The sequence below is a fragment of the Parasteatoda tepidariorum genome, chromosome 10, assembly GCF_982258835.1.
Source record: "Parasteatoda tepidariorum strain Cologne lab strain chromosome 10, Ptep-v5.0, whole genome shotgun sequence".
Taxonomy (NCBI): Eukaryota; Metazoa; Arthropoda; class Arachnida; order Araneae; family Theridiidae; genus Parasteatoda; species Parasteatoda tepidariorum.
In genome coordinates, this window is record NC_141764.1 from 42,821,820 (window position 1) to 43,333,759 (window position 511,940).

Here is a 511,940-nt window from a genome sequence, read left to right on the forward strand (position 1 = left end):
CAGTGGTTACAGCGAATTTGTACAATATTATGGTTCAATACATTCTAATTGTCACTGTAAAATGCATTGCTGAAATGTAAAAATCTTACCAGATACCAAATGCTTCTCGAATATTTCAGGTATCGATATTACTTATCTCAGTTTAATTTAATGAGTGGCAATTTTTACATTATTTATACTAATTACAAATGTTTTTTTATTACGCTAAAGATCAAAAAAGCAATCACATTATTTTAATTTCCGGTTGCAATTAAGTATTTCCTTCCGTTCTCACACATCGATAATTGTTTTCATGGCACATTAAAAAGGTTTCCAATAAATGCCACTTTATTTACTCTCTCGAACCGAAACTCTCCCAAACATTTACACGCATTTTGCTCCGATATTATATGCTGCCACCGCGATATTGCGAAAAGAGGCAGTTCATTCATTTGAGAAACTGGAAAACATTCCATCCTGTGGGGCTTCGCTCTAGCGCAAAATGACTTTCGTGGTCGATTTTAATTATAAGTTGAACGCTTTCGTGGCTTCACACGCTAGACTTTTCTGCAGCAAAACAGTTTAGTTGCTTTCTGATAGCCTCGATGGGAAGTAAAACGAATGTTTATTACGAGTTATGGCAAACATATAAATCCAGGTGGAATTTAATCATTAAACAGGGCCGTGTGAGAAAAGGAATAACTTCAAAAAGGTTTTCTTTTATCTCGCCAACTTTAATTTTAAAGTAGAGCAGAAGACTAAATTTCGCTTCCTAATTTTTACCAACTAAACTTTTAAATAAAAATAAATATTTTAAATATTCATATGTTTGATAATATTATTGATAAAGTGTGCGTGCTTTTATTGTTTTGTAAATATTTTAGGCAGGATATTTTAGATGTATACCCGCTCTTCATACCGGCAGTCATAGCTCAAAGGATAGAGTCTCTCTATGAGGTGCATCAGGCTCCAATCTCAGCTCTCTCGATACAAATTTTGCTTCCGGCTAGCACCGGCCGCAAAGCTTCAATAAAATATCATCAGTGGTAGAAGGATCATGGGATTACCCCTAGCAGTTGGGCTAACCGTGGGAGATTTTCCTCTCCATGTAACGCAAATGCGAGTTAGTAGTTCCAATAAAAAATACTCCACAAGGGCTGGTTTGCCTGAATGCTTGATACAGGAGTTCCCTTGTCTTCTGAATTGTATTCATTGAAATTGCAAGACTACGGCATTCAGCATTAATAGTCGTGTCGTGTTGAACATTGATAGTCGGGATAATTGTGTCGGCTATTCTGCGTCGGTTATGAAATAAAATAAAATGCTCAATAAATCACTACTAAGTAACACACAGTACAATTAAGTCCTCTACAAAGCTTAAAGGTATGTAACAGTGAAATTAATAAAGCTAAAATAATTCTAATTATTTATTTAGTTACTATTTTTTTGTCTTTACGGGTAGCTTTGCGTAATTAAATTAATCAATACAGATTTTCTGTAGTTCTTCCTATCAGAATAAAGAGTAATTGCCATCGGTAACACTAATCATGCTGCCATTTCTCGAGACCAACGTATTACAAACCAAAATTTTTCTCCGATTATTATCCCTTCCAAGGAGTCGTAAGACACCTGTTTTCACAGTTAGTAGTTAATCCTGAGCAGTTTACAGTATTAAAACTGCTCAGTATTGGTGCAGTTTTACTAATTACCAAATATGTTTCGACAATAATTCGCACACATATTAGCATATTTGGTTCTATTAGATGCCCTCTAACATTTCAGATATGTGCGAAGTACCTTAATGAAAATTAAGTCGCTGAAAATTTAAAACCATTTTAAATTTTGATAAGAACTTGATAGGGTCTATAAAACATAACCATTTTTCTATCTAACTTTCAACGTAATGTTTAAAATACTAATAATAAAAAAAAATTTTCAGTATAATTTTGATACGCAATATCTGCTTTAAATGGGAAATATATTTTCTGAAACTATGGAAATTCATAGCAGAACTCTTTTTGTTGTTGTTGACATATACCTGTTTAGGCAGAGGGGGTGCGATTGTTCTTGTTTCTTTTTTCAGTGGCGCCATCTATGGCCAAGAATTCGACTTCTACCACACCTTACGTCACACCCGTTTATAGGGCGGACCCATTCATACATCCATTCATTCATCCACAGATCGTAATTTTGACCTGAATCAAAGAACGATAGATCTCCAATCCAGTACCCCCAGAGGTATTGAACTCTTTTTGTTAAACTGTACCTATAACCAGTAGTATGAAAAAAGCGCCATATGTGTCCATATTAGTATGGTGATTTTATACGATTCGTTAGAACGAATAAATTACTTTTCTCCTTTAACTCTGCTATTTAGTGCATAGCTTTTTTTCCTTTCAATTAAAGTATATTACCAAAAATAAATTTAACATTTTTTCCCAATACCCACCTGGAGAATGACCTTTCATCGTACAGGCATCTGAGGGGCAGATTTGTTGGTCACTCTTTCAGGAGCACTATATTAGGTGAGCCAACGCTGCTCCCACAGTAAGGACAGATAGTACAGAGAATGAAAGAACATCCACCACATGCCTTGACCGGGATTTGAACCTAGAACCTTTCTGATGCAAGGGGAGTTTCCCTACACAAGCTGGTCGTCAATAATAAGATTGAGATTTTTTAAGATTTCCCACAGCAAACAATTGTCTTTCTTGCATGGACTTTGTTTTTTAGTTGATAGTTTATATGTTCTATTGCAGCATTAGTAAATCTTATCGAAATTAATTATGCACTGTCGGCGTCTAAAATAGTATGACAATATTTTACGTTTCTCCTAAGCGAATTAGTAACACTTTTTCATAAATTTTGTCTTTCAATACATAACTATTTTTATAATTTCTATAACTGCAGATTTTAAATTATTAAATTATACAGAAACACGTAATAAAAATTACTGCAAATAAAATTACTGCAAATAAAATAAACACGTATTCTCAGATAACTTTAGAAGTACTGTTTTGTGACGTGTTACGCCCAACTTTGTGGTCAACTATTCAATGGTCAAAGTTACAGCACAGATCAATGAATTTTTCTGACATAGAGAATGAAACATAATTAAATATTAAAGTGCGTACAACGAAATTTCTTTTATTATCAAATATTTCTGCAAGCTAGCAAACATCTTTGACGTTATCTTTAAAATATTTGAAAAATAAAATTATCAATAGTTTAATTTAAAGCAATAACTAATACTTAACTAATCAGAAAACTCTACTTTTCAAGCAACTCTTTTTAACCATAACTGAAAATTTCAAACAAATTTTCGGATCAAAAGCTAAAATTGTCCCATGCAAACACAGCCCAAATTTCCGGAAGATCAAACAAATGCTTCTGGATTTTTAAAAGAGACTCACAAACTATTAATTCTATTATTATTGATTTATGTAGACATACGATAAAAGTTCGGCATTTATTCGAACATTTCATGTAGTTACGTCTTATTTTAATTAGAATGATTTTTTTTAAAAATAGCTTAGTCAAAACATTTCAGAAACAATTCCCTACTTTAATTATATTTCTCCAAATCAAAGAGAGGCTTTTGTTAGCAGATTATGAAATTTTAATAATGTTTCTATTAAAGCAATTCACTATATAATAAACATCCGAAATAAGTAATCATGATTATTGATTATGACTGATCTATTGATTAAAAGCATTTTATAATAATTATAAAATGCGTTTAATTAATATAATGTATATTATTAAAACTTTATGAACATAGATTTGTTTTAGTGATTTATAAATGTTCTAAACGTAACCTTAACCAATTTATAGTGCTTATTAATCGTAGTTTTCTTCAAAAGAATCTTTCTAAATCCTTCACAATTTTCAATAAAGAATTATAGAATAGTGTAACTTTTCTAAAAGTCTCACAACGTGCTAAATTTACAGTTTTGTTTAAGTTAAAATATAGAATCAAATTATAAAGTGAATAAAAAATGATTAGTTCGCAAAGAAAAATGTCTGGATATGAAAACTTGCTGCGAATACTTCAGTGCATTCAAAATCTTCTAACAATACCAAAGTTATCCTAATATGATTTTAAAGAAAAATTTAAACATAAAAAATTGGAAGGTTTAAAAAAATCTATAGCTACACCTATAGGATATCTGTATAATAGATAAACCCATAGAGCTAGAAACACAGATGGGACCTATCGTTTTTTTCTTGCTCTATAATTCAAAAAAAGAAAAAAAAATTATGAAGGTCTTGGGTATTTTTGACTTTTCATTATTTGATCCAATTTAAGTACTTATTCAATGATTTAAGCGCTAGTTTTATAAAAACGTATAATTAGAACCTTATACCTAGAATGACCAGAGGAGGCAGAATGGCCCCCAAGTAATTTTGGCAAGTACCTCATAACCTCAAGTAGGTTTGGCTACCTTTTAGTAGGTATAAAGTACCCGAATTTCATTGATAAAAAACAAGAGTATTTCGACTCAACTTCAGTTACTATTTATGGAGAAAAAGAAACTCAGTTATCTAAGAAACTAATGTCTAAATGCAGTTGAAAAGTCAGTGGTTAGTTTAATCAAGTATTTCCGTTAATCAAATCTGACAAAGTATACGAGAATTTCAAATGATCAAGTCTATATTTTGTTTTTATTAAATTAATTATGATCATATTGTAAGATTTTAAACGTCTAATTGAATTATGCTCAAAAATATGGGCAGGGTGACGTTGCCCTCTTCTGACTTCTTAGCGATTTTTAGTCGTTTATGTGATAACTTAATCTCCCTTAAAAGTTCAAGAAATGATAAGTTATTTTTTTTTTTAAATCAGATGGATAATTCAATTTAATCCTTCTTTGTAAACCTACTGAAAAACCTCCCAACGGTATAATTCCAGTCAATTTTCGTGCAAATAAAGACCTATTAATTTACAAGAAAATATGGTTAAATTAGAAAAGTAAGTTCTTATTTTTTTCATTATCGATTAATATGAAGAAAAAAAATATATTTCAACTACCTTAAAAGAATTCCAACAGTATATACCTTACCAAACTCGGTATGCTACAATAAGGAAAAAAAGTTTTTTTTTTAAAAAAAGCTTATAACTATGGACACTTTAAAATAATCAACCCTTTCAACTAATTGTTCTCAAAAATTGAATGAATGATTAGTTTTTTTCCTTCAAATTAAAGGAATAGTCCAATCAAATGCTTTTATCAAACGCATTCGAAGGCAATATTTCTGTACTTTTTCTTGCAAATAAACACTATTAATTTGTAGGAAAATTGGGCTCAAATTGGAAAAGCATTAGAATTACACTTAATATGAAGAAAATACATTTCAGCTGCATTAAGAAAAATTCGAACAGTATACACCTTGCAAAATTTGTCACGCTAATATTTGGGAAAATTTCCATCATTAAGAACTAGAAGATTAAAAAATATATGTATAAGCACAGAGCATCCTTTTAGAGCATCTTTATAATAGACAACCTTTTAAACTAATCATCCTCAAAATTTCAACGAATGATTAGTTAATTTTTTTCCATTAGATCAAAAGGATAATCCAATTTCCTCCTTGTAGATCTAGTGAAAAACCTCCCAAATGCAATATTTCTGTAAAAACTCTTCAGCTCCATTTCACGTTTAATTTGTACCGTACCAAAAGCTTAATTTAGTAATTGTAGACTGAACAATACGTATTTACTTCCGCAAAAAAATTTCAGTCAGCTAAAAGGCGCTGTTGTTTTAAGTGAAGGCACAAATTACATTTACAGGAAGTAAGCTGGAATTCGCAAGCGTTTGAGTGCATTTTTTCTTCTTTTAATGACATTTTTTACTACAAAACAATTCCGCCAATAGATCGTGGAAGGCATTAGTACTCAGTTCCCTACTTACTTCTGAGCCTTAAGTTAATGGCTGAACGAAAGATAAAGGCTTTTCGAATTTCTGTTATCTCATTTAGAACATTACTCCCCAGTTGCCAATAATTTTGGGCAATGAAATCGCTGCTATACTTACAATGATCCTCGGGGGTGTTGTTTTATAGTTTAAAACTCCCAGCCACCAAGTGAGTGAGAAGGCTGATTTAGGATCAGAACATTATAAATTTGAAAAATATTAACTTTTGGTGATTCATGATGAACGACTATTCGTAAGCCTTTCCTTTGAAATATATGATGCGTAAATTAAGAAAGTCTCAAAGGGGTAAATGTAATTTCGAGATTGTGATAGAGTTCATTAAAACCTGTTAATTTTAGTGTGCTGTGGAGATTTGGTTGCGTGTTTAACAACTTTAATGTTGTGATTTTTTTTCTATAAGAAATTGATTTTTTTTCCCTCGTTAAGTCTTTATAGGTTTTTTATCTTGACAAGTATTTTACTTTTACAAACGGAATTTTTTTTAAAACTGTAATCTGAATCAATTGAAAAGAATTAATTTTTATGTTAAATAATTAAAAAATGATTTCAAAGATAAGTATTTGTATTTTTTTTAACAACCTTCATGTAAAAAAAAATCAAACGTAAGTATCAATTATAAATTAATTTTATGAGATTTTCTTATAAATAAATTAATAATTATTTCATAAAGTCTGTTTTTTACAAATGACTTTCATATATATATATATATAAATATATATATATATATATATATATATATATATATATATATATATATATATATATATATATATATATATATATATATATATATATATATATATATATATATATATATATATATATATATATAGATAGATAGATAGATAGATAGATAGATATAAACTTTGTATCTCTATTCGTTTCTATTTATATTTCAAACAATGAGAACTATAAACACATTGAGTGTATCTAGTAGTAATAAAACGGATATGTGAAACTGGATAAGTTTCATCTGATTTTTTTTGAATGCTAAGATTAGTTGAATATAAAATATAGCTTAGATTTTTATATCTTTCGCAGTTGTAGATATCTTGGCTCTAGTGTTTCATTACGCCAATGTTCTATTATGCTACTTGGTGTAAAGTTTCCACCATCATTTTCATTATTATGTCACACAAAAATTTATAATGAAAGTAAGATAAGATACTCATAAGAAACAGAAAAAATATTTTTGGTATACGATGTAAGTCAAGAATAACTTATTTAGAATTCTCAGATGCATGAATACTTAAAATAAAATTAGTTTGTGAATAAAGTATCCACGTAGCACAAAGAGAATCTTAAGTCAAATTTGAACTTGGCTTACCAGAATGGAATCTGATAGAAATTATACATTATGAAATCAGTTAAAACAGTTCTCAGAGAATTAAAAATCAAAATATAGTTATTCTTATTACACAACTAAAGTATTCTTGCATATTTAGCGGCAATTTCTTTCCGTCAATCAATGTCAGCGCTGAAAAGGACAAATACCTCTCGTCTTCTCATTCTGGATTATAATGATTTGTTTTTTTTTTATTTGTTCATTTACGTCGCACCAGAGCTGCACAATGGGCTATTGGCGATGGTCTGGGAAACATCCCTGAGGATATTTCCCAGACCGTCGCCAACATCCCATTCTGGATTATAAACAAACTACTCGCGATATTCTACTTGCTATATCCAGAAATTCAAAGTACGCCAACATTGACGTTTTTGCAAGTGAAAATAATCCTCGTTTGGTGCAAAAGCGTGAAAAATTAGATTACGATTATTCAATTTTAGATGTTTAGATTTTAGTTATACACTTTAATTCGTATATGAAAGCTCCATTTATAGTTAATCCTTCATTCGCAAATTTTTTGGGGGGTTGTTCAACATCATATTCGGGAACATATTACCGCACAGATTTTACAATGTAATAGGTACAAGAAAAAATCGGTTACAATAAAGAAATCAGGAAAGTTCATAAAGTTAATATTATAGGTTCGAAATCAGTGTATCGCTATAATAAAGTGGATATGGATTTTTTGATTACATCGTCTTCAGCATCATATAATGTCTAAATTTATAGTTCTTATCTATTAGATTCTATTTTAGATTAGATTCTACTAGATTAGATTTTTTTAAAAATTAATATGATATAGTAGCAAAACCTGTGTGCATCAGTGCCTAGAGCTTAAAGTTTTATTAAATTTTCTCCATAACGCACAAAATGTAAACAATAAAAAAAGTAAAATAAATAAGGAAAAAACTCTAATGCGAAATTGATTTAGTGAAGAATAGATCGCTAAAATTACTGTTTGGTATAGAAGCTGCCATTGTTGGTGCTGATCACTATACTTTCCAGCAGAGGTTGTATCCTAATTCAACATCTGCTGGAGAATAATAAATGCAAATAATAAGTGAGATACCATTAAGTAGAAGCAAGGAATATAGAAAGGGAAGAAGTCCAGATCTTCGAATACATAATTAATACAGAGAACTGCTCAGTGTGGTATGTGATACTTAAGAAAATAATTCACCGGCTGAGAAATGCAGCAGAATCATATGCAATAAAATCCTTCGCGTAGTAAGCAAATTGACAGTCAGGAGGTGCGTCACCTGTGAAACGCAGCTGTAAAAACAGCCGTCACCTGTAAACGTCACCTACGCTGTTATCACACATCTCTACATGCGTGCTTGCGTACGCGGTCTCCCACCAACAGCAATTTTATTCTTTCTTTTTATTTCAAAATATGTAAGTCGTTGTCAACATTGATGATAAAAATGTATTTTAAAAGAAATATTTAAATAATAGTACAGTACTCTTCAAAATAGAGCAAAAAAGCAAAGCAAACCAACAATAAATAAAAAGAGAGAACTTTTTATATTTTCCCCGATTCGAATAGTGTGGGGAGGAGAAGAAGGTGAAAACCCGTTTTTCAAAGCCTTTACTGCTGTGTCCTTAAATTTTGCTTTTTCCTTTATATACAGGCACCGTACCAAGTCTAGGAGAAATGGTTTGCGTTGTGTCTATGGAAGCTAGCCTTCTTCCTCTATGTATATTCTTTGGTAGAAGGGTGAGGACTTAAGAGAGCATAATTCCTTTACTTCCATATCTAGTTCATATTATCATTGTATATACACCTATTTTTAGTTTAGTAGAAAAAAGTTTGTTTAATTAAATAAAAATTGCTATATAGGTTTATACAATTCAAACATCCCAATATTGTACGATTATAAAGAGTATACCACAGAAGCAGATGGTATATTAATGCTTAGGATACTACTTTTATTTAAAAATTCAAATTCAAGTTTTCCGAAAGTTTAAAACCAGGAAATGAGAAAGCGTTGCATCATTTAGAACTTGGTGGGAAAATTTTGATTCCAATTAAACCTACAAAGGTAAAAAACAACTCTAAATTTAAAATTTGCTTATTGAATTTTAATAATAAAAACAAAAATGAACACTCGTTATACACATTTTTCCCAGTGTCACTATGCATGTGTCTTTTTGTACTAAATCAAATATAAACGTACAATTCGTACTTTCTTTCTTTAGAGCTATTAACCCTTGAATACTATTTAAGTTTTATTATCAACTACTAACTTATTGACTCTCGCTGAAATCTTTTTATGACTGTATAACTGTATACTCACGGGCACAGATAATAAAAAGGTCAACTTGTATTAGTGATATCATATCTAGGATACAATTTTTTGACGTAAGCAATTGACAATAAAAATATAAGACTCTGACAGTGAAATTAGTTTTCAATGGGGAAGAAAACACTAGAATGCTGACTTAGGAATATATATGTAGCTAAAATTTTATTGAATTTAAAAGTCATTGGGAGCATATTTAATTGTTTATACGCTTGATAATTTTGTTTTCTATTGTACACTGCATTGCAATTTTATTATTAACAATTTATTATTTTCAATACCAGTGTTAACATAAATAGCAAACATCATGTATCAATTGATTAAATATTTTACGCATCTGTAGAAAATGATTGCTATTAAAATAAACGGAAAGTGTAGTTATATCCAGACAAGTACAGAAAAATGTAGAATATGCCAAAATAAAGAGATGGTCGCAACTCACCTGATGATTTAAAAAAAAATAACATTGCAGTTCTTGCATGATCCTTAAAAATTTCTGAAAAATATTAAAGTGACATTATATTTTATGCTATAGTTTATTTTTCAAAAGTGCCGGAAAAAATAAGCAAGATTTATCAAGTGATTGCATGTGGTTATAAATCTTTTTTTAAATGATGATGAATCTATATTCTCAAGACAACACGCTAAATAAAGGATGCTCTGTGAGAAGTTATTGAGGTAAAAAAAATATTGTAAATTGTTTCATTTCAAAAGCCTGTTGAATTCACCATATTAATGTATATAGGTATGAAAACTTAAGTTTATTATGACTTAAAAACTATAGCATTAAAAGAAAATCAGATGTAGTTATAAAACTTATAGTTCCTAACAATAAATTGTGTTTTGAAGAAAAAAAATAAACTAGAAAGAAAATAATTTGCATGGAAAATTTAAGTTGTTTGTCTCATTATTATGCAAAATACAACTTTTATTATTTGTATTGCAATTTTGCTTAACTTTACTTATTTCATTTTATAATTATTATAAATGAAAACTATTAAACAAGAAAATATTATCAATACATTTGTTTAATTCTTTTATAACTGTATAGCTTGATATCATGCAAAATAATTCGCTATAATGTAAGATTTCAATTCACTTTATTTCTCTACATAATAATATTTATTTTAAAAACTGCCTTGTAAAATTGAAATAATTAAATTACGTTATTTCCATGTTATATTACAGCAGATTAAACCTTAATTGTTTACAAACATTTTGAAAAATAAATAGCATCTACAATTGGACTGTAAAACAAAATTATATTATTATTTAAACATGTCTTAACATGTCTAAACATGTCAAGTAAAATTATTTTGCGTTAACTACTGATGATTTCTATTTTATTTCTATCTTTATTAAAGAAGAACAAAATAAACCTTAATCTCTTACCAGAACTATTTGTACTGTTTTAATTTTATTTCATTCATTTTATTGAAGTAGGCAATAGAAGGAAAAATGTCTTTACGAGGCTTTTTATCAACTTCTAAATCTGATATCTATTGAAAATGGAATGGCAAAATTGATTTTTTAAAACAAAACAATGTTATACGGTAGAGATATCAGTGATACATCTTTCGTAACGTTATCGATATATAGAGTTATTTTACTTCTTTGCTTCATTAATTGAGGTACCAAAAGTATAATTCATTTTCATTGATAATATCAGAAACATTTTCCAATATGCTTTTTGTTACATTTTATTTCTTTCGTATGAAATCATCGTTTGAAAAATCAATTTGGAGTTCATTCAAAAAATGAAAGAATGACATGAAAATATATGAAATGAATTAAAACCAAACCAATATTGATTTTTAAAAAAAGTAATAAATAATATAATACTATTAAGATTAAATCAATTAAATAGGATATAAACTCAGTTAAAAACAAATTTTTAACTGACAGTAATTGTTTCTGTTGTCTTGTCTACATGAGTGCTAAATATTGTAAAAAGATTAGAGGATGAGCTATGCGAGTTATGGAACCGAATAGCATGTCTTCTGGTGACTGAAAGCAATAATGTAATGCTTATAAGGACATTACACAAAGTATATGCAAACTTCAGATTATTTTTACTACTCTTTATAATTGCTTTACAAATGTAATTGATAAGAAATACAAATTTTAGTATTGAAAAAACTAAATTACTGCTTAATTGCGAATCATCTACAGTAATAAAATTACGAGATTGTATGCAGGCATGTGTCTCGAATAACTACAGTACCAATTGGGCTATGGTCTTGACATTTGAACATTAGCAACAAGGAACAATTTTCCCCTTCAATCATTCCAAAAATTTCAACGATAGCGACAGTTGAAAATGTGTGTTATTCTGTTGGTTATCAGCCAGTTAGCCATTGTTTAAAAGTAAACTATAGATGATTAGGCTTTTTCAAATATTTTGGATATATATAATTGATATCTGCAATGACCCGTGGAGATGAAAATATGATAGCTAGATTTGAGAGAAAAATACTGCGAAGCATTTTTGATGGAATAAGTAAAAGTGGTACCTGGTTTAGAAGATCAAACACGGAACTTTACAAAGCATATAAAGAACCTGATGTCATTAAATTTATCAACATTCAAAGGATTAAATAGGCAGGTCACATTATAAGAATGGAGGATAGCAGGACAACAAAAAAATTTTCAGTACCAGGCCAACAGGTACAAGAAAAAGAGGACTGCCAAACCTAAGATTTTTAGACTGCCTTGAAAAAGACCTACAAGTCTTAGGAAAATAAACGGGAGAACCTTGGCAAAGGGAAGAATGTCTTGGCATAGGCTTGTTGAGAAGGCCAAGGCCCATCCTGGGACTGTCGTGTTAATGAGAAGAAAAAGATAAGCTATGTATTAAAAAGCTAAACTGATAGAGAAATTATGCAAATTCGTTTGGAAGAAATGTAGAAAAATAGCCATAAAAGTTTTGATACCAATGGTGCTAAATTCATTTTGGTGATAAGCACTACTGGTATTATGGAAATTGGTCCAGTTTTAATAGGTACCGAATATACTAATACGGGTACAAATTATTATATTTGTTTATTTGGTACCTATTTAATCTGCACCAGTACTAAGTAGTTTTAATAGAGTTAATGTAGACATCAGCTTTTTATGGCCTTTCGTAATAAGTAAGAACAGGATAAAATCGCTGGAATGTGGTAAATTTTGTGTGCCAGAATTTGGTCTCAAGCAAAAGCGACAAATGGTTCTGAAAACAGTTAATGTTTATCTTGTTTAGATGAACTACCAAAGACATGTTTAGTTTAATATAATAACGTAAGGCCACCGAGAAGGACAAAATATAATAATAAATTTAAAAAAAAATTAATTATCTTAGCTCTATTAGTTATAGTGGTATATGTTAATTGTACTGGTTTCGGGCATTATTTTGGGTTCTGCAGCGACTTATTGTTTTTTTTTCACCCATATGAAGAATGTATAATGAATCCAGCTGGAATATTATAATGTAACTAATAATGTAACTTATATTACAACTAGTGTATTATAGTGTAACTTCTACACATGCTTACTGATAAATATAATTTATTATTTAAAATCCATCTAAAATTCTGAGAGATGATACTTTCTTCGCATTCTCATAAACAATGAGTCTACGAATTTGTCTTCAGCCCAATATAGAGGAAAAAAGTTAAATTCTTCACCAGGTATTAAACCAGGCATAGTGTCTGCAAAGCAATAAGAAATGTACCCAAATAACAATTCACACTGCAGTTCTTCTGGGTCTAACAACTTTAAAAAAGCAAAATGGAAAGTAAAAAATGAATAAATAAATAAATCAAAAATACTTTTCCTAATTTTTACCAGTTACTAATAGTTAAGAAGGGGCAAAGAATGGATTAAAGCCAGCAACCACTAATACGTCTATTGGGAATGAGCTGAATGATTGCTAAAATTTTCATTAATTGAGATACCAAAAGTATTATTCATTTTCATTGATAATATCCGAAACATTTTCCAATATGCTTTTTGTTGCATTTTATTTCTTTCGTATGAAATAGTCGTTTGAAAAATCAATTTGGAGTTCATTCAAAAAATGTTTTGTTTTTTTTAGCTTAAATATTATTTTTGATTTCATTATTTAAAATTTTTCTAAGACTATATCTTAAATAAGGCCATAAAAAAAATTCTATGCATATTTTTAAAAAAATTTTTTAATAAAAAAAGATAATATTTTTACAAAAAATTTAATCTGATAAAAATACCTTAAAAAATTTAAATACGTTATTAAAAAAGGAATTTTTTATAATAATTTAGTTAATTAAAAAAGAGAATATTTTACAATTATTTAATCTGATAAAACATACCTTAAAATATATAAATACGTAGTTAAAAAAAGAATTTTTTTGCAACAATTTAATCATATTTTTATCCTAATCAATAGAAACAACTTTTCGACGAGCTTTAATTATTTAACATTTAAAACAAATCCACTCAGAGTAAGCAAAAATATCGATTCGTAAATTTTCCTCAAAGCAATATTTTGAGAAACAAAGTACGCTTTCCAGACAAATATCTGTTCACCTGGAAATATCCTTTGTAATGTTTTCGCTGAAAGTATTTTTTCACTTTAACCGGAATGGTAGTTTTTTGTGATTTCCCTACCATATAATATTGCCTAAAATAAATATCAACCGAATGTTTCTGTTGAAAGAAATATCGATTGAATTCCAACTGCTTTAAAAATAGTTTCCGCTTTTTTCTTTTTATTTCTATTCTTTAAAACCCATTTAATAAAAGCTTCTTTTGATTATTTTATTTTGAGCATTATAATTTTGATGTATTCATAAGGAGTTTTTTTAACATCTTAAATTAAAAATATAATTTTAAAGGCCTCATAAATGAATTATCGATAAAAAATAATAAAAAATATATAGTTACTCATTCCTGAGGACTAATGTTAAAAAACATGAACTTAGCATGTGCGAAGCTACTTATTAAAAGTAGCAGAAATACACATCAGTTTACAAAATTTTTTGCATTGCATATCGGAGAGTTTATTTAGTGTATGCAATGTATTATTTATAATTTAACGAAAAATTACCATATTTTAATTAGTGGGATATGTCATCATATAAAACAGATTTTGCATTGAAATACGGTTGCTTGCTAAAGCTATTTGAGCTTCACACTACTCAAGCGAATTCCTCACCACGTATTGCAGTTTCACCAAAGGATTGAAAATTAACGCTATGGCTAATACTAAATAAATGCTTTGCAAAATCTCTCTAATAAAATGCTTTTCGTTGGCGTATTGGAAAAGCTGGCTCTTTGCAAATTACAAGGGTCATAGTACAAGCACCTTGATAGCTCTATACAATAAGCTTAACAAATGATGTAGGTAGTGCTCAAAGAACCGAATATTCCATTGAGTCTTCGACATATCTGTCTTAATTTAAAGTTAGCATAAATAAATGAAAGTTGAAAAAAAGTGATAAGTTTTGAACTGTAAATATATAGTCGAAAAAAATCAAGCGTTTCAAAAGCGGCAGCAAAAATCAAGTGTTAGTGAGAAAATGTGGGTCTTTTTTAACTCCAAATATTAAAAAAAGAACAGCAGAAATGAATATGATCCCTATTCATAGCAGAACGAAGCTGTATAACTGCTGATTTCAGAGTTAAAAACATTATATTCTTATCCCATTTAAAAAAAAATCTTTAAGCTGTTGTAGTATGAAATAATGCCAGTTTTTCTCTGTAATTTACATAAATTTGTAAAAGAAATTCATATATTTTGGAAATATGAAAGTCTTACATAAGAAGTCATAGAACAAATCATATAGTCTAAGTTTTACAGAAAAGTTGAGAATGTGTACAAGAATTAAATGATTATTAATATTTATGTATAGTGTAATCTGATAGAAAAAAAATTAACTTTTACAAGAATAATATTTGTTTAGTTTATGAGAGAAATTTATTATTTTTTTTAATTAAATTCTTTAAACAATTACATTAAAAAGAAATTTTATAATTGAAATAATTATTATTTTAGTTTAAGAAACAAATGTAGCTCCTCAATCTATCAATAATATTTATTCTTTTCCAATACAAATAAAATGCAAAAGAGAAATATCCGGAAAATATTCAGAAATTCTTCTAATTAAAAATACTTCATTAAAATCTCCGTAGGTAATACTAGTTTGAGCAAAAATTGTGTAAAATTCCTAATTTAATTTGGAGAATATTTCATTAGTACAAACAATTTTCATTCGTCTTAGTCTTTAAATTTATAATATATAAAATGTTTGTTCACTGATAGCTGAATACTTAATTTCGATTTATATTCGCAATTTTATACAAACACAATTTATAATTCATATTTTATATATACGAATTTTGATATTATATTACAATAAGAAATACATTTTAAATTAAATTCTTTTGCCGTGTTTATTCAAAAATTTAAGTTCCAATCTTTTAAATTGAGGACAACCAGAAAATTGTAGTTAACGCGAAACGTGAAAAGAAAAAAAAAAATTTAGAATAAAATATCAAATGACAAAGAAAGATTTCAGACAAATATTTATCTTATTTTATTTACAACTAACGTTTAATAATTTATTTGCATTAGACTTGTGGCAATATTAAAGGCTAATTCTACAGTCTTGTATTTTTGAACCCAATCTAGAAGACTTGGGAAATACTAGATCAAGTATTTTATTGTATTTTATTGCCGTCGTTGAACAGCTGACCCAAATTTGGGTTCACGACTTCTATTGTTCCACTCCGTAACCTTGTAATTCTGAATCAATCCAGAAGACAAGGAAACTCCTGGATCAATACCCCAGAGGCATGATTTATTATGGGAACGTGGAGGACTTTGTGACTCGACAGATTTAACGTGAATCAGGCACCATTTACAACACGAGGAGTCTTCAGCAGGAGGGGATCAAACCTACGACCTCATGGACATAGGCCAAGTACCCTACCAACAAGAATATCCAAGTGACCAGACTATCCTATAAATCAAGTATTGAAATATAAATACCATAAGGAAAAGCATTTTGAGAGAAACTAACTCAACATCTGCATTAGGTGGAGAGAAAACCCATAAAATCTGCACTGTAAAAAACTCCGGATCAATTTGCAGAATAAAGCACCGGCATTTTGGGTGCATCATCCGTAAAATCCATTTTTACCGCAAAATATTACACCATAGTTTTTAAAGTAATATTTATTTGATTAGAGTTATTCAGTGATTTTGCGGTAAATAAAGCAGGAAGAACGACACTATATCAGATTTTTTGATCCCTAGCATGTTCCGTTAAAAATGGATTTTGCGGCAAAAAATACCAGTACTCTAAGTACTGAAAATGTATTTGAATACATTTTACCGTATTTTGAAACCCAATTTTTTACAGTGCACCATAATCTGCACCATAGTCATTCGTCTACACTGCATATATTTTAGGTCAGCACTACAGTCTATACAATACGCAAAAATCCACAAATCTAACAATTACCACGGGGTTTTGAATCAGATTTATTTCATTAAAGTCTTCCTGTTAACATTGTTATAACATTTATTAATTGCTATTTGGGTCAAAGATGCTCATTAGAGTTAAATTTTGATTCTCATTTGCTTGTTCTGTTTTTCTTTTATTCTCTTTTTTAAACATCTCTACAGAATATTATCGCTATAAAATAAGAAATGATAAAAATAAATACATTCTTACAAATTTTAATTACTAAAGAAAACAATGGACGATTTCGTCGATTATTATTTTTTTTGCAAATAGAATGCGTCTTATGCTACATTTCAAAACTTTTCTCACAACTACCCGAGATTTAATGTGGTTATTAAGCATCAAAAACACCATAGATCATTTCAGAATCCAAGCGTCCGCAAAAGAAATGATGGTAATAAAATGTAAGAATATAGCCCTCTTTGAAAAATAGTTTATATTTTAGTGGAGTTTTTTTCACTCATGATAGAGAATGGAATTTTTATAGTTTTCAGATTTTTTTTCATCCTCCTTGAGTTGTATGTTCTGCTTTTTTTATGTTCTTCGTTAAATATAAGAAAAACGCTGGGATAGAGTTTCAAAAATTTACTCCCAATTTTAAAGCTTTTTTTGACATTTCCTCGCCTCATAAAATAAAAGAATTGTTGGACTACTACTGAACAGCAACTGTTGATGGTTACGGAAAACAGGTAATGAAAAGAAGAATTTAAATTTCATTTTTTGGCGCATAAAAGTTTGGGGAAAAGGCATTTTCCACAGCATTCTCTTTTTGTTAGTCTTAAAAGTCTTAGTACAACCAAGCGTGATATTGAAGAAAGTAGTTTTGAGCCTCTAAATAAGTGATTTCAGAGAAAATTAGCATTTTAAGTTTTTATGTTTAAGTGTATTATAAAAAATACTAGGTTAAAGGAAGTTCGTATTTATTTGCTAACATTTAACTGTTTTATCTTTCTTTTCCTTTTCTTTTCAAGATATTGTTATGCAATGTAAAAAACCGATTTTAGTCTTTTCAAAATGGCGAAAAGTTTTGTTATTTTTTATTTTTGAACAGGGATCTTAATAATCATATTAGTTATATGCATAACCTTAATGCAATTTACATATAAAATCATTACATCGAAATATTTAGCACAAATACCATTTAAACAAAGATAAAAATATTGTTATTGTTTTTGTTCTCTCTCGCTCTCTTTTAATTGTTAAATTTAATTGCTTAACTGTCTAAGAAAAAATTTTTCAAGAGTAAATAAAAAAATAAAAGATAGCTTTCTTGAATAAAGTAAATACGCAGTGCTATTTTCAATCTGTAATTTATTTGATTTTTATGTAAATTAGTAGATTCCAATTAGCTATAAGTTTATTTTTTTAACAAGTCTTATGCTCGAGAACTGATATCTTAATATGAAGATAACTTGGTCTTAACACTGAATTACAGCTTTTACAGACTTATATTTTTTATATAGTTTTAAAAAACACCTTATTTAAAGGTTTTCTTAATTTTAGTAATTTTCTTAGGATTCTTATCAATACAAATCGTACCCAATCGTAATTAGTCAAATAGTAGCCCTCTTAAGGCTTAACATGTAGATGAAAATGCAATCCCTTGGTATACATAAGTACAGAGAATTTCTGATAAACAACTGGAAATTTATCAGACTGATAAAATGCTTTAAAAGTAAGCATATTTCTTTTTTTTACCGTTGTTAAACAGCTGACTCAATTTTAAATTTACAACTCCGTATCTTTGTAATTTTAAACACAACCTAAAACAGAAGGAACTTCTGTTTTGGGAATTCTTTTTTTCACCGTTGTTAAACAGCTGAATCAATTTTAAGTTTACAGCTCCGTATCTTTGTAATTTTACACACATCCCAAAACAGAAGGAGCTCCTGAACCAACCATCAATCAAATTGGCCTTCGCGTAGAACTTTTTGATGGATCAAACCTGCATTTGCAAAACACGAAGAGGGAAACCACGATCACCTCCCCTCTAAAAGTTTGCAAAAGTCAAAGCAAGGTGATTTTTTATCCATATCTCGCCAACCACAGAGGATAATTTACGCCAGCACTGCGGTTAGTGCGACCGTCAACCGAGCATCCATTCACATCAACAAACCACCGCTGGGATTCAAATTCGGATATTGTCATTGGGAGGCGAACGCTCTATCCCCTGAGCCACCACACCGTGAAATGTATTTTTTTTGGACGTAAGAAAACTCATTCATAGCAGTCATTTGCTTCTTTTTAAATTTTAATATCATTAATGACATTAAACTAAAAAAAAGTAGAACATTAGATCAATCCACCTAGCCCAAGGGCTTCCTAAATTCAATTATAAATATATTTTTTTTTTAGGAAAATTCAATATTTAAATTATGTTCATTAAATAATTGTAAACATGGTGTAATGAGATTAAATAAAATATCAGGAAAGTCATATTTTTTAACAATTTATGATGCAAATACATGCCATATTTAAAATAAAGTAGGTGTCAGGTAATACAAACATTATATGGAATGCAGACATTTTGCGGTATGGTTATTATTTGTGCTATGAGATAATTATTTCTCTTCCTTCCAGATGCAATTGCAATTACATTACAATTGCAACATAAATATTTGATTATAAATGCGTCTTCACGAAAATGTTACTTTTATATTTTTTTATGGGTAATTTTTCGATTACGTGATAAAATATCATTTTCTAAGATTCATATTTCTATTTTTGTAAATATTAAACTATACTAGTAATGCATTTAATAAAAAAAAGATTTCACATACATCATTTCGCTAAACTCAAAAACAATATTTCAGTGTAAAAACTCGACTTAATCTCTTTTTAAATGCTAGGATCCTAGGATTTTATCCTTTCTTAACATAATATGACACAATTTTTCGGAGTTTAAAAGTTTTTTCCTTCGTTTCCGTTTCCCATTTCATGATCTTCAACGATGACTGTGAAGCCCATTACCCTTTTGTAATGCGCTTCATTACCGTTGAAACGATTATCGTTTATTTTCGAGGCGAAAAAAAGAATTTTGTGAGTTACTCGTATAAAATTCCACTTCTTTTAATGTTATTTTCGTGAATTTAGTTTCATACGTGATATTTCATTTATAATGTTTCTAAGTCTTTTTTGGTTCATTTCATTACATGAAGCAGATGGAACATTAAAAAAAAGTGTAGAAATTGTGCTCACAAACGTAACAGCAGAAACTTGGTTTAGAGAAAAATAAATAAATGTTTGTGTACTTCAATAAGAATTTATTTTAATGACAAAATTGGGTAAACGTTACTTAGTTACCCATGCTTCGCATTTTTAAAGTTTTCTATTTTCTATTTCATTGTATAACCAGCGTTGAACAGCCGACCCAATTCTTAGTTAATAACTATCAATAGCCTTGCTGTTTTGAACCTAATTCAGAAGACCAGGATTGCGTATTGGGGCAAACAAGCCTTTGTGAAAGACCTTTTGATTGAACTCATCCGCATTTGCGCTGCATGAGGAGGAAATCCATAAAAAACCTTTCACAGTTAACCTGACATCAAAAGGATTCTAACTCGTGATCCTTCTACCTTTGAGGATATTTTACACCAGCACTGTGGTTGTTGGGAGATGGAAGCAGTATTCATACCAATGAGCCATCGCTGAGATTCGAATCTGGCTTGCCTCAAAGGGAGGCGAGCGCTCTATTGCCTGTGATACTGCGACTCAAAAGTTTGCCACAAATGAACCATTTGCAATTTTAAGTTTTCAACGACTATCTGACTGTCAATAGATTGGATCTCAGTGAGGTTGAAAATCTCACTCATTTGGTGGAAATTTTTATGCATCGGATATTAATCCCAAGTTACAACTAGCTTCCAGCTCAACAGAAACGCCAAACTAATGCACTAGCTTCATCTAAAAATAGATCAATCTGTTACCATAGTGACTTCCAACGACTTGTCTATAGTTGGGATTTATCTTTTGGTAAGCAGAGGGTATTTGAACGTTTTAATGAGTTAAAATTTTGCAGTCAAGTCTCAAGAAGTATCCATATTTATACGTATTAATAATAGACAATGGGATTTATTAATTGGTATTTAATAATTGGTATTTATTAATTATAGCTAGTTAATAAATACCAATATAAAGTAGATACTACCAGAAAATTGTGAAATTTTTCGTTATTCGTGCTCTTCGGAAATATCAAAGATCTCGGTAATTTTTACTGAAATTGTTTTGTAATTATTTTGCTGAACTTGACAATGAAATATGGTTTCATAATATGTAATAACCTTTGGTAAAATTAAATTTATTATGATACAATAGAGCATGGCTTAAAAAGCATTTATTCAGTTAAAATTACTTTTCAGTTTTGTATTTTTTACTAAATGTTTGGCAATAAGAAATATAATTTTTTGAAAACCAGAATTTCCTTTAAATGGAAAGACTTCCAAATGAATTGTTTAAATACGTATATTTTGGTTTTATAAACCAGAAGCATGATTTTATTTTACCAGATGTGTCATTACCATACAATAAGTTGATTCCACAAGACCTTTGTTTCTCCGTGTCGATACAAAATGATTTCAACGAATAATCATTCTATTTTCATAAACTTCGTAATAAAAATGGATTCTTATGAACTAACATTTGTAACTAACATCGAAACATTCAACTGGGGAGGAAACAACATATAATATAAATTATTTTTACTGAAAGATGATTCACTGCTTCGATAGTTTCAGGCCTTATTGTTTATAGCCACTAATTTAAATTATGATGTAATAATCCTTTTTTTTTTGGAATATACTATTTTGTACGGTGATAAAGACTAGTTTAATCTTCAGAAACTTTTGTAATAAAAAAATGCTTTTCTCTTATTTATTCCCAGAATCAAGAAAAAACATATTACACATAGGTTGCAAAATGTTATATACTAGATTGTAGATGGGTCCCAGATTGATAAACTAAAAATAAACCTTTTAAGCACGTAAATTTAAATTTTTTTAAAATTCGGGAAAAATCAAAAGGATGTGAAAAAATGTAGTCTAAGGTACACACCAAAAAAGGATTCTTCCTAATTATGCTTTTAAAAAGAATATATTAAACTGAGTTTCAAATATTCTAAAATTTTTATGTCGCGTATAATTATAACCAAACAAGAGTTATATTATACGCTATAACTTTGTTTCCAGCAGTACAGGTCGTTGTTTATCTTCATATCAATGCGCAAGAATTTTCAATTTCTAAATTTTTTTGTTTTTTTTTTAATGTAAGATATATTTTTTTAAGTCGTAGATGCCACTAAAAAGTAAAATGCAGTGATGCAAATGAAAAATTGTATAAATAGAAATACATGTCACCTAATTATACAATAAATTAATATATTTTAATATGCATATTCCGGAAAAAATAGCTATAGTTACACAAAACAAAACTTAGTATTTTTCAAAAGAATTTAAAGCGTTTTTTTTCTTTAAAAGTGAGATATACATCTCACGCACATTCCGAAGAAATAAAAATTAAAGTAAAACTGTTTTTTGTAATTACTGAACAAAAAGCATTATTGCAAAATATTTATTTTCTGAAAGATCTCTAAACATTATAATTTAAACTTTTTCTCTTTTACCTTATAATTTCCGATAATTTTACAAAGATAAACCATTTTTCGTTAACTCTTAAAAATTATGCATGGGATATCTGAAGTAAAGATTAAATTATTCAAATAAGTAGGAAAAAACTGTCTAAAACTGTCATCTCAAAACGTGTGATGTGTCATTCATAATCTTTGAAAGATTAGAAATTGAAAGATCTTTAAGTTTTCACGTTTATCAGAAACAATTTTTTTCATTAAATATAAAATACTCTTTTTTTTCAAAAAAAAGTAAGATAAATTTCTCTGATAAAGTAACTCTGTCGGAAAAATATCGATTTTTGGGAAGAAAAAGTATCTTATAATTGTTATCCTTTCATTCACTCCTGTTTCAACTTAATTAACTGTCAGTTAAGATGGTTTTTATGCTTAAAACTCTAAACGACTGAATAGTTTTGCCATATGTTCGCCATTTCTCATTTAAATGGTATTAAAAGCTCTCCATTTAATCATTTTTAATTATATAATTGTTTTATCCGCACAATCAGGCGAGGAAAGTAAAAACTGATAATTGCTTTCCTCTTTTTCATAAGTATAGAGGGTTCATAATAATTAAATTTCTGTGCACATACAGGTTTTTTTTAATGATTATATAATTACTATTTATCAATGATAGTTTTAGCTCTTGTTGATTTATGCTAATTTTACATTTTGCTACTATGTAGTGCAAATATACATATTTGGTGAATAGAAGTACACATTAAATGAATAAATTATGTCCTAATTAATTATCCTAATTAAATTTAAATTATGAGTACCTAGTGTCAGAATATATATATATATATATATATATATATATATATATATATATATATAGTGTAATTAAATTTAAGAAAATGTAATTTATTGCAAAATACTTGAACCAAAAACACAAGAAACAGAGGGAGACAGCACAATCCAATGAAAAAGCACCAATGAACCCCCGATAACATCATAAATCAAAATTATAAATAAAAAGTGGAAAGCACTGACAACATGCCAACTTATTAGGGGGCATTATGATGCAGTCAGTGTTAATACCCCCCCCCCAGTATCTGCAAGCTTGTGGCTAAATACAACGAGTAACCCTATCCCACCGACTAGCCTTTCCAGAAAAAAAAACTAGAGAAAGAATTTGAGGATTGAATATTATATACATAACATTAAAAATCGAAGTAAAAGTGTATATATTCGACAGAAAAAGAAACTTGGTCTTCATGATGAAGATCAAAAGTAGCGATTCGAGCAGTGGATTATTTTATAAATTTACCCATTGGAGAATCTATTCATAAGATCTGAAGGAGAAATATTTATGAAAATGAAATTGAAAGAAGCAAAATTGAAATAAATAAAATTGAAAAAAGTAAAATTGAAATAAATAAAAACATTTAATTAAAAGTCCCAAATTAACTTATTGAAAGTATGAAGAGGCACTCAAATATGTTTCAAAATAAGCCTTCTAAACTTTCAACGCTACGGCGGCTCTACCATAACATAAAGTTAAGCATTACTTCACCTGGAAAATCATCCTCTATTTAATCAAGTATCTGTTCCAAAATCCAATAAAAAACCATTGTCCAAGAGAAATTCACGCATAAATTTGCAATTATTTGAAATCATTTGAAATTATATTGATGATATCAAAGTACACATGGCAGGATTCGTAAGAGAAATGGTCTTCATCTCTATAAGGCACTTAAATGCTGCAGGTTCAATACAAATGCCGAACTGCATCACCCTGAACTACATAAGTCCTAGTTCTGTGGTGAAGACAGTCTTTTTGTGATCATCAGGAGGTATCTTGACCTGCCGGTAGCCACCTGTAAAATCCGATGTCGGGTACCATTTTTTCTCTTATGGGGTGTCTAATGTATCGTCAATCTTGAATAACTATCTTTCTTCGTACTTCAACCCTTTTAACTTTTTATAGGCACCTACATATTTAGAACCACAATAACTCAGCTACTTATTCGGTCTAATTTTTCTAGACAGAAATTGCTTAAGATTTGCTATCATGACATTTTTTGTCTCTTCTCCAACGACTTCCAAACGAACTGCCTTTGTAACAAAACACACAAAAATACACATACAGGTCTTGATTGCTCTTGCATCTTGATCCTTTCTAGACTTGACTTGATAACGACCCAAAAAATCACACTCTTCTTTCAGAAAACACACGACAAGGATTATTACGTGAACTAAAAGGTCAATCATCAATTGCTATGAAAACATTTCGGAAACATTTACGCAGAATTCTTCCAATGACTTCTCGAGCGTTATTGATCCAAAAATTTCGTCTGATTACTGAAAGCGGAAATTGGGTAAAACCATGCAATTATTTGTGATGATAATTTTTCACAATTAGGTCTATTTTAAATTGTATTTTCAGAAGAAAACCTTGGAATTTTTTTTTAGTTTCTGGATGATTCGTATGTCGTGTCCAGCTACACATAAAATTTCTTACTCGTTCAAAAATGGATTACGTGCAATAATATTGCTGCTAAAATCCAATTCCTTTTTATCCATTAGGCATCGGCTTTCTTTGGAGAAAAGGCAGCTTTAAACATATTTTATTATCAATATTTGAGCTTTGCCCAATTCTTAGCTCAAAGAAATTTGGTAAGTTCATCATTAATTTTTTGATTAGAAATGTCTAAATTATATATTTAATTGGAAGCACCATGCAGTTATCCGTAGGAATTTCAAGAAGAAATTTTAAAAAAACAATTATTTCTTCCAAATATTCAATACTAATAAAAGGAGAAGAGTACTTTTTAATTGCTCAGGTTCTGAAATATTATTTGATTTCTTATTAACGCAATGCCAAACCCATAACTCTTTCTTCTTACTCTGTCAATCAGGTTTTAAGAACCTTTTTTTACTCGATGCTTTACAATACATCGAAATTCTTCTCCTAAGTAAATCATCTGAATAATCATCCATTTTACAATAATTTAAATAAATTAGATTTGACTTTTCTTGTATTTCTAACATTCAATTCGCAACAAACTGCTTCTACCGTTTTGCTGATCCTTTGATTCAATACAATGCAACCAATTAATAATTCCAAAATTTAACTTGACGTTAAATCCTCAAATGCAATTTTAAACAACTTCCTACTCAAATAACAATAACAAGAGCCATCAACTCTAAACTAGTTAGTGCAAATTTCTTCAACGGTTTCTGAAGCAACTGTATCTAAAATAAACAACGGTATTTAAAATAAATAACAGTATCTAAAATAAACAACACATCCATAAGCATTAGATGACGCATCACAAAAACATGAGTTTCAATTTCTTTTTATAAGAATCGAACTAACAGTTTCTTGGAATGGAGACGACACTGAAAGGTTTCACTTCATTACACCCCTTTAACCATTTTTTTCAAAAGATTCTTCATCCCACTCTATTGAATTTACCCACAATTCTTGCAATAAACCCTTCATGCACATTACAAACATACGATTGAAATGCCAGCAATAGATTTTAACACATCACATTTATTGCTTTTCACATTTTACAGGGAACCTAAGGAACCTTTCGAATACAATGACAATACATCTCGAACTAGATACCAATTCAAACCCGAAATATGCATTTGGTCAAATTTTTCCACATCATTGTAACTTATTTTGCTTTCATCCCATAGATTTTCTAATTCCCTAACATTGGATCTCAACTTTCAGCTATTTATCTGCCACTTTTTGAAATCGATGCAGCTTTTGTGTATAATTCAAAAGCCTGATTTACATTATCTCTCCCATAATACAGATCATCCACATAAAAAACAATATTAAACATTTCGACTGATCTTGGCTAAATTTTCGTGAAATTCCTAATATGTAATTTTGGTAGTGAAACTTAAAACAAATACATATTTTTTTTGCATCCGTATGATAATCTCTTTATCTTTATGACTTTGTATTCCTTACATAGGTCATCATAATACTACACAAACTTTAAATAAACTTGATCCTCTTAGTAATGCCAATAACTAAACATACATTCTCAATATCAGCACCGAGTACTATTTTATATTTGAGAGAAATTTGCAAGAAAATTGGGTTTAAATAAGGGCCAGTTTCCAAAAATTCATTTAAATAAATATTGTTTCCTTTTAAATTTAAAACTGCATTTGAAAACAACACGGACATCTGAAGTCTGCTTATCTTTCTTTCTTAAAGACTCTGTGAGATATAAAATAACCAAGGAAATTTTCTTACATTTTTCATACATTTTTCAATAGCATCATTTCAAATTGTCATTTATTTAAAAAAAAACTCCTTAATGTTAAGTTTAAGCAACAAATATTTATAAAAATGAAAGCGCAAGCTCCAGAGTTTTTGAATAAAGTTTGATTTAGTAAAGTGCAATTTGGAAATCAATGTTTTTATCGTAAACATTAAAAAAAATCTTACCTTATTGTTTTATGTATTTTCAAACTAAGTATTTTAAGATATATCAGTTATACAGAGTTATAATATTCTGAATGTAATATGATTCTAGTCATATTTAAATTTAAACTATTTTTATTTAAATCAAATTCACAATTTTAGACTGTTAAAAACTAATTATAATGATATAAACTTAATATAATAAAAACAAACAAAATATTAATTCTGCATTTATGATGTAAAATTATGATGATTAATCTTCAAACAAAAAATCTATATGAACAGCAATGCATAAATAATATTTAAAAACTTTTTGTACATCCCCTTTGCTAAATGGAAAACAACCCATCCTCCTCCCACATTACTTCTTGTCTTTCCAATTTTTATTTTTCATACAGCTTTGTTCCTTTAAATTAACGTAGCATTAACTTAACAGGGAGTTTATTTTCGCTCAACATCACCGCATCGTAAAATTTTCTATGTATGTTCGAACTATTGGAACATACATTGTCTTCAACATTTTAATGAAAAATGGATAAACGCTTCCTTCGACTTATTCGAAACTCGAATGTTCAAAAAAAATTGAGATTTTTTTCTATAAACTCGTTATTTTTGCTGATCTGAAAAGGAAGCGGATGTTGAAAAAATGTTTAAAAAAAAAGCATTTTGAATTACGTTATAAATTATTTTTCTTTTTCTTTTTTTTGCACGAGTCCTTTGAAAATAAAATTTTGCAAGTTGAAACGTTTCTTTTTATTTGGAGTTTTTCTCTTGCATTAATTCCCAGCAGATGCATCTGCAGTAAGTTCATGTGAATAAAAACAACACGACCGCAAATATACATCAATGAAAAAATAGTTAAAAGAATTATTATTTTTTGTATTAGGTAAGACTTAGAGATAATAATGAATAAGTTTTGGAAATAAAGATTTTTTTCGTTTTCTTAGAATTAATTCGAGACTTCGAAAATATTTTCTGCAAATAGAAAGTTTAATTTGCTCTCGACATTTTCTTTGCAGAATAAAAAAAATGCATTTCGAATTTGCTTATTTGTTTAGCTTTCCATTATGCGTATTGATCTTAAAGTCAAGGTAAATGCTTCCAATTTAAATTTATTTCAAAGGATAAGAACAAGCATGTTAGAGTTTTCGTTTTTTGTTTAAATAGCTTTTAAATCGACAAATACATTAAATGTTTCATTAGGCAGCATTCTATCCCTTAAAATACATTAAAAACACTAAAAAAGAACTTAAGTTTAGTTGTAACCTTTTTAAATTTTATACATAATATGCAATTGTAAGCTTTATAAATTTTTAGTGCAACTTCATAAGTTTAAAATATTGTTCCATATTTTATTTGCAATATTTATAAAATTCTTCTTAATGGTAGGGGAGAGTGGGGTCAATTGTAACTGGGTACGATTGGAACAGACCAAAAATTTCGAGTGTCGGGTTCTAGAATTGGTTTCTAGGTGTCGCACAAGGTGTATTTTTGGTATTAGAATACTATATTGCAACAAAGTAATTTTGTTTAAACAAATAAATATTATTAACCGAATATGTAAGTGGACACCTTAATTAACATTTCAAAAAAAAGATTAGTTTTGTTAATTAACTAGCATTGTTTTTAACAAATGAAGCTGAAATGGCGTCTTGGGGACGATTGTAACAATAAGTAAAGGGACGAGATTGTAACAGCTGAAAATAAATAATCTTATGTTTACAAACTATTACTTAACTCTTTAAGAGCCACCAATAGTTTCCTATATCACTTATATTATGTTGCGCATGTGCATTATTTTATTTGTCCCTTTTCACAGCATAAATTACAATTTTTAACCCCTTAAAGTTAAATGTTTAACCCTTTAGGTCTCTGCTCATTATTATTTTTACTCCTAAAATATCACTACTATTTTGATCAATAAAAAAACATATCACAACTATGATAATATGTATAATTAACTATGTTTAGTTGAATTTATGAACTGTTATAATTGACCCTGTAAGTGGGGACAATTGTAACAAGTACGCGACTGTCAAAAATTGTTAATAACTAATATAATAACATTTAAAATAAGGTATTTATTTTTTTTTCTAGTAGAGGATAGTCTACTTTACTCGTCTGTCAATTAATACTAATAATATATTGGATTTTTTGTTAGTTAAAAATAGTTAAGTAAAAAATGTTACAATTGACCCCACTCTCCCCTATAAAATGATAAAAAAAAGTCACAAAAAATAGTCGGGAAATTATGGAGCAATTACAAACTGAAATCAATTGTCTAACTATTTTTAATTGTTTATAACGGAAAAAAGCTTATAAAAACTTGCAATGTGTCTTTAATCCATAATAATAAAATTAAGAGCTTGTCTGCGTGTGTCTTTCTTATAACTCCAGAACCAATTGCTCTAGCATTTTGAAATTAAGACAACGACTGCAAGGGTAAATTTAGCTGTTAACCTTAAAATTCATTCGAAATTTTTATATAATTTATTAGGTAGAGCAGTATGAAAAATGGAATTATGTCATGGGTTTAGAACTCGTCATTGATGTGGCAGCGTGATAGTCATAAATTTCAATTTTCTTAGTTGGCGTTGAGCCATGCTAAATGATTCTGCATAAGTTAATCTTTATTTTGATGGGATGAACTACTAAAAACGAGTTTTACCTAATCGAATAACGTAAAGACACCGGAAAAGACAATAAAACTTTAGGAAATGGAATTATTTTATCTTTATTAATTGTATTGGTATATATTTTTCAGTTTTTTCAAAATTTCTTCTGGTGCTTTTCTGTACTGATATATTGACTGTTTACATTTTTTCCGCTCGGACAAAATGTTTATTCAGCTACACTATAATAATAATGGAAAGTGTTTATGGGTGGGCTTGTGTAAGCTTCTCTCTTATAACTTTAATTAAAATTAAAATCAATCAAACATTTTAATTTACTTATTTCTAAATGGTTGTTCAGAAGATTATTTTCCCTTTCATGATTAGCACAAGGCACTGTTAAATAGTACATATTCCATTTGTTTCATTAATTTAAAAGAAAACAACAACGATATTTGCTAGCTGATAACATTATTTAATTGAAAGAAAATGTTTACTGCGCTTTCGCTAATAACTATTTTTTCATTGGAGTTTACAGATATAGAAGATAAATACGATATTTTATTCCCATTTATTATCTATCAATTATCGGAATTTTTTTTCTGTTGCTCAGAAATGGGAAGAAATTGAATAAGACTTTCCTTGAACTGAGGGATTTTCGAAGAAATTTTCCTTAAATAACACGGTGTGTTTCGCTTGTCAGACATTGTTTTATGATCATATATGTAACTAATCATTACTAAAAAAATTTAAATATTTATATGTAAGTTTCTGAAAATTTATTTTTATATGCTAATATCATAATTTTATGAAAATGATATGATTTTAACTATTAAAATATGCCCAATTAAAAAGTAAATTTATACGTAATCTTCGTTACATATTTAAACAGTTTTTACTAAATACACATACTGCCTAGTAGGAAAAAGTCAAAAACTTTATTTCCTTTTTTATTTAATGCATTTTAATTTTTAAAAATATCTTTTAAAAAAGCAGTTTTGAAGAGATTTCAGTTTAAAATATTCTTTCAAAAAAGATATCAATATTTATATCATATCTTTAAAATACAGTCCTCATTAGGGCTCACTTACTGAAACGAATAGTATTTAATGATTGTAACAAAATACTTCCGGCAACTTATTCTCGGTTGTTCTGTTGTTTGAACTATATAAGAAATCCGATCAAGTAATTTTAAACCAAAACATATGAATAGTTTATTTTTCTTTTCAAAATTATCTTATATTAAATTTATAGTTGAAATGATCAGAAATTTGAAATTCCACTTACGTTTTATTTTCAGACATTCAATCCATCTGTAAAAGAATCTTTTTAAAATAAGTCATCCTTGAAATCTTATTGCAAGTTTATAGTTCATGCATTTTGAAATTAGAAAACTGTTGTAATAATTATTTTGCATATATACCTCAATTACTGCACAATAGCTTCTACAAGCATGTTTGAATTATTTTATGATGAGTGATAATAAATTTATTCATCAATTATTATAATTTGTTGTTCAAATTGATGTATAATTCCAAGTTTCTAGTTTATGACTTTTATATCTTATCACAAGTTTATAGTAATAGTTGCAAGTTTATAATTATTGTTATGATTGCAAGTTTATAGTTTAATACAAGCCGACCGGCCTGTGTAGGGGACAGGGAACTGTCCTTGCATCAGAAAGGTTCTGGGTTCGAATTCCGGGGCAAGGCATGGATGTTCTTTCCTTCTCTGTACTGTCTTTCCTCACTGTGGGAGCGACGTTGACCCAGCTAATATGGTGCCCCTAAAAGAGAGGCCAACAAAATTGAAAATGCCTGAATCTGTAAATGCCTGAACTGACGGATGTTAACACAGGTGGGCATTGGAGAAAAAAAAGTTTCATACAATAGCTTCTACAAACATATTTGATTGTTTTATGACGAATGCACAATGCAATAAATTTATTCAGTAAATTTTATAATTTGTTATAATCATTGCAAGTTCATAGTTTTTGAATCTAATGCTGTCTTATTGCAGGATTATAGTCATAGCTAAAAGTTTATAGTTATTGTCATAATTGCAAGTTTATAGCTTGTGAATTTTGAAACAGTAGAAATTTGCTGCAAGAATTATTTTGTAGATATACTTCAAAATTGTTTATTTTATTGCAGCTATCGTACTCAAATATTAAGCAAAATCCCTATCTCGACAATATAATAATTTGTGAGAACTTTTGAAATATTTCCGAGAGTCTGAATAATTATTTACATGACAATTAATTTTTAAATGATGACTATTCTTCCATAGCATATGAAATATATTTCGTAATTTCAAACCTTTTATTTAAAAAAAAATCTCAGCTTAATTATAAAAATAATTTAGATACATTAAATAGCTTTGTAACAATATTCCTTTCATTCCCTTCAGTATAGAAAAGTGTGTTTCACTAATCATACTCACATATTAAGCAAAATCCATTATTTCCGAGAGTCTGAAAAATTATTTAAACTGCAATTAATTTTCAAATAATGGTTGTTCCTCCATGTCATATTTTTTTTATTTTGTAAATTAAATGTCATTTATTTAAAAAAATAATAAAATCTCATCTTATTTTTAAAAGTTATTTCGATACAATAAGCGGCTTTGCAACAATATTCCTTCCAATATAGAATAGTTTGTTGCAGTTATCAAACTTACATACTAAGCAAAATCCTTATCTCCTCAATATAGCAATTTGTGAGAACTATTGCATCATTTCCGAGAGTCTGAGTAATTATCTCAGGTAAATGCGACTACTAATTTTAGAGTCCTGTGACTTTAACTGAGTGTCTGGAATTTCGAGTTAATCAGTGTTCTCCCTTGAGTAATACTCATTACGGTAAATAATTCTGGTGAAATATGTAGGTGAAGTAAGCAAAAACAATTGTAATGAGGAGTAAAAGGCAGCATTATTCAGCTTAAAGATCATTTTAATGGAGCGGAGATTAATTTGAAAGCTTCAGTTGCATTCAAACTGATATTAAGTAACATTGCCCTAAACTTGAAAATATAAATTTGATCTCCTAATGTTAGAAATATTGGTTAAAATAAAATAAGTTGAATAATCAAAATATTTTTCTTTTTATTACAACAGGAAAATAAACACGAATTTAAAATAAAACAAAACGAAAAGTATAGAAGTAAAATATGTGAACAATTTATAAAATCATGAAAGATAATTTTTTTTTCTAATGTAACGAATTTGATATGTTAATAATTGCAGTCAGCTATATAAAAAAGTACTATTAACAGTTTATAAAAATACATTAATGTTCTAAAAATTAAAACTGATGTTTATAAATAATATTTATAAAATGTAGTTGTATTTAAAAGAACATTGCTAAAGGAAAATTTCGTAACTGGTAACAATAAGCTTTAACATTTGTGAAATTAACTAAGATAGAAATTAGTTGTATGTTTAGCAGTTGTAGGTACACACATGTTAAATTTGCAAGACATGCTAAAAATGTTAAATTTATGAGAAAAAAACTGTCATATGGTGGGCTATTTATTTATGTAATGTTATATTAACAAGACTAACTAAAAAACTTTATAAAATAACTATGTCAGCACTGTGGTTGGCGCGAATCAAAAACAGAAATTACATGATCAGTCAACGATGGGATTCGAACTAGGGTCACCTCTTTCAGAGTCGATCGCTTTGTCCACTTAGCCAAGACAGCTTCAATATTTTATTATAGAGAAAATTCTTAAACTTTTCTTATCTATAAGGTCTTACTTATTGAAATCATATTTAAGTGCAAAAATGTCTAAAAATGTATTGACCATGAAAATGTCTATCAATTTAACTTATCGAAAAATCATAACTAAAGTCTAATTATATTTACTAATAATCAGCAGTTACAAGTATAGTTATGAAGCTTGATAGTTAAAGATGGAAGAAAATGTTAAAATTATTGTACTTAAATATAAGTTAGAAAACTTTCCAAAATATATACAAAGAACTATTTAAAGAAGCAATAAACTTATAAATACGAAAACTCCATTCCATTTCACTTTATATATGGCCATATATTTTTCTCTCTCTATGTCTTTCCTATTATTTTCAATACATTTACAATCGTCCTGAGCCAAGTATTTTTAGGTCTTCCTCTTTTTCTATTGCTCAGAGGGTTCCAATCAAAAATTTTCTTCCCTTATTTACGAATTGAAGCCCTATGCTCCATATCGGAGTGAAAAGAAATTTGTATATATGCAATGTGTGTAAATTTATATATTAAACCAGCACATTTTTCCTCATTGCTGTCAAAGCATAGCTCATGAAAACAAAATTTGAATGATTACAAAAGAAATCTCTTAATTTAAATCGAAACGACAACAAAAGTATTTAGTACTTCCAAAGCGAAGAAAGACTAGAATTCCACTACGTCCTTTAATACACGGAGAAAAATATTGTAAAATTATCGTATTGTATGGTAATGATATTTTTGGTAAAACAAACACAATACTAATAATTAAACCAAAATATACGCTATTTATTCCTTCATTTGCTAATATTTTGTTCCTATGGAAATTGATTTATATAGATTTACTTGAAAATCTCTTATTCAAAATTAGTATTTGTATTATTCTCATTCAATCATATTACAGCAGATTTAGTCAACTAAAAAGTAAATTAACTTTAACAGAATAAATGATTTTAATAATATGATCTAGGTATCGTGATAAATTTTCCAAATTATTCCACATTTAGGAACTTCTATCACATGTTATAAGACCATATTTTATTGCTAACTCTACCAAATTCATTACTAAATCACTTTAGTAAAAATTACCGAGCTTTTAGGTGTTCCCATAAAGACAGAAACTTACTAAAATTTACCATATTCGGCAATTTAGAAAATACTCTTTTCTCAGTGAATGCCAGTGAATTACTAAAAACCAACACTGAATCATCAAAAACCAGCTTAAATCACCATTCAAAATCTCTAATACTATGTTAAGTAGAAGAAGATATTTAAAAATATTCAAAATACATTAGTAGAGAAATTAAAATATAAATATATACGTTGTATTCAATGGAATAAAATTTTATTTAACATTTGATTTAAAATCAACTTTCCATTAGCATAGTTTTGCTAATCTTATAGTTTTATTTTTACATTTTAAAACATTAATTTCAAAGTGGCTTCATGTAAATATATAATTCCTTCAGCTTATTTTTTTAAAAAAGGTCTTTTATTTCGCATGATATTTTATCCGACATTATTTTCTAAAAACACTTACGTGGGAATTATTCTTCGAGTTAAGAATTTAGACATAGGTATTTAGTCGTTATTTAAATTTTTCATTTTTATTAATTTTTATGTTAACACTTTTGCGCTTAATTATGTTTATCCCTTCTTTTTTTCTTGTACTTAAATATCAAAATTCTCTGTCAAATACTTTAAAACGAAAAATAAATATTAAAAATAAATATTTAAACCTAGTTCCTAACCAAACGATACCTTGAAAACTGAATTTATTATAATGTTGTTTTCGAAAAATATAAATGCAAAATTATCTGTTCTTTATTTCATTGATTCGTTAAGCGAATGCAATACTGAATTATTTTGAGAAACATTTTCCATAATTGATTTTGAGTTTAGAATCATGGGTTAGCATTAATGTTATTTCCCCTCTCTGAAAGTGTAAATATTTCAATAATTAATGTTAGGATTCTTTTCCTGCATTCAATGATTTTTTGTTATCAAGAATTGGTTGTTAAAAGTATTAAATTTATGATCAGGATTTCTTTTACCTAGTAAAACTCATTATTATTTTCTGTCATAACTCCAAAGAGCTTTTGCCATCGTAACTTACTAGTGAGAGTCTATTTATCTAAATCTACATAATTTGCATACTTAAGCAGCTTATTGAAATATTTGCGTTATGAATATAATTCCATTAGTCTTACTAAAGTCATCTTAACCATGGCAACGTGTTAATATGCATTATCTTGGCTAATAAATTTAAAATGGCATATTTTATGGAAAAAACATATGTGAAAGATTTATATATTTTAGAGACATTTTAAAATTTTATATACAATAAGTGAATTAGAAACTAGAAATATTCCAAAAAGGAATAAATATATAGTTGAATTCATAGTAAATTCCAAGTATAATTGTAATAAATTATCCATTAATATCAGTTACAACTTTTATTGCACCATAATATGTTTTCAATATGTTAGTAGAAATCATTGATCTGACTTAAATATTTTTCTAATCAAATGTGTTTCCTAACTATTTAAACCTAAAATGTCTACTTACACAAAATATATCTATACTCATATGTATACAACATATAATCACCAATGTTATAAATATTATATACATTTTTCTTTCTTTTCTCTTCTTCAAATGTAATTAGTTTAAGATAGTTACTAAGTTGATTTTAATCTTGATTTATTGACATATATTTCTCAAATATCAGAAAATAGTACTCGTTTCTCAGCAAACAACAATAATGGACGAAAAGGTTGGTATTTTCCGAAACCGTACTCCTGGTAAATTTTCAATTAAATATATTTCAATGCAATTAAAATAAAATTATTTCACGCAAAATATAAATTGACTTCAGCATTTAAAAGTAGTGCACTCTATTTTCATTTTTAATTTGAACTCAAATAAACTTTAAAAAAAAACATCTGTTTTATTAAATTAAACATCCACTACAAGCCGAAATGCTCAATAATGCTGTAAACATTATCATTTAAGGTTAGTAAAATGCTGAATGTAAAGTCATAGCTGCTCTACAATTAATATAACTTAATATCAATAAAATAACTGGTTTCCTAAGCAGAATACAGAAAACTTGGTAATTCGTTTTTGTTTATGTAATTGATTTCTTCTTTTTAAATCACAATTTATCTTTTGGTGTATTTGCTTTAATTAGTCGAAAATTTCGTTCTTGGTTTGACAAATTCGGAACTATGTTTATTGATGATCTTATCCCCTCTTCCAAACTATGCAAATTTATGAAGTTATAGAAAAAAACTTACAATTTTGAAATTTCTTCAGAGAAATGTACCGAAATCTAGACATGTGGGTTCGATCCCCGCAGGCTGAAGACTCCTCGTGTAGTAAATGGTGACTGATGCACGTTAAATCTGTCGAGTCGCAAAGTCATCCATGCTCCCATTACGAATCATACCTCTGGGAGTACTGATTCAGGAGTTTCTTTGTCCTTTTGAATTGGTTAAAAATTACAAGGCTATAGATTTGAAAATTAGTAGTCAGAAACTCAAAACTGGGTCGGCTGTTCAACTACGGACATAAAATAAAAAAATAAAATGGTCCAAATAGGTGAACAATATTGGTCAAACGATGCATTCGACTTCACACTCGCAGAAATGAAACTCTCACTTTTGACGATTCAGCAGTTCTTGTGAGCTGTATTTCATTAATTTCACGAATAATTTCTTCCCAAAACACGTGATTTGTGACGAAACGCGAACTTCCAAATATATGACGATTTTTTTTTCTCAACTCGAAATATAATAGTAGTGCATTGCGGGATATTGTTAACTAGAATCACGAAGGTATAATAAAGACTAGACAATTGAAAATGAAGTGACAAATTAAGCCGATAGGTTGTATGGTGGTTATGGAGTTGGCCTCTTACAAGGAAGATCCAAGGTTCGAATCCCGATTCGGGCGTAGATGTAATTTATAACCCAGTTCTATCTGTCCTTGCTGCTTTGTTCCATCGTTAAACTGATTATTAGATGCATTTAGAGATTGGGGGGGGATTAAAATTCGTTTTTTCGAAGATGTGATAGTTATTTCGTTACTTCGATGAAATTTTCGGTCAGAGCATATACCAGGAAATGGTTTCTTCGAAAACGAAGAAATTTTTGTGATATTTGAGTATTCATTTTTTTACAACGTACCAAACAATAATAACATTAAAAGATTTTTTGCACCATGTTTTTTATTAAGAAATACCTTTTATTAATTGGTGATAAGTTGATAACGGTTTTAAATGGCGCAAATATTTTTATAAAAAATTTTTAAGGCATTGCTTAAACCTAAAAATTAAAAAAATTATTCTATTTTTACTATTACTATAGTAAAGAACATTTAATATTGGCAGAACGCTTTATTATATATTAGTGGTAGACAAATTACCAACGTTGTTGTAATCACTATTTTAAATCTTTTACACTCAATAAATAGAAGAGGACATTTGAAAAATATTCCAAATAAATTGTTTCAGAATTGAAATGTAAATTATCATGATGCTATTTAATGCAATAAAGTAGGGTTTACCATTTGTTTAGAAACATTTTTTCCATAAGCACAAGTTTACAAATTTTATGTTTCTGCAATTCACTTATCTAAATCTGATATGGTTCTCTAACAGATATTTTAATATTCATATTTTAAATTATTTGTTCACCTAATTATAAAATGTAACTGTGCTTTATTTCGATTTTATTCCTTCTGTCCTTATTAAGAAAAGAAAGTAAATGAAATTGTTTTGCGCAAACTTTGGTAAAGTTTGGATGTATAATTTTAATAACTGCAATAATATGTGTATTACTGCAATAATGTGTAAAGTTTGTATGTGTAATTTTAATAAAGGCATTAATATGCGTACCGTGTTAAAAGAAAAAAAGACAAGAGATTCTTATGTTTTTTATTATTATTATAAAATTCTTGTATTATCCATACAACAATTAGACATGATTTTTGTTGTAAAAAGTCTTTTACATGAAAATCTGTCAAGATCTGCAACATGATCCGCAAAAAGTCCATTTCAAAGTCTTTACAAATAAATTACTCATGATTCATTTGAAATGATATTTACAATGACAATGATTTTGTTGAACTGTTCAGTTAGTCATCATTTTGACCTTTTTGCTATTAATTCTCTCGCACAAAAGCATAACAATTTAACCATATATTTTTAAGCTCCACTTTCTCAAAAACTTAATCTTCATTTTTTCCTGTTTATTTTAATTTTTACTCTTATTTTAAACTTAAAAATTGATTTTACACTAAATTAGGACCTTTTTGCTGATAAAAAGTGTCACGCAACAATAAATAATAAATAATATTATTCTAAGAAATATGTAAAACTCTTGTGTATTCTTATACTGTTCTTGTTTAAATATATTTACAATATAAACCCGTCTTATGTTTTTAATTCAAATATTTATCTTAATGAAATTTGTTATAGAATTAAAAAACAAATTGTTCCATATCTCAATTCTATTAAAAAAAATTTAAAAGTGAGAACAAAATTAAGATTGGCTTCTTAATGATTGCACCAAAAAAAATAATAAATAAAAACGGATTACCTTGAATAACTTTTGATCTAATGATCGTCGAGTTCTAGGACTCATTCTTAATGGTTCAAACGGATAACCTAAAATATTATAATTAATTAGTTAAGACCATATTTTAAGTTACGAAACCAGAAAGAAAAGCGTACTTTCTCTGATTAAACATAAGTTTTTTCAACGGATTCAAATTTTTAACCCCCAAAATATAAGGGGTAGACGCAATCTGGGAAGTATGGTCCCGAGAGTTCGGAGATAGCCCGATAACAGAAGAGCTCTTCAATAGTTGGTAAACCCCTTAATGCTAATTTCACACTTAGCGTATTTCGCTATATTAGGAGAACTTTTTAAGCGAATTGAAAAAATTTACGCACAACCTTAACATTTGTTTATTCAAAATTTTCGTGCAAAAAAAACCTTTAAGCATTTTTTATTTTTTGTTATTTTATTTAAGTATGGTTAAAAATATTTTGAATTGTAAGACATAAAAATTTTGACATCGCTTTAAAAAATGTAATTATATACAGCAAAATACAAAATATGAGCAAAACCGGCCAAATCGTTCATTAGAAATTGAATTTCAAAACACTCAGGTACTGAAAATTCGATTTCTCTGTAGCTATTAGACTGATTTTGCTCAAAATTTATATTTTGCTATATAAAATTATATTCATTAAAATGATGCAAAATTCTTACATTTCAGCTTTTTTTATCATTCTCAAAGAAATTAATAAAAATAATAAATTTTAACTAAAAGCTATTATTTGCATAAAATTATCTTCGGTTGAACGAAGCATGCGTAAAAATTTTCAATTCGCATTAAAAGTTCTCGAGATATGGCAAAATACACAAAGTGTAAAATTAACATTATGAAGTTCAAACATTTAAGCGCTCTTCTGGCCAATTTATCAGGACTATATTTCCCAGATTACGGCTACTTCCTATATTTTGGAAGTTAAAAATCTGAATCCGTCAAAAAAACTGTAAGTTCATTCAAAGAAAATGCGTTGATGTGTCTGATTTCGTAGCTTAAAATATTATCTGCACTTATTAATTATCATATTTGAGGTCATCCCTGGCTCTGGTGTATCATGATAAATTTAGCATATTTCACCACATTTACCAAATTTTAAAACAGATTATAAATCAATAATTTATTATTAATTTTACCAAAATCATTACCAAAGCGTTACGATAAAAATTTACCGTGCTTTTTGGTGTTTCCATAGAGCTAAAGACACTGTAAATTTTAATATATTCTAGTAACTTTGACCATATTTTTTTCTATGTGTACTGTGTGGCGATGAACTTTATTATATTAGGCCTTATATAAATTATGCCTTCTTAAATTGATTGTATAAACTTGAATTTAAATAAATTGAATTTCTGATGATATCGATATTATGGCACAATGCTAAATAGAGTTTTAAATTGCATGTTTGATGTTTAAAATGCACGCACTTTTCAAAGAAACAAAATTAAAACAAAAAGCAATATAATTTCTCAATTAGTTTATAACAAAAGGTTTTTAGCTTTAAGAGCCAATAATTAGAATTCAATAGAATTTCATATTTCAATAAATGTGTAACAATAAACATGCGCAAACTTTTGTTTCTTTTGAAGATTCGAAATTTCATTATATGATTCAAAATTTTATCGATCATGTTTTTTAATTAATGCGTTACCACAAAAGCTGAAAAATAATTTTAATATAAACATTTCCAATAATTATTAATATCATTTAAATCCTCTATTGTTAATAATTTTATCAAACATTTGGAAATAAGCAATGTTTGATATTGATATAATAATATATTCTTTGTATAGCTATTCATGCATAATAATAGCTATTAACATATAGTTTGATAAAACATGAACATGATAAAATTTATGCAACTAATCATCACATTCAGTGTTTCGATCATTCAGCACATTAGGGTTAAAACAAGTTGGATGAAGTACTATTGTTATAAGTTTATGCTTAACTGATTTTTCAGTGTAAAATTTAAGCTGTTATTTTACTCATAAATAAGACATACCTCTTTCTTTCAATTTAAAGGTATAAATATATTCAACTGATATGTTTTTCTCCTTTCATTCAGAAACATATCAAATTATCTTTTGGAATGTCTTTTCTAAATACCCTGTTGCAAACGAGACAGCGAAGTCCTTTATTTCCGTGAAAAACGCTTCCATAAAAATATTTTTGGCACACAACAGAACACAACTGCTCATCAAATTATATTTGTAACCGCTTATTTGACTTGGCGCGTAGCTGGAAATTCTGTGTCCTTATCAAATATGCAGAAACTCTTTAGAGAAGAAGGAAAAAACGCCAAATTGTAGCCATACATCACTCGTTATCGGCACACAGTCCGCAGTCAGCATTCAAGGGCCCTATCCTGTACTTGACAAATGGCGACTGCGAACCTGAAAGAAGGAAAAATTATTGCTAACATTCATCATCCATATAAAAAAGCTAATTGCGCTTTTGAAAATTATTATGTAAGATTATATGAAAGAAGTAAGTTATTGGCTCGCTGGATTTACTTTCAAAATTTTGAATAATAAATATACTTTAAAATGATGTATGTGTTATTAAAAACCTTTTTATTTTTGAAGTTACTTAAATGGAGAAGTTTAATTATTGAGTTCTAAACTAGTAGTTAAATAAATAACACTCGTGTTAGTAACTGTTAATAATGTAAAGATTCTAACTATTTTTCTTTAAAATAAAAAACATTACAACAAATAATAAGCATAAGTAGATTCATTGGCTAATGCAATTTACATAATTTTTAATATCAATTGCATTGTCTTAGGACTCTAAATAATTAAACAAAAAGTTAAAATTCATACTATTATTAAGATTTCATTTTCAAATTCTTAAGATTTGCTTTAAACAAGGCTCAATTTTAAAGCTGTTTATTTTTCTTAATTTAAGTTGCTTGCTTCAAGTATAAAAAAATATATGATCCGAATGTCAAAAAAATTATGATACTCTTGCTATAATTCATTTTATAAAAGGTATATGCCTACAAATAATAATACGTCATATGAAGTCCTATTGTAATAATTAGACGCAAAAAGGTAAAATTAACATTTGGGGGTCCAAACTTTGGACCGGTTTTCTAATCGAACTAAGGGGATTATATTTTCCTGCTTACGGCTATCCCCTATATTTTGGGGGTCTTAAATCCTATTCCATCGAAAAGAAGGTATGTTTATTAGGAGAAAGTACGTTTTTGTGTCTGATTTCGTAACTTAAAATATCGCTTGCACTACCATATTTGAGGTCACCTACTCGAACCATCCAGAATGAGAACGTGAAGATCCAATCATTAGATCAAAAATTATTCAGAGTGGTCTCTTTTTTGATGCACTTTACACTAGTGTGATTTGATTTCATATTTTTCCATGAAATTGATTTAATTCAGGCAATTGACTCATGAGAACAGTTGTCTTCAGAAATTTATTTTTTATAAATGAAGTAGTTTTTATATAAAGTTTTTTTTAAAAATATCTATTAAGTTATTAAGTTATTTCCGTTAGCTCGGACGTGCATATATTTTTTTTAAAATTGTGACGTTAATAAAATTTAACAGTTCTTACGATATTCTTACAGATAATTTATTTAAATAGCAAGTTAACTAAGAAATACTTCTCGAAAATAGCAACCAACTACTGGCAAAATCGTTGTTTCAAAAGTACTTCCAATATATTGATGAATGCGGGTCATCTGTAAAATTTGAATAATAGGAAGCCATGATGTAGTTTATTCTGAAGTAGCTTTTCGAGAGCAGTCATTACCAATTCTTGACTATCATGTCACATGACTGCGTCTGGTCACGGAAGTCCTATTGAGGGATCGTTTCAATATATTATTTCGCGTATATTTGTCACCTAATATAAGTATTCCAAGCAAATCATATAAAAAATGATGGTGATTTGTTAGAAATAACATTTTTCTTAAAAATATGGGATAGAAGAAAGTAAATAATTTAGTTTATTTTGACTTGAAAAATGTGAGAAATGATTTTTCATGAGCATTTTTTTCTCTTTCAAATTCCTCACTGGAGGCTTTTGGATTGTTTTAAAATGTTAAAAGTATTCAGCATATGAACTTTATATTCATGTAAATTGGCTTAAATCTTAATCATATGCCAAGTTTAATGATATTTTCAGTTACATGCTAGAATTTGATAATATGATTCTCTGATTTAATTTACCACATTGAGGTTAAAATCGATAAAAGAGAGAATATCGTTCAGCGGAACATTATTATGTTTTAATGTTGAAATGCTATTTATGAAAGTTTAGCAAGAATTGGATTTTATTTATTTTTTCCATTTTTTCATGGAATTGGATTTTATATTTTTGACAAGATTAGATATTCTTAACTATTGGATTTATTTTATTTTAATATTTGGATATATTCTTATTTGACAAGAAGTGGATTATTTTTTATTAAAGCTCAGGATTTTTAAATTTAGCCAAACTTGGAGAAGTATGGTATTTTAAGGTTTGCTTATAAAACTCAAGGAAATACCATGTTCTAAATGTTGTATTTTAACTTCACCTAAAAAAAAAAACTTTAGAATGAATTTTATTTATTATGTCTGAGATGATTTTTATTTTTCAGTGTTAATAAAGTGCTTTGAAATAACGGAAAATGTTTGACGAACTACGTTAAAATTGTTGTTTTCTAAACTTAACTGTCGAATAAACATATGGGCCAAATTTGAATCGTTGAGTATTATCTAACATTCCTCATTTAAAGCAGAGTATCGCATGATTCTTTACTATGTCATGATTCTTTGCTTATTATATCTGGTTACTACGTAGCTAATCTCTCTGTTCACTGCCGCTCATCAGCCCCTATGATTGCTCCGCAATAATTATTTTTTGTTGGCATAAAGCTTTTAGCTATGAAAAATTAAATTTTTCACTTAAAATATATGTACTTAAAATAATTGTGCTTGTTTATGCTTCTTCCTCACTACCTCCCATGTCCAAACATTTTTCTTATAACTTTGTTAATCGGATCTATTAGTGAAAATAAATAATTTTGCTTAGTAATCAAATTTTCTAAAAAATTAACATTTAAATTAAACGAATATTGTTATAACAAATTCGGTGAGTTTAAAGGCGGAATTTAATATTTTTCCTTAAAAAAAACAGGCTGATATATTAAATAAAATTTATGTATACATCACATTGTGTTTGAAGCTGATTGTTAAGTTTTTAAAATTTAAACGTATTTCTGCAATTGTAATTTATAATACTAATTAATGTCAATTATTCAAACAAAAAACTGTAACAAGATTAATGCGTTTAGCTACCGATTTATATAGCTTTTTCTTAAATGTAGCGTAAATGCGTTAAATGTAAATTTTTAATCAGGGAAAACTGAATCTGATTGGATAAGATTCTTAGAAACTGGTTATATGACTGGATTAGAATTTTAGTTTTCAAGTTCACCAGGCAATCACACTGGTTATACTAATTTCCATTCCTCCCCCTAATAGCAATAAATTTTGATCATGTTTTGCTTCTTCCTCGGCTTAGATAATAGTTTGCGATCCTACTGTGTATGAACTATATTGTTCATTAACGTTCTAAAATTATGTGTTTAAAATTTTAATTACGGTACACCCTGTTTTAAAATTACTGGCCAATATTAACATAATATAAACTATTAATGATTAGATTGTTTAGTTTAACTACAGGAAATTTCCGATTTGCCTAATTTATATTTAACACGGATGCAAATTTAAAACCGAAAAACAAATCTGAATGTTCGTTGTTGTTGTAGTTTATTTATGTCGCACTAGTGCTGCACAATGGGCTATAAGCGACGGTCTGGGAAACATCCCTGAGGATGATCCGAAGACATGCCATCACAATTTTGATCCTCTGCAAAGGGGATGGCACCCCCGCTTCGGTAGCCCGACGACCTGCACGCGAAATCGAGCACTTTACGGTAGAACAACTTAACGAGGACCAGTACCGCACACCCTCGGTCCCTACGCAGACTGATACACGTGGTCACCCACCCGCACACTGACAGGAGCCAGTGAGGCTTGACTTCGGTGATTTGCTCGGAGCCGTGTCTTAACGATCAGTTCACTGCGGGACCTGAATGTTCGATATTTATATAAATATTTGCATTTAAAGTAAAATGATTTTTTTTTTTTTTTGCATTAAAGAAAATTTCTTAAAATGAGTATGAAAGCTATTTTTCGGTTAAAAATCGCTTTGAAACTTAAATCTTTTAATAGATTAATTCGTGCATAATTTATAAAATGTAATATCTTAATTCTTATTTGTTGCATAAATCTTGAAATACAATTTCCCTTCGTGACTACAAAACAACGCCATATACATAGTCCCTCACTCCATGTCCTATATACTCTGTTTGTACTGTGCTCGACCCCAAGTGGAGAGCAGAAAATGACAGTTAAAACAGATGAGGTCTACAACTCAAGCACCATTCTAGCATACCGAATAATACAGAAAGAGGGGTGACTCAAAATCGAACATATAGATGTCACTGCCACCGGTCGCTTTTCGAAACAGATCTAATGACATTTCATCTCCACCTACTCTCAGCTAATGGCTGAACATAGTGATTGCAATTACAGATAGTTCAGCAAGGAATGGTGACATCCAAATGTCGTGCTGAGCAGTTATTTGACACAAATGATAACCTGCTACGTAAGAAGTAACTCATAACTATTTATGCAATTCAGTGAAATGTCCAATCTTAGAAATGACTCGAATAAAGATTAAGAAACGTTCCTTTTTATGTACTTTTTAAACAATGATTCCTTTTTGAAGTAATGGTTTCATGATTATTCTATGCCTTTAAAGTGAATAGATTATTTTTTTAACCCTAAATTTTCTATGAAACAATCATGCAATAATAATTTTACACTTACACACTACATATATTACAATCAATTTCATAAGATAAACCTAACGGGAGTTTCATAATTTCTAATGAACTGAAGAAAATATATCTTAAAATAATATGAAAAAAAAATAATTGCAATATCAGCATAATTCAATTCAATTGAAATTCCAAGAGTTTTTTTTCAAATCTGTATATTTGTTTTTTTGTAAATATTTAAATATTATTTAAAGATAAATAAATATCATCACGCATTTTTTTTAAAACTTAAAATAATGTGGATTCTGTAAAATTTTATTCAAAAATGTTTAAGTTTAAAATTTTACAACAATAATTTAGCAATCATTTAATGTAACAGCTAAGAGAGTATAAAATTTTAAGGCTTTTCCATAAATTAAGGATAATGCAATCGGCAGGAAATATAGGTTTAGAAACAAAATAAAGATGACTTATTCATGAAGACCATTTATAAAATAAAAGATAAAGAACAAGAAACATTGTTTACGTATGATATCATTCATAAGAACTACAATTTTTGCTAACTGGAGTAATTATAAAAAAAAATCATTGTGATGTCCTATCGATGTCCTCTGGTTGCTTCTTGTAGCTTGAACATTATTTTTTAAGATGTGTGTGATAATTCTACAGGGGAAATTTTTAATTTAGAGTTCAATTTCCGAGTTATTCTGAGTCATTCTTAATGTATGGAGACGCGTGTAGTTTGAATCAAACAATGCTTAAAGTTTAAGCTAAAAAGAAATAAAATATCATGTACTCTGAGCAATTATATAAAGATTTAAATGTAATGTTTGTTCGTAAATTCTAACAATGTTAACAGTGTTTTTAATTCTAACTGTTGTAGTATTGAATTTTTGTATCTGATTTCCATACATTAAAATCCGAATGTACTTAACTGAGCCATATCAATATGTAAGTATTAAGAAAATTATGCTTAAACTAATTAAAATTTTCAATTAACTGAGTTGTTGATTTTTCTAGTTCCTAGGTTTCAGCAAAAATGTTTTTAAAAGCATGAAATTAAAAGAAATAGTTATTACTTTATCTCGATGAACATAACTACCTTTTCTCATGATCTGATGATAATCTCTATCACATTCAGCCTCTGACATTTCGTGGCTATCTGTTGTGTTTCCACCGCCTTGGAAACATGCTTTTTCTCCACTTGAACTTCCTTCATCGTCTTCTGAATTTCTAAAAATACAGAACAAAAACAATGTTTTTTTATTCACATGAAAGTTCACGCTCTTGAACTCATACTTTATCAATTTAGTTCTATAAATAATGAATCAAGAAAAAGATGCCTTGTAAAAATTTTTTTTTTTTGCTCCACATACTTTTAATTTTGAATCGAATTAAAATACGACAGAAACTCTTGATATAATAAGAGAAACAACTTTGCTGTCGCCCTTTTAGTGTCAATTTATTTATTTTTGCGTTAAACGACAAAAAAAAATTAACATTAATTTTCGTAAATCCCAATCTTTCCTGAAATTTAAAGCTTTCAGTCTCAGTCACAGGAAATTATTTATATGAATCTGATCGAAACATTATGTTAATTCATCTTCAGTAACCGAGAATTGTGGTTAAATTTAAACAGAAATATTACGGTTTGAGCTATATCAGTCCTTAAAAATTTTCAGAAAATAGAATTCAATAAAAAGTTATGCCTGAAAAGAGCAAGATTCAAAGGAATCTTATTACATCAAAGATGCATCAGCAAATATAATGCTCACCTCGCAATAGGGAGATCCAGTTTGAAATACAAGCGATGGCTGTGTGTGAGCATTATAGGTATTGCATATTTCCAAGCTTTAAAAGGTGATTTTTTTAGTCATTCTTAATTCAGTTATAATTAAATTAAATCAATTATCTAATTGTTATCACATTTTATGAAAAGCGAATATAAACACTGTAATGCCATTATAGGCTTTACATATTTCCAAGCCTTTAAAATTTTCTTTTATTTCATAAGTTTAATTTTTAAACCATTCTTAATCCTATTTCAATTATATTAAAACAATTATAAAATTTTTTATTACATTTTTTGAAAAGCGAATATAAATATTTTATTTTCTGCTCAACAATCACTGACGGCTAACTTCCTAAAATCAATGCAGATGTATTACTCATACTGTAGTGATTAAATTGAATATCAAAATCTATTTTTTAACTCTTTATTCCGTAAGCTACTTTCTCTAACCACAAAAATCTTTAAATTACAGGATTGCAATAATTACTCACGGTCTTTTTTGTGATTAAAGGTCAGCCAGATTATTGAAAATTTAATATGAAGACGCAAGGTTGACTTTGTATATGACTACATTAGACTAATAACTCACCAACTTTGGATCCCTTCCCATGCTGCTAAGTGTCCGTCAGCAACTATTCTGTCACTAGTAATTTAAAATTCTTGACTGGGAGATTTTTTTAATTTCCGCTCAATCCAACCATCAATAATCCATTTTTATATTATGCTTTTTGTGAAATCATGATAAACTCCTGTTTGTGAAAATTTCAACACCATGAAGGAATCGTCATAATTAAATAAAATTTAATACTCAGTTGAGTGATAGTGGTACAAATAAATGATTAAACTTTCAAAGCAAACAAACAATAACAAGAGATCTAAATCAGTATTTTGTGTAACCACCACGCTTCGCAATAAGTGCTGCTACACGACGTGGCATGGAGTCAAGCAAACTTTGAATGTCTGTCTGAGGAAGAGAATTCCATACTGTTTATATGAGTACCCAAAGTTCGTCTGTAGAAGCAACAGGACGAGGATTACGAGCGAGACGCCGAAAAACGAAATCCCACACATGTTCAATCGGCGACATATCTGGGGAATAGGCCGGCCAAGGAAGAAGTTGTACCTGTAGCGATGCAAGGAAGGATTGAACAGTCCTAGCAATATGAGGGCGGGCACTGTCCTGTTGAAATACAGCACCTGGCAAGGCTTGAGGGAAGGGAACAGCTTGGGAATGTAGAACTTCACTGATGTACCGGTTGCTGCTCAGATTACCCGCAATTCGTAGCAATTGCGATCGTCCATGATATGCTATGGCACCCCAGACCATAACTCCGGGTGTTCGTCCACTGTGGCGTTCGATAACGAACTCCGGAAGATGGCGTTCACCGGCAAAGCATCTGACACGAATGCCAATCAGTAAGCCAATCCCTATGCTGGTTGGCCCATTGCAGCCGCAAGCGGCGAAGGTTTAGCGTGAGGGGAATCCTGTATAAAGGAGTCCCTGCGCGCAGTCCACGCTGCAGAAGGCTTCTACGAATTGATAAAGCACACAATGAAGCACCTGTAGCTATTGACCACCGTGCTGCCTAGAGGAAGCCGTACGGTCCATTAGCGCAACGCCGAGCAGGTGTCTATCATCGAGAGCTGACGTGACATTTCGGGATCCACTCCCGGATTTCCGAGTTGTCTGACACTCGTCCATCCACTGCTTTCAAACACGCATCACTGTGCTGCTATTACGCTGCATACGAGCAGCTACTGCACGATAAGATAATCCAGCTTCACGAAGGCCGATGATTCTCCCCCGTTTAAACTCCGTAAGTTGTTGAAATCTCGCTCTCTTTCGTCGAATAGGCATAAGTAATGACTAAGCTAACGTTTACCACTAGCAGATAGAAGCTAACGTTTACCACTAGCAGATAGCCACCGATAACCATACTCGCTTGGCTACAGCTGTCTATTTATTCGGATCCATCCGCCGTTCAGAGGGTGCTGCTCGGCATACGCATGCGCTACGGGTCTGAAATTCTAATCATTTGCATAGCATGCTCTACTTTGCATTTCCTGAAAATTTCAGCTCACTCGCGTAAGTCCTTCATGGTGTTGCAATTTTCACAAACATGAGTTTATAAAAATATACCTCTTCGTCTCTATAAAGGGAGATGCTGTTTATAATTTTCTTTTGTTGTTATGGCTATATTTGTTTAATTTTTAAAATGCTCATTTATAAGCTCATAAACCAAGTTTTTGCTCCGAAATCCACCTCTTTCCCTAAAAAAGTAGTTGTACCAGACATTTCTCATTACACCAATAATGCCTCCATAGACTTATATTTTTTTTGTTCTTCTCCCGGCTTACATCGACCACAGTGCTGTTGTAAAATATTTATTGTGATAGGATAGGTCTTGCCGTCGAGCTGAGTGAAAAATTACCATGATTTCTTTCTCGGTGAAACGCAAGAAATACAATCAAAGGGTCATCCACAAGGGAAAGATCGTACTAATGCTTTATTTAAAAATAGCCTTGTCATCTAGGTTGAGTAAAAAATAGCAAGGTAGGCTGCGGAGTTAATCACTCACAACCGATAATTCAGGGAAAAATATAAGCTATTAAAAAACAGTAAAATAATAAAAATGAAATTCGAAATTGCATTACTTATGCCAATCTCATATGTGTGTTGAGATTTTCTCTTATCAGTAAAACATTCCAGCATTGCTAGTTTAGGATTCATGTGTAATTTTCATAATTCCAAAATTATGAAGTTTCTTGAAAGATGTGTATAAACTTACAATCTTTAATAATTTGATATATCATTTTTAAAAAAATTGTGTAAGAAATGGAATTTACCAAATTAAGGATTTTATTACTGCAGATGTAGGATGAACTTTCTGATGAAGAAAACAAAAACGATTTCTAAACAGGTATAATCAATAGACAGATTTTTTCATTTTGTTTCATCAATTAATAAAATAATGCAGCATAAATTATATTTTTTTACAATTATTAAATGCCAACAGTAATCCATTTAAAAAAATAATTATAGGTTGAACTATCACTAATTTGCTAAATTAATAGAAGTCACTTCTCAATCGATATTTAAAGCATTTTTGTGTTTTTTTATTGCAGAAAAGTTTGTCTTTGAATGCTACTTGCTTAAATGTTTAATGTAACTTTGAAGTCTGATTTAATAGCTTCAAGGAATATATATAGCTTCAAAGAAATAGCATTTAATGTATTTCGAAAATATTCTCTAATAATTATATTAGGTTTTTAGTTATCCTACATTTCTCCTTGCCGTTTTAATGTGTAGAAAAAATATTGCAGAAATATAATCAAAATTCCATTACGAATTATTATCAGACATTTTTTACAAATTTCTCAAAACAAACTTGAAAAAGCAAGTAAATTCCAAGCATATGGTTTCATTGTTTTTGTAAACCTTTTCCTATTAATAGATTCAATTATTTTGCTAATTCGATTGCTTTTGTAAACCTTTTCCTATTAATGGATTCAATTATTTTGCTAATTCGATCCATTTACTGAAAATAAAAATTGCGTAAAATTTCTTTATTTCCCATTTTTCATTGCCATTAGGAATTATGATTTTTACGGCATTAAATAGTTTATTTCATTTCAGTTGCTAATGACTATAAACAAATGTTGATTCAAAATTCATTTATTTAATTAATTATTTAATAAATATTATATTTTTAGATAGTCAGCTTCCGTGTGAATATTGTAAAGCACTTTAAGTTCATTATATATATATATATATATATAAATATGTATATATATATGCATATATATATATATATATATATATATATATATATATATATATATATATATATATATATATATATATATATATATATATATATATATATATATATATATATATATATATATATATATATATATATATATATATATATATATATATATATATATATATATATATATATATATAAAAGTTGTTCAAAATGAAGATAAAACAAAGAAAAATTAAAGACTTATGAAAAAGGGGGGAAATTAATAAGTAAAAAAATAACAAACAACAGTTTTAAAAAAAAAGAAGAAAAAAAAGAAAGGATGAAATATATATATATATATATGTATACAAAATAAATAAATACAAAAAAGCACGAAGAGAATTAAGAAAAACAATAAGTTTGCGCATAAGCTGCAAATACACACAACTCATTACATAAGTTCAAAATGAAGATAAAACAAAGGAAAATTACAGGCGTATGAAAAAGAGGGGGGGGGAAGAAAAGTAATAAAATTAAAAATAACAAGCAACTGGGAAAAAAAAGGATAAAATTTTTTTGAAAAATCCGGAAAATAAAAGATATAATCTTTTCATCAGCTCACACGATTATATTCGCAAAAAAAGAATATATATATATATATATATATATATATATATATATATATATATATATATATATATATATATATATATATATATATTTTCTATTATTCTATTTCTACTTCTACTCTATGTATACAGGTATTTACTACTATTTGAGGAGTTGCTTAAAAAATATAAGTATGTAAAATCCATAAATTTAAAAATACTATTTCGGTACCGTATTTTTCCTACATTTTCGTGAAGAAACGCAGCCAAATCATCATATTTTCTGAGTTTAGACACCACAATGAGAGGTATATTGAAATATTCTGAAGCAAGGCTAGGAAAAATTGCTCGATTAGAGATATTGCACACATGGAGAATCAGGGGGGAGGGGGCAGCACAGTATGCTCACTGCGACTCTAGGTACTTAACAATAGCAGTGCCGGAGAGTTAGTTTGAATGATTTTTGACTGTTTCGAGTGTTAAGTATCAGACATAGTTTTTTTTAACGATTTCCTTAAAACAAGTTCTCTTAATAGCTCTTCTTCTAATAGCTACTAATAGTTTCTTCTAATAGCTTCTTAATAGCTCTTCGTTTCTATTGAAAGTTGGTAGTAGAATTTATTTTAAAACTAAAAGATATCTCATGATTTACTAACCTTTGCTAACGTTGCATGCACCAATGGTTCTACAGAGTGCCCCATGATTATAGGGACAGACTTTAAGAGGAGGTAGGGGACATCAGAAGAATTCAAAATTTTATAGCAGCTTATGGTCATAAGCGTTGTGGAAAAGTAGTAGGACGGGTACAAGAAACAAGAGGAGCACTGCTGAGATAATCTGAAATATTTATTGGTTAAAGGTATGATATGTATGATAGATTATGCATTTTCCTCTGATAATCTGGCATCATGTACATATCTGCCAGTTCGGTGTTCCTAAAAAGTTGCATACTCCTCTGCAGGCGATGACGGCTCAAATAACTGAATCATTACAGGTCTGTTTCCTCCAACGCTCTTCTGGACTTCATCTAGACGTTTCGATCATAAATTGTTATGCAAATCTGAGTTCTTGAGATGTTAAAATTTGTCCCAATAATTCTGAACTCCCTGTATAACGCAATCAATAATAAGACAGCACAATCACTCCTATCAAAATGAGAAAGAGTTTCCGTGGGTGCAACTCAAGAAAAATGAAGCGTTGTTCTAATGCTAAGGATGATTGCGCAATGTTCAAATGGGTCAAATAATAGGCAGATAAAGTGAAGCAACTATTTAAAGACGACCAACTTATTTCAGCAGGAAATGCTTTTAAGATTCTTGACCTTTATTTACTATAAAAATTCCATAATTCTTCTAAAAGTTTTTTTTTGTTGTAATTTTTCTGATTAACTGCTAAAATGATAATATTTCGTCATGTAAAACTTATAAAAATGTTAAGTGCAATTATTTTTTTAGTCATTTAATTGTAGCTATTATAAATTACAATCGTTTCTATCTATATGGGTAATATCCCTTGCTCAGCAAGGCTAGATAGCCAGAACGAATTTTTTTTAGTTTTATGACAGTATTAAATTATGTATATTAGATTAAGTGTATTAAATTAAGAATATTAAATTGAGTTTATTAAAATAAGTGTGTAAGTGTGTTTAAGATGTCTCAACAAAATTGCAATAAAAATGCATCCAAAGCAAATGTATTCAAACAGCCATGCATGGTATAGAAGAAGGTTATTATTTTGATGTGTTTTATTATTTCGTTGAATTGCGCGCAAACTCTCCTATATTAATCTTAATAATTTTAATACAGCCCCTACGCAACACGTATATGAAATTGAGAGTAAATATTATACAATGGGCTTAATAATAAAGCGAATACATTTTAAGAGTACATTTTAAGCAAAACCATAAAAATGCGTGGATCTAATATCTTAATAATTTTCAAAAATGATTGCACCTTTAACGGTACATATAACGAGAATTAAATTAACATTGCCTGTATAATTTTAAACTTAGTCACTGTTTGCTACTTAATCACGAATATCCTCTCAATCAATCACCAGGAGGCTACACTCAGACAAACACATCTGGACATACATGCTTAAGCACTTTATCGATTAAAATAAGTGTCACTGCCACGCAAGTAATTTTAATCCCACTCCAAAGATGGGTAAACTCCAGAAGCAAATAAGGGTAGCCCTTATCAAATCATGTCATATCATGGTGATATCTTCGAGACTAATGAGATTAACGTAAACGATACCATCTACCTAATCAAAAAGCTGATTTTCGGTGATACTTAAAATCGATCGGGGATTACCATTCACTAAATCCTATCAATAAATAAGGCTTTAATTTAAAAAAACCGATATTTTTGTATTTTGAAAGTATTAAGAAGAAGAATTTTGTTTTCAAATTATAGAAATGGCTGTCATAAAGACATCTTATTGTGTTCTGATCATGAATCAGATTCTTTGAAACACATTCGAAGTTATAGAGATTCTCATTTTTAATCTCATTTGAGTGAAATTTCCTATTGAGACATTTTTATCGACGACATAATTTTAACATTTCAGCAACATGGTATATTTTATTCATACCACTATGCTTCAAAGTGTAAACGTATTGAGCTGCCATTATAAAGGACTAGGTTAAAAACCTCAGTTGAAGTTCGAGTTTAGGTTCAGTTTGAAGGGTACCAGCTTTCCTGCAAAGAAAAGGCAGTATGTGCCTAATTCTGACTACATTTGTTAGAATCATGCCATAGACTGTGAAATCAGTGAGACTTAACCTGCGTGTGGTCATGGCCCACAAACATGCTATTTACAGGGATGCTTTACTTTTTAAGTAATCCGATTAAAACTTTATTCGCACTTGTGCTAGCAATAATTCATTACACCTGCAAATAAGAACACACAGCAGGCTGTGTTAAGTGAAGCTGGGTAGCTTTGCCCGGTAATCAATCAAAAGCATAAGTATTCAATGTTTTTAATCTCTAAAAAGTTAGTAAAAATAAATCCTTTAGGATTTTAAGGAAAATTAATTTGAAATTACAAAATATCCGACAGCAATTGTTGGCACTGTAAACAGCTGCCCTGTAAAAAAACTCTTGACAAATATGCTGCAAGATGCACCGACTCTCAGGGCACAGGGACTTTTTACCATAAAATCCATTTTTACCGGAACATATAACGGAACAAAAATCTGATATACCATAATTTTTACAGTAATAATTATAGTAAAGTCATTGATTCACTTCAAATAATTAACTATAATAGAAATTACGGTTTAATATTTTACAGTAAAATAGCTTTTATGGATTTTGCACCAAAAGTCCCGGTATTTTATACCATAATTTGATCCGGATTTTGTTATAGTGTGCGAAATATTTCAAAAGAAAATTTAACGTATTTATCAATTTTTTCACAAATTCTATGTTTGAAACACCATATACTTCAATTCCTCTTCAGAATATTAATAAAGTATTTCAAAAAAAAAATTACTTATTATCCTGTTTAAAGTGAAAATTTCAAAATACTAATACTAATGAATTTGTATGCAGTAAATGCGTAAATATTGAACAGCATTAGCATTGTATGACAAACATTTATTTAGACTATGAATGTATTGCACAATCTATAAAATAGCTTATACATAATGCTGTGTTAATATATAATGATATAGGGTGGAAAGTTTTTAAGATATTTACAAACTGTAAGTTTAAGAATATTTAAGAATGTGCATGAATTTAATTCCAGTATTTTTGTTATAGTAAAAGATAATTGAGTGCTTATACAGAACAGAACTTTTTAGAAACAGCTTAATTTAATTTTCCTTGAAGTAAAAAATTGAGTTATGGTTTATGACTTCGTCTCAGTAAGAAAAATAAGAACCAGAGGCAAGTAAATTTAAAAATCATTCACATTGAGTATTTTTTTTTTTTACTTATATGTGAAAAAATAGGAGGCAAAGAAAACAGCTCCCCCTCCCCTATTAGTACTACTTTTGAAAATTCAATCTAATATTAAATTTCAGTTTTCTGAGAAATGCGGGGGTATTTTATTTTTTGTTTTCCAATTTTATAATAGCACAAAATTGTTTGCAAAAATGCCGTTTTCATTATTTCAAATACTGCATGTTATAGTTCATTTTTATATTTAAAATTTTTAACTTTCGATTTAAAAGTTAAAAAGTATTGCTACCAATAAAAACATTAATTTTTATATTTCACTTGTTGCCTGCCATAATTTATTTATTTCATCTGTTACATATGATTATTGTTTTGGAAGTTGAGAAATAAAATATTACTAACAATTTCCTAAATTATTTCATTGCATTTATATTGAAATATTAAATTACCTATATTTGTTTTGATAGTGGTACTTTTTAAAAAAAATAACTCTTTATGAAATTATAGCTTTATTTAAACGTAAAATTATATTTAAATATATGGAACTTCTCTAAAAATATTTTTCAATATACTATTACTATTTTAGTTAAATTTTAATTTAAGTTAAATTTAAATTTAAGTTAAATTTTAATTTAAGTTAAATTTTAATTTAAGTTAAATTTTAATTCAAGTTAAATTTTAATTTAAGTATAAATTAGTGTAAAGGGATTAAAAGAATTTCAGCCGTAAAATTTACAGAAAAATTGTTCTTTAAAATCATTAAAAATCGTTTCAAAATGGATATTGGCTCCTACAAAAAAGTAAGCATACATAAACCTCTAGTACCCAATCTGGTTGATTTTCAGTTAGAAAGAATATATCTAGTTTATTCTACGATGTAGCATTTTTGAATGTTATGAATGTTACTCGATGTAGCTTTGCTACTATCGAAATACATAAATAAATGAATAAATTTAACTTTGCTATGATTCATAAAATATTTATTCCTTCATTCAATTATTATAAAGTCCATTTAAATATTTCTTAAAATAACTTAAGAATTCATTTTCTTATTTTTTTTTTAAAAAAAGGATATGAGAAGAAATTGACTGTATTATCTGGTATGTATACTTCGGATATACTGTGTTTAATATTTTATCCCCGCACGATTTTTTAAGCGTGATTCTGTTTTTATACCTAGTTTCTTCTTTGAAAAAATAACACTAAATTAAAATTAATCTGAATGAGTAGCTAAATAAGGCAAGACAATGTATTCCCTTAAACAGGAAATTTCTGGGGAGAGTAGTAATCAAAAATGTCTACCTTCATCTATCAAAATGTACCCCAAGATTGATTCGAGTTAGCATGTCTTATATAGTAGTGCATTGATGTTTAATAATTATAGTGGTAATTACGCTACAATCCTCCCCCACCAGAATCTTATCCGGGATGGAATTCGATGAAACGGATACTACTAATTGGCGTTAATGCAAAAGACCGGGCAAGCTGTGTTAAGTTCAATGGATTTTGAGCACTTGCGGTGAGAGCTGTATTACGTTCTCGGTTGTGTGTGTGGCATCTCCTGTGTTGCTATTAGCAGTCGAGTGTGCCCGGGTCACCAATGTGGGGAGAGGAATAATCGACAAGGTCAAACTTCATCTATCAAAAGGTACCCAAATATTGATTCGAGTTAGCATGTCTTATATACTAGTGAAATGATGTTTAATAATTGAAGTGGTAGTTACGCCACAAGTTCATATTACAATCCTATGTAATTTGTGCTTTATTTCTATACTTATTATAAATTACTTAAATTTCAATCAATGTTTTCTTGGGTCACCATAGTAACGATAATTACTCAGACTATCATTAATCCATCTTTATGAAGCTGCATAAATATTTTATAATCTTTATTTATTCTTTCTCCTAAATATTTGCCAAGCAAATGTAATGCTCTAATTGCTAGACTCCTGGCCATACATTTCCAAATAAAGCATTCAAAAGCAAATCGAAGAAGCGGGAATATGAATATTGCTGATTTCCTTTCCTAAAGGGATGTACTTCCGGGAATATTCCTCTCGTTAACTTCTCTTGCCAAAGATTCTGACTGAGCTAAATAATTGTGGTCATAGCCTATTCCAAATACTGCTTAGAACTAATATCTAGAGTTATTTCCCGGGGTAATTCTCAGCAATTCTTTTCCCTAGAGACCAACGATGTAGGGAGTGGATTACATCGCTTTGTAATGACTCTCGACAGGGACTGTAATTGCTGTAAATTGTGCAATCTTCTCGCCAACGTCGCCAACTTCTTCTCCTACCCTCCGGAAGCGTTCTGGGACATGCCCCTAGGGGGTAGGATTGGGACTGATTCTTCTCACAGGGAGTTAACAACATAGTGAGTAGTATTTTCTGGAGTAGAATATATATTTCTCCCATTTATCCTGGATTTCCGGCGGATATTTTTACGAAAGAGAAGTCTTAGTTACCGCATCATTAACTTTAACCAATAGATTGCTTAACTTCGTCACTGAGCTGTGATGAGTATATTTACTATTTAGATATGTCTGCATTCCGCACCATTGTTTATTTGAATATTTTATGAATTTAGAAGAATCGTCTATTGGATATCCTGAAGAAATGTTGGTGATAATCGAAACCAATTGTGCACACTTAAAATAATTGAGTACTATTAAAACATTTCCCATGTCTTCAAGTTTGTGACATCATTACTGAATCTTAGGAATGTATGAAAGTAAAACTAAGTACTTTAAAATCACTTTACTATAAAATCAGAGAATCACTGAAGTAAAATGAATATTTTTTTGAAAATTAAGGAATAAAATTTTGTGGCAAAATTGGATTTTACGGATGTTGCACCCAGGCTGCCAGGACATTTATCCATTTTTTGGGTATTCCACAACAGCCCATTATGAACCAGAAGAATAAGTTTAAGCAATTTTTTAGCCAAACGGCTTGGTTGTGGCAATGGTGTTAGCATTTCGCATAAGCCACTTTTAATTCCAAGCCAAACTTGAACACATCAATTTGAAATCGGATGAAATGCAAGCTAGTGATGACGAGAAAAACCCAGTCCTTAACAACAACAGCTTAGAGCTATTTACCATTTAGTCTTAACTACACTTATAAGCATTGAAAAGCAAGCTATCATTTAGACATATTTGCATACCACGCATTGTATATTTGAATATTTTATGTATCCAGAATTGTCTATTGAATGTTCTGAATAAATGTAGGTAAAAATTGTCTACATTTTTTACAATTAAAATAATAGAGTACAATTAATACATTTTCAATGCTTTCACCTTGGTAACATAATTCTGGAATCTTAAGAATATATAAAAGTAAAACTAAGTCTCTCAAAGTCTGCTTCTATGTATTTTATATTTATACCAACATGATTTCTAAACATCTCTTAAATTGACTAGCAACTAATAAACTTTTGACAAAATTTCCCCAACACAACTCCCTTTTAATTTTGTCCCATTACAGACAAAATCACCCCATAGGGATTTTTTTAATTACCATATTTGATGGTGGGGTTCACCACTGAAGCTTGATGATACTAAATTAAGATTTATATTTGCATATATCTATATTTTCTTCCATTGTGTATTTGACTATATTAGAACTGTAAGTTAAGTACAATTTAAAAAGAAATTCGATCAAATTACGGTAAAATGTAATGACTGGCACTTTTTATCGTAAAATCCATTTTTGCATGAAATTTTGCAGAACAAAAAATCTGATCTATCATAGTTTTATGAGTATTGATTAATTTAAAATCACAGAATTACTCTAGAAAATAAATATTTTTGAAAAATTAGTTAATAGAATTTTAAGCTTAAATTTTGTATTTTACAGATGATGTCCCCAGTTCTTACCGCAATTTAATCCGGATATTTTTTTTTGCAATGTATTCCTGCAACAGACTATTCAGAGCCAGGTGAAAAAGCTTAAACAATTTCGTGACAAACGCATGGCTGTGGTAATGATGCATTTAGCAAAAACTACCTTTAATTCCAAGCCAAGCCATGGATTTGTGGCTGGATGAAATACAAGCAACTAAAGAAGAAGAAACCACAATCTTTAACAACAACAGCTCATAGCTGTTAACCATTGAGCCATTTCGGCTATTATAAGCACAGAATCCCTTCATAGAAGCTATTTCATACAAAAGAACAGCCACAGTCAGAACTCATAAGAAATTACGCAATTATTGCAAACTTTTTCGATTAAAAACAATATTGATGATGCGGGAAAAAATATGCATCACAATAAATTTATACATTTTATCTCTAAGGAAAACAAATATAACACGGGTTACAATCCCTCCGTTTAGATATGTTTCTATGGATTTTATCTTTAAACATCAACATTACCTTATTAAACTATTCACAGTTGCCTAGCAACCATTAAGAACTAGATCAAATTTCCCCTAATCAGTGGATTATTAGAATATATTTTTCTAAGCTGAACAGTTATTTAAAAGTTAGATTTAATGGTTTGAATATATATATATATATATATATATATATATATATATATATATATATATATATATATATATATATATATATATATATATATATATATATATATATATATATATAGTATATATACTATATATATATATATATATATATATATATATATATATATATATATATATATATATATATATATATATATATATTAAACTTAGGGGCTGTCTGTTAAATTTTCTATAGAAAAAAAGTGACTAATGCTAAATTTGTAAACCGCAAACGTCAATAATACATGTTTAATTTCGCTATTCTCAATGTCACCCTTGTCGGTAAAATTTTGGTCAGCACATGGAGAAATTAATTCTGGTAAAATTACCTTACTATAAGATAATGATGTTTCTAATAAAAAAATAAATAAAAGCATAACTCTGATATTAAGAACAAAAATATACAGTATTTAAACCATTCATTGTATAGGTTTTCTGTTTATATGGTAACAGTTTACCGGAAATTCAGTTTTTCAAAATTACAGTTCTTATTACCAAATATTTAGGAAAAAATACGAAACTAATACTTAACAGAATAAATGTTTCTCCATGCTCTAAAATATCGTGATAAAGTTATCAATTTTCACCTCATTTATTCAGTTTTATCACACATTATGAAAACATGTAACCAAGTTTTATTGTAAGTATTAACAAAATCATTACCAAAGAGCTTCGGCTAAAATTACTGATCGAAAGCTGAGTTGGCCCATAGAGACAAAAATACGGTAAAATTTTCCATACAATTTTTTCTTACTTTTCAGTTTTGACTTTACTTTTTCTTCCTCCGAGCAATAAAAATTATATATTGTATAAAGTAAAACATTTCGTGCGCTATATATGTGTTTTGTTTGTTTCTTTATAATAGCATATCTCTAAATTGTTGATGTCATATAACCTGTTTTCAATTAAAATAATTTATGATATTTTTAAATTATTCAAAACATGATTAAAGTAAATTTTTTAAATTCGCTTTTAAATGGACAGAAATCAATTTTTAAACGTCCCATTTTTTTATGCCACAAACATCAAAGGTTCTATTAATACAAAATTCTTCATATTGTCAGTGGCTTTTCTGATTGTTCGAAAAATCTGATAGATTCTTCAATAATACTAAAACTTTTACCATCTACTACTTTTAAGTATTGGTAGCACAATAACTGATTTAGATAAGTAGTGAGTGCGTATGAAAATAAAGATGGTAATAAACATGATTCTGACATAATATTGTTATTCAAATTTTCTCGCAATGGATATTAATGTAATAACATCGTTATATATTATAATACTTATTCTATATTTATGCAAATTTTTCTATCAAATTTTGCGTCTTTTTTATTAAAATAATTGCAATGAATGTAGACTTTCTACACACTGCAAATGATTATTCTACTGCTAGAATAATTATTTGCTTGAGATCATTATAGAAAAAACACTGTAGTCGAATCTCGTGAGAACTCACTTTGAATATCACATCAGTTAAAAAAATTACCCTTAAGTTGTTGATAATTCAATATTGAAATTGTGACTTGTTTTTTAGTTTGTTTTAGGAATTAGATAAAATTGCTTTGTGAAATTCTGCAGCTATATATATCAAGAAAATTTAATGAATATCTAAAAAGAAACTTCTTAATGAAAGAAAATATTATAAAAGTATATAAAAAGAAAACACTCGTATAAACATACAGTATTATTTTCGCTTTTCTTGAAAATACATTTTTTTAAGCTTGTGTAAAATAATAAGGAACATAGTTTGTCGTAATTCATGTATTTTTCAAGCTGAGCAAAAATTTTGTTTTGACTAAAAATTGAAACTATAAGGATAAGATAAGAGTAAAATGTCGATTTTATCTAGATATCCATAGTATTTTTAGTAGTCATTAAATATAAATAAGGATTAGAATAATATGATATTTTAACGCCAACGTTTATTTTTCTGATTTTTAATCAAAGTCTTATTTTACACAAATCATAACGATTCTGATTTTTTTCTCTCTTGAAATTATTTTGAGACGAATTATCTTATCAGGGCATTATGGCATCTAATATACTACTTATCAAAAGATTTTCAACCATGCTTTATAACATAATATAACATAATAAAAAACCTAATATAAAATTACGTATTATTATTGGTGGATAATTATCGAAATGTAAGGAAAATGATCGCTAAAAGTTTTTGTAAAATTTATTTTATCTAATTAAATACTTGCTGAATAATGGGTAATGGGTGAATATGTTGCAATAGTTAATCTTTTTTTTAATTTGCTACCATAACTATTTGAAGAACAGTGCGTGTTAAAATAATTATTTATTCTTTCATATAAAAGGGTTTCAAATAAATGCCAAAATGGAATCCATCAGTTTTTCCAACAATTATCTTCTAATATACTTTAATATTAGGCAAATAAAGAATGAAATCTGAAACAAATATTACCCTTTAGAACTGAAATAATGAATATTATATAAGAATAAACTGATTTTAGATTACCTTGATTACATAATCATAATTTTTAAATTTGCCTATTTCAATAACTTTTATATTCTGCATCGTTGTACTAATAATTCAGAAAACATATTTTAAAAGACGTTGCTTACACTTAAAAGTAATTATTTTTTTGACATTATTTTGAGTAATTATTTATTTAAACGACAAGAAATTAACGTCAACAAATTAACTTTAAAATTTGCATATCATGCATTTGGGGGAATACATAAACAGAAGCTGTGTTTCAGTTTTACATATTTGTAAAAATTAATTCATTATTACCTTTGCTCTAAATTAATCTCCAAAGAAATTATAAAAAAAACATAAATCTAATTACTTTACCTCTTGAATAACAGGATTCTCAAGTCTAATTATATCTTTTCAAAACCTTATAAAATAAGAAACAAATTTATTTCCCTTTCATTAAACATGAATAGACAAGCCCAACCAAAGCGTATTGTATCTAAATGCTAATTGATTTCTAAGGACGTGAACAGATTAAAAATGTATTTCCTTTATAACAAACACGACAACACACCTCCATTCAATATTCAAAATTTATGAAAAGGGGACAATTTTTTGTTCTTGCTGAATATTTACATAAATGATTGTTATTTTTTTTTCACATTTCTTCGCCAAATTCCCTAAACCTAAGAATTACAAAAGTCTTATTTGAAAGAAGGTTTCTAAAGAATAACAAAGAAATGAAAGAATTCTTCATGCATAAATGTAAATGTATGTTACTTTCATATAACGAATGACAAGAAGAGGTAATTCTTAGGGGGCTACACTTCATTAATATAAATGGGAAAAATAAACTGTCTTGGCGAGTTTCGAATTTCTTCTAAACCGACTCAATAAAGTATTTTAACGTTTTCAGAGAGTTCAAATAGGCCTTTTGAAACGCATGATAAATTTTTTTCGTGTGCCTTTGCCATTTTATTGTGAACTGTTTTCAATTTTTTCATCATTTTTTCCACGTATGGATGAAGATGGGTTGCCTTAAATTATCTTTTGAAAAGCATTGGGAACAGAAACTCAAAAGAATTAAAGTTTTTCATCATTTTTGGCTTTCATCCGAATTAATATCGCATTAATGTCATGTAGAGGTGAAAAATGTTATTCATGTTTAGTGAAGAATACTAAATACGGGCTTTCTGGGATTAAAATAAGGTAGAAAAAATATTTTGCGTAAATTTAGAGAAATATTACTCAAGATATATCTATTGAATGGAAATGTAATTTTGAATTCATTTGCTTGGAATTAACGTTTGGGTGAACAAAATGTTGAAACGTAATTTCGTACTTCCTACACCATATAAAAATTTAAATCAAATTACGATAAAAAATACCGGTAATCAGGATGCCTGTACTTTTTACATTAAAATCCATTTTTACCGGAACATATAGCGGAACAAAAAACCTATTATACTATAATTTTTACTGCACTTTACAGTACTAATTACAGTACTAAATATTGAATCACTCGTATTAAATGAACTTTACTGTAAAAATTACGATATAATATTACACGGTAAACTTACCGTATAATATTATACTGTAAAAATTTATTTTACGGATAATGGACCCAAAGTACCAGCACTTTGGGTCCATCATCCGTGAAATAACGTTTTGCAGTATAATATTATACCGTAAGTTTACCGTGTAATATTATACCGTACTTTTTACATAAAAATTCATTTTTACCGGAACATATAGTGAAACAAAAAACCTATTATACTATAATTTTTACAGTACTAATTACAGTACTAAAAATTTAATCGCTCGTATTAAATGAATTTTACTGTAAAAATTGCGGTGCAATATTACACGATAAACTTACGGTATAATATTATACGGTAAAAATTTATTTTGCGGATGATGGACCCAAAGTGCCGGGTTTTTATTTCACAATTTAATCGGGAATATAAATATTTCAACTCAATAAAGTATTTTAATGTTTACAGAATGTTCAAATAGACCTTTTGAAGTGCATGATAAATATTTCTGTGTGCCTTTGCTAGTTTATTGTGAAATCCCCTTAACTTTTCGTGATTTTTTCTTCGCAAGGATGAAGATGAGTTGCATTAAAAAATTGCATTGCATTGAAAGGCATCGGGGATAGATACTCATAAGAATTTCTAATTCATTATTCTCGACTTTCATCCCAATTAGAATTGCATTAATATCATGGAGAGTTGAAAAATATCATTCAAGTTTAGTGAAGACTACTAATTATAGAGGTTCTGAATTTAATAAATCAGGAAAAGAAATTGCTTTGAATGAACTTTGAGAAATATATTCAAGGTATATCTGTTGCGGGGAAATGTTATTTTGAATTCATTTATTTACATACGGAAATTATGCTTTGGTGAATAAAATGCTGAAACGTAATTCCGTATTTTCCACACTGTTAATAATTCCGGATCAAATTATGCTATAAATTACAACCACTTTTTAGCATGATATTCATTTTTACCGGAGCAAGTTACAGAGGAAAAAAAACTGTTATATTGTAATTTTAACAGTAAAATTAATTTGAAAATCATTCAAATTAATTTTACTGTAACAATTACGGTATAGTACTTTACGGAAAAAATGGATTTTACGGTAGAATGGATTTTACGGATGATAAATTCTAAATGCCGGAACTTTATTTCGGAATTTTTCATAAAAAAGTGCAGGAAAAAAAAGAAAAATATGTGCCTATGGTGACTTGTAGGTATGAATATAAGAATTTGTAGCATGAAAGCACCATCATCCCATTTCTTATGCGCTATGAAACAAGAAAAAGAAGGCAAATGTTTAAAAGTCCCCTCGGCAAGTGAAATCTCAAACAATATATAACCATATACAGATTTAAACCATCTACAATTATGGAGCATGCTGAATCTTAAGCAACAAACTCAGTACAACATTCCTAAGTTGAGCCATATTATTGTTTAAATTAATCTTTCTTAAACTTTGATACACAATGCTGTCTTCACCTTGAACGAAACAAAGTTCAATTTAACAACGCAATAAAACTGTAACTAACTGCGCGATATTATGCTTTAAGCTGCCAATATTAGGATAGCAATATTAGATAGCCAAATTAAGCTGCAATAATCCGACTAATTTTTCTGAAAGTGTTGCGCCGATTGATCCGCATGATGTTTTTTTAAGCCACGTACCGCATGGCATGCGCTCTAGATCACAAACAAATGGACAATCCACCTTACGACATCATAAATGCCATTCGCCGTAGAATTATGGGGAAGCTTATCTCAAGGGATAAAAATATTTGATATTCGTATGGACGTTAGAATGTAGGAAGGAAGGTCATTAATTAATTTTTGGTGAAAAAAAGTACCAAATAGCTTACGGCTTTAATAATACGCAAAAAAAAAATTGGTAGTCCATATCCTTTGGTTACCTGCTATCAATAGAATATTTTTCTACAAGGCGCACACATGGTATGAACGGTACTCAAACACATGACATGACCTTCTTGACCATAAATTCAGAGCGATCTTAAAATCAATCTTACATTCAAATCTATACGAGATGGAAAGACAGGCGACGTGGCTCGAGGAAATTCGCCAACCTTTATTTCGAATCTCCCCGAGAAGGAAAAAATAAACTTTTTTCTAGAATGAAAAGTTCTCGAAAAAGTAAAAAGCACAGTATATAATTGTAATTTGAATTTCCCACTTAAGCTATTACATTGTCCTGTCATATTTTGCTACTTATACGATTATTGTTTAGTTCGTGTTATCTTATCAAGGAGGAAAGGCTTTAATTGCAAAACTATCTTATTGAGTAAAAAGAGTTGAAAACGAGCAAATAATTTAAATATTTAAAAAAATATTAAACCAAAAAATTATTTTTTGTTATTTTTTTCCCTTTTGAAAAATTCTCAATTTTTGCTCATCCTCATGTGCAGAGAGAATACAGCACTTGACTTCTTTTCTCAAACGCTTTTCACTTAAATGAAAGTGGATGTTTTTCATATTGTCACTTTGTACAAATCCAATAGTCAAAATTAACTGAAAAGGTTAAATATAAATTAAACTTAATCCAATACTCGTAAATAATTGTAACTAATTCGCAGTAATTACAAACGAAGCAACTTATTCGTTCTAAAGCATTATTTCAGGTGACGATAGATGTTTTGAACAAGAGTTTTAATATATTTAATAGTTAAACTCTAGAACTTCCAGGGTTTACCCTTAAACGTTCACCGGTGTCGCTTCCACACCGCGATATAAAATATATAAAATAATTGCAATAACTAAATAATTGCAGGACTACTGTTCAGTAGGATTTAGTTTTATGATTTCTATATTACGACTCTTTATAACATAAATAATGTAACAAAACAAATTACTTAATCTTGTAAAATGAAATAAAACAATAATATTCATAAATATTAGTATAATAAGTAAAATCTTAATTTTTGTTAGTATGCAAGTTTTTTAATCATTATTAATCTTTTGTAAACATAATATTTGGTCCATACCACATTTGTAATGGATGCAGTGATATTCAATTTTTTCGGTATATTTTCCATACACAATTTTCATGTAATAGATACAAATTTTTTTTTTCGTTTCATTTCCATCATAATCTTTAATTTCTCACTTTTTGCGTTTTAGTAAATTTGGAATTCCTTTAAATTCAATGTTTATCATAGTTACAGGGTGTCTGCTCTGCGTTTCAGGGTGTCTATCTAATGTAGAGGAGAATGAAAAGTTGTACATATTTGAATTGATATTCAAAATAAACCAAAAAGACTTAATGGAGAAATTCCGCTACCGGATGGGTGGGATGCTGGTCGGGATTTCGATGAAAAATTCATTTTATTGACCATATTAATAAAAAAAGTACATGGATTGATCCTCGTGACAGGTAAGTCAATGATAATCCTATGATTGAAATGTGAGATTCTATGTCTTATTATTAATTAATTAATTAATTAACTAATTGTTAATAATTGCATTATATGTGCTTATAATTAAGTGCTTATTGAAAAATGGCTGTATTATGGCTGGTAAGTGTTTGGTATCGCTTTTGAGAAATCGAAGGAATTTTTTTATGCGAAGATAAGCAAATGCTATGCAATAAAACACTTAAACTCAATAATTTTATAATAATTGATTCATTTCCCCTGTGAACCCAATAACACTTCTTTCAAGGTCAAACAAATGTGCCTTAGTACTTTAGAAAGACTGTTTTTCTAATGATATTTACTTAACGAACTATCTTTTGTTGAACAACAGCTATTTATAATGGTAAATTGCCTTAGTGTCGAAACGGAACCAGCGGATGTTCTAAGTATATTTAGTTATAAAATGCCTCTTAATTGACCTTAAAACCACAAAACTCTATCCATGTAATCACCATTTTAAATTATTAAAATTCACAGAAATTGTTCAAATGTCCAGCAAAAATGCGGAAAAGAAGAAAGAACTAAACAGGCTCCGATGTCTAATCGAAAACCGAGGGACGTTTTAGTGTTAATTTGTAAATAAAAAAAGTAAGAAATTCATACTATTTTAATGAGTTATAACGTGTCAAGTGAATAAAAAATAAGCATTGTTAAACTACTTATAGATACAAAGCCTAATAAGCGCATATAAAAAATATATTGTATAAATTTCATGTCACAAAAACTCTTTTGTCAGGAAAAATCATACATTTTCCTTTAAAATCATACAATATTTTAAAAGAAAGTGTCTATCCAGTCTCCATCCTAGTTGGCTTTAGTATTCTCCAAATATATGCGCATACATAACCAATATCCAAAACATAAAAGATAAGCTTTCGCGAAAATATATTCTATATCTATGTATGAAAATATAAAATTTTGAATGACTTAGTCTTGGAGCAAGAACTCAAAAAGGAATTCATTCTTATTTACTGTATAGAGCAATTAACTTTTAAATGTTATTCTTTTTTTTAAATTTTAAAAATTCTTCCGGTGTAATTTCAATCAATTTTAAGTCTTTCGAAATTTTATTTTGAACAAATTCATAATTTCAAATAAAAATTGTAAGAGAGAACGATAGACTTATTAATCTAGCAAGTAAGTTGAGATTTTTGACGTTGAGTGGCTTTAAAATTTTTGGTGCGCCATTTTGACTCACCATGAAAATAAAGTCACCTTTTTATATGCTCTATCATAGTCAATTCTCTAACACTCTCATTGAGTGGAAACTTTTTATTTCTCTTAAAATGAAACCTACAACAAAAACTTACATCAAACTTAAGTGTATGATTTATACCACAGAAATTTATCTTAGTATTTTAAGGTATGAAAAATTAAACTTCCATACTATGTTACATGCAGCTGAATATGAAATATAAAATCATTGCTGCAGTTAGTGCAGAAAGTCGAGATTTGCTTCTGACAATAAATAAGAAGCACTTAAATAATAACACGTTATTGAATAACATAATTAAAGGTTATCAAATTCATGAAACGGACAATACTTCATAAAACTGCCTTGAAATTTTGGAAACCATTGCATTCTATGTCATTTGGTTTAAATTTTCACATCTAGCTTGCTCTATTTTTTTCTATTTTAGTCTATTTTTTCTATTATCTATTGTTTCTATTTTCTATTTCTATTTTACCAAGATTTTTAAGTTTTTAAAACCAAAAACTTTTTTAACTGGCAAAATTATTCGCATAAAAAAGTTTTTTTTTTTTCATTCAAGAACTGCTCTAAGACATGGTGCTTTGAAAACGCAAAGACTTGGAAGTAAATAAGATTGCTTTTGCAGTAGAATTATTTTATCTTTATTACATTTTGTAAAGATTTTGTTTTACTTCAATGTATAATAAATGCTGTAAATCCTAAATGCAACTGAAAACTGAACTTTTAATTGCTTAAACTAGTTAACTATAGCGTATAGTTATATTTTATCGATTTTAAGAACAACTTTTATGAAAGTCACAAATAACCTTGCAAACAATTCATGTAAGCGGATGTCGTTTTCTATCCCTAAAAGTTAACAAGCATATATATTTTTTGGGAATCATTTTTCCTAAGCTTCCTAAATTCCATTCTTTGCGGTTCGTGATTTCTTTGAAAGATAGTAAGAAGATAGTAACGATTTAGTAAGTGGTTATGTAATTGGAGGAAAAGTTGAAATAGACATTTTTTCCTTTGATCCAATATTTTAATGGCTGAAATATCATTTTATTGTATGGACATTGAGTACAAAGTATTTAATCTTTATAATAGTGTTTTTTTAATAATTTAGTGTAACGAAACAAAAGGCGCAGTATTATATTATTCCTTATCGTAAATATTATGAAAAATGCTTGTTTTCAAATTGTGTAGAATAGGTTTTAGATTATTATTTCATAAATATCTAAACTGAATAATTATCACAGATGTCATTTCACTTAATTTAGAAACAAACTTAATGACTCCGAGTTACTCTAGTGATAGTAACTTCCTTTTTCCCCACTTTGAAAAATACCTGTTATTTTTCGGAATTCCACCGTATATTTAAGGGTTCAAAGCCATTTTATTGGCAAAACGGTTTTCTCTGATTTTTACCCTAATAGCAAACGACTTAAAAGCGTCAGTAGAAATTCTAGTTTTTGCCGTGCTATTTTGTGTTCCATAATAAAGCTATTATTTTTTGTACTTGCTCTTACTTTTTAGCAATTATTTTATGGTTTTGAACATCATATTAGTAAAATTTGGATTTGACTTTTTAACCACATTTAAACAGTATGGAAGCGAAAATCTTATTATCACAATATTATCGTAATGAAAAACTTAAGCCTCAGTGGCTCAGGGAACAGAGCAGTGTATCAGAATCGAATCCCAGCAATGAAAGGTCGATAGAAATTTTGCCGGCATTAAATATTCCCATATGGTGCGAGTGCAGATATACTTCGAATTTTGAAGAAAACTTGTTCCCATATGGAAAACGTCTGCTGAGACACTACCTTTATTTTGCTGTAAACATTTTTATTGTTACGGCAAAAACCAATCGGATCACGGATTTTCTTCGTAAATTTTAATGTTATTCCCAAGCAATTCTGCTGTCGGTTTAAACCTGTAGATTTAACGAGATTTTTTTCTTACAATGCAATACTTTTGCATCAATTATTGTATCTTAATTATTACATTGTAAGATAAGTTTTGTTACTTAGATAACTTTTACTAAAAGAAATTATCAAATTTAAGTGGCATAAAAGCTATGATCTCTTATAACATTCAACAAATTGTCGAACCCATATAAAACTATTTAAGAAATTGAATTCAACTGCTTATTTTTTCATCAAATTCAGGCACATATGAACTTCAACTTCATAACCTTATGTCCTTTTTTAGATAATATATTTATATAAAAAGTAAATATATAATTTAGCTCTTTATTAATTAACATGGCTTGTAGATATTTTTTGAGCCATAAAAAGTGTTATAGTCCAACATGTTTAAAAGCAACTTAAATTGCACATAAAAGATATAATCATTATATGCTTCCCTCAATTCGGAGTGACTACATTTAGGAAACAACAATTATTGTTTCATTCAATTGCAATGAATTATTTATTAAAGTTGCAGAAGTGTGCATGTGGTGCACAGTCTGCATAAAGAGTTACCAGAAAAAAGTAAAATTTAAGATTGTTATTTTTTTCTGCTTACAATGAAAATTAAAACATCAATTGATAAGCGTCCAAACATGCACTTCTTCTTGCCATCTATCTTATTGTATTTTTTCAAGAGTACTGCTTTACCATTTTCCAAATTTTAATGATGTTAGAGTAAAAGAAGAAGTAAACAAATCAATAATAAGATGGATTACTCCAAAAATGACCATTCTATAATCTTTTTTAATAACTTATTGAACTCTAGCTAGAGTAACTTAAACGTGTTATTGAACTGTAAATGCTTTATAAAGAAGTGCATCACACTATACTTCAGTGTGCCTTAAAGTTAGTTAAGAAAGATATTTTTCTGAAAGATTATAATAAGTGCATCAAGGTATGTATGCTTACCCATCTGATAAGTAATCATGAGCGAATCTTGAGTTGGGTTCTGAATGTCTGTTTAATCTGTATAGATGCTGTTGTTGAAGAATTGCTTGTGGATGATGATTAGGATGATGTTGATAAAGTGATGGTGATCGATGATGACCTTGCTTTGAATCGCGGGATTGCAGGCACATGCGTTGGACAATTAAATGGCGCTGATCGACGTCGAGCGATTCTGTACAAAAAATTAATACATGAATAATTAGTATAAATTATCTATCGTATTGCAGCAAAATATTCAATAGTTACTATTTCATTTTCATTATCAGCGAAAATCAACCTATTTCACTTTTTGATAAATAGTTTTGGTTATTACAATTTCAGTTATTTTAAGCAATATTATAATTGGTTTCGTCACCAAATTACAGAATTTGATATAAAAAAAGAATAATATTTTTATTTTTATCTGTATCTCTATGTCTTGATAATCACCGACCGGACAGAGTAAGGTTCAGGGAACTGGCCTTGCATCGGAAAGGTTCGGGGTTCAAATCTCGGGAAAGGCATGGATGTTCTTTCCTCCTCTGCACTATCTGTCTTTACTGTGGGAGAAACGTTGGTCCACCTAATATGGTCCACCTGAAAGAGTGCCCAATAAATCTGCCCTGTAAAATGCCTTAATGGACGAAAAGTTAACACAGGTGGGCATTGCGAATAAAAAAAATGTTTTGATTACCACCTAATAATATTAATAAGCAATTTAAATATTTTGCGTTATGAACATCTTTTTAACTGAATCAAACTATACAAATATGAAATAATGAAACGATTGATATCAGTTTTTAATTTCAAAATACAAATCTGCATGTTGAATACACAAAATTTGATTTTAAAAGTATAAAATTTGCAAAGTGCTGTTCGTCAACGCTGTGGTTGAAATTTATGAAATATGTTTGATTTTATAGTATCGCTAACAAACGAGCTTATTTTTGGAAGCTTAAGTTAGCTAAATTTATGATAAAATGCATATTTTTTTTCCAAATTCAGTTTTATAATTCTAAGTTATTATTTTAAAATCATTCTGTCATTTTAAACGAAATAAACTGAACATTTTTACAATTTACTCTGTGTATATATTTAGCGATTTTCTTTAATTTTCAAAATTGATAAATCAAACCTTCTTGTTTTACAGAGGAAAAAAATATATGTAATAGCAATATGTAAGCTTGCGAACAAAGTTTGAGATTAAATCTTATTGCTGAACTTCATTCCATTCTTCATACGTTATAAAAAATTCAATTGCTGCATTTCAAAATCATTAAATTTTACGATCTAGGATAACAATTATGTCTTCATAAATTAAATCTTGGCATCAGTTCCTTTTTACAAAAGAAAGTAACACATTCCAGTTGAAAAATGCTGTAACGCATAATTAGCTTAATTTGTAATCCATTTAGAAAAAGGAAGCGAATATAAATTGAGGAAGAAGAGAAAAATTTTCTAAATATAATTGGAATTGCGCCAAAAACTTTATGCTAAAAAAATGTTAGAAGTCTTAAAACTGGTAAACATTAGTGAAAAAAAAAACTAGAAACTAAGCGCATGTGAAAAAATCACTCTAAAAATTTAATCTATCTTTCAAAACTTCAAAAGAGAAATCTCATTGGGAAACATTTTTTCTTTTTAAACTATTATCAAGTGCTAGACAGAAGCCCTTTTATGGTAGACAAGTGTTCAAATAGCAGGAAATAAAGATTTTCTTTAAAACAAATAACGTTAAAACATTTTTTTTCAATGAGAGTTTTTTCTATAAAAAGGTCGAAAAAACATAGCTTTTATAATATTATTAAATAAACTTTGAAATTAGATAACTGTAACAGTTTTTTTTTCCATAACTTTGCCTAATAAAACGAGCTTAATGGACGAAAAGTTAACACAGGTGGGCATTGCGAATAAAAAAAATGTTTTGATTACCACCTAATGATATTAATAAGCAATTTAAATATTTTGCGTTATGAACATCTTTTTAACTGAATCAAACTATACAAATATGAAATAATGAAACGATTGATATCAGTTTTTAATTTCAAAATACAAATCTGCATGTTGAATACACAAAATTTGATTTTAAAAGTATAAAATTTGCAAAGTGCTGTTCGTCAACGCTGTGGTTGAAATTTATGAAATATGTTTGATTTTATAGTATCGCTAACAAACGAGCTTATTTTTGGAAGCTTAAGTTAGCTAAATTTATGATAAAATGCATATTTTTTTTCCAAATTCAGTTTTATAATTCTAAGTTATTATTTTAAAATCATTCTGTCATTTTAAACGAAATAAACTGAACATTTTTACAATTTACTCTGTGTATATATTTAGCGATTTTCTTTAATTTTCAAAATTGATAAATCAAACCTTCTTGTTTTACAGAGGAAAAAAATATATGTAATAGCAATATGTAAGCTTGCGAACAAAGTTTGAGATTAAATCTTATTGCTGAACTTCATTCCATTCTTCATACGTTATAAAAAATTCAATTGCTGCATTTCAAAATCATTAAATTTTACGATCTAGGATAACAATTATGTCTTCATAAATTAAATCTTGGCATCAGTTCCTTTTTACAAAAGAAAGTAACACATTCCAGTTGAAAAATGCTGTAACGCATAATTAGCTTAATTTGTAATCCATTTAGAAAAAGGAAGCGAATATAAATTGAGGAAGAAGAGAAAAATTTTCTAAATATAATTGGAATTGCGCCAAAAACTTTATGCTAAAAAAATGTTAGAAGTCTTAAAACTGGTAAACATTAGTGAAAAAAAAAACTAGAAACTAAGCGCATGTGAAAAAATCACTCTAAAAATTTAATCTATCTTTCAAAACTTCAAAAGAGAAATCTCATTGGGAAACATTTTTTCTTTTTAAACTATTATCAAGTGCTAGACAGAAGCCCTTTTATGGTAGACAAGTGTTCAAATAGCAGGAAATAAAGATTTTCTTTAAAACAAATAACGTTAAAACATTTTTTTTCAATGAGAGTTTTTTCTATAAAAAGGTCGAAAAAACATAGCTTTTATAATATTATTAAATAAACTTTGAAATTAGATAACTGTAACAGTTTTTTTTTCCATAACTTTGCCTACAAGTTAAAAATTTTTGGGTGATATTTATGAACTTTTGGCAACTAATATTTGGCATTCCGAATCCTAAGCCTAAGAATGCCTAATTTGCTTAAATTCAAGTATAATTTCTTTTGATGTAATTTTAAAACTTAATGCCCTAAATTGCTTCCAAACTTCCCACAAAAATAAATTTCCCTTTTTATTTACACCAGAAAACACTCATTAAAATTGTTAAACATGATATTTTTGTTTATTTAAAAACTCAGGAACTCATTGCTTATCATAGCAACAAAATACCATTTTGAACGAAGGTGTGACAATAAATTAGCCAGACAATTTCTCTGGAAACCTTTAACGGAACTTCCAGTTCGATTTTGTTCCACTACGCATAGCTAAAAGTACTCAAGAATGGTGCTTTCTAAAAGCTCAAGAAATAGGCCATCATATTTCCCTCCTCAATCTTCAACCCAATGCGTTTTTATTCCCAATTGGTCTTTCATAAGGCGGTTTTTGCCAAATTTCATAAGATCTGAAATCATTAAAAAGTACCTAAGTTAAAGAATGGGTAAAAATAGCAATAGACGAGTTGCAATCAGTAATATAACATTTTATGATACATTTACATATCTACGTTAATTGCAAATGTTATCAATTTAAAAATAATTAAATTAATATTCAAATTGTTATTAGACGTCGGAAACTGTTTTCAAAATATTCAAATTTTGTTAGAGATAGTATCTTAATGTTTATTAGTAATTATTTTTTGTTGTAATATTTTAACAAACGTATATATTATAGTCCTATTTTTCTCCAATTTTATCCTTGTTACCGTGCATAAATCATTGCAACTAACTGTAATCAATAAACGAGGAAAAACATTCTGGTAAAATTATCGTATTCTATGGTAATGACGTTTCTAGTAGAAAAAAAAATAATTATGGTAATAAAATCCAAAATATTCAATAATTAAGTTATGCATTTAGTAATCTTTTGTTCATATGGCAGCGGTTTATCAGAAATTCTGGCTTTCAAAATTATAGTTTTTATTATTACACATTTGATAAACAGTACATAATTGAAAAGTACATACTATTTAATCAAATAAATGGTTTTTATCCCATGCACTAAGATATCATGATAAAATTAACAAACTTTACAACATTTTCCAAATTTTATAGCATATGATAAAACCATATTTCATTGTTAGTTGCACCAAAATCCTTACCAATGGGCTTCGACAAAAATTAAAGATCTTTTTTGTGTTCTCTTAGAGTCAGAAACATGGTACATTTTACCATATTCTGGAAGTTTTGACAATATTTTTATTCTCAGTAACTATAAATAATGCCGAATTGAACTGCTGTAAAAACCACTGGCACTCTGAATGCCTAAACTATTTATAGCAAATTTATATCTTACAGTAAAATCAATTTCTAACGCAAATTCTGTTATTACCTTAATATTACACGGAACAAAAAATCTGATATACAGTAGTTTTTATTGTAATAATTACAGTAAAATCAATTGATTACTTCAATTAAAAAAATATAACTACAAAAATTATTACAGTGTAAAATGTTGCGTTGAAAATTTAGTTTACGGTAAAATGGATTTTGCAGATGCTGCACTCAAGGTGCCGGGACTTTATATATATATATATATATATATATATATATATATATATATATATATATATATATATATATATATATATATATATATATATATATATATATATATATATATATATATATATATATATATATATATATATATATATATATATATATATATATATATATATATATATATATATATATATATATATATATATATATATATATATATATATATATATATGTAATATATATATGTAATAAATTTTACATTTACCTACGTTAACTCTTAGATAAACAGTATTTTATGCATTTATTTTATTTATGATTGGTTCCAGGTTTTATTTAAATCTTTCACATATGTTTTTTTCCATAAAATATGACATTTTAAATTTATTAGCCAAGAGAATGCATATTAACACGTTGCCATGGTTAAGATGGTTTTAGTAAGACTAATGGAATTATATAAATACAAGAAAACACGAAGAAAGTTAAGAAAAACAATGAGTTTCATTTATTGCGCTTAAGCTGCAAGTAAACAGAACTCATTAGATAAGTTCAAAATGAAGAATAAAACAAAGAAAAATTATAGACATATAAAAAGAAAGGGGGGATAAAAAGTAAAAAAATAACAAACAATAGTTTAGATATAAATAAAAAAATAAAAAAAGAAAAGAAAAAGAATTAAATTTTATTAAAAAAATTGGAAAAAAAAGATATAATCTTTTCTTCAGTTCACACGATTATATCCGCAAAACAGAGTGCTTTCTGATATTGTATCAATAAAACCAAAGCAAAATATATTAATACAATAGTGTGAGGAGCACTCCAAAAATTTTTTATAAAAATAACAAGTTTGCTATTTTTATAAAAAAATTTTTGAGTGCTCCTCACACTATTGTATTAATATATTTTGCTTTGGTTTTATTGATACAATATCAGAAAGCACTCTGTTTTGCGGATATAATCGTGTGAACTGAAGAAAAGATTATATCTTTTTTTTCCAATTTTTTTAATAAAATTTAAATTTTTTTTTTTTAATTTTTTTTTTATTTATATATAAATTATTGTTTGTTATTTTTTTACTTATTATCTCCCCCTTTCTTTTTATATGTCTATAATTTTTCTTTGTTTTATTCTTCATTTTGAACTTATATATATATATATATATATATATATATATATATATATATATATATATATATATATATATATATATATATATATATATATATATATATATCATACATTTGGAAACATTTCTAACTTAGATATCCCTGACTTTTGAATCCCGAATAACAGTTAAAATATGTGCTTGGATTTCCAAGCATTGTGTATTTGGACTTTCCAAGCTTCACTATTGATTGATCTTTTGTTTTACGTGAAATAAGAACTATTAGATCAGCAAAAAAGTTTATGTGATAGCATTTGAAGGAAAATAAAATCTGCTCTCACAAGGACTCTTATACCTAAGCAGAGTTTCCTACAGTTCAAGGCTCAGCTTTATATTGGAGATAAAATGAGAATAGAGGTATGGAGTTAAGTAGATTTCAAGCTTCGATCGAAAAACAAAACAAAATAAGGCATATTTTGGTCGTAAAAATATTTCTATCACATAAATTCTTGTAATGGTTTATGATTTATAGAAAATATTTACGGCCCTCAATTTGTTAGAACTTGCACTTGTTTAATATTCTAGAAGTAAGTTTCTTTATAAGTTAGCTTATAAATTGAGCGCAATGATCTTTTCAGGAGACTTCAATTATAAGTGTTGTAAAATTTATTCTGACTCTTACTTGCTTACAGAAGTTTAATATAAAAATGTATTGCATAAATGTCTTAAAAATACAAAACAAAACTGAATGATAATAATAATATCATTATTTTAGTAATAAATCAACAGTCTAAATTAATCAGTAACAAATGAAAGGTAATAAATAAATTTAATTAGCAATAAATTAATTGATTTCATTGAGAATCGATTTTACTGTAAAATGCACCATAAAAAGAAAGGGTACATTGAATAATCATTGACTTAATAACAGAATTTAAGTGCTAAAATGCTTTTAATAATAAAGAGTCTCACTTAAATGTATCAATAAATACATGTTATATATAACTGTTAAGTTACAAAATCAAGAAACCAATACATCCAAAAAAGGATAGGGTATAATTTGTGCTAAGGTATGCTATGTGCTTGTCCTAATATTACGAATTGAATTTTATAGGTACTTACATTCAATTTAAGTTAACAGGAAAATAATAAGTTTCGGTTTTTTTCCCTTACTACGATGTTCTTATTACTCGTAATTGCTATGAATTTCTCACTACTGTTTACCGGAAACCATTTTCAGATTCACTCCTCCCTCGTAACCTTTTATCCCGACCCCCTAACCAAATGATAGCTGTCTTACGCGTACTTGGGAACCATGCTTTTTAAATTTCTTACACTCTTTAGTAGTAATTTAAATAGTTATCTTACAGCAGCTTTACCTCCAATATCATTAATTTCATATAAAAAAAATCATCTCGTAATCTACTAAGCTCTCTAATTTGAACTTCAATTGGTTCGTTTAATTTGGTTGTGTTATCTTATCTGAAAATCATTCCCCATGTTGCTGTTATTTTGAGTAAATTTGAGTATAAAGTTGTGTTCTCCAATGAAGATAAACTGAATTTCATCATCATTAAAGACCCTATTGCTGTTAATGATTGCTGGGGTATTTATCATATTTCATGTCAATGAGATCTTGCGCATATTTGACAAAACAATCTTCATCTTAAACCTCTAATCAAAACCATGAAAGATATGCCCAACATCAGAACATTAAGCAATCTTTCATTGCCTTTACATAGGTGGAATTCTAATCACAGGCAGCACTGATCTTTAGCTTCTAAACTTGCTTCCTGAAACAATTCACTATTTTGAAGAATTCTAACAATTTAGCTAATAATCCTTCTAAAATCCCACCATTTTTCAATATTTGGATATCTATTATAATTGAATCTCTTGCACTCTGGGGTACCCACTAGTCTCTTAATACTTCCTTTTTTTTAATTTCCTTTCTCAAAGTTGTTTCTCTGTCGCTATTGGTTAATCCACTGGTAATTTGGAAAATGAGCAAAATTGGGAGAATATTTCTCCCCATACGCTATTTCACCATCGAATAACATGGAAAAAACTGGTTTTGCTATGAGGAGAAGACAACAGGTTAAAAAACCGACTTTTTATGTTTAGGGCTGTTAGTTCGTTAAACCACTTTGCACGCATTTGTTTATTTTACTCTTCTTCTATCATTTGGTGCTTAGAATCTGGTGAAGGTTCTTGTTTATAAAACAGTAGCTTTAATCTGTCCTCTTCAGTTCTTTCCTTTGTGCTTTATTAATCTTGATTTCTTTTGTTTTAAGCAATAGATATTCAGTAACGTAATCAAGAACTTCCTTTCTAATGGAAAGCACTTAAACTATTAGAAAGGATTTTTCGCATGAAATGGGTGAAGATGTCAAATTTTGTCTGCAAATGAATTCTTAAAGTGTTAACCATAAAAATTAATAAGGACTTTTTACCCTTAAAATTGTGATGAAGTTAAGCAGTTTTAGTGAATAAGTTTTCGGAAAATAACTATTAATTTCTTTAAAGCAACTTAAAAATTTTAATTAATTTCAGAAACAAATTGAGAACATTTTTTTTAGCTTAAAGCAAGACCAGCTTAAAACTTCAATAACAAAACCACCCTAATTTTCATCATTTTGTGAACTGCCACTCAGTACATATAATTAATAGCCAACTTTTCTTAGGGAAAAATATCTTGTTATACAAATTACAAAATTAACATTCCAATTATTTAGTAAAATTTATAAAAGTGTCAGTTGCATTTTTTTAAATGATGACTGCTCTTGTATTAATACACAGATACAGCCTTATTATCTCACATAAACACATAAACACATAAAAATTTCCATGCAAAATTTAAGCAAGAATAGCATCAATAATTTAAAGCGCTTTTTTCAAAAACCACATTTAAAACGATTCTAACTAACGAATGCAGCCTGATAAACACATGCTTACCAACAAAATGGTGTAATCCAGACTCTGTAAATAACTGTTGGTAATCATGCGTCACTGCACAGTATGTGACTGGACCTCGAAACTAAAAGAAAATAGGAGTTAAGAAATGCGATATCTTCATACTTCGTTCGTTTTATCTCAATTAAGATTAGCCAAAAAGCAAACCTTACATTTAATAAACTTTTTTAATTCATAAATGACAAAAAATTTAATCTTTTTTTCTGGTCAATTTAATTAGTTGTTAATTCAATAAAGAGACATTATCTAAAAAATAAATTAAAATAAATCTAACCTGGTTTCTTATCCCATTGAGAATTTTTTTATAAAAAGAAAATACTGAAGTTCTTTACTTTTAATTAGATATAATTATCAGTAATGCATGGATATGTCGAAATTTTTGAATATGTATGTCAGAAAGTATATTAATGCGTAATTTGATTAATTTTTGATTAAGATGTGATTTTAAGCTGAGAGCTTCAATTTCGTTTCAGTATAACTTCTTGCCACTCTAATTAACAAATCAGATTGTGTTTACTTTTGTCAATCAAATGAAAATTTTCTATGCATTTTCATGAAACATCAAGGTAGCATATTTTAATTATTCAAACATATTTTTTATATTTGTTTGAGAAAGAAACTGAATCTTAAAAAAATTTAATATGTTTATTCTTTTTTTACATTATTACTTTACTGTTTAATAGTAAAGCATAATATATATATATATATATATATATATATATATATATATATATATATATATATATATATATATATATATATATATATATATATATATATATATATATATATATATATATATATATATATATATATATATATATATTATATATATATATATATATATATATATATATATATATATATATATATATATATATATATATATATATATATATATATATATATATATATATATATATATAAAATCTTATTTTTCAATTATTTCTAGTGCTTTTTACTATCAGCTGAGATAGACACTTGTCACTACTACAATCAAGCTATTTAATAAAATAAAAAAAGCGTTATTCTAGTTTACTATAAAATTGGAAAGCAATTAACATTTTCCTCAAGAGCGAAATCAAGCAATAGAGTATGAGTATTAAATGAAATTTCAGAATATGTAAATATGTAAAATTCATTGCCGCTTTGAGTAACAAATAAGTTAAACTTTTTAATCGATTTATTGCTTTTAAAATTTCTTGAGAATTGTTTTCCCCCTTCTCTAACTTAAACAGTGGCATCTTAAATATTTAAAAATTAATATTTACCTACAACTCTAAAAAAAGAAATTTATATTCTTTTTTTTCGCTTAATCATCAGCTAAAGTTTTAATAATTTGTGTATATAAGTTATTAAGTAATGATATATTTTAAGCAAATTATTTAACTTTAAAACACTCAACCTTGGTGATTGGTCACGCTTTTTATTTAGCCTTGTTTGGAATTTACTTAAACGGAATGATTCATAACTCTCTTAATGATTTCAGAAAGGTATGCTAAAAAATATATGACAAATACTACAGAAATAAACCTAGTACTAAATACAATAACTGTACGGTCTTTTTTTCAGTGCTTATACCTCATCGGTGAATTAATCTTATTGAACAAAATTTCAATTGTATTATATCTATTTAGTTTGTATGTTTTGTCTGTAGAATGCACGTTCTTTCTCTCGTGTACCCTTGAATAGGACGGGTTGAGATAAGAATAAACAATATCTATTTAGTTCCGTTACATTAAAGTAAAAGCGGGTCATAAACGAATAAAACAGAAAGCAATCACGTCAATATATATATATATATATTTTCTTTGGGTCAAAGGTTAGCATGTAGAAAGCCTGCACTGTAAGAAAAACTGATCTAAAGTTTATTAAAATAATCCTGAGAATTTCGATTTCTCTATTTGCCTAGTTAGCTAAAAATGAACGATCAAACGAATTGAACGTATGTATGTCATGATGTTTCATTGCGATGGCCATTGTGCAAAAGGTCCCAAACTCACCCCGAACTTGAGTGTGCAAGTATGGGGGTTGTAGAATCCTACTAAGAACCCGGATCTTGGCCAACGAACATCTTTTCCACACATTTTTCCCTCCACATCATCTTTGAGATTATGCATTTTTGCTCGTAAACGAGTACATTCTGTTTCAGGTTTTCATAATTCGATTATTATTTATTTCGAAGTATTGGCACTATTTTTAACAGTGTCTAAGGTCTAATGAAACTGAATACTTCGTAAATTCAAGACGAGCTTCATACGTGCTGTAATCATTACAAATGCTTGATAACAGGTCCAATGCAACTAGGCTGTAAAGAAAAACTGCTGAAATATGTCTCCGAATATGAAGTTGAACAACCCCAAAAAATTGTGGAAAGAAATTACCAACAGAATCGAGTTTCTATCTCTAATTTAAAGTGTTAAACACCTAAAGTCAAAAATTATTACAACAATTTCACGCGCAATAACAACATACTTGAATTATTATCGCTTCTAACGACACCAATGCTGTCAAGCTTTGGATATCGACAGAAAATTGCGTATAATCCAGATGAGTTGGCATAAGTTTATTATTGTCTTTTACGCAACTATTCAATGTCTACAGATACAACAGCTCATCGTTAAAATGTGCATATAGTTTTTAAGTTGTAAAAACCGTTATAATGCCTATCCGAATACAGTGCTGAAAAACTCTTTAAGTTATTTGAATAATTCCTTTATTTCTAGTTAATACTACTGAATCAAGCGTTTTTACGCACTTCAAATTGTTTAGTTAAATCTTATCAACAATAATTGATAAAGATTTCGCTCCGTTTGGGAAAATGTCGTATTTTTCACCGCTCTAAACATTTGTAGAATAATTATTGTATATCCAAAATAATTAACTAAGACCTAGCGTTAGATGATGATAGGGATTATCTTAAAAGCAAAACAACCATTTTGGACCATTATTATAGATATAAAGGCATCTTTAAGATATTAACATTACGGCAAACAAGAGGGAGGTTAATTTACATGAAGTGTGCTGGTGTCTTCTATCTGATTTAATAGTCAATACCAAATAAGTTTCAATCCTCTTTATTGATTGAGAATTGATATTGATTGTGGTCACTTATTTTCCAAGTGATTTTAATCTTCTTGTCAGGTTTGACAAACTACTCATGAAAAGTGTTATAAAATTCACATGTTTTAGTTGTATAACAAAAATTTTTATGTTCTTAATAAATGTGTCAACTGTGTTAAAATAATTTTATATAATTTAACTATTATAATTGTATATAATTCATATTAATATTCTGTCTTCTCTGTGTGTATGTTTGATTAACAAACTAATTTCATTTTAAGAAAGATTGTATATATACACCCTTAAATTATGATTTTTGCTTTATTGTTATTGCATCACAAAAGTAATTTTACTGATTTTTCTGTACGTGTATAATGTCTTACTGTAATTATAAATTTTAGCGTTACTGAATAACAAGCATGGTGGTGGCTCCTTTGGGCCAAATAAGGTAAAATAACTTTCTTAGTGTTTAACCATATCAGGAATTATCCTTGGCTTTGATGTAGTGGAACACTTAATGAAACACCACTAAAATGTAATGTAACTTTTTTTTCATTTTTTTGTTCAAATACACGAACATTTTCTTTATAGTGAAGTGTAAAAGAACATTCTTGGTGTAGATATTAATGTTATGCATGGAGCTACGCTACACTACTAGAGTGTAAAATAGTTGCCACCACTTTTGGAAATAATATACACTAAAGCTTTTTGCTGTGTTGGGAGAAAAACATTACACATCCATATTAAAATGTATCAGAAATATATTTTTTTATCAGTAAATATTTTTATCTGATACACTCAGACGTAATTAATAGATAAGTTTATTGTTATAAAATGAGTTTTTCAAAATTTGTTATTGGATTTTTTATACATTAAATCTTTCTTCAGTGAAACATGTTGTGTATAAATTATTTAAATCGTCTCAGTGAACTTATTTTTAAATTAACCCTTTTTCAAGAAGAATTAAGGAAATTTGAACCTCACTACTAATTAATTCAAGCCTAAGTTTTAATAACATACTTTTTTTTAATATTTGCATTTAAATAAAAATTACGACATTAAAGAATATAAAAGTTTTAAGGCTGTGTTTATGTTTAACAGTATTTAAATTAAGGATATGCATTTGAAAATTAAGGAAAAATAATAATTTTTTTTTAGCATAAGTTCTTTTAAAACACAGTTTAGAAGAAAACATACTATTATATTTTAATGTTTTAAGTATTGTAGTTTACATAGAATTTTAGAATTAAAAAGGAAATAAATCTTAGTAGAGATTTACCGTATTACCAGTAATCTACATTGTTCAAAGAAACAACTACAAATCTACATTTCGATTTACTGCATTTTGGAACAATAATATGCCGCTGAAAATTCTCCATATATTTTAAAAATATTCAAAAATTTAAACATTTCTAAGACATACAGTGCAAGAAATTTTCTTTTACGAAAAATAAACAAGGGACATTATTTTAAAAATTCGCAAACATTCGTAAATTTATTAAAACTGACTAGAGAGCAAACGTATTTTTTTCTGTTGTTTTATTAATGTTTTATTAAGAGGAAGATAATATTTTTTACGTAAAATCCACAATTTTGTTTATCATTTATGAACTCGAATGAAACTGAAGAGGAAAGTATGTGGGGGAAAAAAATAAAGCAGTGCATGCAAACAAATAGTTCTTCCTCTTAAACTACTAAGAAGGAATGCATAAAAATATTCAGAAAACAAACAACCAACAGTTTCACATCAAACATTCACTTCCATTGTTTTATAAAAATATCTGGAAAGCAATTTAAAAATACTTCTTGTTTAGTAAATAAGCACTTGGAGAATAAGTTTAAAAAAACAATAACGTATAATTAGGATTTTGTTGTTCGAAACAGGCAAACTAATTAAATAACTAAATCATACAATTTTGCGTTATTTTTTGCCTTTTGTCTAAATTGTTTTTCCCTAAAAATTCAAATCCTTTGATAATAAATTGAAAGTATTGTATTGCAATACATGCTGAATTTATTATTTTATTTTACAAACACCCGAATGTAATCTATTGCAGTCGGAGGATATCAACTAGATATTTTTAGGTAGTATTGTGTATAATTTTCCTTAATAGGATTAAACTTTTGAATGAAGCGTTTATATAGTTTTGTGCTGCTCTTTTTCTATAAACAACAAATAATTTTCATTATTTTTCATAGTTAGAAGATTAAAATAAGAAATGATATTTTTTGTTTAATACTTCAGAAATCAAATTTTTAAATTCCTATTTTAATTTTTTTTTAATAAAGAAAATAAGAAATAATTTTTTTAATAAATAAGAAATGATATTTTTTGTTTAATACTTTAGAAATCAAATTTTTAAATTCATGTATTAATTTTTTTTAAATTTAATTACAAGGTAAAGAATAGGCTCCGTACTTATAGCTGAAAGCTTCATGCTCAAAATTATTATTAAAAATATATAAAAATTAACGAAAGGTAATATATTGCTAATTATGACTTCAAAATAAATATTTTTATAATAGAAGCTACTTATTTTAGAAATAAAAATTCCACTGATACGTTTTATCTTAAATTATATGAAGAATTGAAATTCAGTAAGAATTCCATAGTTAAATATAAATAAAAAATTTATAATTAGGAATTGAATAATTTTTAGATACATCTACTACCACAGGCTTCATAGTGTACTAAAGACAAAATGAGAACAACATTTTTACAGTAAACATATTACAATTTCCCCGACTACATTCAAAGGAGCAAACTACTTATTAGATAAAAATTTGTAATCTACTGAAAAAAGATATTATCTAAGGTGTATCTTCTGAAGTAAAGGCAAATTTTATTTCAAAAGTTTTAAAAATTTCACTGCTTTTAATTTCAGAGTTTGGTTACAATAGAAAGTTTTAACAGTTTCTAGTGTAATTATATTAAAGATGAATTAAACAACTCGGAATATTTTGAGATCAATATATAGAGAAACATTTTTATATAATTTTATAATTGCAATAAGAATTTAGTATAATTGCAGCAAAGAAATAATAACTATTATAAAGCATTTTATTTTGAATTTAATTAATTTTAAGAATTTATTTTGCAAAAAAATCTAATTTTTTTAATTTAACATTCTGCAGTACTTTACCGCTTATTAAAACGTTTTTAAAAAACGGTCGAAAAATGGGCAAAATCTGCACGTTAAAATAACGAATTTTTAGTCCGTATTTTTAACGAAATATTTAAAGGGAAAATTGATAACGTTAAAATAACGACATTTTAACGTATACGTTTTAACGAATGAAGAAATGGTGAAAATCATCACGTGAAATTGACGTAATTTTAACGTAACTCCAAAACCTTATAACGAACGAACGTATTTTTAACGTTTATTTGCCCTTTCATGCTGCATGGGTTCAATTGTAGTTTCTGTTATTTAAAAGAAAATACCTTAATTTTCAGGAAGAATAGTATCATCATAAAAAAGTTACATATATTTGTAGAAGTTATGCAGCACATGCCTTGAAATAAAAGTTCTTAACAAATAATTTTTTTTTTTACATTTTCCCCAAAGTGACCTAATGATCAAATTTATTTTCTTTTGACAGGGAAAAGAATTGATTGCGTGTAATAAGCATTGATTGTGTTTATTACATATAGTCTCAGAAAAGTCTAGAGGATAACATTTTGCAATATTTCGTAAAAACTGTGGACCTATTCGAACTGAAATAATTCCCCCTGCTGAAAATTTGCATTTTTTTTTCAAGTTAATGCCTAATCGAACTTTCATACGCACTTTAATTGGTGTAGTTAAATCTAAACTCCAATAAATGACAAACCCTACACCAAATTCAAATGCTTTTACCCCATTCATGAACTAATTTAGCCGTCTTAGCTTTACTTTTTAAGAAGTCACACAATCGCTATTTTTTTACAGTAGAGAAGGTAAAAGTTTAATTTAATTTCTTATAATTCTGAAAATCCCAACGAAGTAAATTGGCATACTAATGTATGTAAGGTTTTATCTAATGGATAAAGATAATTATGTTTTTATCAGAAGATGCACGTAAATGTGCCAAATGAACTAGATAAATTTTTTATATTTAATTTCCATTCACTTCGGTTTTGCTAAAATTTGTTCAAATTCGTATAAATATTATTTTAGTTTAGTATGTTTGATTAGCAAACTAATTCATTTTCAGAAATATGAAATCCTAAATTATTGATTATTGTGTCGTAAAAATAATTTGTTTGACTCTTATTAGTATCATTTCTTACTGTAATTATAGACTTTTGTGTTACTGAATAATAAAAATATTGGCGGCTGCTTTATACCAAGTATTGTAGTGAAGCAACTGGATCCGTAAGTTATGTGTGGCGTTTCACTATATCCATTTGGTGTAAAATGGTCGCCACCGTATTAAGTTTTAATACGCACTAAATTGTTTCACAGATTATGCCAGAGATTTTCTCACTGAAACTGAGCTTTCAAGAGTATCCAATGGCCTAATCATATCCCAGTTGACTAAACATATCCCAGGGCAGAACTTAAGAAACTTACTAAACCCGATGGCGCTATTAGCGTCCCAAAAAATGATTCCACACCTCGAAAATGAGACAAAGTATGTGTTGAAAAATTGCTTTAAAAAAAGGCAAAACTTAATTTGTATTTAAATTAGTATGCTAATTGCATGCTAGTGTATAATTCGAATACATTTACCTTCCAGTGGAGAAATTTGGGTAGTTTTCACAAAATAAGCAATTAGCTTCTGAAGCACTTGAACACAAATGGCTTGTTGACAGTCTTCAAGTGCTTCATTCTTTTACACTTTTGTCTTATTCCTAAACAATCCTGTTGTCTTATTAAAGAATAAAAAGTTACAAAAAAGACTTACATTTTTGAGCGAAAAAAATCTTTATAAAAATTTTGGGGTGAAAACATCAAAATTCTGCAAATAATACGAAATCTATCACCCCAGCGAAGAGTTAAAATATCGTAAGATCTTTTTCACGAATAAATAATTCAACTATGCAATTATTATTTTGCAGATGATTAGAAAAATCTATAAAAACGTTAAAAAAAAAATTTGAGTGTCAATTTTTTACATATTTGGGGACATTTTAAGGTCCTTGCAGGGGTCCGAATCCGGATTAATTTCTGAAGAAAATATTTTAAGGAACATTTGATGCTAAGACTTTTCTCTTTAAGGGAGATTTAGATTTTAAAAAAAATGAAAAATTGCGACAAAATATTGGATATCAGTAATTTTCCCATTATATTGGATAATTATTTGCATATTAGCTATATTTTTCTGCATTTTAAATTAAGATTTATATATAAAATACACTTCATGAACTTTAACTAAATGTTGGGACAATTACAATGATCAAATGAATTTAAGATAGTAATTCGAGTTAATATTCTTCCTTATATTTCAACAGAGTAGAGATGGCTATGATACTTCATAATTCTGCTTTTAAGATAAATTTGTTAATCAGAAAAAAATACAATTAATAAAAAATTTAATTAGAAAAACGATCAAGTTAACAATTTTTTTGATTATTATTACCCGGCGGTCATAGTGCATACTCAAAGCATTTTTTACCGATATATATACTAAAATTAAATAGGTATAGTGGAAAGTTTAAAATTTATTTTTATATACCTAAACCTTAATTTTTCTTTAAGTTGAAATTCATTGCATTTTATTCACTGCACATAAAATCTGATTATGAAAGCTATTCTTGCTTGTATTGTTTGCTTTTTGGCTTTCTTATGAAAAAAAATTTACCTTATGAGGAAAAGGCACATCATATGTATGGTCGGGTCTGTGTGTTCCACTGGGTCTTTGTAAGCTATTCGTTTGTCCAGATGATGATTCACTATCAGCGGAATACATTGATATTCGAGTTGTGGCATATGGAGATGGATAATACAGTGTTTCTCTTGGAGTTTCATAGACTTTTTTACCCACTGATGCCATCGATATATTATCACCTTTCTGCTCTGGTCTGTGCTCTGTGAGAGAAAAGAAATATATTTCTTATCAAAAACTAAGTAATTACCACGTTTATATTAACTTGACTTCGTGTATGTCTGTTCGGGTGGAATTTTGTAATCGATTTTAAGCTAACTTCCCGACTAGCTACAGACCTCAAATTTGGCACATTAGTTCAGAATTGGATGACAATGCATGAAAATGAGGAGAAAGAAGACACACAAAGAAAAATAAAATTAAAATTTAAGAAAAATTTGTATTTTTGCTATTGTCTTTTGTTGTCAATTCGATTATTTCAAATTTGTGTCACACGTCAGCTGAAATGTTTTGTGTACAATGAATGAAAAATTTGAGATTTTGGAAGTGAGTACAAAAAAAATCAAAATAAAAAAATAATATTTTTAAAAATCACGTTTTTGTAGTGGAGAATAATAATTAAAAAATGAAAATTTGAAGAACGAAAAACGTGGAGCTCATGAAATACATAACAGTACATATACACATAAATGTACACATTTTCTTACTCATACACATGCATAGCCACATACACATATACATCCATATACACATGCATATACACATGCATATATACACAAGCATATTCCAAATACACATTCACATTCAGATACAATTACAATTACAGATATACACACACATATTCTCATGAGCATACAGATTCTCATACACACACTAATATAACATTACTGTTATGTGTTTCATGCTTCCCACATTTTTCGTTTTTCAAATTTTTATTTTTTAATTATTGTTCTCCACTACAAAAACGTAGTTTTTAAAAATATTATTTTTGATTTTGATTTTTATTATAAATTGTATAAATTGTTATTATAAATTATAAATGCTGTAAATTAATTTCATCCGTTTTGATATTTTTATTTCTTTTAAAATTTCGTTAAGTTAAAATCACTAGAAAAAGTTTTTCTTTGAATAAGCTAATAAAAGCATTCCTAGAAAAGTTCGTTGTAGGCCAGGGGGTCAAGGAGGATAAGGCTCCATAATATCGTGACCAACTGTACGATTGTGGTGATGTGGTCAGCAGTGTACAAGAGCTGCGCTTACTTCCTAGACATGCTGGAACTCATCGAATTGAATCTGAGTGGTCTTCCAGCCACCAATTATTATCTCAGTGCCTCCCCTCTGAGTCATCACGGTTCTGTATGGTTTGTTATAAAATTGAAAATTACATGCGTGTCTCCATTCTCATATGGTTTTGCTTCTTAATGATAGTTATTATTTTCCTATATCATTGTTATGCATGTTATTTTAGTAACATTGTACTATGCATGCTTTTATTTTCAAACTGTATTGCATCATAACGAATATTATACTTTTATTATTTTAATGCATATTATTTGATTTTCTTTCTATATTATGTTTTTTTATTATGCATGTTATTATTTCTATAATCTATACTACAAGTTTCGATATAATTTTAATAAGAATGTTTTTTGTTTTTATGTATGTATGGCTTTATTTCAATTTATCATTGTAGCATTATAGTAGTCCTTTTATGCAAGTAGTAATGATATTATGCAAGCAATTATATATTTATCCTTATTAAATTTTAAAATGACCCTTTTTATTTATCGTTATAAATTTTATTGTTATTATTCCTCATATTGCCTATGATAGATTATATTACTATCTTTCAGCAATTAATAAGTTAGTTTAAATTTATTGATTAATTTAATTTTATACAATGTATTCTTAAATATTAATTTCTTAGATACTATTGTATCTTTAAAACAGACATCTGTATACACAAATATTACATTATTGGGATATTATTTGCAAAAACTACTATATGCTTTTAGTAATAATGATGATAAAAATACTAAATCACATCTCTCTCTCTCTTTCTCTCCTTGTATACCAAACAATGTTTAATTCTGGATATTTAATCTTTTTAATTAATGACTTAGCAAATAAATAACTAAACTTTTTATAAGCTATATATTACATTACATCATCCTTCTTACAATGCATTTTTTTTAAGTTCTGTAGTTTTTTTAACTTATTTTTTAGTATTGTTTAGTAATAACTCAATTAATAATATTTGGCTTAAAGGTTTTATCATCTAAAAACCACATTAATAATGCCAATGTTAGGAGGATGACAGGGTTGTGAGTTAGATAATTTTGAAATTTAAAAACACTGAAGGTTCAAAGAAGTATAAAAAACTGAGTAGCGTGCACTAAACGAATATGGATTTTAGATGCATTTATATGCTATAAACTAATTAATATAATATGAAAAATAATGATGAAATAGAGCACCAACGCTAGATAATTATTTATAACAATAATAATATGCAAATACTAATGAAAAATACTAACCAATAAAGGAAAAAAAATCAAAAACACTAAAAGTGTGGGCAACATAGTTTTAAAAAAGTATTTGAAAAATGTCTTTCAATACGGAAATATTATGTAAAGAAACAAGTTTAAATTTACAAATGTTCATTATATAGGCAACTGGTATTTGTTTATTGGTTTTAGAAGATTTTTTAAGAATTTTAGATATTACAAATGGGGCAATTATATTGACCCGTATAGATAAAATAATAAAATAGAGATTTAACAATTGAACTTTAAGGGTATTTAAACTGTGAAGAAATTTAATTTAAATAAATAAATTAAACAAAATTGTTGCAAATTATTATTGTTAGATAATAACCGCGAGTAGTGCATTATTAAAGATTAGGTTCCAAAACCATTTACTCTACATCAATATAAAATAGCTCACAGGATATTCATAGGTTTGCATATTTAATTCTTAAACTAACTTTAAACTCACACTATTATTTCTTAAACTTTAAAATTTATATTTTAAAAAGTAAAATACTGATATGTTTCCATTACACCATATCTCAAATCCTCTCATTAACGGTAGCTAAACTTTAGCTAAACCTAAGGTTTAAACTTTCTACGTTGAATATCAAAACGTCAAAGCTTTCATTTTAAACAAAGAATATTTTTAGAATTTCCATGTCTGTAAACTAACCACTTTTACTTTCTGATCGGCTCATAATATTTTAACATACATATATCTATCTCAACAAATATTCAAATTCAAAAGATACTTGTTAATGTTTGAAATGTGCATTTAAAGAATTTTAAACATTTTTTTGACATTTTATTTATGTTTTAACGTCAAGTAAGTCGTATTTAAATCACATACTTGGAAATATTTTGCTTAACTTTTTTATTAGTAATAGTTAGAATTGGTATAGGTATTTATAGTTAGTTATACTTTATAACTATGAAGTTATAGCTATTTTCTTTTGAATAGCATTTACTGTAAAGAAATTCCGGATCACAATTACGGTAAAAAGTACCGACATTCAGAAGTACCGACATCTACTTATTATTATCTACTTATTTATCATAAAATCCATTTTTACCGGAACATGTTACAGAACTAATATCTAACATACCAGAGTTTTTATAGTAATAATTACTGAAAAATCATTGAATTATTCAAATTAAATAAGCATTGCTAAAAGATTACGGTGTAATATTTTACGATAAAAATGGATTTTATGAATAATGCACCCGAAGTGCCGGTACTTTATACCATAATTTGATACTAAATCTTTTACAGTGTTGTTCAGAAATAGAATTTCTCTCTGTCTTGAATAATTTTAAAAAAATACATAAACATAATAATTTGTATAAATTTTAATGACATAGCCTTTCGTATTGTAAGAAATAAATATGCGTTTTTCCTTAAACGCATTATAAACAAACAAAACTCGCTGTTTTATGTATTGAACGGCCAATGCTGCAACCACAAATATTTCGCATCGTTCAAATATGCAAAAATATTTTCTATACAAACTTCAGCTATAATATATTTCTACAGTTTCCATTTCAAACTTTTCATACAAATTCATGTCTTGTTGTTTAGCAAATTTTATTTTGTAAATGTTTTCGAAACTAATATTTAACTCCTCAACTCTAGTTAAACTTCAACCAACTCGCAACCTTACAAGCAACAATTCTTTTCAATTGCAATATTTGCATAACATTAAGGTCAAGATAAATATTCATCCTCAACACGCAACCACTAGAAACACAAATTTACAAGCATATATATGTTTCACAAACAGCTAAAACAGCATAAAATTTAATATTTATACAAAGCCTCTAAAGCAAATGGATTATATGACCAAAATGCGTTTCGTTTTTCTTTCGTTTTTATGGTTTGTGTTGCATGTTTTCTCTAATGCATATTCCTATGCAAATGAAGATACCGTTTTCACGCGAACGATGAATTTCTTTATGTTTTTTTGGTCTTTTTGCTCTAACATAATCCATATATAAAACAGAAGGAAAAATGTTAAATGCAATCTGCGTAAGAGGTTATTTTTTTTTATATATATTTATATTTCCCACTTGAGACAGCAGTTTCGTGCAAGTGTTTTCATTTTATTTATTTTTTGAACAAAATTCTTGTGAATGTAAAGTTAAGAAAATGAATATCTCATATTTAAAACTGGTTCTCGAGTGCAATATGAAACACATGATGTTTGTTTGTTTCTAACCACAAACATTTCGAATCAATTTAAAATTTTATGTTTGGAGGTTTTCCGGCAAATGGTTTCTTTTGGAAAAGATTTAATGAGAGTGTGAGTTAGAATAAGTTCTTATATAATTAATATTTAGTAAATTTTTAAGGAGAATGCAAGCTTAAAAAACATTTAAGCAGAAAATGCATAAGTTAAAATATTTAAAGTAACAAACTCGAATAGCGCTTGCAAAAGCTGTTTGTTTTAATAAAGATTTTTAAATTTTCTACTTCTGGGAAAAGCATTTTATTCTTTTTTCTCCACTAAGCAAAAACATACTTTGAACTTATGTTTTTCTATTGTCTTTAAAAAGTATTTTTGGAGCATTGAACTGCCTAAATATTTGCTTTCACATGAATTAATCAAATGCTTTTTCCCCAATGGATATTAAATATTATCATTTTCTTGTTACTGACAGAGAATAATAAAGCTTCGAAAATAATGCATACTCTTATTATGTGCACAATTTGTTTTGATGATATTACGAGGTCATGACATGAATTTAACTCTAAAGCAAGTAAAACGAAAATCGTAAATTCATCGTGAAATAAATTTTTTGGCGAAAGTATTGACGAATGATTTTTTTCAACAGAAAAAAAAATATATCCTTTAATCGCGGAAAAATATTTAAAATTTAAGAAGTTCAAAAAAATGTTTTGGACAAATCCTGTCGTTTTTATTCGATTACAGTATAATTTCCGATAGATACGTCAACTAACCAATTAGAATTATAAGAAATCTAGTCAATGTAAACATAAGTAAAAGAGTAAATAGGAGAAATTACGTAAGCATGAGACAAACTACCGTAAAATACAGATTAATAAGCTCATTACTGGATATCACGAGACGAAATTCTTTCTTACAGTTTGTGTCAGTAAAATGGAGTAATTGTTAGCAAGGTGCATATAATCATCTAACTATTTTTGCAGAAAATATATTTTCTCGTGACAGTAGCATATTAACGTGACAACATAATGTTGCTACAGATCTATCCTTACATTACTGCTCCAGTCTAAGATGTAATCAAACATTAACCCAAACCTATTCCTATTTCTTATCCATTAATTACTCATTTACTCCTTCCCAACTGCAAATTGACTCTTGATTTGAATTTGCATTTTATAAAATAAATCTATTTATAGTAAAATAGTATTTTGATTTGAAGATTTTTAAGGAGGGAAATCAATCGCAATTATTTTTAAGATTTGCTTTTGGTTAAGAATTCTGAAAATAGGCCATACTTTTGATATTTTGCTGATTTACTGGCTTATGATTTGAAGTCCTGATTATGATTATGATAGTCTAACTCTGATTACGATTGTCTAACTCTGATTATGATTGTCTAACATAGTTAATTCAGATCTACGTGTCTACGATTGTGCCTTGCTCAAGAGTTTGTTTTAATTAGAGATGAATAAACAGCCCTTAAAACTTGATTTGTTATCAGAATGCAGAAAATACAGCTATCTCTTGCTCTCATTTACATCTCAAATAACAGCGTATTACATCAAAACAAAGACTTTGAAGCTTCAGACGGTTCAAAACTCGCTAGAGACTCGCTAACTCACAAATCAAAACACTAGTGTAGTCACAAGCAGAATAAAACTCTCTCTACGATACTCATTTATATACGTTTGACGAAGAAACCCTGGAATTCTCGACATGATTCAAGACGATTGCCGCATAACCCCGTTGGTCCTATCACTTTAAAACTCGAAGTTTCCAAAACTGTCATTTTATCGCCTAAATGGTTGCCAAGTACGCTAAAATGTCGCCAAACCAAGTCTTCTATAAGACGCTTTTTTTTTCTTTTTTTTTAATGCCTGCCTGTGTTAACATCCGTCAATTCAGGCATCTACAGGGCGATTGTTGACCTCTCTTACAGGGGCACCATATTAGGTAGGCCAATGTCGTTCCCACAGTAAGGGCAGATAGTACAGACGGAAAGAACATTCATGCCTTGCCCGGGATTCGAACTAAGTACCAGTATCTTTCTGATGCAAGGACAGCTCCCTGCCCCCTAGACAGACCGGTCGGTTCTATAAGACGTACATTAGGCGTTCTTTTCTCCCTACATTAAGTTAGAATTACGCGACATTCTTGTAAATTTTCTAATTAAACTACTTATTTAGAGTTCGTCTGAGATATTTAGCCTCAAAAGAAAAGAATATTCACCAAATTATACATGTATTCATAAATTCTTAATATTATGTATAAAACTAATACAACAACAAATCTAAATTCTAGCATGAAAAATGCGCAAGAAAATATTTCATAGCATAACAAAAATCTAAATTTTTTTCTTATGTATCTCTCACATAGAAGCTCTGCTAGAAGTTCAAGTTAAGCTGAATAATAATAAGATTTCGCTTAACGTTTGTCTTCTGTTAATCGAACACCTTAGCGATATTGAGATTAGAGGGGAAATTTTTGCGCAAGTTCTGTGAAGTTCAAATAGTGTGCTAAGGGGACAGATACGTTTTTAAAATCCTGCTTATCATAACTAGCTACTGTTGTATATTGATCGTCGCACAGTATGCTTCAAAATTATGATTATTTTAAAACTTAAACTAAAGTTTAAATCTTTGTTATTCAAAATAGCGTCAAACTGGGGAAAGTTACCATAGAGAAAGCAAGCAATTTTGCATGCAATGCAGCTTTGCACGGATCTCTACAATTTGCCTGTCCACCTGTTAAAATTTTACCAACTTGTAAGTTCAAATTACAGTTATATTTCACACGTTATATAAAGTATGCTCGCTGTATTAATATGAATTAAGTGTGACTTCAAAAGCAATTGTATATAGCAAATATCCCATTAATTGCAAATATTCCTTTTATTGATATTCTGATTTATTTTCTTCAAATTTTGTATGAAGATTATTGAACAAAAAGGCTTAATTATTATTAAAAATATATTATTAAAAAATGCTTAATGTATATTAATTATAAAAATTATAAAATTTACTCTTAATGTATACATGCATTTCTTGAGATTGTTAAAGATTAATTATATAGTTTTATTTAATAAAACATGTTTATTTACCTTAGAAATTTACTGTGGTCCCGGTATTTTGTATTTAAAACAAAACGAAAATTTTCCTTCAAAAATGCAATTGACATTTAACCTGATCTAATTTATTAGATAATTCATGATTTATTCTTCTACTTTCTAGATTTATATCTACTAGATTTATTCTACTTTCACGGGATTGTCACCAAGAATATTTTTAAAATATCTTCGAAATCTGCCACGATAACATAAAAACACTACTCTAGCAAATTTGTTTTTCAGGTAGCTATTTTTTTTATGCTTATAATATTTTTCTAAAAAATATGCAAACTGTGAACATAGATATTTTTATTTTAATTTTATTTCTTATGCAGAGTTTAATTATTTCCATACAAAAACTCTATAAAAAACGTTTTTTATCACATTTTTATCATTATATTTAATTTTTCTTTCAAAATTACATAGAAGAGAATTATGGACCAAATATAGACCTTAGGAAAATATAAACAACTTTCGATTAGCATTTATTTATTTAGTTATTTTATTTTTCGGGTTTTGATTTAAATTAGAATTTATAATTTTTTTGTAGTGTCAATGAAATATCATTTTGAATTAGTATTTTTTTTTATACTTACTGCAGGTTTGAAACAAGATTGACTTGTCCTTTATCACTTGATTCAAATAGCTATTTAAATTACGATTTCTTTAAATCAAAATACTTTTTTCATATAAAATTATAAATTCAAGTCAAAAATATTTTTTATTGGGAAAATTCAGATTTATATTCTTAAAGTTGTAATTTTTGAGAAATCCGATTTTATTCATATTGAAAGTTTCACCCAGAAAATAATAAGTGAGGCAAAGGCATGTAAATTATTATTTTAACTAAAAAGTACAAGATGAAATTTAACTAAAAAGTACAAGAAAAAAAGCTAAATGTGGATTAAATTAAAGGAAAACAAAGTATTATTTTTCATTAGTTGAATTTTTATCCATTTTAAAAATAATTTGCCTATTTGTAAACAAATATTTTTAAATCTTAATAAATATGCATTTGATGTATATAAATGATAAAAGAAAAAACTTCTTCTGGTAAGAATAATTTTAATTTAGAATAATTGCTTTACATATGTTTCCTAATTTAAATTACTTTATTCTTCATTTAATATCTAAATCACAAATTTTCTAATAGCAAGACTTTGAGCTATTTTCGTTCGAAATATTAAGTACCATATATAGTTTCTAAATAGCATTAAACATTATTAATAAATTTCATTATAATTTTAATTGGTATACGTAAAAAATCGAACAAAAATCTGATATAAATTTAAAAGAAATAAGATTTTTTTAAAACATTTACATTTTCTTCGAGTAAATAAGTTTAAAAAAATCTGCTGAACACCTAAAGATATTTGATACATATTTTTTTTTCAGATTTTCTAAATTTTTTTTTCTGCTGAAATTCTCAAGTTATTTGGAACTATTTTTTTTTCAGATTTCTTTAATGAATTTTTTAGATGAGTTGTAATAATAATAATAACATTAAAGAGTGGTTGAAGTAACTTTTCTTTACTTTTTGAAATAATATCATATTAAAGCTACGAATAAATTTGTACCTCATAAAACAAAACGCCATAAAATAAATTTTTCCATTTTCAAGATATAAAAACGTAAAATGTACTTTCTTTTCACTTTTTTTACCAGTAAATAAGTAAGTAATACTGAAATTCTAATATGAACGAGAAGTTTAATATAAACTTTTCCATTTTTATAAGGTATAAAATACATAAAAGGTACTTTCTTTTGCAGGAATTTCATCGTTCGGATTTGGCAATAATCTAAAATAGTAGTTGAAAAAGGGCAGACAATCGTTTCTTGTCACAACGTAAAAAATAGAACTCACGCCTTGTGGATATTAGGAAGTGCGTGACTTTCTTTAACAATGAACATATTAAAATGAGATGGAACATCCACGAAATTATTCATACATTCTTTTCTCCATATATGACAGCCGACTAAAAATGTCAACGACTTGTTTCAACTTGAAATGTATCACTTTTTCCTTTTTAAGATAGTATTAGGGAAGAAAAGCATAATAATGGTGGAGCGTGTTATAGAAAGGTTTGGAGCATTCAATATCACGATTTAAAGAAAAGCTTAATACTTATGCGAAAGCACGGTGCAAGACTTTAAATCTGTTTTTTTCTCCAATAGTAATTTCGAAAAAGTGGGAAATTTTGTTTTCAAAAAATATGAAATGTTTTAGGCATTAAACTAAAATTTTAGCAATAATCTTGAAAAGTACAAATAAATAAAAAGAAACGCATCGACAAAAGCAATGTAATGAATTCTGCAATAAACAAATTGTTTCAAAACAGGGGAGAATGTAGCTTCCAAAGAGCGTATAAAAGCTAAAAAAAACTTTTCATTTTATGCTTCAAAAACGTTTAAAAACAATGAATTTATTTCATTCCCCATTAAAATGTAACGTTAAGAAAATATATGAAATATTAAACTGAGCAAAGGCAAGACAAAAGTAACATCTCCTCAATTAATGCTAATCAAATTCTACATTTCGTTTGCTAACCAAAATTAAGATTGTTGAACTAGCTGGAAAATATAACTAACACTGTTAATCCTAGAATTGAAATGGGTTGATTTGGCTTTAGAACACTAACTAACAACGAAAACTAAAGAATTCATTTTACACTCTAGGATTATCCTATGGTTTATTTATTTATTTTTTGATAAAAATAATCTGGCCGCACCTGTCCTCAACATACGTTTGCAAAAACAAAATTTGCAATAAAAATGTAACATTTTAAATAAATAATTAAATATGCAAGTTTTAATTCATTTAAATTATGTCAGTTTATTATAAATTACGATATGTTTCCTACATTCCGAAGTATAATAAATTGTAATTAATTATAAATAAATATTATCATTATAAATTTTAAAACTTACTTTGAAAAGTGCATATATTATGGTGTTTTAAAGTAGTGTAAGATGCATTTAAAGCAAACTCTGATGATTAAGGTCATAACGCATAGTTGCAAGATTTGTGAAACAGATTTATAGAATATTATATCGACTTAACTTTAAATAAGCTCTTATTTATTAAGCACTTATTAGGTTATAAAGTTGCACTTGTCTTATTGTCCCTGACAATCGTTATAATGTGTCTTTTCAAAACTTTTCTGACAAGAAAATAGCTAGGTTTAAAAAAATATAATAATAATTCTTTCAGCAAGTTCACGTGACAGAGCATGCGTTTAACCTCACAAAGATTCTGGATTTAGTCCAATTATTTTTCGATAGTTGGCGCTGCATGTTTCTTTTAACCTTCCTGTGATTACGAAACGTGATTACAACTGGTGATAAAAAAAATCTAACGTAATTTTTTTTTTCATTAAATGATTTTATTCATTAAATGATTTTATTCATTAAATGATATTTTCGACTATTTTTCATCTATTTATAGGTTTACTATTTGTAGTGCTATCGGTGGAAAACTTTTAATTAAGCAGAAACTTGGGGAAGAAACATTTATGTATTATTACATGAATTTCTTTGCAAGATTTTTTTAAACCATAACCGTTTTCTATTTAAAAAAAATTTGCAAATCGTCAATTTAACTTAAGACATTCTGAAAAATTAAGATATTTAGACTTTATGCATTACAAATTGGTGTTATATCATAGCTTTTAAAGAATTTCTTTTTAAATATTATTAACCATAAAAATAGTTTCTATATGCTCATTTCTTACCTTGATTCTGTGATGGGGTGGCATAATCAGGGTTTCTGTTTTTCTTCAAACAAACGATTAGTATAACAAGTGTAATGACCAACAAAACAACTATGGCACAGACAATTGGTACAAGGACTGACAGATTTCTGTAGAAAGTTGGACCTTCTTCTCTCTCCGCTAATACTGGTGTTATTGTGCCTAAAACAATAAGTTAAATAAATTAAATTAATTAAATTAAATTATTTCCATGCTCTGAAAACATATGCTTCGCCAAATGCTATGATGTAAAAATTTTAATTTCCTATTTACAAAAGTTGGGGATGTTATTTTGCTTATCATCTGAAATTACCATAATTAAGAATCTGAAATTATCGTTATTTGCTTATATCCTGAATTTACCGCTATTACGTTCAGCAATGTATTTTTGTATTTCTGTTCTTTTATAATATATTTTAAACTGGGGCATAAAAACATTTAAAATTTCGAAACAAAAACTTCTCTGAGCCAGAAACTCTAAAACATTCAGAATAAAAAATAAAATACTGGTGGAATTTCTGAAAACATTGAGCACTAAATACAGTGTTTCAGACGCTGTGGGGATTAGAAGAGCAGGGTTTGTCGACTTTTGTTTCAAAATTGGCTTAGATTGAATATAGTAAGTTAGTATATAGCAATATAGTAACATAAGAAAGAGGAGCATCTAAACGGTAAGAGAAAAATAAATTTTTGAAAGACAAAATTGTTTCTTAATTGCATGGCTGAATTACGTTTCTTTTGTAAATTATTTCTATTTATAGTTCTATTTACAAATTATTTTTAATGCAACAATTATACTTTTTAAAATGAAAGAAATAAGCCAAACTTATTTGAAAATTCATAATTTGCTTTTAATTCCATGCTACTATACAAGCATATTTTTTTATGTAAAGGCAATTTGCAAAAAAAAAAAAAAATTAATGGAACATCTGGGATCAGGAGTTGTTGGCTAAATAGTTGTGTAAATATTAATACAGAAATTTTGCTTGAATATAAATATGGTGATATTTTCTGGAGAAAAAATTACCAGCGTATTTCATAGCGTATATAGAAAATTAAAAACCTCTATTTTGCTCATTGCATTTAAACTATCGATTATAATAGCGGAAAAATGATGCGAAATTTACAATTTATAATTTAAATAAAAATTTTAAGGATTATTACCGTATTTCATTGTGCATATAGAGAAATAAAAACTTCTATTTTGCTCATTGCATTTAAACTTTCGATTATAATAGAGGAAAAATGGTGCAAAATTTATAGTTTATAATTTAAATAAAAAGTTGTAAGAAGACTACACGAAAATGTAATCCATGTTCAGGCAGTAACTATTATTTTAAAATCGTAAATAACCGCACGGAGAAAAACTCTTAGTTACAATTACCGTAGTGTATATTAATGGCATTTTTGTAAGCAAAAACTATAATTCGGGTTATTGATGCCAAACTAAACGGTATTTAAACCATTCACTTTGAAATTTTCTGTTTATATGGTTACGGTTGAGCAGAAATTCCAGATTTCAAATTTATAGTCCTTATTGACATACATGCAGTAAAATACAAAACTGAAAAGTAAATTTTACTGAATAAGTAGTTTTTATGTCATGGCCTAATGTATCAAGGAGCAACTACCAAATTTTACCACATTTACCAAATTTTATTATAGATTACAAAACCATGTTTTGTCTTTAATATTACCAAAGTCATTACTAAATTACTTCGAAAAAATTTACCGTGCTTGTTGGTGTTCGCATAGACCAAGAAACGTGCAATATTTTACCATATTCAAATAGTTTTGACTGTAATTTTTTTAGTGCGGAATAAACAAAGAGCTTAAAGTTTTAGACATGAATTATAGAAAATATATGGAATAATTTTTTTTGAAAAATAGTTCTTGCAGTTCGAACACTGATAAAAATTCATTAAATATCTTAAATATTGCGAAGATGATCTTTTAATAAATGAATAAAATAAATTCCTACGGAATCCACTATATATTTTTGCTAAATACTTTATTCATGATCTGTTCCTGTAGTAATCCATTACTGTAACTAGATATTTACTGTTTTCTTTAAATGAAGTAAGAAAATATTGTGACTGTTTCAAAAATTTCAATTCAGTATCAAATTTTGAATAGAAATGAGGCACATTCCATTTCTAATTATATCATTAACTTTACTATCATAATTAGTACAATTTAAATTAGCTATTATTCAAATCGTTCCTTAACTCATGTTTTTTTCTTCAAAAATAATAATTTAAAAATAATATTTACTATTTCTTTTTAAAATTTATTTAGTCAGTATCAGAGCTAATTATTTCCTGTAGTATCTCTATTCTTATAAGCTAAATATCAAAAAAAATTTCACGGGCTCCAGCCTGAGCGTGAATTATTTGTCAATTATCACCTCATTCACCCTTGCTCATTTATTGTTACTCAATGTTACATTAAATTAAAATTGATTATATTTTTAGCTGTAATGAAAAGCAATGTACATGGGTAATGGAGTTAACTATATAAATGAGTAATTTAAAGCTCTGATATATCAGGAAAGTCGCTTATGAGAAATAGCTATCTAGATATAAATGAAAAGGAACAAGATAAGACGTTTACTATGTACATAATAAAAAGGCCGTAATTTTCCAGTTCTTAGTTTAGTTAATTTTAAATAATTAACACGAAGAAAAAGAGTGTAATAAGCGTTTTTAATTTCTTACCATTAGACTAATGGTAAGAGATTATTCTATTTCTAAATACATGTGAATTTAACAAATTTATGTGTATTTAAATTAGTTTATATGTCATCGTGAATGTTAGGAATGGAGTCATGGTCATTTAGTTGATTTGGTAAATACCTGAAAGATTTCTTAAAGATGTGAATTTAACAAATTTATGTATATTTAAATTAGTTTATATGTCATTGTGAGTGTTAGGAATGGAGTCATGATCTTTTAGTTGATTTGGGAAATACCTGAACGGTTTGCTAAAGATGTGAATTTAACAAATTTATGTATATTTAAATCAGTTTATAAGTCATCGTGAGTGTTAGGAATGGAGTCATGGTCACTTAGTTGATTTGGTAAGTACCTGAAAGATTTCTTAAAGATTATAAAATTTTGTACAAAGCAGCACTGAGAGTATATGGTGAATAAAAAGATGCATATTTTTTTCTAATTACAACTTTGACAACAGGGCAAGATAAAATGTCTACAATCACTGCTATAAGTAAATAACAATTGTCTTAGACAGATATCTCAGATTGCTACTAACGTGACAGTATGAATATTTACATTCACGTTTTTTTAACAGTAATATTATTGATAAATAAAAAAGTAGAAATTTGAACGAGTATCTTGAGACCAAACTGTGGGTTAATAATGTGGTTAATAATAATAATGTGGTTAATAATAATAAATGTGGGTTAATAATAATGAGGATAGTAAAACTAAAGCTTACGAAAATATAACCAATATTAAAAGGATTTGAAAACAAAATAAATTTCAATATATTTTTGCATTTTCACTTGTTGCACGATGGGATTTTCTTTGAAACTAAAACTTCAGTTAGATTTTACTAAAAAGAAATATTCACCTAATTAACTTAAAATAAAGAAACAAACTCGATTTGAAGTAAGTAAACCTGTGGAAATAATATAGCTTCTAAAATGATATAAAAGTAATTTTTTGTTGTTCAATCCGAGTGGTGGTTTTAACCTTTATCTATTACGGCTTGGGCCAACGTTTGAATACCGATGATAAGCTGGATATCTGTCCAGGCTGCATTTTCACTCCTCGGGGCTTGATGGTCCGAAATTCATTCTATTGTTATGTCAACGGTGGTTTCACAGTCGGAAAAATTTTCTCTCGACCCTAAAGTATTAAGCCCTAAGAATTAATTGCTATGTTAAGAATTAACTGAGCTTGGTTCTACTGAAAGAAAATTTATCAGGTGTAACTACACGGTAAAAAAGTTTTGATAAAATTGCGATAAAAAGCACAGACATTCAGGGTGCCGGTACTTTTTACCATAAAATCCATTTTTAACGGAACATGTTACGGAAAAAAATCTGGCATGGAACATGCTACGGAACAAATAATAATTACCGTAAAATTATTGAATCACGCTAATTAAAAAAATATTACTGTAAAATTATTGTACAATATTTTACGGTAAAAATGGATTTTACGGTAAGATAGATTTTACGGATAATGGAACCAATATGTCGGTACTTAATACAGTAATTTGATCCTTGATTTTCTTCCAGTGTGCTACAAACCATTTTACGAAAAACGGTTTCATAATCATTAGATGACCCAGTAGGAATTCCTGAAGCTAATACTTAAGTAGCCCGTATTACTTTAGCTATTCGTGCTTGTTCATTGGTATTGTAGAACAGAGTTGGATTATCAACACTGGGAAGTAGTTTAAACGAATTTAATTTATAAGAATAATTTTATTGGTGTATTTTACTGAATGAAAGTTAAATTTGCTAAAACTTTTGTAAATTGAGAAAGAAACATGATTGAAAGTTTCAGACTGCCCACTAAGACATTAATATGAAACAAATATAAATTCCCCTAATAAAATATTAAATTGTGTCATTAATTGTGACGAAAGAGGACATTTTAAGGACTTTCCAGTGTTGAAAAGGATTTTGGAGTCACACTTAAAAATTGACTCCATTAGGGAAAATAGGAATCTACTGGCAGCGCCGATAATGTGATGTAGAATTCGGATATCAGCCACCATCTGTCCAATTATTTAATTAGTGCTGTTGTTTGTGTATGTTTTAGTATTGTATTGTTACCATCATTGATTTTTCCATGATTGAAAAAAATAATAACAATTTTTTAAATTAAATTCTAAATAAAAAATTCACTTTGAAATAGCATGTATATATATAATAAATTGTTGATTTATACCTCCTGTAATTGTTAAAGTGGCAAAGACATATTCCGCTTCTGTAGCACCTGCTTCGTTATGCGCGGACATCAGCAAGTTGTACCATGTAGCAGGTTCAAGTCCTGTCACAACGAACTCCTCGCTCCTCGGGTCAAGGTTACTGGATACTAAAACCCATTCCTTTTGACCCTTAGCCTTGTATTGGACAACGAAAAAAGAAATTGGGCATCCTCCAGGCTTCCACGCATTCAAGTTCAAGATGACAAATGTTGTGTTTATATTAAGGAGTGCAAATTTTTCTGGAGCGATTGGTGCTGCAAAAGGGAAAAATATAGTTTAGAAAGACAAAAATTTAATTGTAACATTTTCGAATGTATAAAATATATTCAAGAAAAAATTATTAAAACCCAATTTTTCAACCAGAGAATTTTTCTTATTAATTTGGGGGGGGCTGCGGGATCGATCCCCGGCCCAGACATAGGATTTTCGGGATGCAGAAAATCCTCAGCTGCCATGTCGTATGATTATGCGGCATGTAAAAGATCCCTGGAGTGCCTTATTGGATCTTGGCATTTCCGGCAAAATTAAATTCCTAGTGCACTTTATTATCCAAATAGAGTCTCGGTGCTGCCATCTAGTGTGGCAGAAACTAGACGACCAAATTAACATGGCCAACGGTATCTCACCCATTGTGGTGGTCCTGAAAGAGTGGATACACTTCTGGAGAACGCACTAGGTCTGCTCATCGGGAAGACTGATTGTGCAGCTCATAGGAAATAAAATAAAAATTTATTAAAGTGGAGATTCATATGATAATTTTCAAGCTTTGAAGCATGACATATGTCGGTTTTTTCAGTATTGATGGCAAAATTTTGAATTTTTAAATACCTTATCCTCAAAAGATACGTTTTAGCTCCCTGAACAAGATATGTTGTTCATTTGTATTTTCAAACAATCCTGATTAACCAGCACTCCTCGTAATTTTAATCTTTTTTTTTAAGTTTTGAAGTAAAATTTGAAATTCTTTTGACTTTTTAAGTCGTATTACCTATAAAAAATTTTGAAATCAAAAGAAAAATAACATCTTTAAATACTCTACTCTTGTTTCAAAATTATTAGTTCTATTAATGTAATTATTGTTATTATCATTATTATTTTTTTTTTACTTATTGCTAAAAGCTAGATTTTGGGCAGCCACCCCCTGCCCACCAACCCCGGAACAAATTTTGCAAAGGGAAGGAAATTTTGCAAAAGATTACTTCGCAATACGGATTTACTTCGTTCGCTCTTTTTGTAATTATGTGCAATATTTCAGTCTAGCCTGGTACACTGGTATTATTTTTAAAATTAAATTATAAAAGTGTGCCTCATAAAAAAAACATTGATTGATTAATTTTGACAGTGAGACATTTCAACACATTACGATTTGATTTGTATGCATAATCAATGCTACCTGTAAATTGCATTCAGAACAAATAGTTCAAGGAATTTCTCTACATAAAAATTATAAATATCAGTGCTTGAAAATACAACAAATTTAAAGCCTTTATTCTAACGTAAACTCGTAAAATTTCTAAACACTAAATAAAATTGTCGGAAAATAAGAAAACATAGGTAAAAGTAGCAGGATAGGTAAAAAGTAAATTAGATTGAATAAATAAGCAACGTATTAGTGGCCGACCTCAGTTCAGTATTTCTTTTGCTGTCAGTAAATATCTTGCGTGAGTGCGTGTTAGTGCGCAAGAAGAAAACCGTCAAAGATTGCATTTTTATAGATACAAGATTATTGCGAAAGTGTTTTTATCAATCATATTCACGTGTACGAAAAAAAATTTATTAGGCAAACCAAGTATTTTTTTATTTCTGAAACAAGAAATAATACAAAAATCATGTTCTAAAATTCAACTTAAGCTAAAACGGAAGACAGAAATTTAAAATTGAGCTGGAAACCAAATTAAAGTGCTGGAATAATAGCAACCAAATGAAATATATAATATTCAAGACGAGTAGCTAGATGCAATAATTAACTCTTCAATTCCAAGCGTTCTCCCTCCAAAAACATATTTTTCTATTTCGTTTGCAAGCATAGAATGCTTACTTTCATTTCTTCCGTAACATATACACCAGCCAGAATATATTTTCGATTTCAGAATTGAGAAGTCGAAAATGCAGATATGGAATAAGGTAGCCGATAAATTATGAAAGAATAACGCATTTAAAAACGTTAACGACACTTAAAGTTATCACATTTTTACATTGTTGTTTCTCAGTAGAAGCTGCAAATCTCAAATTTAGGATAGATTAGGAAACCTTTCAGGATAGGCAATACCGGGCAAAGTGCAAGGAAACTTTATCTTGCGAAAACTACATTACAGGGAGTATCGGAAAATGACACTCAAATCCTCGCAGAATAAGTATTCTGGTTAACCTTAATTATTTATATAGGCTTAACCTTAATTAACTTTAATTATTTATAAAGACTCACCTTAATTATTTATATAGGCTGAATATTAATAAGAACCACGTGGTTTGTAAATGTGATAAAAATGCACGTTAATCACATTGACAAATACTTTACCTGCATTTTGTACTCCGTTTAATCAATTCTAAGTGTGTTCCCCCGTTAATTAAGAGTGATAAGTACGGAATACTTATCACTCTTAAAATTTTGATGCTATTCCTCCAATTCCGTTATGACAAAAACTTTTCATTGATCCATCCTAAATTTATAATCATATTACATTTTTTTGACCTGTCTATATGCTTTAAATATTTCTCTTTCAGTTTCAAATCACTTAGCAATTCCAAAACTTGTTTTGTAAAGAAGGGAGATTTTTCTTTTCAAAAAATGTATCAAAAAGACAAATATAATAAGGAAAACAAATATATATATATATATATATATATATATATATATATATATATATATATAAACTGCTGTTTGTAGAAAATGCAACACCATGAAGGAATCATCAGAATCAAATGAAATTCGCAGCAAATGTCAATTATAGGATATTATGCAAATTAATAAAGTTTCAGAGCCATCGCGCGTGCGTGGCGCGCGCAGCGCCCTTTGAATTGATGCTGAAAGCGTATAAATAAAGTGCTGTAGCGGGACGTTGAAAATAGTCTATGATTATTTGTGAGTGGCAAACGTTTAGTGAGACATGAGTATGCCTCCACGACGGAAGAATAAGAAATTCAAGCAACTTACGGAGTTTGAACGAGGGAGGATAATCGGCCTTCGAGAAGGAGGATTTTCCTATCGCGCAATAGCAGCTCGTATGCAGCGGAACAGTTCCACAGTGATGCGAGTTTGGAAGCAGTGGACCGACGAGCACCGAACAACTCGAAAAACAGGCACTGGACGACAGAAGGTGACGTCAGAGCGCGATGATCGACACCTGCTCCGCATGGCGGTGAATGATCGCACAGCTTCCTCCAGGCAGCTGGCAGCACATTGGTCTACTGCTACAGGTGTACAATTGTCGGCTTCGTCAATTCGTCGTCGTCTGCTGCGCCGTGGATTGCGTGCAAGGGTGCCATTATACAGGATTCCCCTCACGGCGGATCATCGACGGCTGCGTCGGCAGTGGGCTCTTGAGCACAGAGACTGGCGAGCTGATTGGCACCAAGTTGTCTTTTCAGATGAATCACGCTTCAATTTGTGGACCCATGATGGCCGTGTTCGTGTTAGACGTTATGCCGGTCAACGCTGCCTTCCTGAGTGTATTATTGAACGACATAGTGGTCGAACACCCGGAGTTATGGTCTGGGGTGCGATTTCGTATCATGGACGATCCAATTTGATACGAATTGAGGGTAATCTCAATAGCAACAGATACGTCCGTGAAGTGCTACAGCCCGAAGTCGTTCCTTTCCTTCAAGGCATCCCTGGAGCTATCTTTCAGCACGCCCACATGTTGCGCGGACTGTTAGAGACTTCTGTTCAGCACAACGCATGCAACTTCTTCCTTGGCCTGCTTATTCGCCGGATATGTCGCCTATTGAGCACGTGTGGGATATGGTTGGTCGGCGTCTCACTCGTGATCCGCGTCCTGCAGTTTCCAAAGACGAACTTTGGTTGCGCATACAAGCGATATGGAATTCTCTTCCTCAAGCAGATATTCAACATCTGTTTGACTCCATGCCACGTCGTATAGCAGCACTTATTGCAGCGCGTGGTGGCTACACCAAATACTGATTTCGGACGCTTAATTTGTTTCTTTTGTTTTGAAAATTTCATCATTTATTTGTATCAGTACAAGTCGTTTCTGCATTAAATTTCATTTGATTCTGATGATTCTTTCATGGTGTTGCATTTTCTACAAACAGCAGTTTATATATATATATATATATATATATATATATATATATATATATATATATATATATATATATATATATATATATATATTTATATAGATATATATATATATATCTTTATATATATATTTCGTCTGTTCGTGTGTATGTCACTGAACTCCTCCTAAACGGCTGGACTGATTTAAATGAAATTTTCTGTGTACCTTCAGAAGGATTCGAGAATGGTTTAGATTCACAATAGAACATTCTGCCACAAACCGTTCCAGCGGTATCAGCGAAAATCGAAATGGAATTTTCTGATTGGTTAAAAGTTAGCCATTGTTTTAAATTTTGCTGTACACGAATCAGTTTTCAAATATCTTGAAGATAACAACAGTGATATTTTCTATCTTATAGCTCTATTCTTTTAGAAAAGTAAATTACATATACTTTAATATTTAATCATAATTCGGTTCTTTATTTCAGGTGAGCACAAGCACGTAAAATCAACGAGAATAAGTTTCGTAATTATTGGTCGTATCACGGATTTAGTATTGTTAAAACTGTTTAATAAAAATCAAGGCAAAAGCAAATTTTATTCATCTTGCACGCTTTTAATAATTATTTATATTTAGTATGCAATTTTAGCTCAATTTAGTATGCAATTTTTCATTGCTGACAGTTGTCATTTGAAAACTATTAGATTGTTTATTATTACAAAGTTTGCGAATTCACATTCATTTTAATTATTTCATTTAAAAAATAGGAGTAGACTATATTTGAGGGTGCCCCTTGATTCTCACCAAGTTGTGATAGCGGTTGATCTCCAAGCTGGCCGATGTTGAATCCCAATCGTGATTCTGATTCGTTTAAATTTCAGCGTTATTTTTAAATGTTCAACGGTATATGTAATTTCAGAAGTCCGTTAGTTCTATGTTGGATACCGGCTGGTTAGGTTACTTTTGCTTCTGATCAATAGGATCGAAGGTATGTGGGCAGTCATAAAAAAAGGACTTTAGAAAAAAATGTCACCGCCATTCCGATACCACAGACGCCATTTTCAATTCGTATTTCGCCGAATTTATGTGGCGATGGAGGAACACAGATTCTATTCATGATAAATCTAGACAGTATCTAACTGCTATTAGAGAATTCTGTGCACCTAAAACTGAGGAAATTCAAGCTTAATGAATAAGTGAGATGTTTTTTTTTTCCTTTTCTTTCTGTGCTTACTCCATTAATTTTTATTTCGATTCAAAATGCATTTTATTGGGTTTATTAATTTTGCTTACATTGGGTTCATTGCAATTTTATAAAGTTTTGGCCGATGCCGATGTCCGCGCAAACAGGAATGGTGATAAACATAAGTTACCAATTTCGTCAAGGGGCACCCACAAGTATATTTTTACCAAAAATAGATTTTGTTTTAAATTTTATCATTATTATATTTCTTATTTAATTTATTTCATTTTTATTGCTTTTTTATTATTTAAAATAAATACGTGAATTTTCGAATTAGCAAATTTGCGACCACTGTCAACTTCTACATTTCTTTTTGTTTGAAAGAGAATATTTGCAAAGATATGCCGCCTAAACGAATCGCTCTTAGTCGATCAACATCTCAAGCACGCAAGAAGAGAACTAACCGTGTTTCAGAAAAATCGGAGCAACGGGAAGAAAGACTTGAAACTAATCGAGAACACAATGCTTTAGCCTGTTCCTTGGAAACGTCTGGGAAACAGGAAAGAAGACTGTTAACAAATCAACTACACAATTATCAAGCCCGTTCGTCGAAATCATCAGAGCAACGGGATGCAAGAATAAAAATCAATCAAGAACGCACTTCGCTATTCAGACGCTGCCAATACTCTGATTTGAATCTCAGTGCATTTTACTATGATCCGACAACCAACTATAGTCTTTCACCCAAGCGTCATCATCGGAAAAATGGATCAATTATGTATGTTTTGTAGTGCTCTCAAATTTAAGAATGAAACAGCTAAAATTTGCGGTTCTGGAGGCAAAGTGTAACTACCAGATTTAACGTCGTCAGCCGAGCCATTATCAACGTTGTTATCGGGTCAAGCAAATCAATAGAAACTTTTCTTGGCGAATATAGGTCAGTACATTCGTGTTTCCAAATGACTTCATTCGGTGCTGCTACAAGTATCGGTGCGCATATGGACAGCTAGAGTTATTTATTACATTCACATGCAATCCTGCTTGAGCTAAAATTAAAAAGCTTTAGTAACTTAGGCAAACATCATCGGATCTTCATGATGCATTATCACACGTGAGTTAAAACAAATATTAAGGGTTTTATTGCGAAAAGTCATGTTTTTAGAGAGACACGGTGTTTGATGCATTTTATTGAACGGCAGAAAAAGAGAATTGCCACATGATTTGGCTTATTGAAAAACTCACACCAGGACAAATTGGTCAGCTCATATCAGCAGAAATATTCAAGACGCCATTGATCCAGAATTATTTCAGATCATTATCCAAAATATGTTTCATGGTTGGTGTGCATCACCATACATGTCTGTTTGAAAATGCACTAACGATATCCTAGAGAATTAACTGTTGAGACTATCACTGGTTTTTTCACCATTAAATAAAATTCTCTATTCAAATCATAATCACAAATCTCATTTACACACTTAAATACAAAATTTAAATTCAAACTGAAAGCTTTGCAACGCACGCAGGGTACAGCTAGTATATATATATATTAAGAAATATCATGTTTTATCAAGCCTAAATGACAGTTTACATTCAACAAAGCTCGACTGCTATGATTTTTTAACCCTAAGAATAATATTAATCTCCTGGGCCAATTTATTTACTAATTTTGATAAGCTTTTATCAAAAGAACAACTCTTAATTACCCTAACGTAATTACGAAACATTTTTTTCAAAAATTGTTTGCTCTTGTTTAATTGAAAAATGGGTAATTAGGGAAGATAGAAAGGCTCTTTGCGGTAATGCTTTTTTCTCCTTTTAATTTCAAAATTCACTTTTTTTTCAATTATTCGAGAACAATTTTTCTGATCAAATCCAAAACTAAAAAAAAAGAAAAAAGAAAAAAAAATTTACTTAAAGTTAATTAAATAGTTTATTGACGAGGCTTCATATTCTTTTAATTATTGTCCTTAATATAATGATGTTTCCACTTAAAATACTTCACACAGAAAAAATATTTGCAATATTCAAAAAATTTTTTTTAACTGTGTTCATTTTTGCGACTGGTATACAAGATACATTAGGAAATAAATTTACCAGACAAAATTTAAATAAACTTACCATTTAAAAGCCATTATGCATTTTTAGCTATGTTTCATTTATTTATAATTTTTTTTTTTTTGCTTCCATATAAACAATTATTACATTTATTAATTTTACTTTCATATAATAAGTAATAAACTATATTTTAGTTTTGTTACATTTTAACTTGTGAATTAACAGAAACTTTAGCTTAATTCATATTCTCAAACTTTTTCCGAGTTGCGGCAATTTTATTTACTTATTGTATATGTTTCACATGCGTAAAATTTTGTAATAAAACTGTGGAAGCAAGTGGTGGAAATACATATAACACTGTTAATACAACTCATACTTAAAAACCTCCTAAATAATTTAATTTCATTAAAGAGGAGTTATTGAAGAGGAGTAAATATAAATAATATAAGAAAAGATATTGTAGTTGGTAAACAAGATGCATTAGGAAATAAATTTACCAGTTATACGTTAACTTACCATTTCAAGGCCATTAGCTATTTTCAGCTATGTTTCATGCATTTATAATTATTACAATTATTTTGCTTTCATCACTGTAATTATTACATATATTAATTTTACTTTAATATAAGAAGTTTAATATAATAACTATGTTTTACATTTTTCCCCCGTGAATAAGCCTAAACTTTAGTTTAAATCAAACTTTTTCTGAGTTTTCAGCATTTTTATCCACATATTGTATACGTTCATATGATTACGGAGCAAAAGCTATCGAAGTGAATGGTGAGAATGTAACTTTATGGTGAAAATATATTTATAAAGTTAATACAACGAATTGACTTTATAAATATATTTTCAATTAATTAATATTAGACTTTATTAACTGTTTAATATTAGGCGGTGGACCTTGGAGGTTTAATATTAGACTTGAACATCTTGAGGAACATCAAGAGAGGATTCCGTAGTTGATTTGTTTTAAAGCTCCTAATTTCCAACAGGAAATCAAGCCAGTTTTGATGTTTTTCTTTGTAGTAAATTATTAGATTTCGATAGCAAATTTGATTTTTCCTCGTTTAAATAATAATTTTCAACCCTTAGCTATAGAATTTTTTATTTAAATTTTCACAACTATTTTAAATGTGTATATTTAAAACAGTCGTTACGGATTATAAAGAATAACACTTATGAAACTTTTCAAAGTTAAGCAACAGTCATTTTATCATATCTTTCATCATATTTAAGGCTTAAAGTTTGCAAAAGAGTCTATACATTCATATACAACATTGTTATAGATAAAATCATTAGCGAACATTGATAAAGATAAAATCTCCACGTAAATCATTTCCGCAACAGCCGGGCCAAGGAGGTTATGAAGAGCAAATCTTGACTATTTCATGACCTCCTTCATGGTTGTTGTGTCAATGTGGTCAGCACTAGCCGGTACCCATCGAGTGGGGATCAAACCACAGTATTTCATATTAGCAGATCAATTCTCTAACAACTGCACAAAAATCTTCATATAGTTCAAAACATTTTTAGATAAAATAAACACCCACTGAATACATATTTTACTACGAATAACTTTCATAGTTTTTTCTGCCAAATGACAATAGATGAATCAGTTAAAGACAAACTGAAAAGACTGATTACCCTAGAGGTGCTCAAAGCAGCAACAGTAGTTCACTACCAATCTCAATTTGAAATATATGTATTCCAAAAGACAAAAAAGTATTTTCATTTTCACTTCTGACATATTTTTAAGGTGAAATTTGAGTGATTTTGCAAATCAAAATTCGATAGATCATCTTACGAAAATTTGAATGGCAAGAGTAAGATGTTATACATTTATCTACATTATACTTAACATATTATGCTTTATCTATGTATAGTAATTATGCACAATACCAGTGTACAGTAAATCAAAAGGAACGGATCACTCTAGATAATTTTTGATCTAATGATCGGATCTTCACGTTATAGAACTCAATCTTCATGGTGGCCTCAAATATGCTAATTAATTACAGAAGACGATATTTTAAGTTAGGAGGAAATCAGACACGAAAACGTACTTTATCAGAATAAACGTAAATTTTTTTGGCGAATTCCGATTTCTGATCCCCGAAATATAGGGGGTAGCCTCAAACTGGGAAATATGGTATCCATAGTTTGATCAGGAGAGTCGTCCGAACTTTGGACCCCTTAATTTTAATTTTACTTCTTGCGTATTTCGTATTATCTTGAGAACTTTTTAAGTGAATTTAAATTGTGAATTAATTTTTTGCGCAAAATTCTAAAATCTGTTTGTTTTAATATAATTCTTTTCAAAAAAATAAATTTTAGTAAATATGTATTATGTTTAATAATTTAAAATGCTTTGAATTATTTAATAAGCTAATATACATATACTAATATCCAAAAATACTCATATACTAATATACAAATTTAGTAAATGAAATCTTGCTCAAATATAAAAATATTTTCTTTTTCGAAATACTTTCCTTAAATTCCATAAATTTTATCACGCGAAAAAATTTTACGCAGGAATTTTTTAGAGTAACTCATTATTTTTAATTTATGTATTCATTTTTTGTTTACTGTTATTCCCAATCTGCCTACATTCAATAGTTAAAATATTAAACATAACAAAGTACTCTAGCAACATTTAGATTTATATTACATGCAAAGATTTTAAAAATTCAATGCAGCAAAAATATGAAGGAACTAAACAAACATTGACCAAAAAAAAGACTTGAACTGTTTTAAAAATATTCTTTGGCATAAAAAAGTGCCCTTTTCTCATATCCAACTTTAAAATTCTGAGAGGTTTAAAATCTTTTTAATTAGCAGCCAACTAAAATGAGAACACGATTTTTTAAAAAAGTATTCAGTTAATCCAAATGTAATTTTTTTCTCCCTTTGTTAAAAAAAGTAGACTTCAAGGAAAAATAATTATTGTTTACATTTCTATTAGAACTTTAACATTAGACATTCTTTTAAACATAAAAATCAGAGTTAAATTCACTAAGCAAACATCTTTAAAATTTATCAGCAATTCATGAGTTATTAACCGTGTAATTGATGTAGATTGGAAAACTTTTCGAGCTTGACTTATTAAATAAATAAAACACTTTTAAAAAAATATATGCTTGTCAGATTCAAAGATTTCCCCCATCCTTTTATGTATTCATTATTTATACTGCTGAATCAATATTGTAAGTTAATTTTTTTCCTACAAATTTCTTTCCCCAAATAAATTGCAGACTTAAGTATATTTTCGTGAAGAATATTCATTTTAAATTAGAATTTGTTAGATATTTTTCATGCTTGACAAACGTATGGAGTTTATTTTTTCAACTATCTAATTAGAGATGAAAGAAATGCGCTTTATTTTTAACTAGCTGAATACCCGTTCTTCGAGGTGAATAAAAAATAATTAAAGTATCAATAAATCACAGTAGAGAAACACTATGAAATCATGCTCATAACAGAAAAGCACATAGCGACGCAATGAAAGAGCTTAATTGAAGAACCAGGTAAGTGACATTTTTAGGGGAATTAATGAATCACTGGTTTTGCTTTTTTTAAAATCTTAATACAACTAATCACATAAATTTTTAGTATACTAGTATAATTTTTTTATTTAGGAAGTAAGGTTTTATTTCTTAAGTAGTTAGGTTTTATTTAAAATTCGGAACAATAACGCGAAGAATCCCGTCTTCTATTAAATTGGTAATAAAATATTTTGGTACAACTTTTTTTTTCATTCTGAAAATGTCACTTACCTGCTTCTTCCACTAAATTTTTCAATTAATACAGCTAAAATAATTTCATTTTTTTATTTAATATTATTTGTTGCCATTTACGGTTGCTTTACGTTATTGAAGTACGTAAAACTTGTTTTTTAATCGAATAGTGGAGTAAGGCGGGGTAGCTCAATTTTGTAGAAATTTCTTCTGTTCACTAACGAACAAACTCTGAATTACCCTTTACTAGTCAAGAAGAAGGATCTGTCACATTGGTTTGTTCTAGTCGATTAATTCATGGCATCTGTGTAGGTAAGTTCGTTTTGCTATGTCAACACTCTAATGTTCTTAGGTTTTAAAATTAGCCTTATTTATTGATCATTACAATTATAAAAATTATTTTCAGTTCGAATTATTTTACGTTTTTTAAAGATTCATACTTAAACGAACAATAACAATAACGATTTAGGTCAAGTAGTACTGTTCAGTTTCGTTTCGATAACCATTGCACTGGCTGTAAGACGGAGTACTACCAGCTCTTGTCCACTATAGATGTGTGTCTATGATGGGCTCAAGAAAGCTGCAGTGCAGCGGAGGAAGAACATAATTGCAATTGCATGCAAGACTAAATAAAAGTTTCTCGGGCATCAGGGCAAAATATATTGCAGGCTCCTTTCTCAAAGCACAAAAAGCCTTATTTTCCTATTTTGCAGAATCTTTAATGACCCTTTGTAGAAAATTGTAGCTTTACAATTTTAATTTTATATAAAAAAAAATTTTTTAAAAATTATTATCACTGTATTTTTTGTAAAGAATTTTCGCCTTGCCCTCTGCTATCCTAGGCATCGGGACCATCGCCCTTCTTCCCTTGAGTACGATCTTGGCTGCATCACATGTAAATTATATGCATAATTTTCTAAAACCATCATATAAAATAGAAATATCTGCCACTTTTTCACTGAAATTCTAATTTTCTAAATTTCCAATACAGTTAACAGGTATGCCCGGTTCTACCCCACAAGTGATGAAGGATCATATAATTTGACTTTTTCTAAAAATAAAATCATTTATTAAAAAAAAATAGTACATATCTGACTTAGCAGGAATATTGTGCAAAACTAAACAATGAATATCTTGATTAAATCTGACATTTTCTAAGTCGAACAATTTAGCTCCAACAATTCATCCAGTCCAGTCTCCCATCTTACCCAACTTTCAACTATATTATTATGGGACAAAATGTTTAATATATATATATATATATATATATATATATATATATATATATATATATATATATATATATATATATATATATATATATATATATATATATATATATATATATATATATATATATATATATATATATATATATATATATATATATATATATATATATATATATATATATATATATATATATATATATATATATATATATATATATATATATATATATATATATATATATATATATATATATATATATATATATATATATAAGTAATTTTTGAGCATATGCATTCTAGTTGGGGTTAAAAATATTAATTTTTTTTAATTATTTAATGTGCTTTAATTTAAAAATTATACCTAAATTTAATTTATTTAATACTTATATTGTTCATTTAATCTTTAATTTAGTATAATTTAATTTAATGCGTCATTTAATTTGATAATTATATTTGAAATAATGCTAAGAGAAATAAGATTTCTGGCTTGAATGTCTTAAAATGAAATTCAGCTCACTTATCATAAATAGACAATGCCATGCTTAATATGTGTTTTGATATAACTTGTTCTATTAAAATGCATCGGTTAAAAATAAATAATGAAATGAAAATTAAATAAAAACATGGATTTTCTAAAAAGGATAAGATAAATTTTTTCTTGTCAAATCTAAAAACGTCGGGTGCAGCGCTTTTGGGAGAGAAAAGAGGGATTTTTCTTATATCGATACTGAAGGATATTTATTATGAAAGTGATGTTCACTTTTCGTTAAGTGCAAAAATATCAAACTTGTTTTCTCCTTTTTAATTCCTTAATATATATATATATATATATATATATATATATATATATATATATATATATATATATATATATATATATATATATATATATATATATATATATAAAAGTCAAAATGGATTACTGTTCAAGTTACTATCACTATATTTTTTAAAGCAAATTGTACTAGCATAGGGTATATAGCTCCAGTTACGACGCGATCAAACTCAGTAATTGGAATAAGTTTCTAAGAGTCATTTTTGTATTACTTTAACGGTCAGGAAATGATCGTAATTTGCACTGTCAATAGTTGCGGAGCCTCCCTAAATATATGAGCGCTCTAGCAAATCGAAAGTTGACGTAATTTGGATTGTAATATTTGACGCTTACAGATACGGTAGCCAGTTTAACATATACATTGATTTAATGAACAATCATATTACGATACTTTAAATAACTGACCATAATATTTATAAAAACTAAGTAGGTAGTTACTTTATAATTAATAATAAATAATAATAATAAATTTCAGTTGAAGAGGCTATTTTAAAATTCAAATGGAACTAATTTGTTTTTTTGTTTTTTTTAAGTTGATGCAATTTAACGGTCAAGTTTTTATAAGTTCGCAAAATTATTATAACTTTTTATTAATTGAAAATAATATTTCTTTCCCACTCGTAAATGCATCTAAGCAATTGTGAAGTTATTGAAAAATTAAAAGACATGGTGCTGCCATCTATATTTCGTTACAATGTGATCTAAATTAGTATGCAAATGTCCGAAATCTATTTAAAATGATTATTATTATTTCTTCTTATTTATTAATAAAATCCTAGTTTTTCAATGTAATAACAAAAATACATAATTAAATAAATCTAAATGATAGTGCAAATATATTCACTCATGAGATCTAACGTTTTAAATTTGAATTACTGCTAGACAGGGAAACGTCTTCGAATACTGACTACCGTGCCCTAATTTTAAACAATTAACGATAATAAATACTTGAATATCTTTTAACATAGCTTTTTCTTCCTCATTATAATTTAAAATTTTATGTGGTAAATCTATTATAACGAGCTCTTTTAAATCTTGCAGCGGAGGAGCACATAAGTCTATGTATACTATTGCTAAAACAAAAAGTTATTTTAATACATATAAATAAATTTAAAAAAAATTGCTTTTAAAATCAACTGTGAACTTTTCTATCTATTATATTTCGAATTCTCATGCGATCTTTTAATTAATTAATTTTATTTCAGTCAGTGCAAATAAAACAATTAAATCTGAATTTCGGAAAATTTGAAATAGTGCAGTGCTGCCATCTGTTTTCAAGATACGACAACATTGGTGTAGCCAGGACGCAAAATCTGTAAATCGCTGCTTTAATGATTCTTATTAACGAAGATTTTCGTTTGAAGCATTGAAACATACAATAGCGAAAAATTTTAGCTAAGTTCTTTCTTAACGGAAGCGGAGAAAAAAAGTTGGTTAGATCATAAATTAAACTAATTTTTTTTCTAAAAGTGCAAATTGTCAGTTTCTTATTATGGATGACTTACAAGACTTTGATTTCTGAAAATGTTTTTGAAGAAAATTTTAAGACAAGTCAAATATTTTTTCAAAGGAAAGTAATTCTCAAAAATAAGTGAAATGAGTCTTAAAAATATTAATGAGTTTAGTGGATTCCTATAGATTGTAAAATATATGTCGACTTGGAAACAATATTTGTTTTCGTTTCTTTTAGCGTAGGCATGGAGTTAAATAAAAACAAACCAATAAAGTTGTCAATGGCTCTTAAATCACAATCAAAGTTTGTACAGAATTTTAACTTTTTATAATAAAAGAAGCAATCTCTCAATTTCGAAGGCATTAAAATGTAAAAACTAAAACAGTGCTGCCATCTATATTTCGCTGTTAACTCCTTAACTCTAAAAGCATCTATAACTAAACTTCAGAAACATCTTAATTTTCTCTTTTAGTGAAATGACTTTCATTCAAAATTTTATATATATATATATATATATATATATATATATATATATATATATATATATATATACAAAAAAACAAAGAAAAATAATAGACATATGAAAAAGGGGGGAAAATAATAAGTAAAAAATAACAAACAACAGTTTATTAAAAATAATAATAAAAAAAAAAAAAAAAAAAAAAATCATGAAATGTTAATTAAAAAACCGGAAAAAAAAGGATATAATCTTTTCTTCAGCCTACACGATTATATCCGCAAAACAGAGTGCTTTCTGATATTGTATCAATAAAGCCAAAGCTAAATAATTTAATACAATAGTGTGAGGAGCACTCAAAAAATTTTTTTAAAAAATAACAACAAATGAAATAGATCACAAAAAGTACAAATAAGTAAAAATAACATGTAAAAACAGATAATAAAATAAAAATAAAAAACATTAAAAAGGGGAGACTATAAAGCGAGCAGCAAAATCAGTTCAACTTACATGGACGGATATTTTTCAAGAATGATTTAAAAATGTTTTCGCAGAAAGATTGCCAGATTACAAAATATGAAAACAAAAGCGCAAATTGAGTGTAACAAGAGGGTTTTAAAGTGTCGTTCTTACTGCACTGTTGAAGTGATTTGTTATTCTGAGTTTTGATTTGTTAGTTACCAAGGATGGGCCCGAAATGGATGTGCGCAAGGTAATATTATACTGGATAATTGTAAAAATTGATCATAAATAGTTTTAGAAGATAGATGTTTATTTAAGAAAAAGTATAAAATAGAAAAGAGAAACATAAATTGCCTGTTTTGCAGATAATTTTAGCCGGGGATTTGCATGATATGGATTAGTACATAGAAAAATTATTTAAATTATCAAAGAAAAAATTCTTTCAATAGATAATTTTGACACGGATTTGCCCGAAATGGATTTGCACATGGAAAAATTAACAAAGAAAAAATCTAAGTAGATAATTTTAGCCACTGATTTGCCCGAAATGGATTTGCACATGGAAAATTGTATAAATTAATAAAGAAATTTTTAGCAAGCAATTTTATCCACGGATTTGCCCGTAATGGATTTGCACATGGAAAAACTGTATAGATTAACAAAGAAAATTATTTAGTAAAGGAATTTTTAGTAATTAATTCTAACCACGGAATTGCCCGAAATGGATTTGCACGTGGAAAAATTATACAAATTAACAAAGAAATAATTTTGGCAATGGATTTACCTGAAATGGATTTGCACATGGGAAAATCATAAAAATTAACAAAAAAAATGTTTAATAAATATATCCACCAAAATATACGATTAATTCAATGATTTTATATAAAATTTTATTACATTAGTTGGGTATCCATTGTTTTTTATCAGATTTTGAAAGAGTTTATCGATTTGTTTTTTGGATAAATAAATATTACTACATATTCTTTTAATTCTGTTCATTTCATTAAAAGTGGTATTTAAATAGATGCTCCTAGAAACATTAGAATTCCAAGTAACTAGTTTATTAATATTAAAATTAAAATCATTTCTTTTATCGTATAAATCAGAGGTTCCCAAACTTTTTTTTCTCGTGGACCACTTTCAAAGTTTTACTATTTTCGGTAGACCCCCTGCTGCTACATTTCTACTGTATTCCCAAAACTCCTAAGAAATATCGCCCTAAATTGGGGGTGCTAAGAAGGGAGAAAAAGTAGCACATTTTCTTGTATCCTATTTATTAAAATAATACTTGTGGTTATACAAAATTATAAACATTTATTATTACAAAAAAATCAACAATGAACTCAGAAATGTAAATCAACAATAAAAAATAGTCATACTTTTAATGAGACTGATGCACTTGATGAATTGACAGCAAATTATCAATATTTGGCTTCAGTTTTGTAAGAAGTAATCTCAAATTTCCCCATTCTGTGATGTTCAATCTGCTATATTTTTTTTGTTAACAGCAGGTTGGTAACGGCACTGAAACTTCTTTCGACAAGATATGACGAGGGAAACGCTATCAAAAATTTTCTCGCAATTTCCTATAGCTCAGGATATTTTTCGGGGATTTCTGCCTGCAGCCAAAATGTTTGATAGCCTTTTTTAAATTCCACCTTCAGTTAGTTCCTCGTTGGTGCTAATTTCAATTTACCAAGAAAAGCCGAAATTACCCCCTTTGTTTTTATTAAATTAAGGCTGTCCACTTGTAACTGCAAGTTGACGTCATTGAATTTTATGAATAAATCTGTTAAGTACGCAATATCCGCTTTATATTTGATCAGATTTTCTTTTAAATCTGGTGTTTTAGTTTCCAGACTGTGATGTTGCTACATCACACGTGCGTTGTTTTTCTACTCCTCAATAGTTTTTTCAGTTTTCGTTCTTTTTAACCGCAATAGCCTTTTACTTCATTTAACTTGTTTGACTCTTTTTTCGTATCGATTAACCCTACCCTAACTTTAACCGTATATCGTTTTTTTCGCTTTTCCGCGTGCCTTCTTGGCGACAGTCGAAGAAGCCACCGTGAGAGAGAAGCATCGCTCTCATTTTTATGATAGCTTCAAGGCTCTTGCCTTTCTGCTCAACAATTGTCCCTTTTTACAAGAAATAACTATGGAGATTCATTAAGTCAAAAATTTAACAAAATAATTTCAAGACTCAGATAATTTGTTGATTGTATAAGAACTGGAATCCATCTTCATTCAAAATGAAAATTATCTTTTTTGTCTAAGATGTGAGTTTTTCCCCACGAGATCCCGTATGTGTTAACACCACCTGTCCGGAGCCACCAGCATCTAAGAATCAGTCATGAGAAGTAGAAATAAAGTTCCTTAAAATTTCCTAAAAGAACTCTTAAATGTTTCAAATCCAAGTAGCACCATTAGACCACACGATCCTGGAGATCCTTCTGGAACGAAGGGTCAGGTAATTGATTTGAACAACATCTCACTATTACGATCACTCTTTTATGTTTTTATTTATTTCATTCAATATATATATTTAAAATCATAACGATATAACACAGACACTCTATCACTGATTCGAAAAGTGAATAAAATCTCGATAAGCATGCACCTTTCGACAACAAGCGTACTTCAGTATGCAAAAGTAGTCGTTGGAAATCTTCATCATTTTCATCGCACAATAGTGCAAATAAACGGGTATTCAAAACATTGCTTCTTATTTTATTAACTGCGCTAATCATAAATTGAGGCGATTGGGGCAATCTATCACTCAAATTTTTCGCTACAAGGTGTTGTCGGTGGATGACACAGTGAATTGCAATTAGTCCTGGTATTATTCTTTTAAGATAGCTTATAAACCCACGATATCACCCGAACATGGCAGGAGCGTCATCTGCTGCCACCGAAATTATATTTGTAAATGGAATAGATTTTTCTGTAAAAAAAAATCACTCAGGACTATCGATTCGCCTTTAGTGTCCGACTTCAAAGTTTTTAAGGTAAATCCAAGCCAAAAGTTTTGTTCTTTATTATGAAAACCAGAAAATTTTTCGTTGACCCCCATTTGCAACTTGTGAACCCCTGTTTTCTTTTCACGTCTACGTGGACCCCCGTGTGGTCTCCTACGGACCCCTGGGGGTGCACCTGGACCACTTTGGGAACCTATGGTATAAATCAACAAAGCAGATATTTTCAACTTTCATAATACCCAAATCCAAAAAATTGAAATTAATGTTATCATCATGATTACGAAGTAAGATTAATTCCTCAGGGTATATATCACTCAATAAAACAGTAAAATCTAGGAAATTAAAGATAATTAAGTCATCAATATATCTAAAAACAAATTTAATACTAAGAGTAAAATTTTTTTCATAATAATGCAAAAATAAGTTAGCTAAGAGAGATGAATAATTAGATCCCTGTGGTATTCCATTAATTTGAAGAAAAATATCCCTTCCATTGTAAAGATAATTATTAAAAAGACAAAGATTAATCAGAATTTCCCAATAATCAAAATCGCAACAAAGGATATTTTTAAAATCATGGTAATAATTCAAAAGGACATCTTTTAGTTTAGAAAGGGGAATGCTATTGAAAAGATCCTGGAAATCAAAAGTCGCAATAGAATTAATTTTATTATGTTTAATGAAATCTAAAATCGGTTGATTATTAGTGACAATCCAAGAGAAACCTTCTTTAGTAATATAGTTAATAATCTTATTTAAGTAGTTAGAGAAAAGGGTGCCAGGTTTAGTTAAATAAGTATTAGACCCACATGTGATAGTTCTAAATTTTACTGGAATTTTATGAAATTTAGGACTGATAATTAAGTAAGGAAATTGTATATTGCTAATTTTAATTTTTAATCTCTTGTAAAAAGCTAAAATTTTTTTAATGACAATATTATTATTGAAATTACTAAGTTCAAAATTTTTACTATTTTTTAATTCCGTATTTAAAAGTTCAGCATAGAATTTTTTACAGAATATAGCATAATTATTGTTAGCTTTGTCTATGGGAGTAATTACAAAATTTTTTTGAAGTTGCTTAATTGATTGAACAATATTAGAAAATTTGTTGAATTGTTATACTTATTTAAATTATCCTTATTATTGAAAATAAAGTTTTTAAAGTAATAATAAATTCCCCATTTCCATTCTGTTAGCATACCTAAAGGTAAAGAGAATCTATTTGATATCTTTAAACAAAAACTATTGAGATCATTAAGAAAGTATTTTAGAATCTTTTTGATTGATATACGGTAAATGGGTCTAAACTTTGTGCCTTTTATCATTAAATTCCTAAGTTCCAAGTTTTCTATAATATTTAAATTACCAGTAATAATATGTTTATGATGTTTATCAACAAAATCAAAATATTTATCCTCCTCACAGTGACATTCATAATCGGATATATTAATACTCCCTATATTTTTGCTTATATTATTATAGTTAAATATGGTTCTACCAAGAGATTTGTTATATTTAAAACTTTTAATAATGTTAAAATCTTTTAATGGAAATAAAGCTTTAAAATTTTAAAAAATGTTGTGAAATTTGATCTTATCGAAAATAGGATTTTGAAAGTTAATAACGAAATATAAATTATCTAAACTTTTCTTTTTATTAGGCAAAATTTTGCTCATTTTGGCTTTTATAAGATGGAAACAAAGAATTTTGAAATGTAAATTAATGAAAGAAAAGTTAATAATAAGATCGTGGAACTTATATATTTCATAATTCTTAAGGGAGAAGACAAAATCTTTAATTGATTTAATGCTATATTGTTTATTAAAGTCATTTTCCATATTAGAAAGAAATTTTATATTTAATTTGTCACTATTAAGAGAGTTTCTATTACTTCTTGAACCCCGTTTACCTCGATTAGTACGCTTGTCTTTAATATGAAAAAGTGAATAAGTTGATGAGTTATTGTAGTTAATCTGTGTATGTTGGAAGGTATCGTTTAGCCTATAAGGCAAAATTGTTTTATATAAAAGCATGTAGTAATTTTCTTTCTGTAGTCTTAAATCTAAATCCTCTCTCTCTCTCTCTCTCTATATATATATATATATAGGTGATATTCAGGTGATCATTTACTTTCTTATGATTTAGATATGAAGAAAAAGTTCTTATTAAAAACTGAAATTATTGAAATATCATGTAATATTTTTAATAAAATGTTTTTTGATTTAGCACAACTGGTCGAAAAAATCAAAAACGATGAACGAGAGGTGGTCACTGCGGTTGTTGGTGATTGAACGAGCAAGAGAGTCGGAGCCTCCTAGCTCTTAAATTAAAACTGAATCCACATGCATAATAAAAATTTGCTGAAGGAAAAAATCAGTAAAAATACAAAAACCTGGCATTGTTTCTTACATTATACTTACTTTTAAAATTTAGTTCATTTGCTTACGCTTTTGCTTCGAGAATCTGTTATTTTAAAGGGGAAAAAACAGTTATTTACGATAGAAATATTTAAAGAGATGCAAAAGTATTTTATTAATAAAAATAAAAAAAAAAATAAAAAAAAATTCCAGCCAAAGCTGTTTTAGATACTTTTGGAGAAATTTAATTTTCCTTGCACTACTAGACAAGACAACAACAACTAGGCGAATCGTATATCTCATACTCACTAAGAAAGTTGGTGAATATCCCTTGAAATAGTAAAATAGTTGTACAATATTTACGCCGCACTGAGAATGCGAAGAGTTAATGGCGACATTCAGGAAAATATCTGAGGGTGATCCGAAGGTATGCTATCACAATGGACAACTAGTCAAATTTTCATTTTATAATGTAGCTAAGTTTCCGAGGTTATGAGTAAATATTTTCCTCATAATGCTGTTTCATCATTGATCTGAATAAAAACCAAAACTGGTTCTGAAGCAGGCGAAAATGAGCAGAGCTTGTTACGTAATAGAACTGGTTGAACCACTTTTCTTGCTTTGGAGAGTTTCCTAGTTTTTGAGGAAAACATAAACATCCAAACGCAAACAGTTAAGAGGCTCCGCACCATTCACGCTGTAAATTTTGATTCTCTGCAGACGGGAAGACACCTCCGCTTTAGTAGCCCAAAGGCTTGCACGTTACATCGAGCACATTACGTTAGAGCAGTTTAACAAGGGCCGATACTGCACAGCCTCGTTCCTTTCACAGTCTGATCAAAGTGGTTACCCACAAGCTCTACGACTGCTGCAAGTGATGCTTGACCTTAGTGATCTACTACAAACTGTGTCTTACAGTGCACTTTTGGACATATATCCATTAAAGAACTACTCTTTTTTATCTATGATGTCTGATTTTCAGCTCAAGAACATTTCATTTGAAAAGACATCTTTCGAAGAGACAACTGCTTTAAATAAAGTTTGTTACTTTAACGGCAAACAATTTGTTCAAACTTTTTTATTAAATAGTTATTTCTTAAGTAGTTACTTTTTTATATTAATTTTTATGTGAAATGCTTTTTATTTCTTGTAATACATTTTGTTCTGATTGCTGTTTTTCCGATTTAGTTTTATAAGGCTAGGAGCATTTGTGAGGTTTAGTAATTTCTACATCTCCTTAAACCACATAATGCTAAATAATAAAAATGTAAACTTTGAACGTAACCGCAGTTAAAAAGCTTCTGAAAAATGAAAGATAATATAGCTCAGAAACTACCAACCATTTTTTTTTATCTATGTTAAAAAAAATTTAAAACATTTTTAAAAAAAATACTTAAAAAAAAACAAGCAAAAACAAACAAAAAACAAACAAAAATAAAACATTGTAATGCTGTGAAGATTAAATAGGAAGATCACAGAGTAATAGATTGTTGCACTCCCTTTTAGAACATTTGCTGTACCTGAGCAAAACGTGTTTGAGTAATGCTAAAAATAGTACAATTCTGAATAAAACGTGTTTGAGCAAGGCTGAACGCAACCTAATTCCGAACAAATTTTGTTTGAGCACGGCTAAACATAACATGATTCTTAACAAACCTCATTTGAGAAAGGCTAAGTGTAAAATAATAATAAATAAAACAGGTTTTAGCAAGGTTAAATGTAACATAATTCTCAACAAAATTTATTTGAGGATGCAGGCTAAACGTAATATAGTTCTGAACAAAACGTATTACAGCAAGGCCAATCGTAACATAATTCTCAACAAAATGTGTTTGAGCAAGACTAAGTAAATATAATTCTTAACAAACCACGTTTGAGCAAAGCTAAGCGTAATATAATTCTGAATTAAACGTGTTTGATTATGGTTAAACGTAACATAATTCTGAACAAAATACATTTGAGCAAGAATAAAGGTGATATAGTTTTGAACAAAATGCGTTTGGGCAAGGCTAAGCGTAATAGAATTCTGAACAAGGGCAAGGCTAATTGCAACATTACTCTCAACAAACTTCGTTTCAGAGAGGCTAAGAGTAATATAATCCTAAACAAAATAGGTTTGAGTAGGGCTGAACGTAATTTAAATGTATTTTTGGTGATTATTTGTACCAACTTGCTTTAAAAAATAAAGGCAACTTACAACCTCCCTGAGTTGTCAGACTAATCACATCGCTGGGATCACTTCGACCAATGTCATTATAAGCAACGATGTGAAATTGATAACGTGAGCCGCAATTCAGAGATCTCAGGGAATAGGATGTTTGGGTGGGTTCAGGAATATCAACTTCATCCCATTCAGGTAATTCTGCTCTGTAGAACAGTTTGTAACCTAGAATAATAACACTTAATTAATTAAACATTTTAATAGAGAACTTTTGCGTAAGGTTTGTTTTAAGGTTAATCGCAACGCTTACCTGATTTGTTACTCCTTATTGATATCGAATAGTAACGTTTTGTACTAACTGCAGTTAATGCAAAAATTATAGCGTGGAAACGTTAAATTTAGAATTGCTTTTTTTTTTAAAAAAATGGGTACTAAAGAGTGTCTAAGAGGGTGATTAAGAGACACCCGAAAAATCCCTGTGTATGAAATGGTGACTGGTGCACGTTAAAGCCCTCTAAGTTTCCATACCAAATCAATACCTCTGGGGGGTCTGAATTGGTGATTGGTAGTTCTCTGGCGAATGAGTTTTTCAATTGAGTGATGATATATATAAAGGTAGCTTAAAAATAAATGAATGTATTACAATTGATTTACATGAAATTATATCTTTCAACATAAAATTTACTTAGATTAATGTGATATAAATGTGTATTTTCGGCTTCTTTAATACATTTTATGTACTAATTATTCCTTGGTAAAAGTGATTTATATTTGGTAGCGCGAGGCATGTTAAAGCAGTTTTTAACTATTTTTGATCGATTTAACTGCAAAATGGGCATTAAGTGTCTCAATTTGAAGCTTTGAGCGTTTAAATTTAAAAATATATATATTTTCGATAATTAATAAATACATAAAAGCTTTTGAATATTTAAAGGGGAAAAAAAACTAGGTGAACATTCATTGGTTTAGTACTGGAAGTTTTAAGGAAGTTAAAATCAGTTAATACAATCTAACATAAGAGAATAATCATCTTGTTTTGAATGTTTAATTTGAATTTTAAAGAGTGAAATTTTAGCTTCTGTAGTGCCATCTATGTTCTTGAAAATGATAAAATGTTGTTATTCTGGTATAATATGACTTTATAATAGAATTTTATGACTATTTTTTTTACTAGTTGTTTTGAAAGCTACAATAAAGTTTTAACAATTAATTATTATATTTAAAATTGCATTCATATATATTGATTCCTTAATATATTAATTCATTATGATTATAATTAAATCTATAAAAACGAAAAAAGATCGTTTAAGGCTAAATAAACTTTTATAAAATTGAATAATATAAGTTGTTATAGCACTACCATCTGGAAAATATGATGTAAAATTAATGTTTGAAGTTAAAAATTAAAAAGTTTGTTAAATAGCAAACAGATTAATCATGCAGGTTACATTTTTATCATTTAAAATGTAAATATAATTTACCTTTCACAAAAGTATTTTCTAAAGCAGATACTTCCCAAGAAAGAATAACAGCTGATGTAGTAGACGAAACGATTCTTAAAATTGGTGATGGTGGTGGATCTATGAGAGAAAAATACATAAGTAAATACATAAAAATAAATTCGTAAACATAGTAAATATATAGGAAAATATATAAGTAAATAAATAAATAAATAATGTTAGGTTGCTTTTTTTAAATATTAAATTGCTTCCATGTAATTTTTAGAAAACCACATATATATTTTTACCTTATTTTGATTTTATCGAATTCTGATATGAAATCATCATTAAAATCAAATGATTATTTTGTAAGCTTAATTTAAAAATTTATTTAACCTTCTTTTAAGATATTATAAAAAATGAAATTTAAAAAAAAAAATATTGTTGAGTTTTACTAATAATTAATTATTAATAAATAATTATTAATAGCAGTTTTATTTATTATAACAATTTATCACATAAAAAATAATTATTTATTTGAATTAATTTTAAAGTAAAGTAAATTATAAACTAATATGCTAAATGAACTATTATAAATTACAAGATAACGAATAATTACTTTTTAAAAGGCTTAAAATTTTTATTATTTTTATGATAGCAAAAGATAGTGTTATTTCAATTTTTCAGAAAAATAATTTTTTCCCCGCTTTCTTTAAGAGTGAGACATCTGAAGTTAAAGAAATAAATCTTTTCACATATAAGATTTAGGTTAAGTTTATAATTTAAATCAATAATTTGATAATTTCAAACAAAAATGCGCATCTTTGATTGTTACGTGCATTACGACTTTTGTATGCAAACGCTTTTCGCTCTATATGTACTCTAAATTCCTTTAGCTTAATACATCTTTAATTTTAGTAATATGCCACGTGGAGTTAAATTATGTTACTTTGCAATACTTAACACAAGCAATTAAAAAAAAAAATTAAAGAAATTTTGAATTTTAAATTCGAAAACGTAGTTGAGGAAACATTCTCTCTTTATAATGATTTTACAAATATAGGAAATATACGTATAAAAGAATGCTCAGTATGGAATCAATTCATGGAATCAATTTCCTAAGATGTCTAATTTGTTTAAACTACCGCCAATTTGAATAAATACGAAAAGTTAGGCAGCAAAACATAAAAGAAATGCATGTGGCTATATATTTATTTATTTGCTTTAATAGAATTGATAGAAAATTTGTAGATAAGTAAATATTTTATAGAGTATATTTTTCTTTAAGCGTAAAAATATGTTCTTGTGATATTAGCTTTATTAGCGTGGTGCTGCCATCTACAGCTAAAGCTAAAAACTAGATGTTCCGTTTTGCGTCTTGAACATTTTTCTTGTTATTGAAGTTTCATACATATTACTTTAAAAAATAAAATAAAATAAAATAAATTTAAAAAACACAAATAAAGAAATAAATGACAAATAAATAAAAAAGGCAACAAGGGATTATTTGAGCAAGCAATGCATGACTTGTTTCCAAAAAGTATGACAAGTATTTTTGTCAAAATACTCTTTGCACTTGGGAGCAGATGTTTAAGTTACATCCGAGGCATTAAGTATCCAATAAAATTATTTGGTGTTACTAGAAAAATAAGTAATATACGTACATTATTATAATTTATTTATTTATTTGATTCCTGATATATGCTTGAATTCTGAAAAATTTAATTCTCAAACAAAGATTTTATGAATTATATTAAGTACATTACCTTCCTTCCATTAATACCTTCATTAACAAATATTAATCTCATTTAAAAATCAAAAAAAAAAAGTCCTTAACGTTTTGTACATTTAAGATATAGTAACACTAGTTTTGTATAAAGGAAATCACGTTACAACGTTAATGTGGTATTTATAATAATCAATTTAAAAAAATTTAAAACAAATGCTTAAAGCAAAATTTTTGCCGTTAACTTTTTGAACTATTATTTGTTTATTCATAGTCAATTATATTTCAATTCAAAAAAATTAGTCAATTATAGTCAATTCAAAAAGTCAAATATAGTCAATTAAAAAAAATTTCAAATTAAATCATGTATTAAGGAATGCTTAGTTTTCCTAACTAATCACAGAAAATAAGCTTTTGTTCGAAAAATGTTTGACAATTTATTCGTTAATTGAGATAAATCATTGATGTAAAGGGGAAAAAAATATGCAATCTAATTGTTTTTTCAGTTGATATGTAAAAACGGTGAGATTTCTTTTGAAAAGGAAGAAATTTTGGGACATATCACAAATTCCGAACAATACTAAAATAAATAATATTGGTATAAATTAATATTCTGTATTTTTGAAACCATTCTTCTTATAAAATAAGCAACAATGTAAATATTATCATTTTTTTTAAAACTTAAATCTAGATAAATAAGTTTGTTATCTTTTTGAGTTCTATAATATATTAAATAACGATTATATGCTTAGAACTATAAAATAATGTGACGAGAAAAATTTAAATAGTTTCATATTTTACCCTAACCCTATATAAATACAATTCCATAAAATGAACTTATCAAGAAAGAAAGTCATTTTTTTCCTAACTCAACCATAGCCATCTGCACATATTACTAAAATCATTTGGCCGGGATGGCCTGGATGGAAGCGCGCTGGATTCAAGTTTGTGAGAACGGGAGTTCGAATCCTGCTGGCCTAAGACTTCCCGTGTAGTAAATGGTGACTGGTGCATGTTAAATTGGTCGGGTCATAAAGTCCTCCTTCTTCCCATAACAAATAAATGCCTCTAGGGGTACTGATTTGGAGATTCATTGGTTTCTGCCTCAGGGCAAAATGACGATCTGTTGAAGAATGAATGGATGCATGAATGCGTTCGCCCTATAAAAGGGCGTGACGTATTGGTGTGGCTGAAGTCGAGTTTTTGGCCATAGATGGCGCCACTAGAATACGCAAGAACAATCGCACCCACTACCTTCATAGCTGACGACAGCAACTTAAATAATTTTTTTATAATTTTTTTTTAAATATGCTTACAAAAATAATGCTCACAAAGTAATAATTAAAAACAAAAATACTTTGATGAATACCATTTTCATGTGTTTTCACGTATGTGTCTTTGGAAGGTGGTCCAGCACCTCGATTGTTAAATGCTTGAACAGTAATACTGTACTCCGTTGCACGACGTAGATTCGTTATTGTACATTCCAGAGCAGTATCGAATTCACTTTCTTCGATTGTCTTGTAGATGTAGTGATCTTGTGAATTTCGAACTTTATGACCCACGTAGTAGCCCCTTACTTTTCCATGCGTGCTGGCAGGAGATGGTGGCTAAAATAAAAGAAAACAAATATTTGTATCACCCTTGGTAGTAAATCTTAAACGATGTATTCAAGTAAAAATTTACAACCGTAAGTAATTCGTAATATTAATTTAGCATTTTGAGTTTCCATTGAAATAGCTTATCCCTAAGTTATTATCAAATATGCACCAACGTATTTTTACAGCGGCAGACACTTTTATCCTCGTTGGCAATATTTCGTAACTAACTATAGAACCATTATCGTAACTAAATATTTAGCTTTGAAATAGAAAAAAATTTGAAGGAAAGTCGATAATCTTACCTCTGTAACGTTTGTTACTCGTTCGACTAATTCAACTTCTAAGAAATTAAGTATGATGTTTAATTTTTTTTATACCAAACTTCAAAAATTTTTTCAAGATGATTCAAACCTCGTGGGGAAAGTCTTATTTCAAAAATAGCCATGAAAATAGCGATGTCTTTATTTTCAAACGAATTTAACGAACGATGTTTACGATGTTTCGAACGATGAACGATGTTTCGAACGATGTTTAACGAATCATTAGCGAACTTTCAATTATTGTAGTGGTTGGATGCAGTTTCAAAATTAAACTATTCATTGTTTAAAAATAGACCCTGTGAGCTTTGGAATTTGAAATTAAATTAGAAGCTTTCATCACTATTTTTACATGCAAACTACTCTCTCAAAGTTGTAAATTTATTTTAATAATTTTTATTTTGTATTTGTATTTTATTATTTATTTATATGTTTATTTCTTAATAATCAATTAATTAATTTATTTATTTTTGGAAGTTATTTTTTACTTTATTTACGTCGAACTAGAGCTGCACAAGGCGATGGTCTGAGAAACATCGCTGCTCATGATCCGAAGATGCTTTTAAAATTTTTCATCCTCTGCAAAGGGGATGGCTCCTCAACTTTGGTATCCCGACAACCTGCGCGAAATCGAGCACTTTACCGTAGAAGAGTTTAACGAGGACTGATACCGCACACCTTCGGTCCCTACGCAGGCTGATGAAAGTGGCCACCCACCCACTTACTGACCGCAGCCAGTGATTTTGAATTTGGTGTTCCACTGGGAGCAGTGTCGACCGTGTTGAACCGTGTTGCAGGAAAATACATTATTTGGGGTCCATTATATTCTACTTAAAAAATATAATCAAGAAAAAGAAGAAAAAAAGGAAATCATAAGCTCTTTTTGTAACGGTTTAGAAAGGTTTTCAGAGACGGTTTGTTTCAGAAATGGTTTAAAACAATTTAGAAATTTTACATTTTGATATGTTTCATACAAAATGTAATTATTATTTTCGGCTGACGTATTTCTTTATATAATCCATATTTAATTTAGAAAAAAAAAAAAAAAACTTCAGAACACTCTTCAAAGCGCTCTTGAAACAATATATTTTTCTTATGCAAGAATTCAGTTTTCATCATTCAATCTTGTTTTGATTTTTAATTATATAGATATCATAAAACCAAAGCCAAATATGGCTCTTGCGCTGAAACATTAAGTTATGCAAAAATTATTTAACCTCAATTTCAGAAAATCGGGTGAAATTAAAACGTTGAACAAACCAAAATCAATGTTGCATTCTTGAAGTTGTAGAAAAAGCTACTTAAAATATTTTTTTTTTCATTTCAGTAATTCAATAGAATCTTTATATAATTATTTTTACAACCTTATATGTTATCCTCGCTTAAATAAGTAGAGTGTGGATTAACATGCATGTAGAATTAAAGTTAATCAGCAGTTTCATATTAGTGAAATTACGCTTACTTTATATAATTATTTGCATATTAGTGATATACTGGAGAATATAATGTTAAATTAAAAAATGTAGTAATATAATATAACAATTAGAATTTTAGTTTTTCCAGTTAATTGTTTTACATCTTTCAGATACGAAATTTTATAGCATTTATTATGCATTTTTTTGCATATGAGCAAAGTTAAACATGATTCACACGTCATTTTACCGTTACTAAACATACGCATGTTTAATACAATTAAAAAAAAAAGGAAAAGAAAAAGAAAAATCTGCACCATCCTATACCGAGGAATTTCTTTGAAGTTTCATAACAGATATTGGTTGTGGTTTGGCAAGTTTTGATAAGTACTCTTTTATTCATTCATTATAAAAAAAACATTTATGATAATAGCAAATACAAAACTTATAATGAAACAACGTTTGAAAAATAAACAAAATATTTATGATATTAAAACGAAAGAAAAAAAAAATAAACGATAAATGAACTAAACATAGCACAAAACTGATCATCGTTCTTAGAAATTAGAGAATTATCTAATACCAATTACATTTAGACATAATTTCGACCTAATAATTAGATGATAATTAAATAATACTTAGACATAATTTATTAGACATATTATATTAGAAATTTAAGAAACATTGTAGCATAGTAATTAAATATATTTCAATAAAACAATTATAATAATATAACTGATCACAAATAATCTAATAAACAGTATTAGGCATTCTAAAGAGCCTGGTAGAAAAATTTACTGAGTCATACACATTCTTCATGAATTCAAATTTGCCTGCTACACTTACGTATTCGTTCAATGATTATAATTTTTAAAATTAGACTTTATCTAATACAAATAAACAAAAATAACGTACTTAAGATTAAAAAAAGTAGTCACAAAATTTTACGTATTTAAGAATTTATAGAATTTTATCTCGAATTTTGTTCAATAAGACTTTAAAAAATGGAATAAATCCCAATAAAACCTGTAAACAAGTAAAAAGAAAGTCTGAAATTATTATTTTTGCAGTTTATATTTTTTTCTCAGTCATGCTGGAAGATTTTGACTGCTGGTTTGCAGCGAAGAAGTTCTATCATGAATGCCAGAACTCGGTACCGGTTCCAGTACTCGTTAAGGTACTGAAATAATCGTTTGTCTATGTTAATTATAAATATGCTCTTATATTTTGTTGTATTTAATATCGATACAATATAGTTTCAGTACAGATTCCAGTACTCGTTAAGGTACCGAATTAATAGCTTGTCTATACATATGCTCCTATATTCTGTTGCATTTAATATCGATACAATATAGTTTCGGTATCGATTCCGGTACTTGTTAAGGTACCGAAATAATCACTTGTCTATGCTAATTATAAATATGCTTTTATATTCTAACATAATTATATAATTGTATTTAACATCGATGTGCATTTATCGTTTAAATGATAGTGGAGAATGTTAACAAACAAATGTTAACTTTTTTTTTCTTACGCAGAAAGTAGTAGATGAAAGATAAGTTAGAAACTTTGAGAGAAACCCGTTGTATGTTTGTGCTTCAACAATCTGTTTTATTTTCCTTTTTGCGAAGCATTTCACTTTTTCATTTCAGGAGTAAAATTAAGGTTAAAATAATTGTTCTAAGTAAGAGCGTGGTGCTGTGCCTTGAACCATTGGATGTTTACTCCTTACATAACAATCCTTTTAAGTTCTTTTCTTTTTAACTTGTTAGTAAATTGAATTTAAAAAAAATAATGCGGATAAAATATATATTTCAGATACCCTACATAAATTAATGAAAATCAAGTTAATCATTAATGCAATAGTAAAAAAATATTTTGTTTGAGTGATTCAAAGCTGTATTGATTTGCTAAGGGCACAAAAAGTTTTGCACGTAGAGAAAGGAATAGCCTACAGGAAAATGTATTTCTGCGAACTAGATTTGTTGCACACACTTTGATTGTAATGTAAACTCTGGTTTAAAGTACAAAGCATATGGGTTATTTTGATTTTGTTAGGCCTAACAAAAATAAAATTATTTAAAAAAAAATGTTATCTTAAAGATAAGAATATCGTAGTACTCATCTCTGCTTGTGGTCTGTAGGCATTTATGTAAATTAATTTGATAGAATTTTTTTAAAACTAAGAATCTGAAATTTTTTTTTAGTGCATGCTTGAAAAATCTGAAATGATTACCAACACAGAATATAGTACTTTTTGATATACTTGTATCAGCTATAAATATTGAATGCAAAATTCCTCCACTGGGTAGCGCTATTATTTACATTGGTCCAAGGTACATGCGATTCAACATACGACATTCTCCCCATTTTGTGTCACAATCACAGAAAATACATAGTGATTATGAATAATTTTCCTAATTAGCAATTATTTAATATTAATAATCAATAATTATATTTATATGATTTTTAATATCAATAATTATTCATTTGAATTATTTGAATGGTTTTAAATAGTGTATTTATACTCAACGGAAGCGCTTTCTTAACTCTGAAACTATTTTAGTATTATTTTAATTAAAATGTATTATTTTAATCTGTTAATAATGCTAATAATCTCGAATTTCTAGATTTTAATTGTTTAGTGGAATTAATAATATATATAGATATACTTCTTGCATATTTATAGTTTAATAATCTCAAGCAGTAAATTTTACTTTAAAACATAATAGAATAATTTCAGCACATAATGAGTTACAGTAAACATATTTCCATTTGTTCCCCGAGAGGTGAAATTAATCAGTTACATTATTTAGTCGTTAAGTTATTTAGCCATTATACAATACGACATGTCAAGTAATATCTAGTTCAATTTCTACGTATTAAAAGGAAACTTCGGTTTTTAATTTTTGCAGTTGTAGCTGGATATGAAATAATTACAAAATACTAATAATAAAATCTAAGAAGTACATAAGTGCTATATTTCATTGTAATTTTATATTTACTAATGTTAAAAAAAGGGAGAGAAATTTTTTAAATTTGAGGTAAACACTTCAAGAAGTTTTGAAAACGTTTTAATGTCGATTTTTTATTTTGCTAATAAAAATCATATGAGGGTAAATATCCATGCTCCAATATCCATGCATCTATACACTTTGAAACTTAGTTGAATATTTATCAGTGCTAAAATTAAAAGTAAAAAAGAAAAACTGCAGGAGTTTTACTAAATAATACAGAAAGTTCTAAAAATATTAAAAACAAATTTATGTTTTATAATTTCTTCTTATCTAAATTCAAATAAATATCTTTTATTTGCTAATGAAATTATTAATTAAAAATAATCTATGAAATTTATAAAAATTAATATCTAATTTTATAGACACATTTAAATAAAGATTTTCGTTTTCAATAATTGCATTCGCTTCGAAAAACTACAAAGCTTCAGAGCATAGAAGTTCAGAAGTTTGATTTTTGATAGTAATATTCAAAAATTTGTACAGAATTTTAGCACATATATCTCGCGAAGTTAAAGTTAAATGAATATGCTTAATAAGGATTTCTAATCATAATTAAATCAAATTTTTCATACTGAAACTAATTTTAATTAACCGAAATGTCGAAACTTTAAGTATCTCTAAAAAGCTTAGTAATTCGATAAAAGCAATTCAACTGTAAAACTTTCTAGTTGTGAAATGCAGTAAAAATGCATAAAAGCATTTCACAAAAAAATAAAATAAAATATGTAACAAAATATATTCAAAAGTTGTTTTTCTTGCTCTGATAGAAAACATTTGTCATCTCTAAGGAACGAAAAAAATACGTTTATGCTATCTCGATAGTATTGCATATTTTATTGAATTTACAATCTTAGAGTCCCGATGCATAATTTAAATTTCAGCAACATTTTGAATATTAGTAGTTTGAAAATAAGAAAAAAATATATATTTTCTACGTTTCATATTTTTGCATTTTTCATGTCTAAAGAGACATTTATAATTGTAAATAATTGTTTGCAGAACAAAATAAGATATTAAACGTTTAAATCGTTTAATCCTTAGATGTAATAATTATATTTATTTTGTAACTCTCCTTTTATAATCTGTAACAATAAAATTTTTTCTCATATGAAAGGTTCCGTATTTGGGTGTTTGCTAATAAACATTTATTAAGTTTAATACTTTTCTGGGTATTAGTTATTTATTTTTCAACTATTCCTAAAATACCTCATTATTTTAAGGATAAAATTTCATGACAAGTTTGTAAAACTTATTTGCAATTTAAATTAGATCTTCTTTTAATGATTGTTTCAAATTTTATTTAATCAATATTGTGCAAATAGAAGCACATGGATAGTTCATGTTACATTAAATAATCACTAAATAAATAACTTCTTATGAAGCTCGAAAAATTTATTCTGTAATTATCTCTTATTTGCATAATGTATCCGAGAGCTTCAAGCACGTAATTTGTAGCTACGTCAAGTATCGCTTTGTAAGGTGAGATCATTAAAGATGAAATATTTCTGTGCTTTAAAATGTATGCATAATTCAACATTGTTCTTATATGAATATTATACTTTCAAATTTTAATTATTTGTTTAACAAACATTAGATTTAGTTTCAATTCTAGCAGGAACTAATTATTAAGAGAGTGTTTGAATAACTATTGTTAACTATTAGACAAATCAGTGATCTAGTTACCTACCTACCTTCCACATAACACGAATGGAATGTGTGCTCAAAGCTATGGCTTCTACGTGCAAAGGAGGTTCACTAGGCACTTTAAAAGAGAACATTAATTAATGTTTGCAATAAAGTATTATATACAAATTCAATGCGTAATCATGAATTTCAGAATGGTATTCAAATTTATATCATATTTGACCTTTTTAATGAATAAAAATGATAATTTATTAATCAAATTTAATTAAAAAGTGCATAAATAATTAAATATATGCCATTTAATGAGCATTGCATTTTAGGAAACTATAAATGATATTTATTCAGTGGTTGAGAGAAAACTAAATTCTGAATATCAATAGGTACACTTAAATCTCTGCACTATAATTAAATTTATATTGATTCAGAATGCTAAATCAATATTTTACATTATAATATTCAATGTTATAATATTCAACATTATATATTCGAAGCATGGCATCTTTGTTTGATACATTTGGTATAAAACTGGCTGTGGTGTTAAAGGAGAGATTTTATAAGAGATGAACATTGCTGCCAAAACATAGCAAAACATGAAAGCAAATTTGATTTAAAATAAATAATGTTTTATGACTTAACCAATTAGTAATATTTTATGGTAAATACGACTAAAAAATACAGATGAAAAGACTTCAATACAACAGTATATGTTGTATGTCTTGAAAATCTGAAGGGGCCAGTATGACCCTTCTCAGATTGTTTATGTGTAAATAAATTAGGTATGCAAAATCTTAAACTGTGATAATAATTAATTTTATAAAGTATATATTGGAGACTCGATTATCAAATCCCTATGATATTGATTTGATTTCGATAAAAAAATATTTTATTTAACGTATCATTGACTTTTGAACTATATTTACTCTTGAACCTTATTAGTTTTTTTTAGAAAATTGAGTTTCTTTTCGTTTATTAATAATATTTGTAATTAAGTTGAGATATTCTTGTTTTTAATTTTAAATTAAGGTACCTTATACACTGTGAAAAATTACGGATCAAATTACTGTATAAAGTACCAGCATTTCGGGATGAATCAACCGTAAAATCTGTTTTTACTGTTAAATATTAAACAGTACTTTTTACAGTAATATTTATTTAATTAGAATAATTCAGTGATTTTATGGTATTTATTACTGTAAAAATAAGAGTAAGTTAATTTTTTTTCATAACATGTTCCGGTTAAAATGAAATTTATGGTAGAAAGGACCGGTACCTTTCGTGTTGGAACTTTTTACCGTAATTTGATATGGAATTTTTTACAGTGTACCTACCAAAGATCCCCTTACACTCAAACCTACCTCGGTTAAACCTACCAAAATAACCAAGGGGCGATCCTAGCCACTCTCGTCAATCCAGGTGTTGTGATTATAGGTTCTATTAGGCTAACATGTAAATGATTAAATAAGCACTTAAATTGGTCAAATTCTGAAAATTCAGTTTTTTTTAATTAAAAGAAACAAAAACATATGGGGCCTTAAAATCCCAATCCATATTTCTAGCGTTCATGCTATATAATTCGCTTCAAAACATAATAAAAAATAAATAAAGTAAATCGGATCTTTAAATTTTTTTTCAAATTGGGGTACAGCAATCAAACATAATGATTCAAATGGTTTTTCAAAGTTAAAAAAAGCATCAAGAACCAATTTGGTAGAATTAATTTTAAAAAATTACCTTCTTCATCCGTTGAAATAGTAATAACTTCGCTAAAAGGACTACGCCCCAAAGCATTCTCTGCTTGGATTTTAAACTGATATGTTGTTGTGGGATAAAGACCGGATATAGAAATAGATGTATTGGAACCAGGAATTTCAGCTTTCTTTGAATCTGAAACCCAACTACCACCTGAAATGTTATTACAATTATTATTTTTGATTACAAAAGAAGTATCAACTGATATACAAAACTAGTATTGTGCTTGCAAAATTTTTTTAAATAGTGTTTTTAGAAAGAAAAAAAAATATTTTGTGAATGAGAAATACATTTTCTCCGTATAAAATTTATTTTGTATGATAAACTGTGAACAAAAGAAAACATAGTCAGGGGTCTGGTTAGAAGAAATTTGGGTCCGTTAACGGACCCTTCACAAAATATCTTTTCATAAAAACGGACGCTTAACGAAATATTTTAACTTAAAAACGGACTCTTCACAAAATGATTTTTCTTTTAATCGCACCCTTCACAAATTTGTTTATCTTCATTATTATTGTGTTAATCGAATAAACCCTTCCCAGCGCAGAAAACAAGAAAAATGGATGCAAACGAATTAAGTTTTGTCTTCGGCAGACGATTCTTCCATTATTCGTCCGAAATGAATATTCTGCGTTCAGCAGTATAGGCTGAGTACCAACTATGTATATGTCGCATCTCTAATTTAGAAGCAGCAATTGCTGTTTATTTTTGAAAATTTAAATTTTTTTATTATAATTTTATTGTTACAGTGCCGAGCATAATCTAGTATCTATTTACAATTTAAAATCTCCTTGAATAAGTTTTTCGCAATAACCGGACCCTATTTGCACAAATTCATAAAAGCGGACCCTGGTTGAAAGAATGTGAGTAATTTTTTCACAATTTCACGAAAAACGGACCTCTCACAAAATGTCTGGACAGACCCCTGATAGTTTTCTAAGATGAATATTTAACATCTTTTAAAACTTCTGATATTATGCATTTCCTAATTTGCTTCATTTGTTTAAGTTATATGTAGTAACACACGTAAGATCAAAAATCAAGACATTAATACCAAATCAAGACATAATCAAGACATAATATACCAAAAAACCAAACTCAAATTACACAGAAAAATACGATTCTTTTCACTAAAAATAAAGTTTGACTTTTTCAGATTAGGATTTTAAAACTTGAGTTTTTTTTCGAACTTTCTAAAATATAACATACCTCCATTTGCTGCCATCCAATATAGCATGTATTTCGTAACAGGACTGTTTCCCGTATATGGTACACTCCAACTTAAAGTAACACCTCTACTGCTGACATCAGTGGCCATAATATCAGATGGTGGGTCAGGAACTTCTGTAATTTAGATAACTAACTCATTATTTTCCTAACTTATTTAAGCAGGATTTAATAATACATTTTGCATTTAATTTTGATTGATCACATTTTTTCATAGTTTTTTAAATTACAAGAAAAAAAAATGAATTCTATAACCATTTATCTGAATTAATTTTAAAATTAAAAAAAAATGGTTATGTTAGTTAAAATATTATGTTTTGAAAAAAAAATTAGAAAATAGTAGATGATTAATGCCTTTAAACTAATTGATCATGCTATTAAATGTTACAGTAATTTATAAACTAATAAAAATTCATAAATTTGATTACTGAACTCTAAGATAAATATTATTATTAAACACTGAATTGAAGTTAAATTTGAAACAAAAATCAACTTATAAAGATAAAAATAGTCATTTTCTCATTTAATCAATTTTTTCTTGGTTTGATGTATCTCTTACGAAATGTCGAGTTTTACGAAAGTAGTTTGCTTCAGAAACAAGAATTACATATTATACTTTCAGAATATTTTTCATCATGTAATATTTTAAGTATATTTTCTAATAGATACATAAAGAAAATACGTAAAAAAACCAAATATTTACCAATATTTTGAACAGAATTCTGAAGAAAATAATAATAACAAAGCCATATTATTCAGACTCCGATTAAAAATAAAATATACATTTATAATTTCGATTTTTCTAATTATTGTTAATAATATTAATAACTTAAAAATTTGATATTGTGATCACGTTGATGCTATTTCATTAAAATAACTGAATTAATTTTCATTTAAAAAAAATACATTTCTTAAAAGACAGTACTTTAAAAAATTCCAAACACAATTGCTGTGTAAAGCAACGGCACACAACGGAGTGCATTACCTGTGAAATTCATTTTACCGTAAAATCCATTGGTACCTTTAAAATTATACAGCAATTTTTACAGATATACTTATTTAATTAGAGTGATTCAGGGATTTTACGGTTATTATTACACTAAAAAATACGGTATATCAGATTTTTTACTTCGTATTATTTTCCAGTAAAAATGGATTTTACGGAGAAAGTGTCTGCATCCTCAGTGCTGGTACATTTTACCGTAATTTGAGTCTGAGTTTTTCATTAAACACGGAGATAAATAATTGAATAAAGTATTTAAGTGAATAAAGTATTTAATGAATAAAGTAGGTCAATGAATAAAGTATTTAAAATACACTTATCCTAAAATGGACCCCAAAATTGAGCCTTAAGCCGATACATTTTACCGTAATTTGAGTCTGAGTTTTTTAGTGTTAAATAGTTAAAAATATTTCGAAATATTTTTTATGAAACTTTTAATGGGCAACCAATATGTGATTTGAACTTTGAAAAATGGTTCCATTTTATGAAAATAATATTTGCTAAAGGTTTCATTATACACGGAGATAAAGAATTAAAAGGTCAATGAATAAAGTATTTAAAATACACTTCTCCTAAAATGCACGCCAAAATTGCTTTGAAGCAGGCAATTCCAATTAGGGGACAAAAAGTAATTAATTGCTACATAAACGAAGTAAAAACCGGAAGCTTAAATTATAAAGTACTCTTTATTTCAATCTCAAATGTAAATTAGGAAGATTGCAACCGATATACACATCTACATCAACCAATCTAAAATTTATTTGCGAATATTGGAATAGCTTTATTCTACGAAGCATAAACTTGATGCGTCGAGAAAGATTATCCGTTAGTGACAAATAACATCATATGAAGCGGCTTAGCATTAAAATTAATATCGAGAAAAGGGAGCCACTTAATTTAGTGTCTCCATTTCCCATGCTAATTAATATGTATCGGTATTCAGCAATCTACAGCTATGACAACAAAGCATCATGAAAGATTGCTTTCCCTAAAGATTCAAGCTGCACCCCGAATAATGAATGTGATTAACAATATTCTCATCATTTTAATGGCTTTGTAACATTCACTATAAAGCTCAATCTTCTACAGCTAAAGTTAAATTTGAATTCGGTCGAAAAGTTAACAAAGTTGAAATTAAAAAATACTGTTTATGTTGACTATTGTAAGTGTTTTTGTATTTATTTATTCTGAACTGGAATTTAATAATAAGAAATAATTGTATCGAATAGTATTATTACATCATAAAGTTTTAGCCAAATATTATTGTAATAGTAACATTTTATTGTAACAGTTACATTTTTAAATAAAACTGGGTATTTTCATTGTTTGTTTTCTTTATAAATTTTTCCTAAGTAAGTGCAAGAAAATTATTAAAACAGTAAATAACAAAGGGGCTCTTAAAAACTTACGCATGAAAGATTAAAAAAAACCTGAATAAAGGAACCTGCATAAAGGAAGATAATTTCACTTACAATAACGAAAACATTCTGTTTTCCTTTTATCTCAATTATGAAAAAATGAATTATTAATATCATACCCGTACAAGCTGTTTACGATTATATTTGTTACCTGAATGGTTTTTTTATTTTTTTTTTAAAGAATAGTCATGGTTCCTTATGAAAAAAAAACGAGTAGTTTAATTGATAATTTTTATTTTCGACTTGTGTAAAATCTAGTTATAAAAATTCTGAGCGGCATTGTGACTAATTTCACATTTAATCCATTGAAAACTATCCATGTTCAACTGATTCAACTGTCTATGTTATAAAATCTAAATTCTCAAGAATCAGCATTTTTGAGGTGAAAATATTATTCAAAATTTTCAATTAATCATCGCAGTACGTAGCAACTTTTTTTAATATTACTTTTTTAAATACGAGGCTAAGCCAAAAAAGTTTATTTTGTTGAAGAAAACTAAACTAGAAATTAAACAATAAAATATTTAATTATTTTTCAACGTAAAAGTTAAACTCTTCAAAAACGTTCCCTTGTGGATGAGGGGGATGAACGAGATCATGGTTCCATAATTTCTTGTCCAGCAATGATCACATTTTCGTGAATCGGAGATTGAACCTCTGCTCTTCACAATGATAGTTTAATGCATTAACCACTAAATCTTCTCGGCTCACTGCAGAGCGTAATTACCGATATTATTGCAATGTTTGTTGGTTAGGCATGAATTTCTCTTCGTTTTCTGCTAAGTATTGCCGCTTTATTTCCGAGAACTATTTTTGAGTAGACTTTTTTTAATTTGGCATCTGATTTTCATCGTCGGAAAATTTGAAAGTCCATCTTTCATGGGAATCGGAATAAACTTTTCAGAAGAATTAAACATCACTTTACTAACCAAGTTTTTAAATACTAAAATACTAAAATTTATTAAAATACGGGAGTAAGCCTAAAAAAGTTTTGCATTGTTGGTGAAAACAGAACAGCAGCAAAACTTCATAATAGTTTTGTTTAGATTTGTTGACGTTGCAGGATATTTGACAGGTTAACACTGAAAAATAATATTAAATCTAAAAATAAAAAATAATAAATAAACAAAATTACTTTTAGAAACAATTTACTTCTTCGTTGATAGTGCTACAAAAGCGCGCATGAATTTAAATGACATTAGTAAGTGAAACCCATAGTTGTTTGATATTTATTTGAACTGTAAGTTTCTGGGACAAATTAAGATGATTTTAGGTAGGAAATTTTATTTTAACCCTTTTTTTATTAAAATTAAAGTTTCATTGCCTGCTTCAGCTCAATGAGCACTAGCTTGTCAGGGAAGTAAAGGTGGTCTATGCGCAATGTTGACCATATCGCCACAATCATGCCGTTGGTCGCGAAATTATGGAGCCTTAAACTCTATGACCCTCCGGCCAACAACGGGATTTTTGGGACTACTTTACTTTGCTTTATGTTTCATTGTTCTCCATTAAACCCTGCATATTTTGCAGAAACACATAACCTAACACGCAACTGAGAACGGAAGTCATGTACTGCATTTTAATATTGCGAAAATATAACTTTTAAGATTTTCTCTTATGTCCTTGAAAAAATTCGCACTTTTTATTAGTTTTCATACAAATGTACTGGTGAATGTGTGAAAATTTTAGCAATTCTATATTAAATTTTTTACAATTTTAAGGAAAGTTCCGTATTAAATATTAATAATTTCAATGCTACTTTATGCTAATATACACAAAAATAAATTTAAAATGTGTTTTATACGGATTTAATATCCTTAAAAGCCTTGCGAAGTTTTAAATTGCATAAAATGATAGTTTAATATTTGACGCAACTGTAAGATTGAAAATGTACATATTGATGAATTAAAGTTAAGCTTTATAATGCATCATAAACATAAGAGAAAATACACATTTTTGCTCGAGTTAAAGTTGAAACACCAACTTCAAGTAATTACCAAAGGTATATATAAAAATTTAAAGATTAAAACATGCAAGATTTTGCTTATTATTATTTTGCAAAAAGTTTTTAATTAACATAGTGTGTAAGAAACCAGTTTTCAAAAATTCAAGAGATGAAGTGACATAATGATTTGTAAGAAGCTTTCATATAAACTAAAACTAATAATTCCAGAGCAAAACTTTATCACGAGAATGTTTAAATTAAACATAACTGAAGACAGAGAGGAAAATAATTAAATGTCAAACAGTGTAAAAATGAACGACGTGGAAAAATATTCTCATGAATAATAAAATATAAAATGAGATGGGTTTTCTAAGATGAAAAACACTTATCGCACGGAAACTAAAATAATTTATCTTTCATAACACATAAAGATGTAAACTTAATCTTCCAAGAAAGTGGCATTCTTTATTTATTGCTCAGAGAGTTTATGAACTGAATATAATTGAGTGATTGATTTTATCTCTATATCCACAAGGCTTAATGAGGTATTCATCGGCTTTATTCCAAAATCTTTTAGAGTTATTTTACTCTAATTTCCATAAACGCGTTAATAGTTTATTATAATTTCTATTTTACTATTTTTCAGTAATACTGTTTTAAGTTAAAAAATAAAATGAGTCCATGGTATTAAAAGCGATAAAAGTTTTAAAATCACTTAAAAGGAAATGGTTAACTTCATAGTTATGGTGATATAAATGATAGAAAAATTTTGAAACTATAAAGATTTTAGAAAGTTTGAAAGTTTGGTTTAGTAAGTTCATCTATTACTTTATAGGAAAGTACATGTTTAAGAAAATGCGTAGGCTGCTTATCTCAGATTCGCTACCATGTTTATTCGAGGGTTTTCAAATTTATTTTTTTAAGCCTTTATTTTTATTTTTTAAGAATTTAAAGGTTTTGAAAAGAAATCTAAATGGACTAATGGACTTGATCATTTTTTTAATATTTTTCATTCGATAGTTTGCAACGGCTCATAGTAATTCTTAATCTATTTAAAAAAACGATTACCATTATAAAATTCGATAAAATGAACTTTGAGGTAAAATATCTACATAAATGCAAAATGAGTAGTCATTAATAAAGAAATAAAAATTTTTACCGTAGTTTTGTTATACGAAGAAAATTCTGGTAAAATTACCAAACTGACTGGTAATGACATTTCTAATAAAAAAAAACATCATTTTGGGTAATAAAACAAAAATTTATGGTATTTAAATTATTATTTTGTTATTTTTTTCGTTCATAGTGTTGGTTTACCAGAAATTCTGGTTTTCAAAATTATAGTGCTAAATACGACACATAAGTAAAAAGTGGAAAACTAAAAAGTAAATTTATCCGTTTAATTGTTTTTATTTCATGCTCTGTTGTACCTTGATAAAAGTACCAAATTTCACCAACTTCTATCACACGTAATAAAAACACATTTTGTAGTTAATTCACCAAAGTTTTTACCAAAGAACTTCGGTAAAAATTGCCATGCTCTTTGGGTGTTCCCATACAGCTGGAAACGCGGTAAATTTTACCATATTTTGGGAGTTTTGACCATACTTTTGTTCTCAGTGTACTAATATTAATTTTCTAAGCATTATTCAACAAAATAAAGTTTCAAAAGAAATATTATTACAATAAAACAGATTAAACTAAGTATTTTCTAAAATCTACCACAAAAAGTAAGTCTCAAAAACAAAAGAAAAAAAAAACAAAGTAAGAAGAAAATAGTTTTTACTAAATAAAAATTGAACATAAAAGCTATTTTGGTAAGGTTATCGTGGATTGACTAATCATTTAATCTAAATTTTCAAGCTATTTTAAATTATAATAATGTTTACATTTTTTTTTTTATAAATGCTAACAATCATGTTTTTTATATTGATTGCGAAAGAAACCGCATCAATAAATTTTCTTTCTAAATCATACAAAAATCATTTTTTCGTTCATAGCTATTAACAATCTTTTTTGAAAATATTTATTCTTCATGGTGATAAAACAGGCTAACAATCACGTGAAAAGGATAGTAATGTTTTTTATTTTTTCAAAGTTACTCAACAACAAACACTTTAATTAGTTTCCAATAACGGAAAGCAGCACACGAAACAATTAATCACGAGGATGAAGTAAATTTATTGATTAATGTTTTTAACAAAGTTTTTTGAAGGAGCATAAGTGTATTTTAGACTCGAGATTGAAGCAGAAAAAGATAGATTATTGTGGTATCAAAAAGAAAGGATCAATTTGGAGAAAAAAGTGCTTTTCTGAACTATTTGATGGTGGAAAAAATCTCTTAAAATATAAAGAAAATCATAGTTTTCTTATTCGATAGAACTTTGTAGATAAATATGATAATTTTTATGTTTATTCAAAGAAGTGGAAGAAAATTTTACGATATTCTGCAGAATTTTTTAAAATTATATTCCGCATAATCTATAACATTAAAAATTTAGAATAGATTGGTTGAATAATTACATAAATAAACATGCACACAACTTTTATTTTCATGATTTGAGATGAATATGAAAAAAAATATTCAAAGAATTGAATTCCAATTACAATTTGAATTATGATTTGTAAATTGAGATTTTTAAAAGCATACATATTGAAGAGTAAGACCGTAAAACAAAAAAATAAAGTAATATAAAATAAATTATTTGATATCATGTAACACTTAATCAGAATGTAGTAATTTAAGAACGTGCACACCATGTACCGTGCATTAAAAAAATAAATATCTGACCACCCTAAATAAGTTTTGATCTAATGATCAGATATTCACGTTCTAAGAGTCATTCTTAATGATTTGAGGGGATGACCTCAAATGTGTAAATTAAATAATCAAATACGCTGAAGAACATAGAATTATATAATTAATTTTAAACTTTATAGTATTTTATTTTATATAGCTATTTTCAATTATTCAATAGTATGCAATTCAATAGTATATTTTCAAATGAATAAAGGTATGTGACAAGAATCTGTTTTGGTTCAGGGGAATTGTCGACACAAATCAGCGTTTCATATTATATATAATAAACAATTATAATACATTTTTGTATTACATCTTGAATACTAACAATTTCTCACACTCAAAACAAAAACACATATATTAACGAAACAATACAATTTATATTTGAAATACTGACTATATTTGCTTTGATATCCATATATTTGATGGCATGGGTGAGTTTGTTTCCCATATTGTTACATACAAATTTTGTCCGAAAGTGATCCAAGCTACATGTAAATAAAAATTTTCCTCCCTTGTTTATTTTGTTTTCAAAATATTTTTGAGTAAAGGGCTTTCGAAGTATCAATTTTCCTTTTTTTACTAATTGCAAAGTTACAGGACCGAAAAAATTGAACTTCACTTGTTTAAGGCAAAGAATTTATCAAACTAAGAATTAATAATTTAACTTAATGGTTTATTAATTGTTTTAAATGAATTAATCATTTTAACAGTACATAACTAATTTCAGGTTTATAATTATTAATATGTACAGCAACTTTAAAAATGAGGGACTAGGCATAGATGTTCTTTCCCTCTCTGTACTATACGTCATTACTGTAGGAACAAACTTATTATTTCGCAATTCTATATGTCTTGATTTTCTTTCATTTTTCATCTCTATTTATATTTGAAAATCAAAAATAAACTTTTTAATTATAAAAACAAAAGAAAAATGGTGATTACAAATTTAAATTATCTAACTAGATAAAACCAGTGAAGATTTCGCCATCCATTAAGTTTTAAAAACACAAACAGCTCCAAATGACACGCTCGTAATAAAACATGACGCAGACAAGTCCTTTAACAATAGTTCTACAATTTATTATGCATTATTGAGAGCTTAATAGTAATTGGAAAGCGGAGATTAGAATACAATAAAAGGGAGAAAATTCAATACAATGAAATCTGCAAAATCAATTTACCGAAAAGCGATGAGGAATTTAAGCGATTTCTTTTATTGATGAAATAATGAATCTTTCTTCTATTTTTTCGTATTTTGACAATTAAACGCGGTGCTAGAAACAATGTTGAAAATGAACATAATAGAAAGAATAAAATAGTTAGAATCGTTCTTATTAAAGCTTAATGATAATTGCATTTACGAAGATAAGTTTTGTTTGACTAATCGCATTGTTTCTATTTTTAGATAAATTTAATGTCACGTTTAGTGCAATTTCTAATAGAATATCAATGCGATGCAATTTAAAGTAATTTTTTTATTAATTTATTTTAATTATTTTTTGATAAATTATTATTACTGTTTTCAGGTATAATTCATATGCTTACTTTTGAGTGTATAGGGTACTAATAATGCATGTTTTATTCATAGTTATATTTTATCGAAAAAAATAATAATTTTGGTAAAGGGAAATTTTATCTGCAAAAGCCTAAAATTAAAGATTGTGAAGGATGCATAATTTATTTTTCTAAAAACATAAGCGAAAAAGATATTTTAATCAGTTATTACACATTCTTCAAAAATGTATAGTATAGATAGGAATAAATTAGAATGGAAGCATATGCGTTTCTTTTCCTACCATCTGCTTAGTATTTTATGTATATTTTACTGAAAGACATTTTGCAACTAAATTGCATCTGTAGTTTTTAAATCATTTGTTATGATCAGAATTAAAATAATTAAAATGCAGAATTAAAAGAAATTGTGATAGCTAAAATGTTTAAAAACATTGCAATTGTCACACAAATTTAAACTATATTAATAAAATTTTTAATTAGTTTGCTCAGAGATTTATGAGCAAACGTTGAATTTTTTTTTATTTCACATAAAAAGAAACTTCTTCACGTTAAGAATTGCGCACAATTTTTCTATGATCTCTTCCATTACAAAGTGATGTTTTAAAAAACTCTCTCTGTATGAAAAAAAAGTCTGCATGAATGTTCGCAATAATTCAAGAACGGGAGCAGCGATTTGAATCGTATTATTTTCACAGTTAGCAAATCAAAGAGGGGGGGGGGGGTAGTAAACACTTGCCACTTTATGGTGGTGTGAAGTTCAGGCGTAATATCGAAATTACGAAACTTCATTGTTGAAAATAATTTTAACAGATTCAACGTTACTTAATATATTTTAGAAAAGGTTTGCTGATGGACTAGGCGTTTTTTTTCTTCTATAGATTGCGAAGTATTTTTGGAGCATTTAACAATAATTTCAATTTGTCTAATTTTAGTTGTTCTCGCGTGAGGTTAAAAAAATGTGTATTTCCTTTATTTTGACATGCGCTATCAAGGAAAAAATGTCTTTACAAAATGCTTTAACAGAAATAAAGGGAGACATGGACCCCGGAAGAGAAATATTTAATGGAAGCTCTCTTAATTCGTAGTTTAAATACCAAAGCAAAAAACTGTGCTAGAAGCAAATACGCAAGGTAACGTAAGTTAACAAAAAAGTAAGAAATACTGTATTTAGACGTCAGGGATAGTTTAAACATAGATTATTCAGCCGTGGGGGATTAGGGGATAGAGCGCTCGCCTCCTAATAAGATGAAGCGATTTCAAATCTCAGCGATGACTGGTGGAATTGAATGAGGAGCCTGCATGGTAATTTTTTATTATTTAAAATGAAACTTCAAACCTTTTTTATGACGATACACACCAATTTTAGTTCAGTGGGTTAACTAGTTATTTTATAATTAATCTTAGTGGCTGGGTGGCGCAGTTGGTTTGTCGTCGGCCTTCTGAGCCCAAGTCTGCGGGTCCAGACACTGGATTTTCGGGATGCAGAAAATCCTCAGCGGCCATGTCGTGTGATTATGCGGCATGTAAAAGATCCCTGGAGTGCCTTATTGCCTCTTGGCATTTCCGGCAAAATTAAATTCCTAGTGCACTTTAGCATCCAAATAGAGTCTCGGTGCTGCCATCTAGTGTGGCAGAAACTAGACGTCCAAATTAACATGACCAACAGTATCTCACCCATTGTGGTGGTCCTGAAAGAGTGGATACCACCTCTGGAGAAAGCACTAGATCTGCTCATCGGTAAGACCGATTGTGCAGCTCATTGGAAATAAAAAATAATTAATATTTAAAATTGATCACTTAGCCACGATCCCCAAAACTCAGTTTTCCCATCTCTGATGATGAACAATACGACTCCCATCTCCTTCTCATACACTGAAAATGCATTCCATCGCTCGTAGAACAATGATTAAATTTCTCAACAATAACTCCAAGCACTTACAGCAAGTATTGTTTTATATCAGTTAGTAATACTTTAATTTTATTAGAATGTTTTGCTTCTGATTAAGCTTCTCTGAAGGAATCATTCATTATGCTGAAATAAAATGTTTATGAAATGATTTTTTTTTTTAAATGCTTTTCTCTTTTTTTCATTTCTTTGAAATGAAAGGATTTTATTCTTAAGGAGTAATCGTGTACAGGTTATTCCTTTTTATGAATATTTTTTTTCCTTAAACGACCTATTTCGTTTCATTCTGCTTTAACTTAGTTATCTAAAACACACGTTCTTATGTTTTTTATTTTATTGAAATCGAAATTTTAGAGTTAAAAATAATAAATTTTATTTTTGTGTAGTTGGGTGGCGGAAAAATATAAAAAGAATTGAAATAAAAAAATGGAAGTGCTTAAAATCATTTGCATCTCTTCTAATAGCAATTAAATAAAATATTTTGGAGGTAAATAATGAGAAATAAGAGACATTTTGAAAGAGAGATTTTAAGCGTTATTTCCCTGAAAAGTTTCAATTTAAAATCTTATACATTTCCATTTCTTCTGTCTGAGATCAAACCAGCATGGAATTTTTAAAACAATTCATTCTCAAATATATAATTTTATTAAAAATTAACCAACATTAATAAAAAAAAAATAATGCTCTTCAAACGTTATTTAAAAAAAGGTATAAATTAGGACAGCAGTTTGAAACTTTTTTTTTGTCATTCATCAATTTATTTGTTGATTTTTTTTTATTTATTTATTTATTTTTTTGCCAAGGGCACCCACAAAAAGTTTCTCATAAGGGGAAGGAGAATTAAACCGGAGAAAAAAAACATTCCTCAAATTATAATAAAATCATGTTTTGAATTCGTTTCTGTAATTTTTGAAATTTTAAAAAACAATTTTTATAATTTATTCATTGTCACTAAAATAGCGAATTTTGAAGCAAATTTCACAATTTTAACAATATTTAAATTTGAAAAAAAGAAAATTAAAAAATCATACTTCATTTTAATTCTTGAAGAAAAAATAGTACTTTATTTGCATCACACTTAAAATTCGTTAACTTTTCTACACACACGCATAATAACAATTCACTATTATGTTTTTATAGTTTTTTTTCCTTCTTTTTTTGTAAATTTTGTATGAATTTTCCTTTTCGAAGTGCATCTTACAAACATATTTTAGCTAATAATGATGTAAAATTTTGAAATACAACTTCTGCGCCCAGTTTATTACTTTGAATAAATTCAATATTACGCACAAGAAAAATTATTACAAATAAATAATTATTTATTTTTTGAAGTTTTTCAGGAGAAAAACTTTTAAGAATAAAAAAAAAAAACTGAAAATGCATAAATAAGGGTTTAAGAATTATTTGAATCTCTAGTAAAGAACTAAATCTAAATCTTAAGTAATTCCATTTCCTATCAGGGACCATAAGGTGAAAAATTTTGAAGCAGTTCTTATTTCTAAATATAGGCCAGTTTACAAAATAGATATTTTTGAATAAAAAATATCAATTCTCAAAACCAAGTATCCTTCTCTCCCTGCATTATATCAAAAAGTTAACACAATTTTGGCAGGAATAAAAAATATTAAAATAAAACTCTTTTGTAAGCAACATCTATGACAAGTTTTGGCTAGTAGATTTGGACGTCATAAGTAATCCCCGCCTGTTTTTGAGTCACGTGATGTTAGTTTCGTGTTTAGCTAATTTGAAGTTATGATTTTAAAAATTTCAGGTTACTTTTGAACTAACTGATTTGATTTCCTAGAGTTATACGTTATGGACTATTCAAAATAATCAAGATTACACAATTACCCTACTCATGGATGCTCCTCATTCCGTACCCGGCTCGCACCGACCACAGTGCTGATGTAAAACATCCACAGTGGTAGACGCATCATGGGTTAGAGTCACCTTGCCGTTAGGCTAACCATGGGAGATTTTCGTAGCTTTCCTCTCAACGTTACCCAAATGCGAGTTAGTTTCATTAAAAAATCCAAAACTCCTCCACTTACGGCAAATTTCTTGTCTTCAGGCTCCTATTCAAAATTACAAGGCTATGGACCAAGGCTAAATTACATTGGTAGTTGTAAACCCAAAAGTTGGGTCGGCTGTTCAACGACTTTTATGAAATTTTTTTTAAGTGTTTACATTTGTTAATCACTAATACTAAAGCATTTTGTTACCTAATAATAATACTAATTAATTTTGACACCTTTTTATTCTTTATTATTCTTTAAATGAAAGTATCATAACATTTATAACATTCACTTTTCGGATTGAAAAATTATTTATTTATTTATGCAATTTTTTACGTAATATTTTACTTTAAAGTTTACTTTTCACTTTACTTTTATTTACACTTTATTTTAAATTTTATGCTTTATTTTAATTTATTATTTACATTTTGCTTTATTTTATTTTTCACCCTTTACATTACTTAGTACTTAACGCTTTAGTTTACTTTATATTTTCCGTTTTACTTTTGTATGCTTTAAGCAGTGTTTTTATATAGTACACTTTACTTGACTGGCTTTTATTAAACTTTTTAAAAGTAACAATAAAATATCTAAGAACAGGCATTGGTATGCACAATGCATTGAAAATTGACTGATGAATAATAGTTGAATATTACGAGGCCCGTGAAATCTCAATAATGTTAGATTTCTAGTTATTCTGCACTTAAACTCATACCGGTTCTTCGCCAAAATGGGCTTCAAGTATTGAATCAGCAATTCAATCATCTATAGAAATCAGTTGTAAAGACAGATTTTAAATTTTTAGTTGATATATATTCCTCATTTACTTAGTTTTTGCTGTTTACGTTTAGTCTTAGTGAAAAAATTTCCTACAAACACAATTCATTGGCTTTCAATAAGACCTTTCTATTGCTAACACAAAAGTAATTAACAAAAGCAAATGAGCACAGAGGCTTATATTGAATTGCTTTATTGTTATTTTGTTTTATTGTCCATCAAAATCACCATTGGATTAATTAGCACATTTGTTTTCTTTAAAATGTTTGCATTTGACGTACTGAACATTTTAACAACAACAAACTCACCATTTGTCAAATCTAAAAATTTCCGTATAGCAAAATGTAACGAGCATGTTAGTAGCAAAAACTAAATCCACTCTCATTTGAGCAATATGAGTTTATATTAATGTTTATTAACGTTGATATTTTCTGGAATTTCGATTGTATGATTCCATATCTTGAAATACTCGAAATTTTATTTATTTAAAAAAGTGAACCCGCTGATCATGATGGGCAGCTATTGCTTTAATAAAAATGAATTTTATAGTGGAGTTAATTATCGCAGTTTAAGCTTTAAAGAAGTAATATATATTTGGATTTTGAAATTATTTACAAGAATAATTATTTTCCTCACGAATGAATTAAAATAGTATAATGAAGTACAGTAACTATATATTGTTAAAAATGTGATAAATTTGTAACCTTCTACTAGAACTTGTATATTTGTATCATCTTTCCCAAAAGCGTTGGTTGCTGTACAGGAAAAGAGTGACGAATCTCTTCTGTCTGGTGATATCACAGTAAGTGTTGACGTTTTTCCATTTGGTGTAAGTTCGTTCTTGATGCTGTATCTGAAAAATTAAAAAGAGTACACAATTAATAATTAATCCTTAAATTCATTACACATACATCTAAATAATCATAAAAAATTAAAAAATTAATAGCTAATTCTAACAAAAACAAATATTGCAAGTTTTTCACAGATTTAGCACGCTATAAAAGTGGTTACGAAAAAAAGAAAAAACCTTAATAATTTAATAAATTTTAACATAAACTTCACATTATTTCGTAAGGAAATTATACCTGTATGAGTTCTACAAGATCTCTAAGCATTAAAGTAGTACTTTAAAAAAAGAATTTCTACGAGCTTTAATGTAAATTTAGTATGAGAGTTTACGGCCTACCAAAAGGGATAAGTACGGAAGAAACTTGCTTTATTACGGAAAATTTTGACTATAATGAGTTGGTCTTGAACAACACATCATGCAGAATAATCTGAATGTCTATAATTTTTGTTTTGATGTAATTAATTTTAAACTTCTAAAGTCATTTTTGCTTAACAATTTTCTATGACATAAATTCACTTGAGCGGACAGAAATTAAAAAAAAAATGGAACTATTGTAGTTTTATTAATTGAGTCGGTATATGTCATTCAGATTTGTGCATGCTTTTGTTGTTTTGATAAATAACGATTTATTGATTATTTACGTTTTTTAATCGTGTTCAAAGAATGGGTATCAAACCAGTAATGTAGGTAAGAAATAAAATATATTCATCCATTTTCCACAGAACTAACTTTTCACTATTTTAAATTAAGAGCAAACAATTTTTTTGTTTTGAATTGCCTAAAATAGTTGTAACGGAAAACCAATTGTAAGACAATTGTTACAGTTTTCAAGTAAATGGTTTTGTTTTAAGTCATATGAAGCAGAGCATTTTTATGTATCATAAAAGTATGCTTTCAGTATATTATTTAAGGAACGAAATGTGGTTGGTCTTAAAGCTTTTGACCACAGTTCCCCTGTCAATTGCTGTATTTGACCAGCGTTTTTATAGCATATTACACAGGCCTTGATTCTCATATCCATTTCCATAAACTACTGCTTGGAAATTTCAATGCTGAATTTTATTTTCTGAAATATAATTTATTAAATATAAAGGAAAAGAAGTAAAAAGTAGGAACATTAAGCTCATGCAATAAGAATTTATAAGATAGAAGATAATTATTTCAAATTATTTTCTTAACTTATGTATAAATTCAAATTACAATAAGTATTAATTTTCTGCGTGTCACAAAATTCATTCAGCTTTATTGAAATATTGTTTAATAATTAAATAAAATTGCGAAGAAAGAGGACTGAAGACAGAAAAATGACTCAATTACTTTTGAAGTTGTTTTTCCCATAAAAACTCTTTTCTTAAGATAAAAGTTTTCTGCCCGATTTCGAATTTGTTTGGACCTTGATTTAGACTGAACACAGATAAAGAAAAACAAAAGTATGTGGATAATTCATGAATAATTTAAAATTTTATAAATTCATCTTGAAATATTTGAGCACATTAAAGTTGCTTTAAGATTAGAGGGAAATGTTAAAATTTTTCCCAGAAACTACTTTTAAAATTTTTTCGATAGAGTTTCAGCATTGTAACTTTCATTATAGTATTTTTAACAATTTTCCAAAATATATTTTCGACTGTATTTTCAAAATATATTTTGATATTGAAACTTATTAAAATAGGAATATAAGATTTGCATTCCTTTCTCTTGTAAGAGACGAAATTTAAAAAGTTCCAATGCATTTATACCTTTCAAAACTTATCTTTAAACACAAAACATACATAAATTATTAATTATGAGCTTATTATGCATTGTGGAATTTATTTGAATTATCATTAGATCTTATAAGTTCAAATTTTTCTTTTAAAAAATACCTTTTCTTGTATATGTAATCCCACACATCATTTTCACATATTAAAATTATAAGCTAGAATTATTGATGTTATTTCCACTTGTGAGAGGTAAATTTTAAAAATTTGAATGAATTCATAACATTTCAAACTCATCTTGGATGACGAAACAAATATAACGCAATAATTACGAGCTTTTAGTGCATAGTGGTGTTTATTTATATTCTCATTAAATTTCAAATAATTGAAATATTTTTATAATAATTCCAATAGCAATTTCTAATAATTTTTAAAAAATGGCTCTTTTTGTATACATAGCATTTTCACACGCAATGTTATGACATTTTTTTTAAAAAACTCGAAACTAAGTTGAGTTATAGATGATATTTTTAAGTTAAGAATGTACAAAACCAATGAAAAATTAGTTTATTTAGGGGCTTATTTTGGGGACTGTTTAATGATAAAGTTATTAAGAATTCTGTGTAGCTCTTCGTTAACTTTTGATAAATTTATAAATTTTGTGATGGTCATTAATGAAATCAAAAGAAATTGCTTTTACATATTGAATAAGACTGAAAACTTAGATATAAAATATAAGTATTTTTTAAATTTTGGTGTTTTAAACTAGCTTTTTTTGTCATATAAACTAATATGATCTAAATTATTCATGATTCCTCTTTAGTTAAAACGATCAATGCTTGCCGTATGCTTGTAATATCATATGCTTGCTGATAATAATACAATATTGTCTTTTAGATGTGAATTAAGTATTTGAAAATTGGTTTAATAGAGACTGAGTCAAACGATGTATTAATTGATAAAAAATTAAACAAGAAACTAACATAATCATACACAGAAAGCCTTTAATTCGAAAAGAACGTGCAAGGGCTGTAACCATGATGAAAAAAAAATCAAATTATTGATTCATGATTCCTCTGTAGTAAAAACGATAAATGGCTTTAGAAATGATATGATAAAACTAATTAATTGCAAAGTGAGAATTGAAAAACAATGATTTTTGGTTTAATGTTATGTGATAATTCCATTTCAACCTTCTCTCTCTTAGTAATTTTTTACTCACTGCAAAAATATACACGTATAGGGGATAAAGGGAAATTTTTGCAGTAGTGACATAATGGATCCGTTGACTGAGTTTTCCGTTTCAATACTAATTTCGTTTTGATAGCTTATTCATAATTTTCTACATCTACAGCTCATAGTATATTTCTACAGCGCATAGTCAGAGTGCAATAGAGTAACTTGTTGATAAGTAGTTTCTAGTTCAGACAACTTACAGATGGATTAAAACTGAAATACTGAAATTGCAGAAACGCAGTGAAGGTGCTCCTCAGAATTCAACTCTTGTAATTACAACCTATTCTGTATAACATAAGGATGCTTATAAGATAATTGTTTCAGCAGGGCCTCTAACACTAAAACATAGAATCAACACTCCAATGCATTCGAATAATCTCTGATTCAAATACAATTCGAACATTACGCAGAGGTGTGTTGTAATTTTATAACATTTTAATGAATAATATTTATATTATTACTAATAGTATTTGCAATTCAAAATCTAAAAATTTATTAAAATAAAGTATATAGTTGACAATTTTTTAAAACTAGGTATTAAAGCAAATAAATTATTAAAAATTTTAAATTTAAGACTTTATATTTTGGTTTTTTTAATATAAATAATAAATAGAAATATAATCATTTTTATACTATAATTGTGAAATATTTAATCATTTATGATTTATATGTCGATGATATTACAAGTTCAGTAATCAACCCAACTAAGTTCTTGCAGATTATTTTCTATCAAATAAGAATGCTTTAAAGGTACAAGTATCAACAAAACATTTACAACTACATTAGACAATCAGCTCTAATAGATTATTCTCCTTTATATAAGACTACTTTAGAGGAAAATGTATTAAAATAAAGTTTATAGTTTATAATTTTTTTAAATTTTTTAAAATACAAATTAATTATTAAGAATTTTAAATATAAGACTTTATATATTTTTTTTTTTAATATAAGTTATAAATAAAAATTTAACTATTTTTATACTATTATTGGGAAACTTTGTAATCATTTATGATTTATATGTTGATAACATTAAGAGTTATCTACTTAACCCAACTCAGTTCTTGAAGATTATTCTCTATCATATTAGAATGCTTTAAAGGTACTTGTTTCAACAAGGCATCTACAACTACATTAAACAATTAGCTCTAATAGATTATTTTCTATCATATAAGACTGGTTTATATGTTTAGCAAGATATCTACAACTATATTAAATAATCAACTCTTTTAGATTATTATCGATTATATGAGAATGCTTAAGAGGCATAGGCTTCAACAAGACATCGATTAGTATGTCAATTAATCAGCTCTCCAAGACTTCTTCAAAGTTTAGTTCAGTATTATTTTATATTAATGAATAATATTGAGTTCATTACTGATAATAATGAAACGAAAATTATAATTATTTCCTAACAGTTTAAGTTTTTTTAAAATAAATATTGACTTTTGACTTTAATGTCAGATAAAGTAATTTTTAAAAAGTTAATCAAATGTTTGCTCCTAAAACTATATGCAAAGAAACAATTTAATTGACAATACAGCACATATTCTATAATCACTTTTTTAATAAAGAAATGTTTATTTTTGGTTTATAATCTTAGAACAAATGCATAGCAGGGAGTTTGTCGAGAAAATTTATTGACGATTAATGTAGAAAATTATTTTTTAAAATTAATAATGATTTTGGATAGTGCAAAACTAAAGTGGTTGCAAATTTCAATAAAAAAGAGAAACGCCTCTTCAAAAACAAAGCAAAATAGATCAAATATTTACACGAATATTAATTTTTGCTTCAAAAGATATATTCAGATCAACAAACGTAAAAGGGAATCAAAGTTATTATTTTTATCATTATTTTTAAGGAAACAAATTTCATCTCTGTATCCGATGTCAGATAATTCCGCTATATATTGTTTTACATGATTTTCACTAAATGTTTAATTCATTAACATTTAGTTAAAAATCATGTAAAACATGATTTTTAACTAAACGTTAATTAATAAGTAGTAAAGGTTAATGAATGCGAAATTCATAACATCTAATTGGTGTTTTTTAATAAATATACTTAGTTTATTTAAAAATGAATTTATTTAAGAATGAATTCCTTTTTGATATTAGAGCTTCAAATATTATTTCAATAAAAAAATTAAAATCATTAAAAAAAAGATAAAATCTTTAGTGAACTTAAAAAAGAAACATCAATTTGATTTTACAATTTTTCAATTTAACGTAAAATAAGTTATCCTTAAAAATAAAAATTTATTTCGTGAACATTAAAATCTATTGCATTTAATTATCTTCAAATAAACTTTTAAATTCATTTACTTAATCTTCTTCTACATATTATCCTATTGTAAGTATTCTTTAAAACACTTGATTCCTTAAATAAACTTTAAAAACCATTAAAATTAAAATATAGAAAAACACGAAAAGTTAAAAATAGTCACTTTATCATATAATTTAATGATAAATTAAGCTTAATTTATCATCATCAAAACAACTTTTCAGAAATAATTTCTGAAAACATTAAAAAATATTTATTTGCATTCTAAATGTATTCAAATGCATTAGTCTACTTAGTATTCACGTTATCTGTTTGCTCTTTAAGTTTCATTTTAATAATCATATTTTATAAATATTTTAAATTGCAATTATATTTATTCGATAAAATTCTAAATCTTTACTTAAATTAAATTTCTAATTACTTTAGTGCTCATAGAAAGTTAATTTCGAATGAAACAGAGTTTGTGCATTTATTCCTTGCTTGAAAAGATTTGATTATATATTTTGACTATATATATATATATATATTGCATAACTGATTCAATTATAAATTTTCTAATGTTAAATAAAGTATAGAATTTATTAAATTTATACCTTCATAACTTTTATTTGTTTTTTAAATTTTGTACGAAATTAAAATTGGTAATATCTCCTTCAATGTAATTTACCTGAAAAATATTAATTGCCAATATATGAGAAGAATTTTTTATTCTAAACATATTTCATAATAATACACTATTACAATATAAGTTTCAAGACTTCATAATATATTTCAAGACTTAAAAACAAACTGCTATTCGGCACTATTGGCTTACAATATTTCCTATCAGAAAAACCTTTTGTAATATTCTTTGGCATGCATTATTTTTATATTTTGAAAAACATTATCTAATGCAAAAAGCATATTCAGATTTAAGTATTATATTTTTCTGATATTATCTTATGGGAACTCAGCGACTAAGAAGAAAATAAAACTGTTTAAATTTTAACGATAAGTTAGTATTAACTCTGCTTTTAATATATTGTTCATTCTAAATATTTTTTGTACTAATTTTTAAAAAAAAAAATTGCCGCAATATTTAATAAGACAATATCATAACTTCTGACTATAGAAATATAATAGATGTCTTAGAACTGAAGAAAATAAAGTAATATTAAAACAACAGAATCTGTTATGGAAAATAATATAATAAAAAAACCCATCGAATAAGACTTTTTATAATTTTTTAAAAGTAAATAAAGTAAATAAGCTCGAATAATCTCTATTCAAATGTCAAAAAAAAAATCTATTAAAAAAGATTTTTTTAAGAACAATGAAAAAGGAAGAAAGTATACGTTGAATTATTTTTAAGCCTCAGACCTTAATGGTATTGGGGATTGAAGACATTTTTACTGGAATTTTTATGCTCAAGATTTATTAAAAAATATGAAAAATAGTTCAAAGGAAATTAAAAATAGATTGTTAATTGAAAAAATCAAGAAAGGGAAACAGCTGCTTTTACATCTTTTTTAAAATGGCTCAATTTTGGATCGTTTTTCTAAGACACTAATGATAATAATGCAACTAAAACTATTTTTGTTAATTTTTTTTAAACATGCTTAGGTCATTTTCATTTAAATTTCAGAAATTTGAATATTGAAATTGAAATTTGAAATTTAAGATTTTTTCTCAAGAAATTACGTATCGATGAGAAATAAGCAAACATAATAACGTCTCTAAGTTAAAATTTTTTTTTATTAGAATTAAGTGTCTGAAAATCTGTTTAATATAGACTGATTCAAACGATATATTAAAGGACAAAAAATTTTATTAAACAAAAAACTAACATAATTATACACAAAAAAGCCTTTATTTAAGATAAAACATGCAAGGGCAGTTACCGTGATGTCAAACGAATCACAGATAAGTAAACATCGTCTTAAATTGTTCATAAGGCAAGTCGAATTTCATTAAAAAACATTTTGATAGGAACAGGTTGGATAATTTATTTGTGAAGTAGAAGTTTCGCTTACTTGTTTGTGAGTTTACCATTTGTGAAACTTGTGCCGTAAGCATTTTAAATAAAAGAGAATCAAGTGTTTTTGTCGTCTCATGCAGAAAATTTCTTTTAATTGCAATGTGATTCGTTAAAGACGATGACAAATTTTTTGATGGAATGAGACCATAAGTTAATATTGCGATGCTATTTAGTAACAAAGTGCTGAGATATGGATCCATATATAATAGTAAGCGTACATAGTAAATTTTGCTGATATAAAAAGAAAAAAATCTACTAAATTGTTAATTAATGAAGTTTTAGTATACTATTTATGTGCAGATTTGATCGACTGCATCAAAAATCTGCAAAGCTATATTTTTGTTTTCATTTCATTAACACAATGTTAATGGAATGAAATAAAATACCGTTTTAAGAACACTCTGGATTTGTCCGTAAAATTTTTTTTTCTTAAAATCCATTAAAACGATTTTTATTTTTTTATTTATTTTTACCGAACAAAATCTTTTTACCGTAAAATATTATAACGTAACTTTTACAGTAATATTTAGTTAATTAGAGTCCTTCAGTGATTTCACAGAAAAATTATTAATGCAAAAACTGCGGTACATCAGTGTTTTTGTTCCGTAAGATGTCCCAGTAAAAATGGATTTTCCGATAAAATGGGTACCGTATTTTGATACGGAAATTTTTAGAGTGAAGTAAACCAACGTTTGTTTCCACTTGTTTAGAGAATATTGGAAAAATCAGAATTATTATTGTATGTCCTTTTTAGTCTAATTTAGATAAAAAATACTTTTATTCAAGTTTTTACTCGTAAAGTAGCAAATATTTTTTATTCGCAACGGAATTGTGAAATATATTCTCCAATCGGGATGGTTTAGAACTATTGGCAATCATACTTAGAGAAAGAAAAATCCGGCGAATTACCGTAGAAAAATGTTGTTTAATAAACCGAAATCTACATTACTTTAACTATTTATTTGATAATTTTTCCGTTCATATTGAAACGGTTTACCGGAAATTGTGGTTTCAAATCTTACAGTTCGTATTATCACGCATTTTGTGAAAAATACAAAACAGAAAGGCAAATTTGACAAAAGAAATCAGTTTTATGCCATGCTCTAAGGTATCATGAAAAAATTACTAAATTTTTCCTTATTTTAAATCTTATTATTTATTAAAAAATTATATTTTATTGTTTATTTTTGAAAATCATTACCCAAGAGGTTTGGAGAAAATGATAGAGCTTTTTGGTACTCTGAAGGAGTTAGAAACATAGTTATTTTACCATATTCTGGTAGTTTTGACCATACTTTTTTTCTCAGTGTATCTTATCTTAATTTTAAACTGCCTCACTCTTATTGGTATTTGTGCACATTGCTTTACAACTATACAAAAATCTTGCTTCCTAATGAAAGACATTTGAAGCAATGTATGAAAAAACATAAGCCTATAATACTTATAGCTTATATACAAGTAAAATAAAATTTAAAATTATATAAAATTTGAAATTGAACTTAAAAGAGCTACGCAAATAACATTTATGTTATTCAAATATAAAGGAATAGCATGTTTTTAGGTTAAAAAAATCTTATTTGAAATGTAGATAATTTTACCTTGTATCAGAATTAGAATTCAGAACAACTTTATCTTTGTACCATTCAATTGTTATTGGTTTTTCTCCAAACGCTTCACACTGGACGCTTAATGAAGAATCTTTTGAGACACGGTGCACTCGAAATGGCGTTTTGAAGTGCGCAGCAACTGGAAATAATTTCTTAGTTAAAATCTAAAGCATCAAACAAAAATTTAAAGAAATAATTAAAAATAAATAATAATTAAAAAATAATAACAAGAAAATTTTAATAAGAAAAATCTAACAATTAGATATCAAAAACTAAGAAATCATAATATTATTTGCTATAAAAGTAATTGTATAACAATTATAAACGTGATTTAACAATGTTAACAGTTAAGTTACAACTGAGTGCTAACTATATTGTACCCTTTACATTTATAAACATGGCACATTTATAAAGCATTTATTTTCTGAAATATATGGTTTGAGAGGGTAAACTTAGATTATAAATTTAGAATGGTCAATTGTGTAACATCTAAATAATTTTTAAGTGCTCATTGTAATTTTGTAAAAATAAATCATTTCAGACATTAAATCAAAGTGAATGATAAAATTTTATAGGATATTAGTATTAAATACACATATATCTAGCATATACTCGGATTTTCTGTGGTGTTATTGTAAGTTAATTTCTTAATTTCCCATTATATACCCATAATTGTAGTTTTTTATTACCTGAACAAATCGATATTAAATTTTGATTCTTAGAAAAGTCTCTGCTTGAACTGGAATATTTCTTACAATCTTACAATAAAAATTAATATTTGTTTCAAAAATGATATGCTCTTTGTTATGAATGTCAGTTTTCAAAACTTAAGTATATACTTTAATGATGACTAAATTTTGTAATAATTTAACGAATTATATAATTACAATTTTAGACATATTTCAATCATCAAAAATTTGAAATTTGTTCATTGTTTTCAGAAAAAATGTATCTTAAAATCAAAATAAATGGCACGATTTTAAAGAAACGCATAAGGAAGAATTTTTTATTTAATAAAAATATCGATCTGTACAGTGTACGATCTGTACAACATCTGTGATGTTGGTGGAAAATAAAAGCAAGTTGTACTCATTGTTTCATACAATTTCAGTCATTTTTTCTCCAAAAGAAAATCGACATTCGATTCTCCTTTCAGAGAAAAAATATATCTCTCGTGAGAGGTATGAAACCTTATCTTAAAGAAACGCAGTAGTAGAAAATATTCATGTTTATAAAATTATTGGTTTTGATGTGCCAATTTGTGAAATTAATTCCTTAATAGCCCATGCATAGTTACAAAAGTTAGCTTTAACCCCCTTCATTCCAAACAAAATCGGCATAGCCATTTAAAAAAACATTTGTATCGGAAAATATAATTAAAGGAAAAATAATGAAATGCAGCAAATCATCCTAGTTCGTAAAATTGAATAAAAATTTATACATAATTTTATCAATGAAATCAAACATTTAGTACAGATATTTAAAAAAATAACTTCAATCAGTATCCAACTTTATAATCGCAACGTTAGAAAAGTTTTCTTTACCTATTTAATTTCTAATTGCTTTGGACTGCTTTTTTTGTTGAATTTAGTACAGTTACAACAGTACTTAATGTAAGTAAGTACAACTAAGACATTCTTACTCGGAAAAGAATAAGGAAAACAAATAAATAGTCATTTTTAATATTCTTACGAAAAAATTACTTTTTTAATTAATGCATATTGCAATTATGTAACTTATAATAAAAAACGTTTTAAAATATACTTATATGATTCGATTATTTCCAATAAACATTTGTAACAATAAGTATGATTTTTCGTCAAGAAATTATATTGTGATACAATAAAATTTTGAATGTTATTAAAACACACTTGCTTACGTATTTAAAATTCAAGATCATCTAACAATTTAGCGTAAAATACATTACAAGAATAATGGTTTGGAAAAACCGAATTTTAAAGTAAAAGAAGTCTTCTTCATTGACAATTTCCTCGAAATATACTGAAGAAATATGATGATATCAAACTTATTATACATTTTTTCCACATTTTTCATAGCTCCAAATGGTTTTTATGTCAAACAAGTAAATTTAACAAAAGAATTTAATTTTAGAAAATGTCAACAAAATGAAAATAATAAGTGAAAAATAATAATAGCGTATGAAGTTATTCTAAAATAGATTATTTTCTTTTCAATTTACAGCAGAGCACATTCGATTATCTTTAGCTCCAACTTCCGTCATACATAAATGCTCAGCAAGAGGGTCGATAAACGGTTTTAAAAGATGCCAAGTTTTCAAAAAGCGATGAAGCACAACTTTCACCCGGATGAATTTTTCATGCTGAAGACCCTTTTTATTATTATTTTTTTTTACTTACCGCCTTCTATTGGGTTGTTGGAAGATAGGAATTTTGAATAAGAAGCGTCAGATAAAAAGGGTTGCTCTGTGCAGACCCCCGGAAATTCTGTCAAGCTCGTAGCTTGACACAATAGGGGATCGCGGTTCAAGGAAATATACATTTTTTTCACCTAACTGAAAAATATCCCAAAGGGAGCTTTAAAGTCAAATTCTCCCCAAATAATTCATATCAACTTCACTTTGCGAACATTGGAAATTTTTAAAGTGCATTTCTTACATCTAAATTTGTGAAGAGAGGGATATCGAAATTGAATTCCTTGAAAAAGCGCGTTTTTATTGTTTTAAACTTGGTTTTTTGTTTTGTACTTTTTTGCAATTGGTAATCGTAAAACGTATATTTTCGTCGTGTTAGAAATTTATGCATCTTTTATTTTATAGCGAAGATCTTTTGAAAAATTAATTTTCAGGCAAAGTTGAAAATGTGAAATAAGAATTGGGAATTAAGTTAACTTTCTTTGAGAGAAAGATTACATAAAATAATGAAAACCTTTACTTCTCCAAAATATTCTGAATTGTGATATTTGTGCATTTTCATTAGATTACTTTTTTTATTTAGAAGAATAATACAAAATATCAAAGTAGTTTTGGTAATATATATATATTTGGAATTAATAATCAAAATATATGGAGACAAATGGAATACACCACTAATATGTGTTTATGTTTAAACTTTAATTTAAATTACCATCTGATACAACTATTTCAAAGAGAGCTTTTGTGATTATGAGTTGCCATATTTATCAGCATAATCATGGTTGATTTTAAAGAGCATTTATTATCTGATTTTTATACATTTATGCTGTTTATTTTTTAAAATTTATAATGATTAGTAAAACTGAAGTTTATGTATACCACAAGGGTAGCTAAATTTTTAAGAAAGCTAAGAAATAAAGTACACTGTAAAAATGGATATTCAAATTTCATGAAATTCGTTTTTGACGAATCCGTTTTATGCTATATGCTCCAAACAAACATTTTATCAAAGTGACAAAATAGCTATCGTCACTTATCCGAGGAAACGAAATTTGTAAATAGCAAAGAAATATTTCGCCACTCTCTTTGTTCAAAAACAAATGTAGAGTTTAATGTGCCTAACTTCTCTAACAATCATTTCATCGTGGTCACCATATAACTGAGTAAATGTCACCTTAATAACACAAGAAAGATAAATGGAACAAAGAACAATTATACGCACACCCGAAACGCGATTTGAATCCAGGATCTTCCTATGCTGAGGGCAACTCCTTGACCTCCAAACATACTAGCCGTCTTATTGCGTCTATTTCTTTTCGATCGCCTAGTCTTATCCCACTTCAGTCATTCTGTTTAGCAGTCTCCCAAAATGGACTACGATGAGTTGAGTAGCATTTTCGTCATATATTTGAGAGTTCCCATTTCGTCACTAATCACGTGATTTCGTCATTAAAAAAAATTAAAAATTTATCTCACGTAGAGTTCATTGCTTTTCAAAATAGTAAATCGGATCGGATTGTACATAATGTAAGTTATTTCGTATTAACTGGTAAGACTTATTATATTAGATACCTAGTTAAACTTTTTGTTTAAACTACTTACATTTTAATTTAAAAAAAACAGTTAAATTTTTGATTCATTTCACCTCGCTTTTGTGTGTTTTTCTTTGAATGAACCCTGTCTATTAAGTCAGTAACATTGCAAATGCTAATCCATGTTAACCGAATTTCCTCTTACTCTATTATCTCAAATGTTGTTGAAGCATTTATTGTAAGATATTTAATCAATAAATCAGTAATGTATGCGTATAATTATATTACCTAGGATCGGTTGAATATTCCTGAAAACCATAATTATAATCTGATTAATTAAGGTCATAATTATTATATTTTCTATCATATATTTTTCAGTCATTTTCTATTTTTTTAGACTTAATACTGTTTTTTAGTGTAGATATTTTACTGAGTAGTGGATTAAGTGCAGATATTTTACTGATATTATTAAAAAATACACGAAATAAAACATGAAGAAAAAATGAAACATAAGCTGGTTTATTCTAGGATTACGGAATACAACCTGGATTAAGGAATTATTTTTTACGTTTAAATTTTATTTCATTGCTTGTAGCACTTTATCATAATGGAGAATAATGAGTATTTTACTGCATTGAAAACATGTTTTGCTCAATGGATCTGTTGTAAAGAATAGGAATAATAAAGAAAGGTAAAAAACAAAAATTAATTATTTTCCGTGTTTCAAAGAGAAGTTTGCTTTAGGAATACGCAGACAAAATATAGGAATAAAATGGTTACTATGCGAAAATTAAGCTTGTATTTAAATTGGATGGTTGCGCTAAAAAACTGTTCTTACGTTTTTACTTTATTTTTTAATTTGCCAAACATTTTTAAGTGTTTTTTGCTTGTATCTCCAACCAGGCAAATCTGCAACTTAATTCAAGCAAGTTCGTTTCTTAAATAAGAAATTTTTTTAATTATTAATGAATAATTATTCGTTCGACTAATAGAACATTTTTGACAATTGCAAATATTTTTAATAATTTTTAGACAGTCCATATGCTTTAATTTTTAAAGGTAACAAAAAATATTAAAGTTAAATGGGAAAAAAATATTCGGTTTCAAAAAATATAAAAGTTTAATAAAAATTCAATAGACATTAAATTATGCAACTTTAAATAAACGTCTTCTTTTTAGCACAATATTTTAATCATTAAAAATATGTAATAAAATTCTTTATTTATAAAGGGTTTTTTTATAAATTAATTTTGTTTTTAATTATTAAAACAGCTTGAAAATATTTAGGATTCAGGTTTAGTACAAAATACTGTAATTTTATCATTCATGTTTTTGCTGTTAAAGCAAGAAGTTTAACTTATATTAAAACATTTTTAGTATAATAGTTAACATTCTTTAGCCAACATGATCACCTTACTCAAACTATCAATATATCTAATACCAAGTTCATTACTCACTACATTTTCTATTTTCCACTTTCACGTTAACCAGGATTCAGTTAAAATAAAAGAATAAACTTCAGAAATTGTTTAGCGATAAAAGTAAAATAAAATACAGCCTGGAATTGAAATTTCGTTATTGAATATAAACTTTGGTGAACTATTTTTCCATAAATTCAGAATCTGATGCTTCAAGTCTGAGATTAGATGCATAATAAATGTTTTTGATTCTCTTTCAATTTGAATGAGATATAAAACAACAGAAATGTTAGCTAAATTCTAAATCTCAATGGAATTTGAAAATAGCAGTTTCATTTTCATTGAAAATTTAAATAATAGGGATTTATTTTTATTTGTTTTGAGCTGCATATCTAGATATATTGTAATTTATTTGATTAATAGAAAGTTATTTCATATTTTGATACAAATTTAATATAATATGAAAGAAAATGCTGCAAATAAAATGATTCATGCTTTAAAAATGTTTTTTTTTGTCAAAGTTTATAAATCATAGTTTAAATTTAAATATAGTTAATTTAACTATTAATAATTAATCATTAATCATTGTTTTCCATTTTTGAAAAAATTAAATTAATTTGGGAAAAGAAGAAATGTAATTTATTTTTCTATGCTATATATTATTATTTACATTATATTTATGCTGTATTTTTAATTACAAAATAAGATTTTCCCAAAAAAATAGAAATTATAGAAAATAGGAATAATAGAAATTAATTAACAATATTAAAATAGGAAGAATAGAAATTTAACACTAAAATATACATAATGTTAAAATTTTATCTTCGCTCACAATGCACTTCCTTACCGAATGAATCATTGCCTAATTAGGAAAAAAATTTTATTTTATACAGTGAAATTTCTATTCTTTGGATTATAGAGATTATATGTATTTAATTACTTTGCTTCTCTTTTGCTTCGATGGCTCAGTGGTTAAGGAACTGGGCTGTGGTTAGGGCACGTATTGAAGTCCAACCAGCTTCTGATGGATGGGTACCAGCTTGTATGGGAAGTAAAGTCGGCCTATGCGCATTGCTGACATTTTGCCATAATCATGCCGTTTGTCAAGAAATTGTGGAGATTTATCCTCCATGAACCCCCTGGACCATAGATGGTTGTTGCGGGAATGTTTTAATTTTTCCTTAATTTATAATTCCTTATTTTTAGTGAAATGCCCTTCCTCGAAATTTCTGAATATTACACAGTATGGCTGAAATAATAACTATGGTTTTAATAATTTAAAACAGCTTTACCCATACTTTTTTTGACATGGATCCTTAAATGATCAATTGATCAATTGTTTTCCGGTGGAAACCAGACTTTATAACGAAAGTATATAAAATATTTGCTATAAAGAAAGTATATTAAATATATTAAAGTACATAAATATTTGTTTTTCTAAGGTGGATTTTTAACAGATGCATTTCGTTTTAGCAAATATTATGGCACAGAGTGCATAAGCTCAGTAGAAGATGAATTAAAAAATAATAGTAGGAAGTCACTACAATTAATAATAAGTCTTAAATGTTCTAATTGACTTGAACAACAAAACTTTTTTAAGTATTCTAGCATTCTGATTAATGTTTCATTAAAATGTTAACTCGATTGTATAAGCTCTGAGACATTAGAAGCAAAGAACGAAAGGAATATCAAAATTTAAACTAAATTAGACACAGATTGCTTCGTTGTCCACATTTAAAAATTAATAGTTACCTTTTTAAACAAATATAATGATAAACATCAACTAAAAAAGTTGTTGAGCAAAAAAAATAATATGAAGATGTTAAAATATCAAGTCTTAATTGATTCATAAGTGTCAACTTGAGCGTGAAAAGCAAAACTATCCTAGCATTTTAGGTAATATTTTGTTAAAATGTTAACTTGATAGTATAAGCGCTAAGACTTTATAAGTGAAGAATATTTGTAACACAAAAATTTAAATTTAATTACACATGGATCGTTTTTTCTCTCTCCACATTTTAAGGCTTGATGGATACCTTTTTAAAAAATATTATGACGCACATTTTTTAAAAAAGCTGTTGTGTAAAAAATAACAGAATGAAATCATTAAAAATTTAAGTCCTAAATGTTCTGATTGAATTATAGGAGCCAACTTGAGCGTAAAAACGAAATTATCTTAAGTATTTTAGATAATATTTAGTTAAAATATTAGCTTGATTGTATAAGTTCAAAAACATTGGGTGTAAATAATGCACATAACACAAAAATTTAAGCTAAATTGCACATGAATCGTTTCTTTCTTCACATTTAAAACTCAATGGGTATCTTCTTAAAAAAATATGAAGACGCAGCTCAAATAAAAAATACTGTTGTGTAAAAAATTAATAGTAGGAAACCATTAGAAAATCAAGTTCTAAATGTTCTCATTGAGTTGTAAAAGTTAACTTGAGTGAACAACTAATTAATCTTCAGCGATTTCTTTTGGAGAATACATTTGCAGGAAGATATCTGTATTAGAAAGAATCCAAGCGAGGGTAATAAAAAGTCTGAGAACACAAAAAAAAAATTCTGTGCCTAATGTTAACGACCTAATCATTCGGATTACAATTCCATCAAATAGTCATTAAGTGTAAGCTTTGGAATTCAAATGTCACTACAATCAGATAAGGACTAACATGGATAAAAGGGAAACGTAATTAAAATAAGTTAGGAGGTTAGAATAAATGATGTAAAGAAAAAAAAGTTAATGACTCAAATTATGTTATCTGTACTACTCCAATCTCAAGGTAGATTGCGATACCATTTGCGATTAGAAATACTAGTCTTAGAGAAAATTAGTATTCATTAGATTTTCATTGAATGGGAATGCTTGGTTGATTTGATTTATCCGAATTTGATACCTTATAGTAATTGCACTGATAAGAAATACTTGAAGAAAAGGAATTTAATTTTGTATGTACGATTAGGAAAAAGAAGATTTAAACTGTAACTATTGGGTATATGAGGAGTTTACACCTATGTTGAACTATGTTATTAATGAGAAAGTAAACATAGTTTTTTTAAATATAATTATCTAGTTTGATGTTTTAATAATATCAAGATTTTTATCTGATTCATTAGTTACATTTACTGGTGTTTAATATTTTTTTTTTTTGAAACTTGATTTCCGTGCGTGAGAAAAACTATAAAAATAAGTATATAATTGTTCTCATCAATGTTTTAAAAGGGAATTTCATTTATAATTATTCACTTCTTTAAAGTAAATGCTGTGGCAAAAATAAAAACGGGAATTTTTTCCCCGTTTACATTAAATATTTGTTTTCAATATTGAAAAAATAAAATTTGAATTTTAAGTAATGCAGAAAATATTTTGAAGAGAGTCACAATCATTGTGAATCTTGTCTATCTGTAGCACTTACCCTTTTCTCAGAAAACAAAGTTTAATTTGCTATTACTGAATCAGAAAAATAGAGCAAGTCTAGGTTATATGCCTATAGAGAGAGATGGCTAGTTTAAATATTTCTGATATTTGTTGATCTATTGCAGTGGATGGAATTTCACAAGAAGCAATTTAACTTGTTTATAATTTTTAATAAAGCATTGCGTTGCGTGGCAGCAAAACTTATGTACAATTAAAGGTTTTATTTTATTTAGAGGATAAACATTTTTTGAGAATTGGATATTTTGTTGCATTTTAATGAGTAAATCATATTGCTTTTCAAGTAATTGAAACTTTAAGGCGCATATTTAGTTCAATCTTTGTTCCTGAGTAAAATAAGATGACTTATTGGGGGAATGACGTTATGAAGTCGACGGCTATCTCAACTTTAACATTAACTGAGATGGCCCCATAAAATCAAGAAGTGATGGCCAATTTTTATTAATGGGTGTAGACATTGCAGGGTCCTTAAAAAGTTTGAAATTGATTTTAAAAAAAATATAAGAAAATAAGATGTATTTTAGTAAAATCGTTATTTAGTACATTTATACTTATTCATCACGACTTTTAATATTTTTATTTAAATAAACAAATCTAGTTACAAAATCCTACGAGTTGCGAAATCCAGCTAATAGTTTTTGTTTGATTTCGAAACTAAGCTAATAAAAATAAAACCTTAGCTTTTTTATTATAATATTGAAACCACTATTTTAAATTTCTTAAGAACGAAACAGAGACAAGCCCATATTACTTTCCTATTCCACTCATGCTCATTTTCTTTTTCGCTCCGAATTGGAGCACAGGGCTTTTATCATAACTTCCCATCCCACTCTATTTGTGGCCAGATATTTTGTATCTCTCCTTGTCTTCGCTATTGTATTCAATTAGCTTGCAATCATCCTAAGCCAAGTATTATCAGGTCTTCCTCTTTTTCTATTGCCCATAGGGTTCCAATCAAAAAATTTTTTAACTTTAAATTCTTTAGGTTTAAGCAGAACTTGATCAATCCATTTCTATTTACGTTATTTTCAGATCTATCAGTTTCTGTTTCTCTTTTCTAAAGATTTCTACGTTACAAATTTTATTGAACCACTTGATACGTAATATTCTTCATAAACAGTTGTTGAAGTTTGTTCATGTTATTTTTATTTCAGTGCCATTTCTCAGATCCATATAGTAGGACAGATTCAACATATTCCGATTCTACAGACCTAGCATATTATCCAAAAGAACCCCGTAACCTACTTGACAGTACCCTACAATTTATCCGAATTAAAATTTTATGAATATCAGTGTGTTTGTTGTGGAGAATAATACAATATCACAACTAAAAATGACGACTGGATAAGACTTGTGAAGTGCATGCAGTGGTTCAACGAAACATGTGAACACTTCGGATACATTTGACAAAACTGTGATGTAAGTATTTTCAAAAGTAATGGATTGAATATTTACATTAGATATATACATATTACATGCATGATAAAATTCGTTCTCGTTCGTATTCATGATAAAATTCGTTCTTAACAACTTATGTTTGACATGGTAAACAACTTACGTTTTCTTCATAACTTATGCTTTACATGGTTTAAATTTTTCATGGTAAACTGTGTAAAGTGTGTTATTGTCCCAATTTTAACTTCACTTTTCTTTTAATGTATCAAAGGGCTATCTCACCTTAATGGAGATATGACTACATGTAAGTTTAGTTTCAAATTTTTTTGTCATATTTCATTCACAGTATTGCATTATTTTTTCCTCAAAATATGTGAAATGCATGCACGTGAGTTTAAACTACACATAAATATTTCTTGTCTCTCTATTTTTAATATGACTGTTTGGCTATTGGCTCGCTAAAGTTATTTTTCTTAGACGTACTCTATATTGTAATATTCTAATAGTAAATTTAATTTATAAAAACACTCGAATGTAACCTTTAGTCTTTTTTTATGAGAAACTTATATTATAGGTTGGCAGCGAATTAAAATATTCTTTTACATTTGCATGACTGATTATTTTTAAACAAAACAAATCATGATATACAAATATCAAAATGTCAAATTCGTTTTTATTTATTTATTCATTTTATTTACTATTTATTTAATTAAATAATATTTAATTGTTTAGTAATATAATTATTACAATGATGTTTGAATGATAAATCAGGATTTATATTTCAAAAGTTACAATAGTTAGAAAGTGTGAGGAGCTTTTAAGTATTTTCACAGGATTTTATTTAATTGCTTCTTTTTTCTCTAGATCGAGTAGGCTTGTAGAAGTTTCAATGATATCGCTTATTTTAAATAATACAGCATTTATCTGCAACGTATTTTTTATCAGTATGAAACTATTTTTGATTGTTATTTGTTCAAGAATTATTTTTAAGTATTAAGTTACAGAAAATTACTGATAAAAGACATATAATCCCAATAAACTGAAGTAGTAAGATATTATTTAAATTAAAAGCTTCACTCGCTTCGAAAATATACATATTGGAAATAACTGTCAGCATGTTTCAAGTGCCCAAGAAGAGGCACTTGTTTTTTGGTTACATTTTTTACTGTTGATAATATTTTTAATCAAGTGATGTTTTTTATAAGAGTTGATTCCTTCAGCTTACATTTTCATATTTATAACCCACTGATGTATTCGTTAAACACATTTTAATATAATTTAATATAATTTTAGTCAGTTTCTAATATGTTCAGTGGTAGTGCATCATGCTGAAATTATTTTTATGCATTTTTTTAATCTTTTTATTGAACTAGAGATTATGGAAGAAAAGCAAGTAAAAATAAAAATCATAAGGTAGAAAATTCTTAAAATGGTTGATTATATATTTTAATCATTTCGGCAAAGAGTTTTTTTCCTTTCTAATATCTTTAATACATTTGTTTCTCGAAACAGAAGTTTGTCTTTCTCAAGTAAACTAGGTTTTCATGGATTAGAAGAAAACACCCGTAAGATTGCTGATATTTTTTCTTTCATTTTCCAGGTGTGTAAAGATTTCATTTTTAGCACCGTCTGAGTAGTACAGCCTTTTACAAATGTAGGGTTAATAGACACTGCAGTCAATTGAAATAAAACTGTTCTTCTCCTGTCTATTAAAATTTCTCGTACCTGTTATTGAGATTTTAAAAAAAATATTATTTTGCTTGCTTTCATGTGGGCAGAATATTGGCATTTTATTCATTTTATAGATGTCTTAGTGCACTGAAACATTTTTTTAACGTTTAAAATTTTGATAAATATTTTTTTTTCAAAATTGAGCACATTAAACTCGACATTTTGCTGACAGTCCTCAAACGTATTATACTTAAATTAATCTATATAATAAAGAAGATATTTTGCCTTAATTAAAATTGAACAGAAAGATACTGTGCAAAACTATTGTTGATTTTAAAATACAAAATTATTTTCGATTCTAAAATTATTTTAAAGTACAAAATTATTTTTCATTTCAAAATTATTTTAAAATACAAATTATTTTAAAATACTATTTATTATTTTCCTTCAGAATAAACTTTACAAATATTTAAATATTTCTTCGCTAGACATTTCAATTTATTTTACTTTATATGGTGTGATGAAAAAAATAAAAGTTAGGGAACTAGTCAAAAAGAATAAATTTCTCAATTTCTTTTGATCTGATTATTCTTTCGCGCATTTCGAAAAATATTCAGAGAAGTCATGTTTTATTTCTCTGTGTTGATTCAAGAAATTCAAACAAGACCTGACATTAATACAAAAGAATGGTAGACAGCACGCTGCGTCTCTGGGAGTTAAGTGAGCTTAAAGTTGTGAAGAGTCACGCATGTTTTTTCCTATTTCATTGGTTAGCATAGAAAGTACGGAAAAGAAAAATTTAAAAGCTTCCCGCATACGTTACGAAGTCAATCATAATAAGGCTTGAAATAATATAATAAATACGTTTCATTAACTGTTAGAGTTGAAAATTTTATTTTAGACTGGAAGAAATGTTTCCGTTTTAAATTTAAAATCATGGTTTTAAAAGTTGCCTAACCTTTTTGTATTCATTATGGTAAAGGTTCCCAGTTTTTTCAGGTAACGGAATCTTGAAAATTCAACCTTCTTCTAACGGAACTTCGAATTAATGAATGAAGTTCATTAACAATTAATAAAAGGAAAACTTTTAATAATTTTAAAAATATTAATGATAATTTTTTCATTGTTTTATCAAAAGTAGTTTTAAAATTAGATTTCTTGTTATGGAGTTGAAATTAGAGATCTGGAGTGGCATGTAGTATAATTCTAAATTTGTTCCCAATGCATGCATAAGATGAAAAAAGAAAAGATGAATTATGGTTTTTGTTGAAATGAAACGAATAATGAACGTTGAATAAACAGTCAAAAATGTTGCGAAAGAAACAGACATACATTTTCATTGTTTAATTTTGTTACTTTTTTCAATTGAAAGGCTTATTGGGAAATATTAATGCAATTTTTTAAAAATACTAATTTGTTTTATAATCTATTTCATACAACTTGACAAAATATTGTTTTCTTCGATAGTTTGCATATATGATCTCATGAAAATTACCGAGATAATAAATGAATAATGGATTATTTTGAATGAATTTGAATAAAATAACAGATTTCAAAATTTAACTCCCGGAATCCTTGTGACCCATCTAAAAAACCCATTGGTTCTGTAGAACTCTTTTTTGGAACCACTGCGTTACAGCCCCAAATTATAATGAAATACGATAATTCAGGTTTCATCGACACTCATGCTTATTGTTTTAAGCCCAATAGTGAGTATGGATGGATTATTCTAAATCTAAACTTTATTTAATATATATAGAAAATTTTACTCAATATAAATTAGCATTATCTATGAATTTTTTCTTTGTTATTTTAAATATGTTTGTTTTGTTTAAAAATGCTTCATAATAAATTAAAAAAAATTTTGCTTGAAATATTTTACCAGTAATCCTTCTTTTGGTACAAACGTAAGGTACTATTTATTTCACTATGGTACTAATGGTAATACAAGGTACTAATTATAAATTATTTTGATTTCTGTTCGTAAGTGATAAGTCAATTAGAAATGAAATATAGGAATAACTATTGTTATTACATTTCGGATCAAACTATTGAGTATGGTAATGTATTCATACTGCGCAATACTTTGCGGCAACTTTGCAAACAGGTCAAAGCTATTTCGAAATGGGTTTACATTACGATCAAGATTTGCTTACATAAACTCTTTTCACACGATTTCAGCGGCATTGCTATCTCCACTAACGAGTAAAGGAAGTCAGCTAAAATGCACTTACCGTGGACGGACAGTTTCACCGCTGTACTTAGGTCAGCACCTACACTGTTTGCTGCTTCACAAAGATAGTATCCTCTATCGTCCACGGAGAGATCTTTAATGCTTAGAGAACCATTCTCCAGGGTCTGAATGTGGTAGTTGCTGATGATGGACTTAAAATTGCGACTGGCTGAACTGTCCCCTAAGAGAGAATTGAAACTTAAAACATAATGGAGGAGGTGCATTTTATCATTTTTAGCTTTTTGAATTTATAACCCGTAAGGAGTTTCATGCTCTTAGAGATTTTAAAATCATCTCTTTTCTAAGCAGAATTTTCTAAATTTACAATATAAATTCATTTGAATAATGAATAGATGATACAACAAATACAAACTTAATATAATGCAAAATAACTACACTAAGAGAAATTTTTTTTACAATTACCGTACTATATCGTAATGACACATAATGTAACAAAATCATAATCATTGCTAAAAAAACCAAAATTTAAGGTATTTAAACAATTCATTTAGTCGTTTTCCCGTTCATATGGTAATATTTTAACAAAAATTTGCATTTTCAGAAATATAGTTCTTACTATCTTCAACTAATACAAATTATATATAAAACAAAATAAATGTAAGGAGAAATAAATCTGGTAAAATTACCGTACTGCATGGTATTGGACATATTGAGTAAAAAAACATAATTCTGGTTAATAAAACGAAAGTATACATTATTTAAACCAATCACTTGTTGATTTTTGGTATCATGATAAAATTTTATCACATATTTTATAATTAATTATAATTAATTTTAATTAATTTTTAATATTTAATAATTTAATAAATATTTAATATTTTTAATATTTAATAATTCTAATTATTTCATAATTAATTTTAATTTTATAACAAATTTTATCACAGATTATTAAACCATAATTTAATGTAAATTTCTCCAAAATAATTACCAAAGCGATATGGTAAAAACTAATTACCGAGCTCTTTGGTTTTCCATAAAGCCAAAAACTCAGTAAATCGTAACATATACTGATAGTTTTACCATTAATTTTTCTCTCACGATTATAAGACTGTTAGGAAAAAAAATTCCTTATGAAATAAATTCCTATTAATATACGATATGGAGTTTGAACTTGATCTTTTTAATTTTCTTAATAATAAAGCTACAATGTATAAAAGCAAAAATAATTTAATAAAACTTGGGAACTTTTTCCACACACTCAAAATCATTGAATGATGATTTTTTTTTACATTAAAAGTGTCATGTATTTTAATTTAGTGGCACTATATACGCATTTTTTTTTAAATCCAAATCTTTAGAATCATTTTCATTCATCGAACATAATTGTGATTTAAAGTTAGTTGCGTTCGAAGTGAATGCCTTTGATTAACCATGCTTCGTATATCTGAGGTTATTTCCAAACAATTCTGTTTTCTAAAAGGAATTTTCAGGTGTTTTTTTTTTACAGTTTAAAATGTTATTTAAATTTCTGAGTAAAAATGGTAAAAAAAAACAAGTTTATGATATCGTTAAAATGTATACTTAATGCAATGTAATATTAAAGTAAATTTAATTAAGTTTAATATTTGAACACATTTTATTCAAATTAAGTTATATCTAATTTGTGAATGGTAAAAATGAAAAATATAGAGCTAAAAATAAAATTTTTTAGTGTCCTGAGTTTTTTGATGATTAATCTAGTATGTTAAGTGACATGATAAATGTTTTATATTAAAAAAACAAGAAATTATTTCCAGATGCTATAGAGGACACATGGTAAAAATGTAATGCGTATTTTTAATTACTTAACTAAAAAAATTAAAGAGAGAACAAAACAATTTTTTTATTACTTAAACATCAAATATTTTCATTTTATATGGGTGAATAAATTACATAAAAATGTTACCAGTGAGAAAGTTATACCCCCTACCGGTTGTTCCAAATGTTACTGAAGATTTTGCAATGTAATTAAAAATATTAGCAAGAAATAATTCTGGACGGTTCACTGTAATCTGCCTAGGAAACCATTCTTTATTCTAAAAACGTTTCGAAATCAATTGCAGAGTTTTCCAATAGATGACTTTATTCTATATCAAAAGATTACAAAAGCAGTTTTTTCAACTATTTGAAACAGCAGTGTAGTGCAGTTAAAAGACGCATTGAATAGACATTCTTGTAAAGTATTGTTTATATTCAATGTTGTAATATTGTTTAAGTTAAAAAACTTTAACAAGTAGTAGAAAAAATTGCTTGATAAGTTTTTCTAGTATATGTTGACGTATATAAGTATATAATTTTATTTAAATTAATTAGCTGTTTTCTTAAATCGAGTGTACCAAACCTTACTTTATCTACTTACGTATTTTTTTTTTAAATTAAAATAACCGTTACGTGGACAGGAGACTTGTCTCAAAGTAATCACTACGTTAATTAGACTAAAAATACTTTTAACTAAAAATGGTTTATAAATATTTTGTTAAAATACAGCCAGTAACTTTTTTTAAACTTTCAAAATTATTTAAACTTTGAAAATTTCGAAAAAAATCATAGCTGTGAAACTGCATTAGCTCTGGTTTGTGTTTAAAATTTTGAGGAGCAGCAACTTTTAAAAATTTTCTAGGAAATAGTGATCATGGATAAGTATACTTCCATCTCTCGTTTATATTGGAATTTGAAAACATTCATAGCTGTGAGACTGCATTACTTCTGACATGTGTTTAAAATTTTATGCAGGTGTTCAGTGACTTTTCTCACGTTTAATAATTTTTTGGGACAAATATTGATGATGGATAAGCATACTTCCATCTCTCTTTTATATTAAACTTTGAAAACATTCATTGCTGTGACATTTCATTAATTTTGACATGTGTTTAAAGTTTTATTCTAGCAGATACGTTTAAAAAATTTCTAGAAGAAAAAACCTTGATCATGTATAACTGTACATCTATTTCTCCTTTCTTTTTATGTTTCTTTGCTTACTTTAGCTTTATAAGCTTCTTAAGAAAATCTCACTATAATTAAAATATATTTATATATATATACTTAAAGTTTTTAAAAAATTCATAACATTAAAATTTGAAAACATTAAAAAACTAACTATTATTAGAAAAGTTACAAATCCTGAGAGAGATAATAATTTATAATTATTAACTTTCATCGTTATAAATTATTGTTTTAGAAACAATAAAATATTTATAAATGTCACTGTTTATTCACTTTAAATGATGTTTAATTTTTAATGAATATGGTCTTAATCCACTTTCAGACAATTTATTTGAAACATTTGAATATTTTATTACAATATTTTACTAAGCCTCTTACAATTTTCCAGTATAATTGGAAAATTTCTGTATTTATATTTCATTAATATAGATCCTTCTCACTTACATTTGAAAGAAGCATTTTGCTATACATTATTGCAAACACCGAATTTATTTGACATAATTAAACTATAACAATATTTTCCTTAAATTCAGTTAATAATTTAATTCACCGCGTAATTCATTACTTGTTTTACACAGTATCTTAATTAAGTGAACTTTAAGCTATTTATAGTTACGTATTTAAAACATCTAAAGCTACATTCAAATAAAACATATCTGTGAAACTAAGCTTTAATTTTATTGAATATAAATTTTTGTATAAAAATGTTTCCTTCTATCACAAAATTATAAAGAGTTTACATTGTATGTATTGATCTTTGTAACGCATGTGTTTCATTTTTATATATTTCTTGAAATAGTTGAACTTTATTATTATTGTTATTTATTATCTATAACTATAATTCAAAATAATTTTCCTTATTGAATATATGTGTGTTTTTTACATCCATTTTGTTATTTTGAAAATTTCCACCATCTTATAGAACGATAACATTTTGATAGAAAGTAAGTAACCTTCAATTGTCTCATTTGATTTTGATAAAAATTTTGATTAATCAGAGTATCAAACTAGCATTAAACTGTACAATAAGTAATACAAATGTTTCAGTTATAAGAAAATTGCATTTTTTTTGCTTGTAATTCTGGTAGAGTCCTTTAAAATTTTATTTGTTTACTAGAAAAATACTTGCTGAATTTCCACAGAATTTTAAACTACTTTATATTACGCAATTGGCATTTTAAATTATATTTAAGGTAAGCTATTTAAACTGTTTTGAAAAAGTAATTTTTAATTTTGTAAATAAAAAATTTGAATTATCATCTGAAATATGTTTTGAGCAATAGTGTCGGATAAAGCTTAATGATTGTATGTTAAATACAATTCGTACTTTAAACACACTTGCATGGATTTAGACTCTGCACTATAAAAATAATGTCTTTATTGCCATGTCTAATTTTGCATAAATTTTTACTATTATATTGTTTTTTGTACTTTAATATTTCAATTGCGAAATTTTCAGTCAAAATCTTGGCTTTTCGATTTATTTTAATATGAAATCAGTGCAGTAAGTATTTGCTCCTTTCAGATTGAAATTATTTTTCAATGAATAATTACTGAATTAATTCAAAATATTAAGATCAGACTAATTATAAGAAATTGGACGTAACTTATTAATATGACTGCCAGTAATTTCTTATTTTAGGACCCATAAAATGGGGCTTTGACAAATGAAGAGAATGATGTATATGATGAAAAATAAGCCCTTAAATTTACAATAAGCTGGCATTTTCCTTATTTTATTTCCTAAAATAGCTGCCATCCAAATCCAAACTACTGTGGTGTGCACACAAAATAGGCAAAGAAAATTTTTCTCAACAAGTATTTGCAACTCCAGAAAAAAAAGAAACCGCTGAAATCCTCTCTTTTTTTTTGTACGTACAAGTAAGTTTACGAGTTAACACTACAGCTATTAGGTTTGGTTTATTATTACACCGATTTGGTTTTTCAGATCAGTTTCATCTTTATACCTACGTGTGACGTCAAGTGGTGGTGTCAAATCTGATTAGCTGCTGAATCGTGTCAGAAACAAATGCAACAAATTATCAGTCAATCAGGCTCAAAACCGACACATGATCATGCTGAATTAAACACTTTATAATAAATGAAGACAAACAGAAAATGTGTAATGAAGAAAAATTAAACTTAGTATAAACGGGAAAGCTTTACAATGTTGTTAAAAATATTCATAAAAATATCATCTATTAAACTTTGCCTTTTTTACAGACTTATGCTTCAATAAACTTATGAGTTTAGATTAAAAATCTTGACTTCACATGTTTTCCAATATTTTTCGCTGGCAATCAACTTCACACTCATCTACTTTCTCATTACTTTCTGATTTTCATTAAAATTTTATAGATTGATTGATTTTAATTATGTAAGTTTCAAGAAAGTGTGATTAATACATCCTTAATCTGAGCTCGTTTTTTTTTTGTAGTTATTAATAGTATCAGCAATTATTTTTTTAGCACATTTTAATTTAGAATACTTGCTAATCACTTACGAATATTTAATAGAACGATATTAAAAAGGCTGGACAAATATTATGAAATGTGTATTTTCAGGCCTGATGAAGATTAAATTTATTATTTTTTTTTTGAAAAATATATATACTTCGATTACAAAACCAATACATCAAAGTTATCTTTTAAAAATAGGACGCGTAATTTCTTCCTTTAACAAAAATCGCAAGTAGTCTCAGAAAATATATAGTAGTAATTTTATAAAAGAAAGAAATCATTAAAGTTTGTTTTTGTTGAGTGTATATTTTTATAGGACTTCAAAGAGATCAGTATTCATGAACGAACAAAATCTTGAGAATGGAAAGTATATTTTGTATTACAAGTGAAAGAAATGCTATAAAAACAATTTATTCAAAATAGTTTAAAACATTCATTTTGGCAAAAGAAAGTATAAAAAAATTATACTTCTCGTTCAAAGGGTATTCAGTTAGGCGTACTAGAAGAGTTAAGAGCAAACTTGAAATTAAAAAAGTAATGAAGCTAATATTTTATGAAGAAAATTTGTTACGCGTAACTAATGAAAAATACAGTATATACGAAATTAGTAAATTAGAACGACTTAAATTTAAGAAAGTTTTATAAATAAAAAAATATATATTCATTAAACTAGGACTTAAAAGAAAAATAATTATGTTACTAATGCTTTAATGGAGTCTTTTACTTAAATAACATTGTTTAAACATACAGATTAATACTTTAAATACTTAAAATAAAGTATTTTAAACTTGGTGAGAATTTAAAAAGTGCATATGAAATGGAACAGCAATGATTTAAAGAATACTATTGAAATTGCAATTGAAAATTCAATTCTGTTTGTTCGAAACGAATATCTGTTAGCTTCAATAATGAAGCTAAAAGGCATATGTGGTTCGTATCAGAAACAAAAATTGATGTAATAAATTAGAAAAAAATCGAAAATGTTAGTAACATGGAGACAGTACATAGTGCAATCATAAACACACGAAAAAACATATTTTTTCCATTTCTAGCATAATATTTCCTATTTCGTTGAAATGATTATAAAATTTTATTTGCTACAACAAACATATTTTATGGCCTAAATAGAAACACTAACAGCGGTAGATTCTGCAAGGTTAGAACAGAAACCCATACCACGCACTAAACAGCTTAAGTTATCTTATTTTTATGTGCGATTTTTACGATCAACATCCTACACCAAAGAAATCAAAATATTTCTGCCAAGGCATCTAACTGAGTGTGTAATTCGGATCCAAATCGATCAAATCACGCAACTCTTTCCCATTTATTCTTTTCCTAAATCACGTCATAGAAGAATGAAAGTCAACCGACAGCTTTTCTCTTGAAGATAAATGGTCAAGCATAATTTTGGCGCAAACGGCTTCTATCTCAGCCACTTTTCTCTCCCTTTTGGCAGTTCTTTTCCATCATAAATGGTCAAACTTTCTTATCTCGACCTTGTGTACACGTAAAGTGACCCTTAACTCCACTCTTAGATTTCTACTGTGGGTGGCGTAAACACGTCATTGATGATACTTTACTTTCGAAGAAAAACTCTATTAAATGAAGTCAATGAATGTTTAGAAGTTATGTATTGGAATTCTGAGGAAACAAGAATTTAAGAAGCACTACATAAGGTCACTTATTATATACCTCAAATTTAAGTTTTGCTTGTCTATAATGCTCTATAAACATAAGTTTTCTTGACAACTGTTGAAGTTAAAATATTCTGCAAAACGTTTGTGTTTAAATAAGAGATAAATTAACATTCACTCTTAGATCATATGTAATGCATAGCTTCTGTTCTGTTATTTTAACTTTGTTGCATTGTATTTTCTATGTTTTCAAATGTTGTTATACAAAATTTAAAATTTAAAATGAGATTAATGAAATAAAGAAGAAATGAATCCTAAATTGTTTATAGTTTTTTTTAGTTGAACATACGTATTTTTTTAACTTTCAAATAATGTCAACAAAATTGCTTTCCTGTTTGTAATTGTCCTCAAATATATTTTGACACAAATACCATTAATCGTAAGTACCATTAATCATAAATACCATTAATCACAACAAATGCATAGCTCTTAATCGACAAGAAGAAGCCACTGATAGATGACCACCTGACCTATGTCCTCAGCTCCAGCTGATTTTTTTATAAACAAGAAGTCATTTTATTATTTTAGATATTGCTTGCTAAAGTTCAAGCTAAGTTTCGCCACAATGTAATTATTTTTGTTTTGTACACCTGGCAAATTTGTTACACAATTATTTTGTTTTTGTTCTACATGGCTTTGTGCTTATTTTTGTGTGAAATAGTAAATAAATGAATTTTTTCTTTTGTGAAAGAATTATGAATGCGTCAATAAAAAGAATTCATATTTGACGGGCTAGGCTTATTTGAAATAGAATGGAAGAGCAGTTGCCATGTTTCAGCAACTGCTTATGTTGAAGCGGCTTCAACGTAGCAGTTGTTTCAACGTTTGTTGAAGCAAATGCTACGTTTCAACAGCCAATCAGAATTAATACTCATGATGTCGTTTATTGCAGGCATCCAAATGTCTAACTTATGATTGGATTTATGTGATTTTATGTAGGAAGTGGATTATTTTAAGGATATCTGTAATGTTAGTTCACGGATTTTATAGTATTTTTCTTACAGTATATAAAATTCAAAAATACTCTCCGTATGTGTTTGAATCGCTTGGCAGAAAATGAATGAATAAATTTTAACTGATTAGAATGATACACAGCCTGTTCGAAAGCTTGTAAAAGTCTGTCCAACATTTACCGAAAATGCGAGGAATTAAAAGTTCCTTATTGTATTTACAGGGAGGGATCGACATTATTTCCTGCTTTTTGATTATCTTTTATGCACGGAGTACTTCTAAAGGGCAAATGCATAAATTTTGCGAAATAATTAGCTTTCAAATTAAAAACAATTCTTAAATCTTTTTTTTTACAGTTAATTATAATATTATGTAGCAATATGCAGTTAGTTATTTGATAAAACGTTAAATTTCTTGCTAGAAATTTATTTTTGATAGAAAATTTTTATATCGACTAAAAAAAGATTGCATTACTTTTTTTAAGATGTTTAATTATTTTACACAAGTAGTTTTTACAACCTTGATGTGCTTTTTCGCTGGTTGGAAGAAAACAAGAAAAAAATGAAACAGAATACACTGTTAAGGTCATTTTTCGAAACTTCCGACGTAACATTAATTTACACATTAGTGAATAATATGTTATTTTCCAAACTGTCATGGTACTTTTTAACATGGTACAAACATGGTACAAACTGAGTTGGTACTGGTTATTCATGACTAGCAAGTTGAGTTTTATTCTCTCTACCAGTGCACTCTAATTTTGAAAATGACTAAATATAAAACCATATTAATCATATAATTCCACTTAAAGTTCAAATCATTCAAAGTGGGTGTTATTTAATTTTCGTTGGTGCGAGAGTTTCGTAAAGCACGGTTAGCATGATTTTGTCAAGGAGTATGATGGCGAGATTTGAGGGAAACTTGCCAAGTGTAGTAGCCGTCACAGCTGTCGTTCTTTTTTGGACACTATTGGAACTGATTGTATTAACTTTAACTACAGTAGACACATGGAAAGCCGCGATGGCTCAGGGGATAGAGCGTTCGCCTTCTAATGAGACGAACCGGGTTTGAATCCCAGTCGATACAAATTCCACATCCGGTTTGCACCGACCAAAGTGCTGACGTGAAATATCCTCAGTGGTAGACGGATCATGGGCTAGAGTCCCCTTGCCGTCAGGCTAACCATGGGAGGCTCTCGCGGTCTTCCTTTCCTTGCAGCGCAAATGCGGCTTAGCTCCATAAAAAAATTCTCCACGAAGGCAAAATTCCTCCCAATACTCGATCCAGGAATTCCCTTGTCTTCTGAATTAGGTTCAAAATTATAAGACTGCGGAGTTGAACATTAGTAGTCGTAAACACATAAGATTAGTTCGACTGTTCAGCGATGGTTATGAAGTAAAATAAAATAAAATGAAATAGATACATGGACTCTAGTTTTAACTATAGAATAGATTTCCAGAAGACTCAAAATATTTCAACATTTTCAAACAATTTATGAAGATTTTCAAAAGCTAGTTGAGTAACGCTTTGCAAATTGAAAAAAATCTGGCTCCTGTAGAGTTGATTATTATCCTTGCAATCTACACTTTCATTGAATCTACCAGGCACTGCTGCAAGATTGCATATGTTTTCCAATGGAAAAATTATGTAAAGAATCTTCTGTTTTATTTAATATAATAAATAAAAATTTTTTTTCTGTTTCACCATCTCAATACTTTTTGAAAAAGAGTACTTGCTTCATCACTTGCAGATTTCTCAACTTAATTGTAATTCCCTGTTGAAAAAAAGTTAGTTGAATATTAAGGTCAATCGTCAGTATAAACCGTTACTCAGCACTCTCGTATGCCCTAAATAGGGCGGGTCGAGATACAAATAAACTCATACTTACTCAGTACATTCCCTAATTTATAAATAAAGCGATATTGACTGAATAAAATGCATAAATTTTAAATAATCACCTGGAGTTTCTGTACATTCTAAATGGATTGAAAATGCATGAAAATATTTCATAACTAATTTGTCTACAAAGCTTTTCCATTATTCTTGGTATACATAGTTATTTAAAATTATTTTTGAATATTTTGAAATCCAAGGGTTTAAAAATATGCTTCAATTACATTAATTTTTTTATAAAAACTATAGACAATGTTTTAACCTATCTCGAACTTATTTTTTAATGTATAAAGCTACTTTTTCAATACCTTACATTTAAAACTTATCCTTGCAAAAATTTAACTCCCATAGGAATTCGGATTCATTTTAAAGCGAAAATTTTTTAAAACCACAAATGAACATTTTTCACGTGTAATGTACAAAAGATTGGAAGAAAATGATGCATTGCTTCTTACACTGATAATAAATTTTTGAACCTTTTAATTTATTCTACGAGGAATAAATCAAACTGTTTGCGCTAAAAGCGACTCAACATAGAACTATTAACCGTAAACAAGATCGAACTTTTCAAAAGGAATATTAAAGAAAACTTAGAAGATCATATTTCTACATTAATCTCGCGTTCGAAAACTGAGTAAAATGAAAATTTTCTCTTTTCCAATTCCATTATCTAAAATATTTTAAGCTCATTTCTTTAAAAAAATGTAGTTTACTCAGTTTATTTTGGGAAAGAATGCGAATTATTATTTAAGATAGGTTATTCATCACAACCTAGAGGTTAGATTTCTTTCTTTTTTTTTTAAGTTTATTTATTGAAATGGAGTATGCGGTAAAAGATTGCTTCACAAAAGGTTTTGTTCTACACAAAAGGGGGAAAAAGAGAAAATGCGCGTAAGAAATGAGATCTAGTTAGTTTAAGTGCTTTGCAACTTTTCTAGGGAAGCTTTTAAAGTAAGGCTTTCTTTAAATCTAACCTTTGGGATGCGGTTAATCTAGAAGTTGCTGTTTTTTAAGCATATGATAAATGATAGTTTTATTCAGTGCCTGACTAGAAAAGATGGATCTAATGTGTTATGTGAGATCATTTCGTATTTTCAGTTTTAGAGAAATATCTTCATCCTCTTATTTCAAGAATGCTTATCTTGTTCTTAAAATTATCCTTACCTTTAAATTTTTGTAATTTACATTTTTTTATGAAACTTTAATTTGCATTTCTTGTGATTTATAGCTGGAAACTAAATTGAAGCAGGTATATTTGAAGCAAAACTTTACTAAATTCAGCTTGTTTTTCTATATTTACTTAGTCGGGAAACTATTGGAATTTGAAATTTAAATGTATTTATTATCCTTAAAGATAGTTTCAGTCACATCTTAATGTAAAAATAATTAATTATTTTTGAATTACAACTTAATTTAGTCATTTTTATATTGCAATATATTTCCATGGTTTTGTTATTAACTTTTAGGAATTTCTTCTCTGCACTGCATAGAAATAAAAAAGTACTCAAACTAATGAGGAAATAAAGTCAACGAGTATAAGTATGAATCTTTACTATATTCTTAAAAGAGCATCATTTTTAAATTACAATATATTTTCATGCTATTCTTATTCACTCTTAGGGAATTCTTCTCTGTATTGCAAAGAAATAAAAAGTACACAAGCTAATAAAGAAATGAAGTCAACAAGTATATGTATGTATCTATAATATACTTTTATAAGAATGACATTCCTTACATTCCTTACTTACATTCCTTACATGTACTTTTTTCATGAAAAAATCAGACTACCACAAAAATCTAGTTTCAGAAATGGATATTACTTCCGTACATGAAATATTAAAGGCGGTTACAAGTTTGCAATTGACTTGTAAAGCCTTTTAAGTTTTATCTATTGCAAATTGTAATTCGAATGGGAATAGATCTGTGGCGTAACTACCACTACAATTATTAAACATCAATTCACTAGTATATAAGACATGCTAACTTGATTCGATAAAGAGGTACCTTTTGATAGATGAAGGTTGGCATTGACTAACGGTCTTGTCTCGATCATACACAACGTCAGCCTGCATTCACTCGACTGCTAAAGGCAACACAGGCGAGAGTACGACCGTGAAGTTAATACACCTCTCACATTCAGCACTCAAAAACCCGGTGACGTTAATTCAGCTCTCCCGGTCTTTCACAAATACAGCAACTTGTGGTATCCGTTCATCGAATTTTATCCCTGATAAAATTCTGGTGGGGGAGTATTGTGGCGTAACTACCACAACGATTATTAAACATCAATTCAGTATTATATAAGACATGCCAACTTGATTCAATCAAGAGGTACCTTTCGATAGATGAGGGTTGGCATTGTCGATAACTCCTCTCCCCACAGATCTTTCTATCAGCTGGTCACGTTGTATTAGCACGGTAAAAAAATCCTGATCAAATTATGGTAAAATACACCGGCACACAGGATGTCATACATTTTACCGTAAAAACTATTTTCACCGGAGCACGAGACGAAGAAAATCTGATAGACTGCAATTTTTACAGTAATTATTGCTTTAAAGTCACTAAATATCTAATCAAATATATATTGCTGCAGATATTACGGTACAATACTTTACAGTAAAAATGGATATTATTTTAAAATGGATTTGACGTATGATGTACCCAAAGTGCCGCTACTTTATATCGTAACTTGATTCTAAATTTTTTACAGTGTACTTTTTTACCAGTTTTTAATTAAAATCTGATTGTGAGGGTCTTCGATTCTCTTTATCTGTCAATAGAAACTAAAAGTCAATCGAATCAATGGACCCTCTTAAGTTACAGAACGTATAAATTAGTGAGTTTTTCATCTTCAGCAAACATAATTTCAAATTGAATCGAAACTTTTATACAGAAATTAAAGCTCTGGTTAATTCGAGCAAATCTTATAAAGTATGGTTTCAATAACTTTTATGTATTGTTTATGTTATAGTGATAAAGAAAAATATAAAGAATTTTCAAATTATATGCTTTAGATAAGTGCAAGTTCAGTCAAAATAAACTATTTCTAACACATTGGTTATTTCAGTTTAAAATTTTTGTTAAGGGTTAATTACCTATAGCTTTTTTCCAACGAATAAGAGGCTGAGGATATCCTTCTGCTTGACAATCAAAGGTGACTGATTCTCCTACGACTGCTGATGCATCCACTGGTTCAACTCGCCATCTTGGAGGTACTATCAGATAATTATAGATTCTTATTCAATAATATATTTTTACAATCACAAACTATCATTTTATTAAATAGGTTATTTTTAAGCGAGGTGTTTAAAATTAATGAGGAATAATTAGAATGTGATTAAATTGATTAGTTCAAAATAAAATTGTTACAGTTTGAAATATTTTTCTCAGAAAATACAAATATTTTTCTTTTGTCTATATTTTGTGGATATCTCTGTAAAATCTTTTAAAACTGTTAAGTATCAGATGATAGGGAAAGAGATAAATACAGTACGTCTTAAAAGGCGAATTACTTCAGGCTTAAAACTGTGCAAAGGGAATGGTGACTTCAAAAGTAAACTAAGGAAAGTTTAGAAAGTATTAATGTGATGCTTGAAGGGTAAGTAATAGCAATTTAAAAAATTAATTTTAAAGACCATTAGTAGATGACGCTGCTTAGTAGGACACAATATTTAAAATAACATTTTCTGCAGCATATCAGATAGTTCACAACAGTCTGCTAGATTGAAAATGGTGATAATTTTGAAAATACTATTCTTAAAAAAAAACACTGTTTTTATAACAATATAGAAAATATTGTATTTTCTAAGTCAGTAGCACCATATGTTGATGAACTTCATAGCTGATATTTCCTGTTATTGCAAAACTATTTTGTTTACTTAAGAAAAATGCAACAAGCTGTATATTACTATCTTTTTTGATTGAATTTTCAACTTATGGTTCATTTGGAAAAAAAAAATATTTATTTAAAAAAGTAGAAATCAAATTAAATAAATTCATTTAAATTTATAATTTTTTTTTTATTCTTTAAATTTTTGAAACAGAAAAAACTAGATTTTCGGAAATTTAACAATATTTGCAGGTTTAGAGAACGAATGAAATTACTTTATACTAGTGAGGAATTTAATAGAACTTAAAAGGAATTCAGTATTTTATTTGAAGTTAAAAAAAACTTTATATACAATCGACTATAATAAATAGAATATAGCAAATATATAGTTATGGAAGAAATAGTATACTTTAATGGCAGAAAATATTATATATCAGTTTTTACTTTATATTTTACGTTTTAAAAAGCACATCTAACAAGTCAATAACAGTAATATTATCCTTTTTACGATTATTTCAATCTATTCAAATATATTTCTGTAGTTATATAATAACTACCATAATTTTTACATCCTTTATTTAAAATATTAAATTAATTATTGTTAAATGAGCAAGGCAACAAATAACATTTTTTACAATAACGCATTTAGAAATAATATTTATTATTACAAGGTTGCATTTTCGTTAGTTAAACAACTTTTACAAAAAGTAACGATAACATACATTATATTTATGTAGCTCAATAAATGTTTAAGAGCATAAATATAAATAAGAACAAATTTAACATTTCACTAAACATGTTCTTATCAGCCTTACAAACATGTGATACTGCAATCCCCAGATAGTACATAATTTAATTACAACTCGCGTGCATTCATGACAATGCTGTATAATTGAAAAAAAAGGACGTAATTGTGTTGGAAAGGGAAAAATGCAATTATTCTGTCTCTAAAGACATATTAATTTCCCTTTATGTAATCAAATTCATTTACTTATTTAATAGAAATTTTTTTTAATTAAAATTGTATCATAAAATCCTCGGATTAAAGCATTAACGTTTTATTTTACTTTTCATATTTTTTCTTTGTTTGAGAAATTTTCTACTTTTCGAAAATATATATCCATTACATTAGATATTTTTTTTAAAGCAAGGTCTGTATGTTTTTTGAATTCATAATACAGAAATAAACGTTATACAAAAACATTTGATAATTGCTTAAATACACATATCATGCAGAAAAGGAAGTAAAAAAAAATGATATTTTTTAAGTGTAAGTTATTCTACTGAATGAGCATTAAACGCAAAAAACAAGGTAAAAAAGAAATTAACGAAGTAAGGAGACCAGATAGAAATTTAATGGACGGAACTATTGTACGGAAAATAATGCTGTGCAATGCATTAGATAGTGCCTTTTTCATGTTTATGCTTAATCGTATAATCAAGTTTAAGTAGTTCAGTAATATTATAACTAAGTGCCATAGTAAGATTTCAGCAATATTATGGTTCTATACAAATTATGTATAATGCTTATAAAATGTGTATAATGTGTGATCTAATGTTGTATGATACAGAAAAAATTTGCTCAATATTTGAGTTGAATTAATTTCATTGAAAAATATATATTTTGGAAGAAAATTGTCTTTTTTTTTATTATAATTCGAGAGATAAACAATTTCAATTAACTAGCGTTTATTTCTGATTTTACATCTGCTTAAGTTACATCTGTATAAAATTTTTAAAAAACAATTGGAAACAATGAATGAAATTACGTTAAAATAAATGATTTGAAAAGAAAAGTCCTCACAAGAAAAGTAAAGGCTTTTTATCTTTTAAAATCTGCTTCCTCAAGATGTAAGTCTATCACATAATTGCAATGAAGTAGTAACAAAACTGTATTAAATAAAAAATTTAAAAAAATAAATAAATATTACTTTTGTCCTAAATATGGTGTCTTCTCAATTGTTACTTTTTATTTTATAATCTTGATATTGAATAAAATTTAACATCTGTTTCTATATTCCAAAATTCCTTTTAAATTATTTTCAGACAAAAAGCTCTTGCAAACTTCGCAATAATTTTAAAAAGCATAAACGTCTGTTTTATTTATTATGAAACAAATTTTAAAAAAAAATAATAACTTCCTTTTATATGTGTAATATAAATTTTTAAGCTGTCATTATCAAAATACAGAATTATCAATAAATTTTTTTTTTCTTGACTCATAAAATATGAAATCAAAAGGTCAACTTCTCATTCACTAAGATTAAAATTATTTCAGTAAAGTTAAGAAATTTCTTTGAAATGCAGTTTTTGCATTCAATACTTTGTCACTTTATTCCTAGGCCAATTTTAGGTCTTATTATTGATTAATATCAAGAATATCAGAAATGTATTCCTTAAGCTAAAGTTCACTTTACATTATAACTTTTCTTGTATTATAAGATATGAAAAATCGATATTAGATATTTAAACCATTAATTAAGGCTTACAATGATAAAAAAAATGACAGTAATAAAACTAAAATCAATCGCTTAGATGAAAGGAACAATTTCTTCATATTTTTTGGCAATACGCCAGGTCAAGTTTCCTTGTGCTGAGGGGATTATTCGACAAATTAAGTATATCAGCCTGTCAATACCTCTCAAAGTATTTAAAAATCAATTCCCCTCAAACCATAAATTACTAGTTCTCCATTGTGGATGTTATCATTAGTAGGTTTTGGTCTTTAATCTTTCCATTCGTGTTCCATGAAAAAGACCTGTCGATAAAAGGTATTTAGACGATCCTAAATTTTCGTAACGGGAGATGAGAAAAAAGAAAGAAAGAAAATGATAGAAATCCGGAATCGGTAGGAGCGTCAAACACACCTGGTGCTATAAGAAGACGAGCAATTCGTATTGGCAACAGATGGCGTTGAGGAGCTCGTTAGTTGAAGTTACAGTTGCGAGAAAATAAAGATGGACACTTTGTAGGAGATTTGTAGGGTATTTTATCACGTGTGATTTATTTTGTCTATTTTTCTAAAGCTTATGAATTTTTCTCATATTTTGAATGAAATATTTGATAGATAAAAAGGAAGACATAGGATCGCTGAAAATTTTATCTGTCAATTTAACCTCCTAAGGAATGCATGCTATTAAAACTATTTGCAGGCATTTTTTTTCACTGTTAGACTAAGATTAATTATCTTGAAAACCGGATGGTTGCTATAAAATTAAAGAAAAAAAAATATCTTGGAGGCATAGTATAGTATTTAAACTTAGTTTTGTGATTAAATTGTTATTTAGTATTTTATTTCAATAGTTTTTAAAATAAAATTATCTTAGATATTTTTTACGATATTTAACTGTGTTTTTTAATATCTATTGTATACGGACTTAGATATATTAAATACGGACTTACCATCTATCACGTGATACGTTTTTTGAATATTTTGGTTTTGTATCTATCAGGCGAATATTCTCTCCGTAATTTTCTTAAAAACTAGGTTTTTGTTTCAAAAAAAGGAAAAATATTTAAAAATACTCGCGTGGATTTAAAATCATTTCCCCAATTTGACAGTGTTTGTGCTAAATCTCCACCATTATTTCTATCCCGTTATTTTGAATTACTGACAACGTGTATTGAGCTTTAACTTTCTGCAATATATTTTTTTCCTGTATTGGAATAAATATTATAGAATAAGTATAAATTAACCCAATTTTTAGCTATACTAATTCATAATAATAACTGAAAAAAGAAATTCAATAAATTTCAATTTTATTTTTTGCCAAGTTTTCTGACCTTTTATTGTTCTCATAGCTCATTTTTCTTGTAAAAATATTTATAATAAATTATATTGTTACTAGTTTTTCGTAAGTAGCTTCTAAATTATATGTTTTGGCTGAATCAAACTTATGTTCGTAATTCATTAGTTAGGTTTGGTTTTTTTAAAAAGTAAGCAAATAATGTTTCGTTTCTGTTTGTTTTGAAAAGAATGTTTTTAACCAAAAGTATTTTAGATTACTTTAACGAAGAAAAAACCCTACTAGATTATACATTCGTGTTTGAAGTGACACTATTACGGATACAGCAAATATCAGTAAAAATTAATTAGAAACCTAATTATCTCTCAATTTTGAACAAATTTGCTTTTAAACCTTTTGGTAGCATTTCCTTACACTGAATGATTTTCATTAGAATGAAATTTAATTTAGGGCAATCAACTAAGTTTCATTATCTTATGTCTTTAAATTAAAATAAGAGTTTACAGAATTATGAGTTTTTTTGAGAGTTTAATAAAAATCCGCTAGCTCTTATTTTGGTTTAATTAAAAAAATACAAATCAACTAATTAAATTAGCAAACAGTTTTCGTAGATATGAGAAACTGGCCGCAGTAAAGCAATGATGATTAATGAGTAAGCGACGAAAAAAATTACATTTCCTGGATAAGCAAATTAAAAATAGAAAAAAAAAGATTAAAACTAGTCTTATTCATCACAGCATTAGTAATTCCAAAATAAATTAGCGCAGTCCTGACAGGCTACCTCTGAACTTTTATAGATTGCGTTAGATAATATTTATTAATGACCTTATTACTGGAGTTAGTTGGAATTAATTCCACTTTCTTGGCAACTTTTTTCCCTTTCTTAATTTTCTTTGGGAGTAATTGATTTCATACAATAATCTAAAGTGAGGTTGATTTTTTTAGATGTTTTCTGACACATTTGAAAAAAGACCATGCCTTAATACTTTTGCGGAGAAAGGCGCTTATTTTGTTAAAAAGACGATAAAGAATGCATTTATTATTTTAACTATTTCGTTGGCCAATTATTAAACAAAGTTATGCTCTCTATGAAATGGGAGGTTTAGTTGATTGTTGTTACATTATGTGATCCTTGGGGAGCCTTAATATGCAACGGATTTTAAGGAACACACGATAAATGTTTTAATAAGATAATCCGAAGTGAGGTTGATTTCGTTTAGCTGTTTTCTGAACCATCTGCAAAAAGTCTATGCTTTAATACTTTTGAAAAGAAAGGCGCTTAAGAATGCATTTATTATTTCAACCATTTCGTTACTTTTATCAATTATTTTGCCAATTACTAAACAATGAGTTATGTTCTCTATATAATGAGAAGTTTAGTCGATTGTTGTTACATTATGTGAGCCTTGGGGAGCTTTAATATTCAACTGGTTTTAAGGAATACATGATAAATCTTTTGATACAATAATCGAAAGTGAGGTTGATTTCTTTCAGTTGCAAAAGTCCATGCTTTAATAATTTGGTAAAGGAAAGCGTTTATTTTGTTTAAAAAAAAATAAAGAAAACTGATTAAGAAGACATTTATTATTTTAATATTTCCGTTACTCTTAAAATAATTTTACAAATTATAAAACAATAAGTTATGTATTCTATATAATGTAAAATTTAATGGATTGCTGTTACATTATGTGAATAAATTAAGAAACTTTTATATACTACGGATATACAAGATTACGGATATACAAGATTACGGATATACAAAGTATACAAGATTAATTTTAGAAATTGTGGATCAAATAGATTTAGAATTGTGGATCAAAGTTCGTGAACCATGTATAAGCTGCCTCTATAGCACTATCGTTTTTAATAAAGTTCATCAATTTTTAAGTTTTTTTTAAATACATATATTTTTAATATGCTTTCATTCACAAAAACAAATAGCGGAGTAAAACAACCAAAACTCCTTGCTGTCTTCATAGAGATTATAGTTTTCCTCTCAAAACACCACTCTCTGAAATTTTTCTCCTAAACAGTTTCAAATCTGGCTTATCATTATATAAGCATCATTCATTGTTAATCATTCCTTTCATTATTAATCATTCCTTAACATTACTAATTTTTTTAATGGAAGAAAGTAAAACTAGGTAAACATGAATTATGTATAGACAAACGATTGAATTCGTTTCTGTATAAGATTTCTCATACAGTCTGATTTTCATTCAACGTTCAATTTAATTTCATTAATGCAGTTTACATTGAAGAAGATTCCAATAAAATATAACCGATTTTTTAATAGCCATTCTATTTATGTTTTTAATAGAAGTAGAAATATGGCTTCAACATATGGTTTGATTAAAAAAAATACTCTGTCATTTTCTTAAAGATTATTGAATAAAGTTTGTTTGATGATTTGTTAGTTTTAGGTGCAGTGTTTTTGTTTCCTTCGAAATTTTTTTTGCAATAACCATTGTAAATCTAAGAGTAACACTTCTTACTCTTAGCTCTCTTTAACTTAAATTAAGAGAATGAAAAATGAGGTACAAAGTGGAGAATGCAGCTCAGTTGTAATAAAATTTTTGCATTTTGCAATACTAATTATAATTTTTTGTGTTCTATTTTATGTTTAATTTATTTCTATCTTCCATCTAAATATTTTATTTTAAAAAAGCCTGATTAGTCAACAATGTAATATTTACGAAATTCGCAAATGCTTTTTCGGTATAAAAATAGACAAGGAACTTCATTTTGCATTCCTAACACTATTTTTTTTATTTGAAACACCATTTGTGGAACTCAATTAGTTATTAAAATACCTGACTTTTTTGCCTAAACCCATAAAATCATTGGAACATGTTAGTCAGAAGTACATAAATCGTATTCCTCTAAAGGCATTTGTAGAAAATTATCACGTGGTTCATTTAAAGTTCATGTTTTTTTTTTCTCTTTTTTAAATACACGAACCTGAAACTACTAAGTACATAACTCAAACTTACTTCTCTTTTACTCCAAAAATACTTTTGTTTTGTTTTTTATTTATTTTTTTATTTTTGCTCTTATATGTGAGTTCAAGTAATATTTAGTCTCAAATCGTTCCTAGTTTAAATATACGCTACATCTTGACGTATTGAAATCAATGAAGGAAAATAATATTGATTACATAAATAGCGACTATTTCTTTTAATACTCTGAAATAAAGCTCTTTAATTAAATATATAAACATATTTTATAAATCCTTCTATGAATGAATAGATGTATGAATGGGCCTGCCCTATAAACGGGTGTGACGTATGGTGTGACGGAAGTCGAATTCATGGCCATAGATGGCGCCACTAGAAAACAGGAACAATCGCACTCCCTAGGCCTAAACAGGCATACGTCAACAACATAAACCCTTCTTAAATTTTGTCACATTTGTTAAGATGATTTTTAGAAAGAGTTCTGGATTATAGAGTTCATTAAATACATTATTTTCTTTAACCAAAACTTTCTGAAGTCCAGTTATCATTTGTATTCAAGGACCAATTAACTTTGTAAAATTTACTTCACAACTTCGAAATATCATATTTGTTTAAATGTAGCAGAATGGATCGAAACTAATTTTTTTGATTATTAAATAAATAATCTATCTTAGGAAAATCAGGACATTGATTTTTCTAATAATATTATGAATGAATATTATGAATTAATTTAAGCAATATGAATATAAACAATATTCTAAACAATACACAAGTAATGCTACAAAGGCAGATTTATTTCAGTTTCGGTTCTATAATTAAAAACCTTCCACAGCCCCGATACATCGAAGGAGAGAATGAATTTGCTATTTTGTTTTCTCAATACTGAAGAAGCAGGTTCTTGATTATGCAATCGAAACACTAGTATGTCTCATTTGTGGCATTGTTTGTGCTTTGTTCACGCTGTGCAGTATTATGGCATAATGAAACTAAATCAATATAAAACGCAGAATGAGAGAAAAGCATGGTATCGTGATTTGACTTAGAGTTTTAAAATGCTACGTCAAATGTTCATCGCAAAATAAGGCATCGTGAGCCAATATTTTCATAATGACTAAGTTACTTTAAAGAAATACGTATTTTATGATTGCACTGTTTAATAATGTAATGTATAACTTTTAATAAGTCTAACAATATTTATATTATGATTAAGTTACTTTTATAAAATGCATATTTATGATGGCACTGTTTAATAATGTAATGTATAACTTTTAATAAGTGTAACTTCACTACTCAACTATATTCAACCCTGTTAAGACCATTAACTAATCTAATAATAATTACAAATTCCATTATTTAAGAATAAATTCATATTTTATAAGATAATTCAATCAATTACTGAACATTAATTTCAAACAATTTTGAGTAACTCTACAGCAATTCGTATAGTATTGAAGAACAGAAAGTAAAGACAATATAGATGAACACGCTCAAGACAAAGTAAAACATAATTCACTTAAGAGTGTGTCTTCCCTGAGTTCTGAACTGTTGAATTAATTCGCTAATAAGCATTAAGTTACAGACTTGATGAAACAATACGTTTATTCAAACTCAATAAAGTCGAAAACCATGCATAATAATGTAAAAATAACAATGAAATTGGGTTAATAATGAAAAAAAGAATTACCATTCACAAGCATTATTGCTGAAAAATTTGATTCCCCGGCAGCATTTTCAGCTAAACACGTATAGTTCCCGTTATGACTTCTTCCAACACTGCTAAAAACTAAAGAAGATCCCATGTGTCCCATAGACGTTTCTTCTATGTTTAACATTTTTTTGTTAAGAGTCATACCATCCTTAAGCCATCGAATTGTGATTGGAGGATCTCCTGTCAAGACGCTACATGTAATAATTACATGCATTCCTTCTGCTAGTGACTTTGGAAAACCAAAAGGATTGATGACTGGCCTTTCTGTTGAAAAAAAAAACTTTATTTTATATCTTACATATATTTAAAACTTAGTTATATACATATCTTATATATAGTTATATATATTATCTTGTATATAGTTAAATATATTATCTAATATATATTTAAAACTTAGAAGTTTGAAACTATTTGGCTACTGCAAATGCAAATATTAAAGTTTATTTATTATAATTTAATTTGTTCTCTTGCCCTTATATAATTATTATTATTATTCAGCGGGGATGTAGGGAAAGACAGCGAAAAAAATATCACGATAAAGTCAATATCAATAGACGTATTGCTGAAGTGTACTTTTTCGCCTACAAGTGACGCACGCATTTAACATGGTCCATACTTATCACCTTATTTGAAATAAAGTTATTTCGTTTGATTAAAAGCGCTGAAAAAAATAAAATTTCTCGATTTGATACCCTAATAAATTAATGTTAATTGAAAATAAAAACTGCATGCACGGTAAGAAATGAATAATCAAATTTCACGAATCGTTCTTTGTTTTGGATGAAATCCTTTCCTGGCTTATGCTCCGAGTTTAAATTGCGTCAAAGTGATGAAATAACTATTGTCACTTCTGTAAGGAAGCGAATTTCGTAAATAATTTAGAAATATTTCTTCATTCTATTGTTTAACAAAAAAAAGGACTCGTAGTGCCTAATGTATTTAACTTTTATACTAATTACTTTATCGTGGGCACCATATAGATGGATAAATGTCATCTTAACACAAGAAAGAAGAATGAAACCGAGAGAAAAATTACCGATACCTGAAGTGAGATTCGAAACAGGGATCCTTGATCATCAACACAACTCCTTGGCTACCATACAGGCTGGTTGTCTTAATTCTACTATTTATTTTCGATCATTTAGTCTTCATCTTAGTTTAGTCAATGTAGTAAACAATATCCCACATTGTACTACGATGTGGTCTTAAGTTGATGAAACATTTTCATCAAATACATAAAATTCATTTAAAATTTCGTGTAACTTAAATACACTCTGATTGTTTTATATTTTTAAAATAAACTTGTATTTTTATTCGTTAGTTGCAAAACCTGCAGTTTAATAAATGTTACCAACACTTTGTGTATAAAAAACATATCAAAACATCATAACATATTTTCAGGGTGCATTTCTCTTATGTATAAGGGTCGAATTAATTAAAGATAAATTTTATACGGACTTCAATTGAAAACAACTATGTTATTATCAGTCAAATATCCTTCGTAGAAGTTTTTAATATTTTTGATTCATCAAAAAAAACTCGAAAAACTTTTTTTTCTCCTTATTTTCGATTAACTTAAAACAAAAACCCAAAACTAGAAGTTATGATTGTAACAGATTTTTTCCTCATTAAGAGAATTAATTAACAAAACTTAATTAGATATGATGTTAATTAAGTAGCCACAATAAAGATGAACTTTCAAATTAACTTAAGAAATCGATTTAGATGTTAATTTAGAAAGATTTAGTCAAAAGAAAAACTGCACAAAAAGAGTTTACTTGTCTCCTGAGAAGGTTTTGAGCGATTCTACTAATAAGTTTTCTCTTATATCATTTGCATGCAATTAATTAAACTTTTTATTTTTCGTTCAAATTTTTTTAACCTTCCGAATTTTCTTAAAAATATACTTGGTATGTGCTTCAATATTACATTTTATGTACTTAATTACAGAATCTGTACTGTAAATTAATATTAAGTAAGGAATTCATTATAGTTATAATTTTTTATTATGCATTTTTACTTTGTTATTCCGGTTATTTTGACTATTTAACTTGAAAATGAAGCATTAAGTACGATATTAGGTACTGAAATGTTTTAATATTTTAACTTTCGGGACGTTAATATTTTAACTTTTGGGATATTTTAAGAGTTCAAAGATTATTAATAATACAAAAATTATATTTTTGATATTTTTCTCTTACATAAGTTTCTGAGTGATGTTTTAATGCTAAAAAAACAGCTGATTTTATGAGTTTTAATGCTAAGAAAAATGATTTTAAGCTTTCAATTGGAAGTAATTTTCCGTTATGTATTAAACGTTTTTTTATGGATATAATATGTAATCATTATAATTGTTTTTTTTTCGCAACATTTTTTCGATTATGACTATGAGGTTTAGTTTACATCCTTTTCACCGGCAGCTAATTCTAAAAAGTGCACAAAATGTTAGTAGAAAGTGTAGTCATGTATTTGTTTGTGAATCAAAATGTTTCTGATCTAATTGTTTCATATTTAAAAAAGTCCAATTCGGAATTGATTAAGCTTGCAAAGATGTGTGAAACATAATTATTCTGGGACTTCAGTTCTTTGTATTTGATTTAAAAAATATTGACTATTTGACGAGTTTTTTTTTAAAATTTATGTTCTTTTATAAATATTTTGCGTACTTTTCTGTTTCAATATCTAGTAATTTTCTTATAATTATTTTATATTGATATCTTTCCAATATTTTCATGTGTAAATTTTACAATTTCAAGAAATTATTAACATAATTCATATAAAAATTAAATTTAATGTAAAAAAAATAATGCTAAAACTTATAAGAAAAATTCTGATACCGCTAGGTGCAGTCAATAGGAAAATAATATCAAAAGTGTCATTTTTTATAATTATTTCCATTTTTTTAAGAAAGTGAATTTCATTTTATTTATAGTATCTATTAACGTTTCGTTTTTCTTGCACAAACAAGAATCGCTTGCTCTATTCAAGATTGTTTCCATTTTCTGCATTTGCAATTGTATGCAAATTTATTTTAAGTAGACGTGATATTTGATATCTAGTTAAAATAAATTTGGAAGCAAGGAATCAAAATTTGGCACTTATTTTTGTTTTCTGCACTTTTCCGCAACAAATTGTTTGATAGTTTTTTGAAAGAAGATGTTTTAAGTATTTAGTTTAAAATATTAATTCTTAAAATTACATAAACTAGCATAAAAATGATTGGATAATTAGTAAGTTAGAATTAATTATGTGTTGAAATTTATTTTGATACTCTGTTTCAAAAATATGAAAGTTATTATCATTTTTAAGGAATACTAATTGTATATATATTTATATATATGGATAATAACTTTCATTCATATTTTTATTAATGCCAGACATTATGAATATTATTTTTCAATTTGAAGTACATTTAAAGAACTATGATAAATATTTATTTCCTAAAAAGTAATGGAAACGAGAAGTGAAACTGTAACTCGTTGTAACTATAAAGTTAATTATAGTTTTTGATACATTTGTTAAAATTAATAAATATTGTAAAAGGAACAATAAATTAATTAAAAATAGTGCTTTTTAAATTATGAATTAAAACTTTATAAAAATTCTAATTGCATCGAATTATAAGCATCAATAATATTAAATGCAAATCATTCAAGTTATTCATCAGAAAAATAAATTTCAGCATGTGATTTGGTACAAAGCGTATTGAAATATAAATGTATTTATGTTCCATTATTTTATAAAGGGCAGTTCTCAATATGTTTGTATGCATCAAATTTGTCAACATCAAACTTGAAATTATTGGATGTCTTACTCATAACTCGAATATGCAGTTCTCTTTGGGCGCGTTCTTTCTGTTTGTTTACTGCACTGCAAACATAAGTTCCACTATCTGTTTCTCTAGTGACATCTTTAATGTAGAAACTTCCGTTTGTATTAATTTGTTGACGTTCATTGAATGGAAGTTCCTTCCCATCTGAAATAAATCAATAGAAAATACATTTATTACCTTGAATCATGTTTTGAATGGAACAAAGACTTGAATATAATGTGTTTTCGAAATTTTTACGTATTAAAACACATCAGAAAAGACATTATTTCACATTAGAAAAGACAGTAGATTCACTTTGAAAGATAAGTTGATCTCAGTTCTAAGTTTGAGCTATTGATAAATTAAACATTCAATTCCAAGTTTAATAATTAATTAATATATAAAGATAATCAGAGGAATTTTTTTTTCTTAGAACTATTTGAAATTTACTGCGTATTCAAATTTTACAATTGTAGAAGTTTAGTATTTTTCTTTCCATTTTAAATTCTCAAAATAAGTTTAACATTCCAAGCCTTAACTCCTCTCGAAATATTTCTAAGCATCATTTTTTTATTTCCTTATTTCGATACAAACAATCTAAGAAATAAAGTCATTTCGTAAAATTTCGTGAAATTTGAAAGAAATCTGTTTAAAAATGTATTATGATAAAAATAGCAATATTATCCCTGAGGAGCATTTTTGAGAGTTTAAGTTAGGATTTCTGGAGTCCTAGATTGATCTAAGAGATAATTGAAAGTAAGTGGAAATTATATTGGTTGTTGTTTATTTAAGAATTGTTCTAATTATTCAAAAATCATGTCGTAAAATCGCACGGCTGCATCATGGTAGGTGATAGTAAAAATGTTCCCGTTACCGATCGTAATAATAAAATATATGCCCGTAAAGCTGTCTAGGCAGCATGGATTCTAACCATAAAATAAAGTTATGCAGGTAAAAGTTATCTTCAGTCCGAACCTTGACGTTGCTGGACACTCCAGCGAATTCTTTCTTCATTTTCTTCATTCAAGGCGGATTGTGAAACGAGGTTAAAAAAAGCAAAGTGCTGCCATCTGTCGAAGAGTGAGAGAGTTGCGCTTGCGTTTTCCGTTGTCACCAATGTAGAGGGTCTGCAAACGAGATTGTTCATAAGCGCCAGATATGCTCAAACCTCGGACCTTTCTGTTCGTAGCCTAATGATGCAACTCACTTGGAAAAGGGCGTATATTCCAAAATTGAGGTAAGACACTTATTCGAATAACAATATAAATTAATCTTCAACTCGACTTACTAACCGTCAACTCTACTCATTTCCAAGTTCCTTGAAATTACATGCACTCTGGGATCGAGCACTTGCTTCCCAATGAAGTGATTTGATTTGAATCCCTACGATGCAATGCAAATGTGCGAGTATGCGTTAAAATAGTTTCCGCCTAAGAAAGTTAAAGAATTCATATATTGGCTATTAATTGGTTAAATTAAATGCCAAGCTTATTTTTCTTAGCCATACGCCTCCAAAATAGTTGGCGAAAGTGAAAGAGTAAGAAATAATAATGAATTATAGGGAATGTGAGAGATAATAAGGAATCCGAAACACTGGCAATCATATAACGGTATTCAAACTCTATGCCAATGTGTAGAGATGTAGAGAGAATCTCGGAATATAGATTTTATTCTGTACTCAATTCAAGGTGGTAGTATTAAAAGTTTACCGATTATCTTAATGATTTTTATTAACTGAGACAAGGATTAAATAAGATAATAATTTAGTTTTTAAATGCTAGGAAATATATTATGCATGTTTTATGCATGACAGATATAATTTTTTTTCTAAAAAAGTAAAGGCTTTTACGATTCCTATAATTTTAAATATCACGGTTTAAAAAACAACTGTATAACTTTAAACTTAGAATCCATCACAATAGTGAAGAAAATAAAGATTTATTTGCCAAAAACAAAAGCTTTCATGAATATGTTTTGTACGTGTCAAATTACTTAATAATGCCTTTGTATTAAAATGCGAGCCTTTATCTAAAAAAATAATCTAAATTAAAGCAGGCATATACATCTAAGACTTTGTATTTGTTGGTTAGTTTAAAGAATATTTGTTTTATTTTTAGTAAAAAGGATAAAAAAAAGTTCTTGTTAGATAACTTCTTAGTAGTTGTAGTTCGGGAAAATATCTTTAGATGTTTAGTACCCGGGGGCTTAAAGGGGAGAGTAAAATTTTTATTTTTCATAAGATTTCAGCTTTCTTTTCCTTTTAATTTTAAAAGATATTTTACGTTTCAAATCCAGAGAGGATTTTCAGTATTCTTGGAAGAAAAAGAAAAATTAACAAATTTTAATTAATATTTCCATAAATAGCAGATATTATAGCTTTAATTCTCTTTAAAATTAAATTGCGAAAAAATATTGTAGATTGCAGAAAAATAAATTTCTTTTGAAAAAGATAAAGCTTTGTTTTTAATAATTTCGGTTAAAAGTTATCAATTAATGCTTAACTTATAATTGAAAATTATTATTCTCGGTTATTTTGCTACGTATTAATTAAAGTATGTTCAACCTAATTTCGATCATTTTTATAAAAACCGTAAATTGTTTTGTTTAAAGATAAGATAGAGAAAAATTTAAAAAAATAACATACTTAATTTATTAACAGATGTGCTTCTCAAGATTTTACGTATACTAGGAAAATGGGTAAATAACAATTTATTTAATTGTTATTTTACTTATTCAAACAAAACAGTCAAATTACCATATATAAGAGGATATTCAGACTTTAAACTGGGAGAAAAACTGTTTATTAATTGTTTTTACTTAATATGGTTAAACAACCCGAATTTTATCTAGCTAATGAAGCCACTTAGTTTCTTGCGAATGCTTACATGTTATAGTCGAGAAAGATAATTTGTCAATCTCTTGACTAACAGAACAGAGTTCGAGTCCCAGCGTTGAAACCACACTCTTTCCTCCATTATCCTCAACATAATGTTCTGCACTCCCTAATTTGTGACCCTGGAATATTAGAATACTGCTTAAAACCAAGCAGTATTCTAACAGTTCACGGTTACAAATTAGTGCTGAAAACAAAACTGTATAATACTAAACGTTCAGTATTTCCAATTTCTTACGAAAAGGGAAACAACCTAATAAACGAATTAAACCATATTCCACAGTTCATATGATAAGGCACATCTCTAACTGTTACCTAACAATAAGCTTAACTCAATGTTCAGTTAAATTTCTTTTTATGATTTTGAAACCAAGCTAGTTGTAAATAGTTATAGTACTAGTTTTTAATCATACTAGTTCCAAGCGACTTCAAAATCATAAAAGTAAAAACTGTTATTTTCTTACGGTAAACTTTACGGTTAATTGGATGGACAGACTGCTGCAGTTTATTTTACAGTAATTTTAAAATGAAATTCTAACTTTGTATATTTTGATTTCATTGATTATTACGTTATTATTTTATCTAAATAAAGGCTAAGGTGAGAAAAAAATATTTTGTTAAGAAAAAAAATGGCAATATCCAAAGGTAAAATTTAAAGTTTAACCCAACGAAAAAAAAAATATTGCATATTTTTCAAAAATTTATAGCATTTCAACAAGTTGCTGTTATTTTTCGTGAAAACTTCGTATACGTCATATCTTTAACAATATTTGTTTCATGTAAATGTATAAACTCTTTTTTAAAGCTCTGTTTTCATCGATTATATTTAAGAATTTTAATTGTAATTTAATTGCATTTAAAAAAAGTTCTTGTTATCTTACTTATTATTAGCTGTATTCGACGAAAATTATTTCATATGTTCAGTATCAAAATAAGCCCGTATATTCAGCTCAAAGTGGAATAAAAATTTTGTTTTTCATTAGCCTTTAATTTCTTTTTCTCTTAATTTTAAAAGATAATTTCATTTCATATCTAACGGGCATTTTCGGAACTTTTAGTTTAGAAAGTAAACAAATGTTAATTAAAATTTCTAAAAGTAAAAGATATTAGATCTTTAATTCCTTTTAATTTAGATTTTGAAGCGTGTTTCAGCAAGAAGGAATTTTTTGAAAAAGGCAAAGTTTTATTTTTAAGAAATTTAACTTAAAGTCAAAAATTAAAATTTAACTTATAATTAAACATTACAATATTTGTATCTTAAGTTTTATATTGACTAAATTACAAATTAAAACTATTAAGGGCATTTCAAGAAAAATATTAATTATTTTGTATGAAGATAAAATTAAGTATAACTGTATAACAGACTCTCAATTTATTAAATATTAATAAAAATAATAAGAAAAACTTCATTTTATCTTAAGGAAGTATAGATTTTTATAATCAAGTTGATTTGTAATTGCTTATAATATTTCTTTCACACAACTAAGGAGGTTTCTTTGCATAAGTATAACTTCCACGACAAATGATTGAAAACTCTGAGTGTAAAATTTGTTGCTAACTCAAAAACTATGAAATTATATACATATATTGAAACTGTGTATGTTGATATGACGCCCGCTGGCTGAGTGGTAGCGCTTCAGGCTCCCGTACCACAGGTCCTGGGCTCGATCCTCAGGCCGGGCAAGGTTGATTCAGCCTTTCATCCCTTCAGTGGTTCGATAAATGAGTACCAAGCATGCTTGCGAACTAAACACTGGGGATTCCGCGTTCGGCTGTCCACCTGACCGAAACATCTGCTCCTGCACCCCAGAGCCCATGGTCAAGAAAACTGAGATGGGCACAGTAGACCTTGGCCCTCTATGGGCTGTCGTGCTACTGAGTTTCGTTTAGTAGTATAGTTATATGTTGATATAATAATATATTGATATAATATATATTGATTATATATATTGATTATATATATTGAATATATTATTTAAAATACTCACGGAAGATACATTGCTGTGTCATAAATTGTAATATCTACTCAATAACTTTGTTAGGTTGCACTCATGTTAAAATATGGAACGATACCATTTCCTAGCGTAGGGTTAAAAGCTGATTTGATGAGTCACAAGCTCACAGATTCAAACTAATTTTAACGCAGTTTTCTGCAATCATTATGTGAAGCATTGTATATACAATCATTGTATGTAGCATTGTATATACAATCATTGCATGAAGTATTGCATATACCATCATTGAAGCATAGTATATACAATCATTGAATGAAGCATTGTATGTACAATCATTGTATGAAGCATTATATATACAATCATTGTATGTAGCATTGTATATACAATCATTGTATGAAGTATTGCATATACCATCATTGAAGCATAGTATATACAATCATTGTATGAAGCATTGTATATACAATCATTGTATGAAGATTTTATGATTTTCATTTAAAGAATTTGCATTTAAAGAATTTAAATGAAGATAATGTTTTTAATTGATTTAATTTGACTCAAGGGATTGAGCATCCGACTTTCAATCAGGTTAATTTTTTTCCGACTCAGACTGACCGCACAGCTGGAGTAAAATATAATCAGTGGTAGACGAATCAGGGATTAGTAAAATTTCCCATACCATCGTGCTAACTGTGGAAGGTTTCCGTAGTTATACTCTCCATGTAAAGAAAATGCTGGTTAGTTACATCAAAAATTCATCCACGAAGGATAGTTTATCCTAATACTTTATTCATTAGTTCCCTTGTCTTTTGGGTTGGGTTTAAAATTAGAAGGCTATTGAGTTGATCTTATAATTTTCGTTAACTCAGAATTGAGTGTGCTTTTAAACGCAAGTTATAAAAAAATAAAGTAAATTTAATTAAACCAGTTATAAAGGTTAAAAGTTGTTTTCTAAATGGGTATATCAAGAAGCAAGTCCCAGCAAGTTGAATGTACTTTGTTGAATATCGTGTTGTCTAGTAAAAATGTAAAAAAAAAATGTATTTTACTTTTGATCATTATTTTTATTTTTCATCAGTCTTTCGCTTATGTAACAATTAAAATCTCATAATTTAAAGTTAATATAAATGATTTCCCTTGAAACATGAACATCTTTCAAATTATAATGACATATAATATAAGGAATAAATGGCAGTTTACGATCAAAAGCTATCTTTAAACAGTATTTTATTCAACAGTAAACAAGTAATTTATACTTTAACAAAAGAATGGTAATTCTTCAGAATAGAATATCACAATAAATAGAAATCTATAATTTATTGCCAAAATGTTTTCATAGAACTATTATTCAAGGGGCAAATTTTAAAATATTTTTTGAGAAGTGTTTCTCGACTTGTCATAAACTGTATAATGATACCAGAACATTTATTTATCGCCTCGACAAGTTATAGTACCTTTTAAGAAGAAGATGCTCTTCCACATTTATATTTATCTTTGTCTGTGGACATATCAAAGAAATTCTATCTGATTTATAGTTTTAGAAAAGCAGAAGAAATGGTCATTTTCTCTATAAACGGACCCTTATTGTGTTCCCACATCACCATCATCCTTCAATAATGATGGACGATGTTTTGAAACTATTATCGGAGATTCAACCTAAGCAAATACTTTTATTCCCATATTTGCCTCGGCCTTTCCTTCTAGTCAGAAACAAGAGAACAAAAACACACACATCCCCTTTTTTATTGTTGCTTTATGTGCCAAAACTTTATCGAAGTGTTTTTAGGGCTAGTTTGTTGCTTAGGTCATTCAAGAAGAAAAAAGTAATGCCTCCCCGTTCTCGACTGATAGTTACGCTTTCTCCCCCAAAAAAGAATGAAAATCGAATAAAATAGAACTTTTTTACACAAAGGAATGGTAACGAGGAAGGAAACCACGGAACAGAACAAAAAATGGAATAAAAAAGCTATCTTGGAACGTGGCACATTCCATCAGAGGGTCAGTTGAGCGTATAGATATCCTAGAATAGAAGCTTTTCTCGTTTGTTTGCCTGCTCTGCTGATGGCAGAATGGAAAAGAAGATCTGAAAGGCTTCCATCGGCCAATTCTCGGCCAGTTGATCTCAATGAGGTGAATGAGGTTATCTTAGAACAGCCAGCTGAGGTCCACTGACTGTAAAGGGAACAACGGTAAGGTCTATCTAATAGAAGTCGTAGGCGTGAAGAGAATTGGCATTGACTGGAACATAAAAATAGATATTTTTTTTATTTGCATGAAAGAAGGATGATTTGGTTTGTCTTTATAGAATTAAGAGTAATCTCCACCAATGAGTCCTTAAATCTCTTTCTTCTTCAGACGCTTTCCAAGAAAGGATCAATGATAATGGTACCTAATGTGCCCATGTCTATGAAGATATTAATAGAAATGAGTATCTTTTATTATTCTTTTAACCAACATTTTTTGCGAAATAGAACAAAATTGGGGTTCACAAAAACATATTTAGATTGATTTTTTTATTGATTAGCGTATAACTTCTACACTTCGATGTTGTTTTTACAGTATGCAAACATTGTTTTTAATAAATAGCAATACTACATAATAAATTTGCCAACATGTGACCCTCTGATTAGCATATGTAATCGAATATATAGATATTTTTACAATTTTTATAACGAAGTAAACTTACTTTAAAGTACGCACTCAATAATATTAAAATTGTTATTTAGATCTCTCGGTTACAGTTACGACAGAGTTTCGGAATCAAAATACGGTTTTTTTAGATCTTTTTTGTATTATATAAAGTATGTAATGGGAATAAAATAACTGTGCTTCCTATTCTTTTAAATTGTCGTCAAAACATATACAGTAAATGGATTCATTGGAAATTTATAATCCACTATTTTCCATCTCTGTCTGGCGCTACTATTTCAATGCTTAAAAGTCATTCCAACTGCATTTTAAATTTCCCATGAATATCAAAAATATGTTCTTTTTCTGTAGAGTTTAATAATTATATAGTTAGTTTTAACGACATTTTTTAGATCTTACAATAGTTATTTTATTACCTTCCTGTTAATGAATGAAATTTATTGGTTGATATCTTCATGCTACAGGCAACATTTATAGATAATTATTACCAACCTTTTGCAAGTTTTGTTTTCCTTCAAACTTTTCTTCTTCGCATCATTTCTATTAGAATTTGAAATTTAAAATAATATAAAAGTTAAATTTCGTTATTATTTTTCTCCAAAATTGCATGAAATAGATGCAAATAAAATTTTAAAACTCAGCGAATACTCATATTTAGTGTCTTTATTTTTGAGCTCTAACATTACAATAGTTACTTTTTTACCATCCTGTTAAATAATGGAATTTATTGGTTTAATATATAAACGCTATATTCAACATTTATAGTCTATTATTACCAAACTTTTGCAAAATTTCTGTAAGTATTTTGTTTTAAAGTTTTCTTACATCACGTCATTTCTATGAGAACTTAATATAAAACAATATGAAAAATTTAAATTTCATTATTTTATTATTTTTTTTTTTGCAAAATTGTACGAAACACGTCAATTTGAACAAACTTGAACAAATTTGAAAACTCAGCAAGTACTCTTATTTAATGCCTTTTTTTTCGATTTAATGACGCGTAAAATGTGTTTCAAAAGGACATCGGATCTTTTAACAATTATTTAATGCATGAAATAAATGAAAAGGATTGAGAATAATTGCGAAGCAAAGAAATGAAGAAAAAAAATAATTGGCAAATTTTTTGCCACATTTACTACTTTTTTAGCTTTATCTAGAAAATTACTTTTGAAATAAATCGAGTATAGTTGTCATGGTAAATGTATTCAAAATATTTAATATATTAACTCTCCTCAAACATTTATGTAAGTTCAAAAATAGAAAACTCCAACAGCTTATAAGTATTAAATTTTTAAAAGCTTCAGCCTTTGGCTATTGCACTGCATCGATATTGGAGTTTTTAGGACTTCCTTTCGAACTTTTTATGTTATTTTCTATTTTTCTTCTCTTGTTGTTATTCAGGAAAATATGAAACGTGTTCGTAAAGAAAATAAAATAAAAAAGCTAACGCCGCAAGGCAGGGTAGCGTTCGAACTTCGAGGGAGAAGAAGCTTTTGTTGGGCCGTTCGAACTTTCTCACCTAACCTTTTTAGGACCAAGAAGGAAAAATATCTTAGCAAAAAAGGTCGTTAAGCAAAAATGCAGTTTTTTAAAAACTTAAAGGGCATTTTTTTCGATTAAAGTATGGGAAAACATGAATATGCTTCTGAATTGTAAAATGTTTAGGGAAATATTCGATTTCAATTTTATTATGCTATAAAATTAATTTGATATCAATGGTTTTACTCTATAAAAGAACGTTCTTTGTGATTATAAGGGAGAGGGATGTTGCAGACATTTCCTGCAAATTTGCAGTAATTATTTTTAACAGTAATTTGAATGATTACCTGCAGTTCGACTTACATCTTCTGAAACAACAAACCTGTTTAGTTTCCCTATGATACTTTTTCTAAGGAAAAATTTGTTTTTATCATCACTAGGTACATGAACAAGCTAAGGGGACAATGGGAAAAACATTAAACTGTTTATCTAAAGCTGAAAGAAAAAGTAATATCAATCTAAGCCTTATTGGTGAAAACATATTGATATATTTTACTTAATTTCATTATACTAGTGCATTTCAAAATGCTATAAATATCAGTATACTAATTTCAATATACAGATCATTAAATTTGTAACCCATTATTCAAATTGATTTATTTGAAAGAGTAGAACCAATTTCAAGTCCAATAAATTTTAATATCCATGGTTTTAAGTTGATGAGGAAATGTTCCTAATGAACAACACACGGAGTGCATGGCTTAGCGATATTTTATATACTGGAGCAATGGATACAACTCCCCAAAGGGAAGACGATACTTTTCACTGATATTCTGCTTTAGTTTAATGCATGGCAAACGTTTGTCTTGGATTCATTTATATTAAATTTCGATATTTTAAGAAATTTGATAAAAATCACTTTTAATTTTGGTTAAAATCTTTAAAGAGTGAAATAGTTTAAAGAATTCGTGCTAAAAATATTTAACCTTATATTGCAACCGTTTGTAGAAGAGGTATATTATTATAAGAAAACATTTTGATTTAAAAAATAAATTAAATCAAATGTAATACATATGTAACTGATTCATATATGTTCCATTGCAAATTGAATTGGATTAATTTGAATACCTCCACGCTAGCTTCTCCAAGACATATGATTGCTTAAGCCCAGTATACTGGTAAATTGACAGTACAAAGAGCAAAAGTCGGTAGGTATCAAAATAGGTAAAAAAAATAAAAAATAAAATAAATCACTACGAGAAAATAAAATATGTCACTAAGAGAGTAAAGATAAAATTCAAAAGCTTATTTTTGAACCTTGAAAACCTTCTTTTACAAATTTCTGTTAAAGTACTCGAAGTTTGATTGTGCAACTGCCCATGAAAGTGCATATCAATGTTATATGATATCACACAAGAGAATTTTGACTTATTACTAAATTTGTTAATCAAGATGGCCACTCTAACTTCCTCTCCCCTTTATCATTCTTTATTTTTTACTGAAAACGCTCTGCTTTGTTTTCTTTTCATTGAAAAGATCTGTGACAAATTTATGGTCTTAAGATATTTAAATATTAACATTCATTGGAAATTTGTGAATTTGAGTTTGAGAAAGTAATGGAACATTGTACAGAAAGGTTTGTGGTATAGAGTTACACAATATTTCCGTTTTACAAGCATTACATTTTAATGTTCATTTTTATTATAAAGTACCATAATAACCTTAAAATTCAGTATTTTCGTATAAACTATTATTTTTTTGAAAGAACTATCTTATCATCATTTACTGTACATAAACGGAGAAAAAAACCACAATTATAAAATAAAACATTTTAATGATTATTTTTTATTACCCAGACATTTATCCTCGTAGCTTTCTATTGTTGCTTTCCTAATAAACTTGTAAATAATTAGAAAATTAATTTTTTCTAAGTTGGTTCGTACAGTATTTTCAGGCCCCAAAAAATTGAGCAGGTCAAGATGAATCTTTCTACTCTAACGAATTGAAATTGATGCAAAATGTTTCTATTAAATAATTATACATTTTTGGTTTCTATTCTAGCTACAAATTAAAAGTTCGTTCACGTTTTTATTATTGAGCGAAGTTTAATAGTCATTTTAAGGAAACATTTATCTTTAAATTATTTCCATTCAATCATTATTTATATCTTTCATAGCGCAGATTCTAAAAATAAGTAAAATAATTTAAAATTTAACAAATTTAAAAATTTAAACTTGAAGGCTCATGACATTTTAAAACTTTTCTTTATTTTTTAAAAAAAAAATCTTTCAGAACAAAAATTATCATTGCCCTCCACAATTGCGTCACGAAACTTAATTTCTCTTGGAATTACCAAAACTGGATAAAAGTTACGCTCGCATGAAGCATTTATGATCAAAATCAATGAGTTGCAATAAAGTCTTCAAAAACGCTAAGTTTTACAAAAGAATAAAAACACTTATTTTTTTTTTTACAGTTTTTGATCTTTTTGCATTTATTCTTATATTTTTTCCTCTAAGTGCCTCCTCCTATTAATACTTCCTCACAAGTCTTTCTGTCATTTTCCTTACTATGTTTTTCTTTTTTCTTCTTGTCAGCGCAAGGACATGAACCCTTATACCCCAGCATGGTGTGTCTTCACTGAGTAGTCATTTTTTTGTGAAAAATGCACAAAAACCGTTTTCCCTCCTTGATCTTTATTTGTGATAAAATTGTAGGGACCTATTTTTTATTAACTATTTTAATTTTAAAAAAAATATTTTAATAATACATAAATATCATACACTAAAGATAATTTAATTACCGTAGCCCAGCTAAAAATAAACTGCAGTTAATCTACAGAAAAACTGCAGTTTGAAGACTGTGGTGATTTGGCCCATAGCACTGCAGTTTTTTTGAAGTCAAAACACTGCAAAATTACTGCAGTTTGTAAACTGCAGTAATTTTGCAGTTGTACCAACTTCAAAATTTTTACTTTTAATATACAAATGGTGGTGCCATCTATCGTGACTGATAGAAAATACTATAGTTTTTGTTAAAAAAAAATTCATTTTGAAAAAAAATATTTTCGATTGAATTTTTTTTTTTAATATTGGACTATTCTAAATTTAATTATCTATACATGAAGCATAATACGAATGAAAGTTTCCGTTGTGAATCTGTCGACACAAGGTATCTTGGGAATCGAACTCGCTTCCTGTCAGGTGTGAGATTAACCGATTAGCCCTCTCGGCTATACCCCGGTATCAAGGAGGTACCAAAGAATTAAATAGTTTCATGAGCTGGGTCTTGTTGGCAAGGAAAAAGTTTTTATTTGTTAAATCAAATAAGGGGAAAACACAGTTAATAAATTTTCTCATGGTTAACTGTTTGAATATCATCATTTTATGGTCATTTAATTGTTTTTATTGTATACGGTAAAATAACAATTAAATGATTAGTTAAGAGTGTTTTTTATGAAAAATTCCTAGCAATGTAGATTTAAGTTTTTTTCCCCTAAGTTTTGTTATTTTTCTTTTAAGTTTAATTTTTAAAAGTAAGGAGCTCTAAACGAATTTTTAAAGTAAGCAGTTTTATAAGTATTATGCTCATTTAGATTTAATTGAAAATACTATGAGTTATTTTTTTTTTCAAACAAAATTACTTTTTTAATTTGTAAAACTTTATTTCCAAGCAATAAAAAAAAGTATATTGTTTTAAATTGCCTAAATTTATTTAAGACAAATTTCTGAAGCAGAGTGAAACTAATAAATGTTTGAAGGAGAGGTTTGAAGCTAAAAAATCTGGATTAATTATCCCTTTTCAAATTCAATTTTGTAAACTCTTTTGATATCAAATTGTTTAAAATCCAAACTAAATATTTGTTTCGATTAGAAAAAATAAGTATAATTTTTGTTCCGCAATAATCCTAGCTTAGTATGAATTCGAATAAAAAAATTAACTAATTAACATTAACTGCTTGCCTTCACTTTAATATTACTTTTACCATAAACTTTGCGCAAACATAGTTTTCTTAAGTCAAAAAGAAATATATAATAAAAATTAATAAAAATAAAATTAGTAATAAATTTACTAAAATACAGAAATATTTAAATACCTTTATATTTAATTACTTTAGGCTTATTTTAAATCAATTAAATTGTGTCAAAATCTTACTTAAAAGTTTTTGACGCTTCTGAATTATAAATAATCAAGTATATATTTTATGAATTTTACCTTTTATGAACATACATAGTGTACGTTATTTCCGTTATCAACATATATGTTTAGAATATTTATCTAATTATGAGAAATTAATTTATAATGAAAAAAAAGACATAAACATTATAAAAAGTTGATATACCAACCAAGAAAACAAAATTGAAAACATCAAACTCTTTCTATTTTACAACAATACAAAGTAACTGCAGTTTTTCTGCAGATTCATCAAAAAGTATACTTCTGAAACAATGACTGCATTATTACTTCAAATTTACTGCAGAATAACCACGGATTTAAAGTTTAAATTTTTTCGAAATTTATGATTTTAAAGTGACCTCACTTAAACTGCAGTAATTTTGCAGACTATAGCTCAAAGTTTTTTTGAAATAAATTACTGAGAAATTACTTCACATTAGCTGCAAAATGACTGCAGTGTTTTTGCAGTTAAGATTGCACTACAGAAAATCTGCAGTTAACTCCAGAAAAACTACAAAATTACTTCAGTTCTGCAGAAAAACTGCAGTTTATTTTTAGCTGGGAGAGCCCATAAATATAATGAGTCATAGCCGTAAAATTCACAATTAGAAGCCCATAAAATATGGAAATCCTTATTAAAATACTTCCAGTTCAATTATTATCTCCGCTCTTCATGATTGCGCTCCTTTACTTTATATAATCAGAAACTCAGTTTCACTAATTTTTTATTAACTATTTTAAATAAAAATTTATTTAATAATACTTAAATATCCTACACTAAAAATAATTACCATAGAGCCCATAAATATAATGAGCCATTGCCTTAAAATTTAAAATCAGAAGCCCATAAAATATGGAAATCCTTATTAAAATACTTCCAGTACAATTATTATCTCCGCTCTTCATGATTGCGCTCCTTAACTTTATATAATCAGAAACTCAGTTTCTCTAGAAGTTGGCTCTGTCAGAACTTCCATAACAGCGCAAGAGTTAGCTCTAATTAAACCATCCCCGCTCTAGTGGGTTGAAGTTGACAATATATAATTCAAATCCAAAAGCCTCACTCGAGGGAGCCCCAAATTTTCACACCGCGGACCAATCAGATACGTGGATTGCGGTGACGTCATTGTCCACAATCTCCTAAACTGTCATCGGCGAAACAATTAAATATAAGACGGACCCATTAACATGATGAATGAAGTGTCACTTGAGGGTGCAGACTAAAATTGTTCTAGGCCGATCCCCACGCCTACTTATCCACTCTGTTATTCTAATGAGCTGCGTGAATATAAGCTACCGTTGATAGATAGCTACTTACTCCATTCTAAGCTAATATACTTAACGTAAATAAAAGCTTCGGGTAAAGGTAAATCTCTTGAGAGAAGCTTTCGAGGAGTTCTTACTCGCAGCTTTGAGAGTTCTTCTAACCCACATTTCCTGCAAAGGCGTTATTAAGATTTCCAAGCATTTTTAAGCGTGCAGTTTCAAAGTAGGGAATAATCTATCATTTTTAGGTTTTCTGAAATGAATAAGGTTGATTTATTTCGAAATTTTAAAGTTAGACATTTCCTATTGCTTATGATATGGACTAAAAAGGTTGTTCTTAGCATTGCACAAAGTTGATTATTTAGAGAGATTGTTTTCTTCCAAAATTCCATTGAATATGATAAGAATAAAAGAGAAACGGAGAGATACAGTAAACAAATTTTCGCATGAATACAACGGAATCGGTCATATTATACGTTAAAAAGTGTCCCTTTTTTGCCAAAAAAAATCTTTAATGTAAGCACTAAATAAGAAAATATTTAAGGAATAATGAACAAGTAAACAAAACAAAACTTATGAATAATTGGTTTATATACAGTAATCAATGAACGAATAATCGTACTTTTTTAATAAAAATTTCAACTACAATATTTTTTTGCAGGTTTTAATTTTTTCTTAGTTAGTGTTATTTTCTATGAATACTTATTTCATAATCATTCATAATTTTTTAGACTGTAATATGTTTAGTGTTTAACATAGATCAGCATTTTTGTTTTGGAGGGAAAAATAAACTGCGTTATTTAATACAGGTTATTTTTTTCGATTTTAAATTTGGTTGGTGTTTATATGTTTTTTAAATAATTTCTAAATTTTACTTTTTAGCGAATTCCTTGAAAAATTTTCCCTGTGGTAATTTTAAAAAATAAGTAAAAAAATATTTTTTTAACGCAACGAAATCATTTTTAGTCATAAAAATTAAGTAAATAAACAAAAAAAAATCTGGTTTTGTACGCATGCTTTTGAAAACAGCATTGAATAAATATGAAGTATTTATTTTAAATTTTGCTTTTTTCTTACTCCTAATGTATTTCTTAGATATGGTAAAATTATTTGTATCATATAAAAAGAAAATATTTGCAAATATCCTTTTAGATAAAATTTCAGTTTGCTGAAAATTTAGTAATGCTAATTAAAATCTTATATCTAACGCTTAAAATATCCAAAATTTTAAGTATGCAGTTTAAGGAGGTAAGACATAACTTTTGATCATACCCTTCATTAATAAAAAAATGTGATTTTTTTAATATTTTAATTTTGCATGAGCATTAATTTGTAATTTAAACTTGCTACATGAACGATTCTATTCCGTTGTACAAGTAAGATTTCAACAGAGGATTCAAAAACCTCACTAGTCAATAGAGAGACTTACAATGCTAAGAATTTTAAATGAACTTTAAAGTTTTAGAGATATGAAATTATAAAAAAAAAATTCAGGATAGAATTAGCATACCCAGGCATATAAAACTTTATTATCACTGTAATAAATCACTGTTAATAAATTTCGAATTTAAATTTAATATCTTATAAATATAAGGTAGGACAATAACAACAACAATTGCTCTTTTTTAATAAATAAAATAATAACCAAAAAATAATTTTAATTTATATTATAAAGCTGAAAATATATCTTATAAACTGAATGTACCTTATAAATTAAATATGCATTTTAAAATAATCATACCTTATAAAATGAATATGTCTTTTAAACTGAATATATCTTTTAAATTGAATATGTCTTTTAAACTGAATATGCCTTATAAATTGAGCATGTTTTGAATAAGCCTCATTTTGAAACTCAATATATTAAACTGACCAATAAGTAAAAGTGAAATATATAAGCAACAAGATTAACGTAGAAATAAATAATTTAAATTGTACTAAATTTTTCAGAAAACAAATGAACGAACACGCAAATTACCAACTAAATTTATTGATATTTTCTTTTAGTTTTCCAGAAACAAGTTACATTGTCGCGTTTGAAAAATAATAGCTAGTAATTTGGAAAATACATTTTGACTAGAAAGTGATAAACATTTGAAATAAATGTATTTCATTTACGCGTGAAATAGCATAAGTCGATAATCATATTCTTTCTCTGCAGCTATTTGCAGAAAAATCTTTTATTCTAAAGGAAGATATCCCATTTCTTAGTTATCACCGTCAATAACAGTATTTCTGTTTTTTTTTCCTCATTTCAAAACCTTCATGGATAATTATTGAAACAGCACGAATGCGAATGATTTCGGAAGTGAAAAATCTCCCATAATTCCTAGGGCATGAACCATTTTAATGCTCCGTCGATTTAAACATTGGAACTCAATTAGTTCATTGATGCGAGTCAATTATTCAGGCAAAACATTTTTTTTTCCAGATTTTTCAAAAATTTAACAATTGAGAACTTTTATCTATCCTCTCCATTGAGGGGAGGAAAGTAAACAAAATTTAGAAAACACAAGTGAAAACTATATTTGTAACCCATTTATGATTCAACACCGAAAAATAAAGCAAAAGGGTCAGAAGAGAGGAACATATGTTTCCACTTTTCTTTTAGGAAGGTTTTAGGATTGCTGTAATTGTTTCAAAAAAGATTTTCCGTTGTTTTAGAAACTAGCTACAGAAGAAACCACTTTGTACTGATATGTCATAAGAATTTCTAATCGCATTTTCTTCCGTTAAGGGGTTAGAACACCTATTTGTTCCGATTAAATTAGTTGCAAGGGGACAGGTAAAAATAGAAGAAAATGTTTCTCAGTTTTATACAGGAGAAAAGAGACTTTTCTTGTTTCCTTCATACATCAATGGATTTTTAAGTGACAGCATCATAAATTTTCTTCAATACCCTTTTTTTCTGGAAAAGTCAAATTTTGAACCTAAGTGAAAGCAATTTATTTGCATCAGTTTGCTTTACATGTGACTTATTTAAGTTTATAATTTGCAAGACAATTTGAGGGAAAACTTTATATACAGAGGGAATTTTTTTTTCTGACAGCTCAATATAATTCATCAATAGAGCTTAATACGTTATATTTAGATCAAATTACTGTGAAAGTATTAGTATTTAGGGTACCGATGTGTAACAATCACAGCATGGCTTCAAGTCTTTACAGCATTATATCATTTTTCAGTATTTTTAGTAATTTCATAAATTTTTTTTAAACTCAGTAATAATCGTAATCTAGACCGATACTTTGGAACGCGAAAATATATATATTTTTATTGATTTTAAGTTCACAAAATTTATAACTTGTAATAAATAAGTAATAATGTGATATTATTTGATTTTGATTGTAGTAATAAAGAAAAAAAAATTGGAAGTTGTTTTTCGCTTATTTAAACAACCAAAGGCTGACAAGCGTTCTAAGAATATACTCGCTGGTAATGTTTGAACTCTGCTGTATTTGTAATGCTTATAAAGGATATGTGGAAAATGTAATTTTTCCTATTTATTTTTGAACATAATTCTAGATAAAGCTGAGAAAAGTTAGACGCAAATTTCGGAACTCTTTTTTACAAAAGCATTTACTCGTAATTTTATTTAGAGAAACTGTGATATAAGCATATAAAAATATTTAAAAAAATTATGAATTTATAGCTGTTAATTTTTTTCATTACTTATTGTTTTCTTCCCTTTTAATTCATGTATCTACGTCTTATTTCTTGTATGTTCATGAGCGTATATTAAAGATATTTACTGAAAGAGAAAAAAATGCTGGTAAAATTATCGTACCAAATGGTAATGCCATTTATAGTAATAAAACAAACACTATGCTAGTTAATAAAACAAACATATTGAAATCATTCATTTGGTAATTTTCCCATTCATACAATACTGGTTTACCGGAAATTATGGTTTTAAAAATTATAGTTGCTATTAACGCTTCACAGCTTTTACAGCATTATGCATTAACGCATATTCAATTGAAAATACACAACTGAGAAGTAAATTTAACCGAATATATGGTTTTTATTCCATGCTTTGAGATCTTATGACAAAATTAGCAAAATTTTCCTCAATTATTAAATTTTACTACATATGAAAATCATATTTTATTGGAAATTTCACTAAAATCATTACCAACGCACTTCAATAGAAAGTATCCAGTTTTTTGTAGTTCACATAGAGGCTGAAACACGATAAATTTTACCATATTTACCATATACAGTAGTTTTGTCCATAAATTTTTTTCTCAGAGCACAATCATACTTTATTCAAAAATAATTTAAAATTAAAATTATTTTAAAATTACTAATGCGTTTATATTTTTAGCATCACAAGTTTACAATGATAAAAAAATCAGTTATATATTTTATATATCTGTTTTAATTAAATATCAGTTTTCTTTAATATTTAAAGATTATATTGTTTACTTCATAGGTAATTATTTTTTAATAGCCTTTGTGTCTAAATTCTCAAAAATTTCAATCTTTATTTTCTTATGGAAACTTAAAAAATTGCTATAATAATTGCTTAAAATTTAAAATAAACTAGAAGGAATAATTTTCTTTTCTTGTATTTATTAAATAGATTTAAAGAAAAAAGATTAATAAAAAATACTTGTCTTAAAATCTTCAAATTACAAAATACTGAAGTTAATGAATTTTTATGCTTATATAATGATTTCTGTCATCGGCAGTGCAGAAATTAAATTAGTTTTTAAATTATTTTATTGCTCTATATTTCTAAAATTACTTCGTCTTTCATTTTTATATTCATATAAATTTTTCTGATATTAATTTATAATCTACAGTTAATAAGCTAATCAACTGTAGATTAAATTTTAAATTTAATCTTTAAGAAAAATAAATTAAAAGCTATCTGACTAAATTAAAGTTCCCTTTAATTTAATCAGCATCTAAGATTTTTGAGAATAAAGATAATTACTTAGATGGGAAAAACTTGTAAAGCAATTTAAATGAAATATTTTTCTTAAAGTCATTTCCTTAAAGTAAAACCTAAGAATATTTCAAATTAGATTGTCATTTTACAGGAAAAAAAAATCCTACTCGAATTGGGGAGTAACAATTGTATATAAAAATCAGAGTTTTTTTTATAAAAATAGTTTAGTGCAAGTTCTTATAAATTTTGAAAGACAGGTACAAATTACAAAATTTGCTTGCGTTTGAGAAAATTTTGGTTCACTGAGAATGTATAATTATACTTCGTTGAGTCAATTTAAATATATTTACTGATTTACTCAGTTTTGCTGATTTTAACGCTTTCCTTTATCATAGTAATAGCTTATTTGATAAATAATTTGTGAACATTTGACTTACCACGAACCGGATTTCAAAATAGCAAGTTAGAAGGAAAATAAGGAATTAGATATATTTTTAATGTGTTTTATCGAATATTTGAGACGCAATAGTTTAAAATAAATTTTTATTTTTTAAAATAACTGACTCAATAGAAGAAAATTTGATATACCTAAGTTTTCAATAAGTTTATTGAGCAGTTTTACTCACTAAAATCTTTTTCTATTGTCATAAATAATATATAGCATAATGTTACTCCAAATTATATTAAAATTATGCAATGATGACATACTTAGAAATATAATGTGTATACCAAGTATATAAATGTAAGTAGAGTATTATTCTATTAATCAGGGTTTTTTGCAGAATTTAATGATTTGAGAATTTTTAAAGTATTTTAAGGGAAGAATATATTTTTTCATATCAAAGCTTTTTTGTAGTAAATAAAAATAATCAAGCCCTTTTTTTCTCAGTAAAGAAAATAGGTCTAAGATGCAACATGATATTGTATCTTAGACCACCATGAAAACTCAAAAGCATTGAATATTATAGCTTGGATAACATTACTTTCGAAGTCTTGTCTTCTGAACTTGTCAGTTGTTTTAAATTTGCTAATCAGTAGGATTAGGTATGCAATAATTGGTTTAAATTAAATACTTTCGAGAATCATCTTTGTGGACGATAAATGTAAGGTACAATGTAAAATTAATTATTCAAATCTGCAAGAAATAGCTACCCTGTTTTCAATAGTGCTTATAATTATTAGTATCTGCTGTTTGGAGCAGTAAAAAATCAGCAAGTAATGTTGGTGCCAGTGATGCTTAATTAATAGTGGAAATAAATAAATAGATACCACGGGTAAAATTGAAGTAGGTGCTGTGGTATCGGCTATTAAACTAGATACTGCTGTAAAATATTTTATTCAAAAATGTTAAGTACCTAGTTTTTTAATCTATAATCGATGATTTCGTTTTAAAACACTTTCAAAAAAATTTAATAAGAAAATGGTGAACTACTGTGACTTTTTTGTGAAACATTATTTTACTATTACACCCATATCATTTCATTTGATTGAAACATAGAAAACAAATTATTTATAAACAAAAATAAATAAAGCTACCTTTACTCCATGTAATAACTGGTTCTGGAAATCCTGAAGCAGGGCACTGATAAAACAATGAATCACCATCAACAACAGTTACATTGTTCATTATTCTAATGAAAGGTGGCCCAAAGACATCAACTCTTTCTTGATGACTCACTGATCCAGCTTCGTTTTGAGCTCTACATTCGTAAATCCCACCATCTTCTGAGCGAGCAGAACTTACATTAACAAAACTCACTACCTCAGCATGAATGCTAACGAAATCTCCATATTGAACTCTGTGGTTTTCAGGTATAGGCTTGGCGTCCAAAGACCACGTGACTCTTGGAATCGGATTTCCTGATGCCACACATCGCAATGAAAAACGCTCTCCAGGTTGAATGGTTTGGCGCTTGAAAACATACTTCAGAACAGGAGCGTCTTCTGTAAAATTTATAAGAAAATAATTGTTATAGATTTATCGATTTATATTTGATGAATTACTTTATGCTAGTTGGAAAGAGTACGAAAACTAATTTTGAGAACCTTCATGATTAAAAATTCCATCTTAAGTATTAGTTTCATATTAGCAGTTGTTGGTTACATTGTAACAGTAGCGATGGATACTATTCCATCGCAACGAAATTTTCTATTTGTTTTACGTCGCACATTTTGTGTCCCTCCATCCGCCTAATGTGCGGCCAATAAATTAAATTTATGGAAAAATGCTTTAAAATTGTGCGATTGATATGAAATATATTAATTATTATTGGTTTGCATTTTATTACGTTTTCATTGACATAAAAAATTAAAAGAAATGACTATCAATAATTTAGCATGGAATTTTGCAAATATTTGTCAAATTCATAGCTTAAACCGTTTCTTACGTTCTTAAACCATTTTCTACATATACTACACCTCTTTTGAAATTAATAAATGAAAATTATAACGAATTTTTGCTCTCTCAAGATTTTTTTAAACTATGATAAGTGGAGAAAAAGACTAGTTTGGCTCAAGTCATATATCTGATTGGAATTCCGGATGTGACTGGTTGATTCATAACACTGCTTCTGAAACAACAATGTTGACTCAAAATATATCAGATAACGTGCTACACTCACATCATCATCGGGCAAACCCTAAGAGGTTCCCGAAGATTTTCCTCCATGGTGTGCATGCTAGGTATAGTTGAAAAGTTTTCCTCTTAAAAGGAGTCTGACCTAATGTTTCACCTTGAGCATTATTTCCAGGGATCGGATATGATTTGGATGTTAAACGTTGACGATGAAATCACGAACCATGTGCCAAACACATATGCTTATCGGTAAATATTTTAATTGAACATTCATTTTCGTTTCTCAGTTGTTACATGACATTGGCCATCATGTATCTTTGACCTTATATTTTCAGTTAATTTTAAAATGTAAAAAGAAAGTTCTGTTAAATTTTTTTAAAGAAGTAAGATTTTCGAAAACCATAAATATATTTCAGTACTTTTAAAAATTATTTTTTAAAAATTTCACGTATTATTAATTTAAAATGCAAGTATACTTTTGTTTTAGTAATGACAGATGCTATAATATTCTGCTATTTTATTATCTATTCAGATGTGATTTTTTTGCTATAAATAATGTATTTACAGTATTTTTTAAAGTTTAAATAATAAACATCATGTATGTCCTTGTACTGATTTAAATGAAGTAAAAACTAAAATAAGAAAAAAAAATTGCTTAATTTTTACACAAAGAGAGGAAAATAAGGTAAACAATATGTTAGCTTAACGTTATTAATACGAAATTTACATATTATTAGAATTTTTTCAAAATATGTCTGCGGCATGCATCACATTATTTTGAAGTCTTATTTTATGCTTTTGACCATTTGCAATAAGGGAGAAAAATGTATTTTTATTCCTTAAAAATTTTGTGTAATGAAGAAAACATTTTAAAATCAAATTAGTTTCATTTCACGAAAAAATTATGTTAACAAAGACTTATTTGCTTTATGTGTATAAATAAAGGCATTGTAAAATTATTCTTAGGTTGAATTAATTTTGATAATTTAAATTTAAGTGGAAAAAATTATTCACAAACATTAGTGTACAAATATTTGAACAGTTGTTTTGTCATCTGGTTTTAAACATTTGCGTTTCAGATTATATTAATAAAAGTTGAAATGTTTTGTATGAAATATTTTTTATTAAGAATGATACATATTCATATTTATAACAAAAAGTTTCGTAAATTTAAAAATATAAATATATCTTTATACAGTTCTCTTAGTTTCAGTTTTTTAAATGTTTTGTTATCAATGAAAAAGTGAAAATAGGTCAAACCATTTGTAATCAAGATTGATAATTAATATTATTCAGCGAAGCATTTATTTGCAACCCAAAAATATATACAATAGTAACTTGGCTTGCAGTTGCGAGAAATCGACTTTCAAAATGTTTTCTTATAAGTTGTCCAATTTATTAAAATACTATTGAATTTAATAATTTATTGATTCAATTTACTATTTTACTGAAGTGAAATAGTCAATTATTTTATCGATTGCCTTTCAAAATATTCTGCGAATAAGAAAAATTAAATGAGTTAAAGCTGTCTCAGAGATTTTGAGGTTTATAAGAAAACAAAAGCATAATCCTCTGTAGATAAATGTAATGTTGTTGCAAATGCATATTATGAATAAAAAATGCAACAAAAAACATTAAGTGATCTTGGGGCTATATTTAAAATCAAAAGTATATTTAAAATCAAAATATTTTAAGCAGAACACTATTCGGTTAAAAATATCATTAGAATCCCATTTTACTTTTGCATTGTGTATAATTATGAATAACCATAACATGCATATTCACATTAATTAACATTAATTAATATTAATTTTGAAAATCTTTCGAAATTATTTATTTTACAAGGCCTTACAAATGTTCGGAAATATCAATATTCTTTTTTAAATAAAGGAGTACATTTCACGTACAGTTAAGGACACAGAAATGAATAAGAACTTACCACAATATTACTACTCTCTTATTTAAGTTAAATTCATATTTTAGCTAACTTTTTACTATTTAAAAAAACAAACAAGCTAATGTTTAGTTTTTTTTTTTCCTTTTCTTTTTGTTATCAAAACTCAAATCCATTTCTAAAATTCCACTACTATTCTTCAAAAGAAAATATTATAATTGAAATGAATAGCAAATTTTAAAACTCTGACTGCATTAGAACTGAAAACATGTTCCTTGGAATTTCGAATTATTGATTTTGAGATAATTTCGAATTATTGATTTTGAGATAATTTCGAGTTATTGATTTTGAGAAAATATAGTTTAAAACTTTTGAGTAGGGTGGATTCTGTTACTACTTTATCTGTTCTGTTAATTTAATAACAATCTATATTGTTTTCAAAAAAATTTTTTTTCTCTGAGTCAATCTCTAAATAAAGATTAGCATTTAATCATATTCACAAAAAAATATTATAACTCAAAAGCCTATTTGGTTTGAATTTTGTAGAGATCGATTCACAAAGTATTTTCTAATAAAAATAACCGACTCAAGTTTTCCAATTTATTAACACTATATTGAATCTCATATTTTATTGATGAAATTTACTGATTTGGAGTGAAGATTTTCCTTATGAGTACACAGCTGCGACTAGCAACTCCACTCTAATTGAAGTTCACTAGTTATAAGTACGAAGTAGCTGAGAAGAAAGGGAAGGACTTCGAAACAGTGAAAGAACTATTGATTCCGGAATCACGGATAATGCAGTTTGGGTCTGATAGTAATCAAACGCTCTTGGCGATTGCTTTTCCCTGATTGTTACTAGATTGTACATTTAGGTATATATCTACGTTTTAGCAGAAATTTCTTTAAAAAATAATTATTGAAAAAAAATTAATTCTGAGATGATAATTATCCTATTTATTTCTTTAGTGTTATTTGTGGAATATCAAAATTTTAATTTCAAAACAACGTGAATGAAGGTGGCTGGCATTTTAAAATTTAAAAATTATGCTTTCAGTTTTATTGAAAACTTAAACATATGTGTATTTATTGGCAAAAGTGGTACAACTTATAAACCTATTGAAATTTCTGAAATTTTTTAAATTGTTAAAATGTCAAAAAAAAGTTTTTCAGTTTTTAAAATAAAAGTGCCTTTGTATTATTTTATTATTTAATATAAGACAGGGGTATGAAAGTGCAACTTTGAAAAATGGATGAGTTATATTTGTAATATGAGATATATTTGTAAGGATAGATTTAAAAAAAAATGATTGAATACTCGTCTCTGAAATTTTATCAGCTTGCAAATTCAGTTTCATTTAGAGCTGCAGTTACATTTCATCAGCAAATTCATTAGTCAAATTTCTAAATGGTCAAGTCTAACAAACGTTTTCATACTACTCAATGTTATGTATATTAGACAACTGTCTACTACACAGAGTGTACATATTCAAAATTAATATTTGTTTTAACAAAGACAAAGAATGTCACGCAATTTCATCAATAATGTTTAGAAAACTTTCCCTCTATAAATTTTAAATGATAATAAAAATAAACCAAATTTAGCAATGATGTTTTAATGATACCTTAAAATTTCAGAGATATATAATAAAAAATATATATCATCCACACTCTACAATTGACTTTTTAAAAAATTCTCAATTATTTTACTTTAAGACAAAGATACGTGATAATTAAATGTTTCAAGAATACACTTTTAATTAATTCACACAGTCATCGATTTATTCACTTATGATATAAATATTTATATATTATGCTTCTTTTTCAAATTAAGTTTTTTGAGAAATAGCTATATTATACTTAAACTAGAATATAGTTTTAAAGCAAATGTAAAGCAAATCTATTCAATAATAGTTAGAAAAATATATAATATGCAAGAAATGATTCGAATGCCAAACTTATTGAAGGAGCTAATGTCTTAAATAAAATAACATGTCCAAAAATGTAGATTGTCAAAGAAACTAAAAATATATATTATTTTCAGGACTTCAAGTTTAATATGAATTTACAACAAATTATATTAAAAATGTTCATGCAAGAATGCATTAATAATATCTTCGACAAACATATTTTCCAATTGCAATAAACAAAAACATTGATTGAATTAGTTATTTTATAAAGGAATAGATTTTGCTGATACATTGAGTAAAAAGTTCATGAAGACTTCTGAGTGCAATTTATTTATTTTCTACTTAGTTCTAATCGCTTGAATGTCTAATTGCAATTGAGATCTGTAAATGAGCAAATTATTCCAGAAAATACCCAAGTTTAAAGTGCTTTCCTTGTAAAATTAAGATGCAAAAGGGGTTGGGAATAGAGACCTATCTTGCTCTCTTCTCATCGATTGTTGGAGATTGGAAAGACATTATTTAGGAGTGGCTTGAATGCGACTAAACATGAGTTCTCTTCCTTGTTGTAAATCAAACCATAAAATTACTTTATTTAATATTTTTAGCTTATATTACATTTTTTTTCATGTCGATTACTATTTTAAATTAGTTTAATGCTTGTTTGAGGAACAAAACGCAAATTAATTTTATTTTTTTTGAATTGTTCATAGAAAACTATATCATATTCATTAAATTGTATTTTGACGTAAGTAATGGCATTTTAATTACGAACTATATTATTCTTCTCAATTATTTAGTAAGATAATAAAAGGATTTTGGCCTATAACATCACTCATGTTGAAGTAGCTGCGTTTCCAGCGCGCTAAAACTGATAAGTTTCCACCCTTTTTCCCAGATTTTCAGCAATTGTGTGTGTGTTTAAGGAAATGATACAATTACTTTTCAGCTTAAATTACTAACGCTAAAATACTAATTCCTCCAAAAGCTTAAATTTGATTGAGCAAAGAATTTTTGAACATGGCTGAAAATATGAAAATTGATTACCTATAGAATCTAATTTCTTATAATATGTAAACTTTTTAACGAAATTTCAATGAAGCTAAAATACTTTTGAAATTATATCTAAGTTGGTTTCCAAACAAAGTAGTTTTGGAGCTAGTAGATCCAAGCATCAAATTTGCTGTTTTTGATTCAAAATTATTTTTTCTCCTAAAAACAACGGCTCGATGAGTTCGTGGAAAAAAAATACTTGTACAGGGTTATGCTTTTTTCCACTTAAATCTTTTTTTAATAAAATTTTTCTTTGCTATTAGATAACGCAGAAAAAATTAAAATTTGAAAAAAAATGAGTTAAGTATTTAAAAATTTTGTGAATTTTTCTTAGGAAGTTTTGTGAATTTTAGTTGGGTTTATTTGCATCTAGAGCAAGAACGCTCGAGGTTCGATCATTACGAGAAAATCTAGTGCTATTCATTTCACGAGAGAAGTATGGCATGATTTGTTTAACGTAATAACATCCTCAAAAATTGCATATGTATTTTAAATATTTAATCTTGTTAAATCCTGCTATTTAAAACATAAATTTTCTATTTGCTGCAAAACGAAATTCTATCACAAAACATAAATTTAAAGTTTTCCATATAATCTTGTTTAAATTTCAAACTTTACTATATTAATCTGCTATTTGCTGCTAATTGGAATATAATTGACAAATATTCACTTTATTTTCTTCAACTTAAATTTCGAAATTTATCATATTATATTGCTCTTTCGTGAATAAAAAACATTACAATTTATTTACGTCATAAAAACCAAAAATGCTTTATTGAAAGTAGAAAAAGTTTGGATATGCTTTAAAACAATCACTTTCGACTTAGATAAAATAAAGTCATTGCCTTTTAAGTACTTAGACCGTTACACACATTTCAGAATCAAACTGATGGTTCTGAGAACATTTGTATAGTGGTAATTTTTTTTCCAATTCAATCGTTTCCTATCTCCACACTAATATGTGCATCAAACAGAAAACGGTAATTGCGTTTTAAGTTTACTATCGAAAGTAAAAATAAACATGCCATTACAAAATTTACCGAGTCCCAAAATAAATTTTCTTTGCGTTCCTAATCTGTCGAAGTATTTTCGTTTCGGAAAATAAATTACCCTAATCAAAATATTGTTGAAAAAAAAACTCAAAACCATCCTTTTGATATATAAATTTAAAATTTAATCAAAAAAGCTCTGATTAAACTCTTTGCGCGATAAAAAAAAAGTATAAACATTCTCTAATTAAAGTTTCTAGATTTAAATAAATTCAATTTTTTGATAAGAAATGAAGTCTGGATCATTACATGCACATAAAATTAAATGAACTAATGCAGTATTCTAAAGATGGTTCAAAGATTAATATTATGTATTCTTTGCCTCAAAACTCTTTAAAGCAAAGAAAAACACTATCTCCGTGTTTAACTTAAAATTCTCAACGAGCTCCCATGAGTAATCTATTATTCTTTAAAGAAATAGGGAAAATAAAGGATCTTTAGAGAATCCTTTAATCTTCACAAATTTATTGTTTTATTTCCTATTTAAAAAGTTAACTAAAATGAGTTTTGAAAATATGTTGTAATTTTCTTGTTATTAAACAATTTTTTTCTATTATTGTTGCGTTTTTAGCACTTTCATAATCATCTTTAAAAATTCCATTACTTTTATTATACTGGTTTCATTTTTTTAATGAAAGAAATATTGCTCGGGTTAATATTTACGATTTGTTATATTGAAAAACTCTTGTATAGAAATAATAGCATTTTTTTACAATAATAACTACTACATTAGTATGCTTACTTATTATAAAGAATGATAATATTAAAAAAACTAACTGTATTTTCTGTTATTTTATTAAATGCAGTAATAGTAAAAAAATGTACTAATTAAAATATATAATTTATTTTTATTTTTTATATAAAAATATATATTTTCAATTTAGAAAATTTTATATTTTACCTATATTAAAGTCTATGTGAGGTGGAATCATAATCTAAGTAGTATTTTGCTTTATATCCTGCAAATTTGTAAAACCTTAATAAGGTAGTGGTTTAAAAACATTGTAACGTGTATCAACTATAAAAAGGTATGAATACCAAGGTAACCAGAGTACGTATGAACCTAGTACATTATAGTAGACGTCTAATCCTATGCGTGTTCAGTATCCTCCCCTGGTTCGAATTGCGTATACTGGAGTATCAAAATTAATACTTGGTTCAAGATATTGCAATGTAATAATCTTTATATTACATATGTTAGTTCAGCATTTTTTTAAAATAAATTAACATAAAGTGTATAAAAAATAAACATTAACCAGTAAAAATCGCTCTCAGAAAACTAGTTTGCTCTCAGAAAACATTAAACAGTACTAAACATAATTAAACATACATTAAACAATACTGGTGTTACAAATATGCTGAAATTTTCCTCACGAGTTAAATGAAAACATATTCTCTTTAAGTTGATCAAGAAATAAATTTCAGAGGGGAAACTTGCATCATAATGTGATTAAATTTTGAGCCCAATTTTAATTTTGACTTACAATTTAACCGACTTGCATAAACTCGTTTATTTAGCACGTTAAAAAATCTCTATTAATGTATAGTATTACTTTATTTTATTTAAACATATTCAGGTTAAGCCATAAACAATCTAGGTGACGAACACCAATATATGTCGTCGGCATAATAATTCTCACTCTTTCATCTTTATTTATGAAACAAAAGTTACCTAAGATATTTTATAACAAATTCCAAGATAATTAATTTAAAATGTTTAGAACGTCTGAATTCCTCACAATAAAATATATAAACACCGCAAATTGGAACATTTTAGTGTCATTCAAAACAATCAATAATTATGGATAAGATAATATTTTTGATTTTTTAATACAAAATACAAATCTGATCATTTTTTATTTTATCCTATCAGATAACATTTTATTTATTGAATTTCTTTCCAAATGAAAAAAAAATGTAGCGATAAAAAAAGTAAAAACAAAAACTCCTCGCTTCCAAATAAAAAATGTTTTATCGATTACTTCATCCTCATTTGGCAACTAATGGCCGCGGTTTCGAATCATCCCCAAAATAAGTTTTCCACAAATATGTCTAAGCTATACTTAATAGCTAATCGAAAAGATATGTTTCCGATTATTAACTGCACTTTCATCTCAGTAAATGTCAAATACGTTCTTCCAATGCTATTTAACTTGATTAATACAGTCAGCTTTCGCTTAAAATTAATATACATAAAGATAGAAAAGTTTTCCAAATTATGTATTTAAAAGCTGTATATTTTTCAAATACTTTTATGCTAAAAGTTAAATTGTTGCGTTATACTTATATAGTTTAGGCCTGGCATTTTTAAAATAAAGAAAAGCTGATTTTTTTTTAATAATTTAATACTTAGGGATATTTTAGTATTTTGAGATATATATTGCAAATTATTAAAAAAAAATTAAGCAAATTTTTAAATAAAAATATAAACTGAATAGTGAATAATCTAATAAAAAATCCAGATCAAACTAAGGTAAAATTTTCCGGCAAGCAGGATGATTTTTACTGGTAAATCCATTTTTACCGGAGCATGTTACGGGACATACACCTGATATAGTTTTTCAGTAATTATTTCCATAAAATCATTAAGTCTCTCTAAATAAATAAATATTTTAGTAAAAACTACGGTATTATATTTTACGGTAAAACTGAATTTACGGATGAGGCACCTTAAGTACCAGTACTTTATACCATAATTTGATCCCGATTTTCTACAATGCAGGCCTACAAATTGCAAAATTGTATTGTAGCATTTTCCAATTATGTCGTCAAATTTTTAAAATAAAAAGGAACAAAACATTGAAATCATTAATATTTATCCTTATTTATCAATTAATATTTGTTGATTTGTTATATTTTCGAATTAAATATATTTAAAAATAAATAACGAATATAAATAATAACAATGATAATAAACTATGACTAGATATATATAAATGAGGATCTTCAGAATTTATTTAGTTATATCAAATTTCTGACTATAAAAAATAATTTGCTACGACTTTCCGATGACCTAACTAGCGTCGAAGAATCTTTTAAAATTTAGATAAAAAAAAAAAGCTTATTTCCTAGCCAAGTGTGAACACAAGTAAAGTTTAAACTTCAAGAATTGATAAAATAAAATTTGTTACCTATGTGTTTTAATACTTAAAACTGTTCAACTGTTTACTGCTTACTGCTTATTATATTGAATTTAGAAATTAATGGAGATAACAACTCGTTTTAAGTATTATTTAAATATTGATGCTTTTTATCAGTCTAAAAATATTTCTTCGCTTGAGAAGAGTGGATCTTGATTACAAATAAGACATTTTATAACAGAAATAATTTATTATTTCCCAGTAGCATATAATATATATAAAAATAATTCCATGTAATAATAGTAAATTCTATATCATACATATTTATCTTTTGGTAAACGTTTCTTAGCTTGAGGAGAGTTTATCTTGATTATAAATAAGATATTTTAAAGCGCAAATAATTTATTATTTCCTTGTAGTAAATGTTATACCTAATAATAATTCTATGTAATAATAGTAAATTTTCTGCCTTTATGAATATTAGTGTTCTGTTTCATTGTTAATATATATTATATACTGTCATGCTTTTAGATTTTTTTAAACGAGCATACTCTTGTTCATTTAATATGTTCTTATTTTTTAGGTTTTACTTTTATAGCCTCATGCTGCTGTAATTGCCGTTATTATTAGTTACTATTCACTTAGCTAGTAAATATTAGAAGAGTAAAAGGGAAGGAAGAAACGGTTTAGATTACTGAATCTAGTGAATTGTGAATTCCAATGTATCAGTGAAAGGGCGAGCCATTGACTAGGCGAATCAGTCTACGAGCAAATGAAGAAAATGCCGTATTAATGAAAAGGCAGACATATGAATGCACTATGATGAACTAATAAAACCTTATCTCTGTATATGTACATGTTGATTGTTTCCTCTTTTTTTGTTGCCAAAATACTTCTATGCTATGTAAGTGATTAAGTTTTTAATAAAGCCTTAATAAAAGCTTATGCTAACATTTCATTTCGATTTATGAGTTTAGGTAAGTATTAAGTTAAGTCATCAAACACGGAAATTTATAGTTATGTATTTATGAAGTTGTAATTTGCTATGACTCTCTACAGTTCTGAAAGATTTCTTGAAAATAGTTTTTTTATATTTACTTATTTAAGTGATTGCAAGCAGTCATAAGCCATGAACACTAAAATTACATGTTTAAAAATTTCTAAAGAAAATATTTTTCACCTCGCGGGACAAGAAATGCTTAAACATGCTGATTTACAAGTTGGGAAGAAATGTAATGTTAAAAGTGAACAATTTTTGTAATCACACTTAATTTTTAGCACTCCATTTTAAGATAAGTATCAGATGGAAAAATTATGCGAGCGATCATTTATAAGCATGAAAATAGAAACAATATTTATTACGCCATAATCAACTTTAAACAAAAATATTGAAATACAAATTTTGCTTTATTATACACAGGAATTTACTCAGTTTTAATAATAATTTAGAAATGTTCATTTATAAAATTGACTTGCTTGCATACACAATACTTGGCAACTTTATTTTAATACTTGATAAATTGACTTTTAATCTGAAACTTTCAAGTTTCTTTAATTATATTTCTTTGTTTCACAGGTTCAATCATAATTTAGGAATATAATGATGCATAACTAACGTGTGAGAAAGATGCTGTTTATCAACGAAAATTGGCCAGCTATGATTTTTTTTATGCTTAAACATTCAATTTCGATTTGCATTTACTTTAAGGGATTTTTGTAAGAATGGAATTGATATTAATTTATGCACGTATGAAGAATATGTAAAGTCACCAAACACGCAAAATTATAGTTCTGTTGCTATAAAATTGTAATGTATACGAAATTTATGAAATATTTTTAAACCTAAGGTTTAACAGGATTATATACAAATATTATACGAAACTTTCTTTAAGAAAATGTATCAGCATGCATATATTGTAGAAGGTGTTTCTCAAAATTGAACAAAAATGTGTTAAATTGCTCTCAAACAAACAATCTTTGAATTTGAAATCTTTATGTAATCAAAGTTGCCAGTAATATATGACTGCATACAGGATTCAAACCAAGGATGTACACCTCAGTCCAGATAGAGTTAACAAACTTTATATAGTGACCACCACAATAACACATGATAGCATGCATTATATTCGATTTAAAGTTTTTAAGATATAGCAAGAAAAAAATAGGCAAAAAAATGAAATTAAAATTACCAATCTCCTGACTTAGCAATTAGGATTGCATTTTCCATAATTCTACCCTTTGTACCATTGAAATCAAAAATTAGTATGTTATGATGTGTTATAGTGGTTGCCACTATATAAAATTTCCAAGCTCTCCCTTGGCTGGGTTGTGCAACTATGTTGGTTAGAACATCGTATCAAGAATCCGTAGGTCCTTGGTCCGAATCCTGGTGGCATCTAATGGATGTATCACTCAGGCATTTCTCTTTCCACATATATTTAGCAAAACAAATGAGTATATGCTGCTCCAATTTGAACACAAGGGTTTTTTAAATTCTATTTTTACTTTTTTCTCGCTAAATCAACATATTTTGCTCAATTTTGAATTTTTTTTTTACAGTAATCCCGTTTTAGACTAATATATAGAAACATTCAATAAGCCACCGAAGCAATTGCAACTGAAATAGCTGTTCAGAGGTTGGCGATCACAGCGAGTGGGATGTAGACTTCTTGGTAGAAATTTTTTTCTGTTCTTGCACAATAAAACTAATTACATTTAAAAAAAAGTTTTTTTAATGATATTTGGAAAGCAAACTCTTCCCTGCATACAACTATTTGCAATAAGTATTTGTACAGCAAATCTGGAGAAAAAAATTTTATTTCATAGTTTTGAAGATGCAAGTAAAGTCGTATAAGAAAAAAGAAAGACCTGTTCTTTTCCGAGAAAGAAATAAAAGGAGTCTTTATCTTGCTTGTTGAAAACTCATATAACCTGACTTAATTCCAATTTATAGAATAAGCTAAGATTCTAAAATGCTTCAACAAATCTTTAACATGCATGATGTACTTATTGGCTGTTTAATGATTTTAAATTTTAAGATAACGCAACTAATCCTTTCTTTGTTGGATTTTATTCGCCAAGACCTGGCGAGAACTTCGCCTCGTCCTTTTAATTGGAAAGACAGGAAAACAACTAAAATCTTATAAAAGGGCGCAATTAGAGCGATTCTCGTCTTCTCAAACGTTGGATTTTTTTCATCTTTTAAGAAGAGAAAATAACCACCCTCCTAAAAAACAAACTTTGGATATCTAATTAAGGAGGTGACACCTCCAATTAGCAACGGTTCGTGGCCTGAATTAAAACCCACCCCACTTAACTGAGGATTAAAGCCCTGCCATTAAAATGAAAGATAACAAATGGAAGTTATCAGGAGTTTAATAATTTTTTTAAAACTTTAGTAAAATAGATTGCTCATTATTTTTTTTCATAAAAATCGAAATCTTTTGTAATTTTATCCTCTTTGTTATTTTATATAAGTTTCTAATCCAAGGTTTTTTAGTACTCTAATTAGATGAGATTATAACCTCAGATTGTTTTTCAAAATTTAACTTTATCAAAGTAATTGGGTTATGTCTGCAAAACATAAAAAAAAAATCTTATTTCAAATGCAAATGAATTTTCATAAAATAATCTATGGTTGGATATTTAGGAGAAAAAAATACGTACAACTTTTCCGGGTAAAATAAATTCGATAAAGTACACATATTCAGTTTTTTTTTCATATTTAAAATAAGCTTATTATTTATTGCGTCTCAATTTTTTATTAAGATAATAATTTATTATACTTAAAAATTAAGAAAAAAATAGCTGAAGTTTTTGATCCGTAGCTCAAGGTGATTTCAAAATAAATATTTTCGGTATTTCTTTTTCGAAATTATTCCTTTTCGTTTTTGAGTTTAATTAGTTCCTCAGTTTAATGTTTGAAGCTTTTGAAGTGTTGCAATAAAGTAGGATTCTGCATCTGTATCAATAGGGTATTATCAAACAAAGTATTGACTTCTGAGAAATCGGAATTATGGATCAAATAGAACAGTACCACCATTAAATTAAAGCTTTTGTGTGGGTGCAGTTTATTTGGATGTTATTAAGGTTCAATGGTGAACAGATTTTTTTGAAAGGAGGACAATCAGGGGAACATATGTAAAGAAGACTTTGCGTGCTCTTTATTTGTAATAGTTATCAATTTTCTGTTCTCTTATATGATATTAAAGTTAAATGGACATAGCTTCTGTCATTTCTGGAAGAATTTCCGAAAATGTACTTGTAAGTACTACAGGAATTTCAACACATTACTTAATACGCAATAGCTTCCATAAAACTTTAAAAAAAGGAGATGAGTTTTGAAAAAAGTTGAAGGTTATATAATTTAAAATGTATCTCAAAAGAAAACTTTGATTCAAAGAATTCCATAAAAAGTTGATGCATGTAAACTGACTTGCCTGATAAAATCAGTTGCGCTCCACTCTGAATCGATTGTTGACTACCATACACAAAACACTGATACATTCCTTGATCTTCTCTTTGAACTGATGTAATGTGTAGAACTTGATTGGCAATCAATCGAACCCTGTTGCTTGTAATTAAGTGACGGGCATCTTTAAGCCAAGTGATTGAGTGGACGGGATATCCTTGAACACTGCAATTTAATGTTGCGGATCTACCTGATTCAGTTGTAATCTGCGATGGATGAAGAGATACTGACAGATTTCCTGTAGAAGCATTAAAAATGTAGAGTTATAATATGGATATAAACAAACGAATATGATAAAATTCCTTAGGCATTTAGAAAACGCATGCATATTATTATAAATAAGGTTATTTGAAACACGAGAAAGAGACATGGTGGATTAGTGGTTACAGGTCATAAGCTGTCATTGAAACGGACTGGGTTCCAATCAACAGTGTTGGCTTTAACATCTGCCATCTAAGGATACCAGCTTTGCTTAAAAAGTAAGAGCGAGCTGTGCGAACACTACGACCTATGGCTTCACTCATTGCCACAATCATACCGTAGTAGGTTACGAGTTTCATCTTTCAATGAAGTCACATACACACACATATAATATATATATATATATATATTATATATATGTGTGCTAGTAGGCTAACCTACTGTTTGCTTACGCTTGTGCCTCTACTTCCCACGTCCAAACATTATTATCTATTAGTATTATAAACAATTAGATCTCTTGGTAAACAGAAGTTTTTTTTTCGAAGTTATCATTTTTTAAAATAACATTGATATTCTTATGACATTATATTGCTCAAGCAAGTTTGATGAGTTCTCAACCATAATTTAATATTTTCGCTAATAATAGCAGTACTGGAAAATAACTTTCAATTAGGGACACAAAAATATTTAAAGGAAGACAATACCTTTACGATTAATTTTATGCTGATGACAACCAAAACAATATTGAAATGAATGAGGAAAAACTGGATCCACTCAGCTTTAGATGGTAAGTTTAGTTGTAACATTTTAGCAAGCAGCATCATTAAAAATTATTACCTTTTCACACACATGCGTTCTCAATTTTAGTTGGCTGGTTCGAGCGTTACTAACAGCAAGTGTTCTGTGATTGGCTTTCTTTTATTTTATATATATATATATATATATATATATATATATATATATATATATATATATATATGTAATACAAAAATTAAATACTTTTGTATTAATAAAAGCATTAAAACTTCATTCCTTTTCATTAAATATCTTTAGTAAAGGATAAGGGTAGAAATTCTATTTTGGGACTTCAAGGCTAAAAACATGCCAATGAATAATAATTAGATTAATACTTCAAAAGAGAAGTTATTTTAAGATCTTTCACTTCCATATAAGGAAAGATTAAACGATTTGCTTTGAGTAATAAATAAATTTGATGAGGCGTAAGAATACAGAAAAAACCATATGGCTGGACTTTTTACTCTTTTTAATCATCCTATAAAATGCAGACCGCAAGATTTTGCGTGGCTTTTTGTTGTTTGTTTTGCTAACATAAAGTTCGTCAGCTTAGACGGGATATTTGTTCCCCCTCTCCCGCTTTGGAGAGGGGTTAAACTGCTATTTCGCCACCGCAACTTAATAAAAGAAGATTATGCACACTCTGGACTCTTCAATCATGTTGCTCTCAATACTAATTTACTAAAAAATCATTAGAAGCCGGCAGGATGTTTGCTTTGTGCAGGAAACCCCTTAAAAGAAAATTTTTGTGCAATGCTATTGCGAACTATACCTAAACTGAATGCTACTTCGTCGCCTTGGAAATCCCTGTTTCACCCTCTTTGTTTGAAGAGAAAAAGCTTCATTCAACCGGAAGAGATCGCCTAACGCCGCCCTGAAGGTCCTGAAGGATTCCTCACCCACCCGGGAGAAAAATTGCTTCATCGGTGAATTTACGGTACCAGAATGCTTCGATTTTGCCTGAGACTGTGACAGCCATGAAAACGTTTGTGTTTACAATGCCTGTTAGTGCCCTCAGAAACAATGAAGTGTGCGATTAGTGTTTTAAAAAGTCCTAATCAAGTGTGCGAAAGTCCTAATTAAGATGTTGTGAAAAAAAGAAAGAAAAAATTGTGTTGTGAGTCGGCACCGAGTGATAAAAAAAAAAAAAAAAAAAAAGTTTTGCGAAATCAAAACAGAAGAAGTATGTGCGCGTTTGTTATATGTGCGCGTTGTTTATTCGAAAAATTAGAGGAGCTTTTGCTCCTATGGAAAATTCCTTTATAGGAAAAAGATTTTTTTTTTTTTTTTCCCTCCTTCGAAGTGTGATAAAAGTGCTTATTTTTTTTTTATTACAAAGATAAATCCCGTGCATATCTGCATTTTTTTTTCCTTTCTCCTTCATAATAATATGAAGTGCATTCTTGTGTTTATATTGTTTTTTTTTATTTTTATGATATATAGTTTAATTATTATGATATAGTGCATTTATACTGCTTTTAAAATGTTTTTAAAAGAAATAGATGTGGTTCAAACGTCAATTAAAGTAACGAAGGCAAACAAAATTAAGTTATTATTTAAACTTTTATTTCCAAATGATTTGTCTAGATTAAACCGTAACAAAATTCTTAATTTTTCAGAATTTTCTTTTGAAACTAACACTAATGAATTTGCAAACAAACTAAAAGAAATTTGTGATACTTTTACTTTTTCGGATTTAATCAAAATTTCAGATATTCTACATATTTCCAGTGAAGGAAATAAGGAGGAAATTGCCAAGCATATTTTAAATTGTTTATGTGATTTTAATCACTTAAAAAATTCGATCGTAATTGAAAACCCCTCCGAAGATGAGGAGGAAACTACTCAGTTTGAGAGTAAACACACTCAAACTGATTTTGAACCACATTTACCAACTAAAGCTTGTGTAAATCAATTTACACAAGTTAATTTAAATTCTATATGTACAAAAATTAGTGTTGATGAAGATATGGTATCCTATAGTCAAAGTTCTAGTAATAATATAAATAGGGAAAATGAAACAAAATTAGTAGTTAGTTTTTCAGATATTGAAGCAGTTACCCCTATGTTTAATGGAAATCGCTATGATAACATAAATTCTTGGTTTGAAAATTTTGAAACTCATGCTAATTTATTTAAATTGTCTGATATGCAAAAATTTTTATTTGCAAAAAGATGCATGAAAGGTAACGCATTAACTTTAATTAGAAGTGAAACTCAGTTAAATTCGTATGAAAAGTTAAAAAATCTTTTGCTTGAAGAATTTGGACTTAGTTGCAATAGTGCAGAAGTACATGCAATGTTGCAAAAAAGAAAACAAAGGTATAATGAAACTCTTCAAGAATATTTCCTAAAAATGAGAGAAATAGCTACTCAAAGTGATATTGATGACTTAGCTCTAATCACTTATATAATTCAAGGAATACCAGACCAAACAAATAATAAAACAGTTCTTTATGGAGCCAGTAATCTTTTTGAATTTAAACAAAAACTTAAACTTTATGAAAAAATTAAAAGTGACTTAGATAAAAATAAATTTCAATCTAATAAGGGACCATATGTTAGGAAGTTAGAAAACCCGAAATATGACATTAAGTGCTTTAAGTGTAATGCACCAGGACATAAAGCCCCGGCTTGTCCTAAAAATAAAAATGTAACCCCGAATGTGACAAAACCCAAAATACATCATACAACACAGGAGAACCCATTGAATCAATGTAAATATTGCTCAAAGAAAGGACTTTTGAATCAATTTCACATGGGCTCTTCGTGTGTAAACAACCCTAGTAATGTGGTTGATGTGAACGTTCAAAATATGACAAGTAATCAATAGCAATTACTAATATCCGGATATATAGTTGAAAATGAGTACGAAAATGGATATATAGTAGAAAATAGGTACCTAAATGGATATAAAGTGAAAAATGAATACGTAAAGGGACGTCCAAAACAAAATAAAAATGAAAAAGTAAAAGAGATATTATTGAATGTTGATACCGGGTCAACATTAAATGTAATACCAAAAGATTTGGTGTTAAAATTGAATATTCCTATTAAAAAATGTAAGGAATTAAAGGTTACCCAAACAAAAGGACAACTAACACTTAACAAAATTTGTGAGTTTCCCCTTAAATTAGGCAAAATTGTTAAGTCAGTTAAGTTTTTTGTAATTGATACTGATTTACCATATGCTTTACTTGGGTTGCAGACTTGCAAAGAGTTTTGTTTGTTTATTGATTGTGTCGGGCCAGTTGTTACTCAATTTGGTAAGAGATTGATCACCTCTGCTAATTTTAACAGTGACAACTTATCTTTGCACATTAGACAGCACAATTCTCAAAATGTTAAGGGTAAAAATGTTGAAAAAATAAAAGTTGAAGATGTTTCAGTAAAAGTAAACATTGAAAAAAATAATGTAAAGGGTAACAAAAATAAAAGGAAAAGGACAAATAGGAAAAAGAAAAAATGTCCAAAAATTTCAAATGATTCGAAGATAGATCTAGGTAATGGGTGCACACATTATCAGGTTAATATCGACGAAAAAATAAAAAATGAAAGCAAAATAGAAAATGTGGACTTAAAAGAAATTTTAGAAAGTTATGATGATATTTTTGCAAAACATAAACACGACGTAGGAGAAATTAGAATGGAACCGCAAAGAGTCAGGTTAACCTCAGATTTACCTATATCTCTAAGGCCGTACAAAACATCCCCAAAACAACAACAAGAAATTGATTTACAAATAGAGGAATTGTTAAAAAATAACATTATAAAAGAAAGTTCATCCCCTTATGCTGCCCCAGTAACTTTAGTTTTTAAAAAAGATGAAAATAAAAAGAGTCGTTTATGTATCGACTATAGAAAACTAAATCAAATTACAAAAACAGATTCTGAACCTCTACCTTTAATACAAACTTTAATAGAAAAATTGTCTAATAGTAGTTATTATTCTAAAATAGATTTATCACAGGGATATCATCATGTTCGTATTCATCCTCATGACACTGAGAAATTAGCATTCGCTACTCACAATGGTCTATTTGAATACTTAAGATTACCTTTTGGCTGGAAGAATGCCCCGAGCATTTTTCAACGTACAGTTCGTAGAATTTTAAATAAACATAAAATTAAATTTGCTACAAACTACTTTGATGATATCATTATATTTTCTAATTCTTATGATGAACATTTAACTCATCTTAAAAAGATTTTTGATATTTGTAAACAGGAAAACTTAAAATTAAAACTTTCAAAATGTTCATTTTTGCAAAAACAAATAGAATTTTTAGGATATGAAATTAAAAATGGAATTGTGTCACCCGATAACCATAATATTGAGGTTATTAAAAAATTATTGCCCCCTAAAAATGTAAAATCATTACAAAGATTTCTCGGATCAATAAATGTTTACAATAAATTTATTGATAATTATGCGAGTATTCGACATCCTTTGAATAACTTGTTAAAGAAAGATGTAAAATGGGTGTGGTCAGAAAAATGTCAACAATCTTTTGAACTTTTGAAAAATGCTATTATTTGTAAACCAATTTTGAAAATTTTTAACCCTAATCATGAATGTCATCTTTTTGTTGATGCATCATTAGTTGGAATTGGATGTGTGCTAAAACAGACAGATGAATGTGGTGTATTGCATCCTGTAGCTTTTCATTCTCGTTCATTAAGGGACTATGAAAAAAACTATGCAATTACAGAACTTGAATGTCTTGCTATTGTAGATTCTTTAAATAAATTCCATCATTACCTTTTTGGACAAAAATTCACCATACATACAGACCATGCTGCTTTAGTTTGGCTAAAAAATGTTAAAAATTTAAAAGGAAGATTATTTAGATGGTCATTATTGTTAAGTATGTATGAATATGATATTAAATACACAAAAGGCTCTGCTAATTTTGAAGCAGATTGGCTTTCGAGAGATGCAACACATTCAATTGTCCAAAGTAATAGTAAAAATAATAATGTTCATGTTTCACATTTATTGAACTTGAGTGAAATAGTGGAAGCTCAAAGGAAAGATAACTTACAAGGTAAATTTGTTGATATCAATAATGTTTTGTGTGTACGTAAGAAAAATTTTACTAAAATAGTTGTTCCATTTTCGTTAAGATTAAGACTTCTGCAAAATGCTCATGATAAGTTTAATCATCCAGGAGTTCAGAAAATGATTAACTTAATAACCCCTGTTTTTTATTGGAACAACATAACTTCAGATATAACAAAATTTTGTAAACATTGTCATACGTGCCAATTAAATAAAAAACCGCGACAAAAAAGATTTGGATTATTACAATCCTTACCCCCTGTTAATCAGTCTTTTGACTTACTAGCAATAGATAGTGTTGGTGGATTGAATTACTATAATTCAACAAAAAAATATTTAACTTTAATTATTGATCACCTTACACGCTACATGTGGGCTTTTGCATCAAAATCCATTAGCTCAGAAACTTATACAAATTTTTTGCATCAAATTTTTCAAAATCAAATCCCTAAATCCTTGTTAAGTGATCGAAACGCTGCTTTTACTTCTTCTCATTTTAAAAAGTTTTTGAAACATAATAAAATTCAACAATTATTGACAACTGCACATCATCCGCAGTCTAATGGCAAGGTTGAACGCCTTGGTCAAACAATAATTACCCGTTTAAAATGTAAAATTAATGAAAAACCTACTAAAACTCCCTGGCCTGTTTTGTTGAAAGATATAGTTAATACTTATAACTTAACTCCCCATTCTGTAACAAAGTTTCCACCTGCATACCTCATGCATGGTAGACTCCCCTACGAAAATCCCTTAAATGAAAAAGTCTATCCACCTGTTGAAGAAGCTAAAAAAATAGCAATTCAAAGAACTAGAGAATATCATGAAAGAAATAAAATTTATTATGATTCTAGATTTTTAGATATAGACTTTAAAAATGATGAATTAGTTCTGTTTGAAGAATTTACTTATCCTAATACGAGGAAGTTGTCACCTCCTTTTAGTGGACCGTATAAAATTCTTCAAAAAATTTCAGAAGTTAATTACAAAATAAATAAAAAGAATAATTTAAGTAAACAAAATTTTGAAATAGTACATGTTTCAAAACTTAGGAAATATCACAGCCCACAAATGTTAAAATTAAATCATGAATAGTCACCAAAAGAAATTTTTTACTTTCTTCAAGGGAAGAAGTAATCCCTATATTTTTGAGAGATCCGAATCGCGTTGTGTGGAGATGTTTACCTCAGCATCAGTTAGGAGTGAGGGCGAAGTAACTTGAACTTTTTTTTCTTTCTCAACACTGAGAAAAAACTTTCTAAACTATTTTTGTTTTACCCAGTATGGATCTCTCAATTACACAGTGCTTCATGAAATTCTGTTTTCCTCCATTTTAAAGGGGAATACAGAATTTCATCAAGTAAAAAACCCCATTAACCATACAGAATCTTAAATTCTGATTAAATGACACTTAGTTGTCCATCTCTTTCACATAAAAATTGTGAATATTTTTTATTTTAACCATGCAGAATCTTAAATTCTGAATAAATGACACTTGTTGTCCAGGTCGTTTTGCATAAAAATTTTGTATATTTTTGTGTGAAAAATTTTGAAAAGTTTTTTAGAATAGTTATATAAAATGTTTAAATTTTTCTTTCTGTTTAGTTCACTAAATAGATAAATTGTATTATTATGTTTTTATTGTTGTTGCTGTAAATAATTTTTTTCACATATTGGAAAAAGGTTATTTATAGTAGGAAAGAGGACAGTCATATCAACATTAAGTTTATGTATTCATAGTATTCTAAAGTTTTTTTTGGCTTACCAAAATTTTTTTTTGGGGGGGATGTAATACAAAAATTAAATACTTTTGTATTAATAAAAGCATTAAAACTTCATTCCTTTTCATTAAATATCTTTAGTAAAGGATAAGGGTAGAAATTCTATTTTGGGACTTCAAGGCTAAAAACATGCCAATGAATAATAATTAGATTAATACTTCAAAAGAGAAGTTATTTTAAGATATTTCACTTCCATATAAGGAAAGATTAAACGATTTGCTTTGAGTAATAAATAAATTTGATGAGGCGTAAGAATACAGAAAAAACCATATGGCTGGACTTTTTACTCTTTTTAATCATCCTATAAAATGCAGACCGCAAGATTTTGCGTGGCTTTTTGTTGTTTGTTTTGCTAACATAAAGTCCGTCAGCTTAGACGGGATATCTGTTCCCCCTCTCCCGCTTTGGAGAGGGGTTAAACTGCTATTTCGCCATCGCAACTTAATAAAAGAAGATTATGCACACTCTGGACTCTTCAATCATGTTGCTCTCAATACTAATTTACTAAAAAATCATTATATATATATATATATATATATATATATATATATATATATATATATATATATATATATATATATATATATATATATATATATATATATATATATATATATATATATATATATATATATATATATATATATATATATATATATATATATATATATATGTATATATATATATATATATATATATATATATATATATATATATATATATATATATATATATATATATATATATATATATATATATATATATATATATATATATATATATATATATGTATATATATATATATATATATATATATATATATATATATATATATATATATATATATATATATATATATAATAATAAAGGAAAGCCAATCACAGAACACTTGCTGTTATATATAATTAGTCAATACATAATATATGCAATATATATTATGTATTGACTATTGTGCACGTTTTTCCTAAAAGTAATGCATGTCCGATTGCCAGTCACAATTACGTCATTTGTATACTGCTTTCTAATCTCAGACTGATCTGCTGAAGTAGTGATTCAAACAATAGTTGACAGATCAGAGTTTACCAAATTTCTTATAGTCAGGTTTACTAATTGAGTGAGATATTCACGATATCACTTTTCGCTCAAAAGATATCAAGCAAAAATAAAAAAAAACCTAATGCATGGCTCTTGTTGGATTCAAGATAACAAGACTGCAAAGGAATAATAACAGCAAAACTGAACTGACATACAGATTGTTTGCTCAGTGTAAAAAAATGAATAACATATTAAATTACTTGTATTTAGGGGTGGGCAAAATTGTTTTAAATTTAAATTCATTAAAATATAAATACTTTTAATTTGCAATCACTGGGAAAATATTTTCTGAATTTTCGAAGATTCCGCTGTAGTTGGAGTATTCGTAATAATGTCTAGGAGTAAATGATTCAGAAAAAAAAATATGCTCTAAGTTTTGAAAACAAATTTAAGGGGAAATAAATACTTTTATTCTTCTGTATAATTCGAAGAGTTGCTTTACTTTCATTTTATAAAATTAATTTATGTATATCGAAACATGGATTAAATAAAGAGAAGTCTGCGTCATAATTTCAAATATTGGAATAAAATAATTAATTTGATATGCCTCAGGCAATTGGTTCTTTGGAGTAATTGGAAATGATGGTAATGAATAAAGAAATGCGGAATTAGATTACGAGTTATTATAAATTGATGTAACTGATATATTTGTAATGAAGAATTTAGTAAAAGTATTGTAATCGATTTTTAAATAGAATATTGAACTCGTAAACTAATGTTAGGTTATGACTCTTATGTTCCTTAAGAGTAATATAACCATATTTAGTATTATTTTTTCGATATTAAAAATAAATGCACTTTAGCTCCAGGATAACAAATTTTATATTTTCAGAGTTTTTTTAGGTAAAAATTCTCGTGAGTTATACTTTTCTGATGCAACCGTAGACAAATCCGATTTTATTTTGTGCGTAATTTGAAAATTCGTTACTTTTTTTCAACCTGAGAGCAAAAACTGAAAAACACGAAATGCTGCAAAAACTATATTCCACCATACCTATTTTCTTTAAAACCTGCCTAAAACTAGTAATTAAAATATTCCAGAAATGAATTTTGTTTTGAATAAAAACATCTGCTGAAAAATGCCCGCCTTGACACTTATGTATACTAAATATTGTTGGAACTATTTTGAAACAAAAAAGATTTTATGCATGGAAAAATATTTATCCACGTGTATTAAATTTTTATCAATCTTTATGATTCTAAAACGGTTGTTGATTACTGATTACACTGGAGAGCCTTTTTTTTTTGTTTTCTGTTTCATGAAATATTTTAACGGATCTTGGATATTTTCACTTGGCTGATTTCAAATCTGCAATCAGTTTCCCTCTTTAAGCTACTTTTTTAAAATTACATTTTTAGTCCTCTTTTTTTGTCAACAGCACAAGTTAAAAAACGTTTTAGCTAGGTGTTCCATAAATGTTTCGAAAAATTTCTAGAAGTTAGGACATATTATTAGGATTAAAATTAAAAAGGAACTCTAGGCCGATAATTACGTCATTTGTCACTAGGGGAGTTAGCTATTGTCAACTGTTTCCTTGTATGCCTTTGAACAGGTCATAATAAGAAAGTGCTCCTAGCCAAGCATTTCCGGGGTTGGGTTTTAATAAATTTTAAATCCAGACGATGTACCTTAATTTCCGTAGAATTTCGTCACAATATTTAGGCGACCCCCTGTTATTTATAACGTTTTTAAACTTGCACATTTTGGTAAAAAATAGACTAAAAATGCTATTTAAGAAATTATCTTTAGGAACATATCTAATAACACATTTGTAATCCCCCTCACCCGAATTAGACAAGATTAAGAGATTATATGGATGCAAAAAATTTTTTTTCAACAGCGTTATTTAATATGATTAAAATAATTTTTATTTTAATAAATTTCTCATTAACCACCATTTCTATTGGTTTTACAATATAAATGTAATTTAAAAAGTATCACAGAAGAACGTTATAATCACAACAAATACCGCATTATAAGGCAAAAACCTGTTTCACGTTGTCACAGACGTTCGAAAATGTTTTCGGAGGGAAACTACGAGACTGGCATAATTTTAAAAAAAAGGTTATTTTAATAACAGTTATATTTTTAACAATTCAGTAAAATTTTAATTTTAATATTAGAATGAGATATCCTGAGATATTATGTTACCTACTTACCATAAACAGTCAATTCTGTTTCAACACGTACTTCACCAATACTGTTATTGACAATGCAAATATATTTTCCTGTATCTTGTACACGGGCTCGTTCAATAAATAGACTACCATTCACCTGTAGCATTCTATCTCCCAAAAGCATTGGAATAAGTCTATTATTTTCTCGTCTGTACCACGTATATTGCGGTACTGGGTATCCTTGCGCTGTACATGGTATTTCAGCGTTTCCCCCTTCTTGTACTAAAGCTGATGTTCTTCCACTGGTTATTCTAGGTGGGATGCTTCCCGTTGGATCTGTAAGAATAATAATATTGTTCTTAATTAATTTTTTTAAAGGAATCCACATTACTCTTTTTGATTTCTCTAAGAGAAAACAGTTTGATTTTTTATCAAAGTGAATACTGTTTTATTCTGTATAAAAATGAGTATCATTTTATTTCCTATGAAAATGTGTATGGTTTTATTATATTTCTTTTAAAATAAATATACATTTTCCTTTTTTTTCAAAAATGAGAATCGTTTTCAACTTGTTTTCTATGAAAATGATCATCGTTTTAATTTTATTTAATTTAAAAATAAGGGTAATTTTTTTTATTTTTCTAATTTTTTGTTTCTCTTAAAATTGAAAACCATTTTCTACATTTCATTTGCAAATGAACATTGATTTTTTTATTATTAAATATTATTAGTAAACTAAGGGAAAAAAGAAATTTGTCATACATTAAAATCAAATTTTTTATCGTATAAAAACAAGTAAAGATTATTTTTTATTTTTAAACTAGGCTTTTATTGCTTATTTATATTATTTATAGAAAATAATAGATTTTCTTTTGGGTCACTGATAAACGTGAACAGTTGAAGAATAAATAATGCTTCTTCATATTTTAAAATTGACTGCTAGAATAATGAAAATAAAATTACAAACTAAGTTATAGCATGTACCAAACTTATCACACGCATAAAACAATAGCGTTAAAATTAATTTAAAGCAATATCTTTCCTCATAAAATGCATCCTAAATTTGCTGTTCTTGTTTATATTTTATGTGTATCTTTCCTGTTAGGTAATGACTCCCTAGACAATACCTTTCACACTGTAAGAGATTTATTATAAGAAGGAAGAGTGAAAAAAGAGATAGGCGTTAAATGTATTTTATTTATAAAGAATAAATAAACTCTAAGCACGCATGTTCACTTATTTCTAAACTAAAAGCAATATTTGATTTAAAAAAATTGTATGTTAATAAAATAAATTTAACAAATTTATCTGTTCGTAAATATTTTTTTAACATTAATAATACTTTGTTGGGCATCATTATCTTTCTATTAGACTTTGTTTTCATTTAAGCTTTTAATTAGATTAATTACTTGCAAGTGACACAGATTAGAATTGAATAAAGTAACTAGAAAAATATATTATGTTTTTAATTAAAGCAAGTTTCTTTCTGATTAGATTTAATATTTCAAGATAGGCATTATCTTCATATGGAAGTAACATCCGTAAGCAAATAAGAAAAAATATCACCTTCTTTTACTGCACTTTAAAAAAATCCTTATCAAATTACGGTAAATTTTTCAATTTTAATCAGAACTTTTTATTGTAAAATGCATTTTTACAGAAACGTATTACGGGACAAAGAATTTGATATACCGCATTTTTTACACTTATAATTATCGTAAAATCAATGAATCATACTAATTAAATAAATATGACTGTAAAAATTATAGTTGGATATTTAAAATCAAAAGTGAATTTTACGGTAAAATACTGCTTCGATTTAATTTTTGATTTAATTTAATATTTCAAGATAAGCATTATTTTTATGTGGAAGCAACATCTGTAAAAAAATAGGAATAATTATCACTTTCGTTTACTGCACTGTAAAAAATTCCGGATCAAATTACGGTAAAAACTTTTAATCATTTATTATTACCGATACATCTTACGGGTCAAAAAATCTGATATAGCGTATTTTTTATAATAATAATTACCATAAAATCAATCAATCATTCTAATTACATAAATATTACTGTAAAAATTATGGTTAGATATTTTATGTTAAAAATAGATTTTACGGTAAAATGCTGCCCCCAATGTAACGGTAATATATATCGCAATTTGATCAGAAATATTTTAAAGTCTATAAGATGCTAAATGTTAAGAATGAATGATTGCGACAGATAGTAAATAATCATGTTGATCAATTTCTTTACAAGACGCCCATCATTCAATTCAACGCTCCATACCTAAGAAAAGGATTACTCTGAATAAACATGTCAATATCAGTAATAAAATGTCAGCAATGCCTTTTAACTTCAAAGGTAAAGACTTCAGGGTAGAGAATATCAATAAAAGTGTTTAATGCACATTGTTAATACGATTATTATTAATAATCTCCGGATATTACAATTAATAATGGAATAAACGGGGATAATAATCCGAGAGGGATGAATAGACCATTGCTTGTTCTACACTTGTCCGGTATACCTCACACTGAGATATTTTTAAGGTTATCCTTTATTTTTTACGCAGAACATTTTTCCTAAGATTGAACAACTCTGATAGATAGGGAACTTACAATTGATGGGATAATCCCATGTGATCTTGGACTTTGATGTGGACTAAGACTGTGTCATTATTTGGGTATTTTGAAGTTGTGCTTTGGCGAATGATTTTTTCCACTCGAAAAAAACTATATAAATAAACTTAACTCTATCCTCAAAATTTAGTCGAAATGAATTTTTCTAAACAAGTCGGAATTTTTGTTTGATTAAAGCAGTTTTCTGCAGATGTGCTGCATAATCAATTAGAATTAGGACCAAATAATATAAGCTTGAAGCAAACTATCGTATAATACGTCTTAAACTCCATTAAATAATTCTACGGCGAAAAATGAATCATAAAAAACTTTTAAGCTTTGCAATAGGCGAATAATTTTGCAAATAATTAGCAAATAATTTTGATATTTGGCTAATTTACTGCCTAACAATTTGAAATCCTTAGGACGGGCTCTGTATACACACACACACACACACACACACACATATATATATATATATATATATATATATATATATATATATATATATATATATATATATATATATGTAATACAAAAATTATTAATACTTTTGTATTAATAAAAGCATTAAAACTTCATTCGTTTTCATAAAATATCTTTAGTGAAAGATAAGGGTAGAAATTCTATTTTGGGACTTCAAGGCTAAAAACATGCCAATGAATAATAATTAGATTTATACTTCAAAAGAGAAGTTATTTTAAGATCTTTCACTTCCATATAAGGAAAGATTAAACGATTTGCTATGAGTAATAAATAAATTTGATGAGGCGTAAGAATACAGAAAAGGCATATGACTGGACTTTTTTACACTGTTTAATCATCGTATAAAATAGAGGAGCAATGTTTTAGCGTGACGTTTTGGTGTATAATGTTTACCAACTAAACTTCGTCAGATCTGACTGTAACTCTGTCTCTCCCTCTCCGTCTGGAGAGGGGTGAAACTATATTTCACCATCGTTTAGCTAAATAAAAAAGATTATGCCGAAACTGGACTCGTTAATCATGCTACTTTGACTGTACATAACTAAAAAATAACGGTGTGGATACACCGCATATTTCAAGACGGCAGGACTTTTGCTTTGTGCAGGAAACCCCTTGAAACAAAATTTTTGTGTAATACTATCTCTTGGGACTTAGGCCTAACGTGACTGCTACCTCGTCGAGAAGGATTCCTCATCCTCGTCAAAAATCTTGGATGAGTTTTTCACACCCTTGGATTGAAGCGAAAAACTTACTTCATTGGACTCCTGAGATTAAAAAGTTCTCGATTGTGGTGAAAAAGAGAATCGCCGAAGGTTCCCATTGAGACACCGGGAAAAAATCGCCTAATTCCGTTCTGAAGAAATCCCATCCCTTTACTTTATAAGTGATCTACGAAAAGTTGAGTTATGCTAGTGCTGCTCTGGATTAATCGTCGATGAAGTGTTTTCTCACCCCGGAATGGTTTACGATGGTCTACTTAGATGTTCGACATTCCCTACTCAGAACTCAAAGAAAAATAAGCTTCAATTTCTCCTTTACTCTCGGTGAATTTATGAATTATTTTCACGAAAAGAAAAAAAAAATGTATAATTCTTTCCTATCAACTTTAAATTGATGTTGTGGCTTTCAAGATATGTTTTGGATTAATTCGAACTTTATCCAACTTCGTATCCTTTAAATATTTTTTTTTGAAAACATTTATTTCTTTGAATTTTATTGATTAATTAGATCATGATTTTAAATTTTTTTCTCATACTTGATGTTTTAATTGAAACTATTATTTTTTATACATTGATCGTATTTACTGTTGAAAAATTTTTTTTTTTTCGTGAGAAATGTTTATTTTTAGTGAATTGGTTTTGATTGGCATAAAAAATGTTCGAGAAATTATTTTCATTTATATTGTTTTATGTATTACAGTTTCTATGATTTATTGATTAGTTGAATTTATATTTTTGTTTTACTATAGTGTTTAGGGTGAAGATAAAAATGCCATTAAAATTTTCTTATTTTGAATGCAATTGCGGTGTGGTAGAAATTAGAAATTAAATCAAGTAATGATCTAACTAATACAAATAGTTTAGAAAATGAATAAAATATTTGTTTTTATAGTGCATTTAAAATGTTTTTGAAGGAAATAAATGCGGCTCAAACGTCAATTAAATTAGTAATGGCAAACAAAATTAAGTTGTTTTTTTTTAAACTTTTGTTTCCTAATGATTTATCACGATTAAATCGAACAAAAAAAACTTTAAGGAAATTTGTAAAAATTCTTACTTTTTAAGACTTGGTCAAACCTAAATATTCCTATTAAAAAATGTGAAAAATTAAATGTTACCCAAACAAAAGGACAGTTAACACTTAACAATATTTGTGAGTTTCCCTTATTACGATAGGCGAAAATTTTAACTCAGTTAAGTTCTTATACTTGATACTGATTTTCCATATGCTTTAGTAGGGTTGTAGACTTGCAAAGAGTTTTGTTTGTTTATTAATTGTGTCGGGACAGTTGTTACTTAATTTGGTAAGAGATTGATCACCTCTGCTAATTCAAACAAGGACAACTTAACTTTGCACATTAGACAGCAAACTTCTAAAAATGTTAAGGTTAAAAATTGTGAAAAAAAAAAGTTTGATGTTTCAGTAAAAGTAAACATCGAAAAAATAAAAAAGTTGAGGATGTTTCAGTAAAAGTAAACATCGAAAAAATAAAAAAGTTGAGGATGTTTCAGTAAAAGTAAACATCGAAAAAATAAAAGGTTTGATGTTTCGGCAAAAGTAAACATCGAAAAATAAAAGTTGAAGATGTTTCAATAAAAGTAAACATCGGGGAAAAAAAGGTGAAGGGTAACAAAAAAGAAAAGGAAAAATAGGAAAAGGAAAGAATGACCAAGATTACAAAAAATAAATAAATAAATAAAATAAAAATGTAAGAAAACAAAATTTTGAAATAGTACAGGTATCAAAACTTAGGAAATATCACAACCCACAAATGTTAAAATTAAATCATGAATAATGTCCAAAATAAATGTTTTTACTTTCTTCAAAGGAAGAAGTAATCCCTATATTTTTGAGAGATCCGAATCACGTGTGGAGATGTTTGGCGAGGAAACTTGAATTTTTTTCTCAACACAGTGAAAAAAAAAAAAAATTATGAACTAATTTTGTTTTATCCAGTCTGGATCTCTCAATTTCACAGTGCTTCATGAAATTCTGTTTTCCTCCATTTTAACGGGGAATACAGAATTTCATCTAGTAATTAACCCCATTAACCATACAGAATCTTAAATTCTGATTAAATGACACTTGTTGTCCAGTTCGTTTTGCATAAAAATTTTGTATATTTTTGTGTGGAAAAATTTTTGAAAAGTTTAATAGAAAAGTTATAAATTTATGTTTCATTTTTCTTTCTGTTTAGTTCACTAAACAGATAAATTTTATTATTATGTTTATGTTGTTACTGTAAAATAAATTTTTTTCACATGTTGAAAAAAGGTTATTTGTAAGAAAGAGGACAGTCATACCAACATGAAGTATATATTCATAGTATTCTATATTTTTATTTTGGCTTACCAAAATTTTTTTTGGGGGGGATGTAATACAAAAATTATAAATACTTTTGTATTAATAAAAGCATCAAAACTTCATTCGTTTTCATAAAATATCTTTAGTGAAAGATAAGGGTAGAAATTCTATTTTGGGACTTTGGCTAAAAACATGCCAATGAATAATAATTAGATTTATACTTCAAAAGAGAAGTTATTTTAAGATCTTTCACTTCCATATAAGGAAAGATTAAACGATTTGCTATGAGTAATAAATAAATTTGATGAGGCGTAAGAATACAGAAAAGGCATATGACTGGACTTTTTTACACTGTTTAATCATCGTATAAAATGCAGGAGCAATGTTTTAGCGTGACTTTTTGGTGTATAATGTTTACCAACTAAACTTCGTCAGATCTGACTGTAACTCTGTCTCTCCCTCTCCGTCTGGAGAGGGGTGAAACTACATTTCACCATCGTTTAGCTAAATAAAAAAGATTATGCCGAAACTGGACTCGTTAATCATGCTACTTTGACTGTACATAACTAAAAAATAACGGTGTGGATACACCGCATATTTCATATATGTATATATATATAGGTTTAATGCTTTTCGTAGGTAATATTTGGCTCAATACCGCAAAAAATAAAGCAAAAAAAAAAAAGTGTTTGCGTGAGAAATGGTATAAATCGACAAATTAAAATAGTGCTAACCTCTAAATCAATAAATTGGCTTATTATTATCACATTGCAGTCAAATATTTATGACATAATGCTTTAATGATAAGAATAAATTACAGAAAAAAGTTATAAACTGATTAATACAAACGGTCTTTTTTTAAATCGAGTTATTATTGCTACATTTTTTTAAAACTTATCAGGAAACAAAAATAAATGCTTCCATCAAAAACCGTTAACTGTACATTGCTTCATTGCTTTGCAATACGCTCATTATTAATTGATACCATTTCTTTAAAAACCTAATAGTTTTTTTTTCACTATTCAGAAATTTAAGAATTAATTAACAGTTAATTCTTACTGTTAAGTCTTACTTTCTAGATGAACAATTTTTCATTTCTAAAAAAATCTGCAAAAGAAACTAAATACAGAAACGGAAACTAATCTGAATCTTGCGTAAAGAGTAATTTAAATCTATTACGATAACGCTAAAAGAACAAAAGATTCTTTTTTCTCTCCGTTGATGATGGAAAAAGGTAATAAGGAATGATTCCTTATCATTTTTCGGCTCTTCACGTGACTAATGCATAACATTAATCATACATGATGTGAGATTTGTTTTATGCCAAGAGTTGAATTTATCTGTCAAGAATGGAACTTTAAATTGCAATTCATTACGATCTGAAAAATGGTAGGATTATAGTATGCTATTAGATGAGTCATAATGTTAAAAATGCCTTATGGATTTACATAAAGAAAATGAAAAATGGAGCCATTTGCTAAATTGCCAAGGATAATTTTACAACTATATACTAATTTTCTGATTTAAGTATGGAATTCATGGCGTTGTGGTAATAATCCTGTTTTACGATGTAGCTTTTGATTCCAAAGGTGATTTATTCCCGAAACCAGAGAAATATTATTTGTTTCAAACATTGATTTTGTAACGAACACTGTTTCGGTAGGGGTTATTTTTTGAAAGGAATCAGAGAGCGATGAGCATAACGTTTACGGAAAGCCATTCAATAATGATTATTTATTTTTTTTGTTGATTTTAAGAAATAAAAATACTCAGAATATCATTTAAGTTGCTGGTATCAAATTGGGTTTTTGGTTATTGCTATTACTTATTTGAAGTAAGCGATAGGAGAGGTTTTTAATCAATATCGTTGCAGTCTGCTATTTTCCTATTCTTGAGATTGAAAACTCACTTATTTAAATTAAAATGCATTGAATGATATATTAAAGGTATTCGACTGCTTTATCGAACTTACTTATTACAATTCAGTAATATACAATACAATACATAGAATACAATACAATAAAAAAAAAAAAAATTCGAATTTCACTAAAAAATTTCGAAAATATTAGTAATAGATCTGTAATTCTTGATTTTTTTTGTGCACAATTTTAATAAGTGAAATATTTTATATTTTGAAACTTTGAATTAAAAGTTAATATCGCTTCTTTTCTAGATAATGCATACATAAAGTACTTTATTAGATATTCATAGGCACATAACTAGGTACTCATAGATGCAAAACTAGGTATTCATCTCGAACTTTAATTTATAAAATTAATTTAATACTTAGGATAAATATATAGAAGGAATAATGATTGTAATAATAATAATAATAATAATGACAAGGTGTCTGACCATTGACGAGTTGAAAGTCTATACAAAATTTTATGGGAGTTCAAATGTGCTTTACTTTCCTGTTAAAAAAAATCGGTTTGTGGCTGTAAAGAAAGCAATGAAAGTAAAAATAAAGCTAGAAACTAGAGCAGTAATATTAATTGTTTTTTTTTCTAGATTAATCATTACTGTTTAGAATAATATGGCATTCATATTTAACTTTCACGCAGATATATTCTAAAAAACTATAAGCTACCTATTGATTTTTTTTAAGTTTAAAATAAATATTTAATTGACGGTTCACGTGTTTAGATGAAATGCATTTGCATACAGAGAAAACAATATGGTAAAAACTGCCAGAATATGGAAAAATTTTCGTATTTCAGGCTCTATACCAAAATTCTGTTTAGTTTTTACCGATGTGCTCTGGTGATGATTATGGGGGTTAAAGTTGGTACTTTTTCATGTTACCTTTTTTGGCTAATCTAACTTCTCTGTTTTGTACTTAGCATTTTTTTTAAATGTGTGACAATAAAAACTATAATTTTAAAAAAAAGAACTAAATTTCCATTAAACTGTTTTCATATGAGTGAACTGTTACCATGGCAAAATAATGGGCTTTAATGCTGTATATTTGTATTTATGACCAAATTTATGTATTTTTCTTCCCTATCATACAGTATCGTAATATTAGCAGAATATTTTTCTCAGTTTATGTGAAATAAAAATTATTCTGAAGCTTAATAACAATGTTAAATGTAAAGCTTTAATTTAAGGACTTAATCATGATAATTAGCAAACATTGACTTCAAAACTTAGACAAGATAAATTAATAGAGTTCATTAAAAGGTGTGATTATACTTTAAGGAGGTTGTTGAAGTGGAAATGAAATGTATGTTGCCGTGTACGACATCATTAAGGAAACTTTAAAGAATGAATAAATGTAGAGGAATAATTTTGATTGCAGGGTAGCGAAGATACATTCGTCAAAATTTTAAATTGTTAAATTCCAAGAATTTTTCATTCGTCTAGATATTAATGATTAAAGTTGTGTATCTGAATGAAATAAAGTATTATAATGTTTTATATTTGTTCCTTAATGCTAATTACTGATAACTTTCTTTTTTTTAAATCAATGTTTATCATCTTAACAACATATTACATTTCCTTTTAATTATTTTGAATTATACTCAAAAGCTTGATTACATACAATATTGAATCAAGTTAAAGGTTTAATTTAATAAAATATTACCTGTAAACATGCATGTGCTAATTATCGATAATTTTTTTTTTATTAAATAAATGTTTATTATCTTAACAAAATATTGAATTTCCCTTTAATTATTTAGAATTATAGTAAAAATATTTTATTACATGCAATATTGAATCAAGTTTAATGTTTACCTGTAAATATGCAAAAAATCTGTTTTCTTACATATTGCATGTGATAATTTAAACTCTGTAAATTAATTTTATAAATGTTTGTATTTTTCATCATATTAACAGACTAATTATCAAAAAAAATTATAATTCATAAAAATATTTTTTTAAAATATTTAATGCTTCTTTAAAACTAGTTTATATGGGAATTCTATGAATGATAATAATAATGAGAATTTCAATCATTCTAGAGTTTGAAAAAATAAGCAAGAGACAAAATTGAAAAAATATTATGATATTGCAAGATGACTTTTTATAAAGGTGAAAAAAATCTAAATATGTAAAAGTTTCAAAAACATATAGAAATTTTTCTGTTTACTCTCTGAAACATAACGATGTTTTTAACCTCTCTTGTCAATTTTTCATTCATTAATTCTTCTGAAAGATCCAAAAAGTTAATACAAATTTTACTTTAAATTTCATTGTAAAAATATCAACTATTATTTAACTTAACATTAACTATTATTAACTTTATTCACTTTAAACTTTATTCTAAGAAATATCAACTATTATTTCTATCAACTATTATCTTTACTATAAACTATTATTTATAATTAACTACGAGCCATCTTAAGTTCATTTACTTATTCCTATTAATTTTATGCATTATTTTTCTTATGATAATTTTCTTTTGATATTTTAAATTATCCAATATATTTTTGTTTAAATAATTATTTCTTTCTCTGGTTAATTTTTGAAATAATCTCTTTTTCAAATAAGTTAATCTTAAAAATGCAAAATTGAAAGCAAAATAAAACAATTCTAAAGTACTACTCTAATAGTAGGCCACGCACAGGATAAATATTGCTAAAGATTGCACTGCTTAGAAAAGTAATGAGTTCTTTTGTTTGGCAAATAGCAATAAAACTTTTGGTATATATTGCTTATAAAACAGGAAAAAGAAATTTGTTACAAAAAGTAGTTTACATTTTGATCAGTGTGACATATTTAAAATACGAAAAAAGGAAGTTAAAAATTTTGAAAATTTTGCAAACTAGAATTGAAAACCATTAACTTATTCTGCTCTTTGTCAATAAAGACAAACTGAAAAAATATTTATAAGCTAAGTTTGAAAAGACCATGGATTTGCATGCGTTTCGTAACAAGAAAGGGGAAAAAAACAGGTGCCCTTTCAGATTAAACTATGTTCTACGCATGCATAACGTGCCATTTTGCTGCAATGTATTCAGAAAAATCGTTAATGCTTTGGTTTAACTCACTGTTATACTCACTCACTCACCTTTTTTGACGGAAAAAAAGAATATGTAGTGTTAATAAGAAACTATGGAATGATTAAACAAAAATTTGCATTTTCAATTTAATTTTTTTCTCTTCCATATGCGCCTTTTTTCAACTTTTGAATAAAATTCATGCTTATATTTTTACTGTAGAATGTTTTTCCTATGGTACCCACATCCTATATTCCAGATTTCCTATACACCCGTCAGTCAAGCAAGGGCTCTTGTTTCAAGCAGAATAACTTTGATTATAACCATCCAGAACGACCACCTAAATATTACGATCAAAAGTTTTTAAATATATAAAGTTTTCTTCTTATTATTTTTGTCAGAGCATTTTGGAAGACAAAATCCAACTTGCAGAAGTGGAAAAACATTTTACGTTCCGGCCTTTTAATTCTGAAAAAAATTATGAAGAATTATATGCATGGTTGGTATTTTGGGAAAAAAGTTAAATTTAAAATCGATGATTTTGGAGAAATTATCGTTATTACTATCGGAATAAAAAATTATCGTTCAAAGTAAAGAGAAAAAAAAGGAATTTTTGATTTCATATTACTTTCTTATCTATGATCAATGAATCAATGAATCATTGACTAATGAAATTGTTTAATAATATAAATTGGACACATAAACTACTGACATTCTTTTATACATTTTTAAACATACTTAGAATTAAAATACACATATAAATAAATTATATAAAGATTTAAGGTAAAAACAAGTACCAAACCAACAAATAGCAAAATTATTAGATTTTAAATTAAAGGTGTATATTTTTTAAAATCTTATTTTCTTAAGAGAAACTGTAAATTTACCCAAATTAAATTATCATGCGCTATAAGTCCATGTGTGCATATGCATATTTAATGCTTTACAAGACGTTTAAAGTTATATGCTTCCAAATTACAAAATCAAGGTTGTATATTTATTTGGTTGATGTAAACGGAAGAACTTAACATATTTAATTACAAAGAGAAGTAGTACTTCAAAAGATTCTTCAAATACGCAATTAAAATTCAAAACATTGAGTTTTAGTTTGAAATATTGATATTAAATTTTTCAGAAATTTTATCCTCCTTGACAAAGGAAAAATTACGGTTTTAAATATTATTCCAAACAACAACACTTCAAAGCAGTATTTCAAATGTGATATATAGCAGTATGTGAAATATTCGATGTTTTCAACGTAGATATCCATCATTGTTTATCCATAAATATATTTAATAGCAAAGTCAATTAAAAAGTTTCAGGAAGTATTCATACTGATAGTTTTTCTTACAACAAATTCGTATAAAAAGATGAAAGTTTGAAATTCGTATCATCTATAGTAACATTAATGAAATGAAAAATGTAAATCTCTGTGTGTCCAACACCGTTTCTTCTATCCTCGTGAAACGTGGACAAATCAACTAATTGTTTTTAAAATTTTATTAACTTTTATTTTCTTAATCAATAAAATATATAAGAAACTACAAAGAAAGTATTTAATAAGAAAATAGAAAATTATCTTTTAGAATTATAAAAATTTCGTTTCCTAAAAAAATAAAATTTAATGTCGGAAATTTCGTCATTAGTGTAACAAAAATTATATTTGCTCTGTACCGATGTGTGTAAACCGTAAATTTCTACCGGTTTCTTAGAGAAAAGTATAACATTTTTAAACTTTAGTCTGAAATATTCTTCGCTACAAAAGAAAAATAACACCACCATAAAACTCAATTGCAATTACGAATACCAGAAATTTGCCCCTTCGCATTCAAAACGATTTATTTCCAACTTTGAAAAGTATTTATATAAATATTTATTTACTTATTTACATCTTTAGAAAAGTTACTCTTATTTAAGCTTACCAATTCATTGTTTGTAGATAAATTAATTTTTATTTGAAATAAATTAATTGTTTTAAATATTTTACGAACTTTTATTTTCTTATGAAATTTATATAAGGAAACACAAAGAAAATATTTTATAAGAAAACATAAAAAAGTATGAAATTCTTTTCCTCAAAAAATAGAATTGAATGTCTGAAATTTCTTCTTTAGTGTAACAAAAATTATATTTGCTCTATACCAATAAGCGTACACCGCAAATTTCTATGGGTTTCCTAAAGAAAAGTATTACATTTTCAAACTTTCGTCTGAAATATTCTTCGCTAAAAAAGAAAAATAAAGCCACCATAAAACTCCATTGGAATTACGAATGCCAGAAATTTGCCCCTTCGCATTCAAAACGATACACTTTCAACTTTAAAAAGCTCACCTCCTGAATACCAATAAAATGCTTTACCATGAAAAGAAAAGTAGCTGCATGCATTTACTTTAAGTAACGCTTTTGAATACGTGCTTTGTGTGATATAAAAAGGAATCGGTAACTCGGGGTGATTTACGCGCTGTCATCTGAGAATTCCTAACTTCGATCGTATTTAGAAGTAATGGTAACCTAGTTACGTTTCCTGGATTATTTCCTGAGTTACCCGATTATTCCCAACTCGTGGAAGTTTTATCAGTTCTAAAAGAGTATGTAAAACGAGTGAGAGAGATAAGTGAATAAAGAGTTAGTTTCAGAAATTCTGTAAAGTTTTCGGTTTTTTAAACGAGGCAATGAACTTGTAAGTCTTTAATGAATGAAATCGTTATTTTAATTTTCTAAATGCTTTAAATGTTGGTCTTTAAAATTTTTGCTTGATTAATTAAACAAAGTTTCCCCTCTTTTCCAAAAGATATAATAGAGATTGTTTTTTTTTTTATAATTTAACACAGAATGATGTTGAAAAATTTATTTGTATCGTGTATAAAACAAAAGAATTGATAAACATTTTAGTTATACCTTTAACACTTAAATACTGTTCATTATTAAAATTTTAGAAAGTTAGACAAAAATAATGTTTTTAATGTTTTAGGAGTTAAATTTTGCTTTTTTTAAATTTACTATTTAATTTTAAAACAGTCTAATTAGTAATGTAATTAAATGTCTTCGGTTGATCCAGGGCTCGAAAAACAGCCCGTCCGCCCGTCCTCGGCGGTCAAAAATTCCCCACGGACAACGAATTTCTCGAATCCGACGTCCGCGCAGACGGCCATTTTCCCGTTAATGTTTGTGATACATTTTCAATTTTTGTTATCTTACAAGAGTCTAGAGCCTCAATTCTAAAATGACCCTCTAATCTAGAAATCCCGTTAATTCCTTCGTCACTATATATTCCCTTGTCTCTAGAAATACTAGGTTACTATTAGTGACCTAGTATTTCTTTTATTATAGCATAATGTAATCCTAGTATTAGTAATCCTACTAACTACTAATTCATTGTGCAATTTATATAAATGTTTGTAATAAATAAGAGAAAATTATATTTTTATTTATTTAGAAGCTACGGGTTAGTTTCAAAGGAGGATGGGTACATTTTTGCACAAGCCGTCCTCGGGGACGGGTAAAATTTCTGATTTTTTTCGAGCCCTGGTAGATACTTAAGATTACATTATATTTCTCATAGAACGAGAAACATGGCACATTTTATCAGACTCTGTTAGTTTTGACAATACTTTTTTCTCAGTGCACTGTACAAATAATTTAGTATTTACTATATGTACATAGGTAGATTTTATTAATTCATTAAAATGCATTGGTTCATAAATAATTTAACACATAGATATAATTTGATAAATATAGTTAATAAAAGTGAAAACGAAAATAATAATTATTAAACAATTACGGCTGGAAGATATGTACAAAATAAATAAAGTAACGAGAAAAAATTTCAGAGCATGTAATCAGGAAGTAGTTCTTTGTAAAATTACTTTTGTGTGAAAAAAATATGATAGCTCTGCGTTGAAAGCTCATAAAAATCTGTCTTAAATGAAGATGCAAGTTTAATTCACGCGTGCAATTTAAACTTACTGTAATATGATTGGATAATCTGGGATGTATTTATATTACATTCAGATAATTTATTCCACTGAAAGAAATTATTGGAAGCCAATATTCAGGTACAGAAAGGAAATAATAATTTGTTTCAAATATCATCAACGATGTATTTTATCGTTTGATCATAATTAAGTTTGATCGTTAATGTTTTGACTGTAAATATAAAATCTAAAACTGAAGAGAAAATTAGAAAAAAAAGTGAGCTTCATCTCAAAAGATGCATCGAAAATCTAGTTACACTTAAAATTTCATTGAAAGATCGTAACTAAACTGCATTTTTTTGCTTCGAAATTGTAAAGCTGAAGCTTTTTTTATCTGCGTGTAATTATATTTGAAAAGCTTCGTTTCGCAAAATATTTAACGAGCTCGCTTCATTTTTTAACTCCAAAATACCTCATTGAAGTGCTTTCTAAATAAATTTGTATTGAGTGCAGTTTGGGAACAGAAATGAACTAATTTGTGATACGATTAAAAAAATCAAAAGAAAATAAACTCTCCGAAAATTCATTTAATCATACCCTATCTGAGGAATCGATTCAGAGAAAAATCCTGTTAATTACGGTTCGTGGGGAAAACATTTAAGTAAAAAAAGTAATGAAATCGTTAAGTAAAGACTATTATTTTCATTAAAATAAAATGTCAATTTATAACTTTTAAATGATAAAATCAGCTTATATCAATATTTTTGTTTCGATGATTCTTAGGTAATTAATCTGGAAAAAAATGACGAAAAGGTAAAAAAATATATATGTATAATTTAGTTAAAGCTTTTCAGGTGCTTTTGTAAGAGAGTCGAATTAATTTAGATTTTCAAATTGCATTCCTATATGCAAAATATGATGTGAGAAACATATTTTGCAACATACATAATCGTTGAAAATAGTATTTTATAAAATTTTGTTTACAAGACTTAATTTTTAAGTTTACCAAGTGAATGACTTGCAATAACATTGAAATAAATGATCAACCTATTTTGTATGTACAGTCCGCAAAAAAAAAACGAATCACCCTGAATAACTTTCGTTCTAGTGATCGGATTTTCACGAACTAAGTGTCAATCTTAATGGTTCCTGGGGGTGACCTCAAATATGTTAATTAATTAGTGCTAACTATTAATTAAGTTACGAAATCAGACACAAAAACGTACTTTCTCTGAATAAACATATAATTTTTTTTACATATTTGGAATCTAGACCCTTGAATTAGTGGGGGTAGACAAAATTTTAAAAAAATTGGGTGGTAAATTGGGCCACAATAAAGGTTTATATATTTGGCGATAGTCCAGAAAACCGCCAAAAAAAGTCGCCTGCGCAAATAAATATTTTAAGATAACCCATTGAGTAATTCAAAAGAGGAGTGCTTAATTTTACTAGGTTGCTACGCAACCAAACTCTGATAGTAAAAAAATTGAAATAATGTTCAGTGATTGCTCGGAGGGGCTTAATTTATTGTTAATAGAAAATATCTCGAAGTTTCCAGGCCATAAACAATTTTTTTAGGGGATTTCTGTCCAAAAAGCAAAAAAAATATTATTTTAATCTCCTTTGAAAAGTAAATTTGAATCGATTTATAAATTATTTATGATAGTTTTTAGAATTTAAATACATGAACTTTTTATCTGATATTATTTAGATTACACTGTTTTTACTATATTTATTCGAGGATTTTATACTAAAATAAGATGAGCATAACTTATTATAGCTATATACAAAATTTTAGGGATAATCATTTTTACAGTTTTAATCGAGTCTTCTAGGCAAGAAAGTTTGAAGAAAAAAAAAGTGCTTGAAAAATAAAATGTAGATTGTATAATAATTCTAATGCACATCCACAAGGCTTTCTATAATTTACGATATTTCTTTTTTCTATATCTCAAGGAATTGCTGAATGTTTAGTGGCATTTTAAAAAGATTGAAATATGTTATGTTTAAGAATAAGATATTGAAATAATATGTTGCAAATTGTAGGATTCATTGCTTAAAAAATCGCTTCATTCTACTAGATATTTAGGTTACATCGTTTGCTTTGGATAAAGATGATTAGCAAATAGCATTCTCATGTTTCGATACATTTTGAAACTTATACGTTCGCAAATTCACCATAAAATGTCGCACAGCATATTCTTCAATTACGATAAGCTACATTTACCACCAAATACTGCTAGTATGGTTATTTTTGCTTTCTTATATATATCTGATGATCTCTTTTCAAACAGAGCTCGTAAGATCCTTAAGATACTGAAATGGGGGCACAAAAACTTAAGAGATAAAATATTTAATTTCATTTACTCAAAATATCTGGTGTCAAAATGTAAATTTTTAAGTTAAATATAACTTTTACAATATTGATGTTCTTACATTTTTAAAGACCATATGAATCCTGATAAAATATTAAAATGCATATGTTTACTTTAACTAGTGTAAAATCCTTATCAAAATAATGATCAAGACCCAAATGTAAAACAGTATAATTGACGATAAAAACTCAACTGGCTTCAAAACATATGAAGAGGGAAGTAAAAGTCGACATGTTTCGAGTTTTCAAATATAATCGCCCATTCTCAAGACTTGTCAGGCTTGGATAACTTGTGACTTTTATTATTGGACGCTCAAAACATGTCTATTTTTATTATCATCTATTATTTTTTTAAATCAATGAAGTTTTTATATTTTCGATTCAGTTTCTTGGGATTATCCATTTAGTTACACAACATATTAAATTATTTCACTCGATATTAAAATAACTTTTACATATGTTATAGGCACGGGTTCTTAGATTGAAAAAATAATAATTCACTACTTTGTAAAAATATTAATGCAGTAAAAAAAAAATTTTCTTTTTTGCTGCAAGCCTTAACATTTTAGTTTAAGGTCATAAAAAAACTCTGTTTACAATTGAAATTTCAAAAGTCGAATGTGAAAATGGAATGTCCCCTAGTACCAGGAATCGAAATTAAATAGTAACAAGGACAACTTTTTTAAACAAGTTAGCGTTTCCGTCCTACTCGAAGTTGTTTGAAAAGGTATTTTTTATATATCGATTCCAAAGTTTATTCTACATATATTTCAGGGTATACTTTCGGAGTATTTCGATCGAGTTTATTTTTACACCCTTATTTGCTTAAAATTATTAAATAATTTACTTAAAATAAATTATTCAAGCTATATGATTTAATGCATTTATAGTATAACAATAAACGGAGCTTCCAACGCATATCCTTAACCTTAATACCGCTATCATTAAATAAATGGAATAAGCTTAGATAAATAATAAAAGTTAATTTTTCCCTCGCGTAGTTTTCAAGGAATAATATGTTTCGATCAAACAGATTTCAATCTGGAAATAGCGAAATTATTGAGTAGGTCCCTTGGAGCAATATCATTCTTATCCTTTTTTGACGAAATATAGGAAAAATTAGTTTTCACAGTTTCTGTAAAAAGTATGTTAGCCTACTTGCCACGTTTTTTTTAAAATTTTTTTTTATTAAAATAAGGTCGGAAATTGTGTATTGTGTGCACTGCTTCGGAATCCTTACAAATTTCAATTTTTAGTATTTCCTGATTAACAAAATAAGGCATTTTCCTGATAACAAATTATACTACAATAATATCTTGGAAATCATGCTAAATAAAAAATTAAACTAAATAGTTGTATATTATCAGAAAAAAAAAATCTACTTGGTATCATAAAGAGTAAAAGATATAATGAAATAATTAGTGAATCACACGTGGTCAGATAATTAAAAATTTAATTTCACAACTAAGATAGTAGGACGACATTTAAGATACTGAGATATTTTAAGACACTAAAAAAATTGGCTACGTATTCCACAGCTTTTTATGTTCGGTATCTTTATCCTCTTTGTAGTGACTTATAAAACATCAACACTATTTTAGATAATCTAAGTTGAAGTCACAAGAAACAAAAAGAAAAAGACAATCAATAATTTATATTCTTTTTTCAAAAAACTCTGGAAAAAGTTTTGAATTTGTTAGTATCTGTTCAACGCCTTGTTTCTTTGACAAAATTATAAGGTCAGTGTTTGTTGTTATCCGTTTAAACTACAATTAATTGCATATAATAATGCTTTTTCTTTTCATTGTGAAAAAAAGAATTCAAAATATGGTCATTGAAGTTACGTTTTATTTATTTTAAGCATCATAACATAAAGCAAGTACTGAGATTAGGGGGTGTTTATTAACTGGATTGCAGAACGATGAAAAACCAATGTATAAACAAGTGTTCCTTTACTGGGAGTTTTTCAAGTTAATGAAAATAAAAGAAAATTTTTAATTTTCTTGTACCTTTTGTCATATTATAAATCAAAATTATGTTAAAAATAAAAAAAAAAAACTTCTAACCAGTGAAGGAACAAGCACGTTCCTTCACTGAGAATAGATTTCCCAGTGAATGAATAGTATGTGTGAAATATGATTTTACTTGGATAATTAGTAGTTCAGCGACATAGAGGACTCCTAAAATTCAGTTAAATGTTGTATGAATAGTTCCTATAACTATTTCATTTAAATATGCAAATTTAATTGCTAAATTTATTTAAAGAATTATAATAATAATCAATTTATTATTTATCTTTATAAATGTAGTGATTAGTTATTACATCATACCTTAGACTCCTTAATAAACTATGTTTATTAACTAAATATAACAACTAAATATAATAATAAAAGCTTGAATGGAATCTTTGCAGGATTTTGTGCCAATAATTAGCTAAATTATTATCCTATTGCCGTCTTTAATGTCCTAACGGGAACTGGTAGGAAAAATCCATTTAAAGACAATTATCTAGGTGAAAAATGGGTGAAGTTTTTTTAAGGTGACATCCACCGATAACTCAGTGTAATGCGAAGATAATTTCAAAAGGCAAAACTTCCCTTAGAGAATAATATTCGAAATACTGGTTTTAAGAACTTCAGAGAATCTTTAGGAGGGAAGTAGCCCTGGCATCCTTTTATAAAGTGATTGCATTTACAATGCGAATGAAACAAGAGTTGAATACTGCCCTTAAACGGGAAAAATCTGCGGCTTTAAAAATTATAAGGATTTATATTCTAAAGTACCTAGGAAAGAAAAAGTACCTCCATTGGTAGTTTTTCCTTACAGAAGAATTCGTAGAGATATTACAGAATCAGTCCTTGCTACTTATTTCATTGGAAAAAACTATTCATGAAATGAAACGATGACCGCAGCAACATTTTACAAATATATTGCAAATGTTTCTACCCATGGCTAATTAAAAATACAATCAAATTCCTAATTTTGCTTCTTCTGGATAGGTATAAATCTCATATCAATTTGAAACTGAGCAAGTTTTGTTCCTCAAAACAAATTTTCTGGTTTAGTTTTCTACGTAATTCTTGGAAATCTCGTTAGATCTTGAAAACAAAAGAATTGTAAAACAATATGTCTAGAAAATTTTACATCCATTTTTAAATAAGATTTTAGGCATCAACTGATGAAGTTAAAATGCTTTTATGAAATGCGATATTTTTTCATTCGATGTAGAAAACGTTGACTGTAACAAATGCATGCAAAACAGACACCAAGAGTTAATGAGCAAGACAACTTATGAACAAAACACATGCTTCGAGAGTAACGATGCGCTATTTCTTCAGAAGCTTGAGAAGGAAATCTCACAAGTTATGTTGCAAATTTTTAAAGGAACATTGATAGAAAAGTTTAATCTCCCAAACATCCAATAGCCTGCGCTTTTCTCAATATTGAAGAATTTATTTCAAAAAGAACAATTGTATAATCAAATTTTGGCTCTGAAGCTGAGACAACTAACATTAATAATGAAAGTATCTTGAAAACCGATTTTGAGATAAGTCCTCTTGAGGCATTGTTAGTTGCAAAAACGATTGGTTTCATAAGTAACTACTAGATATAAGTCAATGAGAGATGGGTTTTACTCAAACTTCGAAACTCCTTTTTCTCATTTATTATCCAGTGAGGAATTCTGGAAATGGAACTGAAAAATCAAAAGAAATTTCGAAGATACATTTACATTGGCCAAAAATTTGGAAAAAAGAGGAAGGTTAAATCAAAAGAAAAAGAAATAAATTACTCATGACGAAGAGAAAAAAAATACTTAAAAAGATTTAAAAAAAAGCTTGAAAAATATGAGGAAAAGATTAAACAAAAAAATGATCGAATTATAATAATAATAAAAACATCATTAGATTACACAATGATAAACATTCATAATTTAGAACGGACTATTAAACTGTGAGAAAAAAATGAAAAACATTTTTTTAAAATTATGTATTCAAACATATTTTACTTTCCATTCCATGACTGAAAAAAAAGTAAAATTTTCCACATTAACTATGGTTATATGTCGTAATTCCAAGAAAAATCTTGTTTTTAGACATTTGTGTGGCCTATGGATTCCTAACGAGCATCAAACATTATCAAAATTAAGTGTTCATTCTCTGGAAAATTTAGTGTTTATTCACTGGTAAGAACTGTTCCTTCACTTGGTCATCTTACTACTTATTACTTAAACCACCAAAAGCTTAAAACAATATTATGTAAGTTATCTAACTTTTTTTACATAATTTGCATTTAATAACAAATATGTCGAAACCATCATTTAGCTAAAATTACAAATTTTGAAATTTTTATGAATTTTTTTTAAAGGCAAGCTAAGCTTAAGTGTTCCTTCATTGTTTAGTTTACCCTATAAGATGTTGAGAAATTTGCGATGTTGTGAGAGATGTTTAAAAATGTTGACTACGTATTTTTATTAATATTTATAAAATATATATTCAAGAAATTGATAAATATATTATTTCAAATCTATGCATACGTATGTATATTATTGAAATTGTATCAGTTATTGAAAAACAAAATAAAAAAAATAAAAAATAATCACATTAGCACAATCTGGTGTATTCTATCAGAAGCACGCTTTTTTAAAACTAGACATTTGTTGAATAAAGTGTTTTTTATTCAAAATTCTTTACTAAATTGCAAATAAATTATTAAATGACTAAAAAAGAAACATCGTATTTTATAGTGTGAAAGAAATAAAAATAAAAAGATTAGCAAACGATTATTAGCGAAAAAAATATGAATGAAATTTTACGCTACGCGCGCGAAGTCAAGTTCCTTCCAAGTTTATCACATTTTAATATTAATCGCCCCAATTAGTTATTTCTTTATTGTCGCCAAATTATTTTTTTAAAAATAATTAATTTTAATTTTTCTCAGCTTCTAATAAATAAAAACAGTTGAAACTTTAAATTTTTCAATTGAAAAATATCTAGATTAATATGGTATAAAAAAATTTATACCTTATAATTCAATATTTTTTCATCCTCACTTTAATTAAATAATAAAAAATAATAAATAATTATTAAACATTATTTTTTGCATGAAATTATCTTTGGGTAAATTAGTTTCATGAGTGGGTGCAATTTTTTTTGAATTGCTTCATTAGTTTTGAAAATATGACTGAAAACGCAAAAAGCGAAATTAACATTAAGGGGTACGAACTTAGAATCGCTCTCCTGACCAAACTATGGGGACCACATTTCCCAGATTGCGGCTACCCCCTATATTTTGAAGATAAGAAATCCAAATATGTAAAAAAAAATGCATGTTTATTCAGAGAAAGTACGTTTTTGTGTCTGATTTCGTAACTTAATTAATAGTTAGCACTAATTAATTAGCATATTTGAGGTCACCCCCAGGAACCATTAAGATTGACACTTAGTTCGTGAAAATCCGATCATTAGAACGAAAGTTATTCAGGGTGATTCGTTTTTTTTTTTGCGGACTGTACAGTGCAAAAAAAAAGTTGCTGAATAAATAACGGACCACACTGTTAGAAATTTCTCGGAAGAAATGGTTAAATAACAATTGATTGCATGGCTATTTTACCATATTTAATCAACACAGTCAAATAACCATAAATGAAATGGTAATCAAACTGTTAAGTTTAAGAAAAACTGTTCATTAACTACTTTCACCTAATGCGGTTAAGCAACCAGAATTTTATAGCACCAACTAGAACCACCTAATGAAGCTACTTAGTTCTTCGCTACTGCGTACATATCATAACCGAGTGGGTTCACCTGTCAATCTCATGACCATCAGAACTGGAGTTCGAGTCCTAGTGTTGACACTACAATATTTTCTCCATTCCGTTCTGCACGTGAAGAAATCCCAGTGTCCGACACTCTTCAATGACCATTAACTTAGAAAAGCCGAGCTTCTATGTCTAGTTAAAAAATTATTACATTTTTAAAAGATGCTAGTTGTAAATGGTTAAAAAACCGTATAGTTTTGTATTCATGGTTTTGTAACGATATTTTTGTAAATGGTTATAATACCATAAAGGAAAAAAAAATTTTTCTCTGTAAACTTTATGGTTAATCGGATGGACAGACAGCTGCCAGTTATATTACCGTAATTTTATAAGGAAAATTTTAACAGTGCACCCTGAATAATTTTTCATCTAGTGATCAAATCTTCATGTTCCTCTGCTCAATTGCAGTGGTTCGAAGGTCGAATAGTTATTCAGAAATTGAGTTTTGAAAAAGGCATAAACATAAAATTCTATTTTTCAGGAACTACTCAACCGAATTTACAAAATTTTTGAATTTTTGCCATATAAAATTGCAAACATTAAAATTATGTTTAAAATTGCGTACCTTACAATTCAAAACTTTTTGATTATTAATAAATAAAACATTAAATACTCACGAAATTTTATTTTTAGCATTGAATTATCTTTGAATAAACGAATTTTTTAATTATGTGAATTTTTTTCAATTTGTTCTGGAAATATGTTGAAATACACAAGTGAAATTACTATTGAGGGGTTCAAACTTGAGATCGCTCTCCTAAACAAACTATAGGGGCATATTTTACAGGTTGCTGCTACCTCCTGTATTTAGGGGGTCTGAAATCTCAATCAGCTGAAAAAAGAGGTATTTATTCGGAGAAAGCACTCCACTAATAAATTAGAATATTTAAAATAACCCACGTCGTACCATTGATTGAATCCTGGCACGTGAACCACCCGATCTTCGGATCAAATGTTATTCAAGATTCTCCATTTTTTTGGCGTGTTGGGTGTAGTACATAAAAAAACTATGCATAGTATTTAATTTCGTTTTAAATTTTTCAAGTATTACTTTATTTATTTTCGGCTTCGTCTCCGTGCATTTCTATATGTTTTTTATAAGTTTAGAAATTTTTTGTTGTTCTGCAGAAAGAAAATCATTACTTCCTCAAACATAATATAAAGAATAGGTAAATTAATGATTTCCGTTACTATGACGACCGTTTGTTAATTATTATTATCTTTAAAATTTAAATTTAAAAAAAAATTATTTTTATCACGCGCTTGTTTCATTGCTTTAGTTTTGTCATTTAAATATTAGTTAATTTTAAAGTTTCTTACGGTTTAAGAAACGAAACAAATAAGTGAATCGATGAATCAGCGAGTCAATACATTAATTAATCAGAGAAACATCTAAAAAAAATAAGAATAAAATGGGATACAACGTTATGACGTTATATATTTTATAAATTCTTTTGTATAATGCTTCACCGTTTTTATTTTTATCCTATTATGTTTTCCACGTTTTGCTTAAAATTTTGATGCATTTTTGAACTCCCATAATATAATAATAATATAATATTATAAAATTATGTAAATAATTCTAACTAAATTTCTGGATGCAAGAGATACTACCTTTTTTCTACATGATTATAACAAATATTTTTTTAATGAAGTTTTAAAAATTATTTGTAATTATAAAAGATGCGGCTGTAATTGAAAACTTCAACATTTCGTATGTTTTTTTTCTATTTTTTAAAATATTTCTTACTTAAAAATCGCTCAATTCTTATGATTGTTAAAGATAAAAATTTACATGCTCGTTCAACACTCTAATTTGGAAGATGACAGATTTTAAACTAAAAATGGTGCAAAAACACGATAGTTTTTTCCATATCTTTTATAACTTTTTATTTTTATTTTTGAAGGAAAAAAGCGAGAAATTGTGGTTTTAAAATGGATCAAGAATAAAAACGGAAAATAACTTTTAGAAGAAAAAATAATATTTTTCCCTATTCCAAAGATTATATTATTTTTTCCCTTTTCCTTTTCCAGGTCTTATGACAGAAAAGTTTTCGGAAGATTCTTAAAAAAAAATCAATCTATTTTTTCTACCAAATCACTTCTGAAATTCATGCGATCAAGCAGCAAGGGAGGATATAACTATAATTTACTGCTCCGATTCGCACCTTCCCAAACTTTAAGATGGTAGTAAAAATGGAGAAAAATATTTCCTCCCCAAAGAAATGCATTTTTTACTTACTTACAGAAAAAAGATTTTAGAGCTTAGTAAAAGAATTGTTATTACCGGAATTTCCAACAAAAAGGTGATTTTTAAGAGTTTAGCTTACAATTATCTATTCAAGAAGGCAAAAATAAAATAAGTTTTCGAGCACTGTTCATATTTAGTAAATAAAGTCAGTGAAATTTTTGAAACTGAAGCAATTTACACTTCTTGTAGAGAAATTTATGTATAAAGTCTGCTCGTAAAATCATTCGTTTATTTTGAAACATAACATTGAAAAAATATGATTTTAAATGTTTATTAAGTTTTATAAATCTTTTTTTACGTTATTGAAAGTTTATACGAGGAAAATAAAATTCTGGCAAAATTGTGGCCTTAAAAAAATCATATTTCTGATTAATGAAACTAAAATATACAGTATTTATATAATTCAATTGTTATTTGCTTCGTTGTAGGTAACTTTACCTAAAATTCTGGATTTAAAAATTTTAGTTCTGGATATTTCGCCAATAATTTATAACTGTGTAAAAATACATTAAAATTGAGAAGTAATAATTTGCATACTTCAATTTATTTATTTTCAAATCTTTGCTTTCGTTTAATATTTCTTTAAAGGGAAAAATAGTATTATTCAGTTTAATTTGAATTTACTTAATTTTGTAACTCTTCCAATAGGTGGTTGGCCCCGCTAAGACTCTTTACCACTCAGTATATAATAATCATAAAACTGAAAGTATTGTTAACTTTACCAAAATTATTGTCAAAGCGCTTTGGTAAACGTTACCCATATTTTAGTATTCCCATAGAGCTAGAAACACGGTAAATTTTGCTATATTCTTGTAGTTTTTGACGCAATTTTTTCTCAGTGTAGAACTTAACTGTCCCTCTGAGCGAGTTTTGTTTTTCAAATCTGTCAGAGGTATCTTACTGTATCTCAAAGTTGAAGAACGAATATCTGATCATTTACAGTATAGGAAATACACACTAAAGAAATAATATACGTACTAAAGAAAGAATTTCTCTTTCACAAAATACATAAAAATTAATTGAGCGGTATACGTATTTATTTTTTATAAAATTTATTATAAAGAATGATATGCAATTCGAAGATTGTTTCTTTCTCCAAGTACAAACCTTTTTACTTTATTTTAACGTTATACAATAGCAAAAAATCTTCCAGTTTTGTATTTTAAAAAGTGCATCATGTAATATATAAACATGTGTTACGACTAAAGGTTTATGTTTTTAATATAATATCTATTTTCCGTTTATTTCAGATAAAAATCTCACGGGTGAAATTTTAAGCCAGCAATAAAACATTTCGCAAAATTTAAAGATTTTTAACTGGCTATAGTATTATATGATTAAAAATTAGTTAATAACTCTAGTTTTCTTGATTAATGTAAAAAACGTCATTGCTCTATTTATTTAAACAATCCAAGTTATATTAAACCAAGTTACATGTTCATTTTTAGATTAAAAGGTGACGTGTTAATTTTAGTATTTAATAAAAATATGCATAAAAATATATACTGCCAAGTTCTAATCTGTCACTCGTAGTCTTACAATAAACTTACTTGAAGTAACATTAAAGAGCATTTACGACTGTGAGCTGAGAATCGTGAAATTAAACAATGCCACTTTTCTAAAATGTAGAATGCCTAAAATAATGACATAATTAGGAATTCAAAGAGTATATTAATGTTATAATTATGCTACATAAAATATTTTTGTTTCAATATTTTCTCTAGCTTTTATATTGTATTATAAAAGGATGTTTTATTATGAATAAGAGTATATGCACAATTACTTTAAAAGGATTATATTTAGTTGGAAATGTATGGTGACAATGCCAACTAGTCCTTTTAATAAAAGCATGTTTTATAAAGTGCAACAATTTCATTTTTTTTCTAGAGCTTCTGACAAAAATGAATACAACACTTTTAAAGAGTATTATCTCGAATCATTTGTTTTTTTCAATTCTACACTACCATGAATTTAACCTATTACAGCATTATGGTTTTCTAACTCAATTAAATTGTGTAATTTAAATTTCAAACAAAAGCTATTTTGTGGGAAGTAAAACATGTTGGAAAACTTTCAAATTACTAAGGATAAAATATTCAGTAACTATGTCTGTTTTTATTTTTTTTTTTAAAAAAAAACTTCTTAATGCTGAATCGTTTTTTATTTTTTTCGTTTTTTTGTTGAAAAACTAGAAAGAACTTACAAAAATATATTTTTTTAAAAATCCGGACTAATAAAAGTAATAAGTTTTTTTTTCTCTAAAAATTGCAAATATTTACTATTTAATTGTCTAAATTTACTTCAAGAATTAGAAGAATTTTAATTAGTGAAAATGATATGCATTCGTTTTTAATCGTTTTAAAACCAAATTAATAATACAGAACACTATATAAAATTTCTAAACAATTGTTGATTAAAAATTCCAATAAATTTTATACCAATCAAATTCACTGCTTTGAATCCAATCTCAAGAGTTCACGAAAATTCGGAAATTTATTTCAAAAGAGTAATCGAGAATAGAACATGCGCACTGGGATTTAAATTCAAAATTGAATTAAAACGAGCGCCAAATCTCGTTTGGACTAGGTGTTCTTATATCTGTATGAACACATGCGGCCTGCAGTATCGAGTGTCACAACCAATTGGCCGACGTGTTCTTTCAAAGCAACGACGCGTTAAACGCTCCTCCTGACAGTTATACCTTGCCTGTCTGCTCCCCAAAAGCTCCAGCCCTATCCCTTGAATTTAATCTGCATCTGTCCCAAAATTCTGATACACAGAAAGAGCCCTTTCACAAGCTTACATTCTCTCATCCATAGCATGTCCCGGATATTTCGCTTCTAGAGATCCTAATACAACGGAGTCTTCCTGGCTCATTTTAGCGTTAAGACGGAGCCTTAATGAATGGCCGGATCCGGCAGGGGGGGATCCAGGAGGGGCTCTTTATTTGCATGAAGTCAACTGAGGGAAGTGTAATTGTGGTGGCAGGAGGTTTTATTAGAATGCAAAGACCATCTTACGGTGCGTCGCATCTCGTATGTCTGGATTTAAAACAGATTCCACCTTACGGGAGTGATGCGTCTTTTATTTACAAGTTATTTTGTGCAGCGACAAGGAAGCTAGATTTAATGCTTTTCAGTATTCTGAATTTGGGTGCAGAAGGGAGTTTTAACTATTTTGAAATAATTAATCTTCGAAGTTTTGAGAGTTTGCCTGTGAAAACAGAATAATATGTTTAACAAGGTTTGAATAATTGAAAAAATTATAACTTTATTAAATAAAATTAGACTTTTTTCTCAGCTTAATTCGAACTGTAAAAAAAAATATAAAAACAAATCTTGTAAGTCTGAATTTAAAATTTTTTCGGACTTGCGTGTGGGAGGCTTCTTTTAATTATAAGTTATTTTATGCAGTGATACGCAATCCAGATTCAATGTTTGTCATTTCAGTATTCTTACTTCGAATACAGAAGTGTTTTCACTTCTTTTTTTAAAAATAATTCTTGCAATTTTTAAGAGTTGATTTGTGAAAAATGAATGATGAATTTGTGACATTTCTGAAAACTAAGTTATTCTTGAAGAGAAAACAAAATAAGTTTAAAATTTCAAATTTAGCATGCATTTTAGTTTTAACTATTGCATTTTAGAGGTTGCTGAGAGGTTGCTAATATAATACTAAGGTTTAATTTGATGGGGTAAATATACTATAGACTGATTTGATAAGATAGATACATAATGAAGTACTTTTTTGCGCTTCTTTTCAAATTAAAAAAATATGAATGTTATATTTTGTGCCCCTTTTCTGAATTGCAACGGAATGTGCTCTTAACTTAACTTAAGAAACTCTAAACTGACCAAATTAGCTATGCTTTACTGTTACATGCCTGCAGCGCAGCTATTAAAATAGCATATTAAATAATATTAAAATGGTACATTATTCATACAGCGCTATCGAAAACACCTCTCTCTCTGTATACATATTTGCATATATATATATATATATATATATATATATATATATATATATATATATATATATATATATATATATATATATATATATATATATATATATATATATATATATATATATATATATATATATATATATATATATATATATATATATATATATATATATATATATATATATATATATATATATATATATATATATATATCAGGGTTTAAGCTGAGTCTAAAAATTCATTAGCAAAAAAGCTAAAATCTGAAAAAAAGTTTTAGCAAAATGCTAAAATGCCATTAGGCTTATAAAATTACTTTATATCAAACAAGTACTGTAAGTTATCTGACAAAGAATAGCTTAATGTACAAGAATATCAAAAAGAATACCTATAACAAAAAAAAACACATTTATTATTTATCAAAACATTTTGGTTTATAATTAACAATCTTCCTTTCTTTCATGTTTGCCCATTTTACAAATGCTTCTTGAAAGTTAAATGCACTTTCAGGGCCCTCAATATTAATCATTAACAAAGTGTTTACATGGTTGATTAACAACCTGTTTCGAATATTAGTTTTAATCAAATTAAGACAGCTAAAGCCCCTTTCACAGTCAACAGTGTGCATTGGTATTGTTGCAGAATACTCTATAACAGAAGTTATTAATGGGTACTGTTCAGACACATCATTGGTATATAAAAATAAAAGTAATTCATTAAATGACACGTTTTTACATCGTTGCATTAAGATGTGTTTAAATAATCCCCATTCACAAAGTAATTCAGTTTCTGTAAACTGAAAATCTTTTCTGGGAGATTCCGAAAACAAATTGAAAATGCAACGGATTTCCTTTACACCATAATGCTGTAATTCTTCCGAACTATGGGGCATCCTGCTAGGTATAAATATATTGAACATTTCGATTTTATCCAAATCTCCCAATCTATCAGTAAGCTTTTTTTTAATGGAATTTAGTAAAATCCTTTAGCAAAAATGCGAAAATGCTTTGTTGAATTTTAGCATTTTTGAGGGGTCTTTTCGCATTTTGCGAAAAAAGCTACCGTAGCGGAAACCCTGATATATATATATATATATATATATATATATATATATATATATATATATATATATATATATATATATATATATATATATATATATATTTGTATCTATATATTTATATAATATATATTAATTGGTAGGAAATATTATTTCCTTCTAACTATTATTCGCGAAAAATGTGGATTTATAATCTATTATGAATCGTATATATCTAATCTATTATCTCTTAGGTTACTTTTCCTTATATGCTACCTTTTAATTACTTATTATATTTCCCTGAAAGCATGCTGTTCAATTCAATGCTAATTAAATTCTGGATTGAATTTAAACAAAACTTTCCAAAACATACATTACATGCACGAAAGTGTTTTAGTATGTGGAATTATTTTTTAAATGTGGAACTCTTTTTTAAAATTTTATTTAAAAATTTTATTTCTTAAGAATTTTAAGATCCTTAAGGGCATTTTTATGTGATTTTTAGTGCAATATGAGTACTAATAAAATTGAAAGTTATTGTAATAAATTTTCCTTTTCATTTAGAGTATTCGTCATTGAACTTTTGAATTTCTTTTAATATAATCAAATTTAAAACTATTTTAATGAAACATTCAAAACTACTATCCCACATCTGAAACACTTATTCTATTTTCTTAAAAGTCTGCTTCTTAATTCAATGCTAACTCAATTTATGATTGAATTTAGACAAAGCTCGCCAAATTATTACCTTTGCTATTGATTTTCACTTTGAATTGAGAATTCCTTCTAAGAAAAGGGTATTCAAGAGAAAATTTTACCTCCAAGCATCCTTCTCTAAAAATAACCTCTTAATCCAAAAACGAGTTCAATTAACAAAGAAGTCTAATTCCTTCTCCATTTCCTTTACGGCGTTACCAGTGATAATCTCTTCACCTGCCTCTAAGGTAAAGAGGGAATGTAAATCATTCGCGAAGTATGCGGAACTTTTAAATTAGCTGAATAATTATTTCGATGATAATGAGCAAAGACAAGAATTCTAGAATTTGGAAAAGTGGAAGAGAAAGATTCGCGTGGCTGGATTTTCATTTAAAATGTTGTATTTTAATCTTCTTAGAATTCCAGATTTTAACAACTTTATAGCAGAAAGGTTTAGTAATTCTTTTTGACATGTGTAAAAACAAAGAGCATTAGACTCAAAGTGAAGCAATTATAATAGTTTAAAGTACTTTTTTTCAAATTGTAACTTAAAGTTACGATTTTGGATTCTTTGTTTGTTAAAAATTACTTTATCTGGAAATTGTTAGTATGGTATTTTGTTAGTTGTTGCAGCAAGGTTTGTTAGAAAACTAGAAGAATGATATTTATTAAATTCAGAGATTCGCATTGCTTTCAAGTTACAAGTGTAACTTTTGTTAAAAACCTAAAAATGTATCTAGACAATACGAATAACTTCATATTTCAGATATTCTATGCATATTTGTAATTAAATAACATAGCAAAATTTTAATTTTCAAGCAAATGTTTTATATTAGTTTTCATAATTAATTTTTATATTTAATGTATAAATCATTAGTTTTATAATTAAATTTTGTAATGAATATATAATTAATTTATTTATTTGCTTTATTCTGTTAACTGACCTTTTTTAAAAATAACTTTTTTTAAAATTTGCAGCAAAATAATTGTTACATAAAACTGCAGCTGCAAATTTCAGAAAGTGCAAATTCTGCCCTAAAATTGCTTAGATAAAACAATAAAACTTAATTTTATTAAGGTGAAATCTTTTTTCAAAAATAAAATAAATACTTTTATTATATTTAGTATATTTTTTAAAAGGAAACCAAACTTGCAACTACATTAACCACGAAAATTCAGTATTATTTCACAGAGACTGAGTTCTACAGTAGTGCGCAGATTATTTGATTTAAACAAGGACATAATTTTAGATTTCATAATTTTAAGCTTCCATTCGTTTAGAGAATAGTGCTTTCTATACAAAAATCAAAGGATTACTCATTTTTATTTAAAGAGACATAGATATCATCAACAACCAATATAAGAAAATAATACCAGAAAGAATGAAACTATGGTTAAACAGGAGGTTATTAATCTTAGAGGACAATTTTTACAAAATTTGACTCCTTTCAGTAATTTAATAATAAATAATAATAATAGCGAATGAAAATGAGCAAAATAACGTTTTTGCGAAAAAATTGCTTGTTTAGTGTTACTGGATCTTATTTTCCTGCAGGAACTTTAACTACCACCAAAAATGAAACATTTATTGCTTCAATAATAATAAACGACAAAATTGATTGTTTCAATTATGATATAAAAATAATGAAATTTTAAAAACTGCTGAAAACTTGATACATCTTTGTGAAAAATACACTGTTAGAAATATCTCGGAAAAAAATGACTAAATAACAATCTATTTAATTGTTATTTTACCATATTTAATCAAAACAGTCATATAACCATAAATAAGATGCTAATGAAACTATTAACAGTGAGAAAAATAATTTAATAACTATTTTTACCTAAAACGGTTAAATAACAAGAACTTTAATGCACTAACTAAGCCCACTTAATGAAGCAACTTAGTTTCTTGCAATTGCGTGTATATTATAGCCGAGAGAGCTAATATGTCAACCTCATGACAGACAGAACAGGGGCTCGAGTTCCGGAGTTGAAACCTCCATTCCTTTTAACACACATCAAAAATTTCCTGTGTCCTGCACTCTCCAATGTCCATTATCTAACGAGAAGCCTAGCTCCCATGTCCAGTTAAATTTCTTTTTTTTGCGGTTTTGAAACCATGGTAGCTGTAAATGGTTAAAAAACAGTTTGTATTCATTATCTTATTACCATACTAGTTTCAAACAGTTTCAAGACCGTAAAGGTGAAAAATATTCTTTACCGCAAACTTTATGGTTAATCGGATGGACAGACAGCTGCCAGTTATTTTACCATAATTTTAGAATGAAATTTCTAACAGTGTACTGAAATTGGTACTTAATTCGAAACAATTATATATTTTATAAGGATTATGAAAGAAAAGGCATTAATAATCCAAAAATGCATTGTTCTCTAAAACGCGTGATTAGTACTCTCGTTAATGTAGACGGATATATTTTTTTAAAAATTTTTCCATGTTTTTCAATTTCACAGAATTATTTTACAATATTTTAATCCTAAAATAATTTTAGTTTTGAGCTTTACTAACTACCCGCTGTTTCTTAATACGCTGCAATACTATACTAAATATATCAATTAATTGCTTTTTAATTAGAGCAATTTTGTTAGATTTCCCTAACAGTAGAAAAATTTAAGTTAATTTAATAAAATTTATAGCATGTAATATATAAAATAAAATAAACAAGCATGTAATATATTAAAAAAAAGCATGGGATGTACCTAATACATTATTTAAAAGTTAAAGCCTTCTAGTACATCGTAAAAATTTTTCGAATCGTTCATTTAAAACAAATTTTATTTAAAGCCTTTTTTCTAGATTTCGAAAATAGTGTACAAATGAATTGTAATTAATGAAATACAGCAGAATGTGAAATAGGAAAAAAGTATGAAATATATAAAAAGAAAAGTAAGGAATATATCTAGTATACTATTTATAATTTTAGGCCTCATCGTAAAAATTTATCTAATCGTAAAACAAATTTTATGTAAAGCGATTTTTCTAGATTTCGAAAACAGTATACAAATCAATTATAATTACAGGAATAAGATTTACAGAAGGATGTGAAATAAATGAGAAAAGCACGAAATACATTAAAAAAGAACCCGGAATATACTTAATATATTATTTATAATTCAAAGCCTTATTGTGAAAGTTTATCAAATCCTTCATTTAAAACAAACTAATATTTTCATACATGAATTTTATTGAGCCTTTAATTTATATAACATGCTTGAGAGAGCTATCTAAAAGAAAACCGGTTCTACCGAAAAATTTCATCCAAAGAATAGTTTAGGTAGAACAAATTTTCAGGTGCCCGAGACAGATGTCTTTGATTTATGTTTCTTAGTGGTGAATATCGCGATTCTGAATCTTGCATAGTCAGGAAAATTTGTTTTTCCGCTACGTTGGGTGCATGTGGGTATGCCGCACTAGATCTAAAGCTTCACATTTCAACGAAATGGATTATTTTCTGTTGAACTGTAACTAATTCGATTTTATGTCGGATTACATAATTCTAAATCGTTTTCAGACTTAAAAAATGCCATTGACAATTCAACTATTGAATAAATTTCGTGATCTTCTTTTAAATATAAGCATCCCGTGCATGGAAATAAATTATTTTTGAATAAAGTGTGTCCTAGACTGCCTGTGATTTATTATCTTCTATCAAAATAAAGTTTAGTGTATATTTATTTTCATAAATAACATGCTTTTATATTATTTGCTTAAGATATCAGTTTTGTTTTTCCGCTTTCGGATGAAAAACACTGAAAAAAATCAACTTTCACTTTTAGTCATTGTTTTCAAGTTCCATTTTCCAAAAATAAATATTTAATATACGGCATGAAAAGTGTTTATTTATTCTAAAATGACGTGAAGAAATTTATCAAATTGTAAATAATTTTGTTGTATTTCTTATGCAATTCGAGATTTATAAATTGAGTTTTATTTTTCAACTAGTTGAAAAATCATTCTTCGTATTTCGTTAGTAAAAGCAAATAATCAATATATCATTACAGAGCAACACTACGAAATCTTGCAAATAACTGACAGACATACACTAACACATAAAATAAACATAACACATAAGCTAAAATAATGGTGGCTTTACGTTGTCGACAACGTAACAAAACACAGAACAGCTTAAACAAAACACGATTTCGTCAAATTCTTGGCCGTAGATGGCGCCACTGAAAAACAAGAAACTCACACTCTGCCTTAAATTTGCTCGGTTTCACCAAGCATGCTTGTCCGTGTGGCAAGTAGCGTTAGAAACAACAACAAAACAGCAACATGGTTTTAGCTGCTCACCCATTCAAAATAAAGATTAAATATCTTAAGAATCATTCAACAGGATGTTTTTGTTCGAGGCGAACTAATGATAGTCAAAATTTACCGCAATTGTGGGATTTTATCCGGTGCCTTCCATTTAGAGGGTCAGTAAAAATAGTTATCACAGCATCTTTTTTCTCAGTATATATATATATATATATATATATATATATATATATATATATATATATATATATATATATATATATATATATATATATATATATATATATTGATGATTTTCAGTATTGGTACAATTTTAATATGTGCATTATATCTGCATTTGCGAATTTATTACCTACAAAAGCTGCACTAGTTACCAAAATAAATTAAGCATCATTGGTGAATATTTACATTTCTCTTAAAGGAAGTAGTGCCAATTCTCTATTAATTTTCTCTCAAGCATCTCAGAGTGTATAGTTTAACTTTTTATTTAAGTTAACGATTATTACAAAAATTAATTAAATATCAACAGCGGCAACTATGGTGTTTTTTGCGTTTATTTTAAACGATATAGTACCTTTTCTGATAATTACATGTTATCTCGTTCACCATTTTCGAGGATTAAACGTAAATATCCCATATCTCCATGAATTTTTCTTTATAGTAGAAATCATTATTATTCTCATTTTATTTAGTACTTATTATTAAAATTAATCAAGCATCACTGGTCTTTATAATGGTTTGATTTCTTACGTTTCTCTTAAACGAATTAGCATCAATTCTCCATTATTTTTTTCTCTTTTCATTTCCATTTGTATATATTACAAAAATAAAAGCATCTTTGGATACAATAAATAATTTGTCTATTTTTCACGGTTTCCCTAAATGAGTAATTGATGTTTCCTTCAGTAATTTTGCTTTCTAGAACATAGCTCTAATTTTAATTCAATTATTATCTAATGAAAAATTTAATCAAAGAATAAGGGCATAAATAACTGTTTGACATTTTTTTACTCATCTCCTGTAGTAATATTTCTCCCTTAGTTTTGCGTTTCAATGCAAAAATTTTTACTTTTTATTTCTATTGTTCCTGTTTTTTAATTACTCAGTTTTGTAGATTCCCGTTTTAAAAAGCATAATTGTAAACAAAATGACCACGTATTTTTAAATAACTTAAAAAAATTCTAATTTTGTGACGTAATCGGTCTCTGCTGTCTTGTTCATATTGTTTATATTGTTTATCTGATTGTGAATAAAAAAATAAGATATTAACTACCGAGTAGAGAAATTTTTTAATGAGAGCTACAAGCATGCAATTATAACTGGTGCAATCTTTTAAATAGTATATAGGTGAAAATTGTTTTGCAGCTGTAACATTTTTTTAATGGCGAGTTCTAAGTCAGTACAGAAATTTCACTTTTCTTACGGCTCTACCGAACGAATTATTTGAAAATTTTGAATACGATTTAGGATCGGAGGTTAAATTTGCTTCCTGTAGCCACTGTGTAAATTTCACAATGCTGAAATAAACGGCTCTTGAGTTATAAAAGACGCACACACGCAGAGAAGATCTTTATTTTATTATTAAGGATTACCGCAGTTTACCTAACCAATTTATTGGATAGTTGAGCTTTTAGAATTCGAATAACTAGCTTTAGGGATAATATTTCACGGATCAGTACCCCACCCTTAATGTTGAATTCAATAAGTGCAATTTTGGGTTACCTTTAATGGAATTAGTAATTTGAACCACCTTTTAGGAATTAGTAATTTTTTAATTAACATCATTTTCTAACAGTATTTTACAGAAAATAATGTTATATGATTAATATAACATTATTTTCTCTAAAATACTGTTAGACTTGCCGTTTAGAAATCGGTAAGTAGTATAACTAACTTCTTTAACTAATTTTATAGTTTTTTTTTGCAACAAACAGTATTAATTTTATTGTTGTTTAAAGTAAAAAAATAAAACCATTCAAATGAACAGTCAAATGTGCCAGTTATTAAAAAACAGTTAGAGAGATCGAATAAAAAACCTGCGATAATTATTTTTTTTTCAAATCTAGCTTAAAAAATATTTATACACGCATAAATCTTCTTAATTAAAACATAAATACTGCCATTCTAAATGAATTGAATTTATTATTAATACAAGAAGCTTGAATAGATTTATATGGTTTGAAAGAATGTTTCATATGATTGTTAAATAAATGTTAACAAAACAAGCCAGTTATTTTGAGCAACACATTGTTGCAAAAGTACGTTAAGTGTCAATACGTGATGGTTAAAATACATTTTTATTCACTCCCAGTACATTTATGTTCTCTAAACTCAAGAATAAAAGTCAACTGATTCTACTTCACGTAACTTATGTCTTCCACTAGGAACACTAAATGAAATAACAAATACTTTTTTGAGATACCCTCTTCTTAAGTTTATTTCTTTTTTTTTTCTGCGGAACAAAAAAGCGAACGCAAGAAACCGTCTTCTTTTGTTAAGTGCCTAAGTCATCATCAAATCGACTCACGTATCAAAGCAAAAGCTGTATGTTACAAGCCCATCGAGTGACTCGTTTATCGCGAACAGTTCGTAAAGCCCTTGCACAGATTATTTGAAAGAGAAGAACATAAACGGTCCCCGTTTAAGCATCACGTTTCAACGATAAAGATCCTGCAGCCTTTGGTCTTGATATCTCAATTGTTTTTTTTTTTCTTCCTTTAGTTTAAAAAGATGAAATAAACTATTTTGTTTATTTGAAGTGGAGTCGTATTTTCGATAACACTTAGTTTTGGAGTGATCTTAATACCGTTCGAAATGATCTCGGAATAAATGATTGCGTGCAAAAATAAATTGCTTTTTGTTACTGGGATAAATGTGAGATACTTTTTGCATTATTGTGCTTTTTTGTGTTTTTATTTTATTTTTCAACAAATAGAAGGGATTTTTTTCAAAAATCATTGAAAGCTTGAAAGATTAAGAATTTTATATTTTGTGTGTAGATTTATTTCTCTTGCTGAAAATAAAAATATGCAAGATATTAAAAATGACTTCCTTTCCTGAAAATACTATCACGATTCCTAAGTTAAGCACTTTTTTATTCTAGCCATCGCCAAAATAAAGTAATTTTATTTTTATTTTATAGTTCTTTACATGCATAGCATTTTCTCTTGAAGTTTGTCTTAATTGCAGATTGCATGTTTAATTTTTCTACTTAACTAATTTAATTTTCGAAGGAAGGGAGAGAAAAATATTAAAAAAAATCTTTTGAATCAGTATTTACCAAAATTATATAACACTTTTAGTGCAGTGTTTTTATCAGTTTCAAATGCACATATATGGTAAAAAAAATTTATGTTGACTTATAAAACTTAGTGCAATATTTTTATCAGTTACAAATGTACATGAAAAAAATGTAACTTTGTACTGAAAAAAAAATCTCGTACATTTTCCGTACTGTATGACATAGACATTTCCAGTAAAAAAAATTTATTAATACAATCAAAGCTTACGATATTTAAACTATTTATTTGATAAATTATTTGTTCATATATTAACTCTTTACCAGATATTTTGGTTTCAGAATTATAGTTTTTACTACGCCACATTTAGTAAATACAAAAACAGAAAGCATATTTAACCAAATAAATGATTTTGAAACCATAAGATATTATGATAAAATTACCTTATTTTACCCGATTTATTAAACTTCATCACACTTTATAAAAAATATTTTTGTTATCAATGTTACCAAAATTATTACTAAAACAATTAAGTAAAACTTTTCGTGCTTTTCGGTGGTCCCATGGAGTCAAAGCAAAGTTTTTATTTTATTCTGTTAGTTTTTAAGGTTTTTGTAAGGTTTTGTATTATTTTTGCTTACTATAGAAAAAGTTGGTGCATATTTTAACTTGCAAGCACAAAAGAAAACCATTTTGATGTAATTGTAAAATTGAATTAAGAAAAAGAATTTGATTTGCAAAATATGTGCTTCTGAATATAAAAAAAAATATACTGAAATCTTACATAGTTTTGTGAATACTGTATCAACCTCGAAACTTTGTTTGTCTGCATTGCCGTCATGATTCTAAGGGTATATTTAGCAATTTCAATGTCGTACAAATAAATTATAAAGTAAGAAGTACGTTAATTATTTTTTGCTCCTACGATATTTTATTTCTGTTTCATTTTATTTTTTTCCTACTTTAAATTATTTACATAAATTTAATTATTTTATCACCACAGTTTCCTTGTCTATGGGCATTACAACTCAAAAAGCAAAAATATAAAATAGGTAAAATCCTAGAAGTTCCGGTCATATGGAAACGATAAATGATTTTAATTAATGATGAAGTTTATGAATTTTCAGGGTTTTCTCGAATCAATAGATAATGTATTCTTTTCTTAAAAAATAAATCCATTCATGAAATCAAAAAGTAAAATCCTTATTAAAGGAAGTAGTATTTATACAGGTTATAAGAAAGTAATAACAATGTAAAAATAACGGAGTAGCCAGAAATGTAATAGTAGTAAATAAGTAGTAAGTAATAGTACAAGTAAAATAATATGTCTAAGTTTAAATTATTTAGATCTAATTTTAAGGCATATATATATCATTTCCATTCAAATGGGCGAATATAGGACAGCTAAGCATATGTGATATAAGTGAAAATAAAATGAGTCACTCATAGAAAAATTCCATGCTTAAAAGTAAATAAATTGAATATAATTCTTAATCTTTTTTTCATAGCTGATTCTGACAAGAGTCTCTTAAGGATTCTGTTGCTACTTTCGTCGATATAATCATAGTGAATCTTCATAAATAGTTTGCTGAACGAGGATTAACAGAACGTAACTAATGCAATTAAATTAGGACTTATCTAACAGGAAAGGGTTTTTGACTTGTTTCTTAAGTGTCTTCGTTAAGTTTGAACGATTAGATTAGTGAACATATTCCCTTATATTTGCGAAGGAAAACTTTTTGAAAATGCAGGGAATAGATTAATGATCATAGGATGTAATGAAATGTAAAATTTGTATTAATGATTTGGACTACACTGTAAAAAGTTCCGGATTAATTTAAGGTTAAACGTATTGGTACCCTTGTACCATAAATAAAATCCATTTTTACCATAAAATTTTATTCCGCAATATTTACGTTAATATTTATTTAATTATAATTGATTAAGTGAATTAATAAATATTAATGTAAAAATAAAAATAGATGAGATTTTTTTTGTTCCGAAATATTTTTCACTGAAATTGATTTTACGGTAAAAAGTACCGGCACCAAAAGTGCTGGTGCATTTTATTGTAATTTTATCTGGAATTTTTTGCAGTGTTAAGAAAAATGCATACCTATTTATTGTATTAAACTTGCCCTTTAAGAATCCTGTTTAGTCAATTGTCAGAACAGCCCTTCCCGTTATGAGAAAAAGTTATTAAAATTGTACGGCAGCCTGGCAGCGTTTTTTTTTTAATAATTTTGTTGACATGTTGCGGAACTGAAATAAAACAACTAAAATACCTAAAAAACAACTAAAACAAAATAATAAATTTTTCAAAAAATGCATTCTTTATTTTTATCTTTGTCTTAAACGCAGTCTTTCAATTTAAATTGGGAATATACCCAAAGCAATCAAAACTTTTGATGGTTTTTCATTGATGAACAAACATAATCTTGATGGTAACCATCAATAATTCCATTATGAACCATTATATTTTTGATTGTAACCAATACCCCAATTCTGGTATTCGGACAGATTTTTGTTGGTCCAACATAAGAATAGCAACTTGTTTTGATGGTTTGTTCATGTTAAACCATCAAAATACATGTCGTCAATTCACCAATTCATCAATTGCTCATGTTAAATCACCAGAAATTTCCATCATAGTTTCTTAGAAATCAAATTTTGGAACAATCATGAACAACCATCATCTAAATGTAGGAATTCGGACTAATTTCTAATGGGGCAATATAAAAGTAAACCAAATTGCTTTATTGGTATATTCCTGAGAACCAACAAAATTTTTCATTAAACTATCATGGAAATGTATAGTTCGAACCATCATGGATTATCATGGATTGTTGGTCCATAAGAATCAAACTTCTCTTGATGGTTAACCATCATATTATTAAAGTAGCATTTTTCATCATGGAATGATGGAATTTTGATAGCATATCAAAAACCATGAATTCATAATGAAAAATATTGAATGATGGTGACCATCAACTTATGTTGGACCATCATGAATCACATTGAAATCAACATAAATCATCCATCAAAATGTTTTGATGGACTATCAAGAATTTTGAGTTGGGTATACATTACCTAATATTCGTCTTCATCATAGTAATTTTTAAATTGTATTAAAGTTAAATGTCGTTGGTCCATGAATTTAATATTCCTACAGACTTTGATATTGCTTAGTTATGATTTATAGTTGTAACAAGATACAGCTCTTTCACTATCAGCTGAATTAATCTGCACGTGGAGAGCTTATCTTGCTTTCTTATAAGTTCAGGAATTCTACCTGAGAGTCATTCTGAATTCCGGAATCTGAAATACATGATATAATTTTCTTTAACATGTCCCTTACATGCAGCATATTCCAGTTTTGAAGATTTATCACTCTTTCCTTAAATAGTTTTAAAAATACAGCTACAATTAGTATTTTAGTAAGCCACTTTTTTCTATATCAAAACCTCGAGCATCATTTATGAAGTTCAAAGCTTTTTAATAAATGTAGGACACGCGAGGGGGAAGAGTAGTCAGAGTTAAGTTTCTCAGTATCAGTTTCAGAATTAAGTCAAAGTTGATTGTACTGAAAAATCTATATTATTCCATGTCATGCAACTTTTAACGTAATTTGTAGGTACTATAGCATTAAAAAAAATTAGATTTATTTATTATTTTTATTTTCAGAAACAGTTTTCCTAAAGTTTAACACTAAAAGCAGGAAAGAGCCTGTTTGACTCTCCTCATTTTTTGTTGCTCAGTAATTAAAAAAATAACTTACTGTAAATATTAAGCATTTCTGACTTTTCCTAGTCTATTACGCTTTAAGTGCTGATTTAATGATTTATATGTTAGCCTTAAGGAAACGTATACATGAAACTTTAGAATAACGGGAGGGGCCAAAGTGATTCTGATGATATTCTGGTAGATACCCCATAACCCCAGATAGGTTTTGGCACAATTTGCAAAGAACACTTTGGAAACTGTAAGGTGCAACAGTTTCATTAAGAGTATTTTTTCGCAAGAGTATTTCCTTATATGCATAATTATTATTTATAAAAATTATAACTTAAGTATCCAAAAAAACTAATGTATAAGTACAATTGAAAAGCTAATCTTCCGTTTAATCAAGTATTTTTGTTAGCCAAATAAAAACAAAGTACCATAGAGTTTTAATTATAGCACCTCTAGTGTATTTTATTAAACTAATTACATTAATATTTTAAGATTTCGAATATCTAATTAATTTATAAACAGACAGTCTGGGAAAGCATCCCTTTCTAGGTGTACAGAAATGTCCCGTCTTACTAGTGTTAGGGGTTAGTTTTGAAAATTATTATTGAGTTTTTTGTTTTTATTTATGTTTTCCTAAACTGAAACAAAAATAAGAACCAAAAAGTTTTTCTTTAATCTTTTTTCTATTAATTTTAAATGTTTCCAGTTATTATTTACAATCATTATAATTTTTTTATTTTGAATTTGATTTTAACTACTCTGAAATTTATTTTTGATAAAATATTTGCCAGCTGCCAATATGTATAATTGATTTCAAATTGTTCAAATAATATTTATTGAATTTTAATATTGTCATTTCAAGCATTGATTATGATATAACTGCACCATTAAAAAAAACCTCAAAAAAATTAAAATTAACAAAATTAAATTAATTTAAATGTTTGATATACATTATGAGAAATAAATAAATTCAGCACAATTTCAAAAAAAATTATATTGAATTATTGCAGTCATTTGTAATATATTTCTTTTATTTATCTAAGTCCTGAGGTATTTTCCCAACACAGCAGGAGTTTTGAGAAAAAGGAATCGAAAACCTTATGCGCAGATTCTGGCCAAGACGAACTCCATTTGGTAGTTTTGAGACCACGTTCTTTTTTTAACGCAGAAATTTTAGTTTGCTTAAGAATAACTGATCAAATCTTGCAGTTTATTCCAGTGAATAAATATTTATTTCCAGTTGTCAATGAATGAACCGAAAGTTCAATATAAACAACCTGTAAAAAATGTGTAATCAAATTTTACATTTATTTGCTGAGCAATTTCGAAACATATTTTGAAACTATTTTAAAAGCATTGGAATTTTAGAAATAAGCCTTGCATTATAGAACGCTTCAATATTGAAGCTAAAAGCTGATACTGTCTCAATAGCGATGGAGAGAGCTTTTCGTATGTAGAAAAGGATAAAGAGAACTTTCAAAAGAAGCAATTTGATACGAGAAATGTTTGGCGAAATTGCTTTTTTTTCAATGGAGGCTAAATAAATCTGGACGTATTTTATGTCACCTACTATCGGGGTTGAATTCTAAAGAATAAGTGGAGATGAAATTCTGCCAAAACCGTTCGCATTATTATTATGATAAATACATTATGATTTTAGTTTTATCACATAGTAATAAATTTTGTACAACTCCCAAAAGATTCACAAGGTCAATTTATTTTCTAAAGCAACTAAGATGAAAATATTTTTCTTTTGAATTTTTTCATTAAACATATTATTTGTTCTCAGAATTTGCTAAAAATATGCAAAATATTCCTAAAATATTCCACTTTTAAGACTTCTTTTTCCTATTAACTAAGTATATTCTAAGCATTCTGTTTATTTACTGGTTTAAATAAAGAAAACTTGTGTCATATATTAGCAAAGTAAACAGAACTTATACTTTAGCTTTAGATTAATGTATAAGAACCAGATCCACTTGTAATTCAATTCCGAGTCACTGAACGCAGCCAGCCCTTCTACTTTTAACCAAATTAAATAATTATGAACCACGTGTTATCTAGCATGAAACCTTGGAGGACTAATCCTCTGGTGCTTGCTGTTCCAAAATATTTGAATGTTGAGTATGGCTTAATAGCTAAATGATAGCACTAGAGAGCATCTTATTCCAATTTTTTCACACGACCGGACAGTAAACTACGCTCAGCAATTGCGCTTCCAGTAGGTGGGCGATAATTTAGCAAAGAGAAAGCACTAGGGTGCAATTTAAAATAACATAGCGCTATATTGAACGAAAGCTTCTACACATTGAAACATAATATATCAAATATATATATATATATATATATATATATATATATATATATATATATATATATATATATATATATATATATCACCACACACCATCACATGGTACATGTTCTTGGCCACAACTCAGCGAAGTTCCTCCCTTCATACGTTTAAGACTTCAGGAGCCGGAGTGACTGCCCCGAGGGTTGTCGAGATAATGGGTGACAGATTTATTTCTAGTTAGAATACATAAAGCCTGATATTTCAATTTGTATTTGTGGTATTATTTTAATCTTACATAACATTATATGGAACCATATGTAAATGAAACTTTTCGAGTGCTAGCGTTTAGTCTTCCATTGATAAAAACACGTCCCAAATGTTGATTGTATCTCAAATCACAATGTGGCAATAAATGTTTTTTTTCCAGCTAAATGCATGATACCCTCTTCGAATTCTCTAAGGAAATTTTATCGTAATATATTTACTTATATAATTAATAATTATCAATAACAAATGGAAACATCAACTTTCAACATTGAATCTTTTCATAAATAATCCAATGGTTATTTCGATGACTTTCCCTCCTTTCGGCGGTAATTTTTTCACATATTTCAGTATAAACCATTCTAAAATTGGAACTGATACCTCTCTACTCGATCTGTTTTGCTGACAGACTACAAATTAATCATTTTAAGATTTAAGAACTTGGTGACGTAGGGCTTAATCCGAGCTCACTTTTATTCTTAACACGCTTGCATTTTAAACTGCAAAGGATGTGAAGGCTAGATTCATGAGTAGATAAATAAATAAAAGTCGTTTAAAAGGTTCTATTATTACATTGACAATAAAAGGGCCAAATTTAAGAAGTTCCATGAGCCCGACAGTACCAATAAGTAAAACTTACTTATTTTTCAGACAATAAAACTTACAGTTCTAACATAAGATCTTGATTGCATATTTAATCATGGGTTCATTGCTTTATAAAGTATAGCAGCATTTTTTTCCTGGTATGTGTGAAAATGTCATAAGTAAAACCAGAAAATAAGGCTTTAGTCAGGAAGGAATAAATAAATTTGGCTTATATCATTACAATGCAATAACTTGCGATGATACATTACAATGACAGTATGGAAAAGATCACTTACGCATTTTTATTATCAGCATAAACTAGCTTCCGTTTACGAACAAGGATGTATTATAACTTTGAAAATTGGCTTTTATCTCATATCTTGTATTATTAAGACCAACCAACTGACACCAAAGGATCTGTTCTAACCAAGCACGTTACAAACATTTTATAAAATAGTAGACATTATTTGAGGCATTAAATGACGAATATTAAAGCATAGTATTTAAATTTATCCAATAAAACATCATTTTCAAAAAATATTTTTTAAATCAAAGTTTTAAAATCAAAGCTAATTATTAGTTAGACATTTATAAAGGGATTAAATTGCAGCCATCATTTTTATGAATTTAGAGTCGAATTGGCTATGCCGTAGTGAGTTATTGCAATAAATTTAAAACAATCAAAATTACTAGTTTCAGTTCCCAATTTTTCTACTTCTCAAATCTTATTGTACTAAAATAAACTTCCTGATCTCGATACACCCGGGACAAATTTCATTAGAAGGTTTACCTAAATATGTATACATCAATTAATGCAGAACTTCAGAGGCCCATTGAAGTAATTATTGATTCATTACTACAAAAGAGTTTCATAACAATTACCGCCACTCTTAAAGAATACTACAGGGATATTTGACATACTTTATGACTTACACAAATCAATGTCTCAAAAATTCACCGATGCCAAAGCGTGAACTACTTGCTTAAATTCGATAGTCTTTATCAAACTTTATGAAAGGGCTGGAGCTTTAATTTGATATAGTATAATTTAATAAAGAGAATTCCATTAATATCGGAATATTTTACGGAGGCTTAATACTTGAATATACAGCAGTATATTTGAATTGAAGTCTTACACCAATCTTTTCGAATTAATTTTATGACGTCAATGGGGTTTTCAGAGGGGGGAGCCGTTGTGTTTAATGCAAATTTTCTCATAGGAACTTATGCAAAAATGGGGTGGAAAGAGGTGTGATTTAATATGAAAGTCTCTCCCAGTTTCTACTCTTAACGTCAGTGTAATCCTTAACTTCACGTCTCGCATGGAATTCGGGGCTAAAAGCTAAGAAAATCCTTAAAATGATATGAAAAGCTTTATAAAGCGAAATTCAGCGCTTCTTAAAGACGCGGGGTAGAGTCATCTATTCCCTTAAGAATCAAAAGAAGATATTTTAGGTTTAAAATAAATCAGAGTTTATATTCATTTTAAATTTTATATTTAGTTAATAAAAGGTAATGAATAATAGTTTTATTTGCAATTTAATAAGGTATGCACGTGTTTTAACGCATTAATTTACTTTAATGTTGAAGATCTTGGTTTCATTAATATTTTCTTTCACATTTTGTTAATTTTTCTAACTCTTTGGCAAAACGCTTCGTTAAAAACTACCAAGATTTTTAGTGTTCCCTAGAGCCGAAAACACAATAAATTTTACTATATTCTAGTAGTAATTGCTGATGGTTTTTATCAATAATGCTTATTGATTTGCTTATATCAATAATGCTTATTGATGGTTTTTATCAATAATGCTTATTGTACCTTATTGATTGAAACGAAGACAAATAATATAATTGATTGCTGCTTGAGCTCTAAATTATCACAGATGGGTTTCAGAGAGAGTTTAAATAGGGATAGTTACGCTTTTATTAATAATTTGTTTTTTCACTCTAATGTCATATAATTGAAAGTCAATAAATTTGACTTAAATTATTTATAATTAAATTTTCCTGACTATATTCTCTTACTAATAACTATTACTAATAGCTACAACTTATAACTAAGTTTTTGTTTAAGTTAAATTGATAAACAATTTAAAATAATAAAAAATCAATTCTAACCGAAATAATAAAAGAAAAGTTATATGTGGTAATTCTTGGGTGAAAAAAATTGCTTGATTGCAGAAAGTTCGTAGTATGGAGAGTTCTACGTAATCAGTAGCAACATTTTGAGTATAAAAACTAAACTCAGCTGCGCGACAGCCCATAGAGGGCCAAGGCCTACTGTGCCCATCTCAGTTTTCTTGACGTTGGGCTCTGGGGTGCAGGAGCAGATATTCCGGTCAGGTGGTCAGCCGAAAGCGGAACCCCCAGTGTTTAGTTCCCAAGCATGCTTCATACTCATTTATCAACCCACTGAAGGGATGAAAGGCTACGTCAACCTTGCCCGGCCCGAGGATCGAACCAGGGACCTGTGGCACGACAGCGCGAAGCGCTACCACTCAGCCACCAGGTGTCAACAAGAAATATGACTAAAAGAAATCAAAATTATTTTAAATTTTTCAGATGTCTTTGTATATGTCTTTTAGTTTTGAGCGTGATGGGGCAGTGTTAATTCAAAGCGATTCAATAATAAGTATTTTTGATTTTTTTTTTATCTGGAACGAATATTCAGCCTGTCTCAACAAAAAATAGAAATAAAATATACTTTTTCTGATCAAAAACTTTAAAATTATGGCTGAGTATTATTGTAAACAGCGAATTGTTTCGCATGTAATGTAATAAAACATTTAAAAGATAAATAATGAATGATAATTTGTTGTGATTTATTGTTTACAACACAATTTAATGCGTAAGATATATTTTATGAGACATGAAGTTTCAAAAATGTGAATTTTAGTAACTTTATTATTTGCAAATTAATGTAACAAAATTTGCAAGTTTTCAATAGAATTAAAAAAAAGGTATGGAATTTTTTTTTTTAGTGAAAGCCAAGTGAAGATAGTTTGGAACAAAAGAAGGTTTTAGGCGGATTATCTCTAAGCATTGACGTTGCAATTACTGCTGTTTCTTGTCTGGGGAATTGTATCGAATAAGAAGATTAGTCTTCCGTGTACCAAACAAAAAAAAATATCATATACTGAATTATTTATTCATAGATAATAGATCTATTCGTATTTTTACTTGGTTTTAATTCAGAAAGATTACATGAATTAATATTCATTTCATTAGTGCATTAATTGAATCTATGATTAAAGAAATGGTTTAAAAACTCATTTTTAATATATATTAAATATTACATTTACAAATTAACACTTTCTGGTTTAAAAACATTCCTATATAAGTCGAAAGCAAAGTTTTGCATAAGCATTGTTTTGCTGTATTGTTTACGTATGATAATCGTAACTCAATTTATTTTTAATTTAAAAATGCTTTACAGTCGAAATCTATTGTTAACAATATGTGATATAATGTTTTAAGAACGCTTAAAATAATTAATCTTTAATTTATATTTTGTTTAATTATTAACATGTTCTTTTAAATAAGTTTACGATATTTAAATTATGCACATATATGTAGTTCTAAAACGCTTTTTCGTCGCCGTAAGTAAAGTATATTTGTCATAGCGATGAGAATTAGCTATCGTTCGGCGAAAATAATATGTAAGATAATGAAAATGGAAGAATTCTTTTTTTTTAAATAAAAGAAAACAGTATTACATTTAAACAAAATTTGTAAATATACTTTTAAGATTGCACGACGGCAGTATTTTTCAGTAACATATGTTCAGTATGTTTTTTTTCGCAATGGTAACTGAGAGAAATGTTAAGAAGAGAAGTGAAAAATATAATCTCGAAGTTCGTCTAAGTTGAAAGCATAAGATAATCTCATTAGTAAAACAATTTCATTTAATCTGGGTTTTTTTTCTATGAACAAATTGCTTTAAAATAGCAGTTGTTTGCAAAATGGATTCTAAGTTAAAAATTCCACCCTTTTTTTTTCTTTTTTTAAAAAAATAAAACTTTTACTCTTATAAAAAAAAGATCATTCTGGTATTTTAAATTTTGCAAAAAGCATACGACAGTAAAATTTGATATAGTTTTATTTTATGCATTATGATAATCAGAACATGCAAAAAAAAAATTATTTCTTCAGTAGTAGCATTCTTTAGGCTGCACTTGGTCCCTGGATAGTGCCAAATGACTAACAATACTGCCAAGGAAAAAATGTATTTTTTTTTCTCGTTAGCTGCAATGAAATAAAAAAGCGTTTTCATGGAGAAATTTGCAATTAAAATGTCATTTTTGTTCAAAATTCCCCTCCAGCATAGATTTTATTCTAGTTTAAATCCAAATTAATTTATTCTAGTTAAGTATTGACGGTTTTTTATGTACACAGTTGGTTACTTAACTTCCATTTTGAACTAAACACTGTTTTAATAATTTTACAATACCTTAGAAATTTAATGGGGAGAATTGTGGGCTCTTTCATAATCTAAGAACACAAACGATGTATATCTTAGTGGACAAGAATTCAAAGTTCAGTTAACCTTTTCAAAACCGGTGGAAGTTAAAAGAAACTGTTCGATAGGTCTGCTTTACACATATGTTCTAATACGAGAGGTAATATGATGGAATCATATTGAGATCACGTTTGCGTGATTTTGAGCCGCTTGAGTTCGAAAATCTTGTTCCGTACATGGAACATTTGGCCATGAAGCGCGACTTGTGCAATCACGTATATTTTATTACGGTCCTAAAAGCTTGATGTAAATTTTTTAAACATGATTCTCTGAAAGCATATATATATATATATATATATATATATATATATATATATATATATATATATATATATATATATATATATATATATATATATGTAACATGCGAGAATACAGCCTCTTTGTCAATACGCCAGATGTCGCTCTCTTTAACAAAAAGCAACGAACTTTCTCGATGTAAATCAAGAGTGAGTCAGTTGATGTGTAGTTTCTAAGTGAAACTGGTTGTATTTAGGTAAAACCTGAAACCTGTGTGGTTCGAACCTAAGTGGTTAGAGTCTATGTGACTCATGTTATTATTGAGGAATAAATATTATTGTTATTGTTATTGATCATATGGTTGATTGAATTAGTTGATGATAACCAACATCATCGCATTATGGTGTAGTTTGAAGTAACTCGGCATAGATACCTGACATAATGGTGTCAGAAGTGTGAGTTGTAATTGGATAAAGGAAAATCACGAACCTGTGAGTACTATATTTTTTTTACTATTATTCTGTGTGAATTATAGAGTAAAATAAAATAATGACTTTTCTGTCGAGAGCTAGAAAGGAGGACTTGATTAAATTAGCTGAGGAATTAACTGTTGATGTGCCCCCTGCAGCAAAAATTATAGAAATAATTAAATGTATAACTTCATGTAAAGAATATAACGAGGAGGTAACGAAAAACCTCTTAGAAACAATTGTTTCCGAAAGACTAGAAAAAGAAAGATTAGCTAATGAAAAAGAAAGATTAGCGCAAGAAATTCAACTTGAGAAATTAAAATCGGATAATTTAAATAAACAAAATGGAACTCATGTAACTACCACAGACACATTTAAATCTAGTGATTTATCTAAATTAATCAAAAGTTTTGATGCTAATGAAACAGATATAAGCACATATTTGTTATTGTTTGAACGCCAAGCTACGAGAATAAACATAGATAAAAAAGAATTCGTTACTTATTTAATGGGACTTTTACCGCTTAGTATCGTCCAAATTATAGCTCAAGAGCCAGAAGAATCCACTTCGAACTATGATTACGTAAAAACTTTGTTATTGAAACGTTTTAAACTTTCCCCGGAACAATTTAGACAAAAATTTATTTACCACAAAAAAGAACAGAATGTTTCTTGGCGAGATTTCGCTTATGAACTACAACATTATTTCGAAGAATGGATAACCGGCATCAAAATTGCAGATTTTAAAAGTCTTAAAGAACTAATGATAGTGGATCAATTGAAACGAAAATTGCCGTCGGAAATTCGTGATCATTTTATAGATGATTTACATAAGATCATTGAACTGAAACCTTTCATAGAGCAATTAGAAACATATGAAACCGCAAGAATCCGAGTAAACAAAAGTGATAATAAATTTAAAAAAAACTACCTCCCACCAAAACAAAACAAAGATCTCTCAGCCTCCTCTCAAGCTCCAGCTTTCAATATCAATGCATCATGTTTTTACCCTACCAAAAATAAATTTTTGAATACGAAATGCTATACATGTAATAAGTACGGCCATATAAGTATAAATTGTGATAAAAATGTGGTTAAATGTAGACATTGTAATAAAACTGGCCATAAAAGCAATGAATGCTCAGAAAAGAAAGTACTTCATCACAGTGTTCAAAATACAAGAATTTTGAAACAAATATTCATTTTTAATTATGAAATTTCAGCAGTTTGTGACACTGGTTCAGAAATTAGTATGTGTAGCCCTTCACTCTTTCAAAAGTTAGGGTATATTCCTCTTAAACCCCCCGCTATTGTTGTAACAGGTATCAGTTCAGAACAAATTTCCCCCCTTGGATATTTTAATGCGGATGTAAGCATTGATAATTTTGTTTTAAATGCTAATATTTATGTAGTAGAAAACATGCAATTTGATTTTATTTTGGGAATGGATATTTTAAGTTGCTTAGACATTCATTTTTCTAACGGTCAACTTACTGTTCAAAATTCAAGCATACCGAAAGTAGTAAATATAAATCGCATAATTCCTTGCGAAAGTAAAAACATTCATTTTATTCCCCACCAAAGCGGAAATCAAAGCGCAAACATTTCTTTCACTGCTCCGTTCAAGGTTAGCAATAAAACACATTCACCCACTCCTATGTTAATTTATGATCAAAGAAATTCTCACTCTTCTGATTCTGTTTTGACTTCGGAAAATTCGAATAGTAATAAGGCTTCACCCAATTATGAAACTGAAACTTTTGTAAACTCAGTCGCAGCGTCTCCTTTCAAGGCTAGTGTAATGCCCAGATGCGATCCTTTAATTTATGATCAACAAATCGCTCCAATTTCAAATTGTTTTTATTCTTCGGATACTTTTCAGTCAAATAAATGTTCAAATAATTTAGAAGCATTTTCTTTCTTAACTCAGATCTCAAATGTCATTGATCATAATGAATTCGATTTATCGCATATACTGAATAAGAAATTAAAGCAAGGTTTAACTCTTTTGATTAACAATTATAAACCGTCTCAGATTAAATCCTTGGACATTAAAATGAATATTATTTTAAAGGATGAAATTCCCATTTCCCAACATGCTCGTCGTTTGTCATTTAAAGAGCGGGAAATAGTTGAAAAACAAATAGACACTTGGTTAAAAGATGGTGTTGTTCGTGAAAGTTGTTCAGATTTTTGTGCTCCTATAGTCCTTTGTAAAAAGAAAGATAATTCCACGCGAGTTTGCATCGATTATAGGAAATTAAATAAAAAAATTGTTCGAGATCGATTTCCCTTACCCCTTATGGAGGACATATTAGACCAATTAGGCGATGCGCAGGTAATTTCTTCTATTGATTTAAAAGCAGCCTTTCACCATTGTGAAATTGAAGAAAATAGCCGTAAATACACATCCTTTATTACGCATAATGGCCAATACGAATTTTTACGGGTACCATTTGGTTTGGCTAACAGTCCCAGTGTTTTTCAGAGATATATTTTACATGTTTTTAGAGAATTAATTAAAGATAAAACTTTAGTTATTTATTTAGATGACATTTTCATTCCAGCAAAAAATGATGAGGAAGGTTTTCAAGAATTAAAACGCGTTTTAAAAACAGCTGCTGATAACGGATTGGAATTAAATTTCAAGAAATGTCAATTTTTAAAACGTTCCATAGAATGTCTCGGTTACATAATTGAAAATGGCACGATTCGCCCTTCACCCTCTAAAACTTTAGCAGTTAAAAATTTCCCGGAACCTAAAACACATAAACAATTAATGAGTTTCCTTGGATTAACAGGATATTTCCGTAAATTTATCCCAAATTATAGCAAAATAGCTAAACCTCTCAGTGATTTGCTCAGAAATAATACTGATTTTAAATTCGATAATGAACAAAAAGAATCTTTTCAAAAGCTCAAGATAGCCTTAACGAATGACCCAGTTCTTCATTTATATAGACAAAATTCTGAATTAGAGCTCCACACAGATGCTAGTAGTTTTGGTTTCGGAGCAGTTCTTCTTCAAAAAGCAGACAATGGTAAATTTTATCCTATCCATTATTTTAGTAAAAAAACGTCCCAACAACAGGAGAAATATAGTAGCTATGAGTTAGAAACACTTGCCATAGTTGAAGCGCTTAAAAAATTTCGAAACTATTTGTTAGGTGTTAAGTTTAAAATTATAACCGATTGCGCTGCTTTGCAAAGCACAATGAGTAAAAAAGAAATCATCCCTAAAATTGCGCGGTGGGCGTTGTATCTTGAGGAGTTTCACTTTGATATGATACATCGGCCTGCTACACAAATGAAGCATGTTGATGCCCTAAGCAGAAATGTTGCTCTTATAATTCAGCATGATGAGGTAACCATAAAAATAGCAGCTGCCCAAAAAGAGGATGAGCAAATAAACACTATTAAAACATTAATTGCCAATGGAAATGATAATATGCACTTTATTAAAAATGACATTCTTTATCGATACGATAATGGTAGAGAGCTTTTAGTAATACCAGACGCGATGCAAAATGATATCATTAAAGAAGTTCATAGTAAGGGACATTACGCACTCACTAAAACTGAAGAAGTTATTAAACAAAATTATTATATTCCTGGGCTAAAAGCGAAAATACAATCTGTCCTAACAAACTGTGTTGACTGCATTCTATGCAACCGAAAGCGAGGAAGGAAAGAAGGTTTCTTAAACCCGATTCCTAAAGAAGATGTACCTTTAAGTACATACCATGTTGACTTTATAGGTCCATTGCCTTCAACAAAAAAGAAATATCAGCACATTTTTTCTGTGATTGATGGTTTTTCGAAATTTGTATGGCTTTACCCCGTAAAAAATGTAAGTGCTCAAGCAGCTTTAGAGAAATTGAGGTTACAACAGACAACTTTTGGTAATCCTTCCAGAATTATATCAGACCGTGGTGGTGCATATGTGTCTAAAGAATTTGAGGACTATTGTCAAGAAGAAGATATTCAACATATTCTTATTACTGCCGGAGTACCTCGTGGAAATGGCCAAGTAGAGAGATTGCACGAAACTCTTATCCCTATTCTCTCAAAGTTATCCATCGAAAATCCAATGGACTGGTATAAGCACGTAAACGATGTTCAGCGATTTATTAATAGTACAGTTTCCACCAGTACAAACAAAACACCTTTTCAACTTATGTTAGGAATACCCATGAAAAATAAAGAAGATTTACGGATTAAAGAAATTCTAACAGACGAATATGAAAACTACTTTATGAAACAACGAGAAGATCTTAGAAGTGATGCACAGCGACGAATTATGGAAATTCAACAGCAGAATAAATCAACCCACAACAGAAAATGTAAACAACCCCGCAAGTACAGAAAAGATGACTTAGTGGCGATTCAAAGAACACAATTTGGAACTGGTTTAAAATTGCGTCCCAAGTTTCATGGTCCTTACAAGATTGTTAAAGTGAAATCCAATGACCGATACGAAGTAGAAAAAGTTGGGCAACATGAAGGTCCTAACTTAACAACCACTGCTGTAGACTATATGAAGCCATGGACAAATTAGTGCATATTTACTGATGGGACGATGCAGCTTTGATTTTTTTTTCTTCAAAAAATTGCTATGTATTTGTTATGTTTGTTTTGTATACTGCTTTGTTTTTTTTTTCTTCTCTTTTCAGATTTTTTTTAGTCATTCTGTTTCGAGGACGAAACCCGCAGGATGCCCGAGTGTAACATGCGAGAATACAGCCTCTTTGTCAATACGCCAGATGTCGCTCTCTTTAACAAAAAGCAACGAACTTTCTCGATGTAAATCAAGAGTGAGTCAGTTGATGTGTAGTTTCTAAGTGAAACTGGTTGTATTTAGGTAAAACCTGAAACCTGTGTGGTTCGAACCTAAGTGGTTAGAGTCTATGTGACTCATGTTATTATTGAGGAATAAATATTATTGTTATTGTTATTGATCATATGGTTGATTGAATTAGTTGATGATAACCAACATCATCGCATTATGGTGTAGTTTGAAGTAACTCGGCATAGATACCTGACATATATATATATATATATATATATATATATATATATATATATATATATATATATATATATATATATATATCACATAAAGATAAAATATATATATATATATTTTATCTAATATATATATATATATATATATAACGTCGTTGCCGAGTGGAAGGATTAAAACAGGTCATAGGTCGGGAAGGAGGGTACAAAATTTATTTATTAATTATTAGACAAGAGCAGTCATGAGAGTGAGTGAAAGTGCACATGAAAAGTTGCGCTCCTTGGTTATATGTTAGGGAAAATCTTGCAAAGTAAAATCCGTAAAATGTCTTAATTTAGGGAAAGAGGGAAATCTTAGTAGTTGCTATTGGTTTATGAAATAGATCGAACGTTTCCCACACAAGAGCAAAGGGAAAAATGTCCTGCTCTTAATTAAATGCATAGTTGAGCCAAAAATAGATTTAAGAACAGGATGTGGCTTTTAAAAGTGTGAGAAAGTATTTCAAATAGAATAATTAATTAGGAATAAAGTAGGAGTTGTTTTATAGCAAAGAAACTAACATAAAAAGATTAATTGAAGCTTTTTATGTTACATCCCCCCTCGCCAAAAATGTTTAATTACAATCCAAAAATTTTGAAATTATCTATTTGCAAAATCTTCCCTATGGTAGAAGTACAAATAATATAACCAAATTTGTAATGGTAACAATATATAAAAGTAATATAAATTATAAAACATTTACATATGTTCTCATTGTAAAAAATTTAACACAATCAAAAATCTGTAGTAGCATCATCAGCAAATTTAAAATTTTCATTTTCAACAGTTTTTTTTTTTTTTTTTCTGAATTAACAGCTTTTTCAATTTCAAAAGTATTTTGTTTAAAGATCACAACACAGCTTTTTCACTATAAGAATTCTTCATAATAATACAATTTAAGTTAACTCTTCAATCATGATGACAAAAATGTATAAACATTTGTTAAAAATGTGTAATTCAAAATGCAAAACACAAAAAACATTTTTACAGGAAAAATTTCAATCTGGAATTAGACTTGAGTATTGTTTACCTTGTTTGAAAACAAAATAAAAAAAATGACAGTGGTTGTTACTCTGAAGTCCAAGACTTCAGAATTTACTTCATTTCACTTTATTTATTATTTACCTTACATATTTTTTGTCACTTTAATAGCTAAATATCCGGAAAAAAATTTCTTTTTCTTTCTTATTTTCCTTTCTACTTTCTTTATATTTATTTATTTATACTTTTATTTTCTTTCTTGGTATTTTTATTGCAATTATTAACCCGGATTTCAGGAAATATGTGTACCGACAAATTGCTTTTATAATCAGAAAAGGTGATCAGTCTTCTCAGATTTTACATTACAACCCGTTTAACACAATTTATCACTAATTGAAATCCAAAACAAAGTTTTCAAATTTAATATGGTATTAAGGTAAATCAGTTTTTAATTTTTTACTGATCTAGCTATTTTCCTTATTTTTAATCTGAAGTGCAAGTTTGGTTATGTTGCAAATTACCTTTTATTTCTTTTTTTCATTTATATCTTTCATTCTTTCTTTTTGGACACATTTTTTTTTTTCAAAAATTTTACTTCGGATATTTTTTAAAGTAATTTTTGTGCTGAGATCTTAACTGATAATTTAATTTGTCACAATTAGGAAATTCAAATATTTTATTTCTATTTCTTACGTGTTTTTGAAGTGAATTTGGTTACTAATACTTTTCAATTTTTGTTTGATCATTTTCCTATCTTTATGTTGTTTGTCTATGGAAATATCTAAGCTAGAACTGAGCTATGAACTAATTACCAACATTGGACTTACGCATTAATGTCTGATCGTACTTCAATTTAAATTTTAAAAACAAATATTTTATTCATTTTTCCAAATTTTTTTGATTAGTTTTGACATTTCTTGATTTAATTTTTGCCACACCGAAATTGCATTCACATATCTAAATTAAATTTCTACAATTACTGCAGTTGCATTATGAAGAGGAAAAAAAATTTAAATGGCATTTTCATTTAAACCCTAATCACTGTAAAACAAAAATATAATTTCTACGATTCAAAAAATCATAGAAGCTGTAACACATAAAACAATATGAAAATAATTTCTCGAAACACTTTTCAATCAAATAAATCAATTAACTGAAAATAAAAATTTCAACAGTAAACACGATTAATATATAAAAAATAATTTTTCAATTGAAACATCAAGAATGAAAAAAAATTTAAATAATAATCAATAAAAATTCAAAAAATTGTTTTATGAGAATTGTAAAAAAAAATAAACACAAAAGGATACATGAAAAAGTTCGAATTAGTCCAAGATATTTTGAAAATCACAACATCAGAGATGAGACTGCGTTGAAATTCCTTGAACACAATTCCAAAAACAAAGACGTGAGCTGCTAGGGAAAAAATTTGTTTCTTCGTTAAGGCCCTTTCTACGCTGAAAGACAAGTCAAATTGAAGGAGCTGTGGGTGGGAGAATGGGAGGAATAGGCGTGGACGTTAGTGGACATAGGGGGTGGAGATATACTGAGCGACCATGGAAGTCCGGGTTACATTTTTTGGCAAAACTCAATATTTAAAGGGTGCGCCAAAAATAGATCACGCAACTACGCTTATTACTTTTTCACTATTTTTGGTGTATAAAACGGAGGTAGTGTGATTCCTTGTTACTCCTCTTATTTATTTAATTATTTTTACACCATTCATATTTCTTCATCATTCCAAATATTGGTAATATCAAATAAAATTTAAAATAATGTATGACACTGTCTTTTATTCCTTCATATTAGGAATGCCTTAAAACATTTACTCTGCTCTAGAAAAAGATTTATATTATAAATATTAATAGTCTAACTAACAATAATTTTGTATGAATTGTTTTGGGTCTTTCAATCTTCTTTCTGCGTATCCCCAACAGTAAATAAGTATTACAGTCTCGATATCATTTTGAATTTTCTTTCACTCACGTAACTATGTAATATAGAGTGTATATAGTCATTACATCTCCGAATATTTCAGACCATATTTTACTTAATTAAAATGCGCAAGGGTTTTACCAAACCGGGGACAATTAACTTGCATTTAATGGTGATCCTAAAGGTATATTCAAAGGTTTATTTTATATTTCTGATGTTATTGAAAAATGTGAAAACTGTATTTTTCATGATTCACGACGAATAAATCTTAATGTCTTTTTCTACATTCTCTTGGAGTTTCAATAGATCTAAAAAAATACAACTGAAAAATTAAATTATGAACTTTCAAAAATTTAATTTTAATGTATGCAAAAATTTTTATTTGAAAAAAAAGTAAGTAACTTTAAAATAACACAGTAGTCATTTAAGGATTAAAAGAAAATACAACATAATGTGAAATTAATATTTTTACAATGTATAAGCAAAATTATAAATGTGTTTCTTAAATGTGTGCTCCGTATATTTTATAAAACAATGTGTAATAACAATACTATAGACTAGTTTTTTACATGTTATCAGTTATAAACCGTTATACTAGATTTTTTTTTTTTTTTTTTTTTTTTTGTTAAAGCTATCTTTATCATTTGAAATAGTGCTGCAATTCTAAGACAAGAATTTTGCTTTAAAAATTTTTAAACAGAACTAACGTATAGTTACCATTAAATTACAATTGACAAAAATCAAAGAACAAGCAATTAATCAGAGACCTCTAGAATTTTTGACAATCACAGGTGGTACTTTAGTAAATGAATAAAAGGTAGCATATACTTTCAAATGTAAACATTAATAAGTTTACGAGCAAAACAAAAAGCAAGTTAAAGGAAAAAAATCTATATATCTAACTGGTTCGAGAGGTCCTGGCTAACAAAATTATATACTTACTCTAGCTTTTGAATTGGATTCTTCAAAAATACTTGTAACAACGAGTTAGAGGATGATGTTTTAACATGAGAGTTATGTTAATTTTATTATATGCTGGGTCTTAAAAAATAGTAGTAAAAAAAATATTTTAATATATCATTTCAAAATTAAGTACAATTAATTTCCTTTAACTTTAAATTAATAATTTTATAAACTTTTCTGCATTCAGGTATAGATACTTTAATTTTGTAGATGAAAATAGATGAAAAAAAGCAAACAAAACTGTTAAGCGAGTCTCGCTTTTTATAACACATTGCTTCGTTTCATTAGGCAAAAGCCGAACATTTATTTACTGAAACGAGTACACTATCGCGGTAGTCAACCTTAAAACCGAAAATTAAAAATTTTCTTTCATTTTAATTTCTTTAATTTTATTTTTATTACAAAAATTTTAACGCATCCCATAATTCGCGACACAGAAGAAGTAAGAACCACTGAGCCTACATAGTTTTCAAATAAAACAGAAATCTTTGTACAAATTAAAGAATTTTTGATGAGTTGGGTTAAAAAGTGTTTGATTTAAGTGCTTCACAAAGCAAATGAATAAGTAAAGCAGTTTATACAAAGTAAAATATATCATAAAAACTAGATGAGAAACATTCAAGTAATTTCCTCTAACGAAATCATGCTTTATTAATACCCAAGTACAGATCTCGGCAGTTTTCAATTTATCTCTTTTTATTAGATATAATATTATCATTTTGATAATAACGTATTTTAAACAAACTCTACGTATTCCATGCATACTTTTCCAAACAAAAATGTTTAGCGGGTAGTAAAAGGGTATCCTCTTTTCTTTATTATTTTATTCTCAGACTATTTACAATGACGCGGAAGTAACACTCCCTCCTCCTTCTAGTTGAGGGGAGAGTAAAACTGGTTCTTGAGTCCCGACCCCTCAATCCCTAAGAATTGTCTCCAAACAAATGCCAAGGCTTTTGGAAACCAGCCTCAATCAGAACCATGAGCTTGTAGGGAATAAAAATAATTATTTTAATGATTATCCATAGTAATTTTTTTAAAATTTTTTAATGCTTTCTTAATTTATAATATTATTTTTATAAAATTAGTTTATTTTATTATTAATATTTTATTATTTTCAGTTTATTTTACATTATAATTTGTTTAAATTATTACTTTTATTTTCTCCTCAATGCTTTAGCATGAAAAGCATACTTATTAAAATTAATTTTTAATACTTTTTTCTTCAAATTTTGTAAAAAAAAATTAAAAATTAATTAAATTTACTTTTGAATCCAAATATATGACATACATAAAGAAATTCCATGATTAATGCAATTACTCTCACCTAATAAACATTAAAACTAGTAGACATTTACAATAAAACAAGCTAATCTGCTCTTGATATTTAATTACAATCCATTTAATTACAAAATGTATAAGATGTAGAAAAGGGATGAAAGAGTTGAAAACAAACGAAGATATTTATCTCAACTACATGTTTATTATGCCATAGTGTTTTAACTAATAAAATCCAATAAATGCGTTATAGAGTATTTGAAATCAAAATCTCGGATAATATCTAAGTGAAGTTCTTAAATCAAGTCATTGTCCCTTTTCATCTTTAGTTATATTATTTAATCAAGATGACAGATTGGGTCACTGAAGTATTCCTAATTCGATAACATCCTAACGAAATTAAATACTTAATATCCCCTCAAAAAATAGTATACTATCCCCTCAATATATATTGAGGGGTTATTAAGAATTTAATTTCGTTAGGATGCTAAAAATAACAGGCAATTGCGAGGATTGGAGAACGAATCGAGTATGAAACAAAGCCTTCTAGTAATTCATATTATCACAATATATAATGTATTGCTCGATATGTGTTAATATATGATATATTGCTCGGTATGTGTTAATATATAATATATTACTCGATATGTGTTAATATATAATATGTTTCTCGGTATGTGTTAATATGTAATATATTGCTCGATATGTGATAATATCCTATATATAGACTATCAGCAGCGTTTATTTCCGATGACAACAGTCAACAATACATTTAAAATTTAGTGCAAAAGAAATTAAACTATAAAAACTGGGGTATTAGTGAAAAAAGTGAATTAGAACAATATCACGAGTAATTGAGTAGTTCCGGAGTGCGAGTATTTGGAGAGCGACTGCAAACAGAAGGATGTACTCCCAATTTTCTAAAAATGCATTGTAGAATCTGTGAAGAAGCTAACTATTTTCAATGATAGTTTAATTTATTCTGCTTCAAAGAGTGAAAAACATGAATTATATTATGTATAACTTTTCACTCTAAAAAATAAATAACTTAAAGCTATTATATCGAATTTAGTTTTTAAAGTTTTTGAATAATATAATTAAAACAGGGGATCTGGGTAAATACCTTAATCATGATAATCCTAAATGCTAATAAAAAATACTATATTATATATATATATATATATATATATATATATATATATATATATATATATATATATATATATATATATATATATATATATATATATATATATATATATATATATATATATTGTGTGCACAAGGGATGCTGTGAGTACTTTATTCTTTAGACATAACTCAGAAACGCATTTTTCTTAAAAACAAATACATAAGTAATTGAATCAAAAAAATTCCCAGAATGATTAAAGGGGCCAGGATAGCCTGGTTGGCAGGGCACTGAGCTCATGTCACGTTAAATCTGTCGATTCGGAAGTCCTTCAGGAGTCTCCTTGTCTTTTGGATTGGTTCAAATTACAAGGCTATGGAGTTAAACATTAGTAGTCGTAAATTTAAAATTGGGTCAATTGTTCAACGATGGTTATAAAATATAATTACAAAAGATCAGTGGTAGCTCAGGATAAAAAGCTCGCCTCCCAAATGAGGAGAACCAATTTCGAATCTCAGCGATGGCTGGTAGATATGAATTTTGCACCTGGCGACTCTCCAACCGCAGTACTGTTTTAAAATATATCCAGTGGTGGACGGACCCTGGGTTAGAGTCCCCTTGCAGTTGAGCTAACCGTAAGAAGTTTTCGTGGTTTTTCTCTCTATGTACAGCAAGCGCAAATTAGTACCATTAAAACACCTTTCACGGAGACTAGTTTCTCGCAATGCTTGATCTAAGAGTTCTCTTGTCTTCTGGGTTAGGTTCAAAATTACAAGACTATTAAATTGAACAATGATAGTTGCAGACTGAGAACTAGGTCGGCTTTTCAACACCGGTTATAAAATTAAATAAAATAATTATAAAGAGAGCTACGGAGGCCAAGGGGATAAGGCATACGCTTTCCAATTTGAAGATCCAGGTTCGAGCCAGGAGGTGACTGGTTGATACGAAGTTAGAATTCCATTTTCAGTTGAGCGAAATGTGGGAGATTTTTGTGGTTTTCTTCGCCATGTAATGTGAATGCCGGTTATTAGTTTAATGAAGCTACGAAGGTTAGTTTGTTTCAATGCTGGATCCAGGAGTTCCATTGAATTCTGGTTTATTGTTTTAGATTAATCAGCTTCGAAATGATAAGAGACTTTAAAAGTTATAACTAATTAAAATAAGTCTAACATTGATTTTATAAAAAATTTGCTATATAATTTCTGATTAAAATACGTATTTACAAACTAATTTAATCTATCATGATTAACTTAATATTAGTCGATTCTTCACTACTTGTAAAAGTATTGAATGTCTGTTATATAAATTGAAAACAAATCGCTGAGCGTAGTAAATGGCATACAAATATTTTCGGCATGCTCATTTAAAATTTCTTCAAATTTAAAATCTTTATTGTAAGAAATGTACTCACAATATTTAAAAATATGAATATGTTATCAAAATATTTGGCAATCCTTGGTAGTTTAAAGTTATTGTATGAAAAAAGGATTTACTAGAAATTAAATGGTTATTAGAAAACGAAGCAGGGGTATTAGTTTATCGACATTTCAGTTGCTGATAGATATGGTTGTATGTATGTATAATAATCGGTCAAAATAATCGAAACAATCCACTACTAATGCATTTTTTCATATTTTTCAAGGAATACTTAGAAAATTATTTTAGAACTTTTGAAGTGTTAAAGTCATGCGTTTTCTCATATATATTAATAAAGTTTAAAGCTTTTAGAGATTTGAGGGACCGGTAAAAAATTAGGAACCAAGAATAATGTTTTTGAATACCTTATTCGAAAACAATAAGTGAAAAGCTTATGAATCATGTCAATAACGTTGATTATCATATGAAATAACAATCGTATACATACTAATATAATTAAACTTCTGTTATAAAACAATCTGATTTTTTTAATATTTCGAAAAGTTGTTTTATTAGGCATCAAAAAGTCTTATTTTAGTTTTATTATACATAAAAGCTAAGCAAGCGAGGCATCTTAGTTCATAGTATTCCACCATCTCATTTTAGTTGAAAGATCATCTTCTTCCCTATATTAGTCCCTGCTAGTACAACTACACATTTGAATAGCCAGAAAAAAACCGGTTTTATGCATATACCCTATAGTAACAGGAAGAGATGGATACAGTTTCTTGTTTTTCTTATATTCATTATTTAGCTTATTTCCTTTTTCTTTTCTTTTTTTTTCTTTTCAGTTTTCGTTTCTTATACTGTTTACGCTGTTTCGAAAATATAAAGTAAACGCGCGAGGGTGGCGAGATGCGAATACATGGGGAGGGGACATAAAGATTGTATACAACTGGAAATTGTATTAGTATAAATTATTTATTTCCGAAATCTTATCAATAATGATTTACTATATTTTATTATTTTCTTTAAAAAAACTGGCAACTGTCAGGAAAAAAATTAAGATCGTAAGGAATAAAATAAGATTTCACTATTTGTGATTACAAAATAATCATCAACATTTATTTTTTTCGGATAAAAAAACTGTCCCGTATCTTTATTATAACTGTCCGAAAATATATTGATATTTATGGATTAAAAATAAGAAATGATTTTCTTACCGGTTTCCAATATTTTCATTTTTTTTTCTCCCTTCTTTTACTTCTTTTTTTTTTTAGTAATTGTCGTTGAACAGCCAACCCAATTTCCAGCATATGACTACCAACTCCGTAGCCTTGTACTTTTGAACACAATCCAGAAGACAAAGTAACTCTTCAATCAAGTATTGGGAGAAAATTTGCCTTCGTGGAGAACGTTTTGAAAGAACTAACACGTCTTTGCGTTAGGTGGACATGAAAACCACGAAAACCTACCACGGATAGTCCTAACGGATCCATGATCCGTCTGATTTTTTATTAGCATTGCGCTCGGTGTGAGCCGTGGGCGGATTTCGTATGACCAACTATCACTTGGATTCGAAATCGAATCACCTCATTTGGAGGAGAGCACTCTATCCCCTAAACAACCACGGCTCTTCCATTTTGATATGTATGTTACCGGCAAAGTTTGTAAGTCAACATTCTGTGAAATGTCAAGGCGTTGTTATACCTAAACTAGCCAGTGCCTGAAAGGACTCTTATTTCTCACATTTTCTAAGCATTCAATGTAATGAAAAACCTGCAAAGTAAAAAATATGTCTATGATTCGTTTCGAATGTAATGAAATGTAATTCAAACGTCTTTGAAGCTTACCATATCAGAGCAAGCAGATTAATTCTTCAAGGCATAAATTTTGTTTTATCCAACTTTCATTTTCTCTACGCATCTTGAATACATTTATTTAATGGCACTCTCATTATTTTTTACAAATAACATTTAAATTATTGAGGAATGCGCGTGATTTACAGAATAGCCTTATCAGGATTTTTTTTTCTTACTTTGCCTAAATATCATTTGTCATTCTATAGAATGTGTAGCTATTACATATAGTGTCTAGGGAAAGTATGTAATAATTCTCATATTTCGTGCTTGGCAAAAAAAAAAAAAAAAAAAAAAAAAACTGGCATTCTATGATCATGTAATGCCGGTGTTTTATACTTTACCCCGGTAACAAATGTATTATTTATTGAATGTATTATTTATAGGAAAATGTATTATTTATTGAAGGGGTAAATCATGTGTTATTTTCTGAATACAAATTCATGTATCTAGTTTCAAAAGTTTAATTTAGAATTATTAAATAATGTAATTTCTCATTCCATCGAAATTAGATTATTCCATTAAATAATCAGCGCAATTTCCCATTAGAAAATTTATATTTTTTCTGAATTTTTTTGTGAGTTTGCTATAAAAATTGCGAATAATAAAAAAATTAATAACAGTACATATTTTTACTTTTAAGAAGAAAATAATGTTTACTATTCGTTGAATTAAAAAAAAATTGTATTATGCTAATAACCTGAAAGTTGTAAAAATCGCAGAATCAATTTATTCTAAATAAAGCTTCATATAACTTTTCCCCTGAATTCCTGTTTTTAATGTATGGGTAAATGTATATTTTGTAAACTCAATTTAAATAAAATTTATTGAGAGTAAATCAGAAAATTTCACAGTTTATGTTTTTAAATTTGTGAAATTTTTTTACCGATAACTCAAAAATAATTTATTAAAAACTTTTGCAAATTTTCCGATTTGTAGATTTCTATATTTTAATGAAAGAAATACAGAATCATTCATTCAGGGGAAGGGGGTTGATTATGAGACGGACGCGCTGCCTAGTTCGCTATCGAGGCTCGGTGAGGGGTTACTAACTGCTGACTAAATAATAATAATAATAATAAAGTATAGTGTCTTAATACCAGAATAATGTCTATAATACCAGATTTCAATGCATACCCATAATATTAATTCTTATCCTTTATTCCGGAACTTTAAGAATCGAAGACGTAAAGCGTTTTCCAAAATAAAATTCGCAAAACACTAAGAAATTTCTACAAGTAAAGAAAATTACTTATTCTACCAGTAAGGAGAGGCTAAAATTTGGCTACTTTTTTCGAATGAACCGCCATTCCTTAAACCAATCAGTGACCAGCCGACTAAGGGGGTTGCTTTTTTTTCACTTCGCATAATTGGGTAAATCAACGCCTTCATTGTAGGTGGCAGCACAATAACTCAGTTAGCTTAGATTTAAAGTTCACATTTCGTGATGTCTTTGTACCATTTTTCTCGGTCAAATTTAAAAATAATTCTGTTCTTTTTTTTTTAAATGAAAGATAAGAATTTAACCTTAATTTTCCCTTCTTAAGAACTAGATGAGAGAAAAACTACTATGGATAAAAACTGTTGGAAGTTGGAATGAGTTTTTCGAATTTAAAAAATAGTAAAAAATTTTTTTAATTTAATTCCAGACAGGATAATAAAGATATTTTTATTTCCTTTCGTTTCCAAAAAACGGAATGTTATTATCTTGAAAATTGACGATTTTATGCAGTACTGAACTGTCCATAGAATAACATGGGGGTTGCTTTTCTCCCGATCGAGCGAGCGAACGGCCTTAAGATGAATCGTAAATTAACACCAATAGTGACGGAGAAATTGAAGCTTATTTTTCTTTTGAATGTCGAATATTTAAGTAGACCATCGTGGGTGTGAGAACAATTATTCATCGACGATAAGATCCAGCTCAGCACTTAAGAGTGGCAAAATCAACGCTTTCTCAAAGGGATAGTTTCAATAAAACATTTTAATTAACAGGAATTCGATGCAGTTTTTTTCTTTTTAGTCCAAGGAAGGAATTGAAGCTCAGCTTTCTAGTATTCTCAGGAACGTAGACAAAATATGCAGCATAGACATGGAAAACGGATGATCGTTTAGTTCCACTGTGCGTAGGTATAATTTATAATAAACTAAACGTTTGATGATTGAAGAGATTATTTTTTTTTTGATGAAGATACAGGATGAATTAATTATTGCCATAAGTTGAAGAAGAATTTGACTGCTTATTTACCAAATGTCCATTTGAATAAATGATTTAAAGTTATTCCATATTTTTGAAGTACCCTCTTCCGAAGTTGATTTATTTAATTTCAAATGAGATATTAAATATCTTTAATGTACCGTACGAACTGTACCCCTTCCCGACCGTTAAATCCTGGCGACTTATAACGTCGTTGCCGAGTGGAAGGATTAAAACAGGTCATAGGTCGGGAAGGAGGGTACAAAATTTATTTATTAATTATTAGACAAGAGCAGTCATGAGAGTGAGTGAAAGTGCACATGAAAAGTTGCGCTCCTTGGTTATATGTTAGGGAAAATCTTGCAAAGTAAAATCCGTAAAATGTCTTAATTTAGGGAAAGAGGGAAATCTTAGTAGTTGCTATTGGTTTATGAAATAGATCGAACGTTTCCCACACAAGAGCAAAGGGAAAAATGTCCTGCTCTTAATTAAATGCATAGTTGAGCCAAAAATAGATTTAAGAACAGGATGTGGCTTTTAAAAGTGTGAGAAAGTATTTCAAATAGAATAATTAATTAGGAATAAAGTAGGAGTTGTTTTATAGCAAAGAAACTAACATAAAAAGATTAATTGAAGCTTTTTATGTTACATATATATATATATATATATATATATATATATATATATATATATATATATATATATATATATATATATATATATATATATATATATATATATATATATATATATATATATATATATATTTCAATAGCCATAGTGAAATCAACAATTTTTCTTCTACCTATGATCATTATAAACTTGGTACTATTTTTGTGCGAAAATTCCTCGTCATTGATGTCATCAATATATATATTGTATTTAGACAAAATAAGTTTATACAGGGTTTAAACTCAAAAAAAAAGCCAAGAAATAAATAATATTGATATAAATGGTGATTTTCCGGTTGCATATTACCGTATGATCAATTACAAGAAGTTTAAACAGTAACTATAAAATGAACAATCAAAATTGCTCAAAAAGTTGTTCAAAAGCTAAATTAAATTTATTTTATTTTGCGTCGAAATTATATGAATGTAGTAGAAACTTTCTCTTTGTTTAATTGATAACATAGGGAAATTAAGCAATATATTACGCTTTTAAATTACTTACAAAAGTAATTAGGACCGAGATTGTAATATAAACTAATTATAGTTTTGAAATAAAGTTCTAGCATGAAATTCTTGGAAAACTGAGACCATATTTAGTAATTATGAATTAGCGTGCAATGTCACTTTTCCATTAACTTCAATAAATTATTCTTGCATAAATAAATAGTTTCTGCAAATATTTGCATAATAATACGCATAGTTGAAAATATGTTAGGTTATTTTTTATTTTGTTCGTGAAAAGATATCTCCAGCTGGGCGGCGCAAATAAATCAGTCTTTGTCTGTAAAAAAAGAATGAATAGAGCAGGTTTTTTTTGTATTTGAGGAGCAAGATTCACCATTCTTTTATCTTTATGTGATAGTTTTGAACTATTTTGTTGTGTATAAACAATTTAAAAAATGATGTGAAAGTTTTTTTTTTATTTCTTTATGTTAAGAATTTAATTGCTGAAATTACTCTATTCACATTTTCAATAAGTCATAATGCATGAATAAATATGAGTTTGTTTTATTTGAGGAACAAATTTGCAAATTTGTTCTTCAAATAAAACAAAATCCACACAAGAAAAATTCAAATGTGAGCTTCTTAATAAAACTCAATTTTTTTTTTCTTTTGATTATTTAAAATTAAAATATAACTTTAAAAGAAATGAGAAAATAAATCTCGTATTAATTAGTGCGATTTTTTACTTTAATGAATAACGTTATTGAGATCAAAATATTTTTTTTGGAATTGAGAAACTCTTTAGAACTATTGCACTAATGCTTATGTAGTAATGTAGATATTATTGTACTGGAGTAGATACAAAATGCATAATGAAAAGAAAGATAAAGATATAATTTGAGTTAAGTTTGATAAAATTACCTTACTTTAGATGCTAAAAAGTAACGTTAAGGGCTCAAGGGGTTTTCTTTGAACATGCCAGTCGATAATTTAATTACAAAATCAGACATGAAATATGTCTGTGTTGCACTAGTGCTTTTATTATCGTAATTATAATCACGCGTAATCGTATTTTGTACTCTCCAGAAATCTAACCATAGTCTAGAATTCTGCCAGAAGAGCTGTTGAGAATTGACCGATGATATTGAAAGTTGGAAATTTTTGATTTCAAATTTAATAGTCACGAAAATTGTGTAGCTTAGTATTCAAAACTGTTTTCATCCTCAACGTAATAATTTTTACAACTGATAAAAAATTACAAATAAGTTTTTTTTGGCACAAGATTACCTTTTTGAGTAAATTAGTTTGGTAATTTTTGCAGAATAATTTTTATTCTCAAAATATGAGGAAAAAAACAGAAAAATTAATAAGGATGACAGCTGATTAAAAATTACAAATAAGTTTTTTTTTGCACACGATTACCTCTTTGAATAAATTAGTCTCGTAATTTTTCCAAAATTGTTTTTATTCTCAAAATATAAGAAAATAAAACAGAAAAATTAATAAGGGCGACATATAGAAGAAATATGGCTAAATAAAAAGGTTGTATCTTAGTTAGTGAAAATCTTGTCATCTTCTATAAAATGCTAAACCATGCTTTCTTAAAATAGTTCTTAGATACAATAGATTTTTGAAAAAAGTATTTTCATTGTTTCTTTCCTTGAAGTCCCAAGTTATTTAGAGAGAACTGAAAAAAGAAGGAACAAATAAGAAAAAAATTTGAATTATGACAAACGAAACAAGTTTTGACAATCTAACGACTTCGATCTCTCTTAAGGGATGTCCGGATGTTTTAAAATGATGAAGCTCTAGAATTTTATTCTTCAAATATTTGGAAGAGAATCTCAATGGTTATATCAAAATAAACATTTAATTCCGCAAAGAAAGTTGAAACATGGCAAATCTTCTCTGAAATTATTTTGCACAATATAGTTTTAATTGATTTTCATATGATTTCACTCGAGTATTTTTTTTATGCTGTTAACAAAAACATATTTTCGAAGATAATGCATTACGCAATATTTTTTTTTACTTATTCAGAAAAAAAATTGGAAACTGCGTGAAATATCAATTAAATCCATGAAATGAATGTAGAAAATACTCATGTTATTGAAATATTAGCTCTTGGCCTAAATTACAGAAATAGTGATTGCTTTTAAAAGGGAGTTACCAATTCAAGACTCATACAGAAATTACCCGTGTCATTGAATACCTCTTAGACGTAATTTAAGCAATAGTATTTGGCCAACTAATGTACTAGATTGATATTAAAAGGGAGTTATCATCATGCTAGATTCATGTGCAAGAATTACTCAAGTTATTGAAATATTAGCTCTTAGTCTTAACTAAAAAAATTATAATTGGTCAGCTGATGTACTAGCATTGCTTTTAAAAAGAAGTCATGCAGTTTCCAATTGACAACTTTAATTTGAAAGACAAATAATACTCTCTTGGCAATTTAAAGCTATTACGAATGGGAGGGTGATGTTATTGAAATTGTAACAAACAGCTATCATTATTATATCTCAATCAAAAGTGAACCAATAAACTAGATATATATTCAGGAGGAGTTGGCAGGCAACTTATCAAAGCAACTAGCAAGAGTAACTTATCAAAAATTGGTTAAACATTGGAACATTGTCTTAGCCAAACATATTGTGATGTTGATAATTAACATTTGCAATGAAACAGGAGGCTATTCTACTCATTGAAAAAACTCCTCAGAGCTCTCAAAATAGATAAATGAATCGATTAATGAGATAGCATTGCTTTCAAGGCTTTGATTGGCGAGAAACACAAACTAACTGGCCAGTTACAGTTTAGGCTCTAGCTTGACAAATAATACGTGGAAATATAAACTGCTTTTACGCAGAAGTTTACCAGCTACGCCCGTAAATTTCTTGACTTTTCTGAAAACCGGCATGTGGGTTATTAGATCTCAAATAAAATCATTAAACTTAAGTGAAAATAATTCCAAAATGTCTAGTGAAATATATATTAAGACTTAACATTGGTTTAAATTATTTTATGAAAGTCTGAAATGAATTTGGAGGAATTCGAGCAGTTATTTAAAATGTCTTTTCAGCTTTTGCCGCTGAATAAAACTTTGATTGAATTAGATTGGGTACTTTTTTTACATAATCTCTTTTGTTTCATTACAAAATGGCTCTACCAAATATCAGAAATTATATTAAACTAAGAACAGAAAACTATAGACCTAATACAGGGAAATATAAGTATAATGTAATATATATATAGAGAGAAGAAAATAAGAAAAAAAATATTGGACAATATGTCAAAAGAAGTAATTTTCGTGAGAGTAAAGCTAATATTTTTGTGAATGAGAGAAAGAATAAAAGGAGCCCTTTATAACTGAGCCAAATAGAAATATTGATCATTAGAAAAAGAAATAATACCTGTTACAATAAGTTGCCCAGAACTAACACTTGGGGTTACACTTCCAGTTAGTGTATTCTTGATCAAACACCTATATTTTCTGAAACTGTCACTGCGAGCTGCATTTCTGATATGTAATTCTCCATCTTTTAATACAATATATTTGGCACCTGGAACAAAGAATTTTTAAATAGTAAGACTGCTTAGATATTTAAAAAAAACATTTTTGAGTTAAAAACATCAGCTAATTCTTGCTTTATATATATATATATATATATATATATATATATATATATATATATATATATATATATATATATATATATATATATATATATATATATATATATATATATATATATATATATATATATATATATATATATATATATATATATATATATATATATATATATATATATATATATATATATATATATATACAATTCTTAGTATATTGTAATTGTAAATATAAATATAGTCTGGCTGATATAATCTGACATCAAAATCTATGTAGCTAAATTAAACAAAGGAATACTTATTTTGCAATTTCTAGAATTAAAAAAAATTTGTTCCGAATAAAAATTTTGTAAAACATTCACATATTTTTAATGATGTATTTATTAAATGTAAAAAAAAAATTGAAAGAATGATAATATTCCCTTTATTAATAACATAATGTGTTCCAAATATAAGGAAGATGTCTGAATGTATGTATTTTATTCAAAAAAATTGACCGTTTATGTTTATTTTGAAATATGGGTAAGCTAATTTGGATATATAGTTTTTAATAATCACAGAAGCCTCACATCATCGGGCAAGGTGAACAACGTCTTAAAACTTATTATTAACTAATTGTTACTTATAAAATTGAATTAAATTTAGTATAAAAATACGTTCTTCAAAATATTGTTAATTTTAAAATAATTATCCTTTATTGTAATAAATTCATATATTCCGATTTCTCCCGTTTTATAGATGGATGTTTTTAAATATTTAAAGTGGTAACAAATGTTGCACTTGGTTATTTCCTTTCTGATATTATACAGTTGATTCCCAAACGATTCGTTAACAATACATTAACAATTGAAATAAATTCATTTCACCTGATATACATTTCACCTGATCAATCTGAATTCACCTGATTACAGATTTTAAATGATGGAAAATTGAAATAAACTTTTCCCACTTCAATTTTTATTGCACGAATATTTTAAGTAATGAACGAATCTTCAATTTCTGCCTAGCTAAATATGAAAATCTTGCATTAAAATTCCCACACATCTTATTAAACTTTATTAGTATTAACAAAACAAAACGAATTTCAATCATTTATTAACCATCACTATATGTTATTACGTAAAAGAACCTATGATCATTTTCAGAGCTTTAATTGATAAAATCATTTAAAACTAACATTATGCAGCTGATATAATTTGCTTCGTTTATTTTGTTTCGTATTATGTCACTAAAATTTCGTTCAAATTTTTTGTAGAATGGTAAATTTTGTGTAACGTTTGCACGTTTAGTCACAAGACCAAATACTAGACATTTAAGTAGCAAATAGAAAAAAAAAGATTTTAAGATGTAAAAATAATTTCTAAATTTGTAATTTTTTTTTCAGTTTTAGACTATTGGTATTCATTATTTTTAACAATGGGATAGTTTGTATTGAATTATTGTCCCCAATTATTCTAATAATCACATTTGATTTACCTTTTTATAACTAACCAATAAGAGTTAAGAGAAATTAAAAATTTCACGGGGATAGTATTGATACATAAATATATAAGTATTGAGAACATGTCAATAAAAACAGTCTTTTCGTGTAGAAAATTAATGGTGGTTGGAGCCTTAATGCTAGAAGGATTTTTTTTTTCCGAGACTTTAATGGAGAACTGGCAGGGAAAAATTCTCATAGAAACGCGTTTTGTTTACGCAATAACATATAGTGATGGCTATTAAATGATTGAAAACTGGTTTATTTTATTAATAATAATAAAGTTTGAAAACATCTGTAAGATTTTTAATGTAGGATTTACATATTTAGCTAGGCAGAAATTGAAGATTCTCTCCTTATTTAAAGTGTTCGTGCAATAAAAATTAAAGTGGGAAAAGTTTATTTAATGTTTCCATCATTTAAAATCTCTAATCAGGTCTCATATATTTGTTTCAATTGTTAATGTGTTGTGGTCAACGAATCGTTGGGAATCAACTGTATTATATCAGAAAAGAAATAGCCGAGAGCAAAAATTTTTTACCACTTTAAATATTAAAAAAAATCAATCTCTAAAATGGGACAAATCGGAATATATGAATTTATTACAATTAAGGATTAATTATTATAAAACTAACAATATTTTTATAATATTATATTAGAATATTACTATAATTATAGACAAATTTAACAGAATTTAATTTCATATCTAGATCATCATAATCATAAACTTCGCAGATACCCATGATAAGATCTTTTTGACCCTGTTCAACTTAAATTGCTTTTATATTAGTTTTTCACAAAAAAAAATTTTGAACTTAGTTGAATAACCTAGATGCTTTAGTTACGTGATACTGAGAGGCACTAAAATACTACAAAATAGAGCCAGTACAGGCTGAAAATATACTGCAATAGCATTTCCGTAACCACTGAGCGAGTGAAGCGAGTGACTCATCTTGAGTGCTCAAGATGAGGTCAATTTTACATCATTTACTGTTATTGAAATACAGAAATTTGAAAAAAAATCCTATTACAAATTACTGAAACAGCATTATGGTATGATAGAAGTAACTTCATTTGCATTTTACTTGATTATCTTTTTAATGCAAAAAAAAAAATCTATGTTTGATCAACTTGTATTAATGATAGATTCTTCGAGGTTACAATAATACCAATATTTTTGCTTCACTTTATTTTAATTTTCTTTTTAAATGCTATTTCGTCACAAACTTTTAAGCTGAACTGATTCTCTATAAAAATTATTGCTAACTTATGGAGATATCACTCAAGTGAAGCAAGCTTTTCTATGAAACTTTCTGACGAAAGTTTTTAGTATGACTTGATTCTTTTTTCTAACAGAAAGTCTACATTTGCGTTTGACCTCCTTATCAAAGGCAATGCAGAACTATTTACACGTCTTTTGCAAATTAACTTTGTTAATTTTTTAATCGATGATGGGTAATTTTAGGCAAGTGCGCGTGTTTACGTTAATTTAAAAAACTGTACAAACTGTTATAAATATTTCAATGACATTTGCTCCTTCATGCAAATAACTTTCTACACTGTTAGAAATTTCTCGGAAAAAATCGTTAAATAACAATCTATTGAATGGTTATTTTACCACATTTAATCAAAACAGTCAAATAACCATAAATAAAATTTTAATCAAACTGTTAAATTTGAGAAACACTGTTTATTAATTGATTTCACCTATTACGGTTAAGCAACCAGAATTTTATCGCACCCACTAGAACCACCTAATGAAGCTACTTAGTTCTTAGCAACTGCGTACATATCACAGCCGAGCGGACTTAGCTGTCAATCTCATGACCGGCAGAATTGAAGTTCGAGTCCTATAGTCCATTCCACCTTAAGTTGGCACTGGAGAGAAAGGTAGGTAGACCGGATTACATGGAAACTGGGTTACTCTTTAAGTCAGTACGAGGATGAGGTAGCAACAAAGGGAGAGAAAGTGGCCAGTATTGGCGTTTAAGAAAGCAAAACGCCGAATTTTTTTTTAAAACCAAGAATCGTACTAAAATTTTGTACAGAATACGGAAAAGAGCACGATTTTTTAGAGCATTTCTCATAATCATTATTTTAAGATAGCTGATTTCTTAATTAGTATTTAAAAAGCAGATTTTCTTATTATGATTTTTTAACTAAACGAAACTAATTTTAAACAGAAAAAAATATATATATTTAAAAATATTCTTTTTTGCTGAAATATAAGTAAAAAAAAAAAAAAGAAATGCATAGATGCGCAAAAATACTTTGTTTTAAATATTTATTTTTATATTCTTATTCTTATTTTGTGTAGATTCATGCACATTAATTTATCCCACATTGGTGATTTGTTGGGGAAGGAAAAGTTAGCATAGGCTGGAAATTATTGATCATGTAAAAGATCATACTTATGTTTTATAATACTTACTGTTTTTTTTTCTTATTATAATTTTTTAATTAAACGAAACTAATTTTAAAAAAAAATATTTAAAAAGATTCTTTTTTTCTGAAATCTAAGTACAAAAAAAAAAAAACAAATGCATAGATGCGCATAAATACTTTGTTTTAAATACTTTGTGTTATTTTATTTTTATATGCTTATTTTTTGTAGATTAATGTACATTAATTTATCCCTCATTGGTGTTTTGTTGGGGAAGAAAACGTCAACATAGGCAGGAAATCATTGATCATGAAAAATATCATACCTATGTTTTTTTAATATTTACTGTTCTTTTTTTTTTTTAAAAAATAAAAAATTTTAAAAAAAATTTCAGAAAAATTTCTTTTTTTACTATAAATTTTTTTTTCTGAAATATATTTGCTTCTAAGAGACAAAAGAACTTACCTGAAAAATATAATTAGTATTATCCATATGGGGGGGGGCGTACTGTTTGTTCGCCCCCCCATGTTTTCAGCTGCCATATCCCACCCTCTTAGACTCAAAACAGGAACTCTTTGAATAACATGATAACCACCTATCCTGGTGGTTATCATGTTATTTATTTAATATTTTAACAGTTGACAGTTCCTTCTGCAAACTCTTTTGTGGGGTCGCCCCTGAATTGAATTCAATCCACAATTTCTCATCAGGCGAAATTCTACTTGGATGGGTAGGTGCATTTCTTCAAAAGAAAATACATATTTTGAAATATCAGAACTTTCCTTTACTTTTCAGGACCTTTGCAGGTGAAAGGAGGCTTAAGAGAAAAATCCGTATAATTTGTTAATTAAGTACAGTAGAATTAGTTGGTCTCGAAATATTTTGTCAGATACTGAAATATCTTAATATTTTCTACATAAGAGAAAGGATTTCTCAGCTTTTTGGGCTTTGTATTTCAAAAATAATTATTAAAATATTGATTGGTTTAAATTAACCTTTCGATGTTTAAAAAAAATTAATGATTCAAATTTTGCGTCTTTTTTGAAATTATTTCAATTCCTATACATTTTATTAGTTTATAATTAACGAATTAACACTTCTATTACGGAAATTGTATTTCAGATAATATTTAAAAGTCCCTTTACTTGAACAAACTAAAAATCTTAAATTTTTACATTATTTAAGTTCCTATAAAAAGCGAATTGTACTTCAGAACTAAACATGGCGCAAAAGACGCAAAATTTGAATCTTTACAGAGATCGAATAAAGCGAAAAAAATTTTTTTCTTTTTTCGTAAAAAAAAAATAATAAAATCACATGTTGAATTAGCTACACAGCAAATATGCTCAACTGTCATCAGTTTAATAATATTCACCTGTCTATTGGGGCGTTGTTGTTGTTGTTTTTTTTTTCCATTTATTCTGAGGGGGGGAAATTTTTCATTAAATATTGTACAGATAAGGTTAATATTTAGAAAATTAAATAATCAAATACAAAAAAAAAGCGAAATAAGAACTGCACAAGAGATAGGACACTTAAGCAAAGCCAAGGCGAATGGAAAAGCTGACTGACCAGTGTAGAAACATAGCCAATGAGCCAATTCCTTGTCCTTGAAAACTAATTCAGCGCCAAACTAAAACACCTTCTTCTTTGTACATTCGCTTTACTGAGAAGGTATTTATAAGTTAAATACATTTGAACATGAAAAACTTCTAATGAATGTTTCAAGATATACTTTTCTTACTATGCAACATTTATTTATATTTGTGCGCGCATTTAAACTGCAATTAATTCCAAAATAGCGAAGAACTACTTTTCAAAGGCGGAGTATTACATTTCCTACCTTTCTCTCCAGTGCCAACTTAAGGTGGAATGGACCCATTACCTTCAACACATGAAGAATTTCCTGTGTCCGGCACTCTCCAATGCCCATTATCTTACGAAAAGACAAGCTCCTATCTCTAGTTAAATAATACATTTTTTTTTTACGTTTTTGGAAAATACTAGTTTTAAATGGTTAAAAAACCGTATAATTTTGCATTCATGGTTTTATAACCATACTTTTTGTGAATGGTTTCGAAACCATAAAGGAAAAAAAATGTTCTTTACCATCAAATTTACTGTTAATCGGATGGACAGACAGCTGCCAGTTATTTTACCATAATTTTAGAATGAAACTTTTAACAGTGTACTACAGTGAATAAAAAAACTACTGTGCATATTTTGATATGTTTTGTTTTTTGTATAATTACTAACATTATTTATGACTAAAGAAATATATTAAAATATTACGTACATTAAAACGTAACTAAAGATAAAAAAAAGTGTTAACGTATGGACTAAAATATCTTGAAGTTTCTAAAATCATGCACGAATAAGTTTGGAACTTAATTTAACAAACTCTTACTGCTATCGACAAACTTCAGAGGTCTTTAGGGCTTTACCTGACGCTTGTTACCCTCCCCCGGCAATAACTCATGTTCATTTAATTTTCAGCTTAGCCCTATACCATTAAGAGGATTAGAAACGGTATGATAAGCAAGCGGAGTCTTTAGGGTGCTAGGTTTACTGCAACATTCAATGTTAATCCTTTTTAAACCTTTATTTCATCGATCTTACATAATTTAAGAGACTTTTCCACATCTCTTTAAGAAAACCAACGACTTATTATCGCGGAAATAAATGTTACTATCAATGTAAGGTGTTTCATTAAAAATGAATTATGAATCAAAGCTTTTAGAAACGCTTTCTAGTTTTCGGGATTATGAAATGTTCGTATGTTGATGTACCAACTGCTAAGTAAAGGTGTTGGGTGGTATTTTGAATCAAAATTTATTTTGAACATTTCGGAAATTTAGATTTAAGCTTTTAAATATCCATAAATACACCAATATGCATTTAAATTAATGTATGGGAAATATAAAATTCTTTCTGAGAAAATATCTCCTTCAGTGAATTACGCTAACTGGATGTTCTTCAAAGCATTCCATTTCATTTTATTTTATATCTGTCGCCCGAGCATCAGACCCAATTTTGGGTTTTGACTACTATAATTAACTCCGTAGCCTTGTAATTTTGAACCAATCCAGAAGACAAAGAGACTCCAGTACCCCCAGAGGTTTAAACTGTGATCGTTAACATGAAGGACTTTGAGACTGGACAGATTTAACTTGCATCAGTCCCCATTTACAACACGGCTGGCGGAAATCGAACCCTCGATCTCTTGGACATGGTCCCAGTGCCCTACCAACCAGGCTATCTCTGCCCCAAAATATGCCATTACAAAATTATAGCATCCTGATCAAAAAGGATGTAAAGAAATAGAGACATTCATCACTATTAGTAGCACATCAGCTCAGAGTAAGCCAAGACTTTTTCATCAAATCAGTTTTGATACATATTATCTCACACAGATAATGATTAAAGACACAGTACACATGCAAGTTATTGAATTTTCTAAGCCTCACAAAGATAAATTATTTTTCTTATAAAACAGTGTTTTATTTTAAAGAGGGAGCTTTACTTTCAAAGCAAATTGAGTAAAAATTTTTTATTTAGTAACAAAACGTGTGCCTAAGACATGCGTGAAATAATCCTCGAAAACTTGTTATACTTATTGCTGTGAATAGGCATCAACTATGTTTCTAAAAAAACTTGAAATAATCATCAACACGGCAGAAAAAATATGTTACTGTAGGTATCAACTATTTTACTAAGTATAATATTCCACTACCGAGTAGAAAAATAATTACACTGGTCTAATTTAAATATAACACAAACTATATTGCCTTGTGCAAATTGAATGAAATGTATGTTTTCCCTGTATGATTCGAACTGGTAAAATAAGCATATACATGATAGCATATTTAAAATACAAATTCTAGTTCCAACTTCTTATCAGCAATTTTAATTATCAAATTAATCTAATTATTAATTTGATAATTCAAAAGTAATTATAAGCATTAAAAATAGCGATTTTTTTGCATAGCGAACATTGCGAGTTAAGCATTGCAATTTAATATTAACTAATTGTATGGATATTTGAATATCTAAAATTTCTTTATTCTAAATAGTATTCTGAATATTTAGCAAATGTTTCTTATTTGGATTGCATGCTGCACCAAAAAAAATGTTTTTTCAAAATTGCAAAAATACGGTAAAATTAACAGTGTTCCTGACTGCATGGGAAAATCAAAAAGCTCGGTAGTTTTTACAGAAGCACTTTGGTAATGATTTTGGGCAAGGGAAGGAATTATTAGGAATAACTAACTGGAAGGACATAGCACAGAATAGATCAAGATGGCAAAAGCTTATTGGGACGGCCTTGGTCTGTCATTGGCTGTTGTGCTCAAGAAGAAGAAGAACATTTAAATATGGTTTTAAAATTTGGGATAATAACATTGTGAATAAAGTGTGTAATAACTTGTAAATGTGGTAAAATTTGGTAATTTTAGCATCATAACTCAGTGCACCAATTACTCGGTTGAATTTACTTTTCAGTTTTGAATTTTTCACTAAATGGAGGAAAGAAGGAACTATAATTTTGAAGACTAGAAGTCTGTAGAGTCAGGGTCTTTATTACCAGAATGTTTACACTGTGTGCATTAGTTTCTCTTATTACGTTGTGAAAGGGACTACTCAGCCAGTTTATTTTAAATTTTTATGATTGATGTTATGCAGAAAATATTTAAAAACTATAATAATTTTTAGAAAAATATGATTTTATAACTTTCTTAGCGGTGTCTAACTTTTAGTTATTTCCTGATCTATTTTATTCAAAACAAGTTAAAAAGTATATTTTTGGTATTTTTTTTTCTCTTATCCTAATTTGCTACAAAAAATTGCTCGCTGAAATCGAAAACCCAATTCCATTTTGCGCTTATGTAAGCCATATACTAGATGTGAATATCGCCAAGAAATTTCAATCCTGTCAACACTGCAGAAATCAGCATTTGGATATTCATCGATTTACTTTCAATGCTTGTCTAAAGTTTGTTTTGAGCAATATTTTGTGATACTACTTAAAATTCATGTGATTGCAATTTTCAACCCATCAGTTGCAAGTGCGTAATAAATTTACTTAAAAACTATACTTCCTTTACTAAGTCTAATTTAACTATGTTTGTAACTTTTCATCTATAATTTTCATTTCATAATGAAATATAATTTCGCCAATGACAGTAATTCAGTACAAATATCAGCAATTTTTCTTATTTGTTTTAAAGACAATTATAGTAAATCTCCTGGAATCTTTTGCTGTAGAGCTACGTATTCTACTCATTGTAAATTTTAACCGTAATATAATAACAACATGTGGCTGGGTGGCGCTGTTGGTTTGTTGTCGGCCTTGTGAACACAACTCTGTGGGTTCGATCCCCGGCCCAGACACCGGATTTTCGGGATACAGTAAATCCTCAGCTGCTATGTCGTATGATTATGCGGCATGTAAAAGATCCCTGGAGTGCCTTATTGGCTCTTGGCATTTTCAGCAAAATTAAATTCCTAGTGCACTTTAGCATCCGAATAGAGTCTCGGTGCTGCCATCTAGTGTGGCAGAAACTAGGCGTCCATATTAACATGACCAACGGTATCTCACCCATTGTGGTGGTCCTGAAAGAGTGGATACCACCTCTGGAGAACGCACTAGGTCTGCTCATCGGCAAGACCGATTGTGCAGCTCATTGGTTATAAAAATGATAACAATATTATTTCAACAGGCTTATATTCCATAGTATTAATGCAAAAATATGCATGTTGACTTGTATTTTTAACCATATAGGTTATGTAAATATTTTATATTTTTATAACTCGAATTTACTATATATATATATATACATGGGAATATGATTGTATAGATATAATAATATAATTGAGACATTAACTTATGTCTGGACTCATATAATTTATAAAATGTACTATTAATTTATATTCGTAAACATATAAGTTAAGCGTATTTGAGGATACTAAGCAAACCAATCAGTAACAGCTGTTTCCAATAAGTAAGCTACGTTCAACAGCGAAGAAAGAGCTGGTTACAACAATTTTAGTAATCCGAATTCAATTGAATTGGCTTCATCAGCTGAACTGCTAGAAGTGTCAGCAAATTTGTCGAACACTCTAAACGACGGCCCGCACATTGGGCCAATGTGGCCAATCGATAGAGACATGCTTTTCCGGTTCAGAATCCTTCAAGTGATGAGGCCAATTATTATCGGTTGACGTGCCTCGCTGATGGAATGTTCCGGACCACATAATCAGAGACCAATTTACCCTCTAAGCGGGGAAAACCGTTAGCGAACTTAATAGAAAACACTTCCTAAAAGTCGCATTTGATGGATCTGTTGGAAAATTGCATTTATTTAGATTCTGGATTTAGGAGGGGAAAAAACCAGATAATTCAGCTAATTTTTTTCTCTAAAATTAATGAGGTAGTAAAGATGAAGAATTTCTACAATAAATATTTTCTTTAAAAAAAGTATGAGGACAAAAAATAACTATTACTGTGCCAAATTCCATGTTTTATCCACGTCGAAAATTCTGGCGTTATTTATTTTACTCTTCCCTCATTTCTTACCACTTAAAAAAATATTTAAGATAGAAAATGTTCTATTAAGTAACATATCGCTGGTTTGTACATAGAATTAGATTCTACCACACGTAGATAAAAGCATGTTAGCAGCGGCGATACTTGGGTGATTTTATTTGCAGGCGATTTCAAGCAACTACACATTTATAATTTCTTAAAAAAAAGATCTGAAATTACAGAGGTTAGTTGCAAAATAGTTTCGTAAAAGGTAAGGTATGTAAAAAACATGTACAATAAAGTTAAAAATGTCTGTAGCATAAAATTTGAGGATAACTTTAATCAAAAATTAATTAAGAAAGGAAGATACTGAGATTGTCAAGGGACCCTATTGTAGTTGGTAATTAAAATTGCAGTTGTTTTGTGGGCTTAAGTTTAAATTGAACTTCCTTAAATGCATAAATTCATTTTGAATATATAACTGAAAGTAATAAGCCTGAAATAATTATTTAACTATTACGAACTTTTAATTAAGTGCTCATGGAAGCATTAGCTGTTATCATAATACATTGATTGGTATGTTAAAAATCTATATAAAGATTTTCAGCAAAATAGCCTGCTTATTCAGAACTAACATGATATAAAAGCCATAAATTAACAAATGAAATTGAATTTAGTTCAAAAATAATATTATTTTAAGATTAAATTTCGACAATTTTCTTTTGAATAAATCATTGAAACTAAAATTAACTTTACCTTGCATGAAAGCGTGAAAGATGAAGCAAATTAATGATATAATGTTATAAGTAATGCGTGTATTGGTTTAGTAATAAGTGTTTTATGGGAAAAATATGTCATGGATGAGAGTAGAACTAATTAATGATTTACGGTTATTGAGTTACAAAATTTTAAGACAGATAAGAAAATCAGAAAATGTCGTAGAGACAGCGAAAACCAAACGAATGTTTTAAGAAATAATCTTTTCCACTTTGAAAAAGTTTATTTTAACAAGCAATTTATTATATGATACTATTTGTTCAGCACAGATTATGAGTTTATCTCTAACACCAGGGTTTAAATTTTATTGGCCTGATTATGTTTATTTAACGAATAAATCAATGGCACTGCTCGATCAAGCATTGGACTGACTACTTCTTTTTGTTGAGGACTTTTAAGTGAAATCAATCCACATTTGTTTTTAATATGGTTGAGATGCGAAATGTCTTCAGTTAGTCCCATGACAAAAACACTCTAACCCTTAATCCGTTACGACTAACCCATAATCCATTCTAGCTGTTGCAAATGGGAAGTAATTCACTAATTGATTAAATACCCACGAGATTTGAACCTAGAGAATGCTCATACTGTTAAAATGTATAATTTATTATGAAGATTTAAGTATTGATTCTTCAAATCTATATTATATAATCATTTTTACAATAACTTTGAATTTGAATTACTCGTAATTCATATAGCTTATGAAACAAATAAATTATTTAAAAAGGGTGTAATAAGTTATTCATGGAGATTACTTTTCTTCTCGCGCAATTCATCTAAATATTGATGTACAAAAAATAATTTTCTACATAAGTGAATACAAACAGAATTTTATTCATTTAAACGCTAATGTTCGAAATTCGGATTTTTTTTCTTCCCAAGAATTTCTTCCCAAAACTAAAAAAAATCTATTTATCTTTAGATTCTCTTAATATTTTTCTTGTTCTTATATTGTTCAACTTTAATATATTCGTGTCTAATGTAAGATAATGTAAATAAGATATAATGATACCATGATGAGGATAACTTTATGCCCTGAGAAAAAAAAATCATGGTCAAAACTAACAGAACATGATACAGGTTTCTGAGGCTATCAGTACCCCGAAAAAGGAAAATAATTTTTATTGAAGTTAGGACTTAACTCTAATTAGAGATTCTAAAAAAGTGGTTGAAGAGTGTTAAAGCTAAGTTAAACATAATTATTTTATGCTAAATAGAGCCAAACATCAACTAAAAACCATTCATTTGTGTTTTATTAACGTAAATGGGATACATGAGACCATTTTATATATTTTTTCTAGGTACTCTAATTACAAGTAAAAGTATATTTTGACATTTTTTATTACATAAACAACCTAATAGGCACTAACAAAAATCTGTTAGATTCAGAGCTGTAAGCTAACGCAGAGAGCTCGTATAGCTTTTCTACAATTTGTTAGATTATCGGAATTATATTTGATCTAAAATGTAAATTCCAAAAAATATTTGTTTAATTTTTTTAAAATTCTTATTTGAAAATTTATCAATAATTAATTTTATAAATTGAGTAAATTTTAGTGCTGAATAAGTGTTTCTCTTAGATCTAAGTAACCGTAATAAACTGTATTTCATAAGCATAAATTTTAATGCTAAATATTATATTTTTCACTTATTCTGATCTAAATAAATTCAAAATGATTTAAAAGCATGAAAAATATACTTGGTAAAAGTTCTGCGACAAAGGGTTTAAAAAGACATTAACTAACAACATATAATATCCACTTTATTTAAACGCAATATCGCTTACATTTTTATCAATGTTTTATTTTGTTACTACAGAATATTTCATGTATGCCCTCCAAAAATAAAATGCTTGTTAAATAAGTTTGCTCATGATATCTATTTTTGTTTCATTTAAGTAATTTTCTTTAACTTGAAGAATTTGCTTGGAATAATTGCTCTTTTCATTCTATTATGTTACTATATACGCTACATTTGAATTCGTTACTGCTAGCAAAACTTGCAGTTAGTCTTTTAATTAGTTACAATTGTTTATTACACTGCTTGAGTCCTTTTGCCAGCACAACAAAACTAGAAAAGGAAAATTGATAAAAAAATTTATAATTATGCTGTTATCGATGTAAAAAAAATTCTATTTTAAGCTATCTCATATGACCTCTTTTATTATATAGTCAAAATAGATTTGTTTACCAAATTTTTCGATCAAATCTGCTAATATGTTATCTCGAAAATGCATGAACTCCATTTATATGGTATGATAAAGTTTCAAAAAATTACATAAAATCTCTAAATAAAGTAGGTTTTTCTTTTTTCACTAAAAACATCATGTATCTAATAAAATATATAATAAACAAGAGCGTAAATGATAAAATAAATATTGTTGGCAAAGTTGCACATTTTCTATGGAGCATTTGTGAAAAACTTTTTCTATTTCCTTCCTATAAATCGATGTTTTGACAATGACAAAATTATTATATAACAACAGAAAACACTGAGCAAACAAACTGAAATCTTACAAATGTTTCAAAGAAGATGAAAAATATTTGTATTTTTCTAAATGTCAAATATAGTTTGATTCATATTTTTCAGAAAAATAAAATCTATCAATAGAATAATGAAACGTGTTTTTATGTTCAAAATAAAATATTTCTATATTTTCATGCTTCAAAAGCTAATAAGAAAGCGCAAAGGTTTAGAAAATTTTTAAAAATATTTAAGCAAAAAATATATAGTTTAAAATTTTTGAAATACAAAATTGCTTTAGAAAATGTTTTACTAAATAGTTGTTGAAATAACCAAGTTGACGATTTAGTACATTTTTAAAAAAAAACTTTATTATATGCTTCATTTTTCTTGCAAATATTTATTTATACCCTTTGTAAAATATTGTGTTTCAGAGTACTACAATCCTTTTCTTTATCATATACAGTGCGCAAAATAAAAACTTTTGATTAATTACTATGCAAATTAGAATAACAGATACTTAAAAATTCGATTTCTCAAGAATATTCGATCAATTAGACTTAAGTTTTGTGTTTTGCCATGTGAAATTATATTCCTAAAGATGTTGTAAAGAAATTTAAACCTTTCACTTCAAAATTCTTTCGACCATAATAAAATAACAAGAAATAATAAATATTTACTAAAAGTTATTTTTTGCATGGGATTATCTTTGGAATAACGAATTTTATAATTTTGTGCAAAAAGTTTTCAATTCACTTAGAAAGTTCTCCAGATATGGCGAAATACGCAAAAAGTAAAACTAACATTAAATGGTCCAAACTCTGTAGCGCTCTCCTGACCGAACTATTAGGACCATATTTTCCAGCAAATTTAAGATTACTAGTCGAGAATCTAAGATTGAGTCCAATTCCGATCATTAGATCAAAAATTATTCAAGATGGTCATTTCTTTTGCGCACTGTACATCTCAATAAATAATTAAGGATCTATTTTTTCGTAAAAAAAATTATATGTTAACTAACCGCTTTAAACAAAGACAATATGCCGTTAAAAATTTTAACCAAAGGCAAACATACAGCTGGGGTATACTTTTGACATCACAACGTTGTTGAGCCTGAGGGTTTCATTATAGAAACTGCAAACTCTTGTTTTTACACGAACTCTAGTTTTTCAATTCTTGGCTTTGTGACATATTTTTTGACTCTTAAATCTCGTTGCTATTTCCCTTCATCCACAAGTCCTTCATCTTATCATCCATTCACGCGTTATGAGAGCCAACTCATCGGTGAAAATGTGAGTAGCTTAGACTATTTTTAATCCTAATAACATTTTGAGTCAACTCATGGAATTTTGAGGTTTGTCTTACCTCTATAACAACAATTCATGTTTTGTTTTTCCCCGTAAAGTAAAAGTTAACTGTTAACTAACTGTCAAAAGTAAAGCTTTTGATACGTCGAACATTTCAAACCAACAACGGAAAGCATACAGCTGGCGTGTACTTTAGACATCCCAACATCGTTGAACCTGTAGGTTACGTTACGGAATTTATAAAGACAAGTTTTCATGAGTAGCTTGCTTTTTTCACAAATTCTTGGATTTTTCACAAATTTTTGAAGCTTAGAGTTCGTTACTAGTTTCATTCATCCACGCGTCTTTCCTCCTATCATTCATGAGCGCGTCATGAGAGTCCAATCATTGGTGAAAAGCAGCGAAGTTTAGAGTTTAGACTATCTTTAATTCTGATCATATCTCGAGGGCAACGCGTTGAAATTTATTATTTTAATTAAATTTTTCATGTAATTTATTTCAATTTATCATTTGAATCACTTAGCTTTTTTATTCAGATTTTATATGTTACAACTAACAGCGACATTTCAGAGGAGGGAAAATGGTCAGTCCCAGAAAATAGATATTTGATACAAATTTTGTACCGAGGAAAATTTGCTGCTACAGAAAAAAGTATGCACTCTTTTGCTTGACTGTTGTGTATTAATCCCATATGGTGGTAGAATTTACCTCTTGCGTGGAATTGGTAGAATGGATATTGATTAGAATCGGTGGTAAAATTACCTCTAGGGTAGGATCGGTGGTAGAATTACCTCGTGCGTAAAATCGGTAGTAGAATTACCTTTTGCGTAGTTTGATTTTGCGCGCAGAATTTATCTCTTTCTCACAAGATTTCATATCTTCACAGAAAATTTAATTTTTGTACTTTAATACTGCTGTAAAACATGCACTTCCTATCGAAGCAAATTTTTTGATCGCATAAAATCTTATTCGTACTTTAGCTCTGTATATAAGATAAACTGTACATTGCTTGCATAATGAAAGTAACAATAGGTCGTTTTTATTAATGAATGAGCATAGGTTAATAACAATACAAATATTATACAGACATATTATACAAGTATTTAATTTCATTAATATTATACAAATATTTCACTTCTGATAATTACTAATATTTGTAAAATATATATGAAATAATACTCCATTTTAAGCCCAAATTAAGATCAACATTTAAGCTAATAGGGTATGGGTCAAGTAATGTATTATTATCTGAATTTATAAAAATATCTAAAATAAATTTGTTGATTTATTTTTTAATCCCTCAAGTAGTTCTCAAGGTGTCTGTTTTTTTAAGCAATTTTTATCTCATTTTTATACTAAAATTGTAATGCCACTTTTAAGTGAAAAAGCAAATACTTTTAAATGTAATGAAGGTATTTGTTCTTGTAAAAGGCCATGAAAAAAAAGGGCCATGGCATTAATGTTTTGTCAACAATATATAATGCGTTTGAATCAAAGTTAAATGCTTTTATAAATCTGAATTGTTACAAAAACTTTATTCTTTGGCATGGAATTCCTTCTTTTTGGAAAGCATGATATATTTTTTAGCATAGTTGTGATTTTCGTTCCAATAAAACTGCGTCTTTTACAAGACATCCGTGAAAAGACTTTACAAATTATAGGATGACTGTGATTTGTCACTATATAATGAATAAGGGAAAATAAAGTTACATTTTGTATTTTGGTGATATGTCTAGCATTCTTCTGTGAAAAGCAGAGACGTTTCACTAATAAAAAGTAGTTGAAAAAGTAAAATTACAAGATTTTGATATACCAGAACAGCAATAGATAATGTGCTACGTAATAGCACTTTCTCTGTGAAAGTTTTCCTCATTTTTGTAAATTTCTCAAAAAAAGCTAGTGAAAATACCTTCTTGTGAAATATGGGATAACATTTCTGAGATATTAGGGTAGAGATATTTCTCAATAATAGAAGATTTCTTTTATTCAGTAAATAATTTTCTGAACTAAATTTTTTTCAGAAAAATGGAATAATTTAAGTCAAAATGGTGCTTATGATAAATATTCATCTGCTATAATAGTAGGAAAATAAGATATATTATTTTCGGTTATGATTATTAAGAAACTTGCTCAATAGTATGACATTCTACATTTATTGGATTTGAAATTTAAAAGCAAATTATAATTTATTACAATATCCTTTTTAAAGTTCTGTGAGAAAATAAGGCGAATGGACCTATTCGTTACATACTGTCCCAATTTCAATTTATTTTTCACTTATTTCATCACTGTTCTTTAATTTCATAATAAAAATAAATGTTTAAAGCAATAATTTTAGCTCTAATAGAAATTTTGTCATAATTTTAGTGAATGAAATATTTTTAATCAATGGGAATTTTAAAATTTTACCTGAACAGCAAAGATTTTAATGAGTTTTTTTGTCATCCAAATTAATTGCTGCAAATATAAATTTAAAAAGTAAATTTAAAATTCAAAAAATAAAAAAATAAGAATTTAAAAGAAATTTTAAAAAAAATAAACAAAAAAAGATGGATCAAAAAATGGTTATTAGAATAAGAATTGAACTATTTTAATAATTATCTATAATGTCATAAAAATTAAAACAAAATTAGAAATTTAAACTTATCAGTTTCATAAAAACTGTTTTTTTATTAAAATTCTCAATGGCTAAATATGGAGTCTTCGGAAAGACTTAATTTAAAATACAACGCAAATAATTTAAGGAACACACCTTTTCCATGTTACAAAAAGCTAATTACCTTTGAACTATTAACGACTATCATTACAGTTCTCAACGCAGTTTGAAAGAAATACTACACTTCAATGAAACTGCCTAACATCTGCAAATGGTGACTGGCTTGTCGAAGGATAATGCTCAATTTAGTATACAATAATTATGTTTAACTTAAATTTATTTCCCATTTTTATTTCAAATTATTTTTGCATTTATTGGTAAATAAACTCAAGGAAAACTTCGCAGTTGTTTGGACTTTCCGATTAGGCCCAAAATTGCTTTTACTGAGTAATAATAAAAAAAATGTCTCCAAAAATAGGTTTCATGCATTCACCTGCACCGGACTTAGTTAAATTTATACAAAAAAGCAGAGGAAAGCGTTTGTACGCAAAATAAAGATACTGATAAGAAAAAATTATGCAGTATTATTGAATTATTTAAGTTACTGATGTACTCATTTGAAGGATCAAATATAATAATATAACATTTCATAAAAAATCGCTATATAACTTCCAGTAGTATCGTAGTTTTTAAGAAATAAGAGGTAAAATACATTTATTATAAGGTATAAAAAATATCACAGCAGAAAGGAATTTAACAGATGAATAGACAGCAAAAATGGGATATTATTATTAATCATTTACCCGCGTTTTTATGGTGAACTATAACTAATCCATCATCTCTCGTCCATGAAGTCACTGTTAAAAATTCTTTTATAAAGTCAGGTACTTGGCATTTGAATACTGCAGTGTTGCCATGGATCACGTATTCATCATATACATGAGCTTGATATTCTTGAAGAACAACTGTAAAAAAAGAAAAACATGAGTTATAGTAAAGCACGTTCAGGACTAAATAATTGCGTTATTAAATATTGATACAAAATACTAGTCGGATGTCTAAGGCGAAATATAATTTATGATGCTTTTCTCCTATTTAGATTGAAGCTATTTTAAAGCTTCTTATGTGTGTTTTAACAGCAAAATATGAATATAAACAGTGTTTTAAAGTTAAAATACATCAGAATGTTTTTATGGGATAATAGATTCTAAATGCTTATTTAGTGTTAGAACCACCTCAAACATGTCATTCTTACATAAATTATTAATATCTAGTTGGTTCTTAATATCCATGTATTCAAAAGAATTAATCAGCAACCCTGATACAGTAAACTGCGTTATCATTGGATTATTGGAGAGATGTTTTGCAAACTAGAGCAGGGATTTAAGTTTTTAAAGTGCTTTTTTGCATTTTGTTTTGTGCTCTTTGCAATTTTTTTTCAATTTTAATGTACTTAGAGCCTCCGAAACTGGGCAGAATCTCCAAATTATATTGGCTGTTAGGACTTTTATGAACTATTATTAAACAAACTATATCCGTCTTTTATTCCTGTTTGTTTTTAATATTTTATTATTTTATGTCATTTTATGCAGCTAATCCAGTTCTGAGTTTGCGACTATCAGCGTTCAACTCAGTAGCCTTGGAGTTTCTGATCCCAATTTAAGACTTGGGAACTCCTGGTTCATCATTGAGTCAAACTAGACTGAACGGATGACGGATCTAACCTGCGTTATATTACACGGAGAGAAAAATCTTGCCCGATGACATGGAGATTCCAACACATTATTCGTCTACCACTCATAATTTATGAATTATGAGTGGTTTATAAATTATTCAGTCAATTTTATGAAGTTTTTCCTTCAGCCCTCACTACGTTTGTTGAGATCAGAATTCGTATCGACCAGCCAACCCTAGGATTCGAACCTGGGTCAGCTCTTGGGAGATGAGCACTCTATCACCTGCTCCCCACTGCTTTTTGCTTCTTTTTCAATACAATTCTTAATTATGCTTACTTAAGTTTGCTTTTTATCTTGTTATGTTTACTTATCTGTTCACGTTTATATTGCGTGCTTGATGAATTTTTTTACCATTTGTTCTTTATTTCTTTTTGAAATATTGGCCTACCTGATTTCTGAGGATTGAAATTCCAGACAGCCAAATGTAACAACATAATGATAAAATTATCATATTTGTTAAACATCAATTGCTGTTTCGGAATGAATAGCATCCTTTATAACTATCAATCAAAACAATCAAAAGAATAAAATTACTGAAAACTCGAATTAATAAATATTCAATATGTTAAGAATTAAATTCGCAATCGTTAAAAATCTAATCAATTCAAATTGTCAAATATGAAATTCTTAATTGTTAAAAATAAAGCAAATTCACATCATTAAGAATTTATTTCAAATTTCAAAAAAAGAAAAAAGCAGCTTTTTTTGTATTAATGCAAACATTTTAACTAGCAAAATAAACATATCCTAACAGCTAAAAATTATTAATTAATTAATTTCTTATATTGAGTTCATTATATTCTTTGTTTACGTATTAATCAAGAAAAATTTAAATTTAAAATATTGAAACAAATATATTTTTTAAAATAAATGTTTCGATCCTTTAAATACATTCATTTTAACAATACAATGCATTTGGGTATTATAAACATACACTATCAAAAACTTGTTTAAAACTGTCCAAAATAGTTATTCTTTTAAACTTTTTTTTTTTGCTTATAAGGGGTGTGCTAAAATATAAACATTGAAATTCTTTCCAAGTTTTTCAGTCTTTCTTTTATGAAAATAGAATGTGATTATTTTTACAGTAAATTTGAATGATATAAATTTTCTGCTTCAACTTAAATATTTGAAACATTCTATGTGTATGAATGTTTTTCTACTTTTAACTCCCCGAGCATTAAACTCCTGGGGTAACTCTCTACAAATTTTTCCCTTCAACTTCACTACGTTTGTGTTGGATAACATGTGAAAAACTCATTTCCAGTACCCTGCAGAAAAACGTAAAGCAGTGAAAACTTCTAAGTTGAGAATTATTTTAGTTTAAACGTTCGTGTGTATTAAAATATGTGGATGGTTCCCTAAAATAAATGCATCCAAATATAATTTGTCAATTTTAAATAGAACTTTTGCTGTCGTACATAGAGTTTTGATGCATAAACCGTAAATTTGCACCGATAGTTAGTTTATTCTTTACTAACATTTTAATGTTGAATAAGTATAAAAAACCTTTACATCTTTCAACATTTTTCATTATATTTTAAGGAGATCAAAATGTACTTAAAATATCAGTATAATATGTGTGCAAAAAGCCTAAACTGTAAAAAATTATGAATGAAATTCTGGTCTAAAGTACTGGCGCTCAGGATAACGGTAATTTTTACCATAAAATCTATTTTTAACGTAACATTTCACTGAACAAAAAATCTGATATGCAGTAATTTGTACAATAATGTTTAATGTAAAATAACTGAACCGGTGCAATTAAGTAAATATTACTGTAAAAAAGTGCAGCATGAAATTTTATGGTATTTTTATATGGTACAGTAATTCTTTTATGGATTTTACGGTATAATATATTTTATAAATGCTGCACTCAGGGGGCTAGAACTTATTACCGTAAATTGATACGGACATTTTTAAAGTTAGAGAGCATTTCAGTTATCAAGTACAATTTTGGTTATGTGGAAACAATAAAAATGAGTGCTCAAAATGCTGTCCAGACACAACTCGGTGCTGAAAGACGCGGCAATCTTTTCAACAATAAATCTTCTCAGCAACTTAAATTGGGAAAGAACTCAAAGAAATATTTAAAAAAAACTCTCTAATGATAAAAAATCAATAAAACATGAAGGACCTATTTACTGTTCCGGAGGATTTTCGAAAAAAATCCTTTTGTGCAACAATTGCTTAGATAATATGCTTACATACTTCCTTTTATGTCGATGTAAAATTATATTCAAAACGTTTTTTTTTTGAATTTTTAATTAAAAACTAATCATGAAAGTTTGTTTATGTCAATATTATGAGCTAAAAGGTATTAGAATAAAATGTTATACATTATATAATATTAAAAATGGTTTTTTCTCAAAATGAAATTTTTATCTCAACAAAAAATTTGACATTTATAATCACACTACATGCGCTTGGGATGTTTTGAACTTAACAAATTTTTCGTTAATTTAAAATTTTAAAAGTTCAAAATAACTAGTAAAGTAATCTGCATGAAATTTCTTGCAAAGATTTTTAAATTTGATATAAGTAAATGTTGTAAATTTCATAAATGTACTCTCTTAAAATGAAAGAGTTATTTCCCCTACTCAAAAAAGAGTTAAATTTTTTTAACTCAACTTGAGTGAAATACATTTTTATTTGAGCGAAATTCTTGCTTTGCATTAACTCAAACTTGAGTGGCATTTATTAAGCAACATTTGAGTGCTTTTAGCTCAAACTTGAGTAATTTATTTATTATTTAATTGTGTGCGAGATATAGGCTGAAATTTCTATCGTTTTATTTTAAAAAGCAAACGATAATAAATCTAAATAAAATTGTTACGTTCTGTGATCTAAATAGATTATGTCTTCCTTTTTATTTCACGCTTAATTTTTTTTTCTGGAGAATATGTCATTTAATATTTTGAATTAAGAAGAATTAAAATAACTTTTAGTTCACAGCGGTATTTCTGAAGAAGACGCTGTTTTACTTTTCAGTAAGTAGATATACTTTGTTGCTTTTATTTTGAAAATACTTTTATTTTGAATGTGTTATATACACATTCCATTTAAATTAGCTGTTTTTCAGCGTTTTTTAATAAAATATACTTTTTTTTCAAATTATTTGTCAAAAAAATTTATTAAAATTGAAAGTGTTAAATGTGGATGATTATGAAATATTAAAAAAATTTGATTCCCTGCTAGAATCTTTGTCAAAGTAATAATTGTATTTCTGTTAGACATTAAAGTAATAATGTATCACTTTCACGAGCGGTGATTTTGTGTGATTTTGTTATCGATACAAATTTGGGCTGTGGTTGTAGATATCAGACATATATAGTGGTTACAAGCGTAAATGACTGAAAGTAAATGTCCGTGTGAGAAATGGGCAAATTGTTTAAGATGCTAGTTATTATGCCATCTAATTGTTATGAACTATTTTTAACTGTTCGACATTTCTTGGATAAATGGTTTAATAGCAATTTATTTAATTGTTATATATATTATATAATTTAATTGTTATTGAATTTTTACAATATTCAAACAAAACAGTCAAGAAATCATAAATTACATAGTATTCAAACTATGTTTGAACATAGTTTGTGAGAAAAAAACAGCTTACTAGCTGTTTTTACGTAATATGGTTTAACAGCCAAAACGCATCAGCTAGACCCACCTAATGAAGCAAGCCACTTAGTTTTTTGCAGCTGGGTATACATTATATTAGAGAAGGCTAATCTGTCAAACGGGGGTTCGAGACAATGCATTGAGACCACAATATTTCCACAATTCTCTTCAACACATGAAGAGCTACCAGTGTCCTGCACTTCCCAATTTGTAACCCTGGACACCTAGAATACCATATTGTCATTTATGCATAGATGTTAGCACCATAAAATTTTATTATTTCTATGTTAATTGTAAATATTAAAAAATCATAAGGGAAACAGATGTTTTTACCAGAAACTTAACGGTTAATTAGATGGACAGAGTGTAGCCATTTATTTTACCGCAATTTCAGAAAGACAATTTTAATATTTTACTGTGAAATTTTTTTTACAAATTTTTTCTTGTGTTCGATTACCTCATAAGAAGTTCAGCTTTCTCTAAATAGTTCTTTTATATTATTTTGTAAAAGCGTATATCCTTGCTATAAAAATGTTACAAAATTCCTTAATGGTTATCAAATGTAATTTTTTTGTCTCATCTCCTTTATTTATACCATTCTATATTGAATAAATACAATTAAAAAAATTAATTTTACTTTCTTTGTTGAAACAATAATAATAAGGATTTAAGAAATTAGTAAATTTTCTAACATTGAACCTACTTTTGATAGTATTTTGGAAATGTGCTTTACATTTTATTTAAAACTGTCCCGAAATATTATAATTTGTATAAAACGGAATACACTTATATCGGACTTCATGATTTACTCCAAGCTTTCTTTGACAAACTTATTAAACTAATTATTTTTTGTTGAAAAGTAAAAATTAATGAATTTATCTTTTTACATTTCTCTGCTCATAATCTTTTTTTTAAAAAAAGTGTGCTTCTTTTTACGCTGAAAAGGTTCGCAAAAAAAAACTTCTACAGAGGTAAATTGGAGCTATTAATTAGCCAAGTATTCTTGAATTATCACATGTTTTCTTTAACTAATGTAATTAAATTATTCACCTTTCTTCCTTTAATGAAATAATAATTGGAAAAAAAGGAATAAATTGGTAAGCTTTTCAACTCTATGTACTCCTTTCATATCATTCCGTAAAAGTGCATTTCCTTTTATTCTAAAAATGTCGGGGAAATACTTGTTTTGGCGATACCTTAGGGCAAACAGTTTTCGAGAAACTCACGAGAAAAAGAACGGTGAAGGCGAAATCAAATGAAAAAAACTTTTTCAACTAGACACCCGACAACTCCCGGACAGAAAATTTTTCCTTTAATTTCCGAACCATTCTAACTCAAGCATAAAGTTTCAAAGAGAGACTAAGTAGAAAGCTTCCAGCGTTCTTTCTTTTACCAACGCCAAAACCTGACTTTAAGAAGACATGGAAGCCGCTCCTGACCCTGATTAAAAGAGAAGTGAGAAGAAAAAAGATAAATCCTATCTGTCTATCCACCTATCTGTCTAAAGATCCTATCTTTTCCATCCCTTTCTTTTGCTGTCGCATCGAATTTTTGAGACCATTCATAGGATTTGCTTTTGTAGCATCGTTATGGACTTTATCACAGACTTTGTGAACAAAAAATTTCGAAATACGTTCTCAATATGGTGTTTTGTAAACATGCTCTACTACACATTTTTTTAATCATGCAAGGTTTCAGTTACAAAAGGGAGATATGCTTTTCAATATACTGTTTCGGATTTTTTTTTTGTCGTTGTTGCAAATATTGAAAAATAAAGTTCAGAAATGGCTTGAAAGAGATAAGGGAAGGAAGGAGTTTGAATATTATTTACATTTTACTTCTGCACTTGAATGTGAAAAGTGAAAGAAAACTCAAAGATAAAACTCTGAGGAAAACTCGAGGAATAGATTAAAAGTTTTGGAAACTTTTTCGGAACTATTAGATATTTGAAGTTTATATGCTGAAATGTATTTAAAATATAGATTTCATACTTTAATTTAAATTTCAACATCTTTTTTGTATTTCGCATATTGTGAAATAAACCGAATTTTTACGAAACAAATAATGATAGTTTAAGAAATGTATAATATGCATGATCCTAAACATTTATGTAGAATCTCCATAACTAATGCTTCTTCAACGAAAGTATTTATTATATTCGAGTACTTATTAGTAACCTGTTATTTTAATTTACACATAATTACATTGCCGCTGAATTGTTCGAATTATTTCAAATTGAAATACAATAATTGAAATTTTAAAAAAAATATAAGTTTTTATGAAACATATAGTTATAATTTTTTTTAGAATATTATTACATATAGAATTCATAAAAAGTCGTATAAATTTTAAAACGTTCTTTTTTTAGACAGGAGCTGTGTAAAAGGCAATGCTTTAATAATTTGTTAAGGTTTTCATAATATTAAGGATCTATAAATTTGTCTCATCTATTATTTAAAAATTTTAAAATGTGATGCTTAAAATTAGTGATTATTACGACTCTTTTTTATAAGTCGTAAAGCTTTTGAAAAAAACGAAGTTCATTTAAGTTCCTCTTATATAAAATTTTAAGAGGTAATTCATAAAAAATGTAGTTATATAAATTCTTAAGAAACTGTATAACTTGTCCACTTAGCATCGCTTGCATACTTATCAAAATTTATGATAGGAAAAAAAAATCAATAAGTCTCACGACTCCTACCGCTGGGTAATAGCACGGATAAGCGCAAACTCCAAAAGAACTTTTGAGTTTTTAGTAATAAAAATCTATATTATTAAGCAATATTTTCACACACTGGAAACTATCATACATTAAAAATAATTCTAGAGATAGAAAAATATAAACAAACAAAATGTTTGAAATTTCGAATTAATGCAGAATGCGGAGCGCTGGATAAGGGGTCAAGTTTATACATAAATTAAACAATATTAGCCATACATTATGCGTATGTATTGCTTGAACTAATTATATTACATTTAATATTTTTCATTTAATATTTTGCACTAAATGTTATACATGAATTTTTGCTTTGATTTAGCTTTGAGCTTTTTAAAATGTATACAAGTGAGAAAATTGATCTATTTATTTATATTTATATTTAAAAATATTTAAAGGAAATATTTTTTAAACATACTGGTACAATGCGCTAAATAAGAAAAAGGGGACTATCCTAAATTCATTTTGATTTCATGATCAGATCTTCATGTTCTAGGAATCATTCATAATGAATAAAAGGGGTAACCTATAATATGACAAATTATGGCATTTTGGGTAACAATATCAGGCATAAAAGCGTATTTTTTCTGAATAACATACCGAATCTGGTGAATATGGTCCAAATACTTTGGTCAGAGCAGCGCTTCAAAGTTTGGATTCTTTAATATTAATTTTGTTTTGTACGTATTTCGCCATATCTCATGAGCTTTTTCAGCATATTGAAAAATTTTTGCACACAATTGTAAAATTAGTTTATCCAAAGATTACATGCAAAAAATTACTTTTAGTAAATATTTATTATTTTATTTAATAATAGTCGAAGCAATTTTGAATTGTAAGGTATACAGTTTTTACATAATTTTAACGAATGTAATTTTAGATGGCAATATAAAAAATTTGAGTGAAATCTATCAACTAGTTCCTGTGAAATCAAAGTTTGAATAAGACGTATTTTTAAAATTCGATTTTTCAGCAACTATTCGATCGATTTCGGTTAAATTTTGTATTTTTATATGTAAAATTACATTCTATGAGATGATTTAAAAATTTGTACACATTACAATTCCAAATTGTTTCGACTGTTATTAAAAAAAAATAATAATAATGATATACTAAAAATAGTTGGACCATAATAGATTTTTGGGATCCATATAGATATTGGGACCATAATAGATTTTTACTATTCCTTGTATTTCAAGGGTCAAAAATCTAAATCCGTCGAAAAAAATTATTAAAAAAATAATAACTGAGTACAATATAGGAAATTTGAGTAAAATCAATCAAATTGTTCCTGGAGAAATCAGATTTTAAATAAAACGCATTTTTAATATTCGATTTTTCAGCAACTGTTCGACCGATTTCGTTAGATGTTGTATTTTTCCATGTAAAATTAAATTTTATAAAACAATGTAAGAAATTATGTACCTTACGATTCAATATTTTTAGATTATTATGAATTATTTTTTTTTATTCGTATTAATTACAATAATAAAAATATTAAATTATTACTTGAAGTTGTTTTTTGCATGCAATTAGGTACGGATAAACTAATTTTATAATTGAGTACTCAACTATTATTATGTGCTTTAAAATTCAGCAATTCTTTTTGAAAAGCTGTCATGTGTCCTATATAGACCCCTGGTCCTATATAGACCCCTGGTCCTATATAGACTCATGGGTCCTACATAGACTAATCATCTATATATACTGCACGATTTTATACGATTTTTACGCAGATGTATATTTTTTTTAAAATTTTAATCTTTTTTTTTGGTTTTCTGAATGAAATGATATGCCTGAAAAATTATATTTTTAATATACCCACCTTCGCTGACCCAGCAGTATGAGGTTTTTCTACGCAATTTTTATTCTTAATGTTTATAAAAAGTAAAGAAAATTACGAAAATTCTTATTTAGTTGTTAAATTTGGGTAGACCATTTATTAAGTGCATTTCTTTAATTTTCGTGAACATGCATTTTGATCTGAGTTCATTTTTTAATAACTGTAATATGCAAAATAACTTATACCGAACTGATACTACTCATACTGACGATAACTCATACCTGTGTCCATTTTCTTGAATATATATTTTTAGCTGTGTTGCTTTTCTTGAACATTCATTTCGATTTGTGCTCACTTATGTAAAAAAGGAATTTCGAGCTCTTTCTCGAATAAAAAGCTTATCGACGATATCGATCTGTGTCCATTTTCTTGAACATTCATTTTTAGCTGTGTTGATCTTATTAAACATAAATTAAGAATTATGCTCATTTTTGCAAAAATGTATTTCGAGCTGCGTCTAGAATAAAAAGCTAATCGACTATATATTTAATTTTTAGAAGGCAAAAAATACTAAATTTACGAAACATATTACAAAACAGTAATATTTTTTATTTTGGATTTATGTATTTTTATTCGCAATTTAAGATAACTAGCGTACCAGTTAAGTCTATTAAAATAAAGTAATTTTTAATTAAATACAATGTATATAATAAAAAACTGTGTGAACTATTTTTATTAAATATGAAGTATATAAGTAAGTGCATAAAATGTATCAACATATCTCACTATCTTAAATCGATACAAGTTTATTAATATGTAGAAAAAAACATATTTAATTTGATTTGCATTGTTATTCCTATGGTTTGAACATTTTAGTCAGATCAAATTATTTTTCTATACATTTCTTTGAATACCAATATAACGCTACCTTCTTTTTAAAGTAAAATTTTATTATCTTTTTACTTAAATATTATTTTTCTTTGATAACATTTCTTCAATATAATAATAATTTTACAAATTTTAATTCAAGTATGCGCATTGTTCCGAGTTAATCAAATAGAAGAATTATCATGTATTGTGAAATGTTTTTGTCACCCAAAAGCCTAGCAATCATAAAAAGAATCTTTTGTGTCATACTTAGTATTTTGATCTTTTAAAATCTCACATGTCTTCTCCAATGAATACTTGGAAAAATCTGTCCTCAAATACAAAAAGGAGACTCTTTTATTTCTTTATCTTTTTTACGAATCATTTCAACGCAGAATCAAATTCACGTGTTTGTTACCAAACAATACCTTTCCGATTTTTAGCCCGTTTGAAAAAGGATGAATTGATTCATGTACTGAGCTTCAATGAATTTTCTTGGAAAACATAAATGGGCTATACAAAGCAAAATACAAACATACACAAAAGTAGAGTTTTATCTCAAGATAAACACAAAGCCAATTCTCGATCTTCTGTGTGTTACATGATCTCTTTCTTACTTCAAACCTACTTTGATTTAGTTACTTAATATTTTAGTTGATTATTTGAAATCTTTTCGCAAATAAACAATATTGCAACTGAAATAGTAACAAGATTCTTTATCATGATCATAACTATTTCAACGTTTGAACTCATTCTATCGTGAAATGTAAGAAAAATATTGTTTTTCATTTGTTCAGAACTGCAATATATTTGCTATAGATATTTCTTAGGTTCCCTACGTACACTAAAAGATTATTTTAATTATCACCAACATTTTCGGAATTTTTATGAACTCGGGAATTTTCATTTTGAAAGGAAAAAAAAATTGGAGGAAATTTTTTCTTCAGCTGGATCAGCAAATGAAAGGATACCAAACATGAGTATTGAAATCATCATCCTATATATGCATGATTATCTAATTAAATAGAATTAAATCAACAATACAGGTATTTTATGCTTTGAATCGAAAATCATCTAGAAATAGAAAGTTACATTATTTCGTTTTACAAATACTAACCACATTTCAAATAATCTATAAGTAAAATAAAATGTGCCTTTGAGATATTATTTTGATAAAAAAAACTTCCAAAAAATCTTCATCAAACATAAAAGAAAATAAATATGTGCATGAATGATAGCTGTAAGACGTATGATAAAAAATATCATGAATAACTTTGTTAAAGTTTCAAATCTCAATTTCGATATTATTCTGATCAAACTTCAAGTATCGTGCCTTCTTAGGAAACGCTGTTATTCTAGTATTTTATAAAATCGCATAATCGGAAGAATTTAAATCCATTTATTTCTGCGTTGGAATTGAACGGCTGATAACAAATCTCCACTTACATCTTGTACATATTTCTTCATCAGGGCAATAAAATTTGCTTTGAAAACACTTTCTCTGCATCTGATACTTCGTTTTCCAATACAAATTAGAATAATCATCTTTTGGGATTCAATTAAGCCTTTTCCTTTAAAAATTATGATTCAATACTTCTTCCATGCACACTTTCCGCTTCATACAGTAATAATGAAATTCATGCTATAGTAATGTATTCGATAATTTGAATATATATATATATATATATATATATATATATATATATATATATATATATATATATATATATATATATATATATATATATATATATATATATATATATATATATATATATATATATATATATATATATATATATATATATATATATATATATATATATATATATATATATATATATATATATATATATATATGGGTGAATATATATACTGGTGGAACTTGGAATTATTATAGAAATATTACTAGAGACTGATCAAACGTTCGCAGACCAAGAGAGAAGAACGATTTATTTCCATTTTTCACAAAATATTTATTGAGTCAACTTTGTTGCATTTTGAGGATTACTAAGTTTTAAAAAATTCATAACGTAAAAAATTGGTATTTTTTTAGAGTTATTGCACAGTAAATAAGCGTGTACTGTGAAAATACCCTTCCTTTTCGCGCTTAATTTTTTTCTCGGTAACTTTGCTTTTATGGGTATAAACCATTTTCTCCCGCTGTCTTCATTTGGAATTACAATTAATGACCATATTTAAGACAACTATTAAAAATACATTTCTATTTACTTAAATGTTATAAATTTTCATATATCCTTTGGATAATATTTTTATAAACAATCATAAAACAAAATTAATTAAAGGTCATAATGAAATTAAATTTTAAGTATAATGGCAAACAGCATTTAGAAGTAATTCTATTCAAGTTTAATCCATTTAAGTTGTTTATTTAAGGTAGTCCATTTAATTAATTAATTATCCATTTAATTAAGTCCTTTTAAGTTAAGTTTGGTCTGTGCAATAGTATTCTATTGATGTAGTTTTTCTTAAAAGGACCGAATTGAAAGTTTGTTTGATTTAATAGGGTGATCGAAAACTAGAATCCTTTCCGATTGTCAACCTCCATATGTGATAATCTATCTTCAACCTATGCGATACTTAATATCAATTCCTGAGAAAACTTATCACATTTAACTTTTTTCGTATAAATAAGATAGATAAAAGAAATTCTTTCAGATTTTATGAGTTAAGAAAAATTTGCTTCAAAATATAAATTATATTAGTGCGTGATTTATTACATTATGTGTAAAAATCATTTTATTCACCACAACTTCCGTATAATATATTATGTATTTCATAGATTTTATGAATTCAATATTGCCAATATTTTATATCACCAATATTGCCAGTATATTAAGTATTTCATAAATTTTATGAAATCAATATCGCCATTATTTAAAATCACCAATATCGCCAATTTGAGGAAACGAATAGCATAGAATCGAGAATATTTTAACTGGAATACTAATAATTCTGGAAGCAAATAATTGCATACTATATCATTTCAAAAATAATAACCATGTTTTAAACCTGTTTGGAAAATAAATTTAGATATCTTTTTATATAATTAAACTCATAATATGTTTTTATGTTGTTTCGATAAACATACATAAAATGAAAAAAAAAATAAGTATGAAGCATGAGTGTAGGAAGTATGACAAATAACATTTTGAAAACTCTCTTACAATTTAAAATCTCATTTTAACTTTAAATAGCGTTCCAGCTAAGGAAACTCTTTTGATATAAAGTTTCATAAAAGAACCCAACCGGAAGTTCGTTCGATTTAGTTGGGATGTCGACGACGAGGAGCTTTAGCAATTCTTTATCTTCATCTCCTCCTTACCAAACTCTAAAATCCATTCCTAAAACACCCTCTCTACACCCGATACTTCTTCATCCAATTCGGATTAGAAGAACTATCTTTTGCGATTCGAATTGGACACACTAGTCCTCTTCTTTTGAACACGCGACCAAACTACGCGGTTTTGTGTAGACCAATCAATAGCTTTAAGAAGAAAATTCTAAATGAACAGGGACAGGCTGAAAAAGAAAAAAAAAGATGTTCTCGGAGTCTCTTTTTTTATTGTTATTTATTTATACGAATAAACGTATAATACAAGAGATGTTTCTTTTTTTCTCTTCTTGGAGCTAGAATTTTGGATAAAAAAAAGTTCTATTAGGGCTGTTCATTCTTTGACGGTGAAAGAGAGATAAGGAAAAAAATGAGGATGCTATAAATTGGTCCCCCTTCATCAGAAAAAAGGTCGCCAAGAAATCTTTAGCTGTTTTATTGTCATATATAAATCCAGATTGCACATTCTTCGATCTTTTACGACATCATTCAATAAAAAATTGCGAAGTTATTTCCAGTGCGTCGCGATTGATGGTGAATTGAAAGTTGGGTCTTGAGCGTGGGCTGGCATTGTGGAGTAACAAAACAAATCGAACGAGGTTATATTAGTCGTAAAGTTTGCTGGAATCAAATGATGCATAAAATTTGTGCAAACATGTTTAGAATAAGTACGGGTTATTTGAGAAATCATTAATAAAATCATTTCTTAGCAAAATATTTCAACTTTATGAACAATATAAAACATACTTATTGACTTAACTACTTTTAGAGCTAAAAAAAATTAAATGCTTAATGTTTTTGTGGCAAAGAATATTATATGTAAAACTTTAATAAAGCTTTAACAATGTTCAAAATATTAAAAAATAATAAAAACCATTCCAAAAGTATTAATATTATTTTTCAAGGTGATAAGCTAAAATCAAACATTTACTTTAGTTACATGTTTAGTTTTTGTTAAATATAAATAAAGATTGTGAGGAACATTTCGTTTCCGTTTAAAGCCAGCTAAAATGTGGCAACTATAAATGTGACTTTATTTTTAATTTCCCTATTTTTGCACGTTATATTTTTAACATTTTAATGCAAAGAGGTAAGTGAATAAAAGTAAAATTGAAATTGAACTAATATATGTACTTCGAGAAAACATTAAACTAGAATTAAAAAGAAAAATGCTTAGATTAAATTACAAAATAATTTTGCATTTTCAGCTTTTTTAAGTTTGATTAAAGTTAAATATTTTACATACTTTTCAACAAATATCTTAATTTTTTTTCAAATGTATTCATAAAAAATCAAAAGCATGATAGAATGGATTAAACAAAATTTCAATAAAGCGCAAATTATTGAATTCATGCCTTAGAAATATAATTACAAGCGTTAAATTTTTTATAGATACACTAAAAAATTATGATCAAAACGACCTGAAATATTATAAAATTTATCTCATTTTTGGCTCCACAGGAACTCCAAAAATGCTCGTTGATTTTTAACGGTTTGTTTTAGAAATTTTCTTAGTAAAGTTAACTATAAAATATGTGCTGAAGTTTGGTAGAGGTGCTTAGATTTTGCAATTTTATCATGATAGCTTGGAGCTTGATATGCAAATCATTCATTCGGTAAAATTTACTTTTCAGATTTGTATTTTTTACTGACTGTACTTTGTACTGAATGTGCAGTAATAACAACTACAATTTTGAAAACCAAAATTTTCGGTAAACAGTTTGCATATGAGCAGGAAAATTTCCAACTGAATAGTTGAAATAGCATATATTTGGTTTTTATTGCCAGAATGATTTTTTTAATACAGATATTATTATACGGAATGATAATTTTAAAAGAATTTATTTTCTTCATGTCGATAACAATTATTTATCAATAAAAAGTTGAAATAAAAATCAAGGAATTATGTTACAAAATTCCAAAGATTAAAGGCATGAACGAAAATCGAAATTTAATTGGCATGATTGTCGCTGTACATAATGCTGCAACTGAAGATATCCGTTACAAAACAGTACTTTAAAACATAACATTCCAGAATACAATAGTTCCAAATGGTATATTAGAATAGTAGCTTGACGTTAGATAACATAGCCGTTTGGAAAAACGAAATAAATTTAGTGAAAATATATATATATATATATATATATATATATATATATATATATATATATATATATATATATAAAATATATATATATATATATATATATATATATATATATATATATATATATATATATATATATATATATATATATATATATATATATATATAAATAAATAAATACAAGAAAACACTAAGAAAGTTAAGAAAAACAATAAGTATCATTTATTGCGCTTAAGCTGCAAGTAAACAGCACTCATTAGATAAGTTCAAAATGAAGAATAAAACAAAAAAAAATTATAGACATATGAAAAAAAGGGGCAAGACATGTGCAAATCCATTTCGGGCAAATCCGTGGTTAGAATTATTTACCAAAAATTCCTTTACTAAATAATTTCCTTTGTTAATCTATACAGTTTTTCCATGTGCAAATCCATTTCGGGCAAATCCATGGATAAAATTGTTTGCTAAATATTTCTTTATTAATTTATACAATTTTCCATGTGCAAATCCATTTCGGGCAAATCCGTGGCTAAAATTATGTACTAAAATTTTTTCTTTGTTAATCTTTCCAGGTGCAAATCCATTTCGGGAAAATCCGTGGTTAGAATTATTTACTAAAAAATCCTTTGCTAAATAATTTCCCTTGTTAATCTATACAGTTTTTCCATGTGCAAATCCATTTCGGGCAAATCCATGGATAAAATTGTTTGCTAAAAATTTCTTTATTAATTTATACAATTTTCCATGTGCAAATCCATTTCGGGCAAATCCGTGGTTAAAATTATCTGCTAAAATTTTTTCTTTGTTAATTTTTCCATGTGCAAATCCATTTCGGGCAAATCCGTGTTAAAATTATCTATTAAAATTCTTTCTTTGATAATTTAAATAATTTTTCTATGTGCTAATCCATATCGTGCAAATCCGCTGCTAAAATTATTTGCAAAGCAGGCAATTTATGTTTCTCTTTTCTATTTTATATTTTTTCTTAAATAAACATCTATCTTCTAAAACTATTTATGATCAATTTTTAAAATTATCCAGTATAATATTACCTTGCGCACATGCATTTCGGGACCATCCTTGGTAACTAACAAATCAAAACTCAGAATAACAAATCACTTCAGCAGTGCAGTAAGAACGACACTTTAAAACCCTCTTGTTACATTCAATTTGCGCTTTTGCTTTCATCTTTTGTTTTCATATTTTGTAATCTGGCAATCTTTCTGCGAAAACATTTTTAAATCATTTTTGAAAAATATCAGTCCATGTAAGTTGTTATGATTTTGCTACTCGCTTTATAGTCCCCCCTTTTTAATGTTTTTTCTTTTTATTTTATTTTATTATCTGTTTTTACATGTTATTTTTACTTTTTATGATCTATTTTTATGTAGTTATTTTTTAAAAAAAATTTTTGAGTGCTCCTCACACTATTGTATTAATATATTTTGCTTTGGCTTTATTGATACAATATCAGAAAGCGCTCTGTTTTGCGGATATAATCGTGTGGGCTGAAGAAAAGATTATATCTTTTTTTTTCCGGCTTTTTTTTCCGGTTTTTTAATTAAAATTTCATTTTTTTTTTTTTAAATAATATGTTGTTTGTTATTTTTTTACTTATTATTTCCCACCCCCTTTTTTTCATATGTCTATAATTTTTCTTTGTTTTATTCTTCATTTTGAACTTATATATATATATATATATATATATATATATATATATATATATATATATTTATATATATATATATATATATATATATATATATATATATATATATATATATATATATATATATATATATATATATATATATATATATATATATATATATATATATATATATATATATAAATAAATACACTGTAAAAAAGAGATACTCAAATTTTAAGAAACCTTCTTTTTGACAAAACCGTTTTTTGGTATATGTTACGTACAAAAAGTTTATCAAAGTGAAGGAATAACTGACGTCACTTCTTCAAGGAAACTTTTTTTGTCAAAATTAAATCAATATTCGTCATCCTATTAAAAAAAAGGCAAAAAATTTCGTATCACCAAATGTACCGAACTCTTTCTAAAAATCATTTTAGCTCGGCACCATATAGGTAGATCAATATCACCTAAGTAGCACAAGAAGAACTGACAGATAAATTAGACTCAAACTTGATTTTGGAATCGAAACCGTGATTTTCATAGCTCGAGTTCAACACCTTGACCACCATAAAGACGGTTTGCTCTTTTCGACACTAAATTTTTGCTCGTGTAGACTTTATTATTTTTCGTCATTCTAGTTAACTTCTCTTGCAACGCACTACAGTGTAGTCTCGAGTTAAGGAAGGTTAACATTTTCATCCTATAAATGAGAATTTACATTTTGTCAAAAATCACATAATTTCGTGATGAAAGAATTCCCAAAATTAACAAAATATGGCTAAAGGATTGCTGAATCATTAAAAGTGAGCATTTTATTTCTGATAGTGTATATGTTTCACTTTATTAAACTATTAATGAAACCAAACCTAAATAGTCAACTTTCTCTTGCATACTTAAATTACTCATCTAAAGATCATTAGATCCAATTATAAAATTTTTATTTTTAAAAAAATCTTATTTTGTTTTAATGATAACACACTAATCTAAATGATTTATTCTAAATTCTTTTACTACACAAAATTTTAAAATTGCTTACTGAAGGAAGCAGTTATAATGCAATATCATACTAGTAAAGTTAAATTTTTGTTAAGTGCTTATTCATTTTAAAATATGTAAGTTAGATATCATTAAATCTTGGATTTATACCCACGTGGGAAAACATCATTACTGAAATTTTACAACTATGTCATACATTTTCATGATTAAAGCAACATTTATAATTACAATTCTCCACCCTGTTCCGGAAGAACTAGAGTTACTTCAACGTGAATATTCGAGAATGCCTGATAATGAATATTTCTCAATATTCAGACGTCAAAATTGTTTACATTACCTGAAAATGTGGAAATTCCGCCGCAAGCAGTCTTTGTAATAAGGCTAATTAGCCTATATCCGAAAGCAAGGCTTTATCATCAGCAGAATACGAGGATTTAGGTAAAAGTTTGTCGTATGAAGATTTGAGAAATTCTCCGAATTAATATCCCTCTATAATGAGTTGAGCATGTCATTATGGCTTGAATAGAAATTACAAAATAAACTGAGTATAACATAATATAAATGTATCTATATATATTGAAGCAGATGACGCAGTCTAATCACATTTATAAATGTAATGATTTCACAATATGTTACTTCAAATAGCGTTATGTTTTTTCACTCACTATGAAGCAATTGTGTTTAGGTTAATTAACTTAAAAATGACTTTGGTTTGGGAAAAAATAGAAATAAATATTTTTTTTAAAAAATCATCTCTTGTTTTATTTATTTTAAAGTGCTTCTAACGTTTTCTGTGTATATAAGATTCTGCATATATATATATATATATATATATATATATATATATATATATATATATATGATTATTGGGAAATTCTAGTTAATATTTGTCTTTTTGATAATTTTTACAATGGAATAACTTATTTTTGTTCAAATCTATAGAATACTACAATGATCCAATTTTTCATCTCTGCTAGCTAACTTATTTTTACACTATTATGAAAAAAATTGTGCTCTGAATTTGTTATTAGATTTATTTATGATTTAATTACTTTTAACCTTCAAAATTAAAAAATTTTGCTAAATAATATTTACCTCGAGGAATTATTCTTGCTTCGTAAGTACGATAATATTAATTTTAGTTTTTTTTTTAAGGTATTAAAAAAATAAAATATCTGCATTGTTTATTTTTGCAATAAAAGAAATTATTTTGATTTTATTATAATTAAATTAATTACGCGGAATCGCAATGTTTAACCATTTTTAATTAATTGAATAGAATTAAAGGAATGTTAACTAATGTTTATTTATCCAAATAACAGATTGGAAATCTTTTTCAAAATTTGATAAAAAAAAAACAATGTAACTTATGTAGTTAAGTTCCAGATAAAATTTGAGTTAATTGTATGTTATTATTATTAATAAATGTATTAAAAGTTTCTTTCTTTACCAAATTTATATTGTCACCATATGCAAATTCAATTCTGGCAAATACACGTATTAAAAAAATTTCAAAGATTTTTCTTAAAGATTTTTTTATTGTCTCTTTTTGCCAAATATGTATTACAGTTTCAAAGTCCGATTTTTCAAAAGCATAAAATAAATTTCTTTCGCATGAAACACTTCTAAGATTTATTATATGGAACATGTATTATATGGATCATGGGCATTAAACCTGAGTGATGAGAGGTGCTTGTAAATTTAGGGAGAAGCGTTTTGAGATATATTTGTGGTAGATCTCAGATGGGTGGCTGATGATGAAAGATAACAAATTTAAATTGATATAAAATGTTTAAAAATCATGACGCCTTAAAAATACTTAAAGATTCAAAGGATAAAATGGGTTGGACATCTGTTTAATGCTCAGGAAAAACGAAGCTGATGAAATTTTTTTCTAGTTATAGCTAACGTTTAGGGATATGGTATATAGAGATTAGCGTATAGGTACTGGATGGAGAGGCCGAATTCGCCTTAGATGTATCGTATGTCTCGAAAAAATCATTATATTCTGAAAACCCAAATTTGTATGGAATACAGTTGTCATACGGAGAGCCTTCTGAAAAGATTTTCTCAGTAGGCCAGAACTGTCATGCCACTGAAGAAGAGATATTTGTCAAAAATATTTTATTTAATTAGGTTAAACGTTCTTAAATCACCCTAAAGATTTGGAATCTAATCATTGATTTCATTTTCTTACCTGCTAAAATCATACAACACTGCTCTTAATCTATAAGCTTTAACTCCTGGAAATTTTCTAAACTTTAAGAAATTCTAACAAATTAGATAAAGATCTTTCTATTACCTTTTTTGTTTTTTTATTTTTATTTTCAGGAAATCCAATTTTATTTACTTTCTAAATCTTGAATCCCAATGGGTAAGTACCCAAACATCAGTTATTATATCTCTCGAACTTCATATTGCATATTTTTAAATTTCATACTTTGATACTTAAAAAAATTTATTTATAAATTTATTTTAAAATATTGAATAATCTTTAAATTTCATATTTTAGGCTGCTGCTACGAATACGAGATAGGGGGAATAATTTTGAGACTATTTATGAAAAGATATAAAAAATATGTAATAATAAAAAAAATACATATGTAATTTTTTAAAACTCTATATTTATTATATTCGGATTGTAATTTTTACTAGTGCAAACAGCATATAAACTTTCAGAATTGTTTAATATTTATGGTATATTTTTACCTTAAATAAACTGCGAGAAGCCCTCGTTTACGCAGTAGATGAAACAGTAGCTTATCTGAATAAAATAAATAAGCAATGTATAACTTTTAATGTAAAGAATATCACTTTTCACTAAGAATATAAAGATATAATTTTCTCTAAACCTAAAATTAAACTTAACTGATAATCCCAAGTGAAGTCTCACTTTATACTACAGCAAATAAACTGAAATTTTCACAATATTTCTTCTTTTTTCTCCCGTTAGATAATATACATTTAAAGAAATATCAGTAGCGTATACTATTTCGCAAATTATAGTGCTTTCTTATTTATTTATTGTGCTCTATAAATCACAAAAAAGAGAAAATTAGAAAAAAAATGACGTAAGGAACCCTAGGGTGTGCTCAACGGATAATTTGGGGCTATAATACTTTTTGTCATCATACTGTGAAAAAAAACCTATCACAAACTATTTTTATTGGTAACGTTATTTAAGTTCTACTTCCTTTTGTTCTAAATTATGTAAATTGAATACTAAAGTAAAATAAGTCTTAATGCATCCCATACAACAAATGCTTAAACTTATTTCGTTGTACATGGAGAAAAAATCTCCGGTGAAATTACCGTCCCGTTAAATAATGTCATTTCTAGCATAAACAACTGCAAAAAAATATATTTTGGGGATAAATAATAAAATATAAAGAATTTAAGCTATTAATTTGTTAATTTTTCAGTTCATACGGTTACGGTTTACTGGAAATTCTGGTTTTTAAAATAATAATAGTCCTTATTACCACACATTTAGTTAAAAAGGCACATTTATAAAAGTAAATTGTAACCGAATTAATGACTTTTATGCTATGCCTTAAGGAATCATGATAAAATAACCAAATTTTATCACATTTATCAAATTGTCAGTCATATTATAAAACCATAACGTATAGTTAATTTTGAAAACAATCGTTACCAAAGTAATTCGGTAAAACTTTCCGAGCCTTTTGGTGTTCCCATAGAGCCAGAAACACAATAAAAATTTTACCGTTTTTTGGTAGTTTTTAACCATTTCTCTCTGTGTATTAATCTAAAACTGTCTATTCAAGGTTTCTAATCCATACTGTTAAAAAGTAAAAACTTTATTTAAAATATTTATTAACACAGAAAGTTTACAACAGAAATTAAGATTATTTTTAGATGCCATTATATTACATGCTCAACTAATAACTATATTTAAAGTTAGAGCAATAGTTACGTATTATTTACATTGCTAGAAAAATAAAGTATTTAAAATTTCTGAAAAGGGAACTAAGAAAATAGTCTATATCCCATTTAATGTATATTTTTAAGCATTAAAATATTTGAGAGGATTTGGAAATTGGTTTTAATACAAAGTATTTTAACTGCATGCATTTAAAATAGCGCACATAGAGAGTTTTAGTTACGTAACTTCAAAATAATGGGGAAAACAGCTTAAGAGAAAAGTTGATTTAGATCAAATTTAATCGCATGCAGCTTACAATTACATGACTTCTTAATCAGATTAAAATTTGTCTATATTTTTAGATAACAAACTCCCATTTCTAAGGGAAGAACTGTATAAGAAACTATTATTTGGTTTTTAATTTAAAAGGATTATCTGATATATTTACTATTTAAAGTACAATCTTAAGTAAAATTTCAAAATGTAATACATGACCAGCTGATAAACATTCAGTACTGTGTACATTTGCTTATTGAAATTAAATGAATTTTATTAAAATTGCTGTAAATTTAAATGTGCATAAAATTTAAATAAAAGTTATATGGAATTTTGAACCAAAAATTTTATACAATCTAAATAATACCGCTTCAAATTACGGCATAAAATATCTGCACTTTTGTACATCATCCATTTTATCATAAAATATGATACAATAATTGTTAAAGTGAAATATATTTAATTTCGAGTGATTCAGAAATTTACGGTAAATATTACTGCTAAACTTACGGTATATGAGATTTTCTGTTCCGTAGCATGTTCCGGTTAAATAGATTTTTTGGTAAAACTTACAGGCAACCTGAGTACCGGTAGTTTTTACCGTAATTTGATCTAGAAGTTTTTAGAAACGCATATAAGCGTTACATATTTTTTTGATGCTGATATAAAAACACATCATAACTAAATTAAAATGCATAATTAATCTCATGAACAAAACAAACTAGATGATATTTTTTTAAAGTGTATATACAGTGTATAAAGAGTATATATAATACTTATATTGTTTCCAATTGTACTGTTAACATTTCCAACATATTTTTGAGATACTTATTCGAAAAGTAGTAAAGTGCAATTTCATGATATCATTTACAACATCTATTATTTTCGGCCCTTCCATTCCATGGCTATCTAGAAATACGAAGTATTTGTCTTAAACGCAATGACCGAATCTAACCTACCACACTGTCAAAGATTATGGATCAAGTGATTGTAAAATATACCTGTAACTTGGTGACCGATACATTTACCTAAAACTTTTATACCGTAAATTTCACAGTAATGATTAAAAAATCACTGTATTAATGCAGTTTTATAATTATATCAGTGAACTAAACAGTATGAATTCTTACGGTATAAATGGATTTTACGATAAAATGAATTTTACGTTACTTTTAAACCCAATTTGATCTGGAATTTAAAGGGCACGTGACATTTCTATAAAGTTTCACTAGAACTCCAGTACTCATTTTCCTCAAAACAATTTTCTTGCTTGGATTCTGTAAAATAATTCAGGATTTAATAACGGTAAAATGTATTGGCACTGCTAATAGTACATTTTGCCGTGTAACCCATTTTTACGGAAACATGCTATGGAACAAGCAATCTGAGGTACCGTAATTTATGTAATAAAAAATAAATTCACAGAATTACTCAAATAAAGTAAATATTATTGTAAAAATTACGTTATAATTTTTTAAAAATTATGCATCCAAAGTGCTGGTATTTACGTAATTTGATCTGGAACTTTTTACATAATAGAATCATGGTATCTTTTAGACTTTTATAGAATGTTTACACCATATATCGTCACAGCAAACGTATTTAACTCCAAAAATATGTATGCATAACGAATTAAACAGTGGAATAAAATTTTTTAGAAGTATATATAATGAGAAGTGCATTAGATTCAACATATTAAAGAATAATTAAATTCTCATAATAATTACTTTTATTTGTATATTTTACATAATTTTAGATTAAATGATTTTATTTTTATTTATTTTTTTTACTTATTTTTTATTTCCTTACTTTTTGTTGTTTTATTAGTCTTTTATTAAATTTCTCGAACAATTTATTAACATAAGTAATTTCAAAATGCTTTCAATTCTTTAAAAAAATATTTAAAGAATAGTTAGTTTCTAAACGTCATAAAATATAAGATTTATGTCCCTTCTTATTTCATCAATAAATTTCAAGGACTTAAATTTTCTTTATTACATTTAGCCCATTTTTTTCGCACTTATTACGCCATATGTCAAAAAGTGATAGTAGTTTAAAACATTTAAAATTAAAAATGTCTCAGTTTGCTGTAATTACTAGCTTGAAACCCGAAGTAAAATTTAAAAAAAAGGATATGGCTAAAAAATTTCCAAAAAAGAAAGAATACTTCAGACATTTCAGTCAAGGTTGAAAATAACAAAGAAATTCTAATATCGTGGTAAGAAAAATTCATCCTGATTTATCTCTTCGAAATTTCAACTGAGAGGGTAAACACTGAAAGAAAGTTTTCTGCAAAAATCGTTGATGCATAAAAATAAGACTTAATTGCAGAGATCCTCACTTTTACTGAATCAAACAAAAGAAGAGAAAGAAGAAGAAAAAAAAAAGAAAAAAGGAAAAAAAAAGTGTAAGAGACCTCTTTAGCTTGATGAAATAACTAAAAGAAATGGAAGATTTTTCTTCTCTTTCTCACACCATTTTTCGATCGCAACAAATAAAAAAACACCAACTTTTTTGTGGCTTTTTTTCTCCTCTTCTTTTTTTATCAAGCATCTCTAAACCCTATTTTTATACAAAAAAGTTTTACTCCAAGCCAGAAATCAATTTTAAGTGTAGGCAGACAGTTCAGGTTTTCGCCAAGACAAATTTTTTTTCCTCTTGAAGGAAGCTTTAAAAGATGCTTTTGCTGAATAAAACCCTAGGGATGCACTCTCCTCCCGATAACCCTGCAGTGATTGGACGCATTAAACACAAGTTCTCGTATTCCGTGTTCCATGAAGGACGTACTTAAGAGGATGGAGAGCAAAGTTGGTGGATCGATGAGGAAAAGAGAAGTGTGACTTTTGAAGCGAACACCTGAAACGTAATGCTCTTCCATATCATTGATTTCAGATTTCCACACGCCTGGTGTGTTTTATTTATTTATGTATAAGTAAGTTCCGTAATTACTCAGCTTAGAGGCGTCGATAGTGTTGACCTAAGCGTTATTGAAATGATCTCATGTTTTATGTATAAGTCAAATATGTAAATGAACGATGATACTGTAAGTTGCTACACATGGGCCATGTGTAATGGAATAAAGTATGGATTTATTTGATACTCATTTAGAGTAATGATGCTTAACTTTGAATTTTTACTTATGTTTTTTTTTTAATTCTTACTCAGGAAAGTTTCCTCACTAATATTATTTATTTATTGAAATTCGTTTATTGATTATCATTAAAAATTCTGTTTTTGAATGAAAGTTATGTCAGATCTATTAATAATTTTTTTTTAATATTTTCGAAAAATAAAGTAGGAGTTATTTATGTTGTTATTTTGTTTCGAAATATTTTTAAATCTTTAAAAATAAATTAGCTGAAGAATTAAGCAATATTACCTTATAAAGTCAACTAAATTCAATTGAATATTTAGAAATTATCAAATATCAATGCTTAGAACTATCAAACATATGAAAAAAAATATATAATATATATGGCATAAAATGAAGCTATATGATTTTTGAAGGAATTATCTTTAAATTTATAAAGGTCAAGTTTTAAATTTTCCTTTTATAAGAACATTGATTTATTAATACTTTGAATAAATGAAACTAAAAGGAAACTTGAATTAAAGGGCCATAAGGGGTTGAAACCTAAGCCATCTGATGGAATTCGGCATACTGATAGTTCAAAGCACCGGGAAGGTCTCTGTCGACATGAGCTGACTAGACATGACTAGAACATACTACTACGAACCGTTCGAGTGGGGGTGGGGTAAGGGAAACACGAAGTACAATTCTCTGATTTGTTAAGCGTTAGCCATTGTTTTAAATTAAGCTGTTTTAGTTAAAATTCCAGATTTCCTAGTGAGATTCTACTAATTCTTAACCCTCGTTCTCAGTTTTTTCTTAAAGTTCTTTTTTTATAAGATTTACTTAATTGTTTTAATTAAAATTATATTTTTTCAAGCATTTTAAATATGAAATCACTGATATTTGCTGGATTATAGCTCTATTTGAACAAAAAGAGTTCTTGTTGCACTTAGTTTATTTATTATTTGACATTTAGTTTATTTATTATTACTTAGTTCATTTATTTTTTATTTGTCATTTGCTTTAATTATTTTTTACTTGTCATTCGATTAAAGGAAATACTTTTCATACTTCAATACTTAATTATTTTTGTAGCTATGACATAAATTCAATAAATAACCCTAATGATGTAGCGCTAGAGGAATATGCCACGAAATTTCCAAAGTCACTTAATATGAACCACAAAGTGGTATTAAATTTCTAAAGTATAATAGGAAATTTCTAAAGTATGTGAAACCTAAGTAATACTTCTAAAGTTTTATGAAACCACGTGATTATTTTGTTTATTGTAATTATTTTAAAACGTTTCTCCATAAAAGTAAATAATATGTAATCAACAGTAATTAAAGTGAAAAAATTAATTATGTATTGTTGGGAAAAATTTATGAAATATTGGCTCGAATTTGTTTAAATGAAACTTAAAAAATTGGCATACTTTTATTATACTATTTAGGAAATAGGTGTATATTTTGATTTTATAACCGTCGTTGAATAGCCGGCCCAATTTTTTGGGTTTACGATTTCTAATGTTCAACTCCGCAGCCTTGTAATGTTGAACCAAATCCAGAAGACGAGGTAACTCCTGGATCAAGTATTGGAAGAAATTTTGACATCATGGAGGACTTTGGAATGGACATCATGGAAGACTAACCCGCCTTACATGGAGAGGAAAACCACGAAAATTTCCCACGGTTAGCCTAATGGTGGCAAGGAGACTCTAACCCACAATCCGTTTACCACTAAGAATATTTTACGTCAGCACTGTGGTCGGTGGAATCAAGATGCGGAATTCGTATCGCTGGGATTCGAACCTGGTTATTCTCATTGGAAAGCGAGCGCTCTATCCCTTGAGCCGTGACGGCTCTAATAGATGCATATTGACTTAAAAGAAATAAGCTATGTATTGAAGAGCAAAACTATGGTGTGAATGTAATTATTCATTTAGAGAAACCGTACAAGTCTCTCCATACGCCATAATTAAGTATCACGTCGGTTGTTCTGAATTAATGTTGATATTATGTATTAAAAGAAATTATTAATATAATATATGTTCTAAAAAGCAAATTTATGGGGAAAAAATACTTAAAATTTTGGAGAACTATAAGAAGCTCTCTGATTATTATTTACACCAATGCTTAATTAATATTGATACGTATTAACTGAAATAAAAATCTGTTTTACATTGAAAAGTTAAGTTACTAGGAAAAAAGTACTTATTTGTTTAGGGGAACCATAGAATATTATCATACGCAGATGACAATTAATTTTGGTACTATGAGCTACTAATATGGTAATTGGTCCAGCCAATAATGTGGAAATAAGTCTCATACGGTCTTTCGAAAAATTTTTGTTAGGGGAAACTTTTGACTATGAATGAGCCAAAAAATAGCATGAAGCCAAGTAATGCTGAGTACAGTTAATCTCTATTTCGCTGGAATGAACTGCGAAAATTTGCTCAATTTAATAACGCAAAGTCACCGGAAGGGAAAACAAATATTAATAAATAAAAAAGGAAGTTATTTTAGTTTAGTTAATTCTGTCGGAATATGTCTTTCAGTACGATTCCATAGCGTCATTCAGTACTGATTTATTGTTTCATTTTCATTCCCCTTAGACAAAAAACGGTATTCAGGTTGTTGTATTGTAAAAATCTAATAGCAGAACATAATATTTTCAAGTTATTACTTTTACAAAATTGAAATTCTATAAGTCTTAATTTAATGATTAAATAAAAAATATTCTCGTTTTTTTTTAGTTTATAATGAAAGCTTTCCGAAGCAAAAAAAATCGTACCTGGGTAAAATAACTAATTTGTATTTTTCTGCAATATTTTTAAATTACCTTTAAGAATATGCAAAATTGGGTTTCGATTACATGCTTAATTATCCTTAGTAAACAAGCGTTGTTTGTTTAATGCAAATTTTTTTTTCTCGCAATGGATGCAGACGCTTCGATGGGAAAAATCCACGTTAAAGTTAATTGGAACAGTAAATATTGTTTCGAAATATTGTTTGAAAAACTCAAGTATGTGATAATGAACTAAAATAGTTAACGATAGCAACATTGTTTTTGTCTGTGTAAATTTACGTAAGTTTTAAATAAAGCATGTGGTTTAAATGAATTTTAGCTTTAACGATGATAACATTTTTAATTAAATTTTCATTAAATTTAGTTGATATTTAGATACTTAAATTTTAAACCAAATAAGAAAAATCTCTGAGAAAAGTTTTAAAAAAACTTCTATGTTTAGTTTAAACAAATTCTACAATATTTTAATTTCCCTTTTTTAAAAAATCAAAAATTTCAACTCTGAAAAAAAGGTGAAAATTACGAAAAAGTAAACTTACATCAAAGTAAAATTATAAAAAGTAAAATTTTAAAAGATTAATATTAAAGTAAAGTATCCACGTACATTACTGTAAATAATATAAATTTTAATGTACCCACATATATTGGAAAGAAATTCCGAATCAAACAACGGCAAAAAAAATTAAATTTTTACCAGATTATATTAAGGAACTTAAAATTGAATTTACTGTAATTTTTAGGCAAATAATTACAGTACAATCAATAAATCCCTCTTATTAAGTAACTATTACTATAAAAATCACGTCATGCTATTTTGCAGTAAAAATGGATCTTGCAGTAAAATGGATTTTACGGATGATGCATTTATAGCGCCGGTACTTTTGATCCGAGATTTTTTACAATGTTCCTTTATAGGTTAGTTTTGACTATATATAATCAAACTGTTTTTAAAATATAAAATAAAAGAATTTATTTTTATACCTTAAAAATGATTTGAACACTTATTTGACACTGCGAAGAGTTTCAAAACGTATTGAGCAATTGTATAATTTAAATTTGCTGCACATTTAGTATGGGCAAAGTTGAAGCATGTCATCATGTCTCTTAAACTTAATTGCATAATACTAATTTATATCTTGACCAGGAAAAAAATTTATTTAACACCCCATTAATAGTGCAGAAAATTCGCACTGTACTTCACTTCTAAATACAGGCATTGCTATTCAAAGTAGTACCGAATCTTCTCAGAGCTCACCTCGGATTAAACCTGACATTATATCTCAAATTATATTTTTATAAAATGTAACATCTTAAAATCTGAAAATTAAACTTCTTTGAAATTTTGAATCAATATTATAATTTATCTTTTTTTTTACATTTTTTCACAAAATAGATTACTTACCCTGACTGATAAAACTATGAATCTATATTTCATAATTTTTCCTCCAGATTTAAAAAAAAAAGTTAAGATTGAATTTGGATAATTTTTGACCGATGCAATTTTATTATCTCAGAAAGTGTTCATTTTGGAGAATTTTTTTTGGTAAAATTTGCTGTCTTATACTATATATTTCTATGTTTCATCATGTAGATTCGGAATTCATTTTGGATATTTTGTTTTATATTATTGATTTTGATACATGTATATGGGTTTCTGCAAACATAATAATTTAAGGAAGTCTACTTTAAAAATATACTTTGCAAAATACCTAGAGAAAAAAAGTTGGCAAAATTACAGTACTGTATTTTTTAGGGACTTTTAGTAAAAAAAATATTAGATTATTATGTTTATTTTGTTGGTAATTCTGGTTTTAAAAATAAGACATATTTAACCCATTAATTTAGTGATTATATTGTAACGGTTTGCAGGGAATTCTTATTTTCATAATTATAGTTCTTTAAACCTCACATTTAATATTAAATATAAAATTGAAAATCAAAATTAGGGCAAAATTTATGGCAATGACTGTGGCGTATTTTTGATAATGCTGTCAGCATAGCGCTTAGGCCGCCTTTACTGCCCAAACAAGCTGGTACCCATCAATCTGAAGCTGAAAGATACTCAAGCAGCCACTGGAGATCGAACCCCAGTGCCGCAGAATGACAGTTCAGTCGATTAACCATTGGACCATCGTATGTATGTTTCTATGTGCATGAAATGTCAATAGGCTTTTTCTTAGAATTTCTTATCAAATGTCGTTGTAGATGCAAACTAATGTTAATATTTTAGTGAAAGCGAATATTTCAGTAGATACATACTAATGAGAATAATATATTAAAGGGTACCTATTAAGAACAATATAAGTTTGGTGTATTTTTGTGAACAGGAATATTTTAGTTTTAAAATTACCGAACGCTGAAATCGGTAAATATCTCAAGCTATTTACTATCATCCCTACCGAATTTGAAATGTGTAGGAAAGTAAGATTTGAGTGTAGAAAAATCAAAATCAATTCACAGATATGTTTACCGAGAAAAAAAAAGGTCAAAATGACCAGGATGCAGTAAAATTTAACATGTTTTCGGCTTCATGGGATCACCAAAAAGCTTGGTGATTTTTCTCGAAGAACTTTTATAATAATACTGGTAGGATTAATAGTAAAATATGGTTTTCGAATATGTGATTAAATTTGGAAACATGCTTATGAGTCAGTAGCTTTATTATAATACCTTAGAGCATAGCCTACAAATAATTTATTCGGTTAAATATATTTTTCAAATTTGTATTTTTCTTATTTAACCTGCGGTAATAAGATCTATGATTTTGAATACCGGAATTTCTGGTAAACTATTTTCATATGAATGGAAAAATTATTAAATGAATGGCCTGAAATTACAAGTAATTTTGTTTTATTAACCAAAATTATGTTTTTTACCATTAATGTCAATATCATACAGTAAAGTAATTTTTCCTAAAATGCTCCGACCGCGTAGTAATTCAACATTTCTATAATGCGATCTTACATCTTTAGAGCAGTTTCAGAGTACGCCAACACTGAAATATTTTTGTGAATACCGAAAATTTTACATTGAAATTTATAAACGTCAGGAAGTTTACTTCTTTCCCGAAATGAGCTTAATTTTTCTGAGTTGAATATTTTTAAAGGACCATAAAAGAAAAAGTTGATCAATAATATCAGTGCCCTAAGCCATTCAATCGCATAAGTTTCCGATATTTTTACTAAAGTTTTTTTTAAACAAAATAAGTTTCCGATCAAGTTGAACTATAGTATATTATGATTACGTTTACGGAACCATAAAAAAATGAATACTCAAATTTCACGAAACTTTCTTCATTTTTGACAATATCGCTTTTAGGTATATGCTCAGAGCAAAAATTTTGTTCAAAGTGGCTAAATAACTATCGCAACTTTTTCAGGGAAATGAATTTCGTCAAAATTGTAATACATATCATGTATCATAATTACTTACGCCTCTTAAGAAAAATACGTAAAAATACTTTTAAAACGATAAATAACATTTTTGCCCAAATTGGAATTTTTTAAGATTTAAATACATTTTTTACTGGGTCTGAAATTCCATTTGTTTTCTTTTAATCTTAAAACTTAAATACGCTTCGCCGAACTTATGTATAATCATTGAAATAATAGAAAAAAAAATATTTTTATTTTTAAATATGTAGTGGAAAACATGTTAAGCAAAATTTCTAAGCTAATTTAGTTTCTTAATCAGAGAATTAAAAAAAAAAGAAATACCTGCTTTCGCCTCTATGATTTCTTTAAATTGCTAAAGCCTTAAGATTATCTTGAAACGCGAAACAATTATAAATGAATAAAATGCTTCGAAGACAGTTTATAACAAGGGAAATAAATGGGGAAAAAAATGTCCAGAATATATAAAAAAGAACCTCTCCACTCGACAAAGTTCACGTAGCATTAGTTAGAAAGCAGGAAAAGTAATTAAACTAATCAGTGCAGCAGAAACAAAAAGGACTCGAAGTTTATAATTAATTTACTCCATGCATGCACTTTCTGATTTTTTTCTTTTTATCACCCTATCAAAAAAGTGTATTCTTCTGAGATATAAGAGTGCAAAAAATAATCACAAAAAGTACTGCTTGACAAAATCCAGGGTCTTCGAGTTTCGTGTTTGTAATTTAAAAACACCTCTTTCACCATCTGCGCTTTGTTAATACCGGATGAATTGTTATGACATGTTGGCAACATATTCCATAGAGATTAGCCTAAGAGATTACAGACAGAAGTGAAACAACGTACATAGTGTGTAGTTTTTTGTTTAGAACATAGTTTAATTTAAACGTAATTATATTACATACATTATATACAACATGATGTAATTAAATTTGTTATCTTTTTGTTATTATGCTTTTAAATTAAAATTAGCTAACGATATATTTGAGAATAAATATAGTTTTTATTTGGAAATTAAATAGAACAAAATGAAAAAAAAAACATTTTTCTCAAAAGAGATATGTTTTTATTCATATTTTTCTTTTATAAATATTATGGGCTTAAAATAAGAGAGATGCAATTTTTCAATGTGTAGTTTGGTTTTATACGCGTCTATAAATGTAAAACTGGCTTTTTATTGTAGCTAAAAACTCAAAAGGACATGGGCATTTATTTCTTATGTTAAAGCACAGATTATAATTTTATCATCGTGGAACCAGACTCTTACAGTATTAAGTGGCATGAGTTCATATTTTATTTATTAATTATTATTTTTTTTTAAATTCATTTTATTTAGTTATTTACTTTTTTTTCTTTATGCTATCTTAGACTGACGACTTTTCAAAGCTGGATATGAGTTCCATCTAAGCATTGGACTTAATAATCTGCGTGTGTATACACAGCAAGATGCATGTTAAATCTTTCGTGACAGAAAGCTTTCTCGTTGGTTGCGGTGTGGCATATTGGGGAAAGGGATATCAACCCAGGAGCTGTCCATGTCTTCTGACCAGAGATTAAATCAAGAGACCTTGGCTCTAAATTAAGAGACCATTTCCATTAAAAAATAGAGCTCTAAAAGACAAGAGATTGACTAGGAGATTGTCCATGGTTATGTGTTGCTTTTAATATATGCTCGAATAGCTGATATGCTCGAACATCAGCTGATATGCTCGAATTAACAAAATTCAGCCTGGAAAACTCATATATAGTAAAGCAATATTATTGAATTTTCAGTTTCCAGAATTTTTCAGTATCTGGAATTTTCCATTCTCCATCCCCACTCCTTTGCAAAGTTCGACAAAGAGGCTGAGTCATGCTTTAATGCTACGTCATAAGTCAGCTTGTATGAAACATTCTTACTTTCATAAAACTTTCATGCAGCGACTTACACGAATATTTTGCTTAGAGCATTTACTACGGAGCAAGCTCCATTTTTTTTATTGTTAACTTGTGCAAAATGTTTGTACATGAAAGTAATAAACTTTTATTCATTAGGAATGCGCAAGAACGAACCAGAGGTATAACCAGAGATTATTGCTAATTGATGCTAATGTGGTTAGCATCATTATTCGATGTGTTGGATTAAAGGTTGATCCTATTTTTCTGTCACTTAGCTGATATGCATGCAAAAGGAATGACTTTTAATATATATATACCATATAATATAATATTAATATATTAATACGTTGTACATTTTTGATTAAAGAATATACGTATTGCAAATATTGCTCATAGCTATGAAAAACCAATAAAATATACGTTCATAAAGAACGATGTTAAAAAATTTCCTTCTTAACACTAGAGCGACCAGAGAGATCATTTTGACTGCAAATCAGATTTAAAAAGAACTAGGTCCGAAAGTAATTAGACCAGCTTACTTGATTTTGGGGGGCTTTTGCTAACTTTTTCGATTTTCAAAGGCAGAAAATTAGCATTTTATTATAACACTTTTAAGTGCATAATGTGACGATTTACCTATAAGGACCATTGCTGCAAAAGTGAACACTATATAGAAATTTTAGTGCATTGCTTGCATATAGCACACTGTTTATATCCCATCCATTCCTTTTTTGTTATTTGAGCAAGCGCCTGACTTTATCAGCGCGGTGCAAGTTTTTTTTCTTCATAAAAAATCCCCCTATAAGGTAATCATTTGAGTGTATATATATATATATATATATATATATATATATATATATATATATATATATATATATATATATATATATATATATATATATATATATATAGATACATGCATGCATACATAAATACATACATACTTGCAAAAAATATCCACACAATTGTTTAGTTTAAAATGAATCCTAAGACTTGTTATTAAATTTTATTTTTATTGAAAATTTAATAATTGAAAATGTATAAAACAATTATTTTTCATATTATCGTTTTCAAAAGTGAAACAAAAATAATTTAATGAATAATCAACTTTCATCAATTAAAAAACAATGGGCAAACGAGAACCAACTACTTTAAATGGATCACCGTTCAAAACGTAATTTAGATTTTAGAATATCCATTTGTTACGAATTCCTAAATTTCGTTTCTAACCGATGCGTTTAAATTGATTTTAATAGCTTCCAGTCGTAGACGGATATTGTTTAAATATGGATATTTTATGTTAACGTATTTCCCATACATATAACTGTTTCTTAAATGAAAAAGAAGACACGAAATCATGAGATTTTTTTAAACAATTGAATTATTATTTGTATTTCTTTAAAGCTCTTACATGCTGAAATAAAGGAAGAAAATTTCTTTTTTCAATCAATTTGGCATCTACAGTTCTAAGAAACATAGTTTCACGCTAAAAGGTATTTAAAAATAGCAGCAAAGTGTTCTTTAGAAAAAATAATTTTTCAGTTTGAAATTTAAAAAAAATCATTGTCTTCTTAAATGTATTTTTTCTGGTATAAGAATCAAATATGTTATGGTTGTTTCTAAAGACATAGCTAATATGAAATTTTAATTAATTTTCCTATTTCTACAGGATTCATATTTCATATTTCTTAGTGGATTCATATTTTCTTCTTTTATTTTCTATATTTCTCAAAATTTACCATGTCATGAAGTTTTACATGGCCAATCACCATGTATAAACCAGTTAATCTAATTTACAGCATGAAGTTTAAACTATTTATAGTATATTTAAAGACAAACTCAAAGATTTATTTTCAATTTAAATGTAATTAAATAAAATAACAAAACCTCAAGTAGGTTAAAATTAACCCGCACTTAAAGCAAGTTCTGAATCGCATCTTAGTTAAATAAAATTAAGTAAAAAGCTGAAACTATATTCGTTGGGAAGAAGCAGGAATTTTGATACAAATACGTTTTGTTTTTATTAAATGAAAACCATTAGTTTATATATGTGCTTGAAATTTCTATTATTTTTAAAATCTCTGTTTACGATGTTTCTTATCATCTAAATGTTCTTAGTTATTTATAAATCCTTCATTATTATGATAATGAAGATTTTTCGCCTCATAATAATATAGTAAGTAATTCCGTTGATTGTTTCTTAATATTCAGATTTTTTCTTAATGTTACGATAACTTTTCAAGAAAAATCAACAGAAGTTTTTTCAATATTTTGCAGAAAAATACTTATAGCATTGATTTATGTTTTTATGAAATGCGTTTCATTTTTTGTAAAATGAAATGCATTTTTGACATAAATTATAGAAAGAAGTGGCTCCTCTATTTCCTTGAAACACATTTTCTAATATATCCAAATATATTTACCAATTCAAATATATTTATTTGAATTATATTCAAATATATTTATCAATTTGCGAAAAAATATCCCGAAATTAATTAAGACAGAAACCAGCCATTGAATTAATTTTAAATATACTTATATATCCCTGAATGAAACTTTATCTCATTGTAGTCTATAAAGTTTTCTGTCTCGACACTTCAGCTAAACTGTTTATCAGCTTATCTTGTCCGTTTATTCATCCACGCCTGATTGAAATTAATGCATCATTTAACTGAAACTAGACGCAAATATTATAACCCGTTTCAGACAAACACGAGAAAATGGAAACTTAAAAATTACTATCTCTTTGATTTCGATAAAACCAAATTTTGGGAAATGATCCGTTTGACGTTTCATTAAATTGAAAAATGACATTGAGAAGAAATTGTATGGAGAAAAAATGATGAGAATATGTCAAAATTTACCTTGTTGAATACTCCATAGAAACAAAAAAAATCAGTAATTTTTAAAGAAATGCTTTAATAATGATTTTGGTAAAATATGGTACTACAATATGTTATAAAATTTTCTAAATGTAGTAAAATTTCATAATTTTAACTTTAAAACCTTAAAGCATAGTATAGAAACCACTTATTCAGTTAAATTTATTTTTTTAGCTTTGTATATTTTACTAAATGCTTGCGATTTAAATGTTATCAAAATTACTGAATAGTCAAAAATAAGGGTTTTAGTTTTTGAGAATGAAGTTGTCTTCTTATAAATTAAATGATATTGTTGAGTGATATAACTGCCAAGTTTAGAGAATACTACAAATTCAGTGGGAACAATAAGTCAAACAAAGGACAAGAAACAACTATAATCAATTTCTGTTAATGACTGTTAATAACTGTTCACAACTGTAAAATAAAGCTACTTATTAACTTAACATCAGGTATGTAAAATTTATTTTTCTGACCATAAATCATACACTATCTAGTTCAAAAGGAATAATAATATGATAATATTTGACTAATTTTGCAGCCTTTATCGATTATAGTTGATTAAAATCGCATAAAGCATTACGTTACGTGCATAAAACATTTTTTAAATGATAATATTGCACCAATACTTAAATAAAAGTTGTAAAGAATACTAGAAAATTCAATGAAAACTTAGTTTTTAGTAGCAATACAGTTTGTTTCTTACACTGTACATACATGTATACTGTACATACATGTTTAAGCTAAAAAATTTCTACATAATCTCTAACATTAAACAATACACAATATTCTCTATTTCAAGCATGAGTTATGGACTAAATAATAATGGTGTAGCAATGAACTGTAACTTAACTCAAATTAAATCGTAGATATTTTACTTTTAATTAAGTACTCAAGTTTAAAGATTTATTGAAAGATAATTTTCTTATGATTTTCTCAAAAAAAACTGCTTGTGCTTTCTAAATGTGTACTGAACATACACTTTAAGATTCATTAAAAATTGAGTAATTAAGATTTTATTTAAGCATGTTTGAAATGTATAGTTTTAACACTAACTCTAACATTAAAAAATCACATTTTTTTCATTTAATACCAAATAATACAGAATACATTACAGCATGAATTTCATAAATTTTTAAATTATACGGACTTTAAAATACACAATTTGTTATTAATGCGTAACCACAACTTAAAAAATTCATCTCACATAGTACAGATTCAACTTTTAATAAAATATCTAGATTTTCAAATATATCAATATTATTTTTCTTCATGATTTCAGAAAGAAAACAGTTGATTGTTTTTTAAAATATAAACTGTGCATACACCTTAGATTAGATTAAAAGTTGAGTCTTCATGGTTTCATTTAAGTTTGTCTTAAATGCATGATTTTAACAAACACTCCAATATTAAAAAAAAAAATCCTCATATCATTTTAATTAAATACCGAATACGGAAAAACACGAATAGTTTACATTTTTAAATTACATTAAAATTTGAAAATGCAAATTTAATTACAAAGCAAATGCTAGTTAAAAACTCAAAATGAAATCGTAATGATTCAACTTTTACTATTGCACCCAGATTTTAAGACGTATCATTATCAACACTTATAATGTATTAAAAGTTTAAAGCAAACTTGATTACTCTTTCGAAATTATTTCCTAATTTTCTTTCATCAAAATATTCAATTTAAAAGAAATATGACGAAGATAATATTTATGAAACTAAAAGTAAATTATCCTTTGTTATAAAAGACAAGTTTGTCTACTCCATAGAGAAAAGCAATCAAGTAACTTTCATCCTCATTTCCCACTCAAACTGTAATAGTTTCGCGTAATTTCCCGTGTATCATCCATTTTGCTGTCAAGAATTTGCAAATACGTTTAGTAACAGCATAGTTTAGGAAACAAACATTGTCTGAGAGTTTTAAGTTGTCTTTAGGGAATATAGAAGCCACCGAAAGCAATTTCCCAAATTGTCTTTGGCGGATCAAAATAGGATCTGTTTAACAAATTTATAAGTTAATACAGCTTTGGAGAAATATTTTATTAAAGTTTCGATACCTAAAGTAAATGTTTAATATGTTTGAACACTTTATCTGGAATTATAATCCGATATTTTACTACAGTAAATTGAGTTGAGTTAATTCTGGGCAAATAGTTCGCTTTGAAAATTTATTTTGCAATTAATAGGTTGAGAAAATACTTTTTATTAAAGAAAAATTACTTATCTATTTGAAAAATGTTAATATTATTTAATGAATTTCAGTAGGATATTAGAAGGATTTTACTTTTATAGTTATTAAGAAAATTGCAGTGAGCAAAATGTTTCAAAATACGAAAAATTACCATGTTTCTGGTTCTATGGGAACACCAAAAAGCAAATTAATTTTTACCGAAGCGCTTTAGTAATGATGTAGGTAAAATTAACAATAAATATGCTTTTATAATATTATTTGATAAATGTTGTACAGTTTGTTAAAATGAGATAAGAGCCATTTATATGGTTGAATTTGCTTTTCTGTTATCTAGTTTTCTAAAGCTGTGGTAATTCAAACAATAATTTTGAAAATATAAACTTCCAAAAAAAAAATAATAAAAAAATAAAATATGTTGTGAAAAATTACCATGTTTCTGGCTCTATGGGAACACCAAGAAGCAAATTAATTTTTACCGAACCGCTTTAGTAATGATGTTGGTTAAATTATCAATAAATATGATTTTATAATATTATTTGATAAATGTTGTACAGTTTGTAAAAATAAGATAAAAGCCATTTATATGGTTGAATTTGCTTTTCTGTTATCTACTTTTCTAAAGCTGTGGTATTTCGAACAATAATTTTGAAAATATAAATTTCCGGTAAAATGTTATCGTATGAACGGAAAAATTACCAAATTAATGGTTCAGAAAAAATGGCTACTAAATAAATAGTTTAGGGTAATTTTCAGTATATCATTCGTGTTTCTGTCAAAAATTTGAAAATACGTTCAGTAACAGTATAGTTTAAGAAGCAAATATTATCTGAGATATTTAAGTTGTCTTTAGAAAATATAAAAGCTAACGAAAGCAATTTTCGAAACTGCTCTTGACGGAGCAAAATAAAAACTGTTTAACAAATTTATAAATCAATACAGCTTTGGAGAAATATGTTATTAAATTTTCATTACCTAAAGTAAAGATTTAATATGTTTGAACAATTCATTGGAAATTATAGTCTGATATTTTACTACAGTAAATTGCGTTAATTGTGAGAAAATTGTTCGCTTTGAAAATTTATTTTACAGTTGATAAAATACTTTTTTATTAAATAAAGAATACATAAAATAGATAAATATAAATAATAAGTTACGAATTAAAAATTTATTAATTAAAGTGGGATGTTACTAAGATTACATGAAACCATTTTTATGATTATTAATGAAACTGCACTTTGTGTGTGTGAAAAACTGCTTGGTCAAAACTGCCTAAATATGGCAAAATGTACCATGTTTCTGGCTCTATTGGAACCCCGTAAAGCGTGGTATTTGTCACAGAAGTGCTTAGGGAATGATTTTAGAAAAATTAACAACTAATTAAGGTGAAATTTAGTGAATGGGGTACAATTAGGCAATATTATCCTTACCGCATAAAAACCATTTATTCGGATAAATTTACTTTTCAATTTTATATTCCTTTACTAAATGTGGAGTAATAATGACTATTTTTTTAAACTGGAACTTCTAGTAAGTAATTTCATTACCATGTGAACGGAAAAGTTATCAAATCAATGATTTAAATACCATAAATTTTAGTTTTGTTGGTCAGAATTACATATTCCTTTTTTTTTTACCAGAAATGTCATTACCATTCAATACTGTAATTTTACCAGAAATTTTTTCGCCATGCGCATTTGAATTTTTGAAATGGTTTCAAAACAATTTTAAAGATTTTTTTTATTAATATTACACTTTGTTAAGCCTTTGCTTACGGTTTACCACTTGTACTATTACCTGTGGTTCACATGCTGTACCAACAGTAAGCAAAAGTTTAAGTATTGTTTTACAAAACACAATATTTCAAAAGTTTCAGTATATCTCTACACAAGCTACTGAATAATAGAATGAATCCAAATACAAGGTATGCTACCTGAGACATGTTGTGCCTTAATATACACTCAACGAGAGAAAATTTATTTTTGCCTGTATAAAAATGAAAGTATATATATATATATATATATATGTTTTAACTTAGAATTATTGAACTGTTAAAAAGGCCTTAACTGTGTATTTTTATGTCAGGAAACATCTCGTGCATGCTCCAGCTATGCCTCGGTTCTATCAAAATAGGTGTGAGATAAGAAAAATTATGATGGTTTGCTTACTTAGTAGCCACAAGAGTACCGCGACCTACAACTTCAGGAGTTGCAAATACTTCTCGAAGTCAAATCTTTTTCTAAGTAGAATTTTAGGTATAATATTTTCCAAAGGTAGTTTTTTTTCAGTTCAAGAATTGAAACTAACAATATCAGAGCTATACTAGATTTTATGCGAGATAATTCAGCATACAGTGCTTTCAAATGAGTTTACTAAAAACTGATTCGTCATGCCACTGTCCAGATCTGAAAATCGCTTTGTATATCGAGTAGTATTTGAAATGAAAAAAAATTTTAATTTTCAAAAATCTGAAGTTGATTCTTCAGCTTTCTTCCACCAATCAAATTACAACACAAGCTAATGCACAAATATAGGAAAGTCTTTCACAATTAACTGTGTATCAACGACAAACCACTGGTGGAATATTTTAATGATAAAATGCAATTATACAAATAATTATGGTATTAATGCTCATAATATGAGAGCAGTAAGTACTGAAAAATGTTTTCGCAATGTCCGCAAGTGGTGAGATTTAATAAAGAGGTTGCACCCATCTGCACCCTAATTCGTAAAAACCTAAAATTTATTGAGTATTTTCGGCTAATTCGATAAGTTGACCATGTGCAACCCAAAACTAAACTATTATAATTATACTAACAGTATTATAAATACAATTGTAGTAACAGCACACGGTTAGAATTTTCATTATAAAATTACGGTAAAATAGCCGGCAGCAGTCCGTTCATTCAATTAACCGTAAAGTTTACTGAAAAGAAAATTTTTCCTTCTTACGGTTTTGAAACAGTTGACAACTAGTACGGGTTAAAAAAACATAAATACAAAATTATACAATTTTAAACCATTTACAACTATCATGGTTTCAAAACCAGAAAAAAAAGAAATTTCACTGCACTTGGAGATAGTTTAGCAGCTTTATAGTGCTGCCATCTACCCGTAAATAAGAACATCGTTCTGTAATAGACCAGAGTCACAAATTGGGGAGTGCAGGACACTGGAAACTCTTCATTGTTGAAAGGAATGGAGGGAATATAGGAGTATCGGCACTGGGACTCAAACCCCGGTTTTATCGGTTATGAGATTGACAGATTAGCCATCTCTGCTATAATATGTAAATAATTGGAAATTGTAAATAATTGCTGCAAGGAACTTAGTGGCTTTATTGAATGGGGTGATAAAGTTCTGGTTGTTTAACTGTATTAGGTGAAATCAGTTAATAAACAACTTTTCTCACAGTTAAGAGCTTCAATACCATCTTATTTATGTTTATTTGACTGCTAAGCTTGAATGTGGTAAAATAACAATGAAATAAATTATTACTTAACCATTTTAAAAGGAAATGTCTAACAGTGAATCTTTTAGTTCGAAATCTGGAAATTGGTAGAATTGAATGCATCAACATTGAAAGTACGGTTACACATTGATCTATCAGCTCATAATACTTAAAAATAATTACTAAAATCATTATTATATTAACTAGAAGCCCATCATTTAGAAGTTTTCCATCACTTTCAGTAGAATAAGGAAAATAAATAAATAAATCTTATCATGAAAATGTTATATTTCATTGATTTTACAAAAATAATTTCTTTTCTTTTCGATTGTTTAACGAATAGATTAAGATTTTCTGCAATCAAAGAAAAAGAAGAAAAAGAAGAAAAAAGGTTTAACTAAAGATTGACATACTAGAACAGCTAATTTTTTTTTCAATCGGCCTGTGATACGTTGCTCAAAAATCGCACCGGTACAATTTAGGACTACACACAAGGTACAGTCCTAAATTACAGTCCCTTGGTGATTACGCAACGTCCTAGACAAAATGTTATTCCACGACTCAAACAATAGTTAGCTTGCAAAGTAGAGAGCAGAACATAACAGATTAAGGTGCTTAAAGATATAATATGTTTAATAATAATTGCATTTATTTCGACCCACAATATCCTTACTCGAGATGCTCAAAAATTACATTGAATATCGTAAAGTAGATTAATTTAAATATACCCTTAACGTTAATTAATATCCTTACTCGAGATGCTCAAAAATTACATTGAATATCGTAAAGTAGATTAATTTAAATATACCCTTAATGTAAGTGAACAACAACTTGTGTATTCTGAATAGATCCGCAAGACAACAAATGAAGAAAAAAAAACATTTTTATTGATAGAGCATTGTGCTTACAATATGGAAATGAAATGTCGTATGATTTAGACAACTTTCATCTACTTGTTTCCATGAAAAATGTAGTGAAAAGAAAACATAAAAACTCACTCTTAACTAATATCTAGCAGAACGATAAGTACAGTAATACTAAAACAAAGCTCAAATGGTCATGAAATTCCATTTGATTATAATTTGATTAAAAACTGAATGCTGAAACTTTTTTGTTGCGTTTTCAACCTTTCTAATAATACAATTGTGATTTTCATCAAAATTCATCAATTTAATTATAAAATAATTTTGTGTAACAATGTATTTATTAGACATTTCAAAGTTTCTTTAATTAACAGAAAGAAATTTTCAATGATTTTGTTTACCATCAATCCGCCATTAATTTCCAGTTAAACAATTACAAAGAAAAATATTTATTTTCAATTATGCTAATCCTGGTTGGTTTAAACATAATGAGGATAAAGAAATTTGCAGCATTTTAACAAACACTAGTCTCGCAAGGTGATATTACAAATTTCTCTCCAAAACATCTGCTTTTTTGTTCTCTAGATAACAAAGAGCTTCTCAATTAGCTTTTTGGAAAACATCGACCACCTGCTGTTGAAATGGTTATGTTATTCCCGAATGTCATGCTGAGCTAAGCACAAATTCTTTTGGGCCATTATTTACATTAATAGATATGCTCCTGTCATTTAAGCCTCTCGGATCAGCGGGAAACTAATTGACGCGAGTTTAGCTGCAGCAACATGTATATTCAATTTTATCTTAGGTTGAGATTAGCTTCTCTCTTGTGATGTTAAAGTAAAGCTACCTAAAAATAGTTACTTGGTTGTCATGATTTAATTCATGTTGAAAATTCAATTATTTTGTAAAAATATGCTCGAACATTCTTTAAATATGAAATTTTAACCATATTTATCTCTTTTTTTACAAAGTATTTTAAAATCACGTTAGCATAATAAATTATTAAACATTTTAGATGTTTTTTGGTAGTGCATACAATACCAAATAATGAACTGACAAAGTGAGTTATATAAATATTTCATACTTTAAAGGCATACTTTTTGATTTGTTGATGTCTTTAAAAAGGACTTCCTTATTTTATGTAATTTAAATTTGAAGGACGGTTGTGTCAAGAAAAGATGTCCTGGCAGTTCTCCTGCATAAGGCATCGGTCCACTCTGGGTTGTTGAACAAGGGACAATCACGATGCTTTGAAATAGTATGATCTTGATTTGTTAGCAGTTCCAAATATTTTTTAGTGCAATAAAGGTTTCATACTTTATTTTATATCAGTTCAGAGTTTACGACTACGAATATTCAACTCGGTAGCCTTGTAATTTTTAAACTTATCCAGAAGACAAGGGAACTCCTGGATCAAATATTGGAAGAAAATTGCCATTGTGGAGGACTTTTTGGTGGAACTAACCCACATTTACGATACTTGGAGAAGGAAACTAAGAAAATCTCCCACGGTTAGCCAGACGGCAAAGGAACTCCTGATCCATCTAAGTCATCGATTCAAACCCCTGAGCCATGCGTTCCTATTTTATCTTGTTTTCCTTCATTAGGAGGGTCATGAGTTTTTAGTAATAACATCACTGATACTTTTCTTAATTGGATATTATTAATTATAAGCAAATAGAGTGATAGAAGATAAAATTTGCGTTAGTAATGCACGATATTTATTAAATAGATGAGATATTATTCTTCTCCTTGACATTTTCCATGACATAGAGCTAGTGTAAATATGTAATATGGCTACTTTAGAAAATTACAAAATTTAATAACATAATCTATTGTTACCCGTTAAATATCAATTAACCTGAAATTGAAAACCATTTTACTCTAAAAATACTCTTTTTAGTAGAACCCTAATAAATATTTATTTTAATTAATTTTAAGGCTTAATAAATACGTGAATGCCCATTTCTCCAAATCTTAACGATAAATTTTTCATTAATATTGAAAGTTAGAGCAAACACTCTTCTTTACCGTTTGATTTTTGATTTGATAAATTTGAGCTACAGTAGCAATATTATTTGTTTACAATGGTAAACGAACAATTTAAATAAATAAGTTAAACATGATTGTGAATTTTTCAAATGCTGGAAAAATGAAATTACTTTGTCACCCTTTGCACTAACCCTTTAGATTGTGTAGGAATCTAGAACTTCCTGGTTCGGAACAATGTAAATAGAAACTTATAATTAAAAATTTAACTCTTTTCCAGGTATATGAAACATAAAAGTTTCAAAATAATTGACTGCTCTAGACGTGTTTTGGTTTATTCTGCAAAAAAAACATTGTATTGTAAAAAATATTTTGAATTCAGTTAAATTTTAAATATTATATATATATATATATATATATATATATATATATATATATATATATATATATATATATATATATATATATATATATATATATATATATATATATATATATATATATATATATATATATATATATATATATATATATATATATATATATATATATATATATATATATATATATATATATATATATATATATGTATTCGAATTGCATCGAAAATGCAAGTTTTAAAGTTTTAAATAATAAAATCCTTTCCTTAAAGTATGCTAATATTTTAAGGATTAAAATATTAGAATTGAATATATAATCTAAAGATTAAAATATTTTAATATTGTAATTTTAATATTATATTTTTCTTAAATTTGTCACTTCTACTGGAGTTAATCGATTCTAATAAATAAAATATTATGAAATTTTAAAAATAAACAAACGGTTTAATAAAATAATCTATTTTAGCAAATAAAGACCCTTTTAAATATTAGTAAACTCCCCATATAATTACCACAGAAAACGTAATCAGGGTGTTCTCTTATATAATTTCGAATGATACTATTGAATATGAAGTAAAGCTCAGTAATTCAATATTTTTTAACATCTCCTAACAAACAATTGACAGTTCTAACTGGTAACATCAACTAAGTGGTCAACCAGATATCTAAACAGTAAAATGATATCTTAATTAAGGATATTCCAGCCAACACAATTGATTAATATTATAAAATTTTTTCTCCAGGAAAGTTAATAACGTTGATATATACACAATAGCCTCAATACTCTCTCAGTATTGTTTGTCCACAAGAGACTCGCGAGAATAATTTGTTCTCGTAAGTTATTTTTACGTCAATTAAAGAAAAACATACACATATTACTTTATTAGACCACACACCCTTGAAAACAAACATGCAGTTGTTTCTAAAGTATTTACATCTTGGATGAATTTTTGAATACAAATATATTTTTTCACTCATAGTAAATTTATTTGTGATTTAAATATATAAATCGACAAAAGAAGAATTTAAGAAAGGAGAAAAATTTAAGTTAATATTAAGTAATGAAATATTAAAACTATAATAATAATTATTGTATTGTTATATTTTGCCTTAACTATATTGATACAGAAATCACTCTCATTTGTGAGCGGCGAGATTACATATTTTCGTTTTTTTTGTTTCCTGGTTATTTTAATATTTTTCCAAGCTTTAAATATTTCCTTCATGTTTTTTTCAGCTACTTTTGTAATGTTTTCCTCTTCATTTCTTTCATTTTTTTGCAATTTTTGGTGTTATCTGTTAACTAAAAGTTTATTTTTCTCATCGTAATAAATTATCTCGATATCACGTAAATTTTATACATTTCTTTTATTATAAAAAAAAACAACAGAAAATAAACTTTATCCTCTGCAATGAAAAATTAGAAAACTAAAACAAAGTCCTTGTAATAAAATTTTTAAATACATTAATGTGACAGAAAAATTATTTAAAATATTGAAAATTTATTCAAAATATTTTATCATTAAAATAGCTTTATTTGTACAGTTTTGTATTTAAAGATTTTCTCTCAAATTTGTATTTTTTTAAAATAATAAAAATATTATTTAGTTAACTAAAAAAACGCTGTGAATAAAATTTTAAATAATTTGTTAAACTTATTTTAGTTGCGATAAATTTCTTTACCCAGAAAACTTTTTTGGCAGCTTCCATACTTAACATTGTACATAGATTATTTTAGGACAAATTATTAATTCTAGTGACTGTAAAAAGATTCTCAATGACATATTTAAACTAATATGCAAGTTAAAGTACTAAATGATCCATTAAACTTTTTACCAACTACTAAACATTAACTAAAATAATGATGAAACCCTTAACTTTTTGAGGTCATCAGTTTCAATAATTCATGTTATTTCTCTCGATTAATTATTATATACACATAAAATATTTTATATGCAAAAAATTTTTAAATTTAATAATCCTATTTATGCTTTCATTACCTGTAATCATTTAATTATTCAATAAGAATATATATTTAATTCAAAGCTGTTGCAATAATACAAATGAATAAGAAACTTTTTTTTCTTGAATCTGGGATTAAGTTTTGAAATATAATAGGATTGAAACAGAGAGAAACACATTTAATAAAGTCACACTTGCATTTTAACAGACATGATTAGTACGTACGATTGCGATACGTATTGTTCCTTACTTTACGAGATTTTATATTCAGAGCTGGATGCATCAGAAAACGAATTCTTGGTCATATATGTCGCCACACTCGCACCCCCTCTGTTTTTATGGCCGACGGCAACATATTCATAGTTAAAACATAAATTATTATATTACGTGATGTAAATAGAAAATTCCACCTGACTTTATTGAGAGCTCATAATTATCTAACAACTAATTTTATAATAAGAACTTTCATCACATGAACGTTTAAGCATGTATATTAAAAGAATAGGCAAAAAATATATGTTATTATTATAAATGCATAATTGCTATAGCAGTGGTATATATTCATATATTCGGCACTGAACACTCCAAGGTCTTGGTTCAGTTACATTCCAACCTAAGTAAAATTGAATTTTTTACTTTAATAAAAATATTGGCTATTTCTGAGTGTAAAAAAAAGCTGAATATTGATTGAAAGGTATTGCTAATCAGTCTATATCAGTTATCTAACAGGGAAAAAGCACTGATCCAAAGTTTTATAACTGGAAACTAAATTGATCTTTAACCGTATATGAAGCAATTACAATTAAAAAATAAATCAATAAATATACATTTTTATGAACACCATTGGAAATTTCTATGTAGTACAAGCTCATTCTATTCAGCATACAGATTTCAAGTTTACTAACACCGGAAGGTCGGTAGGTCTCCACCAGCAAATCTCTGATAACTCCCTGGCTTAAATATGTACTTAGCAGATACTTTTGTATCAATCGCTAGCATTCGTAATAATGAAAGCAATAGAATGTTACATTTATAATTAATTTTTATTTGAATTTTCAGTCTATTAATTTACTTATAGATACCATATTTTCTTATTGTAATAGAATAAAGTGTTTGTTTGGATATCTGTGTGTTTCTCTGTCTGTCTGAACTGTCCTGAAATTCGGACAGTGAATGAAAGGGAAAATGCTAGTCTTGATTTTAAAAGTCATTTAAAAATGGATTTTATTTTCTCTTTTAATTGCAGCTCATCATTAATGAAACTTGAATTACGGAGGACTTTGCTTCTTTTAATATATTTTTAAGATAACATTAATTATAGTTTATAGTTTTTATTAATTAAAAAATAAGTTTTGTCTCACGTTCATTAATATCTAATAATTTTTTTCGTTATATCAGCTTAAAGATTAACATGAATAAAGTGGCCTAAGTGGACTATGTCACCAAATAAATATTTCTAAAATTATTCAAAATATTGTGTTAAATTAGTTTACAGTTATGCTTTAAAATGATGAATCTATAAAGCTCAATAATTAAAAATCAACTTTTTTTAAGCAAAAATAAATAAGTTAAGTACTGAAAAAAAATGATGGATAAAATGTGCTATATCATTCAGAAGAAGCATAAAAATTTTCATCATATTATTGATGTCAGTGGGTCTCGATTATTTTCCTTAAATCAAAAATTAATACTTCCTAAGTTAATAAACAGCTATACGTAAAAATCAAAACTTATGGAGAAATGGTTCAAATAATTTTGGAGACGAGTAAAAAATCTCCATACAATTAATGAAACTACTGATTTTTAATTTATGTTGGCAAATTATTTCCTATTGAAATTGAAAAAAAAAAGTTATTGAAGAAAGAATATATCTTTGTTAAGGAGAAAAGGTAAAAATTTCTATACCATTAATGACGCTATTTGTACTTAATTCCGTCCTAACAGTTCTAATTAAAATAGAAAATAATCTACGTACTAAAAACAAGAATTGTCCTAATTCGCTTAGGGAATACGTAGGAAATGTGCCATTCTTTTTTAATTCTTCTTAGATTTGGTAATAATTCTTAATTAAGTTTTGTTAGGTTAGATTAGGCACTACTTGTATCATATTAATTGGTGCAGATTCAATAGGTTCCGATTACATAAATATACATAGGCATGGGAAGATGTTTTTGAAGTTAACTCGATAGAAATGCGAACCAAAGATAATTACTTTTCGTAAATTCATGAATTGACCTCGAGCAAAAGCATCATACAAAGGTATATCGTTAATTTTCATTTTGAGGTGATGAACTACTATAAAATATGCTTTACTAAATCTAATAACGTAAAGCCACTAGGAAGTGCAAGATATAATGTTAAAAAAGTAATTTAAAAAAGTAATTATACATATATATATATATATATATATATATATATATATATATATATATATATATATATATATATATATATATATATATATATATATATATATATATATATATATATATATATATATATATATATATATATATATATATATATATATATATATATATATATATATATATATATATATATATATATATATATATATATATATATATATATATATATATATATATATATATATATATATATATATATATATATATATATATACATAATTAATGGCTGTTTTGAGTTTTTGTGTATGATTTTGTTTAAGTCTACATGTGATTTACTCCGTTATTTAATACTTAGTTTGAGCCGCATCTCATTGTACTTGCTTAAAAAATTCTGAAATATTTGTATCACATATTATACTGTATTCCTAAAGAAATATTATTTTCAAGTTCAAGCCATATATTATTAAAAGGCACTGATTAAGAACACTTAATAGTTCCTTATGTGCATTATTAGTAATATCACAAAATCTTAAATTTAAAAGTCTAGAAATTATAAATGCTTTTTTAAGTTATTTTTTATTGAATTAAATTTACAATATTTATTTATTTAAATTTACAATATTATAAAATACATCATGAAATTTTAAATTAACAAATTTTTCAACATTATATATTTGTTTAAAGTTCTAGCGTTAAACATTAGCAGTATTTGAAAAATGGTAAGAAATATTTAAATACCTCTAAACTCATGTATTTTACTCCAGCCTCACGTAAAACGAAAATTTAATTATATTCTTTATGCACATATTTCAATTTCCATTTCGTACATAAAAGAATGACAGTGGGGAACAAATACCTTGTTTTGTATATTACCTTATTCTATAAAATACTCGCAATGTCCATATAAATATTTCAAGTAATGCACATATTGAGGTCTCTACTCTTTAGTTTAATTAAATTGACTTGTTGCGTATGTTTACGTACATCAGGGAAAATCCAATTGCAATCCTTATTCATGATTTGAATCTTTAAAGAAAGGATTTTCTTAATAAAGAATTCCTTTTTTGCCTATTCCACTCAAGATGTTAATCTAGAATTCACCAAAGAAGTTTAAATAGTAGAATGCAGGAAAAATCAAATTACTTTAAAATGAATGAAATCCAATTATGTTTTTCGAGTCGTTTTTGTACGTCTCAGAAATCTAATTCTTCATCTTTCAGAAAATATGAAGAATATTTCCTGCACCGTTTGATATTACATTCCTTTCTTTGGTTTTCATATTCTTTTAATGGGATAAGTAAGGTGTTCTTGCATGAAATTGATTGGTACTTTTTCTAATTTTTGTAAATCTTGTTTTAAGCGATATTTTTAAAAATATAAAAACGAGTTTCAAAATTAATATTTTGAAGCTTATTGAAACTGAAAATAACTTTATTAATAATATTTTAAACTTGTTCTAGATTTTTGTAAAATAAGTTTAGAAGATATTTGTAAAAGTATGAAAGTGAAGTTTTAATTATTTAATGTCCCATAGCATCTTATAGTTTAAAATAATATTTGTAATAATAGCAACTTCATTATAACATTTTTCAATAGATTTTCAAAATAATTTCCCCATGCAAAGGAAAAAAGACTGCTATAAATTTTTTCAATGAACTTATGAATTTGTGTAATAAAAAAATTCTGCATTTACATAATATTTATTTTATATTACTGGTTTTGCATGAGTTAGTTGATAACATAATTGAAAGGCTGATGTGTCCGACAATTTGAAGTTAATTGATTTTGTTTAAAGAAGCCTAATAATTCCTAAATTAAAATTTATAAAAAAAGCTTAGTATTGATTCTCAATTCTTACGAATAAATTCTTACAAACAAAATTTACTGATTCTAATAATTACTTCTAAAAAAAAGTAGTTTAAATAATAATTTGAAATAAAATTACTAACTGTCATGATATTAAAATTAAATAATTTTATTTTATCTAATAAACCAACGTATATATAATTTTTATTGATTTGTCCATCATAATCATACAAAATCAACTTGTTTTTCTTTCGTTTCAATAAAATCAAAACTTTTTGCAGTATTAATTTTATTCTTATTGAAATGGATACCTAAATCTTTATCGTTATTTGTAATAAAATGTTATAATTTAGTAGAAATTTTTGTTAAAAAATATTCAAAAATTGATTTGTTTCCCTTTCAAAAAGGGAACTATAAGCTAATGAAGTTGCAAGCAACAAACCTGAATTTCTTTTTTTATGTGTCATTTTTTTAAATCATTTTCTTATGAACAATTTTGTTTTGTTTAAAAAATATTCGAAAAAAAGCTTCAACAGGAATGCACTCCTGATGTACCGTGAAGAAGTCCTGTATTCCAGTCATATTTTTTGGTTCTATTTCAGCATGCTTTGCAAATTAATTTTAAGAGTAATACTCTTTTAGTTTTGTATATTAAATATTTTTGACTGGAAAATCTTTATATATTTCTGTATCTAAAGTTTGGGACGTAATCTTCAAAGGACAAGATAGGGCCTCACTTACGGAGATAGAAATTTAATTCATTTAATTTCTGAAATAAACTTAGAAATTGATTAAGACATATGCTCCGAAAAATGGAAAATTTAATTTTCTGAGATTAATTCATTTATTTCAAACAAATATCTGCAGAAAACTACTTATCGGCACAAAAATAATTATTCGAGCAACTCAAAATGAACTTCAGAGAAAATTTATTTTAAGTTTTAATGAGCTGTAATTCATCTCAACAAGATATAAAGTTTCCAAGAAGAGGAATGTGGATAAATTATCCTTATTTGTAACACTAAATTACTGCTAGATTTCGAAACTTTTGATCATAGTAATTATTTTCATGGTATGTCATTTAAGCTTTTATCTAAATATTTTTTTTCATATTGAGAGTAATTAGAGATGACTTTCGTAATTTCTCTTGTTTGTACTTTAAATATAGTCATTTTAAAAACATGGCAAAATTTAGAAATTAAAATGCTTTAAATTTTAAGGATATGAAATGAATATAATTATATGAATAGATGGTCGTAAAAATTTTAAAGTTATTCCTTATTAAATAAATTTTTCTCATAAATCTATGCCTATATACGTCGTCGTAAGCTCACGTCTCGTAAATATATATCTAACAAATTGATTGAACCAAGCTCCAAGCTTCACAATACATCAATTCAGGTCAGAATTATAATCGTAAGGCTTTTCGTTTAACTAACTATATTCTGATGTGTTGAATTAGATTTTAATGGTTTAGTTTAAAGCATTTCCTCATCAGCCCACAGTGGATAAAATAGATCATGAAGTTTAAGTCTCCAAATTATTTTGACCAATGGAGTGATTTCGGAATGATGGTCAATCGGGTGCCCATCGATTTGAAACTATACAGATAAAAAACAGTATGGTCAAAACTACCAAAGAATGGTACATTTTACTGTGTTACGGGCTCTAAAAAAACCCCAAAAGTCTCGGAAATTTTTACCAAAGCATTTTAATAATGATTTTGATAAAATTGAAAAAAATATGTGGTTTTAGAATACGTGATAAAATACATTAAGCGTGGTAAAATTTGGTAATTTCATCATGATACTCTAGAGCATGAGTCGCCAAACTTTCTTGATCATCAACCCCTATATAATTTTTCGAAATCTCCATTGACCCCCATAAAAGTAATGTTCTTTTAATAAAAATAAAACTCTATTAGATACTGTGTTTGTACATTTATTTTATGATTTTAAGCATTTATTAAAGTAATAGTGCATTGTGTAACAATAGTTTTATGAAAAATATATTAATGTTGAAATTTAAATACCTTAATATTTATGAAATAATAAGTAATTATGAATAGGTAGAAATAATAAGTAAAGTAACTACAGTTTTACTGCTTCTTAATCAATGAGATGGGTGTGTCTGGTATTTTATTGCAAGGTTTGCTATATTGGGTTCAAATTTGGTAAATTTTGTAATTTTCGTAAAAAAATACAGAGTGTGCTGTAGTCGTGGGCTGTACTAATCCATATTATTAATGCTTACCTTCTTTTTTTACATGCATTGATAATTAAAATTGATATCTAAACTAAATGAATGGTTTTATCGAAACAATAACTAATTATCCAAAACTATAAAAGTCATGCGTTTATAACGTGAATGCTCATCACACGTGACATTTGGACAAGAACACATATGCATATATGACTTATAAACTGTGCTGAGTTCGCGCCACTGCGCGCTCGTACGTAAATACTTGTTTCACCCGAATAAATATACGTTTATTAATTTATGTTTTATAAAGAAACTGATATTAAGTTAATTATGAAAAATTCACAAATTTTACATACTCAATTAGGTATGTGTGATTTGCGTTTTAAAAACTGTTTTTTCTTCGACCCCCATTCAACCCCCTGGATCAGATCGAACCCCCTTTTGTTAAATAGACATCTGGGGGTCTATTTAACATATAATAAAAACCATATCGTATATTAAACCATACCATTTTTGTAAACTAAATAATATTTTTTTTTCAGAAAGACTTTCCATACAGTACAGTGATTTCACAATAAACACGTTTAGTCTGTTAGGATGGGCTTTACGCTTACACTATATACTCATTTCTTTGCAATTATAATTCAGTGTTTCGATAACATGGCATTCGCAATTTGAACTGAGTTTTCAGCTCTGTTCAGCATAAGTTGATTTAAATTTTTGATGAAACATTTTTCTTTGAATTAAATGAAATTTATGATATAAAAAAGTAGTTTTACAGTAAGTGTTACAACTGAATTCAAAGGTTTCTTTAAAACTGAAGTGCAGCATTGATAATCAGTTGTTCTATTACAGAAAAAAATAGTCAATTTAGAATGCTTTTGTAGTTCAGTTTTCCATGGAAAAAGCAATCAAGCTTTTGATTATAAATATTTATTTAATTCATCAAAATTTTATAAACAAATTGTATACATTGTTATTTGGAGTTTTTAAAATCTAAAAAAAAAAAATCACAACTACTAATCTCTTTATCATTAATACATTGCATCATAACTAATATTACTTTCAATTGTAGTTATGAGCACATTTCACAAAAGTGACCACCACCGAGCTAATATTAACGCAGTTACATAAAACAAATATTCTAAAATTATTATTATATTATGCGTTAGTGTTTTAATTCTCAGGCTGAAAAATAGGATGTGACACATCCTATGATTCAAAATCAGCATTGAATTAGCCTAACCGTGAAATCGCTTCAAGCTTTCTTGGGGATATTTTTTAATTAAACAGTTATTCAGTATGGTGATAGCTTCTGGTATTAGTATTAAGCAGTGATTAAAAGAAATATTTATCCACATTTTAACAGTATAAGTATTGATTAGATAATTGAGTCATAATTAATGAATAGCGCAGCGAATGAATAATGAGTGGAAGTATAAAAATATTTAAGTTAAAGAACGTAATTAAGAATATAGCGATATTATTAAGATAATTAATAATTAGAGAAAAAGTTTTTATTTTTTTAAAAAAAATCATTTTACAGATATTATTTTTATTAACTTTAAATTTCAGAGCAAAAAAGGCTTAATTTGTTGTACAAAAGGCTTAAGTTGTTAACTCTTTAATCAAAATGTTAAGCGCTGTCTCATTACTTAAATAAAACTATCTGCCTTTGAATGGAGATTGACATGACTCAAATTAGTCAAATAAAATTGTCAAGCAAACACAAACTGATACATCCTTTCGTATTTTTATTCAAAATACATAAGTAAATATAGGAATTTTCAAACTTCTAGAACTGATACTTTGCTAAATACTCTATAAAATTCGGATATATTCAAATTTCTACTAGATTCTACTAGATATTACTAGATACTCTATACCTACTAGAACTAAAGTAAAAATAAATAGAAATGAATTTACTCTAAATACTTCATTTCGAGTATTTAAAAAAAAGTTTTTTTTATTAAGTGTTTGAATTTTTTTATGTATGTTTTAAAACTTCTGCTGCAGTTTACGCCCAGGTTATTTTTGATGTATAACAAGTTGAATTAGTGAATTAGGTCTCAATGATTTAGCTAACTAGCTCGATAATTATTGGAATAGAAATATTGAGTTTCTTTAAACTTAAACTTACTTGACTTTCTTAAAAAAATCGATATTTTCAGTTTACTTTTTAACTTATTTGAGAAGTATTTTGATAGCTAGAATTCCTTCTTTAAATTCAAAATTGAACTAGATTAAAAGTGAGTTTTCTTATTTAAAAGTGTGTAGTATAGTAAATAAATTATAAATTTCTCTAAAATCTAATAGCAGATCTTAAAACATTTCTGTACCAAACTGCAGTATAATAAGTAAAACAAATAAATTTCTTTTTTTCAAAATTGCACTTGAAAATTTTTTTTAAAATAATAAATAATTATTCAATGTTCACACACTGGATATTTTTCGTTTAAAGAAATTATTCATTAAAAAATTCCCATTAAAAGCATGATAGAACTCATAGAAAACATTGAAAACTGCTATTATCTATATTAATTTATTAAAATGCTTGATGTTTAATTAAAGAACAGTAAAAAACATTAAAATCATGATAACAAATATAGTCAAATTTCATATGTTATTTTCATGTTTTAATCAAGAGCGAGAAATAAATAATAGCATATTTATAATATCGACATGCAATGTTACGTAATTTTCAAATAAGAAACAATCTCTTAATTGTATTAAAAATTTCTTTTCTGACATGCATTGTCTTTGTATGTGCATTGTTTTTGGCATTTAATAGACTTAAGACATGAAGTAGTTAATAAAAATCCTATTATTGCGATAAATGTTTATTTATCGTAAATATTTTTTTATTAATCTGCTTTTAAAAGGGCCAAAATTAGGAATATATTCTCTTTTTTCAACAAACAAACTAAAAACAAAGTAAACTTTTCAAAATTTCTAATTTATTCGACATAAATATTAATTTACAATAAAATAAAAATCCATATACCAAGAATACTACTTTTTTAAACAAATGTTTTTGTTTCAATCTAAAACTATAGAGTTTCAAATCGGTTTTAATTTAAAAAAATACATTTTAATGGATAAAACTAATGAGCTTTAAAATAATCTTTTTACTTAAAATAAATGCTTAACCTTTTTTTAATAATCAGACAAAATATCATCATCATAGTAAAAAAATTAAATAGCTTTTTCGAAATTTTTATTCTCAAAAGATCATGGATAATTGACTTTTTTGAAATTCAGGCTTTTTTAGTTCAAATTACTTTGTCATCAGGTTTTTTGTTTATCCCAAAAGTATTTTAGTTTGTTTCCTTAATTGACTTGTATTTAAAAAGAACTTAAGGTTTATCGAATGCTCCTTTAAAATCTATTAAAATGTTTGGAACTAATAGCTACAATCCATTTATTTTTTACCGTTATTTTGTAAACCAATTTATTCTAAAATAAGCAATTTAACCGTAAATAATAAATATATATAATGATAAATTGCATTAAATTCATATTACTGTAAACATATTTGCTAAATTTCAGATTTTCAAGAGTAAGCGAGTCAAAACAATGATTAATAAATGTCAAGAATTGGAAAAAAAATTAATTTTATAAAAATTTAAAAAAATTTATATTATAAAAAATTAAAAAAAATTTATTTTATAAAAATTTAAAAAAATTAATTTTATAAAAATTAAAAAAAATTAATTTTATAAAAATTAAAAAAAATTAATTTTATAAAAATTAAAAAAAATTAATTTTATAAAAATTAAAAAAAATTTGATTTATAAAAATTTAAGGAAATTAATTTTATAAAAATTTAAGGAAATTAATTTTATAAAAATTTAAGGAAATTAATTTTATAAAAATTTTAAAAAATTAATTTATGAAGAATTAAGAAGTTCCTAAAATGCAAAAACACTTCTTGATGAGACAAACCATGTATGATTAAAGCATTTGGACTCATGTGGGCGTTAAACAAGAGAAAATATTACACCTAATGATATTCAGAAAGAAATCAGTACAATAAAACTGTTGCAGCATAAAAAAGGTGCAGTGACGGAGAAAGGTTTAATATATTTTATGTTATGGTAGGAAATTAGGGTTGATCTAAGTATAATTCACTATATAAAGAACATGCAGTGCATTTTAATGCACTGCATGTTCTTTGCCTACATGCAGTGCTTAATTATAAATTTAAAATATTGCTCAATAAAAGATAAAAAAAATTTCTGCGCAGGAAGTCTAGGTGTGATCCGTCTGGTTTTTACTTTCTGAAATTTTAGTAGTCTTTTACGGTGTGGGCTTATTAGCCTTACGTCCAACCCCAAAACCTTGAGGGCCAGAGTGTTCAATATAGTTCTATATGGCAGCTATTTCTGGGTAATTAACGAAACAAAGGAAGGGAATCTGAAGACTTTCGAGGGAAAAGTATTAAGATTTTTTTTACAATCAAAATACCAAGAACCTAACATAGTAAAAGTGATCAAGGTTTCTCAAATAAGGTGGCTAGGACATGTAGTTCAATATAGCGAAAATTCTGTTTCAAAAAGCCTTCCAAGCACCAGAGCAGTAAAAAAGAGCGGAAGACCTAGGAAGAAATAGTTAGATAGAGTAGAGAATTGGTTAAAGGACTAAGGAGATAGGAGAAATATAGCATCAAATAAGTCTAATTGGGGTAAACTGACTGAGACAGCTATGACCGGTAACCAGTTGTAGTGCCTAAGAAGAAGAAGAGAGGAAGAAGTATAGATTACCTTGCATTCCTGAGATGAACTGTAAAACTGGCGTTAATTTTATTAGAATTTTAATGCCATAATGCATGCTGACAAATGAATAATAAAAATTAATTCTGCGACTGACATTATTCTAGTTTCTGACATGTTTTTAAATTAAATTAATTTCAATGAAGATTATTTCATTTAAGAAACTATTCGTGAAGCAAAATTGAAAGTTATACAAAACTATTCAGTCATTCAATTCTAGTATTCTGCTAATGAATATTCTGCTATTTTAAAATCTGGCAAAAAAGACAGAATTTCCATTAAATGCTTTTTTTTGCCTACTACTTCTGTATTATAAGCATATTCATTCAGTATGTTTCTTTGACCAATTCTTCGGTAATTTGCAATATATTGGTAGTTTTAGATTCATAGTATCTTGCAAACTTGTTACAACTCAGCTGTTTATTTCAAACAATCATTTTACTTACTTCTTTTACAAATAGAACAAATCTACTTCGTTCAAAATCAATATATTCAACAGTGTAGATTAATTTTAAAATAACTGTTTCATTTGTTGCATTTTAAAATCTTTAGAAAATAATGTTTAACTTTTAAATAAGGCTTCAACTTTAATGAAATGGTTTGGCAGAGGCTAAATTTTTCAAATATTTTCTTTATCAATAAAGGAATATTAATTTTACAGTTCAGATTTTATTGTTCTTATTCTATCCCGTAAAAATATTTAACATTGAATGATTCTATAAATCCCTATTATCTTTATCATTCATCTAACATATTTGTAAGGATGTTTATATATTCAGCCTACCAGTGTGTGAATATCCTCTTTTGATTTCAGTTGGCAGACCACGTTGCTACAGCACAATAATATCATTAACAAGTAAAAGAACACAGAATCTAGTCCCAATGTAAATTATTCTTGTTTTCTTTGGTAAATGGTAAACTCAGCCTCATACAAATGTATTATGCTACGTCCAAGCTTTGGAGATAAATTAATTTGCAAACAAGAGAGTTGTATCGCCATTCGCAACCAGCATATTGAGTTGGCGTAGAAAGAGGGCTATGTATCAACTCCTTTCTGACGACGGAGTGCGATGTTGGCACAAAGAATAATATTATTCTCGCAGGTTTTCATTTATTAAATTCTTTTGTAAAGCAAATGTATGATATACGCAAAGAGTTGTTCTTTTAGATTTTGAAAATATTTTTTTCTTCTTTTCGCATCTCAGCTTTTTTTTTCTTATGCAGGTTTTTTACTCAAAAATTGAATTGAATTTCTTGAGAAACATGTTTTTACAAAATGAAATTTTGTGATGCCTGGCTTGGACAATCACTAAAAGATTATATACATATGCAAAAAACTTTTTGGTAGGTATTGTTGTTAAGATCTGCTTTTGTCTATTACATGTATTAAAATTTAATAAAAAAGATAAGATGCGTATATATTTGTGAAGCAATTTATTTATTAAACGAATAAATTAATTTTTTTTTTAATTATAATATCTCTTTCCCTGTAGCTGAAAGAATTAAAGTTTTTTTAAAAATTCCAATTACATTTAAAATATTTTTAAATTATTATAATTTTAGTTTGAAAATTATCTCTTCCAACTGCTGTTTTCGCGTCGTTGTAAGCATACTAGTTCTAATGTTATATTTTTATTTATTCTAGTTTTTTTTTCATTTTAAATAATTTCTTTTATGGATTTATAACCTAACTATTTTCATGTAGTTAATAGAAACCATAAAAAGATATGACATTTCCATTAGAATACTTCTGAGTTTTGATAATAGTGGAAAATATAGAGAAGTGAATTTAAAAACTAGAAAATTGAAAATGCTTACAACCAAGTGAGCAAATGACTTATCAATTTTATGGTTAAAAAATGAATTTTTCTTCATATTTTAAATGATTTTCTTTTGTTTTTCGTTCGCTCCATTCTGAAGTTTTAATTTTTTTCTAATACTCAGCGTTACTTAAACTATTTGCTCTAATAACTTTAAATACCATCATAGAAGCTATCAGCAATGATAGCTTCTATGATATCAGCAATGATAGCAATGGTAAATAAAAATTTCAGTAATGCTTGACTATTTGAGATAGAAGCGGTTTATTCATTTAATTATATCCATTCTTTTCATGCTTGGTAAGACAGAAATTGAGCTATCCTATTTATTTTTGAATTTATTTTAAAAAGACTAAATACACACATTAATAATTGAAACTTTTAAATAAAAATAAAATGAAATTTGAAGAAACTGAAATTTTATAAAACTAGCAATTTGCGCAGACACTGTAAAAATAGATATTCATAATTTATGAAATTTTATTCATTTCAACCAGAAGCGTTTCCCGGGAGATGATTTACGGGAACATTTTGTCAAATTAAGAAAATGGTAGTCTTATTTCTTATTGAAGGATATGAATTTCGTCACAAGCATTAGACTTGTGATGAATATTGACTGAAAATAATAAAATACAGAAATAGTATGAGCTGAAAAAGGCCTTTGCTGGATATGAAGAAAAAGAAACCACTTTAAAAAAAAAACACGTGAACTAACTGATTCTTAAACTATCACGCCTTTCTGTGCAAAGAGTTTTGAAGCCAGATAAAAAATAACTAAGCTAACTGGAGAAGAAATATCGCAAAATATAAGAGAGTACATTTTGTGACGAAGCGCGTGTCAAAAATGTACATTTTATGATGAGGTGATTGTCTAGTATTATAAAAATACATACAGATAAAAAATTCCTAAATTTTAAAAAAAATTGATGCTTATTTCTGTTAAGCACCATACTTGTTTTATTTGTTTGAAATAAATATACAACAACTGTTTATTTTTATTTTTATTTTTGCTTGACACACTGTAAGAAAATGTCAGGATCAAATTACGACAAAAAGTACATGTCCTTTTCAAATATAAACTATTTTTATCGGAACATGTTACGGAACAAAAAATTTGATATAACGAACTTCTTGCAATGCGAATTACCGTAAAATCACTAATTAACACTAATTAAATAAATATTACTAAAAACAAATACGCTACAATATTTTACGGTCCAATTGATGTTACTGGTAACGCACCCTAAGTATCGGTATTTAATACCGTAATTTCATTCTGAATTTTTAGGCGCATTTATTTTCATTGGAGCAAATGTTATGCATATGTATCGTCTAATTTTTGCTGCAACATAGTACAAATATTGCATGACATATGATACTTATTTTATGAACTTGCGTATAACAACACTCATTTAGGGTCGTAATCTGAATCGCCTTACACATCCATATCAAATGAAACTGCTCGTAAAATATTCGTGCCAAATGATAGCATCATTCATGAAATATTTACTGATGTAAAGGAAGGTTAATTTATTCCTATGTATCTCTCACCAAGATGAGTAACTCATCGATCATCGTGTTGCAAGATAATAAAAAAGTATTACGTTGGAAAGTATAAATTGACTAAAGTGCATTAAAAGGATCGCCAACAGACTCTTTTAAAGATATTTTTCAAAGGTATCGACTTTGCATGCACCTGCATCTAAACACTTATTTCTATTACTTTTCCTGTAGGGAGTAATAGTTGTGAAAGAGGGCAACGCCCCGTTGTCGCTAATTACAAGAAACTATAACCGCCCCATAGCTTATGTCACGCAATGGAGTTATGCAGGCTTATAGCTCTGTTGATCCAAATATGCTGAAGGGAAGATGTGTTCAATATGTTTTTCGTGTAAAGTTAGTATTAAAAAAACGTTTTTTGAGCGACACGTTTGTTTCCGTGGCAATTATGTTTTTTATACTTCCCAAAGGTGATAATTAGTAAAACAATTACTGACTTTTTATTACTTTGATGATACAGCTCAGCTTTTTATTCTACACAATTTGGATTGTTGTTAAATTTTACCATTTCTATGAACAGCGGTAGGTGTCTCTTAATATTGAAAAAAGTAGCGTCCTTATGCTGGTGTAATAATAATACTCATGATAAACTTTGAAAACATATTTAAATATGTATTTTTTGTTATCTTCTGTAAGTAAAAACTTAGTTATGTAATTGTTAGTATTTATTACTCGATTTGAATATTTAAAAGTTTAGCTCATAAAGCAATTTTACTCTGCTAAAAAAAGAATGAATCTAGTAAACAGTTCAATTTGAAAATTTTTAACTATATGTTTATTTGAAGTAAATAAAAATGCGTGTTATCTAAGAAAATGTATTTTAATAATATTACGATACCTTTAAGTTTCACTTCATTCACCGAACCCCGCAATCACTACGCAGTCATTTTTAAAAAAAATCTTACATTTATTTAAAAAAGTATTTATCTGAAAGATTCCAAAATTTTTCATTGCATTTGTAAGATTTGGTGCCACATATTACGTCTGTGATTCTTTTTTGATACGGTTTAAACCAACAGAGAGATAAAACGTATGGTAAAAATTACTTGAATATGGAACATTTTATCGGGTTTCTGTCATTATGGAAGCACCACAGCAATTTTTAATGAACTGCTTTGGTAATGATTTTGATAAAATAAGAAATAAAGTATGGTTTTATAATATGTGAAGAAATTTGGTAATTGGGGCAACATTTAGTGATCCAATCATAATATTTCAGAACATGTGGCATGAAAACCATTTGTTCGGTTACGTCAATTTTTCAGTTTTGTATTTTTTACTAAGTTTATGGTAATCAAAACTATTCTTTTGAAAAACAGAATTCCCCGTTAACCGTAACCATATGAACGAAAAAATTACAGAACAAATTATTTAAATGCAGTATATTTTAGTTTTATTAAGCAGAATTATGATGTTTTTGCAGAAATGTCATTACCATAAACACGGTAATTTTACCATATTTTCTCTCCGCGGAATTCTTTTCCTAGTTTCAATTAAAAATTCGTCCACGAAACTTCCCTTCAAATTCCTATTTAATAATTAGTTACTAAAGCGCTTGTTAAATATTTTCCGACAAAGATAATTTTTCGCGATATCACGAAAATTAATTAATATTCTTTTACATTTTAAAAAGTGCAAATGTTTGTATTCTTCGAATTGTATGCAAATACAGAACTGAGTACTAGATTAAACTTTTGAAAAATTTCAATACATTTATCTACCAATTAAAAGTTGTAACTGTCTGATATTTAGCTTTGTCACATTTACTGAAGGATAATAATTATGCCTGCATATGATCAAAAAATCATCTGATAAAACAATCAAAAACGTCAGAGTTCTGTTTTCTATCTTACAAAGATTTTACTTTTCTTTAGAAAACAAATGAATAAAACTATTAAGAAAAACAGAAAATAGGTCAGGACTGATAAACAAGGGTCGAACAAAATAATGGAAACTCTTGTATATTGATGCATTTTTTTTCTTCATATTTCTCCGGAAATACTTAACGAAATGTTTTATATCTTCAGAAATGTTTTTATCATGCAATTTCTCATACAAATCAATGATGTTTGAAACCTTTAGAGTTTCAAGGGACCAAAAATTGCAAACGGAAAATAATGTTTTTTGAACACCCAATTACAAAAAATGTATCAATAGATTTGTACTTTATTATAGTCACTTTTGTTATTATATGCAATTATTACACAGACTTCCGTAAAACTAACATAAATATTTATGAAGATATGGACATTTTTAGAAAAAAAAAGAATTTTTTTTGATGAAACTCCAAAGATATTCAATAAAACTAAACAAAAGTTTAGAAAATTCTAAAATTAATTAAAATGTTATTTGGAATAGTTCTTTTATATTGCGTATGAGCGGGAAGAAGTAAAAAAAATATATTAATCTTGTAGTGAATCGTATTCGGCAATTAATGAAAAAATTCAATTTGACTACCTAAAAAAATTTAAAATTTTCAAGCAATTTTAGGAAATAGTTTCTGAACTTTTTAAAAGAATTCTTAAAATCATAAAATGTTTTACATAAATTTCTTTTTGTACTATTAAACAAGATTTATTAAAAAAAAGCGGCATTATTGAGGTACATAACAGTATATAAAAGTATATTTTTTGCCTGTTTTCTTTCTTTCTTTAATCACATTTTGGTGTAAGAGCATTTATAGTAAGGTATATATTGTATCATTTGTCATTAAATTCTGTTTTATGATACAAAATAATACTTGTAGTAAACCCCTTATAGTTTTTAGCTTTCTTTTAAGAAGTGCAAAAACTACTTTGAAAATTACTTGAAACTTTAAATTTTTAAGATATTCAAATTGGACTTCTTTCCTCAATGGTTAAATACGATTAACTAGAAAATTAAAACATTTTTTCCCGTGCATGCGAATTTTAAAGAACTAGTTTAATTGCTTATATTTTGAGCAGTTTTAAACGGATTTTTATCAACTTTCAAGGCAATAATTTTGTAAATAATTTAAAATTGCTCTAAAATTTTTTTTAATTTTATTAATTGTTTTTAAAGTTATAGCCAAAATAACGCAGGACAAAAAAACTAGTTTCTATAAAAATGTCAATATATCCATAAGTGTGCAAGCTATTCGTACGAAATTTTGTGTATTATTTTAATATGATAGCCAAAATAACTCTCACATGTTATGAATCCATTGCTCCTTTTTTATAAATTGTGTTCAAAAACAATATTTTGCGTTTGTAATTTATTTTAGGTCCCTCGAATCTCTAAACACTTTATAATTAATATTTTATAACTATTTCGTTATAAATTCTTTCGTTAAGTATTTCTGAAGAAATATCGAAAATTTATAAACATGGAAGTGCTTCCATTATTTTGTGAACCCCCTATACAAATATGTTTAAAATGTTATCAAATTATTGTAACTTTGTACATTTTACGTTGATGACAAAAGATTTTGGATTTTACCTAAGAAAACTGAATGTGATTTGAAAAACCATTGGGAATACACAAATTGGTCATCCCTTTTGCTCAAAGTCACTGCGCAAAGATAAACCAACTATTTCAAATCATCTTCGAAACATATTGCTAATACTTTCTGATGGGATTTAATCACTGGCATAAACTAAATGAAATATTCCGTATTCAATCTAAATATATAAAATATTTTGAAATTTTTCCTCTGTTATAATTCAAAATATTTAAATTTGTTTTCCATTCTAAATCAATTTTATTTTAAGCGACGACTAAGAGATTATTCACGATACAATCGTTCTTTTGATAAAAAAGTACTGATTAATCAACAAAACTTCTAAATTAGCAAACATTTCATTATTTAAAAATGATGAAAGGTATTTATATTGTGGAATAAATGTCACTGATTTTTTTTAAATAATGTATTTAACGAATTGTATTGAATGAATATATTTCTCATTGAGTTTATTTACATTTAAACACTTTTTTCATAACTTTTGAGTTTCCTATTAAAAATCCTATTATACTTTTTCTTCTTTATTAAGTTTGAAGAAATTCAAAAATTGCAAATTTTCGTTTCATAGAAAATAAATTTTATTTTGCCTCGTAAGTTTAAAAATTTGATTCACAGAAAGTCCTTTACTTATCTTTAATTTGTACCATTTAGACTTTTTTTAATAGTTGTAACAGTAACCTTTAACATAGAAAAACGTGTCAATTACTTATAAAATCTATTTTAATCTCATTAATTGTGCAACTGAAGCACGCTTTTCTTTCCAAGCATGATCCAGCAATTTTATTGAAAATTTAAAAATTATATGCTTAATGTCTTAGTTTTTTTTTTCACTTAATTTTTTTCATTACTTTTCAATTTAGGTTTTTTTCGTTCGTTTGTTTTTAATTTAAATACAAAATTCTATTATTTTCACTCCTATTATCTAAGACGGAATTTAAAAGCTACAAAATTTCGTAATTTCTAATTCTCCAGTATTTGCTTTCTTTTCTCCCCGGGTTTCATACATTTTTTGACACTATGCATTTTATTTAATTCTAAACGAGGATTATTTTGAAAACAGTAAACCAAACAAATATTATTTCATTAAAAGGAATTATTTTCTTGCTTGCATAATTATCATAACGCAAATTTTACTTAATACCACTCAATGTCCTAGTATAACATTATACTTCTAATTCATGCAATTCTGGTAAGAATTACACCATTTAAGTCATTTTAAAATTATAAAATCTTTGATGTTCAATGAAAAGTAATTCAGAAAAACTATTGATGCCAATTGTTAAAATTATCCTGTAATGAAAATGATGATAGTATGACTTGTACTTTAAAGTTTGACTGTACTTCGCTGCACATTGTAGTACAATTGTAATTATTGTACTTCAAAGTCCTTCAAAAGTCTTTGATTTTCAGTGAGAGACAAATCAGGAAAAGTATTGATAAAAACTGTTATATTGAATACTAAACAGTATAAGTAATTCAACAAACATATAATGGCATCTTTTATATAATATTTACTTACCTCCTCTTACGTGTACTTCTGGTGAACCAATTGTACCGAAACTATTTGATGCAACACATCTGTATACAGCCCCATGTATATCTTGTCTATATTCCTCTGCCCTGAAAGGTTGAAATACGAGTGAGCCATCTTGCCGTGAATGTCTCAATCCAGGAATATTGGCCAATTTTGACCAATCACTTTTTGTCCAAAACACTGATGCCTGTGGTAGTCCAGTTGCAAGGCACGGAATGATAGCTCCAGATGAATTATGAAAAACAACCCTGTTCGGGGGCTCTTTAACGAATGATGGACCTCTAAAAGCGAAAGCGAGATCTGTAAAAAGTAAAACAATTCGTCAATTATATGCTTTTTGCCATTGTCTTACATTTTTAATGTAAAAATATAATTTAAACTATAAATATTTCCTTCATGATTTCATTAATTATTATTTGGTAACTCATTCATAAATTATTTGAATTAAAATTAATTAAAAAAGCATATTTTCAAAATCAAAACCAAAATATATTGAATGAGTGACTTGATTTTTGGTATAGAAAAAGCATATTGTTCATAATACTCGGCGTTGGTAGCAAAAAGGTTCTTAAACCAATACTTAATTAGAACATAAACATCGTTTTTCTTTAAACACAACTGTTAAAAATAATGAAAACTTTGTACTGAAGTTCAATCTTCGTTTTTTTACTATGAACAAGGAATAAAAATATAGAATATTTTGCAACTAAATTTTTTTCAAAAGTTTAAAAAGATGATAATAAATAAAAATATCTTTCTGATAAATAAAACTATCTTTCAGGTAAAATAAAATTATCTTTCAATCAACTTTCAGATGTTGATGTTTACAGAAATAAAACTTTGATACTCAGCAAAAAATGATCTCAAAACAAAAGCTTAACATTTCTGTAGTAAAATATCTTTATGATAAATAAAAATATCTTTCAGATAAATAAAATTATCGTTAAATCAACTTTCGGATGTTGATAAATACAATAATAAAATATTGATACTCAGCAAAAAATAAGTTTAACATTTCTGTAGTAAAATATATTCATGGTAAATAAAAATATCTTTCAGATAAATAGAATTATCTCTCAATCAACTTTCAGATGTTGATATTTACAATAATAAAACATTGAGACTCAGTAAAAAATTTACTCAAAACATATGTTTAACATTTCTGTATTAAACTAGCATATTCATTAAGAGAATCTACCTACATTTCATTTAAAAGAGTGAAACCTATGTTCATGAAATTCTGTCTTGACTTGATAATTATGAAAACTTTTTAATAATATTTCCAATACCCCTAATGTTAGCCCTTCTAAGTACAAATTTGAAGATTAAATTCAAAATGCGAAATATCGTGATATCTAATAATAATCTTATCTGATAATCTCATAAAGGTTCTGGATAAATAACATAAACATTAGTATATAAAGCATATAAATAACATATAAAGGTTTAGGATAGCTCGATTTAGTAAAATACATTAATTTAATTTTTACACATTAAACTAAGAATGATGCGCATATGCATATAGTGTCTTGAACAAAGTTTTCATAATTATAATACCGAAAAAAAAACGCGTACAAGTTGTTTATAAAATGAAAACCACTACTTTGCTATTCTAGCATGAAGAGATGCTGATAAGCAGAAAAAGCAGTTCCGTAGGTTGATGTGTATAGCACTTTAGCATCCAAATAGAGTCTTGGTGCTGCCATCTAGTGTGGCAGAAACTGGACGTCCAAATTAACATGACCAACGGTATCTCACCCATTATGGTGGTCCTGAAAGTGTAGATACCACCTCTGGAGAAAGCACTAGGTCTGCTTATCGGCATGACCGATTGTGCAGCTCATTGGAAATTAGGTTGATGTGTATAGAGAGCAAGGGTCTAAACCGCCTAGTGCTTACTAAAATTGCAATCTAAGAGTCTGGCGCTAACAATACTCGATTTAATTTTGTTCACAAGAATTGATAATATTCTACTGTAGAGAGGGAAATAAATTAAAAATCCTTTTTTTTATCATTGCATGATTTTTTTATGTGGATTAGCATCATCCATTATTTCACATACATAAATTATCATTTCAGTACAAAGACAACATAATTCTAATTTTAAAATAAAAATATATATTAAAAACTTCTAACTTTCTTATTCTTCATTGTTTCATTTTTTAAAATCTAGGCCTCGGAAATTATTTATTAATGGGACATAAAGTATTAAATATCTTAGGGATTTTAAAAAGATTTACTTTAATGCATATTTGTTCAAAGGAAGAACATAAGTTTTTCTTTAATACTTCTTTAATAAAGGAAAAAAAGGCGTTTTTTCATCACCTTTTCCTTATTTAATTTTATCAAAAGAATTAAATATTAAAATACGCAAAGAATATTCTCTTAATAAACCGAAGAAATGTTTTCTTTATATTTTATACGCATTGAATAAAAAGCTATTTATTAGCTCAAATTTAAATATTTTACATATTTTACGATACTCATAATTTAAAAAATAAGAATAAGATACATTTTCTTTTGATTTTATTTATGCTTAAACTGAACAATAGAGTTCTGTTTACATCTAAAACTACTCTTAAAACTTACACACAATCTGGTTAATTACGCCTTTGAATAATTTATTAGTTTCATTTTTATGTAATGAATTTCTGATATAAAGTAATATTTTGTTATATTTTATTATTGTCTCATTTCTAAAAGCCTTTTTTTAAGCCAATTATATAAATTTAGCAAGAACTGCAAAATTATTCTTGTTTTCAAACAAAAAATGTTATGAAAACATAAATGGTATGTATTATTATTTATGTACCAAATCACAATTTTAAAATATTTATAATAATGCTAATAATAGAAATTTTCAATAAATATGAAAACATTGAATAAATTGAACGCATTAAAATTTGGTATGAGTCCCTATTTCATAAACATTCACTCTTGTTCTTTTAATCTTTGAATAAAATTGAATATAAATAAGTTTAATAGCTCAAATTAACAATTGAGCTTTATGCATATTAAATGCATCTTACAAAAAATGTAATCAACTATTATGTAAACAAGCATTGGTTATCTATTGGTGCATCTTTTAATTACGGAAATTTTAAATAAATACAAATTCAACTAATTTAATAGTTCACAATTTTGAACGTAAAATGTCTTTACAGTATGAATCCACAATTAATAAGCATAAAATGTTGTTGCCTCCGAATAACAATTGTGTTTTATACATATTACAAGTAAAAGTTATAATTAGTTATTATGTAAAAGAGGATGGATTATCTATTGAATTTGAATATTTAAATTTTATTAGCATTTAAAATCGCTTATAAATCTTACATAAGCTTTTATTAATTACCTAAATTTAAAATAACAGCTTCCAAAAAAATTAAAATAATATTCTGTTTTGTTTCTCTCTAGAAGGCTTTTCAAAACTGAAAACAAGCATATAAATTTATTAAGAGAATTTACAGCAACATTATCTTTGTTTTGAAACATAAAGCAATTATTTCTAGAAACATGGATAAAATATATTATTACTATATGCCAAAGCGCAAATTTAAAATGTTTCAAGCCATTTTATTTTTACTTGAGAAACGAAACCGCAAAAATAATTTACTTTGCTATAAAAGTCACTTTCCATCCTAATCCACATGTTTCTCTTAAGAAATATTTGTCACGTACGAATTAAATAATACATTAAAATATACTGCTTGAGTTAAGAAAAAAAAATGGGTTTGGAAATGCGCCAAAAGAATGTATTCTTTGGTTAATTTAATCCCTTTAGTGAAAAATGGCGTTATTACTGTGCCGTAATTCATCTTTTGTACTTACAACACGCGTATACAATACTCTAGCTTATAAATTATTGCTCTTAAAACAAACCTTAGCTATTTTTATATTCTCGTATTGATAACTAAATTAGGTAATTAGATTACCAAGACTAGGACTTAGATTCGTAGCTTAAATTGTAATAAACGAATAATATTTTTTTTAGAAGCACAACCGTAAAACAGTTAATGTTTTTGGTAATATTTACAAAGAAGTGAATTGGAGCATGAAAATTAGTATCGGCATAAATATTTTTTGCAATAAAGAAATGCTATGTTTGCAAAGCAATTTCGAAATTACTTGATTAAATTAGTTAATTACAAAGGCTGTTTTGCACTATCGTTTGTTTAGAGAACAATAAAAAGATGTTAGCTGGAATCAGATAACTAATAAAAGTTTTTTTTCTCCTTAAAATCATGAAATCGATAATTGTTTTTAAACATATGGTGAGTAAACGTAGTAAATATGTCTCAGCAAAATTTATTTTACTCAAATGTGTTTTCAAACTATAAGTTTTAAAACTTATTTTCATCCAATCCCTTTTAAATTCAAACATTAAATAAAAATATCTAAAACTACTATTTATGTTCATGACATTACAGCTCAAAGACTATATATTTTGTAGTCATGAATTTTTAAAAAATATAAATCATTGAAAATATACAGTAAGAAGTTTTAAGAATTTTAAGAAAAATATTTTTTTTTCAATTTCATTGCACTAAGTGAGTATTCATTTTTGTCTGAAAATGCGTATTATGGTTTTAATCACCGAGTTTTTTGGTGTTCCCATGCAGCCCGAAACACGGAAAATTTCATAATTTTTTGGTAGTTTAGGTGGTAATTTTTACTCAGTGTATACACGAAAAAGCCTAATAATGTGCTTGATGAAATATTTAATTCCTTCGATCTTATTAAAAAAAAAACGAATTGCAAGAGGCGTGGTATCTCAGGGGATACAACACTAGCCTCCCAATGAGGTCACCCGGGTTCGATCCCAGCGACAGCTGGTCGAGTCAAATTGCGCACCCGGCTCGCATTGACCACAGTGCTGACGTAAAATATCCTCAGTGGTATACGGATCATGGGTTAGAGTCCCCTTTAAGTCACGCTAAATGTGGAAGGTTTCCGTGGTTTTCCTCTCCATGTAACTCAAATGCGGGTCAGTTGCATCAAAAATTCCTCCGCGAAGGCAAACTTTCTTAGAATATATGAGAAAGGAGTTTTCTTTATCTTCTGGATCGGTTCAAAATTTCAAGGCTACAGACTTGAACAATAGTAGCTGTAAACCCTAAATTGTGTTGATGGTTATAAAATAAAATTAAATTGTCCTACAAAGAATCACTTCTACAAATTTCTATGGGCACAAATGACACAATTTTCCCAAGAAAAAAAATGCAGTAATTGGAGATTAGAATACTTAAATGATGAAAACAGGGTAAATTAAAGATGTTTTGCAATAAAATAAGCATATGCAAGAGATTTTAATTAAATTACGCATCTCTGATTTAATAAAAAATTTTGTAATTTTTTTTCTAAAAATATATTAATTGCTAAACAAAAGTATAACAGTGAATTATTTAGGCAATTCAATTGAGGTATTTCAATTGTTATTATTTGTTTTTACAACAATTCCACTTTTAATCATCTATATTCACTTGTTGTTTTACTCCTTTGCTTAACTGTTTTCAATGTAATTTCGAGATAGCATGTAGGGAGTAAAATGCCATTTCGGTTTTTTGTTTCGCAGACTGATGACGGTATTCTTGTTACGAACCTGATTTCTGAATTATTATTAAAGAAAAAAATCTGCATGGAAGTTAAATGAAAACTGTGCTTTAATGAGTAAATATATCAAAATTCGGCAAATTATGTGAATTTTAGAGGCATGGAAAAGGTGGTAAATATAGTTTAATGTAATAGTGATTTTGTTCATAAACAAATTTTTTGTTATGCAACTATCTTCTCTACAAGCTGCAAAAAAATTTCAAAAAATAAATAAATCTAATGTTTATGATAAATTGAGATAATTTTTAAGGATGAATTAAGCTTGTTATTAATTGAATAAAAGTTTTTTTACAAACATTTGATATTAATACGCTACTTTTCCCCCAATAGCAGATTTCGATTTTGAAAAAAAAATATTTACCCTCCTTAGTACTTTTATGCTCCCAACATTCAGTATTTTCGAATTTTGCTGACAAACATGCAGACGTATATACAACCGCAGGCTATTTTACGAGTGATCCTACATTATATTCTGGTTTTTGTTCATTTCAACGAGTTTTACAACATTTATCGAAATCTCCACCTGACAATATCATATAAGTCGAAAAATTATGAGCATTATTATCGGTAAGAAAAAACACAAAAGAATATTTTTTCAAAATAAGACAAATTATTATCGAAGTTAATTTTGTGTTGAAAGATTTGTGTTATCCAATTAGCAGCTGGATAAAATTAGAGGGAAGTGAAAAATAATTATTGAAATTTTCCTTCAATGTTCCCTCTCAATTGATTTTTATTCTTCAAATACAACAGAGACTATTTTAAATATTGATACTGATTTATTGGATCTTAACAAATGAACTAACCTGTCTATCATTTATCTATATTTACTAAAAAATTACTTCCCCTGTTTTATGATGTTTCTAACGATAATTTTAAGTATGTAGTTTGTAAAACAATCCGTATAATTTTACAGTTTTTAATTACATCGCTCATGGGCTGCAATAGAGGCACGACTCAAAAAACACGCGTTCTGGACTAAGAACAGGTATAAATATGAAAATACACATTCTTTTCAGCAGCAATACTAGCAAAACTCATAATTCAACTTGAAGGTAATCTTCGTTTAAGCACACTAAAGCATTTCTTATGCATTTTCCTTTAGCAATGAAAACTTTAAGCCCGCTTATCTCAAAACATTATTTTTTTAGTTGTGCCGCTATTGCAGCCCATGAACGATATGTTTAGTTACATTTTGTATAAACATGGATATTATTAAACAAATAAGTAATATGACAGATAAAATAAATGCAGTCTTATTCTCAGTGAAACCAATTTCCATGCTGCTTCTTATGAGTAATTAATGCATATTTAATTACATAAGTTTCTGGTTAAATACATAATATATCCAATAATAAAAATACAGGACGTTATAGAAGAAAAAATTCTTCTCTTGTAATGGGTTACATCCATATGGATTTCTTTGAAAAACAATATTACATGTTGGGAGCAATAGCATTCTAAATCTGCGATAGCTGCTTTAAGAGGAAGGCTTGATAAAAATAAAGAAATTGGTTTACCTTGTTATTAGATTATTTATTGCGCACATTACATCTACAATATGGGTTGCTTGATACAACTGAAATTTAATTACTGGAACTTAAGACTTGGGAAAAGACTTTTGTAATCTATAGAGATTAAGAAGGAGATGTAAACTTTGATATAAAAGAAAAATTTAATAATTCTCTGATCAATATAAGAGATCGTAAAAGGAAGTCGTAAAGTAGTATTGCAAAAAATTAGGAACATTCAATCCCATTTTATATTTCTACGAAAGTAAGAAAGGTATAAAGTTTAATTATGGTATTTCCTGGAGAAAAAAAAAAGGCAAACGTTTTTGAGACATAAAATAAACCAATATAGTTTGCGTGCATGGAATAAAGTTACTAAATTATTCGTTGTGACAAATAAAAGCAGAAAAAAATATTAAATTAAAATGAGACGTACAGTTTTAATAAAGGTAACAGTTATTTAATTTTTTTACGAAATTTAAATTCCTGAAAAGCATAATCTTTAAAGATCTTTTCAGTGGCGTGCGCAGAATTTTTTCAAGGGGGGTGTTCATAATTTTCTGAAGCTACTAAAAGAAATTCGAGTATGTAATAAAGCACTATTATTTCCCTAATTTAGACAGCTAGACAGTTTTGACTTTTTTTTTTCGTCAACATTGTTTAGTTAAATTTTTATTTGATTTTTTAAGTTTAGGAACATAATGTAATATCTTCTCGCATGTAATATCTTCTGAAAAAAGTCCAAAGGGTGGGAAGTAACACTTTGAGGGCCACTTTCACATTCATCAGATTTTGTTATGCTAGAAACGTTTTCTTCAACGGAAGTATCACATTTCTGTACAACAGAAAAACTTACATTGTACTCCGTCCCCCTTTTATATAATTTTTCACCACATCTCCAAAATTCTCGAATTGTCTCAAAGACGACAGAACGTCTAAGATTCCAGAATCATCGCGTTAAGACCTCGCGAATGACAGCCAGTCTCGAAAACTATCGCGACTGGCAGAACAGAAAGGAACCAGTCCATAACAGTATCACGTGAATTTAGTTTCAAAAGTACAACCCTATTATAGTAAATGTTTTTTTCAGTATTTGAGAAATACCGTGAGATAAAAAGGTAGGCTTAAAGCAAATAAAAATATATAGTCTTAAAAAATAATACCCGCATTATTTCTACTAAAATGTTTATTTTTGCCATTTCGTCTGAGCTCAAGGGGGGTGTTCAAACCCCTAAACCCCTCCCTTCCGTACGCCACTGGTTCTTTTAAAACCACACTATATAAAAAACTTAATTTCAATAATGTTTCACTTTAGTTTTCTTAATTGTTTGTTACGATTGTTAATTTTTAATATTGGTAACTTCAACCATTTAAAACGTCAATAAATTCGCTAAATCACACTGGTGGACTTTTGTTTTCGTTTAGGCAATATATTAAAGCTACAGAATATATTAAATTGTTCAATTTACTTTTCCCATTTTTTTTGTTGCGGTCGTAAACACGAAATTGGGTTGGCTGTTCAACGACGGTTAAAAAATAAAATAAAGTTGTTAATTGTGAGGCATCGTTAGCTCAAGGGTTACCGTCAAGCTAACCGTGGTAGGTTTTCATGGTTTTCGTCTCCATGTAATCCAAATGATCGTTAATCCCATCAAAAAGTCCTCTACGAAACCAAATTTCTCTCAATATTTGATCCAGAAGTTTTCTTGTCTTCTGAATTGGATTCAAAACTAAAAGTTACGGAGTTGAACTTTGGTAGTCGTAGACTCTAAATGTGGTCAACTGTTCAACGACGGTTATAAAATAAAGTATAAAACAGTTAGTTTTTAATGTTGTAAACTTCAATCTTTTACCAAAGCAATGGATTCGGTAAATCACATGGACCACACTTTTGGTTTCGTTTGGATAATAATATATAGTTAAGAAATTTACATTATTGTTTCAATAAAGTTTTTTCAGTTATTTGTTACAATTCTTAACTTTTAAATTTGTTAACTTCGCCTTTTTATCTCTTCAATAAATTTTGTAAATCAGAAGGGCCGCATTTTTACTTTCTTTTTGATAATATAATACAACTAGATAAATTAATTGGAATGAGAGAAATAACAATTTATTTCGGATTTGATTTTCTAGTTAATAATTTCTAACTTGTTCTAACATTTTATAAGATAAATTGACATAGCATCAGTAATTGTAAATTGGCTTTATACCATTTACGCTTGTTACTGTCGGAAAGAGACAAAATATGATTGTCATAAGATACTAAACAATTCTGAAAAAAAAATATTTATATATAAAACCATCAATTTACATGTAAAATATTCGTAATAGTCAACTCTCAAAATATCCTCCAAATACTGACAAGTAAAAAATATTTTTGTTTTTAATTCTGCGTTCGTTTACCGATTTAGTATGTTCAGGGTCATATTATATTAGTTTTATATGCTCTTACATCAGCCATTTTTTACATGTTTTCATTGCATATTTTGCACCATTGTGTATATTCTAAAATAGTTGCCCTTCTACTGTCAGGTTCTTATTTTAAACCAAAAAGTTCAGCGGTGCACTAAAATAGAATTGGTAGGCCACTTTTCGCCGATGAGACATAGGTCATTTATTCTAAATACATGCATACCATGCTAATTACCAATGCATGCAAATGTCCACCTAGGTAACGTAGATATCTCATTACTGCTTATTGTTATTATTATTAACAATACTTATTATTATAAATATTTATAATAATTATTATTATTAATAATAATATTTATTATTATTATTATTATTATTTGTTACTATTCGTTACTATTCCTCTTTACGTTATAATTCGTTACTGTTAATAATTTTTTTTTTTACCTTCACTTATCTTTTTAAATATTAAAGAACATTATAATAAGAACATAACTTCAGCACACAACTCTGTACTTGATCTTTTTGGATCGAACACACAGAAAAAATTCTGGTAAAATTACTATTAATGTCTGGTACTGAAAAAAGCAAAATATTTATGTATTAACGATACATAAAGAATGCTTAGTGTATATAAATTATATAATTAACTCTTATTATATATATATATATATATATATAAATATATATATGTGTGTGTGTTAAAAAATGCGGAGTAGATATTTTTCTTGTAAAATACAACTGAAATGGAAATATAATCAGTTATATTTAATATTGCGCTAAAACATCTATTCTGAAGTGAAAAAAATAGCAGCAAAAAGTATTCATGAACAGCTATTTTTCAAGTTTTAACCCTACAATTTTTCTCTTAGCACTTTTGGTCTAATTTTAAAGATAATTTTAATGTTCTAGGAGTAAAAATTAAAGTATTTTATTTCTCATTATCTCTTTGTTTAAATTAATTCTGGCTAATAAAATCCAAAATATACAATATTTAAACGATTCATTTGTTTCTGTTTCGTATGTGTAAGAATCGTCGACAATAGATGGCGCTGCGAGATACGAAAAAACTTAAGAAAAAAAAAGAAGCTGGGGGGGTTCTCTAGCTTGGTGAGAGAAGACTGGAATGTTCTATGATGGAGCGCGAAGTTTCATCGATTATGTGATTAATTACTATTATTTTCTATATACTTCATGTTTGTGCCGTGGCATAAGTATGCATCTAAATAAAATCGTTTATGCCAAGAAAGGTTTATGGTGAAATCATTTCACATTGAAAAATCTGAAAAAGAACCTGCGAAATATTACTGGCGCAGCCGCCGAAGATGATGCAGAACCAAAAACCAGGTGAGAGCTCACTTTATATTTGTAAATGTATGCTCCCATAAATAAGTAATTATAATTATTTGGGTGAAAATTATACAAAATGGAAATTAAATGTTTGTGTTCCGACATGGAACATTAATTTAGTTTACTCGTCAGAGTACGAACACGCCAGTGTTCTAAAGTGAATTCTCTTACTCGCCAGAGTACGCAGATAGCATATTTCTAAAAAGAATTTGGTTGTTCTTGTTGTTTTGATTTTCGTCCCAAATAATTGAAAATTTTATTTCATTATATTGAATTTATTGTGGTTTTTTAAATTCTGTTTTGGAAATTGTTGGAAGCACGCCAGTGCATAACATATAGCGTGGTATCGAAATTGAAAATTTTGTTTGATAAAATTGAATTTATTGTTGTTTTTAAATTCTGTTTGGGGAATTATTGGAAGCAGCATAAAATATAATGTTGCAATCGTATTTCGAAAAATAAAGAATGCTGAATGATCTATTATTGATCTATTACAAAAAAAAGCATAGGTTGTATCGAATAACGGAATATAATTTGGCGTCAACCAACCTTGGAAGTCTCATTCTAAAACGATTGTTTTGGTTCTTTTATTTTTGTATAAAATGTTTTTTTTTTTATTTCTGAAAGAAGAGGCAAGTGTCTTTTAATAAGAAAAAAATACAAAACTGAGTTTGTTTTATTCTATTTGATTATTTTGATATTGAATTGTATCATTGTTGAATTTTTTTTATACATATGATATATTTTGTTTTCGTACATTTTAAAGAGAACTTTATACGAAAGTTATTTATAAATTTCTTATCGCATTTAATGATTTAAAATATTCAGTTAAAGTTTTCATTCTCACGTAGAATTTGATTTTTGTTCTAAGAATAATTATTTTGGTTAAAATAATTTTTATGTTTTGAATTTGTGAACTTGTAGGAAAGTATATATTATATCTAGTGTAAACAAAGTATTGATTTAAAATGTTCATAAGTGTTAAGGTTTGTTATATAAGGTTTATTATATAACGAATCGATAACTGAATATTACAAAGTATTCTCAGTATTTTGAGGTTGTTAATTTCGTTTTGAGGTTGTCACAAATAGACATTTTCTATAGATTTGTGAACGATGTTCATTTATGTGTTTTCTTTTAAGAAATTATTGGAATATTAATTAGGAAGTAGTCAATTTTTTCCGTTAATTTTTTTTATGATTGAGAATTATTAAATTTAAGCCATGGCATTTTTGGGAAAGGGTAAAAAGGAGGATTTGATAACGTTGGCCACCGAATTAGAAATTGATGTGGATCCAAGTATGAAAATTATAACACTAAAAAACAAAATAACACAAAATGACACATATGATGAAGCGTTTGCCAGAGAAATGTTTTTCTCAATTGTGGAAGAGAGGAAAAGGAAGGAAGAAATTGAGGAACAGCGAAGGAAGGAAGAAATTGAGGAACAGCGAAGGAAGGAAGAAATTGAGGAACAGCGAAGGAAGGAAGAAATTGAGGAACAGCGAAGGAAGGACGAAATCGAAGCTCAGCAGAAAAGAGAACAAATGGAATTTGAGTTGAAAAAACTTGAAATTGAATCCCGTACTCAACTAACTCAAACTTCATCGCCCAATGGAAACGGACAACATAACGTTGACTTAATTAAGCTCATTCCTAAATTCAAGTTAAGGGATGATGATATCGTGATTTATTTATCTTTATTTGAAAGACAGGCTAAAAGAACAGGGATTGATTCTAAAGACTGGGTGTCATGTTTGTTAACTTTATTGCCTTCTGAAATCATTCAACTAATTGGTAGAGAATCTGAAGAAAAATTTGAAGACTACGAATACATTAAGGCCATCTTATTAAAGAGATTTAAATTGAATCCTGAAAGTTTTAGAAAAAAGTTTGTGATGCACCAGAAAAGCACTGAAAAATCGTGGAGGGATTTTTGTTATGAAATCACGAATTATTTCGAAGAGTGGATTGATGGACTTGAAATCAAAGACTTTGCCAGTTTAAAAAATCTCATTATCACTGATCAACTTAAGAAAAAGGTACCTCATGAAGTAAGAGACCACCTTCTTGATGAGTGGGCAAATTTCGTTTCTCCAACCAAATTAGCGGATAAGCTTGACGAATATGACAGTGTACGTAATGATTCAAGGAAAACAACTGGAATTCCCTCAAAAGACAAAACTAATGAAAAGTGGCGACCACGTTCTCCACCTTCAGAAAGAAATTCAAGAAACAAATCATTCTACAAACAGGGCTCATCAAGCACATATACACCCCGTAAGAGTGATGAACTACAGAGGTCGTTTTCCAAACTATCTTGTTATACTTGTGGAAGAGAAGGCCATACATCCAGATTTTGCCTTAAAAATCGGCAACCTAGAAACACTCCTACAACTGCCCAAAACAATTTAATCCAATCGTCACCACTCCCTTTAGAAAAAGAAAAACCAGAAGTGCTAACTGCCAAGATTTCTATTCCTGTCTCAAAATCCGTGGATATATCTGGAAACATAGATGATTTAAAACTCGTCAGAGTTAAATGCGGAAACGTGGTTCTAAATGGCATTGTAGACACAGGAGCCCAGATATCGGTAGTCCGCGAGAAGTTAGTCGCCGACATACCTTGTGAAGGAGAAAGTAAAATAGAGATATCTTCTGCTTTCGGAGAAAGCGAAGTCACTCCACTGAAAATCTTCCAAATGAAAATAAATGACGAACTTCATGGTAGTGTACCTATCACCTGTGCTGTTTCAAAGAAGCTGGTAACCGATTTGCTACTAAGTTCTTCAGCTTATGAGATACTGTGTGAAAATATTGAGCTTTGTCACAGTAATCTTCAATGGAATACCTCTTCAGAGGGGGAAGACTCTAGCGACGAACCATCACCATTGAAAGAAAATACTTCAAATTGTGCTGTCATTACCCAAATTTCACAAAAAGACATTAAGAATGCAAGAATGGAAAATGACACTAAATTGGATTTTAAGACTCTTCAAGAACAAGATGAGAGTCTAGCAAAATGCTTTGAATGGGCGAAAAGGAACAAAAATGCTTATACAGTTCAAAACGAAATTCTACTTCACTCGGAGAATATTTGTGGCGAAAACATCAAACAAGTTGTGTTACCCTTAGAGAAAAGAACAGAAGTTCTGAGAATGGCTCATGAAATTCCTCTTGCTGGTCACCTCGGTGAGAAAAAGACAACTCAACGAATTAAATATTCATTCTTCTGGCCTACTATCAAACAAGACGTTAAGAAGTTCTGTGAAAGCTGCAAGGAATGCCAATTGAAGCGAACAATCACATATAAAGATAGAATTCCAATCCAACCTATCGTCAGACCAGAAACACCCTTTGAAGTATGGAGTGTTGATTGCATTGGACCGTTAGAACCACCATCCAGAAGAGGTCATCGGTTTGTGATATGTGCAATTGATTTATGCACTAGATGGGCAGAAGCCATCCCTGTTAGAGAAATAAGTGCAAAGACCACATGCAACGTCCTGATGAAGATTTTTTCTCAAACCGGATTTCCGAAAATGATTTGTTCCGATCAAGGAACTAATTTCACAGCCAAACTCACCCGATCTTTTGAAGACTTACTTGGCGTATGTCCCAGATTTTACACTCCCGGACACCCCGAGAGTATGGGTGCTGTCGAACGATGGAATAGGACTTTAAAAGAAATGATGAATAAAAATATCCAGGAACATGGAAGAAATTGGGACCTACACCTTCCCTATCTTCTGTTTGCCTACAGGGAAGTGCCACATAGCACCACTGGTTTGTCTCCCTTCCAGATGGTGTATGGAAGACTGCCACCGGGACCTTTATCCTTATTGAAAGAGATCTGGACAGGCGAACGTAGCGTTCCAGTCACTGCATCCCGCTCAATTGAAACTTACCTACATGATCTTATCGGAAAAATAAGAAAAGCTCATGACATTGCAGCTGAAAACTCCAAAATCTCTCAAGACGGATACACATCAAGATACAACTTACGGTCTAAGGATAAGACTTTGAATGTTGGGGACAAAGTCCTCGTGCTAATTCCATCGTCATCTCACAAATTGCTCAGTACTTGGCAAGGACCAGCTACTGTAATCGAACTTACCAGACCTCACTCTGCCAAAGTCGAAATGGAAAACGGGAGTATAAGGGAACTCCACATAAATAAATTAAGGCCTTATATTGTTCGAGTGGATCATATTGGTATCATTTTCGACCAAGATGAAGACTTTGGAGATATCCACTATGCACCAGCGGATCTTATGGACAAATCTACTGAAGACTTATGGACCCACTTGCAAAATATGAAAGGTGACCTGAAATATTACCAGCGAAAGGAACTATTCAATGTGTTAAAATCATACACCGATGTTTTTAGTAGCAAACCAGGTCAAGCCCATGTCGATGGTCATGACATAAAAGTTACAGCAGACTGCAGTCCGAAGAGATTAAAACCCTATCGTGTCCCCATTTCGCTACAAGACGAAGTTGATCGCCAAGTTGAGGAATTACTAGAATGGGATCTAATAGAGCCCAGTGACAGTGAATGGGCACATCCTGTGGTATGCGTTGCAAAAAAGGATGGTAGCGTTAGACTGTGCATTGACTTTAGACTTCTGAATAGCTTTACAGTTCCTGACGCATATCCAATGAAGATCGCAAAAGACCTACTTTTTGAAATAGGTAAAGCCCACTTTATAACAGTAATCGATTTAACGAAAGGGTACTGGCAAATCCCGATGAAGGAAAGCGCCAAACCATATACAGCATTTGTCACTCATGCTGGCCATTACCAATGGAAGGTCCTTCCGTTCGGTTTAAAGAATGCTGGAAGTACCTTTCAGAAATCCATGGATAAAGTACTAGCTCGCCATAGACGCTACTGTCGCTCATATATTGATGATGTGGCGATATTTTCTAGATCTTGGGATGAACATCTCTACCACATCGACCAGGTGGTTCAAACTCTGCGAAGTGTTGGTCTAACCGCAAATCTAGAAAAGTGTGATTTCGGAAAGAGTCACGTGAAGTTCTTAGGCCATATAATAGGTTCTGGCACTCACTCTCCAGATCCTGAAAAAGTAGAAGTCATCCAAAATTTGTCTAAGCCTATCACCAAAAAGGAAGTTAGAAGTCTATTAGGGTTGGTGAGCTATTATAGAGAATATATCCAAAATTTTTCTGAAATAGTTCTACCTTTAACGAACCTTACTAAAAAGAATGTTCCGAATAATATTTCATGGGACTCGAAAGCAGAAGCATCCTTCAACAAACTTAAAGAAGAGCTGATTAAAATGCCATCACTACATACTCCAGACATCGATAAACCCTTTCAACTCTATACTGATGCGTCTGCGTTTGCAATTGGAGCATGTTTAGCTCAAAATAATGAACAAGGAAAAGAGATGCCCATCGCATTTTTTAGCAAAAAACTAAATCCTTGCCAACAACGATGGTCAACCATTGAGAGGGAAGCGTTTTGTGTCATCGAAGCCTTGAAAAAGTTTGATACTTGGATTTTCGGTGCCAAGGTACAAATTGTATCAGACCATAATCCCCTTACTTACCTGACCCGAAGTACCCTTCATGGGGCTAAACTCTCTCGGTGGGCCTTAGCATTACAACGCTATAATATGACTTTAACATACCGTAAGGGCAGTTCACATGGAAATGCCGACGCATTATCAAGGTTAACAGTTAATTCCTAAAGAAATCATGTATATATATTTGTCTTAAACTCGGAACAAAACTTAAATGTCAGGGCTGTTTAAAAAAAAAAAAGTGTTTTTTTTTTTTTACTTTGATAACGTGTAAAAGAAAAAAATATATAAATAAATAATTTTTTTTTTGTAATATTTTGAATTGTTTATATTTATGTTTTTATTTATCATAAGGAATATAGTTTTTTTTATATACTTATATATATATTTATGATTTTTGGGAGCTGCATATTTTGGAGCTCTCACTTGAATTTCATCACCTGAATAGAAGCTGTGTTGCTGTTTTTTTTGTTTATTGTATTTTTCAGGTTTTCTCTCTCTCTCTCAGCAGCATTGTCTCTAAGGTGACGAATGTGCTTCCTTTGGGGGGACTTGTAAGAATCGTCGACAATAGATGGCGCTGCGAGATACGAAAAAACTTAAGAAAAAAAAAGAAGCTGGGGGGGTTCTCTAGCTTGGTGAGAGAAGACTGGAATGTTCTATGATGGAGCGCGAAGTTTCATCGATTATGTGATTAATTACTATTATTTTCTATATACTTCATGTTTGTGCCGTGGCATAAGTATGCATCTAAATAAAATCGTTTATGCCAAGAAAGGTTTATGGTGAAATCATTTCACATTGAAAAATCTGAAAAAGAACCTGCGAAATATTACTGTATGGTAACAGTTTACCGAAAATTCACACTTTAAAACTTATAGTTCCTATTATCACACATTTAGTATAAAATATAAAACTGAGAAGTACACTTCACCGAATAAATGATTTTTATGCTATTCTTTAAGGCATCATGATAAAATTACCAGATATTACTATATTTAACAAATTTTATCACATATTATAGAATCATATTTTATTGTTAATTTTACTAAAATCATTACCAAAGCACTTTTGTAAAAATTACCAATCTTCTTGATTTTATCTTAAATATAGCAATATGGTAAATTTTACCTTATTCTGGTAGTTTTTACCACAATTTTAGTCTCACAAAACCATTTTACAGATATTGCCGGAGCTGTTGGGAAATTTACAATAGTGATATATTAGGATTTTATATACAACATAGGATAAAAGAAAAATTTTGATTAATGGAAAATGCGTGGTATCAATGCATGTAAAGGAAGATTAAAAATCATCATGTGACAATTTAATATACAGTATGAAGATGTGAAAATGTTAAATCAGAATTAACAAAGATAGAATTTATATTATGATTGACATTAGTTGAACTAGTAATATATTTATGTGAGAAGTTAAAATACTGTTTCGCTTTCATGAATCTTAATTGCACTCTAAAATATATTTTATAGAACATTAAATAAAAAGAAATGCTGATCGATATCTGTTTAAAATCATTCAAAACTAATTTGAATCTTCATTAACTGCAATTTGTAAAGAGAGATTGGTAATTACTTTTTGCTTTTGTGACAAGCACGAAGTAATTATCAAAGGAGTTCAAAAAAATTACTAAAGAATCTTACTTTTGATTCATTTCCTTTTTTTATATCATAATTTTAAAACCAACAAATGAATAAAGCGCAATAAATTTGCCATAAATAAAAAAAAATACTGATTTATTTCTTTAGAACATATTAAGGCATAGAATTTGAGGAAAAGCAATTTTAATTGATATTCTTTTCAGGAATCTAGGCATGAACTCTTGCCTTAGAGGGAAAAAAATAAAAACTTGAAATTTAATGTAAATTCTGCTTCGGGTGGTTCAATTATTTTAGAGCCGTGAGATATTATAAGAAAAATAACATTAAGTTTTTATAAGTAATCAAATTGAACAATTCTTATTTCTTTAATTCGCATCTTTACATCTTGTTGATTACAGATTTTCAAAAAGGATGAATTAATTCAAGCTTCAAGGTATATAAACTTTAAAATATTGCTTAAAATTCATTTTCGTTTGCAATTCGTGTTTACCGAGAAATGTGATTTATTTTTTTATCGAATGATTAACGCTGATTTTCTTCACAATATTAAAAATATGAATAAAACTTATAACTGAATGCATGGCATTTAAAATATTTTTAAAGATGTCATTGCTTTTTGCTTTATACTATAAACAAAGACATTATAAAATATAAATATAAATATAGTCAGATTCTATTTAAAGTTTTGACAGAATCAGCAATAAGTTGAATTTAAAAATATAATAGTATTGTAACACCAATTATAATTTTGAACTTAGAGTGAATTTTGCTGTGCATAAGGACTTCGTCTAACAATGAAATTTAAATTTATTGGCATTATTTCAGGCACTCAGTTCCAATATTGAGTTTTGAAGTAAGTAAAAGTGGGTTAAGATGATAATAATTTCCCTTAATTCTGTAAATAATTAAAAAGTTTTAATTATACTTTGCATAAAGTTTTAAAATAACCTTTTTTCGAAAGTCTGTCTGTCGCATTACGTCTAAGTTAGAATCAAAATATGATAGCTCACCTTTGCTCCATATTTAAGTATCTTTTTCTTAGAGCGAAGAAAGATGAACACAAGAAATAGGACAATAGGCAATGTATCTATCAGATTCAAATTTATACTGCATGTTTACGACGTGTCCTTCTACCAACCCTCCAAATTTAAACAGTCAAATGTTGTCATTGTTAACAGTCATGCTGTCACGAGTAATTTTCTTGAAAAAATGACAAATTATGCAATGGCCCCTTCCACTACTAAGCTTGACCAACGGATACTTTCTAATCAAAATGCCCTAACTTATAGAAAAATCTTTTTGTTTCAGTTTCTCTGTTTTTTTTTCTTTTTGTCTTTGTTTTTTTCTTTTTCTTTTTGTTGCTATTTGTTATTTTTTCCCTTTTTTCTCTTTTTTTTTCTATCTGTCTTGTCTTCCAACCTTAACCATTAACCGAAAAAGGCTTCTGCAGGGGCATAGGCGAGAGGTTAAATTTTCGTGTGTGTATACTGCATCGTTGCTTAATTAAAACACATTTTGCTTTAAAAGAACAATACCTTAATTTTGTAAATAGATTGAAGTCTTTAATTCTGCATAAAGACATCTTACGACTTTTTTCAAAAATGTATCAATTGCTCTATGTATAAGTATGAATCAAAATATGATAGCACACCATTGCTCTTCATTAATGTCTCTTATTTTTAGAGAGAAGAAAGATGAAGAACACAAGAAAGAAGATAGTGGACAACCACATGAATCTAACAAATTCAAACTCGTACTAAATTTTTATGACGTGTTTATCTACCACCCGTCCAAATTTGAGCAACCCAATGATACTAGTTATGCAGCCATATCACTTAATATACACAGATGCACATATATGCACAGATTTTGTTTTATGGAGGAGAAAAAGCACCTTAATTCTATAAACAGTAGAAAGACATGAATTTTTCAAAAAAAGCTCCCTACTACCATTTTGCAAAAATCATTCTGTTGCACTATATTAAAGACTGAATCAAACTATGATAGAACACCGTTGCTTCATTTTGAAGTATCCTATTCTTAGAGTGAAGAAAGATGAAGAACGCAAGAAATATCGCAATGAACAAAGGCATGTATCTAACAACTCAAGCTCGTACTGAACGTTTATAGCGTGTCCATCCCCCACCCCTCCAACTTTGAACTGCCGGTGACACCATTGTCAGCCTCACTACTGAATAAACTCATCTTTTGTTTCATGGAGGAGGAAAAACACCTTAATTCAGTAAGTAGTTGAAAGAACTGGATTTTGCGAAAAACATTCCTTACAACCCTTTTACAGAAATCTGTCCATTGCACTATGTCTAAATCTGAATTAAAATATGATAGCGCACTGTTGCTTCATATTAAAGTATCTTAATTTTGGAGTGAAGAAAGATGAATAGCACGAATGGGATGATAATGGACAACCACATGAATTTTAAAAAAAAGTTATAACTCGTACTGAATGTTTATGACGTGTGCACCTACCACTCCTCCAAATTTGAATAGTCCAGTGTTGCTATATTGAGTGTTACCAGTTTTACAGCCTCACTATAATTTTTACGCTGTGAATGACAAATTTTTGGAGTAAATAGATTAAAGAAATACATTTTAATCTCAATTTTTGACAAAAAGTTCTCAATTTTTATTACTTGAAGGGAACTTCAATGCCCAGTAATAGAGATCCTCTAGTTAAAGTGGATATTTTAAATAAAGAGTTAATTTAATGTTAACCTATTTAAAGCTCTGTTTTAAAAGCATAGTTTGGATGTAACGAAGCATGATCCCTTATCTTCTTGAAAAATATTTTACTGAAGTCCTCTGAAAAAGTGCTTTGTTAAAGGCTTAGATATAATTTCACCATATTCACATTTTATCTGCTTATTTGTAATCTTAAATATGAGTTTTTATAAAAGCAAAAATACTATTTTGATATTTTTAGAAAGCCATTTCTTGGAGCTTAAAAATATATAAAAGTTTTTCAAAATAGTATAAGTAACTCATACATTTTTCATTTTACATTCCTGATATTTCATTTCAATGCAAAATGCGTAAATCCTATTTTCGTGAGCAATCTAGATCTCCATTGCGATTGATAAAATGTTCATGTTATGCGAATAAAAAATATTCTATATTCTAGAGATATTTGTATATGCAACGATATTTGTAAAAATACAAAATAGAATTTTGCCCTGAAATAATTTATTGGGGTTTGTATATTCTCAAATATCCTTAACCTAAATGTTGACAAGTTTGTGATACTATAATAATGTTTAGAAAACAAATATTCAGTCAACAATTGTATTCCCATCATGTTCTTATAACTGAAAAAAAATCTCGTCTTGAATATCTGATATGTTTGTTAAAAATAATCCCAATTCTATTCAAATATTTTTGAAAGGGAATATATTGTATTATATAGTTATACTTGCAAATATCAGTTTTGTAGCAAAGAGATTATTATTATTGAATAGTGTTATCTTCTATAACACGTATTGAATATATTGAAAGGTGTTACATAAATACATACTTTTTATGAATAGATTATATTAATTCATAAATTATTAATGGCGTATATATTAGAATAATAATTCCAATTACCAAACAATAACAATTGCTAGAAATATACAAAAATCAAAAGTTTTGCAACCAGCAATATTTTCTTTCAAACTCAAAAAAGCGCATCTTTATGTGCTTTCAAAATACTTTTTTTGCAAATAAATTTTTGAAATATTGCATTTTTCTAGACCATTAAACATTTCTGTCAAGCTTAATTTGGATTATTGAAATTTACTTGTAATTGTTTTATTAATAGATGACAGCAGAATAGCCCTACAATTCTGAATATAGTTTCTAGAATAGTTACACTAATTTTCGCTGACAAGTTTAACAGTGCGGATTTTGTTTTTAGTGCAGATCAAAACTTGTCTTTTAGTTTAGTTTTACTAGAAGAATCGTATGGCACGATATTGAAAAAGGTCCGTTTTATTACCAATTTTGCAATATCTTAATGAAGTTAAATTTATGCATAATTATGTATTGCTTCTAATATAGTTTCTTCAAATTAGTTCATTAATAAATATATGGCCTCACAGTATCTAACTAAATAAAGGAGAATTTTTATAAATACTTACGGGTGTGACGCATGCATCTTACCTTATACACATCCTTAATTCTGAACCTATGAACACCAAATTTGGTGCACACACATTCAGAAATGAGGCGGACCTTACTATTTATGTTAAAACCATCCTTTGAAGATCAATTTAAGTGATTTTATTCCATCAAAAAGAGTTTTCAGAAATGTTGTAAGTATTTTATAATATGTGAGATTTGCTAGTTTGCATGATTAGTCTTAAATGACTATCATTAGACCCGTTTTTACTATTATTTTCCTTTGGTTTTCTATGTAATCAAGCACAAGCATGATCAACATTAATGATTTTGCGTAACATCGGTAGATTGGATTTTGAAAGATTAATGAAATCACTCGTTTATTTTGCTATTTAAATGTGTTTCTAAAGAACTTAATAATAACAACATAATAATAATAAGAAGAATAACTAACGTCAATAATTTTATATTAAGAAGAATAAAAAATATAAATAATAAATTATTACAAAATCCAATTTATGAGAAAAACTGTGATTGAGGTTACTTTACACAATCATTTTTAAAAAATGCGTAATATATGTAAGGGAAAGTGGGGCAAAACCGGGTATTGGAATGAGACAGGGTAACTCGATGATGTCGAATTAAGTTTTGTTTTCTTGTGGATAAACTCTGTATTACTATTTTTTAATCAAGAAGAAGGACCTACCATATTGGCGTGTTGTGCTGATTAATTCACGGCATCTATGTAGTGAGTTTGTTCTATTATGTCAACTCTCTGGTGTTCTTTTGTTTTTTTAACTATCATTATTTGTTATTCATTATAGTAACAAAAACTTACTTTTTCCTACTTTATTATACGTGCATTAAAGATTTTTTCCTTAAAAAAACAATAAGTATATAGTTCAGTAATAGCACTGCCCTTTCACGTTTCGATAATCTCTGCTCTTGGGGTAAGAAGGGTACTTCCTGGGGTTTTGCTCTAACCCCCTTAATGTGAGTATATGCTGGGTCTACGAAAACTGAAGTGCAGACGGGGAAGAATATAGCTACATCTAATGCTGAACGAAGGGTTCATAAGCACAACTAAAAAGTTTTTACAGGGCCTTTTCTCAAAGCATAAAAAGCCTTATTTTTATATTTTAAAACATTTGAAGACATTTTACGCAAAATTGTAGTTTTCCTATAGATATTTAAAATTCTGTGTGATGTTCTTTTTAAAGAAAAAAATTTAATAAACGTTCTATTTTTTGTAAGAAATTTCCGTTTGTCTCTTGGCAATCCAGGCGCTCTTGCCAATTGTCACTGCGCCCTTTATTGAGTACGGAATTGACTACATCACATTTAAATAACGTGAACAATTTTCTTGAATTGCAATACAAAATAAAAATGTCTGCTACCTTTCTCTAAATCACTAGCATTTCTGAATTCCCCATAGAGCTATCATCTAGTCAGTGAAGGCGATTGCCAAATTCTGGTCCAACCTCACTAGTTTTGAAAGACAGAGATATTTGACTTTTTTTTTACAAACTTTCATAAATTTTTTAACCAAAATTTAATTGAGGAAAGAAATAGTATATTATGACTTTTCTGAAATGCTAAATTATTCATATCTAAACAATGAATGTCCTTATAAAATTTGACAAACTGGTAAGATTTAATCAAGACTATAATTCTAGGTCAAAAAGATTTTGCTCTAATATTCTTAGCTCCTACAGTCTTTGCTCAACAATTACTCAACAAGATATCCGTTCACGATACCAAGATACAAGATACCCGACCTTAACCTATTTTGCTTTAAGTATAAATGCAAATATCTAAATAATAAATAAGCATATGTAAATAAATCCAAATTTTAATAAGTTCAAAAATTAGAAGCTTAACTTTTATTTTTTCCAGTTTGATAAACGTAAATTTAAAAATTATAAAGGTAATAAAATAATTTGTAGCAGAGATAAAAATGTAACTGAAAATATTAAAAATAGAAATTTTATATTTCTAATTTCTTTCTGCTTTGATTAGCTTAATTTTATGAGTTGAAAAGGAAATAACATAATTTGAATCAGGGCTAGAAATATTCGTAGTACTATGAATTATTGCTAAAATAATTATATCAAAAATATTAGTGTAATCGGTTAGTAGAGTATCGGTGACAATAAGAAATCGCATTACTCTCATTGACGTGAATCGTATTTGTGAGATTATGTGGGGATATTTTTGAATATTTGGGTTGGAATATTTTGGTAGGAAGGGAAATATCTTTGCAATATTCTTAAAATATTTTGGAAACAGCTGAACTAACTAAAAAAATAGATGTTTCTGACTGTTGATGTTTCAAAGTGTTAGGGACTAACTTATATCTTTTTAGTGATTTTTTTTCGTACACTGTGCATAAAAATTACTTTTTTGTAATTTCTTTATTATGATCAGATTATCATAAAGATGAAAACAAAAGAAAAAACAAGATATATTTCATAACCAGTAGTAATAAGTTTAATTAAATCAAAATGTTCGTATATAGAACCTACTACATAAATTTGAGATTTGTTCATGATCAAATGCATTACTAGCTAATGCCGAAACACAGTCAAACAGTTATTTTGCATAATGCATTACTTAATAGGAAGTCATATGTAAAGCTTTTCACTGCTGTCGTTACGGTTCTGTAAGCAAATCAAGACTTCCATCTCGCTGAATGAGTAAACTGTACCTATTAATGAATCCACGAATCCACTAATTGGTCCTGAGATGCATGAGGACCCACTCAGGTTGTTACGTTGTCCCAGTGACTGATTTAGAGCCACTCTAGTGTGACCAATTCTAGATATGACAAGAGGAATTCAGCATAAGATATTCACGTCACCGAGACTGACGGGATAAGCCAAGTGAATGTGTCATTTCTGAGTGCCTTGCCTTAAGATATTAATGGAATTTACTGACTTTGCCGAATTGTAATTTATTGATCTGACTCGATGAATAAAGATGTTTAATAGGCGTTGTCGTCTGAAAATGGGAGAATATTGAAATTTATGTTTTCCTTACTTGGGTTTTTAGTAATATGTTTTACATTCGAACTCGTTTATTACATGTCCACATCTAACGAGATTTCGTGTCTTTTAAAGAAACTTTTAATCGATAGTAGGTTTCATAATGTAAAGCTTATGTACACACATGTATGAATGGATCCACCCATAAGCGGTTGCGACGTTTGGATGTGGCAAAAGTCGAATTCTTGACCATAGATGGCGCCACTGGCAGTTTTAAGTAATACATTCGAACTCGTTTATTACTTGTCCATATCTAACGAGATTTCGTGTCTTTTAAAGAAACTTTTAATTGATAGTAGGTTTCATATTGTAAAGCTTACACACATGTTATGAATGGGTTCGCAGATAAACGGTTGCGACGTTTGGATGTGGCAGAAGTCAAATTCTTGGCCATAGATGGCGCCACTGGAAAACAAGAACAATCACATCCCATTTGCCTTAATGGCTGACGACAACAACAGCAAAATGATATCGATTTGATGATATAGATTTAACGTACACTTTTTCTGTAACTACAAAAGAGGCGTTTGGTTGTCCGGGGAAATTGCAATCTATTCTAAAGGCTTGAAGAACAACCATGAATTAAATTAATTTGGATATTATGTAAGGATCAATAAAATGAATTAATGTAAAGTTCCTCATATGTCTCACGAAGACATTTACGTAATTACTAAAACTAAAAATGAATGTTTCTAAGAAAAATATTCAGTTAGTTCTGTATTTACTGTTGCTCATTTATCTGTGAACATGCTCTTAATAAAATACCAGAAAAAGCAGAATCGGAGCGTCATGGGAAAAATAGTTACATAAGCACTATAATCATCTAATGATATAGAGCTGACTGAAAAGTTGCAAACCTTTCTGGAATTACAGGCCAGAGTAAATGCATTTCGTGCTATACGTTTAATTAGTTCTATAACTACTGTTGATCATTTATTTGTGCACATGTTCTTGATGAAATTGCTTGTCAAACACAGAAATGAACAATAATAGGAAAAATAGCTTAAAAGCTATACATATCCAAATGTATAAAGTTGGGGGAGGAATTAGAAATCTTTCTGGAATTAGAGAAAGGTCTTCATGTATTTCTTGCCATGTGTGCAATTAGTTCTGTAACTACTGTTGATCATTCGACATTGCTCATGTTCATGATAAATTACTTAGAAAACATAGAATATAAATGTAATTGGGTGAAAACTGTTAAATACTGATAAATACGCATCCGAAAACTGTTGAATACGCATCCGAAAATATAGTGTTAAGAGAGGAATTGCAAACCTTTTTGGAGTCATTATTAGAGTCAATGTATTTCCTGACGAAATTTCATTTAGTTTTGCAATTACTGTTGCTCATTTGTTTGTGCTTACGTTATTAATAAAATACATGTGAAACAAAGAACCGAACAACAATGGGGAGGAAAACAGTTAAATAACCGCATATGCATCTGGAGGTATAGAGTTGAGTGGGAAATCGCAGTATATAAGTTAGAGAATTATATAATTTCGTGTGAAGTCTGCAGTTGAGAGAGAGCAAAAACAAGTGAACTTCCAGAGTAGCATTTGATCTAATAGCTAACTTTTCGCATACTAGGACTCATTTTCAATTGTTCGAAAGCCTAACAACAGATATGTTAAATACTTGCAGACGATATTTATATTATGAAATCCGAAGCAAAATCTTACTTTCTCTGAATAAAAATAAGTTTTTTCCGACTGATTTAGAATTCTGAATTTCAAAGTATGGGAAAAGAATAGAATAGAAATCTTACTATAATTTTCTCATTTAAAAAATTTCATCATGTCGAAGAACTTGTTAAACAAATTGAAAAAATTTTGCACACATTTTTAAAATTTGAGCAAATATATCCAATCCAAAAGATAATATATATCCAAAATATTATTCTACGTAAAAATAAATTTTAATAATTCCTTATTATTTCTTATAATTTTCTTTTTTTCAGTAATAGTCAAAACGTTTCTGAAACTATACTCCCAGATAAAAAAAAATTAAATTAAAAAAAAAAGGAAAAATTTCAGTATTGCATGACTAGGAAAATTGCATGGCAAAATTCCATAATTCTGCTTCCATAATATATGATATTTAGACCATTAATTTGGTAATTTTCCCGTTCATAGGGTAATGATTTAATGAAAATTATAATTTTAGAATCATGCCTCATATTAAGTAAAAAATAAAAAATGAAAAATAATTTTACGGAACAAATGTTTTTTATGTAATGCTCTAAAGCAGGGGCTTCCAACTTGCATGAGGCCGGGGGCAACACAATCAAAAACACTAATCAAATGGCGAGTCGCAACTTTATCAAAATTTTATGTAGGACTCTTTTATGTTTGAAGGAAATTTAAATATTACTGTCAAATTTTCTTCTAAGTTGTACAAAACAAAAGTATTGAATTACAAATTAAAATAAGAAGTAGATTTTCAAAAATATTTAATTGCATATTAAAAAATTCGGGCTACAATAACTTTAATGTGCACCTATGTACTAAACAATTAATGTTTAACAGATATCCAATTGTTAAGATATAGAACTTAAAAAAGGTAGGTATTAAAACTTACCTAGTAGCACACAAAATGTTCAATGAGAACATTGAGGTTTGTCTGCTGCAACCACCAGAGAATAGATATTTACATTTTAAATTTAAAATTTACAAATGTGTGTGTAAATAGTTTCGTCCAAAATGAGCGGTTTCAAAAAGTGAAATCGAAGAATTTCTTCGAGAAAATTTCTGATGCACACATGCTATATTATATTCACAAAATACAAAAAAAATGAAATAAAAAAGAGCAACATACACGATTATTTTTTGTACTTGAATAAATATTTTCTTGGATGCAAAACCTGAGAAAAATTTTTTGTTTGCACCGTGGGTATGTTAAATTTCACAGAAACTAAGAAATTAGGTTTTTATTAACGAGAAAAGTATTTTAAACCCATATCGATTTTTTACGAAAATTGTCCGCAAAAAAATGACAACTAATATATTCTAGTTCGCTGGCAGCAAAAAAAGGCTTCGTGGGCCGGAAGCGGGCCCCGCTTCTGCTTTAAAGCATCATGAACCACTGCTTTAAAGCATCATGACTGCTTTATCACTGATTTAAGGAACCACTGCTTTAAAGCATCATGATAAAATTACCACATTTATCAAATTTTATAAGATATTATAAAACTATATTTTATTGTTTTTTATAAAAATCTTTCCCAAGCACTTCGATAAAAATTACCGAAATTTTTGTAGACGGAAACACAGTACCATATTCTGATAGCTTTTACCGTACTTTTCTTCGCAGTGTAAGTTATCATAGAAATAAACAAAATTGAAAATTGAAAGTATGTGATTTTAAATTATGAAATACAAGCTTTGAACAAAATCCGTCGGATAGTTTCAGAGTTATCAAATTTCAAAAAGTCATGTGTTTTGAAGGTCAATAATCTAAGATTTGTAGGAAATTTGACATGTTTTTTAAAAAGTAATTCGTTTCTGTGTATGTTTCCGTAACTTAAAATATTATCTGTATTAATTAATTAGCAATAACAGGCCAATGAACCATTAATAGAAGTAGTATGTAAGAACCCGATAGATGGCAAGTTATTCGTGGCATTCACTTTTTCACCTAAGTACAGCCATTTGGAACTATTTGATCACAGTATGTCGAATGTTTAGAAAACTTAAATCACAAATAAAGCAAAAAATATTGATATTCTAAACAGAGAAAACCAACGAGGTTTAAAAAAGGAAATTTCTGAGAACATTTCACTTTTTGAACAATATAGCTATTAGTTTTGATTATCATGTCTACAGTTTTGCTCAAAAATTGTGACTTTTTGTAATTTCTTCACTTCCAATCACTCTCATAGAATAGACATGAGAACTCATCAAAAATATTCAAGTACTATCTGTTTTTAATGATACGAAATACATATTCATTATCATGTAAAGAAAGACTGTTTTTTTAAGTAATATTTATGAAATTTAGTATATTTGATTTTGAAAAGAATTGAAATACTAATTTTACATTAAAATTTTAAATACAAGAAATATAACCATTTAAAGGAACCTATTTATTAATATTTATACTTTAGCTATTTATAGGAACCTATTTATTAATTTATATACTTTAGCTATGTACCTAATTCTTACCAATAAAAATTAATCTTGCAAGGTAATTTGTTGTATTCCCGTAAACAGTAATAGCCATTAATATAAGATTAAATTATATTATATATGTATGTTTCTCATTGCTTATTGAAAGGAAACTATTATTTAAAGCACAGTAGAGTTAAATGACTGAATAACTAAGTGCCTCTTCAATCCTTTGAGTTAAAGAGCTGACTAAAATTTCCACAATGCTTTGACGTGTGAAACCGCATCTGTATTGAATATTTACATAAACATTAATTATGCGTAATTCTTGGTAATTATGTGTTATGATTACTAAAATATACTATGATAGTACTAAATGGTTAGCAATAAATGGAACTCCATTCAGAACACATTTATAGCCTTCATTATTATTATGTACAGCTTAATAACATGCAGTAAGTATTGTGAAAATGGAAATTGATATAAATGCATAGTATTGGATATACTTTGCATTCCGATAATAGTTTCCTTTTCATGACTCATCCAATCAGCAATAGCATGGGTATATATGATATAATCGCGTATAGCTAACAGAATTATAAGTCATCTTGAATAAACCGTTGATATTGTTATAGGATTGATTTGTACTCATTCAGATTAATAGAGTGATCAGCAAATGATAAAACATCAAAATAGATTTTTAAGAAATTGCAATAAATTAGAAAATAAATTCATTTAAATGCTTATATAATGTACACTTTCTTTAAAAAGTATTTGTAATAAATTTGTAGATAAATAGTATTTGTAAATTGTAATAAATAAGAAAATAAATTTATTTAAATGCTTATATTATGTACACTTTTTTTCAAAAAAGAATTTGTATTTATAACTCTTAAAATGGGAAAAGGGGCCTACCGGACTGTTTAGGGGTCAGCAAACTGGCCTTGCATCAGAAAGGTTCTGGGTTCCAATCCCAGGCAAGGTATGGATATTCTTTCATACACTGTACTATCATTGCAACATTGACCCACCCTTTATGGTGCCCCTTAGAGAGTGGCCGACAAATTTGCCTGTATTGACGAAAGGTCATTCCCTAGGTGGGCGTTGGGAAAATAATGGGGAAAAGGTATTATCGCAATATGGAATTTTGGCAATAAAAATAATTCAGAAGTATGGTCGGATATGATAAACTATCAAATTTAATGCTTGCAAAAAATTTTAAAGAGATATGTGATAGTACTAAATGGTTTGCAATGGATGGAACTCGATTCGGAACACATTTATAACCTTCATTACTATTATTTTATACAGCTCAATAATTTGCTTAAGTATTGTGAAAATGGAACTTGCTAGAAATACATGATACGAGATTTGCTTCACATTTCGATAATAAATTCATTTTTATGAATTTCCAGTCAACAATAACATGGCTACGCATGTTTATTCACACATAACAGAGTGAAAATTTATCTGGAATAACCTTTGATCTACTGATAGGGGTTTTGCTCATTAAGATTAATAGCTTGATCACCAAATGATAATTAATTAAAATTGATGAAAAATTAATTTAATAAATAATAAAACACTTAATTTAAATAAGCATATTACACACATCTTATTTAAACTTCACTTTACTCACACCAATCACTTCTTATTTTAATTCATGACTTTTATAATGGGATAAGGTTTAGTCGTAATAAAAGTTCCATCAGAAGAATAGTTTAGCCAGTGGAGCGATTGAACTTAGCGCTTGCAAATAATATTAAACAACTAAGTATTAAAAAATCAAAACTATTAAAAGCTAAAACTTAAATATTATAGAGGTTGTTCTTACGATTATTTAACATGGTTTTTTGATGCAATTTTTTTTTAAAAAGTATGTATACACTTTCCCTACAGTGATGAAAAGATATTTTCAGTGTTGGACATTTTTTACAAATCTCTCAAGATATATTAAGATTATTATTTTATAATCTTAGAGTTGTTTAGTTCTTGCGAGTTTTCAAACTTAGTAATATGATTTAAAACTTTCGGAGCTTTGAGAGACCGACAATGAATAATGAAAGAAAAAAAACTTTTTGGCAACTCTATATCACAAAATCTAGCAATAAGATAGTACCGTGTATCGATTACTTTGGTGGTTTTTATTTGTAATTACTGCATATAATTTCGTAAGCCTAGCTAAAATATTTATAGAAATATACACACTTTTAGAGGTATAAAGATTTTTACAAGAAAAGAAAAACTATTTTTTGTCTCGTTTCTTTACCATAATTTTTAAGCTATTCAGTAAATCCAAACGAAATCTTTGGAGCTATTTAAAATTAAATACGAAACTTTTGTTTCAAAATTTGAAAAAGTTCGCTTAAAACTACCTACGATATGAGTGCTTAAAGTAGTTATTTTATGCTGCGCATGAGCGAAAAAAATGTAAATTTTTTTTCTCATAATTATGTACTGAATCGTATTTGTGAACTAATGAAAAAAGTCTTATTTGAAAAACTTAAAAATGTAAAAAGTTTCGAGCAATTACCCACGTAGTTTTTGTACTTTTTTAAAATAAAACTCAAAATGAACAGGGCTTTTCCGCAAATTTTACTTTGTAATATTACAAATGGCATTACCTAACCAAATAGCCAAAACAAAATTAAATGTGTTGAAAACCCCTGATCATTTTTGGATTTATTTTAAAATGTACAAAAACAACATAGCAAATTGCTCGAAATTTTTTTCGTATTTGAGATATTCAAGTAAGACTTTTATCATTAGTTGTCAAATACGATTCACTGCAAAATTATAAAAAACGTAATTACGAAAATCGAAACGTATTTAGAGGATGCGCAGTACGTAAAAACTGCTTTAAATACTCATATCTCTCGTAGTTTTAAGCACTGTTTTTAAATTTTAAAACAAAATGTTTGTATATATATAATATATTAATACATATATAGCACAATAAATAAATACGAAAAGGATATTTTTTATTTATTTTATTTTATTTAAATGTTTTCTTCTACTCTTTTTCATTATTCTGTTAATTTTTCCATATTCCCTCCACCTTTTGATATATATATATATATATATATATATATATATATATATATATATATATATATATATATATATATATATATATATATATATATATATATATATATATATATATATATATATATATATATATATATATATATATATATATATATATATTATTTTGAAATACTTATGCATACACCATTTGTGTACTTAAAACCTGTAATGAACCTTTTTTTATTAGCATATAAAATGAACTCCACTTACAATGTTGATTACTTTTTTAGAAAGGTTGTTTCAAGTAACTTATCTGAAAATATCTAATATTTTCGTATACTTAAAAAAATGTATTTAATTATTATACAATTGTTAATAAATGATATAAATTAGTTTCAAAATTTATCTTTTAAATTTCTAAAACTAATTCTTTTTGCTGATGAGATTTATCAAAATGTTTTCATTTGTTATCCTGAAAGAAGATAAACAGCATTTCCTTACCAAGAAAACATTTCATTCGTATTAATCCTTAATTAAGTTTAAAGTAAAAAGTTAGAGAAGTGTCGCAAGCAATAAAAATTAAAAACAGATAAAAATTCATTAATTTAATTATTCTGCACCATTATACAATTTGCATAAAACTGCTCGAATGAAAAATAAATACTAATGAAATGCAGTTTCTTTCCTAAAAACTTGAAAACAGACATTTTCAAAGAAAATAAAAAGTTAATTTGTATTCTGTTTCAGTCAATGATTTAAACATAAATACAAAAAATAAATAAAGCAATCCTTTTAAAATAGTTAGAAAAAACTGATAAAAGTCGTGCATAAAGTTATTTGCCTAGAGCAAGAAAGGAAAAATGCGATTTTATCGGGAAACTGGTTTTGACATCGCATTTTAGCTCATGCATTTATGACACAATTTTTTTCTTACTTTGTGAAATATGAAAAGAAAGAAACTACTTATGATGCTTAAAAGTAAAAATTCCATTCACCGAAACACTGAAAATTTCATTAGAGTAAGCTTTTTTTTTTTAATAAATTCAGTCTTTCACCTGAATAATATTTTAATATCAAAGGCATATACTTATGCTCTTGATTTGGGGGCTTTTTGTCGAAATTTTACAAAAAAGTGGAAAAATGTATAATTTAATAAGAGCTACCATCTATTCTTTTGAGAGATTCCGACAAGATGGCAACGAATAATTATTCTAATCTGAATGTTTTTTCGTAAGTTTAGCATTATTGTTAGGATTTCTAAACATATTATAAAATGCTATTCTAAATAAGTATCAGGAGTATCTAAGAACTTATTTAATAAATTTGCATTATAAGAAGATCTATGCATTAGAAAAATATGTGGTGAAATAACGGTTGTAATGATATTTCTGGTAAAAAGTGGTAACAAAACCAAAGTATTCTGTTCATATGGTAACGGTTTATAGGAAATTATGGTTTTCAAAATAATAGTTCTTTTTACAACATATTCAGTGGAAAATACAAAATTGAAAAATAAATTTTACCGAACCAATGGGTTTAATACCTTGCTGTAATGTATCAAAATAAAACTATCAAATTTTACCACTTTTTCCAATTTTTATCCCATATTATAAAATCATATTTTATAGTCAATTTTATCAAAATCCTTTCCAAAGCTCTTTGGTAAAAATTACCGATATTTTTGCCAAGGTGTCTGGGTAGTTTCAACCAAACGTTTTCCTCAGTATGTTCAAAAAGCTCAGTCAATCATGAATTAAAAATATTTTGTCATTTTTAAAATTTGTTGACTTTAAATTTTTAGTTTTATAATATCTATGATGTGATTTAAAGCAAGAAAGCCAAGTTGAAAAAAACGTTTAACATAAACTAAAGAATTATACATCACCTTTTTAAATTATCTTAATGACTATAATGACTCGAACGACAAATATAAGTGACTTTATGTAATCTGTATGTCTGACTGTCACCCTATACACTGTGAAAAATTTGAACAAAACCACGGTAAAAAGTACCAACTCTGAACGTGCCGGTACTTTTTAGCATGAAATCCATTTATACTGTAACATGTTACAGAACAAAAAAATCTGATATACTGTAATTTTAACAGTAACAACTGCATTAAAATCAATGAATCAGTCTAATAAAATAAATATTACTGCAAAGATTTCTATACAAATTTCTGTGGCAAAAATGATTTTTATGTTTAAAGGTATTTTTTGAATCATGCATCCAAAGTGTTGGTATTTTATATCCGGATTTTCTGTTCAGTATAGATGGAAAAAACAGCCCCACATACCTTTGACATATGTATATCGCAAATGCATCTTATCACATATGTATGAAGTATGCCTTGAAATGCGGGAATATAATGCATTTTTCATGCATCATACTTTCATATAGCTATAAAATGTTAAACCTTAATACATGGATATTAAAATGAGCTCAAAAGTTATTAAGAAATTTTATGAATATAATGAATACATAATTGAATAAAATGAAGAAAATACTACATTCCAACTACATTATATAATTATATTTTATTATTGGCTTTCAATATTTCATATACAATATTAATAATAATACTTGAAACGCAATATGTTCCCTTAAGTCGCTTTGTAAGTTCACTTTCAAATGCAATAAGTTTAATCCACTGCCCCCTAGCGGAGGCAATCACGTATTACTTTGTTAAGAGCATATAAAAACTAATTATCGTGAGTTAAGCCTCTATTCTCTTTACCTTTCCCCGCACGGAAGTATAAAGTGGTTTATCCCTTGCATTATTTATTAATTCTACTCGAGAATGTTCACTTTGCGTGTGTTTCTTCACTTCACTTTCTTCTTGTTTCCTTTCTGTTTTCTTTGAAAATGAAAATTAATTGATAAAATTGGTAGAAAAGTCTGAATGCATCATGACTCAAGGCAACAAATTACAAGAGATCGGAAAGAAAACGAAGTTTTTGTTTGATTGTTTCCTGAATAATACAGAGAAGATTTACGGAAAAAAACTGCTTAAGGTACAGTTATTTGTTAGTCAGTAGAATAAATTGAAATGAATTTTCAAACTTCAAGACATAACTGTCGCTAAATATTCATGAATAAATTAAAACATTCTTTTTGCCTTTTCTTGAGATTGGAGACTCTTTCTAAAATTAAAAACAACATGGAAAGTGAAATTAAAATAAATTATTGAACGGTTTCTAATTGGCTTCTAAAATTGAATGCGGTTTAGAAATTCAAATGTCAAGTGTAAATGAAATGAGAAAGTATATTAATCAGTTGCTTAGCCACAAATTCAATTCAAATTGTACATTTTAATGAGAAAAGGGAGTTAAGATGAATTAAATTGGGATTTTAAGTACTGCATGTGATTTAATAAAATTGAATTACTGAAATAAATACTACATACAAATGTCCAGTGGAAATAACTTTATATCATTTAAATATTTTGAAATTTAGATAGGATCTTTTTTAATATCTTAACTGTATAAGTAATAAGAATAAAATTTTGAAATTTAGTAACCCATACACTAATTAATATATATCAAACTTTTTAACAAACACTAATTTGAAAAAAAAAATTTGAGATATGTAATTTTCCCAATTAATATTTTACGATGTGAAACATTCGAAAAATGGAGTGTCAGAATTACAACTTAATAATTTTTGTTAATATAGCATGGTATTGACTACTTTCTTACATTTTCCATACACATGTTAAGTTATGCTATAAAAATTTAATATTACAGAAATGTTCATCCCAAAAACTTTCTGAGGTTTGTAACAATGTTTTTACAGTACGTTGGTGTCTAAAAGTTAAGTTCAAATATGATTAACTTTTAGGAACAAGTATATTATATTCTATTAAAAATATTTGAAATATTATTGAATTGATTATATATTTGGTATTTATTGAATTGATATTAATAATTTGGCCACAGAAAATTGATTGCAATATAATACGGTAAAAATAAACATATAGATATTAATCTCAAAAACTCTCTGAGATGTGTAACAGTGTTTATGCAGTATACTGGAGTCTAAAAGTCAAGTAACTTTTCATGTGTTCAGTACAAAAGTATGCTTAACTTCCAGACACAAAATTATTTTATGTTATGAAAAATATTTGAAGTATATTGAACAAAATTATTGCGATAATTTGTCCCCAGAAAATTTATTGCACTGTAATAGGGTTAAAGATAAACAGGGACATTTTTAACTTTTTGAGATTAAAGGCAACAGCATAGATTAAATAAGTTCCATGAGCCACGCATCTTCTAGATAAAATAGTCAAAGAAATATACATTAATTGCTCTAAATATTAGAGCTCCTAGAAATAGTGTTCAGCAATAAACGAAATCTCACATACACAAGTACGCCTTCGATAAAAGTAAATGATTAAAAACAACAAAACAAAATGATAATTTATTACAGGAAAAAATACAAACGAATTACATACATATCGCTGGTTCAAAACTAAAACGACACTACTGCACTCACTTCTCATTCAAGTAGCATGAGAAGGGAGTGCAGAAGTGTCGTTTTAGTTTTGAACCAGCGATATGTTTTAGCACCTTACTGGGACACCTCCAGCGTGAACGTGGAATGTGATACTGTCGGGTTTTGAAGCATATAAGTCCTTATGATGTCCTGCTTCATATCGTTCCACAGTTGCAGTAAGAACACCACCAAATCGACTAAACTCGACGATTGTCCAACTTGCCGCCTCAAGTTGTGCCAGATATGTTCGCTCAGCAACAAATCTAGGGATCGAACAGGTCAGGAAAGTGGAGGAGGGTAATGTGGAGGAGATATTCCTGCGACACCCTTACGGTGCCTTGTCGAAAAATGGCTCCTGAACTCCCTGCCATGAGTGGCAACACAAGTGGCTGAAGAATAGGACAGACTTACCGCTGGGCTGTCATAGCAATGCGGATAAATATTAGAGGTCATCGTGCGTCGTATGCAATGGTACCCCATGCTATCACTCCAACTGTAGAAGCAGTATGCTACTGTACAGTACTGTTGACATCCACTAACCGTTGTTTACGTTCACCTGGAGTGGTGTCGCTCTCAATGGGGTTGGATTGCATCCGAATAGGTCATCTACAGTTATGAATCCAGGTTTGATTTGGGAAGTGATGATCATCATGCACGGGTGTGGAGGCTCCGTGGTGAATAACTCAATCCTGCCATCGCTGTACACCAGCATATATAATCTTAGACTGAGCTTTAACACCAATGCTCGAACGCGCTCGATAAACCACTTGTGCTATTTTCAAACATCACAATTCCTCATAACACTTTATTTCCATAATTATTTTTAAGAACATAGACTAACAATGGTTGGGTAAAATAATTTCGCAACAACACGTAGCGTATTAACTCCTGTTTTTGGTAACTGTAAGCCTCGGAAAAATGATTTTTTTTCGTTTAATTTCTTTCTTTCTTGAATACAAACAAAGAAAAAATGGAAAACGTGAGTCAATCCTAAAAATAAATTGAAATTTGAGGGACAAAGCATGCTCTTAATGTACAAATGTATAACAATAATATATTGGCACTAAAACAAGTTAAAACCTTTTTCGTAAAAAATTTAGAGTTTGCAATGAAAATGAAAAACCAAAATTTGAGTTGACAATACCCATTTTAAATACTCATTTTTCATATTCTGCAGCAATTTTTGCATCCATGAAAAGTCGAAGAACTCTTAGCTCTTTTCGCATCCTTGTGAATATCATTATATTTTGCTAAATACGGCCTCGTACAAATAAATCTTTCTTGGTGACAAGACTTTCTCCTAGACAATGTATTAAACAAAGTAATACCATAGAAAACTTGCTCTAAAATATTTAATTTTATTTAACAACCGGTGGGGAACAGTTAACACAATGCTAAGTTAACAACCATCAATGTTTCACTCTGTTGGCTTGCAATTTTGAACCTAATACAGAAAACAAAGGAGCTTCTCGATTAAGCATTGGAACAAACTAGCTTTCGTGGAGGAATTTTTGATGAAACTAACTCGCATTTGTGCCACAAGGAAAGAAAAGCCACATAAATTCCCCACGGTTAGCCAGATGCTAAGGGGATAATTACTGATGATTGGCCTATCACTGAGGATATTTTACGTCAGCACTGTGGTCGGTGCGAGCCACGAAAAAGATTTTTATCAACCAGGCATTGCTGTGATTCGAACCAGGTATATCCAATTGAGAGGCGAACGCTCTGTCCCCTGAGCCCCCACAGCTCTTAAACATTATGACCTGCAGGTCATATGATCACGCAATCAGGAGTCCAGAAATTCAACCAATCTCTTGCAATCAAGAAATACATCATCAAGTTTTAAGTTTCTTAAAAGCATATAAATAATTGCGTAGCTATCAAAAACCTCATAAGTCAATTATGTATATGTAATTGATATTATAAATTATGAATATGTAATATAAGTCAATTATGCATGCATATGTCAGATATGCATAGTAATAAAATTAAATGCAGTATTTTTCATTTCTTCATACATAATATTGAATAAATATTATTCATACATTACATACCATGAACAAATTAGCAATGATTATATTTAACATCAAATATTTAAAATCGATATTTCAATACATTATTTTATAAAATTTTTTCCGCAGGATTCTTATTGACTTCGAAAAGAAAATAATAAGTATATAATTATGTATATAAAATGAAGGATCCTTTTTATACTGTTGATTTTTTTTTGCCACTAGCTAAAAATATAAAAAGTTAGATTTCGGTTTTCATTTTTATTAAAAGGCTGTTTTAATATCTACTAACGATTATTTTCAAAACCCATTTCAACAATATCTTTCACTTAAAGATTTTATTTAGAATTCTGAATAAATGATTTTTGAGAAAATATTTGTTTCTTTGAAATAATTAATATGCAATACATATACTTGCAAATTAAACAAAAACAAATATGAACTGATAATCAGTGCATAATTGACACTTTATCTAACAACACGTAAAAACAAAATTTTACTGTATACTTATCAAATGTATATTATCAAATGCGAAAATTAAACAATTGCCATTAAATTAAATGTTGTAATGATATACGGCTTAAAAATAACTTTAATCATTTCAGCGAGTAAGGAAAATAGTAATACAAAAAAAAAATGCAACGGAAAGGAAATAAAAGGAAATGTACATAAGTATATCATAAATGTATATTCATTATTTCAAGTAATGATAGATAAATGTAATTGCAGAGGTCATTTTTTTTGCCCCTATCAGTGCGTTTAAGGAAGCAATTGCGAGAAATATACGGTGAAAAGAAACGGTAAAAATAGCTGATAGGTGGCTTCCATAAATAGCCAGTGTGTTAGCGGGCAGAAATAGAAATTCTTCCACCCCATTAAGCAATAAAGGCGAGCATATTGGTTAATTTGAAAAAACAACATTCATGGAATAAAAACCAAACAATTTTCAACGCAATTTTGCAGAAATAAAATTTTTTTGATCGTATTTGTTACTTTTTTAACATTTTGAAATGTAAAGGGCATAATTAAGTGATATTGAAGAGTAGAGAGCGAGAAAAAAACTAATGTTTTTTAAATGAATGTAGCAATTATGGAAAGCTTCAGTAAAAAAAAAAATTAAGTATTTTTTTTAAAAATTTATTTTATAATTTTTGTTCCTTTTATTGTTTGAGTATTTTTTATGTTTTAAACAAGCTAAATTTGCATTTTTAAATAATTCATATAAAAATGGGATTTTTTTTTAAATAGTAGAAAAAATAGGCATTTCCAAGTATACACAGAAATTGTAAATATATTTTCAAAAATTTGACAATGTAAGTTTATAGATGTAAGTTTATGTATTTGTGTTCAGAAAATATTTACATCTGTACTCTTCATGTGATCTCTTAGACAAAGAATTACGAATAACATATTGGTTATTGGGAAAGTACATTTTTGGGAAAATGTATAATTTATCAAATGCAGAAGAAGCAAAAATGAAAAGTTCTCGAAACTTTTGAGTTCTAAAAACTTATTAAAATCTAAAAATTTTTAAAATCACTAAACATCTTAACTGGGCATTGTTCAAAAATCTTAGTATGAAATTAAATTAAAGATTTATAGTTTTTCTTCTGAAATTTTGATTTCTATTTAATTGATTAAATGCTATTTTTTCCAACAATTGCGTTAGCAAAATCAAAAATTCCTTAGCAAAGCTTTCTTTTAGGATAATTGAATTACAATTAAGTATAATCTCTTAAAATTAGTCAACCATTGAGAAAAACGAATAAAAAAATTGGGGCAAACAGTTAAAAATATTGATGTTACCTTTATCTACTGTTATTAATTAATTTACTTTTTACATTATGAATTTTTGTTTTTACAAAAATAAGTAAAACATATAAGTAAAATTATAAAAAATAAGTGAAATTATATATATCATATCAGAATACACTTTAAACTAAAAGTAAACCTGGAAGTAAAATAAAAATTACCCATTGATAATATTTTGACTCTAAACAATATTGATCTAAACAATATTGAATGAAATCGTTCATCTATTTCATCTGTATTTACTCTCATCTCTATTTCTTATTTTTATTATAGTTATTAAGTAAAATCTTTACTTTAACCTTGTCACGTACACCAAAAAGAAGTTCCGGCATCCTGATTTCCGGTAAAATCCCTTTCTACAATAAAAAAAAATCCGATATACCAAGCATTTTACAATAATACTTACTGTAAAATCATTGAATTACTAAAATTAAATTTATAGTATTGTAAAAATTTTAAGTTAAAAGTTATTTTTTGGATCAGACTGATAGATTCTTTTACCGAAATTTTATTCGGATTTTTTAAAAGTAAGAAGCAATATCGATTTTCTTAGCATCATGGAATAAAATATCACTTTGTAAAGCAATTTTTTTATTCCAAAATTTGCCGAATTTGTTTTGCCAGCAATAAATAATCCACAAAAGCCAGAAAATTGTATTCTATTTCCTCGTCATGATGAGTTGTTTCTAAAAATATTTGCCCAACCAACTTATCACTCCGTTACTTAAGTCTTTTCTTTTCTTCTGTCTCTAAGAAAGCAGACGAATTGATGGGAAACCAATTTCAAGGAACGCTACCCTTTTCCTAACAACATTCGATTGGGAAGATCCTGATCAAATGGTTTCTTTTCTTAATCCTCTGGGTTTTGAGACGTGAGATGAGAGGGCGCGAACAGAAAATTTTAAATCTCCAGAGAACATCACAATCCACAATCCTGTGAAGTAAGCTACTTGCCCTTGAGCTTGTGCCATTGCGTTAGTGGTCATTAAATCTGTATCCAATCGAGGTTGTTTCTTTATGCCTTGCCAACTTGTTTACTCTTGTTTTCCGAGAGAGACCTTTGTGTGTATTCTGAGAATGGTATTCTTGATGGGAGAAAGGCATGTGTTTCCACCTGTCTCTAAAGTTCGACATTTGATCGAATGGAAAGAACTGATTTCTTTCAGCTTTTTCTTTTGTTTCATGTCCTCTGGGAGATGGAGAACATGATTATTTTTCGATGCACTTCAAAAACTCATGTTAGTATTATGTTTTAATAAAAAATTTTTGTAATATTAAGTAACTCAATGTGCTGAGTGAAACTAGCTTCTTTGATCATTTAACATTCAATTCTAATTTTATACACATTAATTATAAATTTTTATAATGTATCCCTATACTCATTAAAAATGGATCGCAAAACTGTCTCCGATTTAGTCGAAACCGTTTCCTGGTACATGGTCAGATCAAACACTTTGTCAAAGTGACAAAATAACTATCGTAACTTCTACAAAAAACGAATTTTGTCAAAATCTTTAAAAAAAATACTCGTCATTCTATTTCCTCAAAAAAGAAGAGAAAAAAACACCGTGCAACCTAATGAACCAATATTAGTAATAATCACTTTATCGTGAGCACCATTAATTTATTCAATCCCCCTATACAACAGCATAAGAAAAGATAAATTACACACATGCCAGAAGCGTGATCGGGCATAAGTGACGGATCCCGAACACTCATGCTGGGATCTTCCAAGAGCGAGGCCAAGCGAGTATTTTGTCACTTTATAATCAATCGTCTTGTCCTCATTGCAGTTTCGTCTTTCTAGTTCACAATCTCCTGCAATGCACTACGATAAGGTTTTCAGATGAGGAAACATTTTCGTCAAAAATTTGAGAGTTCGTGTTTCATCACAAATCACGGGATTTTATGATGAAATGATACTCGAAATTAACGAAATACAGGTCAAGAATTGCTAAATTGTCGAAAAAAAGAGTTTTATTTCAGAGAGCGTATTAATATTTAGTTTACCCTAATACTTTTTTTTTACAGTTCATGTCCTTAGGTTAAATCACTATATACAGAAACTATGAAGGAGTAAAATAATTGCTATGCCATTATTATGATATATTTTCCCATTCGTGATGTTTAATACTTAGCAGATAAGTAACACAAGAGAATAACGTCATACGCAAGAGCGATAATAATTAATAGTTTTTTAAACTATTACATAAAAAATGAATTACCTATTTAATTTCAAAAATTTGAAATATTGATCAGAAGGTGTGAAAAATAATTTTTTTAACCTTGAGAAATCATGTCCACAAAGCATTTATACTCGCACTAGTTGGTAGTGGTCATTAAATCTGTGTCCAATAAATGTTGAAATTTTTATGATTTAACAACTTGTGTATGAATTCCAACGCTTACATTTCTATGTGTTCCGAAAAGTGTTTTTCTTAGAAAAGTCTTTTACAAAAAGATATTGAAACCTTTAAAATGAGGCCGTGACATTGCTTTAACAGGCATTAAAACTGTATCCAATCAAAAACGTTTCAAAAACTTGTTTACTATTATTCTCGAAGTAGAATATTTTGTATTTCAAGATGGAACTAAGTCTTTCTTCTTTTTGCTTTTAAGGCTATTAAATCGCTTATTAATTCCAATGAAAAAAAATTTCCTTTTGCTTTTGTTTGCGATTGTTTGAGATTATTCTACCTTTTAGACGATAGCAATCAAGACACTACAGACACTGCCTTCGTTACCAGAGTTAGATTTTCTAAGAATACTTATAAGATAAATAAATTTATAAGATACTTAAACTTTAAAATACAAATGTATATAAAAAGTGTACTAAAAGTTATATGAAATAATATATTTTAAATTCCAGTATTATGTTAGCCACTGAGTGTAAATGGGGCGTGTTGAAAGGACCAATTATATTTGTGATCAATCGCAGAGTTTTTTTTTCGAATCCAAAATTTTTGCAAACCTTATTTTAATATTTTTTTTTTAATTAAAATAAGTTTTTACTATTTAATATATTTTATATTTATGTCATGGATAGCAAAGAGAAGTAGAAAATTTTTTTTATACCACGTGACTTTTATTTTATATTAGCTCACTCGATTTTACGGAAGTTGAAAGTGAAGAACAATTGTTATTCTTCTCATTTTTCTCAAACTCATTTAAACAAAACAGTGAATTGTTTGGATATTAATTGATCTTAATTTGTATGGAAATTTTTTCAAACTTATTTCAAAGGTTAACTGATTTTTGCTATGAAATGTCAAAATTATACACATAGAAAGTTAAATAAGTAGTAAGATTAAGCAATTTATTTGTAGAAATATCAAATAGTTGCATTGAAATGCGTATCAGAACTTTTTTCTTATAATTTGTTTCAAATTATAACAGAATTTCGTTTTATCATAAAAAAATAAAAAAAAATATGAAATCACACTCTTAAGAATCTCTGGTACAAGAAGTTCGAAAATTATAATCAAAGATTATTATTATTTTGATATTCGAAAAAAGTAAGAATTTTTTCATGGTCTTCCACTCTTTGTAACATAAAAATGCTACCTAACTTTCCAATCGGTTTCACCAACAAGATAAAGATGAAATAATCTTAATGCTTGCCTTCGTAATCAGAGTCAAAATGTATACAACACATGAGATATGTGAAATATATTGCTATATGAGATGAAAAATATATTTTGAAATATATTATAAAATTTTTCTAGTAAAAAAGTTCTTTTCATTATAAATGCGTTTTATCTCAAAATTCTTCTTGCTTTTACAGAAAAACTATGATAAATGCGAAATAGTTAAAAGGGCTAGTGGACGGATAAATCTCTACTTCAAAGAAAAAATCATTTCCTCTTTCATCAAGACTGTTTCTTAAAAAAATGAATAAAAACATAAATAGATAAGCTTTGCAAAAAAAAAAAAATGTTTTTATTGCTAAATGTTAAGAATATGAGCTTAATGTAAGGAATTGTTTCTATTACTTAAAAAATAACAAAACCAAAACAGGTTACCGAAAACAAAAGAGTTAATTCTTTTTAAAGATAACACTAACAAGAATACTATTTTAAACTTAAAAATAGATTCGATAAATCTAAAAAATGACTTTGATGGAAATTGTAGATTACTAAAGTGAAGAATCCGAATATTTATACTATAATCCTACCTCAGACTGAAAGATAAACTTTTATTTTCCAATACCAGTTTTATCAGCATAGAATTATGGCTACTACACACAAAAGACTTTTTATTTTATTGTATAGCTAAAGGGCAGCGAACCATTGGAAGTGTTTTCTAAACATGAACTAAAAAAAAAAGTCTATTTGAAATCCTGTGAAAGGTTTACATTTTTGGCGAAAAAGAATATCTGCGCCAACATGTCGTTGCCAGGCAACTACTGCTTTTCCAAAGACTTTACATCATTTGGAAGAAGACTTCTACAAGCAAAATCGAGTTAAAATTCTTTTCAATTGTTTTTATTTGAATTCTAAGTTTTCGCCAAAAATAAATGTTTTATACCCAACAAGGAAAGAAATAAAACTTCCTCTGAAAACCTGTCAAAAACAATAATGATATTGTTTGATGTATTTTAAACATATTAACTAAAGCAAAATTCTTCGTTTAATTGTCGTATTTTGTTTTTATTCCAAAACTTCTTTCTTAAACAGTACAAAAATATATTGTATAGGTTCTCCACATCTTAGTACCAAATTATAGGAAAAATTTATCTTCCACTGTCCTAAATGATGTGTTTTCATAATTGATATCCCCATTGAAAATTAATCTCAAATGAAAATAATTCTTTAAAATTAGAAGAAAAAAAATACAAATTTCGTAAATATATTTTCTTGAAATAAAGGAATTTGTATAATACAATCCTACATTTCGGTATTTATTTCATAGTTTTGAATTAAAGTAAAGCGAATCAATAGATATTAGAGCGATTTTGCATAGCACATGCTTTACATTAACTGTAAAGCTAACTACCAGTTACTAATAGTGCAATTTGTTAGGAAAATATCCTGTATGAGCCGTCAAACAGCGATACAGCGTTAATTTGAGGCATAGGGGAAACCGTGACCCTTAGCGAAATCAAAATGGTCCAGAATACAAAAACCATGATTTTTTTTTAATTAGTTAAAAATAATATAAGTAATTTTCATTTTGAAATAAAAAATATTTTAAATATAACCTGAGATGAAACCTTCATTGAAATTTTCAATCAACCTGGTAACCTAAAAATCAGCCAAAACACAGTAACAAGAAAAGTGCTTGATTAAAACAAACTTTTCTAACTTTTTAACGTTCTTTTTACTTGCTGCTGTGTTTAGGATTCAGTGAATAACATGTTCTCAATGAATGGAAATTTCATCATTGGAAGATTTATCTCATATTTAAATTTGTATAAAACTAACTTTTTTTCTTATTTCGATGATAATCAATTGCATCCAAGCAATTAAAATAAATCATCCATTTATTTGTAGATAATTTTTTGAACGACATCCATGTTACATCAGAAAACGATATCAGCGAATATAACTCTTTCTATTTAATGGGGTCCAGAAGACAAATATTATATTAACAATGATCTGTTTTAATTGCTTAAAAAAATCATTCAAATGATGAAAAAAAGTTTTTTATTTCAATTATAAATTGAGGTAAGAATTCCAGTGAAAATTTTTTTTATCGACCTGGGAACCTAAAAATCAACACTTAAGTAAGAAAAGGTTTGACTTGTTGCTGTGTTTCGGATTTGGTGAACCATACGCTACCAGGTTGAATTTAAATTTTACCACTGGAGGTCTTATCTCTTCAAACTGGATTAAAAACAAATTTTCTTATTATTTGAATGATAATTAATTTATTTAAACAATTAAAATAAGTCATGATTATTATTTTAATTTTTATTTATCATTATTCTTTTACGATATTCATATAATGACAGAAAATACTCTCAGCGAATATAACTGTGAGAGTAGAAAAAATCATATAATCTTTTAGCAAATTAACTTGTTTTTAATTGACAGAATAATTTTACCTAAGTAAAGTTTTTATTTTTTTGGACTGATATCTTTTCTTCTTTTGATGCATTTTTTAAGCCTTAGTAGAAGCACTCTAAAACTTTCAAAACAACGATATCACATTTATATTTTTTTATCTTGAAACGTAAATACACATCATTTTAATGAACAACTCAACTAAAACAACTGAAATAGAAAAATTCCTAAATGCAATTATTCTTAAAAGGTTTTAAAAAATGCTGCTGACTGTTTTTTTTTTTTTTGGTTTAATCATATGATATATGCTGCTTAAATGAATTGAAAAACGTTAAGTGAAAAAAATTTTAAAAAACATAGTAGAAAACATGGTAAATTTTTTTTATGGATTACTATATGGGGAAAAATTAAACCAAGATTGATGGCTTGGTTTATATGTTAATGTGAATGATGATGATGTAATATGCAAATTGAGATAAAAACATGAAAAAAATATCACGATTTGAAAGACAATAAATCACATTAGTAAGAAAAAAAAATCTTATGTAATATTTTTGTGACTAATCTTTTTGTGCCTCAGATTTTTTAACCTTTTAAGCAATAATAGAAGTAACTTTATAAGGTTTAATTGCATAAATAACATGCCTATAGAAAAATAAAAGCAGTTATAATAAATTTTATAAAAAAATTAGAAACAATAAACATCATCAGCTAAAAAATATTATCAATGATTAATGACCATTCATCATTGCTATCGATCTCTCATTCACTGTATTATCTGCTGAAAGAAAAAATGAATAAAAATATACATATAGTTTTAAGAGAGAAAAATGAATGTTCCATTTTTTACATTTCTATCGAAATGACTATAAAAAGTGTAATTTATTAGCCTCTTTTTCGCTCTTTTTCATACAAAAGATAACAAAACTATATCATGTATTTGAAAAATATTTATTTCGCTTTCGTAGGAACACTTTATTTTACCGAAAAATAAATATCAATATTTTATTAAGAGCATGCCTTTCTTTGACAAGTAAATATCAAAAGAAGCGTTGTAGTATTTAAGAAAAAACAACGTTGGTTAAAGTTATTTTTCATTTTCAAGCATTGGACACTCAATTTTTAAGTTTTCAACGAAGCATTTGAATTTTATTTTCTTCCATCAGACCTTCCCTTGAGATCCATATATTACTACATAGTGCATTTTTATTTTACAAGTTATCTTCTGTTCAGGCAAATGATTTATTCTCCCCCTGGATGTTTACAGATATTTGATAAAAATTCAGTTTTCGGAAATAAAATAAAATGTTACATATTTATAAGATGAAAATTCATAATGAACTATGCACGTTAAATTTTGAAATAAGATAAAAGGCAGTGAACTTACATTTTATTTTTACTAAAAATGATTATAAAAATAGCATAACACTTATCTTTTTCCTGTAAAATACAAAATTGCCTCAAATGCTATTGCACAAAATTTGAATCAATGCATCAAAGGCTTGTTATTATTACAATGTTTTCTTAACTTTAGTTATACCTTTGTGTGTATAAGTATATTTTACTGAACGTTTCAAAATGATTTAGAGGTGCATTTTGTATTATAGAACAAAGTTCGATAACGAGCACCAAAAAAATAATTTAAGTAAGAAAGGAAATAAGAAGGTAGCTGATGATCTTGTCTGGTTTACAATCAAAATATTTTGCATTCCATTACCTGAGGGCGAAGACAGAACCCTTAACGAACTGGTCTACACAGCAATGCTTTGAATTTCTCTCAGATAAAGGTGATCTCGTTATATTTAAAAATTAAATAAATGAAAAGGGCGAGGATAGCTCGGTTGTTAGGGACCTGGGGCTATGTCCAAGAGTCTCTGAGTTCGATCACAGTTGGCCGAAGACTCAACGTGTAGTAAATGGTGACTGATGCACTTTAAATCTGTCGAGTCACATGGTCTTCCATGTTTCCATAGCAAATCATACCTCTGGAGGTACTGATCCATGGGTTTCCTTGTCTTTTGGATTGGTTCAAAATTACAAGACTACGGCGTTTAATATTAATAGTCGTAAACTCAAAATTGGGTTGGCTGTTCAATGAAGGTTATAAAATAAAACAAAAATATTAACGAATAAATCACTCCAAAGCCCGTAGCTTTCAGGATTGAGTACAAAGTTGCAAAGTTATGAATTTGAGCAACGGTGGCCGTAAACTCAAAATTGAGTCGGTGGTTCAACGACTGTTATTAATGTTGTGTGAAAGAGACGTGGTGTAGCTCAGGGAACGGAGCGTTCTCCTCCCAATGAGGTAACCCAGGTTCGAATTACAGAGGGGGGCAGGTTGATACAAATTCAGCTCCTGGCTGACTCCGACCAGAGTTCTGACGTAAATTATCCTCAATGATATAAGCATCATGTGTTTGAATCTTCCAGCTAACCGTGGAGGTTTGGGCGATTTCCCTCTCCATGTAAAGTTGCGAGATGGTTCCCTCAAAATTTTTTTCATGAAAGCTAGTTTTTTCCAATGTTTGATCCAGTACACCTCTTGTTATCTGGGTTGTATTCAAAATTACGAGGCAATGGAGTAGAACATTGATAGTAGCAGACTCAGAATTGTTTCAGTTGTTCAACGCCGGTTATGAAATAAAATATGTTTGAAATTTTTTTCTTCATGTTTGTTAGTTTTCCATGATGAGTTATTAAATAAAGTATTCATGTTTAGTGATTGTTCAAAAATCGGAGGATTACAACTAAATAGCTACACGCATTTTGAAATTAAATATTACTTTTAAATAAATATTATTAAAAACAAACAGTTCTTACTTGTAGAAAAATATATCTGTGCTCTCTTTAGAAAACATATTTTAAGTCCTACAGTATAAGATTGTGTAAAAAAGAAATTAAATATTGGCAATCACTTAGTTAAAAAACAAATACTGCAGTTCAATAACTGGAGCTTAAAGAGTCAATCCAAGTGTAATGACTTATTTTGTCTAATGTGTATTTAAAATAGCAGTTCCATGTACTTTGTCTGAGAGTCATAAGGAAATTATTACTTCAGTAACTAAATTTAATATTTTCATTATCGAATTGAATAACTATGACCATAATACCTATGGCCAATTTGCAGAGTTTAAGCCAATAGTAGTATCCGAATAAGATTATGGTCGAAACCACAAGAATATGGCGAAATTTACCGTGTTTCGAGCTCTAAGGAAACATCAAAAATGTCGGTAATTTTTATATAAATACTTTAAAAATTATTACAGCAAAATTAGCAATAATAAGGTTTTCTAATCTGTGATATAATTTTATAAACTTATCATGATAACTTAGAGCATGGCATGAAAATAATTTATTAGGTTAAATTTATCTTTCAGCTTTTTAATTTTACTCTACGGATAGTTATAAGAACTATAATTTTAAAAACCAGAATTTCCGGTAAACCATTGCCCAATGAACGGAAAAAAAGACGAAATGAATTATCTGAGTACCATTTATTTTGGGTTTATTAGCCCAAAATTATATTGTTTTTTTTTTTTACCTGAACTATCATCATCATAGCTGCTAGCAATAATAAAGTATAAAAGCTATTAACAATAATGTTTAGGCATTTTTTTAAGGCCAACCTAAAGGGAATAGTATCAAAATATCACATATCGGTGACCTTTTAAATCAATAAAACTTACAATCATAATCTCAAACCAGTTTAATACCTTGTTCCTTATCCACCTTTTTAAATATTGCAATTTGCTTGGTCATTTTAACATTGTAATATAAGTTCTGGAAACCTTTATTAAGTTACATATAACACAATCTATAAATCTTACGAATGTAAATTAAAAAAGTTCAAATGTAATTCTTTAATATTTGAGAAGTTTATTATATTGATTTAATATTAATATAATTTACTATTCTAATAACGAATAACCTCAAGATTCAACTACACTTTATGGATTTTATTATAACAACCTTATAATAATATTTTACAGTAATATTATCGTAACCAAATTGAAAAATGAATAAAGTGAATTATGGGAATTAAATTGGGATGGGAAGTGAACTTATTTGCCTACAATCAAGAAATAATTTTTTTTTTATATTATTTGGAATACCAAACTGACTTTTCGTTCAAAGTTTATCAATTTATTTAATATTTAAATACGCTTGAAATAAAATAGAATACATTAAATTTGAAGTATTTATAAGTTACACTTATAAGGAAGTTACAGTTAAGAAAATACAAGGATTCTCAATTAATTTGTGATCTGACTTAATTTTATTTTATCAGAAAAAAGTTCTTTTTATCATTGCTGAAATTTTCCAATATTCTCCTCAAACAATATTTCCGAACTTTTCGCCCCATAATCAATTATCTTTACTTCAAATATCTTATAAGTTTGAACATTAAAAAAAGAAAAATATTTAGAAATGGTCTGCACAAAAATTTATTTTAAAAATAAAAATAGACATTTTTTGAATCCTATTTCTTATAATTAATTTGAAATGTTACGGGTAATAGGCAAGTGGGGACCTTTTTTTAACAAATTTATCAAAAAATTACATTAAACATAATTTTTAGCTCTTTGATAACTTTTTAGCGATAATTTTGAAGTTTTCCTGCATTCTGGTTTATATATAAAATGATAAAGTGGTTAGTTCCTTTAAAAAAATTTTCACATTTTCTTCCTTTTTTTCTAAAAAATAACTCGCACCAATTTTTTAACTCTTATTGAATCAGTGTTGTCAAGATCTTGAATTTTTATATCACTCTAATGCAATTGCGAATTTAAAAAAGAAAAAAAAAACTTTAGTTGCCAAATAGTAAAATGAAAAATCCACTTAATGCATGTCCGAACTAGTCTCACTACCATGGGTCGACACTAGCACCACGAAATCGCATTTTTGTTTTATGATTAGAGTCGATTAATTGAAACGATGAAAAGCGCAAGTTACTACTTCTTTATGTAAAAAACATTAGCATATTATTACCTTTAATTGAAATTTTTAAAACAAAATATATCAACAAAAGAATAAAGAAATAAAATGAATAAGGAAAGAATAAAGATTTGAAAGTTGCTTTTATACATTAAAAACCTCTTTTTACTAATTTATACTGAAAATTTTTCAGTGTGATTATGCACATGCACATAAAAGTGTACACCAGTGTTTTCAATACTATCCTCACCGAAGAAATTTGACGAATGAATTAAAACGTTATTCAAATTGTCCAATTTAGCTCAATGTCTTTACTAGCTCCCTCTCCCCTACTGAGGAAACAAAAATAGTGGTTAGGGAATATAGAGTAAAATTAATCCTGGATAAGACTAATCCATTAAAATGGACATGCAATCTAAATGTTTTTTTAAATAAATAAATGCATTTGACTTAAAAAGTTTTTTTAAATTTATTTTTAAACTAGCTGAATATCAGTTTTACGTGCGAGGAGAAAAAAAAATAAACAATCAATAAATCAATAAATCAACACTGAACAACTGCAAATTTAAATTACCTAAGTACTTAATAAAACATTAAATTATTACCGAATAAAAATGTAATTTTCGCATCATGGGTATCAATAAGATTATGGCGATTATTTACGTTTCTCCTATAATACCTTTATTCCTTTTAATTACTTTTAATTTTAATTTTTAATATATATTTTGATGGATTCACGTCTTAGAAGCGTAACTATGTAAAAAATGCACGTTACTTGAAATAACTTTAGAAATACTGATTCCTGAAACAATCCACCAATGCTAATCCACCGATGTTTTTTTGACATAAAAACCAAAAAATAAATATTGAAAATTGGGAGGAAAAACTCCGCTTTTAAATGAGAGCTATAAGCTAGCAATCAAAGAAAGAAAATCGTCTGCAACCTTGTGTTCTAAGTTATTCCATTTTCCATTTTTGAAATTTCATTTTTTATATGGTTTATCAAGCGAACTGGAAAATTTCGGACAAATTCTTAGGATCGGGTTTAAATTTGCCTCTCTACTATTAACCGGAGATGCTTTACAAGTGAAAAAATGTTCATGCTTATCATAATTATTCGATTAAGTTATAATTAAGTTAAAGGCTATGATAAGTAAATAATAATTAAAATAAAGGCTATACTGATCCTCTTGCAACGCATTATTCAAGATTTAATTAAGAATTATAACTAGTGATATAAATTTTCAATGGATGCAGATTCTATTCAAATATATAGGCCACTGGAATATCATTTAGGATATTTTCAAAAATGGTTGGTTTGAGGATATGCTTGACTTAGAACTTCTCTTACTTTCAAAGAATTCAAATATCTAAGAGTTCAAAATATTACGGATACAGATGCTGACACATATTGCTTAAAATTCAATACGAAAATAATCTCTGAATGAAAGAGATATTAAAATAATCGAGGTTTTTAATTTATTTGATTATCTCTTAATTAAATTCAATATTTCAAGGGCAAAATTATGCAGTAAAAAGTTAGTCTTAAAAAAATTTTTGGACACATTGTCAAAAGTTTCTTCACTCAATCTTTTTTTCTTTAAAAAGCTATGATGGATTGATTTTTTTCTTGTTTTCTTTAAAAAGCTAAGAGTGATTTAATTTTTTCTTTTCTAATTTACAAAAAACTATGATTGAGTTAATCAAAATGAAGCAAACTAAGTATTTCAGCAAAATTTTACCCTTTTAATATTTTTTTGGATTTACATATTATTTGAATTCCTAAGAAAATCTGCAAACGAAAGCAGTTCAGATATATTTTTTTTACACCTAGCATGGTATATGTAGCAAAAATGTGAATTGGTTAAACGTTTTAGAATTTATAAAGATTAAATGTAAATCCGTTGTTAATTAATAGTTTCATTACTTTTTGAATTATGATTGTTATTTTGTGGTTATTTATGTTGCATTGATTTATGTACTATAATTGTTAATAAATTGAAAACAAATAGTTATATTTACAATATTGTAAAAAAAGTTAATTCTATCGGGTAAACTTTTCTTCGAAACTTTTAAGTAATGACTTACTTGAATTCTTGGCGCATCTATTTAATTCTTAGAGTACGTAGAATAATTTTTCTTTTTTCTTTCTACATTGGAAAATTCCATAAAAGATACTCTAAGAAAAATCGGGAAACTTTATGGTATTAAACTCGTTCTTAAAATCTTAATAAGTAGCAAGAAGCGTGAACCGTTCCTTTTTTCCTTATAAAAAATCCCAAACTCTCTCCTAAATCTTAAGTAATTGCCGAACGTCTTTTTATTATAATCCTGGGAATTTCAGTGCATAATTTATCTTCTTGAGGTAGTACATGTTTTTGACTCCAAAGATGCTCCTAATTATATATGGTTTCAAAGAGGTCTGTAATTTTAATACATCGATAATTAGCAAACAAAATGTGCAAAACATTTTTGACAAGTATACGTGATCTTTTTTGGTTATTAAAAATAAATGGTTATAAACATTTAACTACAGTTTATCTTAAAGCTTTAAAGTTGATTTTCTTTAAGTTAGGTTAACTTTTGCAAAAATGCTGCGTCAATTTTTGTTTAACTGTTCTAAGAGAAAAAAGTCATGGTCATAACTTACCAGGATATGGCAAAATTTACAGTTTTTTTGTCTCCATAGAAACACCAAGAAGCTGAGTAATTTTTTTGCCAAAGCTCTTTAGTAAAGAGTTTGGTAAAATTAACAATAAAATGTAAATGTATAAAGTATGATAAAATTTAGTAAACGTGATCAAATTAGGTAATTTTATCATCATACCTTAAAACTTGGCGTAAAAACCATTTATTTGTTCAAGTTTAATTTCCAGTTCTGTGCTTTGCTGAGCGCTTGGTTATAAGAAATGAAATTTTGAAAACCAGAATTCCCTAAATATCGTTTGCATGTGAAATTAAAAATTACCTTGTGAATTTTTTTAAATAACGTATATATTAGTTTTTAATATCAGGATCATGATTTTATTTTGCAGAAAAACAATACATTAATTTTACCAGAATTTGTGCCACCATGTGTTTGGTCAAGTTAAAAATTTTTGCTATCTTAGATTTGCTTAATATTTTCTAATAATTATACAAATTCCTACATAATAACTCAAATTCACGAAAGGCAGATAAGGTTGGAAAACTCATCTATTAGAAAAGAGATGGGCTGGTGACTAGTTTTCTAGGAATCGAAACTTCTAGTTATCTTGGTTTCATAAAAAAATCTCCGTGCATCCTGCCGAATAAAACAAACTATATATATATATATATATATATATATATATATATATCTTTGTTTAATTATGTTTATTAATTTACCCAACTTCCGTAATAATTTGGAACTACATAGCATCTTTATTAATTTTCAATTACTTTTTCGCAGAAGAATGAGGTTTTAATGAAGCTAAATTAAATTAACTAAGGAGATCAGACAGAAACAATTCCGATAAATTGTTAGTAGTAAGTTGATCTTTTTTAAACTTTCTGGGTGAGATATTTAAATTGTACCTCCAAACTTCAAAAACTGAAACTGAGTTTACGTTATTGTTAAAATGCAGAAATCAGTTATTCGACAGATCATCTAAGTAGTGGGCAGTTTAATTATGTTAATCCAGTTAAAGACCTTAAACTACTATTAACTACTCTACTTCTATAAACTACACATTAAATACTCGTCAATCCATAGATTGCTAACTATTGAACGTTAAAGGAAAAATTTGGTTTGCTGTTGGAACAAATTATGAGAAATAAAAGCAACAGACGTCGAAAAACCGCCAACGAAACCAAACTAAAAGTGGAACGAGAGGGGGAAAGAGTTGGAAAATTAAATGAAACTTTTGAACCTTAACAATACGAAAGACGTTAATGAGCGCATTTATTGTACGTAAATTTCGAAAAACCACTAATCAATACTTCGACGGATTACCCAAGTTAATATTCAGATTACCTAAGCAATGTGCACATTAAAGTCTTTCAAGCTTTAGTGGTAACTTGCATATTCACACGGTGAAAAAAATTCTGATAAAATTACCATACTATATGGTAATTTCATCAGAATTTAATTTATTTAGGTAATTTTATCAGAATAGCATTTCTGATAAAAAAAAAGTTTTGGTAATTGAAATTCAAATATACAATATTTTAACCATTCATTTGGTAATATTTCCGCTCATTTAGTAACGGTTTGCTGGAAATTCTAGTATGCAAAATTGAAGTTCCGATTTACTCACAGTCAGCAAAAAAAGTAAAACTGAAAAGTTAATTTAAGCAAATAAATGGTTTTTATCTCATTCTCTAAAGTTACCAAATTTTATGGCACATTATAAAATCATACCGAAATTATTATCAAAGAGCTTGGGTAAAAATTGCTCAGCATTTCAGTGTTCCATAGAGCTAGAAGCATTCAAAATTTTACCATATTCTGGTAATTTTGACTTTACTTTTTCTTCTCAATGCAAGATAACCCATTTTTATTCCACTTCGATGACTTTGCTCATCTCTTCAACCATAAAACTGGAGTGCTACCTCCATTTTCACCTACTATACTAAGCTTTTTTTTATTCTCTTAAGGATTTTGTTGTTTACGCATTATACTAGTTATTGAATATATATATATATATATATATATATATATATATATATTTACATATATATATGGCAACGTTACTTTTAAAAAGTACCGATTTAAAAGTACATTTCTAGGAAATCGAAAATTCAAAGTAACCTAAAATTTCATTGAATAATATTCTCATGTTCTTTAATGTTTTTGCAAAATTTTTGTAATTTATTTAATTATTTTTAATTTTGAAAGTTATGGACATTAATTTATTTTTAAATTCGGAAGAATATTATAATATAATTTTATAATATAATTTTATAATATAATTTTATAATATAATTTTATAATATAATTTTATAATATAATTTTATAATATAATAGTATAATATAATTTTAAAATCAAACATAATTTTAACATCAAACTTTTCATAGATTTGCTCGAAAAAGAAATTTTATCTATTGATTTTAATTTTCAGTTTAATATTTTTATTTATTTAAATTACCATTGATTTAAAATTGTTTTACTCTATAGAAACGCGTTTTAAAAGCACAAACATAAACAAAGCAAACACGGGGTTTCAGTTAACTTTGTGATATTTGAACTAGTAAAAAATAATTGAATGTGCAGTATAAGTTGAAACAGAACAGTCTACAGTTTTATTTGTAACAATGGCTAATGCTGAAGTCATACGAGAAAATAATTTTCCGAACATTTCTGCCTAACGGAATAATTAAAATTTGTAAACGAATTTTAGTATCAGCTACTAAATTAATACCTTCGAGTTTTCAAGAGTTAAAATAGTAATAATAATAGTTTTCAATAGCACAAATAGTTCTGAAGTTCTTATAGAGATTTGACTGGGCGTTGTTTGACAAGTTCGGGAATAAACATAATTTTAGTAAAAATATACTAGGTAAAAATGTATTTAGTAAAAAATGTATTAAGACAAAAATGTATTATTAGTGAGCTCAAAAAGAAAATTGAAAAACGTAACAATAAAATCCTGCATTTTTTATTTAAAATGTATTAAATAAATGCATAATACTCAAAAAATGAATGAAAATAACTTGCTAAATATTGTTATTCATTTTGCAAAATAATTGCATTTCGAAAGTGGTGTCACTGAGTCTGCTGCGAGAATTTCTCAGAACGTGCTTAGCCACGCTGAATAAGTGCTCCACGGGAGCACTAGAAGGTACCGCAGTATTATATATTACATATAATTTTTTTACGATTGGATATCGATTCAAAATTGATATGCTTTCGGTTTCGACATTTGAGCTCATGTATGCCATAAATTCTTCTGTTGCTGGTGATTGGCATGATGTTTTCAGCTTTAGAAAATTTAAAATCCCTGGGTTTTCTTCTGCTTCGTTATTAGTTATAGCAGGGTATTCAGCTTGGACAAATCTTTCTAATTTTTTTGTAGCCTCCTCCCTAGTTTCTTCTTCCAACCAATTAAATTTGATTCAAGGTACCAGACCTGCAGCAAACAATAAATTGTCCTGCGATTTCACATTGCGAAACCTTTCGCGCACGCCATCTAAAAGAACTTTGTTTCAAGGTTTACAAACAGTTGTTTTAATAATGTTACTATGAAGCTCTTCTTCAAAAGAGCCGTCTTTTCCCTTTCAGGAATGACAATTTTAAAAGGTCAAGGTATTTAAACACGAAGTTAGCTGTGAATGCATATATATTGCACATTAATTTTATAAATTAAAGAAAGCATAAGCATTTTTCAAAATTTTCTTTTAAAGGCTTACCGAGTTTATTAGAAAAAAGTAACGATTTCATTCGACATTTCCGTTACAAGTACTTGCACTTTTTCCCTAAAAAAGTAACGAAAGTAAAAGTACTGCCATATGTATATATATATATATACATGCACTCAATATATATGCATATACTATATATATATATATATATATATATATATATATATATATATATAGAGAGAGAGAGAGAGAGAGAGAGAGAGAGAGAGGAAAAGGTGTAAATATGGGCACCCTCTTTTGTTTTTTGGATAAAGTTACTTTCAATTTGAAAGTTTCTAGATTTTTATCTTTCATTAGCAACTATAACAAGTTTCCTCAATGCGAGAAGCCAAAACAATGATTAACATCAATTATTTCATTTCAAAAACGACGATTTTCAAAAATCTTTTAAAAAAGCATCAGAAAAAATGGGGTGTAAATATGGGCCCTCTTCAAAAAAGTCACCAAAAATAGTTTAAAAACAGGATAAAACAATACAAAATGGTAGAGAATTTATTTATAACAGGAAAAAAAATTATTTACAGAAATCGCAAACATAACTGGCTCTTTCACCCCCGGCACAGTGCCCACATTTGGCACATAACGCATCTTACCCACACCTCTCCTCGAGTGCCTCGAGTGTCTTTCCATCACAAAAACTGCAAGTTGCATCGCTTGAGTCTGGTTTATCCTCACCGTTGACATTTATCAGATTCGTATCATCATCGCTGTAGATAAGAGGAGGGTCATCGAGTCTGATGAGTCCGATGATGAATCGTATCGTTGCATGGGCCGAATTTTCTTTTTTTGAAGGCCTTTCGTCTTCCCACCCTGCCCTCTGGCCGGTCTCTTACCCCGGGAAAACTCAAGGACGTCTTCTTGAGAGCACTTGTCAAGCGTCTTGGTCAACTGATCCTTGTATGGTAATCCGGTGATGAGGCTGGACCTTGCTGCTTTGCGTCCACGAGTAGTGGTTATCTTCTTAATGTTGGGAACAGGAGATATGTCGAACGGAGAAATTGCACTTGAAGTTCCCGGGGAACATTGAGGTATTTCAGCTGCCTTATCAATTGGCATAACTAGAGCCTGATGTGCTAAACTCCACTAAAAAAAAAGAGTTGGTGTAATTATGGGCACCCTTTAAATGGGGGCCCATATTTACACCAACCCCACCTAAGAAGGATGGCCACTATCACAAGTAACCTAAAAGCGTGCGTGACTAAAGGTGTGCTTCAAAAGATAACTTAAGATCTCCGCTTTCCGGATATCACTGTCAAATTATTTTTAACTGAACATAAGTACATGAAAAGAAAACGATTTCACATACCTCTCAAAAGTTTGCAGTCCAGAATAAACACCAATTTGCACAATAACTCATGCTGCATCCACACTACTTGAAAAAATGGTTTCAACTGCTCTGTACAATCTTATATTAGCAACTGGCGCCATATACAGTCCTTGCCGCCAGGCTTCAGTACCTCCCATAGCTACTAGGGAGGGGTGCCCATATTTACACCTGTGCCCATTTTTACACCTTCACCTATATATATATATATATATATATATATATATATATATATATATATATATATATATATATATATATATATATATATATATATATATATATATATATATATATATATATATATATATATATATATATATATATATATATATATATATATATATATATATATATATATATATATATATATATATATATATATATATATATATATATATATATATATATATATATATATATATATATATATATATATATATATATATATATACCCTAAGGAAAATTTGCCATAGGTTTGTCATAAAAAATGCCATAGGATATTCCTATGGGGTTTTGCCTATGGTAAAATTTTGCCATATAGGTATGGCAAAATTTCGCCATAGGCAAAACCCCATAGGAATATTCTATGGCATTTTTCTATATGGCATATTTTTGCCATTCATGTATGGAAAAATTTTGCCATACGTACATGGCAAAATTTTACCATAGGCAAAACCCCATAGGAATATCCTATGGCATTTTTTATATGGCATATTTTTGCCACACATGTATGGCAAAATTTTGCCATACGTATATGGCAAAATTTTACCATAGGCAAAACCCCATAGGAATATCCTACGGCATTTTTTATCTGGCAAATTTTTGTCATACATGCATACCAAAATTTTGCCATACGTATATGGCCAAAGTGTATGGCAAAATTTTACCATAGGCAAAACCCCATAGGAATATCCTATGACATTTTTTATATGGCAAATTTTTCCCATAAAACTAAGATGTGCTACATCTTATGAAGAAAAATTTTTCCATAGGCTATGGTACACCTTTGCCATACAGCTATGGCAACATTTGTCGTTGATATTTTACCATACATCAAAAAATAATTACTTACAAGAATCTTTCGCACTGGAATCTTTTAAAAATGCAAAACTTAATAATTGTAGAATAAATATATAAAGCTTTTTTTTAAATTTCTTTGATAACTTCCCCTGTTTGACTTGCAGAATCCTTTCTGAATGTTGCTCTTTTTCAAATAAATTTTTAACGGTTAGTACTAACCGATGGAAAATGGGCCCGGTGGTCGGAGCGAGTGGGGAAAATATTGGTTAAGTTGATTAGGAGCAAAATATATTGAGTACAATCAACCAATATTTGTTAAAGCTGTAAAAAACAAGAAAATGGAAAGTGGGTCTGGAAGTCGGAGCGAGTATAAAAAACGTTAATTTGATTGATTGGTATCATAATTAGTTAGATAAGCGTCAGATATTAGAGGAACCTAAAAGAAAGAGAAAGAAAATAATGGTCCGATGGTCGGAGCGAGCATGAAATTGTTTAAAATTTTGATATGTGATACTAAGCTAACTCAGAAAATTTATGTTGAGTTGTGTTAAGCACAGTTAGAAAAGAGAACGCAATATAGAAACATTGGTAAATACAAAGCATGTTTAAGACATGATTAAAATTGGAAAAATTTATAATTGCTATTGACAAATTAACACTTGGCCAGGGATAGCAAATAAAAATTAATTGGGTATAGGAAATCGCTATGACGAAAAAGTTGTACACTTAAGGAAAGATTAAATTGTTAAACGCATTTTTGGTAACAGCAGCAGATGATATGGCCAGGGACTGTCCCGTTGATGATATTGAAGCAAAACAATTGTCAACCAGTAATCCAGCAAATCTAGTTAAGTGATGACCCTAAGCTATGTATAAATATGTAACAGAATATTGTACAAGTATATGTGAATACTTTAGAAATATTAGTTGTAAGATAGTAAAACGCAGAGACATGATAAAGAACAATTTAATAGCAAGCAAAAATTAAACACAAAATAAAAATATAAAGCCCTAACATATGTAAGATAATGTAAAAATGCATTGCAAGAGCCTAAGTGGATTTAAAATCAAAAACTAATGAGAATGTAAATACTGACTTTGATATCGATATATGACAGCAGTGAAATGAAATTACCACCGAAGAAATTAAAAAATTAAAATTTTTTAATTATTTAAGAAATGATGATCTGGCTTGATCATAAGCATTTAACTGCATTTTTCATCATGAAGATTGTTTACAAATTGCTATGGGGAATAGAACACCATTAATAATGGAAAAGTGATGTGAATTTAAAAATTTATATAAAATCAGAGGGAGGGGATAAAATAAAAAGAAAGATGTCATTTAATCACAAACAGTTGGGAGAAAGAAATATAAAAAATTTAGATAAAAATATAAACAGCAAGATATTAATTAAAGTGTACAAAGTCAGCGGTAACAAATGGCAAAATTTAACATAGTGAAAACCTATTCCCAATCGCGACATATTTTAAAAAGATACAGATAATAAAAGTACCAGACCACCGGAAATTAAAAACTTAATAAATTCAGATAGATAATCGCATAGGCGTTTTGTTATAAAATGTTTTTGACCAAGAATGAGATCGAAAAAATATTAAAATAAGTCGCGAAAGTTAGCGAACGATTCCACTTGTAGTGAATTACACGTTAATATGGCGGTCTGATATTCTTAGCCTAAAAGAATGGAACATTGGATTTCAAACACTCAAAAATGGGAAAATTGACCACCCGGAGGCCGGAAAAGTCTCCCCTGGAATGCTTTGTGGGATTACATGTTGAATTAAATTTACTTCGGGGTGAAAAAATGGATATTTATTTCTTTTAGAAGATGTTTTTGAGGACTCCATAGAAGTTGTTGCTTCATTGGTGGGGATCTAGATCAGCTTTTCTCTATGGTATACTGCCATACAAATCTTTATGGTAACCATTAGCCTATGGTATACTGCCATATGAATTTCTATGGTTGCCATAGGCCAATGGTGACGTGCCATGCAAATCCTTATGGTTACCATTGGCCTATGGTATACTGCCATAAAAATCTTTATGGTTACAATAGGCGTATGGTATCTTGCCATACAAATTTCTATGGTAGCCATAGACTTATAGGGTTGTGCCATACAAATCTCTATGGTAACCATAGGTGTATGGTATCTTGCCATACAAATTTTTATGGTAGCCATAGGTTGCCATAGATTACCATAGGCTTCTCTATTTCAAATTTTCCTAAGGGACATATGTAAATCAAACTTTCGAAAGTATATATATGTTGCACTGTTGGGCAAAAGTAGTACACTACCAAGAGCGAAGAATGTCAACTGTCCATAGAAGGGCGAGTATAGACAATGGAAGGGTAATTTGAAGCTAAATAGATTGCGTTACCTGAATTAAAACGAAATTAACATTTTGCTAAGCATTTCTAGTTATTCTAAACAAAATTGCCAATTTTTTGAACTAAGAATCGCAGCATGAAAAAGAAAAATTCCATTATGCGCATCATTTGCTGTATGAATAGTCAAGATAATATCATTTCCTATAAATTTTAAAATTGATACCGCAATCAATATTTAATAAGGATAAAAACATTGCAATCAATACTTATTGCAAAATATTTCATTCATGATACATATCTCGAAATTATAGATTATCATAATTTATATCAATATTTAATAAGGATAAAAACATTGCAATCAATGCTTATTGCAAAACACTTCATTCATGATACATATCACGAAATTATAGATTATCATAATGGGGAAGATTTAAAAAATGTCTATACTTTAAAATACATCACCCCCATCTCCATACTTATGCTGTTCTACTTAACAATTTCCTATTCAGCATCTTAAATCTATAACTAATTATCAGAAGTCAAGCAATATGAATTAAGTGTAAAACAAACAGTGCATGTAAATCTGAATGAAATATTCTGAATTTATTCAAAAATATTTAAAAAATAAAATTATCGCAATAAATATTTACTTTAACGATATTTGAGTCAGATAGTTGAATGTTTCATGTATTTGCCTTCTTATATTTAATCATTTCAAATAAGAAAAAAAAACGGGTAATTAATTTAAGATTAGGGGGGCTAATGAAACTTTGCTTTAATATTTGAAATATTAGATGAATTGAAAGACTTTTCTCTAGTTACATTTAAGATTATTTAAATATTAAAAACTTTTATTCAATCATGAATCTAAATTTATTAAGATTCAAATTTGCAATTTTGAGAATGCCTTTGGATAATTACTTAAAAATTCAGTATAAGTTTAAAGAGAATTAGCAAATATGTATTGCTAATTAGTGGTGTTCTGTATATAAATGCGCTGTGATTATTTGAAAATTAAAACTAAAGGAAAATACGTAATTTGTGAAATACCTTTATATATTTGTGAATATTTTTAAGTGACTTTATTCGATTTACTGCATGAAAGCTTCTTTATTCAATTAAATTACTCATACTATTAAAAGTACCGAAAAGGTAATAGACTTAAGGATAGAGAAAAATAACAAAATGGGCACAGTACAAAAGACGCACACTGTACAAAATGCAAAAAAAAAAGATTTTTTTACGTTTATAACAAAGAATATCTATCGTTCCTTTGCAGACTACTAAACAATATAACCGAAAGCAAGAAAATTTGGTACACTGAAATTTCGAGGCTTGAAAAGTACACTGTGGGCAATATGGACAGACGTGGAAATTAAAGAGAATTAACGAATATGTATCACTAATTAGTGGTGTTCCGTAAATGAATGTGTTGGGATTATTTGAGAAATAAAACTAAAGGAAAATATGTAATTTGTAAAGCACCTATATACACTAGTGCATATTTTTGCGTGAATTTGTTCAATTTATTTTAATATTTATTGCACAAAAACTTTTTTTTATGTAATTAACTTTCTCGTACAATTAAAAGTACCGAAAAAGTAATAGCCTTAAGGACAGAGAAAAGTAAAAAATATGGTATTAAAATTGGAAAAGGCAAACACAGTACATTTGTGCAAAAAATGCTTTTTCATGTTTATCACAAAGAATGTCTATCTTTCTTTCATAGAATACTAAGATATTCAAAGGAAAGCGAGGAAATTTGGCATACTGATATTTTGAAGCTTGGGAAAGGACACTATATACAGTGGAATATATAATTTCATTAAGATCACACGGTAAAGATGTTTCTAATAATGAATTTTTTCATTGGCTTAGAAATCACCATTTATAAAAATAAAACTGCATACGATTCTGGTTTCTATTAAGATAACACCAGGGAATTTTTTTACTTGAAGAGAAATTTAGTTTTACTCTATCCATTTAAAACACAGGTTTAACTGAAAACGTATTAAAATGACTTAACTGAAACAGTATTACGAAAAGCCCGTGGCAGTGTTAACTTTACGTTAAATAAATATTCAACTTTTTTATAATATTTTAAATCTATTCATACCCAAAAATTGTTTCCTATATTTAACCACAAATTAAATTTTTTAGCTTGGGATTTTTATTGAACAATTTTGGTTCGTTATCCTTGGAATATTTAGAATCAAATTATTTTAAAAAGAGATTCATTATTTTAAGTAGATTTGAATCAATTGACACAACTCAAAATGGGTCTGCATCAGTTGTTTTAAAAGAAATACCTCCTTCTAATTTAAAAACTACAAGCTTCGAACAAGATTCGTGATTAATTGTTCAATTTTGCATTTTTGTATCTTAAAATATTTCGATACATAAATGAATCAAAATCTTATACTTTTAAATAATTTTGAATTTAACTGGCGGAAAAGTCTTTCAATTCATCTTGTCTTGTAAATATGAAAACTAAATTCGATTTCCTAATCTTAAATTAAATACCTGTTTAGTATCAGTTTATATAATGACGTAATATGCATCAATTTATCTGTAAGTTTTTATTCCAATTTGTGTTGTTCAGGAAGTTTAGTTTAAAAAGTTAGATTTTAAACACTTTTTAAAAATGCTTGAGTCACAAAATCATTTAAAAAATTAATTACCAACACATTTTATCAACTCAATAGTTAAAGTAAGGAAATATAAAGAAATTAAATGCAGGTAGTCAATCAGGCATCCAGACAGTCCAGTAGGCGTTTCAAGTGAAAAATAGTTATTTTTTAGGGTAATTAAAGAAAATAATAAAGGTTCATTGTAATCATCATGCCTCAAAATAATCTATTGATTAAATGTCTATATATATCATTAAATGAATACAGTCATCTTGCTGCCTCATGCCATATTGTATTAAAATCTTATATTATAGTTATTAATAAACAAAGAAGATACAAATATTTTTGTCTTTCTTCAGTAATAAGTTCGGAAGCTTGTATTAGTCGAAAAACTTGTATATGAAACCTTATAACAGAGTCATCTTATAATATCTTATTATGCAATTATGATAAATATTTAGTGCAATTTAATAAGTAGTAAACCGTATATATGCTATGTTCACTTAATCATAAGTTTACATATAACTGTCTTCAGTTAGCATTTACTGTTAGAATAATTGATTCAAAGTAACTATTTAAAATTATGATACTCTCTCATCACTACTAGTAAATACATTTACCAGAAATATTTAACATGTTTATGGTAACCGAATTTTTAAAAGAAACATCAAATGTGCTTATGAATTCCTCTTGATAACCATGAAATATTAATGAGTTTAAACAATATTTGAATTGGAAATTAAATTAAATCAGTGGAAATTAATTGGAAATTAAATCAGTGAAACGAAATCTGCGTCAATGCAGTAAAACATTTTGATATCCTAGAATTGCATACTTTTTAATTTAGATGCTATACTTTGTTCATGGTCAGAAAAAAAGCATTTTTTGTGATTCGTAAGCAGGGTATGAAAAAACCTTTGAGTAAAACAGCAAAATGATTTGTTTAAACTGTATTTGTCATTAAAGCGTATTCAAAATTTGAGAAGTAGTGCATTAAAAAATATATTTGTGAACATTTTAAGTTTCAAAACATATTTCTCTTTAAGAATAAATTATTTTGTAAATACTGTTTAAAACTCTTTTCTAGGTAAAAACTATGATGCTTAAATATTTTTAAAAATATTTAATCATTTAAAAGAAAAGAAAATAAATTATTTTAAAGATATTTTGCAACGATATGTTTTTAAATCTTCTTTAGACTTTTTTTAAGGGAAAATAATCTTCCCACAAAAAAATGCCGTCATATTAAATTTATAACAAATGTTCATCGAGTTGGATTAGAAAGAGAAAAATGTTTGAGGTAAAAATAAGATAGTGGATTACTCCAAGTTCTTAATTTTAAAAACAATTGGAAATGATAGAAAGCTAGAACACTAGAAAAATGAAAGAGAAAACACAAAGTAATTCTATTACAAATGTAACTTTTTTAAACAGAAAAGAAACATTTCTCTTTGTTTCCCAATTCTCCGTGGATAATACTTTACTTTTTTTCTTCAAATATAATTGTAAAAAAAGTAGAAAATGTCATGGAGAGTTACAAAGCAACTAATTTGAAAGTGAAGAAATATAAATCAATTTTATTGTCTTATCTTATAGTGAGTTGATTTAAGGAGAATAAATGCACACACTTCAAACTTTATTCGACTTGTAATATGTAATACATCAGCAATGAACATAAAAGTAAAGTTATAGCTTCATACTTTAGAATATTACTCATTTTTTGATTTTTGTACAGTATTTCAACTTAACATTCCATGAAATTAATAAACATAATCGGTGGCTGGGTGGTGCAGTTGGTTTGTCGTCGGCCTTCTGAGCCCAAGTCTGCGGGTTCAATCCCCGGCCCAGACACCGGATTTTCGGCATGCAGAAAATCCTCAGCAGCCATGTCGTATGATTATGCGGCATGTAAAAGATCCCTGGCGTGCCTTATTGGCTCTTGGCATTTCCGGCAAAATTAAATTCCTAGTGCACTTTAGCATCCAAATAGAGTCTCGGTGCGGCCATCTAGTGTGGCAGAAACTAGACGTCCAAATTAACATGACCAACGGTATCTCACCCATTGTGGTGGTCCAGAAAGAGTGGATACCACCTCTGGAGGTGGTATCCACTCTTTCAGGACTTTCTAGGTCTTCTCATCGGCAAGACCGATTGTGCATCTCATTGGAAATAAAATAAAAAATAAATTAATAAATAAACATAATCAATTCGATGAAGTATTAACAATTAATCGATAGTATTCATTTACAAAAATAATTATTAAAATAATATTAGTCTTGAAAGAAAATTATGATATTTACGTTTTTACTATAAGTATTAGTACCTTTTGTTCTTAGTTTTTAAAATTTGTAAAATTTTTGAGTCGAAAGTTATATTTTAAAGAAATAAAAATATCATTCTAATATGCTGTTTGCAGCTTATTATTTATTTGAATTAATGGTCCATTTATTTAAAATGTATTATAACTTAGTCCCAAAAATATGATATTTACACTGAAATCAATAATTTTATTCTAAATTTGAAGTTAATTTTCAATCGAACATATTGTGTAACGTAAAACAACTTGATTTTAACTTTGAAACTTCGTCATGTAAATGAAATTAACTTTGCGTTAACAGTAAATATTATTATTATTATTATTTACATTTCTGACTTTATTGCCGTGATGATTGATGATTAGTATTTAACTAGTTTTATGATTTTTTTTTGAAAATTTTGAATGTATTTACAGATGGATTTCTAAATCAAAGTTTACATTTCAAATAAAGTAAAAAAAAAAAACTAAAAACACCATCTCGATGTTTTTTAAGTCAAATAATTGACAAATATCATTTTTATATTTTTTTTTATCGTTATCATCTACTTTCATTACCTTAGTATAGTCGTGATGACTTTATTATTAATTTTTACTGGTTTTACCCACCAATTTTTTAAATATTAGATAAGTTCACATATGGATTTCCTTAAAATTTGCATTTCAAATAAAATAAAATAAAAATCTATCTTGATGTATTAAAAGACAAATCGTAGAATTTTATCCTTCTTTCATTTTCTCGTTTTTTTTCCAATTAAAAGTATTTTATTCAATATTAACTTACTTTTCATGAAAAACTTCTCAATTTTAACATTAATTTCATTTGAATAACAATATTTTATAATTAAACCGCAATTTAATAATTTATTTTATTTCGGGACCAATCAAAGGAAACCATTTCTCAATATTTATTAATTTCTTTCCACATTCTTGCCTCTTGTAATGGAGATGCATTACACGATGATCCGAATTAATTCCGTCTTGTTCATGAATAAGGAACTGATCCAGGAAACAATCAAGCGGTCGCATGCCCCTGTTACTTGATAGAAACACGCACGGCGAAAGAGTAATTAAACCGATCGAGTTACAAAAGAAGAGAGAAATGCATGCAACAGGGAGAATGAGAACTTTAAATGTTGTTCGTAAATTGTGAAAATATATGATCTTGCTAAGATTTCTGAGAATTTATTTGTATTGTTTCCCTTGAATGGAAATGTTTAGTAAATTTATGCGGGGATATTTTCCTAAATATCATCCGTTTTGTTTACTAATGGTGAAAACTTGGTTTCATAAAACTTTTTACCCTTTATTGTTTAAAAAGTGCTGTTATTTCAGGCTTCTGTGCTAAATGAGAGCAATAATTTATAACTTAAAAGGTAAAACTTCTTTCTACTCTTGAAGAATCATCTTTGAAAGAAACGAGGAAATTAGCATTTTGTTTAGTGGGTTTTTTAAAAAGGAAATTAATTACATATTCATTAAAGTTGATTAAATGTAACAAATGTATCACGTAAGAGTTAATAAAAGATTTTTGTAAGCTTTATAAAATGTACAATTTACTTAGATGGATCTTTTTGCAAGTTAAGTAAGTTTAAAACATGCGTAAAAGTTTAGAAAGAAATCATGTGATTTTAGTTCATGATTGGTGAGACCAGTCATTTTTTTATGCATACAATTATCACGGGAAATGAAAATAAAATTCATGCAATTTTTGTTTTACCAAGCATAGTTTCATTCGAAATAAAATACTTTTTATATTACATTTTACTAGTTACATTTATCATATTTCATAATTCTTTTTAAGTTACAAGGTATCATAGATGGCAGTACTTTTACTTTCGTTACTTGTACCGCCGGTACAAGTAAAAAGCAAGTACTTTTACTTATACTTCGTTACCTTTTAAATTTAGTACTTTTACTTGTACTTTCGTTACTTTTTTAGGGAAAAAGTACAAGCATTTGTAACGGAAATATCGAAGGAAATCGTTACAGTTTTTCTAAAACTCGGTGAGATTTCTAAAAGCTGAAAATGCAATTATTTTGCAAAATGAATAAAAATATTAATTAGCTAGTTATTTTCATTCATTTTTGAGTTTTATGCATTTATTTAATATATTTTAAATAAAAAATGTTGGATTTTTTTTATTACGTTTTTCATTTTTCTTTTTGAACTCAGTAATAATACATTTTTGTCTTAATGCATTTTTTACTAAATATATTTTGACCTAGTACATTTTTAACTAAAATTATGTTTATGCCCGACCTTGTCAAACAACGCCCAGTCAAATCTCTAAAAGCTTCAGAACTATTTGTGCCATTGAAAACTATTATAATTACTATTTTAACTCTTGAAAACTCGAAGGTATTAATTTAACCGCTGATACTAAAATTCGTTTACAAATTTTAATTATTCCGTTAGGCAGAAATGTTCGGAAAATGATTTTCTCGCATGACATCAGCATTAGCCATTGTTACAAATAAAACTGTAGACTGTTCTGTTTCAACTTATACTGCACAATCAATTATTTTTTACTAGCTCAAAGATCACAAGGCTATCTGAAACCCCGTGTTTGCTTTGTTTGTGCTTTTAGAGCACGTTCCTATAGAGTAAAACAATTTTAAATCAATCATAATTTTAATAAATAAAAATAATAAACTAAAAATTAAAATCAATAGATAAAATTTCTTTTTCGTGCAAATCCATAAAAAGTTTGATATTAAAATTATATTTGATTTTAAAATTATATTATACGATTATATTATAAAATTATATTATAATATTATTCCGAATTTAAGGGGTCACAGTACCCAAAAAATGACAAAAATACCAAAAAAATTTTTATTGCTTATAATAAAACTTCAAAGTATTTCAAATGTACAGAAAAAAATTCATCTCTCTATCTGCATTTTTAAAAAAGTTATGAATGATTTTAAATTGTTCTAATACAGAAACTTGCTCAGCAGTCTGACTTTAAAGTGCTTTTTCGCATAGATGATTATTTTGTGTCTTAATTTTAGTTAAATCGCTAAGGAATTTTTTCTATTTGAGATAAAGCTTTGAAGTAAACTTTTTTATATTGAGTATAATACACTTATTTAAACTGTGCATGGAATAAGCATTTTATGAGGTATTACAATTTTTACAGCATGTTATATATACCTAACTGGAATTTTTACCCTTTTTTTTCTACTTTTTTACAAAATAATCTATAAAAAATATTCTAATTGATATATCAACAAATGAATGCACAAAATTATTAAGATAAATATTGCAAGCACTATGAAAAAAACTTTTTTTGAAAATATGTTAAAATTAAAAAGCCTTAGGGATTTAAAAATTTAGAATTTTTTCAACTTTTTTTAAAATTTTAAAAAAATTAAACAGTTTAATTACTTTTTGAAGATAAATTATTGATTATAACTTAAATGAGCATGTAAGGCATCCTCAAAATGAATGATTATACCTTTATTTTAAAAAATTGTTGCAAAGGTACTGTGACCCCTTAAAAATAAATTAATGTCCATAACTTTCAAAATTAAAAGTAATTAAATAAATAACAACAATTTGGCAAATACATTTAAGAACATAAGAATATTATTCCATATAATTTTAGGTTTAGGTACTTTGAATTTTCGATTTCCTAGAAATGTACTTTTAAATCGTTACTTTTTTTGTTTAGTACTTGTACTTTTACTTGTACTTTTTACTCGTTACTTTTTAAAATAAGAACTTTTTACCTTTTACTCGTTACTTTTCAAAATAAGAACTTTTTACCTTTTACTCGTTATTTTTTTTAAAAATACTTGTACTTTTACTCGTTACTTTTTAAAAGTAACGTTGCCATATATGCAAGGTATACATATTCACTACCAATTTTCATAGTTTAAAATATGTGATTTTTAATTACAAAATATAAAATTTTGCCAAAAAAAGTTTCATTGTTTTTGAGAAATAAAATTTAAAAAATAATGCTTCTAAATTTTTCTTACAACTTTTGGATAGTTCACACTGAATATTTAACATTATTAAAAAAATTGTGTTACTTAATAGTCAGTTTTTTTTCGGATTACTATTAAAATAAACTGTTGAAAAATAATAAATTATTTTCTTTGCGATGAGTATATATAAAATTTATAACACATATATAAAATTTATTTGTCAAATAAAGTTTATATATGTGTTCAAAAAGTGTTTTACTCATTTTAATAGATCAATATATGTGGCTAACTATTCAAAAGGAAACTAACATTTAGGTGTCCGAAATTTCAATTGTTTTTCTTGCTAAAGTATTGAAGCCATTATTTCCAGATTTCAGTTACCCCTCTTTGACAGACAAATTTCCAAGTTATCGTTAAAAAAAGTATGTATTTTCAAAAACTAATACATTTATAAGTCTCTTTCGTTTCATAAATTATTTTGTACACTAAAGTTGAAGTTATAAAACCATAAAACTGATCTAAATATGTTAAGTTCGAATATTAGTTTCCCTTGCTTCCTCTCAGAGCTCTAACATTATTTCGTCAGTTTGTATTACTTTCTTCATATAGATTCTTATTCTTAGATATTTATCATTATATTTTAAATTGAACGCAACGACATAAGCATAAATATTAATATTTTCATATTAATATTATTTTTATTTTTTAGCTCATTTACTTTCTAATAGTTTAAACTGATATTTAGAAAAGTGTAAAATGCTTTTTCTATTTAAAATCAATGGTTTGATTTCTTTGATTTAGTGGCTAAGGTAAATATATTTTAATAAGTAACTAAGGTAAATATAAAGTTGTGGGGAGAGTAGTTATCGCTAGTGTGTATATCAAATGGTGCCCTCTTCATCCATCAAAACGTGCCCCTAGATAAAATCGAGTTAACATGTCGTATATGGTAAGAAATTCAACAATCATAGTGGTAGTTACGAAACAATATTTCCTACCAGATATTTATCAGGGATAGAATTCGTTGAAAAGACAGCATTAGTTGCCGTTTTGTGAAAGCCCGGGAGTTCTATATTAAGTTCACCGAGTTTCGAGCGTTTGTTGTGACAGCTGTTCTAGGGTCCCGATCGTGGACGCTCCTGTCCTAAAATTAGCAGTCGGGTGTGTACAGGTCCCAGTTGCGTGAGACCAAGACTGAGTAGCAACAGCGTGAAGAGGACAAAGTCGCAATCACAAGTCAATTTTACACTATGAACCATCCATCCAACTAAGTCTCTTCAAATCGAAGTAGGCGTTTTAGCCAAGGTAGGCGTGTCGGTCGAGGTCACATGTTCTGATCACACCCGCGAGTCACCCATGTGGGGCTAATCTATCGACAATGTCAACCTTCATCTATCAAAAGGTGCCCTTAGATAGAATAGACTTTATTTACTTTATTTAAAATAAATTGGGTGCCTGACCCATGCATCATGAAATAATTTACGGTGCATTAAAACATTTTGTGTTATGCTACATTATGGTGGCATATAGGATAGAATGGAGTTATCATGTCTTACATAGTAGGGAATTGGTGTTTAATAATCATAGTGGTAGTTACACTACAAAGTTAGAAAATTACTGTTATAATACAATATCTGATTTCAGATTTTCACCTTGACATGTAACCTTTAGAGGTAACGCATATTCATCGATTGACGCTAAAAGAGCACGCGAGGGATACATAACCCTTTAACGGGCACAGTTAAATAAAAATTCGTTCTAAAAATATCGATCAATAAATTTAAAGGTAGAAATGCCACCATGATTAACAAAACCAAAACTTAAACAACTGAACTAAAAATTTTCCTTGCGAATGATAAGTAACAAAAGTGAATCAAACCAGTTAAAATAAAAATAAAAATTAAAAAAACGATTCAAGTGTGATGCAACCACATCACATGTATTAGTTTCATTTGTGTTTATTGGATTTTCGTAGTATTTACATAGAATAAGAACACAATAAAACTTAAATTAAAATTGTTCTATTATTTCAAGCTCAGCAGCAAAACATAACTTATAAACAGGGAAATGACATTAATTGATAAATAAATTTTTTAAAAAAATAATTACAGCACATATTTAACTTTCTCGATTTTTTTAAATTTAAATATTTGTTTCAACTTTGTAAACTTGCGCCATTAATACTAAAAACATATAAAATATACCAGCATTTTTTAGTTTTATAAAAAATAATTTAATAAGCTTAATTAACTTTGTTATAAATTTGATAGTAAATATAATTAATTTTATCATTAATATTTAGATAAAAAAAGTCTAAAAACATACATTTGTCTTGTAACTTATAAATAATTGTTTTCAACAAAAACTGAATGACTTCATATTAATTCATAATGATGTCTAGGCACTGAAAATGTAATTTAATTTTAATACCGTAACGGACTCTTGCGTTTTAATTTTGGTTATTTATACTTTTTAAGGCTTTTTATACTTTGTTTTTATCTATTTTTGATAGTTAGTAAATCTGGAATTTCAAAATTATTTCAAGTTGGTTTTTTATTTCATACAAGCAAATAAATTTGATCTATTCTATTGAAGCCTTTAAGAAGAACTGTGTATTAATTAGAAATTATTTATATTCGAAATTAATAGACAAATCCTCAAAGATTTTTTTTCTTTCTTTTTTTAATAAATCTATTAATTCTCTTTCGTAGAGAAAAAAAGATTTTTATTTTTATCTGTAAGATTATATTATAAGATAAAACTTAGTTTAATATTGTCCTTAGATTGAATATGAAGTATCAGTAACATTTTTAATAGTTTTTCCCTAATTATATGATTGTTTCAGCTTTGGAACAATGTGTCGAAATGATTTTAAACAATAATTATAGGAAAATTAATTAAATTTTTACAAATATTTTACTATATATCAAATAATATTTTAGATTTTCTTATAAAAATGAAGACAAATTAAAATATTAAGGAATGCCTGCTTCTAATTATAAGATTCATGAGAAAATAAAATTTTTTGCTATTCCAGTTCTCATAAATATTGAAAATAGCAAGGTTTTAAAGTATACTTCATTTAATCTATTCTTTCAAAAGCATTTTTTGTTTTGCTATTATTGTGCTCAAGAAGCATACAAAAAAGTATTTCAAATCTTTGATGATTAATTTCAAATAAATATTAAAATCAAGTATTCTTAAGAAACGATATTTTTAGTTTCTTGTATTGCTAAAAAACTTCTCCATTGTTTATGTTTTTCCGTTGAATTAATCTGGATATGTTCTTTTATTCAACGATTCATTGTTTGTTAATAACATTTAAAAATAAACTATTTTAAATAAAAAATTTCATGACATTTTCTACTGTTTTTAAGCATAAAATTATACATTCAATGTCTTATGATTTTCGAGCTAAAATAAATACACTACTTATTTTTCAAATTTTGTGAAATTATGTTTAAAGTATTTTGAGTTTAATATTTTAATGTTAAGAAAAACATGGAAAGATTATCAAAAATCGGAATTTTAAATAACTGAATATTGAATATGACTACACATTGCCTTGCGTTTTAAAAAGGAATAACATTTTCCCAGTTCAATTTAAATTATTAAATCAGAAATTTTAAAACAATATCTTATTATATAGGAAATTGCTTTAATTAAAAAAAATTAAAAGATGTATTTTTCTTAAAACTGTTAAAAAACTAACTTAAAATAAAGTTTTCAGTTTATTAGTCAATGCTTTATAAAATATTGATTATCTGTTCTGCTTAAAAATATTTTCTTGTATTTTATATATATTTTCGTTAGCTTATTTTATCTAATTTCTGGTACAGTTTTCTTTATGTTTTGTTTTGTCTGTTTTTTTATTAAGTAAAGGGTTATTCCAATCGTGATAGTAATTATTCCAATCATTGCTTCAAGCTAATAAAATTAGATTGTTAAAAGATTGTTGACCACATGCACTCAAAGGTGCTAAATGTACGTATCTTAGGTTCTCTGGACAGTTTCCCTATATGCGTTTAACAAAAATATGCTTTATCTTGTCACACTAACCATAAAAATTAAGTTTTAATTACGGAAAAATCTAAAACTAATCTCTTTAATTTTTATCAAGGATAGAATATAAATTAATAAAAACAAATGAATAGTACTTTATAAAATTTAAGAAAACTCCTTTTAAGGAATGTTATTACTGCCGATTTTAACTTAATCAATAAAACTTTGAAATTCCATTTAAATAGCATTGTTTAATGTAAAGTAAAATTGATGCGACTTGTAAGATGTATCGATACTTTAAGTTATAATTTTTTTTACCTGTTAAAGTGAAAGATTTCAATTTATTTGGGTATTTATTTAGAAAAGAATTTACTTAAAAATATTTACTAAAAAAAGATATATATTTAAAAATATATAAAGGTTTTCTTTTATTCCTTCCTAGAATGTGAGACCTATTGTAGATTGCTTATTCGATATTTCCAGTCATTTTTAAATTAGGATTGTCTGAATAAGCTTATGCATAATAAAAGTTTTACTTAACTCCGATGGTATTGATTCATTTTTCAACTTTTATTTATAGTAATTTGAGTTTTATTAAAAAAAACTGTATGTCACCGATGCATGTCCCTAACTGCATGTTTAAGCTTTATGACAGCAAATAATTTTTCAGGTCTTACATTTGTGTTACTCATTTTTATCTGCAAATATATTCCCAGAAGCTATGGAATTTAAGTCAGTCTTTTTTTCAGGTTTAATTTTTTTACAATATTTTGTATATAACCCACGTTCATATTTCAAGTACCATTAACATTTTTTTATTTATTTATAGCATTTAGAGATTAATTTTTTTGTTTCATTATTTGTCACATAATCAGTATCAATGATTTCTGATTGATAAATCTGGGGATTTGCTACTTGATCGGTTTATGTTGCTATTGTTATCAAAAAATTGAATTATTAATATCGTTGTTTGTCATTTCATCAGTAGATTTTTTCACTGTTTCTCATTTGACTTTTGCTTAGTAGTAATTTAATTTCCTACCTTGCAAATGAAGACTTGTTGCTATAATCCAGTAAACGGAAACAATGCGAGCGTGCGCCATCCGATCGCGGCTGCAGAAATCCGGGAGTAAATCAGAAGTTCTTCTTACCGGACAGGCAGACTCTCTGAAACTGAATCTGGCAGTCCGGGAGGTAATCATAGACCACGTGTGTATCTGGTACTCTCGCCAGAGAGCGCGGAAGCTGTGTCAGTTTTCGAATTTTCGATTTCACTCTTTTCACCTGCGAAAAGGGGGTTGTCACCATTGAGACATCTCAAGCACGTTTTCGGCGAAAGGAACTGAAACTTTGGAGCATGTTTAAAAAAAACGTTCTTTATGGCTTGAAAGTTTAAAAGTTTGATAGATTCCTTGCATTTATAATATTTCTGGTATAACAGAAAAATGTGCTGTTTCACAACTTTTGCAAATAATATTAAATAGTATTTTTTAATTCATATTAAATAAAATTGTTAAGTCATTCTTATTAAATTCGAAAATAAAATAAATTTCTGCATCTTATAAATTTTTACTAACAACCTATTTAATCTATGAATTAAATATGTAAAAACTGTCATACTATCTTAACTGGTTTTTTCTGATGTTTTTTATTTTTAATTTTCTGAACTGAAACTTAGGAGTATGCCTTAAATATACTTTTTCATGTCTCGAAAGTTTCAAACTTTGATGGATTTTTTGCATTTGCAACATCTTTGATATGGCAAAAAAGAGTTGCCACACGTTTTTGTATAATAAATGTCAATAGTATTTTCACTTTCAATTAAAAAATATATTGTTAATAACTTTAATTAAATCAGGAAATATAATAATGGAGTGTAAATTAAAAATTTTTACTAACAACAAAAATCTACGAAGCAAATAAGTCATTAACCTATGTAAATAAGTCTGACAAAAAGTGGGTTGTCACCGGTGAAACATCTCTAGCATGTTTTAGGCGAAAGGAACTGAAATTTTGGAACATGTTTTTAAAGATACTTTCTTCATGGCTTGAAAGTTTAAAACTTAAATCGATTCTTTGCATTTGCAATATTTCGAATGCATTAGAAAAATGTGTTGCTTCCCAAATTTGTCTAATAAAATTAAATAGTATTTCTTATTTAATACTTAATACAATTATTTAATTATTCTTATTGAATTAGGAAATATAATAAAAGTGTGTAAATTACGGATATTTATTGACAACAAAAAAATACGAAGTAAATAAGTTATTAACCTATGTGAATAACTCTGTGAAAAGGGGATTGTCACCGGTGTAACATTTCAAGCATGTTTTCGGGGAACGGAACTGAATTTTATTTTTAGTGTTTGTTTTAAGTTCAAAAATGTGTTGCTTTGCAATTTTTTCTACTAAAATTAAATAGTATTTTTAACTTTAGAACTAAAAAAAAATATTATAAAAAGTATTAACATGTCCAAAATTATTAATAGTATTTTTTCCTAATTAACTAAAAAAGTAATTTTATTTCAAAATTTAAAAAAGTATACAATGAAGTATTTTTTTATTAATTTAGTGATTAAAATTAAAGTATGTAAAATATTAGTTTTTAATCACAACAAAAATCTACGAAGTAAATAAATCAAAATTGACATAAAACCTAGTGTTTCATTAATTTAAATCATATTAATTTTCTCGTCTGAATGTGAAAGTTCTTTATTTTTACATCTGGTATAAAGATTATTCATACATATTATACATACAATTCTTATACATACATTATTATACATACAATTCCTCTTCATTTTAAGTAATTAGTAATAATAACAAAAATTTCGCTTTCAATTCATTAATTTTATTCTACAAAAAATAATTAAATTAAAAAATTGAATAAATTAAAATTTTCAGAGTTTGTTCTGTGTTCAAAAATGTAATGCATCACAATTTTTTATTCTATAAAGTTAAACAGTACTTTTTATTTAAAAATAAAAAAGATATATCACTAAGTCATTCTTATTAAATTAAGAAGTAAATTAAAAGTTTGTAAATTATGAATATTTAATAACAGAAATATCTACGAAGTAAATAAATCAAAATTGGCATAGTGGTAATTTTTAATTGAAGTGATTTTTAATTTTCCGTTTAAAAGGGGGAGTGGTTTATTTCTTCTTTTGGTGCATAGATTATTAAAATGTTTTTAAAATCGTAAAAAGCAAATTTAACTGGACATTGAAGATGGGTTGACTGTTTCACGGTGCTACCATCAATCCGTGAATGAGAGTATAGTATTTCAATCACCCAGGGTCACAAATTGGGGAATGCAGAAAGCAGGAATTCGGTGTCAAGGCTGGGACTCAAACCCCGCTCTGTCCGTCATGAGACAGACAGATTATCCCTCTGTCCCATAATATCTATCCATCAGCAAGGAACTAAGTGATGTTCATTAGATAGGTCTAGTTGGTGCTGTAAAATTCCGGTTAGTTAAAGATATTAGGTGAAAACAGTTAATAAACGGTTTTTCTCACAATAAACAGTTTGGATACGATCTGATTCGTTAGAATATGGTAACCTACAATCTTCTCCGAATAGCTAAACAAGTTTCTCAAAGTTATTAGGAAGGGAAATAAATTGGGTGAAACATTCTACCCATTCTGCCTATTCGCTGAACTGGCCGTGGGTAAAACACACATGTTTTAATAAAAAACGACTGATAAGTATACATTTGTAAAAATTAATTTCAATAAAATTAACATGAATGTCATATTGATTTAAAAGAATCTGACAATTTAATTAACAGTAAATAAAAAGAGCATTTAGTATCAGATTTAAATTGCAAATTCCAATGCTTTTTTACTTCAAAAATAAATAGTTGCTTTTAAAAATCCAATCAAAATGGTTGAGAAAAGGCGTTTATAAAACTTTCTAAAAACGAAAATAATCTTCTCAGTTGAAACAGGGATTTAAAAAAAAACATCAAAAATATCTCATTTTGTGGCAAAATCAATTTTAGAAAAGTTGCTAGGGTAAACCAACCAGTGAAGGAACATTTCATATATATTGATTAAAAATAAGAATTTGAAAGTTTCTCTTTAGATTGATTCGTAACAGTAGTTTACTGCCAAACAATAGGAAGTCATCTAGCCATGTTTTGGATTACAAGGTCAAATAGACGCCTCTGGAAAAAATTTTGAATTTGTTATTATCTCTGCAACACCTTGTTTCCTTGAAAAGAATTATAAGGTGAGTGCTTGTATTTATATGATTGAAGTGGAATTAATTGCATGTAATAGTTTTATTTTTCTCATTGTGAAAATAAGAATTCAAAATATAGTTATTGAAGTTACGTTTTATTTTTTTAAGCATCATAGCATAATCAAGTACTGATATGTTTATTCACTGGATCACCAAACGATGAAAAACCAGTGAAGGAACAAATGTTCCTTTACTGGGTTTTTTTCTAAGTTAATGAATATAAAATATAAACTATAATTTTCTTGTATCTTAAGTGATGTTCCGCATCAAAAGTATGTTAAAAATACGAAAAACAACTTCTAGCCAGTGAGGGAACAGGCATGTTCCTTTACTGGGCATAGATTTCCAAGTGAATGAGCAGTATGCGTTAATATGTTGACACTTTAATTTTCAATTCATGATTACAAAAAAAAGTTAACATTTTCCAAGTATTTATATGTTATAATTTCAAGAATATGCTTGTTTTTAAATATTTCTATGGCTTATAAATACATAAAGAGCATTAAAAAATAACCAAAATTAAGTGTTTCTTTACTGGGTGTTCATTCACTGGTAAGCGCTGTTCCTTCACTTGGTCTTCTTACTACTTGTTATTTGAACCTCCAAAACTTTAAAACAATATTATGTAAGTTCTCTTCAATTTTTTTACATAATTTTCAATTAGTATCAAATATGTTGACGCTGTCATTTGACTAAAATTACGAATTTTGAAGTTAATATGATTTTTTAAAAGGCAAGCGAAGCTTAAGTGCTCCTTCACTGGTTAGTTTACCCTATATTATCTTTATTAATGCGTAGTTTTTATTATCATTTTGATTGCACTATTTATAATTACTGATTTATAACTACTCAGCAAAATAAATAAACAGGAAACTCAGCAAAACTGTAATTACTCAAAACATTATTTCTAATTACACAGCAAAATAACCATAGATAAATTAAGATAAAATAAATTTAAAATTTTAATTATACACAGTAAAATTTTTACTGTACGCAAAAATATTGATACTTAAAATTCCCTTTTTACTTGCTGAATAGCTCAATTTTTTTATTTTTAAAATGCAATTTTTGTGTTAACAAAATATCAAGATATTGATTATGAGAAATAAAGGTGTATTGAAAACAAGTATATTGAATAGGTGAAGTTACATTGAATAAGTTTATTAAAAACAAATTAGTCACAGATTTGGTGACCTGATATTTTACGGATAAGTGATATATCTTCTGTTTTTCTAGTCATACATATTTTGTATCTCGTGTGTGTTTTAGGATCGAGTACATAGAATCCTTCAGAAGCTAAAGAATTTTAGTTGGAGTACGCACATTTTTCGAAATATAGTGTCTGATTTTTTCTCATTAAAGATTTAAGTTTACGTTTTCAAGCATTAAAATTCAAATATTTAAGCGATTGCATGAAGTTTAAAAATTGAACAGAACCCATGCATTTGAATTTATGATCCAAAATATTATTTTTCAAAATTTTCATGGTCAAAAGTGGTCACGTGTTAGGGAGGTAGAATCTTGCTACATTTCTGCTTAAATTTCCCGTCCCACCACAAAATTCATAATGAGAGGTTTTTTTTTCTTCATACGTTTTTCAAACGTATAGAAGGGAATGATTTATGATAAATATTTAATAATTTTGTAAAGTAGCATTTATATTTTTCATAAGGTTTCAAATTGTAAACTTATAGATCTATTTATGTTATTGACCTACGAATATTTACTAACTCTCTCTGAAGATGTTTTCAATATTTATTTATTTTTGTCACAAAAAACAATCCCAAGTATATTGTATAGGCATAATGCATGTATACTACATAATTCTTCGAAATAAAATGCTCATATTTTTGTAGAATTACTTAAAACCGTAATTATTTTTATTATTTCTTGTTATTTTCATTATTACGTCACTCTTAAATTAATTAAAAACTTAAGTTTGAGAATAAGTAAATTTTATATTGAATATTGAACTGTAGGGGAGAGTGGGGTCAATTGTAACAGGGTACGATTGTAACAGAGCAAATATTTCGAGTGTCGGGTTCTAGATTCGGTTCCTACGTGGCGCACTAGGTGTATTTAATAAATCTACATGTACACCCCTGCTGGCAACCATTTTTATGTACTTTTGAAAGAGTTATATCACAAAAGATATTTTCAAGCTACGTAAGTACTTTTTCTGGTGTTAGAATATTATATTGTAACATAGTAATTTTGTTTAAACAAATAAAAATTATTAACCTAATATGTAAGTGGACACCTTAATTAACATTTTAAGAAAAAAAAGATTAGTTTTGTTAATTAACAAGCATTGTTTTTAACAAATGAAGCTGAAATGGCGACTTGGGGACGATTGTAACAATAAGTAAAGGGACGAATGAAACAGCTGAAAATAAATAATCTTATGTTTACAAACCATTACTTAACTCTTTAAGAACCACCAATAGTTTCCTATATCATTTATATTATGTTGCATGTGCATTATTTCATTTGTCACCTTTCACAGCATAAATTAAAATTTTTAACCCCTTAAAGTTAAAAGTTTAACCCTTTAGGTCTCTGCTCATTATTATTTTTACTCCTAAAATATCATTACTATTTGGATCAATAAAAAAATATATCACAACTATGATAATATGAACCATGTTTTAGTTGAATTTATGAACTGTTACAATTGACCCCGTAAGTGGGGACAATTGTAACAAGTGCGCGACTGTCAAAAATTGTTAATCACTAATATAATAACATTTAAAATAAGGTATTTATTTTTTTTCTAGTAGAGGATAGTCTACTTTACTCGTCTGTCAATTAATACTAATAATATATTGGATTTTTTGTTAGTTAAAAATAGTTAAGCAAAAAATGTTACAATTGACCCCACTCTCCCCTACTCTGAGAAAATTGTTTTTGTCATATCTACTAGAATATGGTGAAATGTATGGTGTTTCTGTCAGTCTAAGTTAACACCAAAATGTTCGGCTATTTTAATCGAAGAACTTTTTTAATGAATTTGGTGAATCGAACAATAAAATATAGTTTTATAATGTGTGATAAAATTTGGTAATTTTATCATAATACTGTAGTGCATGGCAGAATTATTTATTTGGTTAAATTTATGTATGATTTTTAATATATTGTAATCAGAACTATAATTTGAATGCCAGAATTTCCGGTAAACCGTTACCATGTGAAGGAAAAATTCGGAAAAATGAAAGGTTTAATTACCGTATATTCCAGTTTTTTTACGGGAATTATAGTGTTTTTACCAGAAATGCCATTACCACAGGTAGTAATTATATCGGAATATCCTTAAATGTATCAGACAATTTTTCTGTACTATTTCAATCTTTTTTTAAATGGCAATTTGCTTAAGAACTTGACAATTCTAGCACTTATAAAATAAAATTCAAACTTTTATGTCTCCAAGTCTCCAAAACTTATTTCAAAATGAACTATTTTCGAATCTCTAATTGGTTTCCTCATTTCTTAAAGAACTTGCCTTCAGAATCAACCTTTAAGAGAAAAAATTCAGATTTAATGAAACATCTTTAAACTAGAAAATGTCTTGCAATTTTCTTTTCAGTTCTAAGAAGTCAAACTTTTTTCACACATCTTCCTTTTTTGGATAGTTAAAAAGTTGGGGGAAAAAACAAGACATACTTAACATAACGATCAATGCTTAAGCTTACGTCAAATTATTCATAGTTCTTAACGAACAAAAAACTAGTTTTCAGTTGCTGTTGTTTCATCCAACTATTAGATTTTAATTATTGTCTCTAAATTTCTTTCTATTCTGTCAGTTTGGACTTATCTCTAAGACTGAATGAACTTCGACAGATTATTGTGAATGTCTTTTACTTGCACTTATTAATGATAATTTTACTGAAGTGCTTTAAAAGTATGTAAAAAATATATTTTCAATAGAAACTTAAGAAATATCTGACAGCATTAACTTAAACTGTAATACTAAAAATAAATGTATTTCTCAAAGTAAAAGAAGTTTTATGCTTATTCTTAACTCGGAAAATTTTTTTTAAAAAATATGCTTATTTTTCTCACGTTTTTACTAAAATTGGTTTTTAGTCGCAAAATAAACATTAAATCAAAATATGTCAATATTTTTCTTACCCTTTAAAACATGTTCCTTATATCCACTTGTTTCTGTAGCAAAGAATTTTTCAACAATTTAAGAAAATCAGTTAATTTTTTTTCTTAAAAGTTATTCAATCAAACTGTGACTTTTGAATTGTTCAGAAAAGAGAATTTAAAAAAGTATTTGCGGTAAAAATATGAATTTTAGTGAAGAAAGCTAGATGTTTCTGTTTTTGTTATAAAGACTGTAAGGTTATTTAGTTGTAATTCTGGAAATTTACGCAGAACTTACGCTGAAACAACATTAAAAATTACATGGGTGTAAAAATATCCTTTTAAGTAAAAGAGCAATGCTCACGGAGACAAAAAGTGAGTTCAAAACTACCAAAATATAACAAAATTTACCGTGTTTCTGACTCTACAAAAACACCAAAAAGCTCGGTAATTTATATCGAAGAGATTTGGTAACAATGTTGAATGACTTTTAAAATGTGGTAAAAGTTGATGATTTTATCACGATATTTTAGCTCATGTTATGCAAAATATTCATTAAAATGCAATTAATTTTTAGTAAAATTACTTTTTTTGAACTGTAATTTTGAAAACCGAAATTTCCGGTAAACCGATATCATAGAACGGAAAAATTACCAAATAAATGGTTGACATGCCATATATTTTCGTTTTCTTTAACAGAATTATGGTTTGTTTTACCAGAAACTAGAAATGACTTTACCATACAGTACGGAACTTTCACCAGAATTTTGTTTCTACGTGCGTTAATATTAATAGTCCTTTCTACATCAATTTATGCGTAGTCTTGATAAAGGTATATCCATGTATTCTATAAGAAATAAAATCATTTTTCCACTTTTAAGTACATAAAGTTCATGTATGCCTCTTTATAGATCATGCTTCTAACAGCATATTTTACTTATATGACAACTTGCTTCGTTAAATCCCCCTTACAAAATGATATCATATGTTGAATTTAAATTATCTTGGTACATTTACAGCTATTTATGAAATTTTAGCATTCCATTGCTCAAATTTGTTTAAAATGTGTTATTCTTGGACCAGTTTGATTTCTAGGTGCCTGCACATTGTGAAGTAATGTGTGTGTAAAAGAAAACTTTTCGAGACATTAATTTAAAAATTAAAATTAAAAATATCAAATATATAAAATAAATTATTAAATAATTTCAAAATATAAAATATATATATATATATATATATATATATATATATAGGTTCAAAATGAAGAATTAAACAAAGAAAAATTACAGACATATGAAAAAAAAGGGGGGGGGGATAATAAGTAAAAAATAACAAACAACAGTTTATAAATATATACATATATATATATAAAAAAAAATGAATGAAATTTTATTTAAAAAGCCGGAAAAAAAAAAGATATAATCTTTTCTTCAGCTCACACGATTATATCCGCAAAACAGAGTGCTTTCAAAATATATTAATACAATAGTGTGAGGAGCACTCAAAAAAATTTTTAATATATATATATATATATATATATATATATATATATATATATATATATATATATATATATATATATATATATATATATATATATATATATATATATATATATATATATATATATTTGTGTCTCCAAGATAACTCATAGTTCGAAACACGGGGTAGGTCACTGTCGACATTGAAACATTCAATTATGCACCGAGGTCTTATAAATTTCAACTTTAGTTCACTATCACTAATAAATGTAAATCGCACAAATCTCAAATGTTGATGCGTGCTGTAATATGTACCAAATAAATTAATGTAGGTATAAAGTATTAGATTGATAAATTTTGTAATTGTTGCATACAAAGTATACAAATATGTATGTACTTGTGTGTGATGAGTACTCCACTGTAGCTCTGGAAGTATCACTGTGATGCCCTTCTCTATCTTTTGCAGTATGATATTCAAATTAACTAGATCTCATAAGTCGTACTTTTCAGTGACCATATTAACTTGTGTATATATGTGTAACAATAAATAAGTATATATAAATCGTAAAAAGATGTATCCAGGGTTGTTGATGGCTTAGTACTCGCCACTTTAATGCTTCCGTTGTAGGATGTTGGAACAATCTGATACTTAACAGTTAATATGCTGACTTAGTTCGGCATTGTTTAGACAATTTTTTTAATTTAAAGGCTGGTAGATGTTTTCTCAGAATTTATATAGAAACAAGAAAGACTAAGAGACCACAACCAAAATTAATCAATGTTTATTTACAAAATAAAATATATACTAAATGACTCAACATTTTTGTGTTATCTCTAATCATTCTAGAACAGTTAAAATTATTTATTAAATTTACCTAGTTTTACCAAATTTATCACTTAGAAGCATGGTAGTGAAACTATATTTCGGTTGTAATTTTACCAAAAGTCCTTAAAAAACCAATGGGGTCAAAATCCCCGTTTTTTCTGGTTTTTCCTGTAGAGCCAGAAAACTCGATAAATTTTGTCATATTCTGGTGATTTTGGCCATACTCTTTTACAGCGTTGAAGATACTAATTTCCATTTCTATGAATCTGAATTTAAAATTCTTATTTATGGAGACATAAACTTCGAACATTTTCCAATCACTCTAGGTTTTAGGTTCAATTTTATTGCTCCACAAGTTTGGGTTTTAGGTTTAATCTTATTGCTGTCTATAAAAATTTATTTCAGATAGAAATAGTGAAGCAATTTTTACCATACATAAAAAATTTATTGCTTCATATGGAGCATTTTACTACTCAAACAATATATTTTCCATAAAAAAATTTTTTAAACAAAACTTGTTTTCCTAAATTGGCTTTTATCCGTTCGTGACTGATTAAACTGGCCTGGATTTCATATGACAATGCAATTTTACTGAAAGAAAAGTCTAAGCATATTTTAAACACTATCTGAAACTTATTTAAAAAATTTATTAGCTAAAAGATGTGCAGACTGATGCCAAATTAGATAAGTGAATTTTAACGCAATTGGAAACGGCAGAACAAATTAGATGATGTAAATATCATGAACTTTCTATTCAAATTTTAGAAACAATAATTAACTGAAATGACCACAAAAAATGTTTTTGTTTATATAAGCTTTTAGAAGAAGAAAAAATATTTTCAAAAAATGCTTTATTTGTCATTAGCAGCATTTTTCTCTCAAGATCTCAAGCCGATTCAATTTAAATCAATTATTCATTACTTTTTAAAAAAATATTTTGAATCTATGCTGACTTCTTGTATTGGAACCACTGTTCTATCTATCGAGGATTTTATGGATATATCTCGATTTTACTTCAAAAAAAAGTCATTAACATTCCATGGAACTAGCTCTTAAAATACTATTTTTTAATGATTTTTTTAGTAATATTATTATTTTTATTTAAGTTTTAAATAAAACTTTGTGTACGTAAAAGAGATCTTTTTATAAAAATATGTAATCTTAATGTACTGAAATAAAGGGAGAAATAAAAGATTCTTAACTAATATTTTAGGACCTAAGGGCATGCTAAAAGCTTGCTAAAAACCCAAGCTTTATTACTTAGATTTCAGCTTTATGAGAACTAGGATACTATCTATTAAGAAGATTAAAAGAATAAAAAAATCTTCTTAACATTTATTGCTTTATATACGCTCCCCGAGTTTATTTTTGAGCTAGTGTAATTCCCAGAAGTTCTCTTATATTTAAACTTAAGAAGCTTTTTGATGCTTAGCAGCTATGCAAGAAAATTGCATTTAGGAAGGATGTTTCTCTGAACTAAATCTACAAAAATAAACAGTGTTTTGATCCAACAATCTTTACTCTTGGCATGAAACATGGAAAAGATATCTCTTTTGCCTAAAATGGGGTAATTCAATTATATCACCTAGAGCAAATTTAGCGTTTTTGTGTTTTCTTCTAGATAAGAAATTTTGTAAAACTCGTGGTATTTCTGTGTAACCATAAGCTGCTTAAATCTTTTTTCCTTTTCTCAGATAGGAGATTAGAGTTTTTAAAATAAGATAGGTTAAAGTTAGAGATAAAATATGCCACACTTAGGTAAACAATATTTGCAAAGAAAATGTTATTGTTCCTTCTGTTAATGCAATGGTTATAATTTTCTGTTTCATGCAGTCATACAGTTCGGATTTAAAGCTGGTAAGAGATATTTTGTTTAAGGACAAGTAATTATGGTTTTGTGGAATAACTGTTTGAAAAATGTAGTTTTTTTCTTATTACAGCTATACCGATTGAATTATTTATTTAACAGTCTTCTAATGTTTTAGCTCAGTAATGATGCAAATTTTTATCGTGTTGGTGCACTCATCTAGTACATTTATAGTTTTTTTTTCTTAAAAATGATTATTTGCGCAAAAAAATAAATGACAATTGGTTATTTAATGTCAATAATTGCTTGAACACAGTCCAAAAAATAATTAAATGTACAGAAATAAATTTAATATTTGTTATTCTTGATGTAAAACATGAAAAAAATATCTCTTTTGCCTAATTTGTAAGTAATTGTGATTTAGTAGAATGAAACTATTTAAAAATTTAATATTTTTCTTCTTACAGCAATACCGATTTATTGAATATTTATTTGGCTGTCTGCTATTGGTTTATAACAGTATTGAGACAATTTAGCATTGGTTGCTTGCACCCATACAGTACATTTATTTATTTTTGAATTTTTGCACAAAGAAGGCGAGTTATATTAAAAGAATTAAACATGCAAAAATAATCCAATATCTTTTATTTTTGGTGAAAAAAGGTACTTCCTTTGACTAATGTGAAGCAATCCAGCCATATTACCCTGAGCAAATCTAAGCAAATGCTTTCTTGGAGAAAAGAAAATTTAGGAAATTCACGGCATTTTTGTGTTGCTATAATTCACCTAAATCTTCTATTTTCTTAGATATTATTTTCTTATATTTTTTCCCTTTTCTTATATTTTTGCATCTCCTTTTCTCTGACCTCTTGAAATAATTTAGGTTGAAGTTAGTGATGGATATGCTGCCAATAGGAAGAAAAACATTTAATCTTTTTTTGGTGTAATAAATTTTATTTCATGCTTCATTTAGTCATATAGTTGTCTTCCGTAATCACCAATTTGAGTTGAAAGAAAAAGTCTTGTCGCAGTCGGTCTGTGTCGCGCACCTGCTTTGCTTTCGATCATCCTCGTCCAAAACTAATTTTTTCGTATCTCTGTTTACAACGCTATTTTTTGTAAGAACTGCTCTGATCTGTTCACTTAAATCGCGTATGATGCACTTGTATAATTTTCGGATGTCTGCTGTTCAATTTAGTTTTTTTTTCTACTCTTCTCGCCTGCAATTAATAGCACTCTATAATATTTAAAAATAAACAAGATTTCTTTTCACAAATAGCGTCTAAAATACGAATATGAGTGATAATTTTTTAAAAAATAACAACACTATAGCTTAATTTTATCACAAAGACAAAAAGAAGTGGCTATTAAACTATAGAAGTAACTATTAAAGACTAGGAAGTAATGGATTTTGAAGCCTGTTGTTTGTTTACCTTCTGTAACATTATTCGTGACATAACAGTTAGTAAGTTCATATTGTTATATTTTTTGTACAAATAATGAATCAATAATCCATTATTACATTCCAAAACATATATATTTTCTTTTTATAGTAATATAGCTTCTAATACAGCTTTCGTTTTTTTATATGGACATAAAAATAATTTTGCATCAATTGATTGCGCTTTTAAGTATATTTTTTATTATAAAAAAGTAAGTTTTTGTATTTTAGCCTTACGAAAATAACATTTACATCTAAAAGTAGTTTTTACACAAAAAACTTATCAATGTACTAAAATAATACATAGTAACGAGCTAAGAAGAACATAACAAATAAAACTAGGTCAACGTTTAGAATGTAAATAAGTTAAAAATAGCAAAAAAAGTAATGTTTTTGTGTTAAAAAAGCATTATTATTTAGATATTATGTTCTTTAAGATTATACATTTTAATGACATAGATGCTTATAGGCGATAAATTTTGAATTTATGATGAAGTTGAAATAGCATTTCAATTTTGTGGTATTTTGGTTATCCAGAGATTCTCTATAATTTTTTCTTTTTTTTAAAAAGATTTAAAGTAATATATTTTAAATTATAAATCAGTTAAAGTTCAAGTCGTTTAATCACTTATAGTCATTCATTCCTTATCAATTATTACTTATAGTTATTCATTACTTATAGTCATTCCAATTTAAATTTCTATAAACAGTTTATAACTCACCGGAACTTAAAAATTCGTTTTTCATAAAACGAGGGGAAGACGTGGGGCAAATTCCCAAACGTTTACATCATTTGTACATCACTACACATGCTAAATTAAACATATGAGAATTTTCATTTTCTGTGCCTCATGCTTCATATTCTCTCACTTATTGTGCTGCCTACCTCATCATGTTTAATTCTTAACATTTTTGCTTAAATACAGTAAATTTTTTTCACAATCTGTATGGAAAGTTTAATTCATAAAGTAATCGCTGCTCCTCTTCATATATGTAAAATTAAATGAAATCTAATTATTGTCCACATTTAATTAAAACTTTTATTTCCACTCCTTGTTTCTGTTTTTAGAAATTAAAATAAACATTCAATATATATATACTTAAATATACCTATTATTTGATAATTCTTAATTATTTCGAAAAGCTTTGTTAATTTCAGGAGAAAAATAATACGTCTTCTATTTATTCAAAAAAGTTCAAATATTAAAATGCAAAATATTCACAATTGTTTGAATTAAAAAGTACAGACATGCATACAAGTTTATACAAGACAACTTTTCAAAATATTTGAACAATTTTAGAAGTAAACATATATATAAATTTTTCTACCTTATTTCATGAAATTTGTTGTGGCACGCTGTATTTAATTTTGTAGTGTATTCTCTTGGAAAATAAACTTATTCCATTTTTATAATTTCTCGATAAAATTCCTTCACAAATAACCATTTTTTACGAACAGATAAGATTTTAAATTGAACAAATCAAATCATACGACGCATTTAAATTAATAAAACCAACGAAACTTACTAGAGAAATATTTAAATGCAAGAAGGAAAACAACTTTATTAAATTTTATCTTTAAAGTGTGAAATTATTCAAAATGAATTAAGTGATAAAGTCGAAGCGTGTTTCGTAAAAGGGCGTCTTGAACAAATAAAAGCAGCTTTAATTTTATCTTTAATTAAAACTTTGGAGCAGGTGAAAATTACTTTTCGCTTGTTTAATTTGGCATCTGAATGAAGTTTTCAATGAAAGAACACTTTTAAGATGGTAAGCGAAAGTAATTCTCTCAAGACGTTATTTTAATTTTAAAAGAGTATTTTTTTACTCGCCAAAATGCATCCATGAAATATTATTTTAAAATCTTATTATTGTTATTTTATTTTTAAGAATAAATATTACTAAGCTTTGTGTTTCTCTTGTTTTTCAGCAAGATAACAAGACGCATTCGCATAAAAATGCATTCCACAATAAGTTTAAAAAAATGAAACTCCGAATGTAGAATATGGCAAAAAATAGTAATTACTATCCTAACATTACAGTGACCTTGAAAATTGCAAGTGTCTTCAATTTTATATACCGCTTATTACACTAAGCATTTTTCATTAATATATGTTATTTATGCATATAGTGAAAAAAAAGTTCAAGGATGCATGTTATGAACAATAAAATTAGTTATGTTCTTAAAAAATTGTGTTTTATCAATTTCTTCCTACGCTTTAAAGTTTTTCTGAAATATTTTGGTTTGGATTCAGTTATTTCAAATATTTCATAAATGTAAGTACGATAAAAAATGACAGACATTTTATAATAAGAAATTGTATTGTTTGTTTATAATTTACTTATATTTTAAGTTTAATCATAACTGTTCCAAATTTAAAGTGAGCATTTACCATTACTTTCTCCACTAACTTTGCTTCAGTAAGTTTTCAACAAGTGTTTACGTTATACACTGGTTATCATAAATTAAGGAAAAATCACAAAAATAGCGATAACTCTTTCAAAAGTAAGCCAAACCGTGCAAAATTTGCATATGTTGTCCACTAAGAGTAGCTGAGTAAAATTGCAATATGCAAATTAGTGGCGCTGCACTCGGCTTACGTCATCTGCCTGGAGCATAAAAGTCCAAGTTTGAGAGAAAGCACACAAATTTTACTGTGATTGCGACATTGAAAATCTGAGATAGCCAATTCGTAATAATGACCTCTAGGCATCATTTGCCTGAAGAACTACGATGGAGAGCCATCGGGAGACTAGAGGCAGGGCAGAGTCAATCAGAAGTGGCCAGATGGCTAAATGTGAGTCCATCTGTGGTTCATAGACTTTGGAGGCAATTTCAAACCACAGATTCGGCATCTAGGAGGTTCAGTCAAGGACGGCCAACTGTTACGACCAGTGCCGATGACCGATATTTGACATTAAGTGCACGCAGGAATAGAACCGCTACTCCGACACATCTTAGATCCTCTCTTGCTGCAGCCACCGGAAGGTTGGTGTCAACGTCAACTGTGCGCAGAAGGCTCCACGAAGGTGGTCTGTATGCGAGACGACCAGCCATTTGCGTGCCGCTCACATCACGCCATAGGAGAGACCGTTTGCAGTGGGCCCGACAACATGTCCACTGGACGTCAGATCAATGGAGGCCTGTTCTCTTTACGGATGAGTCCAGGTTTAGTCTAGAAAGTGACAGTAGACGTTATTTGATATGGAGAGAACCTGGGACCCGTTATCATCCATCAAACATCCGTGAAAGAGATGCATACGGAAGAGGCAGTGTCTGTGTTTGGGGAGGCATATCCTTAGGAGGGCGCACATACCTCCATGTCTTTCCAAGGGGAACCGTGAATGCTCAGGTTTATCGAGACAACATCCTTGATGCTTATGTGCGCCCATATGCCGGGGCAATTGGTGATTGCTTCCTGTTACAGGACGATAATGCAAGACCACACAGAGCTCGCATTGTTGATGATTATCTTCAACAGGAAACAATTACTCGCATGGAGTGGCCAGCTCGATCCCCGGACTTGAATCCTATCGAGCACGTTTGGGATGCTCTAGGGAGGCGTGTATCTGCCATCAATCCGCCCCCTCAGACCCTTGCCACGCTTGCAACTGCTTTACAAGAGCAATGGCTCTCACTTCCTATTGAACTGATAGACCGCATAATTGAAAGCATCACACATCGCTGTTTGTGCTGTATTGCTTCTAGAGGCAATCATATTCCATATTAAAGGTACTTTTTCTATTGCAAACCGATACTTCCAATTTGTTTATTTTATACATGTGCTAATTTCTATACTACTATTAATGTCTGATAATTTCTTTTTATGTTGTTTAATACCTTACTATGTGTTGTATATTGTGGGTAAGTTTCATAAAATTCCATGTGTAATTTCTTGAGTTATCGCGATTTTTGTGAATTTTCCTTAATTTATGATAACCAGTGTATTACTTCATGACTAATCTTTATTTTTTTTCGGTATCTTTATTATTGTATGTATAAGGTGAGGTATAAATTCTTGGACAAACAACTTTGCTGAAAAGATATTTTTAGAAACTATTACATTAAATATAATATTTTTCTTCATTTTCAGAGGACAGTTTTCTCGCATAATTAAACTTCGTTTTATAATGGCAGCGAAACTAAAGCAGAAAATCTTAAAGATGTGATCTATCTTTGCTTCTGAACAAGAATGAGTCGACAGTCAGCTTGTCAGGACTTAAAGGGATGGGAATGCTTAAAAATGCACTTTATAGCCATGTGCAGTAATCATAGAGTTGCCCTTACGTAAGAAAAGTCTTAAGTTAGAATCCCTGACATGGCATGGATATTCAGTCATTCTCTGTATCTATCATTACTGTGGGAGCAACATTGGCCCACCAAGCATGGTGCTTTCAATAAGAGCGGCCAATATATCTGCACAACTAATACATGGATGACGAATGTCAGTCGGGTGAGCAATGGAAAAAAATACATTTTATACTATTTTTCAATAGACTATCAAGACTTGGATTGACTCAGACCAGTCAAAGAACAGGAAATATACGGACTGTTCTAACCATGGCTCTCATTTAAATGGTAAGAGAATACCTTTGAGGAAAAAATCAAAATTTCGTAAGATGTATGGTACAAAATAATAGTGTAAAAATCAACAGTAATTATTACATCAATAATATTCTTCTGAATTTCTAAGCAACAAAGATCCAAATTATTCATTGGCCACTCAAACAAGACTCAGTTCCGTCGCACGCAGCAAACGCAACTGTAACTTAGTATCAGCAAATTTTCTCTGGCGCCATATTGAGCTTATAATGACGCTCATCATCACCTAACTTAAATGTTTTGGACTATGCAGTCTGGCTTGAAATGAAGGCAAGGGCAAATGCAAAATAACACAAGAGTATTGAGTCATTAAAAACATACCTTAGAAGGAAATGGGGGAAATTATTTATGGACCACATACGTGCTGCAATATACTCCTTTTCAAAATGACATCATTTTGCATCGCAAAATAAGGAATTCGTTTCGAATAAAATGTATATATTTCGTGTAAAAACAACTCATTTATGTAAAAACAAAATTTCACTATTTATTAGGGAATCATAATTTTTAAAATCCCATGCAAATTAGTCCAATAATTTATGTGCCACCCAATGCATTAAAAATTTCGTAATTACCCCTTTTTTCTCTTTCTTAATAAAAGAGACCTGCGAATTTTTAAAGCAAATATGATTAAAGTTGAGTTCGCTTTGGGATTGAATCAGAACAACTTGAGAGAATTTGAAACGGAAACAAGCACATTTTATGCCGAGAAATTTAGAAATATTCATGTCAGGCGCTGCATGGTATTGCCAACTAAGAAAACCTGATTATTTTCAAAGAACAGGACGAATTCCTTGCCCAGGGAAGTGTGGGTCACTACAATTTTGAATGATTTTTAAATGTGCAAATCCTTTAAAGTAAGGACAATTTCAGACTTTCCTTCACAATGAAATGCATGAGCCGCTTTGAGTCAGAGAAAGATCGCTCGTCTCTCATTGAAGTTACGCGAATTCGAAATGCAGTGGAGGCTGGTTGATACGAGTTCTGCTCTCGGATTGCAACGACCACTGTGCGGACGTAAAATATCATCAGTGGTTGATGTATCATGAGATAGAATTTCTTTGCAGTCGGGCTATCCGTGAAAGGTTTCCATGTTTTTACACTCAATGTAATTCAAGTGAAAGCATGTTTCCTAAAAAAAATTCCTCTATGATTGATCCGAGAGTTCCCTTGTCTTCCAGTTTCGTCTCAAAATTTCAATCCTGCTGAGTTGAACATTGATAGTCGTAAACTCAGAATACCGTCGGTTGTTCAACGCCGGTTAAGAAATAAAATAAAATTATAATATGCGAGTGGCGAATTGGCCCAGGGGACAGAGCACTCACCTCTCTACGAGAGATCCAAGTTCGAATCCTAGCAATCCATGAGAAGCTATGCAAGTTCCACTTACACAAGACATCCTATATATATATATATATATATATATATATATATATATATATATATATATATGTATATATATATATATATATATATATATATATATATATATATATATATATATATATATATATATATATATATATATATATATATATATATATATATATATATATATATATATATATATATATATATATATATATATATATATATATATATATATATATATATATATATATATATATATACCATTTGTGAAAGTTATTAAACTCTTTGCTTATGCATTCTTCAATTGGAAATATATTTTAAAGGAATTAATTAAATTTCAGAAAAAAAATTACAATTGCCCGCATCACTTTTGCATTTTTGCATTGAGAAATGAAATCCTCCATGCCAAAAAATTTGGCATTATTAAGGTACAATAAACCAAGCTTCACTAATGAACTGAAGGATAATTGAAATAGTTGTGGATTTTTTTTCATTTGTAATCAATAAAGTATACTGAAAGATAAATTAAATGATAGATAAATGAAAACTGTAAATTAATAAAATCATGTAGTCTTACTTTGATCAAAAATTAATTGAAAAGAGACTTTCAATAAAACTAGAATGGAAAGTATTTTCAATAACTACAAATTTTGCTTAAAAACTTTAAATTTTCTAGCACACTTCTAAAAACAATGAATTAATCTAAGGTCAGAAAACAAAGCAATGTATTTTAACATTCTCAATTCTATTATGCTGTCTCACTTAAAACATAACTAAGTAAATATAAAGTTATTAGTATACTTCCCTCTACACTTTAAAGAGGCGAAAACTACTATTTTAACTTTTTAAATTTAGGTTAATTTAAATGTGTACTTTTTTTCATTTTCGTTAAATAAAATTTCTATTTTAAGATATTTCCTAGTAACTATTATAATTTCTTTCAGTTAACTTAAATTCCTCCAAAAAAGCTAAGAATTTAAAATTCAAGTTTTTGTGTTTTAAGAATAAAGCAAAGCAGTTATTAAAGATGAATCTATTCATATTATACTTCTTAGTTTATAAAATGTAATGAAAGTTTCTAAATGTTTCGAAAATAAATTTTACATTCTTCCACATCACTTAAAAGTAATAAGTAAAATCTTTCAAATGCTTTTTCAAAATGTTTCTAATCGTTTAGAAAAAAATATTTTTTTATCCCCGTATCGTCTAAAGATTTACTGTTCTGCAATAATTAAAATATTGAACTTAAATATTTAAAAAGTGCTTGTATACTTTTAAAAAATCTAAGGTTTCATGTACTGAATAATGTTTATAAACTTAGAAATACTGAAGAGATGTCTAATTAGTAATGGAAAAGATATAAAAAGTCAATTTGCAAACCAAATGTGATGAAAATGTTAGAGCTTTTAAATATCTTTTGTCGAGCTGTTAATTTTATATCAAAAATAAGCGCGTTTAATTTTTAACTTGCTATCTACCTCCATTTACTATTTTTGAGTTTAAAAACAGCAGGCCATAAATATTGCTTTTAACCCCTGTTGTAATAGTCACGGAATGTAATAAAATTCTTTTCAGAAAAAATGTAATAAAACTCTTTTTACCCCAGTTTTTTTTCTAAATTGTTTTCCTTATGGATTTGAACATTAAGAGGTACACTAATACTAATATATGGCTAAAATTCCTTATATATATATATATATATATATATATATATATATATATATATATATATATATATATATATATATATATATATATATATATATATATATATATATATATATATATATATATATATATATATATATATATATATATATACACTCCTCAAAAGTGAAATTGCAACACCAAGAAATAATGCACGTAGCGTCATGCAAATTTCAGGAGCGATAGTAGTGAGATGGATATGCAAATGATTAAATTTGCGCACGCCTCTGATCACGTGGTACGCATATACGGGCTATAAAGGACAGCAACTTTCCCTTCTCATAAACGGCATCTGAGGTTCCGGCGACTTTCGAAAAAGCGTAGAAAATACCTCTGAGACGTCGGCGAGCTCAATACCATCAGTTAACGACCGGGGAACGTGACCGTATTATCGAACTCCATGAACTTGGTTTGTCGCTGCGCGCAATAGCAACTCGTGTTGGGCACAACGTGAGTACCATACAACGTTGTGTCACACGATGGATTCAGGAAGGTCTACGTGCACGCCGAAGAGGAAGTGGTGCGCACAGGTGCACGTCAGAGCGCACAGACCGGCGTATTCGCCAGTTGATTGTTCGAGACCCTTTCTCCACGGCACGCGCCATCCGAAGCCGGTTGCCTTCAGGAGCAGGTGGATCTGTGTCCACCCAAACCATACGCAACAGATTGCATGAAGTACAGTTACGTGCACGTGTACCAGCAACAGGGGTACCGTTGACCGCTTTACACAGGGCTAGACGCCTGGCGTGGTGTCATCGTCATCGTATCTGGACCATCCAATGGCATCGGGTATTGTTCACGGATGAATCTCGTTTCTGTCTGTGGAGAAATGACGGCCGTCGACGGGTATGGCGGCGACCCGGAGAACGCTAAAAACCAGCCCATTACGCCGAGCGTCACAACGGTCCTACACCGGGCATCATGGTTTGGGGTGGCATAATGTTTGATCGCAGAACGCCTCTGGTACACATTCACGGCAGTTTGACAGCGGACCGCTGCGTCACACAAGTTGTGTATCCCGTTGTTCTGCCCTTGCTGCAGGGCGCACCCAACACGGTATTCCAGCAAGACAATGCCAAGCCGCATGTCGCACGGCGAACTCTTAACATCCTGACTGGATTTGACATCCTTCCCTGGCCGGCAGCCTCTCCAGATCTGAATCCCATAGAACACCTATTGGATCTCATTGGAAGTGGCATGAACAGAGGACCAATGGCGCAAACCATCGATGATCTGCGCACAGCAGTGGATGTGGCTTGGCAAAGGTTACCTCAGGCAACCATCAATGGAGTCATTGATAGCATGCCTCGCCGGATTGAGGTCTGTATAGCTGCCCGAGGTGGCCACATTAGATATTGAATAAATTGCTTTATAATGATTTTATTAGTCTGCTTTTTTAATCATTTGCATATCCATCTCACTACTATCGCTCCTGAAATTTGCATGACGCTACGTGCATTATTTCTTGGTGTTGCAATTTCACTTTTGAGGAGTGTATATATATATATATATATATATATATATATATATATATATATATATATATACATATATATATATATATATATATATATATATATATATATATATATATATATATATATATATATATATATATATATATATATATATATATATATATATATATATATATATATATATATATATATATATATATATATATATATATATATATATATATATATATATATATATATTGCAAAAAAAATTTTTTGAGTGCACCTCACACTATTATATTAATATATTTTGCTTTGGCTATATTGATACAATATCAGAGAGCAGAGCACTCTTTTTTACGGATATAATCGTGTGGGCTGAAGAAAAGATTATATCTTTTATTTTCCTGTTTTTTTTAAAAATTTCATCCTTTTTTTTTTTTTTTAAAAATCAGTTGTTTGTTATTTTCTTCATTATTATTCCCCCCCCCCACCCTTTTGCATATGTCTATAATTTTCCTTTGTTTTATCTTCATTTTGAACTTACATATATATATATATATATAATATTTTTTTACTGATCTCTAATCTAAGAACACGTTATTGTTCTTTCTTAATGGTGGGCATGGTGTTATTAAGAGAGTGTTTTTCCAAATATTTAGAAATTCAAAAAGAAATAATCCGTATTTTTTAATCGGCCCCTCGTTAAATGAACTAACCATCAAACAGCCAAAAAAAAAAGAAAAAAAAAGAGTTTCAGACATACTAAAAGACCAATAGGAAACGAAACTAAAAGATAATAGTAGAGAGTAACTGTAGTTTAACACAAAAAATAGCGTCTACAGGGAGGACGTCTCACTGCCTCAAAACCATTAGAAAAGAGGAGAGGGGCATCGAACCTGTCCCTTAGGGTCACTTAAGACGAAGTCCATCCAATCCGATATTGGTAGACTCTGGTCCTTTATGTGCTGTTAATTTACTTCTGATATCTAGGTCGCCAGTGACTGAAGCAAAAAAGGAGTAAAGCTTAGAGCAATTACGACAACACTGACTGTGTGATCAAGTTAATACCATTTGAGAGTAATCGCACATTTTTCTTCAGCCAACTTCTTTGGAGGGAAAAAAGGCAAAACAAAATTAAGCTCCAGCATTGAAAAAAGGAGGAATGATGAAAAGCACATTGCAAAGACTTGAAAGGATACTATTATATAAGTATTAGATGGTGTACAAAAAGGAATTTTCTTTTAGTTTAAGGAGTTTGAAATTGAATTGCGCCATCCTTATCAAACTGTGAAAATGTGTACTTAAATAAATTAAACTCTAAAAATAAAAAAAATTATTTTTTTCTTTCTTATGAGTTTACAAATGTTTCTATCATAAAACTTTATCCGATTCATTCGTATGTACATTTGCAGAAAAAGTAGATCTAGGGATAAACCTTAGCAGTATTAGAAAACTTGAATATCTTGTTTTAAAATCATAAAATTATTTGTAGACGTATCGCGATTTATTTTACTAGACCCATAGTGAAATATTAAGTTGAAATATATAATAATATAGAGGTTTTGCACTCGTGTCAGTAGCCTCCTGTATATTACATTATGAAGGTTTTGTGTAAACTCTGAATAGGACCGGGGTTCTTTTGTGTTAATTACATTCGCAGATTTTGCAAGCGTGAGCAAGCAAGATGACATTTTAATTCACAAAATTTTACCTAATTCATTATTAGGTACACTTTCAGAAAAAGAGGATCTATGATTAATCAAAAAAAGTATGAAATAACTTTTTTTTTATTTCCAATGAGCTGCACAATCAGTCTTCCCGATGAGCAGACATAGTGCGTTCTCCAGAAGTGGTATCCACTCTTTCAGGACCACCACAATGGGTGAGATTGTGGTGGGAATCCGCAGACTTGGGCTCAGAATGCCGACGACAAACCCACTGCGCCACTCAGCCACGGTATAAAATAACTTTAATGTATATTTTTAAAATAATAAAATTATTAGTTCCCCATTGAGGAATCATGCCGATTTTCAGAAAGCATATTTAAAGATAAAGTGCAAACATTCAACAATATAAAGATATTTCACTTTCACGTACTTTCCTGCCTGTTCCATTACGTAGGTTCAGCGCAATTTCTGTCTTGAACCGAGGTAGCTTTGTGACAATTACATGCACAGATTTTACGAACGTCAGCAGGCTGTCACGTGCGAGTACTAAAACTCTCTCTAATCTTACAAATTATTCTTTCTCACAACCATAGTAGTATTGAATAACTTGAAAGTATAGTTTTAAATTATTAAAATTATTGATTCCGGTATAAAAAATTTATCATTCCAATTTTCAACTAAAATAGTAAAAGATTAACTTAAAACTTACAACAATATAGATATTTTTATTCTCACGTACTCTCTTACTTATTTCATTACGTTGGTTCTGCGCAAACTCTGTGTAGAACCGAGGTAGTTTTGTTATAATTACATGCGCAGAATTTGCGAACTAGAGCAAGCAGGATGCCGTGTGAGAGCGCTGAAACTCTCTTTAATCGTGCAAGTTACTCTTTTTTGCAACCAAAAGCTTCATGAATTTTCAAGTAGAGCTACTTTAACGTGCGCCGAATTCCCTACCGAATAAGATTGAAAAACTGGTTATGAAGAGAAAAATGCAAAACAAAATATCGCGAGTTACCGCAAGAGCTCTTAAGGTTGCGACGAATTCGCATGGTATTAGTAGTTTCAGTCCAAGTTGTAATTACGTGTTGACCAAATGACCAACTGTTGACCAAATTGCTGCATTGAGTTGACCAAATTGCTGCATTTTCTACAGCATACTAATTATTTTATTCTGTTTTTCTTCACCTGTTTTCAAAAATTAACCTTTCTTTCATAGATAAAAGGATTAATCTGAAATTGATAAACTTTAAAGATAACATGTTTCAATGTAGCATATCACTGTTCAAAATTGGCTCAGTGAGTTGGTTCAACATGCAGTAATAGTTTAGTCATTTTAAATGACTCTATTGTACTGACACGTGCCTCTATTAAAATGGTAAACGACGAGTAATAGTATTTATATAAATATGCATTTTTTTTAAAATTGATGTGAAATCTGC

At 27.9% G+C, this 511,940-nt stretch overlaps 1 protein-coding gene across 1 annotated transcript; it reads right to left on the reverse strand.

The window, feature by feature from the left end:
* Window positions 1–41,200: 41,200 nt before the first annotated feature.
* On the reverse strand, window positions 41,201–487,044 carry LOC122271584 (cell adhesion molecule Dscam1). Its single transcript, XM_071184629.2, has 26 exons — window positions 486,844–487,044; window positions 410,211–410,525; window positions 343,619–343,780; window positions 325,067–325,216; window positions 253,059–253,352; window positions 241,933–242,202; window positions 227,472–227,879; window positions 206,624–206,785; window positions 202,786–203,073; window positions 193,665–193,784; window positions 180,625–180,804; window positions 166,535–166,682; window positions 157,555–157,703; window positions 143,451–143,585; window positions 142,224–142,394; window positions 140,540–140,610; window positions 133,871–134,111; window positions 130,818–130,916; window positions 129,373–129,561; window positions 106,135–106,428; window positions 101,195–101,374; window positions 89,617–89,843; window positions 80,749–80,830; window positions 71,966–72,176; window positions 46,986–47,116; window positions 41,201–41,421 (listed from the first exon to the last, which is right to left on the reverse strand). Exons 1-26 carry the CDS (start codon window positions 487,001–487,003, stop codon window positions 41,345–41,347), a joined length of 4,914 nt encoding a protein of 1,637 aa, XP_071040730.2. The 5' UTR covers window positions 487,004–487,044; the 3' UTR covers window positions 41,201–41,344.
* Between the last annotated feature and the right edge of the window lie 24,896 nt (window positions 487,045–511,940).

What these genes read in the sequence shown, in the direction of transcription:
- LOC122271584 (XM_071184629.2), bottom strand. Translation starts at nt 487,003, where the DNA reads ATGATTACCTCCCGGACTGCCAGATTCAGTTTCAGAGAGTCTGCCTGT. An exon ending in AACAGAATTGACTGTTTATG is followed by an intron (nt 242,203 to 253,058) that starts GTAAGTAGGTAA and finishes ATGCTTCTACAG; the next exon opens with GAAATCTGTCAGTATCTCTT. An exon ending in TATTTCAACGGATGAAGAAG is followed by an intron (nt 140,611 to 142,223) that starts GTAATTTTTTAA and finishes TCTCTTTTAAAG; the next exon opens with TGCCTAGTGAACCTCCTTTG.